The sequence below is a fragment of the Hippopotamus amphibius genome, chromosome 11 (assembly GCF_030028045.1).
Source record: "Hippopotamus amphibius kiboko isolate mHipAmp2 chromosome 11, mHipAmp2.hap2, whole genome shotgun sequence".
Taxonomy (NCBI): domain Eukaryota; kingdom Metazoa; phylum Chordata; class Mammalia; order Artiodactyla; family Hippopotamidae; genus Hippopotamus; species Hippopotamus amphibius.
This window is the reverse complement of record NC_080196.1, coordinates 27314975-27883419: the sequence shown is the minus strand read 5'-3', so window position 1 is coordinate 27883419 and position 568445 is coordinate 27314975. Positions and strand designations below refer to the sequence as shown.

At 39.6% G+C, this 568445-nt stretch overlaps 1 protein-coding gene across 1 annotated transcript; it reads right to left on the bottom strand.

The window, feature by feature from the left end:
- Positions 1-118758: 118758 nt before the first annotated feature.
- PKHD1 (PKHD1 ciliary IPT domain containing fibrocystin/polyductin) lies at positions 118759-561872 on the bottom strand. Its single transcript, XM_057700365.1, has 66 exons — positions 561821-561872; positions 560286-560363; positions 559515-559659; positions 557086-557194; positions 553180-553237; positions 549815-549893; positions 547452-547526; positions 546359-546423; positions 545818-545857; positions 544911-544981; positions 543472-543573; positions 542577-542672; positions 539222-539363; positions 536873-536987; positions 535622-535900; positions 534446-534535; positions 534262-534352; positions 533341-533483; positions 531501-531631; positions 530568-530743; positions 527666-527804; positions 525334-525461; positions 522917-523101; positions 521900-522022; positions 520473-520578; positions 519185-519457; positions 512397-512527; positions 510232-510367; positions 505458-505653; positions 504691-504758; positions 501524-503116; positions 499523-499666; positions 494641-494860; positions 486967-487117; positions 445222-445378; positions 425303-425515; positions 401617-401827; positions 400534-400691; positions 398124-398315; positions 394558-394683; positions 387060-387116; positions 385787-385917; positions 374522-374634; positions 373310-373415; positions 370118-370252; positions 364025-364160; positions 360486-360732; positions 347461-347638; positions 345916-346111; positions 328132-328197; positions 321438-321566; positions 286916-287053; positions 270952-271065; positions 268104-268191; positions 238116-238270; positions 236593-236745; positions 231669-232547; positions 230723-230891; positions 225964-226121; positions 162979-163993; positions 153158-153293; positions 152078-152165; positions 147066-147173; positions 140037-140195; positions 135625-135747; positions 118759-119213 (listed from the first exon to the last, which is right to left on the bottom strand). The coding sequence occupies exons 1-66, from the start codon at positions 561870-561872 to the stop codon at positions 118759-118761; spliced, it is 12219 nt and encodes a 4072-aa protein (XP_057556348.1).
- Positions 561873-568445: the final 6573 nt, after the last annotated feature.

The following is a 568445-nucleotide window of genomic DNA, read 5'->3' as shown; positions in this document are numbered from 1 at the left end:
TTAGATTTTAAGAGTAAACAAATTAGAGGAGGAAATGAGACATAATTAAACAAACTTGATTTAGCATCAATTCTGCTCCGGGCACTGTGGTAGGCCCATTGGCAAATTGTGTACACCAGGTAATACAATGGCTTAGGGTAGAAAAAAAAATGTCAATATCTTATAAATCTCCGAAAGGGGATAACAATCATTAATAAATAAACACGTGCAAAGGACAGGAAAGGAATCATAAATTTTACAAAAAAAAATTGTACCTTTTTTTTGAGCCACGTATATACTCAATATACAAGATCATCAAAATAATTACCTTAAAGACACAAGAATATTATTCCTCAGAGCCATATAAGTGGACATATAAATAGCTGAAATACATATTTAGGGCTGTCAATTTGGCAAATGAGTGCATGGGCACATATGATTTATAAGTTCCTTAGCACTCATTTATTCAAAGAGACAAACAGATGATCAAAAGCATCTCTGAGCATATTTTACACTAGTGATTTTAATGATATTGTTATTAAACAGTTTATAAGCTAATATATACTTCATGAGCAGGTTCCAAAATAATGGTCTCCTTGTCCTTCTTTTCCACACTTCAAAAGTTATTTATAATTGGCTAGAAGCCATGGGAAAGCACATGGCTATTTCCGCAAATTGTTCTTGTGTATGTTTGTTATATGAAGAAAAGAAAGGACTTTCCTGGTGGTGCAGTGGTTAAGAATCCACCTGCCAATGCAAGGGACATGGGTTCGAGCCCTGGTCCAGGAAGATCCCACATGCCATGGAGCAACTCAGCCCGTGTGCCACAACTACTGAAGCCCTCACACCTAGAGCCTATGCTCCGCAACAAGAGAAGCCACCGCAGTGAGAAGCCCACACACCACAATGAAGAGTAGCCCCACTTGTTGCAACTAGAGAAAGGCTTCGCACAGCAATGAAGACCCAACACAGACAATAAATAAATAAATTTTTCAAAGAAGAAAAGGTAATGAATGTGCTAAAAAATTATTCTGTAAAATTAAAATTTCTTCCAAGAAACCAATAATTGGCAGGAGGAGATATCCTTGGGAACTTTGAGATGTATGATCCAATAGCCTGCATTAATGCAGACAGGCAGAACAAAATAGTTCCATAAGGAAATTGGATAAGCCACCCAGACCCCCAACCAAAGGCTGAAAAAAATTTTTTATGACAGCTTTGCACCAGGTTTTGAAAGGACTTATGGGACTTTAGTATGTATATTTGCTCCAGATTATCAGCTCTGTTTCTGGATTTGCATTTTCTCATCTCTTAAAAATTGTTGTATGAATTCCTGGGAAAATCCCTGCTCTCACAAAATGTAGGTTTTCCCTAAAGCAGATATGCCAATACCCAGACCAAAATTTAATTTCTTATTTCTTCACAGGATACTTCCTGGAGAGAGGCTATTTTTTACTTTCTTTTTCTAACTATACTTGAAACCATCAAGTATGAGACACTGTGAATATTTACAATCAATATTTATTATTTTGACAACTTCCTATATTTTTACTTCTCTCAATTTCATGTCATTTGTCTCAACTGCAAAGGGGCACAAGTATTCTTTATTTGAATAAAAAGCTTGATAATATCAAGAAAAAAACCCAACATATTCTGTGGCAAATGAGTAAATTAAATGTATATCAACACAAAATCTAACACCAAGATTTCCCAAAATGTATAGGGCTAAAATTAATCAAACTGAGTAATAAAATCTAAGGAGGAAAAAGAAAAAAATTCTACTTTTTATTTTCCACATCCTACAGTAATGATTCAGATGGATGCTATTGAAATTTGCCCACTGATTCATTTTGGTATGAAATTGGGGTGGAAACATGCAAAAAACAAGAGATGCCAGGTAAAGAAGATAAAGTCTTATGGGACTGGATAGGTTTCAGAGTGGACAGTTGCACTTTAGGGTTTACTTGGGCTTAGACTACCTGAAAACTTTAAAAAACAAATATGCATATTCACCTACTAGCCCAAGAGAAACTGTCTCTAGGCAACTTATTTTCAAATCATTTTCTAATTCCATTGTTTTTAATGTGTGGCTAAAAAAGAAGAACAAGAAAGTCTTGTTAGATCAGACTCCTCTGCTCTTACCCTGGTGGCCTCCTTTTCAGCAGAAACTAAGAGGAATCTTCCATTCCTGCTGCATAAGGATGGGGCTACACAAATAGACACAAAACCCATGCCTGTAGAGATCAGTTTCGCTCAGTTTCTTCCTGTAAATTTTATGATATAACCAGCAGAGTGAAGGTACAAGAATGAGGAAGGTTATAAATAATAACAACAAAAGGATATGTAGACATTAGAAAAGTCAGCAAGATTTCTGCTTTTATATCTGGATCTGGGTGAATCCTGTTCTCCTACAAATCCTCACGGGATTCTTCCCTACCAATGGCCTCTGAATACCACCACAATTCAGAAACAAAAACAGCAGGCATACTTTCAAGATGGTTTTTCCCTCCTGCTTAAAAACAACAACCAAAACAAAAACAAAAACAAACCAATCTGAAAACCAAATTAGTCAATCTCAGGATTTTTCAAGAACCTATGGAACTTTCTTCTCGTGGAGTCCCAGTTGAGTCCTAAAATAAAGATAGTTAGAGTCCAAGACACAATTCTGGTCTTCCCACGCTGGGTTTTGGACTACTGTGTAGCAGCTGATTCTGTGAACTTGGCATCAATAAGGGAGGTGCCCTCCCTGTTTGTATTGTGTGGGTGTGTTAATCTACCACCCATGTCAAATTGCCTCAGCAGTAAGTATATTTGAAAGGTTCAGCTTGTGAGGTGGCTGAGGATTTGGGGGAAGGGTAGAAAAAGCTTGGCTTTTCTTATCTCATTCAAATTGGTTTGTCCATCTCTGCGACCATGTGTCTCACAAACATGAAGATGGGTGATCTCCTGGGGGACTTTTAGTACTTTCCCCTCTGTCAGTTGAGGATTATATCCTACAATCTGTCCCCTAGCGCTTTAAACACACCCATTTAAAATAACTCCAGTAACAGGATCTTTAATTGACTCAGGGGATGGTGGGGGGCTTCCCAGTATGATTGTCGTTTTGGTTCAAAGGAGAAGAATGAAGTTGATTCTGTGCCTTGTGTCCGAGTAACAATATGTGAAAAGATTCATTTAGTCCTTAATCCTTATGGAGGATCTGAAAAGAGCTGATCGTTTAACAGCTACACAGTGTTCTGCTTTCGAGCTGTTTTTCTTATTTATGTCTTGGTTGTTAAAGCTCTAACCATTCCCTTTATTGTTCAGTGGAGAAAAAAAGAAAGAAAGACAAATTGGTATTAGCAATTCACAAAGCCATGACTCCTCACTTAAAAATGAAATCTACTAAAGTCTTGCAGGAGGAAAAAGTTTGGTTTGGCATATTTTGTGGGTCATTAGAGAACAGAGTCTCCCGGCCTGACAACCGGTTTCTTGTGGAGAAATATGAAACAGTAAAAAAAAAAATGGCTAAGGAAAACCTCAGCTTTGAGCAATCTGATGTAAATAAAGTGAACCTTGGCTTTACCCCAGCTGGGTCTGGTCCAGTCATACCGCCTTAGTTGGGCACAAATGAGTTTTGAAACAGGTATGGGCTGCATTGTTCTAGGTATTTATAGCAGAAATACTTAGCAATTTGGAATTTCCATCATGAAATGTTTTGGGGGGTACACAGATAAAAGTTTCCTTTTAATTCCCATTTTTCCACCCCATGTCCGGTACTAAGTCAAACTAAGAACATTTTTTACAAAATTGCGAAAGTGTAAGGTAAGGGATTATGCAGGCTAGTTACTATAAGCAAAATGATTAGTGTTTTCTTTTATTCTTAATAAACAGTGCTTGCGTGTCTTCATCTACTCTCGCCAGGTTGTACTGCTATTCATGTCACCTGAGAAACTATCAGAGAACAATCTAAACAAAAACTCCCCAGATTTCCTAGGATGGAGGCAGGCAGAGGCTTAATGAAAGAATGCTAATGGAGAGAATATATTCCTAAATTTCCCTGGAAAGGTGAGTGGCTCACCCACTCATATCAATGTGACTCCAAAGTTTAGTGTATGTGGGACACAGGTTGAAAAACTCAATGTGGCTGGGATATGGATTTTTCCTACTGTATTGGGTCATGATTTCAGATATGTGTATAAGGATGAATCCAGGAAGAACAGTCCAGGAAGGTAAATAAATGAACCAAATCAAAACAAACAGAAGGGGCATATGTAATTAAAGTAGCATGAAATCCAATGAGACAAGGGCCATATTCAACGCACACATATGAACTACATCCAAATTACTAAAAGAACAAGAGATGGTCTCTAATATCTACTAAAATCCTGATTTGAACTTTTTCTTTACTTTTTTCCTGTCTTTCCTTCTTTTTCAAATTTGAGAGAATCAAAGAATTTGGGATTCAGTATATCAAGATCAAATTTCAAAGGAAATAGGACATCTAAGAAGAAAATATTTATATACAAATGTAACCCTTAAAACCAAATGACCTAAAAATGAATTCTCAATTGAAGAAATTCTAAGTTATTATTGAAGAAAATTCTGGAAAGATAGTTTAGAAAGAAATCAGTGCTATAACCCACCTTGGCGACCTAGATCTTGGCTGCATAACTAAACATTCAGCCAAAAAGAACAGAGACCACAGACACCTCATGGTCTTTAGTGAACAACTAAATGGCCACTTGGTTCTTCCCCTTGGGAAGATTTTATTATTTGATATTATAAGATCAATAAAGTGTCTTTTACGAGTCTTCACAGAATATAATGCAGAGGGGAAATAATTCAGGTTTGGCAGCTTGTCTGTCTTGTCCCATGAATCACCTAAGTTGGAGTTCCAGGGTCCACAGCTGACCAGAGGAGTGTGTAGTAAGCAGATGGCCTTTATGGTGGGACGTCTAAAGGAGTCTCTAGGCATTGAAATATCTTCTTTAAGAGTGTTGAGTATCCCATGCTCATGGCCTCTCTCCGGGATAATTCTTTAAGATGAAAATATTCCTTAAAACGGTGGCTCTCCTTTCCCTAGGGCCATATCAAAGAGCTGTTCTTTTTTTCCCCCCTTCCTTGTTAGACGATAATAGGGAGAACCCATTGATTTTGTAGGGATCCGTTCTAAGGTCGCTAGAGGTCAATAGATGAAGGAGAGGTGTGTGGGGGAGCAAGTCTCATGATGGAGACTGCAAAATTTTCTCTACTGCACTATTTCTGCCTTAGGGGTTCTGCCAGGCCCTTCAGTTGTTAGTGAGGATTTGGGCAGCTCCCCAAAGGACTGTTTTAATACTTGCTTTACCTAAAACATTTTCATGTGTGTAACCCATTTTTTTGAGCAGCCTTTATGGCAACTCCCCAACTATATAGATCACTTTGACAAAGTCACCCTTATGTTTCCTTTAAGAGAAGCCATAAACAAATCCTTACAAATCAATTCAAATGAGTTCTCTAAAGCAATAGCCTTTAGGATTCAGTTCTCTCTTTATGCATGTTGATAGTGTTCTACCTAAATCCACTCTAGACATATCAAGTATGTGATAAGATTTCCAGGAATCCTAAGCTTCATAGATATTTAAAATAAAAATTTAAAAAATAAAACATTTATTTTTCTTTAAAATAGATACATACTACTATATATAAAATAGATAATTAATAAGAACCTGCTGTATAACACAGGGAACTCTACTCAATACTCTGTTATGGCCTATATAGGAAAAGAATCTAAAAAAAAGTGTGAATATATGTATATGTATAACTGATCCACTTTGCTATATACCTGAAATTTACACAGCATTGTAAATCAACTATACTCCAATATAATTAAAAAAATAAAATAAAAAAGAGAGAAAGACACTGGACACTTGATTCTAAAATGGTCATGTTCAACCACAATTTAAGAATATTTTGTGTCTTATGATTTACTGTGAAGTTAACTGAATCCTCACCAAAAAAAAAAAAAAAAAAAATAGAATAACAGTGACTTTGGTTCAGCTTGCTCTTACTCTGAAATCTGAAGTCCCTAATCATGTACCTCTCCAAAGTCCATCCTCAGTTCCCCAAAAAATGTCTCTCATGTTAATAGAATGATAGAAGGGTTTTGTAACTTCCCTAAAGGTAGAGCTGTGTCTTAGCTTTCTTTATAATCTTACATGGCCCCTTTTATCATGCCTTGTACATAGTAGACTTCTAATATATTTATTGATTTGAGGATTTAATATCAATAGGTATCATCATCATAATAGTACAGTATTGAGGTAGAAAAAATTATTTATGATTCTGAGTAAAGCAATCTCATTTTTCTTGGAGTGAGTTAATGTTACTCAGTGAAACAGATGAAGGAAGCTAGGTTACATATTAGCAGAAAAATGATCAGTTTTCATTACATTTTCAAGGTGCGAAAAGATATGTCAACATAATGCTCTAAACTCACAGACAGCAACCTGTCAGCAAGGCAGCTTCAACATAGCCAAAGGAGTGAAGCCCAGAAGATTCAACACAGGCAGCCATCACCAGAATGTCCCCCCACCCCCCGCCCACCGCCGAGATATGCAACTCATTGCCACTCAGCATGCCCAGTTTTGATTTTGTTTGTTTATTTTTTATTTTTTAAATTTAGTTAATGGTTGTGAACTAGCAGTTACAACAGGATATTATACCACTGCCAACCCAAGATAGCTATACTGGTCGATGCAGAAATAACCATCAGTGTGGTCATTCAAGAAAAGGCATCAGGAAAGTTGCCTGCTTTTTAATTTTTTTTTTAATTACAGAGACAAAGCTAATTGGCAGACTGACCAAGTAAGAGCAGTTCATATTTCAGTAATGCCACCAAGGCTCAGAGTGAGAGCTGGAAGATTTCTCGATGTTTAATCATTGTGTTAAATTCTGTACGTAATGATCACAAGACAGATGAAGAGTGTGGCAGAAGTCCTTGGATCTCCTGGATGGGAATGTTGAGTGGCTGAAAGCTGCTGAGATATTCACCATCCCTCTCCCGGGTCTAGAATTAGTGCCAGTCATGGAAGTTAGCTCACATCTCGGGTTGAAAATTTTATTTTTAGTAAAAACACAATTGTCTCTTGCCAAGAGCATGATTTATTTTAGTCTTAGTCAAGCTTCATATATAAACATTTAGGTCTTGCTTGAACCAATAAACCTTTATATTCTTTGAAAAACTGTGATGGATTATATGCCTGGAGAGTGTGCTCTTCCTCAGGATGATAATTAAAAGCTTGTTCTTTTCCCATGTGAATCAAAAAACAAACCTAGATGTGGCTTCCTAAGAGGATGAAGATACAAATTACCAAGACTTGAAGCATATTTGACAAGGGTTAGTCTTGAATAACAAAAACAAATTAACAAAATACATAAAAATGAAACACAAATATCAATAATCGCCATCTATAGAATTGTTATGGGTAAAAAAATATGAAGAAACTAGATTCAATTTGTCAAATATTTTAATCCTTAAAACAGTCCTGCAATATATGTATTCTTATCCCCATTTTCAAATATAAAATGTTAAGTAATTTGCCCAAGAATTCAAACTAATTTTTTGGGATCCCCAAGTCTAGATTTTATTTCATAAATGTTTTGTATCACATATACATTGTAGTAGAGATAGATTGCGCAGATGTGGCAATCAGATGTTTGTGTTCTCCTAGATTCACATTGAGTCACTGTGGTGGGGAAGATACTTACCCACAGGGATGCCCATTTCCTCATCCCCTGAACCTATGATTGTTAGGTTACATGGGTATGGTAAATTAAGGTTGCAGATGGAAATAAGGTTGTTCATCAGCTAACCTTAAAATAGAGAGATTTTTCTGAATTATCTGATTGGGCTCAATGAAATCACAAGGGTCCTTAAAAGTGGAAGAGGAAGAAGTGACCACAGAAGAAGGATCAGAGACATGCAACGTGGCTGACAGTGAAGATAAAGGAAGGGGTCAATGAGTCAAGTTGGAAAACATAAGGAAATGGATTCTCCCCTAGAGCCTCCGGAAGAGGACTACACCCTGGCAGCATCTTGCTTTTAGTCCAGGAAGTCGAGTTCAGACTTCTGACCTCCAGAGCTATAAGACAATGAACTTGTATTAGGCCACTAGGTCCGTGGCAGCCGTAGAAAACTGATAAAGCTGGTATATACAACAACCCCTCCTTCATCCATCTTCATTGGCTTTGTACCCAACCCACAGCTTCATCTTCCAATCTGGTCGCCTATTAGCTTCTAACCCTGGACCCTGAAATTTGTTAAACACTGAAGGCCACCTCTCTTGAATTGCCCCAACGGGCAGCAGTGAGAACCTTGTGACAATCCCAGGACGTATTCTTTTAGGTTCAAGTTCCAGGCGTCTAATGTTGGATAATTGGACACTAATAGCAGAACCCATAAGCATATAATGCTACATCAACTAAAGAATGTATTGTGTCAAGGTGAAAGAAAAATTACATGCTTTGAAATGTTCATAGCTTATTTAAGGCTGGAGAGGATTTTTTGTTTTTTTAATTGAAGTATAATTGATATAAGTCATATTAATTTCAGGTGTACATCATAGTGATGCGATATTTACATACCTTAAGAAATGTTCACCATGGTAAGTCTGGCTACTGTCTGTCACCATACAAAGTTAATGGTGTTACTGACACAATATTACTGACTGTATTCCCTATGCTGTATATTACATTCCCATAACTTATTTATTTTATAATTGGAAGATTGTACCTCTTAATTCACTTCCCCTACTTTGTCCACCCATCAATCCCCTTCCCCTCTGAAAATCACCAGATTGTTTTCTGTGTCTATGACTCTGTTTCTCTTTTGTGTGTTCATTTTGTTTTGTTTTTATGATTCCACATATAAGTGAAATCGTATGGTATTTGTCTTTCTCTACCTGACTTATTTTACTTAGCATTATACCCTCTAGGTCTATCCATGTTGTCCAAATGGCAAGATTTCATTCTTTTTATGGCTAACTAGTATTTCATTATGTATATATATCACATCTTCTTTATCCATTCATCTATCAATGGACACAGGTTATTTCCCTATCTTAGATGTTGTAAATAATGCTGCAAGGAACATAAGTGTGCATATATTTTTTCTAGTTAGTGTTTTTGTTTTCTCCAGATAAACAACCAGAAGTGGAATTGCTGGATTGTATGGTAGTTCTATTTTTAACTTTTTGAGAACACTCCATACTGTTTTTCATAGTGGCATACTAATTTACATTCCCACCAACTGTGCAGAAGTGTTCCCTCTACTGCACATATAGGCCAACACTTATTTGCTCTCTTCTGGATAATTGTCATTCTGACAGGTGTGAGGTGTTATAGTGGTTTTAATTTGCATTTTCTTGATGATTAGTGATGTTGGGCATCTTTTCATGTGCCCCTTGGCCATCTACATGTCTTCTTTGGAAAAATGTCTACACAGGTCCTCTGCCCATTTTTTTATGGTGTCATTTTTTAATGACATTAAGTTGTATCAGTTCTTTATATACTTTGAATATTAATCTCTTGTTGGATACACAACTTGCAAACATCTTCTCCCATTCAGCAGGTTGCCTTTTCCTTTTAATGATGTATTCCTCTTCTTTGCAAAAGTAATTTTAGTTTGATGTAGTCCATTTTAAAATGTTTGCTTTTGTTGACCTTATCTGAGATATGTCCAAAAAAAATATTGCTAAGACCAATGTCAAAGAGCTTACTACCTATGCTTCTAGGAGGTTTATGGTTTCCAGTCTTAAATTTAAGTCTGTAATCAACTTTGAGTTTATTTTTGTATATGGTATATGATAGTGGTCTATTTTAATTCTTTTCTATGTATCTATCCAGTTTTCCTAACATCATTTATTGAAAAAACTATATATTCTTGCCTCCTTTGTCATAGATTAATTAACCATATTTGCATGCATTTATTTCTGAGCTCTTTATTTTGTTCCGTTGATCTGTGTGTCTGTTTTTGTGCCAGTACCATACTGTTTGACTACTATAGCTTTATAGTATATTTGAAATCAGAGAGTGTGATACCTACAGCTTTATTCTTCTTTCTCAAGATTACTTTAGCTATTTGGGGTCTTTTGTGGTTCAGTGTAAATTCTGGGATTATTTGTTCTAGTTATGTGAAAATGCCATTGGTATTTTGATAGGGACTGCACTAAATCTGCAGATTGCTTTGGGTAGCATGGATGTCTTAATATTAATCCTTCCAGTTCATGAGCACAGTATAACTTTTCATTTATTTGTGTCATCTTCAATTTCTTTCATCAAGTCCTATAGTTTTCAGAATACAGGTCTTTCCCCTTCCTGGTTATATTTATTTCTAAGTATTTTATTCTTTTTATGCAGTTGTAAATAGGATTTTTTTCTTATTTTATCTTTCTAATATCTTATTATATAGCTTATTACTGTACAGAGAGGCAACCACTTTATGTATATTAATTTTATATCTTCAACTTTACTGATTTTATTTATTAATTCAAATAGGGTTTTGTTTTTTTTGTTTTTTTGTTTTTTTTTTTTTTTTGGTGGGTTCTCTAGGATTTTCTATATATGGTATCAAGTCTTCTGCAAATAGTGACAGTTTTACTTCTTCCTGTCCAATATGGATGCATTTCATTTCTTTTTCTTGCCTAACTGCCATGGCTAGAACTTCCAATACTATGTTGAATAAAGTGGTGATAGTAGACATCCTTGTCTTACTTCTGATCTTAGAGGAAAAGCTTTCAGCTTTTCATTGTTGATAACTATTTTAGCTGTGGGCTTGTCATATATGACTTTTATTATTTTCAGGTACAGTATCCCTATACCCAGTTTGTTGAGAGTTTTTATAATAAATGGATGTTGAATTTTGTCAAATGCTTTTTCTGCATCTATTGAGATGATCATATGATTTTTATCCTTTGTTTTGTTGATGTGATGCATCAAGTTGATTGATTTGTGGATGTTGAACCATCCTTGCATCCCTGGAGTAAATTCCACTTGATCATGGTGTATGATCTTTTTATTTTTTCTTGAATTCAGTTTGCTTACATTTTGATGAGGATATTTGTATCTATATTCATCAGATATATTGATCTGTAATTTTCTTTTTTTATGGTGTTTTTATCTGGTTTTGGTATCAAGGTGGAATATTGGCCTCATAAAATGACTTAGGAAGTGTTCCTTCCTCTTCAATTTTTTGGAATAATTCAAGAAGGTATTAATTCTTTTTTAAATGTTTGGTAGAATTCACCTATAAGCCATCTAGTCCTAGACTCGTTTGTTGGGAGTTTTTTAATTACAGATTCAATTTCATTACTAGTAATTGGTATATTCAAATTTTCTACTTCTTCATGCTCCAGTCCTGGAAGATTGTGTTTCTAGGAATGTATCTGTCTTTTCTAGGTTGTCCAATTTATTACCATAAATTGTTTGCAGTAGTCTCTTATGATCCTTTATATTTCTGTGATATCAGTTGTAACTTCTTTTTCATTTCTGATTTTATTTATTCAGACCCTCTCTTTTTCTTGATGAATCTGATTAAAGGGTTTATCAATTTTATCTTTTCAAAGAACCAGCTCTTAGTTTCATTCATCTTTTCATTGTTTTTTAAGTCTCTTTTTTGTTTGTTTTATCTCTGATCTTCATTATTTTCTTCCTTCTACTAATTTTGCATTTGTTTGTTCTTTTTCTAGTTCCGTTAGGTAAAGCTAAATTGTTTATTTGAAATTTTTCTTGTTTCTTGAGATGGGCCTGAATCACTATGAACTTCCCTCTTACAACTGCTTTTGCTGCATCCCATAGATTTTGGAGTGCTGTGTTTTCATTTTCATTTGTCTTCAGATATTTTTTGATTTCCTCTTTGATTTTTTTCATTGATCCATTGATTGTTTAGTAACATGTTTTTTGTTCACCATGTGTTTGTGCCTTTCCCAGTTTTCTTCCTGTAATTGACTTCTAGTTTTGTACCATTGTGGTTGGAAAAGATGCTTGATATGATTTCAATATTCTTAAATTTATTGAGATTTGATTTGTGGCATAACATGTAATCTATCCTGGAGAATGTTTCATGCTCACTTAAAAAGAAGGTGTATGCACTTTTTGAATGGAATGTATATATCTATCAAGTTCATCTTTAAGGCTGATGTTCCCTTATTGATTTTCTGTCTGGATGATCTATTCATTGATGTAAGTGGAGTATTAAAGTCCCCTACTGTTATTGTGTTATCATCAATTTCTCCCTTTATGTCTGTTAATATTAGCTTTATATATTTAGGTGCTCCTATGTTGGGTTCATAAATGTTTATGAATGATGTATCCTCTTCTTGTATTGACCCTTTTATCATTATGTCTTTTGTGACAGTCTTTGTTTTAAAGTCTATTTTGTCTGAGTAATGCTACCCCTCTTATATCTTCATTTCCATTTGTATGGGATATCTTTTTTCATCCTTTCACTTTTAGCCTGTGTGTCTCTTTAGATCTGAAGTGCTTTTCTTGTAGGCAGAATATGGATGGGTCTTATTTTTTATCTATTCGGCCACCTTATGTTTCTGGATTGGATAATTTAGCCCATTTGCATTTAAAGTAATTATTCATAGGTATGTACTTGTTTCCATTTTGTTAATTGTTTTACGGTTGTATTTTGTATTTCTTCTCTGTCCTTTTCTTCTCTTGCTCTTTTCCCTGTGGTTTTATTTATTTTATTTATTTTTTTCAGTTTCATGTTTGGATTTCTTTCTCTCTATTTTTTGTGTATCTATTAAGTTTTTGGTTTATGGTTACCATGAGATTCATGTATAACAATCTATATATAAAATTCACTATTTTAACTTGATAGTCACTTAAGTTTGAAGACAATCTAAAAGCACTACATTTTTATCCACCCCCCATGTTTTATGTTTTTACACCATATTTTATAACTTTTTACTTCATGTATCCCTTAAGTACTTATTGTAGATATAGTTGATATACTATTTCTGTCTTTTAACCTTCATACTAGCTTTATAAGTTGTTGACCCACTACCTTTTCTGTATATTTGCTTTTACTGGAGAGTATTTTTCTTTTATATGTTTTCTTATAACAAAGTTATGGCCTTTTCTTTTTCATTTAAAGGAGTCTCTATAACATTTCTTGTAAGGCCAGTTCAGTGGTGCTGAGCTCCTCTAATTCTTGCTTCTCTGTGAAACTCTTGGTCTCTCCTTCAATTTTGAATGATAACCTTGTTGGGTAGAGGATTCTTGGTTGCAAGATTTTTTTTTCCTTTTCAGCACTGTAATTGTATCATGCCACTTCCTTCTGGCCTGCAAAGTTTCTGCTGAAAAATCCATTGATAGTCTTTTGTGAAAGTTCCCTAATGTGTAACTAGTTGTGTTTCTCTTGCTGCTTTTAAAATTGTCTCTTTAACTTTTTGATATTTTAATTAGAATGTGTGTTGATGTGGATATCTTTGGGTTTATCATGTTTGAGACTCTCTGTACTTCCTGGAACTGGATATCTGTTTCCTTCCCCAGGTTAGGGAAGTTTTCATTATTTCTTCAAATAAGTTTTCTGCCCTTTTCTTTCTTCTCCTCTGGGACCCATGTAATGTGAATGTTAGTATGTTTGATGTTGTGCCCCAATGTCCCTTAAACTATTGTCATTTTAAAAAATTCTTTTTTTCTTTTTGCTGTTCTGACTTTGTCATTCCCTCTACTCTGCCTTCCAGAGAGCTGATTTGTTCTTCTGTATCACCTAATCTGCTGTTGACTCCCTCTAGTGCATTTTTCCGGTCAGGTATTTTATTTTTCAGCTCTGATTGTTCTTTCTCACATTTTAAAACTTTGTTTTTGAAGTTTTTACTGTGTTCATTCCTTCTTCTTCTGAACTCAGTGGGCACTTTTGTGACCACTGCTTTGAATTCTTTATCAGGTAAATTACTTACCTCTATATACTTAAGATCTTTTCTCTGAGGTTTTGTCTTGGTTTTTCACTTAGAACACAGTTCTCTATTTCTTCATTTTGCTTGGCTCACTGGGTTTGTTTCTATGTGTTAGGAACCTACCTTTCTCAGTCTTGAAGGAGTAGGCGCGTAGGTGATGGCACTTCTTGTTCAATCCTGCTCTTGTTTCTGAATTTGAGTTATCTATATCTATAGTGTCTGATTTATTCTTTTTTTTTTATGTGTGTGTCTTTCTTTCTTTCTTTCTTTCTTTCTTTCTTTTTGGTTGTGTTAGGTCTTCATTGCTGTGTGTGGGCTTTCTCTAGTTGTGGCGTGTGCGGGCCATTCTTCGTTGTGGTGCGTGGGCTTCTCATTGCTGTGGCTTCTCTTGTGGAGCATGGGCTCTAGGCACATGGGCTTCAGTAGTTGTGGCACACATTCTCAGCAGTTGTGGCTTACAGGGTCTAGTGCACAGACTCACTAGTTGTGGCACACGGGCTTAGTAGCTCCAAGGCGTGTGGGATCTTCCCAGCCTAGGGATCGAACCTGTGTCCCCTGCATTGGCAGGTGGATTCTTAACATCTGCACCACCAGGGAAGCCCTATACTGTCTGATTTATTCTTGATTCACCCCTGTTGTTGTTGTGCTGAGACCTATCAGTGTTCCAAGGGGAGAAATCTCATTCAGCACCTAGCTTCAGGCTGATTGGATACCAGACCCTTAGGCAGTAGCTTTTAAAGTATGCAGATCTATACTGTGCTTTGGGGTTACAAGAGTAACCCTACTGGCATTCGGACCAGAATATCTGGAGGTGTCTCCTGAGTGACAGTTGCAAAAAACTGGGACTCCTTACAAGTGTATAAGTTCCTTTCTGGGGAGGCTTATCAAGCTGTAGTAAGGCCAATTGTGTCTTGCATGAGCTGGGTTCCATGGAGCTCAGGAATGTCAGCCCCCTTGGCAACCAGGGCCAGGAGATCAACAGGTGTTCTCGTATGCATTGCCTGCACCCACTGGCTTTATGTAGGCAGCTGGAGTGTGTCATCAGCCTTGTTGGTTTTCTAAGCCAGATATTTTGGGGGCTCATCTCTCTGGTGTAGAGCCCAGGGACTGGGATGTCTGGTGTGTTGTGACAACCCCTCACTCCTCCTAGAGAAGCACCCATCTGGCGAGATCCATCTCTATTGTGTGCCACCACACGGGGAGTGGATGTTTTGACAAAAACATTTTTCTGCCTTTCCTATCTATTTTGATATGGTCCTTTCTATCTGTTGTTGTGGAGCAGATGTTCAGGTAGTTCTCAGGTGCCTTTCAGAGGGAATTGATCCATGTGCATATTAGTTGGTTCCATGGGAGGAGGTAATTTCAGGATCTCCCTATGCCACCATCTTGAACCATCCTCCTGATTAGGATTTCTTCAATTATTTGGTTTAAAAGTCTCATTTCATATCCTGAACTGTAAGGTAAGTAAATGGGCTTAGAGAGGTTAAATGACTTGACAGAGATCTCACATCCAGTTAACAGCAGAACCAGATCTAGAACAAACTCTCCTGGTTCTGAGTGTAAAGCACTTTCCTGGCCTTCACTCAACCTGAGTTTGATCTTATAGGTGAAGTCTTAGAAAACCTAGTGGAATAAAGTGTTTGTTTTCCCCATATCTCTGAAGACAGAGTTTCCTTAATCCTGATATTCCAGCCCAGTATTTATTCTCCTAACCTACTATGATTAACTTGACTCTCCTCCTGTTTCCTCCCTCACTCCCCATCATACGTAAACTCTGATTTACATCTGGACAGGAAATATACTCAAAATACACTCCTCAGGTGTTTACCCAATGATGCCCCAGGCAATACCAATGATGAAGAACAAAAAGTCATATATTTATCGTTGGTCATGAAAGTTTACTTTATGACACAATCCTAATCCACTCCCAAGTACTTACTACATTCACTGGAAGAATTTTAAGTTTTTAAATAATCAACCTCCATCTCAGGCCCACAAAATAAAGCCTGCTCCTGGTCTTTAACCATGACTTCTGATGAAAACTGGAGTGGTCCATGCTTAAATAATTTTAAAAAGTGTTCTCTTTGTAAGCGATTGTTATCTTCAACAAAGTTGGCATTTCAATGACCTTCAAACAATCAGGCACATAAAAACTCCTTCCTCCTATTGCATATTTATTTGAATTAAGCTTGTAATTCTTAGCCCTGAACTATCCTATCTTACCTCACTTCCCCTACTCCCCACCTCAGATTTCACTTACTGAATTTCTACTAGTTCCTTGACTTCACTGCAGTAATTCATGCCTTATTGCCATTGCTCTTACTGATTAGTTTCTCCTAAAATACAATATTTCCTTGTAACTATTCATTGATCGCAGAGTGCATTTTCTAAAGATCACATATCAGTTGTGAGGCGTTGTGCTGGAGAGGTCATGAGCAAAGCACAAAATCTGTGAATTCATGGAATGTAGGATACAGTCATGAAAAGGCAATTACAAAAGCACATAAAATAGGTATAACAATAGGATAAGTATAGATCTGTCCTTGGGGGAAACACCCAAGCCTGCTTTTGTGGAGGGGGTCTGTTTGAGGGTGAAACCATCGCTACCATCATCACTGTATAGCCTGGGAGTGACCAGCATATAATACACATGCACGCAATATATGTTGATAGTATTAATGAGAAAAATCTGTGATGAAATGCCTCCTGAGACACAAAATTACTATGATTCTTTTATTTACAGATGACTTTGTATCATAAACATTTATTGTCTGTCTAGGTACGGTTAATCAGAGAGAGGCAGAATTACTTGGAGACTTCCAGTTTGTAAATTAAAAAGCTTTTATTTCCCCCATTGAGTTGTCTAAACTTCCTGTTCAACTGAATAAATCTAATCACTCCAAGGATGAATAAAAATTTGGGTGTTAGATACAACAGGTATTGAATCCTGGCTTTGCTATTTATGCATATGTGACATTTGGCAGGTTACTTAAATTCTATACATTCAATAAAATAGGTATGATAATGATATCTTATAAGAACTAAAAGTAATAACATGCAAAGGACTTGGAACAGTGACTACTACATAGTAAACACTCAATAAATTTTTTTTTTTTTTGGGGGGTACACCAGGTTCAATCATCTCACTCAATAAATGTTAATCCTCTTTGTATCCCATAACTTCGATGATATATATTTAGCATAGATTTTTGAAATAGCTGAAAGTAGATGGAATTATGCACAAATAATTGAATTTCTACTCAGCATTTGGCACAGTCAATATCTAATACTAGAATGAAAAGAATCAAGAATTGGAGCTTGGTTAATTACCTGCCCTTCCTGTCCCCTGTATGCTACAGCTCTCAAACAAACAATAGGCAGACAGGAGCAGGATCCTCCCTCCACTTATCTTATTCTGTAAGATTTCCATATGTAAAGGGTTATCTATATAATGTTCCTGGATTTTAAAAGTTGCCTACAGTTTTAAACAGCATAATGGTATCATTTGGAAATTCAATTAATTGGAAAGTGGTTGGTGTAGGGCTATGCCACAGAGACCTCTGGCTAATCATCAAGCCCATCTTCTCTTCTTCCTGGACCCACAGTGAGGCTACACTTTCCAGTCTCCCTTGCATCTAGGATTGGTCACATGATTGAATTCTAATTAAAAGAATGTGATTATACATGATGTATGCCACTCCCCAACCTGGCCCGTAAAATCCTCCCATGAGTGATTCTCCATATCTCTACATCTTCTAGGTGACTGGAAAGGATGAGTCCTTTGGATAAATTTGTGGAGATGGCAGAAACACAGGTTGGAAAGTTCCTAAATTTCTGCTTGGATAACTGTCCAAACAGGAACATCCTATTGGATTATTGAATGGTAAATAACATATTACGCCAAGTCACTGAGATTTGAAGGTTTCTCTTTTTCAATGCCTAGCGTTATTTTTTTTAAACACGTGACCTAAAAGATAAAGGTTCAAAGTTCCCATCCTCTCTTTATTAGCAATTGGCCTCATTTTAAATAATGGCTTACCTTTTCAAGATTTTAGATAGACTGTTTAAGGGGAGATATCACTTCTTAGTTTTCTTCTTTTTCTCAGCTCATAAACATAGTACCTAGAAGATAGTAGCTGCTCAATATAAATTTGATAAATGCAATAACTCAATTCAATAAGCAATTTTTGAACTCAGCCTGGGTTCAAATCCTGGCTCAAATATTTAATAACTGACTTTGGCCAAATTACTTAACTTCTCTGTGTCTCAGTTCTCTCATTGGTAAAATGAACATAAAAATAGAAACCTACCTTGAAGTTATCCTCTACTGTTGTAAGAGTTAAGGAGTTAATATATGTCACTCTTAAAACAGGTTTCAGCTACAGGGAGAAGTCAGGAATATCATCCCATATTGAGTATTATTTGTGCCAGGTAGTGTTCTAATATCATTCCTTCACAAAAGACCAAGAGTGTGCTCCTTATAACCTACACCTGTATTTTGGGATGATAAATTGGAATTCTATTGGAGTGTGTGCTTTATTGATAGTGATTTAGGCTGGGTATCTGAAACCAAGGATTAAGCGTAGGAATATTTTTTTTGGAAAAATTACGATGACAACAGAGCTTCAATCTTTGGAAGAGGAGATTTATAAAGGCAAAAGCTACCAAGAAGCTGCAATAACATCTTTGCCAGAAATCATGGCTCTGACCTGGCTGGATGTTCACATCTGATCAATTCTTGAAAGCTCAGCTCAAATGTTACCTCTTCCTTAAAGCCTCAGTTGAGGGCTCCATGAGGAAATTATAAGTTCCTCCTCTGTGCTTTTCATATTGTTCATATGTTTTTGTACCTTGAACTGCAGTTGCATATGTGCTTTTGTTATCTCCCATACTAAAATAGAAGGTCCTTGAAACCTGAGTCCATGGCTTACTCATTTTTGCATCCCTAAGTCCTCTCCTGGTAGCAACCTTAAGTTGAAAGCATGAAGAACAATGAAAAAAATGGAACAAACTAGACATTTCTTCTGCCTTCTAACTTTTAGGCTTTCCTGAAGGAACACCAGAGAAGAACAGCACACAGTCTTTGGTGGAAGAGGCAACTCTGTAAGAAAAATTGCTCTCCTTATTCTAAGGAAATGATTGAGGGTGATTTTTAAAGTAGAACATGGGGATAGTTTAAAAATAACTTCTGTGTGATTAAAAAAAAAAAAAAAAAAGGCAAAGCAAAAGGAAAGGCTGAAGAGCCACTGCTGTAGGGACTCTGGGAGTAGCACTGACGGCCTCCAAGCCCTGGGAAGCAATCTTTTTGGACTCTGCCCGTGCACTTCCGCTGTGGCGGAGGCTTCCGGTCCTGTACACACAAGCCAGTTCTCAATTTCCAAACCAATGACAGGGATCAATGATTCAGATAAATGCATCCAGCAAATGGCCATTTGGGTTAGAATCACCAGCCTGTTTCAGAGATAAAGGCACCTGCCTGTGAAGGGAGAGTCCCTTTCTCTTTAGCAGAGTCTCAGCTGCCTGGCTCAGGTGGGTTATGTCAACACTGAGAGTAGCCCAGTCTGAAGGCCAGGAGATCTGAGCTCTGTCCTTGAGCTAGCGGAGGGTCTGGCACAGACGAAACAGACAAAGGCCCCTGACTGGCTCTGGACAAGGCATTTAACTTTTCCGGACCCCAGTTCTCTCTTTAGGTGAAATGTGGAGGTTGAACCACATTCCTTTTCATCTGGATCGCTTTTGATGATATCAGAGTGAAAGCTGATACCCTTTCATAATGAAAGGACAAAAAAAGTGTTATAACTTCCTCACTCTCTACCATCAAAACATATCTGTGTATGCAAGTGTACACACACACACACACACACACGCACACAAACACACACATGTGCTTGCCAAGGCATCATTTGTACAAGAAATCTCAATTAAAAATTTTTTAAACAGTTTACTGAATTAGGCAGTCTGACCTAATACTGCATCTCCCCAGGTAGCGTTCTAACTATGTACTGGATCCCCCCCAGGTGCCTGGCACTGTAGGCAGTGGCCAGATGACTTTGAGTTAGGAGCTTTTAAGGGTTGATTCCACAGATCAGATTATCAGAACTGGCTGCAAATATCACCTCAATAAAAATCTTCATCATAGCCCAGAGATTTTGAAGCCATATGAATGCCTAGGAAGCAATTTTTTTGAGGTCAAGCATCCAGTTAATTAGAATATTAAGCTATGCCTTTAATAATATTTGTTAATTTCTAATCAACCCTTTTTCCTTGGGATGAAAAATAGCTGGTGGGGTGCAACCCATCTCTAGGATTCAAATCCAAGTGTGTTTTTTTTTTTTTTCCCCTAGAGCCCTTATGTCTTTACCAGCTACAGAAACTGGTGAGATCATGGGCTATTCTTATTGCTAATTTATTGAGGAGAGAGGGCTAATTAAAAAGCAGAGAAAGAGGACTTCATCTCACATACACACATGCAAACATAAATGCCACCTCCACCCTGTCCTGCTTTGCAGCCCTTCCCATGCGGGCCCCTGTACACATTCTCACTGAACAGGACAAATGGCCTATTTTCAATCAGCTGGAGTCAGCTGCCTCCCACGTGCCACCGCCTGGCCGCCTCCTCATTGTCCTTCGGGTCTCCAGCAGCAGGAGGCAGGGAACATGTGGAGCCACTCTCACCCTCTGGCCCCACGTCCAGGCCCTTTCATCACACCACAGACAGACTCTTTCCAAGAACTTGAATGGGGATCCACAACCTCCCCTCGGATTGCTCATTAATCTGCCCATTCAGACATTCCTCTGCCTTTTGGCTGGTCTGGCCCACCCCCCTACCCCCCAGGAGGATAACGTTCAGAGTGGAATCACTTCTCGTGAGCGGTAAGTACAATTCAAGAAGGCAGGCCGTCTAGTGGTATCTGAGTGTTAAAGATATCTGAGATCCCAAACTTGAGCTGCTCTCTGGACCTGAAATACCCTGAAATAGTCACTTTGGGAGGAATGGATGTGTATCTACTGGCGGGGGTAGGGGGGGCTGCCATGAGCCAGACTCTGCTCCGTGCCTGGTGATGCCAAAGGGAAGGAGACATTTTGCAGTTCAGACTTGTCTTGAAGAAGCTGCCCTTAAAGAGCCTTGGCAGAGTTAGTTTTTGCCTTTAAGAAGCTGCCTTTCTAGTTGGGAAGATAAAACATGACCACATGAAGAGGAAATAAATTATGAATTTCAATGGAATACAACAGCATCAGGGGAGGAAATGTGAATTTCCAAGCTGAAGGCTCAAGAAAATCTTAAATGAAGAAGTAGAATTGGATTTGAGCCTTTAAAGGATTGGCAAGGTTTACACAAATAGGGTGGAGAAAGGGCAATGCTTTGAATAACAACCATGAGAAAGTACAGAGTATGCAGCTATGGGGTGACTGGACAGAGGGTTGGCTCAGGGGGTGAGCTGGCGCCAAACCTGGGAAACAGGGGTGGAGGGCAAGGGGTTCCAGGGACCTTCATTTTCTTCTGTGATTGCTGTTGGACAAAGATTCATTTGCCAGCTCTGCTGTTTCTAAGATGAGCTAGGAACACTTCCCTTTAGTCTCTATGATATTGTGTGGGTGACAAAGATGCTGTCTGTAAAGCACTTAGAAATAGGCAGCCCATTTCAAATAAGAAAGATATTCCCTGATTGTTTCAAACTGAGCCTTCTCTTGTTTAATGAAGCAGCTTCTCACCTAAGCTGCTCCCTGGGTGTTCACCAGGCAGTTTAGGAAGCAGCTGGAAATTTCTGCCATGCCCCAGGCTACCATTTAGCACACTGAAGCAGCAACTTCTGGAATGGTCCCCCAGTGGCCTGATGGGGCCCTGTTCTCTGTAAAGTGTCCATTTGACTCCCAGGGAAAGGGCTGCATCAACAGTTATAGTCGAGCATGCTCAACTCGGGAGATGCTGAACAGGGCACAGTGCCTACTTAACACAGCCCTTTTGCATCTCACGGAACAGAGCACAAGTGCGTGGATGGGAGATGTTGCTGGGAGTCCAGAGAGCACAGAGCTGGGGTCCCTCTGGCAAAGGGAAACCTCACAATGTGGAGTCCGTGTGCCAGATGCTTACTACGTCAGCCACCTAACATAGATCTCAATTTTGACTTCTCTATGGGCCACATTGCCTGTGTGAAACCTTCAAGAAAAGGAAGCATGCGTGTTATTTTTTGAGGGGGCCACACAAACACACACTCTGCCCTGCTGTATATTGTGTGTGAGACCATAGACTGATCTGAGCACCGAAACCAGAGCAAAGCCATCATATGCATTTGTCTTTATCTTTTAAAAAGAAATACATCTTCAAATGTGTTTTAAAAGATCATTTCCTTAATATTACCATCCTATCTTGTTCCAAAAACCATCACTTTTTTTTTTTAACAATTTTAATGGGATGAAAACAATTTTTAGTAGATCAGGGCAACCATTTTCATTCTCACCTCATGGACTTGTATATATTGCTTTAACAAGTTTCCTGAATGTCTGCTACAAGGGCATGTACACAAAGTAACAGTCTCTCTTTTTTACCTTTAGGTCTGGGAAATGCAACTTTACAGGAATTCTTCATAGGAAGAATTGAAAGAATAAATAAATTATCTGTAGAGTGCTGCAGAGAACATTTCAAATAAAGGCATTGGGCAACTATAAGGTAATTGAACCCAGTTCTCCCACCAGTGGTCCAGGAAGGGCAGGTGCTGGACGCTGCAGGCCTCCTAGATGGAAGACCCCCTCCCTCTTCCTTGACTCATGGATTCCAGGAGGCAACAGGACTCCTTCCAAAGTGCCCCAGCAGAATCACTCGGCTGATCATATGGAGCCTGCCCCCGACACACTCAGCTCTTAGAATGTGTGAATCTTGGTTTAGGTTATTGGGAAGAAGATGAGGGTCAAAGGACGGAAAGGATTATGTGATACCAGCTTCAAAGTGATGAAACTCCCTGAACTGCCTCCCTTCCCACGTCTGGGTAACAGAGAACTCTAGGGTCCTAAATTCAAGGACAGAGCAATCATGTAGAGATCTTCTTTATTGGCCTCTCTCCTCTCCCATCCCTTTTTTCCACCAAACCACAACACTAGAGAGAGAAATATTCAACCAACAAGCCTCTTTGTTCATTTCCCAGGCAGAGAGAAGGCCTCATTGCTGACACCACTGATGCTCTCAGAGGTGAGGACTAGCTCAGATGTCAAACAAGGCTGAAAGGTCAGGTCGCATTTGTCACTTATCTCAGTTTCCACCCTCTGGTCCCTGTGCTTTCCTCCAACAATGTTTGGCCAAAGGAGGAGATTCTTCAAAAGCCACAGTACCACCTGGCTGGATGCTAGAGCTTCTTGAAATTGGGCAGAGTCACACTGAAGGCACCCTTCTACGAGTTACCTTATCTGGGTTCTTGAAGAAAAACTTTTGGAGGTCACTACTATTTTCCCAGAATTCCCAAATGGGCTTAACATGCTCTGAGGTGTTTTGAAATTTCATGACCTCTTCTTAGGCAGTGCTTTGGAAACAAATAGCAGTGGAAACCCACCCATGGATCTGGTTAGCAATAAAACAGACAGACAGAGAGTGAAAGAGAAACAGAGACAGAGACAGAGAGAGAAGGAAGAAGAGGAAGGTGGGGGGAGGGGTAAGGGGGGTGGGGAAGAGGAAGAGGAGGAGCAAGGGAAGAGGAGGAGGAGGAAGAGGAGGGAGAAATAAATACCTTACAGAAAAAAAATCAGAGCACATTCACGTAAAGAGGATGGGTATTGTTTAATGAAATGTGTTGTAGTTCTATATACGTACGAACACACACGTGTGTAACGTGTGTGTGCTGGGTCATTCTTTAAAAATCTGTTTATCACTAAAAGTCAAACTCAACTTTTTGAAAGCTGCAGCTCTGGGGTAAATAAAATGTTCCCAGGGAATCACAGCATAAAAACAGGCCCCCTGGCTCAGTGACACACTCCTACTGGGCTGGAGGGTACAATTTTATACTCTCTTGGAGTTTATTCAACAAATCGTACCCCAGTGCCCCCTAAACTTAGTGGCTGAATAATTTAATCACATGTGCTTTATCCACACTTACACCAAAATCAGGTATTATCACTCCTTCTAAGATTCCATACATGGGAATACAACCAATTCACATTGAATGCCGTTGCTTTTTGAAACGCTTACTATTCCTCGTGATTAAAGTATTTGCACCAGCCTAGGCCTAAGCACCGGCTCTGGGCTAAGCATTCGTACATGGGCCAGGTGACCTCATTTAATTTCAGCCTATGCCAGGCTGTAGCAGAGCCCAATGAGAAGTTCTGAGGTGCTTGGAGAAGGGGTGAGGCCAATCCACCAGACGTTTATTTACATGGAAGTCTGAGAAAGCATCTGGGAAAGAACACCACCCAGTAAAAAGGAGTTGGTCGAGACAGACCTGATCAAGGAACAAAGCTTTAGTCATCGGAGTACACTATTGTTCTTCATGCTTGCCTTTTGGCTAAAATGACAACTGAGTCATATTTGAATCCGAAGAGGCCAAATGGCATGGGAGGAAGCAGGAAGAATAACAGCAACCAAAAAGAGTTGAACTCAACCTCTATGCAAAGCAGCAGTGCCCTGGCATCCTTTTAGCAGAGAATCCGTGGGTGGGATAGGAAACATATTCTGCCACCCACCCCCCCACATGCTTACATGGCTTTGATACCATTAGAGTTCCTGTGCTTGGGCATCAGTATCAGAAAGGAATCTGTGGTGTCTGGGGGAAGACAGCAGTGTGTGATGGACAAGGTGGTACCTAGAAGAAGTGGCAGTAGTACCTGGCAGGAGCAGTGGGTGATAACTGATTGAATGTTCAAGAGCACAGTTGAAACAACCTCTGAAAACTCTCAGGTGGTTTTTTTTTTTAATTGAAGCATAGTTGATGTACACGATTACATAAGTTTCAACATAGTCATTCATGATTTTTAAAGGTTGTATTCCATTTATAGTTATTATAAAATATTGGCTACATTCCCAGTGCTGTAGAATATATCCTTGTACCTTATTTACCTTTTAAAGAACTATTTATTTAGTTAGTTATTGGCTGCGTTGGGTCTTCCTTGCTGTGTGTGGGCTTTCTCTAGTTGTAGCGAGCGGGAGCTACTTTTCATTGCAGTGTGCAGGCTTCTCATTGCGGTGGCTCTTGTTGCTGCACCCAGGCTCAGTAGTTGTGGCGCACGGGCTTAGTTGCTCCGCGGCATGTGGGATCTTCCTGGACCAGGGATGGAACCTGTGTCCCCTGCATTGGCCGGCAAATTCTTAACCACTGCGCCACCAGGGAAGTGCCTACTTTATTTATTTTATGCCAAGTAGTTTGCATCTCTTAATGCCCTACTCCTATCTTGCCCCTCCCCTGCTTCCCTCTTCCCACTGGTAACCACTAGTGTGTCCTCTATATATGTGAGTCTGTTTCTTTTTTGTTATATTCACTGGTTTGTGAAAACTCCCAAGTTTACTTTAAAATTAGGACTTTGAAATGTTGAGAGAAATAGACAGAGAAATTGTGGTTACTCATTTTTAAAGTAAGTATTAAATGGCAAGAAATATATCATAAATCAAATGTTTCCTTCAAGTGTCCTTTGGAGAATACAACCTATCATATTTCAGCTACTTGTTTTTCTCAGTTACTAATAAGGACTACACAGCATGTCCAAGGAGATGCTCTACATAATTGGAAGCTAGATATAGACACGCAGATCAGAGAATCTGGGTCACAAAGGAGAAAATGCCTCAGACATCCTGGACGTGCGCTAAGGAAGATGCATGGCTTCAGGCAAGCTCTGATAAGAAGTTACTAAGGAAAGAAATATGAATTGATCATTTCCAGATTCATTAGTTTACAGCTGACTCCAAAGGCCCAGAGAGGTGTCAGAGCATTTGAAAATTAAAATGATCAAATATTAGTTTTTAAAGCTCTGGCTGCAAGGAATTTCAACAATGTGAGTTATCAAAATGAGATATCGCGTTCGCTTACTGGAGTGTTCTGTTTATGTACAAATAGGTAATCTCTTGATATTAGATAATGTAATATTTCTAGTCATTTTCCCCCTAGTTTTACTTTTGTGTCATTTCCCACATTTAAATAAGAACAGCTTTCATCTCATTGGGCGTGAGCAAAATGCTATGATTGTTTCTATTTTTTCACGTATTTTTGTATTTTATGATCTTGTGACCTAAAATTATCAAACACTATAGCAGTTGGGACAAATGGTACCTGGATATTAAGCTCATTTCCTAGTGTTACACTCTGGTTTTTGATACTGAGGAATGGTGTATAGTAAGCTGAAGAAGAGAATTGTTCTTCTTATTTATTCACACAGTGAATGCAGCCAAAATTTAAAAGCATGTAGGCAAGCATCTTAAATATTAAATCCATCCCTGTTGAACATCATTTATTAAGTGAGTACCTGTGCAGGATGCTGTGCTGAGTATAATACAGGCGAACCTGGTTCAATACAGTTGTGTCCTTGGGGCACTTGTGATCAGCAGAGACCAAGTAAAACACACCAACCATTATTATAAGGCAAATTATGAGAAGTTATGCAAAAACTTTACAAGGGCTTGATATATAGCTAGGAGAAGAACAGGAGTAGTGCAGAATTGCAATAAGTAAGAGTCTAGGAGCTTAGGACCAAAAGAAGTAAATGCTTCGGGGAGTTTAAAGGAAAGGAAAACAAGAAAAACCTTTTTTTGAGATTTACTCCATCCCCCTTTTACAGATGAGGAAGCTGAGACATAAAGAGTTTAAATAACTTATGTAGGTTCATAGGACCAGAAAATGGCAGATTCAGGATTTAAATATGTCTATTTGACTATTAAAGTGGACCTTTAGGTAGCATTGAGGATCATGCTGAGGTTAACATTGAAAACTGCAGAGGATCAAATCAGTACTTTTCTTTAACTTTGTCCAATAATTCTTAGTATCCTGCAAGCTAGAGTAGAAGAAGTTACTAAGGGATATACCCAGAATTGGAAATGGCATAAGTTCAGAAATTGAGAAACCTAGTGGTGGAATTGGTTCCAATGACTGAGTGATTCTGGGTTGTAAAATGGAAGAACAAGAAAGTGTGAGATGACAAATTAAGTGAACATGAGCTGTGATTGGATCTTTCCATAAGCGCAGAAACAAGTTTAATAGGGGTGAAAGAGTAGAACAGACATATTCAGAGAGAGCTATGTTAGAGTTTAAGGTCCCATACGTGGAGCTGCAAATTGGTGAGCTCTGACCTATGGACATTCAGGCAGTATCTGCTGAAACAGGTAGAAGTGAGGTTTCTGAGTTTGAAGAACTGAAGTCAGGACAAGAGAGGTGATGCAATGAAAATCTACGTGATCCATTTGAAGTTGCAAGTTAGATATTACTCTTGCACTGAACAAGCCAGGAAGTCTCTTATTTTTGCCAGGAGCAGGCACTGGGGTAATTTGGGGAAGCAAACTGGACATATGGAATTCTCCTTTTTCTAGTTTCGGCCCATGTAACCTATGATTGGATTGGAAGAATTTGGAAGAATAACAGCCCCCATGCTTATATTGTTCTTCCTCATTAAATTCTGAGTGACTTATCCTACCATTTTAGCTCACGTGGTTATTTTATATTTTTCGTGGATATATGGGAGAAACTCAGGCACAAACAGAGAAATTCAATCACAGAGAAGCTGCATTCCTTTAAAAGAACCCTCAGCCCAATGTAAACCTGACCCATACCTCTTTGTGTTTGGATCTGCCAGTAGAGAAAACTTCTTAGAAATATACACAACTCAGAAAAAAAAAAAAAAAATGAATACTTCCTTTTTACAAACTGTGGTGCTAACTGCTTTATATGATATGATAGTTTCCAAAACAGCTTCCAATGACCTCCACCCCTGGTGTTAAAGCCCATATTTCATTCCCTCCATCGTGAGAATGGGCTGGATCTAGCGATCTAGTTCTAGTGAATACAGGACAGCAAGAGTGATAGGAAAGCATTGCCAAGATGAGTTAGGAAAGGTGGTGACTCCTGTCTCACTCGCCCCCCTCTTTCCCCTCCCCAGCTCTCTCTGAGGAACGAGTTGCCATGTTGCGAGTGGCCCGATGGAGAGACCCACATGGTGAGGAACTGGAGGTGGCTTCTGACAACATTCAGTGAGTAACTAAGACCATCAGTTCCCCAGTCTGCTGACAGGCATGTGAGTGGGTTTAGACGTAAATCCTTCCCCAGTTGAGCCTTGAGAGGATCACTGCCCCAGCCAACACCTCAATTGCAGCCTTGTTGAAGATTCTGAGTGAGAGAACACAGCTAAGCCATGCCTAGAGTTCCGACCCACAAAAACTGGGATATAACAAGTGTTGTTTTTAAGCCACTAAGTTTTGGAGGAAGCGGTCATCTGTGACACAGACATAATAACTAATACACATGGCATATTTTGCTTAGTCTCCACAATAACACTATGTGGTAAGCATCATTATGTCTACTTTATAGGTTGGAAAACTGAGGTTTATGTCTTAAATGATTGCCCAAAAATTGCATAGTGAGTAGGTGGTAGAGCTGAAATACTAACCAAAAAATGTGACTGCTCCCTAACACAGTAGGTAGGACAGTTATAACATGTACACTTGTAGAAAATTCTTTTCCTGATTTTATGTGATTGTGTGGTCAGTCATGACACCAGTGCCCCAACGGGATTGAGGTAATTCATCTTAAGACAAACTATCATCACGCAAAGTTTTATCGTTCTCAAAAGTCTTCATCTCCATTAAACTTATTTTGGAGACTAAACTGCAATTTCTTTAAAAAGCCCAGAGGGTGTAGTATCCTTTCATTTCAAAAAGTGGTGGGAAGTGTGTCACCCAATCATCCAATGACCTCTGGTGGATGAATCTAACTGGCTATAAATGCAGCCCACTGCGAAATTCTTTCTAGAGTTTTGTCTTCTATTGAATCTTTTTAACCTCAAAAACTCAGTTCAAAACCTTAACTCTTTTTCCGGTAACTCTTGAGATGCTTCTCTATGGTCTAATTTTACATACATGCAAGAAAAATAGATTTGAAATTCTCTGTGGATTTCAGATGTGCTGAAATCTGCTTCCTTCTTCTAACCTCTGCCCTGAAGTGTTTTCCTAAAAGTCAGCATTTCCAAAAAGCTACTGGCATGGAAAATTGTGGTTGTTATATTTCCTGAAAGTATTTTGGGGTTTTTTTAAGCAAATGTTAAGGAAATAAAACAAACCTCAATTTACTATGAGAAGCAGTTCCTTGCTTGTTGATGTCTGATGACCATAACATTAAGGTTTCTTCAATAGATGATACAAGTTGATGCCAAACATGGAATGTCTGTGTGAAAATGTGAGAGTGAGTGTGTGTGTCTGTGTGTGTGTGTGTATGAGTGTGTTATGTGTTTGTGAAAGTGTATGTGTAAGTGTGTGTGTGGGGGGGGGGTGTATGTGTGTATCCAGGTGTGTATACTACCTCTGTCATCTCTGCTTTTGACCAGCCCAGTTTCACTATCACCTTCTCTTATTCTTTCCACTTCTTCCCATATCCCCCACAAAATTATAACAAAAAAAGTAAAAACTCTAAGATAGATAGACCATTCTCCTACAAACTCCATTTTAGACAAAATAAATAAGGCTCAGAAAGAAGCTAGTGCTGGATTAGGAAACAGAAGTAGTAATTGTCATTTATGGAGCCAAGCACTGCCCTGAAAGCTTCATCTGTAGGAACTCACGTGCTCATCAAGACAATATTACCAGGTGGCATTATTAGTATCTCTATTTTGTAGATGAGGAAACCGAGGAACAAAATTGTGAAATAAGCTTTAAAAGTCACACATGGTCTAAGGGATGGAGCCAAGATTGAGGGTCAGGGTCTAAATGTATGAATATTAATCCCACGCTCATAACCTCTCCATTCAGAAACCATGCTAATGTTTTTTTTCCCCACTATATCAACCCCCTTTATGTAAATCTAGACAGATCAGTACTCTTTAGCCTCAGATATTGACTGTGTTTAATCTTGAGAAGGATCCTGAAACACTGCCACCTACTTCTATTCTATTTTTTATGGGTTCACGAAAGCATATTATGGACAAAAGCGCTTTTCTATAATACTAGCTAAAATGTCAATCTTAATACTTAACCCTAATCCACATAGTATAAACATAGCTTATGAAGGATGTACACATGTTTTACCTGTGATACCACAGAAACCTACAATCTACAAAGTCTAAAATTGTCCGATAAATGCGTTTGTAGGGTAATAAACACAATCATAGGTGGTGTAACTTTCCAATTTGAAACCTCTGTGTATAACTCTGTATATGACAAGAGTCTGAGGACAATAAACATTATTCAGAGGAAAAAAAGATGATTTCGGTATGACGAAAGGTCACTTCATTCTATTAACATACAATATATTTGCAAATATCATTAAATCCTTTATTTGTGTTTCCAAAACCAACCTTTTTTCACATCTCCCAGAGTCATCCATATCTAGGCTAAGACATTCTAAATATTTGTTATTTGATCTAACCATAGTTTGTATACTGGCATCTCAAAACACAACTTTCTATTCCACAGAATTAAGTATGAGACAGTTTTTTTTGGAAAACTATTTAATGAGGGTGGGAAAAGAGACTGTATATTACTCAAGAGCAAAGGAATATATGACAACACTATGTTTAGTTTAAGATATATGCAGGGACACTGAGTAACTCCTGTTAATCACATCACTATTAATACAATTGATCCCAATTCTCCGATCAGAGATGGAAGACCAGAACTCACAATCCTAGTAAGTTAATGTGAGAGGAGAAAAGAGGTAATCCTCTAAGTCAGTAGTTGGCAAATGTTTTCTGTAAAGGGCCAGATAGTAAATATTTTAGTATTTGCAGGCCATCTGGTCTCTGATGTAACTACTCACCTCTACCATTATAGTTCAAAACCAGCCATAGACAATACATAAATGAATGTGTGTGGCTGTATTGCAACAAAACTTTTCTTCTTTTTTTTCTTCAAAAATAGGCTCTGGGCCATCTTGGGCTAGTTTACTTATCTTGCCTTAAGTTATAGGTTCACTATTCAATTTGATTCAACGTGTATTTAGTAAGTTCCTACATTGTGTAAGGTATTATGTGGAATGTAAGAAAAAAATGTACAACTTCACCACATTCAACAATTTTATAATTTTTTTTGGATGGAGTATGATGCCTTGGGGGAAGAATTAGGTAAGAAGCAACTGTAAGATCACATGCAAAACAAAAGAGTTTATCTTAAGTATGCTCTCTTAAATTGACTGCCATAAGATCATAGATGTAAAAACTGGATGAGTTAATCCCACATTCATTCAGTCACTTATCAAAGTGCGGGGCACTCTGGAAGGCTTAGGGTGATGAACACCTCATAGGGTAGCAGAATAGAGGTGAGCCCAAGATCAAAGCACAACATGACACATTGTAAAGGCATCACGCAGTCCAACCCCTGCTTTCCTATATGCTCATTATTTTTATTATTATTCCCATTTTGCAGTTAAGGAGAATCAGGTTCAGACTTTTGCAAAGTCACCTATTTAAGGAAGTTACTCCAGATTCTTCAAGAGAAAGACAATTTTTTGTCCCCCACGTGGCCATCTCGGCCTTATCTTCCAGAGGGTCTCTGGCTCCGTGAACTGTTCTCATCTGCACTGTCATCATGCAGACCTGCAAAATGGGAGTAAGGATGCTTAAACTTTTCTTATCTGCATTCTGAAATCGGGCACAGTTTGTTCTAGAAATACTGGTCTCTTTACTATTCATGTTTTGTTTTGTTTTGCTGGCTAGGTGTTTCTTTTTTTTAATTGTGAGATTAGTTACTAATTGACGGGGATCAGTATCTCCAAACGTTGTCCTGGATTGGTGGGAGAAAAAGCCACCTGAACTCTGTAGTCAATTACCTTTTCTATACATTTACTTCACACATTTACTTTGAATTTTAAGCCTGTGGTCTAAGAAAAGCCATATATGCACACTTCTGACTTGCATCTTACTCACTTTTAGTACCATTGAATGGTATTTTAGTGTTATAGGAGAAAAAGACATAAGTTCAAACCAGGCATAAAAGATGCACCTTGTAAATAACAATCAGCCCATTTTCTGGGTTCTGAACCCACTCCCCACTTCTTCTTCCTGGACTCTGGGCAGGGACTGGTGTATAAGCTGCTTGGTGGCCCTCATAGCCAGGACACACACTATCAGACAATCTGGCTAATTTTACCTACCCACTGAACAAGAGGTCTTTATTTTTCATTGGAGAGGTAGGAAGAGGATAGGAAGTTTTAAAAACTCTTGTCCAACCTCAGATCCACAACCTTCCATCAGGGGGAGGGAGCAGAGAGAAAGGATTGCCATCAACCTGCCATCCATGACAGAAAATCCAGAAGGGCTGATTTCCAGCTGTGAACCTCATTTCCATGAGGGCCTTGGAGCAAGACCTTACCTCTGCCTGAGGTCCCAGCCCACTTCTATCACAATAACCCCAAGGAAATATAAAAAAATGAGGAAGGACAATGCTCATGCATTTAGTATACTTCCCTCTCTTGAAAGTTTGATATCCTCTTTCTTGGGTCATGGAGGCCAGATGTTCTTTTGGTCTTTGGTCTCATTCCGAGTGTGTAAGTGTTCATGAATATCAGAAACTACTTTGAAGAGTGTGGCTGTGGAAAATAGCAAGATAATTCAAAATGCACCTCACATGATGTCAAAGCCTTAAACTGATAACCTTCCCTCATACCACGGCTCAAGAGATAAAATGTAAAATTGAAGGAAATTTATAAAAAACCTGTCCTCATGCTTGTATAATCAAAATACCAAATTAATACTGAATGACTAGAAAACAGAAGCATTTAGAGTGGTTTTCACTTTGGGTTATTCTCAGTATACATCATTCGTTGTAATAAAGGGTAGACGAAGTTGAATAGAACCCGATGGTGATTTAATTCCGATCTTTAAAAAGAAAGAAGGGTTGGAGTGAGGAGGGATTTTGTTTTTTGTTTTTGTTTCAGTTTCTGAAACTCCTGTAATTATGTGCAATTACCTATTATGTCTGAAATTGGTTCTCAAAGACGTAGAACCTACTTTGTGTTCTTAAAAAAAAAACTGTACAAAATATGCAATTTAGGAAGGGAACAGTTTGAGTGGGGAGAAAAATGAGGCTACAGCTGTAGGATTTTGTTATGCTTTTCGTACCAAATCACAAAACCCATTAAATTATTTATCCTACAGGCAGGCGTTGTACTGCAAACGTTGAATACAATTGCAGAATCCAGGAAAAGAAATGTGTGCATTTTCATTGCCTCTGATTTAAACAATCCCTAATTTCATTAGCCTTAATTTTTTTTCTTCAAGAAATAAGAGTTCAGTTTTGGTACAGGGATGCAAATGACACTATTTTCTCTTTCCTTAAAGAAGCAGGCTATTGAGTATTAAGCCGTGTAGGAGCACATGTCCACACATACATGCAAGGTATATACATATGTATAGCAATCTTCAATATGCCCCCAAAGAATTCACGGTGCACCTAGCATCTTCTTGGCTCCTCATACATGCATATAGATTGGCTTACTGGATTTCACTTCCATTGTCTCTCCTGCTACTATGTTACAAATGAAGATATCCTCTAGGAGTCCCCTTTAAAAAAGCAGATTCTTGTTACCAGATGAAGAAAACAAATTTATCAAAGGTTGGGTCACATGGGGGAAAGCTCTCTCTCAAGTCATAGTTTTGGGTTCATTTGAAAAATCTGGGCTTTGCCATCCTCTGTAATTAAAACTCTTCTGTCTTAAGATTTATTGGCGCAGTAGTGAACGCATTTTCAAAATGTTTCTTTACAGCAGCTATTGGAAATCTCTAACTCTGCCTCAGGCAGGATGCCGCGGCTGCTGTACTTTTTGGGGTCTATTCTCCCCATGATAAATGAGCTTAACTTCAAAGATAAGTTACAACAACTCTCAGAGGGGAAACCCTTATTACTGTTAATATACGTTAGTCTCTATCACTGCGTTTCAAATACTGTTGCATGGAAAAGGAACCATACAAGACTGCTTACATGTTCCTTTGTCAATAGAGTCAGGGTATACATATGCAGAATTTAACTGAAATATTAGATAATTATTTCTTCCTTAAGTTCTAGCTATTTTCTTTGTGTGTGGGAAATGGGGATATTTAATACTGTACAATCCAGTGACATCACCCGTGTGTGCCTGTGTGTATGAGCAAAACTCAACCTTATGATGCTAAAAGTATTATTTTATTATCTGATGCAATCAGTATTATGCAGATTTGGCCCAACCCAGCGATTCCTTAAAGTGAGTTTTTTTTTTTAAATTACATTCAAATGCTACGTGATCTTTAAAACAGTGATTTTAATGTGATTTTGACTATTTCTGATTTCATAGTTTATTTTTTCCTTTCAGAGCCCTTTTTGTTCCTAGACATTTTTATACTCTAGCTCTTTCTCTAAAACTATGCTTCCCAAAGTTGTTTCCGTATGAGCATCCAAAAGAAAAAGTGAAACTTGTAGTTTTGGGAATTTGGGTTTCCCAGTTCCTGAGTTCGCCCCTCCCCCACCGTGCCTCAACCCTTCTGGGCACAGGGTATTTGTCCTCCCTGGTGATTAATGTTTCCCCTCTTCCTGGGATGTTAGCAGCATCTAGATGGATGGGTGTGTGCAGAGTGGAGCCTGGCCCCTTTCTCCTTTGAAAGGGTTAAATTGAAAAGGGGGCTTGTTGAATCTGGGGAGTCGGGAGGGTGGGGGTAGGACGGAAGGCAAAAGGAAAAAGAAAAGGTTAGTGTTTTCTGTCCATTAAAGAGAGTATTCTGTTCTGAAACCGAATTGGTCACGCATTCCAGAAGCGTTTCCTGGTAGAGCAGGGTCTGACCGCAGCACCTGCTTTGCTATTGTACTAGGTCTGCGCTGCTCTCCTCCGGCCCCTTCCTTTATACGAGGGGGAATCTGTCACTTATTACAGACAGATTGCTCGTGGGCCCAGAACGTCTGTGCGCCACCGAGGGATGGGGAAACACTGCAGCCGCCTGCACCTCCATCCAAGCCATCCTGGACACAGAGCTTTGTTTTTCCTCCCTTAAAAAATATTGACGTGAATTCCTAATGACATCACGTTGAAGTCCACCAGCAAATGAAACCATCTGAACCCAGGGTACAGATGAGTTCATATCCTAAGCTGAAAAGTAAGAAATACAAAGAAAAGATGGGAGTTAGGGGTTCAGGGTTTCCGGAGCTGGAAGAAAAGGGGGCGTCGTAGCCGGTGTGCATGCCGCAGGTGGAATCTATTAGCTCCGTAACACTGGAGGTAAATCATCGGACTTGTTCTGTTGGTCTTGGGAGGAATTCCCGGCTGTCCCAGCTGTGTTTTTCTGCGACACACAGAATAACTCTGTGGATTTATGCCCTGGACAACCCCAGCACTGAGGAAGGACACCTTATCCAGAAATGATGTCATAGCCCGACTGCTGCATACTTCAGCTAGTTATTTTTTAAAGGCATATTGCTTAAGAGACACACACATTGCGAGCAATTTCTTTTTAATGCATGCTTTAAGGGATCAGTCGTTTCCTTTCATCTAGTTATTTCTGTTTTCTTCTTCATTCAAGAAGTGCATAATGGAAAGAAAAAGAAAACTAGGTTTTTGTTTTTTTTTTTTAATTCCATTGTTTTTAATGTGTGTACATCGAAGGGAACTCGCTCTGATAAAATCCAGTTGTGGAGAATACACATTGCCCTGTGGCTATCTGTTCAGATTAATGAAAGGTGGCCTTTGTAACCAAATCTTCCAACCCCAGGGTCACCCTCTCTGGCCCTCCAGAACAGTCCTGCAGAACATGAGATAGAAAGACAGACCTTAAAGATGTTGGACTTTGACATCTTGAATAATGTCTCTGGATACATGTTAATTACAAGAAAAAAATGATAGTAGTAGAAATGTATATAGTATAGAAGACATCTATTAAAACTCAATGGTGTTTTTAATCTTAATTTTTTGTCAAAAGGTTTAGTTAGGGAGAGCACAGGCAAAGACTTACACAGAGCACCCCTACCCCCTTGTGGCAATGGCACTTGTAAAATGGAAATTTCATCCTTTTTTTAGAACTGTTGAGACTTGTGTACTCAGAAACACTTGAAATAGACCTTAAGACACTGCCAACTCTGCTGAAGATTGGAACACGTAAAAAGATAGATGACTTTCCAGCTCTCAGGGAGAAGGGAATGGGTCTGAGGAATTGTGCTTTTGGACTATTTGGATTTTTATTTTGGTTTAAGTTGCAACACATTAAAATGTATGTAGTCTATTTAATCATTGTGAATCCTGGCTAAAGATAAAACCTCACTATTTATTTAGTTAATCTTAAATATTTGTTATCCTAATTGAAATAAATGAAAATGTCATAGTATATAAAAAGTTATTGTAACTAATGTGAACGCCCCCCTCAGTCCAGAGGGTAGTTTGTAGTTGTTCTTATTTTGCAGGTGAAGAAACGAGCTCAGAAATATAAAGAGCCTTGCCCAACTTAACATCATGCTCATCAGAACCATCACAGGGTAACACACCTAGTCAAGGAGAAAGCACAGCTTGAACCCACATTTTAATAATTTAAAAAGTTTCCATCTGTTTATAGCCTAAACTACACAATTTTGCACATTGAGCTCTTTCATGGTGCTCCCCACCTTCTTCATCTCCAAGGTCTACATCTACTTCTCTGCCCAAACTCCTGTTCACCCTTGAAAACCCTGATGAAATGTCACCTCTTACATGAAGTCTTTTCTGATTCCCACAAGTGGTCATTCATTTTCTCCTATGTATTCTCTCTGCATTTCATTCATTCCTTGAATTTAGCAGTTACCATGTTGTATTGACATTACCATTCTACATCTACTATTTATATCTACTTTTAGCTTGTGAGTCTCCCCTGGGAGAGATCTTGTCTCATTCATGTCTGTGTCCCAAGCTTTACTATGGAACCTGGCACATAGTACCTGTCAGGAGATGCTTGGGACGCCATGTGATAAACTGAGTCATCCTTACTGGTAAGTAAACCCCTTGTTAATAATGTTGGTGTCTGGAAACTCGAAACAGGGCCTGTCTGTCTAAAGGGGCCTGCATAAGCTCCAGGATTCTTTTTCAAATCTCACCTGGTTCCCCCTTCCTTTCCTATCCTTAATATAGGAAATACCAGTTGCCTTGCATAGCTCTGGCTTTAATTCATTCATGCATTCATTCATGTATTAATTCAACAAATATTGTGTACTTGCTCCAGGGTAGATGTTATGTTAGGTACTGAGAATACAGAGGTTTAAAAGATTAAATAAATAGCTTCTGACCTCAAGAAACTCAAAGGATAACGGGAAAGACAGCACACAAATAAACATGATATTGGAAATATGTTTGATGATGGGCACAATTTTCTATGAAAGGCAATTCTAAGGGTAGGGAGATAGGTGGGAGGATAAATTTATAAAGTTTCCTGGAAGAGGTCATACCTGAGTAGTATTTTAAGTAGGCATCAACGGGACAGAGACCATGAGTGGAGCAAGGAGAGATGCAGGAACAAGGGTTTGAGTGGGAAATACATAGCGATTCCAAGAAAACACAGCACATTCAAGATATTCCAAGAAGTTTGATATGGCCATTATGGTATTAAGGAGAGAGCGGGTGAATGATGAAGCTGGTGAAGGTGGCAGGAAACTCACTATGAAATACTTTGAGAGTCATACAAAAATATTATTCTGAAAATAAAAAGCAGTGAGGAGCTACTGAACGATATTAAGGAAGTTGAGTATTGTGATCACATTCGCTTTTTTTTTTTTTTTAAGAAAATTCACTTTGATAGAAGTGTAAAGAACACCAGAATGAGTCAGACTTGGAGGAAGAGATGCAGGTGGGAAAGGATGTTTGGGATGTTATACTAACCTGGGCAACAATCCAGGTAATAATTGTTGAGGGAGAAAACTAAAGTGCACAGGAGCTCTTAAACATATTTGTAAGATCTAATTTTATATGGAGGATATAGAGGAGGTTCCTGGGGAAAAAAATGCTGGCAGAAGAAATAAATTTAGAGGGAGAAGTGAGAAAACAAACAACAAAGACCCACTCCCTCAAAATAAGCCTGAAAACCAAAGTTCCAAACTTTCATCATTTTGATGAAAAATCAAGTACTAATAAACAGTAAATTAAACCCAGACAGATGTATTTGATATAGCATCCTGACAAAGACTTTAAAATGTATATGTTTGGGGTTTTCTTTTTTTTAAATGTACAATTCAGTAAGTTTTAATATACTCACAGAGTTGTACAACCATCACCACTATCTAAACTCAGAACACTTTAGTCACCAAAAAAGAAACCCTATATCATCAGCAGTCACTCCCATCGCCCCCTGCTCCAGCCTTGCAACCACTAATCTGCTTTCCCTCTCTATGGCTTTGTTTATTCTTGGACTTTTCAAAGAGACAAATGAAAGTATAACTTCCGTTAAAAAACACAAGAAACAAATCAAAAATAGGTAGAAATTAAATGAAAACAGATATGACAGGGACCAATTGGAAATTTTACAAATTAAAAGTATAGTCATTGAAATAAAAAAAATAAAATTCAACAAATTAAATAAACTCTGGATTCAAATAGTTAAAGAAAGCTTAACTGACTGAAGTATTAGCACCCAGCACCAAGAGACTTCTTCCAGCATATAAAGTACATGTGTTTTTTGTTTAAGGAGGGTGAGAGTTTCTTACTTAAAAACTGACTCATCCTGACTAATGCTTTTCTATTTTAATACTAGCTTCAACTATCAATACCCCCTTCGTACGTCCACTCTAACCTCACTTCTAACCATCACTATGCATTCCATCCTCACGGTTCATTCCAAATACCAGACTTGTGTCCAGATATCCTGAGCCCTGTTATGAGTCTGCAGTCACCCAGTGCAGGAGAAGGCACCTGCTCCTCATGTTAAATATCAACTTCAAAATATAAAGGCACATATGCTCAGTTAGGCTTTGGGATTGGGAGGATTATTTTGAGGGAGAGAGGAGTAGTGGAATCATTCTCCCTGGTGTCCCTAAAATCACAGGGGCTAGGAAGCTGACTTTAAAAATGAAGAGTCTGTCATTTTAGGGGAAACATCTTCCTTCCTATCAATTACTTTATTTGAGTTTCAGAATAGCCCTATGAGATAGACAAGTTCGAAAATGTGATCCAAGAGGGAGCTATCACATAGACTTAGCCATTCTATCAAAGTAAGTGTACAGATATCCAATAAATCAGTGACAGGGGTACCTTGCATTTTATTTCATTAAGTCATAGGACTTAATATTAGACTAGATTCAGCCATGAAGATGCAGGGATTATATGGATATTGTGATCTTACAAGCAATCACTAGGTTCCTTTTGAATGAAGAGGTACTTGCAAATTTAAGTTTTCCACCTAATGGAATTTTCTGGGTTCTTCGAGTACAATAATTTTCACAACCAATCTAATAATTTTGTAGAATATTTGAGAAGTTCTTCAATTGATTGTTTCAGCTCTCTAGCGATAGCCTTTAAAATTAAGGAATATCTTCTTTTAGACCTATACTGTGTGGTAAACTACAGAGAAAATGAAAACTGTCACTGCTATTGATAAAGTTGATGTTCACCACCTGTGAGATGGTGGGCTGTATACTTTTCTGACTTAAGTTATGAAATGATATTTATTAATAAAGAGAGACTGGTGGGGGTTCACAGGAATACTTGGAGGTCAGGATGTCTACTTGAGCTAAAGAGTCAGGGACAGTTGAGGACATGAGAATTTGATGGCCCCTTCTCTTTCTTCCCTTTCTGACCCAGCTGTTCACTAAAAGCAGTTTCCATCTGGCACAAGGCAATTTGGGGGTCCCTTTTTATGAGGAGGATGCTATTACCTAGAGCCACTTCCCCACTCCAGTAATGGGGTGCCTCTTCATGAAACTCTATGGTTATCAGTATGGTAACAATATTTGCTGAGCACCTACTTGGGAATCTGTTCTGACAAATGACTGTATCTGAAATGGGCAGGCACTATTACTATTTATTTCATCTGTGGTTTACTGATATTTATTTAATGTACTGTTTATCAAATTTGTTTTGAGTCCTGACTTGTTTTCTGTAACACGAATTACTAGTCTATGGATCTAGTGGTGAGTGGAAAAGAACACATTTTGGTATATGTGGTAATAGATGATCTTTACAGGCTACCTCCCCCTGATGCTTTACCCTGCTTAGTTGTCACAGCAACCATATGAAGTTAATATTTTCATCACACTAATTTTACAGCTCAAGAAACTGAGGCGTAAGGAGCTTTAGTAACATGCAAAGTCACACAGCTAGCATACGACACTCTTGGCTGCAGACTCAAAAATGTCTGACTCCACAGATCACATTCTTTTCTTTTAAAATGTTTTTTTAAATTAATTTTTATTGGAGTATAGTTGCTTTACAATTTTGTGTTAGTTTCTACTGTACAGCAAAATGAATCGGCTATACATATACATATATATTCTCTTTTTTGGATTTCCTTCCCATTTAGGTCACCACAGCCCATTAAGCAGAATTCCCTATGCTATACAGCATGTTCTCATTAGTTGTCTATTTTATACACAGAATCAATATGTGTCAACCCCAATCTCCCAATTCCTCCCACCCAGCCCCCCTTACCCCTTGGTATCTATACATGTGTTCTCTATGTCTTTGTCTCTATTTCTGCTTTGCAAATAAGATCATCTATACCATTTTTCTAGATTCCACATATATGCATTAATATACAATACTTGTTTTTCTCTTTCTGACTTATTTCACTCTATATGACACTCTCTAGATCCATCCATGTCTCCCCACATGACCCAATTTTGTTCCTTTTTATAGCTGAGTAATATTCCATTGTACATTCCACGTACCACATCTTCTTTATCCAATCCTCTGTTGATGGACATTTAGGTTGCTTCCATGTCCTGGCTATTGTAAGTAGTGCTAAAATGAATACTGGGGTGCATGTGTCTTTTTGAATTATGGTTTTCTCTGGGTATATGCCCAGTAGTGGGACTGTGAACAAATGGGACCTAATGAAACTTAAAAGCTTTTACAAAGCAAAGGAAACCATAAATAAGATGAAAAGACAACCCTCAAAATGGAAGAAAATATTTGCAAATGAAGCAACTGACAAAGGATTAATCTCCAAAATATACAAGCAGCTCATGCAGCTCAATTAAAAAAAAATAAAATAAAAAAATAGGCAGAAGACCTAAACAGACATTTCTCCAATTAAGACTTACAGATGACCAACAAACACATGAAAAGATACTCAACATCACTAATTATTAGAGAAATGCAAATCAAAACTACAGTAAGTTATCACTTCACACCAGTCACAATGGCCATCATCAAAAATAATCTATGAGAGTGAGTCAAAAATTATTTGCACTCTGGCTGTAGAATTTACTTTATTTAACTTTTAGAAAACATAAATACATCATTATTCAACATAGTCTCCTTGCTTTTCAAAATACTTTGTCCATCTGTCAACAAGCTTTCGTATTCCCCTCATTAAAAATATTTTAGGCTGAGCTGCGAGCCACGAATGCACCGCTGTCTTCACTTCTTCATCAGAAGTGAATCTTTGTCATCATAGGGCTGCTTTCAGGGGACAGAACAGGTGAAAGCCTGATGGAACAAGATGCTTTAACACCTCAAAAAGAAGTTTTTGCAGGGTGTTGACAGTGTGGGCAGAAGTGTGCAGACATGCATTGTCATGCAAGATCACAATGCCCTTGGATATCAGTGCTCTGTGTTTTATCTGAAGTTTAGGCTTCAGCTCTTCAATAACCATCTCTCTCCATTCATACACACTCCTTCGCGACGAAACACTTTCTCCATACTGCTCACAAAGTCTTTGATAAATAACGGCACCAGGTACACCCTCAGACCACAAAAAACGAATCACTGCATGCTGCTCTTCTTTTGTGCAAATCACAAGTGGGACATCTATTTTTGCTCACACCTCAGTTACAAATGAACTGATGTAACATGTTCACACCTGCCTAGCAATGACTGGGGAGACAGTAGCCTTGAACAGAAAGTGCTGATGAGACAGTGCAGACAACAGAAGTTTTAATATAACTGGAGTGCGTATAATTTTTTGGCTCACCCACGTACAAACAATAAATGCTAGAGAGGGTGTGGAGAAAAGGGCTGCCTCATGCATTGTTGGTGGGAATGTAAATTGATACAGCTATTATGGAGAACAGTATCCTTAAAAACTAAAAATAGAACGAATATATGACCTGGATCACATTCTTAATTACCATGCTGTACAGCCTTTATTTAATATTACCTCATTGCTGGTTGTGCATTGAATACTCACCATGGTGGCCCATATGTAAATGCTTGAATAGAAATCACTCTACAGTCTGGCAGATTTTTATGGAGCTCATACCCTCCTGCAGATCTCGTTGGCCAGGCCATCACTAACTTAGGGTGTGACTCCAGATACCATTCGACCACCCTCTCACCCATTCAGCAGAGAATATCCTTCTCTGGAAAGTGGCCCCAGAAAGCAGCAGCCCCTCCCAGGGAGGATAATGACATAGGGAATCAGGTTAGCCGGCCTCATAAGCTCTTCCCTGGGAGTGAGCCAGGTCCTTGTAGAAGCTGAACGGTTTTCTCAGGTGATATGGGTGACAAGGAGCATCATCACACCTGTGCCCTAAATGATCACTTAGCATCCCAGAAGCCCCAACACCTGCCCATCCCAGGTGACACTCACAGCCTCCTGCCCTCCCAGCATCTCATTATTTATTGTGGTGAGATACCAGGTCCTCAGCAAGAGAGCTCACTCTTAACCAGGTTATGGGGTTTGGGGGCGAGGGGAGGATTGGAACTTCTTAAAAGTTAAAAAAAACAGTCTAAGAGTAAAGCAAGTGCATGCTGTGATCTGCTGGTTTTACTTTGTCGCTAACTTGTAGTTTTTAATATAGAAACATGTTTTATATTTTATTCATCTACTCATTCACAAAATAATTTCTGAGAGTATTCCACATGCATGGAGCTGTGACAGCAGACTTGGGATTCAGAGAGCTCTGATCCGCAGGAACTGTAATGAAGGGAGAACCTAATAATCTGTTCTTTTGCAGAAGTTACTAAATCTCCAGTATACATTTTAACTTGCATTTTATGGGAGGGAAGCAACATTACAGTTATAGAAAGACTACCAGGGTTTAGGCATTGTCGTAGGTCCTTTACGTAGAGCTGATCCTCACTTCAATATTATGAGATTATTATTTCTCCATTATTACCTACTATTTATAGATAAGGAAATGAAAGCTCAAGAAATTAAGAACGTAGTACAGGTAATGCAGCTCAGAGAGGGTGAGCAGGCTGGCTCCAGAAGTTCCCCCTCGTGTCGAAAACTAGTCTCCTGTTCATTCTAGTAATTCCGAGGATAGATTGTTGGTAATACTGGTTAGGAAGGGCCACCGAGGAAATATTATAGTAACCTTGAACCCTAAGCCACAAAACCTGGAATCATCAGAGAGAAACTTTAAGAGAAAGAGCTGTGGAACAGTCATGTTTTAAGTCCCATCATATAGAGTGCATTTACTAGGAGTTAGCATCGCATAATGTCTGAACTCTCTTCCCAGTCAGAACTCAAAAGGGAGGGGTCCTGGAAGACAGATAGATAGATGGATGATAGATAGATAGATGATAGATATATGATAGATACATGATGGACAGATAGATATAGACAGATGATAGATAGATAGTTAATAGATAATAGATGGATAGATGATAGATAGTTAATAGATGATAGATGATAGATATAGATAGATATAGATGATAAATTGATTGATTGATAGATGACAGATAGATATTTAATAGATGATAGATCGATGATAGAGGATAGATAGATAGATAGATAGATGATAGATAGATAGATGATAGATCGATAGATGATAGATAGATACATAGATAATGATAGATGATAGATAGATACATGATAGGTACATAATAGATACATAATAGACAGATAGATATAGATAGATGATAGATAGATAGATGATAGATAGCTGATAGATAGATGATAGATAGATAGATAGATAGATGATAGGTAGATGATAGATGATGGATAGATACTGGTGTGAAAGGAGTGGAAAGCGATGAAGGAGAGAGTTATTATCACATTTAGAAAAATAATTGGATATTTAAACCTGCAAGGGACTCTAGGGATTCGCTCACTGAATCTCACTGAATGTTACACACCTTCTCTAGGACATGCCAACCCAAGGATTAAAAAAATGAGCCTTGATAGTTTTATCTTTTTTGTTACCACTTGGATCTGATAGAGAGAAACCACCAGCCCAGTGTTTCTGGAAGTTATATAGATATCTCACCCATAGTACCAGAAGTCTCCTTCAAGGACTTTTAACCTCCACTGGTTCCAAGAGGTCCACCCTCTGTGACTCCCCTGAGGTTGCCTCCCCACAGCTACCCTTGCTCACCTCAAACCCTGGCTTCCTCCTGAGACTCCATCCCAAGCAGAGCTGCAAAAATGACTGATTACCCAGGGAGAGAGGGGGTGAGTCTTGCACTTTTTACTGAAGCCACCATCCCCAGGAGTTGAGAGACTTCTAAGAAATGTATCTAATTGTGCCCAAGATGGCACAGTGAGTTTCTTTAGTTTGTCTTTGACAAACAACTACATGTGTTTAGGGAGAAACTAAGGGTCATGGAGAATTCCAGTATCAGAACAGAGATCAAAGTCAGTATTTACGGGGCAGGTGATGTTTGTCTAGACTACAGTACGCATTAACTTCCTAGGGGCAGGGCCTGCGTCCTCTCCATCTTTGTATACCCAGGAATCCAACACATACTGAACAGAATTAAACTCTCCCGACACTTTCTCTGAAGCCTGCATTGCTGGTCAGTCACCAACATTGTACGCCTTACTTCCAATAATAATCATTTTGTTGATTTTCATAGCGATGAATGGGATCTCCTTTTCAGCATTTGGCAAATGATTTTCCAAAGTCTCATACTAGTGTTGCCTACAGCATCTGGAACTTCAGATATCCTCTTGGAACTTTCCACCCACGGCAGTATGAGCGGCTGATGGCAATTCAGAGGGAGGAAAAGAAGGGGGTGGCATGAGCCCACAATCCCCCAAATTCTTCATCCCAACACTCACCAAGTCAGGGGAGGATACAGATGAGGAGGAAACGGGGTGTATTCCACATAATGATTTTGTCAAAGTTCTAAGAGAGAAGATCACCTAAGGAAGAAACCAAAAGCCAGCCACTCGGGAGAAAGGTTTTGAATTATCAGACTCATGGACACAACACCTTCTAAAGGATGACATTTTATCTCCTCCTTCTTTAGAGTCAATAACTGGTTAGAAATAAGTGGAAAAATACACATCAACGTCTGAACACAAGGGCTTGCCTCTCTCACTTTCCCACTACCTCCAGAAAAGCTGACTCACTGGGGCAGAGGAGCTGCAATTGTATATGTGTGTGTATATAAACCAGGGTGGCTGCAAACAGCCCCAAGTTGTACCCTGGACCACTACAGGAGACAACATCTTATTCCAAAGTTTGCTATTGATCTCCTGGGATTCTAGGTTCTTTTTATAGCACTGGGCCGTTGGGAATCCACAATATTACATTAGTTAAAATTGTATCTGAGGTCTCTGTTTTTAAACTAGTCTGGTTAATACTTGACAGGTGGCAGCGTTTGAAGGCTGCCTTCTGAGAGTGAGTTTACAAGAGCACCTCAGGCACCCGCTGCAGAAGTATTTGTGCTAAATTCACAATCACTTTGTTATTATTTTTTTTCTTTAGAGTCCAGTGTCGTTTACATCTGTTTGCCCCATGAGTCCACTCGTAAAACAAGAGTCGAATTAACAGTTTGTGAGAATTCTTAGGGACTTTATATGTTTGTGAAAATGAAACTAATTCAGCCTAACTCCAATATAACTGCTGCTGCACGCCGCGCACAGCGCCCTGCCACACAGCGGGTTCCACTAACGGTTGTTGACTGACTGATAAACAAGTTCCAGGATTCTAATTGGCCCAGGGCCTCCCTAGATGCTCTGGTGATGTATTGCTTTGGGTGGAAGATCCAGCCTATATCACTCAGAAACAAGCCAAACAAAAGTAAACAAAAAAGGTTGTTTTGTACAGAGAAAACAGATCTAATGCTTGAGCCTCCACCAGCTCCTGACTCCCTCTACTTCCTGGGCAGCTCTGTGTCAGAGGCCCATAGATAATGCACCTGGACCCAGTGAGGGTGTGTTAATAGCATGAGCCCAGAGGAAGGACCTGAAGCCACCTGGGGAGTCAAGAGAGGGCAAGTTCAGTTCAAGGGAGAGCACTTGAACTCAACAAACATTCATTGAGCAACTTCGGGCCAGGCTGGACACTGGAGATGAGGAGATAAAAGGCACACTTCTTACTTCTCAGAAGCTCCAAATCCAATGGGGTAACAGACAAATACATATTTAGGAGACTGTACATTAAGTGCTTATTTGAGAGGTTATATGTAGGGAAACACCTTGGAGGGTCACCCAGTACACTGGGTGGTCGTAGGGGATACAGGAAAGCTTTCCTGAGCTGAGCTTTGAAGAAGAAATAGAAAGGATCCTGGTGAAGATGCCAGGGGGCTCTATCAAGAGAAGAAGAGGGTGGGCATAGAGGAAGGCCAGGAGAATGGGAATGGCTCAGTATTAACTAGCTTGTATAGGCACTCATTGTTCAGTTTGTAAAGGCCCTTCACAATACAATGCCTTCACAATACAGCCTTTCCCTGGTACTGGAACAGCCTATCACACTTGTAATAGAAAAAAACCAAACCTGACTCTACATTGGATCTACTCCTTTAGCTCTAACCCTTGTACTCTATTGCCCATGTCATGCTGGCTCTGCACCTTTGTGAAAGAATGTTGCCTATAGCCTGAAATATACAGGATAACCCATTTTCAAGGCTGACCTTTAAAGTTATAACACTTTGCCATTAAAAAGTTGCAGAACAGAGAATGGCAGTTGTCTTATTGGAGGTTTATAGGAACATTGTGACCAGACCTATGTGGACAGCTGCAAGAACAAAGGATTCCAGCACCAAGAAGTTTGCAACCACCAGCCACACACCCTCCCCTTTTAGTATAAAAGAAGCCTGAATTCTAACTTAGGTAAGATGGTTCTTCAGGATACTAGTCTACCATCTCCTCAGTCTGCTGGCTTTCCAGATAAAGTTTCTCTTCCTTGCCCCAGTACCTCTTTAGTGGTCCCCAGAGATTGGCATCCACCAAATGAGGCAAAGTATCTGGAAAGTTTCCCTTTATAAGTCTTTAACATGTAGACCTAGAATTCTAGGAAATTTCTACAAGCAAACCAGCATATGCTAACAGTGGAAGGCCCAGGTAGGGCTCATTACTAGGTAGCCCTACCACTAGGTAGAAGAGATCACATGGGCCTGGAGATTATCTATTTCTCCTGAGACCTGAACCAGAAGAAATGGGCTAACCAGATCACAGCAAAAATGCAGGCCATACTTTTATATCAGCTTTTTTATTGAGGGGGTTATAACTCACAAGGTTGCAAAAGAACTTTTTATATATAAGTTAGAATATCCACGAAATTATTTCAAAGCTAGAGCATCTGAACCTGAAAGAAAGCATCCCAGTCTTAAAGAAACCAGGCAGTAGAACAATATAATTGTTAATTTAAAAAAAGTTGTGACATGGGCCTTAGTGCTGTAGAATTGTACTTTAAGTTAACGGTCCTATTAGGTACTCTATTAGAGACTGTTGTTGGTAAGCATATTAATTGCCTTGAAGGCTTTTTAAACTAGTTTACAAAGCCAGTAGGTACTGGTCTAGCTGGAAAATTTCTGGTGCTACCTTGCCCAAGGGGGCAGAATGAAGGAATTAGATTATATATCCCTCTGGGATTCTTTCTAAACCTTTATGAAGCCATAAAATTCAAAATGAAAGCAAAATAAAAACAGCAAATTGCACACATTCCATTCACATACACTGATCCAACACCTCCAAGACATCAGCCAAAAAAGGAGACAAATGTGTAGTGCCTCCCCCCTAATATTCTTGCCCCAACCCCTCAACGTGTTAAAAACAAACAAGCGTCTCTCAAATCAGCACAGAGTGGAGACCATGATTGCTGTGCAGTAGTCGTTTAGTGAAGAACCAAATTAGCACTAATTATATTCCGGCTTGCTGTGGTGCAGCCCGTGTGACTTCACAGGGGAAAATGGCACCCGTGGCACTAGGTGGCATCATCCGACACATTTACAGACCATTAGCCAGCCCTAATGTCATTTCCAAGGGCTTGTGTCCAAGCAGGGAGAGCACCCTGGGAGAGCCGCTCAGCCTGCGTGATCTGTGACTGAAGCTCTGGGCTCCCAGTGGAGAGGAAGGGCTTGGACTGGGGAGTGGGGGTCCATTCCTAACTTACCTCGCTCCCTAAATGTAGGTCACTCCGGGCAGGTTGTGACCTGAGGCATGTAAAAGAAAATCTTCTAGAAACTTCTTTGTACGTTGAAGGGGCAGGGGGTTGTGTTTTCAGGAAGTGCCCTTGCCTCATTAACTCATAGAAGGATCTCAGTTCTTCCTCGGGGTGTCTGAGAGTAGTGGCCACATGATTCAGACACTGCCTGCATAAAAGTGGTAATTTGCTTCTGTAATTGGGGTTTCAGAATGAAGCCCCTTAACCTAGCAAATACCTGTCAGAGGAAGATGGGCAGGTGGACTCTGTGAACTAAAGGAGATGCTAGGCTGGTGGGGATTCAAAACTCTTAGTGGCATGTTGAGAACAGGGGCAGGAGAAGCTGCCACTCAAAGCACAGCAGCCCCGGGGAGTTTGTTAGAAATGCACTAAGCCTGTGCACCACAACTACTGAGCCTGTGCTCTAGAGTCCTCAAGCCACAGCTACTGAGCCCACACACCCAGAGCCCGTGCTCTGCAACAAGAGAAGCCACGACAATGAGAAGCCCGAGCACCGCGGCAAAGAGTAGGCCGCACTCGCCACAATTAGAGAAAGCCTGTGAACAGCAACAAAGACCCAATGCAGCCAATGAATGAATGAATACATTAATTAATTAATTAATTAAAAAATAAAAGCACTGATCTGGTCTACATCCTTGACTACAAGCATTTTTATAAGAGAAGGGGTCACAAAAAAAATAAAAAGAACCTCTATACTCACAGTTCTTTCATGAACTCAGAGCCAGCCCTCCACCAAACCTCTTCTCATATAGGCCTTATCTCCCCTTTCACCCCTCTCTCCCTCTACATCCTTCTCTATGCCCGCCTAGCTCATACATGCTGTCCTCCTGGCCATCTGCATCCTGCCAGGAGAATGCCCATTCTGTAGTTAAAGCAGTGGAAGTGGGGAAAGCACTCAACTCAGATCAGAAGAACCAAATCCAAGCCTTGGTTCTACAGAATCCTGAAAAGAAGTCTTTTCATTTCTCTAATAACGCCCATTTTCCTGGACGCAGAGACAAAATGAAATAGTGCATGTAAAAGAACTTTACGAGCTATAAAGCATTAAAGCTATGCCTAAGGTCTTGTTCTCCAAGGGGCTATTTTTGAATTCATGCTACTCATAAAGGGGCCAGTATTGCAGTGTAAAGGTTAAGAGTGTGGACTCAGAGCAGATTGCTGAGGTTCAAATCCTAGAGCTGCCACTTGCTGAGTTGACCACATTTAACTCAGCTTCCTCGTTTGCAGCAGAACCTCATTTGTAAATGCCCCCTACTACTAAGATCAGGCTGTCATGAGGCGTGAAAGAATGAATGTATATGGCTAGTCTAAACATGCCTTACAAATGTCAGCTGGATTACTACTTGTCCATAAATGTTTGTAATTTCCGTAAATATCGGCTATGATTACTGCTACGTGTGGATAACTTTACATCTGGGAATTTTATATACATCCTCTGTAAGGGAAACACAGAGACTTGGGATGAATGATCAGGGAAAATACTCAGAGGCACTTCAGAGTGGACAGAAGAAAAGGAAAGAGAAAAGACAGGTAAATAGAGACCCAGGGATGCAAAGATTTAGAATAAGAGGTAGGCTTAGTTAAATGGGTAGACTTTATTTTATTCCAGGAGAATAAGCATTTGAAGGGTATCACTGCAAGCAAATGATTATTTGGCATAGCTCAGAGCAAACGTACAGTAGAATCTTACATCAGGTGACTGGCCACCTGCAATGACAGAACTGACACTGTGCATGGAGGCTAATTCTATATATTATATAAATAAGTCATTGTTCCATGTCCTTAAATAAACCAACTCAGTTGATAAGAGTGGTTTTATGCAACACAACAAAATTATGGAAATGCATTGAAATGTACCTACCTGAGATCTCCAGAAAGAGCTCTATATGCCTATGTTTAATTCCATCACTCTTCTCTCTGTATGGAAGTTTTTGATGTCAGTCACTAAGCCAGACCCTTGACCTTAAGAGTTCCCTTCCTGGCCACCTAGGAGACCACAAGGATTCTGTAAAACCCTGCCGTTGCTCTTTCCCTATGGCCAGGGAATCCCCATTCCAGCCATGGCTCCAGGGCCATCTCTCATTCCAGTCACGGCTCCCAGCTCCCTACATCTGCTTTAAGTCATGGTCCTCCTTCCTAGAATCTTCTTCTGTCTGGTCTCCTTGGAGGGAGTGTTTGATGTCTGTCTGGGTTGTGATTTTTCCAGACCACTGACTACTTCTGATTTATCACTCTCTTGGCTACACACAGTTGTATCCCAGCCTCATCCCGCTCCAGGGCTTCTGCTTTGGGGGATTTAGGCAGCCACCTCCAAATTCCTTGTGTACTTCCCCTGTGCTCCTGGCCATCGGGTTATAGACAGTGGTCTTGAATGGTGGTAGACTCCTCCTACTTTACAAATGCCCCGGGATTGGATGGGGCTGATAGGAGAGCAGCGATAATGATGGTCAACACTAGTCCTGGGAGAACTTTCCACCCAGGGAACTTTAAGTGCTGTCCTTCCCTATTTTACAATCGAACGCCCCTCTTCACTTTGGAGGCTCTCTTCCCATCCCCTAATGTCCTCCTTCTGTCCTACGTTGCGCACGGTGCTCCGTCATTGTGCTCTATTCTACTTGCATTGGTCTGCCTTGGTGTCTGAATTCTACCCTTATGCATCCATTTCTTAATGTAAATACCTCTCAGAGGAGTGTCAGTAATTAAGCCATTAATAAACATTTGGGAGAGGTTGGTGAAAGGGGATCCAACACCGTAAATGTCTAAGATTCAACTCGATGGAACAATATTCTACAAGTTCTTGTTGGGACAAATGTCACTTTGCCACGAGAAAAGGTAAGTGGGCTATCTAGTTAGGCCTCAATCCTTAGGCAGCTCATTTTGCAATAAATGAGGCATAATGAGGGGATTCTTAGAAAACTCCATTCTGCTTGCAGCAGCAAGATCATTGCCAGAGTTCTCTAAAATAACCTTACAGAGGAAATTTCGTGGATTTGTGTTTGAAGTATTTAATTCTTTCTTGAGACCAAAGGACTACACACATCCACTGAGAATTCAGGTACTAGCCTTGCCCACCGGAATCAGGGTGCTGGATCAAGTGTTAGTAAAAACATGTGCCTTGAATGCAAATCAAACCACAATGAGATATCCCCTCACATGTGTTAGAATGGCCATCATCGAAAAGAGAAGCGATATACTGTGCTGGTGAGGATATAGAGAAAAGAGAACACGTGTGCACTGTTGGTGGGATTGTAAACTGTACAGCCACCCTGAAAAACAGTATGGAGGTTCCTCAAGAAATTAAAAAAAAGAACTACTATGTGATACAGCAATTCTGCTTCTGGGAATGCATCCAAAGAAAATGGAAACACTACATCAAAGAGATATCTGCACTCCCATGTTCATTTACAAAAGCCAAGATATGGAAACAACCTAGGTGTCCATCCATAGATGAACGGATAGAAAAGATGTGAGCTACAAGGAGATGGAGTATATACAATGGGATACTGTTTAGCATTAAGAAAGGAGGAAATCCTGAAATTTGCCACACCATGGATGAACTTGTGGGCATTATGTTGAGTGAGATGTCAGACAGAAAAATAGAAAAAATTGTGTGATCTTACTTACATGGGGGCTCAAACAAAAAAACTTACAGGAAAAAGATCTGATTTGTGGTTACTAGAAGCAGGAGGTGGGGGGAGGAAAAACTGGATGAAGATGGTCCAAAGGTATACATGTTCAATCATAAGATAAATAAGTACCAAGGATGTAAAGTACAATATGATGACTGCTGTCTGCTATAGAGGAAAGTTAAGAGAGTAAATCTAAGAGTTCTCATGGTAAGGAAAAAAATTTTTTTCTATTTCTTTAATTTTTATCTATATGAGAAGCTTCATGTTCACTTGTGATTATCATTTCATGATGACTGTAAGTCAAATCATTAACGCTGTACACCTTAAACGTATACAGTGCTGTATGTCAATTCTATCTCATTAAAACTGGAAAAAAATAAGTGCTTTGCTAAGGAGTAATTTAGTAACGTTGGCAGACACTATTCCCACACAAGTTCTGGGAGACAGCCTTGGATCTGCTGGTCCAAAGCGTGCAGGAGGGAGCCTAGAGGGATGCTACAGTCAGCTAATAAAAACGATTGGGGTTAATAATCATTTCTCTTCCTTCCATTTGTGAAAGTGCTGGCTCTGAGAGGACTGTATTCAGAGTATGGATTCATGAACTAGAAGAACATAACAGAGGATGAAACTCTGCTGAGTCTCCTCTCCTTTGATTCTTCAACAATCTCCTGTCTCCACTGGCTGTGAGCACCTTCACACATACATTTCAAGGCATCCGTGTGTTTTTCATTTCATTCAGGTGTGAGCCTTCTCTGTCTCTCTGCTACTCACCTCTCTCTCTCTCTCTGACTCTCTTGAATTATTTAAAATTTTTCCCCAGTTAATCTAAATTAGAGTCGTTGTTGTTGTTTTTGAAGGAGGTGGGGGATGGGAGGAAACTAAAAATAGTCACGGAAAGCCAGGATTTATTACACCAACTGCTTTTGCCTCTGGTAGTGGAGTTTCCTTTGTTGTCTTGTTTGATTGTTTCATTTATATGGCAGGTTAGACAGCAACAGACTTCTGTTATTGCCTTTTCTCAGTGGTGGATTTTTTAGGCTCAGATCCCCTGAGGCAGCCACTCCCCATCCACAGCTGGTACAAAAGGTGCTGTTGCTCTCAGTACTTACACCTACTGGAGGAAGATCAACAGAGATGCTATTAAGTGGCATAGGGTGTCTCCATTTTTAACTGTTTAGGCTTTTGGTGAGAGATAGAGAATGAGAGAGAGAGAGGGAGAGAGGGAGAGAAAACACTGAATAAGTTGCATCTTCTCGCTTCTTTATGGACCACTTTTGCAGATGTTTCATTATATGTTTCTTTATTCATGTCTTCTCACCGCCAGCTTCCACATCCCCTCCTTGGAGGATGCTCTGATGTCTGCTGCTATTTTTCCATCATCAGAAAAGATTTTTCAATCAAATCACAATAGAAGTATGTTCAAGTGACAAAGACATTTGTCAGGGGTGGGGTTTTCGCGACAGTGAGGGTATGAGCTTCAGAAATCCAATTCTTGGGGCTATTTTAAAAGTTCTCCCAGGAAACTTTGGGTCATTAGTTACTCTCTAACTTTCCATTACTCTTTTAGTTAATGCAGGCACAGAGTGTCATCCTTGGCATAAAAGTGGGAATGAGGAGATTTATGGATGGAAAGGAAATAAAACTTTGTGAAATTAAACAGATTAGATGGCTCTGGTGATACTTCAGGCAATAAATTAGCACTGCAAATTGAGGAGAGACCCCAAAGAATCTTTGGGAGAGGGTTACTGCCTTCCAATCTTATCTTCTTCAGGATCTCGACTGCCTTTTTAATCCCTTCTAGTCCACAGAGCTGAGGGCCAGGATAAAGAAACTCCAAATGTTCACTAAGTTTTTTGTTTGTCTTTTGCCAAAGACACTAAAAGCAAGGTAAGGAAAGGTAATCTTTTCAGAGCAAATTGAGACTAAGACAACTTTGAGCACCTACTGCAGGCACAGCACTGAGACATACGCAACCATACTCCAAAGGAGACATTTCACAATTTTTTTTTTTTTAATTTTAAGGCCCTGGACCAGGAACCTGAAGTTTAAACCATAATATAGAGGATAGCAAAGATCTTTAAGGCGATTACAAGAGAAAGGCAGGAAACTCTTATAATAACTGTTCAAGTCACCAGGTGACAAAGAGGCCAAATTCAAGGAGGCTGAGGTAGTTGGAGATGGCCTGGGTATGGTGATATCATCACTGTGAATTGAAAAAGGAGTAGGATTTGGAAAAGTATTATAGACAGAAGAAGGCACTTCAAAATGTCTTTAAAGAAGATGTAGCACATATATACAATGGAATATTACTCAGCCATAAAAAAGAATGAAATTTATTTATTTGTAATGAGGTGGATAGACCTAGAGACTGTCATACAGAGCGAAGTAAGCCAAAAAGAGAAAAACAAATACCATATGCTAACTCATATATATAGAATCTAAAAAACAAATGGTACTGATGAACCCAGTGACAGAGCAAGAATAAAGTTGCAGATGTAGAGAATGGACTTAAGGACACAGGGTGGCAGGGGGGCAAAGGGGAAGCTGGGACGAAGTGAGAGAGTAGCATTGACATATGTACACTACCAAATGTAAAATAGCTCATGAGAAGTTCCTGCATAACATAAGGAGATAAACTCGATGATGGGTGATGACTTAGAGGGCCAGGATAGGGAGGGTGGGAGGGAGTCACAGGAGGGAGGTGATATGGGGATATATGTATAAATACAGCTGATTCACTTTGGTGTACCTCAAAAACTGGCACAATAGTGTAAAGCAATTATATTCCAATAAAGAGCTTTTTAAAAAAAAAAAAAAAAAAGGCTCCCTCCTGAAACCACAAACTGTGAGCTACCCTTGGCTCCATCTTTTAGAAAATGCCTTAAGTCCTGGCTGTTTCCTCTTTTGAATAAACCTAATAGGTGCCAATAAATATTCTGAACTCACCTTATGAGCAGAGTGAAACCTTGGTGGTATCAGAACATAGAACAGCAGCGTGAGAAAAGGCCTTCCACATTCTGTGACTTCCACCACTTCTACTCTGCATTAGTCTGTAATGGGATTTTGCAACATTTAAAAACTGTGAATCCCTTTCACAGAAACATAATCTCGAGAGCCTCCTAAGTCATTTATTAATCATTTCACCTTTGTTGCCTGGTACAGGGTAAGAAAATTTTACAAATAAAATATATTTAAGGACTGTATATAATTTGAAATTGTCTTATAAAGTACATTCCAATGTAGTATTTAGTAATATTTATGACATGTAAACGTAAGTTTTTACTTATTCCCATTTAATAAGTATGCACTGTTAAATTTACTCTTTTCTTCTTTTCTATTACTGTTTATTACAGGATATCAAATCTAGTTCCCTGTGCTATACAGTAGGACCTTGTCTCAATCTATTTATTTTTAGTAGTTGTACCTCAAACTCCTAATTTATCCCTCCTCTACTGCCTTTCCCCTTTGGTAACCATAAGTTTGTTTCATATGTCTGTGGGTCTGTTTCTGTAAATAAGTTCATTTGTGCCATATTTCAGATTCTGCATGTAAGCGATATCATGTGGTATTTGTCTGTCTGACTTACTTCACTTAGTATGATAACCTCCAAGTCCATCCATGTTGCTGCAAATGGCATTATTTCATTCTTTTTGGGGATAGGTAGTATTACACTGTGTATATATACCACATCTTCTTTATCCATTCAGCTGTAGATGAACATTTAGATTGCTTCCGTGCCTCAACTATAGTAAATAGTGCTTCTGTGAACACTGGGGTGCATGCGTCTTCTTAAATTAGAGTTTTCTCAGGATATATGCCCAGGAGTAGATTGCAGGATCACATGCCAGCTCTATTTTTAGTTTTTTAAGGAACCTCTGTATTGTTCTTCACAGTGGCTGCATCAGTTTACATCGCCACCAACAGTGTAGGAGAGTTCCCTTTTCTCCACACCCTCTCCAGAATTTGTTATTTATAGACTTTTTAATATGGTCATTCTGACCAGTATGTGCAAGGCATTGTCTGTGCACAAAAAAGTTTTTTTAAAATATATCAAATTTGGTTGGGGGGGGCATTTGTATTAAAATGTGGACTAAAAATTAACTGTGTTTTACGGCATCAAAACCTCTAAAAATGCTATTATAACCTCTTGTTTGGAATTTTGCACTTCATTCTAAAGTAATTATCTTTAAAACATTTTTTTTTTCTGTTGTGTTTATAAAGGACAAGACAAGAGAGAAGATCTGGGGTTTCTACTTGCATTGTGTCTCTGAAAATAATACATCTTAGATATGGGTGGTCTTTGTTCCCAACAAAGGAACAGCGAAACCGGCCATAATAAGTGCTGCATTCCTAATATTGGTTTTGAAGGACTGGAGATAAAGTAATATAAGAACTCTGATCAACTGAGTGCATGTGGGTTCTGGGGAGGCTTTATAGAGAGCTAGCACAGTGTTATGTTAAGAGAGGGACCCTAAGTCCAGGCACCTGAATTTAAATTCCCTTCTCCACGTTCTAGCTGTGTGACCTTGAGTAAGTGACTTAACCTCTCTGTGCCTCAGTATCTTCATCTGTGAATTTGTGATAACAATAGTGTCCACCCTCTGTGATTACTAGGAGAATTTAATGAATTAGAAGTTTTAAAGCTATTAGAGTAATACCTGGCATATAGTGCATATTGGTATCACAGATAGTAAATAATCATTTATAGTCTTCTCGCTAATTTGTATTAAAATTAAAATCCCAATGGTATTTTTTGATGTCTATGACTTGTATAAATTATATCTTAAACGTGTAAGAATAAAAATGATTTTAAAATGTGTAATAAAATAACAGTGGATTTTTTCTGCTGGATGGCCAGCGTCAGTGGCCGGGTCTCATGCATGCTTATAGAATCTCTCAGCCAACATGCAAATTCTGTGTTTATTTGCAAATGTTCAAGCTCCTCCTTCTTTAAGGGAAAACATTTAGATAATTATTCTTTAATTGAAATTGAAACTAACTTCACTGTAACATTTTAAAATAGGAATTTCCTGAAATATGCTTACAAACCTCATGATTTAGAAAAGCAGGTGGACAATATCTCTAGATCTGAAGGCAGCTCATAGCCTCTTTGGAAAGCTTGATTTGATTTTCACTCAAAAGTTTCCATTCCTTTCAAGCTTACATACTCTCAGGGCTGCTTTGTGCAGTTGCACAGGCTGTGTACTACACATCTCCAGCACTCTTGAGCTATTTCCCGTGTGAACACTGCCACCAGAAATGTGTAACTGGGAAGCCCTGAATACAGCAGCCACCTGTGTAACACTGCACCATTAGGACCCATCTCATCCCTCTGTCACATGGCAATCCTCCTTCAAATACTTGGAGATAGTAATCATATTATTCCAACTATTCTCTTTTCCAAGTTAAGCATCATGACTTTCATCAATCCTACTTCACTTGACATGTTTCCAAATCCTAAATTTGCTCATTCAATGTTTATTGAGTCTTGACTCTGTGTCAGGTGGTACACTAGGTTTTGGTGATTCCACACTTAATAAAGTACAGCCTCTGCCCTTGATCACCATACAGTCCATGCCCCAGTATGTCAAATCCCCCCATATACTGCCCAGGACTCAACAACATACTGGGTTGATGGAATTTGAATGGCATCTATTTTTCTTGATTGCCTTGGCCTCCTGCCAGGCTTGGTGAGTGCCCCAAATCAAGAATTCTGTGCTTAGCCTCACTGCTCTCTGCCCAGGCTTTCACAGCTTGGTTTGTAAAGCTAACATTTGTTCCTGCTGAATTTTATCTTCTAAGATTTAGTCTATCAAGCCCCAGTTATCGTTTTAAAACTATTCAATATATTCATTGTCACTCTCAGTGATACGACATTTTAAGTCATCAGTTAAAAATGTTGGACAGGACAGAGTCAGGACAGAGCCCTACCACCCAGCACTAATGCCGTTCAGTAGCCACTTTCCTATAGCTCCTGCTGTTTGCATGCTATTTACCCATAAAGAATCAGTGGTCCTCAAACTCATCCATTGAAAGCACAATGAAAGCGCTCATGAGAGGCTTTTCAAATGTTTTCCTAAAGTCCCACTTCTATGTTGATCACATTTCCCTCATTCCTGGTCTAAGGATCCTATCAGAGGAAGAACTTAAGACTGAAGAAGTTGCTTATTTTTGGTGACCCTGTATTGGTTCTTAAGGATCACCACTTACATTCTTCAGGGATTCTTAAGCCAGCCCCTTAATAAAAAGGTCTGATTATTTTGTGGGTGAGGGGGAGTACTAGAATAAAGTGCCTTAGTAGGTTGTTTGCAAATTTTTTCTTTATTCCCCTTAAAAATCATCCTGGCAACTCCAGGTCATCAGTTCTTCTGGCACTTCTAAGATTCCTCTAACATCAAGAATTACAGTTCCACCATCTCACCTGCAAATCCTCTTTGCCGAGATAAAGGCCAGGGTAGAACTCTCCAAAGCTGACAGGAAGCATCCGCAGCCTCTGACAGGATCATCCTAATTAATAATAATCACAATAATATTGTGCTTTGCATTTTATCCAGGGACACCTGAACAGCCGAATGCTTTATGAACATTATTTAATTAAGCCTTATGACAATCCCGGGAGGGGAACTGGGAAACTGAAAGATTGCCTTAATCTCCACTTAGGTAAGGAGATGTGTCAGGAGGAGTGGGGCAACAGTGCAGGAGGAGACAGGCTGGCAGGTTAAGCAGAGAAGGGGGACTGACGGCAGATGTGCAGCGAAACCTTACTAACCAGCCACCAGCCTCACACTTGGAGGAAATCCTCATGTCTGAACCTTTCCAAAATGCTCCTGTGGCATTTTACATTTGTTGCTCCAAAAAAAGAGCAATGTTCTATGTGATCCAATGTTCTAGGTGCGATTTTAAATTTACTGAAGAAAATGCTGATTGAACAATGCTTATATTTATTTCTTCTCCCTCATGGTGTTCCCCACCTCCTTGGCCACCTCTCCAGGGCTCAAATGTGTCAGAAACAAGACTGACTGAGGCACAATCAAGTAAAGCAAATACCCATGTTCATTGTCAATGCCAAGCCTAGACCCAATTCCTATCCCAGTGGTCAGAGCCTCAAGGTCTAGCCCAGAGAAAACCATTCTAGAGTCTTCAAGGGCAGTTCCATTCTTGCTCAAGATGATCACATGCATGTACAAGTGTACGGCCCCCGGGACACAGGCTGGTGCCTGCTCTGCCCGGGAAGCCAGACGCTTTAAAGACTCCCCTAAGAAACAAGCAAACAACAAACAAACAAAAACAATCAACTGTTCAACCTCCTCTTTGTGAAACTCCCTTGAGAAATAAAGTCTATGTGATGTTGAATAATGGGAAAAAAATAATCTGAAATTTACTATACTTGACTTAAAGATAACATGTAGGAATTTTTTTTTTTTTAATCATGAGGACTTTTGAAACAAAACTTTAACCTCTCTGAAAGGCATTTGCTAAGCTAAATTGTCTTAACTTAGCACCCCACCGCAAAATCGAGGGGCACTGAGTTGAATTAAATTAAAATAAATTGAATGGCATGCTCTTTGAGTTCGTTGTTTCCCTTCCCGCTTCACTACCACCTAGCACTCACAGACCTGAGAAGTCTCCTCCTGTGTTCCCTGGCCATGACTTTCCTCTGCTGTACTGCAGCTCACAATTCTAGCTCCCTGGACCAAATGATGCACAAGAAGAAAGCAGAGGCATGAGGAACTGGTTGCTGAGAGAAACACCAACAATTGGTCGTTTAGGTTACTTGGTGCTCTCTGTTAAATATCAGGTGCCCTCGCCTGCATTTTATGGAAACTTCTCATAATTTTAACTTTAACCTTTCCTCCAGGGAATAAAACCCATACAGCAGCTAGCCATGGGTTCAGCATATGCAGAATTGCCCACACCTATTCCTCTATTACAAACTTCTCATGCATATATTTGAACACGGAGAGAGAAAACGTGCATACATGTAAATATACACGTAAAGGATCTACATCCTCTTCCTATCCCCTTGGTACCCACAGCAATTGCTTCAGTAATGAGGAAATGAAGTGCTCTTTTTGGAGAAAAAACTGATCTCATATACCGATTGTCCAGAGAATGACCCAACCAGCCACGCATTCAGACCTCCAGGCCGTCAAGCGCTGCTTTGTTCCCATGCGCACTTCCATACGAAATTCACAGTCTCAGATTAAATGAACCTTCTTCAGCCAAAAGAAAAGTCTCCACGGGCATGGCTGCCGTACTCCCCGTGTCTGCCCGACACTGGAGAAAGAATGAACTCGGGCTATTCAAAACTGGCTGCCAATTATATTTTTAAAAAGATGTTTTGCTGACATCTAGAGGCATTTGAGTAATAACACTTATTAATAATAATTCTTCACACTTATAGGGTGTCTTGCGTCGCGTGATCCCCCAGCTCTTTACACACATTAATTAATTACTCATCACAGCACCCCTGTGAGGTAGAGTAGGTAAGCATTATTATGTGCAAAGGATTTATTGATTTTTTTCAAAGCAATATATAGCTGTGGCACAGAGGGGGAAACCATAGGAGCATGAATTAAGGATGGAAAAAAAAAAAGAGATACGGTGAATGTAAAAGAAAACAAATAAAACTAAGAATTACCCCCGACTGTGCTCTTTAGAAAGGAATGATTACTTTACAAGCTCCAAGGGCCTGAACAGTAACTAATTTGGTTGTTAGCAACATAGGCAAAGCAACATAGGCAAATTGGAGGGAAAGAGTCCTTAATAAAAAAAAAATCCCAGTTTTCCTTTTTGGTCCCATTCACAAAGTCCCTTGCTAAGGGTTTTCCTCTGCCTGGGCATTCCTGTGACAGAAGGACAGCCCTTGGATTCATGACGGAGGCACTGTGTTTATGGCGGAGGTAGGAACATGGGATGGGGTGCAGAGAAAAGGAGAGAACAAGAAACTCCAACCAAGTTTCTAGGCAAAAACATGCTTGGAGGCTGTGGAATTTAAACTATGTCCCTGAGTGCAGCTATATAAATTGCCTCTCTTTCGGAAACCTTCTAGTCTTGTTTTATGGCAGTTGCTCAGCTGCTATTTTTTTTACGTGGTAACTATTCTGGGTTCTTATTTTAGGCATGATTCTTATTTATTTTCATGGAGCTAAAACTTCTGAGGCTTACCATTCATTTCTAAGCTGAAAGGTAATATTCTGCTTAAAAAGAAAAGTGTTGTAAAATCACTAGCTTGCAGACACCAAGACATGATAGAAGACTCGAGAAAGGCTTTATATTCTTCACAGAAGTCATTGTAATGTGTTGTTTTTATGAGACTGACAATAAGCTACCTTTCAAACAACTTATTTTGCTCAAAACTCTTATTCTTATTGGGTTTGAAAAAAGGTAACAGCAAAGTGAACTGAGCCTAAGTGAGCATAAATGGCTGTCAGGGACTTGGGGGTACTTATCTTCTGGAGTTGACACCAAAATTAAAAGTTATCACCTTGACCTCGACCTCCCTGGGCACTATGACTCTTCCTCCCACATTATCAGGCACAACAGAACCCACAACTGTCACCACAAACACTGCCACCTCATTTGCAAATTTGTGGAAAATTAAACCCTAGACCTAGGCTGAAAGAGAAAAAGGAGATACTTAGACAAGCAGAGCCAATGAAGAGAGCTGATACCTGGGCACACTTTCTGGTGGGTCCCCTTCTTCCATTCTCTACTAATATGTTTTTTTCTTTCACTTCATATTGCCGTACTGATAGAAATTGTACCAATTCTAAATGTATTCACTCCAAAGCGATTCCATCTTTAAGGCTTTATCAGTCATTCACCCATTGGAAGGAAATCATTGGTTAATTTCCCTCCCAGTGTGTAGCTGGGACCAGGTGTCCTGGGGACGGTGGAATTTGGTTTGAGGTGGTTCACTCTGGGGAGAGGCAGGCTGAAATGTTACATGATACTGCACGTAAGACCTGCAGGGACTTGGGGGGGGGGCTGCTGGTTGGAGGGAAAGAAGTGTTTACTGGGAGAGGAGACAGGTACCCAATAAACCATCACTCTCAAGATGTTGCCTGGCTCTGTCTTGATGACTCAATGAGGAAAGAAACCCCTTTCTCTTCCTCTTTCTTCTCCCTCTGTGCTTGGTTTGGCCTGCTGTTCCCAGACATCAGCTCTTTGCTATCATTTAACTATGATCTGGGTTAAGAAGATTTCAGAAGCTCACTGGGAGCCTAACCACCACCAATAATCTTGCTTATCAAGGAACATAATAAAGTTCCAAATTATGGGACAAAAAGACAAGTTTGAAAGCCAGGTCCTTCAAAAATTGCGGACAGCTTCATCATAAAATACTGCTGAGAGTCAAGGCATCCCATATCCATCAATATAGCACCAGGTTTCTTTCAGTTTCAGCACCTAGTTCAGCTCATGGGTATTACCATTTATACATTCTATCATTTAAGAGAAAAATTCACTATCAAGCTTTTTGTATATTATCTTTTCCTACAAACAGATACATAGCCACTTGTCTAGGACAGAAACAATTTATACCAGGTGAATATTAACAAATACGCATTCCCCTCTTTTTTTAAGGTTATATGTCTCCTGGGTGAAGAGGAAGTTGGATAGTTAAAACACTGTCATGCACTGGAAATACGTTCCCTTGTGCAAAGCAGCCAGTGACGTAAAGGAACATGTATCGGACCTAAAACTCAAGGGGTCTACTAAGAAGAACTTATTTTTAGGACTCGCAGCCTTGGAGGGTCATTTCCAGTTCTCTTTTCTTTGAAACAAAATTTTATTTCAAGAAAACATTTGGAATGAGTGGAATCAGGGAAGGGAGGTTTAAAAGATCTTTTTGCTGCTTGGCTTCATATGCAATTCTGGACTGACTTAGGAGATACAAAGTGGAGATGTGCTGTGGGTTATACATGGACATGGGTGTTGACGGCAGAAGTCAGCAAGTTTCTCCCTCAGCATTGCTGCTTCTCTCCCTACTCAGGACCCTCACTTCCTTCTCTTGATCATAGCAGCACCCAGTTGGTTCTGTCATCCAACAATGAGTATGGACTGTTCTCTGGTTCAAAAGATTAAGACACTCTTAATGTAAGCATTTCTCCCTTGTCCAAAACTCTCCAGTGGCTTCTTATCTCGTGTAGAATAAAAGCTGATCCACAGACACAGAAAATAAACTTATGCTTACCAAAGGGGAAAGGGAGAGGGAGAAATGAGGAGTTTGGGATTAATATATACACACTATTATATATAAAATAAACAACGAGGACCTACTGTATAGCACAGGGAACTGTATTCAATATTTTATGATAGCCTATAAGGGAAAAGAATCTGTAAAAGAATATATGTATGGACACACACACACAGATACATATAGATATGTGAATCACTGTGCTGTACACCTGAAGCTAACACAACATTGTAAGTCAACTATACTTAATTTAAAAAAAAGTCAAAAAATAGAGTAAAAACATACAAGCAATGAATAATAGTTCCATGATGAGCCATGACAGTAAATAAGAAAAGCAAGGTATTCTGATTTTATCTTAAACACTGGCCTGTTACCTTAATATCAAAATAACTGTGATATTTGAGATTAGAGCCAATGTTCTAGACTCTGAAAAAAAGTGCAGTGAAGTCCTTACCACAGCTAACATGTTCCTGGCTAGTCTGTTCCCCCACTTCTCTGATCTCAGCTTCTACACTTACCCACTCATTCACTCCACTCAGGCTTCCCTGCTGTTCCTTAAGCACTTGAGAAACACCCCTGCCTCAGGGCCTTTGCACTTGCCATTTCTTCAATTTTCTGTTTACCCAGATATCTACATGGCTCCTTCTCTCACTTCCTCCAGGTCTTGATTTAAGTATGACCTTTTCAGGGAGATCTTCCCTGGCCTTCATCTAATTTTTGAGTGTTCCTTTCCCTTCCCAAACCCTGAATGCTTCCCATCCTCCAACTCTGCTTTAGTTTTCTTCTTGGCACTCTTATAAACCTTGTATTGTTTATATTTGACTTCTTTATCTTGTTTAGTACTGATATCCCCCAAGTAGGACAAAAGCTTATTTGGTCAGGAACTGTTGCTTTGTTCACTGCTCTATCTTCAGGACCCAGAACAATACCTGGCACTTAGTAGGTGCTCAAGAGATATGTGTTAAAGGAATCTTCGGAAAGTCCTGGGAATTAAAGGCAGAAATCATTCATAGAAATCTGATGTGTAAATGTGGATGCATCAGGCAGTAAGTTTAAGCACGCAGAGAAATTAACTTTCTTTAAAGTGGCCAGTTGAACAAATGGAAATCACAGACCGAATGATGCCATAAAGCCTTTAATGAAACTACCACAAGTTCATTCAAGACCGCCCAGATGATTTCAAAAGCAATGTGGCAAAGTGCATCTATTTCAGAGTGATGAATGCCTGCTCAACTGCTAATGTTTCTTTCAGAAATCTTGTGTAGCTTCAGTGAAGCTCATTTATAAACCTTAACTACTGTAGCTAATTTAACTCGCTAATTTTAGACAGTGTTGAATTAAAATCTGCATTTTATTGTGTATCATTTTGTCTACTGCTAACATTAATATGCATTTTGTAATGTGGAACCACAAATGTTTTAAATACATATTTAGGCTTTGGGAAGCGTCTGTGTTAACTAGATTTCTTTTCTTCTGTACGTTTTAGAGGCTGTCCTTCAGATCATACATCCACCAGGAAGAGCATGGGAAAACATGCTTAGTCCTGTGTGGAGCCGGTTGGGAAGGACACTGGGTCCAAAGGCCTGATGGAAAATCAGTAAACTCTCCCCTTCTCTCCTCTCTTCTTACTGGAGTAGCAGGAAAATGTAGTTTTGGGAAGCATGCTGAAAATCTTGCAGTTGGTGTCTACCTATGACCCCTCAGACTAAGGGAATGACAGCATAAAAGGGCTGTGTTGCCAAAAAAAAGAGGGGAGTGTCATTGGCAAATGTACTTAAGGCAATGTCATAGCTGGTCTGCAAGCATTTTTTTTTTGGCTGCACCCCACAGCATGTGGATCTTAGTTCCCAAACTGGTGATCCAAGTTGTGCCCCCTGCAGTGGAAGCGTGGAGTCCTAACCACTGGAGCACCAGGAAAGTCCCTGCAAGCATTTCTGAAGAGCATTATGTATTACGATCCTTTTCTTTGCTCCCACTTATTTATTTTTTTATTTTAATTTTTTAATTGCAGTGTGGTTGTTTTACAATGCTGTGTTAGTTTCAGGTGTACAGCACAGTGATTCAGTTTTACATATATATTCCTTTTCAGATTCTTTTCCCTTATAGATTATTACAAGATATTGAGTAGAGTTCCCTGTGCTATACAGTAGGTCCTTATTGGTTAACTATTTTGTATATAGTAGTTGTATATGTCAATCCCAAACTCCTAATTTATCCCTCCTTCCCCCTTTCCCTGTTGATAGCCATGTTTGTTTTCTCTGTCAGTGAGTCTATTTTTGTTTTGTAAGTAAGTTCTTTTGTGTCATTGTTTAATGACCTGCTCCCTTTTAAATCTCATTACTGTCCTATAACCCTGTCTATGTTGATAAAATGCTTTAAAACTTCCACCTGCATTTAATGCATGTTCATTCTTCTCCCTTGCAGACTTCTCAAATTCAAGTCTGTGACTCTCACCTCCTACCACTCCCCTTTAGACACGCTTTTCCTTCCCACCTTGAAACTTCTGCTGCAGAAAACGGTGCTATGTATGTGGAAATCATCTCAATAAATCATTGTTTATGAGAACAAAAAGTTATAGATGTATGTATGTGTGTGTGTGCCCACCTGCTCCTGACCTCTGTATAGAAACATACGAGGGTGAGTCAAAAATTATCTGCACTCTGGCTGTAGAATTTATCTTAATTAACTTTTAGAAAAGACAAATACATAATTTTTCGACATAATCTCCTTGCTTTTCAATACACTTTGTCCATTATCAACAATTTTAATTTCGTATTCCCTCATTAAAAATGTTTTAGGCCGAGCTGCGAGCCAGGAATGCACCGCTACCTTCATTTCTTCATCAGAAGTGAATCTGGCTCCTTCTTGATGGCTAACACTTGTGCGACCTTCCTTGAACTTCTCTATCCATTTCTACACATTTCTTCATGACAAAACACTTTCTCCATACTGCACACAAAGTCTTCGATAAAGACACCAGGTACACCCTCAGACCACAAAAAATGAATCACTGCACGCTGCTCTTCTTTCATGCAAACCACAAGTGGGGCATCCATTTTCGCTTGCACTGCAGTTACAAAATGAACTGATGTAACATGTTCACACCTGCACAGCAGTGACTGGGGAGACAGTAGCCTTGTACAGAAAACGCTGATAAGACAGTGCGGCCAACAGAAGTTTTAATATAACCAGCGTTCGGATAATTTTTGACTCACCCTCATAGATATACTCATATCACAGGGAGATTATCATATTCTCAGATTGGAGGTTAACTTATTTTTCAGGCTGCTTCTACAACTATTAATCTACCTACTTCTTTAGGGAGAGGCCGTATCTTTTCACAATTTATTTCCCCAGTTGTGAGAATTCACGAATGCTTTTGATGCTTATTAGTCGGAAGGGCTTGTATTATACCATCTGTAGACAGAAAATATTCTTAGAATAAATGTTGGAAAAGAATGGCTCTGTTATTTGCAGGGAAGTGTATTTTCTCATTTTTAAAACACAAGAAGAACAAAGAGTTCCGTTCCCTTTCCCTCTCTTCTTAAGCAGAATTTGCATTTCCTTTGAGAAAACATCTGTAAAATACCTTTCAGGAACTAGGCCAAGTTTTAGTGAAAGTGAGGAAAACATGAAGGAGAAATTAATAGTAAGTAAAAGGGTTCACGATAGACTTCGCTGGAAGAGAGCAAGGGGTAGTGGAAAAAGCGTGGTGTTGGGTGAGACAAGCCTAGTTTAAAGCTTAGGTCTGCCACTTACAGACTGTGTGTCATCTTTAGCAAGCTGACACTCGCTTCGAAATGGGTACTACGTACTTATTTTATAGAGGAGGAAAGAAAGACTTAGCGGGGTTACAAAAGAAAAATATGCAAGTAAAGTACTTACCACTCGGTAAAAGCTTGACGAATGCTCACTCCCCTAAAAACACAATATAAACCTTACCTGCTTTTATGACGCCTTTCCTTTCCCTGGGAAAGACCACGGAAGCGAGCTCTTGCCGAGGACTCCATCACGGCGCCAACACTGAGATTCAGGTTTCCTGATTTTTTAATCCCAGGGCAAAACCCAAACCCTTAAATTCCCTTCACACTATAGAAGGGCAGTGACACACTGAGTCGTTTTTTAGATCTTTCTAAATAAACCCCATATATTCCTGAGGCATCAACATTAAATAAGGTGCATTTTGCTTTGGAGAATCTGACTCGTAAGTAGTTGCCGATATTTGCAAGTTCATTTTCTGCAGCCAAGGACATCTCCCGTGAATTTCGTCTATTCTTAAGTAGTAAAGGAATAAGATACTCAGCCTTATAGAAGTGAACCATTTAGGTATCTTCTTATGCTAGGCTAAGACTGCCCTCTTATGAACGACTTTGTGCCCCATTCAGATAAAATCCTGTTCTGATTCTCCGTAGCAGTTCTGATATCCTTCTATCCTCAAATCAAAGTGTGAAAAAGAAGGCTGGATCAGTGCTGTTGGAGGACTTGCTGGTCTCATCCTGGTCAGAACGGGGTATTGAGAAGGACGCCAGGAGACCATGGGGACTTAGGAATTAGAAGTCCTACAACTCCTGGAGGATGGAAGCAGTCCCCAATGCCTCAGAGGTCAACACAGGGTCAAGGTTACAGCATGTATGTTTACTAGCAGCAGATTGATGGGGATCAATGGTGGCGTGAATGACTGAAGCCAGTGGTCAGCATGGCAGGTAGGAAAAGGGTGAATTATTTCTCAGTTCCATGTAAAATGGCTATTTTTCTGAGACGCATCCCATTAGAATCAACACTGGAACAAAAGGGAGGTCACAATTGTGGTTTTAGGATTTTTATAGCCGCTAACAGTTGTTGAGTGCTTTATACAAGGGTGAGTCAAAAATTATTATTCTACAGCCAGAGTGTGGATAATTTTTGACTCATCCTCATAGATGACATAGTATTTTTCTAACCGATTCTCACTTCTGAGCCTCACAAAAGCCCTGCAAGATTCTAAGGATCATTGTTCCACTTCACAGAGGAGGAAACTGAAGTCTCAAAATTAAGTGAATTTGTGGGAAGATTGGCATGGCCAGTAGGCATGATGCAAATGTCACCTCCAGACAACTTTGTGAGTTCGGATTTATCTTCCCCATTTTGCTGATGAAGAGAGAAGTTAAGCAAATCGACTGAAAACAGAGCAGACAAGCGGCAGATACGGAATCTAAGCTCTGCACTCCCAGCATCAAGGCCTACAACACAACACGCTGCCTCCCCCAAGGCCTTGCCTTTTCCTCTTTAAGTTCTCTTTAGCATCTGTGCACCTTCAGCCAGTTCCAACAGAGCTTTGTAAGGATCATAAATAGGAAGAGGTAATTTAAGGTCCTTAGATGGATATCAAGTTGGGTTCCAAGAGAGGTGAAAAATGTGCAGAGGCCAAGAATCCCAGGTAGCTCCTGGTGAGCAGTTTCTCGTGGAAAACAATAAAGTGGAAACCATTTGAAACACACGATAAACGTCTACACAAATCAAAGGCATGGAGCAAAAGGATATACATCCCTTATAAAAAGTGCCCAAAAGACCAAAAGGTACATATGTCTGAAGAGTTTTGGACTCACAGCCTCAGATGACCACTCAAAGCTCTTCTCTGCTTTGTGATTTCCTCTTAGCCATAAGTAAAATTCAGACTTTTTGACAAATCTGAACAACAGGTGTTTATTGAGAGTCTACTGTGTGAGAGGTATATGGAAATTAAGGCCTGACCATCAGGAAAACTTGCCTGTTTTCCAATTTTCCCTTAGATCTCATCAATGATCTCAAGTCACTGGAAAGCAAACTTTATTCCATTTTATTAAGCTTTCTAGCTTTTTTTTTTTTAAATGAAGAAATTTAATGAAAATCGGCACAGGTTTATGAAGACCCTTCTCCAACGAAGTGGAATGTGGATATCTATGTACCAATGTGTCTGTCCATGTACACACACATACACACAGGTACGTATGTATAATTAAAATTTATTCAAGATGATAATGGCCTTCACAAAAGTCGTTGTTTTGCAGAGAGCTAAGGAAACATCCTGACAAGTGAAAAAGGTTTAATTAAAGTTGCTGTACAGCAGAAATTAACACAACATGGTAAATCAACTATACTTCAAGAAATAAATAAATTTAAAAAATCATATCAGAAAAAGGATTGGCTGCATATATACAAATAATTCTGCAGTGCCCTTTCTTACCCCGCTGTGCGTTCTGCCTCACACAACTCTCCCTTTCTTTCTGCTGTTCTCCCATGTCCCCTGTCTCCTCCTCTCTTTCTTTTTGCCTTTATCAGGGAGTCTTTGTCCTTTAGCCAGAAGCCGGCCTCCAGGCAATACCCCCTGTTCTAATAAAGCAGCCCTTTTGTCAATGGCGGTAATGATTACCTCTTTTGCAGCTGCCCCTGGTGTTGCATTTTTGTAACACAATTTGGCCTCTTTGGGCTCTGGTTAGTCCTATTTAACTTACTGCAGGGGTTCCCTGTTTGATCTCTAATTGATATAATTGACTGGGAATAATCGAGAAGGTTTTAGGATGTTTATTGATAGCTAATTTTCCTTCTTCTATTGTTTAATTCGATAAGAGCATAACCTAATTTATTGTCACTCCAATAGGGATCCATTACCCTTTTGATAAATGCTTCTGGGGCTAACTTGTCAGTAACTGATTTCAAAGAGCTGTTTAGCCTACAGAGTCCATCATTAGTTAATGGCAGTTTAGAAAGCTAATGATGTTATAAATTACAATCAATAAGAACACAGAAATTACAGTAGTTGAGCGACATAACACTGTATTATGAAACCAACACTGGACCACACCTTTGCTTACTATACGTATGAAGGGTTTGCGAGTCCATTTAATGATTCTCACAATTAACCCAGAAAGTCACGAATCAGGAGGAAAACTGTGGGATGCAGGATACTCATACTTAAAGCCTGTTTCAAAAGGACAGAGGAATTGTGCCGTGTTCCTTGACAATGGAGAGTCTAGGGGACCTGCACACAAGCACAAACACGTACGTGGCTCTCCACCTTCTCATGGCTTTAATCTGATCCTAACACATTCTCACAAATCATAACTTAGCAAAAGCAACACTTTTGAATTCACGAACGCAGATGATGAATTGATTAACTCTTGGAATTTCTAGATTAAATTCACGTAACTTGTTAAGTGTCTTGTTGGCCAGGAGCAATTTTCTACTTTATACTTAGGAAAACTTCATTATAGTACTTTATGTAGCTGTGTCCAAATTTATATATACATATATTTAATTTATATATATTTAATATATATTATATATATTATATACGTTATAAATATAACATATAAATTATAAATTATATAAATATATACAGAATATTTATATAAATATAAAAATTATATATATATATAATTTATGTATATTTAATTTAATTTCTTCCCTAAATAGCACCACCAACCAATCTGGTAGAACTTTTGGTGTTCAAAATTGCATAGCATAGCTGTCTTTCTTAGTGGACCAGAATTGATTCTGGACATCACACTGTGTCTCCATCCTTACTTGCATTGGTGGCCAGGTGTTCCTTACTGATTTCTGGTTGGTTGAGACCAGCCAGCCTTCCTTCTGACCTAGAACCTCAGTCTTTTTGCTTCATTCTCTGGATCTCATTTGTTTCTGGCAGTCACTCATCTCCCTTAACTGCTCATAGAGGAATAAATGTTGCTTCTTCCAATGACACATTCCACTTTTCCCCATTCATAGATATTCAATCATTTCTCCCCTGAGGGAAAAAAAAAATTGTTTCTTATCCCTTCCCTTGTTCTTAACTAATAAAGCAATGGTCATGGTGAGCCCAAGACAAGAGTCGAGTTAAGCATCAGAATCTATCTTTTGGGACACTTGCTTTACTTTTCCAATCTTTTTTTTTTTTTTTTTCAAAGCCTTAGTTGCACAAGGTAAACTTAGAAAAACTAGTAAGGCACTATAGGTGGATAAAATACAGTTCAAAATGGAATTGTCAGAATGTAGAAAAGTAAAACATATTCTGCAAAATGATTCACAATAGTCACATAAGATAAAGAATAAAAATGTCTCTCTTAATTAGAGATTCATTTCCAGAAGTATTAAAACAGGATAGGGACTTCCCTGATGCTCCAGTGAGTAAGACCCCATGCTCCCAATGCAGGGAGCCCAAGTTCGATCTCTGGTCAGGGAACTAGGTCCCACATGCCACAGCTAAGAGCTCCCATGCCACAACTAAGAGCTCCCATGCCATAACTAAAGCTCCTGCATGCTGCAACTAAAAGATCCCATGTGCTGGGACCCAGTGCAGCAAGATAGATAGATGATAGATAGGTAGATAGATGATGATAGATGATAGATAGATAGATAATGATAGATAGATGATAGATAGATGATAGATTAGATAGATAGATAGATAATGATAGATAGATGATAGATAGATAGATGGTAGATATAGATAGATAGATAGATAGATAGATAGATAGATAATAGATAGATAGATGATAGATAGATAAATCAAGATAAAATACCACAACTTGGGGGTATGTCATACATTGTAAGTCTTTACTTCGCCTAAATCTATGAAACCTAAATGCATAGTTTATTGCAGCTACTAACTTCTGCCCTTTGAATTCTTCTTTATAACTCATGGGAATAGATGGAGAAGGAACGCAGTGAATATAGGAAGCTTCTACCTTTTTATGTGAGTTGTATTCATCTCTACATGGTCATTCTTATTTTTCAACATGCAGTCATCCCTTTCTGAGGAAGTATACCATTTTCACTAAGTCAAAACTATTTATCATCGACATGCTATGTAGATCTCAGGAAATTGTAAACACTCATCACAAATAGTGCCAATGTTAAAGTGATTAAAAGTCGTACTTTCTAGAGGGGGAGAGGGGGAATAAACAGTTACTATTTAATTGATATAGAGTTTCAGATGGAGATGATGAACAAGTTCTGAAGATAATGGTGATGGTTGTTTAGCAGTATGAATGTACTTAATGCCATTGAACTGCACACTTAAAAATGGTTAAAATGGTAAATTTTATCTTTGTATGCATTTTACCACAACACAAAAGTAGCAAGTTCTAAAGCAGTGTTTGCCTTCTATATTTATGTAATAGTTTTCATATATTAACATTCAATGATAAGAAATTTAATATGGATGGAAAATGTACAGAAAGAAATTTTGTTTGGAGAAGGCTTAAGCTACAGGTGACTATATCTGTATCCATTCACCTATTCCATCCATCTTTCGTACTTGAGAGGACTTAGCAAATAACATGATTCTTCCTTTCATTTTTGGTTCTGAAGCAGAAAAGAGATTCTTGGTGTGATAGAATGATACCAATTAAACTGACAGTTTCCATTGGAAAGTTTCTAAAGCAGGACCTGAACCTCAGGACTTCACTGTTCATTCACTAATAACTTTCACATTTAATAACACACTATTGGGTGGTTATCATGGACACAGGACTGGAGTAGGCACTGTGGAAAACACAAACATAGTTTACCTGAGGAGATCAGATTCTGATGAAAGAGAGAAAGCACAAAGTACAATATAAGTATGAAAAAATGAATTAGTGATATATATGGCCATGTAGGATTGTCCCAGGCAGAATATGATGAGCTACAGACCTAGAGCAAAAATAGGTTATTTCGTGCTCAGGTCAGAGAGACCTTTGTAAAGAAGATGACGCACCAAGTGAGCACTGACTTGAGTCAGTTCTGGGAAGAGGCAGGAATCGAGGAGGGAGGGACCCTCAGCCAAGAGAAGGCGACCAGAATGGATGCAGCATGTCCACAGGCAGCGAGGTCTCTCCTCTAGTCCAGAGGGACGCCAGGAGGAAACAGAATCAGACCGCAGTAATTGTCCATGTCTCAGATGATAACTCCATGAAAGCAAATGGTGTCAGCTAGAATAGAAACGCAGGGACTCTCAGCCCTATCTGGTGAGGAAGAATCAGGATTAGACAGAGAACAGGATAGGGTAAAGGAAGGAAGTATTGCTACAATACCATAGTACAACCACAATGCTGTAGTGACAGTGCAGTATCTTATATTCATTATGAGAATATAATATAGTATAGTATAATATAATTTATAATATAGGGACATAATAATTTATATAATTATTAATATATTATTAATATATCATTATATTATATGGTATTATATTCTCATAAATTCATATATAAGCACGTTTCATGCATAAGCATATATATAATTTTGTGTGTGTGAACCGAAGTCCATATTGACATCACTGTTTACTCTTGGTGTTTTATAGTCTGTGGATTTTTGACCACTGTTTGATGACATGTATACACTATTATAGTGTCATAAAAAGTACTTTCACTGTCATAATTTCTTATACTTAATTGCAAGAAATTATTATAATTAAGTTGCTATAATATTAATTATACGTGATTTCTTAGTGGTGCACTAAGAAAGCTGAAATGGAAAAAAATTATTGGCTCCAAAATATACGATCAACATCTAATAGAGGGGTTTATGTTAAAAAAACATAGCAAACAATATTGGTCATTATTTGCAACATCTTCCTTATTCTATTCACTCACCAAACATGTAAACTCTGCAAGGGTGCACATTTTTGTCCATCTAGTTCACTGCGGTATCCTCAGCACATCGAAGAGTAGCGAACACATAATAGATGCTTAAGAAGTAATTCTTAACCATATTTGTGCAGTGATTTGTCTTGCAACAATGCTGATTTAAAGCAATATTCTACACTATCTCTGTTTCTACAGGACTGTATAATTCAATTTCTCATTTGTTTATTCAATATTTGTTTAATACCTGGTATGTATTCAGTGGGGATACTGCAGTGAGAAAACCTGAAAGAGTCCGTGCTGGAATGGAGAATATAGTCTAATTAAGAACCTAGATATTAAGAAAATTACAAACAAATGAAAGAAAATGACAAACTCTGTGGTAAGAACGATGAACGCTAAGTACAAGGTTCTATGAGTGTACCATGAGATGTGGATCTCTATATTGACCCCAGAAACTGAAAGAGTTTGAATTACCTTAAATCCTGAAGAGCTAGACTTATTTTTGTCTTTTCGGAAAGTATTTATCTTAAGGTTCTGTCTACAGTAATTGATCAATAGGCATTTATTGAATGGAGTTATTTTCAAATTGATAGTCCAAATATTTCATTCACTAATCAGAATAGTCAGTTAGCCAGAATACTCTCTTACCTAATAAATCCAGATAAACAGGTACTTATTCTCATTTCTTTTTTCTTAAAAAAAAAAGAGAAAAAAATTAGATGTACAATTCCCCTCGTATATAACTTTGCACGGTGCAAAGTTAAATTCAAATCAAGGAGGATAGAAGTTAGTTACTTCCTGCTCATGTTGGTTTATTCCTTAAAACATCGTCAATTTAATTAATGCTATTTCTATGGAAGGGATAAGGGAACTCTATTTAATGATCAAGTGTGAAGTGGGTGTCATGTGTCATGTCTACCATCTCTATGCCTTGGATTTTCACTGAACCACTGCATCAAAGAAACTCTTTTTAACACATTTTTACTGTACAAAGCATGAATATACTATTGTGCATATTTTATGTTTCCCTAAGGCTTAAAATTGAGCCATCTCATACAGAATCTCCACTTAAGGGCAGATGGAGAAGTATTGGGAAGGGGAGGGGGGTCCCCACCCAAGACTTGTCTCTCCCTCCCCCTCCCGTTCTCTTAGCATCTCCACTCTGTCATTGGCGGCATCAAAGTCATTTTCATAGAAACCATTTGTAATCTTTGCGAAAACGGATTGTGATATTGGGTCGGACTAAACAGCAGAGCAGATGAAATCTTTAAGAATAAATGAAATATTCTATCCAGACATGGGCCATTAGCAATAAGCAAGGAAGCGCCATGCACGTCCCAAGGAGGGAGCGGATCCGAGGAGACCCTATATGCATCCATCTTCCGTGAGCCATTGGCAGCCCTTCCGCTGTGCGCTCTGTGGCTCCTCTGAAGACACAGCAGAGGGATGAGCAAGTGCAGGGAGCCGCTTGTAGATTGATTTCCTTGCTTCAGTAGTTCCTCGACATGGCAAAGTTTGGCTCCATTCTCTTTTCCAATTGCAAATGGATACAGAAATGAGAAAAACCACCACACCCAACAATGAATAAATAATAGCTGCCAACTAGCTGCTAGGGCCATTATATTCATAACGCTTCCGATGCTGTGCTCTTCGCCTGCGAAAGAGAATTTGTCCTAAAGCTGCTTATTTTCAAACTACATGTGAAGACAACAAATTGTATGGCATGTTGATCCAATAAGGCATAGCAAGAAAACTAAAGAATCAGCTGGGAGGGAGTGAAAAGAAATAGAACTTGAACAGCTAGCCAGCCTGAAATAAAGCAGGCGCGATTACAAGACACATGTACAATTCTCCACGGCCCCTAAAGTCTCTAGCGAAAAGGTAGAAATGAACTAATTTATTAGTAAAATCACATCAGGGGCAGTAATTTCATGTTAGTGAATTTACATGTAATAACATTAGGCTCCCCACCTCCATTTCACCAGTGTGGCCGCGTCCGGTGATGAATGAGGTGCCTAAAGAAAGATGATAGTTTGATTGTTTTCACAGCAAACAGATCAGCATTTTAATTTCTTGCCTCTGTGTTTATTGCTTATTTGGCCCCTTGCTCGGCTTGTAAAAACTTGGCTAAATGGAAATGAATAAATGTAATTACTGCGGGTGACAGTGGTAATCTGTGTAGGTTTTTCATATTGGCTTTGCCAGCGTTAATCTAATCACCGGAGAAGATGTGTCACGGCGCAAAGGCACTGACGGAAAGCAGAGTCCTCAGTCAGTGCCAAGTGCGCACGGGCTGGGAAGCTCAGATGCAGACGGCTGTGTCTGCACCCCCTGCTTGTTTCTCCTCCGCTACGGAAGCAGAAGTTACCGAAGGATCCTGAGAAATAAATGTGTGTGTAAGAAATAGGTCCTAGTTTGGGGGAACCCAAAAGGAGGCTCACAGACAACCCTGGAGCCAAAACCAGCGTTAGCCAAGATGGTAGCCAATGTCTTCCCCAGGGCATAGGGTAAGCAGAAGCTGAAATTTGCCACTTCTGCCCCATACTAAACGGCTGGTTCCTAAGTGGCTTCATGTTTCGGGGTTTTGTTTTCCATCTATAAGACAGAGATAAGGACGAGTCAGATTGCTTGATGTTCGCATTGCAGGAGGAGCAGCAGGGGGGTAACCAGGCAATCAGCGCGGAGGAGGAAGGATGAAATGAGATAATGTATGTTAAAGTGTCTTGTGAACTACAAAGCAAAGCTAAATGGAGCAGAAGAGAGTCCTCTGAAACCGACTTTATTATATGTAAGATTTATTTTATCAAAGCGGCAGGGAAGGGAAGGATTATTTGGTAAATGGTAGTTGAATGGCTGCTTAGCATTTTGGAAAGAAAAATAAATCAAGACTTGTAACTCTGAATGTTGGTCAAAAGTAATTCCAGATGGATAAAATAATTAAATATAAAAATAAAATTTTAGGAAAACCAGATGAGGAATTTAATATTCACTGGATTTGGAGGATTTGAGAGAGGAAACAGCACTGAAAAACAGTAAAAGAAATCATGAAGGAAGAATAAACAAATTTGATGACATCAAAGTTATAAACTTCTGCAGTCAAAATAAGGTAGGCCAAAAAAAGAAAGCAAATAATATTTTCAGCAAAGACGGCAAGGGCCAATAACTATGTTATATTAAAAGCTCACAGATGTTTAAGTAAAATAAGACCCCATAGACAATTAACAGAAAGGAAATAGATGAGAAGTGTCCAAACAGAAATGCAACTAATAAATGCGTTAGGACAAAAATGTTCAAACCTGCCAAGAATCAGAGAAAAGCAAATTCAAACAAGTTAGTAAAAATGGCTAATGCCTTATGCTTTCAAGGTAGGGACAGACTGAAAATTTCTGAACTGCTAATGGCCGTTGAAGTTAGTATAAACTTTTTGGAAACCAAAAGACATAAAAGTTTCTAATTTGGACCTAGTAATTCCACTTCAGAGCATACAATTTAAATAATATTTTTTTTAAAAAGGAGGTGACTCTATCTCTAAAAATATATATAATTTTTTAAAAATTAGAAATGGTTAAATGGTGCAGTGTATTGCCCATCATTTAAACAATTCAATGGATTAGCTACTCGTCCTGTACAAATAAAATTTTTGTAAATAAAAATAATGAAGATTTTCACAACGTGAAATTATGTGATAAATTGCCAAGCGAAAAAAAATCTGCAAATTGTCTTTTCCCAGAAGCTCCCATTGGACCTCTGAAACATCATAGGCCAGTATGAGGTTACATGCCTATTTCTAGCCAATCATTGACAAGAAAAATAGTGCAAGCATGACTGACTTAGATCAAGCATTTTGGGGAATGGATATTGGGCAACACTAAGAGAGTAAAGGAATGAGGACCAAAAGACAGTCTTAGAGGAAAAAATAGGTATTAGACATGTATAGGTAGGAGAAGAGGGTCGTGGTATATAAGAAGGTAAAGGGAAATTACATGTATTTAGAAAATTGAAGAATTAGGGGAATAACTCTGGTTTCTTAAGTGAGATACCAAAAACAGTCTTTGTCCTAAATTTCAGGAAGAAAGTAAGAAAGAAGGAAAGAGAGACAGAAAGAAAAGAGGAAAGAAAATGAGATGAAGAAAGGAAGGAATAATAATAAAGAAAAAGAAAATTGCTTTCACAGAGCCTCAATCGTAGGAAAAGAAACCCCCGGCATCTAACCCCTTCTATGTAAAACAGAGACTTTCATCATCAGACTTTCAGCCTGAAGGTGGTATCAGGAATGTAAGGCCTCAGGCAATCTGCTAGGAAGATGGCTGAGAGGCTTAGAACTTTCTTGTGAAGCCTAAAAAGCATGACAAAACCAAAGTGAGACCCTCTCTAAGGAAGGCATACAAGGTCTAATCTGACCCAAAGTGTAGTAGGTGGACCTCTACTCTTTTAAGATGTAGTGTGTGAACTAAGCCATGATGAGAGACAGGGAACTGGGAAGGTGTAGCAGTCAGCCAGACCTCTCAACAAAGAGCATCTTCACTCTAGAGAGTCAAACTTTAAAAAAATATCTCAACAAATATCCAGTCAGAGCAGCTAACCTCCAGAGATAAGGCATCAGAGACCCAGGCAGCAGACTTTGTTCGTAAAATGCCTCTTGTTGGCAGTTTGCGATTTGCAGAGAGGATGAGGACCCGTTTTTAAATCCTTCCCCTAGTCAACATCTCTGGAGTGCATTGTGATGAGTTTAAATAGGAAAGCACAGCACATGTGGTAATCACTGGGAGAAAGATTATACATCCAGGAATACAAACCTTCTCTGTTGCCTTCAGGGATGCCTTGGAGCTGTCTTCCCTGGAAGCGAGTTTACAGTTATCTTCATAGAGTATCTATACAATTCTTTCCAGATAAGGGAAACATATTCATTGAACCTTCCAAAAATTGCACTGTCTGGTTCTTTAAGTCAGTGATTTGGATTCTCATCTCGTTTGAGAATCACAGAGATGGTTTGCCTCCATTGATACCCAGGAAGATGGAACCAGTGGTCCCAGGGGCAGTTATGTCACCAGCCTCCCAAGTTCACAGCCAGTGAAAGGAAATCGAGTGAATCCACTGCCTCTGGTTTTGACTGTGAGCCCTAAAGTACAAACACAGTCCTCTCACTCGACGAAAAATAAAGATGGGGAAAAGTTTCTTTTATGTTTTAGGAAATTATTACATTTTGGTGAAGGGCTTAGAGGTATAATATGAGCTGGATAATTTTCACAGCATTTGATGTAGCGAATGTTGTGAGGCTCTTCCATGACACATAATCAGTATTAAGCCAACATTTATAAAATAAAAAATGAAACCAAGTTTCTCACCAGGAAAATTGGTTTCCGTTCAACACGATGTCCTACGGCATCCTTATAATTTTTAGGTTTCAGTTTTCAGTACTAACTTTTACCACAAGGGATGAGACATTTAGAAAATAAAGAATCCTAGATGTCCCCTAAAAGGAAGTGTACCAAAATATTAGGAGAGTATCTGACCCCAAGTAAATCAATATTTAATTATAACCATTGGTTTGAACCTCCTTCTTGCCCTCTTTATACAAACCCCAATATTGCTGTTATCTTTGTTTTTCCCTTTTGAGTAACTTTACAGATCAACTCTTTTCATAATATTGTACTTAATATTCAAAAAAGAACTTTTGACATGTCTAAGGAGAGCTACATAAATTAGCGCTATTAATATTATTTAAATTTAAGAGATTGCGTAAAATAAATAGCAGTATGAAATATAATCCCTGTCCTTTAATAGCATGTAATTGAACAGGGAAATAAAACATATATGCTTATAAAAGTAACAAATGTAAAAAACATTGTGTTGATACGTCTCAAAATATGGTCTACACGTGATCTGTATCAGATGCATTTAGTATGCTTGTTAAAACAGATGTGCCTAGGTCCCATCTCAGATTTACTGAGTCAGAAATTCATGGGAATAGGGCCTAGGAAGCTGCATGTTATAGGCACTCCAAAGTTTGCACACTTTTTTTTTGTAGTATATGAACTACCAGAAAATATTAAAGACTAGAGGTTCTCTAAGTCAGCAATAGAAGGGGGAGATTGTATCTAGATGATCAGGAAAGGTGGCTGAGTACATGAGATTTGGACTTGCTTTTGAATAACGAGCAGTATTTTGGCAGTGGTGGGAAGAAAATACAGAAGATAAGGATGTAACATTAAAAAACTGCTGATGGGGGAAAAAAGCCAGCTGGTTTGGCTAAAGGTGAGGAGTATTTGGAGAAAAATCTGGAAGGATAATTTAAAGAACTTTTGAATGCCTAACCATGATCCCTAAACTTTTCCAGTTTTTAAAACAATAATGAAGTAAATGTTTAGTTATAAATAATGCAGTTACACTGATAACATACTGCAATTACACTAATAACATAAGATTATAGACATTTCTGAGTTGTGTGGATAGAGGTGGCCTTCACAGAGCATGCACTATCTTAAGAACAACAACAACAAAAAAAAACCCTCAAAAACCTTTTGTAAGTACCAGCCCCAGAGAAATCAGGAATTTTGTGAGAACTACAAAAATAATTTCTCCTGCTCCTATAACTGCCACAGTGGCCAATTGATTCTCTTTTTGCTATTTATAGTTCAGGGAAGCTGATGTATGGTTCGAGTCCTTCTTCCTCAAATGTGTTTTCTCTCTTTCACAAATGAAAAAAGGGGAGCACTGTGGAAAAATCTATTCTGATCCTGAAAACTAAAACTCCTTCCACCAGTTGATAAGAATGAAAAACAAGCTGAAAAGTTAACTCTTGGAAAATTGGCAGAGTGAATTCATTTCCTGCTCTGCATAGGTGTCAATAGGTGGATTCCTACTACTGCATTTACCTGCCAGGGTGAACCTTGACCTGAGCAGTGGCTGCTTTCTTGCTGGTGGCAGCAGGGGAGTTAGAAAACACAATTCACAATTAGGTGCCCAGCAGAGGGATGGTGCTGGCAGACCCGGGTAAAAGCGCATCAGGCTCTTGGAGAGATGTGGCCCCCGGCTGGGGATGCCTCGCTAATTCTGTTGAAGGCTTTCTCCTCAGGAAGGACGAAAGCAAGATCTAGGTAAATGAAGGAGGAAAAGAGAATGAATGGGATGGCAAGACACTGAAAGAACAGAAGAGAATGTGATGTTGAAACCTGGAGAGTGCTCTCAGTCCTGAATTAACAGGACCAAATTTAAAAATAGATCTTGTGCACTTAAGTCCCAGTAGGATTTATGATACCACAGGAAGAAATATACATGGGGGTGAGGCTTAACGTACGCCTTTAAGAATATTTCTGTGCGACTTTTTTCTCGTGTCAACATGAAGCATGAGAACACAGAAGAACTCCAAGGGATGTAGTACTAAAGGGCAGTTCTTTACTACAGGCAAGAACTGAGGATATCAAAATAGATGGAGATAGTAAGAACAAGGGTGGGTGGGAAGGAGGGGAGGAGTCCAGAGATTTCTTAGTAACTAGGGAAACACACCTGAGGGAAATACAAGGAACACAGATAAAGAAACAGCTTCCAAAAACAAACAAACAAACAAACAAACAGCTTCCTGGGCTCTTCTCTCTCATCTGCAATGCTAATGCCATTTTCCCTGCACCAGAACTTGGCACTTTCAGAGCAATGTCTTCTTCTGCAACTCTCACTGTACATCCAGTTTCATCTGCAGCTGCCCTTTCTTCTCCCCTATCCTCGTAAGACTTGAGACTTGAGACTTCTGAATGTAATTCTCATCCACAGTACCAGGGATGGTAGGAGCAATCACTCTCCCAAGAAAATTTTGTGGTTTTTCAGCCATACGTGTGCTGGGGAGTGTTCTTCATCCTGCTTTTTAAAAGTTTTATTGACATATATTTAATGTATTTTGTAAATTTAAGGTGTGCAGCATGTTAATTTGATACATTTGTTTAGTGTAATATGAATGCCACTGTAGCAATAATTAGCACCTCTATCAGGCTACATAATTATCATCTCTTTTTAGTGGTTGGACATCATCATACTTTTTATTTAAACTTTACCCACATATAAGAGGCATGTTGAGAGTAATCCTGTCCCTGGATTTTGTCCTGCATTTCTTTCTGCTGTTTTGTTCACCTACTTATTTTAAGTGAACTTGAGTCTTTCTTTTCACTTCAGGACTATATCTTCCTGGTTAAAAAAAAATTTTTTTTGAGCTTGCTCTCATTTTCTATGTGATACAGTGTAGATAAGAGACTTGAGGTAATAGTCATTTTATCCTGGATATTAAAATACTAGAATCATTATTTTATTTTATATATAGTATGCAAGTCAAGTAAAGTGATTATAAAAATAGTAAGTAATTGTTTTTCGATCTTACTATGAGCAAGGCACTGTTTAGGTGCTTTTCACACATTAACACATTTAATCATCAAAATAAAACTGGGAGGTAGATATGATAATTATTCTCATTTTACAGATGTGAAAACTGAATCATAAAGAACTGGTTTGCCCAAGATTACACAATGAAGAAGAGATGAAGCAATAATTCTGACTGTTGAGTTCACAGTCCTTAAGTCCTAATAACTACAAATGTGTTGGGTTTTTTTTTTTTTTTTTTGACTTAAAAAATCATAAGTGGAATATATGTACCTACACACCCCAAAATCACAGGCAACAAATACATACAACTTTGATTTAAGGAGAATGAGCACTCTGTGTTCAAATGAAAGGGTTATAGAAAACAAACCCAACATATATGATCATGAGGGACTTCATAATAAAGAGTTTGGAGGAACTGGGTGCTAAAGGCATGACAATGAGACTAAAACGAATTACCAAAAAGGTCAAAGACCTCGGTATTTTCAGCAGCTCAGGTTTGGTTGGATCCTCTGGGTGTTCACCCTGTAGGCAAATATTGGAAGGAAGGATGCACTCCAAAAATTCCTCGAATTGGAAAATTGAGAGTCCACTTTATAAAGGACATGAAAGCTGGCGGGCTCTCCTGCCTGAAATGCCTAGGAAAAGTCCATGGTGAAAGGCTGGCTGTGGAGGTTCTGTGGAACTAAAACTGAGGCTGGGGTGTTTTTGAAGTCTTCTGTTCATTAGGGCTAATCACTTCCTGTCCATGCCCACTGCCCAGCTATTGGTTACTTTGCTTTGCATGTGTGAGAAGGTGCAAGAAATGACCCAGGGAATATACTCTTGCGTTGGTATTCTCTGTCCATTGACAATTGTCTCAAGCCTCCCTCCCTAAGGTTTCAATTACAGAAGATAGTGTTAACTTTTCATGGGCTTCAATTTAACATCTGTTCCTGCCAGGTTTATTTCATCTGGCCTGGGAGAAATAGCATAAGCAACACTTCCCCTGTCTCCTGCGTGGCCTGATGAAATGGGGTATAAAACACAGAATGGTGGCAAACAGGGAAACATATCAGAGCTTCTCTACCTTTGCTCTGGATTAAGTCTTTAGAGATCATGAAGACTATTAACAACGACTTAAGAGGCAGACAAAAGGATTATCAGATGGACTTTTTTCCTCTGATGGGTTAGAGAGTATGTGTTATGTGTCATTATGTGACTATCATTAGCCCCCTGGTTTACAGCTATACTATAAAGACTACATAAAATGAAATAAGAAATAAAAACAGTAAGTGAGAATAATAATAGATGCAAATAAGTAGGCATGAAAAAGCAGAAAGTATATACTATTTCATTAATCCTTACTCCTATTTAATACTCATAAATGTAATAGGAAGTCTTACATATCCTTTAGAGATGCGTGATAGCAATCCCTTGGCCATCAGACAGAGGTGCATAGAAGGGACTCTTGCTGATTTTGCTGTCTAGACTGGGGCTTACATTGATTAGTTTATATAAAAATAATGAAAGAAGAACTAGCCAATTAAAACAGAATTAGCTAAAGAAAGACTTCTCAACCCAAATGCAAGCCAAATGCCTGCAGCTCTGGGATGAGAATAGGTTACCGGTTATTTGAATTTTGTTTGTTTGTTTGTTTGTTTGTTTCCTGACCATAAGTATTAACAGATTAGTTTGGGCATATCTTTTGCTTTTTCAAATCAATATTTTCCCCAAATATTATTTCTTAAGCTCTATTTATTGAGACAACACAAAGGTTCTAGGTTATCTATTTCCTTTTACTAGTGTATGTCTGGAAGGACAAGAAGTAAAGTGGAAGCAGTAAATTAAGACAGGGCACCTGACATTCTCTAGAAAATGTACTAGTTGGATCTTTTAAAAAATCCTCTCAAAAAATGTGAGGAAAAGTAAAATTTTGGGTTAAGGAAGAGCCTAACATTTTACAGAAATGATCATGTGTCTCTAGGTCTGGACTAATTTCCTACAATAAAAATGTCAAACTAGAAAAATCATGCTCTCTTGTGAAATTCAAGTATACCCCCTCTTAAGCAGAGGCTATGATAAATGTAATTAAATGAGACAAATTATTATGGAGGTTATAATAAAAGTACAAACCTGATCCAATGAATTCACCATAGCTATTTAAATACATCATTAACAGGTCCTACATGTCACTGTATATAAGACATCCATATAAAACTTTGGTTTTATAGGGATGTTGTCCCCACAAGATGAAAAGAGAATACTTTGTGGAAGGTGGCATTGATGGAACTCTGGATAAATCCAAAATTCTGATACTTAGTATGAATAGGATGATCAGCCTAATGAATGTCACCCATGGAATGGAAGAGAATCTAATAAACTCAACATCATTTTTAAGGTAGATAATAAATATATAAAATTATAACAAGGTGAAAGCTGATTAACTTCTGTATGATCAAAAGATTATAAACCACCCACTGATTTTTGTCACACACAAAATACAAAATGTCAAATGGTAATTACATTTCTCTATATCAGTAACAGTTGGAAAAATTAATGAAAGTGATATATTATGTAATGGTATTCCAAAAATGACATGTCTAGGAATAAATCTATAAAAATACATGTAAGACTTCTACGGGGAATGTTATAAACTTTACTGAAAAACATTTCAAATATCTACATAAGGTACATACTATGTTCATGAATACAAAGTCTCACTGTCATGAGGTCAAATTTTCTCAAATTATGTGCAATTTCAATAACATTTCAGTCAAAATACTAGGGTTTTTGTTTGTTTGTTTGTTTACAAAAAAGAGAGAATTGACTAGATGCTTCTTGAATTTGAATGGAAGAACAAAGCCTTAAGAAAAAAAGTCCCAAACATGCCTGAAGAAGAACAAAGAGGACTAATGTATGGCACGAGGGGTGCACGACACACATTAACAATGAGAGACTATTGTAGTATTGGCCCAGAGATAGCTAAAACAGGGACCAAGAAAACAGAAGCTGAGCCACAAAACAGGCCCCGGCATGTTTGGGATCTCTTTTTTTTTTAAGAACTTTTATTGAGATATAATTGACATACAATGAACTGCATATATTTAAAGTGTACAATTTGATATTTTTTCTTATTAGTAATATATGTATGGCAATTCTAATCTCCCAATTCATCCTACCCACCCCCACCCCCACTTCCCCCCTTAGTGTCCATAAGTTTATTCTCTACATCTGTGTCTCTATTTCGGCCTTGCAAACCAGTTGATTTGTACTATTTTTCTAGCTCGCGTATATGTGTTAATATAGGATATTTGTTTTTTTCTTTCTGACTCACTTCTCTCTGTATGACAAGCTCTAAGTCCATCCATGTCTCTAAAAATGTCCCAGTTTCATTCCTTTTTATGGCTGAGTGATATTCCATTGTATATATGTACCACATCTTCTTTATCCATTCCTTTGTTGATGGACATTTAGGTTGCTTCCATGACCTGGCTATTGTAAATAGTGTTGCAATGAACACTGGGGTGCATGCATCTTTTTGAATTATGGTTTTCTCTGGGTATATGCCCAGCAGTGGGATTGCTGCGTCATATGGTAACTTTAGTTTTTCAAGGAACCTCCATACTGTTCTCCATAGTGACAGTATCAATTTACATTCTCACCAACAGTGCAAGAGGGTTCCCTTTTCTCCACACCCTCTCCAGCATTTATTGTTTGTAGATTTTCTGATGATGCCCATTCTAACCGATGTGAGGTGATACCTCATTGTAGTTTTGACTTGCATTTCTCTAATAATTATGATGTTGAGCAGCTTTTCACGTGCCTCTTGGCCATCTGTATGTCTTCTTTACAGAAGTGCCTATTTAGGTCTTCTGCCCACTTTTTTCATTGGATTTTTTGTTTTTTTGATACTGAGTTGCATGAACTGTTTATGTATGTTGGAGATTAATCCTTTGTTGATTCATTTGCAAATATTTTCTCCCATTCTGAGGGTTGTCTTTTTGTCTTATTTATAGTTTCCTTTGCTTTGCAAAAGCTTTTAAGTTTCATTAGGTCTCATTTATTTTTGTTTTTATTTTCATTTCTCTAGGAGGTGGGTCAAAAAAGATCTTGCTGGGTCAAAAAAGATCTTGCTGTGATTTATGCCAACATGTATGGGATCTTGACATATAATAAAGCTCACATTTTTGGGTAAAGGGTGGGCTATTTGAAACAAGGTGTGTGGGGAGATTATTTGTTGGGAAAAAAATTAAATTTCTACCTCATACTTACGGAAATCAATTCCAGGTAGATTAAAGACATTTAGTCTCATTAATTTTAAGATTTACTATTTAACAAAGGATACCATGAAGGCAACAAAATACTTGAAATACATAATACATATAACAAGAGGATTAGTATACAGAATATAGAAAGGATGCCTATAAATCAGAAAGAAAAAATGGCTAATAGGAGCAGGCATTTCACTTATAAGAAAATTCAATCAAACAATAAATATGTAAAAAGAGATTGATCTCATTAGTTCTATCAAGTACAGATTAAAGCCAAAATGCACTAGTATTTTATATCCTTTAAATTGGAAAAAAGAAAAGAAAAGAAAACTAGCTATGCATTAGCAAAGACTGATGCATTCAAAGTTTTCATCTTCTGCCAGTGGCATTAAAGCCAACTACAACTTTGATATGGAGAAATCACAAAAATATGATGTTGTAAAAAAAAAAAGACATGTCACAGAAAAATGTAGACCACATTAAGTTGTTTGTATAAAAATCAAAACAAGCAGGACTAAACAATATATTACCAAAAAATACAAAAAATATAGTTAAAAAAAAATTAAAAACATGTAAATGATTAACACCAGATCGGGATTGTCATTCCCCAGAAAGAGAGAAGGTTCATGAGTGGTTAGTGAGGAGGAGGTGGCTGTGTTTGGACATACAACAGGCTAGTAACGTCTCATTTCTAAACCCAAGTGGTAGGGATATAGTGTTTATGTTATTATTTCTTAAGCCGAACATAAAAGTTAAGGATGATTTATATATGTGAGGGACAATAGATGTTTTATGATTCATTTCCAGAAAATGGAGTAAAGTTTGCTGACGTGACCAAAGGTTCACGCCAAAAAGTAACAGACAAAGGGAGGAGTGGTAACAGTCATGTCATCTTAGAGGAAGTCTAAACCCTCCAATCAAATAACAACAAAGTACTTATTTTAACCTCATCAGATCAAAAACTGCTTAGGCGACATCTGGGAAAGAGTGTAAACCCTGTAGTACTCAGCCAATGAGGAACCAGGGGAGGGACCTGCGAACTAGGAGACAAAATGCTTCCTGTAACTGTCCTGCGTGTGCCTATCCAGCAGACACCGGCTCTTGCAAGGCCGACATTAAAGTCTCTCTTTGCTGTACTCCGGGCTTCCATGTCCTTTCTTTGGTAATCAGACAAGCGGGCTTGTTTCTCACAATATGTAATATATTTTACCCTTAAAAAATTGTTCATATGTAGTGGAATTTCAAATTGAGTCTAAGACACATTTTTTGCTGGGGCTTAAATAAATTTAGAGATTTCAGGTAAACCAATTAATAAGGAGAACTGAGGAGCTCCTTGGGAAATAATGCACTCCTAAGTAAAAGAGGCCATGTATGTTACCTCTATTACTGGAAAAAATTAGAAAATATAGAGGGTAAGTCCTTAATTTTACAGAGGGCTGGGGCTCTTGGTAGAGAGAGGAGTACCAAAACATGTTAGGATATCCACAGGTATCTCATTCAATGCTTGTAAGAACTCTTTAAGGTAGGTAGAATTTTCTCCATTGGGGCAAGATGGGCTTGTCTTGCGTTCCACAAGGAGATGGACTCAACGATGTAATTTGTCTTACGGGCACATCTTAGTCAGCAGATCTGAGTTCTAATCCAGGTGCCCAGTACCTTTTTCCCTTACCCTAGAATTTTTCAACTTCTGCACTATTGACATTTTTGTGCTGGATATTTCTTTGTTGTGAGGTCTTTTCTGTGCATTATAGGATGTTCAGCTGCCTCTCTGGCCTCGACCCACTAGACGCCAGTGTCACCCTGTCCTCCCACCTCCCACCTAATGTCTCCAGGCATTACCAAGTATCCCTTGGGCAACAGAGACACCCTTACCCCTCACCCCTCACCCCCCAGCTGGCAATCATTGGCCTACACCATACTTCAAATGAGACCATCATTTTAAACGTGTGCGTGCATCCTTATACATTCTTATACTAGTAAGATTTTAAAAGCAGTTTGCCTTATTAAGCTCTGAGCCTCCAGAATTCATACCAAAATTACTTGTAGTTCATGCTTATTAATATTGAAAGTCTAAGTAAATGCAAGTAGAGACACATCGGATGAGATATATGTACATTATAGCTATGAAATGAAATACCAACGCACATCATTTTTAGATGCTGATGTAGAAAGAAAGTCCTTTTTCTTTTTTGATTTCCATCACAAAAATTTTAGATCGAAGAAATCCAGAGCAGTTGTTGAAATACCTCCAGACATTATGAGGGCAAAACTAAGGAAGTAAAAGTGGTGGCTCATGCACATTTTTTTTCATTTTATTTATTTATTTTCTTTTTTGAGGTACACCAAGTTCAATCATCTGTACCTATACACATATCCCAGTATTCCCTCCCTCCCTCGACTCCCCCCACCCTCCCCATCCCAGTCCTCTAAGGCATCATCCATCCTCGAGCTGAACTCCCTTTGTTATACAGTAACTTTGTTATATCAGTAACTTTATTGTTTCCTGATTATTTGGTGTATTAGAGGAGTAATCCTTTTCATACCAATCTGGAGGATTCTCCTATCTATATCTGTGTCACCCCATTAATTAATTTAAGGTGCCTTGTAATTTGTTAACTTGCACATTGGAAAATTTATTTCTGTGATGCTCCATGAAAAGGAGGAATCGGAGAACATAGCTGGAAGTTGAGAATATACTCTTTTATTTATTTAAAAATATATTAGCCCCTATTTAATACCAGGGTCTATATTGGGTTTAGGTAGAAATGTGATGAAGATATTTCAAGATTAATTCAAAGCTGTTTAGCAAACAGTGGTCAACCTATGGGTAGGAAAAATAGCAGAGTGACTTGGCTGGTTTTGTTCTGGAGGAAAAAGCTGCCTTCTTGGGGAATTACAATAGCATCATGTGTTTTAAAGCCTAGAGGAAAAGAGACTTTGAAATCTGTTCATGATCTCCATCTCCACTGTGCTTAATCAAGACTTCAGAGTCGTCATTAAAAACAGAGGAAATATTACTCTTTTATCTAGTCTCCACAGCAGACCAATTTTCATCCCACCAAAAAGGAGAAGAAAACTGAGAAAGATATCATGCACCTGACAATACTTTCATGCAGTGATTTCTCTTCCCATGAAAACATATCTTCAGTATGCTTTATCTATATTTCTAATCTATCAGTGTACGCACCCACGTGGGTGTGTACACACAGAGTTTTCTGCAGGAGTCAGAAAGATAAACTAAGCCTCTTATCTGAGGTTTTAAAAATAATAATAATTACCTTTATTCCCAGCATGAACTTGAACCAACGTACCCATCTTATTCATAAATGTGTAACTGTGTGGATGAATATTTGTGAAGAGAGAGGTGTTATCTGCTTGACAAACTGGTAATTTGTTACATAAACTTTTTGTTACCAACATGAATACGTCTTCCCCCTTAAAAACCTCAACACTCAGAAAATGAGATAGGTTGCCCACTCTCTCAATCTTCTAAAGTCTAAATGTCAAAAATTATCAAGGATTCTTCATTGACACTAACTTTATTTGAAGTGCATCTATTGATTGGGAAAGTGCAACTTTGAAAACTATAGTTCTATGAGTGAAGTCATGTTTTAAATACATTTACATTTTATTTTTCCTAACATCTACACATACTTGAAAAGCAGTAACTATATGTGAAACATTTAGTTCAGAGAAAATACCTGGTGTGCAAAGGAATTCTTATTCTGAAGTTGTTCGTTTGTCAGTAAACATTAGATGGGAAATACTGAAAGAAATAGAGACCACACAAGGAATTTTTCTCTTGGATCTTGGGAAACACAAGGCCAGAGACAGAATTCACAGGGTCCTCAGAGTATCAATTTCCTTGGCCATAAGCTCAGGACAATATTTGTCTTCAATACAAGAAAAGTTTGGTAAGTCAGATATTAAGTAATTGTTAACTAAAAATTGTCCCTTGCCATCTACCTCTACAGGGAAATTGCAGGAAAATTGATCTCCGTTGCCCTGTCAGCACTTCCCTCTACACCTTTCCCCATCCTACTTTACTGCCAGGCATCTGCTCCTCCCTTCCTAGGTGCCCTTGGAGTATCAGGTGCCAACTAAAAGTTGTCACTTGCCATCATCCCCTACAAGGATAAAGCCACTAGCCACTGCAGTCGCTGACCTTCAACACACCCTGGAAAGAGTTCCGGGTGGAGATCAGGAATGAGGCACTCTGTGCTCTGGGAAAAAGGAGCAGAACAGGTCTTCAGATAACTAGATATTGTCAGGAGAAGATTTTATGAGCCCAATTTCTTGCATCTTCTCATACCTAGGAAAGCACTAAAATTATTAATAAAGACATCTGTTCCTCCTAACTAGCTGCAACCTTCTTGTGACTAGCAGCAGGCATGACCAAAGGGTTCAAGTGAGCTGCACAAGCAGGTAGCCAAGACTCCGCTATCATACCTGTCACTGTGATATTGCACCTCTCCTTCAGCTCACACCTGTGGCCACATGGGGCGTATTCCTTACGACCATCTGACAGAGGAGAGAAAAAGCCAAGCTTGGTTCATGGATGAGTTGGCTTGGTATGTGGATGCAAACTGAAAACAGACTGCCCTATAGTAAAGTATCAAGGATGGCCTTAATTGATAGAGGTGAGGAGGAATCTTTCTAATGGATGGTCCACCTTGCCATCTGCTTTTTGTAGATTCTTAAGGGAACGGGGCCTTGTTTACCTTCTTTAACTCTGTATTCTAAGTACCTAGAAGGTTACTGACAGAGGAAAAGGTACTCAATAAATACTTGTCGAATGAATGAGTTGACTCACAATAGTCATTGAGCGTATATTCTAACCCAGGAACATCATAAATATTTGGCGGCTTATTAAGACTTTCATTGTTTTTGTGCCTGGCACGCCAACACAGAAACTAGGAAATGTGCAGAATCAGCTTTAAAAAAAGCATTGGGTAGATCTTGAGTCTTTACTTCATAAAATAATTCAAGCCAAGATTGGAGGGGAGGCCCAATGAAGGTATCCAGATACAGGAACATGGATAAAAGGTGTGGATATGATTTGACACTATTTTCTACTCATATTTCCATAATTCTAAAACTTTTAAAAACGTTTTTAATTTATTTTGAGGTAGATGCACATACTGCCCTTATACTTCTTTTGGAAGGAAAATTACTTTTCCCAGTCATTATTTCATTGGGTTATCCCAGTATAAGCCAAGCATTTATAGATTTCTGCTGAAATGAATTAAATTTAGTTCAGTGACTCTGCAGAAAAGAAAATGCAACATGTAGCTTAAATCAGATATTAGTCTGGGGACTGATAAAATCCAATCAATTAAGTTGTTTTATTTGTGCCAAATGTGTACAACAGTTCATACCCTGCCCAGAAGTTATAATGTGGATAATGTACACACACGTAAGTACAGCCCTGGTTTTTGCAAAACCTCTGTTCAAAATTCCATCTGTACAAAGAAGACGCTAATCCAGCAATCACGCTGCTTGGTATTTACCCCAATGATTTTAAAACTTACGTCCACACAAGTACCTGCCCACAGATGTTCCTAGCAGCTTTATCTGTCACTGCCAAAACTTGGAAGTAACCAGGATGTCCTTCAGTAGGTGAACGGATAAATAAACAACCAGACTATGAAATATTATTCAATGCCTAAAAGAAATGAGCTATCAAGATAAGAAAAGACATGAAGGAAACAAATGAATATTACCAAGTGAAAGAAGCCAATTTGTAAAGGCTACATGCTATATGACTCCAACTATATGACATTCTCAGGAAAGGCAACACTATGGAGACAGTGAAAAGATTGCCAAGGCTTAGAGTAGCAGAAGGGATAAATAGGGGAGCACAGAGGATTTTTAGGGCAGTGAAACTATTTTGTATGATACTATAATAATGGATACAAGTTATTATAAATTTGTTAAAATCCATACAGTGTACAACATCAAGAATGAGTTCTAATACAAACTATGGACTTTGAGTAATGATGATGTGTCAATGTAGGTTCATCAATTGTAACAAACGTACCACTCTGATGCAGGATGGTGGCAGTAGGGAAGGCTGTGCAAGTGTGGGGGCAGGGACTATATGGGAATTCGTTCAGCTCAATTTTTCTAAAGCTAAAACCACTCTAAAATATAACATCTATTAAATTTTTTTTTAAAAAAGGAAGAGTAAAGCCAAAAAAGAAGTAATTTGCTATAGGGACACTTATGGTTCATGGACAGGATGTCAGCTAGGGGTGATAAGGGACTGAGGCAGAAAACAAGAAAACTATCTGGAATGTGGGCAGGCAGTCTCTTTTTTTCCCTCCTCTTAGACCAATCCCTAGTCTATGCTTTGAAAAACAAAGCAAAACAAATAAAAAAACTAGTATCTGTAACCCACACTAGTGGCTGCTTGCTCAGTGTCCATTCTCTGTATAGCTTTCCCTTCCTCATCACTAACAGAACTCTAGTGTGGTCAGAGAAGCAATATGTCTAGCTTTCCCAGGTACCTTTGCATCTTGGACATTGTCCAAGCTAATGAGATGGAAGCAGAAGCAGAAATCATAGAATGATGACCTCAGAAAGTTGTTAAGGAAACAAACTCTGATGGTGTGGACTTTTTTCTTTTCTGCCTAGAATTAAGCACCATGCAAGGAGATGGAGTAACTATCTGGTGGCCAAGAGAGTGACAGGCACATGCTAAGAGTGATGGAGAAGAAAACTGGAAGAATTATGGGTATTTTAGCAGCCCAGGACTGCCTAGCTCTGTACCTTTTATTATGTGGAAAATTTTAGAAAGTAAGCAAAAATAGTTGGGTTTCTGTTTCATGCAGTCAACAAATCTCTAACTGATTCAACATTTACTAGATCTTTCTTTCTAGGCAGATGCATTCTCTGCTGCTCTAATCCCTGGAGAAAGATGGTTGCCCACGTATTTGCAGTTTATGTTATCTCAGTTGGTGTGAATGGTCCAGCTTGAACTAGAATCTCTCAAACTCCAGGTAAGCTTCGTTAGAGAAAGAATCTGATGAGCCTGGCAGGTCCAAGCAACTATGCGTAGAGGCAGGATAACATGCAAATGTGGCTGCCAGGGCACTAACACTAAGGACTTCAGAGAAAAGGGTTCAACATGAAGGAAGAAGACAGTCTGATCCTATGAAGTGCTATCACTTTATTCAGATTCGGTGAATTCTACCTCAGCATCTGACTCTCTGAACACTCCTATTATGCGTGCATGAATACAACTATGCCTGATGATTTAAGTTCTCCTTAGCAGGGAGCATTTCTGAGTGGAAAGAACTTTTTTGGAAATTGAGTTGAAATCAGATATGTGTATAAGAGGGTCCTTGATCTGGCATCCATTTTTCAGAATTTCTCTGTGTGTGTATTTTCATTTATACGTAAGTGGAAGCTGATTTCAGTCAGGACACTATCTATACCACCTACTCTTTACTTTTTTTAATTAATTAATTAATTAATTAATGTTTGTATTTATTTATTCGCTGTGTTGGGTCTTTGTTGCTGCACGGGCTTTCTCTAGTTGCGGCTCTCAGGAACCACTCCTCACTGCAGTGCGCGGGCTTCTCTTGTTGAGAAGCACGGGCTCTAGGCGAGCAGGCTTCAATAGTTGTGGCACTCAGCCTCAGTAGTTGTGGTGCATGGGCTTACTTGCTCCACAGCATGTGGGATCTTCCCGGACCAGGGCTCGAACCCGTGTCCCCTGAATTGGCATGTGGATTCTTAACCACTGCGCCACCAGAGAAGTCCCACCACTTACCCTTAAAATGTGTACCACCTATATTCAAGGATTGGAAGATACTAGCAAAAGAAGACATGGAGTCTGTCCTTCCATACTTATAATTTACCTAAGGAGGCAGGGTATACACATAAAAGTAATTAATAAGGTAAAGTTGCAGTTTCTGTGCCCCAAATATGTGATTTAGACCATAGTTGTTATGAGAGATCAGAGAGAAAAAAAAAGATGGTTCCTTGTCATTAAAATTCGTTTGAAAATGACAAATCAAGTTCTATCCCAAGGTAAAGCATGTATTATATTTACACAAAGGAAAACCACATGGCAATGTTCTCCATTGAACCGCAATGTCGGTGTCTGATAAGATACATCTAGACACCGATGTACAAAGGAGTGACTTGTAACATAGAGTGGAATGGAACCTGATTGTCTGCAACTATTTGACACTGCTATAGTACCTGCCCATAGACCTGACAATCTACACTTACTAACTGTCTAAGGACCTGTTAAAGGAAATGATGTCACATGTCAGATGCACTTCACAACCTCAGGGTCTCCTGGACTTATTCTGTGAGATGTATTTTCTATCACTGCTGTTTACAGAAACATTATAGTACTGGCTACTCGACAGCTCATTTTTATATATTTTAAAGACAGCTTCTTTTTTTAGAATCCAAAGACAATAATCCCAAGATTGTAGTCAAAATTTTGTTAGCAATTCTGTGAGAATCATCATCTAAAATTTGCAGCATCCTTCAGAATATTACATCCCCCATCTGTCAGTTATATTTTATTCACACATTCAGTCCATATTTGTTGAGTGCTTAATCAACACCAGGAACAGTACTTAGGCACTAGGAGTACGGAAGGGAATAAGACAAATAAGGGTCCCTCGCTTTATGAAATTTACAGAGTAATGGGGAAGACTGATGTTAATAGTTCCAAATGTAGAAAATGCCATGAGAGAGAACATATACAGACTATGATGGAGTGACCTAAAGTAAGTCTCATGGGAGGGCAATGGTACCAAACATTTACACCCTTTCCCCATAATCCAAAGTTTAAGTGTTAGATTATCAACCTTTGAAACTATCTCTGGCAGGATAAGATATGAAAATGCTGAATTCCAAGAGCACCTCCACTTTTTGGAATGGCAACTTGGGCCCTTGCCAGCATCAACCAAAAATAAATAAATAAGCAACGGGCCGCATCTATATGCAGCTGTATCAAAAACTGTATTCCATATGTGACAACATGTTATTAAAGCACCAAAATCATGGCTCCCATCTGCCTGTTGAGATGCATGGCGTCACTCTTTTCCCTGTAATGTCAGACTTTATTGCATTTGTTGGCAGCATATTCTATTTTAATATTTGATAAATAGATCCAGGATGGATTGTTTCAAGCTACAATCCTGTACTGTTTCAGCTGTTCACCTCCTTTCTGAAGCAAACTCTCTATCTTCAAACTCATATCCCCCCAAAAGAAAAAATCAATTTTAAATGAATGTGAAAATGTGTTTATTTTTCTACCCTCCGGATTAAAAAAGCTGAGAAATGATTAATAATAATTTGTCTAGAAAGATAATGCAGGCATTTTAGGGAAATAGTTGTTTAGCATCTTTAATTTTCATCAGTTCTAACATTTTATCATTAAAACTGCATGAATGTATATAGAGAGAGATAAAAGAAAACGAGAAAGGTGGTAATACCTCCTATCTCTTAGGCGGTATTTCCTACGTTTCAGATTTCTACGTGGTCTGACCCCATTTCAGTCAATTTCCCATAGCCTGCCTGTCTCATATCCGCTGAGAGAACACACCAGTGCTGTGTTTATGCTAATTTTATGCTCTCTGAGTTGTGTCTGTTATTCAAAGCAGTTGAAGCAGTTATTGCCAGTAATCTTATTTCTGTGGGAGCCCCAGGGCAGACGAGGCCTCAAAATCAGGCCTGCAGACCGAGGCAAAGCCATCACAGCCTGCTGGTAAATGGCAGTTCTTTCCCTCCGAATCTGATATCAGTTACTTCGCAAACACAGTAATAAAATGAAACAAATCAGATTTTCAAGTAAATAAACCAGACTTCAGTGAGAAGCGACAATGGTCAGGGCAACAGGAGTTTAATAAGTGATACGCAGGGGGAAATACGAACGCACTGCGCCTCTTCCTCTACCCTCTTTATTTTAAAGCAACCTCCCGCACACTGGAAAAAGAAGGTTGCTTGAACCCAACGGCAAGAAGAGGGGAGGAGAGTCAAGTAAAACCAGCGGTAAAGTCGATGTCGACTTCCTCTTATCTAAAATCAAGCAACGGTACTGAAAATTGTGTTATCTGCTATTGAAAACCGGGGAGGGATGTAAAAACAAAAGATTCACAAAGACAAATGGACTTGTCCAGTCTCTTCACCCGTGAAAACTAACAGCCTTTAAAAACCTCAACAAAATGGAAACAAAGGTAACCAGTGTATTTCCTGATGAAGGGATTTTCATTCTCCGGTAACATGAGGGTTTTGACGCAGCAGAAGTGGTGATCAAGGTCTCTTTGCCTCATCAAAGAATCACAGACTCAGGGAATCATTCATTTTGGGCAACTTCTTGTTTCCAATACATTCTTAACTGTTCATTCTAAGCTACTTCTCCACTCCACCTGCCTCCACTGTTATCACTCATTGGTTGTAAACAACTAACACAGTGGCCCAATAAAAAAAAAAAAAAAAATAGGGTGTGGCTAAATCTATGGTAGTAATATGACAATTCTTCTAGAAACCATGTGGCATGCTGACTCTGGCTTCCTTCATTCAGCATAATGGACTTGAGACCGTTCCATAGTGCCTATGTCAATAGTAGGTTCCTTTTTTATCCTGAGCAGTGTTCTGTTGTATGGATGTACCACCGTTTGTTTATTCAAGACTTTTTTTTTTTTTTCCCAACTTGGGGCATTTATGGACAGAGTTGCTATAAACATTCTTGTACAGATTTTTGTGTGAACATTAAGTTTTCATTTCTTTAGAGTAAATATGCAAAGGGGAGTTGTTGGATCGTATAGTGACTGCATGTTTATTTTCGTAAGAAACTGCCAAGCCATTTCTGTAGTGGATGAACTATTTTTTATTCCCTCTCTGACATTTTTATTTCCTCCACATCGTCACCAGCACTTGGAATTGAGATAGTATTTTTTTAAATTTTAGCTACCAAAATGGGTGTGTGGTGGTTTTAATTAGCATTTCACGTATGGCAAATGATGTTGAACATCTTTTCATGGTAAAATCTTTGTCTTTTTTTTAAAGTGTCTAATTAAGCCCTTTGTCCATTTTTAATTTAGGCTGTTTGTTTTACTATTGCAGAGTTTGAGAGCTCTTTATTGTATTCTGAATACAAGTCTTTTGTTGGATATGTGACATGCAGATACTTTTGTCAATCTGTAGTTGTCTTTAAATTATGTTACTAGAGTCTTTCATAGAGCAATTTTTAAAAATTTTGATGAAGTCCAGTTTATCAATATTTTCTTTGATGAACTGTGCTTTTAATGTCATGTCTGAGAAATGTTCCTCTAATCTAGGTCATGAAGAGTTTCTCTTAAGTTTTCTTCCACAAATATTATAGGTTTACTTTTCATGTCTAGGTCCATAATCCATTTTGAGTTATGTTTTGTATAGGTCAAAGTTTACTTTTTTTCACCTTTGGATGACTAATTATGCTAATATAATTTGTTGAAAAACAGTTGGGTGTGGAAGAGTCTTATTAAGGAGATTTAAAACAATGAATTCAATTTTATCAATTATTATAGGACTTAGGTTATCTTTTTCATCTTGGATTTTTTTTCAATATTTTTCTATTGCTCAGATTAGATCATTTCTATTGATGTATGTATCTTCAAGTTCACTGACTCCTCTGTCATCTCATTCATCTGTGGAGCCCTTTGAGTGAGTTTTATCTTGGTTATTGTAATTTTGCAATGCAACATATAGGGAGAAACTGGGCTGCTAGCTATGAAAGTGACTTTTATGGGATCACTTGGCAAACTTGAAACATATGCCTTTCTGGGTAACGTGGAGGATTGGTGCATGATTCACATCGTGCAGAGCTGTAGCTGTAGCTGTAGCTGTAGCTGTGGCATGTGTCAACATCAGAATTGGCTTGCATTTACAAAGTTTGACAAAGTATGCATACTTCCTATGGTCCGGATGCTGGCCACATGGAAGAGAGAGGCAGCTTGGAGCTTTTCAGTTCTATTCTTCCAAGAGTGAATACATTTTAACAGAGAGTCTGTGTAGTATGAATTTATGGAAAAGTAGGCACTGAAGAGGGAATTGGGAGTCCCAGGGAACACATTACCCAGGAGAAGGGAAATGTAATTAAGAGGAGTTTTCACAAAGCAGAGGACTCTGAGGGTCCAAGGGACATCCCTTTGTTAAGATCTGTGAAAGGTCTGAGATTTTGCCTTTTTACAAGCCGGGGTGTTCACTTCTCACAGTTTCATGGATGCTGGCAGAAGAGACAAGTCTCCTTGGTCAGAAACCAAGGGCTTTATTATTCACATCACTAACAATATCCAGAAAAATCAGCATTTTCTCACACTAGTTCCCTAAGCCCCAGTTTCTACAGGGAATTGCAGAAAGGGTCAGATGACACTTACATGAGCAGTGGGTTGCATTGCAGAAGAGAAGCCCAGAGCTCAAGGAATCTAAATCTTTTACCCTGGACAGTACATATGACTATTGTTTTCTCTGGAGGGAGAAACTATTCCTATCTTCCGAGGCTGTTCACTATACAACCCCCCTTGAAAAGATAGTCTAAAAAAAGCAGTCAATGCCTCTACTCATGAGATATTCAGAAACAGAAGAGACCCACACACAATTGTCTTCTGACAAACACAAAAAAATCGGCTTTAAAAATCTGCTCAGAGAGGACTAGAAAGGGTAAAAGTCAATTTCCAATAGTACCTGTTAACTGGCCAAAAGGTACTTTTTTGTCTCTTTTCAAAATGCTACTTTAAATGCAGCAGCTAGAGGAGGAAGGGCTGAGCAGAGGGAGAAAGCAGAATCCAGGCACACAAGGCAAACTGTCCACAAGCACAAGCCAGCTGGAGGTGGGGAGACTCTTACTTTTCCATGAAGTTGAAGCGTTGACTGGTATCTTGAATGGAACACTTCTATTTTTTGAATAGAAGCTACATTTTTGTATCATAAAGTGCACAGAACTATTTAGTATAAGTGGAAGGACAGGAAAATCAGGTGGTCCACGGAGTTTGCATCTAGTGGCAAGAGAAAAGTTTTCTCTGGCCTATAAAGTATAAAAAGGAGGTGAAAGATAAACGTGAGTTACATTTTAATTACTACCACATTTCTTGTTCCATTTGCTGGTTACACTAATAATGATGACTACCCTTTATTGAAAGTTTTCACCCTCCAGGCACATGCTTTTTCCTTTACATAGATTAACTAATCTTAACAATCCACATGGTAGTGTCCACAATTATGCCCATTTAACAGAAAAGAAAAGTAAGCATAGAGAAGTTAAGCAACTTGCCTAAGGTTGCAGAGCTGGTAAGTGGTGAAGATTCAGACCCCAGTGGCTGACTCCAGATCCTGCCTTTCTAACCTAATAGCACCTGCCTGTGTGAAGCTAAGCATATGTGTGGGGAAAAAAAAGCAATTGACGAAGATGGGGAGGGAGAGATGTTGCTTTATGATTGAAATCCATACAAAATTTTACAAATATGCTAATGATTTTTGAAAGCCACCACTAAAATGTGTGAGTGGATAAGCAGAAGTCATACTTCTCATGGATTTTTAAATTGTCCCTTTGCTTATTTGTGGAGTTAATGATTTAACAGATTTAGATTTTATTCTCTGTCTCTAATACAAGGGTATTAAATGGGGAAGAAATCTTAAGTTCCTTACAATTTTCTAAGTCCAATCTATGAAGGCAACTCAAGACCCCTATGATCTCAAAACTTTGTAGGCAAAGGAAGAGAAACGTACTTAGGTAAATACGACAGAAATAGAGAAAGTGTGTAGCTACATAAAGAGACGGTATATGTGGACTATGTTGTAGAATGAGGAAGCTGGCACAGGTTCAGGAAAGAATAAAATATACTTTAGTTGAGATATGATCTTGTCCCAAATGGATATCATTTTGGAAATACGTTTGGCTAATAAAATTCGTGACATTTCCCACCAGAAATAAATTTTGGATCATGTGAAAGTTGAATACACAAATCAAAAAGGTGAGCGTGAGCATTTAGGAAGCCCAAGTTTTTGCAGCCTTGAGGAAGCGGCGGACACCCGGGTCCTGTCTATGGCGGAACAAAATGGGGTATCATCATGCCATTCTCCTGGGAGGAGCTGGTCTTCAGAACCAGTTTAGTTCTCTTTAACCAAAGCATTGGTGTCTTAGGAGGTTCACAGTCAAAGTCGAGACCCCAATTTATTCAAAACTCTGAACTAGCTGTAGTATGACAACGTTAGGCAAATCACTTTCCACTTCTTAGCCTCAGTATTCTCCAGGGCAAAATATAATAACAATGTTGTCAATAATTATACCAATAAAATACTTCACATTGTATAACATGAGATTAATAATAGACTATCTATTAAATAAGTTTGGTTTTTACAGTGGATTGGTTTAGATGCTATGATTTACAAAGCATTTAAAATTAATTATTAAGATTATTTCTTTTTATAGAATATAAAATAATACTGTACTTTTTAAGAATATATTATCCTAAGGCTATTTATATGGCACTCTATACTCAACAAAAATGCCTGTATTCAAAAGAAAGTATAAACTATCGGACTTCTCTGGTGGCGCAGTGGTTAAGAATCCTCCTGTCAATGCGAGGAACATGGTTTCGATCCCTGGTCCGGGAAGATCCCACATGTGGCGGAGCAACTAAGCCCGTGCACCACAACTACTGAGCCCGTGAGCCACAACTACTGAAGCCCAGGAGTCTACAGCCTGTGCTGTGCAGCAAGAGAAGCCCCTGCAATGAGAAGTCCGTGCACCACAACGAAGTGCAGCCCCCACTCACCACAACTAGAGGAAAGCCCAAGCACAGCAATGAAGACCCAACACCGCCAAAAATTTAATTAATTAATTAATTAAATAAAAATAAACTATCTGGTGTCCTATCAGAAAGGCAACAAAGTGAATATCAGGTGAATAATCGTCCTAGTATTGTTTCTAAGACAGTCGGCCTTTAGTTAACCCTACTGCCTTGCTCATATGAAAAATAGAAATTAAGCTATTTCATTACTGTATTTTCCTCACTGGAAAATATGTTTATCACTACAAACAGTAATTATTATTTTTACAATTCTCAATACAAGACATTTTTATCAAGAAAACCGTATGCTTGTCAATTCTCCTTTAACTTGCATGTTCTATTTAAAAAAATTTAATGTTTTTCAGTATTTATATAAACATCTAGAAAGAGTAACAAGAAAAAAGAATCACAGGGGCAATCTAATTATCACTAGCAGCTGTAACCTGTTGCATTCAATGCGGGGACTACAATCTAGGCTGCTTTAACCAAATGTTCAAGCATTTAAAACGCTTTTTTTTAATCTGTTCTTGTGATTCAAAAGAAAATTACAGAGTAAAAACCCTACACAGGACACAAATGTGTTTTCTACCACATAGAAAAAAATCTTCTTAATCCATCTCCAGGTAGCTTTGACACTTTTGAATATGAGTCCCTTTAGTTCTAAAACGAAATTCTACCTTCTAGAAGTAGAGATGTCAGGTATTTCATACTGTGTGGTCTCTTTATCTCTGCTCTATTATGTATCACTTTTAAGAAGATACCATTGCAGGTTGTCTTACTGCACAATGATTGGAATAAACCATTACAGTGCTTCATGGGAGAATAGTCTCCTTTTAACCAAACATGATCAATGAAAAGTTCAAATTTGGGCTGATGTTTTATTTGGAAATCATAATTTATTTGATTTAAAAACCACAATTTCAAATAGCAAGTCATCACACTTCATTTAGACGGTTTGATTTATATACACATATACAATTTACAATGTGCTTCTTATAACAATATCTCGTGAAGCAAGAGATTCCTCTAATGAAAGAGAAATCAAGCTCTATTTCCTTCTTTAGCTGCGATAGGTTGTATCTTTTCCCCTAAATACATCCCTTAAATGAGCTTACTTATAGCCTTTGCGTGGTAAATGAACAAAGCTTCGTACAAAAGGTTCTGTGTATCATGAATGATGCTTCATTCTCTTTAATATGAGAATTTTCTTCATTTGTACAATGGGAAAGGGGTGAAAGCAGAAAGAGGTTAGGTGTACGGAGAGAAAATTATAAGAAAGAGAAATAATTAAGACTTCCACAGATTGTTGTCTTATAAAAATGCAAACAACATGGGAAAAAATGTGAGAAAACTTGTCTTCCGCTGTTTTAACTGAAATTAATTGTAATTTCTGTTTCTCGTGGCCATCGGGTGGGGGAAGTTTAATACTTTGTCCCATAGAATTGGAGAACTGATATCGTTCCTTTCTGTTCCCTGTAACATTGCCAAGGGTCAGATAGTGAAAGTGTTTTGTATGGTGACTTTTTCCTTTCCCTTCCTCCTTCTTTAAAATAAAGTTTATTGCCTTTCTTGACCATAATAAAGGAGAAAAACATATATGATTGAATTTACTTTTTTAAAAAAGAAACCCCAAATGTTGTGTGTTCAAACATTTCTCCTCTCACATAGAGGCTTGGGAAGAATTTAGTGCTAAATAAATGCTGCCTCGAACCAGGCAAGATAAAACATAAATCATTGCATTAAAACCTCTAACAAGTCTATCTGCTTTTTGAAATGACTGGGAGATGAAAGCGAGGAGTCTCATTTAAGAAGGCCCAGCGGATCAGTTCTGCATTTATATAGCTGTTATCAAAAGCAATTCATTTGGAGATCAAATAGACTGACAGATAGGACAAGCAGGGGATCACCACTGCCTTCAGGCAGCCCAAAGCCAGGACGGCTCCCCAGCACCATCACTAATATTGAGTCTAGTCAATGCTCGTGTTATTACCACTTCCAACCTCTGCCAACTGCACAGTAAAGCACACTTCTTCCACCCCTTCCCAGCCAGGACACTGCGGGGGGAAGAGCAATAAGAATAACATTTCCCCAGCTGGGTCTGACAGAGCATCCCTCTGCTGTACCACCTTGAGCAGACTATGTTCATCCTAATTTTGGACCAGGGTAACCAAGGTGACAAGGGATAAAAGCAGGAAGTAAGAGAGGCTTGCCAAGAGACCTCAGGTTCCATGACCTGTCCATGGTTGGCATGTTCCCCAGGACCTCACCATGCTGCAGCTGGGTCCTCTTCAGCTGACATTGTCATGGGGGAGCAAGAGGGAGGCAAATCAGTACAAAGTGAATTTGTGCAGGTGGGCACCTCCCAGGCTAGCATGGGGGAGAGGTATTTATCAGTGCAGAGGCTGCGGTCTCTAGTCCTTTTAAAATAGGACTTACTGGATTTTTATTTTTTATCTGATTACAAGGTAACTTGTTAATGGTTGAAATTCTGAATAAAACTAAAACAAAAAAGAGAATGTAAAATATAATGTATAAATATGGGCATAAGATAGACACAATGTACATGAGATCACGCTCTATTTTCATCCTGTGTGTTTGACTTACCAGGGAAAAATAAGGATTTCTTATGCAATTATTATATAAAAACAATTTTTTTGATTACATGGCTGTATCAATGTAGTTTAATTATCTCATTTACTTAGTTCTTTATTTCTCTTTTGTCAATAGTTTAGGGAATTGGTTGTTATTGTGTTGACATATAAGTGCAGTGTGTTTTCCAATGAATTATTTAGGTAAAACTTTTATTCTTGAATCACCTAGACAAATACATTTTAATGTACTTTGATGATCAAATTGCCCCCTGTAAAGTTTATACCAACTGACAGCCACCCCACTAATGCGTGGGAACACTTATTCGGCTGCATATTTGCCAGCACCAAGCGTATTCCTATGTAACGGGTATTATAAGTTACTTAAGTATTTGCCAATTGGGTAAACGATATGTGGTATCACCTTGTTGTTTGAATTTACATTATTTGATCACATTGAAATGAATCTTTTTATATGCTTTTTTTTGTTTGCATTTTTTCTTTTGTAAACAATATGTTTACCAGTTTAGTTAAGGGTGGGGTTTGGCCATGGTCATCTTTTCCTAAACAATTTTAAGAGGCTTTTAGATATTAAGTATATTAATCTTCCTTTTCTTTGTTACAAATAGTTTTATCCAGTGACTAGAGCTTTGAGGTAGCATTAAATTAAAAATCTAAAAGTGGAGTGATAGAGAAATAGACACATTATTGACTTTAAGCCATGTATCTCTACCAAAGGCTTGTGAAACATCATGTAATTATATAAACCTTAGGTTTTAAAACAGTATTATATGCGGTATATGCATAAAGTACTTGTTTTTCACTCACATTGTCAGGGGGCAGAATAGAAGAGAAAAAAATATTATTGTAAGCTCCTTCCTCAACTTGTTTCGCACTTAAAACTTTAACCATTTTGGCATAGAATTTTGGGGGAAAATGGGTACAAAGCTAGCCGATGCCATAAAAATGAACACAGAGTAATTGTCCTTCTGTAGTACTTAAGCATCTATTTGTTGATCAATCAATCAAGACATATTTACTGAGCAACTACTCTCCTTCTCATTGCCTAGGAGCATCATAAATGTTTAGAAAAATTTATTTACAAATATGCTGAAAGCACAGATCTTGCCTCAAGTCTGGTTTAGGAAAACAGTTTTCCCATACTCATTCATTCAGCAACCACAGCCACTCTGTTACTAAGTCACTATATTAGGTGTGTGATGGAGACCTCAGGGATATGGGAGACATGGTCCCTGCTGTCACTAGGTTGATAACCTGCTTGAGGAAGCAGACAAAGTCTCTAAGTTGCCAACAGCCACTCCTCACCTGGGCATGGCCTCGTATGGTTAGGAGGGCAGTGTAGACAGTCCTAGGTAAGCGACAGGTCACTGGGGCCATGAGAGACCAGAGGTAGACTTTGTCTGGGCCCTGAAGAATGTCTAAGACATGAATTGTGGAAGGAAAGGAAGGGAAAATTGTATGTATATTAAAAAAAAAAAGATAAATATTCTCTCTTGGATTTCTTGAGCATTAAAACATACCACGTTTGTCTCAAGATCCAATAGGCCCAATGACTTTGATCTTTATGTCTGAGGCCCCTTTCCTGAAGCTCTTGTAACCCCATCCCAGCAGCACTGGGGTGCGGGGGCGGCCTTGGAAGGGAGTGGACAGAAGTGGACAGAAGGGCTTCATTCTATGACCTCTCCATTCTCACGACAACAGGGACCACAAAGGTATGTGTGCTATGCTGGTGGTTACCACCATGCAGGACTCCAGCCCCAATTCCCAAATTATATGCTCATCTGCAGGGAGGGATAGACTTTGTCATCACTATAGCTTTTCCTTTCTACAGAGCCAACCTGATCATAGACATAAATAACCAGAGAGAATATTATTTGTAGGAGGCTATGAATAACGGCCTCTCAAAAGCTATCCTCATCCTAATCCTAATTTTTTTAATTAATTAATTTATTGGCTGCGTTGGGTCTTCATTGCTGTGTGAGGGCTTTTCTCTAGTTGAGGTGAGCAGGGGGCTATTCTTCCTTGTGGTGTGCAGGCTTCTCTTTGCGGTGGCTTCTCTTGCTGCAGAGCACGGGCTCTAGGTGGGTGGGCTTCAATAGTTGTGGCACATGGGCTCAACAGTTGTGGCTTGCAGGCTCTAGAGCACAGGCTCAGTAGTTGTGGTGCATGGGCTTAGTTGCTCTGCGGCATGTGGGATCTCCCCTTGAACCCAGGTGCCCTGCGTTAGCAGGTGGATTCTTAACCACTGCATTCACAGGGACTGTGAACGCTACCTTACATAGCAAAAGGGGCTTCCAGATATGATTAAATTAAAGACCTGGAAATGAGGAGATTATCTAGGATTATCCAGAGGGGCGCTAAATGTAATGGGGGTCCTTTGAGAGGCAGGAGATCAGAAAAACAGTCGGAGATGTCAATCAAGAAGTTGAAGTGAAAGAGGCCTTGGAGTAATGTGTTTTGAGGATGGAAGAAGGTCCACAAGCCAAGGAACACAGCAGCCACGAGAAGATGAAAAAGGCAAGGAAATGGATTCTCTCCTAAAATCCTAAGAAGGACTCAACCTTGATAGCATTTTTATTTCAGCTCAATGAAACTGATTTCAAACTTCTGACACCCAAAATTTAAGAGAATAAATTTGTGTTGTTTGATGGCAGGAAGTCTGTGGTAATAGTAGCAATAGGACACTAGTATATTATTTGAGGGATCTCTCCTAAAATAGCCTTCTCCAGTAACTGGAATTCAACCTTTAGATCTTTTCCTTTAAGCCATGCCTTGAGAAATCTGTTAAAATGAAAATACCATAGAAGGGTGACATAAGTAACATTAAAACACGGGTGTGAATTATTCTATGAAACTATCTAGAAATTCTACAAAATGGGTCATTGGATAGGTAAGCTTGATGGAAGGATATATAAATGATAGGTCCAGAGCTTGAAATACATCTGGGATTAGCTGGTTTGAGTACCAAAGATTTGGAGACTAATATTGGAAAAAATAAAATAAGACAAAGGTCAGAGCAAACCCAAAATACACACATTAATGATTCCAAAAATTTGCCTTGAGTTAGTGCTGCTTTTATGCTCTTTATACATACAATTTGTACCCATTTTTAAAACAAAGTAAACTATTTTAATTAATGAGTACACAAAAATACCAAAAAGGGGAGAAGAATAGTGAAGAAATCAAATATATTTAATTAAGCAATCAAGGATCATGGATACCAATGTAATAATTCAAGTTAAAAATTTCTACATTACCATATTAACTCTCTTCTTGTGCAGAAAGCAGTGTGGCATTATTTTTAAGTTCTAAATATATAGCTCCCTCAATCTCAGGGGCCAGAGCTCTGCTAGGTGGGAAATGTTATAGCTCTTTTGGTAAATAAATGCACTGTTTAGCTCAATGCTAAACTTACATTTTTAGATCTTAAATGGAAAACTGTATCTAAACTGGGTTCTATCTTTTAACTAGAGGCATTTGTTTATGCAATATCAGTTATGTTCAAGCACATTCTTAAGTTTCTGAAAAGCAAACTCAGATTGCTTTGTGTTGATTACTTATAGATGTATCAGGAAAAATGTTCTTAAAGCTTAGCCACAAGGAAAGAAAAAAATAAGAATGCCGTTTTCTCAGCTATCAAGTGTAATGCTTGAGTTGTACCCTCGCCTATTTTGGAAGCCTGAACTCTACCTGCCAAGGTTGCCCAAGGCAAGGAGATCACTTCCAGATACAGCTATAAGTTTGTTTAGCTCAAAACCATTTCCCAAAAATAAAGTCTACAATACTAATTTGAGTACAAGGGATTACTATTTTATATTATTTATAATAGTAATGTATTAGGGTGACCAGCTCATCCAAACCTTCTGGGGTTTTCTGGTTTTCACACTGAAAGTCTTATAGCTTGGAACCTCCCCAGTCTCAGGCAAATCAGAACAGGTAGTCCAAATACAGATATGTTACTGACAAAATGTCATTTCAAAAATAGTTTATCCACTTCACATGAGCAAATTAAAAGAAAATAGACAATAAATTTTCTTTAAAAAAAAAAAACATAGAACAGTATTGACAGTTTTCATTTGCATTTGTCAAGCGAAATTTGCATAAATAGAGTGTGTATATTAAGTAGTCATGGTATTTTCAATGTTCACGTTTGGTTCAAATTTTGTGTTATTTTTACTTCAGTAAATATGCAATGGAAATTTGCTTTTTTTCCACTAAGCTAATCACACTTTTAAGATCCCAGATCAAGATTTTTCTGTACACACAGTGAGACATCACCCATCAAAATTCCAGACAAGCCTGTAATTGTGCACATACACCCAGAATGAAACATCTATATTTCTAATGCAATTTCAAGCCAGTGTATCAGACTTAAGATCTTTATTATCTCTGAGACAGGACAGCATGTAGATAAATGTCTGATGAGGCAAGCTTTCAAAGAATGTCGGCATTTATTCTGTGGCTATGCGTCCCTGCACAGCCACCAGCCAGGACTGTGCATGACACAGCTAAATACCCTCCTGCTTCCCAATCCCCTGCCTCTTCCCCCTTGCCCCTGAATCGCCCGTTGTCTCTTCTCTGCTCCCTCCTTCAAATGTTCATTTTGAAGATATACTTTTCACTGGGATTAATACAGGGTTTGCATTTACAATTTTCATTTACCAAACAGAAAAATATTTTACTAGAAGGGAATGGTATTAAGGAGAATGATTTTCCGTGTGCCCTGAGGCAGGGCATAGGCAGGATTTGATTTGCTATGTTCGGCTGGAATCTGGATTGATACGCAGAGATGAGAGGGGGTGTTTAATAAAATTTACATTTCATTTTCTCACTTGCCATCAGTCTCCTCTCTCTCATGGAACTGATGGGGATGCTGCAAATAACTTTTGTCAGAATCTAGTTGAGGGGACAGACTGGGAAATGAGAAGACAGAAGGGAAGAGAGGGAGACAAGGACAGTCTGGCTTGTTTCCATCTTGTGGTTGCAGGATGGGAACAAATACATGGTGGCTGGAGGACCTGAGAGCTGGCATCCTCCACCCTGGAAGGAGTGAGCACCAGTGGGACACCCAGGGAGGCACCAGGACTGATGCTGTCCAGCTGCCCACAGGGGAATCTACAGATTGAATGAGTGGTTTGCTTATTTATTTATTCATTCATTCATTCATTGGCTGTGTTGGGTCTTCCTTGCTGTGCATGGGCTAGTTGTGGTGAGCAGGGGCTACTCTTCACTGCAGTGCACAGGCTTCTCATTGCGGTGGCTTCTCTTGTTGCGGAGCATGGGCTCTAGGCACGGCACAGGGGCTCAGTAGTTGTGGCTCATGGGCTCTAGAGCACAGGCTCAGTAGTTGTGGTGCACCAGCTTAGTTGCTCCACTACATGTAGGATCTTCCCGGACCAGGGATCGAACCCATGTCCCCTGCATTGGCAGGCAGATTCTTAACCACTGTGCCACTAGGGAAGCCCTGAATGAGTGGTTTAAGCTTCTGGGGGACTGGAAGTGATTCATGCAAAAGAGATCAGGAGATGTCCAAGAAACCAAAGCAAAGATAAGACAAGAGGGCTGGGCTTCCCTGTTGTTCAGGGAAACCATAGCATCTCTATAGCTGCGTAAAAAATACCACAACTTAGTGACTTAAAACAATACCCACAGTGGAATATCACTCAGTCTTAAAAAAGATGGAAATTTTGCCATCTATGACACAGATGAACCTGAAGAACATTATCTAAGTGAAATAAGCCAACATAGATAGACAAATAATGTATGGTCTTGCTTATTTGTGCATCTAAAATAGTCATACTGAGAAGCAGAGAGAAGAATGGTGATTGCCAGGGGCTAGGGTCAATAGGGAGGTGATGGTCAATGGGTACAAAGTTTCAGTTATGCAAGATAAGTTCTGAAGGTCTACCATCTAGTGTAGCACCTACTGCTAATGATACCATATTGCTCTCACTGGTCCTTCTGTATCCATGGGGGATTAGTTCCACGAGGCCCCACAGATACCAAAATTCGCAGATGCTTAAGTCCCTTACATAACATGGCACAGTACAATTGCATATGTAATGACAGTCTTCTGAGAAGGGTAGATCTTATGTTGTGTTCTTAATACTATTAATAATAATAATAATAATGATGGAGTGGGAGGAACATTTAGGAGATGATGGATATGTCTGTTGCCCCCATGGTTGGTAATGGTTTCATGGATGTATATTTATGCCAATAAATATATACCACTTGATGAGTTATCCCAAAGTCATCAAGTGGTATACATTAAATATGTACAACTTATTACATATCAGTTATACCTCATTAAGTGGTTTGAAAACAAAACAAAACATCATCTATTTTTTAACTCTCAGGTCTCTAGGTCAAAAGACTGGGAAGGTGCAAATGAATTTTCCTCTTAGGGTCTCACAAGGCTGAAATCAAAGTATAGCCAGGCTGGGCTTTTACCTGGAGGTTCAGGGAAAGAATCCCCTTTTCAGCTCTTTCAGGTTGTTGACAGAATTCATCTTCCTTGTGCTTGTATATCTGAGGTCCTGTTTCTACATTGACTGTTATGAGGGGGCCACTCGTAGCTCCTAGAGGCTATTTGGATCCTTGCCATGTGGCCTACTCCCTTTTCAAAGCAAGGATGGCATGTAGAATTTTCCCACATTTGAAATACCCTGACTTCTTCTGCCACCAGCCAGAGAAAACTGTCTCCTTTCAAAGGGTCTGTGTGATTGGGTTTACCCAAATCATTTCCCTGTGTAAGGCCAACTGATTAGTAAGTTTAATCACAATTGTATCATTTTGGGCACTTAATTTAATCACAAATGTGACACCAAGTGGCTGAGATAAGGGAGGCATCTTAAACTCTGCCTATCGTATTGTCCTATGTACAACCCCTGGTGCCAGCCCAGGCGAGACAGAAGGCACATTACTGAGGTCAGCCAGTGGCTTCTGAGAAGCTCAGAGATCAAGAAGGTAAGAAGCAAGGCATGTGATGGGGTCCTCCTTAGGGAGGCATCTGAGAATCAGGAGGGCATATAGCGTTGCTGTGAATCCCAAATAGAACCCCTTTTGGGTCTGTTTTTGTTGAGCCTCAGAAATAACCAGGGTTATTTGGCAGAGACACTAAGGTCTTATTAAGCAGGTGAGGACCTATTGAGCGAGAAGATACTTGAGTTACATATTCATGAATGTCTTAACGTGTGTTCTTCATAAAAATAAATGAAAAATAGTCAGTGGGAAGTTGTTGTATAACAAAGGGAGCCCAACTTGAGGATGGAAGATGCCTTAGAGGATTGGGGCGGGGAGGGTGGGGGGGACTCGAGGCGGGGGGAGTCAAGGAAGGGAGGGAATACGGGGATATGTGTATAAAAACAGATGATTGAACCTGGTGTACCCCCCCAAAAAAATATCAACCGTAAAAAAAAAAAAAAAAAAAAAAAAAGAATAAATGAGACATAGAGGTTATGATTACTTTCTATCCATCAGAAAAGTAGCATCAACATCAGTTTGGCATGTTTCTCAGCACCATCTAACTCGAAGTGGTTCTTCCTTTACTTGACTTGATATGACAAGCAAAGGAGGAATCTAGAGAAACAACCTCTGCAAGCCCTGGTGGATGGTTCAGGGCTGTTTGGGCAGAAAACTTCATCTCAGGCACTTGGGGTAGGCATGGTGTGTGGGTGGGCACATCATCTTGGCTTCAGGTCTGCCTGCCTGTGTGGAAGAGTGCAGCTGGGGGTGGAGCCCTCTAGAGCAAAGGCTGGAGTGGAAACTCTTAGTTGAGTCTAAAGACCGTATTGACTGCCATTTATCTTTGATCCAAACTTTTGTTATGTGTAACAGCCAGGTCATGGTAGCAACCTAAATGTCCATCAACAGATGAATAGATAAAGAATATGTGGTACATATATACAATGGAATATTACTCAGCTGTAAAGAGCAGTGAAATTGGGACATTTGGAGAGACATAGATGGACCTAGAGAGTGTTATACAGAGTGAAGTAAGTCCAAAAGATAAAAACAAATATTGTATATAAACACATATATGCGGAATATAGAAAAATGGTACAGATCAATCAGTTTGCAAGGCCGAAATAGAGACACAGATGTAGAGAACAAACATATGGACACCAAGGGGGGAAGCAGGGGGGCAGGGTTGGAGTGGAATGAATTGGAGATTGGGATTGCCATATATACATTACTAAAGAGAAAAAATATCAAATTGTACACTTTAAATATATGCAGTTTATTGTATGTCAATTATATCTCAATAAAAGTTCTTAAAAAAAAACTTTCCTTGGCATATGAAGAAATAAGACTTTACTCCATGATCCTTCATTACGTAAATTAGACTAGAGAAGCAGCATTTAACCATGCATTAAAAATCTCAACAGAGTGGGATACTGAAATAATTGTGATATTCACTGACAATTTTTTCCAGGAAGTCAGAAATTTTTTCCCAATGCCTAATCTATTTAGTTATAGTGGGTATTCTTTAATCTGGCCCAGTTTAAGTGGAAATCACTTCTACCATCTTTTTAATATCGTTCCACACGTTAAATATAGTTAATTATTCATTCAGTATTTTATTCCCTATATTCAACAGCATTAATTCATTTCCTTAAAGCATCCATTATCTGGGATGAGTAACTCTTCTGGTCAAATCTATATAGTTTCTTCCACCTGAAATATCATTTTTAAAAATCTACTTAAGTCCGTCTCTTCTCCTACGTATCACTGAAGTTTCCCTTCCCTGTGCAGTCTTTCTTCCCTCATTACAAATATTATTATCCTCTCTTTGCAATGATTTTGTCTAGTATACAAAAAGACTCATTTATGGAGAGAATTGTCAAAATGTTTAAAGTAGCCTAGAAAAAAGATTCTATGGTTTTCAGTCATTCCTAGACAGGAACAAAACTCAGACTGGTTTCTGACATCTCTGAAACACTATAGTCAGAAAGTATCGGGATAATGTTTCTAGAATTTTGCAAAGTAAAGGTTGGGATTCAAATATTTTATATTCAGTCAGGTTGTTTTTCCATATGAAAGCCATATTCTATGACAAGGGGCTCAGAAAAGATACATCCTCTTTATCCAGATATTAGCTCTCCAATACGTAGGTCAAAAGCGTGGGCAGGCTCAATGGGATCTTTTTCTTGGGGTCTCGAGGTTTTGGATCAAGAATCAAAGTTCGAGCCTTCACTCTATGGCTTATTATGTTCAGTGACATAAGAGTGAATCAAGGCGAGACAGTATCACAAAAGCCAAGAGAGGAAAGTGTTTCAAGACAGAGGAAGAGAGGGCTTCCCCGGTGGCTCCACCTGTCAATGCAAGGGACACAGGTTCGAGCCCTGGTCAGGGAAGATCCCACATGCAGCGGAGCAGCTAAGCCTGTGCACCACAACTACTGAAGCCCACATGCCTAGAGCCTGTGCTCTGCAACAAGAGAAACCACCACAATGAGAAGCCCGTGCACCGCAATGAAGAGTAGCCCCCACTCTCTGCAACTAGAGAAAGCCCACAGGCAGCAACAAAGACCCAACACAGCAAATACATAAACAAATAAAAATAATAAAAATCAATTAAAAAAAAAAAAGAAAGTGGAAGAGGAAGGGAATGGCTGGGGTAGATGCTCCTGAGTTAGCATGTAAGATGAAGACAGAGAACTGTTTCTTTAGTATTGGCAATATAAATAGTTGCTTGTAATTGCCACAATAGCAGTCTCTTCTGTGGAGAAGTCACAGGCATATTGAAGTGCCTGGAAGAATAAAGGAAAACGGAGGAAGTAATGAAATGTGTGAACAAAGGTCTCAAACAATTTTAATGGAATGGGATTAAGAAAATGGGAAAGAGATATGAAGGGGCCTATAGAATCAAAGAATGTTTGGCTTTGCTATTTTTTTTCTTTTAAGTGGGAGCTACTCAATGGTGCTGGATAGTCATGGGGACAACCCAGTGGATGGGGAGAGACTGATGATGTTGAGAAGAGGTGAGAACTGAGGCAGTGGCATCCCTGGGAATAGAATAAAGATAGGTGGAAAAAATCTTAATGAGAAAAATTGGTATTACTACATGTACAGCTCAAATTTACAGCATTTCTAGAGTTGTCAAAGCTGTAGGTAAGTGCACAGGATTTTTAATTTATCCTCAAATTTAAGAAAACTTTGGAGCACCTTATTTCTCAGGCCACACCCATTATTTGCAAACAGAAGCCTATGGCCTTTTGACTTAAGGCTCTGTCTCAAGAATCTAAGTCTCTGGAACCTACCTAATAAGTGGGTTGTGACAGCTGCTACCAAGAGTCAGCCTTTTGTGTTCAGGGTATAATACCACCTACGGTGGGTTTAGAATAAGTTCTTTAGAATAGGGGCTGGAAGAAGTGCACAGTGTGGCACTAATCTAGGGGAGAGCCCTGTTATCCAGCAGGGATTCTCAGTGCTATGGGCATTGTGTTGAGTCCACTCATGACTTAGGGTGAGCAACTGCTTCCCCACTGTTTCCTCTGTATGGATGATGGAAAGGTAGCTCTTTTATATTTGAATCTTACTGAGAGATGTTGAGCCTGTAGCTATATGCAAGTGTTCCTCAGAGGCCCTTCACACAGACAGTCCCCAGGTGCCATGTCCTATATGACATTCCAGGGACACTGTGATGAGAAAGCAGATTTGGTAGCACTTTAACCACTGCCCACCATGGAACATCCTTTTCCTGGCTTAGAGATTTTCCTTACTTTTCTTTTTATTCCTCATTGGACTCTCTTCCTGGTTTACTCATCTTCTAGTCTGTACACTCTTTCTTTCTCCTATAGATATTTATCTCCTTTCTCTATATAAAAGCATTTCCTATGAGTACTTTCTGGGTCTGGAGATTGCTAACCTCTGGACAACCATAACTTGGAGAAAATACTTCTGAATTTTATTTTTAATAGTAGTACATTTTTATAAAAAATATTGAAATACAAAAAGATATAATATATAAAGTGCAAATCTACCTGTATTCCCGACTTCATTCACTAGAGACAGCTCATTTTCAAAAATTTATTGGCTATCTCTCCATAACTTTTCTATACATAAACCAACTAGAGGTAAGAACATGCTATACACATTGTTTTGCAACTTGCTTTATTTTTTTCAGCCTAACAGTATATCTTGAATAATTTTCTACATCAGTCATTCTACTGGATAGATGTACCATTAAATAAGGAAATTTTTTAAAATAAGCAAATACAGTACAAAAACTTTTCCAATATTGTCTTGTACCATTGTAAGCATTCAGCAACTGACTTTCTTCATTATAAAGTGGAGAGAAGAGAGGTATTTCTCACATTTTTCGAAAGGAAATTGATTTTCTTTCCTCTTGTTATGGCTACTCATTTTTAAATAAAAGATATAGATGTAGTGATAATAATAAATGAATCACCATTTTGAGACTGAAATAAGGGATGATATAGAGCAATCAATTCAAATCCCAGTTAATTCTAGAAAGTCCTACAAATGTGTTAAACAAATCTTCTGTCTCAAAACAGACCAAATTGATGGGCAGAATCTATTCTTTTCTTGAACTGTTCCAAGCAAAGAAATCCCCAGCCTTTTTTTGAGGTCTAAAGATAACAAATGCTAGAGGAATATTTGTAAACACTCAGATCTATGTATTCAACCATTTAACTTTATAAAAAATGTTTTATCCCTTTTTAAAAAATTACATTCTGGAAATGTGGTTTGTCTCTCAAAAATGTCTGTAACTGGTCACAGTGACATAGTATAAGCTGAAATCAACTGTTCTACACTCAGTAGAGTAATTCCTTCTGCTTATAGCTCTTTCAGAATTGACACTGAAGACATTACAAGTTCTGGAGACAAAGTATGGAATAAATGCATGAATTTAAATAACAGAATTAATTAAAATCCTTTACTGTTATTGACACGTACATGACATTTTATAGAAGTTTGGTTGAATAGTATTTGCATGTGATTTACATTCAATTTCCCCATACTCATTTTTGCATGTAATTTGCATATATTTCAATGTATAGTAATTTTACACATTTGGAGTTAGACTGCTAGATGGAAGGGAGTCATTCAAATGAATAATCCTTGAAAGGGGTGGTCCCCAAGGGATTAAAGCCTCTCGGTACTCAGCAGCCTCTTTGGGCAGTGAGATAGGCAAGTCTGCTTCAGGCCACAACCTTGGTTAGATTGGCCCAGGCTCTCACTCTGAGAGACACATGAAGCTCTGTCAGAGTCTGGTCCTTCCCTGAACACAATCCCCAAAACTCAAGAGATGGTGGAAACTACCCCAGCTCCCATCATCCCTCTCAGTTTTAATATCCATAAATATTTACAAATATTTTTGAACTCTCTAGAATTTTAGTTCAATATCTTGGGGGAAAGGAGTCCATCACATATAGAAAATCAGAAATAGGAGGCAAGAAGAGATTCTTTGAAATTACACAGCAATGAGACATTTTAAAATTACTTATTTGAATAAAGGGTAAGCTTTGTTACTTCTGGGAAGCATTTACTGGGTTCCCTGTGTTAATGGTCTGAGTAAGTTTAGGGTTGGCCTACAATGGGGCTTTATTTCATCATATCATCTCCAGACAAAAATGAACTAAGAACTGTTCTCTTTGCTTCCAGGATTTACCCAACTCTCCCATTTTTTGAGGAGGAGAAAGAGAACTGCCTTAACTCTGGGTTGGGGATTCTGGCTTAGACTTTGAAGCAAGAGCCCTGCAAGTTACTCTGGATACTTCTGGCTGCTGTTCAGGCACTAAGAGTCCATGCTGGTCTCAGGGATCCTAGGGTTTGGTAGCATAGAATTAATGGGTCAATTATGGTTGTTCCCAACCAGAGGCATAGGTTCAAACTTGCCTTCCAGAAAGATAAATGTTTAGCACACGGAGGATGGATAAGAAGACAGTAGAGATTGGGAGAAGGGTAAAGAAGGCATAGAAAGAACAGCTGGTAGATGACTTTTGGGGAAGGGTGAGATAGAAGGAGAAGTTGTGAGTGATTTCTAGATTTCTGGTCTGAATGCGGTCATGCCATCTGAACGTGGTCATGCCACACATTGTATGAGGGCAAGCCCGAGGAGAAGCAGGTTTTAGTCCCTGTTAACATCACAGTGGCTGTGGGATAACCTAGTGGAAGTTCTCAGTAGGCAGCTCGATAAATGATAAAGAGCTCAGGAAAGACATCTGGCCTGGAATTGGAGGCGGTGAAAGGGAGAATGTGTAGACAAACCCTTAGCGGGCAGTTTATCCTCCTCAATAGCCTTAACTTCTGAAATGTTTTTGTTCTAAAAGATCACAGCTCTCTGAGGACCTGGAGAATCTAACACAATGTCACAGAGAAGGCTGCCTCCCTCCTTGCAGGAGCAGCTTAAAGGTCTGAGATGTCTGCAAGACACCAAAAGAATGGACACAGTGGCTGAGAACTTTCCTGCCAGCTCGCAATAGAGTGAGACATACTTTCCCAGTGACGTCCTCGGATGATGACTTTCTGCCAGTAATACCTCCTCCGGGGCTAATTCCAGGACATCATTGTTTAAAATTCTGTAACAGAAGAGTGTGCTTCCTTCCTCTGCTCTAATTCAAACACAGGACAGCCCCTTCATGCTTTCAGAGATTGGAAAATCCTGGTTTAGATTTAGGGAAAAGCTCAGAGCAAGTTCTTTCTAGATATTTTCTTCCCCTTTGCAGTCTTGGCTTTACTCCCTTGGTGCATAAGACCTTCTGGATCCAGAGCCAAGGATACAGTCATGCTGCTTAAAGTATCATTTAGTTTTGACACCGATGGGCCCTCTGCAAATGTGTGAATTGGCTGAAACTGCCTTTCTCATGCTTACTGAACTTATCAACACAGTTAACCCTCTGCTCTGGTCTCCATTTGAATCCCTAGCACACAGTCTAGGGAGGCTGCACATGATATAATCTCTCCCATGCACTATCTTCTATAAAAAGCAGTTCTCTAATAATTAAGTTAGCTGATAATCCACTTGGCTACTTGGTCATTGCTGGTCTCCCAAAACAGTTTTCTTCCAGTTGCAAATTTGACTTAGTAATTAACAGAAAGAACTATTGAAAAATATAACTGTGATCCATGGACAATTTCCTTACCCAGACTTGCTGTTTTTATATTTTGTCCTTAAGTAAAATCTCAGCAAAGCCCAAGGGAATTTCAATTTCCATGTGTCAGTACTCATGAGGTGCAAACTTGATGTGTTTGCTCAACTGTGGGGTCCTAAAAAGGATTGAATTTAAGTCATGAAATAAAATCAGCTTGTGAAAAACCAGGCGGTTGCCTTGTGGTTGGAAGGTGAGACTGACAGACCAGGGAGCAGGGTCTTCTCCTGTCCTTCAAATATTCCCATAGGATAAAGAAATGTTTTGTTTTAACACTGCAGAAATAGCTGTAACAGACCAGACATTTTCATGATCCCTTCAATAAGAGAAGCCCAAAGCATTGTGGGTGATCATCTAGAGGATGCTTAATACCACCCCCTACTGGTATAAATCAGCATTACATGGTTACTAAAATTGTGAAATCAGAAAGATAACCAGCTTACATCAAAAACAAGTGAAAAAAATCAGTATTTTGGAATCTATTCTTTGCCTGGCATTGGACTAGGATTAGTGAGAAATACAAAAGATATATCAGATGCTGTTTCAATCTCTAATCATTCATATGACTATCTTTAAATCTGAAAACAGAGAATTCAGAATCCATATTCTCCCTCCTTAGGGTTCAGATTGGTCAGGCCTCACCTCCCCTGCTCATCATGATCCAGATATATTTTGTACATTAGGACTTTCAGCTCAAGTGCCCTCATGGCTCCTTGATCACAGCTGTTCCTGAACAGCCTCTGGACGAACCGGGTGCAGGCAGAATGCCTCAGCCGCCCCGCAGGAGGCTGGTTTCTCCTGGGACAGCCCCAGGCTGACCTGCTCCTTGCCCAGCCGACCCTGGCCCTGCAGTCGCTGCCTCTCTCGCCTGAGGTCTGGGCCAAGCAGCAGCGGCTGATGTTGGCCTGCCAGCTGGTATCTGAGCACCTGCTCCTGGGCCTCCTTCCAGCTCCCAGTCTCCTGCAGGTACACCTGCTGAGCAGGAGAGCCCGGAGCACAGGTGTTCCCATGTGATGCAACACTGGTAATGCTGGGAGCAGGCACAGTGATCTCTTCTCTGCTGCCGCTTTCATCCTGGACCACACGGCGGCTCACCTTCCTTCTGGACACGCCATTCAGTGACTGATGGGGGAGCTGGTTCAGCTTGCCCAGAATAACCTTCATCCTCAAATCTGTGAGAGAAAAAGGAGGAGAAGAAACAGACTTAGTTCTCAATCAGCTGATTGCACATTTTGCATATTTACGAGGGTAGCCAGAGTGCGAATAATTTTTGACTCACCCTTGTAGCATACCTGAAAAGATGTCACCAAATAATTAAAGATGGAGTTATATCAATTTATCAATTTCCAAATAGCTTTGGGAATATATACTTTAAAAAAAAAATGATATCCCAAGCTCAATTGATAATTCATATTAATTATCAAATACAAATTTGATAATATAGCTTCCCAGAAAAAACTTTTATGATTTTGATAAGTCAATCAGGAGTCTTCATTATAAGCATGGAAGCTTAAATATGAAAATTAGGCCAGAGTCAGACCCTACCAAGTGGGTTAACCCACACTTGTATTAAGAAGTGTGAGCTCTGATACGGGGGTCCGCACCGCAGCTCAGAGTTCCCGGACCGAGATGTCGATTCACAGCTGAACAGAGGGTCCGGGAGTTGGAGTGTGGGAACTGGAGAGCTGGTTCAGGGTGAGAAACATTGTTGCCAGTAAGGTGACGGACCGAGAGGACAGGAGGGAAGAGGTCCGCAGCGAGGAGTGCCTGCCCCTGAGAGCTGCCCGGACATGATGGCGGCTGGATGCTGCAGGCTCACGGGTGGAGGTGAGGAGCCCTGGGCATAGCCTCTTTCTCTCTTTCAGCGCCTCTGCAACAGGCAGTGGAGAGATGCCCTGTGGGCCACCTAAGGCACTCAGGGATAACAGGTACCCTCAGGCACTTGGTCGGGGCTAGATTAAAACCCCTTGGAACTCCAGCAGCCAGGAGGCTGCTGAGAAAAAACAAAACAAAACAAAACAAAAAACCTGAGAGAGGCCCAACTCTGAGACTTTCTGTTTACACCTGAGCCACCATAGTCCCTCTGCAACAGGCACCTCCAAGCCCCACTGAAACAACAGTGTGCCACTGCTCACTCACTCTCAGGGGAAGGAGCCACTATTGTACCCTCTCCCTCCCCACACACCCATGCTTACAGACGAACAATAAAGGAAGCTCTGCTGGTCACAGAATAATGCAAAAAAAAACCCAAGGCGAGTAGAAGGACACTTACAGCTGAGACTCTAAGGAAACAGAAATATTAGTATCAATCCTATTGAACCGGTCCATTCTGGGATCAGTTCTGGATTTTTTTTTCCTTTATTAATTACGATCTTAGTGCTAAGGGATCTACAAGTTTTATAACATAATTTTTTTAATGCTATTTTTTATTCTATTTTTATTTTTTTGCCTTTTTATATACTTCTATTTCTAGCTAAGTTTTTGGTAGTACGGACAATTTATCTCTCATACTTTCCTTTCATCCCTATCTTTTATACATTTCTATTCCTTTCTTTTTATTTGTATATTTCCAATCACACTACACTCTTCTGTTCCCCTTTCTTCCAGCCATTTTTAGTTTATTTTATCTTAACATATTTATAAGCAACACTATCGATCTGCTCAGACTCCTTGCTCTATTCTCCAGATGACGTACCACCTTGGTATTTAATATTAGGTTTTTGTCTTTATCTTAGTTCTTAGTACAATTGTCTAATTTCATTCTGAGACTCTCCATTCTGTCTGGTGGCACTCTAGCTCTTTTCTATATTTGATTCTAGCTTACAAAATCTCCCTGGATTAGTGTTTGTATGTGTAAGGTGTTATTTGTTTGTTAGTTTGCTTTTGCTTTTGTCTCTGATTTGTTCTGTTTCAGTTGTCAATCTCTGTTGGGTTTCTCTTTGAATATCTGATAGCATACTGGGGTTCTGTCAGGTCTTTCCAGAGCCTTATGTCCTAATGGATTCAGTAATTGTGTGTCTTATACATGTATGTGTTTCCTAGACTTAGTATTTGTTTAACCCAACACTTGGACATTAGTCTGAGGCTTGGACAGTCTTCTATAAACACCTCTATCGCCAGGACAAGCAACCCCAAAAGTTTGGACAACCATGAGGAAACAAAGAAAAACCATGCAGGCAAAGGAGCAGGAAAAAAACCCACAAGACCAAATAAATGAGGAGGAAATAGGAAAAATGCCTGAAAAAGAATTCAGAGTAATGATAGTAAAAATGATACAAAATCTTGATAACAAAATAGAGAAAGTACAAGAAACAGTTCATAAGAACTCAGAAAAACAAACAGCAATGGATAACAAAATAACTGAAATTAAAAATACTCTAGATGCTATAACCAGCAGAATGACTGAGGCAGAAGAACGAATAAGTGAGTTGGAAGATAGAATGGGGGAAATAACTGCCACAGAGCAGGAAAAAGAAAAAAGAATAAAAAGAATACAAGACAGTCTCAGAGACCTCAGTGATAACATTAAATGTACCAACATTCGAATTATAGGCATCCCAGAAGAAGAAGAAAACAAGAAAGGGTCTGAGAAAATATTTGAAGAGGTTACAGTGGAAAGCTTCCCCAACATGGGAAAGGAAATAATTAACCAAGTCCAAGAAGCACAAAGAGTCCCATACAGAATAAACCCAAGGAGAAATACACCAAGGCACATACTATTCAAACTAACGACAATTAAACACAAAGAAAGAATATTAGAAGCAGCACGAGAAAAGCAACAAATAACATATAAGGGAAAACCCATCAGGATAACAGCTGACCTTTCTACAGAAACTCTGTAGGCCAGAAGAGAATGGCAGGATATACTGAGAGTCCTGAAAGAGAGAAACCTACAGCCAAGAATACTCTACCCAGCAAGAATCTCATTCAGATTTGAGGGAGAAATCAAAAGCTTTCCAGACAAGCAAAAGTTAAGAGAATTCAGCACCACCAAACCAGCCTTACAACAAGTGCTAAAGGAACTTCTCTAAGTAGGACACACAAGAAAAGGAAAACACCTACAAATACAAACCCAAAACAATTCAGAAAATGGTCACTGGAACACACATGTCAATAATCACCTTAAATGTAAATGGATTAAATGCTCCAACCAAAAGACACAGACTGGCTGAATGGATCCAAAAAGAAGACCCTTCTATATGCTGCCTACAAGAAACCCACTTCAGACCAAGGGATACATATAGACTGAAAGGAAAGGGATGGAAAAAGATATTCCATGCAAATGGAAGTCAAAAGAAAGCTGGAGTAGCAATACTCATATCAGACAAAATAGACCTGAAAGTAAAGACTATTAAAAGAGACAAGGAAGCACACTACATAATGATCAAGGGATCCGTTCAAGAAGAACATATCACAATGGTAAATATCTATGCCCCCCACATAGGAGCATAAGGCAAATGCTAACAACTATAAAAAGGGACATCAACAGTAACACAATAATAGTGGGAGACTTGAACACCCCACTTACAACAATGGACAGATCATCCAAACAGAAAATAAATAAAGACACACAAGCTTTAAATGACACATTAGACCATCTCGACTTCATTGATATTTATAGGACATTCCATCCAAAAAACGATAGAATACACTTTCTTCTCAAGTGCACATGGAACATTTTCCAGGATAGATCACATCTTGGGTCATAAATCAAACCTCAGAAAATTCAAGAAAATTGAAATCATATCAAGCATCTTCTCAGACCACAACACCACGAGACTAGATATCAATTACAGGAAAAAAACTGCAAAAAATACAAACACATGGAGGCTAAACAATTCACTCTTAAACAACCAAGAAATCACTAAAGAAATCAAAGAGGAAATCAAAAAACATCTAGAAACAAATGACAATGAAAACACAACAACCCAAAACCTATGGGATGCAGCAAAAGCAGTTCTAAGAGGGAAGTTTATAGCAATACAGTCCTACCTTAAGAAACAAGAAAATTATCGAATAAACAACCTAACCTTACACCTAAAACAATTAGAAAAAGAAGAACAAAGAAACCCCAAAGTGAGCAGAAGGAAAGAAATCATAACGATCAGAGCAGAAATAAATGAAAAAGAAAGGAAGGAAGAAATAGCAAAAATTAGTAAAACTAAAAGCTGGTTCTTTGAGAAGATTAACAAAATGGATAAACCATTAGCCAGACTCATCAAGAAAAAAAGGGAGAAAATGCAAATAAACAGAATTAGAAATGAAAAAGGAGAAGTAACAACGGACACCTCAGAAATACAAAACATCATGAGAGACTACTACAAGCAACTATATGCCAATCAATTGGATCACCTGGAAGAAATGGATGCATTCTTAGAAAAATACAATCTTCCAAGACTGAACCAGGAAGAAATAGAAACTATGAACAGACCAATCACAAGTACAGAAATTGAGACTGTGATTAAAAATCTCCCAACACACAAAAGCCCAGGACCAGATGGATTCACAGGCGAATTCTATCAAACATTTAGAGAAGAGCTAACACCTATCCTTCTCAAACTCTTCCAAAATATTCCAGAAGGCGGAACACTCCCAAACTCATTCTACGAGGCCACCATCACCCTGATACCAAAATCAGGCAAAGATGTCACAAAAAAAGAAAATCACAGGCCAATATCACTGATGAATATAGATGCAAAAATCCTCAACAAAATACTAGCTAACAGAATCCAACAGCACATTAAAAGGATCATACCCCATGATCAAGTGGGGTTTATCCCTGCAATGCAAGGATTCTTCAGTATATGCAAATCTATCAACGTGATACATCATATCAACAAATTGAAGGATAAAAACCATATGATCATCTCAATAGATGCAGAAAAAGCTTTCGACAAAGTTCAACATCCATTTATGATAAAAGCTCTCCAGAAAATGGTCATAGAAGGAAATTACCTCAACATAATCAAAGCCATATATGAGAAACCAAAAGGAAACATCGTTCTAAATGGGGAAAAACTGAAAATATTCCCTCTAAGAACAGGAACAAGACAAGGGTGTCCACTCTCACCATTATTATTCAACATAGTTTTGGAAGTTTTAGCCACAGCAATCAGAGAAGAAAAAGAAATAAAAGGAATACAAATTGGAAAAGAAGAAGAAAAATTGTCACTCTTTGCAGATGACATGATATTATATATAGGAAACCCTAAAGACTCTACTAGAAAACTGCTAGCACTAATTGATGAGTTTAGTCAAGTAGCAGGATAAAAAATTAATGCACAGAAATCTCTTGCATTCCTCTACACTAACAACAGAAGAGCAGAAAGAGAAATTAAGGAAACTCTCCCATTCACCATTGCAACCAAAAGAATAAAATACCTAGGAATAAACCTGCCTAAGGAGGCAAAAGATCTGTATGCAGAAAACTTTAAGACACTGATGAAAGAAATCAAAGACGACACAAACAGATGGAGGGACATACCATGTTCTTGGATTGGAAGAATCAACATCATGAAAATGAGTGTAGTACCCAAAGCAACTTACAGATTCAATGCAATCCCAATCAAATTACCAATGGCATTTTTCACAGAACTAGAGCAAGAAATCTTACAATTTGTATGGAAATGCAAAAGACCCCGAATAGCAAAAGCAATCTTGAGAAGGAAAAATGGAGTTGGTGGAATCAGGCTTCCTGACTTCAAACTATACTACAAGGCCATAGTGATCAAGACAGTATGGTACTGGCACAAAAATAGAAAGGAAGATCAATGGAATAGAATAGAGAACTCAGAAGTAAGCCCAAACACATATGGGCACCTGATCTTTGACAAAGGAGGCAAAAATATACAATGGAAAAAAGACAGCCTCTTCAATAAGTGGTGCTGGGAAAATTGGACAGCAACATGTAAAAGAATGACATTAGAACACTTCCTAACAGCATACATAAAAATAAACTCCAAATGGATTAAAGACCTACATGTAAGGCCAGACACTATAAAACTCCTAGAGGAAAACATAGGCAGAATACTCTATGACATACATCAAAGCAAGATCCTTTTGGACCCACCTCCTAGAATCACAGAAATAAAATCAAGAATAAACAAATGGGACCTCATGAAACTTAAAAGCTTTTGCACAGCAAAAGAAACCATAAACAAGACTAGAAGGCAACCCTCAGAAATGGAAAAAATAGTTGCCTATGAAACAACAGACAAAGGATTAACCTCCAAAATATGCAAGCAACACATGCAGCTTAATACCAAAAAAGCAAATCACCCAATCCACAAATGGGTGGAGACCTAAATAGACATTTCTCCAAAGAAGATATACAGATGGCCAACAAACACATGAAAAGATGCTCAACATAACTAATCAGCAGAGAAATGCAAGTCAAAGCCACAATGAGATATCACCTCACACCAATCAGAATGGCCATCATCACAAAATCTGGAAACAACAAATGTTGGAGAGGGTGTGGAGAAAAGGAAACTCTCCTGCACTGTTGGTGGGACTGTAAGTTGGTACAGCCACTATGGAAAACAATTTGGAGGTTCCTTAAAAAACTACAAATAGAACTACCATATGATCCAGTAATCCCGCTCCTGGGCATATACCCAAAGAAAACCATAATTCCAAAAGAAACATGTACCATAATGTTTATTGCAGCACTATTTACTATAGCCAGAACATGGAAGCAACCTAAATGCCCATCAACAAATGAATGGACAAAGAAGATGTGGCATATATATACAATGGAATATTACTCAGCTATAAAAAGGGATGAGATGGAGCTATATGTAATGAGGTGGATAGACCTAGAGTCTGTCATACAGAGTGAAGTAAGTCAGAAAGGGAAAGACAAATATTGCATGCTAACTCACATATACAGAATCTAAAAATGGTACTGATGAACTCAGTGACAAGAACAAGGATGTAGATACAGAGAATGGACTGGAGAACTCGAGGTTTGGGAGGGGGCGGGGGGTGAAGGGCAAGCTGAGACGAAGCGAGAGAGTAGCACAGACATATATATAGTACCAACTGTAAAATAGATAGCCAGTGGAAAGTTGTTGCATAACAAAGGGAGTCCAACTCGAGGATGGAAGACGCCTTAGAGCACTGGGACGGGGAGGGTGGGGGAGACTCGAGGGAGGGTGGGGGGCGAGTCGAGGGAGGAGGGAATATGGGGATATGTGTATAAAAACAGATGATTTAACTTGGTGTACCCCCCAAAAATAATAAATAAATTAATTAAATTAAATAAAAAAAAAAAAGAAGTGTGAGCTCTAAAAACCAGTCTTATTAATACTTTTGGCTTTTATGCCAAATTCACAATTTGAGTATTTTCAATTTTATAAAACATACATATAAACATATACAGAGATAAATATATAAGCACGTATCCATATGAGTGTGTATATATAATTACCCAACTATAAGCATTATCTTAAAACACACCTTAGGCCTGAAATATTTTTTCTATCCTGTCTTTCAAAACTCTCTGCCTTCTTTTACACACCCCCCCAAATTTCTCATTTTCTTCAGAAAGTATCTCCTAACTCATTAATGTCTCATCCTCATAATTCATTGGGTGTTGAGGAATGTATCAATCTATTTTTACAAACACTAAAGTGCTATAGTTCAATTTTTAAAATATTTTTATTAAATTATAGTTTTTAATAAAATTAGAGGAAATTCAAGATTATTCTACATTAATGACACCCATTCTTTTACATTCCAGTATGTGTTCTTTAAAGAGAGAAAGGGTAATAATCATTTAAAGTAACACACAGCAATTATAGCAATTATCACACGCTGGGCACCAGGTATTACACACACACACATATATATATACATACATACACATATGTACATACACATATACATACATACAGATGTTATATATATATAAAATTTAATCCTTACAACAACCCTCTGAAGTAAGTGCTATTATTATCTCCTTTTTAGAAGTGGGGCCATTGAGATACAGAGAGATTAAGTAACTTCTCAAGACAATGTATAAAGCAATGGCAGATCTTACTTACTTTACAGAGGTCACAATTTGTGGCTCTAGAGTCTGTACTGTGAGACCCACACAATTGTGTAAAATTAAAGACAGCAGTGCGGAGTTAAGAAGAAAGTCAGGTTGGATACAAGCATGAGACTGGGGCATGACATTTCCCATCCCTGCTTTTCTCCTATTTACCACCAAATGCATAATGTGAATTTTTTATACACGTGTACTTTTAAATACAAGGTAGATGTTAATTTAGGAATCTGTGTATTATATTCCTCTCCCAGTTTACTGAGACCTGTCTTGGCCTGTGTTAGGAGACAATCATGTCTATATCATAGTGCAAGAGACAGTACTGGGGCAAAGGGTAACAATTTCCTACCTCAATTTAATCCAACAATGAATGGGAAATGAGGTGAGGAAGAAAGAAGGTAATAACAACATAATATAAACATGTAATCTATCTATATCTATCGATCGATCGATCTATCTATCTATCTATCTATCTAATACATATAATACCCTTTTGATTTGGAACAGTAAAATGAGATAAAGTAATCAGGTTGTTCATATTGTTTGGATGATGTGTCAGTTAATATTCTGCAAAACCCACGTTATCCATATCTTCTCTCTCTTCCACAGTCCTTTTGCCTAGCACGTCCCCTAACTATGGTCCCCTAACTATGGGGTAATTCTCTTGCTTAGAGCAAGATTATCCTAGTCTCCCTATAGGATCTCCAAATCCTTACAGAACTGTTCCTTAACAGCTCAAACTACATTGATCTGTGCCTCAGTCCTTGCTGACCAGAGTTTCTCATTTGACTTGTGCAACCGTTTCTATTATTGGTCACCTTTCCTTGTATGACAGTCTCATCTTCCTCTTAGGATTCTGAGTTCTTTCAGGGAGGAAATTTTTTGCCATCAACCTTGTCCCTCTATTAAGCCCACTCCTATGCCAAGTACTGAGCTTGGTGTCATCTCTATAATTACCACTCCCACCAGGAGGAAAAGACGTAGTTTATCAAGATCAGCAAATAACCAAAGAATGAGAATAATAAATTGTCAGGTAGAAGCAAACTTAAAAAGAGAGAAAGGGCTTTGAATTTTTATCCCTTGGTAAAACCAATACCACTTCATGTAAGGGGAATCAAACACTGCAAGTCACCTATTTTCAATCCACTGAAGATATTGTTATCCTGTTTTTGAGAGACCGTCTTTGGAAATCTATCCCCCCTTGTTTTTCAAGTCTGCATCTATTCATAAAAGACTAACAAAAGCATAGCTTTCCTTTGTAGGCCTAAAAACATTTAAAAATCTCCTATGAATTATTTACACGCCCGCTCCAATCAGCAACATACCTGACAGACTCCCCAGCCGAAATGAAAGTGCACTGTGTAAAGGTGCCGAGGGTGGCTGGCCGCCTCCCACTGTGAGGTTATAGACAGAACTAAGTCAGCACACATTATATGTCAGTGCCGACATCAGAAGGAATCCGATCCTTTGATCTTGGACCTCCACAGGAAGCTTAGATCTCAGACAAATTAGATAAAAAATGAATTTATAGCAGATATGTGTCCTAAGGCATTCAGCTGAATGTTTGGGTTTTAGGGAAGGAAGAATAGTGAGTATCAAAACATATGAAATGGCATGCCTCCTTTCCACCTCCACCTTGTTGGTGAGTCCCCATTAAAATGGAAGGATAGGATTTCACTTTGCCCCTGCATGTCTCTCAGAGTCCCATTGGTGGGTCTGATCAAGTTTCAGGAAGAATGGGGTAAAATATGGGAACATAGATCCTTTCTCTATGAAAAGGAAGACTCCACGGTTTGGGGTAAATGCAGATTCATCCACCCGAAAAGATCCTCCGTAACTTGTCCAGGTAACCTGAATCTCTTTTGGCTTCCAGAACTTTCTTGGGCAACAAATACGTTGACCCTATGATTTTAAAAGTTTCTGTGGGTAGTAGTCATTGGCTTCTTTTTTTGTTTCATTCACGAGTTTGTTGTATTTTTTAGATTCCACATGTAAGTGATATCATACAGTATTTGTCTTTCTCTGTCTGATTTCACTCATTGATTTCTTTTGCACTCGGACACTTAACAAGGAATCTTCCTTCCCCTCCCCACTTGCACTCTTTATATTTTCATAGCATAGTCTCCACGTTCTGCATTTAGTGTTGGATGACCTAGATTCAGTACAAAAGACCCAATATAATCACCTCTATTTTGAAGCCTAAACAGGATCTAAAGCAGAAAGATGGACAGCTCATCAACCAACATAAAGAATGGACTCCACTTTGGTTTCTCATTTGTCAATAAGAGTAACAGTCCTGCCCACATATTGAAGATATACATAATAATTAATAAATGATATTAAATTATTAACTATTAATTGATAAATATTAATACTAATGGGTAAATAGTATAAATGCTATCACCAATGTCCTTTCTAGGCTATTTGTCCCTTTAAATGAAAATTTATTATTTATTTTTAATAAGCAACACATGGCAAATCAGGAAGTATGAAAATTTTTAGAAGATAAAGAAAAAATGCCTTTAATCCCACATTATATCATAAGTGATCTCCACTTTATTATTTTTGTAATACTCTACCAGTGGCTATGTTTTAGTAAACCTAATTTAACTCATTAATCTATCTGAAGTTTACTTTGTTATATTTTTTGAAGTGTGAGTCTGGATTAATAAATGTTTTAAATAGTCAAATTTACAGCCCCATTTATAGACTGATGCTTATGTTTTCCTTTATTTTTATCTTCTTTATCCTGTATTACATTTTTATATCTAATATCTATATCTATACCTAATTGAGATTATTTCTCCTAATGTGCTCATATACTCTTGTGTCAGTATCACATTGTCTGAAGAATAGTGACATAAATATTATCTTTCTGGTTGAGGTACTTTTTCCCACTGCCAAAAAACCAATTTCCCATAAAAAATTAGTTTCCTATTATTGATCTATAGTTTCTGAAGAATTTTAGAATCATCCATGCTGTTCTACTCTGTATAAAATACTTGGAAGTGTGTTAAACCAAAGTTAATTTAGAAATAACTGAGGTCTTTGCAATATTAGTCAATCTAATTAGAAAGTGTTGTAATTCCCTATGTATTCAAGTCTTCTCTTATAACTATTCAACAAAATATAGTTTATTTTTTATGTACGTCCCATATATTTCTTGCTTAGTTTTTTTTTTTCTCTAAGGCAGCATATTCTCTGTCACTATTGTGTATTTCTTTCTCTTTCCTATATGTGTACCATTGGCTTATACACTATGATTTTTGCATAGATTGACATTATATTTGAGTAGGTTACTCAAGTTATTTATAAATTATAGCAGTTAGTAGTTGACTCTTTATCATTAAACAACCACCTGCAAACCATCATGTATTTTCTCCAAAATTGTCCTCAATTTTGTTTTATATCTGACTTTGTTTCTTTGCATATCAAAATATGTTATAAAATTATTGTAAAAATGAGTTCTGTGTCTTGTCCTCATTTAAGTAGGAATTCTTCTAATATTCCATTGTCAAATGTGATATTGTATCTCAGTTGCAAATGGCATTGGAATCCTCCATCTTATTTACCAAGAAGGTTCTTATTCCTGGTTATTTTTTTAAAAGTCTTCTCAAAGAATAAGTGGTAGATTTTATTTATGTCTTTTAAATTAGGAGAGGTTCATATCTTTTTATTACATAGCATGGACGTACTACTTATTAATAACTTCTAAATATAGTTTTACTTTCTTGGAAACTTGGGACAATTTCTGGTCCTGAACTGTTTTGCTCTTCACTGTTTCCAGACATCTTGAGGCCAGCCCTCTTCCCTCCTCTCCTCTCCCTGTCATTCCTATAGATTTGTACTTACAAAAGGTAAATTGCCAGTCTTTTCTATTTTATATTCACAAAACACAGCTTATACAGTCAATAGGATTTGAACGTGGTAGAGAGAAGAAATCCATGAAGTTAATGTTTATGGTCACACTTGCATGGTATGGAACCCCTTTTCACATGTTAGTTTTTCATTCCCAACATTGGAGGAATGATTTGACATACACACACACAAAAGTGATCAGTGGCCAGACACAGATCAGGGTACTACCTGGAGAAGGCAGCACTGAGACCAGCAGCAGCTGTCCCACAAAGACAAAGGCAGTTGCCAGGAAACTGGGAGAGGAAACTCAGGTGGCCAAGAAACAGCATTGCCTGGAAGGAAGGTGTCACATCTTGCCCGTTATTAGGACTCAAAAGATGTACAGCCATTGTCCTGTTGTTAATCTTATGAAGCAGAATAAAATTTCTCCATCTCTTTTAGATAAGATGAGGGACTGTTCTTTTTTTGTCAGCAGTTGTAAGAACTGCTGGAATCCAGGGGTCTCTGGAAAAAAGGAGAGGGAAAGGAGGAATGCTCATTTCATCTCTACCTGCACGATTCACTCAACAATGGGGATCAATGCTCTCATGTCCTAACTCCCTCTGGTAAAGGTGCTGCTGGGATTAGAAAAGATACAGAACTAATACAGAACCATCTGAACAAGATGAACACAAGTGGTTATATTACATATAAAAGGTATTAAATGAATAAAAGGGAAGTGTCACAAAAGTTGAGAGAAGGGGACTATTCCTTCCAGATATCAGAATTTGAAAAAAGAGAAAAAAGTATTTGATCTGGGATTGGAGGTAATGGAAACTTTAGATCCATGGGTACATTAGAGACAGGTATCTTGAAACCAAGAGTCTTATTCCCAGTACAGAGAATACTGTCCTGGAGGGAAAAGAGAAGGAGTGAAGGATGAACATCTATAGGGACTGTGTTAACTGACACTGAACTGAAAATGTATCTGGGAAATGGAGGGAGTGGAGGCCGGGGGGGAGATGAAAACCAAGACACTGCAGAGGTAGAACTGACAAAACCTAGCAAGCAACGGGGCAGGGTGGTAATGGGAGACTAGGACTTAAAGATAACTCCGAGGTGTCTAGCCTGGGAGATCTGGGGGGCATTAACCAAATAAGGGGAACAAGGGAAGAGCTGAGAAGGAACGGTTCAAAACTGAGCTTCAGCAGAGCAAAGCAGGGCTCCTTCCCTGCTCGTCTGTGAACCTGAGTTTGTGCAAACTGTACAATTAAGCCCTTAGCAAATGGGATTTGAAACAGTGTGATATGATTTAGGAGCTGGAGGGACTAAACATGTAACTTAGGATAATGACATTCTTTCTCTCCTTTAGCATTCTCTCCCATCCTTAAATTCTTCAAATACATATTGTTTGTTGTGACTGTTTTACATTTAATTGTCTATTGCTTGGAATTGTTTTTTCATTTTTCCCCAAAATATTATTCTTGTGTCCCAATCATATTAGAAACTCATACAGGATAGGTGCCCAAATATCATCTCTTTGTAACTATACAGAGAGGACCTTATAAGGTACAAAAAAATCAGGAGATAAATAAATACTTATTTAATATGTACTGGAAGATAAAATTTAAGTTCATTTATTGTAATTCCAGCAGTCTCTCATCTAAATGTTACAAAGACGAGTAATCCCTCCTGCCAGGATTTCTCAACCTTGGAATTACTGACACCCTGAGCCAGATCATTTTTATGGTGCGGGTGATCTCTTCTCACTAGATGCTAGTAGCATGCCCCTCCCCCAAGCTGTATCAACAAAATGTCTCCAGACCTCCACTGGAGGTAGGATGATCAATTGTCTCAATTTGTCTGAAACTGAGGGTGTTCCTGGGACACAAGGCTTTCATCTTTAAAACTAGGACAGTCCTAGGAAAGCCAGGATGAACTAGGAGACAAAATTGCCCCTGGTTAGGAACCATTGGCCTGTGGGAACAGAGAGCCATGTATATACGTATACACAGCAAATTGCAAAAACCATTAAGTACTACTATGGAGGTATGCATTCAGTATTTGGGAAACCTCAAAGTGAAATACTCATTTTCATTGAAGTAGGGAGGATTTGGGAAGATTTTTCCAAAAAAAAATAAAAGGCATTCCAGCCAGTGCTGAAAAGCTTGAGGAGGTTTTAACAAGTGAAGACCAGCAATCCCATTGGAAGAAACTGTTCAGGAAAGCCTGTGTGTTAAGGTGTTAGACCAATCCCGCCAGGAAGAGTGAACTGGGGAGGGGTGAGTGTGAGGAGGGGGCAAGAAGGTGAAACCCAGAGTAAGACTAGAAAGATAGGGTGAAGTCAGGTCTTGGAGGGCTTTGAGTCCTAAGTGACAACAAGAAAGACTGACAGTAAGTAACACATACACAGCACATACAATGTACCAGGAATATTTCATTGCTTTATAGCAGTATTAACTCACTTAATTAGCATCACAGCATCTGAATGTGGGCAGTATTGTTAGGACACTTTTCCTGATGAGGAAACCAAAGCGCACAAGAGAGGACAGTTGACCTGCTTGAGGCCACGAAGTAGGTCAACAAGAGAATCGGGATTAAACCCAGTCTTGCGGACACCCAAGTTTCATGCTCTTAACTGTCACCTTCTCCTACCTCTCCATTAAATCTTCTGAGCAGCAGAGTGAGAAAAGCAGATGTGAATTTTAAAAGCTGGCTTAGATGCTCCCTGTGTCAAAAACCCTGGTAAAAGTAAAACACAAGGGATACATAGCTTACTCCCTTCACTGTTGCATACATTCAATTTTTGGTAAAAGCCATAACATGGTGAATTTACAGTCTGAATCTATTAGACAGTGGAAATGCTCAATCCAACCAACTAAATAAGTGATGGTGATGCTCTGTGTTTACAAAGTGCTTATGAGAGAGATGGCCAATCGCTTGATCAGCAAATGCCACACGTTTAAAAACACGGAAGGAAAAGGAAACTAAAGTAGCATGGTAATAATAAAATAAAACCAAATTTAAAGCTAGTAATAATTAGGTGTTGTGTAGCTGGTAATAATTTCCTAAGAAAAGCAGGAGATGCCTCATTACTTCCCTTTGGAAACAATGCTCTTAAGATTTGGACAAAGCTTAGCAGATAAGAAAACAAATCCGTTCTGATCCCCAGGGGAGAATTCGGATCACACATCTTTCTATTTTTAACTTGGATGTCCTAATAAAATGGCCTCTTTCCCATCTCTTCAATCTAAACTCTTCCACAGGAGCCCCAACCCTTGTTTCATTCTTGATAATTTATTAATAAGCCACCACATAAAAAATGTCCCTTAATAAAACATCCAGGCATTGTGGACTGCTTAATGTAGTTAATTTAAGCCAGGAAACTGAGATTCATGTAGATGGCCATATTAGATTAGGGGAAAGATTAGCATCACTCTTGCTGTTTGCTAGAGAATGCAGCTGAATATGCCCTTCTTCACAAAGCTGGGTTCAGAAGACCGTTTTCACACACCTGTCCTGAATTTGCATGCCATAATATGGACAAGAAGCTTCTGGAAACCAAAATCAAAGTTGTCTTAGATGAAATCTAGAAAGAGTTCCCACCCCTTCTCTCTATCTCCATCCTCCACACCCCACCCACTCACATTCACTACTACTTTTTGATGCAAGTCCAAGAGCTAAATGGAGTATGGATGGCTAATTTGATGGGAAATTAAAAAAAAAACAAACAAAAAAGCCAAAAAAACCCTCATTTCCTCTGTGGGAAAAAATCCCAACAGGCAAACAAACTGATACACAGATACACACACAGTCACCAGAGTTCATTAAACTCAAAGGCAGAACAAAGTCGGACAGCTATGGTTTGGTTAAACAACCACTCAGAACCAGTAAGATTTGGATTCCTTTTCAAGCAGAAAATATCATGATAATTGGCTATTACTTAGGGGAAAAAAGGAATATTCTTCTCCGTAGAGCATATATTTCAAAATGTTTCAAATCCATGGAAGTTATATGAGTATTTTTCATACACCGTATTCAGACTTGGAAAATCCATCCTGTGCTCTGCCCGTTGTCTTTGTAACCTCAGAGTCCTTAGAAGGACAAAACACTGGTCTGAGACAAATGCTTATCTTTTCTCTGCTTGGCAGCAATTCTAATGGCAGTTTAACAAAATAAGAAGCAAAATCATCTGGCACCATGTGTATCATAGGCAAATAATACCTTTTGCTAAAAGTATGACTAAACAGCAAAGCAGAGCTTAACAAAGCTGACATTTCTTGAGGGGTCTATATTTAATCTAATTTGCATAGCTGGTATTTGGCAATTCCATTCTCTTCCTTCCCAGATTCAATTACGTTGCCAAACTGGCAGCTTTGCACTAGCTCAGGGAAAGATTATATGCCTGTATGCTGGTTTTCCTTTTCTCTACGTAATGAATTCAGATTAAACCAATAATTTTCTCGTAAAAAAATATATATATAAATGTCAGCTCGAATAATTGGTTAATAGTTGAGTGAGTCAGCTGGACTTGTGTGTTCTTATGCTGGGGTATAATTTCCTTAAGAAGAAGTAACAAAGGCTAAAGAAGGGGCCATCAACTAAACTGACTCAGAGACTGGCAGCCAGCGGAAGGCTACAGTTCACACACAATGGGTTTGTTTCTTCTGTGGGAATCATCCCTTGTCCAAGCTCACCTTCTGCCATCACGGTGTCTTCTTTTTCATTCTCTACTTGTGATCCTTGGTGTTTGGGTGAGACGTGACTATGATTCTTTTGATCATTAGTCTGGGATTCAGAAATCTCTTCACTTTTTATTTCTGTATTAATGAAAAAAGAAAAATTTTTTTTAGAATAAAATGACATTTTTATTATAAATGGGCCCTAAATGTTAGGATATTTCCATTGTCCGCTCCCCCAAAATCATTGTGATGTACATGCAACAGAATGCATACAATATTCCCAGAGCTAAGGAATAATGAAATAAAATCCCATATACTGACCACCACTGAGGTATAAAACTACCATCCAATACAGCTGTCACCACATACGGCTACTGAACACGTGAAATGTGTCTAGTTCAAAATCCGATGTCCTGTAAGTGTACAATACACACCTGATTTTTCAGAAATGTAAGATATCTAATATTTTTATATTCATTACATGTTCAAATATTATTTTGATATTTAAGGTTAAATGGCTACTAGAAAATGACACTGTGCCTCACTTTGGTTGTTCATGTAATCTTTCTGTTGACCAGAGCTGGGATGTTACTAACATTTTTAAAATTTTTTATTTTGAAATAAGTATAGGCTCACAGAAAGTGTCAAAGAAATGTACGGGGTGACCCATGCACCTTCACCCAGCCTTCTCTCCACCATCAACAACTTGCATAATTTTAGTATGACATCAAAACTAGGAAACTGGCATTGGTACAATCCACAGAATTCATACAGATGTGTGCTTTTGATTGAAGACTTTACATCTTCAGTCTGCTCTTGACTGGAGTGATGCTTTTTCCTCTATTCATTTGTTCATTAAATACATTAATAAAAATACATGTACATTCTTCATGCCAAGCACTGTTGTAGGCACTGGAAAGCCAATGGTAAGTGTGAAAGACTAGGTGCCTGCTGTTACAGAGCTTTTATTCTAGTTTGGATGGTAGAGGATAAACAAATAAATGTGAAATATAATGTCAGATAATGCTATGCCATGACATGATGATTTTCTCAAGGAAAAGCACTTTGTGATTGAGTTTTGAGCTGTACTAGTTGATTTTTTTCATGGAACACTGTTTTTACATTGAAAGAACTTGAAAGAATGATTGAAAGACAAATTATGGTTTTTCATACTTGGGTATTTGGGAGTTTTTTTTTAAGTAAATGAAATGAGCCTGTAACTTCAAAGAAACAATTGACAGTATTTGTTGCCAGTGATATAAATCAAGCTCACATGGGAAATTTTAGGACTTTAGAAAATTTGTATCAACTATTATGAGCTTCACAGATTTCTAATTCTGTTGATATTAACATGTGATATTTTTAAAATTGTAGAATGAAATATATCAGCATTTGGTAGATCTACATAGCTCAGAGAAACATTTCCCAAATGCTCAAAGTATAACATTTCAAAATCATGCATGGGCAAAAGCTCCAGTCAAAGTATAAGGTAGACTAGTGCGTTTTCATGTAACAGAATAAAAAAAGTATGAGGGTGAGTCAAAAATTGTTCACACTCTGGCTGCAGAATTTACAGAAGTTTTAATATAACCAGAGTACGGATAATTTTTGACTCACCCTTGTTCATTGACATGTACCTTTATGTATCTTCCTTTTGTCCAGTTTGGGTACAATATCAAAGCATAATATCCACAATCTCTGTAAAGGCTATTAAAATACTCTCCTTTTTTCTACTATGTAACGGTGTAAGTCTCGAATTTTTGCATATACTTCAGCCAAAACTATATACTGCAACAGACCGAATGCAGAAGCTGCTAAAAGAATCCAGCTGACTTTTCTTAAGGCAGACATTAAAGAGGTGCATAAAAAAATGCCATTCTTTTCACTCTATGTTTTTATTTATTTTTTAATTTTTTTATAAATTTATTTATTTATTTATTTACTGTCTAAATTGGGTCTTCTTCGCTGCTCACAGGCTTTCTCTAGTTGTGGAGAGCAGGGGCTACTCTTCGTTATGGTGCGTGAGCTTCTCATTGCAGTGGCTTCTCTTGCTGCAGAGCACAAGATCTAGGCATGTGGGCTTCAGTAGTTGTGGCACATGGGCTCAATAGCTGTGGCTCACGGGCTCTAGAGCACAGGCTCAGTAGTTGTGGCGCACAGGCTTCGTTTCTATGAGGCATATGGGATCTTCCCTGCCCAGGGATCGAACCCATGTCCTCTGCATTGGCAGGCGGATTCTTAACCACTGTGCCACCAGGGAAGCCCCCACTCTATGTTTTTAAAACATAGTTTTTAAACTAAAAATATGTTAATATATAATGCATGTTATTGTTATTTTAAAATAAATTAACAAATAAGTTTTACATGTTCCCTCTTAACTTCTAATTTGAAAATACTGATAGATAGAACACACATTGATGTAAACTCTTTGGGGTTTTTGATAATTACTGAAAGTGTGACAAGGTCCCGAGACCAAAATTTTTTAAATGCTGACCTAAACTGTACTGCTGAATGAGAGAATCACATTCTAGGAGGAAGATGGGGAAAAATATACTTTCTGATTCTAAAGTAATAAATGCTAATTTTAGAAAATACAGAAAGATATAAAGAAGGAAATAGAAATTACTTATTCAGGAACTTCCCTGGTGGTGCAGTGGTTAAGAATCCACCTGCCAATGCAGGAGACAATGGTTTGATCCCTGGTCTGGGAAGATCCTACATGCTGTGGAGCAACTAAGCCCGTGTACCACAACTACTGAGCCTGTGCTCTAGAGCCCAAGTGCCACAACTACTGAAGCCCACATGCCTAGAGTCTGTGCTCTGCATCAAGAGAAGCCACCACACTGCAAAGCCTGCATACCGCAATGAAGAGTAGCACCAGCTTGCCACAGTTAGAGAAAGCCCATGCATAGCAATGAAGACCCAATGCAGCTCCCCCCCAAAAAAAAAAAAACAATTACTGGTACAGAGCCTATTACTGTATTTTTTTTCATGAAGTTCCTCCTGATCTCTTTACATTTTTTTTAAAAAAGTTGAGTCTGTGTTTGGTCAGGAAAACATGGAAATTAAATATGGGGAAATGTGCCCAAAGATATTGAAAATTTGAAAAAGCAAAAAAAAAAGGACACTGAGATAACTGATATGTTAGTAACTGCAGGAAGAAGCTTCCTCTAGAGTTAAGTGGACAAAAGAGAAGCGATTAACTGAGCAGAGCTTAGTGGACAGTCTCTCCATGGCTAGAAGGTTTAGCTATGAAATGGAGGATGAGAATTAAATCACCTACTTCACAAGTCATGAGATTAAAAAATATGAAAGGTGTTTGTTTTCAAACTAGAAAGCACTACACACACATGCACACACACACACACACACATACACACACACACACATTTTTATATTTAAAAACAAAGACCAAAACTGATGGTTCAACAAATCACAGGCAATGACCCAGGATGAGATCCCATTCTTCTTGAGAAAGACAAGGATACCTCGAATTCTCTTGTACTCTGTGCAGCCCCATGATGACAAGGAGAGAGGCAGGGACCGGCTGCAGCTTGGTTCAAAATAAAGAGCATGTAGTGGAGCTTCCATCCCCCAGCATCTCTCAGAAATCCAAGCACAGTGGTTCGTCTACTGGTGACGCCATGCTACCACCTCTTTCTTTTCTTTAGTTTGACTTTCTCTCTCTGCCTCTCCTCACTTCACCTTTTTACACTCACTCTTCCTTATCACTTTGGTTCCCCAGTACCTCCTAATATTACAAGTGTTTCATCCGTGTCTCCAGCCAAAAGAAAAAAGAGAAAGAAAAAGATTGGCTTCTGGAAAAATGTCCAATTTCTATGCTTCTATGAAAAACAAACAAACAACAACAACAACAAAACAAAAAAAAACCCCACCAAGCGCTCTCATCCTTCTGAAAAAGCAGAAGACATTTCCCCTTGATTACTGAACTATCCATTTGGAGGGTCACCTGGGCTGTAGGGCACAGTGTTTCAGAGAGTGGGGTCTAGAGAGAACCAAACTGGCCAACTTGATCCTGCTAGTGAGACCTTGAACTAGTCACTTAGTCTTTCTGTGCTTCACCCCTGAAACAGACATAGTACTTAGTACCTGCTTCATAGAGTTGTTGTGAAGATTGAATGAATTCACATCTTAGTACTTAGTACTAGTACTTAGTTCTTAGTACTTGGAACACGGTCCATAGTAGGTATTTGCAAAATAAAAGCTGACGTTATTATTGCTATTATTATTATTTAGCATTAGGCAATCCTTGTCTCCACTGTATGAAATGAGCAATTTGGCTCCATGTAGTTTAATATGTTGCAGAGGCTCATACAAATTTCTCTTTGGGGGAAGAAAAAGTATAGTTAATATATTATACATGATGGCATTTTTTCAGATATTTTGTTTTTAAAAAATCTACACACTTCTGCTTTTGCTTTTCTTAAACCAACAGCATACAAGGCAGCACAGAGCCAGCCACGAGGCCCCCGAGCACAGCGAAGCAGCCAGGATGACAGTGGACCTCTCGGACAGAGTTGCAGGCAAGACCGCAAACGGCCTGGAGCGAGCTGTAAAATTGACCCCTGTTAAAAAAAACAAATAAATACAAAATAATAATAAAAACACATTAATAAGATGCCGATATAATAAAATATTGTGCAAGAGATATGGTTACAACGGTACCTGGCATAGAGTTGGTGCAATAAATATTTATTGAATTAGATGATTCAATATATGAGTCAATAATAAATCCAAGACATACATTTCTGAAAAACTCAAGATTCCAACAATAATATACAATTGTTTTTTCTAAGTCTGTGCGTTATGATGGGGCATTCTTCCAATGCTCTCCTATTTTCAGACCGACTTTCTCCACCAGGGCAAAATCGTAGCTTCACCCTTATGTTCCACTAATTAGAACAGAAGCACCCTGGGCTCCAGATTGTGTGAAACTACTTGCTATGACATATGTATCTCATTTCAAACATGACATATAACACCTCCAAACAGGGGCACAGGGACTCCTACTATGAAACCAAGAGAATTTTGTTATCTGGAAAACGAGGGTTAGAGCAGGGGTAGAGGGATAGAGCCACCATGGCTGTGGATGATGGGGCAGAATGGCCATTCCCTTCACAGGTCACGTCTCTCTAAGCACTCATCTCAAACCACCACCACCCCTTTTTGTGGACTGAGAAATTTGGTTCTCACTCCATTAGTACTTTTGAATCAAGGCAAGAAATAATTTTAAAAAGAAAAAAAAACCCAACCAAAACAACAACAACAACAAAAACCTTGTCTATACACACAAAATCCTGTGCACACATGTTTACAGCACCTCAATAACCACCAAAACCTGGAAACAATCCAAATGTTCTTCAACAGATGAATGAATAAACCAACTGTAGTTTATCCAGACAACAGAGTATGACTCAGCCAAAGAGAGAAAGAGAAAAAGGGAAAGGAGGCAGGTAGGAGAACGAAGAGGAGAGGGAAGGGGGCGGGAGGGAGGGAGGAAGGGAAGGAAAGAACTATTAATAACCTGTAACAACTGAGATGAACATCCAAAGCATTATACTCAGTGAGGGAAGCCCATCTCTAAAGGGTACATACAATATAATTCCATTTATATGACATTTTAGAGAAGACAGAATTATAGAGATGGAGAACAGATCAGTAGTTGCAGGGATTAGCGGGAAGCTGTGAGGACAGAGGAAGAGCATAAGGGAAACTTCTGGGAAATGTTCTGTATCCTGATTGTGGTGCTGATTACATGAATCTATATATATCTTTAAATTCATAAAATGACACACCAAAAGTAGATCATTTTTACTGTATGTTATTTCAAAAAATAAAAATTTAAAAACTTTGCCTATAATTTTGGGAGTGACAGATATGTTCATTATCTTAATTGTGGGGATGGCTTCATGGAAGTATAGATCATCAAAGCTTATCTAATTGTATGTTTTAAATATGTACAGCTTATCGTATGTCAATTATATCTCAAGACAAAAATTTGAAGTTAAAAACACTTGCTTGTGAACATAAGTTAGTTATAACAAGCATTTTTGAGTAGCTTGTTCAAAACAAACCCCAAATCTCTGCTTTCATCTGAATAATTCAGGCAAAAACATTGTTTTTATTTTCTCTACTCAAGGAAACACCATGTTTTCTTTGCTGTGCTTTCCTTGGGCTGAACCTAACAGTATGATTGGAAGTCACAGTTAGAGCTCCAGTCTCTTGACTCCTAGCTAACTTGGTCCCAAAGCTACTATAACAAAATTATCTAGAAATGTTTCTCCTGTGTGTACATCTTACACTTGAGCCATATTTGGCTTGTTGGTTATCAATTAGTTGCTTTTGATGGACAACTGAAAAAGCTAACCCCCGCCCAGAGACAGGGAGATGGATTTTACTAGGGATTCACAGGAGTAAAAACAAAATTCTTTATTCTTTTATCCATTTTCCAATAACCGCTCAGTGATTGTTTACTTCACCAAGTAGATAAATTACTGTTCTCGTTCTTAAGATATTTATAAGCAAATAAATGGAATAAGATACACGTACAAATGTTTTCCATACAAATCAGAATGTGACCCAGGCCACCAGAATAAGGCAAATCAATTGCTTTGGAAGGTTATTTCCCAGTGCTATGATTGGGGAAAGCATCCCAGAGGAGACAGTATCTAGATGGGGATTTGAAGGTTGAGCAAATAAAGACAGAAAAGAGAAAAAAGCAATCGATGTTGAAAAAATTACTGCCGGGAAATACTAGGAATTAATGTAAGAAATCATGTGAGGCAAATTTTGGTGGGCATTAAATGTCAAAAGCCAAAAGGCTCTCGACAACATTTGGAAGGCAATGAGGTGTCATAGATGGAAAAATTCTGAGCTGAAAAGTGGCATGAGCCTCCTGGGATGTAGAAGATCAGGCCGTGGAAGTGTTTAGAACACAAATAATGACAGAGATGCTGAAGTCAGGCCTAAGCTTTATAACCCTACAGCAGTAACCTGGCTCCAAGGGTGGAGCCCATCAGTTTTTAAATATTTTTAGCAGCAGAACATTATTTAAATGCAGTCTTAGAATCTCAGCATACTCACTTATTTGTAAACAAATATTTATTTGTGCATATAACATGCCAGGTTTTTTTGCTTGTTTGAATTTTTTTTTCTTTTTAACACCCTGAGGATGCAATGCTGAACTAAGCAGAATTTCTGTACCTTTTGGGACTTAGGTTCTGATGAGAACAGGCAGGCAACAGGCAAACAAGCAAATACACAGATACTCTGGTGCCAGGGCACGATGAGAGCCACGCAGAAGATAGAGCATGGCTGGAGCGGGGAGCAGCACTGAGACATGGTGTAGACAGAGTGAGGCAGAAAAGGGCTCTCTGAGGAGATGACATTTGAGAAGAAACCTGGGTGAACTGGTGAGTGAGCCATGTGAATTTAGGGAGGAGGAACATTCCAGACTTGGAAATAGCAACTGCAGTTGAGTTTTTCTGGGTTAGGTGGCAGGGTACATCCCATCTCAGCCCAGAACCCCCTAAGAGTCCCACAGTTCCAGGAAATGGTTAGAGAAATCACAGCCTAGACCACGGTAATGACAGTGCACTTGGAAAGGCTGGGTGGGAAGTCAGTAGAACAAACTTACAGACATCCTGCCATCTTGGCAGTGCCTCAGGAAGTTCAGAAACGAATAAATGAGCTGGATTAGTCCACATGGTAGAAAGACTTATGAGGATTCCATACACACATAGTCAGACCTATGTAACTTCTCATTTCCTCAACTTCTATATTTCCAAAATAGCATCATGATTATAGTCAATGATACTATATAATAAAATTCAAAGTTGCTAAGAGACTAGGTCTTAATTGTTCTCACCACAAAAAAAAGAATGATAATTATGTGATGTGATATAGGTGTTAGCTAACGCTACAGGTATAAGCATAAGGCAATATATAAATATATTTAACCAATATGCTGTATACCTTAAACGTATACAATGTTATGTCAATTGTATGTCAAGAGAAAATAAATTATATATGTGTATGTGTGTGTGTATATATATATATATTAAGTGAACTAAGTCCTTAATTATAAGTCTTTGGTGTATCTACAGAGCTAAAGAAATGTATGCCTTTGTATACCCAAAGAAAACCATAATCCCAAAAGAAACTTGTACCATAATGTTTATTGCAGCACTATTTACAATAGCCAGGACATGGAAGCAACCTAAATGCCCATCAACAAATGAATGGATAAAGAAGATGTGGCATATATATACAATGGAATATTACTCAGCTATAAAAAGGGATGAGATGGAGCTATATGTAATGAGATGGATAGAACTACAATCTGTCATACAGAGTGAAGTAAGTCAGAAAGAGAAGGACAAATATTGTATGCTAACTCACATATACGGAATCTAAAAATGGTACTGGTGAACTCAGTGACAAGAACAAGGACGCAGATGCAGAGAATGGACTGGAGAACTCGAGGTATGGGAGGGGGCGGTGGGTGAAGGGGAAACTGAGACGAAGTGAGAGAGTAGCAGAGACATATATATACTACCAACTCTAAAATAGATAGTCAGTGGGAAGTTGTTGTATAACAAAGGGAGTCCAACTTGAGGATGGAAGATGCCTTAGAGGACTGTGGTGGGGAGGGTGGGGGGGACTCGAGGTGGGGGGGAGTCAAGGAAGGGAGGGAATACGGGGATATGTGTATAAAAACAGATGATTGAACTTGGTGTACCCCCCCCCAAAAAAAAAAAAGAAATGTATGCCTTTGTATGCAGCAATTAATGAAACATTGATTAAAGCAACACCTATTTCCATTAAAACAATAAAGACATAGACAATCTTGGAAACCTTAAAAAGACAGATTGCCAGTTTCCAGGATCTAAGATCAGGAATCACATCTGTCATTACCTGCCATCTCTGAGCATTACGTAGATGTTGAATTCTGTCCTTTTTCTTCATTTGTAAGAAAAATAAATAAAAAATGAGACAAAAAATAATAAAATAGGAATAATGATGTGTTGCTCTCTCTAAGGGAGAAGAGGGAAAATAATGAAAATGATTGCACGTCCTCTGCTTGATTCAGGGAGGAAGCAGCAATAAGAGCCCCAGGAATGCTTGTCACACCTATTCTTTTGGAGCTTGTTAAAAAGGAGAAATGTCACTGGGTGGCCTATCAATGCGAGGGTGAGAGCTGCTTTCCCAAATGATTCCAGCCCTAGACACTGATACAGTGACTCCTGCAAACAAGGAGTCACTCTCAGGATCTGTACTGTTAATGAAGAGGCGGCAGTGGGGTCACGGAGGTGCGGGCCTTCTGATGTTTTCTTATTCTTCTCCATCTTTTCTCTCCTCATTTAAACAGAGCCTCACCTCCTAGAGTCCGTCTTGAAAATTATGAAGAAGAATTTAAGGAAAATGCTAAAGGAAAACTTCCCAAGATGATTCCTCAGTGAGGGGACTTTACAAGCTGTAGGTAGGAAGCAGTAGTCCAGGAACACCGGGGTCAGCTCATGACCACTGTGTCACCGAGAAGCTTCTGTCTACACTACAGCTTACATTCAGTTTTATAACTTATGCCTTAAAATAACCTCTATGAAGTATTTAGTCTTAGTTAACCCCTGAGGAAATTGGAGGGCAAAGGTCTTTTAAATATCCAACAAGTCAGGACCAAAATATCCAGCTCTGCATGTGTTACGCTTCAAAATATATCCTTAGGAATCCCATGGTCAAGGCACTGAAGAGTCTTCTCCATGAATCTGTACTTACATTAGGACAGTGTCACAGGTAATAAAAGAATAGCTGCCCTACAAAATTAATAATACTACCTGACCCTAGACGACATTCCCCCTGTGAAGAAAAATGGCCCAAAACTCGGAACTAAGAGAAAAAAAATGATTTACAGTTCTTATCAATGTCATACTGAAGCGTTTTTGAACAAGCCCCTCCAAGGTTTATCAAATTCTCTGAAACACACTTTTGTTTGACTTAATATTTAATATTTAGGGTCCAGTCTTGTGAATTTGCAGAAGATTGGTAAGGTGCAATGATTTTCGTTCCGTAAGAATGTGAGTGATATTTGTAGACACACAACTCAAAGTTTGATTGCCCTGTAGCCAATTTAGCAAACTGATTTCAGCAGTCTTTTCCAGGCTAAGTGATCTACAGACCTTGCCATTCTCCTGGCTCCCTCATTAAAGGGTTAAATAACTTGACAAGTACTCATATATTTTCATGAAAGCTGTATTTTTAACTCTTTGAAAACTATTCTGGCAGTTTGAATTTAAGTTTCATGAGAGAGGATTAACATCTGGCCTTAACTACATATTTGTTGTTGGGCTTCAGATACCTTCCATCAAAAGATTTAATTTCTTTTGCCATTTCCAATATCTAGGAGGTTTAAATCCACTCATGATTGTTCTAGTGTATTTTTTTAAACTTTGCATTCTCACAGGTGTGCATTAGCTACTTTCCACAGCTGCATGTATGTCTTAAGTATCAGACTAATTTCCCTGACTCTAATTAATAATTGATTATAAATATCTACTTTTCAGTTCAAACATGATGTTAGTATTTTTAGAATTCTTTTAGATGCTCTCTTAGGTGAAGAGGGGTTTTTTTGTCTGGTAAATTACAATATTGGATGCAATATTTAAATCATTTTTTTCAAGTGGTAATTCTGTGTCTCTATCAGAGTTCAATCCTTTATAAAAAGGATGTCCAAAATTGGACTCTCACCACTCCTCTGTAGGGTGGAGACTGGACGCTATCCTTCATGGAAATGGGAGAGTAGTATTTTTCATAAGCTCATCTGGCTTTGACATTTAAGTAACATATTATTTACTACCAAGTTGTTGAATAGTATTACCCTCTAGTAAAGCAAAATTTGTCAAGAATATTTCAGAAGGGACAAGGTTTCTATTTAATGTTTTGTCAAGGAGAACTGGATCATATAAGCAATTTACACACACCTTATACCCACACTTCTAAAATGCCAGGATTTTGAATGGGTATAGTTACCATTTTAAAGGTGGGGGTGGGGCAGTGGATGAGGAGGGCGGGACTAAAAGATAAGATTTCATAACACTCGATACCCCATGACTCTTTTTCTTAGAAATTAAAATTTTTAAATTAACACCCAACCAAATTCCATCAAATGTCATAGAAAAAAAGTAGAACATTCAAAGTAAATTTTAACAACTAGAGGAAAATGTACATTTGGAGTCTTGCTTAGCAGGATACTCCTGAGGCTTAATTTCTGCATGTGTTTTTTTGCTTCTCACCACTTTAATGATATAACCAAGGGAATTTTTTCTCTAAACTACAGTGAATTCTTATTCATGATGGGGCTAGTCCCATTATAAAGGAGAAGGGGCTATATTTTTTTAAAAAAGAAAGAGATAATAAAAAACACACTATACTAGAATTACCTGGAGGGGAAGTGACAGTAAAAATAAAGTGCCAATTTGACCCAGAGATCAAAACTGCCAAGTTGGAGAAGCTCACATAACCATCTTGAGTTTCTGCCTGAGTGCATCCTACAAACAAACAGAAAACCAAAAAGTGAAAGTTAGTTACCTACACAAGAGCAATTTCTTCAGGTCTTCTCTGTAGAGAGGAAATTGGACAATAAAGAAAAAGTTTGTAATTAAAGTTACTAAATCCATCAGGCTTCTCTTAGACAAATCTTGGAACCAAATAATCCAAGATGGAATAATAATAATCATAATAACAGCTAAAATATATTGAAAGCTTACCATGTTAGACATTGTGCTTTATAGTCATCATTGTAAATAAACTACACAACCCTATAAAATATGCTATTATCTGTATTCTAGAGATTAGAAAATAGGCTCAGGAAAGATTAAATTACTTGGTGTGGAGGTTATAGCTCAAATCTGCCTGATTTCAAAGTTTGTCTTCTTAGTCACTATTGACTCTTTTATTATTAAATGTCTCTGAAGAGAGAAAAGTCTATTATCTTTCTACATGGTCAGTTTCTAGGCTCTGCCTCTGTTCCATTCACGGGATCTGTGGTTTATGGAGTGGCAGAGTTAGGCCAATAGATCAGGACCACAGCAATGCAACAAATCAGGACTGATAAAGGCAACCCTGTTTAGCAACTGGGATTGTCTGGGCTATGTTTCCTGGAATAAAATGCAAAGAGGAAAGCTTACATCTCCTTACAATAGGCCATCCATTTGTAAAGTGAAACAAGGAAACTGAGCTCTAGATTCCATTCACAATGCCTTTGATGGCTCCACTGTCCTCAAATTACTTAGCAAATTAACAGCTGCTCCAGTTCACTCTGGAAATGTCAGTATGATTGGTATGATGGACAACGAGACAGCAGAGAAGTCCTAATGTTTACAACTTGGTTTTAAATCTTTAAGGCTGAAAGGTATCATAAAGATAGACTATGCACAGTGTTACATTTTTCAATTCAATTGCTCAATTCTTTTTGGGAAAACATTGTCTTTCCTCTTCAATTTTGCAGGGCTAACTAAAACTTCCTTTTTCAGAAACGTCTTTTCCTTCATCTCTTCAGAGCCCCCAAATAAATAAAATGCCCAGAAAAATGGAAATAAATAAGCCAAGACTCAAATAAATGATAGGCGCCCAAGATAAATGCCGTTTATACTCTTTAAAACCTATATGCATCAAAATTATGGTCAATAAACTCTTGCAAACAATGAACTGCAGAGTACAGATGTTCAACATGAAATCGTTTGCTGCAGTTTTTCCTTTGACAAACGTCCTTATTGTTCACATCTTTGGAGGAATACAAAGCAGCATTTAATCAAAACGTGTCCGGCGAGCACAGTGAGTCTGCCTCATAGAACAGCCGTCAAACTGCCTAATGGAAAGTACTTTAGCTCCAAATGGGTTTGCTTTTGTGTTAAATACCAGCTTGCCTCAGAGATCTCTACAAAGATACTCATATATACCTATGATATTCTCCAATTTGAAGCATATGTGCCCAAAAGCTGAGGCAGTTGCTGCCAAGTACAGTACATTACTCCAGGGTTCATCATATCTCTGGGATGGTAATTGTAAAATAGACAAATGTCATTGATAGGCTCCCTGATCAAGCTGGTACTGGCGGAGGGAACCTGGGAGGAGATGGAGTGTTGGGCTTGAAGCAAGATTGAAATTGATTACATGATTTATCAGGGAATGCTACCTGAATGTGATTCTGTAGGGCATAGGGTTTCTACAATACTTTTCAGCCCAGATTCTCCTCCACAACTATCCCTCTTACCCCTAACTATCCACATTAGCAAACTGTTACATCATTAATGTTGAGACTTTATTTTTTTAATATTAAGAACTTTTTTTCTACAACTATGTATAGTTAAATATCAAAAGTTAAATATCAAGTTAAATACCACAACTATCTGTAGTTAAATATCTAAAGATCTGAAGGGCCCTTAAATAATTGTTTTTGAGTATACAAACCCACTTTTTGGTTAAAGATTATAACCTTTTTTTTTTTTTAAACTGAAGAGGATTTACTGAGGCAAAAGAACATGAAGTGAAATTGCAGAACAAAAGATTTAGGCTAGACATATAGATAGGGTTTTGTTGTTGTTAATTTATTTTTCTGCAGGAAATACTTAGAATAAATTAGATAATCCATGCCAAATTGTTTTGGTTCCATTCTTTCTGAAGGAGAAATATTTCAAAATAGCTTTAAGAGAGACTTTTAATCATTTAAATAGGGTATTTGGTAATGTGGGCTTTCTAAAAAGAAAATAACAAGATTTTTTTCCTAATTCATGACACATACACCCACCACACACACACACAAACGTGCATACAAGACGACCTCCGCCCATTCCTCATATGTTCTCCTTGAATCTCCCAATGAGGACAATGGTGACAATACTGACCCAGGGGAGTCAGCTGGCTTGAGCGTGACTTGCTGTTAATAAAGGAAAAGAACAAGAGGTTTCATGCCTCATTCATTTTGCGTGATCCAATATGATCCTGAGCTAGTCAGTGATATCCTTGGGATAACCAAGAGGAAACTAATGAAGAATTTGGGGGAGTATGTGTTAAAAGTGGGGCACAATAGAGTATGGAGGCTGGGAAAGGTACAGTAGAGGAGTAGGTATGGGATGTGGTAAGGTCTGGAGTGTGAGTAAGGTAGTAGGTACAGGTAAAGTGTGAAGTATGGTGAGGTATGTATTTTACAGGAGGCACGTGAATGAAATTAGACTCAAGGCCAGGGTGGAGCAAGAAGCAACTCTAAAATCAGAGCCTATTCCCGGAAACCAGCAATTTTGCAGATAGGCTAATGTTTAAACTGGTAGGTGAGTCATTTACAAGTTTATAAAACACACTACAGAAAATCCAAACCAATATAAATGTCCTAACCAGTTCATGAAGTGCGTAAGAAATCTGATACGCTGACTTTTTAAAAAGAGTTATCAATACATCTTCTAATTTTGCTTTTGTTGCCTGTGCTCTTGATGTCATATCTATGAAATCTTTGCCAAGACCACTGTCAAGAAGATTTCCTCTATGTTTTTTTCTAAGAGTTTTACAGTTTCATGTCTTATGTTTAAGATTTTAATCCATTTTGAGTTGATTTTTCTGTATGGTAGAAATAAGTGTCTAATTTCATTCTTTTGCATGTGGCTATCCAGTTTCCCCAACACCATTTGTGGGAGACAATCTGTTCCCCATTGTACATTCCTTGTTGAATAAGGGGCCATAAGTGCATGGATTTATTTCTGGGCTCTCTGTTTCATTCCATTGGTCTTTAAGTCTGTTTTTATGCCAGTATCATATTGTTTACTATAGTTTTGTAACATATTTTGAAATTAGGAAGTGATGCCTTCAGTTTTGTTCTTATTTTAAGATTGTTTGGCTATTTGGGATCTTCTGCAATTCCTTTCGGGATCTTTTGGAGTTCCATATAAATTCTAGAAATTGTTTTTTTTCTGTTTCCGTAAGAAAAGCAATGGAGATTTTGATAGAGATTACATTGAATCCATAGATCACTTTGGGTAGTATGGACATCTTAAGCAAAATTAGACAAGTGGGATTACATAAAATTAAAACACTTCTGCATAGTAAAGTAAACAATTAACAGAATGAAAAGGCAATCTACAGAATGGGAGAAAATGTTTACAAGCCATGTATCTGATAAGGGATTAGTTTGCAAAACATATAAAGAATTCTTATACCTCCATAGCAAAAAACCTAATAACTGGATTAAAAAATAGGCTAAAGACATGAACAGACATTTCTCCAAAGACCTAAAAAAAATCGCCACCAAAAGATGCTCAACATAACTAGTCATCAGGAAAACATATCAAAACCTCAATGAGATATCATCTCACACTTATTAAGATGGCTATTATCAAGAAGACCAAAAGACAACAAGCATTGTTGAGGATGTGGAGAACTTGGAATTCTCAAACACTTTTGATGGGAAGGCAAAATGATGTAGCTGTTATGGAAAACAGTATGGAGGGGCCTCACAAAATTAAAGATAGAAATGCCACATGATCCAGCAAGCACACTTCTGGGTATTTATTCAAAATAAGTGAAATTGGGATCTCAAAGGGTTATCTGCTTTCCCCATATTTGTTGTAGTGCTATTTATAGTGGCCAAGCTATGGAAACAATCTAAATGCCCACCAACAGATATATATATATATATACATATATATATGTGTGTGTGTGTGTGTATATATATATATATATATGAAATGGAATGTTATTCAGCCTTAAAAGAAGTTCTGAAATACACTGCAGCATAGATGAATCTTGAGATGTTATGCTAGGTGAAATCAACCAGTCACAGGACAAATACTGTATGATTTCATGTATATGAAGTATCTACATAACAGTCAGACTTATAGAAGCAAAGAATAGAATGCTGGTTTTTGATTTTCATATGCACAAGCTCCAGGGAAGTAAATGAAGCTAGTGGTGGTACTGGGACTGAACGGGAAGGTAACAGAGGACAAGCAAAGGTGGAGAGGAGAAAATAAGCTCTCAGGGCTCGTTCTGGGCCAGTCGCTTGCACTTGCCATCACATTTATTCTTTAAAACATTGAGAGCCAGTGTTTCTGTCTTCCCATAGAAACCACATTGTGCCTATGACCTGATACTGTACCAGAGAATCATCTGTACATGATTAGGGGACCATGTCCTTTTCCTTACACCATATTGAAGATACAGGTGTGACAAAAATGCTCCTCACCATGCAGGCAGGGGGATGGGGCAGACAGTTTCTTAAGCATTTCCTGCCAATCTAATGTTCCTTTTTTACAGACATTGGCATTGTAGACTGGTGGTGAAGGGGATTTCTTCCAAATTACGGAAGATACTAAGCATTAGCGACTTTGTTGTAAATTCCCAAAGGCTGCAGACATTTTTGTGCATATGCAATTATAGTGGGTCTCTGAATGTCACTGGTACCTACCTCTCAGCACAGAATGTAATGTCCCTTCCAGGGAAACAGAAATGACCCAAGGCTCTGACGGAGGCCCCAAGGACTCTACTCTGCGATTCTGGAAATAAACAAAAAAAAACGGAGAAGTTGGACTCAGAAGAGAATCTTGTGAAGTTATCTGAAAAAGAAGAGGATTCAAACAGAATCTTTTATAAAGCACACATTCATGAGAAATAAGCAAAGGAAAAAATTAATAAATAAATATTTTCTTTCTCATGTTAAGAATATATCAGATTAGCTCATTGAGAGAAGAGAAGGGAGATTACTGCAGGAAAAGTTGAGGCAGGGCAGTGAAGAGGAGAAAGGAAAGCTAAGTTTATAGAAAAGGAGAGTGGCATTGCTTGCTGAAGGTTAATAAGGAAGGAAAGATTAAGAGGACCAAAGCTGGAGAGAGTTGGCCCAGTGCCAGACTAGAGCAAAAGTGTGGACCTCAGCCCCATGGACTTCACCCCTCTGCAAGCAGTCAGGGGAGGCATTTTTGAAATAAAGATTGGAAAAGCTGATTTAGCTGTCATATTTCACTACCTCCCCATGACATTAGTACATATAAAAAGATAAAATAGAATCAGAGGGCATCAGAGGACACTGAAATTAGAATTAAGCACAGAAGCCTCCTGTTGATGCTGTACTTAACCACATACCGGAGAAATCATTTGAAATAACATAGAACCATAATGCAGATATGATGGCATAAATTCTTTCATTAGCATATGAAATGACTTGTTCAGATAGAGACCCAGCACTCTGAGAAGCCTAAATTTCTGAGAAGCTACATGAGACCTACTGTAAGAATTTGCTTGGGGAGAAAAAGTATCAGAATTCTATTCTTACCCTTGATCAAATTCTGGATATTTATAGAAAGTGGAAGGAAAGCAGGCTGTGAAATGGAAGAAAAATAATGAAAGTAGTTAGATGTTCTTAAGTGCACCAAATGTCACAGGGTGGGCGCTCTGTATATGTATATCATAAAGATGATGGAGTCTGAAACATGCACCGAATACAACATGGTACCCGGCTCTAAATAAAGATTGTTACCTGTGCGCAAGGTACCTGCTTATCCAGAAAAATGAGCTGTGGTTGTACTGTAAGTTCTTTTCCCACTTCTCCATCTGAAGGCTGGACTAGGACTGAGAGACCATAGGGCCGTATATATATCAAGTCCTCAGTTTCGAAACCGCTTGTATTTCTGGCACATGTTAAAAAAGAAAAGAATACATGCCTAAGAATACAGATATCAAATCACTGCAGTAGCTATTTTCCATAATACTTTATTACCAGTGAAAAGATTTGCATTTGCCTTTGTTTCTAGAAACTAAACAATACACTGTATAGCAAACATGACCTTAATAACCAAAGAAAAATTATATATTTATGTGTTTGCTTCGCCATAGGAAAGGATGGAGGAGGCAGAAGCATATATTACGAACTTAGATTTTTATCATGATTTATTAATATCAGCTCCAAAAAAGCCTCAATGAGGCATCTTACCAGACTAAAATACTTAGAAGGTGGGAATGTGTTCTAAGTATGATAGTAAATCAGCTCTCCCCAGAAAGGACCAGATTTTAGTATTTTCCAGTTTCCACAGTATAAATGTGTTCACCATGGCTGATTCTGTGGTACCAATATGATGTTACCGCAAAGAATTAGGAAGAGATGCCTGGGAGCAACCTCACCACACCACTGTTTCACATGGAAGAACTCATTTAATCTCACAACAACCCTTTCACATTCATAGCCTCCCCAGGATGCTTGCACTAAATAGAATCGATAACTGTGGAATTCATTGATTAATTGATTTCAATTGAGTGAAGCCCTCAGGGAGAATAATACTTATTTATAATTAATATATGCTGAGCACTTACCCTGTACCAGGTACTATGCTATGCTTTCCACCTATAAACTCATATCTTTAAACTGACACTATGACACAGGTACTCTTATTTACTCATGAAGAAACTGAGGTCCAAAAAGGCTTAAGTGATTTGCCAAAGGTCTTACCAACAGCAAGTGTATGACCAAGGTCTAGAGTTATATTGTTTTTCACCTCTTTTGAGCATATTAATTGCTCTTAGCAATAATATGGAATAATTATAAAATAAAATAGTTATGTAATTCACGACACCTCAAAACATCTTTTTTCCCAGAGCTTTGGTATTTTTGAAGGCCAAGGCAGCTTTATTAAAAGAACATTATAGGTGATCTACCTATTGTCCCATTAAGCCTATTGTGTATGACACATCAGAGGCATGCAATAGAGTTTTAGCAATTAAATGGAGATATATAGACACCATATGGCACACATATTACCCTAATATAGGATAATAAATTACCCTCAAAGCACCCTAGGTCAGGTCTAACAAGGCTTTGATTTAAAAAAAAAAAAAAAAAAGTAGCCTACCCAGCCCTCAATTAAATGCTTGTGAGTCAACTACTTGATTCCATGTTTTATTTTTTTTTTTCTTCTGTGAGGAGAAAAGGATCAAATATTTATTTAACACAGAGAATGTATGTGTGGCAAAGGTGGCAATTAGTCCAAAGAAGAGGCAACAGTGGAAGAAGAAATACAGAGGATCACAAACTATGAAGCTTCTATAGGGAGAAATTTCCCTCTCCCCTGCAAATCCTCGAAAATGGGGCTCTGGGCATGTGTGGTCCTATGAACCCGCTTTGGTCATCTACCAGCTAAGGCCCTGACCTCTGCTAGAATCACTCACTGGAAATTCAAAACACACCAGTCTGATCATCACTTATTAGTTTGCTTAGCCTGAATGGGTAAGGCTCCTTTTTTTTTTTTTTTAAGAAAAATTTAAATCAGATTTTAAAAGTCCGAGCTTTTCATTCCTTCCTTCTATGGCTCCCAGGTTGTTGGAAAATTCTAACATTGTTACCGGATCCTATTTCTCCCCTAGCCTATTTCTTAAATGGTTTCTGATGCAAGACAGGATGCAGGCTGGCCGTGTAGCTTAAAGAAACCAAAAGACTCCATCCAAGATCCTGACATAAGTACGTTGATGTCTGAGAGACGAAGGGATGGGAACAAACTGCCTGAACACTTGCTAAAAGGCCCATCCCTGACACACTTTAAAGTTTATTGTGAGCAAACATCTCTGATTAAATGTAAACAGCATCCCACTGGAGGTCAGAGACTTGCTGCTACAGCATATCCCAAGGTAATACCACTTTAAGCTCCACATAAACTCTTAAGCAGTTTCTAACCTAAAACCTGACCGTAGGTGGTGCAGTTTTTTACGATATGTTATAATAGTGCAATAAATCTGTTAGCTTAAAATCGAATCTCCGTGGCCTTTTAGAGAAATCATCATTAAATGCAGGGTCTTGTTAATGATGCCATCGAAGTGAAATTGTTTAATCTGCTAAGGGGGTGAAAGGTCACCAAATGAATTTTTTATAATACATCAACTTGACACGCAATAGGGAAAACTGTAATAGATAAAAGCAAAGGAAAAGGGCACTGTCTTCTTCTGATAGGTCAATAGCAGCCAAGAGAGTCACTCATCCACTTTCCTTTCACGATGGGGCTCCTTTTGCATTTAATATGGACACCCAATTAATACCTCAGCACCACAGACAACCTCATTTTAGGTGACTTATAGCAATTTCTCCCCCTTCCCTGAAATGAAAGTGATCACAATACATCATAGCATTGTGCGAATTAACGTTAATTGATTCAAGTTACCAAGCAATGATGGGCCACTTATATAATCTAGGCGTTATTGGGTGCTAGAAGGGATGGAGGGAAGATTAGATTCCAGTGTCCGTTGCTGTGACGACGGGAGTCACCTGACGCCTTGTTAGACAGTTGTAAGGTTCTATTGCTGGCCCCAGTGGGGTCGTCAGTAAACTGGAGTGATGTCCAAACATCATTATATGCTGCTCCGATATTAAAGCAAAGGGATTAGCAACTTATTGCAAGCAACCTGGATTTGTCATTGTGCTGTCGTTATCCAATTTCCAACTGCTAATGTAACTGTAGCCTGCAGGCAGAAGGACCTAGAGCCAAACTTTAAAAAATGGGGGAGGAAAGTTCCCTCCAATCCTCCCAGTTTAACCACTATTTAACAGCTTTCAATACCCAGCCAGGTATGTGGAAGAATTTTTTTTCCCTTCAATGCTTAAGAACAAGCTAAAAGAGAAAGACCAAGAAAATACAGAAATGTCTCAGTTCAGAAATCACCACTCTTCACTCCAACTTTTGGTTTTTAATCTGCCAGATCTGAAATGTTTACGCTACAGAGGAGGGGATTGTTTCTCTTTGCATGGCAACCCAAGCAAACAAATAAACAAATAAATCCTATTGGTGAAGGTTGGCTCTGGGTGGTGAGGTGGGATGTGGTGGGGGGGTTGGATTTGAGATACTTCCTCACTTCCTCTCCAACATTTGCCTCCTCAAAGTTACTAAGTCAGGTTCCTATAAAAGAGCCCCATTTTTCATTACATGTTTTAGGGGATCCTGAGCATTCTTGTTTTAAATGGGCTAGCTAGAGCAGAATCATATGTGCCATGAGGGAACTTAAATTCCAAAGGAAATTGCGAGATTCTATACCCTAGAAGAAGAAATCTCTCCACACAATTCAGTTTAACGAATGTATGTTAACACTTCCATTATGTACAAATATTGTTCTAGGCACTATGAGATACTCAAAGATAAATGCCACACCATACCCTCTGTCCCTCAGGAATGTTCTTCCATAGAGTCCGTAAGGCAAAAATGACTTTCCGGGCTATCTTCAGAGCTGACACATACCATTTTATTTCTATTTCATAGCCCGCATGCTCCCTGTTAAACCTAGCCAATGCCCTTCACTGCCATCAACTCCTAAGAGGGAAAAACATGTCTTATGATCTCATGGTTTCTTGCTGGCACTATAGCATAGTGATTCCAAACTTGGCACACTGTAAGCATCCAATACATGTTACTATTGTAACACGATGACCAATCAGTGCCCACCATGCACTTCCTCTGCTCTTAGGTCATTAAATGCCTATGGAAAGCCGCCACCTGTCTTGGGCTGGCCAACTTCAAGTTCTGATGCTCTCTTGAACTGGTATGCTTACTGCTATGCTCTAACACATTATTAAACTCTTCTTGTTCTTTGGAATTTTTTGTTTTTGAGTAACGCTAGGCATAGGTTGCATTGTGCCAGGAGTATATAAAGACACAAAATAAGCATGGCACGGTCTTCCAACAAGGTCAGTTCAGGGGTTAAAACCTAAGTACCTTAGTCGGAACATCATTTAAAATAATATTTTATAATAAATCCAGCATGAATACCTTATCTGGGATAATAGAAATCCTGAATACATTTTTTTAAGTTCATACACAAATATTCAAAATTTCCTGTTTGTAATGGCATGTTGCAGCAGTCATAGTCTAACCAGGAAAACACAAATCACTGAAGATCTTTCTGATGGAAGAGATTTGTTACAGGGTATTGGTTGTACAGGGGTATTAGAATAGCAGAGAAGTCAAACAGGTTACCTTTCACTATTTGTAACATGTATTTAATGATCACTTACAGTGCATGACACTGCTTAGGTACTCTTGAGACTATAATAGTAAGTTGAAGTCTTGACCAGCTAATGAAAATTATAAAGATAAAAATATACGAATTTTATGAAAAACTGGATTAATAGTTAAGCAGGCCCACATTGAGTTAATGATTTCCTTGCAATAGATATAGAATAATGAGATTTAATATCACATATTCTTATTAGATAGTTGTGTAAATGTTTGTTTTCCCTATCTATTTAAAATCTCTAGATTTTCATATGAGCCATATAGTTTTTTTAGACATAATAGCTGGTCAATTAATGCTTGGGGAATAAAAAACATTCAAATGTAAGCTTTCAGGAGCCTTTATTATATTTAGCTACAACTTTACCACTCGTACACATAAATCTTAGATTACTTGATTGTAAGGTAGTGAGGTTCAATTTTGGAATTAGAACTACATGAGCATGTGGGTAGAAAACTACTGGATGCAGGTAAGTCAACAGCAATAACGGATTAGAATTAACTCCTGTTTAAAAGGGAGATAGTAGGGACAAAATGTAAACTGCAGAAGTGGAAACAAAGATTTGGTGGTCTGGGCCATTTAGTTTGAGAACAAGGGTCCCTAAGGGCATCACTGCAGAAACAGGGCTGTGAAATAAATGATAGCTTTAATGATAACCATGAATCATCAATAAAAATGTGAAAGGTCTACATTATTTTCCATTTAATAAGTCTGGATAATATTTTTTTTTAGTTTAAGAGATGAAGTCTTTTTAAAAATGCAGTGATGAAGGAAACAATTTTTAATTAAATGGAAAGTTTACTTATGCATTTTCCCACAAAGCCACATATATAAAATACCATTATGATAATTTTGCCATCCACCTAACTCAAAAAAGCAGTGAATTTGTATTGTAGTGAAAAGAAGAAATGGTGCAGAAACACTGTTTAATGGCAAAGCTGTGGTTTTGCCAGGAGGGAGGAAAGAGACAGGCTGGCAGTATGGGAATCCCTTCCAGGATGAACGTTCTGCCAGTCTTGGGAAGAGTGTCCTCCCGTGTTGACAGAAAGATTCTGTCCTTGAATACTCCAAACAACTGTTTCCTAGAAAGCAGGTGCTGAGGGGGAAAGGAGAGGTTTGCACAAGAGAAGATGCTAAGTGAGCCTGAGTGTCAGCAATAGACTCATGTCACCAGTTGTCTCTCCTAGTTTTCTTCTCTATTCCAAGTCAGGTTGATAAGGTGCTCCTTATACAGAGTGAGAAAACTTAAAAAGCTACTAATGTGATGGGTATAAAAACACACAGATATACACCATCACAGATCCATGGTCACCTTCCCTATAACTGTTTTTAGGGTTCAAGGTTCATGGCAATGTCATAAACAGAGAGTTTTATGTGAGATAGCATATTAGTTTTCTGTGGTTGTGTAACAAAACTCCACACACATAGTGGCTTAAAATATCACAAATCTATGAACTTCAGGTTGTGGGTCAAGAGTTTAGACAGGCTTGGCTGGGTTCACTGTTTAAGTGGAGGCTGTCAGGAAGAATCCACTTCCAAACTAAATCCGATTGTTGGTAGGATTCATTTCCTTGTGGCTGTGCGATGGAGGGCCCTGTTTCCCTGCTGGCTGTCAGCCAAGGTCCACTCTCTGCTTACAAAGTCCACCTGATTTTTTTCTCATGTGGTGCCTTACATCCTAAAAGCAGTGACACTTCCATTCCTTCTCACACTTTGAAGCTCTCTGCCTTCCTCTTCTGGAAGGGCTCCTGTGTGTAATTGTGCCATCTTGATAATCCTGGGTATTCTCTCCATCTTAAGGCCAATTGTGCCACATACAGTATCTTCATAGAAATGCTATCTGATCATATTCATAGGTTCCCAGGATTAGGACAGCACACCTTTGGGGTGGTCATTTGAGAAATTCTGCCAACCACAAACAGCCTTAGCATTTCAATAGCTAAACTTTCATAAAAGATACAGATATATTTACGGTTACTCTATGACAAAGAGTATTATCTAGAAGTGGGTTTTTTAATGAAGCAGAAGAAAGGAAAGGAGAAGAAAAGACAAGAGGGAAAGAAATTCAAGAGAGCCAAAATCAATTTCTGCAGTCAGGATTCTGGATAAAAGGCAGAATATAAAAATAAGACCCCCGTGAAGAACCCCAAGTTTAAAAAGGGCAGGTTGAACATATGTTTATCTCTCTTCCCTCTACTCCACTGAAATTACTTAAGTGAACAAAAATGAATAAAAATGATATACATCAACAAGGATAAAGAAGGCAAGAGAGGAAAGAACAACAAAAAACAGAGGTTAACAAAGTTTTGGAAGATGTAAAACTGGTTTATGGAACTGACTTAGCCATGCAGAAGACACTTAAATCTAGATGCCTCTGGAGGAGGATAAAGACCAGGAGAGGCCGATGCATTGTATATAATTTAGTTTAAAAAAAATAGACAGCACTCCATTTCTCTCCACAAAGCAGAAGTCAGTAGCTTTTTGAAAGCAGGTAGTACTCCTCTTGGTAAGTAAATGCCAGATATGGCCTCAACTTGTTGGAATGCATGCAACTTTATTAAATTAACAAGAGTGAACCTTTCAAGAACATCCTAGATGTTTCCACGGAAAAGCTTATGTCCTCAGACTAATTTCTGCAATCTCAAGGTCAATTCATTAGCTTGTCAATGACTCTCCAGTGAGTCTGATGGAAGTTCCAGTTGACACTGATCAAAGCTGAAAGAAACAGGGCTGGCCCTGGGACCTGCACATGGCTTCAGGGTTGTTTACCAAACTGTGCAATTCTTAGGACCATGGGAAAACTTGCTAGTTCTCATTAAATCCCTTAGGACATAGCACTTCTCATTCTGCAGAGATTTATTCAGATATACTTAAGAAGCAGTCTTTCCTTAGCTTCAGAAGATTTGTTTGTTGCCTTATGTCTAGGAAACCTCTTTTAAAATACTAAAGAAACTGAGAGAGATGGGGACTATAACACATTCCAACAGAAAATCGATGCTCTAATATACATGTTCAGCAGTTTCCTATTAAATCAGAAATACCTGAGTCAAAAGTGAAACCATGATGGCTATGACAGACAGTGGGCAGTAAAGGTGATCTTTTCTCTGAAGCTCACAATCAATATGACAACCGTCACACAGATGTGCACGTACCTACTCTTGGGTTGGATCCACTCTCTTTCCTGGGCTGCTTCTATTTTACCTCCATTGTTTCTACTCTTTGACTTTGCTCTCCTTCTAGTTAAAAGCTAAATATGCATTGAGTCTCTTTTTATATAAAATAAAAATCAGTCATTTTGGAAGGATGACCTATTAAGAAAGCTCAGTACTATAAAATCTAAATAAAATTTAGGAGGGTTGGGGGGAATGAATTGGGAGATTGGGATTGCCATTATACATTACTAATAAGAAAAAAAATACCAAATTGTACACTCTAAATAAATAAATAAATAAATAAATAAAATTTAGCAGTGAACTGGCCCTATTTCTCTCTAGTCAACCATACATGGACTATGCTTGTAAAAACTCAGTGAGATCTAAATGAAATTGGGCTAAAGGAAAGAAAATATATTTAAACATAAGCTAAGGTACATTAGCATCATTTTTTTCAAATTCCTGATTTTTATATCATCATCTGTAATATGATAATTACATCAACAACATGGTGAAGGGGCAGCGATTGGTAAAAACATTCAAAATTTAATAGATTCTAAGCAGTTATGCAACCTGGAATATGTTTTAATTCTAAGCTAACAATTTCCAAAGCCCTTCAAATCAATCAGAATCCAGAAAAAACATTACTCGAGTTTTCTTTTCATATCTTCCATATATATTAGTGTACTATAAGGAAGAAGAACACCAAAGACAGATAAAATATGATACAAAAACACTAGCTAAGCTTTCATTTAGACATGTTGCTCTAAGTATAAAAAGGCAATCAATGTATTTCTTGAATATTCCTTAAAATGTGAAGGTGTGTCTTTTTGTTTTGCTTTTTATCTTATAAAGAATCCCACATCTACTGGAGGTAGCAGTAATTAATAGAAGTAATTAATACCCATTAAATATTAATTATTTATTTGCACTACTACAAATACAGAGAAAAAGCAGCAGTAACATAAGCTAAAAGAATATGAATGTTCTAAAATTTCATTGAGTAATATGGCTCAGAATCTAAACAGTTTTACCTATTTCAGGGACCCAATACCAACTATATCAACTCAAAATGTACGTGGGTTTGAGCTTATTTTTTCCAGTGGTGATGACAAGCTTGCAGGGAATATCCATGTTTGACTACTTTGAGTCCTCTATAACCAAGCAGCGTGCATGTGTGAAATGATTAGTTTATATATGTTTTCTAAGCATTATGACAATTTCATACTGTCTCTCAGTTTGGGGCATCATTTCTGGTTCTTTTGCATCTGCTCAAAATTGGAGCTTGGGACTCTCAACAGTCTTGACCTCATGACAGATGTCAGATGAACTTGGGCGGGACAATTCCTCTCTTGGGTAACACAATGTATAAAATTGAGAGTAATTTATATTTGCCTTCCCTAATTGTGTACTTCATGTACTTCTTCATTTACTAAGCTCAGGGAAATATTCAGGTAAATTTACTTCTGAAGTGTGTAGTAAACCGCGATCTGGTACAGAACTTCAAAATACAAGCCTGTAGAGTCAGAATAGCACAGCAAAAAGGATATTATGGGTCCTACTTAGGTCTGTGCCATAAATGTAGTTGGTGACAATTTGACATGCTTTCAGGGCTTTAGAATCCTAGGTTAAATAAAACCCAATCAGGGTCACTGCTTTCACTTACTAAATTCTTGCTCATTCCTCCAAAATTTTCCTAAATAGAGGTCCCTTCCCCAGCCCCTACAGGCAGAATTCTTATCAACTCCCTGAGTACTCAAGTTTTAGCTCATAGCTCTATGGGATTGTGATAGTGTTTTTGTCCCATAAGGGAAAGATCATATCTGTTTCACCTTAGCAACCCCAGAATCTAGCCCACTGCTTAAATGCATTATATGATAAATGAATGAAAAAACAAATTGAAAACAAGTTGCCTTAGAAAAATCTCTTCCTCCATGCTTTTCATTTTAAAGTCCCAAAATAGAACACCTACACTACCCAGGAAATAGAATAACCATGAAGACTATAGATCCAATAAAGAATTTTAAAATTGAGAATTTGTCTACAAACGGCTCTTGATGTTTTTATTCTTATCTTAAGAAGCAGACAGGTTATGTGATTCAGTGTAAGTAGACTGATATTTGCAATATGCATCTAAGAAATCGGCTCTCATTTAGATGTTATTATAATCAGTACTTACCCATAGCTGATGACTCCCTTTGACTGAGTCACCAGTAAGGCCCCAATAGTCACATTCAGAACATTCTCGAGTACTCCAGTCTGTTGAGCGGTGATAACCTGGTGAGCCAAAGTCTGTAATTTGTTACTCGATAAGGATGGAATCTGTCCAGCATTCCTTACTGTTGGCAGATCACCAATTACAACGACCATCACTTTTGAGATAGTTTCCTTAGTGGTGGGCGGTAGGACTCTATATGAGCTCATTTCCATCATGAGAGGTCTGCGTTGACCAACTCTCTCATGACTGGCACAAGTAACAGTTGGGCAATTGCGCTTTCTCTTTGCCCTACTGTCAGCCATGGCCTTTAAGGTTGCTTCATTGCCAGGCATCTCATGAATAAATCTGACTTGGTCTTGGCTAACCTGCAAGAAGTCAGTTAGTCTTTCAAGGATCATTATTTCCCAGCCATTTTCTAGAACTGAAAACATCACAGTGAAGGCCAAATGAATGGAAACACCTGAGCGTGTTTCAATGCGCTCCTCTCCTTGTAGGACAACATACAAGAGGTTATCCATGATGCTGAAATAGTTGGAGCCAACAGACTCATTCAGCAGTGCGGAAGTTGATTGAATCTGAGTAGGGGGAATGAATCTTTCCCCTAAGAAAACATATGGGCTCTGGAGTTCATGGTAGAATACAGCCAAAATGAGCTTAGAGGTACTTTTGTTCCCCAATAAAAAAAACCGCAAAACTTGAGGAGTCTGATCCACAAAGCAGACCTTGGTGATTTCCCTGGTGGGTAAAACAGAATAGAAAGCAGATACAGACCCTGAAGTGGAGCAGGGAGTATTGGCATTTACGCTACTAAAGGTGTCAACAAAACCACTAGTCACAGATACAACTGGATATAACTTCCGCATTGTCCAAGTGGCATCTGCACTGTCAAGAATTAAGATCACTTGGTCAGTCTGTTTGCAGATGTAGCCTTGTATCAGCAGTCGGTATGTGCATTTCTGCTCTTCTCTAAATGTGCCTATAAAATAAAGGAAAACAAATTAGTGACATAAGAAACAAAATCCCTCAAAGATGATTTAGAATCTATCACTCTCACTATCATCTGTGACCTCAGGAAACATTTATTGAATATTCAAGTGTGCTAGATACTGAGCATGCAAAAAAAAAAAATTGGGGCAAAATATAGAAAGATACATGTATTAAATAACCGCTCTTTAATATAATTTAAATGTATATGCTACATAATATGTTATTTAAAGTTAATAATGGATACAATATCTAAGTAGTGAAAGAGCTGAATAGGAAAGCAATTTAAAAAAAAAGGAATAATCACTAAGGCCTCCAAAATGGAAGAAGGATAGGTGAAAAGAGGGTAATGGTATTTGAGTCAATGGGAAAGAGGTAGATTTAAGGGGCTGGAACAGAGATCTTATGGAGGCATATTAAAATTGGAAAGGTATATTGTGACCAGATTGCAGAAGAGTTTGGATGTCAAATTATACAATTTTCTCATACTTTTTCTCTGAACATGAAGAATAAAGAAATATAAGAGGAGGAAAAAAAAGAAAGTAGTAATTTGGGGAATGTTGACATTAAACAGAGCCCAAGTTGAGGATGATTGCAGCTAATGAAAACATTTAAAGAAACAGTGTTATTCACTATTTCCACCATTCCTAATCTTTCTTTCCATGAACCTAGAATAGTTCTTGTTCTGAATTCAAAGGTATATTTTATCTTCCAACAAAGAGTTCCTTTGACTTTAAGTTAATGGTTGGAAAATCGTCTTGTATTGTTTTCTACATATTTTAATTTGCCGTATTGCATTTTCATCCAATTAAAAAGTCCACAAACAATAAATGCTAAAGAGGGTGTGGAGAAAAGGGAACCCTCCTACACTGTTGGTTGTAATGTAAATTTGTGCAGCTACTATGAAAAACAGTTTGGAGGCTCTTTAAAAAACTAAAAATAGAACTACCATATGATTCTGCAATCCCACTCCTGGTCATATATCTTTTGGAAAACTGTAATTCGAAAAGATATATGCATCCAATGTTCATAGCAGCACTATTTACAGTAGCCAAGACATGGAAGCAATGGAAATGTCCATCAACAGATAAATGGCTAAAGAAGATATGGTACATACATACAATAGAATATTACTCAGTGTTAAAGAAAATGAAATAGTGCCATTTACAGACATGGGTGGACCTAGAGATTATCATATGAAGTGAAGTAAGTCAGACAGAGAAAGACAAATATCCTATGATATTACTTATATGTGGAATGTAAAAAAATAGTACAAATGAACTTATTTACAAAAACAGACTCACAGACATAGAAAACAAGTTTACAGTTACCAAAGGAGGAAGAGGGTAGGGAAGGAATAAATTAGGAGTTTGGGATTATCAGATACAAAGTACTATATATAAAATAGATGAAAAAACAAAGTCCTACTGTATAGCACAAGGAACTATATTCAATATCTTGTAATAACCTATAATGAAAAAGAATATATGTGTATAACTGAATCACTTTGCTGTACACCAGAAACTAACACATTGTAAATCAACCATACTTCAATTAAAAAAAAAAAAAAAAAAGAGTGTCATAGGGCACTGAGGAAAGCTGAAAGAAAAAAAAAAACTTTGCCAAAGCTGCAATGGTATCAATAAACTTAATTACCAAAATGCTGCTTTAGGAGTAGGACACATTGTTTACTTATGTCTCAAAAATAATAGCAACAAAATGGTCAAAATTATAAGGAAAATTGTAAAATATTTCAAATGGACATGTCAATCCCAAACTCTCTAACTATCCCTTCCCCCAACTCTTCCCCTCAGTAACCATAAATTCATTCTCTAAGTCTGTGAGTCTATTTCTGTTTTGTAAATAAGTTCATTTGTGTCATTTTTTTAGATTCCACATATAAATGATATCATATGATATTTCATTTTCTCTGTCTGACTTACTTCACTTAGTTTGAGATGTACACACTGTTATATTTAAAATGGATAACCAACAAGGACCTACTGCACAGCACAGGGAACTCTGTTCAATATTATGTAATAACCTAAATGGGAAAAGAATTTGAAAAAAAATAGATACATGTATACCTATAACTGAATCACTTTGCTGTACACCTGAAACTAACACAACATTGTTAATCAACTATAAAACTATAAAAACTATAAAACTCGAGGTTTGGGAGGGGGCGGGGGGTAAAGGGGAAGCTGAGATGAAGCGAGAGAGTAGCACAGACATATATATACTACCAACTCTAAAATAGATAGTCAGTGGGAAGTTGTTGTATAACAAAGGCAGTCCAACTCGAGGATGGAAGATGCCTTAGAGCACTGGGGCGGGAGGGTGGGGGGGACTCGAGGTGGGGGGGAGTCAAGGAAGGGAGGGAATACGGGGATATGTGTATAAAAACAGATGATTGAACCTGATGTACCCCCCCAAAAAAATAAAATAAAATAAAATAAAAACAGATGATTGAACTTGGTGTACCCCCCAAAAAATAATAAAAAATTTAAAAAAAAAAACCTTAAAAAATATATACTCCAATATAATTAAAAAGTTAAAAAAAATTTTTCAAATGGAATGATAGCATATCAAAACGAGTGGGATGCAGCAAAAACAGTGCTTTGCAGGAAATTTATAATGTTAAATGCTTACATTACAAAAGAACTATGCAAAAGCAATGCCTTAGGTACTCCCTTATAAACTGAGAGAAAGAACACAGCAAACCAATAATAAGTAGGAAAGAAAGGAAATCATAAGCATAACAGCAGAAGTCAATGAAATAGACAATAGACAACAAACAAACAAAAAACAGAGAACGTGAACAAAGCTAACATTTGATTCTTGGAAAATGTCAACAAATTGATTAACCCCTCACTAGGCTGGTCAAGATATAAAGAAAGAGGACACACCACCAATTTCAGGAATGAAAGAAGGATTATTACTTCAGATCCTACAGACAAAGATTATGAGACTCTTACAAACAAACTGTATGCCAACAAACTCAACAACTTAGATGAAACAGGCAGATTCCTTGAAAACTGACACAAAACAGAAAATTCTAATTGCTCTATGTCTCTTAAATAAATTGAATTCGTTAAATCAAAGACTAAATTATTAATTTAAGTAGAGATTTAATTATAAAATATTTTTAAATAATCACCTTTACATAGTACGTTTTTTTCTCTGTGTTAATATAGAAACACTAATGGGAAATCAAGAATTATCTTCAAAAGCATGGAACCAGTATGAAGGCAATTAACTGCATGATCTTAATAGCCATGGAAATTTTGCTTTGAGACCCTGATACACCAATCTCTACTACAGGTATATCCTTTTCAAATGAGATAGATAGCTTTCTCCCATGGAAGATCTTTGAATCACACTAGTTCCTCTTTTCTAAACTTACTGCTCACTCCCCTTCTTTTCATGCATTTTTTTTCAGCCATGCTGATGCCATTGATGAATCATTCACATTTCATCCAATTTTATAGATCTCTGACTATATTCTTCCTGCTTCTTATCTAGGAGTTATAAGGTCTTTTAAAGTGACATCTGTAGATTGCTAAATTCTTGGAACTGTCCCTAAATAAAACACTTACTCTCTTAGTGGATATGATTCTCAGTCACTCTGCTGCTAACCATATGTACTTTGATAAATTACATAAACACTAGGAACCAGTCTCCTTAAGGGGTTATTTCTCAAGGCCTAAAATGATATCTCATATTTAAATTACCACAGGGTTTAACATCCTACCTCAAACACAGTAGAAACTACTTACTATGTATTAGTTGATTGCTATGTAATGTACTTTTCAAAACTCCTGTTCTTCAAATAATTTTTATCTATTTTTTCCAGATGTCTAATTATAAGATTATTATTCTATAGCTTGCATATCATTTAAACCAACTCATCACAATAACAGAGTATATTACAAAAGTGTATTGCGAGAACTGCCCCTTGAATTAATGTTAATAGTTAATAGCTCAACACGGTGAGAAATCCAACTATTTCACATGAAACCATAAGATTGAAATTATGGCTGATTATATTTATATGAATCTCTGCTCTTGAACCACATAACTGATTTGTCCACACAAAAAAATTCTGTTATGACAAAGCACTTTCTTCTCGGCTGATTCACTCATTCATTAAACAAGCGGAGGAAAAGAGTATAAGGTTGGATGAGCCTATGAATGAATCCGGAAAACAATGTGTCTTCTGGAGATAGTAAACAGTATGTGATAGTGGACTTGGCAGCAGGCAAGCAGGGATATTAAGGAAAACACTGTATCTTTATACTCTGGAACAGTGGAGTGGAAACTATCAGAAGGGCCCTGAGAATTTTGGCACGGTTTTGTCAATGGGAAACTCTGATGGTCATCCCATGATTATTGCAAATAATATGTAATGATTGCTCAGAAGAGCTTCAGATAGAGAAGTATCTGACAGGAAGTCCATAGACTCGTGGGAGTGGTACCTGGAAGGCAGACAGGATTAGAATGCAAAGAGGAAGACTTGACCTCACTACAAAGATATCATCAAGCTATAAAGTTGGTGATCCTTCCTTCCTTCTCTTTTTCTTCCCTTTCTCCCTCCCTTCTTTCCTTCCTTCCTTCCCTTCTTCCTCCCCTAAATTCCTTTACCTAAAACTTGCTAATAGCAAGTTTAATTATCCGTAGTTTATAGATAGAAAAACAGACTCACAGCAATTATGATTCACACAATTACTTAGTAACAGCCATGAGGAAGAGGAGGAAGAGAAAAACACATTTTTTAACTTCTACCTATGCTTTTGGCAAAATAAAATGGAATCCTATCAACTTAATTTGGGGATTGTATTTAGATGTGGGGTCAGCTGTGATGATTAACCCCATGGGAGTTAATGCTGTATAGTCAGGAGTTCTCTTTACACAGACTATTGACAGGAACTCATGGAAAGATTTTTGGTTATTTGTCAATTCACATATTTGGCGAGAGTCCATTTGCTTTTTTTCTATTACCATTTGGCCTTTTTAATATTTTAGCATACTATCCCTGAAGTATAAATGTATAGCCACACATTTAACAAAGGCAATAGCCTAAAAGTTATCGGCAAGTAACATTATTTAGTTTTGTAGCCAAACATGGAATCCTGGTGTTCAATAATAAGAAATGTTGCTTTTATTTCTCCTAAACTTACAATGACTAAGAGACGGCGGTTTATCATCATCTTACCATCCGTTTCATTTTCCTATTTCATCTTCAGAGTTAATCAATTCCAGTATTTTAATTTTGATGTGAGGCAAAATCAAGCACAGGAAAGCAATGCACTGGAGTTTCAAAGCTGCTAAGTGGGTGTACTCTTCACTGTGGGAGAAAACTGACATTAACTCCTTAGGAGGGGGCTATGCACACAGCCAGGCACACACCACGTCCCCTCTCCCAGACACAGCGGGCAGCACCCACAGGCGCCGTCCCGCTCCCCTTCTAAACAGCCATCCATCTTTTCTTTCCCTGGGTTTCTCTTCCTCCTGCCTCTCTCCATTGGGGAAGAATTTAGTTTTGAGTCATGAGTCTCTTTCTCACTTGTTTTTGTCTTTTCTTTTCCCACTTCTGCAAATGGCCTTATCTGCCACTCACAATTTTTGTGGTCTGCAATTCTGATCATGTTTAAATGAAACCCATGCTGGCTTTGGTAATCATAATGTCATTTACAATTTACTACGAAACACGTTTATTCGGTTAGTAGCACACTGGAGAAAGAGAACTCCATATGAACTCACCATGAAAGGCCTAATCTGATTATTTCCTCATGAAAATCCAGGCAGGGGTGCTTGTAAGAGGGGCTGAGAGAAGAAGGGTGAAAAAAAAAAAAAGAAAAAAGAAAAACAAGGTCTGGCCACAGCTGACTTTCATAACCAATGTGAATAGATAAAGTGACCCAGCCTGTCAGGGGCAGCCATCCAGTCACCTCAGGGCATTCCTCTCCAGAAGGCAAGAGTGGACAGGACTTAATAAATGCTGAGTGACCAGTGAGTATTGGCTTGGCATATGCTATTGCATTCAAGATGGACAAGACCAGTGATAAAGTCCAGAAGCTCCTCTCTAAGTGGGTGCAAATTAAATGAAGCAGGTCATATGTGTGTGTGCATGTGTGGACACATGCACTTGTTTTGCGTGTACTTTGACATCCTAAAATATCCTAGACATACAATACGCTCTGTCCACCTTTCCCTGGATTGGAAACCATAGACCTAAAAACCCAGAAAGGAGGAGCTTTAGGGACGTCTGGTGGAGGAGGAAGCAGAGCAGAAGGTGGGTGGGTATCTACATGAATGTATGTGAGTGTGTGTGTGTGTGTGTGTGTGTGTGTGTGTGCGCGTGCGCGCGCGCGCACACGCGCTCAGGTTGCTTCCAGGGTTCTAACAAATATTAACTTTATGTCAATATTTGTCCTTCCTGTCGTGAAATGAGGATTTTCCACCTCATTTCACGTTTGAAAAGAAAATATGCCAAAGGGGTCGTCTTTGCTAGGAAAAAAATTAAAAGAAAAGGAAAAAAAAAGAAACAACTTCTATCCTTTATTCAGAAAAATGGATCAGAAGGAAAGAAAAAAGTATTTGTAAAATAAATGTTTTGACTCAAAGGCACATAGAATCCTTCCATCTTCCCTTTTTCAACAAAAGAGAAAAATTTATATGTTTGAAATTGAATGAAATACATCAACATTAATGATTTTTTTCCTCGAGGTTAACACCACCATTTCCCTTGATAATATTTTTAGCCATTTTGTGATAGATTTCACAATTCACAGTACACTGAAGTATAGCAGATTTTGACAAAAACTAAATATATAATCGTTCTCTTTTTTTCAAGAAATGAAAAGAAATCACTTACAATTCTTTTCTGTCAAACAACATTTACACCTCATTATTTCTAATTGAACAAATATAAATGGCCACAGATCAAATAAAGTGAAGACAGGTTGAATTTATCCCCATTTATAAAGGTTGTCATAGACCCTCAGGCTATGAGGAGTGAAACTCCAAAATCTCAGAGCTCTGTTCCTAAATATACGAAGGGAGTAACTGAAATCTTGCAAAGAAACATTAAAGAAAATATATTTTTGGTCATATTAGAAATAATAGAGAAAAACTGTCTACTCTTTTGAATTGGGAAATTCAAGCTAAAAAGTATTTTTTAAAATCTCAAAACTAATGGGCACGTGTTATATTTGTAAGGTGAACGTAAATTGAGGGGTGATGTCCTTGTGCATAATAGGTTCTATACGGATGATGAAAAACACAGCCTTGCTAATTCGGAGTCTAGAATTACTGGTCTTAAAATGTATTGTGACCACAATATGATAGTTCTTATCCTTGTAAAAGAGATGAGGTATACATGCTTGCACGTATACCCATACGTACAGATAGTATTATAAGAACATGTAATTTGAGAAACAAATTTCCATGAATTGGAAAATTTAATGTGTTCCAAGTTCGGGTCCTGGAGCTTCAAAATAAAGGCATTTCCAGGTTGGTTTTCATACATTGCTAGGCAGTGGCACTCAGGGGCTGAGTTTCCTCGCATCATTCTTAGTGAGGAAGACACTAACAGCTGTGGCTGGCGGGGCGAAGTGACTCCCATGCTCAGGAATTAAGAGAGGAGAGAAATAAACCGTAATTGAAAAGAATACAAAAAAAGAATGTACATATATGTATAACTGAGTCACTTTGCTGTACAGTAGAAATTAGCACAACATTGTAAATCAACTATACTTCAATTTAAAAAATTAAAATTAAAAAAAAGAGAGATGTCCAAGCATGAAGATGGATATAAACAACTGAAGATATTGCATGGGCACAAAAGGCTCTCCGTGAGGAATACACATCCACAGGGGTGATGGGCTAACAGACTTCAGGAGGAACAGATTCTAGCATCTGTCCCCATTTTGTGAGCAATCTCACCAAAGTTCTTGAACTTGAGTCTATTTTCTGTGGGAATGCATTTCCAAACTAATGTGAGAAAAATGGAAAACCATATAAGACCAACTGTCATATGAAGCAAGGATGCCTGTAAGGCCTTCTGTAAAAGGTCCTTCTGTCTTTACTAAGTTCTCTTGGTGAGTATTTTGAAATATTTGTCCCCTTTTTACAAAAGTGTCACTTTGATCAGGAGATGAAATTACTTTGAATGAAGTGTTAATGAAGATGAGGGAGAGAGTCAGATATATATCAAATAGACCTTTTCTCTGAATCAACCATTTTTCCTTTTTCCTTTTTTAAATTAAAAAAAAAATCTTATTTTTGGTGATTAAAGTCCATTCAAACTAATTTTAGAGGACTACTTTATATGATTTCACTATGTCAAAATGTCATTGTCTATATATTTTGCTTAAAATAAGTGGCATAGAAAATATTTCTGCATTTTTGTTATTTTGTTGTATTATGATTTGACCTGCAAACATCAATGGGTGTGGTCTCAGTTATGATTTTTTTATTCAGTGAATACTGCACTGAAAACAGCCAACATAAATGCAAGTTCAAGAAGCATAGTTTTGGGGATGAGAGATCAGGTTTTCAAGTTAGAGAAACCTGCACTGCGTCCTGGCTCTGCCACCTTCTAGCTGTGAAACCACAGACAGTTTACATAAGTATCCTCTCTCTGACTCAGTTAACTCATCTGTAAAAGTGATTGAGAATGATTTCCAATCCATAGGCTGATGGACAGGATTAAACTCAGAGTCAGGAACAAACGGGTGCTAATAAATATAAGCTGTTACATTCGCTGTAATTTAAAAAGGAGTATTTTTTAAAAAATACTTTGTATTCTCCTCTTGTCTTTTTTTGCACTAATAACATTTGCCAGGTAGGAGTCTAAAACAGCACTTGTAAGTGTTGCAAGCATTTGTAATAAAAGATGTTGAAAGAGACGAGTTACAGGTGAAAAAAATGCTAAAATGTGGACATAAGATTCTACGATTTAAGAAAATACGGGTCAAAAAGAAATACATATATACATGTATACATATGTGTGCAGGCACACACACATGTGTCTCTAAGCAGGACACCAATTTCTTGCCATTAATCAAAAAATAAATTAAAACCTGCAAAATTCAAGCTGGTTTCCCTCTCATCTAATCTTGACTTTTCCCTTCATTCCTTTTGTAATACTCTCTACCCCGTTCCACTTTTTCTCACCACCCACCTATTTGTTTTTTGCTAGGAAATCTTGCCTGCCAGCTTTGAACAAAGTGATGTCCGTGGGTTAGATTAAAGGAAGGGACAGCCAACAGCCTTCTTTACAAATACGATTCAGGTACACTCTCTCTCCGCAATGATAAACTTATCACCTCGCCAGTCCTCGGTGTGAAGCTTGAGCAGTAATTCTGTCGGATGCCAAAACTGAAGTGGATGTAGCCATGCCATGCCCAGCACTGAGCTGTGGCTGTAATGAGATTTGAACGGGAAACCCCGGACACAATAAATCTGCACCATATGTGACCGTTTCCTGTGTCAGTTCCTTTCTCATAACCAGTGGAGACTTTTTTTTTCCCCTCTCATGACCCCACACCACGACTCTGAAATCTTTCATGGCTGCTTATGGGCCGCAGGCTTTTTCCAGCAGTTGTATAAATAAATGAATTTGACAGCAAACATCATAACAGTTAGCAGTAATGTGTGTTCACCACAAGTGCCTATACCACTCAGTGGAGAAATGGCAGAGGAAACAGCTTGTTTTGTTACCTAAACAAAAGTAGTTTCATTTGACAAGTGGTGAAAGAATTAGTCAAATAAACTTGAAATCCACTGGGACTATTTTTGCCAACTCCTCCTGCCAGTGTAATGTTCCCAGCTCCTCAATGCCCATGACTCATGAGAGATAAATTCCCCCCTTTTTTCTTAGATAAAGATCTGGGCTGGGAATACCAAACCTTTGGCTGATATTTTATTTTAATCTTCTTTGTCATGTATGGGAATTCATACATGACAAAGTACAGCAAAAGGTTTTCAAGGAAGCTTGTGGCAGACAAACCAAGGACAGTGCAGATGGGAGGGAGAACAGGTGACAAAAACGACCCAGCTCACTGATTGCCTGTTGACAGCCTCTGAGTGCTTCCTTTTCTTTCACATTTCCTTCATTCCAGAAAGAAAAATTTCTACACCAGACAGTTGCTGAAAGAAAGGGGGATAGCATTTCCGCTGTATCTCCACAGTTCCAGGAAAATGAAGTTGCCTCTGATCTGCGGTCAGCACCAAAACAGCACAGCTTTTCCTCCATGACATGGGCTGGTTGTTTAGAAGTCCTTAAATTTTGCTGCTTCTCCACTGGCATCTCAAATGCTAATCCCCTCTTCCCAGCTGTGAAAGATGTTAGAGCACAGTTGTTATTCTTACAGACCCTGGTTATTTATATGGATTCTGATGCAAAGTGCAGTGGTTCAAATTCAGGCTCTGCTACTAACTCTCTGTGTAATATTAAGCAGGTAACAACTTCACTGTGCCTCAATTTCCTCCTTTGCAAAGTGGGAAGAAAAATGGAATGGTATTAAGCTCATAAGGCAGCTGTGACAATTAAATGCATTTTAAAAGGCTCAGAACAATGCCTGCAACATGTGGCATTTATTATTATTATTATTATTATTATTATTATTATTACTACTACTATTATTATTCTGAACAGAGAAACTTAGCTAATAGTCTCATTAGAAACACTAAAGCTTTTCTCTATAAGAGCTTGATATTGACAGTTAATCTGGGAAATGAAATTTAAAACTGTAGCACCTTCAATCAATTACAAATAAAATTCAAGGTATAGTACAACACTACTTTGAGTAAAAATATCACCTGGACCTTGAAAATCCTTTTTTTACATGTAGGTTATTCTCACTCTTTTTACAGCGGTCCTCTTTGTCATGGTCAAGCAATCTTTGTCTTTAGAATCTTCTCATATTCAGAGGAAATATCACTGATTAGGAGGATGAAAGTGAAGGTCTATCACTAACTAATGGATCCTAGTTCAGGTGTATGTTTTGCTCTCTGTTTTTTATCTTTTTGAAATGTAATTATTAAAATGGCTTACTAAAGTGCTTTGCTGTCTGATAATATAAAAAGTGCCTTAAAATTCTAGAAGGTGTGGATTATAATCAACATGAGCAGATATTTCATGTATAGACAGCCTGCTATCTATATAATAGATTCCTAGTGTCTGTTTTAACAGATCCACACAAATATACATTTCTCTATATCTAGTCAAACTCTTCCTATGGAGAAAAGTCAGATATATTAATGAATTGAATTGTGTAAAAATAAATGCACTCATTAAGTTTTGCTCTTAGAGCAGTAAGTATTGATAAAACTTGAAAGAGGTGAGTCAACTGAAGGCACAGAACCATCTGACTTTATAAAACAATGGTGAACCAGGATGGGGTAAGGTGGGGTTGGTTGTGATTTGAGGAGGGAGGTGGGTTTTGCTGGAAAACCAAATATATAAAGTGACATCGTCCTGTGGTACAATGGGTTTAAGTGAAACTTTATAGTAAAATGAATTGAAAACGCTATTACTGCTCCCTGTAATCAGGTTGCATCATGACATTAGGAAACTTCCCAAAAACTTGTCTGAGAAAAAATGACTTATCCCCTAGGCAACTTCACTGTTGAGGAATGTCATCTGATAAAATCCCTCCCTTGTTCCTTCCAAATCCCTTCCCAAGATGTTTCAGAGTGCCTATCCTGACTCACTCTGGGATCCCCAAAGGTGAAAATACGAGGCCCCCAAGGCTGCGTAAGCAGAGCTGAGCAGCATCCTCTCTGACCGACCAGCCACTTCCACTGCCTCTTAACGAGCAAATGAACACAGCACCTTGTAAAGTCTGATTTTCTGAGTTAAAGAGAAAATTGAGGGGATAGAGAAACTTTAAAAGACGAGTAGGTTTAATCAAGCATTGTGGAGCTGTGAAAATAACTGCTCACCTGATTCTTCATTTTCCAGGTATGTGTGTGAACACATATAAGGCTAGGCTAACCTTGGGAAGTGACAGGCTTGTACTTCCCCATCCTCTTGCAGTTGAGGAAGATCATTAGCTAGTTGTTAGTCATTGAGCAGAGATGCCAAGTGTCCCTTTGGGGCTATACAACTTAATTGAAAGAGCTGGCAACCTACAGGCTATAGGCCAAATCCAGCCCACCGGCTATTGTTGTAAATAAAGTTTTATTGGAACATAGCCCATACTCATTTGTTTATGCACTGTAAACTATTGTAAACTCTGATTTCGCACTGCATTAACAAGCTTAGGTCATTGTAAGAGAAACTCTATGGCCTGAAAAGTTGAAAATATTTACTACCTATCTGGCTCTTTACAGAATATGTTTGCCAACCCCTGCTCTAAGAGTTCCAAGTTTGTCTCTAAGACAATGACCAGCCAAGTATAAGATGAAGGTTGATTTCTCAGACTGGGTCCCTGCCAACCAGAGATAAATAAGAAGTTAAGCAAGAAATAAACATTTGTGTTTTGGGGGGTTATTTCGTTTGTTTTTTAGGTACGGAGATTTGCAGGGTGTGTGCTATGGCATCCTGATCCAGCCTACTCTGATGGATACAGCATCTTTGCTATTGTCACATGTATCCTTTTCTCTGAACATATATTATATATGCAGCTTTAGGGAAGGGAACAAAGAGCATAAAAGGTCTCCTTTTTTGGTCCGCAGGAGACAGGATAAGGACACGAAATGTTTGAATTCTCAGTTAACATTTGGACTAGAACTTTCCCCTTTCTAAACATAACTATTCTTTACATAATTGATCCTAATATCTGCTTCTAATACCTGAGAATCAATCTTCTCTGCTAAGGCTCTGAAAAACTAGTCCCATGAATCTCTACAAATTTACATTCTTTGCTGTAAAATTGCCTCAATATAGTGCACACAGAGGTTATTAAAGTATTTAGGGGGAAAGCTCTGTAAGCCTAGAATTGAAATGCTTATGTCTTTCAGAATGAGTTCTTGCATTTGGGCTCTGGCAATTTTAATAAGGGTGAAAAATGCATACTGCTGGCCCTATTTGCTCATTTTGCTATGTCTAGATCTTCTTCTTTGGAAGAAAAAGAAAAGGTCCATTTGGGGGACAGAAAATAATATGGTCCTTTTCAACTTCACAGAAGGGCAAGTTGAGTGGACAGCCTGCTGCTGCTGCTCTTTGGAAGCAGGAAATGATGGAGACACCATGATAGAATAATGTTCCTAGTGTCAGACATTGAAAGGAGAGCCAAGAGGAATCTTGCCGAGAGAAGTGCTGTGATCAGATAGATAGAGACACTGGTGTGAAATGTCAGTTCCAAGTTATTCTCTTCCTATTCCTGGTGACCTTTGACAATACAGACCACCATATACCACAGTGTCCTTAACACGCATTCCAAACAATACACATGGATACTGATCTACATGGAGATGGCATAAACATTAACTGCACTAACGCCTAGGAAATGTGGCAGCGGGAAGTGGGTTGAGAGGGGAGGCAGTCACCCAAGCAATCTGCTCACTGAGGGCAATAAATAGGAGCCAGGAGGGAGAGCGGATGGGAAGCATGATCGGGTTAACCAGACACTGTTCAGTCATTTGAACAAATTATTTGTTAGGATTCTTACAAAGAAGGTAACAGACCAGGGGCTTGCAAGTAAACAACTTCCCAGTCATCCTTTAAATTCAATGTTTCCTTTTGAAACCTGGCGCAATACAGTTCAGAAGGTAAAGTGGTTTTAAGGACATTTTGGAATTCAACTTTGAGTAACTTACACATAGCTAGATTACTGTGATGCACAATCAGCACCAAACATTCAGACAGAAAAACAGTGCAAATGAACTTATTTACAAGACAGACTCACAGACATAGAAAATAAACACATAGTTACCAAAGGGGATAGCCGTAGGGCAAGGGGATAGATTAGGAGTGTGGGATTAACAGATACATACTACTATATATAAAATAGATAAATGACAGGGATTTACTATATAGCACAGGGAATTATATTCAACATCTTATAATAACCTATAATGGAAAAGAATCAGCAAAAAAGAATATAGATATACACACATATAGATATATAATCAGATCACTTTGCTATACACCTGAAATTAACACAATATTGTAAGTCAACTTTACTTCAATTAAAAAAAAAACTGAAATTTTAATCTTCCTTTAAATTCTACCCTTCCACTTGTGTACCCTATCTTGGAAAAAAATAAAAAAGATTCAGACAGAATGGCTTATTTATAGCAAAGGCTTTATACAAAATGGGAGACAAAGTAGTAGCTAGAGCTTTAAAAACAAGTACTCCAAAAAAGATCTACAAATGCCAACAGACACTATAAAGAAGCTTAACATGAAAAGGATGACAGATTAAGCAAAAGTTTAGTTATACACAACCATATACAAGATTTTAAAATTATAAGCAGTTGTGTACTATGGTTTGCATATAGGGATCCTTCCAGATAATCTCTTCAATTTGGATGAAATCTGATGTACAATCAGGAAATTGATAGCCATCCTAGGCATTATCATCTCAGATTTTTGTAAATTCTGGGGGCATGTGGGTGATGCGGAGGGAAAACAGGAAAAGAATCTCATTTTCTAGTTCCTTCTCTGTCCAGTTCTGACATTTTAAGTGCTGATTTAACCCTATTTATTGAGCTTTTATCATTATCCTGATATGATTTAGATTTGGGGGACATATAGTGAACAAGAAAAGGAGAGACACAGTGTTTGCTTTCATGAGACTTAGTCAGGTTTCTAGTAACAAGTGTGCCTCCTCTTTTAGAGACAGTGAGCTTGTGAGCAGTTTGAATACAGGTATCAGCCCCACTTCTTCTTGGTGTGTCTCCCTCCTGCACTCACACCAGTGCCTGATACACACAGAGGGAAGAAACGTCAAAACTTCCTGACCATGTACTATGTGCCAGGTCCTGTGAGAGTCAGTCAGCGTGTCATACTCTATTTAGTCATCACGACAAATGCAGAGGTATGTGTTTACTGCTTCCATTTTCCAAATAAGGAAACCAAACCTGAAATTGGACTTGAAGGAGAAGCAGCCTCAATCCCTGCATCACTCCCAGGAGCACAGCTGCTGGGGGAGCCAGCACTCTTCATCAGGCTGAGATGTGAGTGGAGAAGAACTTTCTGTTTTGTTAAAAAATTGAGATGTGCAGGTTATCTGTTAACTGGAGTTAATTACTCTGCCCTACACAGCGTTCATGTTTTACCTAAGTAAATGAAGTCAATTTTAAAAGTGAATCAGTACACAGAGGCAAAAAACAAACAAGGTTAAGGTCCCAGTTGGTTTAGAAGCATTAGTAAGAGGAAAAGCCAAAAGCCCTGACTCTGACCTAGACCATATCTACCATTTTAAAGAAGCTGCATTTAATAAGAGTAGTGTGGCTTTCCTGTTCTTGGAAGTTCACTAAGAACTGCCTGCAGATGAGTTCTGTCCTCCTAGGTGATCACCACTTTGTGGCCAGCTCAAAACTGACGCAGGAGCTTTTAAAGACAGCTAAAGATTCAGAGCTTCACTATGGTGTGGAATACAAGAGTTCCAGCAGCATCCTACACATAAAGAAAGTCAGAAGATACAAGCAGCTAGTTTGAATGTTGAAAAGAGTTTGGTAAAAGGGCAAGAGCATATTTTTAATTCCTAAGGGGTAGCTTATTGTGCTTTCCATTGGACCCGCTCTGTGTCAAAGGCCAATTTCCATCCATTACGATACTCTAAGTTAGTTATATGAGTATTATGTTTAGACACATTCACTCACTGGGTCAAAAGCAAAATTAGACCGTATCTGTCATTGGGAAGTTTATCATTCCACCAAGTACAAAATTCTTTTTGTTTGGATTCAAGGCTGATTTCCCCTGAAGTACAGGATTTTCCAGATAAAACTAGCCACTGGTCTTTCAAGAATGATTTTCCAGGTTAATAGAAACTGCCTCCTGGGAAAGTATTACACCCCATAATGCACCTGGTCAATCCTTTGGTGCCATTCAAATTGTTAGGGGTAAGAGCGGGAAAATTCCTTCCTGTCCTCTGAGATGATCATTTTATGCCCCAAAGCTTCAACCTCATTATTCTTATCTTAAGGCATAATTACAATGTTATTATTGGTCATAAAATTAACCAGATTTCCCTCTCTTTTCTTTTCCTCTTCAGCATTTGACTCCCTGACCTCCTCAACTGAAAAGTCTATGGACTTATTATGCACGAAGTGTAGAAGTATTTCCTTTTATTTGTTTTAAATTTTCCCACTGTTCATTTCATTGAGAGCATACTTGTTCTCATATTATGAAATGGAGTAAAGAAAAAATAAAAGAATTTCTACCACTCCTTTGAAATGTGAAAATGTTTACTCTTGTCTCCCTATGATGCCAAAACTTTTCACTTTTGTTATCACACCATCCAGAGGTCCTACTCTGAGTTTACTTCAACCTGCAGGTACACGGTTAACACTATAATCCACGGTTCTTTGCCAGTTGTTCCACTGTGCAAACTTCACCTCACTATTTTCCAAAGCGACGTCTTTGCTAAAATGGCCAAAAGGTTTCACTCCAAAGGCTGGTGCTCATCTGTGGCAGTGGTTGCCAAAGTATTGTCTTAGGAGAGATAAAAAGACCATGTAAAAAGTCATTAGAGAAAGTGTTTTGATAGATCAGTAGTCTACTTGCCAAAGTACTGTCTCAGGAAAAAGTCATTAGAAAAAGTGTTGGGATAGATCAGTAGATCAGGTGAAGGGTATATCTATAGTGGGTCTTCAGAAAAATTTACTCTCAGTACAAATACCACTACATCTGCTCGGCAAACACCTTGCTCAATAGAACATATGTGTGCTTCCCATGGTCATGGAGCCAGAATTTCATCCATATTTTACCCACTATCCAGAATTCTATGCAAATTCTATTCCACCAATCCACACCTTCTTAAGCTTCTAAAAATATTTTCCTCATACGCTTTCTGTGCTGATCACTGGCTGGCAAAATGTATTCCATCATTTACTCTTAAAGTTGAAAATTACAATTACTAGCTGACAGGAATCATTACAAATTGACTAAAATTGAAAGTGTCATCTAAGATGGATGGCAGCTTTGGCTGACACCCCCAAAACCCTACTTTCCTGAATGTAGAAAAAAGGCAGCAGAGACTCAGGGTGAAGAGCCTTACGAACGACTGATTTGGGCTCCTTTGTAAAGACGGAAGATTGCCCTTCTGCTTTATATGTGAAGAGAATTAGATCTGGTAATCTTTAAAACCACACCAAAAGCTGGACTTCTTTGCAAAAAAGAAAAAAAAAGGGGGGGGGATGCCTTACGTCTGACCTCATCTTTTGATAATTCTCCTCTCCGTCACTCTGCTCAGACCATTCACCCTCTTTGGGGCCTCAGGCAAGGCAGTCTCTCCACTCTTCTCCCAGATTAGTCATGTGGCCCATCTCTACACATCTTTTTGCACTTTTCTCACAAGTCCCCCTCCATGAAGCTCACCTTGATCATCCTATCCTCACATACGCTCTTGTTGCCTCTTATGACTCTCTGCATTTTAACATTTTGTCCACGGCATTTTTCACTGTATAACCTAGTAGATAATTCGCTTATCTTTTATGGAGATCACTTAGTGTCTCTCGCCTCTGGAGAGTAAGCTCCGTGAGGGCAACGATCTTTGTCTCATTTTACACTTACGTACACCAACTAACTGACATCTTAGTCCAAAGACCTTGCTATAACATAATGTTCTTCATGTTGTCTGTAAAACAAGTAGCGGGCAGACTTACGAATGAATAAATCTCCAAAGTTACCCTGAAATTACTGTATTTTCATATTTTCAAACCATGTGGATTAATACTGAAAACATTTTTATTTAGAACATAGAGGATAACTAAACTCTCAGACTGAATTCTACAAATACAGCCTTGAGGTCCATCCACTTGAATTAATCAGAAATTACCACTAATTAGCTAGACTTAAGCAAGGGCTGGTGCAAGGCAATGTGACTTTTTTATGCCACATGTCACCACGATTACATTTTCTTTCTGATATACAAGCCATTGGTCAGGATTTGACACCATGGATCTATCTGATGAAGTGTGCAGAAGAGATTGATCTGTTAATTTCTAAGCACAATCTAGAGCCATTTTATGAGTGTTTCCACCTTCACTGAGCAAATCAATACTTCAGAGTTTCAAGCATATAACAGTGCACTTTATTAAATATAGCCCCATACTGGGAACAAAGGGGCCTGGGTTCCTGTCTTTTTTTAAAGTGAATCTCAATAATGCCTTTCTTTTTTAAAACTTTTTATTTTATATTGGAGTATAGCCAATTAACAACATTGTGATAGTTTCAGGTGCTCAGCAAAGGGACTCAGCCGTACATACACACGTTTCCATTCTCCCTCAAACTTCCTTCCCATCCCAGGCTGCCACATAACATTGAGCAGAGTTCTCTGTGCTATGCAGTAGGTCCTTGTTGGTTATCTGTTTTTAATACAGCAGTGTGTACGTGTGGACCCCAAACTCCCTAACTATCCTTAGCTCTCAGAACTTCAAATTTACCACCTTAAAAATAAGATTAGGCTAAATAAGTTATTGTTGAGATCCCTTTCAATGTTCATATCAAAAAGAATTTTATCACTTAGACATCATGCTAGTATCCCCTCAAATAGCTGTACTCTGGCCCTTTTGTTTCTCTGATGTCTGAGAAAGGAAACTCCTCTTTCTAGTCAAACCTCCTGACTCACAAAAACACAGGAACAAGCAAACTCTTTGTGTTTATACTCTTGCTACACCTCACTGAAACTTTAGTCTTGGTTCTTCACGCTCTCCTCACTTCCTTCCATTTCTTACCTAATGGTACCTCCTGTTTCATCACTTCTTTGACCCTGTCATCAGCACTTTCTGTCCTCCCAGTATCTCTTCCCTCATTCTTCTCCCATATTTACACATAAAATCCCCAACTTTGACAAAGCTATACATCTACTTCTACCACTTTGGCTCTTGGAAAGTTTAAGAATTCTGTAGAAAATCACATAATTAAAAAGAAGAAAGAAACTTCCAGTTGCAAAATAAATGAGTCATGGAATGTACAATGTAGCGAATATGGTCAATAACTGAGTAATATCTTTGTGGTGACATGTAACTAGACTTATCATGGTGATGATTTTTGAAATGTGTAGAGAAAAAAGTCACTGTGTTGTGCAGGAACTAACATAGTGTTGCAGGTCCGTTATACTTCAAAACTAAACACTCATAGAAAAAGAGATTAAGTTTGTGGTTACCAGAGACAAGGGGTTGGAAGCAGGGGAATTGGATGAAGGTAGTCAAAAAGTACAAACTTCCACTTACGAGATTACTAAGTACCAAGGATGTAACATACAACCTGATAAATACAATTAACACTGCTGTATGTTATATATGAAAGTTTCTAGGAGAGTAAATACTAAGAGTTCTTGTCACGAGTTTTTATTTCTTGAATTTTGTATTTATATGAGATGATGGATGTTCGCTAAACTTATTGTGATAATCATTTCATGATGCATGTAAGTCAAATCATTATGTTGTACATCTTAAGGTTATACAGTGCTATAGGTCAAGTCTATCTCAATAAAACTGGAAGAAAAAATAAATATAAAAATTACAAGCATAAAAAAAGAATAAAAGCTCACATAACTGAGAACTGATTCATTTGGTACTATCACAAATATTTTATCTCGAACCTTTATGGAGCTTTCAGTATTAGCCAAGCCCTCTTCCATTCACTTCTAGCTCAAGTTTTCTTCTATTCATGGCTTTAGCTGCCCCTACCCTCCCACCTTCTCGACCAAGTCACCGACTTCACAAATACATATGCGGACATGGGGAACGAATTCTCCCGCATTTACCCCTAACATTTTCAAATATTCACTCTTCTTTTTTCTTCTTCTCATCTGACTCAAAGAAACGAGTATCTTCCCTCTTTCCCAAGCTAACTTCTACACTGGCGACTGGTCTCAGCCCTTTCTCCTCCTCCTTGAAAGTCACAAATTAGCCTCATCAGCTACTGCTGGTTTCTTGGGTCTTCAAACCTCTTTCCACCACTCAGAAGCATGTGTAAGTTTCCCACCTTCCTTTCTTTCTATTTACTCTCAAATTCCTTGAAAAGATAGGTTTTCTTTTTATTTTGTCTTACGTTATTTATTAATTTTTCCCATCTTTTTGACAGATCTCAATCCACTGAAATCTACATTTTGCCCCACTCATTCTATTGATACTATTCTCAGGGATGTTACTAGAAGCTTTAGTTCCAGTTCTAAGATCCAGTTGCATTTTTCTGATTTAATCATAGCTGGCTTCATTATAGCATTTGTTATTGTTCTTCATGAAATACTATTTTGTCCTAATTCCTAGGATATCATTATCTCCTATTCCTGCTACCCCTGTTTCTCCTCAACTGTTGTTGTTTGGGGCCTCCTTCATCCAAGATGTTTATGGGAAGTTATTGTTTAGGGTTCAGTTCTTTGTCTTCATCTCACAACACATGACCCTTGGACAAACTCACATACAAACAGAACCAGAGAGAGACAGAGAGAGACAGAGATTGATTGATTGATTGATTGATTCATGTGCTAATGGACCCCAAACTCATCATCTCTCCTGAATGACTGCCCTTTGTGTCAACTACCCTCTCTTTCAAGGCATTACACATACACGTCAAACACATCCACTGTTCCGCAGCCCCTCTATGCCTCTATATGAACTACAGGCTCATTACCTTCTACTTAAGAATGATTAGAGCTGAGAAACCCAGAAAGTCCATAGCTTGCTTATCCCGTTTCATATATGTAAGTTTATAGGGAGAGGTTCCTATAAAATAACTTCTAACATTGAAGCCCTGACTGTATGCCCAAGACTGTAGGGAGTGGTTTTACAAGGATTGTAGCAAGTCCAATCATAACAATAAGCCTAAAAAGTCTATGCTACTTTCATCTCCATCTAAAGATGTGGAGGCAGAATAAAGAGAAGTTCAGAAATTTGCTGAAAAAATACGTGATAAAGACAGGACTCCCATCTAGCCCACCTGACTGCAGAGTTGATCAGTGTGCGATGCTACCGCCAGGAGACGTGTGCAGCTTCATTTAATGCACTCAATGACAATGGTACAGCCATTCCCTCCTTTGCTCATTGAAAACAATCAAAACAAGAACAACAATAATAATAGCAGACTACATGCACTGAGCGCTTATAATGCGATTCACGCTGCTTTAACGGCTTTACAAGCATTAACTCATTTAATCTTCACAATGACTTTACGGCATAAGTATTACTATTACTCCCATTTTACAGATGAGGGAAATGAGACATATATAGTTTAAGCATCTTTTCCATTTTTAAATATTGGGTTGGCCAAAAAGTTCATTCAGGTTTATCTATAAGATGTTATGGAAAAACTGCAACAAACTTTTGGACCAACCCAATAGCTTGAGGAAAGTGAGCACTGGACGGTCTGTTCCAAAGCCCATATCCTTGACCTCTGTGTTACACTCTCCAGCTATTTAAGCATTGTATTGTGTTTCTTAGAATAATATTGAGTGCTGGTTCCTATACATCCTTTCCCCCACTAGCACCATCACCAAAACACCTGGCTTTACCCTAATATTTATAGCCCTGCTGTTATGATGCTTATTTTTGTCTTTTCTCCCTCTCCCTTTTTGCCTTGTTAATTTATAGCAGTGTCCACAAATGTTTTCTTTCTCAGTTCCCACAAAACCCTTCCATGTTCTGTTTCATCCTGAATCATCTAATTTTATTAATTTTTTTCACAAGCCATACACTCCAACACAAAAAAAAATCCCCCAAAACAAAAAATAAACACAATCCAATTACCATTCTCTCCATATAGCCTTCCATGTTGAGGGTGACCATATAATTTATTGTTTAAACCAAGACACTTTTAAGAGTGGATGTACAACAATTACACTGGGACAGCAGGTATGAACGTAGGTTGTCCTGGGCAAACCAGGAGGTATGGTCACATCACTTCTGACACACAGAGGATGATGCAGCTGTACAACCACATTGTGAATGAAGAGGTTTCCTAGCTAACAGCTTCCCTGCTGGCAATGATATCACGTCTTCTTCCAATAGCACTGGCTACAGAAGAATCAGAATTCTGCTGGAGCCTCTGAATAACAACAAGCACAAAGAAAACAATCTTGCCAAAATTTTAAAACAAAAAAATGAAGAATAAAAGAATAAGCTTTAAGGTTCTAAGTCTATTATAACCAATAGCAAGTAGACAGAACTGAATAAAAATGGACTTAAAAGTATTTAGTAATATTTCTTTAAACCAGCAGGGTTTAAAGAACAGAGACCTTACTTCTTAAAGTCTTTCCAATAAAATCCTCAGTTTAATCTTATTGAAAACACTCATTTCTTGTTAAATAAACATTATCTAATGAACAAAGGATTTTCACAAAATCCTTTCATATCTTGTTATTCTCAAGTATAAATCAAAGCTTTTAACTTGTCTTTATAATGCAACCTCAATGTCAACCCTCTAACCTTTCTCCATAGCATTTAATACCATTATTTCTGAAACATAAAGGATGGCCAGCTTGCCAATTAAAAAAAAAGAGAAGAAGAAAAAGAAAAGACGAATAATATATAAAACGAAATCCTGATTTCATTATCTATTAAATTGGTACTGATCAAGAAACAAGTTGGACCTATTCAACTGATTTTCAGGGTTCATTTCTATAGTTCTTCAGATTGAAACAATGTTGCATTTACCTGTTTCAGCAATTGATACTTGAGAACATTTTTTTCATACATTATGAAAATGATAACTGATGGCTATTTAATGTCATTGGTTTAAAATAACAGTATGGGTATATGTAAATATCTCTGAGAAGTATATTAATTATAAATTTCTAGGTTTTGCTGAGGCTTTAATGAGCATGAAATTCTACTAGCTAACTGTGAATTCTAGAATAGAAATCTTAATCCCGTCTCTTCCCTGCCCTACTATCTTGTAACTGTTGTACATCTGGATAAGAAAAGTAGAAGAAAAATGGCACAAGCCCAAAGTGAAATTTTGAAGTAAGAAAAGTTTGCCTTTGATGGCCATTTTGGTTCTTAAAGAAAAAAAAATTCTCCTGCTTTTGGGCTCCCAAAACTATTCTCTATTCCTACACAAGAAGAAAGAATCTGTTCTTTATTTGAATTTTGATGAAAATTTGTTCTAACAAGTTGGCATCCCCTGTTTGCATTTACAAGTTTAACTTTTAAACTCTCTAGCAGATTTGAACGTCTACCTTCATGTAAAGAAATTATAAACAGCAAACTTCAAGCAGTGCTGTAATTTTTAGAAAGGGGCCTTCCCCAGTCTGCAAAGCTGTTACACTCTGAAGGTGGATCTGAAGCCAATTCTACTTTAAGGATTTGGCAGTGATGAACAGACACTAACTTAGTCAAGGATTCTTGTTGGTCTGCAGCCCATAGGCTCATTATTGATTTCCAGGAAAGGGAGAAATGGGGCTGAAGATTTTTAGAAGGCAAGTTCTCAGAAGCAGCACAGCAAGATTCATCAAAGCCATCAGGAGCACCACCCAACGAAGCAAAAATCTGCCCAATTTTTTTTGGACAAAAATCATCCAAACCAAGGGCTGAGATACCCAATTCTGTCCTCATGCACTTTCCCCTGGACAACACACTATATATAATCATCTCCTGGTCCAGATACCCTACTATGTACTGTCGCATTATAAAAAGTTTATTTTCAAAATCCAGAATTCAGAGAGAGACAAATCAACAGGATTTTTCTACTCTAAAATCCCTCAAGTTTAAGATCAAACAGTTAAAGAGAGGATTAGCAAACCAGAAGTTAGAGGTGAAACAGAGAACTCTAGCCCTGGAGAACTGTCAGGGGGAGCAAGAGAACCCCAGCTGGTGGGACAAGTGCTCCAAAAACTGTGTGCCACTGATTATGGGAGACAGGGAAAAACTGATGACCGATCCTTGAAAACTAACTGAAACAGAGAAGAGAGGAAAACAGTGCTTAGTCTCACAGGTTAAAATAATAGTAACAGCCCACTTAATAAGCTGCTTTGCATGTATTCTTAATCAAACATACTATGAAATAATTGTAATGAATATCATGAAATTTGTGGTCAATTAGCATTGCTTTGCAACTTGCCTGATTACAATAATAAATACCCTTCCTTTGTTTCCTGAGTCTGATTTGAAAGGTCCCTTGCGAAAAATCTTCTTAATACATTCTCTGCATCTGCCATGTTCAAGGCACTGTGCTTAATGCTAAAAACACATCTTCTGCACTTTATAGAGTAGGGGGTTCTCAATCTTGGCACGATTAACGTACTGGACTGGACAGTTCTTTGTTGTTGGGACTGTCCTGGACATTGTAGGATATTTAGCAGCATCCCTGGCCTCTACCCACTAAATGCCAGTAAGTACACCTCCAAGCCCCGAGTTGTGAAAACCAAAAATGTCTCCAGATATTGCCAAATGGTCCCTGGATGTTAAGCATTCTGATTGAGAAAACACTGCTATAGAAGGATTCTCTACATACCCTGTCCTTAGGTTATTTACTACTCATGTGGTGTAGTTGCCTCCTTCCCAATCAGACACCTCAACTAGAACTCTGCTTATAAATACAGCAACAACAAATATTTTCATTGAGCAGGAAGCCTAAATTCCAACTTCTGTCTGTTTGTAAAAGAAAGTGTCTCTCACCTGGCCTTCATTTTTAAAAAGTCTTCGTTAAGAAAATATAAACATTAAACAAGTTGCTGATGACCCTAAAATAATGCCTATGCTTTTAACATCTACCTAGGATATCGGAAGACAGAAAAGAATCACATTATGCCAGCCAATTAAATTGTTCCATTCTTAAGGAATAAAAGCACTACATTAGAAGGAAAATGGTAAAAAGTAACTGTCTAAAGGGATATTAGTTATCAATTATTTGGGAATAATTAGCTCTGAGACCATGGCACATAAAGTTCTGAACAGTCATCCTACAAACATGGAGAGGCTCATTTGTCTTTTGTCTTATAAAATATAGGACTGGGATTCTTAACTAGTCATTCTAGTAGCCTCAGAGTGGAGTAGAAAAATCAAATCTTTGAGAATGAGATCAAGTGTATCACATCATTTCTTATCATTTGGAATCTAACCAGTATGGTCAAAACAGCCAAAATAAAATTAGATTTTGAAGATACAAATGAACTTAATTGCACTAAAAGAAACTTCAGCCCAATTTCTCATCTACAGCTCAACAACGAGAATCAACACTATGTGAAACAACGGTCAAATGCTTTATAAGAAAGATTTAAACGTCCCTCAAAAGCATCAGATAATTACCTAAGAAGCAAGATGTTAGGCTAGGCAGACTAATGATCTGATCTAGGATGGTAATTCCCATGGTTCCTGAGGAGAACAAACATCAGTCATTTAATAAATATGTGGTTTCCATTGGACTCCAGACTGGGTGAAAAAAAAACCTCAGCAGTGAGAAAATTGTCCAAGTTTTCCTGGCATATCAATATGCATGTCCCTTAAAGCAAGGCTATTTCTAACATAACACATTTCTAATCTTTTTTTCAGATTCTGTTATATTAATTAATGCCAGAATAAGCACCAGAGGGGAAAATCTACATAACTGGACAATAAAGTGATGGCCTCAAACAAGATCTCACAATTCTGCTTTTTGAATAAGTATAGGAGAGCTTCCTTTTTGATAATGCTACCTTATTTCTTTCGTAAAAGGTATACTAGAGTTGACTTTTCTACTTTTCTATCTCTCAGATAACTAGATCATGGCTTTCAAAACCCATGGTCTCCAGATGTGATGTGCCTGGGAAGATACCACTTGACTGTAAGTGAGCCTCAGCTGGTTACACGATTACTTAAATCTTATTGACACAGATTTTTTTAAGTTACTTTTTAAATTATCATATGGTAATTTTTTTTTTTTATTTTGGTGCACAGATCTATGGAGTTCAACAATGTATGGATTTGTGTAACTACCTCCACAATTAAGATACAAAACAACTTGCTAATGCCCTAAAACTCCCTGTGCTACCCTTTTATAATACTGTTCTCACCACACCCAGACCTTTGGCAATCACCAACTTTTTCACTGTTTTTACAGTTTTCCCTTTTGCAGAATATCACATAGTTGAAATCATACAGTATGTAGCCTTTTCATATCGACTTCTCTCACTGACACATCTTTGAGAATCATTCATCTTGCCTGTATCAGTATCAAAATGTACCAATAGTTTGTGCCTTTTTATCTCTGAGTAGTATTCTACTGCATGGATATATGACAGCTTGTTTATCCAGACCACTGGTGAAGGACATTGGGTTGTTTACAGCTTCTGACTATCACCAGTAAAGCTGCTCTGAACATTTTGTAATAGGAAAGAACAAATCTGACTCTGTTAGATCTGGTCTATTGCCTATGCTTAGTCATGCTGGCTCTGCACATTTTGTAAAAGAATGTTGCCCATAGCCTGAAATATACAGGATAGCCTATTCTCAGGGCTCTGACCTTTAAGAGTCCATTCATATACAGATAAAAAGTTGCAGAACAGAGAATAACATTTGTTTTATTGGAAGTTTATAGGAACATTGCGACCTGACCTACATGGACAACTGGTAGAACAAAGGATAGGACACCAAGAAGTTTGCAACAACTAACCATGCCCCTCCGGCACCTTGCCTTTAAAAGTGCTTTGCTAAAACCCATTGAGGAGTTCAGGTCTTCTTGGGTATAAGCCACCCATTCTCTTTGCATGGCCCTGCAGTAAACCTTTTTCTGCTCCAAACTGCAATGTTTCAGTTTGTTTGGCCTCACTATGTGTTGGGCACATGGATTTGTACTCAGTGTTAACAATGTGTGTGCATGCTTTAGTGTGAACATAAGTTTTCATTTCTCTAGGATAAATTACCAGAAAGAGGATTGCTAGGGCATATGTTAAGTATATGTATAACGTTGTAAGAAACTGCCAAACTGTCTTGAAGAGTATCTGTAAAATTTTGCGCTCTCACCAGCAATGTATGAGAGTTTCAGTTGCTCCACACCCTCATTAGCACTTGTTATTACAAGTTGACAGTTTTTATTTAAGACTTCTAGAATGACTTTATTTTAAAATATCTTTATCAACTGTTGTAAGATAATACATTTTAGCACTCCAATTGGGAAATAGCATTATTTTCCAAAAAAGTGTTTTGTAGAAAGTATTTTGATACCAAACATTTGAAACCATAATAAAATGTTTTATTCAATATGATAAGATCCTCTAAAATGTACTATAAAATTGGTCAGGGAAGATGTAATGGCTCTAAACTACTTATTTAATTCTTTTTGTATCTATGACAACTATAAAAATGTGAACCTTGCTTTTTGGGCTGCTACAAGGATCAGAACCACAGTCATTACATCAACAAACAAATATTCAGTAAGAATTATGATCCTAGGAATAGTCATGAATAGAACAGATTTGGCTTCTGTGCTCATGAGGCATATATGGATACACACATACAATAATAATAATCAATTACCTGAGTAATTATTCAATCTAAAAATATGCATAGGGTATATGAGCTGTGGATGTTTTAGAACTTTACCTTAGTTGGATCAATGCCAGGTACTCACTCATAGGAAGTATAAATAGAAAATGTCAAATGTGCTTTAATTCTGATTTCATAGCAAATAATGTAATTCCCAGGTGTTCCTGAGAAACTAGTACAAATTAGAACCTAAAATATAATACAAATTGTGATAACTGAACAAAACCTCCAATTCCAAGTTTCTGGAAAAAAGCAGAGCTAGAATGCAAACAGAAAACCATGAATGGTACTTTAAAATATCAATCCTTTTTTGATAAATGGAGGGAACAGCTGAGCGTCATCAATAGCTAAAATTCGATTCTCCTCTCTGAGGAATGTCACCAGGCCCCACAGCTTTCCCCTTTTCTTTCTCTGAATGCTCTCTTGTCCAGATTCCCAGTTTTCATCTCATTACTAAGGATCATACCAGGGTTCTCATTTTCTAAGTCCTCAGGAGTGCTGACTCTGGATCATACCTGGAGCTTCACAGTGGCAGACAATAGCCCACGAAGGACTGGATTTGTCCCCATCTCAGACTCCTAACTTGGGGCATCGCAGCCCCTCAGCTGGGTCATCCAGAAAGGGAATCAGACATGAAAAGCTCACTTGTGATTCACTAAGGGAAGAATAATGTTCCAGAACCATGCTTTCCATGTGCACTTAACATCACTCCCTTCGCTAAAATGCAGCCCATTACCTGAAAGCCCTGTGAAATTTGCAGGGAATTGAAAACCTCATGCTTGTACAAAAGGCTGAGTCATTTTCTAAGAGTTAGGCAAGTCACTCAGAGAGTTCAACTGCTAACAAGATTCCTCAGACATGAAGCCAGGGAACATAATCAGCTCACCCTAATTGATTGCATACAGTTTTATTACAAAACTGATGGTTTTAAACCCCCAGCCAATTAGTTTGTCAAACAGAGGTTAAATTCTTGACTGGTTTATTCCAACTACATTTAGGCAGGATTTACAGTAACAACCCGCCTTATTCAGGCAGCCGAAAATGGACTCTTTTAGCAAGTGAAATTAGGAAGGAGTTCCCAGGAACCAAAAGGGAAAAAGCGAAGTTTCACTAAAATGCTCATCTTAACTAACCAAGACATTAACTCTGGGTTTTATTTCACTCGATGTAATTCCTTTGCTGTGTAGTTAGCCAATTTTGAGATCTTTTAAAATATTTTTGGTTGGTGTCACTGGTAATGCTGCATTGGAAAATATTAAATTAGAATTAAGTAACGATCAATCTATCTGGCCTGACATATTAATTCAGAGCTGTCTCTTAAGCTGTGTGAGTTATCACCTCCATTTCTTCACAGATTTCGCCAACTTGTAACGTGTGGCAGGGAGTTAAGTCTGCCTGGAGATTCTAGCATTTATTTCTGAGCATACGCTTCACAGTCCAGCCCAGTCATTTAAAATAATCTTTATTATAAATATCTGGGTTTCGGGAATTCCCTGTTAGTCCAGTTGTTACAACTGACTCTGTGTTTCACTGCCAAGGGCCCAGGTTCAAGCCCTGATCAGGAAACTAAGATCCCACAAGCCGAGTGGCACCTGCCAAACAAATAAATAAATATCTGGGTTTCCATTGCATTTTTAGGATGCCATTCATTAAAATTCTAATGGGATAAGGCAAAATCTTTTCCTAAAACTGAGCAGCTTGAGAAATAAATCAATTAACCACTTTTTAGTAAGCACCCATTCTGCATTCAGCCCTATGCCCAGTTGAGTAAGGTACAAAAAATGGTCAGACGTAGCTATAGGTGAGAAGCAGAACTCACAACTTCAATGTCCAGACTAGTGTTAAAATGTTGCATTAGAGAAATTTTTACAAATCAGTCATTTCTTAAACTTATATAAAGTATTTTATAGAACAGTGGTCAGCAAACCTTACGTGTAAGAGATCTGATAGTATTTTAGACTTCACAGGCAAAGAGACAAAGTTGAGGATATTATATACATACCTATTTAATAAGAGAGAAAACAAATTCCCACAAACTTTTATGTTGAAATTCAAAAGTTGTATCAAATTTACTATCTCAGCCAATGTAATTAGCAGAAGGAACTACATATATTTTATCTTCTAAGACATCAGTAAATAATACAATATGTACCAAACTTTCTCTGGGACTTGGAATTATCAGAAATCCATTTTTTACTTGGAGTTACTGTCAATTAAATATTATTTACTATAATTCTCCTGGAATTTGTGTTAGGTGATGGGGATACAAAGAGAAATGGCCTCCTGCCCTCAAAGCACTAAAATTCAAGAGCAGAAACAAAAATGGACAAAGTACAATAATGACATGTAATGCGTCTGCAATAGAAGTATGTATATATAGCACTACATAAACATTTGTTTAAAGTGCTATATAAACACAGAAGGAGGACTTAGGAACATACTGTTGAAAGTTTCTCTAAAAATGTATATTTCATCTCTTGCAATCTTAGCAATAAGGACACTGGATCTTCAGAATATTTAATGAAGAATCCCTGTGTCACTTCTGAATAACCATTCTGGTCTCTTTTCACTGTGTAGCTTTACAGGCAGGCATTCCAGGTAATTCGACTGAATTGGAAGGGATAATGAGGACACAGTCAAGAAGTATTTTATTTATATGTTTTTACTACATCTGTCACAAAAAAATTTCTTTTATTCCGAAACTTAAGATTCTGTTTATTTGAAAATTCCAGTTAATGGAGAATTGTCCCCTAGCCATCTCAAGAATTAAAATGAGGATTTACAAAACAAACAAGGAAGCCCCACGTTATTCAATGCAAATCCAAGCTGGAAGAAAGAAGGGAGAAAACTTTAGTATTTTTTTTTTAATCTTTCAAACATATTTTATAAATTTAAAAGGAAACCAAATTCTTACATCTCCTCTCTCCTGAGGAGGCTGGTGGTGAACTATGACCTAAAATGTGGCAACCTGGCTGATCAATGAAGCATTAAAAGGTTCATAACATATTCCTCTTCATATATCAGTCAGATGATGACTTCAGCATCTCCCTGTATTACATCGAAAGGTCCACCTTTGGTTTTAATTCCTGGAAAGCTTATCTGGTAATAAACACAAATACAAGGGTTTAGAAGATGCTCTGTTTTTTCTGAGGGATGCAGGCTACTCACATCTCTGCTCTAATGATCCTAGTTTGGAGGGTTCTTAGTGCATTTCCAAAAAGTTATTTCTACCTGAGTTCTACCAATCCTGCTAATTACTGATGAGAGGCAGTAGTAACCAGATGAGAAATGATACATCCTCTGCTCTTCTTTGTTCTTCCCCTGATATTTACGTCAATCAATCAATACCTGTATAAAGAGAGTTTACTCCACAATCCCGTCTGTAACAGAGAAGAACCAAGATAAATGGCCTTTTTACTTTACTTCCTCACCTCCTCCCCTTCTCTGTTCTATAAAAGGAACTGGCATTTAGACCCTGAGACAATGGTTTTGGGGGGACCCTAGTCTGTCTGCCATTTTCTCAGTCTGCTGGCTTTCCAAATAAAGTCATATTCCTTGCCTCAACACCTTGTTTCCTAATTTATTGGCCTGTCGTGTGGCAAGCAGAGTGAGCTTGGCCTCAGTAACACTTCTAGCATGGAGTCTATATTCTAGATAGGATATAGACACTCATGAAACTGAGAGAATGATCCAGGAGAACATACTGTCCAAAGGTATGGAGGCTTCAAGCAACAAGAACAGTTTAGCTGTACTGCTAAGGGATGTGGTACTGAAGGGGAGGGCGGGTTTTTGTGAGGGAGGTTCCATCACAAAGCCTATCAGATGTTATGTTAATGAACTGAGATTTTATTCTGCAAAATAAAGGGAAGCCAGTTTTATGCTGATGCTTACATGATTTGCATTTTAGAAAGAGCACTTCTTCCTTGTGTAAACTGTAGAATTATACAGGTTTAGAGTCCGGAAAGGGAGAACAATATTCACCACTATAGCTCAGATAAAGGCTCACACCAAGGCAGTAGGGAGAAAATGGGAAAGAGGATGACTTTAACAGCTTTAATGGATTTGGCAAGCCTTTGTGACTGCATGGAGGAAAGGGTTGAGAGGGCAAAGCAGCCAAGGGTGACTACTGATTTGGGAGATTTAAGAGCTGGAAGGCTGAAGATAAGGCATTCTAACATAGGTAGAATGAAGATGTCTAACAGATAGTTGAATATTCAGACCTGGAAGGTAGGGTGAGTCTGGTAGAGGTAAAGATTTAGGACCTAAGAGTCGAAGGCTGCGGCATTGATAAGATCAGAAGGGGAAAAAAGGAAACGAAGAAGATTGTTAATGACAAAACTTTAAAGATCACTAACATTGGAGGTATGGGGGGAAGAGGACTCAGATAGGGAGTAGGAAGAGAAGGCAATCAATGGCTGGGACAGTGAAGACTCCAAAATTTCTATTTTGAAAGGACGCAGACCAGCAATCAGGTCAGAAGAGAGCTTGAATATTTGTTACAAGAATATTTGTTACAAGAATTGTTATGCGTGCACCCAAGAGTGGGGATACTGCTGGACATTACATTTCCACCCCAGCCCCCTCTTTCAGTTACACTACTACTGAGAGGTTGGAGAACCAGGGGAGCAGGTTGCCTTGGAAACCAAAGCAGGATGCAATGTGAAGAATCAGGGAGCAGACTCAGAGTTAAATTCTGCAGAGACCATATAGATAAGAAGAATCCAGTAATTTGCACTTGCTGATATTGGCCAGCCACAGTGCAGCAGGAGAAACTGAATGAGACGTAAGGAAGAGTCAGTCAGGGCACTTTTCCTTAAAGAAGTTTGACTATGAAGAGATGAAGAGGATACGGCAGGAGCCACAGAGGAATACAGGGTCAAAGGGCCTCAAGAATAGTTTGAAGACACAAGTAGAGATCCGGTCTCAGAGCTGTTCCTCACAACCCAATATGACAGACTTTCAGTGCCCATCGCACAAATTGATAGCTGCCCTTCTTCAGAAAACGTCTCTCCCATAGGGCCCCATTTCCATCTAAAAGTCCACTATGAAAGATTCATTAAGCTGGACCTTAAAGGCTTTTTACTGGCAGCAATTTTCTATTAAAGTGCAAATACTCAAGTAACAACTGCAAATGAAGCCAGGATAGATGCTTAAAGTAGAAAAGGGAAGTGAGAAGGCAAACACCAAAGACAATTGGTGCCTGCCTCACCATTTTGCTTGAGTTGGCCCTGAATTCAATCAGCAGTAATAACAGAAAATTACATGTGTTCTGTAACGGGCAGAGAACACTGATTAATCACTGGTGCTGTTTGGCTGAAATTATCCTTTGTGTCTTACATACAGAGAAACATCATGCACAGATTGTCAACTTCCCAGAATAAAAATTCAACTTAATAAACTTAACACTAATTTGGATAAAAATTAAATCTATTCAGTTATACACATGATACTTAAAAATGTTAAATGCCCAGGGTCAAACATATAGGAATTTATTGTAATTTCCCCTAATTATAATCACAGAAGTGAAATAAGGATGTGGGGAAATCTAAGTCTGACAGTGGTTACTAGGTGAGTTTTGAAGGGTAGCAGAATATGCTTCCCCTCCAAAAATGCCAGTTTGGTATATTGATTATTTTGAGCCAAAGACAATTTAGAAGTAGCAGATACAAGAAAAGCTCTCTGCCTAAAAGCAGAACATAAATTTATAAAGGCGCCTCCCTTCCCCTCTCTACCATGAAGGACTGAAGTTAGTCATCTGAGACGCTAGACCCTTATCAGCCCAGATGTGGTACAGAGGAATCCAAATTACAAATATTACCACATAACCCTTATCTACCATTTGTGTCTCTATACATTTATCTTCTCACAATTTACCACCTCTGAAAGCTCAAAGTCCCTTTCATTTGTCTTATCACTTTTCTTTGGAATTACTGTTCTTTGCTAAGATGTTTAAGTTTTAAGCCCAAGTTCTAACCACCCTTTTGAGTTACTCATCACTGAGTACTTCCATGTGTATGCACAATGTACACATTAATAAACTTCTATTTGCTTTTCTCTTGAGTTATAATCTGTCTTTTGTTGGTCTAAGTTGTAGGAATGCAGTCAATGAACCTAAGATGGGTAGAATGTTTCCTCCCCTACACATTCTTCTCTTGATATTTCTTCAACAATTGAAACAAAGCACTGATGTTTGTGTCTGTTGTGTCTGCTGCCCTCCCCATGCCCAGCTCTTATTTTTTGCATCATAGATCCATAGGAACAATATTTTTCTCTCATATACTGAAGGCAGGTCATTCATAATTTAGGTATGCCCAACCTATCCAGGTCCCCTATGTGCACGGAAGCAACTGGAAAAAAAAAAAACACTTTTAACCTATAGCAGAGGTACTGCAGCCCCAAGAAGGACCTTCCTTTCTACTTCCAATTGAATGTTCTTTCCTATCCCTGTCAAGGACAATTTCATATGCCATCTCTAATTCTTACCTCATCCCAAGTTAGGTGTATATTGGTAGAATATGTGTAGCATGACTAGTTAAGAGACAAAGAAGAAAGAAGAAGAGGAGAAGCTGGTAGAGTAGGTAGAAGGTGACTTATTAAACACTAGAAATCATTTTCTGTCTACTTGCCCAGCTGTTCCTTCAACATTGGGAGGCTCTTCTCATCCTATACACATAATTTTATTCAGTCTCTTGGCCTTAGTTCCCATCTATATGATGAACCTTTCATCTTTGACCTCTCATGTGAACTACAGAGCTGTACATCTAACTCCCTATTGGGCAACCCCACTCGGAATTCTAGCATATACTTCAAATTCAGTATATCTAAAACTGAATCCTTCTTCTTCTCCAAACTTGCTCCACTCCAGGGTTTTCCCTCAGTAAATGGTAACACCAGTCAGCCATTTGTTTAAGGAAGAACTCAGAAGTCATTCTTGCCTCCTTTCTCTTCATCTCCTACACCCAATCGACAAGTCCAGCCTTTTTACCTCACAAATCTCACTTGAGTCTCTATATTTCTCATGTCATCATCCTGATTGTGCTGCCTCATTGTCTGTCCTTTGGATTTTTGCCACTGTACTGGATGTCCTGCTTCCTCTCTTGCCCCATCCAATCTGCTCCCTACAGGGCAGTCAGAATAATCTTTTAAAAATGCAGATCTCATCATGGTACTCCTTCTTTTTAAGTCCTTTATGAATGCCTCTCGACCCTTATGATCAAGTTCAAAATCCTTAGCAGGGTTATAAAATATTCTGGGAACAGATCTCACACATCTCGACATCATCTTGGGCCATTCTCAGCCAGGATGGATTTCTTTTCATTCTTTAAAAACACAGTACAGTCTCTGATCCCTGTGCTTTTGCACATATTATCTTTCCATCTCATATCCTTTTTCCTACAATTCTTTACCTGGAAAACTCACTCACCTTTCAAATCTCTGCTTACGTATCACTTGCTCCAGAAAGCTTTCTCCTAGAACAAGGATTGACAAACTACAGCCAAATTTGCCTATGGCTGTTTTGGTACAGCCCTCAGGCTAAGAATGGGTTTTTAAATTTTTGAAGGATTTTAAATGAAGAAATAGAGAAGGAGGAAGAGACCGTCAAGGAGGAGGAGAAGGAGGAAAAACAGAAACCATCTATGGTCATTTTAAAGGCTAAAATAGTAACAACCTAGAATATATCCTATCTGGCCCTTTACAGAAGGGACTTAGAGCATCAATTTAAGGTCCCCTATTGTGTGCTCCCCTGGTGCCTGGACTTCCTCAGTCATCACTTATGCTTTATTACAATTAGTTACTTAATGTCTCCTTTTCACACTAGACTCTAAGCTCTGCAAAGTCAGGTACCATATTCATCTTTATCACACTATACCCCCAGCATGTAGTACACGGTAGAAACTTAGTAAACATTGTTGAATGAACTGCAGTGAAAGTGAAAATAAATAACAGCTTTCATGTTGCTGCATCCACAGACAGGCTATGGAAGTACTTCTGGAGTGTACCACTAGGACAGCCCTATCCCCAGTGCTCTCAGGACAATGATGATTTATGCTCATTGTCCCAGAAAAATTACTAATAGCTCCTCCATCTACTTTCAAAAGTGTCCCACTTTGGAGGAGTTAGGAAACATAGAAAAAGTTCGTAGGTCGAACTGCCTGGGAAGAGAGAAACTTCCTAAGATGACTTGAGCAGAAACCACAGTGGCCATTGTAATCAAAAGGTGGAACTCTTTCTATAGAAGAGTTCAAAGAATCATTGTAACACACAGTATTCAGAAACCAGACAAATAGTACAAAAATACTGTGTTTGGGACTTCCCTGGTGGTGCAGTGGTTAAGAATCCGCCTGCCAATGCAGGGAACACGGGTTCAAGCCCTGGTCCGGGAGGATCCCACATGCTGCAGTGCAACTATGCCCGCGAGCCACAACTACTGAAGCCCGTGCACCTAGAAGCCTGTGCTCCACAACAAGAGAAGCCACCGCAATGAGAAGCCCCCGCATCGCACCAAAGAGTAGCCCCCACTCTCTGCAACTAGAGAAAGCCCATGCAGCAACGAAGATCCAACGCAGCCAATAAATTAATTAATTAATTAATTTAAAAAAATACTGTGTTTATGGAAGATCATGATTAAAAAAAGACTTTTGTTTACTGACCTGAAAGTTTACTTATTATTTTTAACATAGTCATTGTATGAAGACATTCCACATTGTAATTAACCAACTTTCAAAACTCAATCCACCTTGAGTTTGGAATGGCCAGTATAATTACTAGAAATAAATACTTTTATGACAAGCTCTTTTTTTAACATACACAAATGAGTCATTCTTTTTTCTTTTAGTATGAGTGGGAAATCAGATATCCTAGCTAATTAATATACAGGAATGATACAATAAGTTATTTGGGGATGCAAAATTTAGGAATTGAAACAAACTTCAGAAATCATCTGGTTTAACACCTTTACTTTACAGATATGAATATGTAGGACAAGGGAAGCAAATGTTCCTGCTGTATATAAGCCCCCTTTGGAGCCAGGGACAGGCCTGTTTAAATTTTTCCCATAAATTTAAATTAAACATTGTTAATAATCAAATTTATCCTGTATCTCTTTCTTTATGATTATGAAATTACTTTGGAATCTTCATGCCTGAGATTCACCTTCAAGAACAGAAGTCCATATTGTACTTTATGTGTACATGAATCTCACCTATCTAAAGAAAGGCATGAGTCCTACATCCTTCTTAAATTTCCTTTTCACTTTTTCTCTAAATAGTGTTTGCCACGTTGGTCTGCACTGTAGGCCAAACTCATCAAACATATGTTGATTATTCATACTAATAACAATGATAGTGAGTATTTATTGAATTTGTACAAGGCACTAGGCACTAAGCTTATGTGATTCACTTTATCATCATGACAACCAGATGAAATAAGTCTCATTAAACGAAAAGGGAGAAAGCTCTAGGAGCAAACAACTTGCCCAAGATATAGAGCTGATAAGTCATCCATATGGGGCCTCAACGCATATCTTTTGGAGCTGACTATGAACCACCAGCCTATAACAACCAATTCCTTAGGATGCTGTGCTGGCTACCTGTGGGTACAACGTCAAATCCTCTCCATCCCATCTCTTATTCCAGCCACAGATGTGGCTCCCATTTCCATGCAAAAGAAAGCTGACGGTGCCTTGCCTTCTGCCCCTGGGCCTCTCTGATGCTGCTGCATGAGATGAACCACTTATAAGGTATTTATACATGTGCAATCAGGAAGTGTTGGGGTTGGGGCTTTGACCGACTGGAAACATGAACCAAGTGTCTTCTCTTTTTGCCCATGGGTAGGATTGAGATACACTTCCAAAGGGTCTTCACAAGGCCTCACAGGATCAGGCATCTCCTGTAGACATCTTGAGTTGCTCTCCCTCCTTTGTTTCACTATTTCTGCCCCCTGCTGCTGCTCCCTAGGATCATCTCCCAAATAAGCAACCTGTGTACAAACTTTGTCTCAAGCTCTATTTCCAACAGCATCCAGAATCAGAGGAGGCCACTTCCCCCAGCAGCAGACCATCCTGTCTCTCTCCTCTTGAGCTTTATATCACTAATATGCAGCAGCTAACATACTTTATCTGAAGAAGAAATCCTCTGTCTCTGATGGACCTGACTTCTTCATTTCCTGTGAATAGCAGAGCTATCTGCGTCTGTAGAGTCTCAGGACAGCATTGACAATATTTGTCTACCTCTGCTGGAAGCCCTTCTGATTAGTCAGGCTCCTTGAGTTGGAAACATAAGGATTTATAATGAAAAAGAATCACACAGTAAAAACAGAAAGAATGAAAAGAAAACAAACCAATAAAGAACCTATCCTATCATAATATTTGAGGTTCTGGTATTTGCTGGCTTTGGAAGGAGTTCAAAATAAATGAAAGAAATGTGTATTTTATTAAATGCTAATATTTAGAAGATGTAAGGGGGGAAGGAAAGATAAATGCTTCCAATCATATTTGCAAATATGAGTTGTCTCCTAGCCCCTGCAAAATGGTTAGATGTTTTCCTTGCATCTGAGCCACCTATGCCATTTTAGAAGTAACACCTGGGACCAACGAGAAAATTGTGTGAGGGGTAGAGAAGTTGCACGTGTATCCGACCCACAGAGCTGGGCACCACACCGTGCTCTCAGCCTGGACTGTAACACAATAACGAGCCCTTTCTAGCCAAGTCGCAGCTGCCCATCCGACTTCCTCCCCAGGAAGAGCCTATTGCTCCTGACCCCACATAGGTCTGTCTGTAATAAACTCTATCCTTCTCTTGCAACATCTGCTGTTGTTAACATGATCTCTGTTTGTCTTGAAGTATAAATAGGCCCCAAATTTCAAGAGTTCAGAATACACTGAACCGTAACAGCATAGCTTTTTCTTTTTCTTCTTGGTAAGAGTCTTATCCCTCTCTCAGGTTTTGGAATTCATTTTAAGAACAACAGTGAAATAAAGTGGAGAGGAAGAAGATTTGAGAGGATCAAGAGGACTCTAGGGGGGTCAGAAATGAAGAGTTGGCCCTGGCTTTTGTTTTTCCTATATTTGCCAGAATACATGTTGATGGTCCATGTGGCCACTTTCTGTATTCTCATTTCTCCATACTTAAGAATCTGGGGCAAGAGAAGGAATTCATTTCATTACTAATTAGTACCCAAAGTGTTTCACAATGTTCAAATTGACAAACTTTTAATTTTGCTTGAATGAGACAATTTCCTTGTTCCTTATATAGTAATTAATGTACTTGTCTTCAAGAAGAGAAAATAGGTAAGCATTATTCCCGGATTCAGATATGGGGTATTGGTGAAAAGCAAGACACTAGCCTGACAGCACTAGATTCCCAGCCTAGGCCTGCCAGTAGATAAACTGACCTCACTTCTCTGAGTCTCAATTTACTCATGTATAAAATGGATGAAAGAAGTAATTATTTCATAGAACTGTTAAAGTAGTAAATGAAATAATGCATGTGAAGTGCTTATTAAGTGTGCTTAATAACTACCAGATAATGATTTTTCAGCACATGTGATTTTATCTTCCAGTGAGACTCAGAAGCTCTTACAGTCCAGTTATCAGAGCTCCCTCAGACAGAGAGGAATCAATTCCATATGCATCTCCAGCTGAGGGGTTAAAACAGATAAAATGCTTAGAAGAGTGCCTAGCAGGTTGTAAATACTTGATAAATGTTAGCTATTCATCACCATCATTATCAATGCATCATTAATAATGTACAATTATCCTTATTATTACAATCTGTTTACTGAGTGAGCTGGACTCAGCAGGTGCAAGAGAGGAAATTTAGTCTTCCTAAGCCATTCCCATTTAAACTCATGCTGTCAAATTATTTTTCTGAGATCCTGGATGAAACCCCAGGTAGATGACATAGCTTTTCTGATTACTTTCACATATGAAACATTCCAGCCCAATTCAATGCAATCTCAAATCCTTTTGAAACCTTCTTCCTTCCTTCAGCCTGGGTCAGCTTCAAGCTGAGAAATCTGTGATGGGGAAACATATGGTTCACTTTGCATTATTTCTCCACCTTGCTTCCTCTTCCTTCCCTCATTATGAAGCCTCTGGTTTTCCAGGGTTGAGCTTGGGGCCTGAAGTTGAGAGAGACAAAAGCCACATAGAACAGAAGAAGTCTTCCTGGACTGAGAACATTTGTTTTCTAGCTAATCCAGCACTGGTACCCGCTGAGCATTGCAGATGTCTAAAACTGACTCTTTTCTGAGTCAGGCCCTCCTGTGGATTGCACAGAGATTTGCATGAAGGATCTGTGGTTGCCCATCTGCCATGGAGATGCCTGTTCCTGGTGGCGACTTACGACTTATCTGAAAGCCCCCGATGCCCAGTGTCCACTCCTCACTTGAGGTCACCTCAGACTTCTTGAATGGGTCTCTGTTAAAATGCCTCCTATGCTCTCCTAACAGGCCCACACCTGGAATACTGTGAGCCTGCCATCTCTGCTCAGCAAGCTGGGAAATGGAACCGTCTTCAGCACAAGTCACTTCAGCCAGTCTCTTCCCTGCAGACTCTTCTCCAGAGTGTCAGAAAACAGTGTCTGTAAACTTCTAGTGGTGCTTTAAAACCCAGCTCCTTCAGAGAGGGATACAAGCTCTGCCCTCCTGTGAGCAGAGACAAAGAGTTCATTGCACATTGAAAATTACCTACAATGTGATCCTAGAGCCGTCCCCTTCCACCTCCCAGTGAATTATCCTCCTCCCTTATACCTGGAGGTACATGAAGGGTTAGAGTCAGAGGCTGCACTAGGTTCTAGCCACTTCCTCTACAAGACATGGTAGCCACTCACCACATGTGGCTATGTAACTTTAAATTTCAATTAATCACAATAAAATAAAGTAAAATTCAGTTCCTCAATCTCGCTACTCACTTTCAAGTGCTCAATACCCACATGTGCTTAGCAGCTAGTGGCTACCATATTGAATAGCACAGATACAGAAAATTTTTGTCATTGCAGCAAGTTCCATGGACAGAGCTGGAACTCTGGAACCTCATTTTAGAAGGTGAAGGTTTTGTCAACTACTGTTTTGTTCTCAGGCCTTGGAGCTTCTCTTCAAGTCATAGTACAAGAGAAGATTCATATTTACCAGTTTTTTTACATAATCAATAAGTAGACAGATTTTGACATCTGGGTTATGGACTAGGAATGTGTTAAAGCAAATGAATAGAAGACCATTTTTCACGACAGTAAAATCTTAGATAAAACAGAAGAAAATTAATGGGGGGTCTTATGTTCGAGCCTCAAGGCTAAAAAATATCTACTAAAAAATAAAATAAAATACAAAGTAACAAAAGTAACCCATGTCACTATTTTTTCTCACCTGAATCACTGCAATAGAATGACTAACTCATCTTTCTCTTTTCCATTCCTACAAACAAGTTATTCTTCGAAAGTTTTAAAAATGCAAAGTAAATTTCATCAGTTTCCATTGCAAGTAGAATAAAACCTCATGCTCTTAAAATGTCCCATAATCTCCTCAGGATCTGGCCCTCGTCCATCTGTCCAGCCTCTTCACAGGCTACTCATCTGCAGGGAAGCCCACCATGATTCAGTCCCTGTGGCCTTTCCTCCTCCAGGGCTCTGTTCTTCCAGCCCTGGGCTTTACACATAAACTGCTCTCTCTGCCTTGAAGGCTTTCCCCTCCACACATCACCTGGCCAACTCTTATTCAATTTTGATTTCAGTTTTAATGCTACTTCCAAGAGCAGCCTTCACTGACTCTCCACCACCACCGCCACCACTGTGATGCACTTATGGCACTCCTGTTTTCTTCTGTATAGCATTTATCATATATTTATTTGTGTATTTGTATATGTATATTTCTTATTGTTTAGCTTTCCTAATAAGATATGAGGATAGGAATCATGTCATTTTGCACACTAGTTTCCATCATGATACCTGGCATACAGAAGCTGCCCACTAAATACTGGCTGGGTAAATGAATGGATGAATAAAGGGATGTGCACATCTTAACATTGACTTTCTGAAGGGAAAAGCTCTAGCAGCAAAGGTAGCATTTTCAGGCTAGAAAGGAGGACACAGCACGGAAAGGGGAAGTGTTTGGGGGTCAGCAAGGCCCTGGGTGAACCAGTTCCTTAAATCACCTTGTATCTGCACCAATTTCCTCCGTGCATGCACAAGACTGGCCCAGCTTCTCCACTCATAGAGGACGTCACACTCCATCTTCATCACAGATCATTGTTTTTCTTCAAGTACCTCAGAACCCAGCAAAGAAGCACAGAATGAGAGCTTTCACTCCTCTGGTGGGTAGTCTTAGCTCTGTGCTCCCTTGTCTCTGCAGCAAACGGTAAAATATTACGCCTCACTTATCTGCTTGCACACTTTCCAACAAGGCTCTCCTCAATGCCATGCATTCCCCAAAGTTCTAGATTGTTTCTTTTCTTTCTTCCTTCTTTAGCAATCATTTCCTCTATAGTTTCACCTACCACCTAATTCCAGGTAATTTTCAATTTTCTCTCTAGCTGCACTTTATCACCCAATCTCTAATCCCAGAGATTCCAATTGCCAGCTGGATATTGGAATAGCTCTTCTCCCCTATAGTGGGCACCTGTAACTCACTAAAGACAAAGCTTAGGCCATCAATCTCTTCTTTCTTATTTCCCCATATCTACTGTTGGAACCTTCATTCCCTAATATATGCTGACTATGGACAATTGAGTCACTCTTGACTTCCTCTCATCAGTTCCCAACAGTTAGGAGTGAGCAAGCCCTTTCTATTTTCTCTCTTTTGTATTTCTTTGATCCCTTCTGATGGCCATCAATCTCCTCCAGATCCTCAGTGCATTTACTCTAAAGCTAAACAATCGAAACAGTGCCCTAATAAGTCTTTCCATTTGGTCCATGCTCCAACTCAATCTTCACCCTGCTTCCTGCAGCTTGAGTGCACTACAGCTTCTCAAAGGCTCCTTACTCTCTTCTGGACCCTTCAAAGTCCCCCCATCAGCTCACGAAGTAAATAAAGAAAAGTACTTTCGTCTGGCATTCAAGGCTCTTCAAAACTACAAGTCTGTTCTCCCTTTCTTTCCAACATGTTTCCCATTCTACAGCCAACTGAAAATTCCCCACACCTTGTGATGTCAGTATCCTGTATTTACGCCTCGATAGGGGAAGTTTTTTCTTCCTTCTGTCAACATCCTGTCCAACCAGTTCACACAGAGTACTATTTATGTATTTGCAGGTTCTTATCTCACATTGCTTCAAATTAGCATTGAATACTTGAATTATCATACTAAATTATCTCCTTGAGGGTTAAAGATGAATCTCATCTATACATAAATCTCCAGGCAGCCTATATCCAAGAAGGGTCACAGACATTAAAAAAAAAAAAAAATAGGTACTGAACTCAGACAGCTTTCACTTTATCACATGACATACATCTTAAACAAAACTCCTAAACTCTGTAAGCCTCATTTTCATCATATTTAGAATGATGAAAATGAGGCTTACTTTCCAAGTTACTGTAGAGATATGATATATAACACAATGCCTGGCATGTAAGAGGCACCCAGTAAATGGAAACCACTGTAACAGAAGTAAGTATCATTAAATTGTAATAAAGAATCAATATATATTGGTTAAACTAAACTAAAATGAGCATAATAAATCTGTCCTGCCCTCTGGAAGGTTATAATCAAGTCAGGGAAAGAAGTCACCACCACACGCTAATATAATTAATCATGCTAAGCAAAATGTAACATGAATGATGACATTCCAGTAAGTTCCAAGGCAGTCTGAGGAGGAAAATTCACTTCCTCCTGGCGTGGAGAAGGCATCCCCTGGAAGGACGTCTAGGACCTCAGTAAACTCTTGAAAGATAGAGGAGCCAAAGAACAGGCCCACTCTAAACAGTAAAGGGTTACCCTCTATTGTTTTTACTTTTAAAAAAAATGAAGTTTGTTTTACATAAGCCATCAGTCAGTCATTTACTTCACTAATTACTGATTTCTTTTTAAAATAACTTTTTATTAAAAGGGATTTTAATACGGGGAAAAAAATACTGGCTTGAAAAGGAACTAAAAGTTTGGTCTGATAGGCTATATGATTGTGAATGAGTCACTTTGCTCCTGGGGCCTCTGTGATATCAGCTGCGAACAGTAAAATGCCAGATACGTTTTCCAGGATAGAACGAAGTGATGAACCCCATTTTACAACAGATTCAAGAGTGAGTTCACAACATGGATGGACCTAGAGATTATCCTACTAAGTGAAATAAGTCAGACAGAGAAAGACAAATATCACATGATATCACTTATATGTGGAATCTAAAAAAACAAAAAAATGATACAAATGAACTTAATTACAAAACAGAAACAGACTCACGGACAGAAAACAAACTTATGGTTACCAAAAGGGAAGAGGGGGGAAGGGATAAATGGGAGTTTGAGCTTAACAGATATGCACTACTATATAGAAAACAGATAAAAGGACCTACTGTATAGCACAGGGAGCTGTAACATCTTGTAATAATACATATATGTTTATAAATATATATATACATATGTGTATAACTTTGCTGTATACCTGAAACTGACACATTATAAATCCACGATGCTTCAATTAAAAAAAAAAAAGAGTGAGTTCATAGGGAAGGTCTAAACGGCCTTTCTCCTTGTCCTCTAGGGAGACAATCTCTGCTAGCACCCAGCCTCCTGCAATATTCATTCCCCAGTACACACAGCACACATGACTCTGTGTGGAGGGCGGATGTGGAGAATCTCCCAGTCTTCCTAATCACCACGTACTGTCACACAAACCAGTGCCAGAGTTGATACCTACAAAATAATTGACTATTCAAGAATAGTTCATGTGTTACTGGAACGATTTTGACAGAGGTGGGAAAATCAACAGTTGAGAATTTCAAACGGTGATGATAAACCTACCTCCAAAACCAGAAGTGAAAATTACAAAGTATACAAAAAATTAATAGTGAGGTGTTATTTCAAATTTGTTGAGTGTGTGTGTGAGCAAGAGTGATTTAGAATATTTTCTTTCCCCTTTCTTTTTCATTCCTCTCAAGTGGAGAAAGGGCAAAGAAAATACCCTAATTGTCAAGTCTGGACTTTCTAGATTGAAATATATATATCCTGTATTATCCAGGTGGGCTCTGTTGGAGAGGGGGAAATTTCCCCTTCTACTTCTCTTGAGCTCTTTTGGCTGGACTAATAATAAAATTGACATAAAACAGATTAATAGTAGAAAAAGGAACAAACTTTAATTCATGTGCACGGAGGTCTCATTAAAATGGGAACTAAGAAGTGGTCAAAGCAGACAGCTTTTATACTTTTTAGACATAGAAACAATAAATTTGAGAAGAATTGGCAGGAAAAAGGATCTTAGGTTTGGGTGCCCAATCAGTAAGAAATTTAAGCAAACTTTGGGCTTGGTTAATAAATTAGGAAAGAAGTAACAAAGTTTATTTACACAAGCTTCTTGGCCCCAAATTCCCTGTCCCTAGTGATAAGGGTGTCCTTCTCCCTCCAGAAGCAGAGAGGCACCCTTCACATGAGAGATTTATTTCTTCCTTTCAGGGAGAGAGAGGAGGGTCAGAGTGGCCCTCTTGTATGGATCATTTCTTGAGTAACTTTAATTCAAAATAATCATACGCTGTTAAGGCATATTTTGGGATAGTCTACCCTGGGCCCCAAAGTTCTAAATATAATCACAAGTGTCCTCAGAAGAGGGATGCTGAGGACATTTGATGGAAAAAGAGAAGACAATGTGACCACAGAGGCAGAAACAGTCATGCAGGGACCCTGCAAACAGCAATGTTACTGAACTGAACTTGGGCCCCCTTGCCCGATGCACAGCTGAGTCAATCTACTGACGCTGGGCTATGGAGAAGGAAAGTACAGCATTTATTGCAGCATGTCAAGCAAGGTGAATAAGCAGCTCATGATCAAAAGACCTGTACTCCCTAATGGCTTCCAGGAAAGGGTTTTTTAAAGGCAATATTTGGGGTGAAGGCTGTAGTGCACATGACTTTCTTCTGATTGGTTGGTAGTGAGGTAACAGGGTGGTGTTTCAGGAATCTTAATCATCAATCTCTGATTCCAACCAGCCTGAGGTCTATGCGCTTGTGCTCAACGTGTATTCACCCTCCTTCACCAGGGTGGGATGGGGCGTCTTAGTTTCTGCTGAACAACTCAAAGATGTGTATCAGATTATTATGTATATCTCTTGAGGAGGAACTAGGACTCCGTTTTATCACTGAACTATTGTTTCTTGACTGCTTTTCCTTTCTTTCTGCATTCCCTCACTTCCGTAATTAGCAACTGCTTGAGTCTGCTATTTGGAACTCTGGGAAGGTCTAGGAGACTAAAGCCATTTTCCTACAAACAAGAAATGGGGGACACAGAGGGGCTCTGCTTGGTTTCAGAAAGATGCAAAATGAATAGCAAAGCATTCCAATCACACAGTGAAAATAATTAAGACAGATGCCAGCTATGAGGCTGTAGGCAGAAAAGGGTCAGAGAAAAGGAATGCTCCAGAAGCAGCTCTCATGCGGTGTGGTTCAGTGCTTCCTGGTCGGGACCTTTGTTATGGGGGAGTTAGAGTAGGTCCTAGGCTAAGGGAAAGCAAGTGATTCAAAACTAGTTAGGTTCCTGGAACACAGAGGGGCTTCCTGTGACCCGTGTGTGTTCCTGCTGTGAGAAGAATCCCTCCCCAGGCCAGAGAAGGTGCATCACCATTCACACGGTTGGCTTACCTGGTATACTGGTTACTCCACAACCAGTGTGGGAAGACAAGCGCCTACCCATCTGGAATAGGCATCTGGATCTCTTTTAAACAAGACTAAACAATTGCTCCTTGTTTTTCAAAACTCTTCTGTTTCTGTAGCTATTTTCATGTCCAAGGCAAACAGAGAACCAGGTGGAGGCTTAGCAACTGAAACCTTGCCCCTGCTTTGGAGGAGATATAACTCTGAGTGTCCTTCGGAAGAATGTCCCACCATGGATTCCATGATCCCCTATTCCATTTGGAGAAATGAAGGGAAAGAGGAAGAAAAGGAGAAATACAAAGTAAAAGAAGGAAAATAAAACAGGAGCATGGGGGCAGGAGAGGCCAAGAAAGAAAGAGAGAGACCATTCTGCACTTGTGCGTGACTCTCTTTCATATGGAATTAATGGTGGTTTAATGGGGTATGAAGGGCTGTTTTACTGGAAACAATGAGGAACAATTGTCTAGCTCACGTTTCATTTCACAGGTCATTATTGCATTAAGAAGTAAATCGACCAAGTCCGGTAAATAACAGTCTGCGTATTGCCAAGAGCTTCAAACCAACAATTTTAGCCATCGCCAACTAATATCTCTGTCATTTTAACCCTTGCAGGGGAGTGCTAGGGGGCTAAACAATTACAGACATCACCCAGCTCTAGCAGGTGAACATAATTCATTGCCCCCTCCTGTCCCTCCTTTTGCAAAACCCAGGAGGCCATATTTTAGCATTGTTTTGTTGATGAACCAGCCTGTGCCCACTGCAGCTCTGGTGGCCTTGAAAAACAGCCCCCATTTTAGTGAGTGCTGCAGGCATCTTTAAACAGACTGCTTCCTCTGCAAAATTAATTGCTGCAAAATGCGGTGCTCCCTCATCTAAGCTTTTGCAAGTTCATACTCAGCTCTTTGGGTGGGCCATCGATGTGTCTGAGAGAGCCAGGGAAAATAAGCTGCTTTCCCTTATTATAGAAGTTCATGTTTGTGTCACCAAGCATCATCAGGCACTGGACATCCAGGAGTTCCTAATGCCTAGATTCTGGTTCCCTTAACTCAGGGGCAATTTGGTGACTGAGGCTGTATTTCGAAGTGGTAGCATGGTAAATAAACATATCAAAGGCAGTTTATAATAAAGTTGTAATTAAAACACATGTAATAAAATACATATTTGAACACATATCAAGATACAAGCATACCTCTTTTTATTACACTCCTCAAATACTGAGATTTTTACAAATTGAAGTTTTATGGCAACCCTGCATTGAGCAGGTCTGTCAGCGCTATTTTCCCAACAGCATTTGCTCACCTCGTGTCTCTGTGCTCATTTGGGTAATTCTCGCAATATTTCAATCCTTCCACCAGCAAAAAGATGACAACTCACTGAAGGTTTGGATTACATTCAGCATTTTTTAGCAATAAGTATTTTTTAATGAAGGGATGTGCATTGAGTTTTAGATAAATGCTATTGCACACTTAATAGACTAGAGCATAATGTAAACATAACTTTTATACGTACTGGGAAACCAAAAAATTTATGTGACTTGCTTCTTTGCGATATCATTTTATTGGGCGGTCTGGAACCCAAACCATACTATCTCTGAGGTCTGCCTGTAAAATATTTTTTGCTTCAAATTCTAACAAAGATGAGACATAAAGGTTAAGAATCATAATGTTACATAATCATAACAAATAAATCCAGTTATATTAATAATTTTTCCATCAAAACCTGATGTTCACCCTGGAGAGTGGGTACGGAGTCCTCCATATTTCTACAATACCTCTACAATAAAGCAGGTCTTCCTTCCTTCCTGAGAGAAAAGAAATCTTTCAGAGACAGCATCAGTATTCCATCGTACTATTTCTTGTTCTTCCACCTTCCAAAACTAACACTAAGGCTATACAAAGAACTATGGTAGGCTGAGTAATAACCTCCAAAGACATTCATACCCTAATCTTGACCATGTGAATATGGCAAAGGGACTTTGCTGGTGTGATTAAGCTTATAGATGTTAAAGTGGGGAGTTTATCTGGGTGTGTTCAATCTAACCCTATCAACTTTCTTTTTCCAAAAAAAATTTTATTTATTTATTTGTCTACGTTGGGTCTTCATTGCTGAGCACGCAGGCTTTCTCTCTAGTTGCAGCAAGCAGGGGCTACTCTTTGTTGTGATGCACGGGCTTCTCAGTGCAGTGGCTTCTCTTGTTGCAGGGCACAGGATCTAGATGCACGGGCTTCAGTAGTTGTGGCACACGGGCTCAGTAGTTGTGGCGCACAGGCTTAGTTGCCCCGTGACATGTGGGATCTTCCCGGACCAGGGACTGAACCTGTGTCCCCTGCATTGGCAGGTGGATTCTTAACTACTGCGCCACCAGGGAAGTCCATAACCCTATCAATTCTTAAAAGCGAAGGACTTTCTTTGGCTAGAATCAGAGAGATGCAGCACAAGAGAAGGCAGGAGAAATTCAAAGCATGAGAAGGATACAAGCCACCCTTGCTGGCTTTGCATGCACAGTCAGGGAGTGTAGGCAGCCCTAGAAGTTGACCCCACATCCTACAACCAGCAAGGGAGCGGGAACCTCAGTCCTACAGTCACATAGAACTGAATTTGGCCAAGAACCTGAGTAAGATTGGAAGTGGATTCATCTATAAAGACTCCAGAAAGAAATGCAGTCCTGCCAATATCTAACTTTCAGCCTTGAGAGGCTCTAAGCAGAGAAACCAGCCAAGTATCTCAGACTTCTGACTTGCAGAATTGTGAGACAATAAATACATGGGTGTTTTTTTAAGTCACTAAACTTACAGTAATTTGCTATGGCAGTAGCAGAAAACTGGTAAAAGAATCAGTTAAGATGGGTGCTCGAATGTTCAAGTCATCACCCCAGCCAGAGGCAGGATAAATGGGGGCAACAAAACAGTGGTCACTAGTACTTACTTAGTACTTATCCCAAGTCAGGGTGAAGGGCTAGTATATAGGCATTGTGAGTTTTATAGCTCTAGGATCTGCTCCTTTGCCTCCAAAGTGCTCAAACAAGAAGACAGAATATGGCCTAGATGTAGGGATAGGCTGTTTCCACACGGGCTATGCTTAAGGAAAGTTGCATCTCACCAATATCACCCAAAAGGGAAGAGATTATTATCCACAGCCACAGAAAAAAAATCAGCTTCAACTCCCTTTCTCCATGGCAATTACTTTCAGGAACTTATATTCAATTTTTATTAATATTTCTCCTGTGAGGGAATTAAGCAAATTGGAATTGGGTCCTACAGGGAGTCCGTAATTCCATAGTAGAGAGATTGGCTTCTAGGTCTAGGAAAATTTCTTTTCTTCTGTGTCCCTTCTCCTGACATGCTTTACATAATAACCAACTCATATGTCAGGATTCCCATTTGTTCTATAAATGAGTTTTACTATCATTATTCTTATTAAAATAATAAGTAATGCATATACATGATTTTAAAAAGTGGCAACTTCCCTCTAAGCTGCAGCACTGAAGATCAGGATAGCAGAGTGTAAAGGCAAGAAGTCTTTTCTTTTTCATTGTTTTACTGTCTTATTTATTCATTCAACAAAAAATTTTAGGATAATTTCCTAAAAGTGGAGCTGTGGAGTCAAAGGTATAGGCTATCAGATAGTTGCCAACACGACTGCAAAAATAATCATATTAATATTAAATATAGTGGCAATGGTCATCACTGTCTTAGTAGTAGTGGGGGATACTTTTGTTGAGTTGCTGTCTTTTAATCCTTAAAATAATCATATGAGTATATGCTATTAATATCTCTACTTTCTAAATGAGGAAACTGAGGTGCAGAAAGAATAAGAAGCTTTCTCGTAGTTGCCCATCTAGTAAGTGAACACAGTTCAGACAGCTCAACTCAATGTAAAAACTCTTACCCTACGCTCTGATTATGAGATACCGTCTTTCTCTTTTTGTATGCTTCGTATGACTTTTTGTATGTTTTTTGGCATTTGTGTTTATTTCCTGTGAAAGGCACTTTAAAATCCTTTGAGTATTTTTTGAATTGGCTTGTTCTTTATTGATCTTAATTATTAGTAAGAATCTTTTTGGTATATTAAGGAAATTAGCCCTTTTCTATTTGAGTTTTAATTTTTTCCCAGTTTTTTTTTAGTTTAGTTTTTAATATTCTTTGCAGAATTTTTTAATTCTTATAGCAACAAATTTATCAAATATTTACATATGTGTCCTAGATTTTGATTCATGCTAAGAAAAATCTCCATAACTCTAAGAATATGTAACCTCACCAATATTTCCTGGTAATTCTATATATTTTTTCATCTTGAATCCATATGAAATTTATTTTTATAAAGAGAAATATATGAATTCCTAATTTTTTTCCCTTAGTGATTAGTCAAATCCCTCAACATCATTAATTGAATAGTTTCTATTTTCCCATGATTTAAAATGTCCTCTTTGTTATACATTAAGTTCTTAAATGTATTTGGTATCTATTTCTGACCTAAAAAAATTTTTATTCCATCCACATATCTATTTCCAGAATATTTTAATGGTTACATTCAGATGGTCACAAAACAGCATTAATTTTATACCTAGTGAGTGTGCAAATATATGGAGAAAAAACTTAGAACTAAATCAAAGAATCTTTCTGATCCATAATATTGAAATGAGAAGGTCTGAGCCATGAACTTGTTCAGTACCTATTGGTAAGGCACAAGCACTTTATTTATTGGTGGGTCTACCCAAGTATTTCCTTCCATTAAAACGCACATATGTACAAACACACACACACATAAAATAATCAAACACGCAGAAAACATCCATCCGTTTTAGGCATAAAATAAGCTAAAGTTTGAGCTTCTGCCTTCTAAATCTTTCAATACTTCTTGTACCAAAAGAAAGAAAGCAGCATTGAAGGATTCCTCCATTATGAAAATCTTAAAATAAGACCACAGTTCACTATTCAATGAAGTCCTGGAAATAATCCAGGGGTAGAGGCTGAGAGAGGAAGCGCAACAGAAAGAAAAGGCAAGAAAATGGAAAATAGAAAGGAGAGAACCAGTATATCATCATGGCAAAAAAGTCAAGAAATTTCACTTAGTTACGGACTATTCAAAAATAGCCCCTCTTGTGGAACCTTGATGTTACTGTTTCTCATGTAACAAAGCATAGAAATGTGAATAGATTTCTCAATAAAGGATTATACCCTGAGCAGTAAAATTCCCAGGCTCAGAAAACCTTGATGCTTTGTTTGGAGGACTGGATATTTAAACAATAGTTTCTGCTACAGGCAGATAATCCAGGCAGCTATGCAAGCTTCTCTCTTCTACTGACCAAGTTATATGCCTGGAATCAATTAGGTGGTCTCCAGAATGGTTTCTAATTCTGTGGTTAGTTTCTAATTCTAGAAACGCAAGATGCATCTGATGACCTATAAAAATGACTTATAAAAGTGAAATTTAACAGAGACAACTAGTCTAGCACATAGGTTTTAGAAAATCAATTCTCTTTAATATTTGTCCCTCCAGATCAAAGGAAGACATACCCATCTGCGTGTAGCTATTAAGTCCTTGAAACATGATTAGTGCAACTGAAGAACTAAATTTTAAATTGTATATAATTTAATCAAATATAATTTAAAGTGTAAAACTGATCATTTAGTTGCAAAACATGTTTAGGTATATTTGGAACAACTTGTATGTGCACCTACTTTCAATTGTAAAGTTTATGAAATCGACACAGATCAAATATTTCTGATGAAAATGTAGTTTCTGAATTGAGATATTCTGTAGCTGTAAAATACATGTGAAATTTCAACAACAGTATGATAAAAAGGAATGCAAATATCTCAATCTTATACTGATTACATCTTAAAATATTTTGAATATATTGGATTAAATAAAATATATTACTAAATTAAATTTCATCTGTTTCTTTTTTCCTTTTTTTAACTTGGACACTAGGAAATTTAAGTTACACCTGTGGTTTGCATTATTATTTCTATTGGACAATGCTGTTCTGGATAGGCAACGCTCAGTTCTGGTTTCTATATTTTGGAAAAATCATTGACAAACAGAAGAACATCAAAATAAGCCAGTTTAGAAAATGAAAGCCTGAAAAAAAATTGTCATATGTTGACTAATGAAAAAATTTAGAATTTCTATGTTTGAAAGAAGTATATTGGGTTATTATAAGATCACTGCTTAACTGCCTTTGAATATGTAAAATAATGCAATATGGAAAGAATTACTTATACTTTGTACACCAGAAAGCAAACTAGGTTGCTGGGTAGAAATCATAGAAGGAAGATCCTAACAATTAAAATTATTCAAAATATATTAGGCAGTCTTGTAAGAACATGAATTCCCACTTCCTGGGAAAGTTAACAATAGATGCCATCTTCTCACTGAATGAGAAGTGGATCTGATTGACCTTCAATAAACCATCAAAATCAAATAAAATGCTGCAATTGTATCATTTCTTTACAACTGGCATGTATTTCTGCAGACTAATGGATTAATATAAGACAATATCCCCCGAAATGCATTCTGAAATATACTAATTCCAAGGAGTACTAGTGTGTTGTATGAAAACATATTCTGTAGTCAAAAAGTTTAAGAAATACTGGATAGCACAAAGTTAAAAAGTATTTTTTTAATCATAGGACTTATCAGAATCTTTAATATTTTAATGCACATGATAAATCTCCAAAACAGGAATAGTCAGAGGTTTCAACATTTATCTGGCCATGCATCACATTTTTCACAATTTCCTGAGATAAGTGAACGGGAAACATTCTTTTAAAATGCTAAAACAAATTACACAGTAAATTTGAGTAAATCTACGAAACATTTTGTGAAACAGTTGACTGGCAAACTTCAATTCTTGACTTTTTCACTCATTTATTCACCCATTTATTCATTTATTCCCTCACTTAGCCAACACTTCCTGGGCACAAATTATGTTCCAAAGATTGTACAAAAATTTCAAAGATGTTTGCCTTTAAGGTACTCAGTCTGATGAGAAGGCAGGCTTGTAAAGTGATGACCGTAGAGCATGGGATGAGCTATAATGGAATTGAGTGATAGATGAAGCAAGGACATAAAGAGGCAAAGTCCCAACTGCATGTGGGAGCCAGGGAGCATTCCACAGGGGAGCTATCATACTGCAACACACAGGCAGCCCTGCGTCTGTTGCTTCTAAACACAATTCTTTACTTGCCTCTTTCATATGTGCCTTCCGTTCTTATCTACCTTGATGTCCTTTCTAGGTTACTCCAACAGTACACAGTGCTTCACCCTCACTGGGTACTCGATAACATTTGTCTAAGTTGGAAAAAAAAGAAAAACCTACATAAATTCATTGGGGGAAAAGGAGAAACTACTGAAAAATTACAATATACTTTTGATCTCACGACCAAAGCTTCTCCTCCATACAACTCTATTGCCATCACACAACCTCCAGTGGTTAACACTGGAGAAATGCTGTTCTTGGATGTGACAGAGTCCATTTAGTTTGTCCATATGGAAAATGGCTCCATATATACATATATGTGTGTGTGTGTGTATATATATATATATGATAGAGAGGAACTGAAAGAGGTTTTTGTGTGGTTGTTATTACACTGTCTTTGAAAGATGTTATAGTAATTGACAGATATTTTTAAAAATCTAAACATCTATTTCCTACCACGTAAAATGGAAATATGTGAATTATTCGATTAAATATATCTCTGTAGAGTGCCCCACCAGATGATTCAGACCACACGATGATAATTATCTAGAAGTGGTTACGAGCCCAGACTTTGGAGTCAGACAAATACAGATTTAAATCTTGGTTCTGCACATTCTAGCAGCAGGACCATGAAAAATTAGTTAACTTTTCTAAACCCCTATTCCTTCAAATGCTGAAAGAGATAATAATCCCTACATGTTAAGGTTGTTGGAGGGATAAATGGGAATGTTTATAAGCCACTTAGCATAATGCGTGGCACATGGAATATGCCAGATAAATGGTAACTATTATTATTGCTAGTTGGGGTGGATAATTGCTGGAATAATTGCAGTTTCAGTTTGCTTTGTTCTGTGTAGACAGAGCTTTGTGTGTAAGAAAAGCTGATAGATCTCAGACAGCTAACATTGGGCAATGTAAAGAAAGAAGCAAGAAAACGTTGAAGGAGGATACTGTATAGTGTTAAAAACACAGGTTCAGTCCTGAATATTCCATTAATTAGTCGTATGACTTGAGCAAGTTGCCTATGTCTCTACATCAGCTTCCATATTAATAAAATGGAGGGGACAAGAATATCTGTCTCTTAGCGTAGATCTTGTCCATGGCATTAAATGAGATCATTCATCTGAAGGTCTTAGCAGAGAGTCAGAAACATACTCAACGAGTATTTGTCGTTAATGGAAGGGCAGAGGAGCAAGAGAATCACAGGAATAAGATGTCTAGATTGAAAAAAGGAAAGGGATATTGTTCCCATAGATCATAAGCCTCTTACGTCACCCTTTACAATCACACAGGAAAATCATTCCAATTCACAGTATGGATTATTTCAAAATGCGATCAAATATTGTTACGCCACTCACTGCCTGCAGACCAGACAAGTCATGGGGGAGGGAGAGACTCAGGTAGAAGAAAGGTACTCTTTGGGTCTTACAAAGCATCCCCAGAAGCTTTATCCTTCTCTGCTCAGGATAAAAATCCCTGCAGTCACATATCCCAAAGATTCTAATATTTTCTGAGACTCCACTGTGCCTTTATATTTTAATACCCTGACATCTGGAATCCTAAAAGTCTAATGTTTAACCATAAATATCTGCTGAGATTAAAGAGCTATATACCAAGTTTCAATCTTTGGGGCCTATAATTGCTTGGGAAAAGAGAATGGTATTTCCCCCTCTAGCTAGAAGAAAAAGACCTCTACAAGCACAGATATTGGCAGACAAATTTTCTAACAACCGTTTCCCCTCTCCGTTCTGTCCTCTCATTTTCTCCCTCCCTCTCCTTCCATTTTATAATACCATCTTGCTGTCATTCCCAGGACAAATGGGAAAAAAAAAGAGAAGCCTGGAAAGCTTAAAGAAAAGACACATTTCTAGATCTAGCAACAAAGAGTTGAGAAAATGCTGGCTGCTCTCTGTCTGTTAGGCAGCTGAGCACACGTCTCCACATTGAAACCTGAGTTTCCCCATTATTCAGTTAGAAACCACTTCATCACTCTATGGGCTGACAGTCAAATGCCAGCTTTATTTTCTTTTTTACCAACCTCATCTTTTATTTTTGATTTGAGGCTAGTCACTTTTAAGGTCTCCACAGTGGTTTATAACTTTCTTTCTCAAGAAGTGTCCAAGAAGTAACACGATTTGAAAAATGTTTCTTACCCTTTCCTAGTAAAGAATGGGAAACTCTCACCTGCCCTGAAGGTGGATTTGGTCAGAAGTCCTGCTCAGACCACAATATTTTGCTGGGAATGATATCGAGGAAAGTGTGGGAAAAGCTTATCACAAGTTTAGACTTTGAATATAATGATTCAATATAGAGTTTAAAAAATAAACTTAGAATTGAACCCATTTTTATCCAGTGATATGTTGTGAAAGTGACATGCTGAGGTCATTTAACTCACTTCACTACCAGGAAAAATAATCTAAAAATTTTTTAAAGGTTTAATATATTCTTATTATGCAAAGACTCAATTTAGATTGTAAGTACTCCCACGTCTTTTTAGTTAATGTTCTTTTCCCTTTCAGAAATACATCCAGTGTGTATATAAACAAGTATGTTTATGTCTGCTGGTATTTGGCACAGAGAGCTAATTCTTGATACTTCATGAGAAACTGAAACTGCCCGCTTTTTTAATTAAAAATATTAATTGTCTTCTTACCATCTTCTCTATTCACTTCAAAGGGGGCATATAACTATAACAGTGATTCTCAAACCTTAGCATAGCAGAATCACTTGGGGAGGGCTTCTGTGTGTGTGTGTGTATGTATATGCATATATGTGTATATATATGTGTATGTGTGTGTTTGTGTGTGTTAAACACAAAGGCCTGGGCTTCACACACCTATCGACTCAAAATCCTCCCACATGCAAATGAATGCTTAATGTCCTAGATAATTCTGATAATAAGACAGCTTTGGGAGCCACTGTCCTAAGAACATCAAATTTACCTCCTAAATTGAAGAAGGAGAACAAGGGCAGGAGAACGAGGGGGGTTTATGTTCTGTTTGTTTGTTTCAAAATTTCCAGTCTACTGAAAACCAATATATTTAAAATACAGTGCAAATTATCAGACAGATTCGGCATGCAAAATGAAAGCCTGCATCTTGTTCATTAGCTCCAAAAGAGGTACCATTACCATCAAGTAGCTCTGGTTTTCCACGTGACATTTCTATAGTCACCTCACTGTGAACCAGCACATTCTGTGGGCAGCACAGGGCAGTGGACCACTCGAGGAGTCCTGCCTCTGTGGTCCCCTCACCCCCAGCTTTCTAACTACCCCGCCTGCTCCCAGCCTCCCTCCCACCATGATCCATTCACTCCACGGCAGCTTGTATGATCTTTCCAGAGAGTGAATAAAATTCTTGCACCACCTTCATAAAAAACCTCCGACACCATCTTACTAAATTACTCTGGTCTATAAAGGGGCCAGGCCCTGGCTACCTGCAACTACGCCCCCTCTCACTGACCACACACTACCCCCATGGGTCTTTTTTTCATCCACCCCTCAGACACTATGAGGCCATTCTGGTATCAGAGCCCCTGCTCCGGCTGGTCCCTGTCCCTGGAAAGTGCCTCCCTCTGCTCAGAGCATTGATTTCTTGCTCCTCATTCAGGCCTCATTGGAATTGTAACTCTATTTCTAATAGCCGCTCCCTTACACACACATACACACACACACACACCCCCCACACACACACAACCTGAAACTACCTCTCTAGCCCAAAACTGTTTTATTTTCTTCATACCTCTCATCACTATTGAAATATTTTATTTATTTGTTAATATAGATATAATAGAGAGAGAGAGAGATGTAATCTCCACTGGAACATAAGTTTGATGAAAGCAGGAATGTTATCTTATTCACAACGATAGCCCACATCCTTAGAAAACCACTGGTAGACTATAGATGGTCAAATGCATTTGCTGAATGAGTGAAAATGCCAACTTCGGCACATTACATGCAAAAGTGGCTCAACGAATGCTAGCTTCCATTACACCCCCTTTCTACTTCCTGTATCATGGCTAAGAAATTGTAAAATGCCATTGAAACCAAAGCTCTGACTTCTTTCAGTCTTCTCCCAATAACACCAGTAGCCCATCTCTATGAACTGGGCTGAGAGGTGATGCCATGCATCTGTAGACTGGGGCAGACAGGAAATGAGTCAGAAGCCAAGGTGGAAAGCTCTAGTATCTGTCTAGTCCTACCTAAATGGGACATTAATTTCAAGACTTTGTTTTTATAAATACTTCTGGATTTTCAGGTGATTAGACGCCTCCATCATCAAAAGAAATTCTTTCCAGAATAAAATGCAAATGGTTCTTAGAGGTTCTCCTGCTGAGATTAGCTGCCTTGCACTCTATTGCCATGTGTGTTTCAAAGTTGGCTGCAAATGCAAACTTACAGATAAGTACAAAACAAAATTAACAGCTCACTTTTCCCCTGGCTACACACCCTGCACTACACAGATAGCAAAACCCACTGGCACAGTATCCCTCACAGCTGATCCACGTGGATAATTTTTGCTCCCAACGCCAGAGCATATGACAATACCTTGGGACCTGTGGATGTCTGTCTGAATTTTGCACATGAACTTATATGTGCAAATAAAACCTGTATTTTTCAAATTAAAAATAAACCTCAAAGGCAATGGACTCCAAACTGTTTGTTAATGAAATGGAGAAAGGCCAAAAGGGTGCGTTAAACTCAACACCATTCGGAATAAATATAAGAACTGGTTCCAGCGGCCTCCATTTTCATCTTTGCTGAGCTGCTTCCACTGTTTTATAGATGATCATAGATCATCTATGTCCTCTTGTCTTGAAGAGGAAAAATACAAAATAGACATTTATTCTCTTAAGATTAAATGTGTGCTTTTCTCCTCCACCAGATTGTGGACAGGAATTGGAAAGTAGCATAAAAGAATGGTTTAAAAAATGAAAAGGGACTTGAATTAGGGAAGGAGGGATATATTCCTATTCTGGAAATCAAAGGAAGACACTCCAATCCTAGTACCCGGAAGGCACCATTTACTATGTGCTGTCCTCTTCGTGGCAAGAAGACACAGTCTGTATTTGTAGTACAGTAAACAGCGGATTCTATTGAGGGAATCCTTACAGTTGGGACCTACAGCAACCTAATTTAAAATAGTATAAAGCTTTAAAACATCAGGAGTTTAAGGCAGTCCGTCCTACACACCTCCCAATAAACCTCCAGCCACTCACACACATGCTCACGCTTGTCCACACACTGATACTAAGTAGCATGTAATATTATAATACCTGTCAGAGTTTTACCATTGACTCATGTATCACAGCCAAGACAAAGAGTGGTGAAAAAAATAAAATATACAGCTTTTCAACCAGCAGCAAGAATATGCTAAATATCTATATATCTATGTATCTATATCTATATCTATGTTTGTGCCTAAATAGCATATTAACACCACAAGGTAAGCACCACCAAAGAGTTCATGGAAAGAACATTATTATTCATACCTGGAGTATTTGATGGATATTTTAGAGTTCCTGTTTGTAAGAGACATTTTCAATGTCACCCCATATCTTCCTGGCACTTACCTTCACACACCAAAGACAGTTACTACAAAATCCTAAGACTCCTTTCTGAGAAAGGTTTTTCCTGGCCATGGGAAAAAGCACGATTGGTCTGTTCAGGGAAAGCCAAAGGGCTGAAGAGATAGTGTCCCCAGGAGCATCCCTCAGTCAACATCTCACCTTCTTCACGGCTTAGCTGGGACAACTGTGGATCACACTCCCGTGGTCTCCTGGAGTCCCCACCAGATGTGAGCCCCAGCTGTCCATGGTCGTAACTGGCTGGATAACATACCCTGTCCTGGCTTCATCCCTTTCCTCATCTCACTGCCCCACCCCCACCCCCATTCTCTATTTCTCTGAGTTCACCCCCCTCATAAACTACTCAGATTCTTTTGAATCAGCATCTGCTTCTGGGGCAACACAAACTAAGACACCATCTTCAGTCCTTATGCTTCTTTGAATTGTAATTTTTATTAAACAATCAGACATGTATCCCTTGCTACTGATGGCACAGAAATGGAACCCTCATCACAACCCACAAGTTTAGAAAAGCCTCGCAAGAATTCATGTACTCATTTTAAAGTAAATGATGTTTTCTTGATAGCATAAACACCTGTAACAGTGAGATGATGCTTTAAACCAACAGAGTAACTTAGTACAGAAAGCTATCTGAGTAGATCTATTGGTAAATGAGAGTAGCTGCCTATATTTTTATTGTTACTTTTGCCACTCTGCACTTATTCTCTCAATAGGTACGATTCCCTGAATTTCATTTTTTGTGCAGAGATATTTGCTGGTTATAATCAACAGATGTAACCAACACATCAAAATTAATATTTGCTCAGCATATTTTATGCACTCAGCACTGACTTTTTAAAACCTACACTGTAATCCAGAGCTTGTCACTCTGTTGCAAAGATAAGCCTTCAACCTATGAAAAAATTTAAGAAAAATATGAAAAAATATTGAAGCATGAAATTGTATGGTAATTAAAAGACTTACATAGAAACGCTTCTAAATGCCCAATGCTATCTAGTAGTAAGAGTTCAAATGGAAGAAGGGTGAAAACAAATAAAATGATACGTAGAAATGTCTTGGTTCTAGAATTCCACAGTGGAGATAAACCCTTAACCCAATGGCCTAAAGTCCTCAATTTCTTCTACATGTTCTTAGATGGTTTGGGGCAAAGAGTATGAATAACCCCTTGGGTTATCAACAATTCATTCATTTGATCAGTCCATCACTAATATTTGTTGAGCATCCCCCAAATACATATCAGTGAACAGGACAAAATGCATTCTAAAAGGGCAAATAGTAAATCAACAAGTAAACAAGTACACTTAGAGTATACCTTCAAAGTATTAGAACTCTGACAAAAAACAAAGCAGGCATAGTAGGGCTAGAGAATAAGGCAGGAATATTTATTTTAGATGGGGTGATCAGGGATGGCCTCCCCGAGGAGTTATATCATTTGACCAGAAGGAGCCAGCTCTGCAAAGAAGGATATTTCAGGCAGAGGAAATAGCCAATGCAAAGGCCCTGAGATAGGGATAAGCTTATTATGTAAGTAAGGGAGGTGTCATAGAAGATGAAGTGAAAAATGTAGGCAGGAACCAGATACTACAAGGTTTATAATTTGGATTTCATTCTGGGAGATGGAAAACCATTGGAAAGCTGAAAAGATCGCTTTGCTTATTGTGTGAAAAACAGACTACAGGGTATAGAAGTGAAAGAAAGAAGACCAGTTAGGAAGCTTGTCAAGTGAGAGATGGTGATGGTTAGAAGTGGGAGAGTTTGACTGTGGAAAAAGAAGAATATAGGATCGCTCCTAGATTTTGTTTTACTTAAGTAACATCATGAATGATGAAGAATGATTACTGAGGCAAGAAGCAGATGATGGATAGGGGCAGAGATCAAGAACCCCAATTGGGCCATATTGAGTCTGAGATGCTAATTATAATTCCCAGTGAAGTAAGGTGGATATAACAGACCACAGTTCAGGGTGGAGTCTGGGCTGGAGATATAAACTGGAGGTCATCAGCAGTAAATGGCATTTCAACTTTGGACTTGGGAACAGGGTAGGAAGAGAAAAGGTCTGAGGATATAATCCTAGAATATTCAAAATTTCAAAAGAGAAAGGGAGACTAGAAAAAGAAGTCTAAAAAGAATCAACCAATGAAGCAGAAATAAAGTTGGGAAAGTTCTTTGGATATACTTGCAGCAGTTTCCACCTGAACAAAAATGTAAATTCAGAGTCTCGTTTGTAGAAGTAGAAAGACGATGATCTCTCCAGGGATCCAGCTATAAAAACTGATAGTCAGATGGGCTTCAGTTGTAAAAAGCAAGAAGAATAAGAAGGGATTTTGATCACAGGTGCCCAGGAACAATTAGAAGATGGAGAAAAGGAAGGCAAAAAAGAAGACATGTCATCTACTCTACCACCCTTTCCAGAGTGAGAGCATTTAGCTCTGATGGAAGAAAAAGATAGATCCAGAAGCCAGGAGAATTGTCTTCAAGGCAGACGTGAAACGCTGAGCACAGAGAGTGCTGCTTCAGGCCCAGGAGTCCAAGCTAGTGAGAGGATTCTTCTCATCACAAGTGCACAGGTGGATGTTGGGAGTCTGTACCTTTGACATGGAACACAGGCAGACTCATGGAAGGCAAAACAGTGGTGTGCTGACATCTCTTAAGCACCCAACATTCCCGAGATAGAGGTGAGTCAAACAGCTTATTGTCACAGACTCCAATTCTAGAGCCAACTTCCTCTCCAGGATATTTTGTTCCCACTGGACCACACAGCCAAACCAGCTCTGTCTCTATTGGAGACACCGAGTTCAGATAGAACTGACCTGCATCGTAGAAGGATCCAGTCCATTCTGCTTCAGTTTTAGGAAATACAGAAACTGGTGGAGGCAGACCCAGGGCTCTCCCATCCAGATCCTTAAAGAGATATTTTCTAGGGTTTTCACAATCTGATTCAGAGCAGACCAGTATTCCTAAATCTCTCCTGTGAAGACAGATAGAAAGAAACTCATTTCCATGATAAGCCGCAAAAAGAAAACATATATTGGTAGTGCTGACATTATGAAAAATAAATTCAATAAAATATTATCATTAATAATGTGTTACATAGATATGAAATAAAACTCTATAGAAAATGTTACTTCCCAGTTATATAGTCAAGAAAAAACACACTGGGAGATTGGGATTGCCATATATACATTACTAATAAGAAAAAAATTTCAAATTGTACACTTTAAATATATGCAGTTTAAATTGTATGTCAAAAAAAAAAGACATTATCTATGGATATTACAATGCTGCATTGGATATTTGAGGAACTCTGACCCAGTCTCCAATGCCACTAACTTGTATAGTGAGAGAATAAAACTCATCCAGTTAGAAAAAAAAATATGCTGAGGTATCCAAACCAAGAAAACTTTTTGTTTTGTTTTTTTTAAATGTTTTTTGTTTACTGTGGTAAAAGTCACATAATAGAAAACATACTATTTTAACCATATTTAACTGTACAGTTCAGTGGCACTAAGTACATTCACCTTGTTCTGCAACTTTCAACATTCTCCATCTTGCAAATTTTTCACCTTCCTAAACTGAAACTCTGATACAATTAAACACTAATTCCCCATTCCTTCTCCCCATCCCCCACTCGCTGGCCCCTGACACCAGCCAATGTACTTTCTGACTCTATGAATTTGACTATTCTATGTACGTCATATAAGTAGAAGCAAGAAACTTTTAACCTAGAAACTAAAAATGTAGAATGAAATAGTGTTCCTAGATGGCAGAAGATGACCAACTATTTCCAAAGGTTATTGTTGAGGAGAGTTATCTAAAGTGACAGTCAAAAGTACCCCAATCCCTATATTTTCAGCAAGTACCAGAAGTTATTCTGAGGCAGTACTTGCACAGGCGAAGCACTAAAAACAGTGCATGATAAACAAACAGAATTAGACCTTAGAAACTGCTATTTCACATAGCTTTGGAAGTTTTAGCAACAGCAATCAGAGAAGAAAAAGAAATAAAAGGAATCCAAAGTGGAAAAGAGGAAGTAAAATTGTCACTCTTTGCAGATGACCTGATATTATACATAGAAAATCCTAAAGATGCCACCAGAAAACTACTAGAGCTAACCAATGAATTTAGTAAAGTAGCAGGATACAAAATTAATGCTCAGAAATCTCTTGCATTCCTATACACTAACAACAAAAAATCAGAAAGAGAAATTACGGAAACACTCCCATTTACCACTGCAACATAAAGAATAAAATACCTGGGAATAAACCTACCTAGGAATGAACCTACCTAAGACCTGCATGCAGAAGACTATAAGACACTGATGAAAGAAATCAAAGATGATACAAACAGATGGAGAGATATACCATGTTCTTGGATTGGAAGAATCAACATTGTGAAAATGACTATACTACCCAAAGCAATCTACAGATTCAGTGAAATCCCTATCAAATTACAAATGGCATTTTCCATAGAACTAGAACAAGAAATTTTGCAATTTGTATGGAAATGCAAAAGACCCCGAATAGCCAAGGAATCTTGAGAAGGAAAGATGGAGCTGGAAGAATCAGGCTCCCTGACTTCAAACTATACTACAAGGCTACAGTGATCAAGACAATATGGTACTGGCACAAAAAAAGAAATATAGATCAATGAAACAGAATAGAGAGCCCAGAGATAAACCCACACACATAAGGTCACCTTATCTTTGACAAAGGAGGCAAGAATATACAGTGGAGAAAAGACAACCTCTTCAATAAGTGATGCTGGGAACACTGGACAGCTACATGCAAAAGAATGAAATTAGAACCCTTCCTAACACCACACACAGAAATAAACTCAAAATGGATTAAAGATCTAAATGTAAGGCCAGACACAATTAAACTCTTAGAGGAAAACATAGGCAGAACACTCTATGACATAAATCATAGGAAAATCCTTTTTTGACCCACCTCCTAGAATAATAGAAATAAAAACAAAAATAAACAAATGGGACCTAATGAAGCTTAAAACTTTTGCACAACAAAAGAAACCATAAACAAGACAAGAAGACAACCCTCAGAATGGGAGAAAATATTCGCCAACGAAGCAACTGACAAAGGATTAATCTCCAAAATATACAAGCAGTTCATGCACCTCAATAGCAAAAAAACAAACAATCCAATCCAAAAATGGGCAGAAGACCTAAATAGACATTTCTCCACAGAAGACATACAGATGGCTGACAAACACATGAAAACATGCTCAACATCACTAATCATTAGAGAAATGCAAGTCAAAGCCACAATGAGGTATCACCTCACACTGGGCAGAATGGCCATGATCAAAAAATCTAGATGCAATAAATGCTGGAGAGGGTGCAGAGAAAAGGGAGCCCTTCTACACTGTTAGTGGGAATGCAAATTGGTATAGCTACTATGGAAAACAGTTTGGAGGTTCCTTAAAAAACTAAAAATAGAACTACCATATGACCCAGCAATCCTATTACTGGGCATATACCCTGAGAAAACCATAACTCAAATAGATATGTATACCACAATGTTCATTGCAGCACTATTTACAATAGCCAGGACATGGAAACAACCTAAATGCCTTTCAACAGGTGAATGGATAAGAAAGATGTGGCACATATATGCAATGGAATAATACTCAGCCATAAAAAGGAGTGAAATTGAGTTATTTGTAGTGAGGTGGATGGACCTAGAGTCTGTCATACAGAGCGAAGTGAGCCAGAAAGAGAAAAAGAAATACCATATGCAAACACATATATATGGAATTTTAAAAAATGGTGCTGATGAACAGAGTGGCAGGGCAAGAATAAAGATGTAGACATAGAGAGTGGACTTAAGGACATGGAGTGGAGGAAGGGGAAGCTGGAATGAAGTGAGAGAGTTCATTGACATATATACACCACCAAATGTAAAATAGATAGCTAGTGGGCAGCTACTGCATAACACAGGGAGATCAACTTGATGATTAGTGATAACCTAGAGGACTGGGATAGGGAGGATGGGAGGGAGGCTCAAGAGGGAAGTGATATGGGGATTTATGTATAAATACAGCTGATTCACTTTGTTGTACAGCAGAAACTGGCACAACAGTGTAAAGCAATTATACTTCAATAAAAAGCTGAAAAAAAGATATTATTTATAAAAAAAGAAAAAAGACAATTCTTATTAACCAAATATTCTGGATATTGAGTTATATAATCTTTACATAAATTGCTAATTTTTTAAGATGCAAGATACAATTAAATGCCCCTAACTAATATTTACTAAACATGATATAATCAATGCTTTATGGAACCTTGGGGCCTTGCAGTATTTTAAGATTATCATTATAAATATCAATTATATTTGTGATATATACGGACAATGTGGGAAAAAAAGATGTTCTCATTCAACAAATCTATTGCAAACCTACTACTTGTAGGTTGGGGAATAAATGCTGATAAAGATAAGCAACAGAATTTAGAGTCAAGCAGGGCATATAAACAAGTTACTGGCAATTATAACACTGAGTTATATGTTTGATTTCCTCTGGTCCATTGTTTTTAGGTGCCATTAGTAACAATATTAAATATTTATTGCCTGACAACCATCTGTCAGGTATTAATAATACAAAGAATCAAATGATAATATCATTTGCTTTATAACTATTTCATCACATAGGTGACTTGAACATAAGGAAGAAAAAATGACAGTAGAAAAAAATGACAGAATAACACTAATTGTATACCTAATAATGTTTAGGTTCCAAAAATGGTTCAGGGATGGGCATCATAAAGAAACTGGCATTGGGCCAAACACAAACTTTCTAATTAGGGTGATTTTTCCTGATTCCTTTATTCCAACTAAAGAAGTCTTCCCCAGTGTTATAGGAAAGAAAAATATGACACATTCTCCCTGCTCTGACTTTCCCACTCCCTCTTAGAGCAAAAAGAATTAAAAAAAAAAAAATTCCTTGTCTAGTTTTCAGATTCTTGAATAAAACTCTCAGATCATATATATATTCAAGAATAGTAATTATGCCTGGTCAGAGCACAAGTATCTGTCTAAGCCATATGGTTCATTTTAGGGATTCCTGACAGCAGACATGGTCTCCTTCCCCACCAGTCCCTGCACAAGGGCACCCAAGCCTCCTTCTGAAAACTAGTGACAACATACTCCATGGAATATTCAAGAATCAAGGTCAATGTTTTCCATTGATTTAGAAAACATCCCAAAGAAATATCTCTGATAAAGATAAAACAATTAAACAATATCAATAAAACTTGCATTCCATCACTTCTGCCCCTTTTGTCTGCCAGAGGACAACATGTGGTGGATCCCAGATTCAATGGCAAGAAAAACAGTCTCTTTCTCTTTAGGCACAGAGATTACAAAAATCATATCTCAAAGGGCACGAATATAGGAGGGTAAAGAATTGGGACCAATCAACCGACTGTAGCTTTTAAAGGGACTTATTTCTATTCCCACTGATGATTTTATCCTTTTTTAAAACCCATGTTCAGGTATTTGGAAAATTACCACATCCTTCATAAATATGGCTTACTATAAATACCAAAACTGGTACCTGGTTTGTAAAGGAGGAAAGTAGAACTTGTTTTTATCCTTGATCTTCAGCATCCTGGTCCTCTCTGCTGTTATTGGAGGCACGATTCCAGTGTTCTCTGCATTGGGTAGAATGCAGACGTCTAGATCATCGCTATAGCAGCTCTTCACAAAACTAGAAAAGGTCACATCTGAAAAAAAATGTTTAAGGTATTATAACATTATATCATGTAAACTACCAACCACAAATACAGACTACACAACTAAATATTCTTACACCAACATATGTCCAGGAGTAAGTTAAAGCTCCTGCCCAGGGTAGTTCCAGGAGTCTACATAAATCTTGACTTAAAATATCTTTAATTCTTGAAGACATAGACATTGTATGCAAAATAGAAGAGCATTCCAACACATTGACATCTTAAGAGCAATACTTTCCATCAAAGACTTGATCAAAATCCAATGGAGAGTGGGTACAACAGTACAAAAAAGACCTGATAGAAGATTCTCTGCATAAGTTGTAGTATAACTGAATTTAATCCTGGCTGCCCCACCAGATACTTAACAACCTCACTGAGGCACAACTTCCATGTGTCAATTTCCTCTTCTGTATGACAGGAAAAATAACACCTACCTAAGAGAATAGGCGTATAATCAAATTAACTATTGGTTTGGCCAAAAGTTCATTCAGGTTTTTCCGTAAGATGTTACCACTAAACAAACTTTTTGGCCAACCCAATATTTCCCTATGAAAGCTCTTCGACATGTATAGAGCTGTGACATTTTAAAGGAATCACTCACTGTCATTATAAACCACCATTGTGGTTATCAATGCCCAGTAGATGGTCAATTGGACAGCAAGCGCTAGACTGCACGGTACCCTTTTGTTGGTATAATTTCAAAATGCTATTAAAGCTTCTATGCACAGATGTATGACCCTACATTGCTTGGAAACCCAAACATCCTACCTTGAAGTTTCATGATGCCTGAAATTAAATGGCCATTCCTCACTTTGTGCCATGGCTCCTGGGGCCACCAATTTGGTTCTGAAGTGAATACAGGCCACAAAATACCAACTCGACCACCTCTGGGATTGGAAGGAGCTCGATCAGGTGACGTCAGGTTGGCAGAACGAGGCTTAATTCTGTCCTGAATGCAGTCAAAAGATGAGCTAGTGGCCACAATGACTGAATTCCTAAGCACAATCTGTAGATTTTCGATATAACACTGTGGAGCAGAAGTCACATAAACTACTGCCAAAAGGCCAATAGTATTGTCTACCAGAGTGAGGTTCTCTATTTCAATGCTGTTCTCCATGTGGACCATGGCACCATAGTCAAAGTTCTTGAAAGCCAAGAAGCCAGAGATACTGGTACAGTTGTTAAGTCCACTCTCCTTATAGAGATGGAGGCCATGAAGATTCGAGTGGGCCACATTGTCAGACCAAATAGCTCCAGGAGAGGAGCACCTGTGGCCTCGGATGTGAAAGCCAAGTCTCTCGGATCCTGCCACAACATTGCCATGGAGATGGATGTTCTCAGCCTGATTCACTTTGATTCCTGCCACCCAAACAGGAGACCATGTTGACTGTGTCATCAGAACCACAAGGTTATTAGAGAGAGAATAGTCCTGACCCTCCAAATCAATGCCATGGCCAGCTGTGCGAAACACTACATTGTCATTTAAAATAATCCCCTGACTGGCAGCTGCATGAATGCCCCCACCGCAGCTTTGGTGCAGAGTAGAAGATATTATCCAGGATCCTGCCAACACATTAGTGAGTTCGATGGATGAATACCATGGTGACCCAAAGTTCTGAATTTCCACATTGAAAAGCTGAAGGATACCTGCAAGCAAAATGCATGTAATTAGGTACTTGGTTCTTCCCTACAAAAGGTAGAAGGATGGTCCATTCAATGGCATCAGGATATACAGATTTTTCATTAAAATGTAATCGTTTATTTTTAGCACCAGCACTACATTTTGTTATTGAGTCTCAGGAAGAAAATCTGAATCATTAAAAATATCACAATACTGCCTGAAAAATTTCCTGTGCACACTGAAGAGTCTGGTGATAGGATAGAGAGAGATGAAAGAAAGACAGGGGAAGGAGAAGGCCTTGGAGGCACCTGTCTGCTGGACTGGCTCAAGGAGCTTGCTAAGAATGAAGGGAAGGTAGCTTCCTGGCCACTCACCTCAAAGTCATGTCTCCTTTCAGTGACCCCATGTGAAAAGGTCACAGTCACCCCCACAAAGATATTGCATGAATGAAAATAATGGCCAGCTATATACAATATTTTAAGAGTTTTTAAAGAAGAGTATAAGTGCAAAACTTCTCCTCAATGGATGTCCAGAAACATAACATTCTTCTTGATGAAGACATGATACAGGTGATAACATATTTTTAAGTGACTTTAAAGAATCTTAATTTTTTTTCTGTATTGTTATCCTAGCCATACATTCCATTTTCTATCCACGAGAAGAGAACTTCCACATTTTTTATGTCAGGGGACGATAGTGAATTATTTAGTCTTATTGGGAATCTTATTGGTACTAATTTAAGTAGATATTGTTAAAACAGTATAAAATACAGCCACTAGACTGATTTAAAAATACAATGAGCACTATTTTTCAGTGTATAAATTTTTGGTAAAATAGATAATAACATGAATAAGGTAAAAAATGAGGTGAATTAATAAATATAACACCTAACTCTAATATAGCACTCATTATATACCAGGCATATATGTATATGTGTGCGAGATATACACTCTTAATTTTTGTAAAAATCCTATGTGATAGGTTCAGTTATCCCATTTCACAGATAAAAAACTGAGGCAGGGAAAGGCTAATTAGCATGCTAGGACTTGGAGCCACGCATATGGGTGCAGAGGTTGAACTGTTAACACCCACGCAGGCTCAGTGGGGAGCGTGCAGGACAGGATGGAATAAACAGAACAGCTTTGCACTGAGATTCTGGTGACTGGGCTGTAGAGGTCAGGTGTCCTTAGCTAAGGAGGCCACAGCTTTGTCCCTCACTTCTTTTCTTTATTCCCCTTCATTTTTAAAGGTGAATTATAAAGCTATTCCCCTCATGAAAAATGGAGGGAGTTGTGGTATCTTCATATTTAAAGCACAAAGCTGGTCCCGCCTTAATCCACCACCTTCCCCACTTCCTTTTCACAGATGAGAAGCCTGAACCCTTGCAAATCAGCTGCCAAGAAGAACCAAGCTATTGTGAGAAGGACAGATGAAGTGTGTGTGTCTTTCTTGATGGTCAAACAGGATTCCAATATATCTAGATTTCTCAAATGACACTGATTAGGGAGACACTGGGAGGTGGTGTGGAAACATTCATAGAATGATAAAACATCCAAAAACTATTTGTCAGGTGATAACGCTCTTTGGCATAATTTAAAGCATCCCGCACCAGCAGCACATAGCTGATAAGGCCATGGAACCTGTCTCTGAGAGCTTTGGCACAAAGGATACCATGCCAGTGTATATCCACAAGTAAAAGCTTATTTTGTAGAATGAAAAGTGGTTCTAGAATCTCAGTCAAGGTGATGTACCATTATTATTTTACTTCGTGTTTTTTTTTTCTGTCATACTTGCATGGTTTTAATTCATAGTTTTAAACTGTACAAGATCTTTTTATCTGTGTGCATATTAACCAACAATCAAAACTAATCAATAGTAAATACAATGTTTTGAGCATTCTGATGGAGAATTAAGCAATGATTTTGGTCACAACTGTTTTCTCATTTTTCCTTTTGTTTATCACATTTCTGAGCACAACTAGCTGGATGTTACTGGTCAGAAGGAGGAGAATGACAGAGGTCTCTGATTTAAAAGCAGGAACTGTTAAGTCCTGGCCTCCTTTTCTGCCCTATAACCATTCAACACCGTAGCTGGCACTCTTGACCTATACCTGCAGATCCTACCTCATCCAGGCTCTGGAGTATGTTACAGAAGAATGCAAGGGTTCTTAATACAGTGTGGGGACCTGAACTGGATTCTGGAACAGAAAAGGGACATCAGTGGAAACACATGTGGAATCTGTATAATGTCTTGAGTTCGGTTAACACTAATGCACCAGCGTTAATTTACTGATTTTGACAAATGTATCAGAGTCATATCAGATTTTCACAGTAGGGGAAACTGGATGAAAGGTATACAGGAACACTCCATAATATCTTTGCAACTTTTTTATAAATCTAAAGTGATTATAAAATTAAACGTTTATCAAGGGCTTCAGAATCAGGCTCGAATGTGAATGTTACCTCTGCCGCTTGCTAGCTGGATGATGTTCTTAATCTTTATTTATTTGATTCACTCATGTGTATTGAGCACCTAATACACAGCAGTTACCATACTAGGAAAACAGGGCTGAAAGCCCCAATCTTACCCTCAAGATGTTCAAAAGCTCATAATGGAGTTTTATAAATTAGCAGTCAATTTTATTATAGACGCTGTTTCCTCAACTATAAAAATGAGTATAAAAATGTCTTTCTCACAGAGATATTGAGATTAAATGAGATAAAACAGGTGTGAAAACCAGCATAGTTCCTAGTCTATAAAAAGCATCAAATACAGATTCTCTTTCCCTTCTCTGGGGATGATTTAAGAGGCCTGATCAGCAAGTCAGAGACTCAGGACCAAGTCAGCATCGCCGGGGGTTAGGCTCTGGCTTTGGTGCTCAGCTGTAAGAATCTGCCTTCCTTCCTGCTCTTGTGATCAGGTTCCAGCCTGGCCAACAGTTACCATGTAAAGGGGCCCTAACTTGTGCTCCCTCCTTAATTCTCGGTCGTCAAAACTGCAGGGCAGTTTTGTTTTGACACGACCACAGCCAGGACTCAGCCTTTGTCTAGCCTTCCAGAGTAGGGTTCTTCCACCTCAACATGACTGACATTTTGGACCAGATGATCCATTCTTGTGGGAGGCTGTTCTGTGCGTTATAGAATGTTGAGCATCTACCCACAAGATGCCAGAAGCTCCACCAAAGTTGTGAGAAACAAAAATGGCTCCAGATATTGCCAAATGTCTTTCGGCGAAGAGAGGAGAGCAAAATCACTTCTGCTGAGACCTGATGGAGCTAAAGCTTTTGGAGAGAGAGCTTGCTCTATGGACCAGAAATCCTGAACTTTTGTTTTAAGATCCAAACACTGCCCTTTGCCATACTGGTAAAACAGATATACCCACAAAAAGTGTTCCATACTCAATATATTCGGGAAGGGGTTAGAATCTCTGCTCCAGGCTTTCTTAGAGCCTTTGCTAATTCGAGTATGTAGTGACTTTCTAAGATGGAGCTTTATTTGACTAAGAAAAAACTTTGGAATCCTTTTTAAGGAAACTAAGTTTAAGAAATAAGGTACTAATCAAATAATTTTGCAGCATTCCAGAAGAGCTAAAGCTTGCAAGAAATGAGAGAAATTGAACTGATCCCTAAAGCAGTCTAGAATATGGAAATCATTCTTATTTAAATTTACACTATTAATTTATAGCATGAGATGAGGCCTGCCATCAGATAGAGCATGCTACTGGGAAAGAGTAATAGAAATTCAGGAAAGAGATAAAATTCAAGTGTTCATTAAATCATCTATAATTTCAAAGCAGAGGAGATTTCACGTCTGCTGAAGCTTTTTTTTTTTTTTTTTTTTTTTTTTGAGGTAAAAATGTGCCTATGCTCTGATAGCTGGTACATTATTTTAACATCACACTGATAATTAAGCACAGATTAGGACTGAAAATTCAAAGCTTCTCAGACCATAAAGAAGCATCTATTTCAAACATTTTGTTTTATAAATGAAAATTCCTACTTTTGGAATTTCAGAGTGTCCCAGATGCATAGCATCCAATTGGTAGTGCTTACTAACTTAACATTTCAGTTACCTGAAAATTCTTCCACGCTGGACTTCCTGAAGGACCCCACAATTAGTCTCCCCCTGCATGGTGTATCACCCTGGATTTGTATATTTCGGGTCAAAAGTCCAACCTCTGCAGCCAAACGAATGTGTCGGCCATGCTCCATGACGTGGGCGCTTCCTGGGGCAAAGGGAGTTGGGGGAGGAAAAACTTTTAAAAACCTATTTCGGAGATCGCCAGCTGGGGACCCAGCGAACCTGACAAATGAAAACACTCCTTCCCCCGCGGAAGTCCTCCCAACATTAAGGTCTGCTTTTCCTCGGGCGTTCTCCACAAATGTCAGCTGAGAAATGAAAAGCCCGTTCACTGGTCTCTCCTTGGGATCAGAGCGAGAGTGTTTGAGCAAGAATTCATTTCTCCTCAAGCACTGTGGGTACTGGGACAGGGATGTAAGGGCAGACCGGTCCAATTAGTGGGGTCCCCAACCTCCTTCCTTCAATTCATCAGTGTGAGATGTCCGCGTTTGGTTGTGCGTGGTCCCTGGACCTCTTTCATGAGACTGAGGAATCCCAGATCCACTGAGGCAGTGACAGGACCAAAGCAGCAGCGGCAGAGCTCTCTCCTGGCAGGTCTGAAGCGCATCACTCCCAGAAGGAGCCTTCCCAGTCTTGCGGGTTTGTTCCACTGCACACCCCACCCCCATCCCCACGCCCACCCATCACCTCTGCATTGCACGTTGCATATTACAGGCAAGGGTCGCTGACGAGTTCTCGTTACCCCTTCACTCTTTAGAAACAAAATCATCCTTAAAACTATGATTTAGAAATAGCTTTCAATACAGTTCTACCGAAAGCATGCATTCCCTCTCACATATCAGAGATAAGAAAGATATCCCCTAATCCCTCTATTTCCATGTTTTATTATTTATTAGCTATATTGTCTGGGTTAAGTGTATTTATTAGGCTGAACCAGGAAATATGGTTATTTATTATTTATATGTAATATATTTTAAGTGCGTATAGTGTATTAAAATACTCAGTACTTTTTTTTAAGAAAGGTATTTGACTTTATATTTTGGGGCAGTAGTAGTAGTCAGTTCATAAAATGAACTTCATGTCAGGAAGGACACATTCCTAAGTATTGAAAAAGGAGTCATTATTTACAATAACTACCACATTCTAAGTGGTTGTGTGATTCAATGTGCCAGGAAATGAACTGGAAACTCATCTCCCATGAGGTTTATTCTGGCTTAGCCATGAAAATGCCCGGTGACCTTGAACAAGATTCTTAACCCTTCTGCTTGCTTCTAGGCTTGCCATTATAAATAAAAAGTTAAAAAATTCCCTCATATCAAAGTATTTTTTTAAAAAAATTAGGCAATAAAATTAATGAAGGGATGGAGATAAAGCCTTCTAGGATGAGCCTAGGGCAGCAGTAAAATATTATCCATCCCCTCTGAACGCTGATCGGATCCAAGGTCCCCAGGCAGGTTGCTGAACATGTTTTTCTTGGCTCATTCACTTCTCTTAACTAACAAACCAAAGCCTTACCGATGTGCCGGTGTCTGAGCCGTTCGTGGATGCTAATATGGTGCCCCCCGACTTCTTTCACGGTGAGGACCTCTGCTTCGTGAGGCTCATATGAAGAGGAGCTAAGGACAATCTTGTCACGGGGTCGCCAATCCACTGTGTCCTCTACTATAATTCTATAACAGCAGAAAGACAGAATGAAGTACACTGGCAGTGCAACACAGGTGATCTACTAACTCCAGGGAGAAGAGGAAATTCACTGCAAGCAGCAGTCCCCACCAAGGAGAGTAAAGAAGAAATACCAACTCAAGACAGAGAAAAAAGACTCTTGCAAAAAATAATAATAATAATGTTAATAGAGTTCATCTTCTGGCTTATGTGTATACAATACAGGGATAACAAAGATATTCTGTGGCCATGAAATATCAGCCAAAAAAAAAAAAAATCAGAAAAAGTAAAATCAGAAAGAGTAAAAGCTCCACAGTTTCCTAAAATGGAAATCTTCTTCCTCCATTGGGAAACAGTTGGAATAACAAAGGTATTTCAGAAGGGATCTTTTCTTAGTTTTGCTGAAGATCTCTAATACCATTTTCAGACAATTCAACATCATGCATTAAGGCTCATATCTTCATGGTCAAGCAGAGATAGTGTAAAACCTAGAGGTTCCATTTAGTAGCTATGTGACCTTGAGGAGTCACATAACTCTTCTGAATTTTGTATCTTCATTTGAAAAGTGACATTATTTTGAGTTTCCCTTCCCCATCCCTCTGTTATTGCAGGAACAAAGGTATGCCTTCCTTGAGGGTGCTAAGTTCCAACCACTGTGCTTTCATCACAATGAGTAATGAGTTCACTTTTCTTTTTTTTTAAGCTCTTTATTGGAATATGATTGCTTTGCACTCTTGTACCAGCTTATGAGGTACACCAAAGCGAGTCAGCTGTATTTATACATATATCCCCATATCCCCTCTCTCCCGCAACTCCCTCCCACACTCCCTGTCCTGGCCCTCTAAGGCATCACCCATCATTGAGTTCATCTCCCTTTGTTATGCAGAAACTTCCCACTAGCTATCTATTTTACAGTTGGTAGTATATATATGTCTATGCTACTCTCTCACTTCATCAGAGCTTCCCCTTCGCTCCTCGCCCCAAACCCGTGACCTCCAGTCCATTCTCTGCATCTGCATCCTTATTCTTGCCCTGTCACTGGGTTCATCAGTACTGGTTTTTTTCTTAGGTTCTGTATATATGAGTTAGCATACAGTATTTGTTTTTCTCTTTCTGGTTTACTTCACTCTGTATGACAGACTCTAGGTCTATCCACTTCATTACATATACATTCCATACATTACAATTACATTCTTTCTTATGGCTGAGTAATATTCCATTGTATATGTGTGCCACATCTTCTTTATCCATTCATCTGTTGATGGGTGTTTAGGTTGCTTCCATGTCCTAGCAATTGTAAATAGTGCTGCAATGAACATTATGGTACATGTTTCTTTTTGGATTATGGTTTTCTCTGGGTATATGCCCAGAAGTGAGATTACTGGATCATATGGTAGTTCTATTTTTAGTTTTTTAAGGAACCACCAAACTGTTTTCCATAGTGGCTGTACCAACTTACATTCCCACCAACAGTGCAAGAGAGTTCCCTTTTCTTCACACCCTCTCTAGAAACATTTACTGTTTCTAGATTTTTTGATGATGGCCATTCTGACCGGTGTTTAAGGTAATACCTCATTGTGGCTTTGACTTGCATTTCTCTGCTGATTAGTGATGTTGAGCATCTTTTCATGTGTTTGTTGGCTATCTGTATGTCTTCTTTGGAGAAATGTCTGTTTAGATCTTCTGCCCATTTGTGGATTGGGTTATTTGCTTTTTTGGTATTAAGCTGCTTGTATATTTTGGAAATTAATCCTCTATCCGTTGCTTCGTTGGCAAGTATTTTCTCCCATTCTGAGGGTTGTCTTCTTGTCTTGTTTATGGTTTCTTTCGCTGTGCAAAAGCTTTTAAGTTTCCTTAGGTCCAATTTATTTATTCTTGATTTTATTTCCATTCTTCGAGGAGGTGGGTCAAAAAGGATCGTGCTTTGATGTATGTCATAGAGTGTTCTGCCTTTGTTTTCCTCTAGCAGTTTTATACCGCCTGGCCTTATGTTTAGGTCTTTAATCCATTTGGAGTTTATTTTTATGTATGGTGTTAGGAAGTGTTCTAATTTCATTCTTTCACATGTTGCTGTCCAATTTTCCCAGCACCACTTATTGAAGAGGCTGTCTTTTTTCCATGGTATATTCTTGCCTCCTTTGTCAAAGATAAGGTGCCCATATGTGTTTGGGTTTACCTCTGAGTTCTCTATTCTGTTCCATTGATCTTCCTTTCTGTTTTTGTGCCAGTACCATACTGTCTTGATCACTGTGGCCTTGTGGTATAGTTTGAAGGCAGGAAGCCTAATTCCACCAACTCCGTCTTTCCTTCACAGGATTACTTTGGCTATTCGGGGTCTTTTGCATTTCCATACAAATCGTAAGATTTCTTGTTCTAGTTCTGTGAAAAATGCCACTGGTAATTTGATAGGGATTGTGTTAAATCTGTAAATTGCTTTGGGTTGGATAGTCATTTTCACAATGTTGATTCTTCCAATCCAAGAACATGGTATGTCTCTCCAACTGTTTGTATCGTCTTTGATTTCTTTCATCAGTGTCTTATACTTTTCTGCATACAGGTCTTTTGCCTCCTTAGGCAGGTTTATCCTAGGTATTTTATTATTTTTGTTGCAAGGGTAAATGGGAGAGTTTCCTTAATTTCTCTTTCTGCTTTTTCATTGTTAATACATAGGCATGCAAGAGATTTCTGTGCATTAATTTTTTATCCTGCTACTTTACTAAATTCATCGATTAGTGCTAGCAGTTTTCTGGTAGAAACTGTAGGGTTTTCTGTGTATAATATCAGGTCATCTGCAAAGAGTGACAATTTTACTTCTTTTCTGATTTGGATTCCTTTTATTTCTTTTTCTTCTCTGATTGCTGTGGCTAAAACTTCCAAAACTATGTTGAATAAGAATGGTGAGAGTGGGCACCCTTGTCTTGTTCCTGTTCTTAGAGGGAATTTTTTCAATTTTTCACCATTTAGAATGATGTTGCCTTTTGGTTTCTCATATATGGCTTTGATTATGTTGAGGTAATTTCCTTCTATGCCCATTTTCTGGAGAGCTTTTATCACAAATGGATGTTGAATTTTGTCAAAAGCTCTTTCTGCATCTATTGAGATGATCATATGGTTTTTATCCTTCAATTTGTTGATATGATGTATCACATTGATTGATTTGCATATACTGAAGAATCCTTGCATTGCAGGGATAAACCCCACTTGATCATGGGGTATGATCTTTTTAATGTGCTGTTGGAGTCTGTTAGCTAGTATTTTGTTGAGGATTTTTGCATCTATATTCATCAGTGATATTGGTCTGTAATTTTCTTTTTTTGTGACATCTTTGCCTGGTTTTGGTATCAGGGTGATGGTGGCCTCTTAGAATGAGTTTGGGAGTGTTCCTCCTTCTGCTATATTTTGGAAGAGTTTGAGAAGGATAGGCGTTAGCTCTTCTCTAAATGATAGAATTCGCTTGTGAATCCATCTGGCCCTTGGCTTTTGTTTGTTGGGAGATTTTGAATCACAGTCTCAATTTCCGTACTTGTGATTGGTCTGCTCATATTTTCTTTCTTCCTGGTTCAGTCTTGGAAGATTGTACTTTTCTAAGAATTTATCCATTTCTTCCAGGTTATCCAATTGATTGCCATATAGTTGCTTGTAGTAGTCTCTCATGATCTTTTGTATTTCTGTGGTGTCTGTTGTTACTTCTCCTTTTTCATTTCTAATTCTCTTGATTTGCATCTTCTCCCTTTTTTTCTTGATGAGTCTGGCTAATGGTTTATCAATTTTGTTAATCTTCTCAAAGAACCAGCTTTTAATTTCATTGATCTTTGCTATTGTTTCCTTCCTTTCTTTTTCATTTATTTCTGCTCTGATCTTTATGATTTCTTTCCTTCTGCTCACTTTGGGGTTTCTTTGTTCTTCTTTCTCTAATTGTTTTAGGTGTAAGGCTAGGTTGTTTATTCAACATTTTTCTTGTTTCTTAAGGTAGGACTGTATTGCTATAAACTTCCCTCTTAGAACTGCTTTTGCTGCACCCCATAGGTTTTGGGTTGTTGTGTTTTCATTGTCATTTGTTTCTAGATATTTTTTTATTTCCCCTTTGATTTCTTTAGTGATTTCTTGGTTGTTTAATAGCATATTGTTTAGCTTCTGTGTGCTTGTATTTTTTACAGTTTTTTCAGGTAATTGGTGTCTAGTGTCATGGCGTTGTGGTCAGAGAAGATGCTTGATATGATTTTCAATTTTCTTGAATTTGCTGAGGTTTGATTTGTGACCCAAGATGTGATCTATTCTGGAAAATGTTCCATGTGCACTTGAGAAGAAAGTGTATTCTGTTGTTTTGGATGGAATGTCCTATAAATATCAATTAAGTTGAGATGGTCTAATGTGTCATTTAAAGCTTGTGTGTCCTTATTTATTTTCTGTTTAGATGATCTGTCCATTGATGTAAGTGGGGTGTTAAAGTCTCCTACTATTATTGTGTTACTGTCGATTTCCCCTTTAATGGCTGTTAGCACGTGCCTTATGTATTGAGGTGCTCCTATGTTGGGTGCATAGATATTTACAATTGTTATATGTTCTTCTTGGATTGATCCTTTGATCATTATGTAGTGTCCTTCCTTGTCTCTTGTAATAGTCTTTACTTTAAAGTCTAATTTGTCTTAGTATTGCTACTCCAGCTTTCTTTTGGCTTCCATTTGCATGGAATATCTTTTTCTGTCCGTTTACTTTTGGTCTATATGTGTCTCTTGGTCTGAAGTGGGTTTCTTATAGGTAGCATATAGAAGGGTCTTGTTTTTGTATCCATTCAGCCAGTCTGTGTCTTTTGGTTGGAGTGTTTAATCCATTTACATTTAAGGTGATTACTGACATGTGTTCCTATTACCATTCTCTTAATTATTTTGGGTTTGTTTTTGTAGGTCTTTTCCTTCTCTTGTGTTTCCTACTTTAAAAAGTTCCTTTAACAATTGTTGTAAGGCTGGTTTGGTGGTGTTGAATTCTCTTTACTTTTGCTTGTCTGTAAAGCTTTTGATTTCTCTGTCGAATCTGAATGAGATCTTTGCTGGGTAGAATATTCTTGGCTGTACGTTTTTCTTTTTCAGGACTTTCAGTATATCCTGCCATTCCCTTCTGACCTGCAGAGTTTCTGCAGAAAGATCAGCTGTTATCCTTATGGGTTTTCCCTTTTATGTTATTTGTTGCTTTTCTCTTGCTGCTTTTAATATTTTGTCTTTGTGTTCAATTTTCATTAGTTTGATTAATATGTGCCTCAGTGTATTTCTCCTTGGGTTTATTCTGTATGGGACTCTCTGTGCTTCTTGGACTTGATTAATTATTTCCTTTCCATGTTGGGGATGTTTTCCACTATAATCTCTTCAATTTTCTCAGACCCTTTCTTTTTTTCTTTTTCTTCTGGGATGCTTATGATTCGAATGCTGGTGCGCTTAATGTTGTCACCAAGATCTCTGAGACTGTCTTCTATTCTTTTTATTCTTTTTTCCCTTTCCTGCTCTGTTGCAGTTATTTCCCCCATTCTATCTTCCAACTCACTTATTCATTCTTCTGCCTCAGTTTGCTGCTGCTTATACCATCTAGAGTATTTTTAGTTTCAGTTATTTTGTTGTCGATTCCTGTTTGTTTGCTCTTTAGTTCTTCTGAGTCCTTATTAACTGTTTCTTGTATTTTCTCTATTTTATGGTCAAGATTTTGGATCATCTGTACTATCATTACTCTGAATTCTTTTTCAGGCAATTTTCCTATTTCCTCTTCATTTATTTGGTCTCGTGGGTTTTTTTCCTCCTCCTTTGCCTGCATGGTGTTTCTTTGTTTTCTCATTTTGTCTAATTTATAGGATTTGCTCTCTCCTTTCCCTATGCTGCCTGGAAGTAATTGTTTCTGCCCTCTTCCCCCTGTGGTGGAGTTTGTCCAGTGTCTTGAGTAGGCTTCCTGGTGGGGGGGTCTGGTGTCTGCTTTCTGGTGTGTGGCTCTGTATCTTTTCTCTCTGATGAGCAGGGCTGTGTCAGCTGGTGTGTTTTAGGGTATCTGTGAGGTTAATATGTCTTTAGGTAGTCTGTGTGCTGATGGGTGTGTTTGTGTTCCTGTCTTGTTTGTAGTTTGGTGTGAGGTGTCCAGCACCGGCAGTTGCAGACAGTCAGACAAGGTCGGGTCTTAGAGACTCTGATACAGGGCTCCATGAGAGTTCTCTGCAGTTAATCTTTCCTGTATCTGAGGACTCCCTAGTAGTCTAGCATCCTGGATTCAGTGCTCCCTCCCCAGATCGTCCTACTTGACTTCTAATGGAGTAGTCCAGACTTCAGAGGTTGCTTGTCCCAGCAATAAAGGGGTTTAAAGAAGACTGTCCAAGCCCCAGACTAATGGCAGAGTGTTGAGTCAAAAAAATACCAATCAAGGAAACACATACATGTATAAGACACACAAATAATGAATCCAATAGAATATATGGCACTAAAAAGACCTGATGGAAGAACCCCAGTATGCAATCAGAAAATCACAGAGCAAACCAACAGAAATTCAAAACCAAAAAAAATTAAAAACTAAAAAAAAAACACCACACACACACAAACACAAATCCAGGGAGATTTTGAAAGCTAGGATCAAATATAATAAAGATCAAGAGTACAATCGGACAGACTGAAGATTCCCAAAACAAAATCAGACAATTATAATCAGAACTAAGATAAAGACCAAACCTAATAATAAAAACTATAGCAGTGTGTCATCTGGAGAATAAAGCAAGGAAACAGAGCCGAGCAATAATATTGATTGTAAGTATATTAAGATAAAAGAAACTAAAAAAGGATACAAGACAAGGCAACAGAAGAGCACAGTGTGACTGGAAATATGAAAAGAAAAAGAAAAAATAGAAATGTATAAAAGATAGAGATAAAAAGAAGATAGGAGAGATACTGTCAGCACTACATAAAACTTAGCTAGAAAGAGAAATATATAAAAAAGCTAAAAATAAAAATAGAATAAAAAATATGTTATAAAACATGTACATCCCTTAGGACTAAGATTGTAATTAATAAAAAAAAAAAAAAAAGGTAGAACTGACCCCAGAATGGACCAGATCAATAGAATTAATAATAATATTTCTGTTTCCTTGGGGTCTCAGCTGTAAGTGTCCTTCTACCCACCTTGGGCTTTTTGTATTACTCTGCAACCAGCAGAGCTTCCTTTATTGTTCATCTATAAGCGCCACTGTGTGGGTCTAGAGAGGGTACAATAGTGGCTCCTTCCCCTGGGAGTGCATGAGCAGTGGTGCCCTGCCTGGGTCGCAGCAGCTCGGGTGGTTCGGCTGGTGCCTGTTGCAGAGGGATGCTGGCGGCTCAGGCCAGAGAGTGACTACAACCATGGCTCCCCCTGCTCCTCTACGACTCCACTGTGGCACCCTGCCTGGGTGTGGCAGCGCCTGTTGCAGAGGGATGCTGGCAGCTCAGGTGTAAACAGAATGTCTCCAGAGCTGGGCCAATCTGCAGACTTTTGGCTCTCGGCTGCAGGCATTCTAGGCCAGCCCTGCCCAGGGGCCTTTGCTATCCCTGACTGTGTTAGCCAGGCCCAGAGTGGCCCTTCCTTTGTTTGTCACAGGCACTGAGAGAGAGGCTACACCCGTGGCTCCTCCCCTCTGCTTGTGAGTCAGCAGTATCGAGCCACCACCGTGGCCACCCAGCTTTCTGTGGTAGGCCTTCTCCGCTGCGGATTTCTTCCCTCCTGTCCTCTCAGTCTGTTTCCCCACTGCCAACAATGTTTCACACCCAGAACCAGCTCTCCAGTTGCCATGTACCAGCTCCCAGACCCCCTGTTCAGCTGTGAACTGACATCTCAGTCCAAACACACTGAGCCATGGTGCAGACCCTCTGTGTGTTTCTCAATCTTTCCCATCTGCTGCAGCTCAGCCACTTCACCCTCTTTGAACAGTCCCAAATGCCTCCCTTCTGACCCAGGGAAATTCCCCATTGGAGAAGGGGTTTCCCCATCAGATAAGGGACATTTCTCTGAATTCGGCAATCTCTCCTCTGTTTCAGATCCCCTGCCCCAGGGTGTGGGACCTATCTCTTTCCTTTCTTCTCTTCCTCTTTCTCCTTTTTCTCCCCACTCTGTCCCACCCAGTTATGTCAGGATCTTTGCAGTCCTTTCTGGTGTCCAAGGTCTTCTGCTGGTGTTCAGCTGGTTCTCTGTGGGATTTATTGAATCTTTTGATGTATTCCTGATGCATCTGTGGAGAGGGATGCATTCCATGTCCTTCTACTTCACCGCCATCTTTCTTCCTATCTATGATGTCCATTTTTCGTTTTTTAACTCACGTTTAATAAAATTTTTGTTCAGTCGTCCGCTGCTGCCTAGCTTTTCCCAGGGAATCTGTTTTATTCTCCATTCATAGTCATTACCAACTTTGATGGCATAAATTTATATTAATCTCCTGCCTCTTTTGCAAATGTCCACACTTTAGCAAGTGTTGACAATAGATCTCCTCTACCATCAAAGTTTCATTCAGGCAACAGGTCCATGTGTAGGTCATTCAATTGAGTAGCATATATCATCTGAGCAACAGTATGTGCCAGACACTATAGTAGGTGCTAGAGACAGAATGGTAAATAAAGCATATGCCATTTGCACTAAAAAATAACAACTTAGATTTTGACTAGTAAACATATTCAAAGAGTCTACTATGTAGATGGAGAATTCACAGATGTTTCATATATAAGATTAACACCAAAAAAAAGAAAACAAGAAATAAAAGGGGGTCATTCTTGGGCCAATGATATGAGTCTGTTAAGAACCAAAGATTATAATTAATTTAAATCTGTGTGCCTGAGGTTAGACAGAGAAAAAGAGAGAGTGAAAAAGAGAGAAAAGGGGCTTCCCTGGTGGCACAGTGGTTAAGTATCTGCCTGCCAATGCAGGGGATAGGGGTTTGAGCCCTGGTCCAGGAATATCCCACATGTCACAGAGCAACTAAGTCCATGCACCACAACTACTGAGCCCACATGCTGCAACTATTGAAACCCAGGAGCCTAGCGCCTGTGCTCCGCAACAAGAGAAGCCACCACAATGAGAAACCTGTGCACTTCAAGGAAGAATAGCTCTTGCATGCCACAACTAGAGAAAGCCCGTGTGCAGCAACGAAAACCCAATGCAGCCAAAAATAAAATAAATAAATAATCTAAAAAAAGAGAGAGAAAAGACTATTGTGAAGTGTTGCAATTTTAAGTAAAGAATTTAGTCTTAACCTTTGTAAGACATGATTTTCTGATTTGCTATGACATCCTAGAAAACTCATAGCTACAAAATAAAAAAGCAACTCCCTAGCTTTTAAAGGTAAAGAAACAAGTATTCAGAGAGAATAAATAACAAAACTCAAGATTAGATAACTAAATAGAGTCAGAGGTTGAATTAGGGCAAAGGAAGGCTCCTGATCAAGTTCTTTCCATTAAATGTCATCACCCCACCTGTTTGATTCTTAGTTCTTCACCTGCAATAAAAATCAAAACTCCCACATTTCATTGACTATATTATGACAATCCACGAATTTATGAGGTTTATGACACATACAGTGGATTATTATGTAGCCATTAAAAAGCACATTGTAGAGCTATATGTAATGAGGTGGATAGACCTAGAGTTTGTCATACAGAGTGAAGTAAGTCAGAAAGAGAAAGACAAATATTGTATGCTAACTCACATATACGGAATCTAAAAATGGTACTGATGAACTCAGTGACAAGAACAAGGACGCAGATGCAGAGAATGGACTGGAGAACTCGAGGTATGGGAGGGGGCGGTGGGTGAAGGGGAAACTGAGACGAAGTGAGAGAGTAGCACAGACATATATATACTACCAACTCTAAAATAGATAGCCAGTGGGAAGTTGTTGTATAACAAAGGGAGTTCAACTCGAGGATGGAAGATGCCTTAGAGGACTGGGATGGGGAGGGTGGGGGGAACTCGAGGATGGGGGGGAGTCGAGGGAGGGAGGGAATATGGGGATATGTGTATAAAAACAGATGATTGAACTTGGTGTACCCCCAAAAAAATAATAAATAAATAAATAAAATTTTTTAAAAAAGCACATTGTAGCAGAGCACTGAATTACAATGAATTGTGTTCATTATGTATTGACTGAAAATATCAGGATACAAAATAATATGCCCCATTTATTTTTTAATAAAAATAATGCATGCACAGAAAACAGAAAATAGGAAAGATGTGCATTAAAAATGCCAGTTCACCAATGGAAGTTCAGTTTATTAGTTATTTTCACTTAAATCTAAATTTTCTAACTTACCAGGTAGTATACTGAAGTAGGAAAAAAATGCTTTTTAAAAGGAAAATCAGGTGGGGGCTTCCCAGGTTGCACAGTGATTAAGAATCCACCTGCCAATACAGGGGACATGGGTTCGATCCCTGGGCCGGGAAGATCCCACATGCCTCAGAGCAAACTAAGCTCGTGTGCACAACTACTGGGCCTGTACTCTAAACCCCGTAAGCCACAACTATTGAGCCCATGTGCCATAACTACTGAAGCCTGCATGCCTAGAGCCTGTGCTCCGCAACAAGAGAAGCCACTGCAATGAGAAGCCAGCACACCACAACGAGGAGTAGCCCCCATTCGCTGCAACTAGAGAAGGCCTGCACAGCAATGAAGACTCAATGCAGCAAATAGATAAATAAATAAATAAATAAATAAATAAATAATTTTTAAAAAAGGAAAGAAAATCAGGTGATGAGTATAAAGTCACACCAAAGCCAATTAGCAGTATAACTGAAATCAATCCTTTCCTTCATGGCCATTGTCACTGGGATAATCTTTTTATTTTGTTTATATTGTTGAATAGAGCTTTTCAGACAATAAGTCACCACAATGTTCAGGAAAGATCTTTGTGAAAATGAGATTAAAACTCATTCCCTATGGGGATGGTTGGGGGGGGGAATGAATTGGGAGATCTGGATACCAAATTGTACACTCTAAATATACGCAGTTTATTGTAAAAAATAAAAAGTTAAAAAAAACAAAAAAACAAAAAAAAACCTCATTCCCTATGGAGGCACAGGAGATTTTTAGGGCTGTAAAAGTCTTCTGTGTGATACTATAAGGATGGATACATGTCATTATATATTTGTCAAAACCCACAGAAAAATACAAAACATGAACCCTAATATAAACTAAGAAGAAAATAAAGTCTCATCCCCCAACTCCCTTATGTAAGTGTTCTGCTCCAGCCTGATGAATCTACTCACTCTGCCAGGAAACAGATAATGTGTTTCTCACTTCTCACTTAAAATATCATTGCCCTTATTCTGCTCTTCAGTCTTAAAAACCTGCTGGAGTTCCTTTGCCTTCAAGAAGTCATCCATGGGAATCTCTTCTCCACTGAACACGCAGCCCCCTTTCTGTTTATCATTTTGACACAATAGATACTACTGCCCTGTAAATGATTTTGTACTCCTATCTTCTGTGGCTATTCAACTTTGATATTGTTAGTTAATATTTAATGAAAATTTGACTATCCAGCTATGTAAACCCCAGATCACCTCACAATTTCCTAGACAAAGATAAAAAGGAATTATTTAACTTATTATTCCAAACTTTATATTAAAAACATAAATGGAGAACCCCTGCTGCCAGTGCCTCTGTCTCCTAGGTGAGCCACAGCTGCCCCACACCTCCATAGGCAACCCCCCCAACACCAGCAGGACAAGCAACCCCAAAAGTTTGGACAACCATGAGGAAACAAAGAAACACCATGCAGGCAAAGGAGCAGGAAAAAAACCCACAAGACCAAATAAATGAGGAGGAAATAGGAAAAATGCCTGAAAAAGAATTTAGAGTAATGATAGTAAAAATGATACAAAATCTCGATAACAAAATAAAGTACAAGAAACAGTTCATAAGAACTCAGAAAAACAAACAGCAATGGATAACAAAATAACTGAAATTAAAAATACTCAGCAGAATGACTGAGGCAGAAGAACGAATAAGTGAGATGGAAGATAGAATGGGGGAAATAAACGCCACAGAGCAGGAAAAAGAAAAAAGAATAAAAAGAATAGAAGACAGTCTCAGAGACCTCAGTGATAACCTTAAACGTACCAACATTCGAATTATAGGCATCCCAGAAGAAGAAGAAAACAAGAAAGGGTCTGAGAAAATATTCGAAGAGGTTATAGTGGAAAACTTCCCCAACATGGGAAAGGAAATAATGAACCAAGTCCAAGAAGCACAGAGAGTCCCATACAGAATAAACCCAAGGAGAAATACACCAAGACACATATTAATCAAACTAACGACAATTCAACACAAAGAAAAAATATTAAAAGCAGCAAGAGAAAAGCAACAAACAACATATAAGGGAAAACCCATCAGGATAACAGCCGACCTATCTACAGAAACTCTGCAGGCCAGAAGGGAATGGCAGGATATACTGAAAGTCCTCAAAGAGAGAAACCTACAGCCAAGAATACTCTACCCAGCAAGAATCTCATTCAGGTTTGAGGGAGAAATCAAAAGCTTTCCAGACAAGCAAAAGTTAAGAGAATTCAGCACCACCAAACCAGCCTTACAACAAGTGCTAAAGGAACTTCTCTAAGTAGGACACACAAGAAAAGGAAAACACCTACAAATACAAACCCAAAACAATTCAGAAAATGGTAATTGGAACACACATGTCAATAATCACTTTAAATGTAAACGGATTAAATGCTCCAACCAAAAGACACACACTGGCTGAATGGATCCAAAAACAAGACCCTTCTATATGCTGCCTACAAGAAACCCACTTCAGACCAAGGGATACATATAGACTGAAAGGAAAGGGATGGAAAAAGATATTCCATGCAAATGGAAGTCAAAAGAAAGTTGGAGTAGCAATACTCATATCAGACAAATTAGACTTGAAAGTAAAGACTATGAAAAGAGACAAGGAAGGACACTACTTAATGATCAAGGGATCCATTCAAGAAGAACATATCACAATGGTAAATATCTATGCCCCCAATATAGGAGCACCTCAATACATAAGGCAAATGCTAACAGCTATAAAAGGGGACATCGACAGTGACACAATAACAGTGGGAGACTTGAACACCCCACTTACATCAATGGACAGATCATCCAAACAGAAAATAAATAAAGACACACAAGCTCTAAATGACACATTAGACCATCTCAACTTAATTGATATTTATAAGACATTCCATCCAAAAACGACAGAATACACTTTCTTCTCAAGTGCACATGGAACATTCTCCAGGATAGATCACATCTTGGGTCACAAATCAAACCTCAGCAAATTCAAGAAAATTGAAATCATATCAAGCATCTTCTCAGACCACAATGCCATGAGACTAGATATCAATTACAGGAAAAAAACTGCAAAAAATACAAACACATGGAAGCTAAACAATTCACTCCTAAACAACCAAGGAATCACTAAAGAAATCAAAGAGGAAATCAAAAAATATCTAGAAACAAATGAAAACGAAAACACAACAACCCAAAACCTATGGGACGCAGCAAAAGCAGTTCTAAGAGGGAAGTTTATAGCAATACAGTCCTACCTTAAGAAACAAGAAAATTATTGAATAAACCACCTAACCTTACACCTAAAACAACTAGAGAAAGAAGAACAAAGAAACCCCAAAGTGAGCAGAAGGAAAGAAATCATAAAGATCAGAGCAGAAATAAATGAAAAAGAAAGGAAAGAAACCATAAGAAAAATAAATAAAACTAAAAGCTGGTTCTTTGAGAAGATTAACAAAATGGATAAACCATTAGCCAGACTCATCAAGAAAAAAAGGGAGAAGACGCAAATCAACAGAATTAGAAATGAAAAACGAGAAGTAACAACGGACACCTCAGAAATACAAAACATCATGAGAGACTACTACAAGCAACTATATGCCAATCAATTGGATAACCTGGAAGAAATGGATACATTCTTAGAAAAATACAATCTTCCAAGACTGAACCAGGAAGAAATAGAAACCATGAACAGACCAATCACAAGTACGGAAATTGAGGCAGTGATTAAAAATCTCCCAACACACAAAAGCCCAGGACCAGATGGGTTCATGGGCAAATTCTATCAAACATTTCGAGAAGAGTTAACACCTATCCTTCTCAAACTCTTCCAAAATATTGCAGAAGGCGGAACACTCCCAAACTCATTCTACGAGGCTACCATCACCCTGATACCAAAACCAGGCAAAGATGTCACACAAAAAGAAAACTACAGACCAATATCACTGATGAATATAGATGCAAAAATCCTCAACAAAATACTAGCTAACAGACTCCAACAGCACATTAAAAAAATCATACACCATGATCAAGTGGGGTTTATCCCTGGGATGCAAGGATTCTTCAATATATGCAAATCAACCAACGTGATACATCATATCAACAAATTGAAGGATAAAAACCATATGATCATCTCAATAGATGCAGAAAAAGCTTTTGACAAAGTTCAACATCCACTTATGATAAAAGCTTTCCAGAAAATGGGCATAGAAGGAAATTACCTCAACATAATCAAAGCCATATATGAAAAACCAAAAGCCAACATCGTTCTCAATGGGGAAAAACGGGAAGAATTCCCTCTAAGAACAGGAACAAGACAAGGGTGTCCACTCTCACCACTATTATTCAACATAGTTTTGGAAGTTTTAGCCACAGCAATCAGAGAAGAAAAAGAAATCAAAGGAATCCAAATTGGAAAAGAAGAAGTAAAATTGTCACTCTTTGCAGATGACATGATATTATATATAGAAAACCCTAAAGACTCTACCAGAAAACTGCTAGCACTAACTGATGAGTTTAGTCAGGTAGCAGGATACAAAATTAATGCACAGAAATCTCTTGCATTCCTATACACTAACAACAGAAGAGCAGAAAGAGAAATTAAGGAAACTCTCCCATTCACCATTGCAACCAAAAGAATAAAATACCTAGGAATAAACCTGCCTAAGAAGGCAAAAGATCTGTATGCAGAAAACTTTAAGACATTGATGAAAGAAATCAAAGACGACACAAACAGATGGAGAGACATACCATGTTCCTGGACTGGAAGAATCAACATCGTGAAAATGACTGTACTACCCAAAGCAATTTACAGATTCAATGCAATCCCGATCAAATTACCAATGGCATTTTTCACAGAACTAGAGCAAGAAATCTTACGATTTGTATGGAAATGCAAAAGACCCCGAATAGCCAAAGCAATCTTGAGAAGGAAAAATGGAGTTGGTGGAATCAGGCTTCCTGACTTCAAACTATACTACAAGGCCATAGTGATCAAGACAGTATGGTACTGGCACAAACATAGAAAGGAAGATCAATGGAATAGAATAGAGAACTCAGAAGTAAGCCCAAACACATATGGGCACCTTATCTTTGACAAAGGAGGCATGAGTATACAATGGAAAAAAGACAGCCTCTTCAATAAGTGGTGCTGGGAAAACTGGACAGCAACATGTAAAAGAATGAAATTAGAACACTTCCTAACACCATACACAAAAATAAACTCCAAATGGATTAAAGACCTACATGTAAGGCCAGACACTATAAAACTCCTAGAGGAAAATATAGGCAGAACACTCTATGACATACATCAAAGCAACATCCTTTTTGACCCACCTCCTAGAAGAATGGAAATAAAATCAAGAATAAACAAATGGGACCTCATGAAACTTAAAAGCTTTTGCACAGCAAAAGAAACCATAAACAAGACTAAAAGGCAGCCCTCAGAATGGGAAAAAATAATTGCCTATGAAACAACGGACAAAGGATTAACCTCCAAAATATACAAACAGCTCATGAAACTTAATACCAAAAAAGCAAATAACCCAATCCACAAGTGGGCAGAAGACCTAAATAGACATTTCTCCAAAGAAGACATACAGATGGCCAACACACACATGAAAAGATGCTCAACATCACTCATCATCAGAGAAATGCAAGTCAAAGCCACAATGAGGGATCACCTCACACCAGTCAGAATGGCCATCATCACAAAATCTGGAAACAACAAATGTTGGAGAGGGTGTGGAGAAAAGGGAACTCTCCTGCACTGTTGGTGGGACTGTAAGTTGGTAGAGCCACTATGGAAAACAATTTGGAGGTTCCTTAATAAACTACAAATAGAACTACCATATGATCCAGTCATCCCACTCCTGGGCATATACCCAAAGAAAAGCATGATCCCAAAAGAAACTTGTACCATAATGTTTATTGCAGCACTCTTTACAATAGCCAGGACATGGAAGCAACCTAAATGCCCATCAACAAATGAATGGATACAGAAGATGTGGCATATATATACAATGGAATATTACTCAGCTATGAAAAGGGATGAGATGGAGCTATATGTAATGAGGTGGATAGAACTACAATCTGTCATACATAGTGAAGTAAGTCAGAAAGAGAAAGACAAATATTGTATGCTAACTCACATATACAGAATCTAAAAATGGTACTGATGAACTCAGTGACAAGAACAAGGATGCAGATACAGAGAATGGACTGGAGGTCCCCTCGAGGTATGGGAGGGGGCGGGGGGTGAAGGGGAAACTGAGACGAAGTGAGAGAGTAGCACAGACATATATATACTACCAACTGTTAAATAGTCAGTGGGAAGTTGTTGTATAACAAAGGGAGCCCAACTCAAGGATGGAAGATGCCTTAGAGGACTGGGGCGGGGAGGGTGGGGGGGACTCGAGGGGGAGGGAGTCAAGGAAGGGAGGGAATATGGGGATATGTGTATAAAAACAGATGATTGAACCTGATGTACCCCCCCAAAAAATAAAAAATAAAAAAATAAAATAACATAAATGAACTTAAGTCAATCTATTTCATGAAGGCTTCCAAAACCTTACATATCCATGAAAATTTCTTTCTCCTCTCTACTTCTGAAGCCTTGGGATTCTATATCTCATAAGAACATACACAGATGGCAAGGGAGCATGGCCCTTTCTGTGTACACATAGCCAGGATGGTAACTTCAGAGAAAATTTTGGTCCTCATGTCGATAGCCTAGAAAGTTCTGCTAGTCAAAGATCAGTATTCAGGATTCCTTAAATTGCAGTATCTACTCTTTCCACTTGCAGTCCTTGACTGCCCTTCAACCATTTCAAGAAATCCTAGCTTAAGGATTTGAATCCCAGTCCTATTTCATGTGTCTGATTAATACTAATAAGAATCATATAGCTACAGGGAAGAGCAGAGACCTGCTCGTTCTAAGCAAAATACACCGAAATTAATAAATAAACAAAAAAATTAAAAGAGTTGTTTGCAACATAATTGGACCTAAATGGAAACCATATGAGAAGAGAGAGGAAACAGTAATCACTGCAGAAGTCTCCTGAAAGATAACTTTTGAAAAGTATAAACAAAATATCAGCAGTTTCCTTTATTCTGGCATTATATTTTACCTAGTTTAGGGAAAATATAATACTTTTGGTCAAAAGAACATAATTACAAAGAATGAAAAAAATATACTTCCAATTTGATTTAAAAGTGTTTACCACCATGTATAAAACATTCATATAGAAGCACCTACAACTTAAATGAATTTAACTAAACTTTGGGGAGGTCTTAATGATAATAGCGGTGTTTGACCACAGGCTCAGAGTGTCCAGATGCCAAAATGTTTTCCCCTTAGGAATAAGAGTGGCCATAGACTTCTGAACTCTAGTAATACTGAAGCTTTTTTTTTAAACTCCAGTTTAAACTTTCTTTTGTCAATTGTCATCAAAATCTGCTGAGGACTCTCAGACTGCACTGGACTATGTGAGATGTTTAAAGAAATTGAATCCTGTAATGATGTTGATGGTGGTGATGACAACAAGAATAGCTGTTGCGGGCTTCCCAGGTGGTGCAGTGGTTAAGAATCTGCCTGCCAATGCAGGAGACACGGGTTCGAGCCCTGCTCCAGGAAGATCCCACATGCAGCGGAGCAACTAAGACCGTGCACCACAACTGAGCCTGAGCTCTAGAGCCTGCGAGCCACAACTACTGAGCCCATGAGCCGCAACTACTGAAGCCTTCACGCCTAGAGCCCATGCCCCACAACAAGAGAAGCCACCACAATGCGAAACCTGAGCACCAGAACAAAGAGGCACCCCCGCTCACCACAACTAGAGAAAGCCTGCCCACAGCAATGAAGATCCAATGCAGCCAAAAATAAAATAAGTAAATAATAAAATAAATCTTTAAAAAAAAAAGAGAGAATAGCTGTCATAGGTGTCAACTGTCTACCTGACCTCCTTTCTCCTTCATTCCAGGAAGTCCATCACATCTCTAAAGTGAACTGCTCTCCTCACGCACCATGCTAAGTGGTCCTAGTGAGAGCTGCAGAGTATAATCTCACAAACCTTTTGCCAAAGGGTGGGCAAAGGATCCCACCTGACTTCGTTGGTGAAAACCCTTCCCCTTTTCCAGCTTTATGAGATATAATCAAAAACAAAATTGTAAGATATTTAAAGCGTATAATGTGATGATTTGATATATGTACACATTATGAAAGGATCTCCCCCCCTCCATTGAGCTAATTAACACATCTGTCACCTCACATATTCACCCTCTTCTCTTGTTGGGTGAGAACACTTAAGTTCTACTCTCTTAGCAAATCATACAATACAGTGTTATCAACTGTAGTCACCTAGACTTTTGAATTGAAACTAAGGGAAAAGAGAAATGTCCTCTCTGGTGGTAAAGCTCGGAAAGCCAACAGCTCTGGGTTCATTTGCACCCTATGGAATGTGCAAACCTCTCAGCAGAAACAAAAGAGGTTGAAATAGAGAAACAGGAGAGATGGAGGGAGGGCCCAATGCAATCTCCCAAGTAGACGAAGAAGGGTTGCCTTTACTCTAACTTTCGACTGAAAGAATCCTGATTACCACAATAACTACCATGTCTTGAGGCTGACTTGGTGCCAGAAACTGGGCTAAGTGCTTTAAACACATTAATTCACTTAATCCTTATAACTACTCTATTAACCAGGCATTATTATTCTCATATTGTAGAAAAAGAAACTGAGACACAGAGAGAATACCCAAAATTGTACACTTAGTTAATTGCATAATTAGAAGTATTTTAATCTGCCTTCCCTCAAAGTTCAAGCTCATTTTCATTGTAGAAATCTATTTCCCTCATCCCTTCCTAACTCATAAGTCTTTTCCTAGCGTGGACACAGTAGCCAACCTGAGATGGGGACCCACTAGTTCATTGGACCAGAAGGAACCATCTTCTTTTGGAGACTACAAAAGTGATCCTGAACTCCTGCTAATAAATGAATAAGGCCACCAGCTCTACATTCTAATATTCTAACTAAATTGTTATAATATAATAATGTGACAGTATAATATATAGCAAAACAATTATAGATTCAAGATTCTAATTTATTAGACAAGATGCCATTGAGTCAACAGTCTCAATAAGTTTTGATTTCCAGAAAAGATACAACAATCTAATGTAGCAAGCATTTATCGGAACTCCTCTGTGTTCAGTTGTGCACTAGATGCGAAGTAATACAACAAATCAATTAAAAAAAAACAATATTTTCCTCTCCTATAGAAGCCAGAGGAATAGGACATACATACCTGATGCAGCTTAGTATCAACCACTAAGAAGCATATTTTTATTAAAATTATAAATCAGAAAAATCACATGGTGTAGTGATTCAGACAGTGGGAAAATCAGTGTGTGCTGGCGGAGAGACTGAATGTCTTCTGGGAGATGTGATGGAAACTATAAGTATCAGTATGAAGCATATAGGTAAAGAGGAGATGCAAGGATACTTATTTTTTAATATATTTATTTATTTATTTATTCATTTATTCATTTATTGGTTGCATTGGATCTTCATTGCCACACACGGGCTTTCTCTAGTTGCTACGAGCGGGGGCTACTCTTCATTGTGGTGCATGGTCTCCTCATTGCAGTGGCTTGGGCTTCAACAGTTGCAGCACATGGGCTCAATAGTTGTGGCTCATGGGCTCTAGAGTACAGGCTCAGTAGTTGTGGCACACGGGCTTAGTTGCTCTGCAGCATGTAGGATCTTCCTAGAGCAGGGCTCGAACCCGTGTCCCCTGCATTGGCAGGCAGATTCTTTTTTTTTTTATAACTTTTATTGAGATACAGTTAACAGACAATAAACAGCATATATTTAGAGTGTACAATTTGGTATCCCAATCTCCCAGTTCATCCCCCCCCAACCCTCCCCACTTTCCCCACTTGGTGTCCATGTGTTTGTTCTCTACATCTGTGTCTCTATTTCTGCCTTGCATTTCCTCCTTCATAGTTGTTAGCATTTGCCTTATGTACTGAGGTGCTCCTATATTGGGTGCATATATATTTATAATTGTTATCTCCTCTTTTTGGATGGATCCCTTGATCTTTATGTAATGTCCTTTCTTGTCCATTGTAACATTTTTCATTTTAAAGTCTATTTTATCTGATGTGACTATTGCTACTCCAGCTTTCTTTTGATTTTCATTTGCATGGAATATCTTTTTCCATCCCCTCACTTTCCATCTACATGTGTCCCTAGGTCTGAAGTGAGTCTCTTGTAGACAGCATATATATGGGTCTTGTTTTTGTATCCATTCAGCCAGTCTGTGTCTTTTGGTTGGTGCATTTAGTCCATTTACATTTAAGGTAATTATTGATATGTGTGTTCCTATTAACATTTTCTTAATTGTTTTGTTTTTGTTTTTATAGGTCCTTTTCTTCTCTTATGTTTCCTGCTTAGAGAAGTTCCTTTAGCATTTGTTGTAGGGCTGGTTTGGTGGTGCTGAATTCTCTTAGCTGTTGCTTGTCTGTAAAGCTTTTGATTTCTCTGTCGAATCTGAATGAGATCCTTGCTGGGTAGAGTATTCTTGGTTGCAGGTTCTTCCCTTTCATCACTTGAAATATATCGTGCCACTCCCTTCTGGCTTGCAGGGTTTCTGCTGAGAAATCAGCTGTTACCCTTATGGGAGTTCCTTTGTATGTTATTTGCCATTTTTCCCTTGTTGCTTTTAATAACTTTTCTCTGCCTTTAATTTTTGTCAATTTGACTATGTCTTGGCCTGTATCTCCTTGGATTTATCCTGCCTGGGACTCTCTGTACTTCCTGGACTTGGGTAGCTATTTCCTTTCCCATGTTAGGGAAGTTTTCAGCTATAATCTCTTCCAGTATTTTCTCAGGTCCTTTCTCTCTCTCTTCTCCTTCTGGGACCCCTATAATGTGAATGTTGGCACATTTACCATTGTCCCAGAGGTATCTTAGGCTGCCTTCAGTTCTTTTCATTCTTTTTTCCTTATCTTTTCCGCATCAGTGATTTTCACCATTCTGTCTTCCAGGTCACTTATTCACCCTTCTGCCTCAACTAATGTGCTATTGGTTCCTTCTAGTGTATTTTGCATTTCAGTTATTGTGTTGCATATCTCTGTTTGCTCTTTAATTCTTCTAGGTCTTTGGTAAACTTTTCGATCTTTGCATCCAGTCTTTTTTCAAAGTCCTGGATCATCTTCACCATCATTATTCTGAATTCTTTTTCTGTAAGGGTGCCTATCTCCTCTTCATTTAGTTGTTTTTCTGGGTTTTTATCCTGTCCCTTCATCTGGTACAAAGTCCTCTGCTTTTTCATTTTCTCTATCTTTCTGTGGCTGTGGTTTTCAGTTCCACAAGATGAAATACTGCTGATACTACTTGATACTGCTGTCTGCCCTGGCAGGCAGATTCTTAACCACTGTGCCACCTAGGAAGTCCTGCAAGGATGCTTTTGACCCCCTAACTGCATTTATCAAATATTTAGGAAGCCAGTACAGAAGCTGTTATAGAGAGCCACACGGAAGTGCCAAAGTGAGAATGTAGCAGAAAGCAGACAAACAAGAAATATTGCAAACAGAGTGTATCCATAGAGCAGCCACTGTGGAAAATAGTATGGAGGTTCCTTAAAAGACTAAAAATAGAATTACCATATGATCCAGCAATCCCACTCCTGGGCATATATCCAGAAAAGACGAAAGCTATAATTCAAAAAGATACATGCACCCCAATGTTCATAGCAGCACTACTTACAACAGCCAAGACATGGAAACAACCCAAGTGCCCATTGACCGATGAATGGATAAAGAAGATGTGGTAAATATACATAATGGCATATTACTTGGCCTTAAAAATAGTGAAATCTTCAGCCACATGGATGGACCTAGAGATTGTCATACTAAGTTAGGTAAGTCAGACAGAGAAAGACAAATAATATATGACATCACTTATATGTGGAGTCTAAAAAATAATACAAATGAACGTATTTACGAAAGAGAAACAGACAGACATAGAAAACAAATTTATGGTTACCAAAGGGGATTGGGGTGGGATAAACTGGCAATATGGGATTAACAGATACACACTATCATATATAAAATAAACAACAAGGATTTACTGTATAGCACAGGAAACTACATTCAATAGTTTGTTCAATAATAAACTATGATGAAAAAGAATAGAAAAAACCCAAAGTATATCCATAGAGTACCATCACTGATTTGATATGGGAGATTACAGAATAGATACCATTAATGATGACCTTAGAATTAAAAGCCTAGGTCCTGGGGAAAGGTTGAGATGAGAAATAATTTGTTCTTTAGGTCAGAGTTATTTCCTTATAAGTAACAAAATAAATTAATAAACTACTTAAAAAACATAAAAATAACAGGACAGAGGTCAGTCAATGTTTTACACATTTTGTTTAAAAAGTAAATGAGATAAGAAATAAGAAAAAAATGAGAGCCTTTGAGAAGTTTTCCCCATAAGCCTACTCTTTTCCCTATTGTCTTCTTCTAGGTAAATTATACCATTCTTCACCCAGCTGCTCAAGTCAAAAGTTCTACCGTGACCTTTGAACTCTTCCCTTTTGCCCAGCCCACTAGCAAATCATGTTGGCTCTCCCTCAACCCATATTTAGCCACTTCTTTCCTCCTCCGTCATTCCACCTGAATCTAAGCCATCAGCATGTGTCACCTGGAAGATTGCAATGTTACTGCCATGTTTTAACAGTTAATCTCTCTGCTTCCACCTTCGTTCTCCTAACAATCAATTGTCCACACAGTGTAAATCATATTCAAACATAAATTGGACCCTGCCCTGTTTAAAATCTTCCAATTACCAGGATAAAATCTAAAACCTTTTTCACAGGATTGATAAAGTAACCATTTAACTTCAAAGAGCATGTGTTCTCCCTAAAAAGACTCACAGTAAACCATATTTAACAATACTTGTAATGGATAGAAAGCAAATTTCTCTTAATCTAGGTATAACCTCCTTTGACTTATCTATAATCCAAATATCCAACATTTTTATTCATCAATCTCCCAAAAGTCAACTGAAGCAAACAACAGTAAAGAGTAATTTAATTTAGAGAGAAATTGATATAATAATATATAACAAAAGAAACTAATTTTTTTCAAATATCTGGCTAAGCTTACTTTGGTTGGTAGTATAAGAAATGAGTCTAAGTTTATAAAGTCTAAGTTTATAGAATAAACATTTTCCTCTGAAGATTTCATTCTAACATTCTTCATAAAATAAATGAAGTATATAAAAATAAATTCAGATCTACAGTTCTGTCAATGAAAGTTCATAAAGGGGTCCAAGTATAATCTGGCCCCCTAACAGTATATTAGGAAGACTTATTAAACTGGCTTTTAACAGAAGAAAGATGGTAGATCAATGTTTAAAGAAACAGTTTGAATATGTTCTGTAGTTCAGTTAATACTGTACTAAGATCAACTTGTGGGATTTGATGAAGTCTATGGCTATGTAAGATACCACCAGGGAATGCCAAGTCAAGGATACATGGGAACTCTACTATTTTTGCAACCTCTTGTTAAATTAAGTCAAATTATTTCACAAATTTTTAAAAGGTTAAAAAAAGAAATTATCCATAAAATGAATACACTATGATAATTATACATCACTCATATAAAGTCATTAAAGTATTCCTCCTCAGGACTGATACTAAATAATTTTGTTTTTAATATGATTTTGTTTTTAATATTTGTAGTATGTAGAACACAAACCATGGTAAAAATTCAGCCTCAGGAATTCTAGCTTTATGACCTTGGAAATTTTACTTACCTTCTCCAGCCTCAGTTTTTATATCTGTAAAATACAGATAATAACACCTAACTTATAGCCCTGAGAGATTTAAGTGAGATAATATATGTAAAATGCTTGGTAGATGCCTGACAGAGTGAGCCCACATGATAAGAACTCAGTAACTGGCAGCTAGTTAATTACTATTGATAGCTTTAGTTAATAAAATTGAGTTTCTTTCAAAATAGCCTGTAGCTCAGATTCTGAATGAGGTTTTTAACACATTCTTATAAGAAAAATCCATTCATATGGCTCCTGCCAAATTCCAACTTGCTAACCAGATAATAATTAAAGATTCTTATTGATCGGTTGGAAATGCCTCCCTCACACACCCTTTTGGGGATCAGAAAAGCACTTCAAACTCAACATGACCAAATCTGAACTCATAATCTTTTCGCACAAATTTAGTCCTCCTCTAGTGAATGGTGCCACCATCCACTTATGCAAACCAGAGCTAAGAAAGCACTTCACACCCAATTCATCCTAAAGATTTTATCTCCTGTCTATACATCTGTCCACTTCTCTCCATAGCCACTGCAGCTCCTGACCACAAGTTACACTCTCTCTCACTTGCACCTCCTAAGTGATATCCCTAGATCCATTTTTGACTCTTCCTTTTGTCTGCATTGTAGCTAGAATGATTTATTTAGACATAAAAATGTGATTATCGGTGCTATCTCCCACACATACTATCCCCTTGGAAACCTGAATCAGCTGTACAATGATCTTAGCAGGCTAAACACTGAAATTCTTGATATCACCAATGAATGTGGCCCTGACCCATTACTACCCCTCAGAGCCCTATCATCGTGGTTTGATCTGTTTTCTCCTCATCAGCCTTCTCGCACTCTTTCAGGTCCCTCGTGTTCTCCATTCTTCCTCCCAGCACAGAATCACCTCTTGGGTCTCTGTTTCTAAATCACCTGTGCTGAACGAAATTGAGTTATTTGTAGTGAGGTGGATGGACTTAGACTCTGTCATACAGAGTGAAGTAAGTCAGAAAGAATAAACAAATACTGTATGTTAACACATATATATATGGAATCTAAAAAAATGGTACTGGTGAACCCAGTGACAGGGTAAGAATAAAGACGTAGATGTAGAGAACAGACTTGAGGTCATGGGGGGTGAGGGAAGGGGAAGCGGGGTTGAAGTGAGAGAGTAGCATTGACATATGTACACTACCAAATGTAAAATGGATGGTTAGTGGGAAGCTGCTGCATAGCACAGGGAGATCAACTCCATGCTTGGTGATGACCTAGAGGAGTAGGATAGGGAGGGCAGGAGGGACGCTCAAGATGGAAGGGATATGGGGATATATGTATACATATAGCTGATTCACTTTGTTGTACAGCAGAAACTAACACAACATTGTAAAGCAGTTATAATCTAATAAAAGATCTGAAAAAAAAACTAAAATACAAAAAATAAAAATTAAAAAAAAAATCACCTGTGCTGTCTCCTCCTCTATCAGTTTCTAAAAAATCAGACTGGCCCCACTCTCATTTCCAGGCTCCAGTTTTCTCCTCTACCTATTGATAGACTTCTTGATAAGTGACATTATCTGCTTCCAGGATGACTCCCTGTCATTGTCTCCCTGAGCCCTAAGTTGTGTATTAAATTACCTTCTTCACATCTCTACTTGGTGTCTCCAAGTTAACACATCCCTGCCACCTTCCACTCTGACAAGCCTGTTCATCTCCCAGTCTCCCCATCTCAGTGCATGCTTCCACCACCTACCAAGTTGATCAACCAAAACCCCTGAAGGACTCCCCTCACCTCAACATTCAATTCATCAGCAAATACCAGACAGCATCATTTCTTCTCTCCATCTCCACTGCCTCCTCCCTAATCCAAGCCACCATGATTTTTTCCCTCGACTGACCTCCTGATACCACCCCCTCCCCAACAAAAAAATGATAGTTTGGATTCCTTTTATTAGTTACAACTAATGCATTTTTTCTTGACTCAATATATTGGCTAAAACTTTAATAACAATATTTAATGATTGTTGTAATACACAGTGATTTTTAATGTCAGTTTTTCCGTAAAATAGAAGTTGCTTGTTTGAGAGAGATTTTTAATTATTTATTTTGTATCATTATTTAAAGCAGCGATTCCAACTAATGGCTAAACCACCCTATCAAGAAACATTGATTTAAAGGAAGTATGCGTATAGTCTTAATTTACCATTTATTCCAAGAATGCAAGCTGAATTTTACTAAATTCATTTCTGTTTTGTACCAAACTGAACACGTTCTTACTCTTTATATTTTTTGTTTAGGTAAATTATATTAATTAATTATTTCATTTTGAACCATCCTTCTTTACTTAAATAACTCACACTTTTATTTTTAAGAAATTACTGGATTTCATTTGTTGCTGTTTTACTTAGTATATGACTTGGAATGTTGCCTCAGTTTTCTTTTTTTGAGTTACCTTTAGCAGCTGTCTTATAAATTACTTTATGCTTGCTTGCTAAAATGAACTAGAAAGCCTCACATATTTTCCTATGCTATGGAATAAATTGTACAACACAATAAATGTCTGATGACTGAATGAATGACCAGAAAAACATTCCATAAATTTATTTGAGCCAAATGTATTCCTGGGAATAAATTTCTGATAACTTTATGTCTTTCACTGTTATTGGTTCTTTCAGTTTTACTCTTCTCTAGCCAACTATGGTCATTTATATTTCTATGTATAATTTTTTAAATTTCAGAATGGCACTGTATGGATATACACATTTTTAGTTTACAATTTTAATCTCTTCGATATCTATTATTTGAATCCCCATTTCTGAGTTACATTTTGTTTTCTCTGTATGGTTAGTTGTTAGAGATTAAACCAGTACCTCTAAAAAAAATTGTCAATTAATTTCCCACTTTGTAATTCATCAATTTCTGCCTTCCCTCACATAGGGATTGATTTCATTAAACTTGTTGGTTATTTTGTTTCTGGTTTCTTACATTGGCAACTTTGTTTATTTTTGTACTTTCTTATTCAACAATGAAAGCATTTAATGTGATGACATGTATGGCCATCTCTCAAGCAATAATCTCATTTCTGTTATTTTCCATATATTCTATTGATAAAGGTTTGATCTCCTCTTAGATACAAAAGTTATTTATGAGAGGGCTTATCTTTTCTTTTTTTCTTCCATCTTGCAAGAGATTAAGGTTGTTGGCTAAATTTTTTTTAATCTCTATGTTTATTTTATTGTGATTATATTGTATCAACATATAACTTCCGTTTATTAAAATTTATTAAGGTTTTTAATTATATATATGGGGTAAAGATATAGTATACATATATACAAATTATAATACCTCTATTATATATCATATTTCTTAATATTTTCTTTATAATTTTAATCTAATTTAAAGGTTAAAAACCAAAAGAGGTAAGCAAATTTCATTTCTCTCATTACTATTTTTGTTTCTGTTAATTTCCTCTCATATTTTTTACAGATTTACTTTATATATGTCTATATTATGTTACCTGGGGTAAAACTTTTCTTACTACAGGGGTCTCACTGAATATTGAAATCTTTATTAATATAAAATGTATTTATTTTGACTTTTCTTGTGAATAATTTTGAAATTCTTGCTTCTGTTTTATTTTTATTTTAAGGATTCACTTTGTCCAATACTTAACTAAACATTTTTCTGAACTGGTTTTGGTTTCCTCTGATATAAAAAAATTGTGATTACATTTTCATTCATTACTAAATTTTTTTTCTATGTAGATTCATTTCTAACAAGCATATTTTCTTTTTATAACTGGCAGACTTATTCTTTCTTTTATTGTCTTTTTACACCTTTTTGTTGTTTTAGTTCGCTTACTATTTCATTGTCTTCTCTGTTTGTATTTCACCCTTTATTTTATGGTTTCTTTCATCCTTTTTTTCTCTCTGGTGATTTGGAAGGTATACCTCTTATATTAACTTCTGTTAGAATTAACTCATATCTACATATTTACTTCCTATGGCTCTCATATCTCATCTCCAGTTTCCTATGGCTCTAGTCCCCAATTTTAAACCCAGATTCTTATTTGAGAATTATAACCTGTGATGGTTAGTTTATGTGTCAACTTGTCTAGGCTGCAGTATCCAGGTATTAAATCAAACAGTAAGCCTGGTGTTGCTATGAAGGTATTTTGCAAATGTGGTTAACATCTGCAATCAGGTGACTTTAAGTAAAGGTGATGGCCCTCAATAATGTGCGTGGGCCTCATCAATCAGTTGGAAGGCCTTAAAAGCAAAATTGAAGTTTCCCTGAAAAAGAAGAAATTCTACCTCAAGATTACAGCATCAGATCCTGCTCAGGTCTTTGCAGCCTGTCAGTCTGCCCTACAAAATTTTGAACTTAACAGCCCTTTTAAGCATGTGAGCTAATTCCTTGAAATATATCTCTTTATATATAATATATAGTATATAATATATATGTACACATACATACACAGATAAACTACTATTATATATATTTTATAGAAACAGAACCCTCACTAATACATTAACTTTCAGATTTTATGTAGTTTCTTTTATAAGAACAATTAGAACTTGTCCTATTTTAATAACCATAGTTACAATATTATATTTGACTTATTCCAATGCTTCGCCCTTGTTATCTATATTTTATCTATCTTTATACGATTCCTGAATTTTATTTGTATTCTTAAATTTTAGACTCAACTTAATGTCTTCATTAGAACAGATTTTTGAATTTTTTTCAGTTCTTGCAAAACAAAAGAAGTCTTTTGTTTACATTCACATGTGAACAGCATGTTAGCAGGGTCTATGTCTACAAGCCAAGGCTTTGCTTATAATCTTTTTTCCCCTAAACATTTATAGATTTTGCACCACTATCTTCCTACATTTAATGTTGTAGAGAATTCTAATGTTATCAAGCTTTATGTCCCTTTTTGTTTTTCTTTTACTTTTTTCACTTATTTTTCTTATACTGTGCGGATATGTAGCTTTCATTATTCTCAATGTTGTTCCAATTAAATAGAAATAATCCCAGGTTTGTTATGTGTATTTTAGTTAAGTTTTAATTATTCTTTGTGTTGTCATTATTCTGGACTCATTAGAAAGAGCAGTTATCACAATGATCTTCATATGTTCTGTTCTCTATTCCTAATAACTTCTCTTTTATTATTTTCATCTCTTGCTCTTGTCTTCTTCATTTATATAGACACCATCAGTTTCTTCATGTTGCCTGCTCACTTTGAAGCAGTGGTGATTTCATTCTTTACTGTCTCCAATGCATTATTAAATTCTATTACCGCAATTTAAATTCCATAAGAGTCTTTAAATGCTTCATCTCACTCATTCATTTCTAAATTATCTCTTCACCAGCTACCATTTTAATTCAGACATTGTGGTCTTTCCTTATATTTCATCTATTATCTCATAGGATTCATATTTTTAAAGATTTATTGACAGCAGAAAATGTGTATTATCTAAAATTTGCTCCTTAAATTAACCATATCCCCCCTACCTTTAGCTTGTTTTGTTCTTCTTCCATTATGTTACAGAGAATATTTTAAATTCCTTCTAGGTTTTTATTTTTCCATTTATTTATCCTTGAATTATGATTCTTAATCTAAAATTTAATTTCATATTGTAACAAAAACCTCCAGCAGAAGCAAACCAAACCAAGAAATACATCCCTAACTTACTCTCATTCCTTACCTCTCATTGCCTGAGGCAATGTCAGCCCCAAGATGTGTCCAGGATTTCTCAGGATAAGCACTATGAAGTTGAACTTTTCCAAACACCCCTGAAAATAAAAGGAGCAACAGTTGGATAGGAAAATCCTTCTGAGAAATTAAGGCCACATAAGCAAAACTCATTAGAGAGCTTAATGTGCAAGATACATGATATAGGAACTATATATGAAGATATCCACCTTATCAGAAAAAGAACATTTAACATCTCACATGGCTATGAAACTACTTTTTATTCTCTCAAAAGCTACAGAGAAATGAATGCTATACCACATCTAGCAATCCAAGAGCTGGGAAATAGACCACTCTAATGGCTAACTAGTTAGATTTCCACCAGTAAGTGACTCCAAACCATTTGCAATTCTATTGGAAGTTAACTGGTTTTGATATTTTGTGTTATGCAGTAGACTTTCCAAAAGCAAGATAATTTTGTTTCCTGAGGAAAGAGATTTGGTGCTATTAGTTTTGTTTTCCATAGCTGGACTTCAGATTTTTTTGCATTACAGATATCAAAGGATAGATCTCTAGCTCCTTTGTTTCAAAATATAATTTATTTCAGACTCATAAATTAAAGTCTTACCAGGGACATGCTTGATGCAGTGCAGTTTTATTCTTTCAGGTCTTTCCTCTTACACATTTTATTGCCATTTAAAATCCCATGAAGCAAAATTCTTCATATACTAGTTGTCTAAACATGTTTTGAACATGAACCCAAGCAGTAACGAAATTATCATCATGCACTTCCTAGCACGTCTGTCTGTTTTTAGGTAAATAACCACACCAACAAATGAATATATTCATACATGTTTGAATAGAAGTTCTAATATTTTCTTCCTGCACCCAAATGGGTTGATTGTCTTCACACCCCTGGGTTGGTGTGCCCTATTTTATTGCAAATCACTAATCTTGAAATCTAAAGATGTCACAATTTTTAGCAAAAAAAAAAAAAGTATAAATAAAGGAAGTAAACACCAGTAAGGTACAAATAATACGCCTTGGTTTTCATCCAATGTGAACTAAAAAAGCTCAGTTAATTAGAACCTAACCAACTGTTTATGTCAACATCCATAATTTTACCATACTCTAATTCAGCAAAAAGTCAGAAGATAATAAAACTAAAGTAAGGATTAATGGAAATGGAAAAAAGACTCCCACTTTTAGGACATGTCCTAGAATCAATCTTTCATAATAATAATAAAATATCATCATCATCAAAAAATTAATCTTTTCCACTATTAGCTAAGTAAGCTAGACAGGAGAGTGGAAAAATTTAGAGAAATTTAACAAAAACCAGTTTATTTCCTTTAATTTACCAGAAAGCAGATTTCTTTATCATTCCCAGTCACCAAAGATTTACTCTAAAATGACACCATTTCTTAGTTGTTTCAAGGAGATTATAATACTTGAAGAAATTAAAATATGTTATTTACTTATGATATCACCAAAATTTAAGCTTGCAATGACAAACATTTCATTCCTTATTCAACTTCGTATCAGAGAAATTTTCAAAAACAGTTGTTTGGCAATACAGCTGGCATCAAAGATCAAGATAGGCACCCTCGTATGCTCCTAACACAAAGCCTAGTTCAACGTGGCACTCCATGAAATAGAGTGGACACCACAGGCAAAAAGAGTCCATGCTCTCGTTGTGATCCACCTAGTTTGTCAACTTGCAAAAGTAAAATATTACTTAACCTCATATTCTTAAAAAAGATAAAATAAATAGCATATATGAAAAATCATTTGGAAACAATAAAGCACTATCAAAGTATTAGATGGCTATGGTTATACTTTATGAAACAAGGTTACCAAACTTCATACTATCCTAACATGATTGTTTCCATTTTACTGAGTCATTGAGATCTTATAAAATTAGGATTGCCATACAGAGAAAATAAGAAAATGCTAGAACCTATAAAAAGCCTCTTATACCTTTCCTTTAAAAGTAAGTTATTGTGTGGTCCTTGCATCATAGTTATACAAGCCCAGTCCTAGTTTCTGTGCTCTTCTGTGCTTTAACACAGGATTTGGTTTTGTGGCAGTATCAAATGAAGAAATTGTCAACGGTTAATATTTCTTAGTAATCTGCAGATCTGTCAGTTTAAAAAATATATCAATAACCACACAGTATTTATTTTTTTATTAATTAATTAATTAATTAATTAATTTTTTTATTTTATTGGCTGTGTTGGGTCTTTTTTGCTGTGCGTGGGCTTTCTTTTTAGTTGCTGTGAGTGGGGGCTACTCTTCGTTGTGGTGCATGGGCTCCTCATTGCCGTGGCTTCTCTTGTTGCGGAGCACGGGCTCTACGCAAGTGGGCTTCAGTAGTTGTAGCACATGAGCGCAACAGTTGTGGCTCACGGGCTCTAAAGTGCAGGCTCAATAGTTGTGGCGTACGGGCTTAGCTGCTCCGCGGCATGTGGGATCTCCCTGGAGCAGGGATCGAACCTGTGTCCCCTGCATTGGCAGGCAGATTTTCAACCACTTGTGCCACCTAGGAAGCCCCCACACAGTATTTAAAGCTAATAACACAGACTTTTCGTCCAGCCTTTGGTGTCTGACCAGTCTGGATATAAATCTAAGTTCTGACAGCATAAAACTGTGTGGCTTTCTGCATATTGGTCATCATCTCTGAGTCTTAGTTTTGACATCTGGAAAATGTATACACCTTACAGGAGAGTTGGTAAGTGAAATAATAAATATAAATTCTCTAGAAGAGTGCCTGGAATTTAGTAGGTGTGCTATGAATGGCACTTCTGTATCAGAGATACGTACACATTTCATTTTTAATAAAAACTGCATTATACTCTTACCAATTGTTCCTGGATCAATACGAATTCCACTGAAACGGTCACAAAAGACTCCCTCTGAAGCTCTAAGGAGAATCAGAAGCTTTTTTTCTTTTTCTAAGGGATTTTCTAAAGTACCTGTTTACAAAGAAAAGTATATCATGTAAATTAATTTGAAATTTAAGGAGAGAGAGGGAAATTGTGGTGTAATTTTGAGAATGCAAAGTAAATGCTGTAAAGTAGACTAGATGGAGAAAAACCAATGCTGCATAGATAAAATAAGAAAAGATGGGAAAATGAGATGCAGTAAACTTCTCTGAGGGATACTGGATTACTGTTCAGCAAATATTCACTCTTCTTAAGGCAGAGCATACTTTCCTGACCTACTAATATTGACACTGGTCACATGACTTTGTTTTGGCCAATGAAATTTAAGTAGAAGTGACAGTAAAGCCAGTTCTGAGTTGGTGCTTTAAGATGCTTGGCAAGTTTTACCAGATCACTTGCAATAACGTTCCCTTCCATGAAAGGAGAATTCCTTAAATAGCCTTTAGGGGCTGGGCTGACCCGAAAAGAACCCATGAGCTAGAATCAAGTCACACTGAGACTGGCAACAATATTTGTTGTTGTGAGCCACTGAGACTTGAGGATTATTTGTTATACAACATTATTACAGCAAAACCTGACTGATACACTCTCTATGGCTAGATCCCCACGTTGCTCTACATGTATTTTAGCGTTTAATCTTCACAACACACCTGAGAAGTATGATTATCTCAGTGTTAAATATTCATACAGAATGAAGCTTAGGGGTTAAGGGACTTGTCCATATTTATCCAGCTAGGAAGTAACAGTCTGAATTTGAACAATGGTCTATTTATGCTGTGTTTTATTAAACAAGCAATAGGTTATTATCTAAGCCTAAATTCTTTTAGCAGCATAAGGACACAGTCTTCAGGCTGTGATACTCAAACAGCAGTTAGGAATTACTTCTGACCTTAATCTGTTAATATAAACAGCAGAGTTTGGTCACTTCTATTGTATGAAAATTGTTTGGGGGAATTACTGAAATTGTGTTACTGAGTATGAACCTAGCAAAGATTATTTTCTTCAGAAAATATATCTTAGAGTACATAAAATATTACAAAGCATTAGATTTTTTAAGAAGCAACTAGTGAGAAGATTGTCTCCAAACTACATACTAGATCAGAGAAGTTGACAAAACACATCTGCTGTCAAACATGCCTTTCCACTTAGAAATTCCTGAACACATAACCCAACATGAGGTTGCCAAATATGGTACGAAGTAAATGGAAACTTAAAATTGCCTGGTTGTGCTTTTGGTTAAGTGGTCTTTCAGGGGCATAAAATCATTTTCCCCAGTTGGCATCCCATATATACCTGGTTAGCCAAAGTCTCTGTGTGGGTTTCTAGCTTGCTACATACCTAGCTCTGTAGTCCAGACTTCACAGCCGTTGGTCTACAGGGATTGTTGGAAGTAAGATTCAGAGAGGTAAGTAAACTTCCCTGGATGCATACAGGAGGCCAAAGGGCATGCAAGGATTAGACCCCACAGCCTGTGTTTTCCCAATAAAACGCTAAGGTACGCAAGGCTCCGTGTAGGTAATGCCAATCCTCAGTTAAGTGACTAATGTATCCTCTTAGCCAAAACAAAGATGTGCTAGAGCAGAAAGGAGGGATGCAGGGGAGGAGGAGAATGTTAAGAAATGTGCGTGGTGTAGCTCTTATCTGGCGGTTAGAAGTCTGTCCAGTAAGCAGTTTTCCAACTGTGATTTCATTTATTTCACGGAGGGTAGTTTAGATTCTTGGGGGGAAAAAATGGCCTAGCACTAAACAGACACCAGAGAGAAAAAAAGTAGGACAGTTTTTGCCCTAGAGAAATGTATGCAGAGTCCCATGAAAAGAGTTCAGCGTTCCTCTAAAATCAGAGATTAAATCAATTATGCAACCCAAAACAGCAGCACATGTGGAGCTTTCACAGAAAGTCTGGGCAAAATTAGTCAGCCTGCCATGATCTTTTGGTATCTGAAATGACCAGAGTTTGGATTCTTTTTTTGTGATGTGGGGGAAGGGAAAGATGGAGACTAGGGACTGAGTAGAAAGAAGGCAAGGGTGACCTAAAAGAAGGAAATACATGCTATTTTAACATAAAAATGCAGTGCATCAAATGTGTGAAAGTTGGTAAATGGAAAGCCTTAAAGTCTGAACTCTTCATTTTATTCTCAAATCTATCACTCAAAGAAAGGTGAAACGCTCTCACCAGCTTGAGCTTTGTCCCTAAACGTGAGAAGCCACGGCTAAGAGAAGGCTCTCAGGATCAGGCCGCTCTTCTCTGATTTCCCTTTTTAAAGCTGCTTCAAGCTGCTCTAAACTATAACAAAAGGCAGTTTCAACCTGGGTGAATGCAGATACTCATAACAAGAGAAAATCGTTGTCATGCTGCAGAGACATACCAGGTGTTTTTGCATACATGATTTCATTTAATTTTCACAACCCTGTGATGGATATTGTTGTGGTTCTCATGAAGAAATGGAGACTGAGAGAGGTTCAGGAACTTATCAGAAATTACATAGCTAAAAAGTGGGGAAGCTGGGCTTAGACTTAAAAGTCCCATCTGAGGACACGTGGACATGGGGAATAGGAAAGAAGTAAAAGGAAGTTGTCACAACTTGGGATGATGGTAGGCAATGGAGGGGAAACAGAATATGTTCCAGATGCTAAAATCACCTGAGGAGATGGAAGGAACATAAGTTCTGGTATATAAAAGATACCTGTTATAATGATTTGAGGAATATGGTACAAATGGATTCCATGAACTTCAAAGGTAAGAAAAAGGGAAAAGGACTTTATGTGATTTTATTAAGTGAACCTCTTTGATGCAATCAAACATAAACCTAGTTCACACTTAAGTCCACTCTTTGAACACGACTCCCCACACCTTGTGACTAAGCCAACCCACACTGAATTACTTACCTTTCCCTCCACCCTCCTCTGTGCCTGTGAGATTCCCGAGGCTTTTATATGCCTACCTTCATCCTAACTCCTAATCATCTCTCAAAACTTGGCTTCACTGTAATTTATTTCTAAAAGCATCCTATGACCTTGAACTAGAGGCCCCCTTTTGTGCATAAAAATGTCCGTGCCCCTTGTTGCAGTAAGTCTCCTTCAAGGACCTTGCCCTAAAGAAATAGTGTGGAACATAGGGAAAGGTTAGAGCCCAAAGTTCTCCACTGCAGTGCTATCTATTTATAACAGCAAACATTGGAAAATGCTTTGAAATAGCAAATGATTGGAAACAGCCTTGTGCATTTAGAACTCCTTCATCCTCCCCTCCCGCTCCCCCCAGTTTCCTTGCCACACTCAGGAGCTGAGCCACCTTGAGTCCCCAAACGAGACCAAACCTAGCTCAGAGGACACCTCCTCTGGGATCCTTCCCTGTCAACTATGTCTCTGTTAAGTGGCCCTCTGCGGGCTACCACACATACCATGTTTTACCTCAATGCTTCACAACTGTACTGTGTCTTTTATCAGACTGTCTCCTCTTTACAGTATGCTCCCTGAGAGAAGGAGCTGTGTTCACTTCTATTTTGTCCCCCAAATTGTTAGCTAGATAATTTTAACCAATCATCTTGCAGAAAACACTTAGAAATAAAGAGGGATACTCCACAGTAAAAAAGACTCATTTCACCAATGTTATAAGAATATTAAGTATGTATGTGCCTAGCATCATAGCTTCAGAATAAAGCAAAAATGAAGCAAAAACAGAATTATAAGGAAAAGCAGATATCTCTAAAATAACTAAGAAAATAGTAAGGATGCAACAGTTTTGACTAATACAACTAGCAAATAACATAATATGTGTAGATGGGAAACTAGACTCACAAAGAATACATATTCTTTTCAAACTTGCATAAAACATTCACAAATATTGGTCATATGAGGACCCTAAAGCAAATTTAAAAGAATTAAAACCAGACAGCATATGTTCTCCTACCATAGTTTAATCAAAATGTACAATTCATCTTGGGAAAAGTCTATAAACTGAACTGTGTTAAAATAAATGTTTTCCAATTATCTAGAGATACCAACCATTAAGAGAGTGAAAAAGCAAGCCACAGAGTGGGCAAAGGTATTTGCAACTCATATAACCAACAAAAGGTACATTCCAAAATATATAAATGACTTCAACAAATAAGTACTAAAAAGATAATGAAAAAAATAAAAAATAAAAAGATAATGTATCATTTAAAAAGGGCAAGAGAACAGCTACTTTACAAAACAAAATACCAAACAGAAAATAAAAATTTTAAAAGGGCTCAAATCACATTAAAAACTAGAGATATGCAGATTAAAATAATCATGAGGTCCCGCCACATATCCACTAGAATGGAGTCCTATTTAGTTGAACAGTGTACTTGTTACTTTACAAACTTTTCTGTACATGTGTCATATTTCACAATGAACTATTATGTTTCAAGGACACTTGTCAAAAAGTTCATCAACAGAATGGAAACTAATCAAAATTATATATTTTTTCTGCTTCTCTAAAGCATTAAATTCTTTTACAGCTTTAATGAGATATAACTGATGTACAAAAACAACTGCATATATTCAATGTATATTGACCAAAATTTTAGACTTGTCCCCCTAATAAACTTTTTGTTGGGTCCTGCTCACTGAATCCAAAACAACAAATTGTGTTTCTAAATAATCTGTATTTCACTCCAAGTTAACCTTGAAATTCCATAAATATCACAATTGCCCATAAAAGATAGGTTAAGAAATTATCCCCAATATCAATTTTACACATTTTCTCCTGTCCTCAGAAGTAGGTTATACGCTCATGACTGAGCTTCCAGCTGGAGCATGACTATTTTTCTCATGTCTTGCTATGGCTATTTTCTTCATAGCAGAGCCTCTAGAACATTCTGGACAAACAGTGCTAAATCAATTAAATTGTGAAGCTTGTTTTATTCTGAATTAGCTTTTAATTCCCAGTGTACACTTGACCTACTAAAACACTCCTCCCCAATGGAATCAATCCCACGTGAAAAAAAAAAAAATGAAGGGTGGAAGAGTTTTCAGTCCAATGAAATGACATGGTTATAAGAATAACCAGCTGGCATTATCAAACGATAAATCTCCAGCCCCTCAGACAGTGATTTATTCAAGCTGACAAACTTTTATTAGTGATGAGAGGCCTCTCAATTTGTTAACAATTGATAAAAATTAAAATTAAAGTTAATATATAATGTATACACTCACATATTTACAAAATATATAAAAACCCTTAAAATTCCATAAATAAGACTGAACTAATTTACTTCTGTAAGCCTCAGTTTCTGCAATTTCACATAAAGTAGGCACAATAATAGATCCATTTTTCATTAGGGTTAAATGATTTAGTGCATGTTAAAGATACACGGCAGGACTTGCATTTAATACAAGCTCTGTAAAATGTTGGCTCTTAGTAGTAATAACAGTATAAACAGTGCTAGTAACAAATAGAGAAATGAAACATTTTAAAATCAATGTTTAAATTTGGAAATTAAGAGAAAGAAGGCAAGCTTTTCCTAGCAAGTAATGTATTATTCTTCAAGTGCTAAAAACTAGACATATCGCAGGTAAAAATATTAGGTGATCACTTATTTGAATGTCCAGACCAAGGAACTGCAGGAAATACAATTAAATTTCTCAAATTCAAATACTCTCATAAGAGTTTTCTAACCAAGAAAATAAATTATTCATTCATTCAGTCACTTGTTTGCTTAAAATTATTTAGCTTTTCCATGAAAAAATAATTAAATAATATTTAACAAGTATTTTATTTATTATATAATTAACTATTTAATAATTTTAAAATAATAAATTTCTAAGGAATTTTATGTTATTGTGATAGAAGTTCAAGAGTCCAAAATATAGTTTGGGAAAAGGTGACTGAGAAAATATTAAAATATTAAAGTAAAAATGGTTACTGTAATTGTGTTTAGTAGAAGGATCATTTCTTGTATCAGCATTTTGCTTAAAAATACATATACATATAAGAATAATGTGATGTTTGTCAGAGAACTAACATCCATCTGAAAATAAATAGATATTTCTATGTTGATCTAACTTTCAAATATGTATTATTTAACTTTTGGCTACCAATCTTCTTAGGAACTCACGGAAATGGAGTTCAGTGCTTCCTGAACCTGTAAAGAAAAAATCTTTTTTGCTTTTGCCCTTGTAGTTAAATAAGTATGGTATTTAAAAGTCACATCCCTTTAATTTCACCTTTTTATTAACTAGTAGTTTGATTAGAGAATGGTCCATATAAACAGGAACTGATTTGTTAACTGATGGTCTATATTAGCTAACTTATAAACCATCTATTTTACAGATATCTATGTACACTTATATTTACACATTAAATGTGTGCTTAATGTGTATTATTTTTTAATCATAAACTTGAAAGAAAATATTTTTCTTTCTTTTGTTTTTTTACTTAATATATTATTTTTAAACAAACATCACCACAAGATTCTCTCTGGCTACTCAATGAGTCTGACTACTGGGTATTGTGGCTTTAAGCTGCAGGATATGTTTTAATCTACACTTTTCTCTGGTTTGTCTCCTTCTTATTGCTTAATCATCCAATGAGCCTTACAGAACTGTCAGTTTGGGAGGCAATAAACTGTGTATGGATTTTTCTTTCTTCTTTAGGATTAAGAAAGTCCCAATCATGGAAGCAATGAAAGAAACTTCCATACACCTAGTACTTCATTTCCTGACAATCAAAGTCATGTGCTAATGATGACCTTAGGCTCCTGGCTACAGATACGAGACAGGGCTGACAAATATCCATCACTGGCTCTGCACAACAATATGTGACAAGTTTTAGGATAAAAACCCAGTTCCTAGCATAATTACTGAGTGACTAGGCAGTACGTCACATGACCTGGCTCTGACAAGCTGAAGGAACAATGCACTGCTAAGTCCTCAGGGACACTGAAATGTGGGGCATGTGTTGTTTACTCAGGGATCAAGGAGACTTCTGTTAAGTTTTAAAGACACACATATATTATTAGTGATTATTCCTCTCTGAAATCCTCCTCCAAACTATCATGAGAGAATTCTCCATTTGCAATTTTAAAAGCATGCATAAGACTAAAACACTTTCCATTGAGTTGCACATTTGGATCAATAACATGTTAACGTCACTGATATCTAAGATAACAAAGCACACATATGAAAGCATGGAAATGATGTCTCAACTAAAAAAGGACACTGATGAAAAGAATGAGTTCAGACAGCTATTCCTGGGCAAAGAAACACAAACATTTAAAACACTAAACAAACCAATGTTTATTGAACCAGCTTTGAGTCAGGCATTTTCATTAGCTTTCCTCTCCTAAACAAAATAAAATTTAGATTGGTACAAGATCACCAATGTTTTCAATGTGTTTTTTAACCCCTGTTTGTTTCTTTTATATGGGGGGGGGGCAAACATTGCAGTCATTTATATATTAACACTATAAGTCAACATAAACAAACAGGGGTTAAAAAACACATTGAAAACATTGGTGATCTTGTACCAATCTAAATTTTATTTTGTCTAGGAGGATGTACTACAAGAAAAAGGCACAGAGCTGAAAGACAGATTTATATGTGTCCATTAATTTATGGACACATTATTAGAAGCCTACTATGCACAATGTCAGGGTTACAACTTGCTGTAAAGAAGCCTATTATCTAATACAGAGAAGACATTCATGAAAACATACCATTTCATAACAAGAAAATGAATGCAGTAATGACAACATGAATGGTAGAATGGGCCAGAAGAAAAGATACACTGAGACCTACTGAATGGAGACAGAAAATGCCCATAATAAAGGTTGTCCTTGGGCCAAGGCTTGAAGGACAGGTATTTGAAGTGACTAAAATAACCTCTAATCCTGGTGCCTGCTCTTTACCAGCCATGAGACCTTGGAACCAATCAAAAATCTCTTTGGATCTCAGGTCTGTTATCCACATGATGATACAGATGAATCACACAATCTCTGAGGTCTGAGATATCACAGTTATAAATCTGCTATTGGGGAATTTTCCAGAAATTGTATAATGACCTGCTAAGCTAGGTTTACAACCCAGATTTCTAGAATTTCCATATTCGTGATGGTCCTAAACTAATTTCTGTCTTGTTAAAATCATATGTATGAGATTATCAAAAAGCAGCAATGTTCAGCACATTTTGGACTCACTTGCCTTCTTCATTGCTTTAGAAAACAGCACTGCATTGCTTAAAACCCATCCTATCCTGTGAAACTCATGCCTGCTCTTCCATAGTCTCTAGCTACCACGGCTGCCTTTCTGCCTCACAGCTATGGAAAGCACATGTCTGGCTCTGCCTCAGGACTTCTGCACCAGCTCTTCCTTCAGTCTGAAACCCTCTTGTTCAAATCTTTGCAAGTCTATGTCTTTCTTGTCTCTATGATCTCAAGTCACACTGGCTCTTCAGAAAGGTATTTACTGACTACCTAATCTATGGTGCCAATACCTCTCTTCAGCTCACTCCTCTGTTTAGTTTCCTTCAGAGCATGTATTGCCATCTAAAATTATCTTCTCCATTTATTTCACTATTTCATTGTCTATTTTCCCCAACAAACGAGTACAAGTAGGAATCTTATTCGTCCTGCTCACTGCTGAACACTCAAGTCCTAAGAATGCTTGGCACTGAGTTGGTATTCAATCTTCCATTGAATATCTACACATTTGCTCCATTTTATCATCCAAAAGAAAGTTTGTTACTCAGAGAAGCATATAAAGCTTTGACAACATCACTCAATATGGACTTTTCAATTTCAAACATGGGATTGAATCTGTTCGATTGTATTTAACACTATATATTAAGCCAAAAAATCAAATTGTTAAAGAATAGACAAATGGCATCAAACTTATTAGAAGTTACTGGCTTTCAGGTAATGTGTCAAATTTTTTTCTTTGTTCAACATGCAAAGTAACATTTTGTGTCAAAACTATATTTTGACAGCCATATAAAAACAATAAAACAGCCAATTTCCTTTCCTGCTTTCTTTATTCTCTCCACTGTATCTCATACTACTCATTCCCTCTTGCTTGCAAATTCCTTCCTTTGTTTCAAGACATTTCTCATTTTCCATCTACCTTCATAGCTGTTTCTTTTCCTTTCTTCTTCCTGAACTCAGCTTCCTCCATTACCTGTAAAATGTTTGTTTTCGCCAAAATTTCAGCACTGGTCATTTTTTCTTCTCTATTTCACAGCTTTGATTTCACATTTTAGCTGATGACCCTCAAATATATATATATATTAGCACAATCCTCTCTCCTATGCTTTCTCATAAATCAATTTGTCCTCTACATATTATCACTTACACATCCTATTGAAACCTAAACTTGCAAATACAAATCTATTTAATCAACAAACCACTGTACAGCCTTACTAGCTGCTTGACACTCTTCAAGCACTTTAATAAACATTAATTCACTTAATTTTTATAAAGCTCTATAAAATAAGCATGATTATTATTATTACCATTTTAGAGGTAAGGAAACTGAGGCAGAGATAGCTCATGTAACTTATCAGAGTCACTCAACTAATAAGTGATGAGAAGGAGGTTCTGTCCAGGCACCACCAAGGACTCAGATCTCCCAACCTGAAACCCAGGATGTATCTTAAACAACTCCTCACCTCCCATCAAAATTGCCACTTGGTGCCAGTGATTTTTTACTTCTCAATACTTCTCTAATTAATTCTTCCTCTTTAACTCCAGTGCCTTAGTTCAATCTTACACAATTTCTTTCCAGAAACACTTCGTAGCCTTCTCACTTTTCTCCGTGCCCCTTCCAATACATCCCCTACACTACCAAAAGTGATCGCTCTAAGACCACATCTAATCATGTCACTTCCCTGCTTAAAACTATCCAGTGACTGCACACTGCCTTCATGATAAAACCCAAACTCTTTAACATAATTCATAAGGCCAAGAAACTTCATTGGCTACCGCCATTCTATAAATCCTACAATCCAGACCTACCCTGACATTGTTCCTACTTTCCTGAAGGTATAATGCTCATGCACAAATATGTGCCTTTTCAGATCTCTTCTTTTATCTTTAACCCCCCCCCCCTTCATGCTGGAAGAGGTGACACTTCCAATTATGTTTTTATTTGTTTGTCTCCACTGCTTTATTGAGACATCTCTTGAAAAGTAGGTTCATGACTTCTACTTCTGTACACCCAACCTCTCCTGTGGTACTTGGCACATGGCAGGCAATGAATAAAAAACATGATGAATGAAAGGATGGACAAACAAGTGAAATACTTTAAGCTTATCTTAAGTGTTTTATCAGACTAATGAGACAACCACTGAACAAAGAATGAAATTGAGTTTGGCATTTGCGATGCAGCTGTAGCCCTCTAAGCAAAGCTTTGATCTTAAATTTCTCTTCTAATGCTAGCATTATGATTCCACTCTACTAAAAGTCAATTGATACTTTTTGCCAGCACCAGTTGCCTTAAAAGCACAGCCACCAAGAAATATAATTCCACAATGTTGGGACCTGTATCAAATGGCATCAGATAGCAGACAGACTCTGGCAGTGCTCTGTGCCAGTGTCCACATCTATTAGGTTTATTTGCTAACTAGTCTTATTATCTTTTTCATGTTGGGATTTCTTTAGGGTGTGGTAGAATGGGACAGATGGGTTGAAAGCCTTCCTTCAGGCATCATACACATAGGATTGGGCAGATGGGTTCCTTTCGGATAATCAACCTTCAAGCCTGGAACACATGGACAAGCACAGAGAAAAAGAACTTACCGTTGTCTAGTAATAGATAAAAATATATTTGGGAATGGACAAAATTTAAAATAAGATATTTGAAATGTATAAATAAAAAGTGGAAAGTGACATTGTGTCACTTCTCTTCAAAGGTACAGATTTTCAGGTAACAAGTTTGAATAATAGTAAAAAGTGACGTCAGAAACCTAAAAGAACTTACAAAAAAAAGACCACACTTAGCAGTAGAAGATGCCAACCTGAAATAAGTTTTCTAGTAACATGAACAAGGCTCAATTTTATTGAACATTTCTATCAGTTAAATGGATGAGGATTTTATAGAATATGAAGCAAATGAGCAAATGATATTAATCTGGGAGGAAAAAAATCAGAAGGCAAAAGGATTTCCTCTCTGTGGAAAGATGGATTGAAATAATAAAATAAAGAGATGAATAAAAAATATTGCATTGTCTCCCTAAAACCCAAGTGAAAACAAAATAATCCTTACCCAAGTGTAGAATGTAGAGATATGTATTTGAGGCAGCACATGTAAAAAGAGTAGGAATTAGAGTTGACAAAATAATTGGCATAACGCAACTGGATGAAGATGAATCTTTGACTGTTTTAACAGAAGTTGGACTTTTTCAAACTCTGCCCTCCTTTCCTCCGCTCACTGCCCTGGGACATGGCTGCCCTGGACACAGGACAGCACTGAGTCTTCCTTTACTCACAGTTCTGGTTGGGTCTGGCTAAATGGCAGCATGAGCAGGAGATGAGGGAGGACAGAGAGTGAGATCTGGTATTTACTCCCAGAGGTCCTTCCTGGTACTGAGTATGTCCCAGTCACACAAAAGTTCATGCTGTTGTCTGACAACCATCACCATGCATTCACCTCCATCTCGGATTCTAGTAACAACCTTTTTCTCTTGCTCCTTTGGAGAAGGGATGATAAGGATGTTCTCCTGATTCTAGCCCTGGGGTTTGCCTCAGGCCATTTGGATTTTTGTAAAGGTTTCCTTCATTAAAATCTCTTCCAATTGTCCAATTTAGTATATGACATGTACTTCCCACAGGCACCCTGACAGATAAACTAGCATTTATTAAACACTTATTATATGCCAAGCACTTCATAGGAGCTGTTATACTTATGGTTTCAGCATCACTCTGAGGTAGGTTCTATCATATGTTACAGATAAAGGGATGGAGGCATCCAGAGGCTGATTTACTTAAGGCCAAACATCAAGCAGGCAACCAGGTTGGATGTGACCCGAGACTGTCTGACTTAGAGCCCATGAATATAGCCCAGTTCTGCTATATTCATTTCACTCTGTTCAGAATAAGTCAAGCTTATGCTTATACTCTTAATAGGGAGAACAGTCCTTTCCCCCTGGCTTCATACTTTCAGAGGAATTAAACAAAACAAGTTTGTTTAGGAACAATTTCAGGAAGCATGAGGGGATTTCATAACTCAGAAATGTGGAGGGAGTGCAGATTTGTAAGATCTTTCTGAGAAGCAATTTGACAATATGCATGCAGGACCTTAAAGCGTGCACTTACCCTTAGGCCCATTAATTCTATTTATAAAAGTCTATCCTAAGAAAATAATCAGAGATGTAAATAATGACTTAAGTGCTAAGATGTTCATTTCAGAGTAAGCTACCAGGGGAAAAAAAACCTAAAATAAGCTTGACTGTTCAACAATAGAAAATGGTTAATCTTTCTTGACCCACCTCCTCACAGTAATGATAATTAAAACAAAAATAAACAAATGAGAGCTAATCAAACTTAAAAGCTTCTGCACAGCAAAGGAAACCATAAACAAGACGAAAAGACAACCCTCAGAATGAGAGAAAATATTTGCAAATGAAGCAACAAAGGATTAATCTCCAAAATATACAAGCAGCTCATGAAGCTTAATACCAAAAAAGCAAATAACCCAATCCACAAATGGGCGGAAGACTTAAATAGACATTTCTCCAAAAAAGACACACAGATGACTAACAAACACAGGAAAAGATGCTCAACATCACTAATCAGCAGAGAAATGCAAGTCAAAGCCACAATGAGGTATCACCTCACACTGGTCAGAATGGATGGCCATCATCAAAAAATCTAGAAACAATAAATGTTTCTAGAGAGGGTGTGGAGAAAAGGGAACCATCCTGCACTGTTGGTGGGAATGTAAGTTGGTACAGCCACTATGGAAAACAGTTTGGACATTCCTCAAAAAACTAAAAATAGAACTACCATACGATCCAGTAATCCCACTACTGGGCATATACCCAGAGAAAACCATAATCCAAAAAGAAACATGTACCATAATGTTCATTGCAGCACTATTTACAATAGCCAGGACATGGAAACAACCTAAACACCCATCAACAGATGAATGGATAAAGAAGATGTGGCACATATATACAATGGAATATTACTCAGCCATAAAAAGGAATGAAATGAGTTATATGTAATGAGGTGGATAGACCTAGAGTCTGTCATACAGAGTGAAGTAAGCCAGAAAGAGAAAGGCAAATATTGTATAATAATGCATATATGTGGAATCTAGAAAAATGGTATAGATGATCTTATCTACAAAGCAGAAACAGAGACACAGATGTAGAGAACAAATGTATGGCTATCAAGGGGGGAAGGAGTGGGGTGGGAGAAATTCTGAGACTGGGATTGAGACATACACGTTATTGGTACTATGTATAAAGTAGACAACTGATGGGAACATACTATACAGTACAGGGAACTCTACCTAATCCACTGTGGTTACCTAAATGGGAGGGAATTTTAAAAGGGAGAAGATACCTGTATGTATATGGCTGGTTCATTTTGTTGTACAATGGAGGCTAACACAACATTGTGAAGAAACCATACTCCAATAAAAATCAATTTAAAGAAAAGAAAAGAAAATGGTTAACTAAATTATTATGCATGTATGTATACGTATAGACTCACATAGATGTGGAATATTAAAGCTATCAAAATTGTGTCTCGGAAATAGAATGAATTGAGGAGATTCTCACATTGTTAGCATAGGATTCAAAAGATTATCAAGCTGTATACTCTATGTTTTAAAGTGTGTGTGTGCATGTACACAGCACGTGTAGGGAAAAAATGATTTTAGGACTACAAAACGTTGATTACGTTTATCTTTACATTTGGATGTATAAATGAGTACTTCATTTCTTCTGTATAACTTTCTGCTTGCTTTTCTGTATTTTCCAGGTTGCCCAATAGAACCAAAAAATAAAAAAAAATTTTAAACATCAGCAACTGTGATTAAAATTATATGACTGTAATTATATAACCATGATGATAACTATGTCTAAAGTAACTGTGATTTATCTAAGGCTGAAATAATAGGAATCGCAGAATCTGAAAGAGAGAAGCTTCAATAAAGTGTGAATGAAGGGCTATCGAAAGAAAGAGTTTAACACTCATCCTAAACAGATCAAACAGAAGACCTGAACCAACAGAAATTAGAGGAAGATAGACTGTGGCTATTAGAAGGAAACAAATTCTAATAGACTTTTTAAAAGTGGGAACACATTGTATCGAAAGGTTTTGATTTTTCTATCACTGGAAACATTTAAGAAGAGGTTTGACCACAATTTTTCAGGAAGCTTCTTGCTGTGATATAAACTTTGGACAGGTAGTTAGGCCGGAAGTCTCTCCCTCCAGAGCTTCTACAATTTGCAGGCTACTGAACAACAACATCTGAACATTTCCTCACCATCAGAGATTGTTTCTTTGGGATAAGGTGTTTTTGTTTCTGAAAACTCTCTTTTAATCTCCCTTTTGGGGACAAAGTAGAATGCCTTACTGAGTTCAAAAGTAGTTCCTTTGAGGGCAAGAGACATGTCTTCCCATCATTGTATACAACAGTTTCAAGTACGTAGCCTACCTAGAACAACTCATTTTTTTTAAGCTCCTTATTGAAATATAATTGATTTACAGTTGTGCCAGTTTGTGCCAGTTTTTGCTGTACAACAAAGTGAATCAGCTGTATTTATACATATATCCCCCACATCCCCTTCCTCCTGCGACTCCCTCTCACCCTCCCTATCCCAGCCCTCTAAGTCATCACCCATCATCGAGTTGATCTCCCTGTGTTATGCAGCAGCTTCCCACTAGCTGTATATTTTACATTTGGTAGTGTATATATGTCAATGCTACTTTCTCACTGCGTCCCAGAGTCCCCTTCACCCCCCCCCCCACCCCGCTGCCATGTCCTCAAGTCCGTTTTCTACATCTGCATCTTTATTCTTGCCCTGTCACTGGGTTCATCAGTACCATTTTTTTAGATCCATGTATATGGATTAGCACATGGTATTTGTTTTTCATGTTTTTATTTAAGTAAGTCAGTGTACCAAACCTGGTTAACTCATCACCCCAGATACACTCCATCCTGCAACATCCCTCACTTCCCAGAGGGAGGACACTCATCTCCCAGTATGTTGCATCTCTGGCACCTCCACCAGCTGCCCAGGGAACCACAAAATATAACAAAGACAAACAGAAGAGTTCATGGGTTTGCTGTGGGGGGAGGCGGGGCAGCTGAATTGCTTGCCTTGTCCCCAGCTTTCTCCCTTTACTGTCCCAGGATGTGGCAGTTCTATAAGGCTCCTCTCAAGGCATCTCCCATGCTGAGCAAACAGCCCTGTTTCCTTGAGAAACCCACTCTCACTTCACAGTAATTTTCTGCCCCAGTAAAGCATGAGCACATAAGCTTGGCTTTCAGGTTTGTTCTCTGAAGGATCTGCACTAAGATAGCAACTGAAATTTTCTTGTGAGTTGGTGAATTGAAGGATAATCAATCCACCCTATGAGATCTTCTGAAAGAGTGAGCCACGGGTAAATTCTCACACAAAGAACTAAAGGGAGAAAGAATTGATGTGTGGCCTGGAGGAGACAAAAAGAGCCCTGCAATGAGCATGAGGAGCCCGGGGCCAGATGACAGCAGAGAGAGGACGGACAGGAGGGAGTGACCAACAAACGTCAACTGTGTCTGTGTCCGAAGCTTGCCAGGGAGAAGCTTTACTGGGAAACTTCCTCTTTGCCTCAGCCCTCCCCAAACTCCCTTAAGCAATCTGCTGGATGACACCATCCTCTCCCAAGGCCTCTCTCTCCTCCCAATCCTGGTGCCCTTGCCCTTGACTCACCAACTCTCAGCTCCCCGCCTGCAATGAGCATGCATGCCACACTCAGAACGTTGCTTCTGTCCACAGGGAATTCTAGAGTCCCCATCACATAGAGGCCTCTGAGGGGCAGAAGATCTGTATCCACAAGGACAGTCCTGTCTGCAGAAGGAAAAGAAATTGCTCAGACATGTAACCAAGACAAAAATTGCCTTCTCTCCTCCAGTGACTTATCCTGGGGTTCTCCAGGCAGCTCAGGAGCTGCTTCCCTTGCTGCCGGGGCCAGGACAGGTGCAGGAAGTGAAAGAACAAATGGTTTTCCGAAGGCTAGGCTTTCATAAAGAGGCAGAGGAAATGAGAAGGCATGATAAATACATTCTGCCATTGCTTCGCAAACCAAGGGTCATGGCCAAAGGCATTGCTGATGCCCCCAACCCTGCCCAAGCCTACTTTAGTGCAAATCTCCAGATGAGCTCCACACCTTTGTCCCTGTCCCTCCAGCTTGGCTCTCATGTCTGAGAGGTAGACAACCATACATACGACCTTGACCTCTGAATTCAGACTATCCAGATGTGAATCCCAGCTCAGCTATTGACTAGCTGTGCGGACCAACTTTTCCCCTCTGTGCCTCAGTTTTCTCATCTGTGAAGTGAGGGTGATAATAAAAATACCTGTTTCATTCATAGGGTTTTTGTGAGGATTAAATGTCAATAGACCTAAAGGGCTGAACCATTCTCAATTCCCCAATCCCACCACAAAAAGCCAAGTGTTTGGTATGTGCTCAATAAACGCTGGAAATTTTCATTATTAGTACTGTTGTCCATTAGCTTGGCAAGCTTGCAGAGCTCATGGGACAACATAAAACCATTTTTCTTCATCTCCCATTCCATAAAAGCAGTTTCCATACAACTTCAGGAGAAAGAAACATTGATTTTTGTTTGAAAGTAACAATAGAGTGATACATGAAAAATTCTCCTGTAAAACAATAAATATTTCACATGTGCCAAAGATTAAGTGTTACTTGCTGAGGCTTAATAGATATCAAATTAACGTTTCTGCTTACACCTTAATTACCATAACCACTGACACATGCAAAGATTTTTAAGAAATTTTTTTAAATTTATTTTGTTGAGGTATAGTTGTGTTAATTTCTGGTATACGGCAAAGCGATTCAGTTATACCTATATATATACATATATATATATATTCTTTTTCATATTCTTCTCCATTATAGGTTATTAGAAGATATAGAATATAGTTCCCTGTGCTATACAGTAGGTCCTTGTTGGTTATCCATTCTATATATAACAGTTTGCATCTGCTAATCCCAAACTCCCAATCCATCCTTCTCTCACCCCCTCTCTCCCTTGGCAACCACAAGTCTACTCTGTATGGCTGTGAGTCTGTTTCTGTTTTATATTTAAGGAGTTATTTTAACATAATCTCACATCTCATTCCAGAAAACAATGCACTCTGTTGTTCTTAAGGACCTGCCCCCCAAATTAACTTCTCAGGAGTTGTCTTTTCTGGTCCCTGCCTACTGCCCAAAGGATAAGACCTCCACACCTTCCTAAGGCAAAGACTATAGGGTTGGAAACCAACCATTTCCCTTTTCCTCCTCGGTTCGTAGTTAGACTACCTTTTTCAGCCTCCTCTGTAATTAAATGAAGCCATGGGACTGAGGTGTAGTCAATAAAATGTAGGCAGAATTGAAGTGGGACATCTCCTGACCTGGTCCCTAAATTCTCCTGCACGCATTCCCTCCCTCCCCTTGTGTCTCAGTTAAATAGTAGAACACTGGTTCTCAAGGTTCTCACCCACTCATCCACCAGAAGCAACCCAAGTTTTAGGTCTGCTCATAAGTCATTCACAGTCCCACACTGGATCTATCACTCCCCTGTGGAAATCTCTCTCTAGTGATACCCTGTACCTTCTTACAACACATCACTAAAACACATTATTGTAATTACATATATGATTATTGCTTGTAAAGAGGGAACTGTCACTGGGCTGATCCTCAGTGTAATTATGTGTTTCTCCCCAACTGTTACTTCCTTAGGAGAAGAGAACATCCCTTTTTAAAAATCCCTAGTGCTTACTGTGATATCAAAGATAAAGCTGTTAAATAAACGTTGCCCAGATCTGTTGAATTTAATTCCCCACGTCCTCAAAATTCAAGCATTTATTAGTGACTGATACAAAAGGAAATAATCAGGCTAAACAGATGAAAATAAATATGCATGTCAATTTTATGTCTGCTCCTTTTCACACATTCAAACAAAAGACTGAAATACCTAGAGAATATTCTAGGATTAACATAGATTTTATAGGTTCATGACTTTAATGTGACCTCAAAAGAAAGATAGGAATTATTTCAAGCAAGCCCCTTTAAATACAAGAATCTATACAAATGGCCTTTATCTCTTCCAACCTGTGGCCCATTCTACCAGTTTTCAGCTGTTGAACCTGTTTGTACAAAATAACTAAATTTCTTCAATAATGTTTTCTGTCATCCACAAAATACTCTCATACACACACACACACACACACACACACACACACACACACACAAGCATGATATCAGGCCTCTTTTGAATACACTTCTTAGTTAAAATGTGATAATACATGGAATTCAAAAGTTTCCCTTTGGTCTTTATCACATTCCTCCTTAGAAGGCATTTTTCTTTAATTGCCTTACCCACTCCAAATATACCAACAAATTTCCCACGAAACACAGTTAGCCTAACTATTATAAGCTCTGTGAGAACAGAGACCATAGCTGTCACTCTCACGTTTATTTGCTCAGCACATAGAACAATACCCAGAATTTGGTAGGTGCTCAAAAATAACACCAAAGAGTGTATAAACACACCCCACATGTAAAACCCAACAGCCATCAGAAGCAAAGTACAGGATGAAGACAAGAGTAGAAACACTATTCTTATTTCTTTCCATGCCACCTTTCACTTTGAAATTCCCTGCATCCATCCAGTCACCATTTTTCTTGCCTCCTTTCCTTCCCTGCTATGTGCCAAATCTTGTTGGGTGGTAGGAATTCAAAGATGAATCCGATATGTTTCCCATCATCAGATGAAGACAGAGAAATAAATACAATGCAATATACTTGAAATAACACACTTTTTTATTATAAGCAGATCAACCTCATCTTCATTCTCATCGACTTCAAAATGGAAAGTCTGTCCAAGTGCCTATTGTAACAAAATTCTGCAAAGATGAAATAAAGCTAAGACCTCTAAAGACTTTTATAAATGAATTCTCCTTGTATTACAATAACACAGATGACAGCTAGCATTGCAAGTGACACAGGCAAAAAACTTCCTCATAACTTAGTCTCCAGAGCAGATCAGGTCCAAATGGACCAACCCTCAGCTATAATGATAGCTTCTAGAGGATTCCTCTCTGTTCCAGGTGTGGAAAGTTAGGACCAATATGCCACATTGTCTACAAGTAGCATGCTTTCCATGAAATTACTCAAGATGTTTCAGAAAAATCATTCAGAAGCAGTTATGTACACAACCTACTTAGAAACATGAATAATAGACTATCTCTAATTTAACTGTGGCCCAATACTTTTCACCTTGCCTTGACTTGGCCAAGGCTCCTGCATTCTACTCTGTCAGTGACCAATCTATCCTACTTAAGAGAATGAGCACTGGCATATGGAGGGAACCATCTGGAATTTCTGTTGCTCAATGGGAGGCTGATGGGGGAATACATGTGGAAAGAGACTCCAAAAAGAATTAATGAGTACCAGATGTAATTAAAGACTGCTTTCCCCCCAAAGGAGCTCAGGACCAGCCATGGGGTGGTGCCTCTTGGTTCCGAATTACACCCTCTTTCCACTTGTTCATCCATCAAACACTAAACATCCCACCATCTTTATTCTAGTATTTTTTCCCAAGCAGTGTTTGGAGTTTTTTCTCCCCTGAAAGTGTTGTATTTTGACAATGAGAAGGATAAAGCTTTATAAATAATATCTGTAAAGTTAACTCTAAGGAAGAATCACCTGACTGTCCCCACGTATCAAATGCAACTACAAAAATAAAAATAAGGAGGCATTAGTCTTCTATAAATGCATAGCTTCCCTTAATACCAGAAAGCCTGAGCCAAATCAAAAGGTAGATGTCTCTGACAGAGGGCAAGAGCTTCTTTGTATCAGGAGTGATCTGACTACCACAGCTAAAAAGCATTCCATATAATTTCAACGCTAGATTTAAACTCATTTTTTCCCAGCAAAATCAGGGAATCAAGGTCACTACTGTTCAGCATTCCAAGGGTCTGACACTCATCTAAATTCTATAGAAAAGAGATCAAGGGACTTCCCTGGTGGCGCAGTGGTTAAGAATCTGCCTGCCACTGCAGGGAACACAGGCTTGATGCCTGGTCTGGGAAGATCCCATATGCCTTGGAGCAACTAAATGAGCCTGTTCTCTAGAGCCCACAAGCCACAACTACTGAAGCCCAGGTGGCCTAGAGCCTGCGTGCCACAACTACTGAGCCTACGTGCTACAACTACTGAATCCCACATGCCTTGAGCCTGTGCTCCACAACAAGAGAAGCCATCGCACTGAGAAGGCTGCACGCCACATCGAAGAGTAGCCTTTGCTCGCCACAACTAGAGAAAGCCCGCACACAGCAACAAAGATCCCAATGGAGCCTAAATAAATAAATAAAAGAGATCAAGGATAAAGGGCACAGATCCTGGGAATAATGATGGGGTCACATGAACAAGCACAATTTAGGGAGGCAGACCCACTGCTTGTGCGATATTCACTGCACCAGGCCCATAACTCAGGTGGTGAAGACAGTTTCCACTACATCCTTGCTATTGTCAGGAACACAGCCTACACCAACTTTGGACATGGCTCTGACTTCCAGGGGAGAGTGACAGCATGCAAGGGCAGAGCAGGACAGACAAGGACTATTGTAGGCTTACTATTTTCCTGCACCTTCCATAATTAACAAGCTTGTTTCTACATTCAGTCTTAGCACCAACACTTTCCCATAAATATGTGAGCCAATGGAAAAATAAGTTTTAATGCCATTTCAGTAACTATTAAGTGACCCAATCCTCCTTTTAGATACTTAAATATATATATATACACAATGATTGGCGGTATTTTCTCTCCTTTGTAGTCATTTAGCTTTTGGTGACTCTAACAATTTATCCAAATATTCCATTTATCATGATGTATGAGGATGACTCATCCAAAAAAATTACTTTTATAATAGAATGGAAATTGTCATACATAAATGGTTCACAAGAATGAAAGCATAACATGATTGAAAATTAACATGAAGTAGATTAATTTACAGAGATATTAGTATTCATTTATAATGAGTTCATTAGCTTATAGAAAAAGCAGAACAAAGAAGTGCTAGAAGATAAGGATACAGTCTTTCTACAACTATATTCTTTTCAAAGAGCTGCTAACTTTATAGCCTGCCTTTTTCATCAAATCCACACAGGTGGTTTCTTTATTCTACTCTATCATTTTTTTTCAAACTGGTCTTAAAAATAGGCAGAAGTGGTAGTTTACAAAGTACCCAGAGGCACATGATTCAGGACTAAAAGCCAGCTTCCTTATACCTTGAAGAAAAGCCATCTGCCTGCCTGGTGTGTGTGTGTGTGTTTGGGGTGGGGGTAGGAAGAGGCTGCTCTCTTCATTCTCACCTCATGGAAGAGTCCAATTTAAACTTTGGACAACAAATTCCCATCCCCCTCCTCACTTACACTCTCTGTGTCTTTCTCCATCACAGACAGACATGCATAATTCCCACAGCAGAATCAACATTTTAAATTATGATATTTTAATTGATCAATAAAATGTTTAGCATACAGTGTTTATCTCTTCCTCTAGTCTATACCATCTGTTCTTCAAAAATATTTTGAATCTATTTAATAGGAAGGTCTTTAAGTAAAATTACCAACTGTATCAGATCAATCCTTTAAAGCCCAAATTCTGAAAGCAACATACCAGAAAGTGCTGCCATTCTTATACAATTAGAAAAGAATCTGTGCCTTCTCTCATTCCAGGCTTTCTTTCTTTTGTTTTATTTTGTTTTTAATCTTGAGATGCTGTTATGCTGCAGTTCTCTCCATTAGGATTCAAAAAATTCAGAACGGCCAACTTGGTATTGTCTTTTTCTAAAACAATCTTAACATTTAAAAATCTGATGTATAATTGACATGCAAAAAGCTGTACATATTTCATGGATACAACTTAATGATTTGAGAGATAAATATATACCCATGTAACATCACTACAGTCTAGGCCATAAACCTCCCCATTTGCTCCAAAACTTTCCTCGCACCCTTTTAATTAATTTATTTAGCTATTTATTTATTATTAATTATTACTTTGTGATAAGAACACAATATAAGATCTACCCGCTTAGAAAATTTTAAGTATATAATACCGTACTGTTTACTATGGGCACTTTGCTGTACAGTAGTTCCCTAGAATTTATTCACCGTGCATAACTGAACCTTGTACACTCTGACTAGTACTTCTTCATTTCCCCACATTCCCTGTCCTGGCAACCACTCAATTAAAATATGGGCAAAGGAACTGAATATACATTTTCCCAAAGAAAACATACAAATGGATAACAAGTATATAAAAATGAGCTGAGTATCACTAATCATCAGGGAAATGCAAATCAGAACTATAAGATATCACTTCACAACCCTTAGTATGCTTTTATTAAAAAAAAATGTATATATATGTAACAAATGTTGGCCAGAAATTGGAGAAAAGGGGACCCTAGAACACTGTTGGTGGGAGTATAAACTGGTGCAGCCACTATGGAAAACAGTATGGAGGTTCTGCAAAAAATTAAAAATAGAACCACCAAATAATCCAGCAATTCCACTTTTGGGTATTTACCCAGAGGAAATGAAAACAGGATCTCAGATATAACTGCATGCCCATGGTCACTGGTGTAGCCATCTGAAACAAGATCCATGGTGCTCTGATTGCTCAGATGAGTAGAGACTCAAAAAGAAAGAAAGAAAGAAAGAAAGAAAGAGAGAGAGAGAGAGAGAGGAAAGAAAGAAAGAAAGAAAGAAAGAAAGAAAGAAAGAAAGAAAGAAAGAAAGAAAAAGAAAGAAAGGAAGGAAGAAAGAAAGAAAGGAAGAAAGGAAAGAGAAAAGAAAGAAAACAAAAAACAAAATGTAGTACCAAGAAAACAATAGACAAAACCTAGACCTTGCAACCCCAGGAGACATAAAAGTGAAGAGTAGGCATTCCGATAAATTTGAGGTCAGATGTTAAATTGTAGTTTGGCTTTATCCACATCATTCTGTTATCTCAGTGTATCATTAATGAATCTGTACTAACCTGAAGTTTTATGATTAAATTCCTCTCCATCTCTTGTAGTATATGATACATTCATATGTGGAAAGGCATAAACTGGTAAGTCTCAGGTAATGCAATTATTAAATTTTTACATGTGGCAGTTAGTGTTATAGCCAAATGAGGCACCAAGTTTATTTTCCTATGTGGGTTTTTGTTTTGATTTGCTTCCTTGAGAAAAATAATGAGATCAACTTCTAGTAAATAAATACATTTTCACAATTTAATCCGAAGAAAAAACATGAAGTGATTCACTCCTGAATGAGGCCATTTAGGTATAGCTCCATGTAGCAAACATTATATTCAATGAGTTTATTTCTCACATGAGCTCTTTTTTTTCTCTGTTTGACACTAGAGAGGGCAATGTATCCAGAAAACTATGAGATTCTTTATTTTTCTTTAATGTTATCGATTATTGTTTTCTCAATCTTTCAATTATTCCTTCCAACTGGGGGGGAAACCCCTCCAAAAATATTATTAAATTCCTTAAAAATAAAATGCTTGTATTCTATTTGTTTTAAAAATTATATGCATTATTTCATAAATGCATAATTGATACTTAAAGAGAACTTAGAATATAGTACCTAATAAATATTGAGTAAACCTCTATTCTATATTTTAATATGTTATATCCAAATTTATAATTTCTAAACAAACTAGTCTATATATTCCATTCCTAAAATCATAAAGTGCTTATACTCTATATAAATACAAGAATTACTTCGGTAGAGGTGTTCATTGTTCTCAACATTTCCATATTTTCCATTGTTACATATTTCAAAAATTTCCTAAGCCTTTAAGAATTTCTTTGTAAATTCCAATAAATTACATTTATTTAATGCTTGGGGTTTCCAAAATAAATTCCTTTTCCCTTGAATTCAAATACATCCCAGAGACCATGAAGTTTCCTAGAACTTTTATTCACAATTCTAGGTATTTCAACAATAATATCCAGATTTTACAACCCCTGCCAACAAAAGTCCCAATACTCTAAAATATCTTCATACTGCTTGGCAAAGAAATTGAAATCCCCATCCTTAGGGTTAATCCTTCTTTTTAATCTGGGGTGTCTAGAAATTCCCAAGAGAAGAATGATATATAAAGTAAAGCATTGTCACTGACCAATAAACTTATTCATTCACCCATTCATTCACTTAGCAAATATTCCCGAGTACTTTGTCGGATACTGGTATATGTCAAAGAAATGAATATAATTGAAACAAGGCTTCCCACTCCACATAGAGAAATAAATATTTTTATGAGATTGATCAGATGAGTTTTTGGTGGGAGGAAGAAATAGATCTGAATCCTTTTTAGTATTCGCTTCTGATACCCACCAAAATAGTCATGGCAAGGCCCAGGTAATATTTCAAAGTAAGGAACACTGTGTCTGTTTCTCTCTGCTTTCTAGTACTCACCCATCCCTGAGAACTCAATGCCTTCAATTGCTCATAAACCCCAGTGGCTGCAATCCCCATGATGCCCCACCTACCTACCCTCCACACACATCCAGGGTCTAAGTAGTTCTATAGTCCCATTCTCATCTCAACTACACCCCCATTCTTTCCAGGCTCTATTCACTGACACCTGGCTAATAACCAGTTAGTATAGGAAAAGCACACTGGCTAATCCACCTATTACTATTTGCCCAAGTGCAATGGAATGCTCACCTGGTTAGAATTCAGAGAGACCTAAATTTGAATCCCAAATAAGCCATTCCTTGGGAAAATTGCTTAGCTTCTCTGATTTTCTGTTCCCCAAGTGCAAATAAGAGAAATAATACTTCATGGAGGTGGGACTTCCCTGGTTGCAGTTAAGAATCCTCCTGCCAATGCAGGGGACACAAGTTCAATCCCTGGGCCAAGAAGATCCCACATGCCGCGGAGCATCTAAGCCTGTGTGCCACAACTACTGCACTTGTGCTGTACAGCCAATGAGGCACAACTACCGAAGCCTGAGATCAGTGGGCTAGAGCCCGTGATCTGCAACAAGAGAAGCCACAGCAATGAGAAGCCTGCACATCAAAATGAAGAGTAGCCCCCACTCGCCACAACTGGAGAAAGACTTCGCACAGCAACGAAGACCCAACGCAGCCAAAAAATATAAATAAATAAATAAATAAATAAATAAATAAATAAATAAATAAGGTGGATTGATGGATGGATGGGGATCAGATAGATGGATAGTTATGTAATAAGCAAGTATAGTGAAATATTAATGTTTAGTAAGTATAGTGAAATAAGTAAATAAATAAAGGAAGAGCTATAACATTAAAAAAATACTTCATGGAAGTGATATTAAGGATTAGGTGAAATACCGCATACAAAAGTATTACAGTGCCTGCACTTATCAGGCATAAAAGTATTAGCCATCACCTGTTTTTTACACCCAACAGATATTTTTGAGAGTTTGCTCTCTGCCTTCGTTATTTGGTGAGCCAAAGAGGCACAGGTCTTGCTCTCACGAAACTTAAATTTTTGTGGAGGAAACAGACATCTAAATACAACACAAATAACTACATAGGTACAAACTGTGCTGAGGTAAGAAGGAAAAATGCAAAATGGCATGGAGATAGAGTGCTGTAGACAGATAAGGTAGTATATATAAATAGTATGAAGTGGGGGAAAGCTCCACACATTCAAAAGCCTGAAAAACAGCAAGGGCACCTGGACTGCAGAAGTTGGAGGACAGTGGTGAGAAGTGGAGGTGGAAAGACAGGCAGGGGAGTGGGTCAGGCAGAACTTTGAAGGCTACATGACAAATTTGAAACATTCTCCTAAGAGTGACATAAATCCAGCAAAGAGTTCTAAGCAGGGAAATTTCATAACCAACTTGAATTTTTAAAAGATCACTCTGGTTGTGGTGGAGAAGAATGGAGTTGATGAGGGCAAGACAGACAGGAGGAGAATATCTAAGGGGCATCCTAGTGGTTCACCTGAGAGGCAGTGAAAGGAGAGATAATGAAAAGCAGGCAGATGGGAGAAATACTTAGGAACAGAATATACAAGATTGGCTGGAGTGTCAAGAACAACTGCACCGTCGGTAATGGGAGACGACATCATGTGTTCAACCTGAAAAGCTGGGAAGGAGCAACATGGCTGTGGGGAATGGCAGACTCTTAGGGGAGGAGAGCAATAGAGGATGCTCTCTGGGGATTTTAGTTTGAGATACCTGTAAGTCATTTCAGTAGAGATTTCAATTTGACAGTTGGACGAATGGGTCTGATACTTGGAAAAAAAAAAGAAATTTTCCTGGCTTCAAATACTGTCCATAGGTTGATGGCTATGCAATTTTCATTCTCAGAAATACTGGGGAAACAGAGACAGAATGAGGAGAGAAGAATTAGCATCAGGAAGTCAAGGGGCTTCCCTGGTGGTGCAGTGGTTAAGAATCCGCCTGCCAATGCAGGGGACACGGGTTCAAGCCCTGTTCCGGGAAGATCCCACATGCTGCAGAGCAACTAAGCCTGTGCAACACAACTACTGAGCCTGACCTCTAGAGCCCATGAGCCACAACTACTGAGCCCACATGCCACAACTACTGAAGCCCGCTTGCCTAGAGCCTGTCACACCATGACAAAGAGTAGCCCCCGCTCACCACAACTAGAGAAAGCCTGCACACAGCAATGAAGACCCAACACAGCCACAAATAAAATAAATAAGATAAATAAATAAATTTATAAAAAAAAGTCGATGAGGGCTCAAAGGAATTTTTTAATCATATGGACATGCAAAAAGATATATAAATGCTGTTGGGAAGCATTCTGCAGGAGGGAAAGACTGTAGACAGGGAAAGGAAACAACATGGAAGGCAAGTCCAGCACAGGATGCAAGGAATGCCAGCTGAGACTGACCTTTGAGAGAAGGTAAAATGCTTTCTCTGTTAGAACAGAAGAGAAGAAGGTAGAGGCATATGCAATCTGTGTGCATTCATCTCCTTTCAAGAGGAATCTGAGGATTCGTACAAAGTATAAAAAGTAAAATACCCTGCAAAGATTGTGAACTTGGGACACACTTTCAGCTCACCTCTAAATCACATAATGTAAATATTAGAATCCACCTACCAATAACCAATCAGGGATGATCTTTATTACAAAATGTTTAGTGTGAAATAAATCTACATATCTGGGCATTTGACTTAGTTTCGCCCTAAGAAATTATATTCCCTCTATAGCATCCGAATAGGGTTCTTTTACTTTTTAAAAAAGAGTTTTATCAAGATAAAATTGACATACAATAAACTGCATATATTTAAAGTGTACAATTTGATATTTTTTCTTATTAGTCATCTATTTTACAAATGTTAGTGTATGTGTGTCAATCCCAATCTCCCAATTCATCCCCCCCCCAATTTCCCCCCTTGGTGTCCATATGTTTGTTCTCTACATCTGTGTCTCTATTTCTGCCTTGCAAACCGGTTCATCTGTACCATTTTTTCTAGATTCCACATACATGAGTTAATATACGATATTTGCTTTTCTCTTTCTGACTTCTTTCTGTATGACAGTATGGGGTTCTTTTAAAAGTAATTAAATTTATAGATTCATATGGGGGAGAATCTTTGCAACATTGTGTCTTCTTGTATTGGTGTGCCATTCTACTTATTCACTGGAGTTTTAAGGGTTTTGGTTTTTTTTTTTTTATATGGCTCAAGTTTACATGCAAGGTTTTTTCCTATAAAAATTAGAACTCTTTGTCTATTACCTTTTCTAATTGATAATTATTATTATATAGGAATGCTATTGCTCATTATATATCAGCGTTGTTTCAGCTGTTTTACTGGCCTTTTTTGTTTAACAATATTTCATTTGAATTTCTTGTATTTTTCTGGTATAAAAATAGTATATTTACCAGTAATTATTTTCCTCCTTCTTTCTAATGGTCATGCCCTTAATTATATTTTTCCTTGTCCTATTGCATTGTCTATCATCTCCAGTAATAGGTGATGTTTTGTTCCTGACTCTAACAGAATGTAATTAATCTTTCATGGTTATTTTTGAAGTTTCTTGTGGATTTCTTGTATATATTTTATATCAGGTTAAGAAAAATTTCTTCTATTTCTAACCTAATTATTTTGGGATTTGTTGAGTAGGTGATGTAATTGATCAAATGCTTTCTTTTCCATAAGCTAGTAAGCCTTTGTGGGAAATCCTCTTGTAACTCCTACAGAATCCTCTTGTTATTACCATGTAAACATTTTTCCTTTGGATGGGCAGGAGATAAGTTTGACACACTGAGATCATTAGGTTTAGCTTTTACCCCTAAGTAATGCATAAAGATAGCTCTGTGGCCCATTCAGGAGGAAGACTGCACATTTTTCACACCAAGAAAAAAAAAAAGCAGAACATGGAATACTGTCAAAAAATCTTGCTTGAAATATTTGCTTAGATATTATATTTATTTTATTTAGATGCCTCTATGAAATAACCTGGAGAAATTTTCCCTTCAGTGTACCAAATATGCTGAGAAACTGTGATCGGACACCATTATAAACCTATAATTTCTTTCAATGATTTACTCCTTCCTCAGCACTTTTTAACCCATCCTCTCTGCCCCACTGCCCTAGTATGTTTTTTTTCTGCATACTCAAAGTTAGTTCCCTAAAATGAACACCTCCATCATTCACCCCCATGACTTTTTGGGCTCTGCAGCCTTGGATATTTTAGGTCTTCAAGAGCCCATTCTTAGGTAGACAGACAGAGTAGTGCAGGTGAAAATTGGCACTGTATTTGATAAGGGGAGAAAGTTAAACTTTTTGGGGCATTCTCTGGCTCTTCATATATTGAAAAGTGTGCCTTATTATTATAAAGAGCTTCAGGTACAATCTTGGGGAGAGAAAAGTATTCTAATATTGCCTTAATTAATTATGTTAATAAATTTTAGAGGTAGAATCATCCTTGCATTCCTAGGATTAAAACCTCTATTTAATCATTATATATGATTCTTCTAAAGTAGAGGAACATTTGATTTTCTAAAACTTCTCATCAATGTCAATTAGATTAGTTCCTAATATTCTGGCTTTGTGCTCTCTTTGTCTATTTTAGAATCAATTTTATAGCTTTGAGGATGAATTCGGAAGCTTTGTGTCTTTTTCTAGGCTCAAAAACACTTGATAATATGGTGATTACATGTTCCTTGAAGGTATGTTTTGAACTTTTTAAGAAGTATCCTGGGTGATTTCAGACATAGGTGGGCTATGGATTCCACTTTGGAAATCAATGGCCCAGAGAAATTCTCCCACTTACACAATAAGGTATAAATATTTTTTCTGTAATATTGCTTGTAAAAATTGGGGAAAAAATTTAAGTTCACCAGTAAAATAGTAGTTCAATAAATCATGTTACATTTTTTCTCTGGAATGGTATGCAGTCATTTAAAAGGACGCAGTAGATTTCTTTTTACTGATATGTTATTTCCAAGATATATTGTTAATTTGTAAAAAGTCCATATGAATACTTAGGACATATTTTCATGCTGAATTGGTTAAAAATGCAAATCATTATTTTACAACCATCTCAGTTGATCTCATGCATGTTAAAGTTTAAGAACTTCTGCTCTCAATCTTGGTTTCGTTGTGCACAGAATGTGGTACCAACATCACAGCTCTTTATAAAGCTTCAGTGAGATAAAATAATATTAACACAATGTCCTTCACATAAAAAAACTGAACTAATTTTATCTTATTATACAAATGAGTATATTATTACTCTAGTAGTAGCACTACTGTTAACACTATACTGTAATTACTGTTACTATTACTAAATGAAGGACCTAAATCTCTTTGATGTGTCATATGTTTCTATAGCCTTATATTTACATAATGTATTCCTTTTTTGGCTCAGAAAATTAAATTTGAATACGTCTGCTATTTCCTGCATCATTTCTTGCGGATAATATTTTATGGCCTTCTGATTTTAACCCAGCCTTTCTGACTACTATTATTCAAGTAATCTGGGACCTTGTAGCAAGGCCAGCACTTGGCACTGAAGTGCTGAAATGGTCTTTATTATGCAACGTGATTTGGGTTTGCCTGTGATGGAATGTGGTGAAATTAGGATGCGAAAAGAAAAGATAGTAAAATAGTAGAATTTCTAAAAATTGTGGTTAAAGTTTTCCTCCCTGAGTGGGGCTTGAATTAAGCATGCTATGGCAAACACTATTTATCAACAAAATCCTCTATTTTCTAAGTACCAACCAGTCTCTCCCTTTTCTTTGCTACCTGGAAAACCTTGGCACATAGCTACATCCCCTTTGGTCCTAGTTCTCCTTCTCTCTTGGGGAAAACAAGTCCACATTTCTCACACAGCTTAAGAGAAGAGACTCATAACCATACTTAATGTATAAAAGCTGTGATTTCCATGCAAACTGCTGCTTTCCCAGAAAAATCGAAAAGCCCTCTTTAGCAGTTTAAAACCCTTTAACTGTTTCCTACCCTTTCCACTTGCACTACTGGGCTGCTCTGCTGAAAGCCTTCTCTGAAGTGCCACTTCCAGGTGAATAAGATAATTTAAGAAGCCTTTTTAATTCATTCAGATTCATAAGAGATCATTAAATACACACCAGGTACATACACCAGGAGCCAAAAAGACATACTGCACCACTCCGAAGATTCCCTCAGTTACAACGATCTCCTCAGCAGAACTACGATTTAGGCCTGAGCTAGTGGTCAAACAGCAAAACGTGGGCCCCTTTGCAGTAGCCAGTGTCATAGCTCTAAGCAGTCACTGATGTTTTCTCGTTTACCCTCCTCCTCTTATAGTTTCACCAAAAAAAAAAAGAAAACGAACAAAACCAGATGCATCCACACTATGCAAATGAGAAAAGGTAACCTCTGAACCGATTCCCCAGCAAACAGAAGATCCTCAAGCTGCTTGCTAAGGAACACCACAGGAGGTGTGCCAACCGCCTAGATGCTAAGCCACGGGGGGCCTGCGGGCTGGGGAGGCAGTAAATCCCCAGAGAGCTCTGAGCTTCTGCTCAGCAAGCCACACCAGGCCCAGCAGTTTCTCAGGTGCTGATCCACGGGAGGCCCATCAACAGCTCAGGTGGAAGGTGCATGGAGGAGGGAGGAGGCAAGCTGCACAGAGGAGGAGCTTGAATGAAGGCCACCAGCTCACCAGGGGAGAAGGGAAATGAGAGGCACCCACTGGGAACACTAGAGTTCAGAGAACTCCATTAGCAAAAGGAATGAGCCTGCGCTCTCTTGCACAGAGCATCTTCTTAGCTGTGGGAAGCACAGCTCAGAGAGTAAGTCTCCAGCCCAGGGAACCTGAATAAATGCTGGCATTGAAAGATTCCCAGGCCAGGCTCTGCGGCAGACCACCAAGGCTCCCCAACAAGGGCAGCACCTGCTAGTCAGTTGCTAAGGTTCTTAGGGACTTACCACCCTCCACCCACCCCCTGTGTGCCAAGAGTCTCAGAGTGACAGTGACAGCTCCCCCTTCAGCTTCCGAAACCCCTAGAACCACTTTACCAAGAACGGCTAGGCAGTACCTGCATCTCACTCTCCTTTACTCACTCTAGCATTTACAGAGTCTTGGGTCCACGCCAAGTCTTGTGCTTTCCAGTGGGATAAGTCAAATAAGATATGGCCTCTGTCCTCAAGGCAACATAAATACAAATAATAATTACAGGATAAGGCAATAGGATAGAAATAGGACCAAGGTGTTTCAGGAACACAGAAGAAAGAGAATTACACCAAATGGGATTCGGGGACACTTTCTGGAAGAAGTGACACTAAGTTGAGTGCTCAAAGACAGAAGGGAGCAACTGTCAGAGCATTAGGATGGGAAAGGGAGTGGGGAGAATCAGGAAAGAGAGGTGGGGCAAGTTCCAGGCAGAGAGAATAGCAAGTATAAATGAGCAGAGAGGGAAAATCGTTGACCCCATCCGAGAACAGTAAGTAGCCGCATGCAACTGGGTGGCAGGGGACACAGGGAAGAGCTGGGCAATAAGGCCAGATCACAAAGGACTCTGTGGTCCAAATCAATGACATGGAGATTCACCCTCAAGGCTTTGGGGAGCCCCTGGAATATTTCACAACATTCTATACCCAAGACCAAGGCCTTTGGAAAATTGAAAGCTTGCTGCTTCTGACAATTAGGTTTCTCAGGTTTCCAAAAAGGTAAACCTATTTTCAAAATAAAATAGGTTCTGAAGTCAAATTTCTAATTTTATATTTTGTCACCTAATTTTTAAAACATATAAAACCACATACATATAGAATGATATGTACCATACACAGCACAGTCCAAATAAAGAGGACTCTTACTATAGTTAGTAAACGTTAATATGGTGTTAGAGCAACCACCCCAAGGCTTCCGGCCTCACTATGCTGACAAAATTCATTCCTGCAGACCCGCTGCAAGTCCAGCAAGGATGCCATCAACATGAATGGGAAAGGGGGGCTGGGATTCATCAGCATTCAATCCAGTGCACCATTCATTCATTCATTTAACAAATAACGCAGATTGCATCTCCTCTGTTCCAGAGCTATCATGGACCCTAGGAACACAAAGATGTGAAGTTCCTATTGGTATTCCTCATGTGCTGGCAGACAGCAGGGTGATGCCTGCCATTTGCACCTGTGAGCAGAGCCCAGCCGATCCTGGTACAGTGCAGCAAGCTCACCACCTCTGTGCAAACCAACCACACACTATTGCTGCCTGAGAAATGCAGTCAGAGAGGTTATCCCACTGTTCTTAAACCAGACAAAAGCTCAGCTTCATCCAGGTAAGAGCAATGCTTTTTAATTCAGACACTAACTTGCCATCGGCTGATGTTATCATGTAAATAAAGAGAGATGAACAGACCAATAACAAGTACAGAAATTGAGACTATGATTCAAAATCCCCCAACAAACAAAAGCCAAGGGCCAGATGGATTCACAAGCGAATTCTATCATTTAGAGAAGAGCTAACACCTATCCTTCTCAAACTCTTCCAAAATATAGCAGAAGGAGGAACACTCCCAAACTCATTCTACGAGGCCACCATCACCCTGATACCAAAACCAGGCAAAGATGTCACAAAAAAAGAAAATTACAGGCCAATATCATTGATGAATATAGATGCAAAAATCCTCAACAAAATACTAGCTAACAGAATCCAACAGCACATTAAAAAGATTATACCCCATGATCAAGTGGGGTTTATCCCTGGGATGCAAGGATTCTTCAGTATATGCCAATCAATCAATGTGATACATCATATCAACAAATTGAAGGATAAAAACCATATGATCATCTCAATAGATACAGAAAAAGCTTTTGACAAAATTCAACATCCATTTATGACAAAAACTCTCCAGAAAATGGGCACAGCAGGAAATTACCTCAACATAATCAAAGCCATATATGAGAAACCAAAAGGCAACATCATTCTAAATGGGGAAAAACTGAAAGCATTCCCTCTAAGAACAGGAACAAGACAAAGGTGCCCACTCTCACCATTCTTATTCAACATAGTTTTGGAAGTTTTAGCCACAGCAATCAGAGAAGAAAAAGAAATCAAAGGAATCCAAATTGGAAAAGAAGTAAAATTGTCACTCTTTGCAGATGACCTGATATTATACACAGAAAACCCTACAGATTTTACCAGAAAACTGCTAGCACTAATCGATGAATTTAGTAAAGTAGCAGGATAAAAAATTAATGCACAGAAATCTCTTGCATTCCTATACACTAACAATGAAAAAGCAGAAAGAGAAATTAAGGAAACTCTCCCATTTACCACTGCAACAAAAAGAATAAAATACCTAGGAATAAACCTACCTAAGGAAGCAAAAGACCTGTATGCAGAAAACTTTAAGACATTGCTGAAAGAAATCAAAGACGATACAAACAGTTGGAGAGACATACCATGTTCTTGGATTGGAAGAATCAACATTGTGAAAATGACTATCCCACCCAAAGCAATTTACAGATTCAACGCAATCCCTATCAAATTACCAATGGCATTTTTCACAGAACTAGAACAAGAAATCTTACGATTTGTATGGAAATGCAAAAGACCCCGAATAGCCAAAGGAATCTTGAGAAGCAAAGACAGAGTTGGTGGAATTAGGCTTCCTGCCTTCAAACTATACCACAAGACCACAGTGATCAAGACAGTATGGTACTGTCACAAAAATAGAAAGGAAGATCAATGGAACAGAATAGAGAACTCAGAGGTAAACCCAAGCATATATGGGCACCTTATCTTTGACAAAGGAGGTAAGAATATACAATGGAAAAAAGACAGCCTATTCAATAAGTGTGCTGGGAAAATTGGACAGCAACATGTAAAAGAATGAAATTAGAGCACTTTCTAACACCATACATAAAAATAAACTCAAAATGGATTAAAGACCTAAACGTAAGGCCAGACACTATAAAACTCCTAGAGGAAAACATAGGCAGAACACACTATGACATCCATCAAAGCAAGATCCTTTTCGACCCACCTCCTAGAAGAATGGAAATAAAATCAAGAATAAACAAATGGGACCTCATGAAACAAAAGCTTTTGCACAGTGAAAGAAACCATAAACAAGACAAGAAGACAACCCTCAGAATGGGAGAAAATACTTGCCAATGAAGCAACAGACAAAGGATTAATCTCCAAAATATACAAGCAGCTCATGAAGCTTAATACCAAAAAAGCAAATAACCCAATCCACAAATGGGTGGAAGACCTAAATAGACATTTCTCCAGAAAAGACACACAGATGGCCAACAAACACATGAAAAGATGCTCAACATCACTAATCAGCAGAGAAATGCAAGTCAAAGCCACAATGAGGTATCACCTCACACCAGTCAGAATGGCCATCATCAAAAAATCTAGAAACAATAAATGCTGGAGAGGGTGTGGAGAAAAGCGAACTCTCCTGCACTGTTAGTGGGAATGTAAGTTGGTACAGCCACTATGGAAAACCGTTTCGAGGTTCCTTAAAAAACTACAAATAGAACTACCATATGATCCAGTAATCCCACTCCTGGGCATATACCCAAAGAAAACCATAATCCAAAAAGAAACATGTACCATAATGTTTATTGCAGCACTATTTACAAGAGCCAGGACATGGAAGCAACCTAAATGTCCAACAACAGATGAATGGATAAAGAAGGTGTGGCATATATATACAATGGAATATTACTCAGCCATAAAATGGAATGAAATGGAGCTATGTGTAATGAGGTGGATAGACCTGGAGACTGTTATACAGAGCAAAGTAAGTCAGAAAGAGAAACACAAATACCATATGCTAACTCATATATACAGAATCTAAAAAAATGGTACTGATGAACCCAGTGACAGGGCAAGAATAAGGATGCAGATGCAGAGAACGGACTGGAGGACACGGGGTTGGGGGGTGGGGTGGCAAAGCGGAAGCTGGGATGAAGTGAGAGAGTAGCATAGACATATATACACTACCAACTGTAAAATAGATAGCTAGTGGGAAGTTGCTGTATAACAAAGGGAGATCAACTCAATGATGGGTGATGCCTTAGAGGTCCAGGACAGGGAGGGTGGGAAAGAGTCACGGGAGGGAGGGGATATGGGGATATATGTATAAATACAGCTGATTCACTTTGGTACAAGAGTATAAAGCAATTATATTCCAATAAAGAGCTTAAAAAATTTAAAAAAATTTAAAAAATAATAAAGAGAGGCAAACAGATGGCTTCAGATGGGATCCAGGGCTCACAGAGCATCACTGATGTGACAAATGCAGAAAAGTGAGGACAAGTCATTAGACACAGAGCAGACCCTCGGAGTGCACAGCAGCCTAACAAAGAGAATCCTGGCCTTAATAACACATCTGTAGAAAAGGCAGTGACATCCCACTTGCAGGTTTTTGTTTGTCAAATGCTATTAATTTCTAAGTATGGGGATATACCTCTAGGAAACAGTCCTACTTTTCTCTTAAAATATACTTTACAGTGGTGTACCTGTTTATATCACCTATGACCCTTTAGATCATAGCCTTTGAAAGGCTTTATTTTGACTCCTCCCACATGATTAAGTAGGGATAGTGTAATGAACTATAGAGACTCAAGGAATTTGGAGGCATAGATTTGAAGCTGTGCTGTCTCTGTGGTCTCTGAACTCTTTCTTGGGCATCCCTTTTGAGGCCCATTTTCCTCAGTTATAGGATGAGAGATAATTGTGGCAGAGACCACTAGTTTTCTCCCAATATCTTTTCCCTTTTTCCTTATTCACAAGAACTCCAATTTTTAGCTGAATACATTGTAACCTAGCCAAAAGACCACATTTCCCAGTCTCCTTTCCCATTAGTTATGGCCATTCAGCCAAGTTTTGGTCAATAAGAGGTAAGAAGAGGTGTCACATGTGACTAAGAGGCAGAATCCTTCCTACTTTTCACTGCCTAGAATGTGGTTGCAATAGCTGGAGCTTCAGCTGACATCTTGGGCCACAGAGTAACTTTGGGAATAGAAACAGCACATAATGGAGCAAGAAGATAAATAGAGTCTAAGTCCCTAACACCACAAAACAGACATAAGAGAGATAGAAACTTCTCTTTTTCAGGTCTTTGTCACTCACAGAAAACCTAATCTTACCTAATACAACTGATGCCCAACCTCATGGAATGGTGGCAAATATTATGTTAAGTGTGAGAGTACTTGGTACTCGGAGTGTTTCTCTAAATCCCTGGCATCATGAACTGCTCTGTGAACAAAAGGGTTACCTGGTTAAACACCTTTGAGAAACAGCACATACTATATCCCCCCTGGAAATTACACAATCTGTATTATCATATAAAGGGTTTTGAAAAGACCAGATGCAAAGAAATTATTTTTCTGTGTTTAGTCCCAAATTTCCCAAACTCATTTGCTGTCACTATCTTTCTTATGTGTGATGCTTATAAAGAGCTAATTTCATAGGAAACATTTTGAGAAATTCTGGGTAAACTTACCATTAGTAATAGGTAACGTCTAGATGACTGTTTTAGCCTTACAATATGGTCTACCTAATTAGATTCATGTCATTCTAGTCTAGGTCCTCAGGTATATGCTTTCATAACTCTCTCTGTGTTTTCTACAGCAGTTGTTAATTTTGTTGGTTTATAATGCTCACTTTGAGGAGGAGTTTTAATCACTTTCACTCCCTTGGCTATTGTGAAGGCCAAGAACTCCTCAGGGCCCATGTGGATCCTCACAGACTGAACGTAAGAATCCCCCTTCTAAGGGAGCATTCCTGAATACACATTAAAAAATTCTGAGAAATATTGACATAAGGGTAAAATAAGAGATTTCTATTGTGTTTTTCAAATAAGGGGGGAAATAACCTCAGAGTTACCAGCAAGACCCCATTATTGGGTTCAGCTGGCCTGGATGTCCAAAAAGAGATCACTTATGTAGCTGGAAACTGATGCTGGCTACTAGCTAGAGCTCAGCTGGGGCTTCCAGCTGGTGTGAAAAAACACAGCCTAGGGCTTGGGATTCCCATAGCCTGAGGGCTGTGTCCCAAAAGGGAGCATCCCGATAGCAAGAAAGACATCCAGGCAAAATGGTCTTCTTATGCAAGGGTTCGTGTGACCTAGGCCTGAAAAGTCCCAGAACATCACTTCTACTATATTCTATTGGTCAAGCAAGTCACAAAGGCAGACTCACAATCAAAGGAAAGGGAGTGAGGGCTTTCCTGGTGGTACAGTGGTTAAGAATCCACCTGCCAATGCTGGGGACACAGGTTCGATCCCTGGTCCAGAAAGATTCCACATGCCATGGAGCAACTAAGCCCGTGTGCCACAACTACTGAGCCTGTGCTCTAGAGCCTGCGAGCCACAACTGTTGAGCCCATGTGCCACAACTACTGAAGCCCACAAGCCTAGAGCCTCTGCTGTACAATAAGAGAAGCCACTGCAAAGAGAAGCCTGAGCATCGCAAGGAAGAGTAGCCCCCACGCAGCCAATAAATAAATGAATAAATAAAGAGAAGCCTGAGTACAGCAACGAAAGACCCAACGCAGCCAATAAATAAATAAATGAATAAATAAATTTATTTAAAAAAAAAAGGAAAGGGGGTGAGCCCTCACTTCTCCAGGGGAGGAACAGCATGCATTTACAGGGAGAGAAGGAATTTATGGCAGCACTTTTCAAAGAGTATCTACAATGACAACATTGACATTATGATAGGAATTAGAACCAGAACTGGATATTGTTATTTAATGTGCTAATAAAGAAGCATATATTTTATTATACATACATTTGATTTTCAGTATTTTGATAGCTGGATCAATACAACTGGCTTCTTTTATGATCCTATTTTATTTTCTGTAGCAAAAATATTATTCTGAGAATGGATCTAGGCTTCACTAGACTGCCAAAGGGCCCTAGGGCACACGAGAAGTTCAGAACCCCTGGTTCTGTGTAATAGTGTGGTGGTGACCCCCAAGGGTCGACAGTGAGTCGCCGGGTTAGTCCTGCCCCTGCTGGCCAGGCTGTACCTCTTAATGTGCAAACTTCTTATCTTTAAAGCTCTGCATAGGAAGAGACTCCAATAGCTCCCTCAAGAAAGTATAATCAATTCAAGAAATGCCAACTATACCTAAACCAATAATTGGGAAATCATGAATTATTTAATTCAACATTCCAAGAATATCTGCATGGAAAACAGACCATAAAGTAAAGAGAAAAAGAAGTAATTCAATTAGAGCAAGTAAAAAAAGCCCTGCTCTAGATTAAGGGCCCCGTGAGTAGCTGTTCCTTACTTGGCTCAAACTTCCCTGGCCCCAACCAGGAGGGTAAAATACATATGCAATCACTCAGGTCCCTTTCTCTTGTAAGAAATGCCTGTGTCTCCTCAAAGAATATTAATTCCATGAGACAAATTTCTTAGGGGAATAAAATGAGGTAAAATATAGATTTCTGCATTAAAGTCAAGGAAAAATTTCATTAATTCTCAGCAAATTTGTTGCAGTGCAGATCACAGACTATGAGGTCGGTAAGAACTTGAAAGGTGATTTCTTAGTAGGGTGACCAACTCGTGCTGGTTTGCCTCAGACTTTCCAAGTTTTATCACTAAAAGTCATGTGTCCTCACTTCTGCATAAACCAGAGTAGTTGATCACTCTATTTACTAATGCCTTTAAAGAGATTATTTCCTAATATCAACATCCCAAAATAAATATCAAAATCTCTGGATGCCGCTTTCAGTATTCTGAATTTGGAAGGACTTCACCAGCGTACTCTGAGGACTGCTACTGCCTGTTTAAAACACGACCTTCAATTCTTACCTGCAGAATTGAATTCATTGTAGCAATTATATACAATCTTTTACATTTTTATAAAAAAATGTATTTATTGTGTTGATTTATATTTTTGTAATACTGTACTCCTTTAGGAAATGACAATGATATCTTAGAGGAGATAGCCTAAGCCTATTCTATTTTCCCAAACTGACTGTGCTATACAAATTGACCAGTTCTGTAGGACTAAGCCTATTAATTTAGACCTATTAATTGAGAGCACTTGGCAGTATTCTAGAAAGAGAGTGGCTAGGGACAACTGGGCTGCTGCCCCAGAAGTGCTGCTGTCTCACCAGGAAGTAATGCCTTTAAGTTTTAACAAATTTTCTTTCTTTTAATTTTTTCCCTTGTGGAGAAAAGAGAACTCTCATACACTGTTGGTGGGAATATAAATTGGTGCAGCCATTGTGAAAAATAGTATGGAGGTTTCTCAAAAAGCTAAGCATAGAACTACCATAAGACCCAACATTCCACTCCTGGGTATACATCAGAAAAAACAAACAAAACCACTAATTTGAAAAGATACATGCACCCCAATGTTCACAGCAGCACTATTTACAATTACCAAGATATGGAGCAACCTAAGTGTCCATCAACAGATGAATGGATAAAGAAGATGTGGTATGTGTATATATACATACGTATATATATATATACGTATGTATATATACACTTGCAATGGAATACTACTCAGTCATAAAAAAAGAATGAAATTTTGCCATTTGCAGCAACATGGATGGACTTACACTATGTAAAATAAGTCAGAGAAAGATAAATACTATATGATACCATTTATATGTGGAATATAAAAAATACAACAAACTAGTGACTGTAATTTTAGAAAAAGAAGCAGAATCATAGATATACAGAACAAACTAATGGTTACCAGAGAGGAGGGGCAACTTAGGGCTAGAGGAGTAAAAGGTACAAACTATTATGTATAAAATAAGCTACAAGGATATATTTTATAACACGGAATATAGCCAATATTTTATAATAACTATAAATGGAATATAACCTTGAAAAAATATGGGATCCTTGAAGACACTGATCTCTACCAGGGTTTTCATAAAGATCCAATGCAGATGTGTTAAACAATAATGCAAGATGAGCATTAGGCTTTGCATTTGATTTGTAGGAGCCTCCAGAGAGTGTACAGTTTTTTCTCATGTAGTTTCTAAACTACCACCCTCCTGGTCCTCCATGGAACATTTGCTATGGACCACCTCCACAATCTTAGTTTCACTTTTTTCTTGCCTTCTGTTGTCTGACTTCTCCTCCTGGTTTCATGATGGCTTTTTCTCTGGGTTCTCTTCCTGCCACTTAAATTAGAATTTCCTCCAAGATGCTGTCTCCTGCCCCATCCTTACATCTCTCTGTTGACTCCCATGCCAGCTGTAACCCTAGATCAATTTCCAAGTCTTTAGTCAACTCTTCCAAGGGTTACCAAATCTAAAGCCAGATTCCCAACTGGTTTCCTTCCCAAACTCCTGATCCATATTCCCTGTGACCATCTAGGCATCAGCACATGAAATGTTGTGTATGTCTGTAATGGGATTTATTATCCTCCTTGCTAAACCTATTCTTTCCCCTGAAGCCTCTATTTCTATTGATGACCCCCTTTACTATGCACAAAAGTTCTAAGTCAACTTTTTAGCCTCATTCTCCTTTACCCTTCACAATTATTAAAATGCCAGGTCCTGCCAACTCTCCTTTCTTATCAACTTTATGATGCATACTTGTATTTTTCCATAGTGACCACCAACGCATTTATTGCTACTAGGAACCTTATAGTTTGTACTGTGATGGTCAAAGTACTCTTAAGAGTCCTTAGAAAAAGAATGCATAATTCCTTTAAAAATTAGTTTTAAACCACACATGGAGAAAGAAGTTGTTATAGTAGCAAAGAAATCACACCTCAGTCAATGGAAGAAATAGACCATAAGTCCTTTACAGGTATATCTGTTAGCCTCCTCTCAGGCTAGAACCTGAAGTTCCCAGGAGGGTCACACTTCTGGAAGACTGAAGTTAGGAGTTTGTAAAGTTAGAAAAGTAGTGATTCTCTAGGTGGGGTAAGAACCAAAATAAACCCTAGGTGTCCTATACACTTCACACTTGCCAATGTCCCCCCACCCAAATTACAATTTGCAAACCACGGGGAAATATGTACCCCCCTAGAAAATTGCTATGATCCTAATATGAATGGACTGTGACAATGAGTGTGTTTCTCAGGTGAGTAAGGACAGAAAAGAGTTTGAAAACCCACTCAATTAGACTAAAACTCCAATTAGTTCCAGCAAGTTAGGAAGCCATAAAGAGTGTCAGGGTCTACATGACCTGGGTCCCAAGAGAAGATTCTAAGCAAATTCTAATTAGCCCAGAAACAAGCACCATGACTGAGTCAAGCAGAGATTGACAAATTGAGATTAAAGAAAGGATATCGCCCTCAGAATGGGAAAAAATAATTGCCTATGAAACAACGGATAAAGGATTAATCTCCAAAATATACAAGCAGCTCATGAAGCTTAATACCAAAAAAGCAAATAACCCAATCCGCAAATGGGTGGAAGACCTAAATAGACATTTCTCCAAAGAAGACATACAGATGGCCAACACACACATGAAAAGATGCTCAACATCACTCATCATCAGAGAAATGCAAGTCAAAGCCACAATGAGGTATCACCTCACACTGATCAGAATGGCCATTATCACAAAATCTGGAAACCACAAATGTTGGAGAGGGTGTGGAGAAAAGGGAACTCTCTTGCACTGTTGGTGGGAATGTAAGTTGGTACAGACACTATGGAAAACAATTTGGAGGTTCCTTAATAAACTACAAATAGAGCTACCATATGATCCAGTAATCCCACTCCTGGGCATATACCCAAAGAAAACCATAATCCCAAAAGAAACTTGCACCATAATGTTTATTGCAGCACTATTTACAATAGCCAGGACATGGAAGCAACCTAAATGCCCATCAACAAACAAATGGATAAAGAAGGTGTGGCATATATATACAATGGAATATTACTCAGCTATAAAAAGGGATGAGATGGAGCTATATGTAATGAGGTGGATAGAACTACAGTCTGTCATACAGAGTGAAGAAAGTCAGAAAGAGAAAGACAAATATTGTATGCTAACTCACATATACGGAATCTAAAAATGGTACTGATGAACTCAGTGACAAGAACAAGGATGCAGATACAGAGAATGGACTGGAGAACTCGAGGTTTGGGAGGGGGCGGGGGGTGAAGGGGAAGCTGAGATGAAGCGAGAGAGTAGCACAGATGTATATATACTACCAACTCTAAAATAGATAGTCAGTGGAAGTTGTTGTATAACAAAGAGAGTCCAACTCGAGGATGGAAGATGCCTTAGAGGACTGGGGTGGGGAGGGTGGGGGGGACTCGGGGCGGGGGGAGTCAAGGAAGGGAGGGAATATGGGGATATGTGTATAAAAACAGTTGATTGAACTTGGTGTACCCCAAATAAATAAATAAATAAAATTAAAAAAAAAAAAGAAATAGAGATGATTAAAAAAAAGCAAAAAAAAAAAAAAAAAGAAAGGTTATCGACTTATTTTAATGTATTTTATTGTGTTCCTTTTGTCACTTGCAGGAAATAAAAATCTCTGCTGTTATTTTAATTGAAATTTAATTTTATGAGGAAAACACATACAGTTGTAAAAATACTTATAAAAAATTTCAACTCCTGGTTGTTCATCCCTGGCAAGGACACTCTACCACAGGTCTTGGTTGGTAGTCAGGGTATTACTGCTCTTCATTTGAAAAAAGCATTTGAATCACAGTCATTGCAACTAAAAGGAACTCCCTAGCCTCCAAGTGTGTCTCTCAAATGTAAACTTATTTTAGGGACACAAATCATCTAAAATATAACAAACAAAGCAACAGTATTTCTTCTTATACATTTTAGAAGGCAATTTGCAACACTTGGGTTGAAAACAAGGAGACTGAAATCCTACTCTTATCCTTGGCACAAAATGTCATGAACATTTGGGCAATGACAATAACGTCTTTCATAGGATTTTACAATTTATAAAACACTTGCATTATCTTAGCTCATTTGAGTTGAGTGTCACTAAGCTCCCTACCAGCTCAACAGTCCTATGTGTTCATATTTTTATGTATAATGTTTACTTAATACAATTAAATCCATGGGAAAACACCACAAATAAAACAAACAGCTCAGTAATCATTCAATTCATCAAAGGATTCCATATTGCAAAGGATGTTGCACTTTGATTGCCTTAAAAATAGTAAGCTTCTATGGTATATTCTTAAATAATTGGATATATGAAAAATCAATTTATATTAAATATTTCAGAACTATTTGAGGAAGTCTGTGGAAATACTTGCTCCACGGAGCTTGGGATCCAGGTGGTTCCTTCTCCTGGGAAGAACATGGCCTCAATACCCTTCACCAGTAAGCAAGGTTCACGGATGTCTGTGTTCCCCTCTAAGAAACTATCTAAAAGAAGATTTATATAGTATCTAAAGATCCTTTGATCTCTGGTTTCAGATTTTCTTTTTGTTTATTTGCATTTGCTAACAATGCTGATTAAAATTTCTGTGCCAAGAGTACCTCTTAAAATCATATTTGTCTGTTCTTCCCCATATAATCTTAAAGAATAGATTTCCCATTCATGTTCTAAATAAGGTGAAAGAAATGTTGATTGCTGTGCTTGCGGACTTTTCATTTCTGCCCTGAAAGAAACAAAATGCTCAACCTGTTCATGCTGCACTTCTCCCCTCACCCCCAGGCACTCCTCTCTCCCAAGAAGAGGCTTCTGGTCATGCACGCAGAGATCTGGACACATGTTGCAGCCCAAACACTGTCATCTGTCCCCCATCTCAAGGTGAGAAATCCCAAATCAGGGGCCCAATTATGTTCGAGGGTTGAATAATCCCACTTTCAGGCAGTGAAGGGGCAAAACAATGACACCCAGCATGGTAGGTAGTAGAGAATAAAGAAACTAAAATCTTTTGACCAGTCTGTCTCCTGGTGTTCTCCAATTTCTGACTTATGCAAGCCAACAGAATCTAAATAACGTCTGCCCAGAGAGGGAAGACAGCACAAATTGACCAGACCCTAAAACCCTCAAACCTTTTGAATTAAGTCAGGTACATCTGCTCTTAATTACATATGTGCACACACACTCACACACATAAACAGATACACAGTGGTAGATTAAAGACAGCTGTAAGTTCTTTGCTTTTCTTCCCAATGAAAGTAGAGCCTAATTCTCTTTTGTATCTGGGTTGGCTTTAGTGCCCCACTTGACCAAGAGAATGTGATGATGATGATATTCTAAGGCTGCTAATGCTGGCTTGGAAGGCATACAGCTTTCACCCAGGTCTCTCAGGCTGCTCACTCTTGGGGAACTCCTCCTTAGGACGTTCCTCCTTGGAATCCAGCTGCCACACTATTAGAAAACCAAAGATACCCCACAGAGAAAACCATGTGGAGAGGAACCAAGGCCTCTTAGCTGACTGCGCTGACTAAGCTTCCAGCCAATAACAAACGTCAACCGCCAGCTGCGTGAGTGAGCCCTCATGGACCACCCAACCATGCTGGGCCTTTAGATGAGCCCAGCCACCATCGACTGCAATGCATGAAAGACCCCAGCCAGAATTCCTCAGCCTAGCCCTTCCCCACAAAATTGTGGATAAAATAAAATGTATGTTTAGGCTATGAAATTTCTAGGTGGTTTGTAAAATAGTGATAGATTTTTGTAATACACACACTCCCACAATCACCATACTGATGCCATGCATCCTACAAAGGACCCCAGGAACTCAAGTTTAAATTAGCTTCCCCTTCCCACTTGCTTGTAATCCAGAATATATGTGGGTGATGGTTTGTGTGACTTTCTGTCCCATCCAAATGGGACAAGACCAGAATTCTGAAACTATTCAAGAGACAACACTGATATTTATAGTCTTTGGTTTCTAAATTTTGTTGCAGACCCAAATCTCTGTGTTACATGTATCTTATCCTAAATCAGATATAATCTTGGGTAAGAAAAAGGTAAATTAAACTAATAACGCTCTACTCACAACATTTCGTAGAAATTCCTCCTCCCCCTCCCAAAAATTATTTCCTGATTTATGATCATCTTAACTCATATCTCCAACCTTCACATCTTGGGATTTAACAAGGAAATGTGTTAACCATTGTTAACTTTGAACATCACAGGGCTTTGATGAGCCTCACTGCCATTTAAAGTAACCAAGTATTGAAAATCAGAACAAACAGAAGAACTATTATGAAAGAAAACCAGTACTTCTCCATTCATCTCTTCAAATAAGGACAGTTCAAAGTAATACGCGAAAACAGAACACAGTGAATTCTACCACACATACACACAAAAATAAAACCATGCTGGAGGCTATATGATATCATATCTGTACCCTTTAAAACAGAATCCTACCACTTGGAATTATAACACATTTTCCTTTCATTAAGCCTGCTCTGTGTGAAAGGGTGTCATCCTGTCATGGCTGAAACTCCTTCAGAGGAAGAGATGGAAGCATCAACTCCTCGCAGGTCAGTTCAGGACAAAACTTGGAGTACAAGTTCGCGGGATCATTTGTGAAGGTTTGCAATTTGCATGGTTTATTAGATAGAACTTGTTCTCACTCTGTAAGATGTCTTGAATGCATTTAGACCAATTCTCCCAGTATTTAGGGGGCAAAGACAATCAGATATACTTGTTTGTGTAAAGCAAAGTTATCATAAACTAAACTACAAGAGCAAATTCTCCATGATGACTTCAGCTCAATCCATATAATACCACCAAGAATTTACAGCTCTTTCAAAATCCAATGTCTATAAAGACAGAACGCCTTGAAGGAAAATGGTACCATACTTAAAATAGTGATATCTTTTATTAGTAAAGTCCTATTTTTATGGAATAGGATGGGTCTGAGGTCATTTCATAAAATTGATTTCCCAGAAAATGGAAATAGGCAATTTACCCAAAGAATTTTATTGAAAAATTATGCTATTCTATTTGAATAATGATGGGAATGTTCTACACATTTCCTTTATTAATGAATTAAAATACACAAAACATCATAAAATTATATTAGAGGTTCAAAAGTATCACTTAAATCTTCTTTACCAGTCACTTTCATTTTGTAAAATCAGCAGTTCCATTAAAATCATATTATGTAAAAATGGGTTTTTACTGTAATAATAGTTATTACCTATTTAGCTCCCAAGGATGTTGTGAAAATTAAATAATAAGCCATTGGGAAGCAAATACAAAGTGTCGCTAATACCAGAGGCCAAGAGGGGCAGCCAGATGGAAAAATGAAGGAAAAGAGCGCCTGACACATTAAAAATCACAGCTTTCATCTATAATTTCATTATTGCCAATACTCCATGCAGTAGTCATGTGTGATGACGTTATCCATTTAATCCTCTCAAAGTGATGATATATTAATTATAGCCCTCATGTTATAGATAAAGGTCGGAAACGTTTAAAATGTACCCAAAGTCACGCAGTTGGTAAATGTCAGAATCCAAAGGTGAACCCAGGTTTATCCTAGTCAACAGTTCATCTTGTGTCTCCCAAAGCATCACTCCCTCTCCAGTATGCCCTTGTGTCTAATAACTGACCTTCAGTTTCTTACCCCATCTATCAAGGTCCTCTTCAAATGCCTCTTCCTCCATGAAGGCATCTCTCTTCTACTTGCCCAAGACACTTTGATTCTAAACACTTCTGTTGTTTATTACAGCTATTTGTTTATTATTATGCATTAGTATGTGTTTTATTAACCTGGTTAAGTTACTAGCTGTTTGAGATCATGCTTGTATCTGACTTGCCTCTGGAACCCAGATCAGAGCACCTGGTCCAGTGCTTTGAACACAGTGAGTGTTCAGTTTTGTTCATTAAACTGAATTGGAAAGGAACGTTAACTTAAATTAGACCTACAGTTGCTACCAGATGCAAAGCAGATACTTCTACCAACGGCTCATTGCATCAGATACCTCTTTGGGAAGTTTCTCCAGTTTTTCCACCGGTATGTACCTAATGAGAATGTAGTAAAACTGAATTCCTCAGGTAGAGTATCTGACATAAGCTAGGTATTCAATAAATAGATTTTTTAAATTCCAAGTGAAGGGAACAATGGGAACGGTAAGTAGAGAAGTATAAATTCAGTATAATATAGAGTCTGATTTGAGTGAATCAGAGCAAGTAGGAATGGTGAGTTTTTTTAAAAATATATATGGTAAAGATTTAGGGCTCTGAAATCAAACTGTCAGCCTTTTTACTTACTAGCTGGTGAAAGTTGGGCAAGTTACCTCTCTATGTCCCAAATTCCTCAGCTATCAAAAGGAAGATAAGAATAGGATCCAACTCCAAGTAGTTGTGAGGAGTAGTTGAGATAGTCCACGCAGAACACTTAGCACAGTGCACCCAGCACTCACATTATAGCTGCCGGGACCATCATCATCACCATCAGGAAAATCTTCACTCTTAGGACTCTGTTCAAAGGAGGAGGCATTATTTTCTACAGACCTGTAAAATCTTATAGTTGCGCTGGGTCGATCCTGTGAAACTCAAAGATTCAGTTCTGGTATTAAATTATAGATGGCAGCACAGAGAATGTGTACTTCATTCAACCAATACTCAGTGTCTCTTTTGTGCCAGACGTGGATGAACAAACTGACTTGATTCAAAGGAGGCAGGGAATGAAAGAAACCAGAAAAATGTCCACCAGAAAAAGGTCAGGAAGGCAAAACCACAAGTAGAAAGAGGAGATAAATTCAATCCCAAGGGCCATCAGAGGTCAAAATATCAGGGTTTGCCAAAAACCAAAAGGGAGAAGTAAGCCAGTACAGCTCCTACATAAGTCCCCAAACTAAACAGAACAGATTAAAATGTTGGCCACTATGAGATAGTTTTCTGGAATTAGAATAGGGCTTCTTAGAGAAGAAGAGAGAGGCAACAAGAAGTAAAGACTTCATTTATTATACATTACGAATCTGTTTTCATTCACTTATTTTTCCAATTGAAAAATAATGAACAATAATTGCAGGTTTAAAAAATCTTAACTTCTCTGATTTTTACAATAATACTGAAGGACCAATTGGGAGACACTTCAGATATCCAGTATCTGTACCCTGGCCCCCGCCTTTTTCTAGAGCACTGATTTGTGCTCTTTAAGAGCAGCTTCATGGAGATCCGGTCCCTCTTGCAAGCTGACCATGAACAAAGGAATGAAGGGTGATGGAGAATGCCAGGGGCCCTGGCAACCAGGACACACAGTGGGTACAGTCAGTGCAGTGCCAAGCAAGATAGCTGAGATCGCTCCTCACTCAGCGTGAAGGTCCCAAAGGATACTAAAAAGCTTGGCAACCTTCAAAAGCTTCTCTTGCTTCCTGTATGGGGTGGGGAAACAGCTTGCTCAGTGGGAAAAACCATAGCCCAGGGCCAATCCACTGGCTAGATTCATCAAAGAGATGGCTGAGACAGAACAGATTTTCCTTTCCGTATAGGAATGACTCATGAGTTTGTTTATTCAAAAAGTTCCATCCTCCATGGAGAGAGATGGATGATAGGGGGGAGGGATGATAATAACAGTTTAAGTTTGTATCAGTCAGCCCCCTACCTCTGTCCTCATCTCTGTGCAGTTCCACATGCACCCCACCAATGCCCAGAGGGTGGTCAGTATATTTTGATCTTTCTGCCTTCATTTCCCATTGTAAATAAAGTAAACAACACCAACACTCTTTTTGTTTACTCTTAGTCCTTTTAGAAAGGGAGTGTACTTGATTGGTTAAGAATAAGGACTTGGAGTCAGACTGCCTGGGTCAAAACCCTGACTCTGCTGAATTGTGTACAGTGTAAACTGAGAAAGCTACTTAACTGCCCCTGAGCCTCTTTATCAGTAAAAATGGGAATGATGTTATTATTTGTATTGCAGAGTTATTGTGAGGATTAAATTAGTTAACGTATGGAGAATGATTCCTAAATATTGTTAGTGGTCAACAAACGTTTGATATTAGCATTATTACTATTTCACAGATGACCAAATATTCTTCTTCCAGTATGGATATTTTTATTCAGTGTTGTCTTAAGAAGTTCAAATTAAACCATAAATGGAAACAGGTCTTTTAGAGGAAATATATCTGTTCTATGAAAAATATTTTCTTCTCAGGACAGGGAAATTTTCTGGGATTTTCAAGAATGCTCTCTTAAGAAAGAAGAATTTAAAAGTATGGTATGTATTCCTGTATATATGAGGAATCATCTTTCCCTTCTTATGTAAACAAAAAGAGAGTTGTAGGTAGATGGATGGATGGGTAGATAGATGATAGATTAGATGCATAGATGATAGATTAGATAGATGATAGATTAGATGGATACATGATAGACTGATAGACTTCCATTTTTTTATTTTATTATCTGTTCCTTTTCCATCATTTTTGAAAAATCATGACAACAGAAGACATTGTCATTTTTCTCAGTCACATATTTAAAAGATTTACAAAGGCAACGATAAGGAGGCATTTGCAAATTGCTTCTTTCCATACGCTGTGTCTTTCAAACGTAAGGATACTAAAATTTTCTGTAAATCTGTTCTCTGACACATTAGAAAAATTATCCAGTTAGGGATTAGTCTAACTCCTTTTGGCATGGAGATTATTTATCCCACCTTTAATGAAGGTAGGCTGAACTATTTTTTTCTGGTTTTCACTGGGTTATGAAATTCCTCTCCTATAATAAGCCAAAAGAGAAGGTTGTATTCATGGTTGCCTATTTATTTCCACATTCTTTACTGGGCTGTTCAATATATTAAAATGAGAGACTATCCCCAGTTAGATTAGCCTGGTTTAGTCTGTCTGTGATCATTTACCCCATAGATTGTTTCACTCACTGGGTAAAATCAGGACGTCATCCCCAGGGCCTGGAATGGTACCGCTGTGTCCTCCCCAGCCCTCCTCCACGCCTTCCCATGCTTCAGGGAGGGACCATTTTAAAGCTGGTTCAGGCACAGAGGTAGAAGCTAGAAAACAAAAGGAAAATAGCAAGGGTAACTAAGAAAATCTGATAAATTGTGATAACTTGCAAATTCTATCCTTATATTAGGATCCTGGTGACATTTTTACTCCCCAAAGAAGCTGCCTTCAGATATTTTATAATGTTCCATAAAAACATTTATCAGCAAGTAATTATTCAATCCTTAGATTACCTCCACTTCTAGGGAAAATATATTCTACTTTTGTTAAAAAATTTTTGTGTTTTGCCTTTATTATAAATGTTACAACATATGTTTATCATGAAACATTTGGAAAATGCAAATATAGAAAGAAAAAGAAAAAAATAATAATTGTCTACTACCTCACCATCCAGAGACAACTGTCATTAATCTTTTATTTGTATTTCCTTCAAGAATTTCTCAGCATTTTTATATAATTTAGATCCTATAACATGCAATCTTACATTCAGTTCTTATTTTACTTGGCAGTTTTTCACATGCATTTTGTAATGTCACTAAAACTCCTTATAAACATAATTTTAATGGCTACATAATATTCTATCATATGAAAAGCCCATAATTTATTTAATCTCTAATGTTTGGCTTTTAGGCTTTGCCCACTTTCTTTTTAAATTGTAAAGAAGGCAGTGTTAAATATCTCTATGCAAACCTGCCAATATTCTTGATTTCTCCTTAAAATAGAATCTTAGCAATGGAATCACTGTCAGTACGTTTAAGAATAAGGGTATGATTTTCTCACAGCCCTTAATGCATATTAAAGGCAGGGCAGTCATCTGAACACCTCTCACTGCAGTAATTTACATACAACTCATGTTACAACTGGTTGTTACTGATTCTGCCACTGATGATCAAATGGGATTTTCTTTTCAACAATCCCACTAGCCTCTTCAGGAAACTGAAGCAGAAATCTAATAATTTCCAATGCGGGCTGCACCACACCATGCTGAAATGTACCCACACATTCTTTTCTGGAACATGATCCCTGGTACAGTCAGAAGGGCAGTGAGATTGTCTCAGAAGAGGAGGATGAAAAGATTCACAGACGACCAAATGCTCTTCTTCCAGTGCAGATCTTCTTTTATTCAGCATTCACTTAAGAAGGTCAAGTTAGGGCTTCCTAGGTGGAGCAGTGGTTAAGAATCCACCTGCCAATGCAGGGGACACAGGTTCGATCCCTGCTCCAGGAAGATCCCACATGCCGCGGAGCAGCTAAGCCCGTGTGCCACAACTATTGATCCTGTGCTTTAGAGCCCATGAGCCACAACTATTGAGCCCATGTGCTGTAACCACTGAAGCCTACGCGCAACAAGAGAAGCCATGGCAATGAGGAGCCCGTGCACCACAACGAAGAGTAGCCCGTGCTCACCGCAACTAAAGAAAGCCCACACTCAGCAACAAAGACCCAACACAGCCAATAAATAAATAAATAAATTTATTAAAAAAAAAAAAAAGAAGTTCAAGTTAAACCATAAATGACATCAGGTTCTTTTAAGGGAAATAAGTTCATTCTATGAAAAATATTTTCTTCTCCTCATAGAGAGATTTCCTGGAAGATTCAAGAACTCACGTGATGAGGGAGGGAATCTCCTCTATTACTTGCTCATTTCACAAGCATAAATAATGACTGCCTGTTCTATCAGAACTGTCCTAAAAGATAGTGATGCAAAAAGAAATAAAATGTCATTCTTTCCCCCAAGGAGGTACTGGTATTGTGTAAGTATGTAAGCAAATACTGGGGGGATGGAATGCTGAAGGGAGTTCTCTTTAATGGTACCTGACCAAGGGAGGCAGTGAGACTTTGCCAAGGGAGGCTTCCTGGAGAGGGAGCATCTGAGCTGCACCAACACAGCTTAGGACCTATCCAGGTGAAGAGAATAAGGGTATGTGGTGAGAGCCTGCACTCCAGAGGGATAAGCATAGGCGATGGCAAGAAATGAGAGATCACGTGGAAGAACTATAAGCAGTTTGGTGTTGTTGAGTCACAGAGCTGGAAAGAGGCAAGTGATAGGGCTGGAGAAATAACCAGAGGTCAGAGTGGGAAGGCTAACAAAGATGGAGGAGGCAAGGGTAAGCCCTGGGTTTCCAGCACAGGTGTTGTCAGGTGAAGATGCCCATTAAGAGAGACATCGATGAATTCTATTTGGGCCACTTAGAGTTAGGTGTATCTTTGAAGCCTCCAGGTGGAGATACACAGCAAGCAGGGGATGGTTGTGAGTCTGAAGGATGGGAAAGAGCTCTGAGTCCGAGATGGATTTTGGCATCATCAACCGTATTAGAAAATCTGAGGATGGTTGTGAGAGCTCCAGGGGACTACAGTGTGGAAAGACAAAATGCCTAAGGTCAGAACCATGGGGAACACTCAACTATTTTGTCTACCTGAATGCAACTCCCCAGTTGGTCATGATCTAATTAAGGCCCTGGGATAACTTAAAAGTACATGGATTGTGGTCAAGTAGAAATCCTAGACAATTTAATTAGCACAAAATATACCCCACACCATGGAAGCCAGGCAATGTTTTGAAACAAACCTTACTCAGAAAGAGGCTTTAGAAATATTTTATATTTATTCAATATCCTATAATAAACCATGGTGGAAAATCATATGAAAAACAATATATATATAGATATAAAAAGAATATATATATGTGTAACTGAATCACTTTGCTGTACACCAGAAACACAACACAGTAAATCAACTATACTTTAATTTTAAAAATAAAATTAAAAATAGAAATATGTTATAAACAACAATAATATAATGCCTTTCTAGGTTTCCTGCCAGTTTTGTCTCCTTTTCAATACTATACCCTAAATATGTAGGTGGGGATAGGGTGTGGGTATTTATTGAGGGGACACTAACTAACATCACAAAGGCCAGAGAGAGATGTTCTTATTTCCAGGGATATTTCAAACAGGCAACAACCAGGTTCTTTAAAACCCTACTTCAAACCTCAAAAACCCTTAATTGCTTCAATTTTGTATCACAGATGTTGGAAACAAACATTCTTCCCTTTTGTCATCTTCACTCTTATGGGAAGGTTGAAACTGTCTTTAATTGAACAAACTAAATCTTCAGGTAGCTATTCTAAGCGATGTTATGATGAACAAATTAGATCATTCTATACCATCCTGCCTTAAAAGAAGAACACCCAATGGAGAAGGAGATGTTTAGTCTCCTGCAGAGTTGTGAGACGTCTATACGGGTAACATCAGGCTTCTAGACAACTATTTTCAATATAGAAAGGAGAGGGGAGGAAAAGAAGCCTAAAGAGTTAAAGCTATCAGATATACACATGAAGAACCAGAAGAGAGGAATGTCTTGGAAGACTAAGAAATAGAGAATGTCCAGAGAGTAGAAGTGATCTTATTAATAGCAAAGTTCAGATAAGACAGGGAATAAGAAGCGGCTATTGAATGTGGCAAGCAGGGCACAGTGATCAAGATGAAGAGTGTCCCAGTGGAGTGATGGAGGTGGCAACCACTTGGGTTACAGCAGATTGAGGAATGCACTGGAAGTGAGGAAGAGAAGACATTGGTCTGATCATGCAAAAAGCTTATTGAGGAATGAACAGCTTTAAGATTTTGAGACCCTGAGCCTTTGATCTGTCTTCCCAATCATTAAACAAACTAGACATCTTGAAACTGGAGTCCATGAATATTGGTCAGGACCAACCTTTGTATGAGTCCTCAAGCTGCTTTCCTCTCAAATTTATCAGTCAATGACAGCCACCATTTGAGATGGTCTCCAGCTTGGTACGTGAGCCAAATATTGCCGTCTCCACCTTAATCCTTCCTCTACCCTAGCTTTTTATGGCTCTGCATCAAGAAGATGCTAGTCTTTTGAGAAGTTTGCAAGAGTAATACCAATTAGAGGAGGATTCAGTGTCTATGAATTTTGTTTTGATTTGATTTTTTAAAATTGAGAGGTACTGAACAGAAGGAGCCAGGAAAGACAGAAAGGTTAACTTCACAAGATAGTCATTTGCTGATAAAACAAAGTTCAGAAGATGCTAGAAGGGATGGGATGACTTTAAATAAGAGAAAGGCTGACAGATCCAGAGACCAGAAGCAAGGAAATAAACTTGATCTGTGGGGAACGGGATGGCAAATTTAGGAAGAGTATCTGATCATCTGAATATTTTCATATGACTGTCAATAATACCTGCAATTAGCCCCCAATGAAAAGGCAACACAGGTAAAGTCTCTTCAGATATATTTTTATCTTTCCCTAATGTGGGTCACTTCACCCTCCTCCTCTCTCCCATCTTTTATAAAGCATCACGGGACACCAAGAGGAAGTCAGTGGAACCACAGTGTTGGAGGAGCATGAAAGACCTGCATTGGGATCTTCAGAAATCTGGGTACCATCTTGACCAAAATTAGCATACATCCTCACCCCAAACCCACTAAGCACGCATACAACAACTTCCATCAGCACCACCTCCCCTGTTTCGTCCCAACATCGGCCCACATATACCCTAATTTCTGCTGCCTCTGGAGTTTCCTGTCCACAATGTCCCCACAATGGCCAGCACAGTCTTGTACACAGAATAAGCCCTCAACTGAGTGAGTGAGCCAAAAGGTTCTGCAGCAGAACACCTAAACCCAAAAATGTTTTTTCTGCATTACACATTCATTGAACCTCTGAATGGGTTAACACATAGAGGGAATGCCATTATTTATTCCATTCTTGTTTTGCCAGAGAATTTTTGATATCACCAAAGTTATATTGTTTTTCATAGAGCTCTCCATTAAACAAAATACACACCCATATTTAAATTTTGACATTAGCACTTGTATCCCACAGATAGAAATCAAGCAATGTCTTGGAACCATATTAATGATAAATATTTGAATATAACAAATGGTAATGTACTAGTTATGTAACTCCCTGGATCTTAGGATCATTTTCTGTCCCAACCTATATAAGATGGGAAAATTGGCTATATATAACTAATTTTAATCTAACTCACAAGTTAATATATGCCAAAAAGATAATTTGAACACCTTCGGTTTTATATGGTATAAGAGAAAGAACACTGGACTGAGTGGGAAACCTGAGTTCTTATCCTGGCTCAACCGCTGATTACTGATGTGACTAAGTAAACTATTTAATCTTTAGGCTTCCATGCCCTCATTCGTAAAATGAGGCAATTAGATAGGATAACTTGTGAGCTTCTTTCCATTATTAAAATTCTACAACTCTATGAAGCATCAGCTTTCTTTTTATTCAGCATGTTGTAATTGACAGGCCAAGTGAAGCATCTCCCAGTTAAACTGACCCCTGCTGAAAAGCCCTGGATGCCATCCACCCACAGTGTCCTTCCAAAGAGTTCTAAATACAGAAATCTTCATACTAAGTGCTGAGTGGCATGTTATGCTGGCGAAAGCTGCCTGAACCAGGAATGGCCACCTACAGATGATCCAGCATCCTCCAAAGGGGACAGGCACAAGAACTCCCCCAACAGGTAGGTTCTCTACGAAAAGGGGGCAGACCCAACCAACCGCATCTCTTCTCAGGCAATCTGAACATAGAACATCCAGAGATGAGAGACTTGTAAGATATTTTTCCTTGGTAACAAGTATATTAAAGGAAATGTATTTCTTGATTATTTAGTCATTTGATGGACATTCCCCAGGGACCATAAGACCCCATGAAGTCAAAGACCACTCCAACTTGATCACTGCTGTAGCCTCCCACCCCTCACAGGTGAGGCATTCAACAAACAGAACATTTTTAGTCACCTAAAGGAAAGAAGTGATGAAGAATAAGGGACATAACGAGCAAAGGCTATGGCAGCTCAGAAACAAATATAAAAACAAAGAATCCCATTCTCCTTAGTCCAATAAGCATGGAGTAGTCATTGCCAGCACTTCTAGTTTATAGTTTTAGTCCAGTACCTTAATCTCATGTATTTATTAATTTAAATGGAGGAATTAGATCCTTTTCTGATTAGCCTGGGCTCTTCTCTGACATAACACAAAAATGCCACTGGAAATCAAAGGAAAACTCAGACTTTGAAAAGATTTATCCCGGCTGCAAATGTATAGTTAAACTGACTCAGGATAAACAAAAACAAACAATGAAATACATTAGAAGGTGCTTATGAGTCATTTAGTCTTTGAGAGTTTAGCTTTTATGAGTTAGGAAGATTTCACAGAACCATCTGACTTTTGGGGAGGATTTGTTTACTCTGATTTCCTGAAATTACTGGGAACAATTAAAGTTTTGAGATACCCTGAATTTTTCTTTCCATTTGGTGGAGGCCTAATGGCCCATCTGCAGATCTGGACTCCTGTGTGCACATATGGTCCATAGTTTATGAAATGTGCTTATTTACATGTTGTAATTCTTACTTTCCAATGTTTTGAAATGCACCATTCTTAATATCTTTCTTTGACATGCAGACATATATTTTAGCTGTAGGAGTGACACAGTAAGGAGTTGTCAGACATAAAAGCATTAGGGCTGATACTTTGCCCTACAAACAAGATGATGGGAGGAATTTATAAAACGATTGGAGGACATTCTGCTGTACCGGGCAATTCTATTTGATGAGTTAATACTCACCTGAAGTAGTTGGGGCCACACCTTCCCTCATCTGGAGAATTACTTGAACTTGGCCTTCACCTGAAACTGAATACAAAAAAATCACAACTTGGATGTGATACAAAGATTATCTTAATATGAAAGATATTTGTGTGTGAGAAAGATGGCTTTATGCTAGATTCTCCCCAACCTAATTAAATTTTCAAAATAAAAAACTGAAGTCCTTGTTGGTTAGTCTAACAATTGATTTCCAATATTTGATTTTGATTGTTTCTATTTGGTTAAACTTAATCGCAGTGAGGTTTCCAAGAGAATTGGCACATAAATAATTAGGGAAAAAATCCTTTAACCATATGTTCTTTGGAGGCCAATGTTGGTCATCAGGACACTCCTCATATCCTGTTTCCCCTCCATCGGTTTGAAGGCTCCGCTTTTAGAATTCATGTATGTTCACCAATAGAGTTCAGGTCACCCATGAAATGTATTTGCTTTACCTTTATCCAAACAAATTGTCCTTTTAATGAAGGCTTTTCTCCACTCCCCCTTTCTCCTCCCATCTTCCAAACCAACTGAGCACATTTAAAAGGCTTGGGGTTCATTAATTTTAACTGTTCAATAAATTAGTGGAAATAATCAAAAGGCCTGATTCTTTCTGATAATGACAATTTGATGTCAGTATAAACCAGTAGATTAAGCTGGGAACATATGCTCCTTTGCCAAGAGAGGCTGCTATAATTAAATAGTGAATGCATCTACAAGGTGCTCTCACGCCTGATTAATTAGTAATCAGGTGCGCGAACTCCACTTTTCAGTAACACCTTGTCTCTCATTGGTTAATTACCTTTCTGCCTTATTCAATGCCATGGAGGCCAGCACCTCCCACCACTGAAGGACCCAGTGATGCTAAAGGCTGCCTCTTTGGGGCCTTGGTCCCACCCATGCTCTCCATGTACCTCTCCCTGGAGCCCTAAACCCTTTCCTCTACCACAGAATGGAGCAGACCAAGGATCATTCTTTCTAATCACAAAGCATAAGCTTCAGAACATTACAAAGAAAATGCTCCCCCAAAACACCCATGTGTCTTCCTTAAGACACAGCCCCTGAGGTAAAGAAACTTTAAAAAGTCATGTATAAAGAGTCTTTTTCAAAGCTAGTCTAGCAATTTTACAATGATTTATTCAACCCCAAATTTGTAAAATGTATACTTAGGAGAAGAATGGCTGGTGGGAGGGATGAATAGAAACATCATTTTCCCCACAAGACACAGGCAGCAATTTGAAGCAGAGGGAAATAGTCCATGCATCCAGAATCCCCCGGGTGGAAAGGATACCCCCCACCAGTACCGTGTCAGGCACTGTAGTTACGATGATTACGTAGTCATCACAGGCAGCAGTGAGGATTACCCAGAAGACTGAAAAGGCAAACCCTGGACGTACCTGACTCCCATTACCAGCTGTCCCACTTTCCTTCACCCACTAAAGCCCTTACCCAGTCCCTGTTCCTGGTGAACCAGGACTCCCTGGCACAGCAGGCTCTCACATCTGCCCCTCTTTACCCGTGGTTTCCGATACGGGTGGGTTCTGAATTTTCAGCCTCTGTGAGTGCACAGATGGCTCCCAACTCCAGAGCAACCTCTTCCTCAAAGCAGACATTGGAAACTAAAACATGCATTGAAAAGCTATTGCTCACTTTATGAAAGAGAGTATGTGAATATCATTCAACCTGAGAAGAGAAGCAGTTTCGGTATCAGAGGAAATCAAGCCAAGTTACTAAAAGTGGGAAAAATTAGAAAAGTCTGATTTCCTACACCACACGCACCCTACTACAGGCTGTTCTGAGCATCTGAGCTGGCTCAGAGGGCTATTTCTACCCAAACACCACGTCTAGGCTGAGAGAGACCACAGAGAGTGAGCAGGAAGTGTGTGGGTGAAATCCAACAGCCTAGATTTGAATCCCAAGTCTTCCAGGTCCTAGATGTGGGCACCTGACAAGTTCTGAACCTCACTCGCTTCCTCTGAAAATGGGAATCATCCTATTACCTATCAGGGTGACTGGGAAGAAAAGATGGGGTAATCCAGGTAACACACTTAGCACAGCACTTGATTCAAATGAACAATATATGTGTCATCCTCGATACTGTTATTACACCGTGTTCATTATTCTAGGAGCCCAGTTAACAAAACCCAAGAAATATGCCCTTGTTCTTGTGACAGCTGCACCTCATCATGACAAGCCCTAGTATTCAGAGTTGTAAGCAACTTAACCAGATCTGCTAAAGTTTGCTAAGTGCTTTGACTCTATAAAAGACAGTGTAAATGCAGTGTCATTTCCAATTTGGATAAATACAAAGAGGGATAAAAATCATTTGAGAATAAAGGTATTGACTCAGGAAGGGTTTAAGAGCCTAACACAAGCTGTGATGTTGTACATATGTTTTCTCAGTGCTTATGATTCCTGATTTTGTGTTTGTAATACGAGAATGGTTAATCTCCCTTGTTTATCAATGGAGCCCCACTGCTGTTGATCCTTCCCAGATTGTAAGAATATCTGGTTCGTCCTCAAAAAAGAAAAAAAGTCTTTGGGTCAATTATAGCCAAATTATTCTGACGAGTGCTATATGATCTAAGCTTGCTATAAACACAGACATCTAGGAGAAAGAGAGACATGTGTAAGAAAATGGCTCCTGGTGAGAGAAAAGAGAGTTACTCATATAGAGCTGATTCTAGTGCCTGCCAGAGTGATGTGTTGTGCTAGCAAATTTTGTTCTCATGAAAGCCCTAGGGAAGAGAAAAATGAATTGATTCTTACCCAAAGCAGGTCCCATTTTCTCTTGGAATTTTGGAGGGAGAGAGTACCTGTCTACCTAAAAAGAAAAAAACACTTGGCATCTTAGTAATAGATCCCTTGCCTGTTTTCGTCTTCACTCCATCCGCACGCTCACTTTGCCACTGAGGACTGTACACGTATTAGGACCTCTCACTCAGCTCACATTTATCTACCGTGAGTCAGCCGCTAACTACAGGTGGAGAGAACAGGAAACAGCAACTGCTTCTGTGTCTGTGAGTTTCATCCCATCTCACCCTGACTCACGCCTGCTCTCCATCTCTGTTGGCCCTGGACCCAGTTCCAGCGCCATCTTCATGGGCCAGCTCTTGGGCTGGTCCTCTCTTTGCATTTTCATCTCTGCTTGCCCTGTGCTCAACCTCCACCTCTTCTCACACTCCTGCACACTCCTGCTCTGTTCCTCCCTCCCTGCTCAGTACTTGCTCCACAGAAATTAGCTTCATTCACTCAGCTACAGAGAAGGCTCTTTTGTCAACTGGTCCCCAGGCAGCTAAAGCTTGATTCACAGGACCAGGTTGTCTGATTGCAGCCTCTTGGAGACAGCCACTGAGTCACCTCGACCTTGTCACTCAGGATCTTTTCAAGACCTTCACAAAAATATGATGTGAAAATCCTTCCAACACTTGTGAGTCTTCTATTATTTTCAGTAACATTCATTCGCAAAAGAGTGTAATTTTTTTAAGAGTAAAAGAACTTGATCAAGATGCTGAGAGATACAGCTGCATTAACCAGTCCTGAGATTTAGCTCAATTAAACCTTCTTAATTAACTCAGAGAACAATAACAATTTTAATTCTGACTCAGAGCAATGTTTGCCGTGCTTGCACAGGGTGTGTGTGATTCCTGGGCCCTGCACAGAGCTACAGAACCAGAACTTCCAGGGGCGGGGGGACCTGGGAGCAAGCATTCCAGCTGTTTGTCCATGAGGCACACTCAGAAAGCATTTACTGAAGAAATTTTACAACATTTTCCATACTCTACTCTCAAAAATGTGGTTTTTACTCAGAGGCAGGTGTTCTTAGCAAGTGAGGAAAGGGACCCAGATTTAAAAAAAGAGAGAGGAGAAAAAAGATGGCAGCGAAGTAGAGAGACGTGGAGTGCATCCCTCTCCACAGATGCATTGGGAATGCACGGAAGGACGCAGTAATTCCCACAGAGAACCAGCTGAACACCAGCAGACGGCATCGGACACCAGAAAGGACTGCGCGGAGCCCGACATAGCCGGTAGGGAGGCATCTACGACGGCTCAAAGAGGGTGAAGCGGCGGAGCTGTGGCAGACGGGAGGGAGTGAGAAACATACGGAGGGTCCGCAGCGCAGCTCAGCGTTCCCGGACCGAGACATCGATCCGCGGCTGGAGGGTCCAGGAGCGGGAGCGTGGGAACCAGACAGCTGGTTCAGGGTGAGAAACATTGTTGCCGGTAGGGTGACAGACCGAGAGGACAGGAGGGAGGAGGTCCGCGGAGAGGAGTGCCCGTCCCTGAGAGCTGCCCGGCCATGATGACGGCTGGAGGCTGCAGGCTCACGGGCGGGGGGGAGGAGCCGTGCGCGTAGCCTCTCTCTCTCTTTCGGCGCCTCTGCAACAGGCAGTGAAGAGACGCCCTGCGGGCCACCTAAGGCGCTCAGGGATAACAAGCACCCTCAGGCACTCGGGCGGGGCTAGATTAAAACCCCTTGCAATGCCAGCAGAAGGGAGGCTGCGAAGAGAAAAAAAAAAAAAAAAAAAACAACAACAGCATCAAAAAGAAAAACACCCCGAGAGAGGCCCAACTCTAAGACTTTCTGTTTATGCCTGAGCCACCAGTGCCCTCTGCAACAGGCACCTCCAAGCCCCACTGAAACAACAGTGCGCCACTGCTCACTCACTCCCAGGAGAAGGAGCCACTATTGTACCCTCTCCCTCGCCACACACTGACGCTTACAGACTAACAATAAAAGAACCTCTGCTGGTCACAGAATAACGCAAGAAAACCCAAGGCAAGGAGAAGGACACTTACAGCTGAGACGCTAAGGAAACAGAAATAGTAGTATCAATACCTATTGAACTGATCCATTCTGGGATCAGTTCTGGATTTTTTTTTTTTTCTTTTTCTCTCTCTCCTTTTTTTTTTGTTTTTGTTTGTTTTTTTTTCTTTATTAAATACAATCTTAGCCCTAAGGGATCTACAAGTTTTATAACATAACTATTTAATGATATTTTTTATTCTTTTTTTTTTTTTTTGCCTTTTTATATACTTCTATATCTAACTAAGTTTTTGGTAGTACAGACAAAATATCTCTCATACTTTCCTTTCATCCCTATCTTTTATACATTTCTATTGCTTTCTTTTTATTTGCATATTTCCAACCACATTACGCTCCTCTGTTCCCCTTTCTTCCAGCCATTTTAAGTTTATTTTATCTTAACATACTTATAAGCAATACTATCGATCTGCTCAGACTCCTTGCTCTATTCTCCAGATGATGCACTGCCTTGGTATTTAATATTAGGCTTTTGTCTTTATCTTAGTTCTTAGTACAATTGACTAATTACATTCTGAGAATCTCCATTCTCTCTGGTGGTACTCTAGCTCTTTCTATATTTGATCCTAGCTTACAAAATCTCCCTGGATTGATGTTTCTATGTGTAGGGTGTTATTTGTTTGTTTGTTTGCTTTTGCTTTTGTCTCTGATTTGTTCTGTTTCAGTTGTCAATTTCTGTTGGGTTTCTCTTTGAATATCTGATAGCACACTGGGGTTCTGTCAGGTCTTTCTAGAGCCTTATGTCCTAACAGATTCAATAATTGTGTGTCTTATACATGTATGTCTTTCCTAGACTTAATATTCGTTTAATCCAATACTTGGACATTAGTCTGAGGCTTGGACAGTCTTCTATAAACACCTCTATCGCCAGGACAAGCAACCCCAAAAGTTTGGACAACCATGAGGAAACAAAGAAACACCATGCAGGCAAAGGAGCAGGAAAAAAACCCACAAGACCAAATAAATGAGGAGGAAATAGGAAAAATGCCTGAAAAAGAATTTAGAGTAATGATAGTAAAAATGATACAAAATCTCGATAACAAAATAGAGAAAGTACAAGAAACAGTTCATAAGAACTCAGAAAAACAAACAGCAATGGATAACAAAATAACTGAAATTAAAAATACTCTAGATGCTATAACCAGCAGAATGACTGAGGCAGAAGAACAAATAAGTGAGTTGGAAGAGAGAATGGGGGAAATAAACGCCACAGAGCAGGAAAAAGAAAAAAGAATAAAAAGAATAGAAGACAGTCTCAGAGACCTCAGTGATAACCTTAAACGTACCAACATTCGAATTATAGGCATCCCAGAAGAAGAAGAAAACAAGAAAGGGTCTGAGAAAATATTTGAAGAGGTTATAGTGGAAAACTTCCCCAACATGGGAAAGGAAATAATGAACCAAGTCCAAGAAGCACAGAGAGTCCCATACAGAATAAACCCAAGGAGAAATACACCAAGACACATATTAATCAAACTAATGACAATTAAACACAAAGAAAAAATATTAAAAGCAGCAAGAGAAAAGCAACAAACAACATATAAGGGAAAACCCATCAGGATAACAGCCGACCTCTCTACAGAAACTCTGCAGGCCAGAAGGGAATGGCAGGATATACTGAAAGTCCTCAAAGAGAGAAACCTACAGCCAAGAATATTCTACCCAGCAAGAATCTCATTCAGATTTGAGGGAGAAATCAAAAGCTTTCCAGACAAGCAAAAGTTAAGAGAATTCAGCACCACCAAACCAGCCTTACAGCAAGTGCTAAAGGAACTTCTCTAAGTAGGAAACACAAGAAAAGGAAAACACCTACAAATACAAACCCAAAACAATTAAGAAAATGGGAATTGGAACACACATGTCAATAATCACTTTAAATGTAAACGGATTAAATGCTCCAACCAAAAGACACAGACTGGCTGAATGGATCCAAAAACAAGACCCTTCTATATGCTGCCTACAAGAAACCCACTTCAGACCAAGGGATACATATAGACTGAAAGGAAAGGGATGGAAAAAGATATTCCATGCAAATGGAAGTCAAAAGAAAGCTGGAGTAGCAATACTCATATCAGACAAATTAGACTTGAAAGTAAAGACTATTAAAAGAGACAAGGAAGGACACTACATAATGATCAAGGGATCCATTCAAGAAGAACATGTCACAATGGTAAATATCTATGCCCCCAATATAGGAGCACCTCAATACATAAGGCAAATGCTAACAGCTATAAAAGGGGACATCGACAGGAACACAATAATAGTGGGAGACTTGAACACCCCACTTACATCAATGGACAGATCATCCAAACAGAAAATCAATAGACACACAAGCTTTAAATGACACATTAGACCATCTCAACTTAATTGATATTTATAGGACATTCCATCCAAAAACGACAGACCACTTTCTTCTCAAGTGCACATGGAACATTTTCCAGGATAGATCACATCTTGGGTCACAAATCAAACCTCAGCAAATTCAAGAAAAGTGAAATCATGTCAAGCATCTTCTCAGACCACAACGCCATGAGACTAGATATCAATTACAGGAAAAAAACTGCAAAAAATACAAACACATGGAGGCTAAACAATTCACTCCTAAACAACCAAGGAATCACTACAGAAATCAAAGAGGAAATCAAAAAATATCTAGAAACAAATGACAACGAAAACACAACAACCCAAAACCTATGGGACGCAGCAAAAGCAGTTCTAAGAGGGAAGTTTATAGCAATACAGTCCTACCTTAAGAAACAAGAAAATTATTGAATAAACCACCTAACCTTACACCTAAAACAACTAGAGAAAGAAGAACAAAGAAACCCCAAAGTGAGCAGAAGGAAAGAAATCATAAAGATCAGAGCAGAAATAAATGAAAAAGAAAGGAAAGAAACCATAAGAAAAATAAATAAAACTAAAAGCTGGTTCTTTGAGAAGATTAACAAAATGGATAAACCATTAGCCAGACTCATCAAGAAAAAACGGGAGAAGATGCAAATCAACAGAATTAGAAATGAAAAAGGAGAGGTAACAACGGACACCTCAGAAATACAAAACATCATGAGAGACTACTACAAGCAACTATATGCCAATCAATTGGATAACCTGGAAGAAATGGATACATTCTTAGAAAAATACAATCTTCCAAGACTGAACCAGGAAGAAATAGAAACCATGAACAGACCAATCACAAATACGGAAATTGAGGCAGTGATTAAAAATCTCCCAACACACAAAAGCCCAGGACCAGATGGGTTCACGGGCAAATTCTATCAAACATTTCGAGAAGAGTTAACACCTATCCTTCTCAAACTCTTCCAAAATATTGCAGAAGGCGGAACACTCCCAAACTCATTCTACGAGGCCACCATCACCCTGATACCAAAACCAGGCAAAGATGTCACAAAAAAAGAAAACTACAGACCAATATCACTGATGAATATAGATGCAAAAATCCTCAACAAAATACTAGCTAACAGACTCCAACAGCACATTAAAAAAATCATACACCATGATCAAGTGGGGTTTATCCCTGGGATGCAAGGATTCTTCAATATACGCAAATCAATCAACGTGATACATCATATCAACAACTTGAAGGATAAAAACCATATGATCATTTCAATAGATGCAGAAAAAGCTTTTGACAAAGTTCAACATCCACTTATGATAAAAGCTCTCCAGAAAATGGGCATAGAAGGAATTTACCTCAACATAATCAAAGCCATATATGAAAAACCAAAAGCCAACATTGTTCTCAATGGGGAAAAACTGGAAGAATTCCCTCTAAGAGCAGGAACAAGACAAGGGTGTCCACTCTCACCACTATTATTCAACATAGTTTTGGAAGTTTTAGCCACAGCAATCAGAGAAGAAAAAGAAATCAAAGGAATCCAAATTGGAAAAGAAGAAGTAAAATTGTCACTCTTTGCAGATGACATGATATTATATATAGAAAACCCTAAAGACTCTACCAGAAAACTGCTAGCACTAATTGATGAGTTTAGTAAAGTAGCAGGATACAAAATTAATGCACAGAAATCTCTTGCATTCCTATACACTAACAATGGAAGAGCAGAAAGAGAAATTAAGGAAACTCTCCCATTCACCATTGCAACCAAAAGAATAAAATACCTAGGAATAAACCTGCCTAAGGAGGCAAAAGATCTGTATACAGAAAACTTTAAGACATTGATGAAAGAAATCAAAGACGACACAAACAGATGGAGAGACATACCATGTTCCTGGATTGGAAGAATCAACATCGTGAAAATGACTGTACTACCCAAAGCAATTTACAGATTCAATGCAATCCCGATCAAATTACCAATGGCATTTTTCACAGAACTAGAGCAAGAAATCTTACAATTTGTATGGAAATGCAAAAGACCCCGAATAGCAAAAGCAATCTTGAGAAGGAAAAATGGAGTTGGTGGAATCAGGCTTCCTGACTTTAAACTATACTACAAGGCCATAGTGATCAAGACAGTATGGTACTGGCACAAAAATAGAAAGGAAGATCAATGGAATAGAATAGAGAACTCAGAAGTAAGCCCAAACACATATGGGCACCTTATCTTTGACAAAGGAGGCATGAGTATACAATGGAAAAAAGACAGCCTCTTCAATAAGTGGTGCTGGGAAAACTGGACAGCAACATGTGAAAGAATGAAATTAGAACACTTCCTAACACCATACACAAAAATAAACTCCAAATGGATTAAAGACCTACATGTAAGGCCAGACACTATAAAACTCCTAGAGGAAAATACAGGCAGAACACTCTATGACATACATCAGAGCAACATCCTTTTTGACCCACCTCCTAGAATCATGGAAATAAAATCAAGAATAAACAAATGGGACCTCATGAAACTTAAAAGCTTTTGCACAGCAAAAGAAACCATAAACAAGACTAAAAGGCAGCCCTCAGAATGGGAAAAAATAATTGCCTATGAAACAATGGACAAAGGATTAACCTCCAAAATATACAAACAGCTTATGAAGCTTAATACCAAAAAAGCAAATAACCCAATCCACAAATGGGCAGAAGACCTAAATAGACATTTCTCCAAAGAAGACATACAGATGGCCAACACACACATGAAAAGATGCCTAACATCACTAATCATCAGAGAAATGCAAGTCAAAGCCACAATGAGGTATCACCTCACACTGATCAGAATGGCCATCATCACAAAATCTGGAAACAACAAATGTTGGAGAGGGTGTGGAGAAAAGGGAACTCTCTTGCACTGTTGGTGGGAATGTAAGTTGGTACAGCCACTATGGAAAACAATTTGGAGGTTCCTTAAAAAACTACAAATAGAACTACCATATGATCCAGTAATCCCACTACTGGGCATATACCCAAAGAAAACCATAATCCCAAAAGAAACTTGTACCATAATGTTTATTGCAGCACTATTTACAATAGCCAGGACATAGAAGCAACCGAAATGCCCATCAACAGATGAATGGATAAAGAAGATGTGGCATATATATACAATGGAACATTACTCAGCTATAAAAAGGGATGAGATGGAGCTACATGTAATGAGGCGGATAGAACTACAGTCTGTCATACAGAGTGAAGAAAGTCAGAAAGAGAAAGACAAATATTGTATGCTAACTCACATATACGGAATCTAAAAATGGTACTGATGAACTCAGTGACAAGAACAAGGACGCAGATACAGAGAATGGACTGGAGAACTCGAGGTATGGGAGGGGGCGGGGGGTGAAGGGGAAACTGAGACAAAGCGAGAGAGTAGCACAGACATATATATACTACCAACTGTAAAATAGTCAGTGGGAAGTTGTCATATAACAAAGGGAGCCCAACTCGAGGATGGAAGATGCCTTAGAGGACTGGGGTGGGGAGGGTGGGGGGGACTCGAGGGCGGGGAGTCAAGGAAGGGAGGGAATACGGGGATATGTATACAAAAACAGATGATTGAACCTGGTGTACCCCCAAAAAAATAAAAAAATAAAAAATAAAAAAAAAATTAAAAAAAGAGAGAGCCTTATATTCACAATTCCTACTTATCAATTATACCGAAAACTTGAAGACCAAAGTATGCTCCTGAAATATAAAATGTACTGTGATAATTTTAATAGTATAAAAGTTTTATTTTAATGGTTATGAATGTAAATGTATTTTAGAGGAAGCAAGTAGGTCATTAAACTCATGATTTTATGGATATTATTGTTTTAAAAGAGATAGGTTTTAAAAACGAGGCAACATGGGAATTGATTTAAGAAAGATATCAAGTAAGTAATAGTACAGGAGGCGTAAGGATGTGAGAGTGTGAAGGTGGTACTCAAATATGCAAAGTTTAAGGAGCACAAAGGAGTTAAGTACAGGTTTTTCCTACAAATAGAAGGAAGAAGAATTGGTTCACAAGGGCAGGTACATAAGCTTGGATTAAAACAAAACAAAACATGACACTAGTACACAAGAAAAAGCACTGAGACAGAGTCAGAAAAGCCAAGTTGGGGTACTGGCTATACCACCCATGACCTGTGTGAACTGAGGCCAGCCACCAGCATCGCTGAGAATTAGCTCCTTTATCTTGAGTGATTCCTTGAAAAAGTGTCTGATTCTGACCCCTGAGTTTTCCTTCCTTCCATCTTTCTTTCCTTTTCTCCATTTCTTCGTTCCTTCTCCTTTTGGAGAAGTTGCTTGTAATCGAGAGGTAAAAATCCCTTTTCACATCCGCAGCTCCTGTTCCATCTTCTATATTTTTGCCGTAAAGGTTTGTCATGCATTTCCCTGAAGTCGACTCTCTGCATTTACTGATACAAATCCTTGGGGACCTTAGGGGGATGAGTTTTCTATAAGAATGTAAATTAATTTATTAACTAGAATGCTATAGATTGCCTTAGAGGGCCTCAATATGGGAATGGCTGCAGAATTTCGAAGGATTATGATTCTGCTCTGCTCATAAAATCCTCCCAAAGAGCTCTGGGGAGACAGCCGAGTCCTCTCTCCTAGATCCTAACAAGAGTCCTTCTCAAGGAAACTTGAGGTCTAGTTGCTGCTGGACCAGCTGAAGAAAAGAAGGGTCTAGCTGCAGCCTGCTCCATCCCACGGCCTTAGCGCTTTGAGAGAAGAGAAGCCTGGACAGTAGCCACGCGCCTCACCACAAACTTAGGAAAATATTCCTTATTTTCAGGATCTCCCAAGGTAACAGCATCATTTCTGAGCCTTCCGTGTGATGTGACTTGAGTTCTTCGGGGCAACGGGAACAGACAATAAAGTCCATATGTCTTTCTATCCACAGCCCTCTTGCCCTCGTGGACAACAGCTCCGGCTTCTTGCCAAACAGCCTGTCGTTATCCTGGTGAGGGGGACATTTGGAAGCAAGCATTGGCCAGCCTGGCTAGACTTGTCTTTTTTTCAGTCTGATCAGAAGAAGTTGGTACACAGGAGCCTCTGAGCCTAGCGGGCGGACTTTCTCAGCTGCCGCCTCACACAATATCCCAGCCCGGCCGCATCTCTGCTGCGCGGGAGGGGGCTATGTGAACTCGGGAGGGCAAGTGTGAATGGCTCAGCATCTGACATGAATTTATCACCGGCTGCTGGTTGGGTGGGGGATAAAGCAAGGGGAATGGGCTATGAGTGTTTAATGCACCCTGCCACAACCCAACAGTGTGCCCTAAAGAGCCTCTTCCCAATATAAAAGGACAGGGTCAAAAGTAAGTTGACCCTGGACAGAATGTACAATTATTAGAAGAGAACTGTGCAGGAACAGCTGCTGGGACCCCACTGGTTCCGCATCAGGCTTCCAAGTGTCAGAATATGAATAATCAACTCAAGATTGTTTTCTCCACCCCTCTCCACCCCCACCACCTCCCCCAAACTTGTCCTCCTGTGTTGGGCAAGTCCTATTATATTTCTACAGGAAGAAGCATAGCCCTCCCTAGCAGCTGCAATAATTGTGTCCCTATTGTGATGAAGACCTCCTCCTGGCCACCCCCCTACAAGTGGCCATTGTCAGCGTGGAGTCAGTGATTACACGCTCCGCCTGATGCTTTGGGGGACCCAGCTGCCTAAGTGCTGACACACGAGCGTGCGGAAGGCCAGGGAGGGGGCCGGTGGAGGTGGAGGCAAGAGTGGGGGGATCCCACGTCTGTGAGATGGGACTCTCACATACCAGACCTTTTGCATAAGTCAAGCCCAGAACAAATGAGGCTTTATCAGGCCTCAGTGACGAGGGGTCTCATCTCCCTTTGAAGTGGAGCAGAGCATGGGGCCTAGCAGCTTTTCCTTCTTTGGACCAAGCAAACATCCTGCTTTTGATACGCTACATGCTCATTATCTCTGCCCCATTTAATGATTTTTGATTGAAGGGTGGTGGCTGGGATGCCGAGAAGATCGTTAGAGAGGCTCCATCCAGCCAAGCCCGCAAGAAAGGCTTTCCTTGTGCCTGGGCCTAAATTCGGAATTTCTTAACAGTGTGCGCTTGTTCTTAGAGGCAGATAAGGGCTGAGCGTGAAATTCTTAATTAAGCAATAAATAGAGAGTGGGGTGTCAGCAGATGTAGCCAGTAGCCATGGCAACGGGAATCACATGGGCAAGAGAGCTGAGACTAGATGTAGGCCTCAGGCCTGGGCCTGACTGACAGCTGAAGAATTCTACAAAGCTTGTAAACCAGATTAATTAGCTGACTAATTATTTCATAGCGTTAATGTAACTAAAAAATAAAAATAGTTCACCATGAACTGAAACATCCCTGGAAAAAAAAAAAACCAGCAGGGACAAAGGCAGTGGGAAACTGGCTGCGTAAAGCAGAGACAGGAGTACGAGGGAATCCAATCACAGAAACTGAAAAATGGGCTCTCTGGATTCAACTCCGACTCTGAAAATATAAGGAACTCTTGTTTTACAGTCAGACCCGTGCGCCAGCATGGCGTAGAAGTTGCAGTTCGAGACTGTCATTCATAATAGTTTATCACAGCAAATATTGCCCCTCTGGGATCCTAACACAAACTATAGCACACAAGGACTTCACTTGTGGTCTATTTTGTAAGTGACTCCTTGGGCAGAAGTCTCAGGCTCTTTAGAAGGCAACCTGAACCAATCTCCTTAAGAGAGATTTTTAAATGAGCAAGCTTATCTTACTCTGTGGGTAACAGTTGCTTAAGTGGTATTAAGTTTCATTCAGGGGACCCATATATCATATATGTCATGTTATCATGAATCTATTATCTTACAAAATCTAGTCAAAGAAAATAGAATGAGACTCTTTCAGACAAGTTATGACAGGTATAGTGAGTTCAAGGCACCTGAGATTGTTCATCTTCTGGGAAAAAAAGAAACATTCTAGAGAAATAATCTACTGAGAAAATATATAGTAAAACAACGTGGCATGCTAATCACCCTTGAAGATGTTTGGGTGTTTTGTACCACAATTCCAAGAGATAAGTAAGTATTCTTAACTGCGTTATACAGATGCAGCCACGGAGGCATGGAGCACTTATACTTCCATGCCGCAGGTAAAATAGCCAGCCAGGCACTGATTAAAACCCGAAGCTCTAAACCCTGGCCATGGGCTTTCCAAAGAAGCTGCATCCCGTAAAGACATTTGCCGAACAAAGGCAAAACTTGCATTGGTAATGAAGAGAAAGGCAAGGGTCAAAAAATATTATATGTGCGGAATTTTTTTCTTTGTCACTGGGGATCAGTGAAAAATTTTCTCCTGCAACACTGCCTGCCCCCTACCCCCTCCACACACACACACCCTTGCTGGTCAGTGGTCCATGATTACTGAGTGGGCAGCACACTCTAGTGGAGAGATTCACAGCCAGGAGCCAGAATGCCTGGGTTCTGGTCTCTGCCATTCTCCGCTGGGTCAAAGATGAGTCAGGCATCTTAACTCACACACCAAGGAGCCAAATGGAGGAAATGAAGATAATTGTGATTTCTTTAAAACTTCCTCTCCAGGGGGATGTGGTAGGGTTGCAAACAAACAAGGCAAAAGACAGTCCACTTAGAAGTGGTCAAGGAATGAGTGAAAGCCAGCCAACTGTCAGTGGGGCAGGACTCTGAATCGAAAGCCAGCAGGGAAAGGAGCAGTGTCCCCCCGGACGCCCACCCCCTAAAGCCTGACAGGAAACTCGGTGGACCTGGAGGAGGTCAAGCAGTTTCCCTACAATAAAATGAAACTTCTGTATACACAACTCTCCCCATTTTTTTTTTTGTTTTCTTTTGTTTTGGATTCCAGGACTATGTCCACATAGACTCTGAGGTCTTCTTGGATTAAACGAATTTTATATAAATTATCCCAATCACAGAGACCTGTAAAGCCACACCATCCAAAAAACAATTAAGTGCAAGTAACAAACTAATCTATATGGAACTGGAACTCTATTGCTTGGAGTCTTTTTGAGCCGTCAGCAGCAGCTACCTCACTGCCGTTGGGGCATTGGTCTATGGAAAACATGGTAGCCTCATCACCGACTTCCTAGTGGTGGTATAAATTTACACAGAGGATACCCAAGTCCTACCCAATCTACACAACGCAATATAGCTGCACGGGACACCAGCACGGAGGACCGGTGTGAGTCTCAGTTCCTCCTGAACCCTCAATCCTCACTGTGCCAGCCCAGGAATGGGAACAGGACTGGCTCTCGCCACCTGTCTACTCCATTCACGCAGACCATGAAAGCCGCTACCTGGAGGACTAGGAATCCTCTCCAAGGAGACAGGGTATCCAACTTTATTAAACATTCCATCAACCCTCTGTGACTTCCTGTTCCTTGCCCAACTCACATTATTCAAAAGCAGAGATACCAAGCTTTTCTGATACAAAGACTTTTTAATTAATAAAAGCCATCTGCCTAATAAAAATGGTTTATACTGAAATATTCACCTACATCCTATGCATGTACATATATAATATAGATGTACATCTACATAAAATATATATTTATACATATATAGATGTGCATTTATACCATATGTGTAAATATACTATAATGTTTCTATTAATTCAATAAATAACGTGGGGAAGAAAATCTTTAGTTGCATGGCTTGATTTTTTTCCTCTATGCCACAAATGTTCCTTTATCATGTTTGGTTTATGTGACTATTCAAATTAGTTCATGGTTCATGAACAAAATCTGATCAATGGACAAGACAGTCTCCTCAGAAGCATGCCAAGTAATAAAACAAGACCAATTTGGAATTAAAATTTTGTTTCAGAATATACATCAAATGAATAGCCATAGTTAAAGTTAATGGCAACTATTTGTTTTTACTTAATAGCTGTACTTGACTCTAGTGGTAAAACAGTCTCAGGGATCTCTGTCCATCCTGAGTTTTTACAGTTTTAGCTTACATTTATGGATGGATCAAATCAGAAACAAAATTTGAATGGTACAATTCAGTGCAAATAAAATATACAGCAATCCATTTGGCAAAGACTTTTTAAAAACCTAGGAAGCACCATCCTCTCCCCTCTCGTGCTATTAAAATGTAACAGTCCCAGAGCTCAAGTATAATCAGACCCAGCTGACATATGGCTAGGCACAGGTGACAGGGACAAGGAACTCAGGATGCCTGCCAGCTCTCTGAACCTTTAGGGCCAAGTTTGGCTTGTGGCAGAGGCTAGGACTTGCCATGCTTGACATGGTCCTAGATTCAACCAGGATCTATTAAGACCAATTTATAACAAAATTGTCCTTCTAGAGACTCATTTTGTCAGATTCTCCTTCTAACAGACCACACTGAGCTAAGGTTGGTATAAGTGGACACCATGAGCTCAAAGTGACCAATGCTGAAATAACATGGAAAACAAATGAGATGAACTCCAGGAAGTCAAAAGAAATCTATGGCCCTGACCCACACATTGGGCCCCTGTGAAATATGCACAATAAGAAGGTAAGGAAGGGACTTCTCTGGTGGCACAGTGGTTAAGAATCCGCCTGCCAATGCAGGGAACATGGGTTCGAACCCTGGTCCAGGAAGATCCCACATGCCGTGGAGCAACTAAGCACGTGTGCCACAACCACTGAGCCTGTGCTCTGGAGCCCATGAGCCACAACTATTGAGCCCATGTGCCACAACTACTGAAGCCCTTGCGCCTAGAGCCCGTGCTCTGCAAGGGGCCACTGCACTGAGAAGCCCACACACCACAACAAAGAGGAGCCCCCGCTCACTGCAGCTAGAGAAAGCAGGTGTGCAGCAACGAAGACCCAATGCAGCCAATTAAATAAACAGAAGGTAAGGAAATCCTTTTGGCCCGTTACTCTGCAATCACAGTAGGGTTTCTGGTTCTATATATAAAATGAGGCTCCTGGACCCTTCATCCAGATGCTGCATCTAACACAAGATGAGACAGCCCATCCCCCAGTCCTCAGATAGCTCTCCATGCATCTCGTCTTCTTGACCTCAGATTTCTTTCCAAGGCTTCTCACCTTCCACATTGACTACACCCTTCATCCTGCCTCTCTGTACCTGTCGCCTTGTACTCTTTGCTGCACCTTGTATCTGTGATCACAACCATCCAACCTGTCTTTACATATGCAGTTGACCTTTCTACGAATACAACACAGCCTTAACATGAATGAAAAACATGAATAGTAATCAAAGTTTATTAAGCATTTGCTCTGGGTTAGACACTCTGCTAAAGAATTTTACATGTTATCCTTGATTTAATTTCCTATGCTTTAGATAGGTCCTTTTATTATCCCATTTTACAGATGAGGAGGCTGAGGCTTAGAAAGAGTACCTGCTTGGTGTCCCATAGCTAGTAGATGCTGAAGCTAGGATTCAAACACAGGGAGTCTGATTCAGAGCCCAACCATTTAACCATAACACACAGGTGTTCCTTTCAGTTCCTCATCATTTTATAGTACCAACGTTTGGAATTCCAAAGTGAACAGTGGTATCTGACTACGTGCCCTCAACACGCTCATCCAATTCTACTTACCCAGATAGGTGAGTTGTCTCAACTGGCTATGGAAGAACCAGTCACAGCCTTGGTCCTGAGCAGGCGATGGAAGGGACGGAAGGGACCGCCCCACTTGATTCCCACACTTTATGAGGATGTCAGGGTAAGGCCACACATCTGTGTGCACCAGCAGCAGGTAATTCCCAGGAGCAAAGTTGTCAAATGTCGCTGAGTACTTGAAGGGAGAGAAAAGTACAGAAGTGCTCATTTAGTAAGGAAGACTCTTCCCAAAAACAGAATTACAAAGAACTCAAATGGAGTAGTTTAGAAACAGGACAGGGTCCACACTGGCTACTCCATAATAAATTCATAACTAAAGCTACAAAATCCTACAATGTGAGGACTGAAAGCCGTAAGGTTCTTCTTGTTTAACAATCTCAATTAACAGAGGAGAAAACCAAAGCTCAGACAAGCGGAGGAACTTGTCTCAGGTCACACAGTGAGAAGAGACAGAGCCATGTCTAGAATTCCTGTCCGGTTTTCCCCATAACTCAAACAGGCAGGCAATGATAGGTGTGCCATCCATCTCTAACAGTAACAGCTAACAGGGTTGAGCATTGGCTCAGGTATTATTCATATCAAGGCATCCAATCCTTGAAAGACCTTGGGAATTGTTACTAGTTCTGCTCCCATTTTACAGTTGAGGACACTGAGGCAGGTGAAGGTTCAGTAACTTTCCCCACATCACAAAGCAGGAGAGTACTGATCTGCTACAGAAACCCAGGTGTCCACCTCCAGAGTCACCATTCCCCTGCCTTCACTTTCCCAGAATGTTCTCAAGGGAACCTCAGGGGAAGGAGAGAGAGGTGTACCTCCCTCCTGAGAGCCATGGTGAGGGGCTCAAATGGTTTCTGCTTTGAATTCCTAAGACCTATGGCATGCCTGCTTCCAGCTCCCTAAAACCTGCTCTTATGACCTTTAGGGAGAATGTGTGTGATGAGACAGGAAGAAAGAAATGTGTTAAAAGGAAGAAAAGAAGCTTGAGGGAATCTAGTGGAATGATTTTTTCAGAAAATGCACCCGTTTTCCACATGATTATTCCTACCTTCCCTCTCCCTAACGGTCTAACGCCTTCAACCCAACCCAAAGGAAAGGCAAGACCTTCACATGCAAGTTAATGTTTGACCACAAGGTGGCAGTGTGCAATGTAAAAATGCCTTGTGAAGATACTTTCTCTTGACTACAAACACTTCCCTGGGATGAGTTGGTTCTTAACTCATAATAAAAGATCACAATTCTATAAGATGCTTAGAAGCTGCTTTTCATTGTATTGATAAAGTTAAAATTTCAGGCAGAACCACTCTGTGTTTAAGGTGAGGTTTAAACAGAGTCTAAAATTTTCAAGTTTAAAATACAGAACAGTAATATCTCAAATTCAGGTTACATTCATCTGGTCAAAATGCTGCTGCAGTTTTCTTGATCAGCACCAGAAGATGCTAATACCTGCAAACTATTATGTCACAGAAGGAAGGACGAGAACGCCTGGGGAATGGAATCTGCCAGTGAGCGGATGCTTCGGGTTACCTGCAGAGAGCTGTTGGTCCAAGGGCTCTCAAATCGCAGTGAGTAGGTCTCTTGATCCAAGAGCAGGGCCATCCAGCCATAAGGGTTAGACAGTGTGTCATGCACATAACTGACAATGGTTGTCTTATTTCTGCTGTCCGTTATGGTTAAATCATAAGAAACTTTCGGAGCATTGGCTCTAGGGTGATTTAAAAAGAAAAAAAAAAAGTGGATGGTAAGTTTTTTGTCCATCCTGGATCTAAGGCACCCCTCTGTCATCAGCTGTAATTCATCTCCTATCTTCTCTGTGTATTGGTATGTCTCCACAGTGCCTATGGAGGTTTTAGCAGTGGCGTGGGTCAAAAAGCCCAGCGGGAAGGTGTCATTGGACCATTTGTGCATCACACTGGCCTGTACCACTCAGATCTTAGGCCACTAATCAACGCCATCTTAATGAGTTCATATAGACCAGGACTATATACTATTACTTTAACAAGGAAATGTCCATGGTCAGAATATTGCCATAGCCCAGGTTTATCAGCAGCAGAATGCATATTATATAGTTACTAGTTATCCCACTGGAGAGCAGTGGTTGAGGCCCAGAAGCTGATGTGCCTGGACCCTCAGTGCCCACTTCCAACTTCCCAGCAGGAACGGCCTCAGTAGCTTCCCCAGAATGAAGAGGACCCTGGGTCCTCTCCTGGGGGCTAACACAATGCCCAGGACTCTCTCCTGCCACAGCATCTCAGTGCTGGTGGGTTTGCATTTTCGCTTGTTAACAAGGACTGTGACATCCTGAAGTTAAAGACATTTTCTCTCTCTTTTTTTTTTTTTTTGATACTCTGCCCCCTGGAACCAGGCTCTGCACACACTGGGCACTCAAATCATGTTTGTTATATGAACAAAGACTGCATGAAGGAGCTCTCCTAAAAGCAATTCCAGCTTCCCAATTTACAGAAAGCATTTCTAGAAGAACCACATTTTACCAAGTGAGGAAATTGAGACAGAGTATGGCAAAAGTAGCATGTGAGCATCATGGGTAGAACTAGAAAGTTTTTAATTTCTACAACTTATTTTATACAGCCCATTCTGGAAAGTGATTTTTAAGTCTTCACTAGAAGATAGATTCTGCCACCTGCTTAGACCCTAAAAGAAAGTCAAAGTGGACAGAAAAAAATAAAGCAAAAATTTTTTAAACAATCAATACACAGTATGGCTGTCCTTCCCCCTTTGGTTTAGTTTTCATGAGAGTCTTTAACTGTGGCATATTGCTGCAGGCAGATAATTAAATTCTCAAAGTAAAGGGAAATGAGATGAAGGAGGATGTTGGGTTTTCAAAGTGAGGGGTAGCATGAGCAAATCAAAAGCCAATTTACAACCTAGTGGCATATTATAGAGAGGAGACTGGTTTAGCGTTAAATGCTTGGGCACCAACATCAAATGGGTGTAAATCAGAAATCTGTATCTGGATGCACTAGGTGTATGAAGTTGGGGGAATCACTGACCCTCTTTAAGCTTTAATTTTCTTTTTTTTTAAATGGAGACAGCAACAGTATGTATCTCCTCTAGCAACTGTGAAACCTAAAGTGATAATTTATGTGAAGCACACAGTAACCATCACCAAGCCCAACAAGTCTACCTATAGCTTGTTGAAGAAAGAACCTCAGCCCTCTAGGATTAGACATGCAGATGTAGAGAATGGACTTGAGGACACCAGGGGGAGGGGAAGCCGGGACATAGTGAGAGTATAGCATTGACATATACACACTACCAAATGTAAAATAGATGGCCAGTGGGAAGCTACTACAGAGCACAGGGAGATCAGCTTGATGCTTTGTGAAGACCTAAAGGGGTGGGATAGGGAGGTTGGGAGGGAGCTCAAGAGGGAGGGGATATGGGGATATATGTATACATGTGGCTGATTCACTTTGTTGTACAGCAGAAACTGACACAATACTATAAAGCAATTATACTCCAATAAAGATGAAAGAAAGAAAGAAAGAAAGAAAGAAAGAAAGAAAGAAAGAAAGAAAGAAAGAAAGAAAGAAAGAAAGAAAGAAAGAGAACCTTAGAGTGCCTGGCATGCCATTCTGTCTAGTTATTTTACTGTCTAGAGGTTTATCCAGGATATTTGGTCATTAAAAGACACACTCAAAACCTTTCACGGTACAGAGCTTTAGCCCTAGCAATGTAGTACTTGATACATATTTCTTGTAAGATTAAATGTGTTTGTTTCATCCATTAATAAATAAAATGAAAGGAATAAAGAATACTCAGGGCATTTGGAATAAAAGGACTATGTACTCTTTCCCAGATGTCGCTGCACATCATTCACTGAACATTTAGAAATTTCGGGGCGGGGGCCTTCTTCCTCTCTTTGGGCTGGAATACAGAGGGCTTTTTTCACATGTATATCAAGATTTAAACTGGAACTAAAGGAAATCCTGGACTCATATTCTTAGAATCAGAGTGGATATGGAGGTCATCTGTTCTAACATCCAATCCACTGCGGGAAATCCCTCCACATTTTATCCTGTTCCTTCTTCCAATTATGGGGAGTTCACATCCTCAAGTTCCTCCTCCATTTATGAAATTTATTTGTAAATCTTAATTTTAGACAAGCTTGGGAAAGCTTAATTTTCTTCTTTGTACTTTCTAGCCATCTCTCCTCAATCGTTATGGCTTTCTCTTATCCTGAGTCCCAGGGTCCCAGGAGATCAACACGATTTGGCCCAACTAATATATTTACTACATGAAGATAGGCTTCTGAGAAATAAATGTGAAACAAATGTGATAAGAAGGCATAAGTTGAAATACCATAGTGGCAAATGAATGAGCCGCGGTGGGTACCAAGGTCAGTATATCAGGTGAGATTCCCCACAGTCCAGAAAATGATTCCAAGTGTTTCAGGTTCTGAAAGTGCAACCCTTCCACTTTCACAGAGACATTAAGGTTCTGGAAAATGAATCACAAGACCAAATTCCAAGAAAGACTCACTGATAAATCAGAATTTCCATTTAATAATTCACAGTGTGCCTTTCACATAGTGGGTATTCAACAAATGTTTGTTGAATGAATAAATGAGTGTTAAATGGACTAGAACACTTTAACTGGCTACTTAGTGATGTTTCACCCCAGGGAAGTATACCCAGAAAACCACATGAGTGTCAGGAGATTTCTTGTAAACTTATTAATTGAAGGAGATAAGCAATTGATCGAAAGTTATCAGGTCTGATACAGTCATTCCCATTATCAATAAGATATTTGCCAAAAGGACTTCACTTAAGTTTAGTGGTCAGAAAAATTCTCCTGGGCATATAGAAGCAATCTGCAGTAACAGTGAGCCCTGGTTTAGGAAAATGCTAAGATTTCCTTAAAAACTTAGATTTCTTCTATCCTAGTTTGGTGCTCTCAATTAAACCACTTTTACATTAGGGTTTTGGGTTTGGGGGTTTTCTTTTTTAACTGTAAACCAAAGGAATTCTGTTTGTTCAAATGCATCCATCTGTTCACATTTAATTACTCCAGTCTGGTTTTTGTCATTTACTTTGCCTTACCTACCTATAGTTTATCACTCTTTCCTTAAGAGATAATACGTATTTCCAGAAATTCTTCTTCATTCCAGCAATATGGCCCCAAGAATTCCCCCTGGTCACTTTGACTAGACTTAATTGTTTCTCACATTTCTATCAGCATCACATTTATAAGTCAGTTTTAGGGTCTAATTTCTCCTGATTCTGTTTCTATAGATTGTAATTTCAATTCTTGAAGGAACCCTTTTTCAGGCTATACTCTCCAGTTTCTGAAGGCCCCTATAAATATGACCTTGTCTTCAAGTATTGTAAAACCACTAATACTAACATTAATTCAGTTCTATTTGTCTTGGGACTTTTGTGCCTTCTTTTTGACACCCTTCCTCCAACCAGCATCCAGTAATCTGATGCTAACCCCTTGATCAACTGGACATTCAACCACAGCACACTGGGATCCTGAATCATCCATTCCCCTTCCTTCCTCATGCACTGCCCGGATCCTATCAAGCCACCCCATCGATCTCAACCAAGGTTCGTGTGGGATGCAACTTCACAAGCACTCGAGGGCAGCATGAGCTTTCTCTAGGGCAATACAGGTAGAGCAGCAGGTTATTAAATATTCCTTCATCACAGTCGGTAGTAGAAAGGGTCGTGTGGTGCCTTCTGAAAAGCAAATCAAAATGTGAAAGACCCATCTCCCAGTAGGCAAGCCTTGTGCTGACCATCACCCCAAGGGCCAAAAATTCCCGGTCAAATCAGCTCTCATCCTTCTAGGCCAAATGCCAGCAGTGACAGTGGTGGGCTCTTCTGAAAAGCACCCAAAGAACATCAAAAGTAGAAGAATACCATGAAGAGAACTTACCAACCATAATTACCACAATTTTTGCTTGCCCTAAATAGCCACTAATTTCCCCGTGCCCTAAATAGCCACCAATCTCCCTCTCTTTACTGTTAATGAAGCAAAGGAGCACACAAGTATTTCTAATTTGGAGGAGCCAAGGGAGTCTGCATGGGCCATTAGCAGCAGAGAGCTTCATTACTGGGGGGAAGAAGTCTTTCCCTGAACTTCTCTTGGCTTTATGTGCAAGAAGTCAGGAGGCAACCAGTCCATTTGAAATATTAACCCTTACCTCGGCATCAGCGACGGCTCCTGTGTACAATCAAAAAGACAAGAGGACTACAAGCCTTTCCTTTTCTATGAGGTAGCTTGATTTTTCTAAATCACCAAGCCTGTTTTTAATTAAGGGACATTTTCCTTTAGAAATACAGCAGCATCGCTTGATAAAAGTTCCCATCCGAAGTACCAATTTACAAGTTGCATCAACAGTTATGTAATTTAGTGCCCAGACACTGTGCGGAACTGTTGAGTGTCCACTGCCCACAGAGGATTTGTCAGGCAATCAACAATACCAGTGAGAACAAATATTAACTCCTTGGTTTGTGTTTACCATTAGCTTACTTTTCCTGAGGGTCCATATCTCTGTGTATTAAGACAAACACTGCACTGAGCTCTAAATGCGCTAAATTCGGAGCAATTGTGAAATAAACCCTCTATAATTACACTTCTCCTAAGCCAGACACATGATAATAACTAGCCCCAAATGGTGCTGCCATTATTGCCTGGATATTCATGCTTGCTGCTGTTACTCTCATCTTCTACTGCACAAAGAGGACAAAATCAAAATGTTGAGCACAGCCGACAGATTTCTGTGGCACAACTTTTCTTAAGCATCCTTTAAAAATACACTGGGCTCAGACTTCCTTGGTGGCGCAGTGGGTTAAGAATCCACCTGCCAGTGCAGAGGACATGGGTTCGATCCCTGGTCTGGGAAGATCCCACATGCCACACAGCAAATAAGCCCATGTGCCACAACTACTGAGCCCATGTGCTGCAACTACTGAAGCCCAGAGCTTCAGAGCTTAGAGCCCGTGCTCTGCAACAAGAGAAGCCACTGCACTGAGAAGCCTACGCACCGCAACAAAGAGTAGCCCCCACTTGCTGCAACTAGAGACAGCCTGGGCACGGCAACAAAGACCCAATGCAGCCAATACATACATACATAAGTAAATAAATAAATAAAAACAAAAATTTTTTAAATATACACTGGGCTCACAAGAAGCCCTTGTTAGAAGCTCACCACTGTCCTTTGGTTTGGAGAGTCTTGTTTTTACATACGTAGCCATCCTATACAGGTTTCTAACTGTGTATTCCCCTTGCCCCTATGGCTACTGGTGTAAATAAACTGCATCTCCCCATTGGTAAACAATAATAATAAATAAAATTTTTAAAAATGATAAAAAAGTCCTGTCAGAGAACCACTTTTCCATCTGCTGGTCTGCCATCAGCCAGTTTTCTGTATATACTACCCTTACTGATTGAGAAACAAATATTTCTCCTTCTGAGTAAGAAACCTAAGAGAAAAGAAACCATAACCCTCAGTCTTTCCCCCAAACTTTTAACAATCCTTAGTTTCACGAAAAAATAGAACTGATAGGCAGAGGGGCAAGTATGATTTAATAATCCTTGAGTTTCTGTCAGGTATACCCCACATTTCTCCTTCATGACTTTGTAGGTGTATATTTCTGTTTATCTTTTTTCAGAGTTAACTAAAGCAATAATAATTGATTGTAGAGTAGTCCCAAAATCAATCTAGCAAAGACTCCCCAAAGGTGGTGTCTAAAGTTTTTGCAACACACTTGGAATAATAATTCTTGCTTATTATCCTTTAATCCTTGAAGAGAAGCAATAGATGTCTATCATCTATCTACCTATCCTTCACACACTGTTGCATCTCTTACTTGCCCTGTGGAATGCAGCTGCAATGGCTACTCTCAGAACATGAGAATACCACCCTTGGAGCTACACAACCCCAAGGTAGACAACTACCTGTCAGGAATATTGAGAAACAATTTTATGCATCTAATAGGGAGTTAGACTATAAAGCCTACCTTCTCTTTTATATATATGCACACCTGGTGCTGGTGGGGCTGACAGACACCCACTCACCAGCTCACCATCAGCCCCTCTTCCCAACTCCATGTTCAGTGATATTATGACAGGCCATGTGAGAGTATTTTTACCACGGAATTAAGCAAATGCTACAAATCAGGGGGTTTTATTCTAGAGAGCTAGTTGTAAAACAGCTGCCAGCACACCCCTGGACCCCTTTATTATTCATGAAATTTAACAACCATGGAGCCTTGATGATATTCCTCAGTTTGGGCTCCATTTTGATGTTTAGATCTTTTTCTATTTTACTGCTGTAACCTCTGCTGCCAAGAGAGGATAAAACTTCTTGGAATTTTCCTGTCTCACATGAGTTTTTCCGAGAACTGAAAAGATACCATTAGTGATGCTATGCCTATTTATCCCTAGGAAGGAGAGTTAGGCGATTATTAAAGGAAAAGCTAGGCCACAATTTCCATTTGAACTCTTCTTTACTTTGGCATTCACAGAGGCAGGGGGTGCCTCGTACTCTGAACACTGACACATTAAGAGCAGTTCCATAGGTAAACACTGAATGCAAGCACTACAGGGAAGGATATTAAGCAAGATCTAAGAATCAAGGTGATCAACAACAACATTAACCTTTTCTTTTCTAGGAGAAATAGGAAGGAAGAAACAGAAGGCATGGGGGCACAATGAATCAAAACCTGTGTCCTGAAAGACTCCAGATTCCACAACTTTCTGGGAGGTTTCGTTGGATCAGTGAAATGTCATGTGACTGTTGGAAAATGTTCCCTGTTTTTCAAGAATTGGATTATATTTCATCTGAGCAAACAATTCCCTTGCCAGGCATTTGCTTCTCAGAAACATAATCATCTATAATATTTTATTCTATTAGTGGTTAGTTTATATGTTGTTTTGTCAATTGTAAATGTAGTGACTTGAAAGACAACATTTACTGAGCACTTACTACATGCCAGACAATGACCCTGTGAGTTAAGTATCATTTGGTTCATTTTACTGATATGAGAACTGAAGCGGAAAGAGGTGAAGTAACTTGTCCGGGAACATGCCTAGGAAGTGGCAGAGGGAGGGTGGGCTATGATTTATACCCACAAATGATTCTTAATTACTTCTCTATTCTTCAGCCTTTGAAAAATAATTTCAAACATATGCATATATCCTGACTTTCTTTTATGTACTTCCTATTAAAACTCAGACGGACTGGTTGGCCAACCTACAACATCTTGTAAACTCTTTTAATTTTCCCCACATTCAATTCAATACATAATTGGAAGACAGATCAAGGCTTGATTTACTGATATTTGAATAAATCTATGTCAACTGAAGGAGCTGTAGAGTGCACTAAACCAAAAAAACAAATAATTCCCAGATGGTACTTGTGAAAGTTGGTTCTCATTCTCCCCATCACAATGCTATGCATCTCTACCACCAGGAAAAGAAAACGATTGCAAACGTGCGCAAAACTGCTGATTCAGTACAGGTGGGGTGGGGCCAAGTGGAGAAGAAATCAGCTGTTAAAATAAATCATCTGATCAACTGACAGCCCCAGGCAAGCAAAAGCCCAGAAGACATTATGAAAGGATAGTCTTAAGTATTTGATGTTTCTAGGAATTTTAGAAAGAAAGACTGAGGATAGTATTTTAATCCCGGATCTTCTGAAGAAAAGTTAAGGGCTGTGGATTCCTCATACACATATCCTAAGAGAGAAATGGGCACTAAGGACACTAGAGGAAGATTTGGGGGAGTCCACAATTTCTTAAATAATATTCATTTATTCAATACTAATTTTACTGAGTCACTATATGTTCAACATGGTATTGGACACCATAACACAAACAAACAAAAAAACCCTATCCTTGCCCTACTTGCCACGTATGAGGAGGGAGGGGCAATTTATAAAGCTACATAGGAGCTACCGGTATTGGCTAGAGCCAGTATAGACATCCAGGACACAGCAGGATACAAAAACCGTACAGAAAGCTCGGGGAAGCTTACCAGAGAAAACGACCTTCATGCTGCATTCATGGAAGCTGAACTTATGAGTTGAAAAGCACAAAAGCTGAGTGTGGCTGAGGCATAAAATGCAGGGAAGGGAGGGCAGAGCATTCGGGAATGATGCTAGAAGTACAAACAGGAGCAGGTCAGAAGTGCCTGTTACAAATGGCAGGTTTTCATCGGGAGGCACAGAGAAGCCTTGGCAAAGTCTCGGGCAAGGGAATGTATGGATGGCAAGACCAGATCTGACCTACAAAGACTCACAAAGCTTAAGGATGGGATCACAACAAGGTGGCAAGCTAAGTAGCTGTTGTGGTTACACAGGTGAGAGGGTGTGTCAACCTGGGCTAGAGAAGCTGGGATGGAGGGAAGTAGAAAAACTCAAGAGGGATTTTTTAGGAGATGAAATGGACTGGACTTGGTAGGTGATTTCTGTGAGAAATAGGTAAGACGAGGAGTCAAAGATAACTCCCATTTCTAGTTTAGATAATTGGATCATCTGTCTGAACACCCAGGGAGGAATAGGTCCATGGTATAAAGACCATAAGTTCAGCTTTGACAAGTGGAGTTTGAGATGGCTGTTAAATAATCTAGTGGAAATATTGAAAGCATTGCTGCTCAATGGAAATGTAATGCAAGCCATAAATTCAAGCCACAGATAGAATCTTAAATTTTATCCTAGCCACGTTGAAAATTTTAAAAGAAACAGGTAAAATTAATTTTAATAAGATTAGGGAATTCTCTGGCAATCCAGTGGTTAAGACTCCACGCTTCCACTGCAAGGGGCACGGGTTCGATCCCTGGTCAGGAAACAAAGATCCCACATGCCACATGGTACAGCCAAAAATAAATAAATAAATAATAATGATATATTTAACCTAATATATTCAAAATCTTAACATTTCAACATAATCAATACAAACAAATCATTGAGCTATTTTACATTCTTTTTTTTTCATACGAAGTCTTAGAAATAAGGAGTATAATTTACACTTACAGCTCATCTCCATTGGGACAAACCACATTTCACATGTTTAGTAGCCACCTGTGGTGAGTGACTTTAATACTGGACAGGGAAGATCCTAAGGGCGGTTGGATAAATGGGTCTGGAATTCAATAAAGCAGTGCACGCTAGAGGAAAAAAAATCTAGAATCATTGGTGAATGTTAACTGAGGCTGCGGAATAATCCACATCACCTGGGAAGAGCGTGACTTGAAAAGAAAGCTTCTCACAGAACCCTAAGGAACACTAGCATTTAACGGGCAGGAATAAGAGCTTACAAATGAGGTCTAGAAACCTACTGGTGAGATGATCCTTGTTCCAGGTAATTATCTCTGTACAGAAGAAATTTGGGATCAATAAATCTAGGAACTATTTGAGGCATGTCGCCATTAAGAGGCCCCTGGAGGAAACGCGTATATTTTTCTGAAATGAGATCCTGACTGACTAGTAGGGCTAACCTTTCTGGTCTATCAGGAAGAATGGGGTTGGGAGAATGAGATCAGCAGAAACAGAAGCCAGGAAAGGAACACTATCCTGAATACCTGTGCCCCTAAAAGAAAACACGTTTTTAGAACTGGTGAGTGAGAGAGAACTCACCCAGACCAAGTGTGTCATCATTTTTTTTTAAAGCGCTTTATTGGAGTATAATTACTTTACACTGTTGCGCCAGTTTCTGCTGTACAACAAAGTGAATCTGCTGCATTTATCCATATATCCTCATATCCCCTCCTTCCCATGACTCCTTCCCACGCTCCCCATCCCACCCCTCTAAGTCAACACCAAAGAAGATGTGGCACATATATACAATGGAATATTACTCAGCCATAAAAAGGAATGAAACTGAGTTATTTGTAGTGAGGTGGATGGACCTAGAGTCTGTCATACAGAGCAAAGTAAGCCAGAAAGAGAAAAACAAATACTGTACACTAACTTATATATATGGAATCTAAAAACATGGTGTGTCATAATTTTAACAAAACAGAAACTAGACTCTGCTTTGTCGGAGGCAGGAATTTTTTTCTTCACTTAATATTAAACATTATTACCAACTTCAAACCTTTTTTTTGCCTCAGTAAACCAAACTGCAAGGGTCAAGTCAGAGGAAGCTACAAAACAAGAAATGCCACAAACATCGGCACCCATCACACTTGGAAAAGGTAGTAAGGGAAGGTCGCCAATTTCAAACAAGGAACTTATAGTGAACATGGACCGGGGGTCCTCCAAGAAAGAGATCACACTCCAAGCACTCAGTTGCAAGTCAGGGGGCAGGGGTGCCCCGTTTAGGCAGCTGTGCAGACCTCTCATCCTGCCCTCTGGGGACCTGGGCTGAGGGAGGTGGGAGGGGGCTAAGAGTTGAAAGGGAAGAGGGCAGGGTCCTTGTGCCACATCAGATCTCCATCAACATGCAACTGCAAAAGATGGGGACTGTGAGAGCTTTGTAAATCAACTCCTAGGGTGCATGCTCCAGGGCAATAGCACAACAAATTAATCCTTTCTCCATGAAATGCAGCAAAGTTTGTATCTACGTGGAATTCAAATTGCTCATTAGCTCTGACATGTTCCTAATGAGGTTATAATGCTCTGGGACAGAGATCAAGTCACTGAACACAAATAGCTGGGGACAGAATCCTGGAAAGATCAAGTTAGAGAGACCTTAGGGTAGTGCTTCTAAAACTTGAATATAAATCCCCTGGGGGTCCTGACTCAGAAAGTCTGTGGTGAGTCTGAGATTCCCTGGAGTCTAACCCCAGGTCACACTGATGCACTCTAACAAAGCCTTAGAGACCATCTAACCCAACCACCTTACCCTAGAGATGAGGACACAAGGGCTAAGAGATACACAACTGGGAGTGTGCTAAGACTCCCCTGAGGCTAATTTGGGGTCATTAAGCATTTGTCCACAGACCTGTGAATCAACCTGAAAAATGTTTAAATAGAAGCCTAAGGAGCAGGGTGACCAACCATTCTGGTTTTCTCAAGACTGAAGAGGTTTCTGGGACACAAGATTTTCTATTTTAAAACCAAGAAAATTACAAACAAACCAAAGCAAGTTTTTCACCCTAGTAGGAGTCCTTTGACTCCACTTAGAATACAGTATCAGGATTATTATCTTTTTGACCTCGTCAGTACCTGAGGGCTGGGATCAGGACCTGCTGCCTAGGTAAGCACCTAAGTGTCCTGTCCTAAAGATCTCCAAGAGCAGATGCTCAGAAGGATTACACCTGCAGAGCCTTCTAAAGCCACTAAATGCCTCTCTAAGAGACAGTCTCCCAGCAGGTCCCCAAGCATAAAAAAGGAGTATCAACAACACAGAGAAATCAATATCATGCAAGCACAGAATGTTCTTTTTAACGACACAAATCTATTTTCATTTTCCTCGTTTGAAAAAAAGCGCATGTAAGAAACAAATCGCTAACTTTAATAAATCTCAACATGCTCATTAAAAACATCTTTGTTAAAATCACTAAACTAAAAATCAGGATACCTCCCTAAGAATGAAAAGGCATGCTCTACGTAATTGAAATGATTAGAAATGAAAATATAGCCCTCCACACTGTTATTTTACTCACTGGAATTGGGTCCATTAACATTAGATAGAATAACAAACAGCTTGGAAAGCCAAAGTGGAACATTTTCAGACTCTTGAATGCTAGCAGGGTATCACTCACGCATCGAAAACAGGATGTCAAGAGACGGATGCCATAAGTATTCAGCATGCAGACTGAGTGTGACCCTGACCATACTGGCTCGTTCTCTGCAGTTTACCTGTTTAAATAAGATGCCAGCATGATCTGGCTGAAGTGCTTGACTTAATATTCATGCAGTTAGGACACTTAAAACAAAAGGAAAGAAAGGTGGCTAAATATACACGATGCATTTGGAATAGGTAAAAGATAGAACACTAGACACTCAGCAATCATTATCTGGAAATTAAAGAGGGCAGTGGCAATCCTATTACGCATTATAAACAGCCCGGCTGCTGACTTAATGGTAGTTTGAGTAGCATAACCAAGGAGTCCTTGCTCCAATATTAATAGGAAATGTATTGCACAAATCCAACAGTTCATGAAATTAACAAGGAAAATGAACTGGGGTGAAGCAACTTTGCAAGTAATAGGGAGGCATCCTCAACTGCTTCCCTGGAGCATATTAAACACTTAAAAAGAGCTCAGGGAGAGTAGGTGTATATAAATGAGAATGGACATTATTGGAATTTTTTAGTAATCCTCTTAATCTAAATACATTCCAAATTCTGTTTGTTGCAAGTCTTTTCAAGAGGAAGCTATTAGCTCAAAATGCCAATAAGAGGTCAAGGGCTATGAGATCTGATCCAGTGTTATCGAAAGTCAGCTGCCATTTGAATCAGCCTATAACTACCATAAACTTATGATCTAACAGCTGTCAAAATTGTCCCCACGTCACTTTTGTAGAATTAAATACTTCAAACAGAATCTGGAAAACAATTTCCCTTCTACAAATATCAACAGCCTGAATGATATATGCATCACATTGACAAGCCAAAACGTGGAGTTAATTCACTTACAAACCAATAGACATATGATGGAAGAGAACGTTTTCATCACAGACACTGCCATGGACAAGTTGACTGAAGCTAGCCTTGACCACACAAGAAGCTGGAAGGGTTTCCATAGAAGCAAGAACGTGACTCCTGTTTTTCCCAGACAGAGATCCGTCCAAGTCTTCCAAAATTGCTGCATGAGCAAATGGAAATGCTACCAAGTTGGGAGAGTTCGTAAACTTCAACTGTTTGGTCTTCACAGTAAATCCACCTATAAATTGGAAGAAAGACTGTGATGCAATGGCACAAAAGAATGTGATCACAAGAGGCAACTGAAGAGACTGGAATGTTTTCGGTATTTTTAATTGCATATTTATATAGTTTTACAATCCACTCATTTATTCAAGAAAAAAATATCCTGAGTGCTGACTGTATGTCAGGTTCTGTGCTACATGCTGGAGACAGTGGGAAACAAGAACATAGTGGCACTGCCCTCACGTAGCCTGTATTCTAGGGCAGTGATTCTCAACCAGGGGTGGTTTGCCCTCCAGGGGACATTTGGCACCATTTGCAATCATTTTTGGCTGTCACAACTGAGTGGATGGCAGTGCTACGGGCATCTGGTGGGTGAAGGCAAGGATGCTGCTAGACCTTCTATAATGCACAGGGCAGTCCCCACAACAAAAAGTTATCCAGGGACTTCCCTGGAGCACCAGGGGTTAAGACTCCGTGCTTCCACTGCAGCGGGTGCAGGTTCAATCCCTGGTCCCAGAACTAAGATCTCTCATGCTGCTCAGTGAGGAAAAAAAAAATTGTGATCTAGTGGGAAATAGTGACAAAGAATATTAAGTGACTAATTACTGAATGCTAAAGGTGCTGTGGGTTGGTCTCTCCATCTTTCTGGTCTAGCTCTTCTATGCAAATCTAACCCCATCTCTTATGAGATTTATACTTTAAACATTTACCCCCAAAAGCAATATTCAATCAATCACATGGGCAAATAGTAATAGTAACACATTTTTTTATGCATTAGCTCTAGGGCTACACTTCTTAGCAGGGTTTCGCTCACACTACCACCATGTGGTTCATTTGTTCTCTGCCAGTCCAGTTGCCCAGGAAGAAATGATGGCAGTGGTCTTCTAACACTCATCCCCCATTATTAAAGTTTAAAAATTCGGTACACATCTCAGTATATATGCTACCACATTGCTATATTATATACCTTATAAAAAAGGGGTCTGCAACCCCCGGCAGCACACCAGGTACCAGTCTGTAGCCTGCTAGGAACCAGGCTGCACAGCAGGAGGTGAGCGGTGGGCAGGGGAGCAAAGCTTCATCTGCCACTCCCCATCGCTCCCCGTCGCTCCCCTTACCACCTAAACCGTCCCTCCCCTCCTCATCCATGGAAAATTTGTCTTCCACGAAACCAGCCCCTGGTGCCAAAAAGGATGGGGACCACTGTTATAAAATACACAAAAAAGGCAAATTTTAAAATAAGATACACACAGAGAGGCCCTAATGCTTTCATTCTCATCCCAGTAGAGTCCATGCATTGAATTGTCATGCGTTCAAGACACCACGATTCTACTTCTGTCAACTTCTGTAGTTCATCTAATACCACAAGCAGCTCTACAAGTCAGTTTTATTGAATTTCTTTGCAATTCCCCAATCATAACTTGCTCTTTGGAATTGTTTTTTCATAGGCTGTTCCTAATACATAGAAACTTTTCTCTGCCTATTCCCCCTCGCAAACTTCTCTTCACATTCCTAAAGGCTGCTCAAGGCACTCTGTGATGAAATCCTACCTGACTCCTTTCCTTGAGGGGAGCACTCACTCCCCTCACTAACCTTGCTCAATCTTCTAGTACTGGACTCATCACACTATTACAATCACTGGCTTATACATTTATTTTTGTGCCTAGGTGGAGAAATGCTGGAAGACAAGGACTATGTGTTTTTCATCTCTGTACTGCCCAGCTCCTTAAACAGAACCTGGACTAGACAGTTTTTAAACAAACAAAAGAGATGGCTCAGCCAAGATCATCCAGAGAAGAGAGCAGCGCTCATGAGGAATAGTGTGCTTTTTTTTCAGTGTCTTATGAATAATATGAAACAGTGAAGCTACTAAATAAGGAATTATAATTTGCAGTGATTGCCATAAGGCATTTTTTTTATTCCTATTATTATTTCTATAATCTTAAACTTAGATGCCACCCAAATAAAAACAATCTTTGGCTCTGCTTATAGAGGGGGGAAAAAGCAAAGTGGAGACTTGCTGATTATTCATTTAATTAAAAAAACAAACAATTATCTAAATTGGCGATTCAAACCACAAGAGCATATTTACTTGAATCACTTGGTTTGTCTGTTTACAATGATCAAATCAACTAGATTGCTCTCTCCTTCTTTTCACCTTGGCCCATGAGTTCTCCAAGGTATTTCTCACCACCTCTGAGATGTGGTTAACAAGTGAACAAGAATTCCTATGGTCTCCCTGTGCATGCAACAAGCCTTGGGCTATTGAAGACATAAAGCACCTGAACTCTGGCTCTTTCAGGAAATCTTGCATGTGTGGTCGTTTATAACTATATGTCGATCCAACCAATTCCATTCATTGATTTAATCAATGAACCTACTGGGCACCAGGCTACTAGTTACTAATGATAAAACTCCAAGCAAAAGAGATGTGATCAGATATAGAGAACAAACTAGTGGCCACCAGTGGGGAGAGGGAAAGAGGGAAGGGCAAGACAGGGTGAGGGGCTCAGCAGGTGAGAACTACTATGTATAAAATAAATAAGCTACAAGGATATATTGTACAGCACAGGGATTATAGCCAACATTTTATAATAACTTTAAATAGAGTGTATCTGTTAAAACATTAAATCATTCTCTTATACACCTGAAACTAGTTGTAAATCAACTACACTCCAATAAAAAAGAGAGAGAGAGAGATGTGATCCCAGCCTTTATGAAGCTCAGAGACATGGCACCATAGTGACAGAGTATGATAGACACCATATAGGGAAAGAATGGGGAGCTGCAGGAGCCACACTGGGAGCACTCGGCCTCCTTTAGAATTTCTTTTAGTAGGTTTTTTTTTTAAGATTATTTATTTATTTATTTATTTATTTATTTATTTATTTATTTTTGGCTGTGTTGGGTCTCTGTTGCTGTGCACGGGCTTTCCCTAGTTGTGGCAAGAGGGGGCTACTCCTCATTGCAGTGAGAGGGCTTCTCATTGCAGTGACTCCTCTTGTCACAGAGCATGGGCTCTAGATGTGAAAGTTTCAGTAGTTGTGGCACGTGGGCTCAGCAGTTGTGGCACACAGGCTTAGTTGCACGTGGGATCTTCCCGGACCAGGGATCAAACCGATCTCCCCTGCATTGGCAGGCAGTTTCTTAACCACTGTACCACCAGGGAAGTCCCTAGCAGCAGTTTCAACCAATGCAATCTTATAACTAAAAGAAATAATGAATCACAATGATGTTGGCACTATTTATCACATTTATATGAATACGGGCCTTATTTATTATCTGTCTTATCTACTCAAACAACTTACCCTGTCCTCGGGAACAGCCTGAACAGGTCCTGATGGCCACACAGTCAGTGAGATCAAAATTCACAAAGGTTGTGTTAGATACTATCAACTCCCACCTTTTGGGAGTTTTGATCCCAGCTGACATACACAGGCTTCCCTGTGATTTAGAAGGGGGAAAAAAATGGAAAGAAAAATAAGAGGACTGACCACATGAAATACAGTTTTAATATATGAATAAAAACAAGTGAGTAAAACGACAAGCCACAGACTGGGAGGAAATATTTGCAAATCACATATAAATGACAAAGGATAACAATGAGATATGCTACACACCTATTAGATGGCTAGATAAAAAACAGTGATGATACTAAGTGCTGATGAGGAAAAGAAATAATTGAAACTCTCACACGTTTCTGGTGGGAATGCAAAATGGTACAACCACTGTGGAAAATAGTTTGGCACTTTCTTACAAAGTTAAACATACTGTTATCATTGACCTAACAATTTAACTCCTAAGTATCTACCTTAGAGAAGTGAAAACTTATGTTCATACAAAAATCTTGCACAAATGGTTAAAACAGTTTTATTTGTAGTCAATCACCAAATCTGGAAACAACTCAAATGTCCTTCAACAAATGAATAGATAAACTGTGGTACATCCCTACAGTGGAATACTGACCCACAGTAATAAGGAATAAAATACTGTTTCTTGCAACAAGTTAGATAAACACCAAAGATATTTGAGAGTGAAAGAAGCCAGTCTCAAAAGGTTACATACTATCTTATTCCATGTATATGATTGTTGAAAAGAAAAAACTATAGTGACAGAGAATAGATTAGTGACCTCTGAGGGGTTAGGCAGAGAAGAGGATATAGCTGCACAGATGGAGCCAGAGGCAGGTTTTTGTAGGTTGATGCAACTGTTCTGTATCTTGATTGTGGTGTTAATAGTTATAAAAATCTACATATATGTTAAAAATTATAGAACTGTACATCAAAAAAGTCCATTTTACTGTATGTTCATATAAAAAATAAATATTAAAAAGTCTAAAAAGGAACAAAAACTGCTTTCAGGATTTTCCACAAAACCTCTTCAACAGGGACTTCCCTGGTGGCTCAGTGGTTAAGAATCCGCCTGCCAATGCAGGTGACAGGTTCAATCCCCAGTCTGGGAAGATTCCACATGCCACAGAGCAACAAAGCCCATGCGCCACAATTATTGAGCCCATGTGCTGCAACTACTGAAGCTCATGTGCCTAGAGCCCATGCCCCACAGCACTGAGAAGCCCATGCACCACAACGAAGAGTAGCCCCCACTCGCCACAACTAGAAAAAGCACACAAGCAGCAACAAAGACCCGTCACAGCCCCCATCCAAGAAAAAAAAAACTCTTCAACAAACTGCATCTAATCAAGCTGTTACTGTTTCACTGTTCCACTGCTAAAAGCAATTGCATGTCTGAAGATCATCAGAAATTGTCAAGGGTGTCCAACATGGAAGACAGTGATAAAAAGAAACAAACAGAAGGAAAGAAACCCAGTGGAGACAAAGCCAGTATAGAAATCTGAAGAAAACTTAAACACTGTCATTAATAATATCAGAGAAATAAGAATATCGTGTGCACGAAACAAGAAGTAGCCTGAGAAGGAATTTTTAAGAAAAGAAAAAAGAACAAAAACAGGAGAGCAGAAATAAGAAATTCAACAGAAAAAAATCAAAATATCCTAGAAAGAAAGATTAAAAGGTACTTGGGAAATCAGACAGAAAATTAAGAAGATTAGAAAAGTAATTCAGGAGATCCAATATCCAAATAATAATAGTTTCAAGAAAAGAGAAAATACAGAGGAGATAATTATCAAAAAAATAAGTGAAGAAAACTTCTCAGAAGGAAAAGATATGATTTTCCAGTCTGAAAAGTCCTGCCCAGTGCCTAACATAGTGGTTAGAAGAAAAAACCACAGCAAGATATATCATATTGAAATTGCAAAATACCAGGGGCAAGGACAAGATCCTAAAAATCTCCAAAGAGGAAAAACTAATAGGTTACATATAAAAGACCTAGAATCAGAGTATCTAAAAACTCTTTAACCTCAAGACTAGAAGCGAGAAGACAATGAAGCATTGCCCTCAAAATATCAAGGCAAATGAACTCCAACCTACTAGTCTATGGCCAAAAACCTACCAAGAAGGGGGTCTCCATTTGTAGGTCAAAATCTTTACCTTCCATAGATCCCCAGTTAGTTAAGAAAGTTACTATAAGCTAATACAATGATAATTAAATCAGAAAGGAGGAAGACAGGGGAATCAGGAACAAGAGTTTCAATACTAGGGAGACATGAAGGAAATCTCCAAAATACTGGTCAAGAGAAATTTCAAGACCTAGCTGTGAAACCCTTTTTTGCACACCTCTGGTACAAGTTTAAACACTGGAGTTGTTGTTATTTGTTTGGTATCACCCACTAAAGCTGAAGAGATATCCTCTGAGTCAGCAGTTTTACAATCTGGCACACATTCCACAGAAATACATGCTTGTGAACACCAAGAGACATATAGAAGATTGTTTATAACATCTTTCTCTGTAATAACCCCAAACTGGAAACAAGCAAATGTCCATCAATAGCAACATAGCTTTAAAAAGTTGTGATACAGTCCATAAAATGGAATATTACTTAACAATTGGAAGAATAAATCATTGCAACATATAAAAACATGGGTGAATGTCACAAACATAATGTTATGCCAAAGAAGCCAGGCACAGAAGAGTTAATGAGATTTATGATTCCATTTATACAAAGTTCAAAAACAGACTTGAAAATAACCTATGTCTGAGAAGTCTGAATAATGGTTCAGTTCCCCTTTGGCTGGGGGGCTGGGGGTTGGGGTTAACTGGGAGCAGGCATGAAGGGGTTTCAGAGGAACTTGTGATGTTCTATTTCTAGATCTGGGTGGTATGCTGGTGGTTTTTGCTTTATGAAAATTCATTGAGCTCTTCACTTGTGATCTGTGTACTTTTCCCCATGAACTTTACATTTCCATGAAACACTTGTTTTAAAAGGTGGAACAAATACTAGAGAAAAGTAACATACAAGATGGGAGGATGAAGAAAGAAGTTAAAGAAGTTTAAGGTCCTGACATGGCTCAAGTGAAGTTTAACAGTACCAGTGTAATTAAGACTTGGTGAAGACAAGCAGGCATGTCACAAGTTTAAGTCCAAGAACATAAACAATCATAACAGAATGAATAACTTTCAAATGTGTAAATATAAAAAGGATAGTATTCAATGCAGAGCAAATCAAGTTGGGAAAGTAGAAAAAAAGAAACATAGAAAATGAATTGCAAACTAAAGGCACAAAATAAGATGGTAGAAATAAATGCAAATATATGGGAGACATCAGCTTGTGGATGGTAATTGAAACCACTGGAGAAAATGAGATTTCTCCCAGGGAGAGCAAGTATATGGAGAGAAGAAGGGGCCCCACAATAGAATTTAGAGAAACAAAAAGAGGAAAGGTCAAAGTTGGGGAAGACAAATCCATAAATGAAAATGAGAAGTAATCCTGAGAGAAATAGGAGAAAGAATGAAGCAACCCCAGCACTGCCTGAATAAGATATTTTTTTAAAGTAGTTATCTGCTTGAATTAACTATAACAATGACGAAAAGGCAACCATCCTACAGATACTTCCAAAAGTAGGATGACCATAATTTACATCCAAACCAGGACACATTGGAAAGTGTGAAAGGGGGGTGCTAATTAGATGGAAGGCTAGGACAGCAGAACAAACAAACTGAACAACCAAACTAGGATGTATAGTGATGGTTAGCGCATCTCTTTTCTTGCATAATAAAGCCATCCTCACTGAAAATTATTCTACTCATCTCAATATCAACATACACAGTATGAGAGTACCAACATACACAAATATGCCTAAAGGAAAAAAAAATTCTTTCTAATAAAATTTCTTCCAGAAACTAGTGTTTGTTTTAAGATATGACTCACTGATATTTGTGGGTCACCAATTATATGTGGGTGGAAGATCTAAGAACGGTTAGGCCAAATTCTAAGAAAAGTTTAATTCCTAGAGAAATAGTAGATTTGAAAGAAAGAGGCTAAAATCAGATTTCCATAACCCTAGCGAGGTTTGGCATCCTCCATTTTTTAAAAACAATTAACACAGCTTCAAACAGCAATAAAGTGGTTCCCAAATAAATCTGAGCAATACTGTGTTAAAGATTCATAGATATTTTTCTCTTTCGTTTTTAACCCTAGAACTTGGCGAAGACTTTAATGTGTTAATACACAATGTGAATTTCAGGGGATGGGAGAGATGATAAACAGCATATCCTAAATGTAATTAATCTAAGAATCTTCCTTTTCTCAGACCATTTCTTGGGACAGTCTGAGAGAAGGAAAACTTCCACGGAAAACACTTCAGAAACTAGTGGAGTAGGCACTAAAAAATGCTTATTGCCAAAGCCATTTTCCATGTGTAATTTAAAAAGTATTAGACCAGGCGTGGGAAGATATCCAGGTAGTCCTAGCACCACAATACTGGGCATGATCTTGAGCCATCATTTGACTTCCCAAAGTCTCCATTTCTTTACCTGTAAATTCAGGAGTTCTGACTAGATCAACTCTTAGGTAATATTTACCTCTAAAGTTGCATGGTTTTATAATTCTTGTACCTAACCAGGACCTATATCTCTCCTAGAACAAATTGTTTAACATTTTTCCATTCAGGGATTTTGGTCCTGCACTTGCTAGGAGACTGACAAGCCCTCAGTTGCATTACATTGCTGGTAAATCACACCCCATGAGGGAGATTATTTTTTGTTATCTCATGATAAGTACCCTTTTGTCATAATCTGCATCTTAATTTATGTCACTCTTCCATTAATTATGATGTCTATTTAGCATCAATTAGGATGTGACATTAATTCACCAGGACAGTTAGTTCCTCAGCTTGATGGGCATTTTGTTTTTAGCATCTTCTCTAAGGTTACTTCTGAGAAATTTAAGGGCCTTGGGTTAACCAGTATCACAGAATCTAAATCTGGATCCCATGCTGTCTTGAAAACTATGCAACTTGAGAAGAAGAATTATCTCTCAAGGTGGTAATCCTTTCAGAAAAGGAAAAACTGGCAGGTATTTCCCTCGTGAAAAGCATGATTCAGAAGAGAAGCAACGAAGGAAGGTGGAGAATTAAATGTTAGTAAGAAAATTTTTTTACTCTTAATGTTTGTATCTATAGCTATGAAATAGTCAAGGGAAGTACGAAAGTCAATAATTATCATTTAAATGTCAGTTGGTCAAAGCATCCAGGAACAAACTAAAGAGAATGCTCTTTCCTAGGTCCCTTCCATCTAAGATTATTCTGACAATGGACACTATATACATGTAAATTCTTCAAGAAAAAGAACTTAGGGAACCCATTATAGGTCTGAAGCCAATGGCAACCATGGACTTCCCTTGAGAACTAGTATTTCTTATCCAGGAAGTCCTCTATGGCTCACCTACATTCTGGTCCCTTGGCCATGCAGTGGCAGGGAAGTCATCTATAGGCTGTTGTTTATCATGTAGAAACCCACACTGAGACAAGTATTAGGGAATCACATAAGAAACCCTAGTATACTACAGCAAACAATATAAATTACATAACCTTTTTTTCTGGGTCAGGGACCCTACGTAGAGTAAGAACCCCATAAACAAAATGTTGGTGTTGAAACCTGGCAAACCACAGATGCACAAAGACAATATGGAATCACATTATCTCATAATCCTTGTGAGGTTAGAGTAAATGAACCTAAAATTATTAGGTTTATTATTGAATTGGTGTGGATAATAACGCTAAAATGCAGCCAAACAAGAGTTCTGCAAACCCCTCAGGACTTTCGTGATTTATATGGACGCATAACATTACAATCTTGTGTATATTTGAATTTTATGATAAATATCACCACTGTTACAAATCAAAAGCTCCTCCAACTTTGACCAAATAAATACATGATTTAGCAAAGAATGCTATTTAAATTACATATCCTCAATTACCAGGGGACCTAGCACATATGATTCTGTTTTGATGGACAACCTAAAAGAATCACACAAAGGCACTTACCTTGTGGGCAAAATGACCAAGTAATACGCTGTCAGTAACTGATGTATTTGCATCACTTTCCAAGATGTCAATTCCAAAATCTCTGCATGCATAAACCTGGAAGTTTTTCAGGTGAAGATTGCTACTTCTAAAAATCTATAAAACAACAGCGTATGTTATGTCAAAGGTCTGAGGCTCAGTTTTCCTTGCAGACTTCCTGTAGCTTCTTTAATTATTGATTAAGTATAAATAAGCATGCTATACCATATTTAAACAGCTTTTGTCCATCAATAGCTGTACAGGCATCCCAAAGTTGCCATGAGGTCAACACTAACTAGTCCCCTTTGGTAATATCCCCTCTGTACTTTTCATTCCTCTTCCTAACAACTGATGCATTAAGAAGGTCAATGTGAATTCTTCATGTATCTAAAATAAACTTGCAACTGTCAAATCACACAAAATTAACAGAGAAAAACAGAGCATCCAAGAACTCCAGTACTTAACAGTTTCCTAGGTGTTGTATATGTTAACTAACATTGTCAGAAAATTGTAAATATGAAATAAGAAATTCAGCATGACTACAGACTCAAAATACATTGTATGCATATATAATGATAACAGCTTGGGTTAGTGGCCCCAAACAAGGATCAAGTATTAACAAAATGAGCTTGTTAGAGCCGAAAAATCACACTAGCTTGGGGGACAGAGCCCTTGGTTTTCACCTAGCACCAATATTAACTAATTATGTGATCTTGGGCAAGACATCTAGCTTCTAGGCCTCAGTTCAACCACCCTGAAAATCAGGGTGGAGGTCAGGACTAGCAATTAACCTTACACAGTCACCCCTTTGTTTACTACATAGGGTCATGTTTACATTTATATCTTAAAGTGGGAGTTTCCTGTGAATTAAGGCCAAGGTAGCCTTGATTTATCATAGTATGGTGCTTCTACTTGTCAATCAGTCTTTGTGCTTGAATTTTCAAGAACTGAATAGTTTGCATTTCCCACTATGCGTGACCTGACAGCTTTTTTTTTTCTTTAAGAATCTTTATTGAGATACAATTGACATACAATAAACTGCATATATTTAAAGTGTACAATTTGATATCTTTTTTCTTCTTAGTAAGGTACATATGGCAATCTCAATCTCCCAATTCATTCCCCCCCAATCCCCACCCCTCCTTTCCCCACTTGGTGTCCATATGTTTGTTCTCTACATCTGTGTCTCTATTTCTGCCTTGCAAACCAGTTGATTTTTCTATATCTGCGTATATATGTTAATATGCGATATTTGTTTTTCTCTTTCTGACTCACTTCACTCTGTATGACAGTCTCTAGGTCCATCCATGTCTCTACAAATGTCCCAATTTCATTCCTTTTTACAGCTGAGTAATATTCCATTGTATATATGTACCAGATATTTTTTTATCCATTCATCTGTTGATGGACATTTAGGTTGCTTCCATGTCCTGGCTATTGTAAATAGTGCTGCAGTGAACATTGGAGTGCATGTGTCTTTTTGAATGATGGCGTTCTCTCGGTATCTGCCTAAGAGTGCGGTTGCTGGGTCATATGGTAACTCTATTTTTAGTTTTTCAAGGAATCTCCATACTGTTCTCCATAGTGGTTGTATCAATTTACATTCCCACCAACAGTGCAAGAGTGTTCCCTTTTCTCCACACCCTCTCCAGCATTTACTGTTTGTAGATTTTCTGATGATGCCCATTGTAACCAGTATGAGGTGATACCTCATTGTAGTTTTGAGTTGCATTTCTCTAATAATTAGTGATGTTGAGCAGCTTTTCATGTGCCTCTTGGCCATCCGTATGTCTTCTATGGAGAAATGCCTATTTAGGTCTTCTGCCCATTTTTGATTGGTTGTTTGTTTTTTTGGTATTGAGCTAGATGAACTGTTTATATATTTTGGAGATTAATCCTTTGTCTGTTGATTCATTTGCAAATATTTTCTCCCATTCTGAGGGTTGTCTTTTCATCTTGCTTATAGTTTCCTTTACTGTGCAGAAGCTTTGAAGTTTCATTAGGTCCCACTTATTTATTTTTGTTTTTATTTCCATTACTTTAGGAGGCTGATCAAAAAAAAAGCTGACAACTTTTATAAAATGATGGATCTTTGAAGACAGAGGTTTATGTAAATAAGATAGGTATGATCTAAACTGATAACTTGATGACGGTTGTTACCTAATTATAGGCATCAGCCCCTCTGCAAGGCACAAATTGCTTCTCTGCATGAGGGATTTGTCACCCCAATATTTATAATGCTTATGGGAAACAAAGAGCTTTATCAAATTTAAGGAGAACAAAATACTTAATACAATTGGGATTATTCCTGTTAGCTACTCACCCCAATTTTATATTTTGGAACTCTGTTTTCCTTATGTTAGATATGTGAAATAAATGCCTAACTTTCTTACTGTGACTTAATTATATGTTTTTATTCTATTCCTGAATGCCCCATAGATACATTTATTCATCTGTGCATCTTAGGCTCCCTATTTCTATGTGGCAGAGACCAAATGTATGTAATTTTCTCTGTGTAGCACCAAATAGTGACCCTGGACGATTTTTATATGGTGCTGGTAAAAGTGAGCATTCAAAGCTTTCTTATAGGAAATCACTGAAATAATGAAAAGTAATTGAATAACGTGAACATTTTTCCTTTCAAGGAAAATAGAAGACAATTTGGCTCATTGATAAAGGTAAGAATGCCACCTTGAGCTGGAATTCCTATGTGATGAACAGCACTTTTCCTTACAACTGAAACATGTACTTTTCAGGATGTTAGGGTATCAAATGCACAACTTTCGGAGTCTGGATTCTGCACCTGGTTTTGCTACTAACAAACTGTGTGACCTTTGGCAAATCCCTTTACTTTCTGAGCCTTAATTTTTTTCTCTCTAAATAGGCTGTGAGGGGAAGAATAGATGACCTCTATGATCCTTCTTGGTTGCAAATCTCTACGATTCTGCTGTTTCCTATTAGAGCTGCTCAAAAGTAGCCTCAGAGGCAATGAACTAACCTTCGCTTATTGACTAGGAATCTGTTCATTCAACAGCTATTCCACACACACCTATGATGCTGTTGGCTTCTTAAAGCTGTGAGAATATCACAATACTCCCCCAGCAGCAAATCATCCTCCTTTAAGAAGAGATGCAGAATAAATCACCACAAGAATAAAAAACTAAGGAAACGTACCTGGGCACCACCTGCACTTCCCCAAACCGTGAAATTTTGGAACAGGGTGGGGCCAGTGCCATTATCCCAAGGTGGCTGAAACTTAGGGTATACAAAGAGACCACACCTAGGAAGAGAGATAAAGAGTGAAATTCAGCCAGTTTCTGCATCCCAATTGTCTCACTTTTTCTCATTGGAAAATATAAAACTAAAGGTACTGAATAAGGGAGAGCGAAGAGGAGACCTGCAAGCCTTCTCTCTAACTGTCACTGCCCATCCCTCAGCCTTTCCTTTCTGTCACCCTCTGTGACCTGCTCCTGGATCTCAACAAGATGCAGATTGCTGTGGTTCCATTCCATTCTATCAGCCCTTCTAGATTCATCCCCTTTCTAGGAGCCGTACCCACCCCACACCCACACCCTGCCCCCCACCTAACCCTTTAGAACACAAGCCTCACTCTTCCATTAGTCCCTTCTAGATCCACCCCTTTGCTGAGAAAGCAGATACCAGCCCTTCTAATCCCTGCAACTTTTGTGCTTCTCCCCTGAAATGCCCTAGCATTGTGGTATCTTGGGTACCTTCTCCCCTCACATCCCAGGGCTGCTGAGAGTTGCTAGACATAAAACTTCATAATCTTCATAATAATTTCATGACATGTATTAATCCCAGCCTCAGTCGGCACTTCAACATGGCAGAGTAATGGTGCTTAATCCATATTCCACTCTCTTCATCATTTCCCATCATTGCAGTATTATTTCACTACTATCAATGTAACTATTATCAGAATTATTTGTATGGAGGAATTTCCCAGCAGTCCAGTGGTTAGGACTCCACACTTTCACTGTCGAGGGTGTGGGTTCGATCCCTGGTCAGGGAACGAAGATCCCACATGCCACGCTGCATGCCAAAAAAAATAAAAATAAACTGCTTAATATATCAATTATTGATTTCCTACCATATTCCAGATGTTCTCTTAGGTGTGTTATATGTCATCTCTAATTTTTGCATCAAACTTTCACTAGAGATCCTATTTTATTTGTCCCTATTTTACAACTAAGGGATCTGACTCTCTTTATCTTCCCTTCACTGCTAAACCTATGATCCAAGATGCTCACTCAGACACATCATCAAATCTCACACAGCGTTATACAACCCTCTCTGTGAGTGTTGTACAAAAAAATGTTAAACCATAAGGCCTACACCCAAAATGTAGATGAACTTCCCCAAAGTTACCTCGTGCAAGCATGTGCACTATTCTGTGTAAAGGAAAGAAGTGGAGCTTGGGATGTTTGGTTGGTCACAAGGTGAAAAAAGTAGCCATAACCAGCAGCATACACCTTGTTTCCCTATGGAAATTAAGGATAGTTAAATCATAGTTAATCCATTACAATAAGGCTGCTAAAAAGAAAGACTCTGTTCTCATTCTGCTTTTTCACTTGCTTCCTGCCAAGGTATATTGATATATCTTGGTCAAAAATACACTCATTCCAATAAAGAAGATGTGAGATACACACGCACACACACACAGGAATATTACTCAGCCATTAGAAAGAATAAAATAATGCCACTTACAGCAACATGGATAGTGGACCTAGAGATCATCATACTAAGTGAAGTAAGTCAGACAAAGGCAAATACTGTATGATATGACTTACATGAGGAATGTAAAACATAGCATAAATGAACACATCTACGAAACACAAACAGACTCACAGACATAGAGAACAGATTTGTGCTTGCCAAGGAGTGGGGGAGCGAAGGATTGGGTGTTTGGAATTAGCAGATGCAAACTATTATATATAGGATGGATAAACAACAAGGTCCTACTGTATAACACAGAGAACTATATTCGATATACTGTGATAACCCAGAATGGAAAAGAATATGAAAAAGAATATGCACATGTATAACAGAGTCACTTTTTGCTGTATAGCAGAAGTTAAAAATAACATTGTAAAAGAAAAAAAAATTTATATATATATACACACACACATACTCCTTCCTCTTTCTCCAGGCAATTTAAAGTGACTGTAATTTGCCCACCTCAATAGTTGGCATCTTATGTTAAAACGTCCTTGTAAGCTTCCACAGTGAGAAGCTAACTTGTGTCACCTAATCCAAGTTCTCCTTTTTGGTGTATGAAGATTACAAAGGGGCCAAGGTGTACCTAAAGCTAGGTCTCACAAAGTGTTCTCTCTGCTGCTTTGAATAATGATCAATGATTTGGCTGTGGGCTGAAGGCCAATGATTGCACTAGCCATGCCTTAGTTCTGAGACACAGTGGCCATGTTCAAACACAACTTGAATCTCTTCCAGGTTCTCCTGTCCCCATTCGATGATTTTAATCCCCTAATATTTCTTTATAGGATTTACTATCTAAATAATTTAACGTCCTTTATATGTTCACATAAAACCTAAATTCTCCATTCGATGACATGAGTTTGGGGCTTTAACTCTGATCAAACTGAACACAACGAGATTATCTTTATAAATTCAATGACGTACTTACAAATATCCATCATTACATAATACACTTAAAGACAGAGTAGAAAACCAACTCCCTAAAGAGTGTAAGACACAGAGGCGTTTTGCTTGGTATACCCAATATTGACAAAATTTTTATTTTGTTGCCAACATTTTAAAATCAAGAGACTTGGTATAATAAAAACTGACTTACGTTTCTGTTTTTTTGGTTTTTTTTTAAATACTGAGCTCAATTCCTGTGGGGTAGCCATAGAATAGCAGCCTGCTCTCTTGGATTATGGATTATTTTGCCATAGTCCCCTCCCTTCCTGCTTCTCTTACTTATGAAATCAGGCTGGTCCCTGCAGGCATTTGAATTTGCTGCCTCTTAACTCCAGGCAGTAAAGTCAACGCTATGTGGGCTGTTCTGTCTTAGTAGGAGGAATGAAGGGCCAACAGATCAGGATGCTGGATATATCCTGTGTACTTGTGTGCATCTGTCCTCCTCCATGTCTACCCAGAGAAGAGAAGCCAGGGAACAAGCTGCTCAGCCAGCCTCAGGCCTAAGCCTGTGCGGCAAGGACAAAGGGAGCCCCAGCTGATCCCACATGGTTCATCCCTGATCTCCTGGGGGTCTGACATGGCCTGGCTGCTGTAACAAAATGTGTCCTCTCTGTGAGCAACTGTCTCCAAGGAGTACAACCCACAGGACTAGGACAGCTCATCCTGAACACTGGCATCAGGGCACAGAAGAGAGAAGGGGAAGCAGGACGGATTGTGACACAGTGCAACCAGCAAGGCGTTAAATATCTTTCTACAAAACAACGCTTGAGTGCCAGAGTTGCCTCTATACAGGACTCAGTGGGACTGTGCTGAGAGTGTTTTGCTAGAAGACACTTTAGTGTCCACCCAGGTTAGAGCTGCAATATTCAGCAAATAAAAACACAGGAGCCCAGTCAGATTTAAATTTAAAAAAAAAAAACTATTTTGGTTTTTTGTTTGTATAAGTATGTTCCAAAGATTGTAAGGGATATACTTATACTACAAACTTTTTAGTTGTGTTTCTCTTCCAGCTAAAAACTAGTTAAAATAGCCTCCATTGCATTATGATCTGTTTTTGCTCATTCTGACTTGTTTTTCTTTCTCCTTGCTTAGCCATATCACTGCACTTGGTATTTTTCTCCCTCGAGCATTCCCCTCTACTCCCCTCTTTTTGTAAGTATTCCTCAATCCAGAGAGAAGGTCACAATGCAATAACCTTGAGAACCATAGAAACCATCATGAGACTGCCTGACACCAGCCTTGATGGTCTTGAGATGATCCATGGATGGGAAAAATGCCAGCCCTGCATATTCTAGGACCCTGATCAGCAACCCTGATTCTTGAACTATTATTATAAGACACCTCACAACCCCTCTCCCCACCCCGGGTTGACACACAGTTTTAAGGGATTAGCCAGCTCCGGTCCCCTTTACCTGGCAGAGCAATAAAGCTATTTCTTTCTACTTCACCCAAAACTCTGTCTCCAAGATTTAATCCGGCACCGGCATACAGAAGCTGAATTTCAGCAACACTTCTGAAATTTAAATTTAGCCAATCTGCCGTATCTTGTCTGGCAACCCTAACCTGGGGAATATAAAATACAGATACAGATTTCTAGGCCCCACCACTAGACACTAGATATTCCAACTGAGTAGATGTTGGGGGCGATGGTGAAGGGATGGGGGAGAGGATTCTGCACTCTTGAGCATGATAGGAGGTTCCAGCGCAGGTGATCTTTGGACACTGTTCTGAGAACTGCTTCTCCAGAGGTGACTGAGACATTAATAATTTACTATCTAGTCCTCAGGGGTCCTAGAAGACGTTCAAAGAAGAGAAAGACACTGGGAAAAATTCATTTCCTGGCGATTTTGCCATGAACTGCTTTGGTGACCACCGTAGGACAGAGACCTACTGAATCGACAAAGGAATCTGTTACCAGATCGCCAACTCAGTGCAAGTTATATTTATGTTGATTTGTTTCCTTTTCCTTAGGAGTTTTTATTTTTTATAAGTTATGGCAAGTGAAATAATAATACTCATCATACATGTATAGAGAAGCTGCTATAGTTCAGGCACCCAATTTTAGTCTCATTTATTTTCACAACAGTTCTGAGTTATGTATTATTATTACAATTGCACAAAGAAATTGAAGCTTGGAGATGTTGAGTAACTCTCTCAGAGTCACAGAGCTAAAAATTGTCACAGCCAAGCTCCATTCACATCCAAGCCTGGAAGTGCCAGAGATGGTAAGCCAAGATAGAGAAATGAAGGCAAGACCCAGAACCAAGGATGCCAAAAAATAGGGTGCACGTGCCGAAATGTAAACAGCAGGGGCAAAGTCATGCCACCAGGTCAAGGGCAAACAGGAGAGTTTGCTGTGACCTCCCTAACAGTGGACAAAATGTGACAGGCAACATCTTTTGCAGAAGTCAATGTGTCATAGACATTCAAACAAGAGAATTTGCAGAGAGAAATTAACTGTCCAAGTAAGCCACCTCCTTGAGGTGTGCATCTAGAGTCAATAGAGAAAAAATGAGTTAACCCTTAAGATACCAGGTGACTAGTGGACAAGACTGGGGTAGTGTTTGCTATTGCTGCATTAATATAGGCTTCCTTAAAATTGGGGAGCATTTTTCAGATCAGATTTAAGGAGTTGCTCTCTTCACATCAAAATTCCAGACAACATAAAACCCTTCCTATCCCCACCACGTGAAAAAAAAAGCAGGGTCAGCTCAAAGTGAGGATGTGGGCCAATTCCCAGGAGTAGGCAGGAAAAGACTTGACGTTTTGAGGAGTACATTTAAGGAGGACAAAGGTTCTGAAATTCCAGAATTATAGGCATTGGGTGTTATCGGGGCTTAGACATAAAATTCATAAGGACTGACTTCTGACAGCATTTTGAGCAACAACAGAAGAAATAACAATGGCAGACAGTGAGGGATACGGACATTGGGATGACATGTAGAAAAGAGAACTGAAAGAGGAAGTTGTAACCTGCTCAAGGACAGAGCTCTTCCTCACAGCCTTTCAGAGAGCTCGCAGAGTTTTACTACATTGTAGGGATTGAGAGGGAAGACCCCAACCACACCCTTTGAATCCTAGCAGTTCTCTATTTATCCTTGGGTTAGCAAGCTCATTACATCCCATAGCTTCGGCCATTCTAGACTAATATTTTATTGGCTTTAATTCTTAAATCAAAGGACCTTAGGTGTTATTAAAGGCAGCCCTCTGAACCTGGGTGACCCATGGGTAGTCATAGAAGTACTCGCTGCTGAAGGGAACTTAAAAACCTGTTCCTCTCTGGGAGTGACATGTGTTCCACTAGGAACACACACGCTTGCCCTCGCGCACACACGCACACAGAGAACCAAGCAAAGTCAATATGGAAGAAAAACGCTAATAGGATGTTTTAAAACCAACAGTACACAACTCACACCCTTGTGAGAGGAGGAACCAGTACCCCGGCCCTGGAGGACTCTGGCCTCTGGGGAAGTGTGAATGAGGGCCAGAGTTGACCCTGAGATGGGAGGCCTGGTCAGCAGGCAGCAGCTGGGACCTGGTCAGGAGAGCCAACACTTGCTGACACAATCACAGATGCCATTTCCTGAATGTGAGCCTGATGTTCACTGTGGGCACTGAAGGCTCTCTCACCCAGGGATCTGTAATATGCCAGACACGCATCTTTCACTCAGTTCAGACTATCGGCCCTCGTTGTGCACTAGTGGCCCATTCTCTACTACACTTCATTCTTTTGGATTCTGAGCATTTCTCCAATTTCCTGAGGCCATTTAAAATTCCAATCACATGTCTTACCACATGCCAAAAGTGACTTTTGGATATCATTGAATATCAAGCTGAATCACTATTCAAGATGCTAACATGACTTCAGAGGACCTGGGCCATGTGTAAGGCCCCAGTTATCTTGGGTGGTAGAGTCTGGAGCTGTGGTTGTCAGCCAGGAGTGATATTGTTCCCCAGAGAGTATTTGGAAATCTCTGGAGAGAGTTTCCATGTTACACTCAGAGGGAGAGGGGTTTTACTAGAATTAAGTGGATACAGACCAGGGATGCTGTTATATAGAGGACAGCCTCTCACAATAAAGAATCTTATGGCCCCAAATGTCAATACTAGCATGGTTTTAAAAAAAAGTCTACAGCCTACACTTGTTCTTGAAACAACCATACCCACTTTCCAGTATCCCATCTTCAAATTTTGATGGAAAGACCAACCTAAATATAAAAACATGGCTAATTACAATAAGAATACTTTGACGATTTTTACTGGGAGGGTATTTATGTCTTTTTAAACAGTAAAATCTGCCATTAGACACTCTCCAAAAGAACACTTATTGGCATTGAATCAGTTATCCCAATTCTTCTTTCGTGCTAGAAAACAAGACATGCGCTTACGATCCTCAGTTTTGGAAGACTCACTGTCACTGGGCTGGCAAATACAAGCGTCCAGTAGAAGCACCAAATACAACCGCCCTCATGGAAACACAAGCAAGTAACATGGCTGTTGATTCTGTTATGATTACACAGCTGGAACCCTCCTCAGAGAAGCACATATGAAGCTCCACCTTCAACGTAGCCGGCATTGAGTGGCTGTGTATCTACCACCCCCATGAGCCATGGGAAAGGCCATGAGTACATAAGAATTGAGGGTTAGAGAATGGGGGCTTCTGAAACAACCACCTTTTCTGCTAGTATACAAACAATAAGAAAGGTGCATTTGGACTTCCCACTGGTGCAGTGGTTAGGGCTCTGCACATCCACTGCAGGGGGCATGGGTTTGATCCCTTGTCAGGGAACTAAGATCCCACATGCCATGTGGCATGGCCCCCCCAAAAAAAGAAAGGTGCACTAGAGGCTAGAAATGATCGTCTCACTTGGACATACACCTCTATTTCATTACCAGTGAGATGCTAATTCATTACCATGACTCTACCAGGAAGGGAAAGATTCACACATGTCCAGAATATATTCCAAGGACTTCATCCTTATTCATCACCTTGGCCAGACAGGTGCCCAGAGGGCATATATTTTGAATGAATGAACAGATTTTTTGAATCATCCTTCCTGGTGTCAACAGTATTTGGGGAGCATTTGGGAAGTCATATATAAATGTTTTCCAAGTGCATTTCTAGTTGGGCAGGATATTGCAACTTCGGTCTTCTGTTAGCCAGTAAGGCTCACTTTTCTTATAAAAGAAGCTTGAACAGTCAGATGACATTACTTTCCAGCCCTTTTTACTCTCTATTCCAATTGGGTACGCTACAAATGACTGGTGAGGAGATATCACACATGCATGCAGGTAGCCAGCGGCTTGTGGGGAAGGGTTTAAGGCAGGCAAGGAATTTTGTGTGGAAATCAATTCTTTGCGGAAGTCAATGTATTATGGACATCCACACAAGAGAAATTCCAGAGAGAAATTAACTGCCCAAGTAAGCCAGCTCCTTGAGGTGTGCATCTGTAGTCACTAAAAAAAAAAGTGAGTTAACCCTTCAGGCAGCTCTTAAATATACATTAGCTATTGAATGGAGAGAGCTAGAGAGCCAAGATTAGCCTTTAAACACAGAATTCCTTACAAAATTGATTCACAAACCAGAACAAATTCCTCTCAAATTAAATGGATGTTTCCAAAGGGCTGGTCTTCAGGGTTTTTCCAGTGGCTAAACTGGGGTCTCGGTCGTGGGAAATGTCCCATGCCCACAGACACATGGCATATTCAGGAACTCTGAGAGTTGACACTCTCTTGCTGATGGAGAGCAAAGACTTTCCAGCCTGAGATTATGTCTACTGGAAACACAAAGCCTCTGGACAGACAACAAGAAACCCCCATAAAGGAGTCGGAGACTCGGATGCTGGAGTGTGGAGGGGAGACAGCCTGGAAATGAAGTGCTTCAGACACTAGAAGGCGATGCATGCAAAGCCTATCTAAGGAGCATATAAAGGAATATTCCAAGTTCCTCAGACACTCAAACAGGAATGTTATTTGAGTCCTCACTAGCAAGAAGGCACAAAGCTCCGGTATTGCTTCTTGGAGAAACTGCCCTAGACGTGGCTCAGCAGCAGCCTGGGTAAGAAGGCAGGCAGACCACTTGTGGCTATGAAAACTAAAAAGGAATATCGCACTTGAAATCCCCTTACCAGGCAGGTTTGAAGGGAAGTGGGCTGTAAAGATGGCTGCCTGGGAGCCCAGGTGAATTCCACGCACTGGGCAGAGCATCTGGCCCTAGGCACTGGGTCGGGGCAATTCAGGAAAAAAATACAAACACAAATCACTGCAGAGACTTAATTAAGGATCAATGCCATTTCTTCCTGCCTACCTGGCAGGCCAGAGATTTCAAGGTCAACTTCTGTATGTAGGAGAAAGGGTTAGGCTTTCCAGGTTGGTTGCCCAGCCACTAGGATTAGGTCAACTTCAAGTCTAAATAAGGGCTTTCGTTTATGTAATAGTATTGTCCCCATGTCCATTTCCTGGTTTGGCCATTGCTTTATGGCCATGGTTATGGTTATCTCACCATTGGGGGAAGCTGGGAGGGGCACACGGAAACTCTCTGTTCTATTTTTGCAACTTCTGAGTCTAAAATTATTTCAAAATTAAAAGTTTAAAATAGAAAAATCCTAATAAATCACAGTAGCACAGTGGCTTTAAAAAAAATATGTTGCCAAATTGCAAGGAAACTGAAAAGCAAGGCAGGTAAAGGGATCACAAAACTAAGCTCATGCAAGGCTTGGGTCCATCCTCCTCAGGGGCAGTCAACTCTGAACCACTCACAGAGCAGGACATAAAAGCCATGCCCCGTGAGACAGTGCCTCACAATAAGGGCTGTCTCTCTGTTGAGCATCAGAACAACACCAGAAGAGGACAGGTTTCTCTCTCTCTCTCTCTCTGTCACACACACACACACACACACACACACAACCCTCACCACCACCCTTATCACCCTTATCGTAGCCTCCTTATTATCACTTTGGAATAAAAATATATTTCTAAAATACATTTTTCAAAGGACTCTGTGTGTCATACATATAGGACACAATAAACACTAGCTTACTGTTTGCCCAGTGACTGAAATGACCTTCACTGGCACTAAGAGAAGTTCCTAACTTTTAGGCTCTGACACATACGCCCAGTCACACCTATGTCGCTGGTGTGGCACACTCCAGAAGACAGAACACGAAAGAGACAGCACCGCAGAACCCCAGCGGCACAGCTGCAAAACTGGAGTGGACTGTGCAAAACTTAACACTGAGAGATGAGTTCCACAGGATCTAAATGCTGACACAAACGACACATCTTATTTTTCAGTCCTCAAAATGATTGTGAGATCTGGAATCTATTCTTTATTTTCCTCTTTCTTCCCCCTATTCTTTGATTATGGAATTATACCTACAACCAATCCTTCATTACATTTAATTCATTTTTATTGAGCAATTATTACATTTCAGACACAGTGCTAGGGTCTAAAAATTAATAACCTTATGAAAAGAGAACGACAGAATTTTAAGATCATTGAAGATGAATATGTCAGGAACATACCTAATGAATATACTTAATGAATTTACATTACCAGCTTCAACTAAAATCTCATTCTCCAAACACAGGCATTGTATTATTTTTCGATTTTGTAAAGTGGATATGAGAGGAAGAAAGTAAACAAGATGGAAAGGGAAGGCATCTAGCAGAGAACAAACAGCTTATTTGGGGCTCAATTTTTTCATTGCTGGCTGGGCACTCTTCTGCAGGTCAGCCTACAAAGGCTCAGGTGACCTACAAGCTTGTAGGTGGCTCTCTGGGTCTCTGTACCTATACAGCCAGCTTATTTCTCATTTCTTTTGTTTTGATTTGCTTGTTTGTTTTGTGTTAGTTTCAGATATACAGCAAAGTGATTCAGTTATACATATATACATATATATATATATATTCTTTTTCAGATTCTTTTCCATTTAAGTTATTACAAGATATTGAATATAGTTCCCTTTGCTGTACAGTAGGTCCTTGTTTTTTATCCACTTTATACATAGTAGCTTGTATCTGTTAATCCCAAACTCCTAATTTACCCCACTCCCCCTTGGTAACCATAAGCTTGTTTTCTATGTCTGTGAGTCTATTCCTGTTTCGTAAGTTCTTCTGTATCATTTTTTTAGATTCCACACCTAAGTGATACCATACAGTATTTGTCTTTTTCTTTCTGACTTACTTCACTTAGTATTATAATCTCTAGGTCCATCCATGTTGCTGCAAATGGTATTATTTCATTCTTCTTATGGCTGAATAATATTCCATTATGTATATATATACTGCATTTTGTTTATCCATTCATCTGTTGATGAACACTTGGGTTGCTTCCATGTCTTGGAAGCATTGCAAATAGTGCTGCCATGAACACTGGGGTGTATGTATCTTTTCGAATTAGATACATGCCCAGGAGTGGGATTGCTGGATCATATGGTAACCTTAGTTTTAGTTTTTTAAGGAACATCCATACTGTTCTCCGTGGTAGCTGCTAGTCAGCTCATTTCTTACTAGTCAAGTAGTGGCCAAGACATCCGCCCAGGAGACAATGAGCTACCCAGTGAAGCAAAGTCAGGCAGCACCCCAACACTCAATGTGGGATTTAGATACATTCCAGCCTCCTGAAGGAAGACACCTGGTCAACTCTGAGGATCTTCTATTTCAAAGTAGTCAAGATTATGTTACCCAACAAACTATGCAAAAACATAGCTCTTTCATCCCCAAAGATAGCTGGCATAGCTGTGCAGCAAGCCCTGTGGTCACGAACAAGTTAAATGCCGCTCTCACTGTTCTGGGTCTAGAGGTTGGCTCCCTTCAATCCATGCAGTTCTGCCTCTTTTCCTCACTGGCATATTAGCTGCCCTGATTAGGCACCTAAAATAGTGTGTAAGTGCTGTGCTTGGAATAAACATAATTAAGAGTCTGGTGGAGGGTTGAGGAGATAACCGTGACTTTTATTAGGGGTTATTCAGCTGAAGGTAATTAAAAACAGATGATCAGAGAGAGAGACATTCATTCTCTCTGTTCCTCAGAAACTTGGCATAATTGTCGTGACAGAGTCGATACTTAGAGCCGTGTCCTGAAGAGTGAGGCCCTTAACCATTTCATAGGTGGTCCATGGGGCAAAATCATTGGAAAAGGGGAAACTAAATGGCCTTCCCACTACTCTGATGCAATCCTCATTCACAGATCTATGGTCAAACTTCCAGAAAAATTAATTCTTAAAGTGTTTAGAGAGAAGTTTATCAAGAAAAAGTAATGTTAAGTTGTATTAAATAATGGGATAAAAAACCAAGGCCATCAGAATGTAAGTTGACCCTTGAACAATGCAGGCGTCAAGGGTGCCAACCTCCTACGCAGTCAAAAATCCACTTATAATTTTTAGTCCATCCTCCATATACACAATTCCTTGGTGTCCATGGTTCCATGTCCAAGGATTCAACTAATTGTGGATAGTGTGATAGTGCAGTATTTACTACTGAAAGAAACCTGAGTATAAGTGAACCCGTGCAGTTCAAACCCGTGTTGTTCAAGGGTCAACTTTACTTCATTCATCCTGGAATCTGACGTGATCTCACAAACCTCGTGACTCTGCTGACCCTCAGTTCTGAGTACTCTTAAAGGGCAGTAATATGACCACATTAATATAGTAACACAGTGAAGATTTAGTAATTATTATTGAAATAGAGACCAAATTCAGCAACCACAGCAGATGGCTCAGGAAGATATTTTAGTTTGCATTTATCTATATGACCAGAAAATAATCAATATCTACTTTGTTTTGTTTCGTATAGATATTGCTTCAGAGCGTTCATGGGAATTCTGAGGGAAATGATTGCATTTATCCTAAAAACACTGTTTAACCCAAAATCATAAAGTCGTTTTCTGTTACCAATGTGCAACAAGTAGATGCTTTACACCACACCCCTGATGCCTCTCAGCTCTGACCGTCCTGGGAGCAGAAGATCTTACCTCCACAACATTGGTGGGATCACAGATGTAGATACCAGAGGGTGTCACCATTTCAGGACTGGAAAATCCTTCGGCACCAGAAACGCTGATGATCACATTGTTTCTTATTATGTTTTCCTGTTCTGACCAGTCTTCTTTAAGAAAAGGGGATTCACCAACATAATTAAAATGTATTCAACTCAACATTCTCATTTCTATTAATACACGTTATTCATATATATGGAATCTAAAACAAATGGTACTGATGAACCCAGTGACAGGGCAAGAATAAAGATGCAGATGTAGAGAACAGACTTGAGGACAGGGGGCGGGGAAGCCAGGACGAACTGAGAGAGTAGCATTGACATATATACACTACCAGATGTAAAATAGATAGCTAGTGGGAAGCTGCTGCATAATACAGGGAGATCAACTCGATGATGGGTGATGACTTAGAGGGCTGGGATAGGGAGGGTGGGAGGGAGTTGCTAGAGGGAGAGGATATGGGGATATATGTATAAATACAGCTGATTCACTTTGTTGTACAGCAAAAACTGGCACAACAGTTTAAAGCAATTATATTCCAATAAAGAGCTTAAAAAAATACATGTTATATAGAAGATGTGGCATATATATACAATGGAATATTACTCAGCTATAAAAAGGAATGAGATGGAGCTATATGTAATGAGGTGGATAGACCTAGAGTCTGTCATACAGAGTGAAGTAAGTCAGAAAGAGAAAGACAAATATTGTATGCTAACTCATATATACGGAATCTAAAAATGGTACTGATGAACTCAGTGACAAGACAAGAACAAGGACACAGATGCAGAGAATGGACTGGAGAACTCAAGGTGTGGCGGGGTGGAGGGGTGAAGGCGAAGCTGAGCCGAAGTGAGAGAGTAACATAGACATATATATACTACCAACTGTAAAATAGATATCCAGTGGGAAGTTGTTGTATAACAAAGGGAGTTCAACTCGAGGATGGATGATGCCTTAGAGGACTGGGACGGGGAGGGTGGGGGGGAGTCGAGGGAGGGAGGGAATACAGGGATATGTGTATAAATACAGATGATTGAACTTGGTGTACCTCAAAAAAATAAATAAATAAATAAATAAAAATACATGTTATAGTTCTCATCATGCATATACATATATGTATATATATATAAACATCTAGTGTGTTCAATGAATTTAAGATATCTAACATCCTGCCAGCAGGCCTGTCTATAAAATATATGACAATTTAATGGATGGTAATATATTCAAAACCAATTTACATATTTACCATTTTCTCTTCCAGGAATAACCTCCCAAGGGATATACCTTATCTCAGGGGATGTACCTGAGAACAAAAGATCATGTTAGCTCAGCACGTTTTATGCCACCCAGGAAAATGAGAGACACTGAAATATTATTTCTTTTGTTGGCATGGCTTGTTTTGATTTTCTTTTGTGTTTTTATCTATGAACCAGACAAACAGATACAGATTATATAAACTTTTTAGTTCTAGAGTATCATGAATCAGAAACTCATGTTAAATAAAAAATAATAAAGAAATAGATCTACTGTTTTCCTTCTTAGGAAGACTCTAAGTGATTGTTTTCATAGTTAAAAGTCACACACCCCTGTGTTGGGTCCAGCCCCATCCTTAGCTGTTTGAATTGGCCACCAGTCATCTGCATGTCCCTCTCTTCCCCTGGAAGAGCTGGAATGTCCTGGAGGAACAGGCTAGACAAGACCTGAGACCTTCACAGTCAAACCAGAGGTTCAAAATAGAAGGGAATAAAAGAGCACAGGCCATGCTACTGAGAGATCAGCCACTTACATGGCATCCGTACAGAGCAGCCCCACAGACCCCCTTTCTTCTAGATCTTTAAGTATCTGGGCTTCCCATGTCATTTCATGAGTCTGAGTTTGCGAACTCATCTTGCACGGATTGAGTACATTATTTAAAATGCACTGACAGATACTCTAATTCCATGACCTGTAATGCAGTAGATGTCAAGAGCCTCCAATTCACAATATCCAACACTCAAGGCCAAATTCCTCCTTCAGATTTTCTTCCTTGCCTAGTTAATGTCTATTCCATGTAATTGTTTCCTCCTAAAATAATATTGTTGGTGTATCTCCCTGAATTTCTGCTCCAGATTTCAGCAAATTTTTCCCTTACAGCAACAAAAGTAAGAATAAGCAAAGTCAATCCTCCACGTGTTAGTCTGACTTCCCTGTAGCTGTCCTTTTTCCAATCAAAAGATTTTCCTTCACCTGATGACTTCTATTGCCCTTAGCTCTTTGCCTTTTCGAGTTTGAGTTAGTTCACATGATTCATATTTTCCCACTATACAGTATCCCTCTCATAGTTAGAACCTTTCTAGCTTTTATCAAACAGATCGTACCTAAATGAAACGTACACATTTTCCCACTGATGATATCACAGAACTAATTTAAATAGAAAACACTACCTAACAACTACAGTTAGAGTCTTACTTTCAGTGAAAACCTCTGATTTGCTTTTTTATTCCAACATAACCAAAGACCCTTTGTTCATTAATGCATTCCTTTCAGCAAATATATCTCCAAATGCACTAGTTAAGATGCTAAGTACGAAGGAGATGTTGTTCATATGAACTCTGGTGGTAAAACAGATGTTGATCAGATGATCAGAAACATGATACATAGTTTTAAGTCAATAAGTAATGATCGTTGATAAAAGAGCTCAGACAGATGAACTTGACTTGGGAGTGAGGGGGAGAGCCTCTTTTACAGGAGGAGAGTGAGTAGTATGAACAGAAGGAAAGAGCCATGCAAAGGCCCTGAGGCAGGAGAAAGTGTGGTCTTTTGAAAGAATTAAAACAAAATAGGTCAGTACAGTTAGAGTATAGAGAAAGAGAACAATAGTGAGACAAGCGTACTAAGATTAATAGAGGCAAAATCAGTAAGCGAATGTTTTAAGCCAGAGTAAGGATTTTGGATTGTATTCTAAGGGAAATAAGAAATCCCTTAAGGGCTCTAAGGAGAGGAGTGACATGATGCAATCTGAGACTGTTAAGGATAATTCCAGGCATCGCAAGAGGAGTGAACTTTAGGAAATGAAAGTGGATATAAGTGACCATTTAGAAGATTCTTGAAACATGGGCTTCTTCAGCAAGCCACAGGAGCAGCGAAGAACAGAATTCAACATTTTTAACTCCTTGTTCAACATCCAGTTCTGACACTCCATGAGACTGCACAAAGACCTATTTATGTGACTTTGAATTATTGTTAAAATTACTGAAAATAAATTTTAAAACCTCCCATTGTCTATTTATTAACCTGAACTGAAATGTCATCTTTAAAAATAAGTTTCCTCAGAAACAGACTCAGAGACATAGAGAACAGACTTGTGGTTGCCAAGGAAGTTGGGGAGGGGGGTGGGGTGGAGGGAAGGATTGGGAGTTTGGGATTAGCAGATGCAAAGTATTATATATAGGATGAATAAACAACAAGGTCCCACTGTACAGCACAGGGAACTATATTCAATATCCTGTGACAGGTCTGTGAAAATATTTGAAGAGGTTCTAGTGGAAAACTTCCCCAACATGGGAAAGGAAATAATTCACCAAGTCCAAGAAGCACAGAGAGTCCCATACAGAATAAACCCAAGGAGAAATACACCAAGACACATATTAATCAAACTAACGACAATTCAACACAAAGAAAAAATATTAAAAGCAGCAAGAGAAAAGCAACAAACAACATATAAGGGAAAACCCATCAGGATAACAGCTGACCTTTCTACAGAAACTCTGCAGGCCAGAAGGGAATCGCAGGATATACTGAAAGTCCTGAAAGAGAGAAACCTACAGCCAAGAATACTTTACCCAGCAAGAATCTCATTCAGATTCGAGGGAGAAATCAAAAGCTTTCCAGACAAGCAAAAGTTAAGAGAATTCAGCACCACCAAACCAGCCTTACAACAAGTGCTAAAGGAACTTCTCTAAGTAGGAAACACAAGAAAAGGAAAACACCTACAAATACAAACCCAAAACAATTAAGAAAATGGTAATTGGAACACACATGTCAATAATCACTTTAAATGTCAATGGATTAAATGCTCCAACCAAAAGACACAGACTGGCTGAATGGATACAAAAACAAGACCCTTCTATATGCTGCCTACAAGAAACCCACTTCAGACCAAGGGATACATATAGACTGAAAGTCAAGGGATGGAAAAAGATATTCCATGCAAATGGAAGTCAAAAGAAAGCTGGAGTAGCAATACTCATATCAGACAAATTAGACTTGAAAGTAAAGACTATTAAAAGAGACAAGGAAGGGCACTACATAATGATCAAGGGATCCATTCAAGAAGAACATATCACAATGGTAAATATCTATGCCCCCAATATAGGAGCACCTCAATACATAAGGCAAATGCTAACAGCTATAAAAGGGGACATCGACAGTAACACAATTATAGTGGGAGACTTGAACACCCCACTTACATCAATGGACAGATCATCCAAACAGAAAATAAATAAAGACACACAAGCTTTAAATGACACAGTAGACCATCTCAACTTAATTGATATTTATAGGACATTCCATCCAAAAACGACAGACTACACTTTCTTCTCAAGTGCACACGGAACATTTTCCAGGATAGATCACATCTTGGGTCACAAATCAAACCTCAGCAAATTCAAGAAAATTGAAATCATATCAAGCATCTTCTCAGACCACAACGCCATGAGACTAGATATCAATTACAGGAAAAAAACTGAAAAAATACAAACACATGGAGGCTAAACAATTCACTATTAAACAACCAAGGAATCACTACAGAAATCAAAGAGGAAATCAAAAAGTATCTAGAAACAAATGACAATGAAAACACAACAACCCAAAACCTATGGGACGCAGCAAAAGCAGTTCTAAGAGGGAAGTTTATAGCAATACAGTCCTACCTTAAGAAACAAGAAAATGATCGAATAAACAACCTAAACTTACACCTCAAACAACTAGAGAAAGAAGAACAAAGAAACCCCAAAGTGAGCAGAAGGAAAGAAATCGTAAAGATCAGAGCAGAAATAAATGAAAAAGAAAGGAAAGAAACCATAAGAAAAATAAATAAAACTAAAAGCTGGTTCTTTGAGAAGATTAACAAAATTGATAAACCATTAGCCAGACTCATCAAGAAAAAAAGGGAGAAGATGCAAATCAACAGAATTAGAAATGAAAAAGGAGAAGTCACAACGGACACCTCAGAAATACAAAACATCATGAGAGACTACTACAAGCAACTATATGCCAATCAATTGGATAACCTGGAAGAAATGGATACATTCTTAGAAAAATACAATCTTCCAAGACTGAACCAGGAAGAAATAGAAACCATGAACAGACCAATCACAAGTACAGAAATTGAGGCAGTGATTAAAAATCTCCCAACACACAAAAGCCCAGGACCAGATGGATTCACAGGCGAATTCTATCAAACATTTCGAGAAGAGTTAACACCTATCCTTCTCAAACTCTTCCAAAATATTGCAGAAGGCGGAGCACTCCCAAACTCATTCTATGAGGCTACCATCACCCTGATACCAAAACCAGGCAAAGATGTCACAAAAAAAGAAAACTACAGACCAATATCACTGATGAATATAGATGCAAAAATCCTCAACAAAATACTAGCTAACAGACTGCAACAGCACATTAAAAAAATCATACACCACGATCAAGTGGGGTTTATCCCTGGGATGCAAGGATTCTTCAATATACGCAAATCAATCAACGTGATACATCATATCAACAAATTGAAGGATAAAAACCATATGATCATTTCAATAGATGCAGAAAAAGCTTTTGACAAAGTTCAACATCCATTTATGATAAAAGCTCTCCAGAAAATGGGCATAGAAGGAAATTACCTCAACATCATAAAAGCCATATATGCAAAACCAAAAGCCAACATTGTTCTCAATGGAGAAAAACTGGAAGAATTCCCTCTAAGAACAGGAACAAGACAAGGGTGTCCACTCTCACCACTGTTATTCAACATAGTTTTGGAAGTGTTAGCCACAGCAATCAGAGAAGAAAAAGAAATCAAAGGAATCCAAATTGGAAAAGAAGAAGTAAAATTATCACTCTTTGCAGATGACATGATACTATATATAGAAAACCCTAAAGACTCTACCAGAAAACTGCTAGCACTCATTGATGAGTTTAGTAAAGTAGCAGGATACAAAATTAATGCACAGAAATCTCTTGCATTCCTATACACTAACAACGGAAGAGCAGAAAGAGAAATTAAGGAAACTCTCCCATTCACCATTGCAACCAAAAGAATAAAATACCTAGGAATAAACCTGCCTAAGGAGGCAAAAGATCTGTATGCAGAAAACTTTAAGACATTGATGAAAGAAATCAAAGATGACATAAACAGATGGAGGGATATACCATGTTCCTGGATTGGAAGAATCAACATCGTGAAAATGACTGTACTACCCAAAGCAATTTACAGATTTAATGCAATCCCGATCAGATTGCCAATGGCATTTTTCACAGAACTAGAGCAAGAAATCTTACGATTTGTATGGAAACGCAAAAGACCCCGAATAGCCAAAGCAATCTTGAGAAGGAAAAATGGAGTTGGTGGAATCAGGCTTCCTGACTTCAAGCTATACTACAAGGCCATAGTGATCAAGACAGTATGGTACTGGCACAAAAATAGAAAGGAAGATCAATGGAACAGAATAGAGAACTCAGAAGTAAGCCCAAACACATATGGGCACCTTATCTTTGACAAAGGAGGCACGAGTATACAATGGAAAAAAGACAGCCTCTTCAATAAGTGGTGCTGGGAAAATTGGACAGCAACATGTAAAAGAATGAAATTAGAACACTTCCTAACACCATACACAAAAATAAACTCCAAATGGATTAAAGACCTACATATAAGGCCAGACACTATCAAACTCCTAGAGGAAAACATAGGCAGAACACTCTTTGACATACATCAAAGCAACATCCTTTTTGACCCACCTCCTAGAATCATGGAAATAAAATCAAGAATAAACGAATGGGACCTCATGAAACAAATGGATTAAAGACCTACATATAAGGCCAGACACTATCAAACTCCTAGAGGAAAACATACGCAGAACACTCTTTGACATACATCAAAGCAACATCCTTTTTGACCCACCTCCTAGAATCATGGAAATAAAATCAAGAATAAACGAATGGGACCTCATGAAACTTAAAAGCTTTTGCACAGCAAAGGAAACCATAAACAAGACTAAAAGGCAACCTTCAGAATGGGAAAAAATAATTGCCTATGAAACAACGGACAAAGGATTAACCTCCAAAATATACAAGCAGCTCATGCAGCTTCATACCAAAAAAGCAAATAACCCAATCCACAAATGGGCAGAAGACCTAAATAGACATTTCTCCAAAGAAGACATACAGATGGCCAACAAACACATGAAAAGATGCTCAACATCACTCATCATCAGAGAAATGCAAGTCAAAGCCACAATGAGGTATCACCTCACACCAATCAGAATGGCCATCATCACAAAGTCTGGAAACAACAAATGTTGGAGAGGGTGTGGAGAAAAGGGAACTCTCCTGCACTGTTGGTGGGACTGTAAGTTGGTACAGCCACTATGGAAAACAATTTGGAGGTTCCTTAAAAAACTACAAATAGAACTACCATATGATCCAGTAATCCCACTCCTGGGCATATACCCAAAGAAAACCATAATCCCAAAAGAAACTTGCACCATAATGTTTATTGCAGCACTCTTTGCAATGGCCAGGACATGGAAGCAACCTAAATGCCCATCAACAAATGAATGGATACAGAAGATGTGGCATATATATACAGTGGAATATTGCTCAGCTATGAAAAGGGATGAGATGGAGCTATATGTAATGAGGTGGATGGAACTACAGTCTGTCATGCAGAGTGAAGTAAGTCAGAAAGAGAAAGACAAATATTGCATGCTAACTCACATATACGGAATCTAAAAATGGTACTGATGAACTCAGTGACAAGAACAGGGAAGCAGATACAGGGAATGGACTGGAGAACTCGAGGTATGGGAGGGGGCGGGGGGTGAAGGGGAAACTGAGAAGAAGCGGGAGAGTGGTACAGACATATATATACTACCAACTGTAAAATAGTCAGTGGGAAGTTGTTGTATAACAAAGGGAGTCCAACTCGAGGATGGAAGATGCCTTAGAGGACTGGGGCAGGGAGGGTGGGGGGGAATCGAGGTGGGGGCGTCAAGGAAGGGAGGGAATATGGGGATATGTGTATAAAAACAGTTGATTGAACCTGGTGTACCCCCCAAAAAAATAAAATAAAATAATAAAAAAAAAAAAATGCAGATTCTGGAACCTGCAAAAAAAAAAAAAAAAAAAAAAAAATCCTGTGACAAACCATAACGGGAAAGAATATGAAAAAGAATATATGTATGTATAACTGAGTCACTTTGCTGTACAGAAGAAATCAACACAACATTGTAAATAAACTACACTTCAATAAAATTTAAAAAGTAAAAATAAGTTTTAAAAAACAAAAAATAAAAATCAATTTCCTAATGGTAAAGCTTAGTTAGCCAATCAATGATGACTAAATTTAAAATTAGAATTTTTAACTATAGTCTATTTCTAATGTTCAGAGGCTAAAGTTTATACAAATTAGAAATTTAAATTTGGGGATGATTCCTTTTATAAAACATTATGTCCTCCACCTGAATGCCAAAATTAAACAAGCTTGTTTCACTCACCCACCAGCAGTGCATGGCCTAAAATATCGTAGAACACGTTGCTGTCCACGTGCAGGCCCGAGGTCCTGGACATGCTGAGGCCTCTGCTGAAAGATCGCCACAGAGTACAGCCCTGCATGTAAGAACCTGAACAGCAAAGAGGAAGGTAAAAATTAGAAGGGAATCTCGAAGGTTCCTCACATTCTGTTGATCATCTCCAAAGCAACCTAAAATATAACTTAGAACATTCTCCCATGCAATAATAAAATTCAAGAAATAAGGAATTGGTTAGAGACTGTCATATAGAGTGAAGTGAGTCAGAAAGACAAAAAAAACATCGTATATTAACACATATACGCGAAATATAGAAAAGTGGTATAAATCAACCTGTTTGCAAGGCAGAAATAGAGACATAGATATAGAGAACAAACATATGGACACTGAGGGGGAGGAGGGTGAATGAATTGGGAGATTGGGATTGCCATATATACATTACTAATAAGAAAAAAAATACCAAATTGTACACTCTAAATATATGCAGTTTATTGTATGTCAATTGTATCTCAATAAAGGTTCTTAAAAAATTAAAATAAAAATAAATTTAAAAAAAAGAAATAAGGTGTTGGCAGCAGAAATCAAACCAAGAAAATGACAATTCAGACCAATGTACCTCAAAGATACCAAAGATAAGCAGGGTAGAATCCAAGGACCATGTGTTAGAAAAGAAAACCACTTGAGAAAGAGACAGTATGGCCAAACCACAGAGGAATGAACGGCTGTCAAGATCTCCAACTGGCTGTCATCTTTGGTATCTACTCTAACCACAATACGGTGGCCAGCAGCTCAAGAGACATTAAGGATGATGTGAAGAGCACGCTTATGGACCAGCCCTGATCTCTGAAAACTGTCTCTGGCATGAGGAGAGGTAGTCACTATTTCTTGAGCTATGGAGTAATTTTTTTTAATTGAAGTATACTTGATGTACAGTGTTTCAGGTGTATAGAAAAGTGATTCAGTTATACATAGATATGTATATAAATTTTTTTTCAGATTCTTTTCCAAAATAGGTTATTATAAGGTATTGAACATACTTCCCCGTGCTATACAATAGGTCCTTGTTGTTTATCTATTTTATATATAATACTGTGACTCTGTTAATCCCAAATTCCTAACTTATCCAAATTATAAGTAAAACCAGAGATCAATCTGAGGACCAGGACTCACATTTGAACACGGTGGTTTGTGAAACTGAAGGGGAAATACCCTCTTCTACACTAAGAGACATTGACATTTCAGGAATATCATTACAGTGGCTCTGCGGGCATATTTTATGATCCCCAAATCAATGTATGTGGACTGAATCAATCAATGAATAAATATCTGCTGAGTATCAACTATATATTTCCGGAAATTGTGCCTTGTGCGGGAGACATAAAGATGAATAAAACTAAGTAAATTCTGCAATTGTGTATCTTGAGTCTGATGGAGGAAACTCACATTAAAATAATAAAAATGTATTATTTGGGTAATAAAATTATAAATCCTGAAAAAGGAGTTTTGTATTATTTCCAAGTAATGAGAGATTATATCGACACCTAATGTTTGAAGTAGTGGAAAAATGACTTTGGTTTATGTAATAATTTGACTTTTAAATTGGGACTCTCCAGAAAATTCTCAACTATGTTGTCTCCATAGTCACAGGGCCAGTAGATTCCCCTTAATCTCAGCTCCCCTAGTACCAGATGCCCTCATATCACCCACCAATAAGTTAACTCATCTGTATCCACTAATGTAGGAAACACTGCCTACTTCAGAATTTTCCTGACTCCAGATCTCTACTATAACATCACTCCATCAGAGTACACCTGCCCATCTGAACAACTCGTAAGTACAAATGTGTTAACAGAGCTAACACATTCAGTCAGAAATTGGTAAACTTTTTAAAGCAGCGTGCATGCAGATTCCAACATCCTCTAACTCCAGGGACTGGGGACAGTTGGCCACACAGGTCATGGGTGCCTGTAGGGCATGAAACAATAAAGGATTCTTTGGCAGGCATGCCAGAAGTTTCTAACCTCTGGGTTAATGACTTTCCCCCTCCCAGGAAACACATTTGCATTTTAACAGAGACCTAAAGGGGATAATGTATTAATTCAGTGGATTTCAAACTTTTGTTAAGCCTTGAACCCTTTTTCAAATTAAACCTCATATATATAAATAAATAAAAGTGCAGGTACTCTGAAGCAGAGGTTGAGGAGGGAGATTAAGTGAACTTTTGATGGGGGGGTGATTATGTTCACTGATAACTCATATGTGACTGCTCCCCTCCCTTCTACTGGAACTGACCCACATCAAATATTCCTCAGAATTATAAGCACCAGGAGACCAAGGGACCAGAGAGGAGGGCACAAAGATATTGATCATCCTAATGTACTAGGGAAAGAGCCATGTGAGGAAGCATCCCCCGTACGAGTGTAAAAAGAAATAAATAAGGTGGAAGACATCTGGAAAATTAGGATAAATAGACATTCTTTGCATGCAAATGATATGAAATGAGAAAAAAAAAAATCCTGCAGCTGGCCAGCCAGGATCCTGCCTTCAGTGACCTCAGGGATTACTTTGTCATTACCTATTGAAATCCTAGCACCTCTCAAGGCCCTTCAAGGATGCCCTGATGGGCTTTGCCAGGCATCAACTTCTGGAGCACTACCCCTATCAAGGAAGGCAAAGCGTGAACGTGTGGGTGTTGAGATGCTGAGGGCTGGGAGCACTTCTGTGTCACAGAGCCGCTGTCCTCATCACTCAGCATCCGTACCCAAGTCTCCCATCTCTGCATATCAGATTCTGGCACTGGGATTTTGCCCTGATTGCTCCCATGTTCCTCCAGCTTTAGTCTCAGATCCTTTATCAGTACATCTGGTCATATTCTTCTTTTCTGGTTCTGATATTTTTTACCTTCTTGTTCCCATCTGCCTTGAGTCAAATTATTACATAAACCAAAGTCATGTCTCCTGCTTCCTTCCTATCTCTTCAGGTCTAGCCAAGATCTGCACATTCTGCCTGCTCTGTATCCCCAGGAAGAGTGCCTGGTTCTCGGCCATTCTCTCCTGTTTTCCCACGCAGGAGATTCCTCTGCGTTAGGACATCTTCACGAAGTGCTTTCCACTAGCCTTGACTGATGATTTACACTATTTGATGTCAATTTGCCTGTAGTCACAAAGCCAGTAAGTGGTAGTGGCAGGATTCAAAACATGGATGTGTGGGGTTCCCCCACATCTCTTGTACTTATTGCGACATTTCTCAAAGGGTACTCCTTGGACTACTTGTTCCAGAATCAGGAGGTTTGTTAAAAATTCAGATCACTTTAGATCAGAATTTGTCTGGGCAGGGTCTCTAAGTGAGAATTTTAATAAGCTCCCCACGTGACTTTTTAGGCATGTTAAAGTTTAAGAACCACAGATCTAGGGTATAGTCCGATCCTCCTATGTCCCCACATACCACATACCACCTACCAGGGACCCCTGCATGAAGAGCCTTGAAGATAGAAGAGGAAAGAAAAATGAGATGTCTTGCCTGGGCTGCCTTACCTCTCATAGCTCCCACTAGAGTCAGCGAGCTCACATGCTTACGGAAGGCTTGCCCCAATTCCCGGAACTGCACTCCCTTCAACTGGACCCGGCTGGGCTCCTCCGGAAAGGACTGAATGATGACTGTGGCCCCCAGATCCCTGGATCCCAGCATCTTCTCACTCTTGGAATACAAACAGTTCTGCAAATTACCTGAAACACAGAATGAAGTCAAGGGGAGCAGAAGTATGTACAACATGCTCCTGGACAAATCTCCCAGTACAAAAGGCGCTGTTGGCACAAAGGACAAACCATGATTGTTTATTTCATTTAATAATCTTACTTCCCTTTTACTTTGATTCTCCTCTTTGGATTATTAACTAAAACATCCAATAACTAGGACATGATGTTGCCTTCACTCTATTATTTCCAGAAGCCCCCAAATCAATCACCTTAATTACTGTCACAAAGAGGCTGACTAGAACCCACAAACCCAACCTAAATAGATGCTTGTTTCAATCCAAAAGATCCCCCGGAGGGAGTGTGCAAAAAAATGACCCTCTCGTAGTGGATAATTGTAGGGAAGAGATGTGAGTGCTGAATGTAATCACAGCTCTTTTTACTCTTAAGCTGCCCAGTGGGGCTTTCCCGATATTTTGCTGCTTTATGGTTTGGGGACATAGCAAGAAGGCCACTGAAGAAATGGCAAAGGGCTCCAGAGAAGTAACTGAGTTTGAGGACAGCAAACTGCGTGAACCTGATAACACACACAACTACCCACGTGTCGTGACCTCAGGATCCAGACACTTTGTGTTGACACGTGGCATGTGGTGTTGCGAGCTAACCTCAGGATGGAGAATAAATGTCTCCTGAATTAGCTCTTTATTATCCAGGTTAAGAAACCAAAGAAGAAGCACCACTAATACAAAATGATGGATCATTCAACAGTTATTTGCTAACACCCAGAGAATGAATATATGAGGTGAATAGAGAGGTGTTTTATATTTGCACATTTTACCACAGTTTTGTTTATGTATGCCAGTGAGCCATAATATTTTCCAGTGTCCAGGCCTCTTGTTATTGTATTTGGGTACTGTGTTCCCACACTTGAGCCCCACACAAAGAAGAGGTGAGTAACATATAACTTTTTTTAATGAGGGTCTATGAATTTTGCTGTATTTTTAGAATTTTTTTAGTAATGTTTGAGTTGTGGTGAAACTAGGGATTTTTTTTTTTCCTTTAGGAGGCAACAGATTTATACTGGCCCAAACCTAGAAGCATGGTTTCTCTTGCAGCATGACCAAATGCCATGTTTTGCACAATATGATCTAAGAATACCTGTATGAGATTTACCAAGAGAGTCTGAATAGACTATAGATCCCAGCTCAGCAGAATTATTAAAACTGGCAGTCACTGGATTCTAACCCACTGGAGGCAAACATTTTTTTTCAGAATCACACATTTGTGAGCTAGATGACTAAGGGGGTGGGGAGTGGGATCAAGGTCCTTCTTACCCAACCACATCCCAACATTACGTCCACAGGCATCTATACACAGACATGACACAAATCTTTAACTCCAGCCTTGACACATCTTCCAGGCTCCAGACACTACCAGACATCTCTCCTCACATGCTGGCCTGGCATCTCAGCCTCGACATGTACAAAATTAAACTCACGATCTCCACCCTCCCACCCCCAAAACCTGTTCCTCTTCCCATCTCAATATATAGCCCCCTCATCCATCCAGAGCTCATGCCTGGGAGTCATCCTTGACACCCACACCATCCGGGACCAAAGTTGACAAATGATGTCTTCACAACATGTGAAAGCCTCATAATCTACAGCCTGGGAAACCAAAACATAACCTACTAAACTAACCATCCCTGAAATAGATGTTTAATAGGTACATCAGTGTGATTCAGTGCCTGTTCTTCTTCTAGAAGATAAATTGACTTTTTCAACCACTTACTTAAAGGATGTGGTAGTTTCACTCAGAAAACAGACTCCAAAAATGGGGGTGGTGGGGGGAGGGCAGAGCCTCACACGTCTAACCCGTAAGAATATGCTGCCTGTATCCCTGACTCTGGCATTAATCCGTTTTCCTGAGAATTTTAGAAGAGGGCTGGGATAAGCATTTAGACTTCATTATAACTTCTATCCTGGAAATTTAATTTGACTCTCCAGGTTTTATTATTTAACAGGAATATTTTTCCCCAGAGAAATAACTAATTTCTCAGACAGATACTATTGTCTGTCTCTTTCACAAGGGGGTGAAGGCAGGAGAGGAAATGATGATTTATCAAGAGCATTCTGAAAACTACAGAATGTTAGGAACATGCAATTGAAAGAAGTCAACCATACCACATATCATTGGACAGTAAGAACATTCTTTTTTACCCACTGGACTTCCCAACAAAATACATCTCTACCTTCTGAAGCACTGGCCCCCCAGCATGAAGCAAGGTGCTGCACCCTCTCATCAGTGAGATTTCCCTGTATGGTAACACTCCTGCTGAGTAGAACCACCATGGCCTTTAAAACATGGTGCTCTCCAGACACCCAATTCTCTGTGGAGTTGTGAGAATATCTGAAAAAAAAAAGAAAAAGATACGTCTGAAGATATCACTCCAAATCTTATTAGGAACAGTAAGCCATTAAATCAGCCTGAGTCTCCATCTGGGGCTCTATTTCTTCAGAAACTCAGATATAGAAGAGTGAACTATCATCACAAGTCTGTGAAAATTAGTAACTATGCTGACTATTGCACTGACCATCTACAACAAGATGAAAGTTCTAGAGTCTTACAAAACTTATGTAAGAAGTCTAAATCTTCCAAATATTTCATGCTTTGTAATCTTCTTGTCAAAATGTCTACTGTTATTTTTTTGCATATTTGCATATTATTCCATTGTTTATCCAATTTTTCATCTATTGATAGATACTTACAGCTTTGGAAGCTTTTTTGTTTTTCTTTTTTCCAGATCTTTATTGGAGTATAATTGCTTTACACTGTTGTGCTAGTTCCCAAAATGTCTACTCTTATTTAATGCAAACATATATTACTGAAAGACAAACAAATGTCTTTTTTTTGGTTTTGTTTTGTTTTTTTGTTTTGGGGTTTTGGTGGGGTTTTTTGGTTTATTTATTTTTTAAAGAACTTTTATTGAGATATAATTGACATACAATAAACTGCGTATATTTAAAGTGTACAATTTGATTTTTTTTTTCTTACTAGTAATGTATATATGGCAACCCCAATCTCCCAATTCATCCCACCCCAACTCCCCGCTCCCCGATTTTCCCCTTGGTGTCCATATGCTTATTCTCTACTTCTGTGTCTCTATTTCTGCCTTGCAAACTGGTTGATCTGTACCATTTTTCTAGTTTCCGCATATATGTGTTACTATATGATATTAAACAAATGTCTTTTGACCAACTGTGTTGATCAGACACCAACACAGCGAAGACCTCATCTTCTTCTGTCTAAACGGAGCCAAGCTGACATGCAGTACCTCAAGGGTGACCTCAGACAGAGGTCTGTATTGTGCACAGTCTCCACAGTGACAATCTCTTCTGTGGGCTTGATGTCTTCAGCACCCATCCTGCTGATGACAAGGACTTCATCTCCAGCATGCCAGTCCACAGCATCTTCCAGAGCCAACACTGTGTCACCGGCATGGGCAGCTGCTCGAAGATGTGTGACCACTACTTCTGGGAGTGAACCTAGAGCACGTCCAAGGGAAACTTGCCTTTAGACATTTTAAAAACTTAATATGAATGTGGTGTTATTCAGCCAAAGAATCCTGTGAAAGAAGAATCTAGGAAAGCAAGCTTCAGGCTCAATAGGCACAAACGCCTTCACTGTTTTGGATGTTAGTTTCCTTTTCTGTCACATAATGACAATAAAAGTAATCCAGGATAGAGAATGGTATGGGGTGAAAAACACAGGAATTGCAGTCAGACTAACTTTATAGTTGAATCACCATCTTGCCATAGCCTAACTATGTTCCTTGGGTAATATACTTAAAGGTGGGTTTCAGTTTCCTCAGTTGCAAGGCAGAAGCAGAAAAGCCTTCCGTTCCGGGGCTTTAGGACGATTCAATAAGATAATATCTATGAAACAACTACTGTGGGCCTTGCCACGTAACAGAACCTCAATATATTTTAGTTTTCTCTCTTCCTTCCCTGCATCACACTGTTTTGAGGATGAAATTTATCACCTCTTTCTTCTTCCAAATTAAAACCAATGACTATTAGACTCTCCAAGATAGAAGTTCACCATGAATTCCTAAACTCAACTCACTGTACAAATAGTGATAGTAGAGTTAAAAATCAAAATTACCCTCAGAATGGTTGTCCTAAGTCTTAGCGTATTAAGTGATCCCTTCATACCTTAAGATGGGGTGTATCCAGGACAGGATGGCTAAGCAAAGCTGAACAAGGGGGAACATGTGACTCTAGATATCCTGGCTTGTTTTAGGCTTCAGTGCAGCCAATCTGATCCTCCCCAAACCAGTATGCTGCTCCTTAACCAGCAAAGATTCAAGAAGGTAGTCAGTCTCGTAGTTTACGCTAGCCTCTTCCAGCAAGGGTCTAGGCAAAAATTTTTTCCAGCCATTATCTGAAGCAATACCTCAGAAAATACAAGGCTTACTCCCAACTCCTCCTTTCCCCAGCACATTTCCTTCCTCCTTTGCAATAGATCATAATTTACCTCTGGCCCACAGCAACTTTCTGTCCTCCCTTGTTGCACTAAAGTATTAATACTTGAATCTCTAACTACAGAGGTGGCCAACAATAAATCATTTTCAAATTATTTTAAACATTCCTCTTTATTTATTTGTCTATGTTGGGGGTGGGGGCACTTCTACCAGTAATGTTGTTCTAGGCTTAGAAAGATCACTGGGTTAATGATGCAATTTCTGAAGTTTACTCGGGCAATAATTTTATCTTAAAAAAAAATTCCCAGAGTTCAAAATTTCTAATTATAGAGCAGGTGAAAATTAAGACATAAATCATCCCAAAAGAAAATAATTTTAATTTTATTCCTCTTCGTATGTTTTCACCTTTGGGAATAATAAATGAAATAAAGTCAATTTCGATGTATATATTGATGCATATATATGTGAATTTCTATGATCTGTCCTTGAATGTCTCTACCATACATAGAAAATGTTGTCAAAGACAAAATACTATTAAACGCTGTGATCAATGGCTTGTAATACTCAGTCAATACACAACAAACACCTACTATGCACCTATCAACAAGCAGCTATACGTGGCAGAACCAAGAATAGGTTCAACAAAGATATTTTTCAACTAATCATATGTATAAATAATAGTCAAGTCAGAATGAATGGGAAAAAATCACAGAGTATCTTTTTAGTGGATTTTTAACTATTAACATAAACTTAAGACCATTCAAATGTTGACAGAGCCTCTAGAAAGCAATAAAATTATCTCATAAGTTATCACTCTCATTGCAAAAACAACACACCTCTACGTGTATGACTAAACCATCAGCCTGAGTGTTTCCTGAGTGCCACCATCATATTTGCAGCTACATAGCAGACATGGATATTTGGATCAGTTACTATCATCTTAAATTTGAGAATAAATTTAATCATCACCTGAGCTAGACCCTCTGCAAACAGTTTTTATTCTTCTGACCATTATGCATTGTTCTTTTTTAATTACATCTCTTCTGTAAGAGAGATCCAAAACTTGCAAAACTTTCATGCCAACATTCAAAAAGAATATTTATTTCATTAAATCTAAAGTAGTAGGCTCTTCCTCCAAGCAGTCCCTGCATTTTATTAACGTTTTAAAATTTTTCTCACCAAAGGTGAATTCTTATCATTTAGTTGTCTACTTATTTTTTTTCTTTTCCCTCTCTGTATATTTGAATTTCACTTAGATGCCTCTAATAAGGAATAAATGAAGAACAAATTTAAACTATTATAGCAGAAAATAGTGACAAATCAAAAAAATTGTGAAGTAGGCAAATGATTATAAACCTCCTCATTTTGTATCAAAAAATTATTTTTTTTCTCAATTTCCAATATTATTTAATAATAATGCCAGTATAAGCTGGCACATTATCCCATACTTCTGCAAGTCTATCAGTGGATATAGATGATTGTGTTATGCTGTATTTATTAAGGCAAATCTTAAAAAATCCCAAGATTCAATCATAGGCATGATAAGTAGCACAGAGAGAAAATACCTTACATTTTTATTTTGTAAAATTAATTTGGGGCACTTCAACCAATGTTTATTGACTAAGCAATGGGCCAGGGATTAGTCTAAATGTTGGTGGACCAAAAATGAACAAGCTCTGAAAGAATTCACCATCTAGAAAACAGAGAAAATCTTCAACAAATAATACATACAAATGCATATGCTTGAAAGGTACTTTAACAAAAATAAAATATCTGGTATAGCTTGGGGAAAAAAAAATTACATCTCTTCTTTGTTCACTAACCTGCAGTATCTGCCTTCAGTACTTAGTAACAAAGGTCCAAATTCCCTTCTTGATTTTCAAGTCTCCATGATGAGACTCCACTGTATGGTCTCTGACTCCTTAATAAACTCTCCATTCCAGGAAGCCCAGTCTCTTTACTGCACTTCTTCTCATTTAACAGGATCGTTCCTACCTCCACCCCTTTGCCTGTTCTGTCCCTTCCACCTGGGCGCTTGGTCTTCTTCCCCTCTCCTATTCTCCTAAAATCAGCTCAAGACTTACCTCTTCCATCGGGTTTCAGGGAGCACTTCAACCTATGCTGATGTCCACCGCCTCCTATAGACCCCACAGTGATAAGGAGGTTCTTATTGAGTAAAATATCTGTGTACACTTGGGACTAGGCATGCCACATGTCTGGCTGGTTTTTGGGCCATTTGACTGAGTGGCTTTGCATGGGAGAAAAAACTTCCACCAAGGAACAGATGGGAGAGAATGACAGAGATGGTACAGGGTCTGTCTGATACATGGGCTCTCTCTTATGGACCCATGACTGAATCTGAGGAAAGAACCTAAAGGAACTCTACAGATGGATTTTGTACCTGATGCTCCTCTGCCTGGGATTCTTTCATCAACTCACTCTGCCTTATTCTTCAGAATGATGTTCAACTTGGTCCTTCAGAGAAGCCTCTGAGATCTCCAAACTACGTCAAAAACTCTGACTTATAATCTGTCATATCACTGTGTCCCTCTCCCTTCTAGCACTTAACATGTGTGGTTTAACCTCCATCACTGTCATTCTCCATCTCCCTTATTAAACATGGCAGCAGAAGTTATACCTATATTTGCCTACCATCATGGTACCAATGCTTATCACAGTGTCTTATATAGAATGTGTTCAATAAATATGTACTGAAGAGGAAGATCATGACCAAAACACAGAGAAGCAAGCACCCCAAAGTTTTGGCATCCAGATGGTCAGGTGGGACCCCAAGTGGCAAAGGTGGTCGCCTTTGGTTCCATCACGGAATACACCTGGAGATTGGACCACCTGGGCAGCAGTGAAAATCTGCACCCTTGGCACTCTGCGTTCAGTTTTTCATAGAAGGTACCCAATGCAGGGGCAGCAGGGCAGCCCCCAGCTGCCTTCCTGAAGGGAGGACAATGACCAAGAAAACCAATAGACTAGTTGATGAAATTTGTCATGAGAACACCTATAACACGCAGGCAGGGGTGTTGGTAAGGGCTGCAGGTTCTGAGAATTGGGGGAGGTGAGCAGGAATATTTTTGTTGTCACGATTGAAATAGCCACGGGCTGAGAGTGTTCAGGGAGGCCTGGGGGGACTTGAGTGATGCAACCTATAGTCAGCACCATATATTTCATACTAAGTAATTCTGTAATTATTAAAGTACATATGTCTTTTTCCCCACCTTGAAAGCAGGGCCACTACCTCATGTCTCCTTTACAAATGTCACAATTTCTAACACAGTCCCGGGTTCATGATTAGCACTCAGCTCAGAGGGATTTAAATTATTTTGACTATTGTCATCTGGATAATCATTCACAAACCTCCATCAGATATATATCTAAATGAGCTTGATATCCAGTAACTAAAAAGCTGAAAAACAACACAAACATTATTGAGAATTTAGAATAAATGAGCCTATGCTAACTAGAGTAACTCTGAAGTAAGAACAGTTGGTTTTCTGGGTTTGGTTTGGTTTTGTTTTCCTTTTAGCAGACTGTATAGATTAGAAAGCTAAAATAATGCTTCCGGGACAAAAATCACATAGTAGGAGATATCAGCGCCAAGTTCTAAAACTGGCTCTTCTGAATCCAGAACCGAAGAAATGGATACAGAATGGAATTCTAGCCTTTGGAAATAACTGTATATTAACTGTAGCCAATTAGCTTTGATACTCAAAGCATTATATTCTTTACTTTATAAATACTATTTAAAAGCCACACAAGGTGGACCGACCAACTTCTCTGATGAAGACAGCATCATATACATTTCAAATGTGAGTCATTTCGCTTCACAGAACTCTTCAGAAACCCAGGTCGGGTGGCTCCCTTCCTTTCTGTACCACGAATCAAAAAAAAACATATAAAAATACAGTTTATAAAGCTCAATAATTTATGCATATGCTTACATGAAAAAAGATTGCTCTTGACTCGTAATTTAATACAATGTTTAACCTCTTTGGGCTTTCAACATTGACCTGTTAACCAACAAACTACTCATTTACTCCCACTAATGACTTCTACTCATAATTGTATTTCCTACAAATTATTGTTCAAGCATTTCAGTGCCATTCACCCATAATTACACAGGCCCAGAGAACCATCTTGCCAAATGGGCATGGAGAAAAAGAAAACCATCTTTGTGGGTTAACACACTTTAAATCACTAATTATCCTCTGTTTGTTTTGTAGGACTTCAATCTTTCAATTTATTCCAAGTGAATAACTGCCAAGACCTTTCCAAATCAGTAAAGGGCAAGGGGAGGGGAAGGAGAGAGGGAGGAAAGAATCATTTCATTAAAATCAAGTTCACATCAGAATAGAAATATAAAGAAATTCACAAAAGAACTAGAAATATTTTTTCTCAAATACATGCAAATTATTTCCCCTTATTTCTGCATGCAGCTTCACCATTATCCATAGCAAAACAATGAATGCCATCTTTTCTTCTGTGTAGAGGAACATCTGTCAAGTACTGGGAAGACAGACGGAAAGGGAGCAGAGTCACTGTCCTCCAGGGTCCATGAATAGTATAGGAAATAGAAAATCGCAAATGCATGCTGTTAAGTGTTAAGACAGAGGGACACCCAGGGTCTGCCAGTAAAGAGACATGGAGCACCTCACTCACATAGAGGCAGGGGTTGTTTCCAGGAATGCTTCCTAGAAGAGGTGATGACTGAGCTGGGTCTTGAAGGATAAGCCACAGTGGAGAAGAGGACAAAATGGGCAGAGCCCTCCAGGCAAAGGCAACAGTGTGTACAATGGTGTGGGCCAACATGACACTCAAATAACTGCCATATAGGTAGCATGGCCAGAATGCAGGTATACGGCAGGGACAGGGACCTGAGGAGGGTCAGTGGGGATGCACCTGGAAAGGTGAGCAGATCTTGCAGACCCTCCCAAAGAGCTTAGAGTTTACTCCAAGAGTGGTTGGGAAACCACCAAAGAAATATTTGAGATGATAACTAAGGAATCATACTGTTGTGAGACCAGCAATAGTTTAAGTTCATAAGCTCACATATCACATGAGGGGAGAGAATCCTTAGTGAGAAAATGTATATACTGCACACTGGGGAGAATGAGAAAAGTCTGAGTCATGCCCTGAGCTAGATAGGAACCAGCCAGTGGGGAAGCAGGGAGCTTTTATGTGTTCCAGGAACTCAATGGAGATGGTGGTTTCCGGAGCAAGATAAATAAGAAGGCTTGGTGTGTCTGGGCCAAATAATGCTGGACCCTGTGGGTCTGCTTTAAGCGAACTGAACCTTATTCAAAATAGTTACTTGATCAAATTTATGCTGCTAAGCATCACACTGGATGCTGCATGAAGAATAGATTTCAAGAAAGTGAAGAAAAGTAAGAAGTGTTTGTAGAAGGCTCCTGCAGTTTGTAGAAGGCTGATATAGTAGATCAGACAAGAAGATCTGGAGGTCTGAATAGGAGTAAGGCAGCAGATCTATAGAGAAGTATAAAAATTTGAGATACCTTTTGGGGAATCAAGAGGACTGAGTGATTGGGTCTAAAGGTAAGGGGAAAGAGGTTAGTAATGCCTCACAGATGCAGAGCCAATGCGAGATGGTAGACAAACAGGGACATCTTGGGAAGAAGATAAAAAATCCATTCAATAAATATTTATTGAGCACCTACTATGTGCTATGTGCCATGTGCTATTCTAGGTACTGGGAATGTAGTAGTGAGAAAAACAGTCAAAAATCCCTGCCATCATGTAGATTATATTCTAGTGGTGTTCGGTTTTAGACATATTCAGTTTTAGATGACCATTTTAGACAGGTTACATATTATATATTAAAGAGAATATCCAAGTAAAAAGTTGAGTCTGGAGCTCAGAAGAGGGATCTGAGTCTCGCTATATAAAGAAGTATGCACATAAAGGTTAACTCTGGGAATGAGTAGGGTTACTTGAGAGAAAGTACATATTATAAATGAAAAATATTCAAGACCAAGCCCACGGAAGCATCATCATTCAAACACTGAGTAGACAAGGAGGAATGTAAGAGGATCATAAGATGGAACAAAACCAAAAACACTGAAGATATGCATTTACCCAAAATTAAAGAAAATATTGCAGCGGAAGGAAAGTCTTAGTTCTCCACGCATCTGCTTGAGGACTCATTCCTCCCCCATCTCCTTGCTCTTTTTTGTAATTTTTAAGCTCTGGGCACCTGCCCAGCATGTCTTGTACTTGAGCCCTGTTTCCCACTGTTCATTTCATCCATCTGCCAATAGAAGGTAGGCGGCAGGGTAGCAGGATACGAGCTTCGAGAGGAAAGGGGTGGAGAGAAAACCCTGCCTTTCTACTGTTTCCCATTTCCCCTTCTCCCTGCCAGCAGCTGGCCCAGATTCTCTGATCACATACTACCCCTAACAACAGCAGAAGGTGGTAAGTAACCAAGGAACTAGGAAAAAGCTGGCTACTGCTGATTACTCCACCTTGCAGCTAAGCTGGCTCTCTCTGCTCCCAGAACCCACATTGTGCCAGGCCATTGTGTCACCTCTGGGCCTCAAAAGCCACTCTCAGAACAGAGGGACTTAACACCCTCTGTCACTTATACTCAACAGGAAAAGAACTGAGACAGTAGAGCCCAAATGGGATGAGAGTACAGAGAGATGTGTCCCTGACATCCCATGTTGAAAATAGACCTACTTCCCCACACAATTATTCTTACACACAGAGGTCAGGTGCTATACTCCCTTTAGCATTAGACAGCAAGGTAAAACAGACTCTCAAGGGCTTACCTAGGCCCTTAAACATAGTTTTATTTTCTTAATTGAAGTATAGTTGATTTACAATATCATGTTAATTTCAGGTGTACAGCACAGTGATTCAGTTATACATATATATAGCTATTCTTTTTCAGATTCTTTACCCTTATTGGTTATTACAAAACATTGAATATAGTTCCCTGTGCTATACAGTAGGTCTTTGTTGATCATCTATTTTATATATAGTACTGTGTATATGTTAATCCCAACTATCTTTAAACAAATGTATTACAAGTTGCAAACAACCAACTTAGAAGGAAACTCTTTGAACGCAAACAATTTGTGAATTGGAGATGATCCAATTTACTATACTTCAGAAGACTGTGACATTAGCATTAATACAAGAATATCTGGCAGACCAAAGAGATAAAATGGAGGTATTTTGCACGTACCATTTCCCTTGAGAACCACTTGCTGTGATTTCTCCCTTGGATGAAGACAAACCCTGGTGGGGGAATCCTGTGTGAGCTTGGCTCTGTGTGTGCACTGTGACCTTTCTGCATCCTTACTGGTTAATCTCCAGCAGTACTGATGGAGCCATCCTCCAAATGTACAGATCAGCTGGCTGCATCCACAACTGATCCGCAAGCACTTCTGCACTGCAGTGAAAGACCTGGGTGCCACGTCCGTCCCCAGTGCTAAGTCTGACATTCTTTTGGCACAAAGGTTTAGACCAAGGCTAACTGAGGTTATTTGGATGGTACAATGAGCCCTACTCTGATTGAAGGCCTTTTCTAGAGGTTAAAAAAAAAAAAAAGGCTAACTTTTGTTTTTAACCAATCTGAGCTTTACGCTTGCTACTGTGATTTAAAAGTGATGAAGAAGAATCAAAGGATAAAGTTCAAAACACCAAGGAAATTGTGTATTGTAAGATACGTGGAAATATCAGCACTGCTGTTCCTAACTCCTGTGAGGATTTCAGGCCATTTCAAGAAATGCCACTCTTATGCCCTACAAAACTGTGTGGAAAGTTCTTTAGTTAGAGGGGCAAGATCCTCTTGGTCAGAGATAAAGGCTTCTGTAGAGTATCTTTAACATCCACTTCTATTCATTGTCAAAAAAAAATATAAAAATTCAGACATATTTCCGACCAGATAGACATTTGTATTGATAATCATTGCTGTGCACTATGCGGTGGAGTGGAGGTGACAGTGAGGAAAGAGCTATTTTTAATAACAATTTCTTTTATAAAGGCAACAAATTTATAACATTTAAAATAAAAATATAGGGAAGCAAAAGAAGACAATACAGGCATCCATGATCTTATTACAACAGATTAATATATGCCTTTTCTGTCCTTTTCCTATAGTCATATGTTGACAACATTTCATATAAACAAAACTGCTATAATTCTGCACATACTATTTTGTTAAATTTTCTTTACTTAATAGAAAAGGAACATCTTTCAGTTGTATTATATACTACTTAATGTCATGATAGCATCATAGTATCCCACTTTTAAAATGTGTAGTTTATATGCTAATCCATTATTTCTTCATATTCAGTTTTTTCTCCATATTTTGTTTTTATAAATGGTACAGATGTAAACATTCTTGAGCATAATTTTTATGTACACTCCTGATCATCCCACTACTATAAATTCCTAAAAGTGACATTGCCATATCAAGGCATATGCCTGGTTTTAGGCTTTTTGATATTATTACCAAATTGTCTTACAGAAAGACTGCACTTGCTCTACACATACTAGCAGTATCTATGAGTGCCCGTTCCTCAGACTTTCTACTACCTTTTTTTTGTACTGGCCAAATTGATTGTTAAGGAAAGAAATCACTTTGTTTTTTCTGTTTTGTTTTGTTTTGTTTTGGGGGAAGGTTTTTGCTATATAGATTTTTTTTTCATATTTTAAAGCTCTTTATTGGAATATAATTGCTTTACACTGTTGTGCCAGTTTTTTGCTGTACAACAAAGTGAGTCATCTGTATTTATACATATATCCCCATATCCCCTCCCTCCCACCATTCCCTCCCTATCCTATCCCTCCAAGTCATCACCCATTATCAAGTTGATCTCCCTGTGTTATGCAGCAGTTTCCCACTAGCTATCTGTTTTATATTTGGTAGTGTATATATGTAAATACTATTCTCTTGATTTGTCCCAGCTTCCCCTTCACCCCCCATCCCGTGTCCTCAGGTCCGTTCTCTTCAACTGCATCTTTATCCCTGCCCTGTCACTGGGTTCATCAGTACCACGTTTTTAGATTCCATATATATGAGTTAGCATATGGTATTTGTTTTTCTCTTTCTGGCTTACTTCGCTCTGTATGACAAACTCTAGGCCCATTCACCTCACTACAAATATCTTAATTTCATTCCTTTTAATGGCTGAGTAATATTCCATTGTATATAGGTGCCACATCTTCTTTATCCATTCATCTGTTGATGGGCATTTAGGTTGCTTCCATGTCCTGCCTATTGTAAATAGTGTTGAATGAACATTGTGGTACATGTTTCTTTCTGGAAAATCACTTTTGTTTTAATTTGCACTTCTGTGATTACTGATGAGGCAAAGGTAGAAGAAAACTCATAAAAATAAAAAAAAGACTCTCCCTCTCCTTGCGAATACAGGATATACTCAAGCCCTGGGTTTGGTCATTTGCATTAATTATACTGACATGTCTATTCACGCCCATTGCCAGAATTTAAATTTGTTCTAAAAAGCTCTTTATTTGTAAAAGACGTTAATCTATATCTGTATCAAATAAGAATTTAGTGTCTGATAAAGGTAACATTTAAAATTCCTAGGGAATTTTATTAGTTTCCTATTGCTGGTGTAACAAATTATCACAAAATTAGTGTCTTAAAAGAACAATGCAACTGGGCTTCCCTGGTAGCACAGTGGCTAAGAATCCGCCTGCCAATGCAGGGGACATGGGTTCAATCCCTGGTCTGGGAAAATCCCACATGCCGCGGAGCAACTAAACCTATGTGCCATAACTACTGAGCCTGCACTCTAGAGCCCGCGAGCCACAACTAATGAGCCCAAATGCTAAAACTATTGAAGCCCGTGCGCCTAGAGCACATTCTCTGCAACAAGAGAAGCCACCGCAATGAGAAGCCTGCACACTGCAGCAAAGAGTAGCCCCCACTCTCTGCGACTACAGAAAGCCTGTGCGCAGCAATGAAGACCCAACGCAGCCAATAAAATAAATAAATAAATAAATAAATAAATAAATAAATAAATAAATAAATTTATTTAAAAAACAATGCAAATGTATTGTCTCATGGTTCTAGATGTTAGAATTCTGCATTGGATTCACTGAGCTAAAATCAAGGTGTCAGCAGGGCTGCTTCCTTCTGGAGGCTCTGAGAGGAAAATCTGTTCCCTCGTCTTTTTCAGCTTCTAGTATATTCCTTTTACCTGTATCCCTTGGCTTGTGGCTTGTGGCCCCTCTTTCATCTTAAAACACATCTCTCCTCTCTCTGCTTCCACCATTGCATCTCCTTCTCCTCTGACTCCTCCTGTGTCCCTCTAATAAGGACCAATGTGATTACATCAGGCCCATCTGAATTATCCAAGATAATCTCCCCATTTTAAAATTTTTAACTTAATCACACCCACAAAGCCTCTTTTGCCAAACCTTCATGGGTTCCAGGAATTGGGATATAAGTATATTTGGAGGACATTTTTCAGCATACCATCATTGCATTGTTGAACGAGCAGTGTTCAGAAAACTGACCAACCATTTGGAAAAAAATTAAATAACTAACTTACACACTGCATCAAAATAAATTCTAGATGGACTAAAGAAGGGATTGGCAAACATTTTCTATAAAAGGCCAAGCAATGAATAGATTTTGGTCTGCAGATCAGGTTGTCTCTGTTGCAACTCAACTCTGCCATGGCAGCATGAAGCAGCCATAGATAACACCTAAACACACAGGCATGGCTGTGCTTCAATAAAATTTTGTTTGCAGAAATAGGCAACAGGCCAGATTTGGCCCATGGGCCATTATTTGCTGACCCTAGATAAAAGACCTAATGTGAAATAATAATAATAATAATAATAACAATAATTTTTAAAGTACCAGGAAACAATTAGATATATTTTATATAGTCTTTGTACAAGTGAGAACTTTCTAAACATGAAATCAACCATAAAAGAAGATATTTGTAGATTTGCCATTACAGAAATCAGAAAATGCCATAAAAAAATACTGAACATAAGAAACAAACTGGGGAAGAAGCAGGTTCTTTGTGCCCCTATCAAGAATATTACAAAGGGAGCCAAAAGGAAGAAAGCCCCACTTAGAATCCCAAAATAACCTGAAAAAATTAAACTTAGGAAGAATGTTCCAGAAAGCTGGAAGGTGTGTCTCCTGTTTGTCTTTCTGCCACAGCTAAATACCAGCTATGTGTGTGTAAAATAGCAGAAAGCCCATGTGTATCATAAGCCTATGAAGAGGATGGAGTGAATATTAGTTCCCTCCCTTTCTGGGCCCCAGTTTCATCCTCTCTGAGATGAAAGTAACAATCCCAGTCGTTCCTACTTCACAAAGTTGTTGTGAGAGTTAAATGAGAGGAAAGTATGGGAAGCAGCTTTGAAAATTATAAAGTGCCAGGATCTCGGTAAAAATCCAATTTTAACAAATACTGAATATAATGCCAATTCAGTGGTACTCCTTCTTCAGGACCAGGCTGAAAGCAATACTATTAATAATATTGCTTTGATGATACATGTGGAAGAATTCTCTTTGAAGGAAAAATCACATGCTCCTGCCTATGGAGCACTCCATTTACTGAACAAAGTTGAATTTCTTTTGGTACTCAAAAATGTAAAAAATGTGAAGCCTAGACTACATTAACCATTTAATAAACTAAAAGGGGGTTACTAAGACTGAAAAGCACCGCAGTGGGGGAGGAGTATGGGAGAGGGTTGGAAAACAGCAGGAGACGCAGGCAGGAACCTACATCAGATAGGGCGCTATAACCATGTTAGAAATTTTAGACTTTATCCTAGGGACAGTGGGAAGCTGCTGAAGAGTTCTGAGCAGTGGCGTGATGTGAAGAGATCCATGTTTTTAAAAGATCACCCAGCCTCCAGGGTAAAAAATGAATTGGAGAGGGATGAAAATAGCAACTAAAAGATAAACTAGAAAGCTTAAACAACAGTTCCGGGCACAAGTTGATGGCATCATGAACTAAGGCAATAGTCATGGAAGTGAAGAGAAGTAAATGGACTTGTGAGTTATCTATGAATTCAAATCAAGACCTGGTGATGGACATGCTATGAGGAACCATAGAGAAAGGGGTATCAAGAATGGCTGATGAATTACTGGAAAGCTATAAATACCATCCCAGTCTTCTTAGAATAATGAGGCAGCTTCATCAAATCAAAACCATCCGCATATAATAACAATAACATTGATGATAATAATACTAACTAATACTTACTGAGTAACTACTCACTGCCTGTCCCTGTGCTAAGTGCTTTACATGTTTTGTTTCATTTAGACCACCTAACAGGGGCTTTCCTGGTGGCACAGTGGTTAAGAATCCACCTCCCAATGCAGGAAACATGGGTTTGAGCCCCATTCCAGGAAGATCCCACATGCTGCAGAGGAACTAAGCCCAGGTAGCACAACTACCGAGCCCATGTGCCGCAACTACTGAAGCTTGAACACCTAGAGCCCACGCTCTGAAACAAGAGAAGCCACCGCAATGAGAAGCCCGCGCACCACAATGAAGAGCAGCCCCCGCTCTCCTCAACTAGAGAAAGCCCATGTGCAGCAATGAAGACCCAGTGCAGCCAATAAATTAAACTAAACAAATAAAATAAAATAAAAAACAACCTAACAACACCATGAGAAATGTTTTAGAATTGTGTCCAACTTGTATATGGAAACTGAACACGAAAGAGTTGACCTTTTCAAGGTCCACCAGTCAATTAGTGATAGAGATTGTATTTGGATCCAAGCAGCCTACTTTCAGAGTCCACCACTCCTAACACTCATCCAGGGGAAGATGAATGAGTGCTCTGGGACTGAACAAAGTCAAGTTCATTGGAGAAGATGCAGAATGTCGGCCAAGAGCCTCGTGTCCTAGCAGGAGAAAGTAAACTATAGAAATCTTGAAAGGAAGACATGGATCTCTCTTGGGAAGCTTTGCATCAAAACAAGAGTCTTGCTATCTTCCTGGATTTTGTGTCCTAGATATGATACAGGTCAGTTATATTATAGAATGGAATCAACTTTAGGGACTGTGATGTGTCAACCTGACTGGGCTCTGAGGTACCCATAAAATTGTCAAAACATTATTCTAGCATGTCTGTGAAGGTGTTCCTGGATGAGATTAACATTTGAATCCATAGAGTGAGTGAAGTAGATTGCCCCCCCTAATGTGGCTGGGCCTCATCCAATAATCCATTCATATTTGTACCGGAGTGAGCGGGAACTCCTGTCTGAACGCTGAGCTGAGACACTGGTCTCTTCCACCCTTCAGATTCAGACTGAAACTCTGGCTCCTCTTTGGCTTCAAGCCTGCTGGCTTTTTTTTTTTAAGCTCTTTATTGGAATATAATTGCTTTACACTCTTGTACCAGCTTTTGGACTGCAACTTACACCATGGGCTCCACTGGTTCTCAGGCCTTTGGTCTCAGACTAGAGCTACACACCAGCTCTCCTGGGTGTCATAAGCCAGTTCCTTATAATAAGTTTCTTCACATACATATATTAATATATATATTAAATAAGTGAATTAGTGAATAAATAAGTCACTGTGTTAGTCAGGGGTCTACGGATGAATAGAACTGATGTAATATCCATACATCTATATCTATATACCTATGTCTCTCTCTCTCTTTCTCTCTCTCTTACACACACACACACACACACACACACACACACATGAAATTTTGATGAGGGGAATGTTGGAATTTGCTCAGGGGTCAAATAGTCATTGGAAAAGTGCCCTTATTTCATCTGTAGCCACAGGGACCTATTTCTGCCTCCAGGAATAGGACTGGAAAATGAAGCAACTCGGGGGAAAGCAGAACCTAGAATTGCAGAGAAACAAAGTCCTAATGACTTCATTGAAGCACCTGGACTCAGCTGTGCCTCAAGTTTTTTTTCATTTATATGAGGCATTAAGTGCCCTTATTTTTTGTTCAAATTGGGTTTTCTGTCACTTGCAACCAAAAAGGACCTGACGAACGCCAACACTTTCAGGTATATATAGAAACTTAAAGTATCTTATAATGTGTTTCTAAGTGGGGTTCCTGCTGTACTTGGATTATCGAATAGCTAGAACTCATTTCTAATTAGCAATATACATTTACATGTAAACACCTAAAATCCTAAGGACCTTAAAAACAGCATGTTCACTGCAACGTGTTTAAACAAGTTTCTTAAAGTATGCTTTATACTCTTAACGGAAGGAACCCTTTCTTATCCATTGTTCCAAGGTCATTCTTGTCCAGATCAAGCAATTATATATTCTTTTTTTTTTTGTCATTTTCATTTCTTTATTTTTTTAAACATGAATTTAAGAGGTACACTAAAGTGCAGTCTAGAGAAAACTTTGTTCATAAAACATACAACTGGCTTAAATATAAAATGGAATGAACTTCCAAAATGATTTAACCATTGAACTAAAGGGGTCACACTGAGTTTAGGAAATGAGATAGTCCGTTCTGTTCCTGATGCAGAACAACCACTTTGAAACAGACCTCTGGATTCTCATCTCTAGCCGTGACACCATTAATATTTCTGATTCCTTCCACTGCTTTTCTATGAATTCATGCCCAAGTAGCTGTAAATCACAGTGGTGCCACAGTGGGAAGGTAAGCACTGTGTTTGTAAGAGTTCTTTGGCCTCCTGGCTTGAATGTTGCTTCTCAGTTATGGAGCTATTAATTTTTTACAGATCTTCTGTTTACTGCCACACCCTGTCTCATATGCCAAGTGTGGCTGCTTGCTGAACCAGTATATATAATTCTGTTGGGTTTAGAAATCATGGAAAACTCTGGGCATTTGTATTTTTTTTTAATTTTATTTATTTATTTATTATTTTTTGGGGGGTACACCAAGTTCAATCATCTGTTTTTATACACATATCCCCGTATTCCCTCCCTCCCTTGACTCCCCCCCCACCCTCCCTCAAGTCCCCCCCACCCTCCCCATCCCAGTCCTCTAAGGCATCTTCCATCCTCCAGTTGAACTCCCTTTGTTATACAACAGCTTCCCACTGGCTATCTCTTTTACAGTTGGTAGTATATATATGTCTATGCTACTCTCTCCCTTCGTCTCAGCTTCCCCTTCACCCCCCGCCCCCTCCCAAACCTCGAGTTCTCCAGTCCATTCTCTGCATCTGCATCCTTGTTCTTGTCACTGAGTTCGTCAGTACCATTTTTAGATTCCGTATATGTGAGTTAGCATACAATATTTGTCTTTCTCTTTCTGGCTTACTTCACTCTGTATGACAGACTGTAGTTCTATCCACCTCATTACATATAGCTCCATCTCATCCCTTTTTATAGCTGAGTAATATTCCATTGTATATATATGCCACACCTTCTTTATCCATTCGTTTGTTGATGGGCATTTCGGTTGCTTCCATGGCCTGGCTATTGTAAATAGTGCTGCAATGAACATTATGGTACATGTTTCTTTTGGGATTATGGTTTTCTTTGGGTATATGCCCAGGAGTGGGATTACTGGATCATATGGTAGTTCTATTTGTAGTTTTTTTAAGGAACCTCCAAATTGTTTTCCATAGTGGCTGTACCAACTTACAGTCCCACCAACAGTGCAGGAGAGTTCCCTTTTCTCCACACTCTCTCCAACATTTGTTGTTTCCAGATTTTGTGATGATGGCCATTCTGATCGGTGTGGGGTGATACCTCATTGTGGCTTTGACTTGCATTTCTCTGATGATTAGTGATGTTGAGCATCTTTTCATGTGTTTGTTGGCCATCTGTATGTCTTCTTTGGAGAAGTGTCTATTTAGGTCTTCTGCCCATTTGTGGACTGGGTTATTTGCTTTTTTGGTATGAAGCTGCATGAGCTGCTTGTATATTTTGGAGATTAATCCGTTGTCCGTTGTTTCATAGGCAACTATTTGCAATTATATATTCTAAGTTATCTCAGTTAAGAATCAATGAGATTTTACCAGATATGTTTCTGCTATTGTGCATATAGAATACTTATGTTTTGGATTTTTTTTGAGGCCTTGTTAGGCAACAGAGAAAATTTCCACCTTACTTTCATTGGTGGTGTTGGTTATATTTTGAAAGACACACACTTAAGGACCAATCCTCATGTGCTCTGAATAGAGAACCAGTCATTAGTCACTGGCCATCCCACATGTTGAGGGTTCCAAGTCCACCAGAACCACACTCACCAGCATTAACTGACTGAGTAATTACTATCTGCCACAACATACCAGCTGACCAGAACCCCAGGGGTGGACTGAAGTGCGTTGAATTTAAGATTACAGAAAGCAATGAATAGGTTTTTAATGTTTCTCATCCTTCTTCCTCTCTTCCTACTCTCACTTTGATCTTACTTTCTTCCCACCCCTAAATCAAATAACACACACACACACACACACACAGCTGCTCTCTCTTTCAACCCAATGTCCCTTTGGAGCACCCTTTCACATATGTACCAAATTGTTTAGCAGAGACTTCTGCTCCTCCAAACCCACCAAGAGGACCCAAGCCAGGGACCAAAGATGAGAAGCGCCCACATTGTATGTGAGCCATGAACAGGCAGGGAGCAGACATTTCCTTGGGGCTTATTTAAAGGAGGCTAATCTAATTCTGCCTTCTGAGCCATCCCTGGGCAGACCCCACTCCAAGCGACATGATCAACCAAGAGAGGAAATTCAAAGAAATTCTCAGAGACGGGGCTGAGTCATTAGCCTCAGTGAACAGCCATGGCCTTTTCCTCTCCTTCCTACAGAGGGAGGTCCGAGCCTACTTCTCTCCACGTAAGCAAAGAAAAAGGGCTTCAAAAGTACTAATCATAGAGTTGCCTGCAAGAAAAGGAGAATGGCTTCTTTTCCCCAGGTTGGATGTCTGCATATGCAGCATATGTGTGGGCTGCCCGTCTTATCTGAGCAGGGGAGAGGAGACTCAGAGAGAGAGAGCAGAGCAAAGGGTGCTAAGTGGAACATCTTTGGCATGGAAAGATTTGTAAGTTTCTTCTGGATCAAGTGGATTCTAGGGAAGGTGGCTTGACTTGAGCCAAGTTTCTGGTGGAAGCTAAGGGAACTGCAAACCCAGGCAGGGTTTCCACACTGGGAAACAGTGGGGAGGTTTCCTACAGGACTCCAGTGATCGAAGAGAGAGAATCAGCAGTCAGCCAGGATTATCCAGAGAGGCAGCAATGCCCAGCAGAGGATACAACAGCATGGTTCAGCAAAAGGCTGGTCAGCCTTCTTGCCTCATCTTTCTACCTGCCCAGCACCTGCCTCACCTCTTCTACCTGCCCCAACACCAAGAAACTACAAAATAAGAAGAATGGATCATATGGTAATTCTATTTTTAGTTTTCTGAGGAACCTCCATACTGTTTTCCATAGTAGCTGCACCAATTTACATTCCCACCAACAGTGCAGGAGAGATGTAAGCCATTATATATAGAATGGATAAACAACAAGGTCTTACTGTACAGCAAAGGGAACTATACTCAATAGCCTATGATAAACCATAATGAAAAAGAATATAAAAATAGAACATATATATAAATGTACATGTATATATATCTGAATCACTGTACAGCAGAAATTAACACAACATTGTAAATCAACTATATTTCAATTAAAAAAGAAAAAGAAAACAAGATGAGCTACTTGAGTCATTTTTAAACACTATTTTTGCAATAGAACTCTTTCTTCCAGTGAAATATTACTTTAACACAAATTTAGGCTAGAGATAAAAGCAATGAAGCAATTGCTTGAGCAATTTAAACCTTTAGGGCTTGATCCCCAAAACTTCATTGTTGGCGGGACTCCTGAAGTTCCCTGAGGAAACATTCAGATTTTGTGGACCCCAGTAGGAAACCACTGCCCAGGACACGTGTGTCAACTCCATGCGCACTGTATCGTGCTTCCACACAGCCTGACACCCTTTAGCAACACAATAAGAATGTCCATAGACAGTACTCACAAAAAGCATGGGGTTTACACACAGGTATTTGGTACTTTGAGAAGGGAAGCAAACTGTATTTAAACATGTTTGTTTAGACTCCTTTTTTCCTATTTATTCCTACAAAAGTCCCCTATTCATAACATTACACTAGTGTTTTCCTTAACCATGTTCCCACATTCTCACTTTTCCCAGAAACTTCCATTTATATTTAATGCCTTATCTTGTGATTTCTTGAAAAGGACAAAGACAGAAGTCCATTCAAGTCCAGAAGACAGCTTTTTCTCCTAAGAAACTGTCAGCCAAATTTCTCAGGGAGGAACTGGAAATGAAGTGAGAGACATTGATAAATTTCCCTTCTGAACAATCAATAAAAGCCCCACCATCCTGTTCAGACTCCCACTGTGGAAGCCAGGGCCGTAATTACGTTGTCAAAAATTCAACTTGCCTAGGCTGACAGCGACCCCCTCGAAAAGTGACATGTGATTGGCACTCGGTCTGGGGTGGTGAACCTGGACTGGCAGATGGAGGAGGGGAGCAAAAGGCGAGAGTGAAATTTCCTCACTGACAACAGGCCCCACACCCCAGACTGATGTTCTGGAAGAATCTGCAAGCCTTTAGTCATATTAACATAGCAAAGTGTGCAGCTGATGCAATTTGCTAAGCCATCTGATCTCCACCAGAGATTCAGAACCTGGCCTGCCTTGTCCACTCCCAAACCCAGAGAAAGAGAAAGACACACTGGACTGTGCGTGTGTGTGTGCGCGTGTGCATGTATGTGGGGTGGGGGCGGAGAGGGTGAGGGGTGAGTATAGGAGTGTATGAGAATTTTTGTACATTAAAAGCAAAACATGAAACGTGCTTTCAACTCCATCTTTCTTCATGACAGCTGAACAGCAGAGCCTGTTTGCTTAGCAATTTTTGTCTATGATAAAAATCGGCTGCAGCAGAAGGGTTCCAGGCAGCAGCCATGAAGAATGAGCTGGAAGAGAGAAGGTGGGAAAGCTATCCCACTGACACACAGACCCATTGGTGTGATTCTCTAGGATGAAGCTGGAGTGAAATTTCGTATCCAGCAGTCAGGCCTCTTCCTATTGGATGTTAGGAATAAAACACCTGCAAAAGCCCTCATTGGCTGCGCAGTGCTCTGCTTCTGCTTAGACTGCAGCCCATGCAAATGGTTTCCAAGAAGCCTTCATTGTAACCACACCCAGGAATGGTGTTTACCCGCTGCTGGGAAGTGGCTGTACCACAAGAGATTAAAATCAAAACGTGTTCACTCAGTGATGGAAACAGAGCAGAAGATGCGTAGGAATGTTGTTCCTTCACCACCTCCAGAGCTAAAATCTCTCTCTTGCTGTGATGAAGAGGTAGACAAGAAAATGAATAAGGAGAAAAATCTCCAGGTAGAGCTGGACTCATGCTAAATAGATGTCCCTCCCTCTCTCACTCCCAAAAGAAACTATGGCACAGGGGACTCACTGCTCTGGGGGGAAATATCATCAGAGCAGGCATAACTAACAGTGCTGGAGTGTTACCATGTGCCAGATACTTTGGGGAAGTTCACAAGCAGTAAGTCTGTGAGGCGGGAACTGTGCTTTCCTGGTTTTATAGAGATTGGTTTGCCCAAGGTCATAGTTGATAAGTGGCAGAACTGGACTGATTTCTGATTCCAAAACTCATATGAACCACTAAAAACAGCATTTCTCCATGTGCAGTCAGTGGGCCCCTTGAATCAAATCACCTGAGGGTTCCAGGAAATGCACATTCCTGGGCCCACCCGAGTCCAACTGAGTCAGATTCTGAAAGTGAGGTCCAGAAACATCAGTTTTTAAAATCTTGCAGAGAAGAGTCTTCCATGCACTAAAGTTGGTGAATCTCCTCCCTACAGCATCCGGGGAAGCTGAGTGAATGTTGGGTCTTTAGGTACCTTCTGGGGGCAAAGCAGTGAATCAAGTTGCTCACTGTTTTGCATACTTGACAGCAAAAGAAAATTAGTTTTTCCCTAAAGCCCCAGTGTCACCAGACCCACCTCTGGCCCTGGGAAAAGGCCAGTGAAATTACATAACGATTTTAACCGTGATATACCGCCACAAGGCCAGAGGGAAAGCCTGTTTGAGACCTCAGGTGGTGAGGGAGACAGAAGGGAGCAGATTGATGGACCAGAGGCTGTGACTGGGATTCTCTGCCAGAGAATCCTTCTCACCCAGTGGCTAAGCTCTTTCCTACATACTGTTTCTTTCAAATGAATAAGATGCGGCAGCATCACCTCAATGAGGAAAACAGCTTGATTTCACCTGTGTTCAATGTGCAAGCTCTGCAGTTCGTGAGAGATCCTACTCATGCCTATATTGGCTGCACTGTGGGGAAATGGGTAAAACAGCTGTTGATGACACCCTAACTCTGAGAATGCAGGAAAGGAGAGGTGGAGGAAGAGAAGGGAGAGGGGAAAAAAGGAGAGGAAGCAGGTTGCGGGGAGGAATAAAAGGAGGGGAGAAGATGGAAATGAGGGGAGTAGAGGGAGAGGAGGTGTCTGCACTCTCAGTATCCAGTAACATCACAGGGATAAAGTAGCAACATTTATAACTTTCAGAATTCTCAAAATACATTAGAGGTATCTAATACTTTGCTTTAATTGTCCCATATTAATTATAAGTAATGGTCCTAGGGATTTTCTTAACCTGACATCTGCTAAAATACAAAGGCTTAGGAGCACAGGGTACATTTGCAATACAAGAGCATAAAGGTATATTTGTAAACTCTTTCACTGATCCTTCATAAGTGAATGTGGGAAAGAAGGGGTGGGAATGAAAGAAGCCAAGTAAAAAGAATTAAGAGAGTTGCACTCTTCTTCAAGTGAATTTCCATTTCGAGCAAGAGTTGTGCTATCTGCATCTTATAGGACAGTAGCTCTCAAACCAGGGGATCCCTGTTAAGCTTCAGGGTCTTTCAAACGGTCTGTGGGCTGGCTGAAACACTAATCTGTGAGCTCCTGTTTTCCAGCTGTTTCCTCAGTTGTAAACAGCAACACATTGGGTTGGTGGCCTAAGTAATTGTTAAACTATAGAAAAACTTGAAGACCATTGCCGATGTGTGAATAGGCAGAAGCCTGTCCTGGATCCTGGGCTATCAGATTGATGTAAATGCTTGCTGATGAAGACGGGAAGAAAAAGGTCCTCCTTAGAAGTAGAATACAAGAATCAATACTGTAGGTATCTTGAATTTCTGTCTAGATAGTTATGGGTTTTTTAATCCTTACAAAATTTATCTCTCCAGCGTGTATCACTCTGGCTGGTCCATGGTCAACACTTAATAAATGCTTGATGATAAGATTTCATTTCCTCTCAGAGTAAGCCAAAAAAGGCAAAAGAGGGCTTTTATTAGACAATGATTGAGGGCCACAATTTGTGATGGACAGAGCCTTGATGGAGCAAAAAGGTCGACTCCTCAGCATAGCCACACACCATATCTAGAATAATTACTCTGGTGATAGGTAGCAGGGTCTTGTTTTGTTATGTCAGCACAGAAATTCCAATGTAGAAGATATCATGTTTTCTGGAGATTGGGCTACTACCTGGTGCCCACATTTTTTACCTGCCTTTGGCTCGTGTTATATAATCAAATGTATACAAGCATCCACAGAAAGACACTCCAAGCTCATCATGTTATACTCACATTTTCTAGTTGATACTAAGGATTACCCTGGCGCTTAGTAATTTCCTGAATCGCAAGGAATATAAAACTGTCCTTTTTGCAAAGTGGGATGAGGTTATCAAAAGGCAAACGAAACTGTAGCAGAAACACACTGTAGCCTAATTCCTGTTTTTTCCCAGGAATCCATAAACACCAACCCACCTGTAACAAGATTCTAGGTGGAACTCTAACTGAGCCCTGTTCCAGGAGGGAGGGGTGGAGGGAGGGGGAAGAGCAGCAACCACAACAAAGTGAAGTTGTCTCTGGTTTGGAATGCCACCAGCGTACACAGCCATGGGTGTGGGCTAAGTAACAGTAAGTAACCATACTGGTCAGTTTTCACTTGGTTAAGCTGCAGTTGCAAACACAATTTTAGTGGTTCATGACAACAAAGGTTTATTCCTCACTCACATATATGGGATCAGTAGGTCAGATGCAGCTTTGCCCAAGCTTAAGGAGCTGCCCCATCCTGAAAGAGAATGGGCTATTCTCAAGCAGAAGGAAAAGAGAAAATTGGCCAAAGTATCATAATGGCTCTCAAAATGTCTACTTGGCCACGCAGTGCATCATTTCTGCTCACGTTCCATTGACCAAGGCAAGTCCAAGGCTGAGCAGGACCACTCTCAGCAGGACAGGGAAGTATGGTCCACCCACGGGGAGGCACTGAAAGTCACCTGACAATGGGTGGAAATGACAGAAAGGGGGGCAAATAACTGAAAACCATATACTCTGCCATGATCATCAGCACAATTAATATTCCTTATTTAAGGAAATAGTGTTCATGCTCTAATTGACTTTATTTCCTCCGTGACTAACAGCCAAAGAGATGTAAGTAGTTTTATCATTTTCCCCATTGTCCGCACCTTGGCTAGACGCAGCTCTACCTAAATTCCTCTGGTCAATTGCCTCACTCACCATGCAGGGAAAGAGTTCCATTCCTCACAGCCAGGAACTTGACTCCATATGGAAAGAAGGGGGTAGAGTGGGCACTCCCGTAGAGTTTGATCTGAGCTTTGCCTTGGAAGGGCTTGTCCTCGGATCCAATCCGGAGCTCTCCACCATCAGAAACAAGGATGGAGTGCGCTCTGAGCTCGATGGGTCCTGGGTCCAGGAAAATCATCTTCCCCCCTAATAGCCAAAGAGAAGACACTTGTCAGTCTCTGGGAGGATGAGGCCCACCTCCTTTTGACAGTTCCAATGTCTGATGAGATCATCTTCATTTATATGCTTCTGCTGAAGTTTAGACTTATTTTATCTTGCCTTCTCTTCTAGAAGCACAGTTGAGTAGATCAGACACCCAGGAGCAGAAGCACTGTAGTACTAAGCTAGCTTAGGTTAGCTGTCACAATTCCCCGCAGCTTTATTTGTAGTATTTTTAATGACAATAACCTGAATGCCTAGAAATTTAAGACTGGTTAAATAAGAAACAAGAAGGTCACCATTTTTACCACATAACAGCAGCTTAGAAAATTAAGTTTAAAAAAACTAGGAAACAGTAAACAGGAAATAGGAATAGAAGAAAATATGCCAAAATTATAAGAATTATGGTAAAAGGAAGTATAATTAGGCGGCATTATGAAATTTTTAGCACTTTAGCTGACCAACATCCATTATCCTTTTCTCTGGATAACAGACCCTAATTTCCACAAGGAATCATTCTGCTCCATTGACTAGAGTTGAGTGGGACTGTCAGTCATGGTGTCTTACCCTACCATCAACGGAGTCCTGTACCCAGGCTTCAAAAGGAAATCTGGAGCAAAAGGAAAGAGAAGACTGGAAATGTTTTGGTCTCAGTAATTCCAGTGGTGGTCACTTAACAAGCCTGAGAAGAGTTTCTTTCTGAGAAGAGACCCCCACCTGCCAAGCTCCTCCAAAATGCCCTGAGTGCTGTCTGCTTCTACACCTGATCTTCCAGACTTCCCATCGATTCTATGAGCTCCCCAACCTTCCTAACAAATTTCCTGCTTTCAAGGAAAGTTGGTTTCTGTTATTTGGAATGAAGTGACTTTAACTGGCACAGACACTGTTTTGTTCTAATGTCCAAATTTTCTGTAAATAGGAATATTATTTTGTAATAAAATTATTTTATATTATGAGAACACATACTTGAGACATTAAAAGACACGTTCATTATTATAATACTTTTCTTTAAAAAGATTTAGTATATGTGCATTTCACACAGAATTTTTCCAATAATGCCAAAATAATTAAAGCATTTCATAGAAATATACACTTTAACCTGAATGAGCTATTATATCTACCTCCCACTCGTTAAGTAGGAAAAAAAGCACTGGGCTAGATTCTTCTATCCTGTGACAAAGTGGTCAGGGTTGTGACTTTATACTGGAAATACCAGGGGACCTCTTTCCAAACTTTATAAGAGCTTCCCATCTCACTCAGAATAAAAGTCAAAGTTCTCTACTCCATAGCACAGGGAACTCTATTCAATACTCTGTAATGGCCTATATGGGAAAAGAATCTTAAAAAGAGTGGATATGTATATATGTATAACAGACTTACTTTGCTGTACACCTGAAACCAACATAACATTGTAAATCAACTATACTCCAATAAAAAAAATTTTTTTAAGTCAAAGTCCTTATACTGGGCCACAAAAGGCCCCTCCTCATTTGCCACTCCATCTCTAATACTCCTCCAACATCATCTTCTAAAACTCACTGCTTCACTCATCTGCTCCAAACGCGCTGGCTGGCCAGCTCTTTGGTTCTCAAACAGGCCTCAGGGCCTGTGCCTAGTTCCTCCCTGTACCTGCAATGTTCTTCCATCAGATATCCAGGGGGCTCACTCCCCCCTGTTTCTATCCTAATGCTAACTTCTCACTGAGGTCTTCCTTCTCCAAGCTGGAGAAAATAGCATGCCCTGACCCCTTACCCACTTGTATTTTCCTTCTTAACGATTAGCACCAGACATACCATATATTTACATGTTTACTGTCTGCCCTCCCCCCACAGGAATGGTCCAGAAGTCCACTGGTCCACTTCTATATTCCTAGTGTCTAGAACACTGACTGGGAGAGGGCTGGCATTCAATATATAATTGTTGAGTAAATGAATAAATGGTTATATCTTTTTAGAGAATCAGTTTTAAGTACCTGAATTTCCTTATAGACCCACACACGCGGACGCATGAGAGCACATACACAAACTCATTCCCATCTTCTCAGAAAGAATGTTGTTATGACATTGAATCTGTAAGTCCACACATTGTCTCAATGAGCTAAAGGTAAGCCCAGGATGTGGGGGGAGACAAGTGTCAGAAGTGGCTCTAAAGGCAGATTCTCCAGCAAGAAGGAGGGTCATGGCAAGGGGCGGTGAAGAGCAGAGGCTCCATCTGCTAAATGTAGTCCTGAATCCAAGGTGCCAAATCATTGAGTTGGATTGTTGTTTGCACTTAAACATGTGCTAGAGGAATGAGAGGGAGAGAAGAAAACGTCCAAGACACCTTTAGTCGTTTCTGTTACCTCCATTTTAGTGCAGAGATAGTGACTGATACAGATGGAGAGGACTTCCCTGGTTGTGCAATGGTTAAGAATCCACCTGCCAAAGCAGGAGACACTGCTTCAATCCCTGGCCTGGGAAGATCCCACATGCTGCATAGTAACTAAGCCCATGTGCCACAACTACTGAGCCCACGTGCTGCAACTACTGAAGCCCATGCAACTAGAGCCTGTGCTCCGCAACAAGAGACGCCACCACAATGAGAAGCCCGCACACTGCAATGAAGAGTAGCCTTCACTCACTGCAACTAGAGAAAGCCCGTGCACAGCAACAAAGACCCAAAGCAGCCAAAAGAAAAAAAAAAAAATACAGATGAAGACCACTCCTCCCCTGACCTTCTGTTCTAACATTCTCTTCAGCTTTCATCAGCCCCTTCACCTTTGATCCTAAAGCCTGCGCCACACACCATCAATAACTGTTGCAGTGTTTACTTGGACTCAACCCTGTAAAGTGCTCTTTCCTTTCAGCCACAGTTTAGAGCAACACACCCCTGTGGTATGCAGTTTCACCACCTGTAAAGTGCTTATGGCTAGAACTCTTCCCTCAGAGATTTCTTGAAATGATGCTTATAGATCTCTGGTCCTGGGTCTGACACCTAGCAGACACTTAATGCAATGGTGTAATAACCCTACTAGACCACCTCCTTCCAACATTTCACCCTCAGCTATCCTGAAGTCCCTTTTCAAATATAGTGTAGAGACCACACTCTAAGGGAACTAACCCAAGAAGCAACTGTCCTTTGGTGACCCAGAGGCTTGATGCGTGAGTGACACCACACTGCTTACCACACTTCCAAAGGGCCTGTGGGGAATTCTGACCTTAATTCTCTCTTGCATGGTCACTACAGTGACAAGAATAATCACTATAAATGCAGTAATATCATGCATCCTGCTGTGAACAGAGGAAAGAAATGTGACCTGTGGTTCCCTGTGGTATAGGGAACCCTCTTGCACTGTTTGTGGGAATGTAAATTGATGCAGCCACTGTGGAGAACAGTATGGAGGTTCCTTAAAAAACTAAAAATGGAACTACCATATGACTCAGCAATCCCACTACTGGGCATATACCCTGAAAAAACCATAATTCAAAAGGACAACTGTACCACAATGTTCATTGCAGCACTATTTACAATAGCCAGGACATGGAAGCAACCTAAAATGCCCAATGACAGATGAATGGAGTAAGAAGATGTGGTACATATATACAATGAAATATTATTCAGCCATAAAAAGAACAAAATTGGGTCATTTGTAGAGGTGTGGTTGGACCTAGAGTCTGTCATACAGAGTGAAGGAAGCCAGAAAGAGAAAGACAAACACCGAACACTAACACGTATATGTGGAATCTAGAAAAATGGTACATATGAACCTATTTGCAGGGCAGAAATAGAGAAGTAGATGTAGAGAACTGACTTGTGGACATGGTGAGGTGGGGGAAGGGCAGGCTGGGATGAATTAGGAGATCAGGATTGACATGTGTAAAACAGATAGCTAGTGGGAACCTGCTATAAAGCATAGGAAGCTCAGCTAGGTGCTCTGTGACAACCTAGATGGGTGGGATGGTGTGGCAGGGAGGGAAGTCCATGAGGGAGGGGATATAGGTATACATATAGCTGATTCACTTCACTGTATAGCAGAAACTAACACAACATTGTAAAGCAATTATACTCCAATTAAAAACAGAAAAGAAAAAGAATGAGAAGCTGCAAAAAAAAAATGCAATTATATCATGAATCCTGCTGTGAACAAGAGGAAAGAAATATGACCTGTGGTACAGGCCACCTTCTTGCATTCACTAGAACTTTTTCACTCACAGCCACGTGTCATTAATGTCCCAACTAATTATCTTCAACTGGTGAACCATGGGTTAGACAATGGGTCCCACCACTATGAGTAGTCAGGAAATCTGAACTGGCTGATATGAACCAGTGATGGAGACAGGGTATTAAATCAGGTTCCTGTCCCCGCTCTGCTATTGGCCTCTGAATGACTCTCAGTAAGTCTCACAAAATTGCTGCGCCTCAGACTCAGTTTCCAAATCTGTCCCACTCATTGTGGAGGGATTGTCTGTTTGCTCTTTGGTGAGTGCAGAACAGAATCACGCACTCACTGAGGCTCCTTCCAGCTCTAGAACACTCGACATCTGCATCCGCAAAGATGCGGTCGAGCGTGCATTTGACACTGATGGAGACACAGACCTCGTGTTCTCCAGCCACCATCTACACTGCAGGGATTTTTGAATGTCACTTGAGAAAGGGATTACCCGCACAGTCAGGAATTCAAATGGGATTATGAGGAAAACAAGGGAGCTGACATGTATTAAGTACCTACCATATGCCAATACCTTTAGATACATTACCTGAAACGACCTTCCAAACAAACCTAGGAGGTGAATACCACACGCTGTATTTCAGAGAAGACAGGGGAGGCAGAGCAAGCATTAGAACCCAGTACCACCAGACAGAGACACTCACATTCAATCCGCTTTGCAAACTCTCCCAAGTACCTTTCTCATTAATTAGGAAATTAATTTTCCTTAGTTATTTCATTAATTTCATTATCTATCATAGTTACATTTAAGGAAAAACACGTGTTAACCTAAGTAAGTTTGCCTATGGCTTGTTTATATGAGGTTTATTTTAATTTTGTTAAGGTAGATACACCTTGCCTCGCTCTGAAAAGGATTTGAGGCAGATTACCAAGGATTAGTCGGTAAATTTATAAACCTGGGCTTTGTCCATTGTACCATCAAGCAAAATATTAAATACACTGAGGCAAATTGGTAGAAATTTGAAAATGTCATTTGCTGATGGAAATTAATAATGACGCTAAGGAAGGGAGAAAAACTCAGCCCCCAAAAATGAGTGATTGGTGTTGACAAGACAACTATAAAAAGGACTAATTAATTAATGTCATCATCGCTATTCCTGCTAAACAACCTTCCCTCCTTACTTTTCAGTGGCAAGTACATACAAGGAAATCTAGGTAAATAAGGAAGAGAGTTTGATGTGGGATTCAGCTAATTTTGGTTGAAATAATTGTACATGATAAACAAAGGTGAACGCTTCTTGGAGTGAAAGACCAGGAAGTTTATATTTAATATACCTCTGGGCCAAGGCTCCAAAGGTTTCATCCTCACACCGTATTAGCTTAAGACAAATATAGAGCGGGCAGCTTTAAAGGATAGTTATTTCAGTATGGGAGGGCAGTGGGAGGACTTTATTTCTCCACTTTATAGAACCTGACCCCATTTCTGAAAGCTGAAATAAAGAGCAGGGCGGAAGTCAGCCTGTGGCTGTGACCCTTCCCTTGCTTGTAATGGTTGTTCATGAAAGCCGAGTATGTCCCACGAGTGACCTTGGGTAATTTTATAAAAATCCGTCAACCATCATTATTGTTCCTTCCCCTCCAAAATAAATAAATGAACACAACTTTTTACATGTAATCACTTCTTTCCATTAAACATCTCTTTTATTTCTTTTAAAGGGAAGTAAAAGAGACTTTTAGCAACTAGCTAATGTTTGCAAAGTACATCAAAACCTGCTTTGGGCTAACCCTACAATTAGCCATCCTCTGTAACAACCACAAAACGATTTGTTGTGCATGTGTGTGTGTTTCAAAGAAAAACAAATACACAGGTCTAGCTATTTACCCCCTTACAGAAAACATTTACAGTATAAATATTTTACCTTACAAGGATACTCGTCAAAAGAACTGGGTATACCTTCTATCCCAATTCTTTCCCTCTAGTCTCTTCGGAACCCTCCAAAGAGGGTGCCTTTGCCTGGCCACTCCACCAAAACTGGTCCCGCTGAGGTCACAAATGACAACCACACTGCTGGATCCAAGGTAGGAAGCTCAGTGCGCACCTTTCCTGAGTGGCCAGCAGCCGCTCCTTTCTTGACACTCCCTCCCCTTGCCCACTGCCCACCGAGCACTGTGCCCTCCTGGATTCCCTCCCACCTCCCAAGCCTCTCTTCCCGACCTCCTCTACCTGATTCCTCCTGATTGTCCCAACCACTGACACTTGGAATGTCCCAAGACTCAGCCCTTTGATCACTTTTCCTATCATTCTATGAATATGGCCTCGGTTTTCCCACCTTGTCTTAAGGCTTTAAACTCCATCATATGCTCATCACTGGTGACTCCCAGATTAACATCCCCAAGGCCCTCTGCCCTCAGCTCGAAACTCACAGAACCAACTGCCACTCGGCACCTCCACCTAGATGTCTCAAAGTCTTCTCAACTTAGCACGTCCAAAAAGCAAGCTCCTCGTCTTGCCCCACCGGTCTTTCCACGACGCTTCCCATTTCTATAAATGGCAACTCCATTCCCCCCCACGCCGGCTCAGTTTGCAAGTCCTAGAGTCAGCGTTCACTCTCTCTCATGCCATAACCAAAGCTCCAGCGAATTCTGTGCATTCTTCCTTCAAAACATCCCCATGACCCAACCCCTCCTCACCACTTCCACTTCTGTCACTGGGGTCTAAGTCACCCTCTTCTCAGCCCCAGGTAACCGCAAAAGCCTCTTAACTCAGCTCTTTGCTCTGCCCCCACCCCAGGGTCTACTCTCAAAACAGCAGTCAATGTGATGTTTTTCAGTGTAACTTTATCACGTCACCTCTGTGCTAGAAATTCTCTAACGGCTCCCACCACACACAGGGTCAAAGCCCAACAAACCCTTCAGGGCTGGCCCTCTCCGGCCCCCCTCTCCCTCTACTCTCCCCTGGCTCACGGTCCGCTGTCATCCTGACCCTCCTGCTCCCCTGTCTTGCAGCCTTTGCCCTCCCTGCAAATCCCCTCAACCACCACCAAACCACCATCCAGCTCCCTATCCACCTTCCCTGCTGCATTTTTCTCCAAGCCACTCAGAAAATCTAACAAAAAATACAACTTGTTGACTTAACTGTTTTCCTTACAGAAGCAAACTCCATGAGAGCAAGAGTTTGGTCTATTTCATTCACAGCTGCAGCCTCTGTGCCTAGAACAGTGCCTGGCATACGGGGAGTGGGGAAAGCAGTCACTAAATACCTGTGGAACAAATAGGAGTTGAAGCTACAGAAGTGAATGAGGTCTCCCTAGGTGGACACGTACAGTGAGACCAGAAGGGCAGCAAGACTGTCAAACAGTATTTAAAGACTAGACTAAGGACAGGAAGTAGAAAGATTCTTGGGTGTGAGTCAAAGAAACAGGTGAATTAGGAGAAGAACCGGAAGGTTGGGGTGGGTTCCTGGAAGAGCTTTAAGAGCTGGGAAGGTGGTAGGTAGATGGTGATGGCAAATCCTTAGTGTCATTTTGAGGAGCATCTGGGGGGAAAGGGTGCAGAGCAAGAGTGCACTTGCTTAGGACATACATACCGAATGATGAAGTGAACTCAGGGAGAGTGACTCCCATTTTAAGCAGAGGGAAAGCCAGAGATGAATGGAGGCAAGATACAGGGAGAGATCTGATGACCCCCCCAAATCATTAGATCAATCTGTATCACCAAACTAGATCATTCATTTACCCAAAGCTTGAGCTACCTAAATTTCCAGATGTAAATTATCCAATTTACTTATCTACAAGGATGAGCCTCCATTCAGCTTTTTGTGTCAGCTCTGAATAATTCCTTTAAAAGTTTAGCACCCTGTATATTTTGTTACCTTTCCAGTAATGCCACAGGGGGAGCCTGGGGAATTCCCTTTCCCCGGAGAACTAGAGATGATCGTCCATTCAGGATGGACAGGTCCTGCTCTGCCGGACGAGGAGGGCAGGCTGAGTGACCGGGCAGAGTTGGGGTACACCGCTGCACCCTACTGTACCCTACAGCCCCGTGTTGCTGTGGAGGTGGGCATCAGGAAAAGGCGAGGAAGAGGAGAAGGCCAGCGTTCAGGGAAGGCAGCCGCTGCCGGAGCCTGCGTTCTGATGGGGATGCACACAGCTTCCTTTGTTGGCGAGATCCGGATTAGGCTTGTGCCTGATCCACTGGAGCAGAGCCTGGAAGCCTTCGAGGTGGGCTTGTCCCCGGCCAGAGAGGCGGAAAATCAATTTGGCTGGCAAACGAGAGCCCCCAAGAGCTCAGTGCACGCTCCATAATCCTATCCACTAGCGGCTCAGGAAATAGATGCCTGGGCCCCCACATATTCTTGGGGGAGGTGAGGCATAAATCAGGCTTTAAGGATTGGGGGCAAAGGCAATGGACTCTCTGGCTGGCTACTAATTAATCAAGCACAGAACACCTCAACCTAGCAACCTGGGAGCGAGCCACACACACACAGGCTGGCTGCTGCTGCTTTTCTCGGTTCTTTTTTTCATTTCAATTAAAGCAGATATCGGGTGAAATTCTCCCCGTTAGCTGATGCTGCTTATGCATCCCCCTGTTCTTCCTTTAATTAAAAAACATGCTATTGCAATACTTGCCAGAATCACTTTAACGGTATTTTAATTGTAATGTCTCTGCCTGATTAAAAAAAGAAAATATGAAGCCGAAAGTGTTTGCAAAAATGTTCCCAGGATGCAGGAAAAAAATGACATACCTCCCCAAATGGATGCCACATACTAATACCTTAATTAGCTCGGCACTGCTAGTCAAATGGGCAACGCGGAGGAGAAAACATATCGGAAATAAAATCACTGACTCGGAGCCACGAACAATAGGGAGGAATCGTTTTCATCAGCTCAGATTTTCCTGGTAGGAGAGACAAGTGCATCTAACTAAAAAAACCACATTCGGGACAGGCCCAGTCAATGTGGCCAGCCAGATTTTCCACTGTTCTTTGCAAAGGGTTGCATAGCCTTTGGAAAAAGAGTAGCTGGGCCAGGTTAATTGGCCTCCAGTCCTGACAATCCTGTATGGTTCCCTCTATTGTTTTAGGCTAGTAGTTCTCAAACTTGAGTGCATCAGAGTCACCCAGAGGTTTTAAAACACAGATTGGTGGACCTCATCCCTCTCCCAGAGTACATTTGCAATGGGACCTAAAAATGTGCATTTCTAGCAAGTTCCCAGGATGCTCTTGTGACTGATCAGGGAGCACACTTTGAGAACCACTGCTCTAGGTAAATTAAGCTTGTTCTAGACATCCATAGTCTAAAAATGATTGAGAAATACAAGGCTGGAATTGCAGATTAATTCACTTTGTCATTCAACCAACATTTGCTGTTATTTCCAAGCCCTTCTGCTAGATACCATGACAAAAATGTTAAAAATACACTTTCAGATGGTCACGGTGAAGTTTAATTGCTCCAGGTGAATAGAAATACCCTGGTTTTAGTGAATTGGCAGACTTTACAGATAACCGAGAAAGATGATGGTGATGACTCAGCCTTTTACTTTTTCTATAAAACATAAAACTCATGAAGTTAACCTTATCAATGAATTAACTCTATACTAATTACAACGCATAAACATATTTGTGGAAGAGAAACATTTTAAGGAACTCAAAACACTGAGATGTAAATAAATGCCTTTTGTTATAGCTACTGTTATCAATTACTACTTAACTAAACCTTGATTTCCTTTCTACCTCCAGAAAATCAAAACTTCCTTTTACCAACAAAGTTTCTAATATTTAAGTTTTGAAGGCCTTCAGCTGTTCCATGGATTTCTAGAAAGTTAGTTAAGATCTCAGAAAGAAAGGAGGAAACGAGGGGAAAAAAACTGTCTTTTCTGGGCAGGTAAAAATCTCCGTATCTACCAAGTTGCTCATTGATTCAAATAATCTCCTTCCTTCTCTGTATCAAAGGTCAATCAGCCCTGAACCAATCACATTTTTTTTTACCAGCTCTGCAACCTGATGTTTCTGTAAGCAATCTGTTTATTTAAAAGGTTCCAAATATGATTATTCTCTGAATACTATAAACATGATTCAGCTACAACATAATAATTTTAGAAATGAACAATAGTTTTTCCCTCATAGTACTTATTTAAAAAATGAGAGTACATCCTACCTTTACTTGACCTCAAGGAATATTACAGTACATGGGAAATGATAATAATGAAAGGCTGTCTTCAGTATATTTCAATCTGCACGAGAATCCCAGATACATAAGCATCCCAGATTTCTACCTTCACTCCCAGTCTGGATAAACAGGATGTGAGAATCATTAATCAACAAATGAGGTAGAGAGGTAAGGAAAAACCAAGTCCTGAAGGACCTTGTAAGCTATATCAAGGTGTTTAGACTTGATGTAGCTTACAGAAAGGCTAGCAGAAAGTCCCAGGAGGGTTTTAAGGACGGACATTTGAAATATTTATCTTTTGTTACTGAAAATATTGTAGCTTCTGTGCTAGGAAGGGACTGGTCCCTTTCAATAGCATTTTTCATGTTACAATATCTAAGCTGTCAAGACATAAACTGTAAATTGTTTAATATCTATCTATCTGTCTGTCTGCCCATCTACTGAAAGCATGTCCTTTCTCACAGCAACGGCTTATCTTTCATTTAAGGCTAATCAAGTATGTCTGGGACTGTTCTCTGGAGGTAAATAATGTAAGCCATTGTCTGATTGGGAAAAATAAGGGGTTTCAGAGCCAAGTGTCCCCCACATTAAAAAGCCTTTGTCTCTGATCTCCTGATACACAAATAGTAAATGAAATTGGTCACTGTCTGGACTAATCCACTAACATTTGAGGATACCAGGAAGGACTCTGATTACAGAGAAATTCACAATCAACATTAATCTGCCTCTTCAGGTCAGAAATTCAGTCATTCAACAATTATTTGAGTACCTACTATGTGCCTGGAAATATAACAACCCTGGCAATACAAAGGTGAGCAAAAAAAGACCAGACTCCTGCTTTCTTAAGCTTTCTTACCTAGATTGCACCTTTCCAAAAGGTACAGGGCAGAAAAAAACACACCCTAATATTAAATTTGTAAAGAATTAACATAAAAGTAATTCATATAAAACTTATATGATATGTAGATGAATGATATTAAAGTGCTTAGCCTATGAAAAATTCTATCAGTGATCCACTTAGCTTTGGATATAAGCAAGGTCCCCTCTCATCAAATAAGTAACACCAATTTGTCACCAAGAAAAGACTGACACATAGAGGTGCACAAAATTAAGGGAGTTCAGGGTGGACTTCACAAAACTCAGGTTCATGTTTTCTGGTGCTGACTTCTCCATCTGGCTTCCCCTTAAGATCATTGCACAGCCCAGGCTCTTCTCAGCACCACGCTTGAAACTGCGGGAAGAAAGTTTACTAACTCCTTTACCACACTTCCTTCTCAGGACTCCAGACAAACAACATTAGCAGCCAGAGAGATTTATACGAGCCACTCTCCTCCTGTAAAGGGAGTCACCATCATTTCCATTTTATGCACTAATCTGAGGCCCAGATCCTTACCGAAAGCCACAGGAGAGTTCGTGGCTGTCTCACATTTGAACACAGGCCCCCAGTCTGCTGACTCAACCCCAATCAGACAACCTCGTCACCTTGTCTGTACATAATCATCTCATTTCCTGACTCAAAGGGTAGCATTTCAGCTTCAAGAGGAGGTCATTCACTCAATCTCCTTTTGCAGCCAACTGGCAGACAAGTTATTTTAAACTTACCCATTTGAAACAAATTTTATCAGTCCACAAAACCCTCCCAGGTGGACCAAGACATTCTACAGTTAGGAGAGCAAGAAAAAAATGTTAAGGCAGGGTATTTCATTTGTATTAAATGCCTTCAGATGGATTTCCTTTAAATCCAAGCTGCTGTCAGTGAAGTATTAAAACTGCAGACACAGGGTAACCTGCCCAGTGACTCCCATGGTCTGATGCACAGAGAGAGCACACTTGATGTCCCAAGAAGCCCTGTTTCAGAGCATTCCCAGATCGCTGCATTGCAAAGCATTATCTGAAGCATGCACCTACTGAAACTGAGGTTGGTTTGGTTCTAATTAGAAGGAACCAAGTGTACAAACCCTGGGATTAAAAAGGCTATGCTGGGGCTTCCTAGGTGGTGCAGTGGTTAAGAATCCGCCTGCCAATGCAGAGGTCACGGGTTCGATCCTAGCTCCAGGAAGATCCCACATGCCACGGAGCAACTAAGCCCGTGTGCCAAAAAAAAAAAAAAAAGGCTATGCTGGGTACAGCACTTCATACCTCACTCTGAAATCCTCAAACCCTTCGCAAGGATGAAGAAACTATAGGAGATATACAGGTGGCCAACAGGCACATGGAAAAATGCTCAACATCACTAATAATCAGGGACACGCAAATCAAAACCACAATGAAATATCACATGACACCTGTTAGAGAGGCTATTATCAAAAAGACAACAAAAAGCAAGTGTTGGCAAGGAGGTGGAAAAAAGGGAAATTCCTACGCTGTTGGTGGGAATCTAAGTTGGTGCAGCCACTGTGGACGAGTATGGAGGTTCCTCAAAAAACTAAAAATAGAACTACCGTATGATCCAGCAATTGCACTGCTGGGTATTTATCTGAGGAAAACAAAAACACTACTTCAAAAAGATATATGCATCCCTATGTTCTTTGCAGCATTATTTACAATAGCCAAGGCATGGAAACAACCTAAATGCCTATTAATAGATGAATGGATAACTAAAATGTGGTGTGTGTGTGTGTGTGTGTGTGTGTGTGTGTGTGTGTGTGAATTGTTTAATGATAAAATAGAATGAAATCTTTCTATTTGCAACAACATGGATGAAACAGGGGCATAAGTCTAAGTGAAATAAGTCAGAAAAAGATAAATACCATATGATTTCACTTATATGTGAAATCTAAAAACAACAACAACAAAAAGAAACAAACAAAAAACAGGCAAATCTGAGCTCATAGATATCAAGACCAGATTGGTGACTGCCTGAGGTGGGTGGGTAAGGACTGGGCGAAATGAGTGAAGGGGCTCAAAAGGTACACACTTCTAGTTATAAAACAAATAAGTCATAGGGATGTGGTGTACAGCATAGTGACTATAGTTAACAATACTATATATGTGAAAGCAGCTAGGAGGAGGGATCTTGAAAGTTCCCATCACACAAGAAAAAAATAATTTTGTACCTATCTATGGTGACTATTGTGATCATTTTGCAATATATATAAATACCAAATCATTATGTTGTATACCTGAAATTTATATATTATGTCATTTATTCCTCAATAAAAAATTTTTCAAATTTTTAAAAAAGAAACTCTACAAGGAACCCAATAGTGGGTCAAGAGAAGATGGCTCATCGCAATAAACCAAGAATATGCATTACTACACTATAGAAATTACCAATGTAACAGACTAAAAAGACACAAGGGTCCTCAAAAATGTGAACTAAAAAACAAGTTTGGGGAAAACGAGACTACATTCCCAACTGCACCAGAAAAACACACTTCCACAAAGTCAAAATACCAAGGAGAGTAGAGGCAACCTAGTGGATAACTCTGCTATTCCCACCTCTGTATCCTTCCCTCTCTTACTGTAGAAAGAAAAACACTTCAATATACATTCTGAAGATAACAGAGGCAGAAGCCATCTGAGGTCTTTATTGCCCAGCTAAATTCTTTCAGTAATCCAGTTTGCTTTGTATATAGAAGCAGCCACTAGCTGTAAATAAGATTGCAATTTAGGCCTGACATTCAGCCATCTCTCCTCTATCCCCTTCAATCCAAAAGAAACAACAACTAACATGAATTGAATGCTTGTGCTGGACCAGACCCTGTGCTCAAGGCTTTAGAAACATTCCCTCATTTAGTACCCAAAACATCCATGGGAGTTGGGCGATATATTGTAGTATGACTACACAATAGCAAACAATAAATGTTAGCAATCGCTGTCACTGCTGCTGTTATTAAAAGAGCCTTACTGTAAAGAGGAGAAACTTGAGGCTTACAGAGGCTGTGCAAGTTGCCCAAGGTCACAAAGCCGGTAAGAAGCAGAGCCCAGATTCAGACTCAGTTCTTTCTGGCTCAAAAGCCTGCCAAGCATTTAACTGCTTTGGTATACACCAGTAGACCAAGAAATAGAAAATCACATGAAAGGAAGCCAGTGCACTATTAAACAGCACAAGTTTCTGCTCAAGCCTTGTAAAAGTGAAGGCATTGTGAGTAATAAGAAACTACAAAATGTCTTCCTCTTGAAAGCCCAGCACCAAGGGAAGAGAGGTTTCCAGAGTTCATCCTCACCTAATTGACCCTGTATTAATCATCCGCTCTAGGCTACTTCACATCAAGCTGCTTGACCACCAGGACAGAGGGTCATTGCTTCATTCAGAAAACATGGATGCTTCCCCAGCGACAGACCACAAGCCCAACATCCTTGCCCAGAATGCATAATAGCTCAGACAAGAGGGTAACGTTCCGTCTTTGTTATTACGGCTCGTCATAATTACTTGGAATAAAATAATAAATTTTAATTCAGCGATGCCTATGGCCGTTGGGCATCTTAACATAAAAGAACGAAAAATATAATTAACTAAATCAAGGCAATATGCCTATTTCCATCCCAGCTCATTAGTATTAATTGATTGGGTTAATTCTCTTTTTGTGTTTAACAGTATCCCCTAAAAAAAATCTTTTTTTTTAAAAAAAAGGAGGGAAGGGGGAACAGAGGGAAGAAATAGAGATGGTTAAGTAGACAAAAGTTCTAAGTCTTTTGCTAATTAAGAGGAAATAAGAGGTAGAGCTGTAGCTCTTATCATGGTCACAAAATAATGTGCCATTTTTCCAAAAAGTTCAGGAATCAGTATATACATCAGTATAAACAATGGTGAAAACTTAGTCTTTGGGTGCCATTTCCCAATTGCCTCAAAGAAATTTATAATCCTCCTTTCTACTATAAGTTTTACTTGTAAGAAAAAAAATGTGTGTTCTGTTTTATACACGGAAATATAAGGCATGCACAGAGAGTTCAGAATTCTCAAGGGCCATATGTATGTGTTGGTTTTCCTGATGCAGGAGCCTGGCCCCTGTGTATATTAGGATTCTGGTTTCCATGAGTGGAAAAATAATATGGAGGATGCAATATCTTCATAAAGTAGTTCCAAGTGTAGTTCCTAGATGATCTAGTTTCACTCTATTTAGCACTAATCCTTTCAAAGTGTGTACCTACTTCATATAGAATATTTTCTTCAAAATGCTGCAGACATGGCTGAGAAAGTACTTCCACTATAATACTTTATATCTTGTTCGTTAAAGGCTTTTGAAGAAACTATTTTTTGGCTTGAAATTTCTGATGCTTTGTCTCATCCTATAGGTGGTATCAGAAAATAAAGAAAATTTCACACAGCTATTTTTCTGATGCTACGAATGGGTATGAAAAAGATAGTAACAAATACTCAGAGAGCGAATTGCTGTGATTGTTGAGGATAACAATTCAATCTTATATTTGAATCTTATATTTGGATAGATTTTTATTATCATTCAAGTACTTTCCCATCTATTGTGGACCAAGAGAAGACATTAGGGGTATAGAGCTCTGGCATATCAACCAGAGTTGAGAGCTGGGGTTCTTCCCCAGTGAAAGAATTCTTCTTATGCCTTTTATAAACAGAAAAATAATCTACCAATGGATTTTATATTTCTAACTCATAAAGATATACTTTTTATGTAGAAGTGTATATGTATATACATGTGTATATATGTGAATATATGTAATTTATGTATATATGTGTGTACATATGCACATAGATAGATATCAGTGAGCACAACTAAGGATGGTAAAAGTAAACTAGTTGGGAAAAGTGATATTTAAGAGGGTAAGAATTTAAAAATTATACTTCTTAAATTTTATCCAGGACCTGAATTCTGCACCATTTTACTTGTCCCCCCATTCGACAATCAATACATGTTTTTTGAGCTCTCATCATGGGTCAGGTATGGTCCTAGACACTGAAGAGACAGCAGTAAATAATTGATGGAAGTTTTTTGCCTTTTTGAGCTTATCCTAGCAGAGGAAATGGACTGTAAATAAACAAGTAAATTTATAGTATGTCATGTGGTGATAAGTTCTACGAAGAAAAGTAAAGCAAAATAAAAGGACAGAGTAATAGGATTGTTATAATTTTGGAAAAGATGGAAAGTCCTCTCTAATAAGTTGACATTTTCTCAAGAGAGAATGAAATAAATGAGCAAGCCACATGAATATCTGGAGGAAGAATATTCCAGGCAAAGGGCATTATGTGCAAAGGCCCTGAGGCAGGTGTGTCCCTGGTATATTATAGAAGAGCTGGAGCAGAGTGAATGAGGAAGGCAAGGTTAATGAAGGGATCCAAAGTTTAATAATGGTGTGAACATTATTCCTAATGAGATGAGAAGCCATTGGGGCAGGGCTGGGTTGAGAAAAGAAGTAATAAGATTTGACATATTTTAAAGAGTGTGGACAATAAATTATTGGGAGTTATTTTAGCATATAGCATAAAAATCAAATACCAATGATTTAAACACATGAAGGCATCTTTTTCTATCACAAAAAGTAACTTCAGAAGTGGGCAGACCCAGGTGCCACACTAGTATGACAACTGAAAAGTCATCAGAGTCCCAGGTTTCTTCCATTCTTCTGTTTCCCCATTTTTTTTTTTTTTTTTTTTTTTTTTTGGCCAAACCACACAGCACGTGGGCTCTTAGTTCCCTGACCAGGGATCAAACCTGTACCCCCTGCAGTGGAAGCACAGATTCTTAACCACTGGACCACCAGGGAATTCCCTGTTTCCCCATTCTTACTGGGTCAACTCGTAGCCCAAGATGGCAGCTGAAAATGTAGCTATCACATTTACATTCCAGGTAGCAGGGAAGAGAAAGAAAGAGGGACAAATAGGGCATGCCTCCCACTAAGGCAGCTCTACTTTAGGAAGCATCCTAGATGTCCTGCACCACTCTTCCCCTTACATCTCACTGGCCAGCCCTTAGCCACAGGCTATGTCTACCTACAAAGGAGATGAGGAAATACAGCATTTTAGCTGGGTACACTGCTGCCCCAAAAGAAACTGGAGTTCTGCTACTAAAGAAGACAAAAAAATTAGAAACGTGGAAACCAATTAAGAAGTTGTTTGAAATGGTCCCAGCCAAAAATTATTTTGATTAGGACGAGGTTGGTATCAATGGGACACATGATGAAAATTCAGCCAATAAGATTCATTGATGGATTGGTCATGGGATATGAGAAAAAGAAAGATGTCTAGGATGTCACCAAGATTTTTGGCCTGAGCCACTGGCTATTAAGTGAGATGGGGAAGTTCCTCCCACTTTGAGTCTGTGTGTATATTGATATCTACAGACTCAAAACTTGTCTCAGGTACAAAGCACATGCTCTTCACCTCCTCTCCACTATCCAACTCTAATCTTATATCCTAGACACTCAGATTACTTCTGTCTACATTCTGCCTTACCTCCTACATCATGTGTTTTAGAATTAGATATTTTACTCTTTTATATTTGCTCCCTAATTACTTTTTCTTTAGTAGTGATGCACTTTACTCACGTTAAGTATTATTCTTCATTTCTTGTGTCTCACACAGAGTTCCTAGGCCACGTTTAATAAGCATTCAGAAGTCATCTGTTGAACCAAATTTCATCTGTGTCCTTTCCTGGTTCTACTTTCCCGGTTCATACTTTCTAGAAGCTATGACCCATATCTCTGTGGTGAAAATCTCAGTTTCAATCTAGGCAACCCTGCTTCCTGTCCACAACTCCTGTTTGTACAAAAACAGGTGTCCACCACTTACACTCACAATCCTACCAGTGGTCCTATTCCCAAGAGAAAGTGGGGATCTTTCACATAACAGACTTTCCCTCTTCACAGGATGAAGGTTTGCCCTTCCAAACCTAGCTGCTTATTCTAAATAAAGTCAAATATTGCTTGAACAGGGAATTCTAAGAAAAACCACTACTGAAAGGTGACCTATTGGGGCAAGTATTTGGAATACTGGGATCTTGAAATCTCCAAGAGTGGAAGCCAGGTGTGTATCCACATGCCTCTGCCTTTCCCTTGCCCTCTGCTCTCCCTCTGATGTCTCTTCTCCATCTTCAGTCTCTGGCCTTACTGACAAACACCATTCCTTGCTGGAACATTATCTGGAACTACCAGGATATCCAGAAACTCAGATGGGCTGAGTTTGAGGACTTTTCACTGGGAAACTTCTCCCAAATGGTATCCATATCGGGCAAAGACCCTTGCGCGCCTAAAGGACATCCCATCCTCTAACAGAATTTGACTCCTGTGGCGAGGATCCGGGTTAAAGGCCTGTAAAGAGCATCTTTTCTCTGAGCTGAGACTTGACGTCTATAATTTCCCTTTGTCATTGCCAGTCCTTAGGTAGCTGCTAGCTGTCAATAAGTCAGCACTCCCCATAGCCACTGGCTATACACACACACACACACACACACACACACACACACACACACACACATACCACAAAGACAGGTCAGGAGCCCAAGCTCACAGACCTTTTTTCCTAAAGGGCACTAATTAATTGATTTGTCTGAAAATTTCTCCTTGCTATTAGAGGAAAAAAAAGTAGCTTGCAGAATAAAGAATGTAAACTTCCTAATGAGTCCACCTGTAAGAGATAGGTAGTAACACTCCAACAGTTTATCCTCTGCAAAATATTTTATTCTCCCCCATATAACCACACTCTTACTTTAACAAGAACAAAGGCTCCTGTAAATGTTAAATATATTTATAGTAAAGAATGGTGTTTTAGTGCAGTTTTATAGATCTCCATAACTAATCACATTTGCCAAATAATTTTCATTTGCCAATGAACAAGAGTCCCTTTGATAACCATTCCTTATTATCTGCAACTGAAGTAGGCAATGACTTTTATTCTCATTTAACAGATAAGGAAACAAACTCACGAGGAGGTAGAAAAAACTGACATAGTCACTTGGTGATGGGGGGAGGAGTTAAAATATGAATTCTCAGTCTCTCCCAAATTCCCGGACCCTAGAGCTATGTGGCCGGTTTGGCAATAAGGAAGCCTATTTATATGACTTTCCACGGGACCAGGAAGTCAAAACCACAACAGGGTAAAAGCAGGAAGGCATTGCTTTCTTGGCAAGGAATTTCAAAGGCAGCAGCATTAACTGGTTTCAGAGCCTTTTGCTATATTGTGGGACAAGCATGAATACAAAGGGCTTGAATAAAGAAGCATATTCTTGGAGAACACTGTTCACTCTCTTGCATTTGAAAAATTAAAATAATCAAGCTCTGTGCTTTTAAGAGTCAAAAGAAAGGGCTTTCCTCTGACCACTTCTTTTCATAGTGAAATCCCAATTTGGTCCAAGAATAAATTGTCAACCAAGAGCTGGAACTTATCCAAAAAGTTCCCCTTCTTCCTGCCCCTAAAATGATAGAATTGTATATAATAACGCCACCCCCATCTCCCAAACTCTGCAAACCTTTCACGTGCAGGAAGTTGAGGACGCTGGTGTTGGTGTCCAACAGGAGCAGCTGGCCCTTCTCCACCGTGACGTTGTCGCCCTCTTGTGGCAGTCGCCCAGGAAACCAGCTGTGAGCCCTGGACCATTTCTGGCAGAACTGAAAGGGAAAGTTGCCCTGGAAAACAGGTTTTATTATTTTGTTTTGTTATGTTTTGTTTCATTTCGTTTCGTTCTAAAGCAAGATAGTATGGTTGATCCATCAAAACAGAAACTCCTAAAAATCAAATTAATTTAAATGTAATTTTAAACATTTCAATAAAATTAGTCACCCTCGTACAACTAACTCAAAAAGGGGAAAATGCAGAAGGGGCAAAGTCATACTCAAAGTGTCTCTGTGTTCAGTCTCTGGAATTCTCCAATGACATGCTGGTACTGTTTTCTTACCTTTTTTCCCAGCAAAGGCTCCCTTCTACCTAACAGATGGGGTCGATTCCATTTTTCATTTTTACAGACATGTATTGAGTCTTGGACAAAAAGTCATAAATAGCCAGGGAATAGAGAGAATTAAAATGTTCTGCTTGATGGGTGGCATTTTGCTTTATGTAATTGATACCATTTTTCACTGGTTCTACTGCCAAATGTCCCTGTTTTTTGGAACATTCCTCTCTCCACGTGTTCAGATCCATCCTCCCACTCTGCCTCTTTTGATATTATTGTCGCCTTCCCCTCTGTGCTTGATGCATCCACGCTGCAAAGCTCAAGCACAGGAAAAATGCCAGCTGACTTCAGATGACAACCCAGAATCGTGGAGGGAGGGGCTGGGAGCAGGACTGCAAGCAGCCAAGAAAGGGAAGCACACTTTACCCCCTGCAGTCTCCCTCTCACAGCTTTTGGCTTCCTGTTAATTTACAGTCACATTGGAGTCATGAGGTTTTCAACCAAGGATGTGAAAATCACAGAAATCAGTATCTGGCTCATGCAGGAGGTGGAGAACATGTCTAAATGTCCCATGCAGCTATGGAACTGTAATTCTGATACATGTAATGAAATCCTCTTGGAGAAGGTGATTAGCTCAAGGTCATACAGAAGACATGTGTATGCCTCTCTCCCCACAGTTCTTCTTCCTACCCAGATTCCAACCTAATGTGAAGCCCGAGTTCCTGTAAAATAACTGCCTAGAAGGTCCTCTTGTGAGATGTTAGAGGCAGATGGGAGAAGATCTTGAAGAAGGGAAGGCATGTTTATAATACCAATAACTGCACCTCCACAGAGAACAGTGCCCTGGAGTACTTCTGAGAGAGAAAATGGAGAAATGCGTTGCCAGAAGAGTCAGTAGATTTTCCAGGTATACTGACTCCCCACTAGTCCCAAGTTATATACTGAACCCCATCACCAACAAGCCTTGGGGCTAAGGAAAAGCAGGATCTATTCCTTTTCTGCATCTACAAAGGAGAAATAAGCCAGTGACTCGTCCCAATTTAAGAGATGGGAAGGCATCAGGCACAGTGATAAGAGGTCCCAGCACCACAGGAAAAAAGAACATGTGGTACCTGAGCATCTTTGTGAGCTTTATGAACCATGTCCACAGGATGACCATCTGCAGACTCAAAAAGTAGCAAAGCAGTTCAGCTCTCTACCAATCTCACATTGAAGCTAGGCATAAGGAGGTAAAATTACAGAAAGGGCTCCTTATAAGACTAGACATTCTATATTCCTATAATCCTTTAATTCACTCCCGTGGAATCCAGAAGAAAAAGGAGGGCCAATAGGAGGAAACTGGAGTGGAATAATTGGAATAAAGTGGTGAGAAGATGAAAAGACTGAAAAATCGTAAAGGCAACTCCAGAGAAGGTGAACGAGATTATCAGTAAATCAGCCCCAAGTCACTATGACAAGATATGTGAAGCTTGGATTTCTAGAAGGTCAGAGATGGGAAGGACTCTAGAGAATTTCTATCCCTTTATTTTAAAGATGATGTTTCAGACAGGGTTTCTCAGCCTAGATCTGTTTATGGTACAGATTCCCTCAGTGCCACCAGGGTGGAACCAAAAGATCAGGAGGGATAAACTAGGATCTTGGAATTAGCAAATACACACTACTAAATATAAAACAGATAAACAAGGACCTATTGTATAGCACAGGGAACGATATTCAATATCTTGTAAAAATCTTTAATGGTAAAGAATCTGAAAGAGAATATATATATATGCATAACTGAATTACTTTGCTGTACACTTGAAACCAACACAATGTAATAAATCAACTATACTTCAATTTTTTAAAAACAGTTCAGGAGATGGGACCAGAAATCTGTTATTTTAATCATCTCCTTGATGGCACTTCTACATCAAAGTTTGAGGACCAATTCAAGGCAAGAGCTAGAGGGGAGGGAGATAGATCCAAAAGAGGAACCGGAAAGTTCCCTTCACAGGAGCCCCTGAAGCTCAGGGAAGGCTAGCAAGGGTGTGTGGATGAGCCTTGAGGAGTGAAGAATTCAGCAGCTCGACTGTTTCCGAGACATGAGCCTGGCATTCATATCCAAGCCCAGCTACAGAACTACACAGAAAACCTGAGCTCATGACCTTCACAATGGGAAGAGCTGGAACAACTAGACATTAATTAGGTAAAAGGAGGTCAGAGGAGGATCATTCCATGATATCTTCCAGTAATTAACTTGACACCCTTTCAAAGCTCACAGTTCGCATTGATACCTGTCATCTTAGTTCTAAGGGAAACTTTAAAGACTTTCTTTCTTGCTTGGAAGAAGCTGTGTGTATCATTAGCTGCCTTCCCTGTGTTCTATCACCTTGGCCTGGCCGATCTGCCTTCGAAAATTGCTAAAATCAGCCCCAACCTAGCAGGTGAGAAGGCCAAATATTGTTATCTCCTCTTTACAGTTGAGGAAACAAAGACTCAAACAGTTTAAATGTTGTGTCAAAGGCTATGAAGGTGGAGACAGCCTGGACCCAGCCAAGCATATTCCCACCTCGGGTCTTCTGGCTCACATGGCCTCTCTTGGGATGCTCTTGGTCAAGATGCCTGCCCGGCTCACTCCCTTACTTCATTCAGTTCTCTGCTCACACAACCCTTCCTTCCCTGTCTCCTTATTAAAATGCTATGTCTGATCACTCCCTTGCCCTAATACTGCTTCATCCTGGTATTAGACTATGTCATTCCTTATGTATTTATTATTCATTGAGCTTATTACTCAAATGAAAAACAGGTACTTTGTTTTGGTCATTGCTATATCCCCAAACCCCTAAAAAGTCTCTGACACATAGCAAGTGCACAATAAAAATTGATGAAATGATTTCCTAAGTGAATCATCCACCTGTTAATCCCACATGCATTTATAGATACCACACATACACACACGCATGCACACACACACACACGAGCATACGTGCGTTCTTGATACAACAGGTGAGAAAATAAGTGATAAGATCTAAAATATTTTAAAATGCTACGTTTCCTAGGTCTTCTGATCCATTGAGTTTGGCCCAAATCCTTTCCTACTCCTTTCTGTGTTTTCAAACTCTATTTAAACCTAAAACCAAGCAATGGCAAATGTAGCAAAGTTAAAACCCTAGACTCAGATCCAATGTCGCTATGAAATCTTCCACCGATTTTTTTTCTTTCACCTTAAGTCTCTTTATTCAATGTGGCTCATTTCAAATGGTTATCAATATTAAGAATTAAATTTCAAAAGATCTAAGCTTCCCTCTGCCCAAAGCTTTTCCTTACCATAATAAAGCTATCTTGAAATTATATAAAATGTTATCAATGACCCATGCCTATTACAAAATAATGAGTAAATACTAAAAGTAAAAAAAATTCCTATACATTTAGGAGATTTTTTTCCTAAAAAATTAATGCATCCTCAACTGTCTGACGGCACCTGGTGAAGGAGAAGAGCCAAATATCTCCATGATTTCAAGTTGTCAGGGAATCCATGGTTAGACGTATACCACCATAAGAGTTTTAGCTCTACATTTTCATAGATGACACAATGATAGTATAGTTCCATTCCACAGGCTTCCTAGGGCAATAACTCCATGAGACAGAGGAGATGGCCCACTTTCCAACATCTTTATCTTTCAAGTCCTATCACTGTGATTCAATCAAGCAAAAAAGAATGTTGACATCACTAAAAAGACTTCCTGTCCATGTATTTGAAAGCCTCTCAGCTGATACCAGCATAATGTTTTTGGTACAAGCCAACTCCTGGGTCAATGCAAGTTTCACCTCCACCAAGTAACAGGTCTTTCCACTATAGTCCCCAAGGTGTTCAGCCTTTAGCTCTAGTTTCCTTCTTCAAAATAAACAAATCTCTCATTCCCATTCTGCAGATGAAGAAAATCATCTCCCTACGGACATATGGAGGTGGAGTGAAAATGGTGACTTGGGAACTATCCAGAACACGCCCTCATTTTTACCTCAGAACCTACAGCCCCAAATAAACCCAAGCAAAAACCAAAAGGAGAAAGAAAACACAAGCAAAAACTTTCCTGGCTCAGCGAGAAGCTTATGCAATTTGTTTTCTTCTTACAGCTTGTCAGCACTTCTCTGAACTTCAGGGAATGTGCAGTGTCTGCAAATCTTACATGTCACCTTAAATGTACTTGCAGCACCACCAAGAGTTATCTTGAAAGAAATCATTGATCAGCAAGTTGGAACACCAGAAAGCAAAGACCTATTTGCGAGCATCTGTGTTAAGCCAGGGTTGTGGAGAAGGTAGGATGTGGGGATCTTTTTAGTCACAGTGCCTCCTGGATGACAAAGACAAGGAGGAACTATTTTGACACCTCCCCATAATGCGTGCTTCAGCAAACAAGCCTGGAAATAGGAAAAGACAGGTCCCTGTCACCAACACTCTCTCCACCCTTTACACTGCTCTGTTTTCTCCAAAGAACTTATCATTTGTGTATTGTGTATAGTCATCAAATCCCAGGAGAATGTAAGCTTCCTGAGAGCATCTTCGTTTTCCGCTGTATCCCCGGTACCTACAACAATACCTGGCACATGGTCGTTACCCCAAAAATATGTTTGAATGAATAGTCAGTTCTTACATGGGCTCATAATCACTATGCAATAATTCAAAATATTGTTTTAATAACTAAAATAATTTGATATGAAGCTGCAATTTTTTTTTACTTTTCTCAGTGCTCTTTTACATAGAAATGTTTTTAATTTTTATGAAACCAAATGTAGTGATCTTTTCTTTTGTAACCTCCTCCATTCTTTTACGCATAAGACTCCCTCCTTTCATTCTAACACAAATAGCTCTTATATGTTCTTGATTTGTAGGATTTTATATTTGCATGTAAAGCCTAACTAATTTAGAACTTATACTGGTGGGAAGTTTTCCATTTTTCCTCATTTTTTATCTTTTCTTTGTTTTTCCCTCAAAAATAGTGAGATGTCTTCACACCATTTATTAAATAACAAGGTCTTAGCTGTTTTAATAATTGTATTATAATGTTGGGTGATATTTAGCATATTGGCCAATTAAAATCCCAAACCTTTCCTGTATGAGCTAGTGTAAAGGGATTTCTGTTAGATACACGTGACCTCATCCTTGTTCTCAAGGTGCTCATGTTATCACTGAAAAAAAGACAAATAGCCATGTAATTAATATAAAGTGTGATTAATTCAATAATTAAAGGCATAACCAAGGTACTATGGGAGTTCAGAAAATTAGATGGCTAACTCTGGTAGAGACTGCCTTACAGGTGAAATCCAGTGCATTAATTACCTTTCTTTTATCAATCTGGACACTACACATAAATTAACACAGGCTGAGATTTATTTCAGCTGATTATGAAAGCCAAAAATGCTCATTGTAGGAAAAGTCAACTATCTACAAATCCAGGATTACAAATAGAGCCCCTGACCTCTAATCTAATAACTCCTTAGGGAACAAAAAGGAAATTAAATTAGTTTGGCATAATTTGTTCTTACCGGGCTCATGCTGGCTCTAAGTGATCACTTTCTTTTTTCGGTGCTTATAAACCCTTCATGATGGTGAGATAACATGAGAAAGTTCCCCCATGCTGCCCAGAACATTGACTACTCAAAGAAATGTCAATAACACCTTCTGCCAGCAACTCGGGCCCAATTCACATTTACGCTTTATCCCTGCTAGAAAACAGGGCAATTCACTAGTTTGTCTCTCCCTTCTGTGCACATCCTACACGCCATGATTTCTCTAAGAATCCTGATGTAGCCCAGGGCTTCATCCATGTATTTTAGCACTCTTGAGTTTCAGAAACTAGGAGAGTCTGCAAACAGAACAAATTTGCAGAACCTTTCTTCATCTTCTCTTCCATTTGAATCTTCAAATCTCCTCAAATAATGTCTCTTCTGAATTATAAATCTGAAGATCATTCCATGACCCAATGCCACCAATGTCCCAGGCACAGTGCTAGACATTTGACCTATAGTATCACTAATTCTCACAACTGAAAAACCTTCACATTACTCTCTCTTCTTTAAATTTTTAAAATGTGAAATTTTGAAAATTATTCATAATGGCTAGCATTTTGGAGTGCATTTAACAGTATAATACATATATACATTACACATGTATACATATGTATATACATTATCTATATATGTATAACTGAATCACTTTGCTCTACAGCAGAAATTAACACATTGTGAATCAGCTATACTTCAATAACATTAAAAAAAAATCAGGTATTCTCTCACTCAATCATCACAGACTCTTTTCAGCCTCCTTGCCTGGAACTATGGAACAGATGGATCTCTGGATTCAACAAATATTTATTGAGCACAAAATAAAACAAACCCCTGATCTCGGGAGCTTGTATCTTAGGGAGATTAAATAAATAAATAATGTGCTCTGAAAAGAAAAAGCAGGGGGAAGTAGAGCAGAAGTGCCAGAGTGGGAGGAGCTATCTCATATCAAGCAATCAGGGACCAGCCCCTCTGATGAAGGATCAGAGCAGAGGTGGGGGGAGTGTGAGGCAGATGTGCTCTGAGAAAGGAGAAAGAGGAAATGCTGCAGGCTCAGCAAGAAGCCGAGAGAGGGCGGCCAGGCCTAGAGGCAGGAATGCTGCACAGCTCTGTAGTCTTCCTGCCCAAGCAGCAGGACATTCATTGATGTTTACTGCATAAAGACTTCAAGTTCTCCACATGTCATAGAGAAAAGAATCAAGTAAAATATTCAGTAGGCTATAACAGGGTCAGCAAACTATAGCAGAAATCTGGCCTACCCATTGTATTGATAAAGTTTTATTGGAACAGCAGTTCGACCATTCACTTACATATTGTTTACAGCTGCTTTTCGTTTGTGTTAGAGACTCTATGGCCCACCAAAGCTAAAACATCTACTACCTGGCTCTTTAGACAAAAAATGTGCTTACTCCTGGTATATTACAATTTATACGATCATTATAATGGTAAGAACTGATATTGTCCAAGTACCTATAATATGCTTAGCACACTACATCTATATTCCATCAATACTGAAATATATTCAAAATTGAACTTTCTACAATTAAAAATAAATAATTATAATACAACTACCTAAGAGTCTGCACACTGGCAAGCAAAAGGCTATACACTGAAATACTGAAAATCGGTTCAGTTCTCTTCATTTTCCAGTAGGCAGTAAGCCAGGTCTCTGAAGGCTACATTAAGGCAAGTGGAAGTGAGGGTGTGTGTGTGTGTGCATGTGTGTGTGTGTGTGTGTTACCTGGGCATGCTCACATACACACAGTCGAATCAGAAGATTGACAGCTACACGCTTGCCTTTTCCGCAGAGCTGACATACTGCCATTTAACCAGCGAGCACAGAGCACGTGTTTCTGTTCCCAGTCACTAGTAAGAGACAAGGTTAACATTTTAAGTGATGGACTACAGCGTGTTATTTCCCCATGCAATGGACCCGTGACTGCACCGCCTTCGAAAACACTTAATTTCAGTGATTGAATACACGGGAGCTCACTTTCCCTGCTATGAACCTTTGACAGCTCCTCAGTTTCATGTACCAGGGGAACCTGTTTTTTTTTTCTTTCTACTTTTCTCTTTCCATCCCCTTTGTACCTGAAGGGAAGCAAAATGAATATGTGGTGGCAGAAAGAAAAGGAGGGAGCCGAGAGAATGAAAACCGCTTTGTAAGCATCAGTGTATTTTACAATAGCCGTATTCACTGCCATCTGCTCTAATTACTTTTAATGTTTGGGCTACCATCTTCATACAATAGAAATAATGAAAAAAAAAGAAATAATGATCTCCTCAAGGGCAAAAAAAATTTTTTTTTTACAGAAACAAACAAAAGTTGATTGCATTTAGCTCCCAGGCTAAAGAAGCAGGAAGCTACTTTGTAGTGAACAATCAATTAGGAAAGTGGGTAGGTCTCCAATGAACACAAACAAATTGGGTCTTCTTCATGGTTCCCTTTCCCTTCCTCCTTTTCCTACCTCTTTGGAGCTCGCAGAGGGCAAGGAGATATCCAGGCATATTTCTAGGTCTGAGGTTACACCACACATACCTTACATTTGGATCAGAACCAAAGCCAAGTCTTCTCCCTGTCTTTGTGTTGGCATTAGTTTTGAGAAACACTGAATACAGAGTTAGGTTTTCTACCAAGAGTACAAGTCCTCTCTCCTGGGGTGAGTTCCCCAGGGACCACCCCAAATCTGAACCCCTCATTGAAGCTAGAACTAACAGCCTCATTAAAGCCTTCAGGAACAGAAATGATCCAGAATGGGTCCCTTCCTTGGCACTCCAGGAGAACCCAGGACTCAGCAAAATGTGTGGAGTTCAGAAAGACATGGAACAGACCACTGCAATGCCTGCAGAACCTGGACCTTCACAAAGCCTATCTAGAGTTCTTCTCAAATCCCCAAATTCAAGCACACCACCTGAATTAAGAATTCTGAGATGCCCCCCAGGATTCCTGCCCCCCTGGTATACATGCCCTGATACTCTCCTCTCTGTAGTAGGAACAGAACTGGTGAATATGATGGGATCTCCCTCCCATGGTTAGGTTACATCACACAGCAACAGTGAAGGAACTTTGCAGGTATAATTAAGTTCAGAAATCAGTTGACTTTGGATTAACAGAAAGGGGGATAGACATCTCTTATTTAAGTGAGCCCTTAAAAGAGAGATTCCTCCACTGACCTTGAAGGAACAAACTGCCATGTTACAGAGAGGACCATGTGATTAGGACCCAAGAGCAGCCTCTAGGACCCAAAATGGTCCCTGGCCAATAAGAAAATGAGGTCTTCATCCTACAGATGAAAGAAACTGGCTTCTGCCAACAACTTGAATGAGACTGGAGGAAGACCCTGAGCTCCAGATGAGGATGTAGCCAGACTGACACTTTAACTTCAGCCCTGTGAAGTGTTGAGCAGAGACCCCAGTTACTCTGTGCCCAGACATCTGACCTGCAGAAACTTGGAGATAATAAATGGGCACTTGTCCGAAGTTACTAGGATGGCAGTGCTGGGCAGGAGGCCAGATGGTTCTCCCACTGCATAAGTGACCCTCAGCACACAGGAGAGGCAACACAGGATTTCTTTTGTTTATGATGGCAAGAAGTTTAAATTAAGACCTGGTAGAGAACTCATTTGCTCAGGAAGAGTTAAGACAGCTAAAGAAAAACAGCAAATGCCATGTGACTGTGATGTCTTCACAACATTTCTCTATTTAGACTGAAGAAAAGCAAAACCTCCTGATTCTGAACACAACCATGATGTGTGTCCTTTGGGAGACACTAAGAATTTTTGAAAGCCCAGATTCCAACTTGACTTCTGAGAATAGTATTTGAATATAATTGGCATTAATAGCACTACTCTTTTGCTTGCATTGCTTACCAAGAAGAGAGGAGAATCTGACTTTTTTATTCCCTCACTTAAAAAAAAAAGTGCTCTGCAGAGGAAAACCAAGCTCTGCATAGGAAAACCAAGCTCAGAAACCAGAGAAATCCATCCTGTACCTGTACCTGGTATTTTCATCGGCCCTGATTAAATAAGTTTTCCCTTATTCTTTAAGGGTAGAGATTAAGGTACTTTTTAGGAAGAACAAAGGAAATGTTAATTTAGGTTTTCAGATCCCTTGGTATCAAAGTAGCATCATGTTTTATTATTAAACATTCACACATGTATTGTCTAGTATTTGATGATGCAAAAGATGGTTTGTTTTAAGGCTAATACCACAAAATTATCAGTCCTACTCGGGAATGAGGAAGCCCAGAAAGATTAAATGATGGGTTTCAGAGCTGGGATGCAATCTCAAGGATCCAGAATTGACGGAACTTGACTGTCAACTGCAGTGCAGATGCCTTTCTTGTATACACAGGTTGTGTTGATTATCATAACCATCGCCTTTCTGACTCTTCACTGGACATTCTCTATGGGCCAGGCATTATGGGACCCTGCCCTGGACCCACGAATGTATAACTGGATTTGTAAGCTCTGTAAGCCCAGTTTCAAGTTCATTGTTCCCCTTCCTCTAAATGCATCAGCCACACACTGTCCCTTTTCTGCCAAGCCCTGTTTATTGGTTCCAGATGCAATGAATCATCTACTGACTTGAGCAACATTAGAGGTAAACACCAAGGTTAAAATGTAGAGATAATTGAATAATACCAACTACCAGTAACAGCAGTCCAGGCAAAGGAGGAAATAGACCCGTAGATCTCAGATAGGGCAGTCTGATGGAAACCCTCCACTCTCAGGATCAAAACCACATGCTATTTTGACATGATGGAAAAATCTCTATGTTTTATTTTTCCAAATTTTCATATGCCAGGTATCAGCATGGGTAGGTGTGGCAGGCAGGCAGTGACATAATTTGTCCCCATAATCAAAAATAAAACATCCAAAAATCAACTAAATTCCCATCTATTTAGTATCCCAAAGAAGTTTGCTTTAAACTGTTTTTTTAAATATCTACGTATGTTATTGCTTTCACTGCCGATAAATAAAATTAATGAAATATATGCATTTTTTCCAACAAAATCTTCTTCAGAGAAAACCCCATAAAGCAAAAATTTTCCAAAGCCCTTCTAAAAATTCATAAAGTTCAATATACTTTCCAGATAGCAAACTGCACTTTAATCATTTGCATTACAAGCACCTGGCATTCATTGTATACAATGCACATCATGTATAAACATGGGTATATGTATAACATACACATATAAGTTTATACAAACACTTGAAAAACTTTCCTTATTGTGTCTTTAAAGACAGAAAACTCAGAACCCTCAGCAAATACTAAACAATCCACAGGCATAGTTATCACCCAAGAAGTTTGGAAGTTTAGAAGCTACAAAGACCCCCAAGAAATGAGCCTAAAAGCAGCAGTACTCAACCTTCTAGGGATCCAAGCCTAGACTAATTCAATAAGCAATACAGAGAGCGCTCAGAGGCCACAACATCTGACATAACACATCGAAAATGCCTTTCCGTGGAATTCTCCCAACTTTGAAGAATTACCCTGTTGCTGAAAATTGGGACCTCAACTTGCTGAGGATTAATTATTCATGTAGCTCTGTTTTGCCTTAAGGAAACAGAAGCTTCTTCTTTCCCCATTTTCCCAAAGGGAAGAAATATAGCTCCCAATAAGCCCCTCTATTACTTAGGGTTAACAAAAGCTTAGATATTTATTCTAATACCTTATTTCAAAAAGGTGAAATTAAGTGACTGCTACAAGACTACTCAATGAATTGAGCAGGGGTAAAGTCAGGACAAAAGCCAAACAAAGTGGTTTGTTTTTTCCACCAAGAGACATAGCCTATATTTTTAAACCAACATAATGTAAGGAGCTCTTCTAAAATTTTCTTGATCAACCAATCAACATGCATCTGGTAGGTATGAGCCACATCACTGGATCTCATGAAAAGCTGGCAAGCACATGACACAGCTTCCCATTATTCCCCATTTCCTACTTCTGGTCAGCTCCTCCAGATGAGATCTCCTTTGCCTGGGATCTAACAATTGAGAAAAAAAAATCATTTCACCTCCTTATTAATCACATGAAGCAGAAAGAAATGACCTTTCCTTGTTACTCCCTCCTCTTTCCCATTATACTAACTAGGGTGGGAAGGTAGCTTTTAATCTGTGAGTCTTTACAGTTTTCACATGGGCAGTCCAAAGCAAAACTGAACCTTCGTTAGTTTAAGACATTTTTTAAACCTTCTGAACATACTGGGAACATTTACAGACAATGTAATGGACATAGATCACTGACAACTTGCCTAATTCCCCCAAGAAACCAAGATGATAAGAAGGTACCCAAAGGATGTTTAGAGAATAGGAGGCAAAAGCAGAAAATAAGTGGAGTGTAATTACTTTCTGCAGATTAAGCTAGAGATTTGGATTTTAAAGATAGAACTTAACCCAACATAATTTATATAAAAAATGCTTCTTTGTTTTTATGTAGGGGAAATCTTCATGACGTTTGGATTTGGCAATGATTTCTTCACTGTGATATCAAAAACACAACAAAAAATAGACAAATTGGACTTCATCAAATTTAAAACTTTTCTGTGTCAAAAGATGCTATATGGGACTTCCCTGGTGGAACAGTTATTAAGAATCCTTCTGCCAATGCAGGGGACACGAGTTCCAGCCCTGGTCCAGGAAAATCCCACATGCCACGGAGCAACTAAGCCCATGTGCCACAACTACTGAGCCTGCACTCTAGAGCCCTCAAGTCACAACTACTGAAGCCCACAAGTTTAGAGTCCATGCTCCGCAACAAGAGAAGCCACCACACTGAGAAGCCCGCGCACCGCAGCAACTAGAGTAGTCCCTGCTCATGGCAACTAGAGAAAGCCTGCTCAGCAACAAAGACCCAATGCTGGCAAAAATTAATTAATTAATTAATTTTTTAAAAAGACACAATCGAGTGCAAAAGCAACCCTCTAATAGAAGAAAGTATTTGTAAATCATGTATCTGATAAAGGATTAATATCCAGAATATATAAAGAAATTCTGAGTTGCAACCAAAAAACCAAACAACCCTATTTGAAGATGGTCAATGGACGTGAATAAACATTTCTCCAGAGATGTATAAATAGCTAAGAAACATATGAAAAGATGTTCAGCATCACTAATCATTAGGAAAATGCAAATCAAAGCCACAATGAGATGTTACAAGCCATCAGGATGGCTGTTAGTTAAAACAAAAACACAAACCAAATAACAAGTATGGATGAGACTGTGGAGAGTTAGAACGCTTGTGCATTGCTGGTGGGAATGTCAAATGGTGCAGCCACTTCGGAAACAGTATGGCAGGTCCTCACAACACTAAACATTGGTGGACCACATAATGCTGACCACTCCGTTTCTGGGTTTACACCCAAAAGTATTGAAAGCAGGGACTTGAACAGATATTTGTATATCTGCGTTCATAGCAGCATTATTTACCAGCCAAAAGGTGGAAGTAGCCCAAGCGTTCATCACAGATGAATGGACAAAGTGTGGTATATCCATAAATGGAATATTATTCAACCTTAAGAAGGAAGGAAATTCTGACATGTTACATCATGGATGAACCCTGAAGACATTACACTAAGAGAAATAAGCCAGCTACAAAAAGGATAAAGGATAAGCCAGCTACAAAAAAAAAAAAAAAAAAAATCCACTTAGATGAGGTACCTGTGTTGTCAAATTCACAGAGACGGAAAGTGGAATGGTGGTTGCCAGGGTCTGGGGGCAGGGAGAATGGGGAGTTAGTGTTTAATGGGTAGGGAGCTGCAGTTTGGGAAGATGAAATTGTTCCAGAGGTAGACAGTGGTGATGGCTGCACAACAATGTGAATGTATTTAATGCCACTGGACTGCACAATTACATATAGTTAAAATGATGAATTTTACATTACGCATACTGTACCACAATTTAAAAACCGGGGGAAAAATGTTTCTTTGTTTTTTGTTTTTTGCTTTTTTTAATTTTATTTATTTATTTATTATTTTTTTTGGGGGGTACACCAATGTTTCTTTGTTTTTAATGAGGAATTTTAGAGCCTCTTGTCTCCTCTTTTTTCAGGTGAGGACGCTGGAGCTCAGAGAGGTTAAAGACTTTTTTCAAAGTTCTGAAACCAGAGGAAGGAATGATAAACCGAAAATGAAAACAAAGCTCAGCATATAAATTTGATGGCTGCTCTGTGGAGCGTGGGTTTGTCCCCTTGTTTTGGTGAGTGTGTGTGCACGAGTGTGTCCACGACTCCCCTGTGCTCCAATCCCTGGTCACTTCTCCCCTCCACTCGACAGCGTACAGAAATCACCTCTAGTTCCCCAGACACACTCTGCTACTTCCCATCTCCAGACTCCAGTCCCAGAGGTGACCTCTATTAGTTCCGTCTAGAAGACCTTTCTACCCTATTCTACCAGGTAAACACTTGCTCAGTCTTCAAAAGCCAGGTTACCTCCCTTTCTCTGTGAAGCTCTAGCTAGTGTCCCCTCACCCTGAAACAGAGCTGTCTCCTTTTTCTACTTCCACTGGGCTTTGAACTTACTGCTCTAGTATTAATTTTCACAATGTTTGGTATCTTGTGGCATTTTCTATCTCCACTCCCATCTCATCTAAGCCAAAAGAAATTGGATTCAAGACAACCAATGGGAGAGCTTAACAGAAAAGGCACCTGCATTTGCTTCAGACCTGGAAAGTCTAAACAAGAGACCGTGGCTGGCGCTGCCCTTGCCCAGCAGCAGAAGGAAAAGAGGGATCTGGTCTGGGAGTTGCCTGTCACTGCTAGAGGAACAAAGGTGACTGTGGATCCCATCAAAGGGAACAGATCTGGGGTGATAAAAAGGATTTTTCCCAAGAGGTAGATGACCTTATTGCAGAGAGCAAAGTTCACCACCCCCAAAAAAACAAAGGGCCAGAAATTGGTCAGAATGGGTCAGAAAGAGTTGTAGGCCAAGGACCTTAGCTGGAGGATTTCTAGTGAACCCAAAAAAAAGGCCCATGAGAAACCCAACAATGGTGTCTCTCTCACTCACAGTGCATTTGTTACCTTGTTGCTGTTCCTGCCACATCTGATGTATTCTTTTACCCTAATCCTCCCTTCCCCTGGGGGCCAACTCCTAGAAGAAGTGGGGAAGGGGATGGAGGGAAGAGAGAAATAACCACTCCCCCACCACAAGCTTCTAAGCCATCTGGGGATGGGGAAGTCAATTTTTAAATTGAATAAAAGTTTGTGGCTTTGAAATTACATTGAACTGAACTGGAATTAGATGATTATTAGAGCCTATCAAGACTAACGCATTCAAAAGCAGGTCATAGGATAAGGACGAGGTTACAGGGTACCCTGGCCAGGGTGTTTCAGTGCTGAAGGGTGTTTCAAAGCCAAGAAGCTTGAGGGGAAGGATGGACCAGAGGTGGGAAATTAGAAACAGCCAATGGCGTTGTCCTTTCAAAAAGCCCGACTATCCAGGGAAAGGGAGAACTCAACCCCTTCATAAAAGGAGCCATAGGGTCAAAGGAAAATTAGGGGAAGGTTGAAGTTCTTTGGTTAAGATTAAACAGTTTATATAAGGAAAATGAGCAAATGGAACAAGAGAAAAGAAAGGGGATCACTGATGACTTCAAATGCTGCTGGGACAGGAGGGAGTAATTTACATACAACACGCAGGAAGGGATCAGCCCCTTCTTCGCTCATCCCAGAAGCACTGGTGGTCCCCAAGCAGCCATCCCCTTCTTTCTCATCTGCCCGTCCTTCCTGGATACTATCACCACCTCCCTCAGCCTCCATTATAATCTACCTTATGACAGCTCTCAAATCTGTATCTCAGACTCTGAACTCTCTCCCAAACTCTAAATAGCTGGGAAGCTCCACATGTATGTTACATGGAACAGCCAGCCATAGAAAAGTGTAAAACTGCATTTCTTATCCTCCCCTTCCTACAAACTCACTCACTCAGCCATCAACACTAGTGACACACTATCCACCAAGTTTACACTGTTCCCCAACTCCAGAAATATAGTCACCTGCAATTCTGCCTAACCTTTACCTCCCAACAAGCCACCAAACCGTGTCCATCCACCCCAGAAATGCGTCTTAGTTCAGGCTTTTCTTTGCCGTGTGTAGGGCAACAGCAGGTGCTCGTCACTCACCTGAATCTTCCTGACTAAAGTCTCCGTGAGGGCAGAGAGCAGGTCTGTTTGTGAACCTAGAGTTTAGCACAGTACTTGGTCCTCAGCAGGTTTGTAACGAATACTTGTTCATTGAATGATTGAAGGCTGCATGAATGACCATCATGGTGATAGCTGAGCTGCCCTCTCTGCTCATAGCCTTCCATCCTCCTCTCCCCCACGGACACTGCCAATATTCAATATGCTCTTGCTAGAAAAACTAACCTCGTTAATTCATATTCTCTCTCTCTCCCATACACACACACACACACACACACACACACACACACACACACAGAGTCATAGTCACACATTTGCCTACACCCCACTTAGAATACACAGGTGTGAAGCTGATTCCCAATGCCAAGAAAATAAAGTACAAATTCAAATAAGTATATAACCCTCCACCTAAGAATTGGTCTCCGCAGCCTCATCTCGCACTCCTTCCCACGCTTCCACAGGGACATGAACCATCCTCAAGCTATACCAAAAGCCACACCGTCTCCTAAACACATCATGACCGTGCTGATGCATAAGCCCCTTCTCTCCTGGGCAATACCATCATCTCTCAGGGTCTGGGTCCACTTTAAATTTCCCTGTGATGACTTTCTCAGGCTCTTGAGAAACTGTTCTTTCCTCAGTGCTTGCCCTGCACCCCACTCTTACTATTTTTGTGGTCCATATTTACCTCGACATTTACCTTGCTAGAATGTGAGTTGCACAGTCCAGGGGCTGCATCGTAATTATCTGTTATCACAAGTCACCAGCATGGTACCTGTCACACAGGGGGCACCTACCAAGTCAGTTAGACCACATTCATGAATTAGACCGGCTCTGCGAAACAGGCAGGCGGCAAACAGCAGATTACAGTGCCGCCAAAAACCTTTCTCTTGCCTGAAATTTTACAATTTCCTTGTCCCCTGTTAAAATAATTTACTGTTTTCTAAAAGACTGCAGAATCTATTCATGAAGGCATAACCCAGACTGCTGGTGCTGTCTACCAGCATAGTGCCTCCAGACCTGCTTCAATAAATTGATAGCACTTATTCGTAATTTGTAGCCCCCATTTGCATGCAAATAATTAATGTGCTGGAGACCATAAAATTGATTTTTCTCTTAAGTTAAATATCCCACCTACAATCTTGTTAGTGTGTCAATGAATGAAGTTTTACTATATTCAACCAATAAACATTTATTGAGCCAGGTACTGTGGTAGGCCCTGAGGATAAACTGATGAATACCCTAATTCCCTGCTCTCAGGAAGCTCACTGTCTAGAAGAAACCAATGTAAAAGCCAATCCTTATAGTATCACACATGCTTGTTTCTTTTCTCAACAGGGCAAAATCTAGATGTTTACAAGAGAAGACAGAAAAGATAAAAGCTAAAAGAGTGTACTTAGAAATACTTCCCAGATTATGCTCCTGCTTACAGAAAATATAATGACTTGGCTTTTAAAAAGAAATCATGCAAAACAGCCTAGTCAGTATGATCTCATGTTATTAAAACATTTACCTGGGAGTCAAATATCATCAAAATCTATAAACAATAACCGGACACACCACTTAAAGGCCGCAACTAGGTTCTTTTTCATTTCAAGAGGGTGGAATATTCACTATCAGTGACCTTTGTTCAGCATTAGAAACATTTGTCCAAATCAGTCAGCTGCTTGAAAAATCTAAATAAACTTATGGGGGAAAAAATCCCTTATTTTGTTGGAAAATGGAAAAAAGTCATACAGCTCATAAGCCTGTAATAGGGACCCATGCTTGCCCCCAAGAGGCAACTGCCATAAATCTTCAGAAGAAACCACTGATTCAACACCACCCCCAGACACACACTCACCCTATATACTCGCCCACCTACACTCCACCTCTACTCAGACTGGAGTCACACAAAAACCTCAGCACAACCCAAGGTCGAATTCCTCAAGGCAACTGTGGTCACAGAGTCCAACAAGAGAACCTTCAAGATATCCATACTCAGAGCACCTTTGAGACATTTGCCCTGGGTCCTCAGTCCTGCTGCACCAAAGCTGAAATTCAGGCATTGTTTACACGGTGCCCAGGAAGCCTCTGCAAGATTCAGGAAGGGAACGCAGTAAAGCCTGCTGCTCGCAAAACCCAGAATCAAAAGGGAGGCCAAGCTGATGTCAAATCTGTAATCAGTAACTCAGTGATGAATTTGTTTTTCACAGACTTTAACACAGCATGCCAGTCCACAATCACAACTGCACGAGTAAATTCAGACCAGGTTAAGAGAATTTTTTTTTTTTTTTGTAGTTATCACTTAGTTTTCCAGGTCACCGCAGTGGTGAGAACTGGCCAGGCCACAAATAATGGGGGTGCAGCTTGCATTCATATTTTAATTTGAAACATCGTTATTGTGTAAAGGGAATCTCCTTTGACATTTGTATTCAGACAAGGTTGGAAACAGCATCTGAACACATAATCATATCCCAGTGTGTTTCTCTCGCTCAAAAGCTGAACCGTCTGCCTTAACACTTTCACAGACTCCTCCAGGCCCGCTTCAAACAGACAAAACACTCCTCCTAAAACTCAAAGAAACATCGCGACACCTTTGTAATAGGCCTATTTCCCAAGAGGGGGATAAAAGGACAAGGCAAATTAAGGGAAATGCGGAATATAAACTTGAAACCTACTGTCAATAAAACCCAAAACAAACTCAAAGCGGAGGTGAAGAAAGCAGGGGGAGGAAAAGCAATGTTAAATGGTCATCTTTCTTCTTTTATTTGAGGAAGTTAAGTTTGCACAGCTCCTTACAAGCCGTCTTTGGCTAAAATCACTATTAATGAGCTTTGACATTTGAAATTTAACTGGGCATGAGCTAACAGCTTCCAGCACTGCACCACCCATGAAGCCAACTGGAAATATTTTGCTAGGGCCTAACGGTGTGTTTATTGAAAAGACACAGCTTTCAAGAGAAAGTGTTTATAGCAGCCACTTTACCTGCTATCCCTGCCCTGTGATGTCTGTTTGGTTTCAGGGTTTGGGGGGTCCTCTTGAACTCGTCCTAGTCTCAGCCCTAATTGTTTTCACATCTAGCAGGAAAACATTAATGAAGTTCTTTGCTCTACAGCAACCTGGATTGTAAGGACGAACCTGAGAACATGGAGTTATAACAAAAAAGCCAGGCACCAAAAAAAAAAATAATAATAAAGGAAGTCAGCCCTTTGGAAAGGCAAGATGACAATACTGTGTTACTGGCAATGCCATTAAAACGATCCTCTTCCAACGAGAGCACAGTGAATAGACCGATAAGGCTAGGAAGATGGCCTGGGTTCTTCTTAGCTAAAAATCTCGGTTTATTGAAGGGAAGTGAACCCATCATTAACCAAGTCGTTTCCCCAAGAGAAGGGCCTAGAAGGGAGCTAGTCCCTTTACTCCTTGCCAGAGAAGGCTTTGGGTACACTGACTTTTTGAAGAAGGGAGGATGACGACAAAGAGGGAATAATCTTGACCTAAAAGGAAGCTCACACACACCCTGCTCCTACACGGAGCCTGTGCATTGAGCCTCCACCTACAGGATGTATTCAAACAAAACAGGGGCATCCTTCCAGATCTCATGCCAAAGTCCTAAGAGCACTGTTCTGTATTCAGTGATCCTCTATAGACTCTTTTTTATTTTTTTAAGACCTTTATTGGAGTATAATTGCTTTACAATGTTCTGCTAGTTTCCACCGTACAACAAAGTGAATCAGCTGTATTTATACATACATCCCCTTATCCCCTCCTTCTTGAGCCTCCCTCCCCTCCCTATCCCACCCCTCTAGGTCATCACCAAGCATCGAGTTCTTGACCTTATGCACACCCCGGAATCGGTATGAAATTCAGAACCTCCACCCTTCCCCCAAAGGCATTGTTATGCTGGAGAATTTAGGGGTATCCTTTGCCTGAGGCATTCCCCGACATAGCGAAAGTAAAAGCAAAATTTCTAACCTAATCTGTAGTGCCTCTGAGGATGGAATCTCAGTTACAAAGAAAAGGAAGTTCAGAATCTGTGACCTAGAAATCACATATACTATAAGGTTTCATTTACGAAACCAAGTTGGGCCACCCCTATAACACCAAACAGGGAAAAGCTCGAGGATGACACCAAATCATGAAGGTAATTCAGAAGTTACAACCAGAGGAAGAGGAGGAAGTGGGAAAGCTGGGCTGTGTGTCCAAAGATATTGTCATTAGTAGATCTTATTTTCATAGAAAAACCAAATATTATCAGACTCTAATTTCTTTAAACTACTAAAGATTATAGAATCTTTATATGTTCCCTTATTCTCACACATTACATGACTTCTAAATTATTGCTAAAATTTATACAATAGGCAGAATTTTTTAATAATATATATCAATCATTGATGCATCAGAATGTACTTTTGATAGTTATTACTTAACAAATGGCACAGTTTGCATTACCAATTTATTTTTCATCTTAGCGTATTTCCAGTTATAAACATGAGAAGGTGAAGTAAAAACTTAATGATAAACAGGAATAATTCTGCTCAGGGGAATCTGTGTAACTATCATTATCTTGTGTCTTAGTATTAAAAAAAAAAAGAAAAGAAAAGCAACAGCAGCACAAGTATAAGTGACCTACAGCACCTGGCTCTGGTCCTCTAGGATCACAAGATTTGGTCTTGATGGCAGAAGGTACATCCCTGACCTCTCACAATCTCAGTCATGAAGACGACTAATGAGAAATGGGGAGGGGCGGTGGCAGCAGTAATTTCACAAGATTCACACACTGAACCTCATGCACTTCTTCAAGCAGTATCTTCCAAAATTGCACTCAGAATTTACTTTGATTTTGCATATCATCTACCAAAATTGTGTTACCTTGTCAGTCAGTGAAGAAGAGAACAGAAGGTCAAATAAGAAGGAAGTGGAGGCTGCTGATAGCAGCCCACCTGACAGACACCTGCAGTCTGAACAGCAAAGGAAGGGCAGAATGGGTCAGTATGGTCATGGCCATTTGACAAGCAGCACACACCTTCCTGCTATCTGAGCACTACCTCCAGTGGAAGTGTTATTTCTAAAAAGCGAAATCACTGAGGTTTATGCTACTGATCCAGAAGCATCCAGGAAACATTTGATTCTGCTGCCTATAGAGTCAGTTAAAATGGCAGGAAAGGGACTTCCCTGATGGCACAGTGGTTAAGAATCCGCCTGCCAATGCAAGGGACACGGGTTCGATTCGCTGGTCCGGGAAGATCCCACATACCATGGAGCCACTAGCCCCACGCGCTGCAACTATTGAAGCCCACACACCTAGAGCCCGTGCTCCACAAGAGAAGCCACCGTAATAAGAAGCCCGCACACTACAACAAAGAGTAGCCCCTGCTCACCACAACTAGAGAAATCCCAAATGCAGCAATGAAGACCCAATGCAGCCCCCTCCCCCAAAAAAGGGGGGCAGGAAAGCCTTTGCTCTGTTCTAAAAGATAATATCCAATATAAACATGGCTCGGTATTTTAAGGGCAATGGTTTGGTTGCCGGGAAAATTAACTCCTATATTATCCTTCATCCCCCCAGAAAAATAGAAGATGAGGAGTCTGGTCCAGGGGTGAAGCTTGGGAATGTCATTTATTCAACAAATAGTGTGGCAGCACCTCCTAATGCCAGGCGCAGCACTGGGTGCTAAAACTGCCCCCCCCCCAGGGCATATCATCTAGCAGAACACAAGTATCAGAGCAAGTACCAGATACAGCAGTAGGTACAGGGGGTGTTGGGGCACCACAACAGAGCATCAGCCCCAAGACTGGAAAGCCCTCCAGGGATGGGGTAAGGCATGTGCACGGCACAGTCCCAGACTCACTGGCTTCCTCACTCACGAAGATCCCCCCATTTGGGGAGCACTTTCAATTGAACTGAATTTGGAAAATAGCAAAATAAAAACCAAACCAACTAAAATTTCAGGACTGAAAGCATGAGGCTTGGAGGAATGACAATTAGAATGACGATAATGGTAAACACTGAATGAGCATTCATCAGATACCAGGCACTGCACTAAGACCTGCGCTGTCATAACCCTGTTTGAACCTCACAAACCACTGTCTGAGGCATCTCTCTTATTAGTCCCATTTACAGATGGGAAAACTGAGACTTGCAGAGACTAAGAAGGATGCCCAATGACAAAACACTGGGAAGTGGTGGGGCCAGGTTCCCTGCTTTACTTCCAGATGCAAGGCACCTGTACCCTAAAGAACAATCTAGGGGGACTTTCTAGGTGGCACAGTGGTTAAGAATCCAGCTGCCAATGCAGGGGACATGGGTTTGATCCCTGCCCCAGGAAGATACCTCATGCCACAGAGCAACTAAGCCCATGTGTCACAACTATTGAGCCTGCGCTCTAGAGAACTGTGAGCCATAACTATTGAACCCATATCCTGCAAGTACTGAAGCCCACACACCTAGAGCCTGTGCTCCGCAACAAGAGAAGCCAACACAATGAGGGGCCCGTGCACCACAATGAAGAGTAGCCCCCACTCGCCACAACTAGAGAAAGCCGTGTGCAGCAATGAAGACCCAATACGGCCAATAAATAAACAAATAAATAAACTTATTAAAAAAAAAAGGACAATCTAGGACAATACAAAAACTGTCTCAATAACAGTAAAGTTTTCAGAAATCTGAAATTATGGGGAAAATATAACCCTGGAAACAAAAGACCTCCACCAATCAAAAGTTGTAACCAATCACTTTTCTCCCCTCATGGAAGAGAAGTTCTTTTTTTTGAAAATGTGGACTTGCAGTATCTCTGATCCTGTGGAAGACCCTCAGGATTGTTTTATCTTATCAGCTGAAGGAGAAAAAAAGGCTTTGGAAGCAGCAACAGGCATTCAAATCCCAACTTCACCACTTACTGTGTGACCTTGGAAGTCACCTAATTTCCTTGAAGTTCAGTCCCCCAACCATAAAAATGGAGATTCTTCAAGGGTCATTATAATTATATAATATATAGTTAACTAATATATGTGAAGACCAATTCAGTGCCTGACACATAACAGGTGCTTACTTCTTGCTTTTCTCATACTTTTCCTTAAACAAAAACAAAGAGAAGATTTGTTGTATCACCATTTATGGCCAAAACAATAATAATAATAAAATCAACTTTCTTGGATGATGAAAATGTTCTATACTTTGATTCTGAGTGTGGGCTTCATAGTACATACAAATGTCAATGAACCATACACTTAAGACCTGTGCATTTTGTTCTATGTAATTTGTATGTCAATAAAAGTCAAATCCTTGGCAAATAAATTTTGATTTTAAATTTAGTATCTCAAATATATTAATTCTATGAGCAAGCCAAATTATATAGCATGCATTTTATGGTGCCAAGCTAGAACCTGTTAAAAGCCAAAAAAAACACAGTACATATTTTTCAGCTAGACCTAAAATTGCATCCCTCCACCTTGCCCCCACTTTAATCAACCCTGTGCACAGTTCCAGGAACTACCATTTCATTGCTCTATTCTGTAAGCGCCACGTTACAGCCAACCACCACCTCCATACATCAATGGAATCCACACTTATATAGGAATTGTAAGAGTTGAGTAGCACTTTAGTACTTTCAGAGGGTTTTCACATGTGTAGACTCATTTAAATTTCAAAACCTTTGCAGGAAGAGACTGTGAAGCACTAGTACTATCATGTACATGAGGATAATGATGTATCTGAGAAATTGAGCCATGGACCCTGGGCCTCTTAATAAGATGGTCTTGGCAGAAACTAGAACCCACATCTTCCAGCACCAAGACTCATCTCTTTCCTTTACTCCAACGCCTTTGACAGAGGAAAAGATGGCAAAACAAGTTATCCAACCTGTGCCAACTAAAGATGACCCTGCCCAGCACGGGCTAATGAGAACCAATATCATTAGGCCAGGAAGTCACATCATTAAACTCCTCCAACCTTAGAAAAGGATGGATTCTGCCTAAAGTATATTTCTCTACTCTTTCTACAGTTGCTTTTGGGGACTAATATTTTTATATCCAACATAATTCTTCTCAAAGCAGAGCATTAATGTCATGGGTCCAGCCCAGCCTTCAGGCCTCTTGCCCTGGAACCATGGTACCTTCCATAAACACTCTATGAGGGAAGAAAAAAACTAAATGTTTCTAAGTCAAATAAAAAGAAAAAAATTCATAGTTAAAGCCATGGTCTTTTAGACCAAAAAACTCAGTTCTCCCTTCTCTTCTTTTCCCCGTGCAACATGTATTTCAGGACTAAAAGACTCAATTAAAAATTCTATTATCATGAAGTAGAATTCTGTGGATGCAGCAATACTGAGCAAAAGCCATTATATTCCTGACTTTCCAAAAATGTGTATATAGGTGCTTGTGAAAAACCTATGCATTTGGGCATGCCTATAAGGAGGTGTGTGTGTGTGTGTGTGTGTATGTAGGAAGGCAAGAGAGTCACTACAGAACTGAATTCACATATCCACCACAAATCAATTAATAATACCATATTATAATGATGTATTTTCCATTATCTAGAGGAATTTCATTGTATTTGTTTTGTACCTTTTACACTTGAATTGTTATTCTTTTACAGACAAAGTGGGGGGCTAATTAAGGCCTTTAATTTCACCTCTCCAAGACATTTTTTTAGAAGGCTTAGCAATCCCAGTCAGACCATTAGAAAAGTTCAAGGGAAAAACAAAGGCTCTATGGCTACATCTGCTAAACTCTCCAGAATAGCTCAAGCCCTATATTAATTTAAAAGAAAATGGGAGGAGGAAAGGAGAAAGAGAGAGAGTAAGGAAGAAAGAAAATAAAGAGAAAGAGAGCAAGAAAAACAGGGAGGGGAGGAGAGATAGAGGGAGGAAGAAAGCAAAGAAAGAGGAAGGAAGGAAGCAAGAAAGGGAGGGAGGGAGGGAGGGAAAAGGAAAGGAAAGAAGGGAAGGGAAGGGAAGGGAAGGGAAGGGAAGGGAAGGGAAGGGAAAGGAAAGGAAAGGAAAGGAAAGGAAAGGAAAGGAAAGGAAAGGAAAGGAAAGGAAAGGAAAGGAAAAGAAAGGAAAGGAAAGGAAAAGGAAAGGAGGAAGGGAGGGAGGAAGAAAGGGAGGAAGGAGAGAAAAGGGAGGAAAGCAAAGGGAACAAGCAACCTCACTTATCCATCCACACACTTGCAGCTGTTTTTATTGTTATTTATTTATTTCCTCCCCTTTGGAGCCAGATCCTTTTTTCTCATTTAGTCTGACAGAGACTATCCTCCTGGAGTGACCTTTTATTCTTTCCTTTTCCTTCACCCCTCCGGGCTATTGCCCTCGTGCCAGTAACTAGATAACACACTCTATCAAAGATTTTTTTAAAAACTCATTGGGAAGGCACTAGGGCTGTTAGTGGCATCAATCGTGGGCTGACACGGGCCAGGGTCAACCATTTATCTCCACGCGTAGCCTGTGGTTACCGGCGGCCATCTTGACTTGCAGATGTCACCTCCCCAGCCCGATAACATCTGCTCCCGAGCCCTTTCCTTTCCTCGTCTGGCCTGTTTCTTTGTTTTATTCTGGTGGACATCTTTTCATACAAAATCAAGATAGGAATGAGTGAAGCCCCTCCCTTCTTCCAGAGCCTTTTCAAATTCCAGGGCCAGGGAAACAGTTATGGGCTAGGAAAAGAATCTGGCTTTCAGAGCCAAAATTTTCAAAATAAAACTGAAACACTTTTGCTCCTTAGGAAATTCAGCCATGCCCTTGAAGTTAAACTACACCCACAGAGCGTTGCTCTAATTGCACTAGACATGAGATTTTCATAAAAGATTTCTTTTAACTCAAATTTACTTTCCATGCTACTCCATCTTTTCCCCATCTTGTCCACTCCTCACATCCCCCTGCCCCCGTACCATTTGCTATCATTTTAGTAACTTACTCACAGGCAGCATCATCGTGAAAAGAAAGTTTCACATGAGGCAGACTGCACTTCTAAATCCCAGCTCCAACATTTTAGCCATGGGGCCCTGGACAAGTCTCTCAGCCTTCAGGAGCACCCATTTCCTGATCTGTAAAATGGAGCTAAGGATATCTACTCATAGAGCTGTGAAAATAATGTACACAAAATAGTCATATACCATGTGCTCATCACATATAAAAGCTCAACATACTTGAGCTACTATTTATTGCTTTAAAGTTAATAAAAAGTCATTTAGCTGCTTAGGCAGTGGAATTTGGTGGGGTACCAAACACGGCCCAGCCCGTATACAAAAATCATCACTGCCGATTTTTCTACCATTATAGCTGTTTATTTGAGTCTACAAGAATTCTCTTATAAAATGCAGATACACCTGGAGAGTTTTGGATTTTATGAACTTGAACCTTAAATAGGAGCTGAAGTTGAGTAAGAAAGGAAGGGAGAGATTTTTAAAAAAGAAAGAAGAGATGCCCAAAGGAAAACTTTATATGTAGATATAATTTTAAATCTAAACCCCAAACGCCTCATGTTCCTATAAATTCAAATAAAGGTGAAATACAGTCATCCTTTCCACAGCATTTTATACTCTGTATGAGATACTAAACTCTGAGAGATTCCCAGGTTAAAACTTACCTTCATCCTTAAAATTCCCACTAGCAGATTCCCCTTGCAAAACCCATATAAAATAGTCTTCGATTCAAACTTAAAAAACAAAGGTAAGTAAATTGATAGCTGTTGAAGGTGGGAGATGGGTACATGGAGTTTATTATGTTATTCTCTCTCCTTTAGTATATTTGAAATTGCCTACTTAAAAAGTTAAAGAAAAAAATAGGCCCCAATAAATATATTGTCTTATACAGGCCAACTGCACTTCTCTTTCAATTGTCCCATTGAAGTATGTGATACACAGTAAATAAGATGATCAATTTTCCGTGGTGCTGATGCTGAAAGGGATGGTTCCTTAGGATGGAAGAAAGAAGTCTCAAAAATTGTCTTTAAAAACTCATAGAATTTATGGATAGATATATAGTCATAGATATGAATATATCACCCTCATGCATTGCCAACATTGAACTTATGACCCTTCCAAATTTACTCATTCAACATACAGAACATGTCTTTTTATTACTTCACCCCCATACTTCTACACTCAATGCCTGCAGACACCGAAATCAGGAGTGGCTGTCTCTAAACTTTCCAGCTTGAAGGTTAGAAGTTGGAGGAGCCGGGGAAGCCTTAGCGGCCCATGACGTCACTAGCCAGTTCTCCTTTGGCCAGGATCAAAGCAACTGGATGCTGAAATTGTAAAGGATCTTTTTTGCCTCTTTTTATTATCTCTTTTTACATTTTCTACTGTAAGCATATGTCCTTTTTGCAATAAGATGAAAAGGTGTTTTGTTTTGTTTTGTTTTGTATACTAAAGCACCTAAATGCAGAGGCCAAAGCGGTAGGAAGAGAGAAGCTGGAATTATGTGGCAAAATGATATTGGCACATGCCTAAAAATTATGACCCTTGTGTGTCTCCCACAAGAGCACCTCTCATCCCTAACCTTACAAGGCACATTGCCTCATTTTCCACAAAATTTAAAAAAGGAAAATTAAGCTGAATATTCTAGAACTATGGATCTAGTCTCCAATTACTTCACTAATATAATACAGCAAAGGAAATTACAAGGTTCTGTCTATACTGCAAAAATTAGTAATTTCTACTAAACATTGCTCACATTATCAAGACTTAATAAAACAGTTCAGAAAGATATCATGAAATTCACCTGTCAAGCAGATCTCTATTTCTGCAACCCTAAGGAAAACCCAGTTGGCAAATGGCCAAACTATTCTTGTTGTGGAGACCAAATGCCTTCCTCTGTAAATGGAAGGCTTTTCTGAGTAAATCACCCTTTGTATAACTTATTTCTTTGGTAAGAGTGTGATGCTTCTGTCTTTCCCAGTGTCTCCAGTCTCAATAACAGTTTCTAAAAGTTTCACAATGAAAGTTTTGAGACTCAATTTCCATCTGGTGACTATCAGCTTTAATGATGTACACTCATGTATTCATTCAATAAACCTTTATTCCTATAGTAGTTATAAAATATAAATATCAAGCCACACACTGCACATCACTACCCCAGCAGCATAAAGGAGCACACATCCACACATAGGTACATCCACTGAAATCACTGTCAGAGCAGAAGTGCAGAGGAAGCAGAAATTCTCACTGGAAGGATCCAGAACACAAGTGGTAGGAAAATGCCCACAAGAAGGCAAGGGCTGAAGAAGCTGTTGTGGGTGAGGGGGCAGAACTAGACCACGCTCCTAGCTGAAGCTGAAGCTCGGGAGGTTAATTTTCACATACTTATACTTTCTCTGCTACCCAGAGATCTACTTCCGCAAATTTATATTGTGGCTTCACATATTTATTTGGGAACTGTTTATAAAAGAGAACAGGTTTCCTTTCTTCTTTTTTGCAAGATTTTTTACAAAAAAAAATTATTAAATTAGTAATATTTCTAAGTGACTATTCTATTATTATTAAAATTATTATTTTAGTAATAGTAGAGGCTCTGGAATTCTGTCTTTGAGTCCCTGCTCTACCCATTACCTGCTGTGGGTTCTGAAGCAAACTACTGAACTTCTCTGAGCTTTTACAGATCTGTAAATTAGAGATGATAGGGACTTCCCTGGTGGTCCAGTGGTTAAGACTCTGTGCTGTCAATTCAGAGGGCATGGGTTCGATCCCTGGTCGGGAAACTAAGATCCCACATGCTGCACAGTGCAGCCAAAAAAAAAAAAAAAAAAAATGGAGATGATAATGGTAATCATGTGAGAGCTCTATTCTGAGGCTTGAACAGGTAGCTCCAGTAAAAGGCTTTACTCAGTCCCAGACCAGAAGTCAGTATTCAGTCAATGTTACCTCCTTCCCTTAGTAATACTAGTGTTTCTTTCCAGGAAAATACAGAATATGCTTCCCTAGACGGTATCATACCTACTACTGAAATACTCTATTATGTTTTTCCTTCCATTTTCCTCAGTCTTCCCAAAACAGCAATTATATACTTGGTTGTTTCATTTTAATGTTTGAAAACCATCAATTTATCCAGATGAAGTGATGAATTCTGTGAGCAGAAGGGATTCAGCAAAGGAATGAAGAATCATCTTCTGAGGCCGTGGCCCCTGGATTGGATGGGGTCCAGGGTAAAGAGGAGTTTAAATGCTGGAATGGCTCTCCAAGAGAACTACATAATCTCCTTTCTGAGAAACTACCAGTACAGGAAAGTTTTAGAACAATTTTACCGAGACGAGGAACTGGAAATTGTTCCCATGCATTTTCAAGGCCCGCTCAGGCCTGGGTGCTGAAGGCTTCAATCATTGTGAGGCTAGAGGACCTGAACTGTAGCCTAGATTTCATGCCACATAGCAGAGTGAGGCTTTTTTCCAGGAGCTTTTTCCATTGTTAACATGTAAGAAACATTAATGAATTCCTATCTCCAATGTGCAGAAGCCTCGCACAAAGAGAGAAGCAAGCCTGTCCTCTCCCTGCACAGTTCTAGCTCTGGGTTAAGAAGGCACCACTTTCAGGGCTGCTGGGACAAGGATCCCAGTTCAAACCTTCAGTCTCTGCCCCCATTAAAATTTAAAACCAGATTCGACCCATCATAGAGTGGCACCAGAGGATTGCAATTTCATCCAGCATGATTTTTATTAGCCCTGCAATTTCTTAATGGGCTCCCCTGAGGGCTGGCTGGTAGAATTCTGCACTACCCGTCCGGATTTGCTACAGGCAGCTTAATAAACACGGCATCTGCCCCGTGACAATTGTCATAACATCCGACCAGGGTGCAGAAGGCAGAGTTAAAGGTTAACAAAACCAGCCGCTTGTGTGGCAGGGCGGTGGGTGGGGAGGATGCTGGAAATTGTCATCTGAAGAAAAATACTGTCCCTGGGTCCGTGGTTCCTCCAGCCTGGCCAGAGTTCCCAGGAGCCAGGCCGGCAGCTCGCTGCCTCCTGCAATCAGCATGTTTTACACATCTCATGAGTGTCACCACTCCTGACATCTCATTATGCACCAGAGGTGGAAGTGGACAGGTATGGAACACCCGAACTTTTCCTTTTCTTATTATTTCTGCGGCTCACCATGAAGCTGGGAGTTAATTAAGTCCTGTGGGACAATCAGTGTCTTTTTTGCTAGGTTAAATTACATTATATACAGATGTAAAAAAAGAGAAGAAAAAAATAATCCCTCAGCTCTTTCCTGGTTAATAGAGTACGTTAGAAATATGATGATTCCAAACTAGAAGGTGAAGTGGAAGGCTGCTTAGCATACAAGGTTTCTAATGAAGTCATATGACGACTCCACCAGGGATCTCCTTCCTTAAGGATCTCAAAGCACTTTTAAAAACACTTTTAAAGAACTCCTTGCCTCAACTCTGAGAGAAAGTTGATTGGAGGTGATAGTCAATCCCATAATATAGGTAGGAAAATTCCCTCAACCAGACTGGAGGAGAAAACTTCGTTTGGATTTATAAAATCCTAGACTGAGAAGAAACCTTCAGAGGTAACACAGGATCAGAGAATGTGAAGATGGGACCTTTCCTTAAAATGACCTAGTCCAAAATTTCCCAAAATGTTCCACAGGTGGCCAATGGGTGTTGCATACAACCAAAAGATGATTCTTGTGAGCAGAGAAGTTTGGGAAAAGCTGAGTTCAACAGAGTGAAACTACCTTCCCTTTAATGTGGGCTCCATGACGCCCCATATGGAAATGAGTCTGCAGTGCTTCCCAAACTTATTTGACCACAGACCCTGTTTTCTAACAGGCCATTCTTCATTACTAATTGTCCACAGAACCCACATTGGAAAATGCTGACCTGGTCCCATTGCTCAGCACAGATGAGGAAACTGAGGTTCTCCTGAGGACTTGCCCAGAATCACACAGGTAGGTGATACCCAAGCTGGGAGGTAGGACCCAGGTCATCTGCTATCAGACTGACCACTGTCCCACGCTGCCTCTCTGTAACTCAAAGGAATCCAGAACACAGAGGACCATGCTTTCCTGTCCCTCAGCGAGACGTGGGGGTGTCTCTCCATATTACCTCCAGGACATCCATCCTCAACCCTCTCTCAGCTGCAGCTTTCTGATGCCTTGTTTCCTGGGCTCCTGCCTCAGCACTGCCTTACATCCACTTGCATCTGAGCTCCAGGAGAACAGGAGCTACGCATGTCAGGACCAACCTGGCACCGGGCCACACTTCAGCCAGCAGTTCTGACTCTGATGTGAGCTCTAAGGGATATTTCATGAAACAAAGTGGCAGCTATGAAATTTACAAAGTCTCCAGCGGTCCTACATTTCCTCCTGGATTAAATCCTCACTCCTTAGTTTGACACTCAAGAGGGCTCATGTTTCCCAAACTTTGTTTCCAGTGACTCCCTTCCCCATTACTTCCTTTCAAACTTTATACTCCAGCCAAATACAATGACATATAAAAACCATGTTTTCCCACCCCTGGGATTCTGTTACACTCATCTCTTCACCTTTTCTCCTTATCTCTCCCTATCCTTCAAATCCTCATAAATTTAGGCCCAGATAAAATGACACACCCTCCAGGGAATTTGTAGATGATGACTTTTCCATCCAGAAGATTTCTTGGCCTTCACTGATTTTCCACAGTAAAATACGAATACCTTTATTATCACATTTATTACTTTTTGTTTACAGTACAGTTATTGGGGTTTTTATAGCTCCCCAATTAAAGAGGACATTCCACAAGGTAGGGGTTGCATCTTATTCATCCGTGGAAATAACCCAACCCTTTCAAAGTTGACCGAATTATTTTTTTTAATTAATTTATTTATTTTATTTATTTATTGGCTGCATTGGGTCTTCGTTGATGCACACGGGTTTTCTCTAGTTGCTGCGAGCGGGGGCTACTCTTCATTGCAGTGCGCAGGCTCCTCATTGCAGTGGCTTCTCTTGTTGTGGAGCACAGGCCCTAGGTGTGTGAGCTTCAATAGTTGCAGCACATGGGCTCAGTAGTTGTGGCTCACGGACTCTAGAGCACAGGCTCGATAGTTGTGGTGCACAGGCTTAGTTACTCCGTGGCATGTGGAATCTTCCCAGGGCAGGGCTCGAACCCGTGTCCCCTGCATTGGCAGGCGGACTCTTCATCACTGTGCCACCTAGGAAGTCCTGACCGAATTATTTTATCCAAGCCCTTCATAGTTTCAAAGTTTTTTGTCATCTTTCAAGACAATCATCCAACAATCCTGTACGGGGACTGATACAGTGGCTGGCACCCTGGGACTTCCCTGGTCGTCCAGTGGTTAAGACTCCACACTTCCACGGCAAGGGGCACACGTTTGATCCCTGGTCGGAGAATTAAGATCCCAGCCAAAAAAAAAAAAAAAAAGTGGCTGGCACCCTGAGAGTGATCTGTAAATGATATTTGAGAAGGATTTAGGACGATAATCTCATTTTCCCAATGCAGGAGTACCTTGCCCTCTCTGCTGGCCATACTGCTATATTAGTTCAATGTCTTAGTAAAGTCATCATGTGGTGTCCTTCAAATGCATACTCATTGGTGCCAAGCAGAAACAGAACAAAATACATTTGCTTCTGCTTGGCCATGCATACTTTTCCCCTCTGGGAAGGAAAAGAAGTTAAATGGCAATGCTTTCAGGTGACTGGTACTGGAGCCGTGAGCCCAAAAGTCCAGGTCCTTGCTTTTGATATTAATTCACAGAGGGGCCTTGGTCAGTTGACTCTGTCTACTCCACCCCATGTATATATAGGTATTCATTACACAGGGACACTGAGGGGGTTAATTAATATCGGGAAGACCCACTGTGAGAAACAAACACTATAACAGACTATTTCTTTCCCTAGATTGCTCTTTTCTTTATTATTAGAAGGTTAGAACTGAATGATGAGCCATCCCCGTTGGGAGCTGGGACTTCATAAAAACAACTACTATCATTTTGAATCAGGAAGATGCACATCACAAAAGAAACACATAACTGGCTTTGAGGTCCTGCAGGCTACTGAAGGTATGTGTGTTTTATGTAGTCATGACGCTTTCTCATTTGCTTGTTTATTTGTTTGTTTGTTAAAAAAAAAAAACACTCTACAGAATTCTAAGGGAGGTTGACCAAACACTCTGTTTCCTTTTCACTTAGCCGAATTTCTTATTGGCGCCTTGTTCTCACCCCCGTCAAAATTTCATGCAACAGCAATGCCCTAGATTATCATGAAGGAGAATCAGTGAAGAGAATCAGAGGAAAAGGCGTTAGTTTAGAGCCATAAAGGGGCTGGGACTTCCCTGGTGGTCCAGTGGTTAAGACTCCGTGCTTCCAAGGCAGGGGGCGTGGGTTCAATCCCTGGTCAGGGAACTAAGATCCCACATGCTGTGAGGTGCAGCCAAAAAAAACAGAGAAAAGTGAGGCCATTGTGGTCAAGCATTGGCTGACCCTCCAATGTTCATTCTCCAGTATCCCTTCATCTATACCGCCAAGATTTTCCTTCCAGGTATCACTGCTGTCATATTCTCACCCAGGTGTTGGGGGTGGGATTCACTCTGTTTCAAGGTCTGCAATAATTGGCCAAAAACAGCCAGCAAAGCCTATAGCCCTGACCACAGGGCAGTATGGCCAACTAACTCAGTTTGGACCAATAAGTCAGGAAGAAATATTTGTTGAGGGCTTCTAGGTAGGAAGCTTCCTCCTTCTGAACCTCTGCCCACAAAAGAAACTTTTATTCACAGGCAATGTAGATAAGGGAGCAAGTAGCCCTGGGCACTACTGGCAACCATCTCTGGCCACAGAGAAGGCAGCCGTAACTTGAATCTGACCCCATGGAAGGCGGGGCAGAGACATGGAAAGATCCATCTCGTGAGTGAGCACAGAACTGTTTGGTCAGGCCATGCCTATGACTCCTGACTGAGCTTTCCCATTCCATGAGCCACTCTGTGAGGCACTTTATTATTTAAGTTCATTTGACTTGTGCTCTTTTTCCCTTGTGATTGAAATCTTCATAATAAGATTTTTTAAGTAAAATTTAAAGAAAGAAATGAAAGCACATGAGTGTATGGAAAAACACCTCTACACAGATTCTATAGAACTATGTATATGGATATAGACTGCAGATATAAACATATGCTCCATTTGAACAAATTTTCTTCAGACATAATGTTTCAGAATGATTCTTAGTAGGAAATAAGCAGAGATTCAGCACAGATAGAGACAGCAGAAAGAGCCACATCTCCTCAAAAACTCCCACAGTTTGCAGCAACACTGCAAAAGAAGGTGATTGATGTCTCAGCACTAGAAAATTCCACAGAGGATCTTTAGGGCATAAGGATGAGAATGGGAGCACACCATCAATGAAAGGGGAGGAAAGTGGGAATCCAGAGTCTGGAAGGAAGCTGGCTTTACCCCGCTAACTCCCATCAGGCCACAAGTTCTACCTAATGGTCCCATCTCATCGCCTAGCTTGTCATCCTTGCCACCAAAGAACATAAACCAGGATATTATTCCACGTGGACTTACAGTGAAAAATTAAAGGCACCATGTGGAATACACTGGGTCAGCCACCAGGCTAAAGGTTAAAGATGGGGTCATTAGTCTATAGCTAGGACTGGCTAGAGTATGTGCATTAACAAACAACCCCGAGCCTCAGGGGCACAACACAAAGTCCACTACTAATGTTGGCAACTCTGCAGGCTGGAACAGCTGTCCTCTGTACATGGACACTGTGCACTGGGCCATTTAGTCATCATGGCAAAGGAAAAGAGAGGGCTGGAGGGTGGAGCCCTGGACGTGAAATGCTGCCACCCCCGTGCTAAGCAAGTGACAGGGCCCATCACACTTCAGAAGGGTCGGGAAGTGTGAAGCTTCCTTGGGCTCAAAACAGATGAGAACTGGATACTGGAGGAGGGGACCACAGAGCGACCTAACTGCAAAACTGCTCTAAGTTCTTAGTTAAAAAAAAAGAAAAGAAAAGAAACAATTCTGGAAAATCAGTTAAATATCCATTAATCTTGGGAGGTCACTAGCACTTAAATGTTAAGTACTTAGGGTTAATGACCAGGTCAACCTCCCTCCAAAGGCACACACCCCTGAAGATAAGCTCTGGGTAAAAGAAGTAGTTTAAAGGGAAGAAAAGGAAGAAGGAAGGGAAAAGAAGAAAAAGGAAAAGAGGGGAGGGGAAGAAGGGTGCGGTGGAGGTAAGGGGAGAGGAAGGAAAGGGGAAAGGAAACAGAAGAGAGAAAAGAAAGAAAAAGAAAAGGAAAGAAGAAAAAACCAAAGGAGAGGAAAGGAAATGAGAGAAAAAAATTGAAAAAGGGGATTTCAATAACAGAAGAAACAAAATCAATTAGGGAATACAAAGTAGTTTCAAATTGGCCTCTAACTAGCTATACACGATATAAAGAAAATGTAAAATTTGTTGTATCACTGTATTGCACCAATTTTCTAGGAGAATCTCCTTAAACAGAAAGTAGGGATTAAATTAAGCAGTGGAGTTTTGCTTTTTTTTTTTTTTACAGTAATCCAGGCAGTGAAGTGAATTTTAAAATATAAATATTAATAAATGGTGATGCTTCAACCAGCCAAACATCAGGAGTGTATAAAAGTTATTTTGTAGTCACTAAAAAATTGAATAGAGTGAAAGACCTGCAGAGACTTGGTCTTGTCAAATCAAGTAACGCCCTTGAAGACCCCAGCTTGAATCAAAGCACCTTTAACCTAAGAAACCATGCCTAGCACCAATGATAGTGAGGCAGTGAGTATGGGTGCGAGGAAGGGGCCGGCTGCCCACCCACGATACTTATCTGCATCCCTCCTTTCTCTTTCTACTTGTGATCTGTACTGCTAGGTACCTGCATTTACTCACCTGTCACTTACTCCTTAACGCCTCAAAATCAGGTTTTCCTCCCCCATCAATATTGTCTTGCAGCCTCAAGCATCACTAAGAAGATTTTGATGTGCCTCATCACCCCTTCCTTCAGGCTCTCCCCTCCCCTGGTTTCCATGACACCGCGGCAAGAGTTTTCAAACACACTTTTAGCAACAGAACCCTTCTTTCAAATAAGATCTTGCCTAGAACTCCTAGTGACTACCATAGCTTTATAGTATACTTGAAATTAGGCAGAGTAAGTCATCAAAGTTTGTTCTTCTTTTTGAAGGTATATTTGGCTATTCATTATATTTCCACAGAAATTTTTAATCAGCCTGCAAATTTCTACCAAAAAAAAAAAAAAAGTTGGGTTGTTTTATTGGAATTGCATTGACTCTAAATATTAACTTAGAACTATCTCAACATTATTGAAAACTCCAATAATGGATCTCTTAATGTTTCCTTTGATTTGGATTTATTAAGCTTTTTGGATCTACGGGATTATATTTTTGATCGAATTTGGAAAAATTTTGGCCATTGTCTCATTAAATATTTTCCTATTCTTCCTACCTCCACTTCCATATCCATACCTCCTACCTACATAAGCAGCCCTGAGCTCCAGCTTCCAATGGCTCCCCCCAGAGACACTACTTCTCTCTGCTTGAGGTTTCTTTCCCTGTGCTGTGTCTGGAATAGTGTCCCCAGATAGAAAGCTGCTCTCCTTGTGTGTTTCCCTTCTCTCAAGGATCACAGTCTTGTGTGCTATTATCCAAAGCCTGAAATATATTCTAACTAGTTTCACAGTCGGGTACAGCAGGAGGGTAAGTCCAAAATCATCACTGTCTCATGACCAAAACCAGAAGTCTGTCCATTCACATTTAAAAATCTAAGTAGACGATCTGCGTAAGTGGGACGTCATGAGGCTTCCAAATGTCCAAGTCCATCGGTCTTTACTCTGATTTAATCGCTCCAGAAAAGTATCTTTTAGTCGCCTTTCTGGAAATAGAATTTCAATTGCCAAGATGCTGGAGCTGGGAGCAAAGGAAAGAATTTGGTGGGGGCGGGGGGACGAGTCGTGGGAGGTTGACCTCTCTTCAAAGAGTAACCAGATCTTCCAATCATCTTTCAGATTCTCCATCCCCTCCTCCCCTGTGCTCGATAGCAAGCGCCTAATTAATATGATCTGTCCATAAATTATGCCTCAGAAAGAGATGCCTGATTGGAACCACTGGTAGTAATGTCCTGGGCTCTAACAACTCTTTACAGAAGATTTCAAACAACCCCTTCCTGCCTCATGACCATTTCCTGGTTAGCTAAATTTCTCTAAATTCAAAGCTCTTCTAGGGCCCAGTGGAGCAAACTGTCTTGCTTTTTATCTAAATGTCCCTTTGCGGGAACTAAATTTTGACTTTCCTCCTCCCCATGAAGTCATCTGCATTCTCCCATACACAAGTACATTCCATCTTGACATATTGTGGTGCTTGTGTTACAAAAATCTCATTTTATCAAAAAAAGGGGTTTATGCCTCTTTTTCTTGTCCTCCTTTTATTATATCTACTTGAAATAGGAGGTTCCTGCCTCTCTTTGGTTAAGAGTCCATTCTTCACTATGTTAAGCTTCAGTCATATTTTCAACCATTTTTACTCCGATTTTGCTATTTTCAGGTTCTTTGTTCATTACTGCTTCTTGCTTCTCATATCATCTTCATTCTTGGATTCACTTTATGGTTTGCCAGAGCACATCATTTTTCAGAGAGTGCACAAGGGTGATAAACTTTCTGAATTTTGTGTTGCATATACATCTTTATTTTGTTTCTGTTCCAAATAGTACTTGATGGGGTATAGGATTCTAGGTTTAAAATCACCTCCCAGATAACTTTAACAGCACTGTTTGCGACTACTTTTTCCACTGATATGGCAGATCAGATGTTCAGAGAAACTTCTTCAAGTTATCACGACCGAAATTGCTGGGTGAAACATCTGGAGGAGTGGAGAGAAAGTAAAGGATTCCTTGGAGGCAGACATGAGGAAAACACTGCTTTCCCGGCCCTTTTCTTCCTTCTTTCCCCCAGTCTGTCCTGGAGTTTCAGAGTTGCCTTGGATTTGGCCAAGTTTAACAAAGACTTTAATACCCACAAAGGACCATACCCATCTCCTGTCTCCAAGCCTTTTTGCTCTGTGAGCCACTCTTAAAACTTCATCTTGAAAGCCACAGAGCCACCCCTCCGTGTATATGGGGACAGAGAAAAAGAGGGAAAAGGAGGGGAAATGGCCCTAGCAATTCCCCTAAGCAGTCCTTTCATTAGTTACCCTGATACCTGCCCTACATGACTCTCAAGTTTGGAATTTCTCCTGGAGCTCCACTGAAAAGTATAGCTGACTTTTTCTATCTGTTTTCTCTAAACTGGCTTTGCATTGTGTTTATTGTGCTGTGATTTCTCTATCCATCCAACCCAGTCCGCTCGTTATCCTTCAGAAATCCCTCAAAACCTCTGGCTGTCAATGGCACCTTATTGCATTTTCCAGCCCTCTTTTAGATTCTTTGCTTTTTAATATCTTTTCTCTTGTTTTGATGTACCACAGTGATATACCGTAGGTATAATCAATGTATTCTAAAGAAGAGAAAAATGTACCTGTGCTGAAATGGAAAGACGCCCCTGATGCAGTCATTCATTTATAAACCCCTTCATCCACTCAAGACTTTTTAACAGGATCTGTTGTATATTAGGCATAGTTCTAAGCTTTGGGAAACAGCGGTGACAAACAAAGTTCCTCTTTGCAAGGAACTGATATCCTAGAGCGTCAATAGGTTTTTTAAAAAATACAAGTTGAAGAACATTATTAATGACACAATAACATCTTCGTGTGCAAATGGGTGTATGTACACCAGTGGGTGTTTGTCTTCTTTCAGACAGAATCTTCCGATGGCATTGGAGAAGCAACATGTGAGAAGGCTTCTTTTAACTGCCTTTATCTGCATTTCTATCGTGGTCGTTTGTACAACTGATTCAGGTTCTGTTCTAGGCACTTGGGACAGACCAGTAAACAAAGCAGGCAAACATTTCTGCCTCCTTGGGGATCACATTCTACCAAGAAAAGTTAGACACTAAACAAGAAACATGATAAATTATTACCTTACATAATATCCACAGGTGATGAGGACTATGGAAAAAACAGAGCAGACTAAGGAAAATTGCAAGTATGGTACATGGAGTAAGCCGCGCTGGGTTGTAACTTTAAATAGGGTGGGAAGGGTAGACTTCATTCGGGGGGGTAACACTTCAGCAAAAAGTTCAAGTGGAGGGCGGAAAGGGAGGGGACAAGATGCTCAACATCACCAGTTATTAGAGAAATACAAATCAAAACTACCGTGAGGAATCCCCTCACCCTGGTCAGAATGGCCATTATGAAAAAGTCTACAAATAATAAAAGCTGGAGAGGATGTGGAGAAAAGGGAAACCTCCTACACTGTTGGTGGGAATCAAAATTGGTACAGCCACTATGAGAACAGTGTGGAGGTTCCTTGCAAAACTAAAAATAGAGTTGCCATATGATCCAGCAATCCCACTCCAGATATATCCAGAAAAAACAAAAACTCTAATTCAAAAAGATGCATGCATGCAATGTTCATAGCAGCACTATTTACAATAGCCAAGACATGGAAGCAACCTAAACGTCCACCAACAGATGAATGGATAAAGAAGATGTGGTACATGTATACAGTGGAATATTATTCAGACCTACAAAGGAATGAAATAATGCCACTTGCAACAACATGGATGGACCTAGAGATTATCATACTAAGTGAAGTCAGACAGAACAGTCAAATATTATATGATATCACTATATGTGGAATCTAAAATGATACAAATGACCTTATTTACAAAATAGAAACAGAGTCACAGACATAGAAAACAAACTTATGGTTACCAAAGGGGAAGGGGGAAAGTTAAGTATTTAAAGATGACAGACATGTAAGCCTCCAAAAAACTCAAAATTAGTCTTTGAGATGATGGCAAATCCAATGAAATATAAGTGAAATGATCTGGTCATAGCAGCAAGCACAACAGAGAAATGATCCTGTATCATTTTCTCACACTGAGACTAGCAAATGAGCATGGCAAACCGGACGTTTACTGTGTGTGAGGTGCAGTTCATGGTGGCTCACATGCTAGAATCCTCACACCAACCCTATTAGGTGGGTACCATCATTATCCCCACTTTACAGATGAGAAAACAGATGCACAGAAGGGCTAAGTTGCCTGAAGGCCCCGCAGGGAGCAAGTGATGTATTCCAGCCCCAGCAGTCCAGCTCAAAGCCCATGCCTAACCCCCATGCTACCTGCCTCTCCCTCCCCGTCACCGGCATTTGCTCGGCTGTGCACCCCAACAACCCAGCTTATTCCCCAGGAGGAAACTGAGGCCCAGAAAGGCTTAAAGACTGCTCAGTGTCCCATGGCTAGTCTTCAGCCCACTGCTCTCTTTCTACAATTTGACACTAATTCAGCAGCCTCGCTCACTACAGTAAACCTTTGAGTCATCACTGCCAGCCAATGGCTGAGAAGTAGCACGGGTGGGAAGAGGAGGCTGCGATTCGGGGACCACAGTGCTGCAGATAAAGAATTAAAGCTGTCAACACACTGAAAGGAAGAGGTGAATTGGAGAGGCAGGACACAATGAAGGAAGAAGCAACAACCCTGTGCAATCTCCTGAAGTTTCCGGAAAGGGGCGTGAGAAGGCTGGGCGGTCATAGGATGGACAGGGAGACCCTGAGGGATGGGAAAGCAGACAGGGAAGAGCTGAGAAAGGACAGAAAAATCACGATATTTGTAATAGTATGCATTTTCAGCACCAGCCCAAAAGTTATAGAGAAACATGCCTCGCGAACCAGGAAGTACAGTTTGGGACCACAAAGTCTTCACGGGAGCGGCATTCACGAGAGGATCTCAGATAGTGTGTGGCACTTAATAGGCGCTCAATAAACATTTGTTCCAATAAAAGAAACAAAAGAGAAAGATCTGAGGATCGCTTTCATAAAGAGAAAGACACCTGAGGGAGTAGGTGCTCGATAAATATTATTTTTTATCTGTGTGCCACGAGAAGCCTGGAGAGTTGTAAAAGATTATCTGATATATTTCCAAAAAGCCCCTCACCTCTGCTATCAATGTTCGAAAATTCCCTGGGAGGCTGTGGAATCTCTCACAGGGGACTTTTGTTTGTTTGTTTTTCTCACAGAGAACTTCTAAGGACCCATTCTTACAAGACCCACTTGGAGGGGTGGCTAAGATGATTTAAAATGGATGGGTGAGGGAGGGAGGCTGGACCAGATGACCCAACAGACCTTTTCCCTCTTAGTCCCTGATTTCCACGGCATCCCCTCAGAAGTGGAAGTTTCCTCTCTGCTCTGCACAGCACAGAGATGGGGCCAACAGACACAGCCATCCCACCAACTGAAGATGGCTGAGTGATTTGGAAACCTTCCAGAAGGGCTCAGTTAAATTGTAGGCCATTTATTTCATGGAGAAATAAACCACAGAGAGCTTCTTTCAAACATGCTCGCAGAAAGCAGGACAAAATGCTGAGATTATCTGCTCAGAATTTGCCTTAAAAGAGCCAGGCAGCACTCATTTATTTTTGAGAAAATATATGATTAACCATAGTTAACTATGAATTCAGATGCTGTGCATTAGACCAGCTTCTCAAAGTTTGAGAGCATTTAATATTATATATCGCTGCCATTTGGCCTAAATTGTTTTTTTAATGTACACAATATTACAAATTTAATTTGAGCTGTTTGAATCAGTCTGTAAAAAAGATTTGATTATACCTGAGTGTTCTGGCCCCGGCTTTTCCGTATCTCAGTAATCTTGGCGGTAATTGGCTGATTAGGCGTCTCACACTCCATCTTTGCCTCAGTTTCCATGGTAATGGTACAGGAGCTATTATAGATGAGAACTTCATCTCTTTCCACTTTAGGGCTGAAACGAGAGGGGAGGTTAAATGGGGTGTCATCAATCTTAATGAAATGCAATTATTTTTACTCTTATTAATCATTGCAAGCCATTAGCTTGTGGCAACTACAGGCCACCATTTGTCAAATTTTGCAAATTTCTGTAATTTTGTTTCCATTCTTTTATTGTTTATTTGTTTTCCCTTTATCTGCACACCCTGCAATGAAAATGCACATGGTAAATATCTTTCACTGAGGCCTTTCTCTTTTTCAGATCTATCAGGAACATTAGCAAAAGCTTCTCCAAGCCTGACCAAACAGGCAATGCACAGATAATACTTCCCGTTCCAAAAATGGAAGCAAATGTTGGGAATTTTTTTTTCTTTTCCCTTTCCCTCTTCCTGTTCTTACACTCGGTGTTGGGGGAGTGAATTGCCTGAATCCCCCTAGGGCAGATGGAGAAATTGGATAACCCACACAACTGGCTAACTGGTCCCTAATTCCAACTGTGAAAAAATGAGCTCATTTAGGCTTTCAATTCCCTCTCCCCAGCTGATGGCAATGAGGCTCTGTTGCTAGCAGTGGAACATTAACTTAGTAAATTAATTAAACTTACTTAACAGCCCAGACTAAGGAGATTCGATATATGTGCCAGTTATACTACCAGCCACTCACTTTAAAAGTCCTCTTGCTTTAAGGAGAGAAACCAGACTGGATTTAAAATGAAAAACAGCAGTGTAGCATTACAGAAAGTCTAAAAATATGTGGTCCAGAGGGGAGGAGAGCGTGGAGGGTATTGCAGGGTACTGCCCCCAACAGGTGTGATATTTACTCAAGAATAATCCTGGCTTTAGGCATTGTTGCAACTAGCTCCAAGAATATTAGTAACAGTAATGCATGATGTTTTACACTTTTTAACAATTTCATATGTATGATCTCATTTCAGCCGGTAGAGTAGATAGAGGCATAAGAAACGTAACCCAAAGGGATCCAGGGATTTACATAGTCAAACACAAAAGTAAGGCAGTTCCAAGTTGAGAATTCCAGGGGTCCCATCGCCTAGAGCGGTACTGCCAAGTCTTGAGATACTGATGGAACATCACCACGAAGACGGCAGATCCCATGGGAAGACCAGGATTGGTGATGAAAAGGGCAAGAGGTCACTGCTTGAGAAACTATAAATCATGTCCAACTAGAACATCTTTTTTCAAATCAATGTCGGAATGGTTTCTTCCACACTTTGCTAGAAATAATGAGCAGGATAACTACCACATCTACTTAATCTCCCCGTCCTCATGCTAAAATATTCCCAGCCCAGTTTGGCTGGTCACTGGGGCTGTGGCCTCCCATTATCCAAGCCTTCCCCGCCACAGCACCTAATACTGTGTTCATTTTGTAGCCCCTAAGCTTAAACTAAGATGGTGGTGAACTCAAAGTCTCAGAGCCACAAGGACCTGAGGATTTCACCGTGCTGCATTTGTTCAGTCAATTTTCTGAGAAGTATTAGCATGCAGAGCTGAGGCTTGAAAGCCGACCAGCTAGATTTGAACGCCTGAGCATATATTTACCATCTATCTGATGTTGTTGAAGACAAGACGCTCTAAGCTTTGGTTTCCACGTTTATAAAATAAAGTTATTAATCATAAGGAACCTGTTTTAAAGAGGTGTTGGGGGGAACGGAGCAAAATGAAGTCTACAAACGGATCTGTCCAGAATCTGGTGCAAGGAAGTGTCCAACAAAGTCAGTTCCTGCTATAGCTTTGGGTGGTAGTGACATAGGTAGTATTATTGTTGAAATGTCAGTGTGGGAATTTACAGTCATTGTTGTTGTAGGTCGTCTCACTGATGTAGACCCATTGCTCAAATACATTTTTTAAAATGTTTATTTATTTGGCTGCATTGGGTCTTAGGTGTGGCACGCGGGATCTTCGTGGCATGCGGGATCTTTCATTGCGGCGCGCGGGCTCTTCATTGCAGTGCACAGGCTTCTCTCTAGTTGTGGCACACGGGCTTAGTTACCCCGCAGCATTGGAATCTTAATTCTCCCCATCCAGGGACCAAACCTGCATCCCCTGCATTGGAAGGCAGATTCTTAAACCACTGGACCACCAGGGAAGTCCCTCAGATACATCTTGAATCTGAGCCTGTAATGTAGCTACACATTCATTTAGCTGAGCCATCGTCCAAGGGGTAGACAAAGCCACAGGATCAACACGGCATTTGCTCCTGGAGTGTCAGTTGCACTCAAAGATTCAGAAAAGAAGGGAAAAGTAATTTTTAACTTTTAAATTAAAATGTAGTGTAATATTTAGATAACATATGATAACATTTGTAGAACACAAAACTCACATGGACTTAAATAAAACACCTGATTTCAAAGCAACTTGATGTTTGTGCCAGGGCACTTTGGGCTTTGCAGCTAGACCCTTTGTTTTGCTACTGGGGGTGGGGGTAGGGAAGCTGCTAGAATAGTGTAAGAAGCTCTCCATCACCATTGCCATCATAAATCTCTTATAAAAGCATCAGAAAGGAAATGTAGTTGGTTTCCACACTATCTCATTCCTTGTGAATCGGTTCCCAGGTTGCTACTTCCATTTCTAAAGGCTCACAAACCATCTGGTTAATAATTCATTCTGGAATTTTGTCAGGGATAACACAAACTTAGTTGTCTACATTTCCAGAATTCCCCTTAGTCTGCTTCTTAGGCAAGGAAAAGGATATCTGCCTGTTACCTCTCTCTGTTCCGTGCTCCCCTCTCACGTTCATTTCCAGCAGTGGATCTTCACTCAACGAGCAGAGTTTTTGTACTCACTAGGTGATGATCTGGGATACTGACTTGAACTCAAGGGAAGGGGTGGCCGACCTTTCCTTTACAACCTTTCTTAGTCTTGGGCTTCCACCTCCTAATGAGCCTTCTTCCTCCCGTTCTTCCTCCCGTTCTTCATCAGCAAAGATTAGAGTAAAACCCTGCCCTCCTTTCATCTGCTTACAGAAATGCCTTCCAGTTCACAGTGGATTGTTCCATTTTGCTAGTGACTCCAGAAACACAATATACATCACCTGCCATCGGAAGGTCACTCCGGCTGACCTAGTCCTAGACCAACTAAACAAAGGCTGTTTCTTCCGCAAGTCCCCCAATATCTGATCCCCCAGTAGAAGGCCCTGCTGATATCTGTCAATACTGTAACAAGGGTCACTGTGGCTTTCCAGGCCATTCCAGGAGGAGACAGTCTGTTTCCCTGCAGTTGCAGGCACACAACAGAAGAAGCAAATGTCACAGTGGGGCCACTTATCTTCCTGGGAAAGACTAGTGACCATGGTGTGGAAGGTCCACCTCCTTGCCACCTCTGTGATGTCACATAGGCCTGGCCACACAGCATCCCTGCCTCTGCCTCCCACTGTCCTGGGTCTCCAGGCTGCTTCCCACCCTGTGTGCCTTGCATCTGCTTCCCAGTAAAAGAATAAAGTGAAAAAAAATCATGTTCTTCTTGGTCTTAAAAAGTTAAATCCCCTTTCTGCTAGCTTAGACTTTTTCACAACCTTTAGCTCATATTTCTTTTTTGTCCCTGATGATCTAACTAGAAATTTTTTTCATTAAAAAACCATCATCAAGATAAGCAGAGACACCACGATATCAAAAATGGACTAACATTTGCAAAATTTCAAAGTTTCTTAATAATTACTATGCCATGCTTTCTTCCACAATCATCCTATGAATTACGGAGCACAGCTGGACAAATTTAACTATAGACATATGTGTACATAGAGAGATACACACGTGTACACACAAATATTTATGTTGAAGGACTGTGGTAAGAATATTTGGTCCAAACGGTGGCAGAAAGAGTTCTAGAACCTAAGTTTCTTGAGTCCCAATCTACTGCTCTTTCAGTAAGTCTGATCAGGTCCAAAAGTAAGCAGATAATCTCCTTGTACGCACTCTCTAGGGTAGGCAATAAAAACACATGCTGTCATTCTGTCTCCCTCACTTAGTCTGAAACTGCTTCCTATGTCTCAAATCTCCTGGACCCTCACAGCCCAGCCAAGGCTCCTGTCACTGATGCCAAAGACACAGCATCGTGCTGAGTACACAGAGTCAGAAACCTTGGGTTCCAGTCCTGACACCACCAAGCTTGGCTGTGTGATTTTAGAAAGATACTTAGTCTGTTCTTAGAATAGAATCAAACTCCTTACTATGGACTTCAAGGACTTAATACTTCCCTGAAATATTACTCAGCCATAAAAAGGAATGAAATTGAGTTATTTGCAGTGAGGTGGATGGACCTAGACCCTCTCATACAGAGCGAAGTAAGCCAGAAAGAGAAAAATAAATACCGTATGCTAACTCATATATACGGAATCTAAAAAAATGGTACTGATGAACCCAGTGACAGTGCAAGAATAAAGATGCAGATGTAGAGAACGGACCTGAAGACATGGGGTGGGGGGTGAAGGGGAAGCTGGGAGATGAAGTGAGAGAGTAACATTGACATAAACACACTACCAAATGTAAAATAGATGGCGAGTGGGAAGCTGCTGCATAAAACAGGGAGATCAACTCGAGGATAGGCGAGGACTTAGAGGGGTGGGATAGGGATGGTGGGAGGGAGTTGCGGGAGGAAGGGAACCTAGGGATATAAGTATAAATACAGCTGATTCACTTTGTTGTACAGCAAAAACTGGCACAACAGTGTAAAGCAATTATATTCCAATAAAGAGCTTTTAAAAAAAATACTTCCTGAGCTCATCTCGAGGCACTTTTCTTCCTGCTTACTGTACTCCTGTCCTTCTGGCCTCTGACAGTTCAAGAAACTTGATGGGTCCTTTGCACTTGCTGCCCCCATTGCCTGACTCTCCATAATGACACTTGCCCTTAGCTCAGCTTAAAAGACATTTCTTCAGAGAAACCTCCTCTGAGTTGATCCAGTGATCCCACACCTGGGCATATATCTGGAGAAAACTTTAATTCAAAAAGATACATGCACCCCAATGTTCATTGCAGCACTATTTACAATAACCAAGATATGGAAGCAACCTAAATGCCCATCGACAGATGAATGGATAAAGACAGTGTGAGATATATAGATATAGATACAGTGGAATATTACTCAGCCATAAAAAAGAATGAAATAATGTTGTTTGCAGCAACAAGGGTGGACCTAGAGATTATCATACTAAGTGAAGTAAGCCAGACAGAGACAAATATGATTTGATATCACTACCTACTGTATAGCACAGGAAACTATGCTCAATATCTTGTAATAATCTGAAAGGGAAAAGAATCTGGAAAAGAATATATATATATATGTTATATATATATATATTATATATATATATATATATCTATATGAATCACTTTGCTATACACCTGAAACTAATACAACATTGTAAATCAACTATACTGCAACTTTAAAAATAACAAAAAATAAAATAAAAAAGAAAAGAAACAAACAAACAAAAGCAGTCTCCATCATTTTCTATCACTTTTTAGCCCTTATCACAACATGTGATCATCTCGTTTATTGTCTGGCCTCCTCCTCTACCCTAAGGACAGGGACCCTGCATCTCATGCACCTTTGAGTCACCAGCTCTTGGCACAATACCTGGAACATAACAAACACTTGATAAATACTGGATGGACGGATGGTTGGTTGGATGGATGGACGGACAAACTTGGTATTTATTTGCCACAGATATGAATGTCTGCCTTTGCTAAATGACATAAAATCCATAGTGGTAGTGGCTGACAGGGGGGTAAACCATTTAATGGAAATGGGTTCCTTGCAAAGATCCTGAAAGCAGTTCTCTGGGTTCACAAGCATAATCTTAAGAGGAACCAAGGTAAGCCATTTAGCACATGATTTTCCTAGCACCCCTTGTATAATTTATAATGTGTTTTCTGGTTATTAAATTAGTACATATTCACTGAAAAATTACATAAAAACTCAGTGAAGAGGACAAATATGATCAGTCAGCCCCCTAGGGATAGGCACTATCGGCGTTTCGGAATACATTCTTCTGATCTTTTTCCCGATCACCTGTTGTGACACATGCACATGTGCTATAAACAGCATCAGGATAACACTGATGCACTATTTTGTGACCTGCATCTTTCACTCCTCAATATATTGTGAGCATTTCCCTCTTTGGTTAAATATTCTACATCATGGTTTTTCAAGGTTTCTTAGTATATTATTGCTTGGATTCATTCTTTATTACTAAATGTTTGCTTCATTTCAACTTGTTTTGTTATTATAGCTAAAGCTTCAAAGATGATAGTTTTTCACAAATGTCACATGTTTCTAACTGCTTTCTTAAAATCCTGGAAGTGAAATTGCTGAATTAGAGTACAAAGAATTATAAGATTATTAGAACATATTGTCAAATAATATTCATAGGTAAGGGCATAGCTTTTAATGGGGTCGGGGCTCAGTTGCCTTCAGCCGCCTCCTGGAGTGAAGGGAATGGAAGAACTCGAAAGAATAGTTTGGGGGCCAAGATAAAGTTGTCAAATTCCAGGGAGCCAGGATCAGCTGACATGTACTTGTTGGTACCCAGCATCAGTGAGCTGAGATCCGATCTCCCCTGAGCACCACTTCTAGCCCCCGTTTCCTATGAGACCAAAGCAGGGTTCTCCCCGCTCTTCCAGAGAACAACCCCAAGAAGGTCTTCTCTCCCTCTAATTAAACCCAAACCCCTGGTGGCAAATTCAGTCTAAACATGGGCTGTCTTAGGACATCAGAAAGTCCAACTGCTGTGGAAAGGGCTGGTTCTTGCTTTCCCTCTGGGTAGATGATCTTGTTTGGTTTTATTTTTTAATGGAGAAAAAGGCCTTCGTTAAATAATCAGATGTAACCACTCTACCTAGATAAGAAATAAAGAGGGACACAGGGCCACATTCCGCCCTGAAATATCACACTTCACAGGAAAGGAGCTGCTTGCGGACACGAAGGTCATCCAGAGTGACCAACATGGCCACACTTTTTTAAAAATGTGTTTAGAAAAGGGGGTTTTACCTGGAAAGTTGTGGTATTTACTTGTTGGTTTTTTAAGTTCAAAAACTCCTTATAAGCTTATGGCTTCTAAATCCTAGATCTACAGTCCTTCGGCCCATGCATCCCCCTCTGCTTTTGAATAAACATTGTACAATCTGCTGGATTTCTCTATGACTTTTTCTCATACTTGTGAATCTGTTTGGAAAGAAAAGAAAAAGGAAAGGGGAAAAGAGCCTTCTGTTTTTCATAATGTCTAATCTTTTTCCCCATTGGCATTCACCAGATGTTGCTTTGGATAGGAAGATAAATATTAAAATCTAAGCAAGAACAAAGCGGGCTGTTTACTGGGCAGATTTTTCAGATGTTCTCTTGAACACTTGAAAAGACAGGAGACGCTTTGATATGCAGGCTGGCTGGAATCCACAATGGAACGGTCCCTCCAACAAGAGCATTGGCCCCGGGGCCATGTCCACACAGCCTGCAGCTCCTGAGGACTGCATTAGTCCACAGGCTGCACATTTGTGGGGACAGTCAGGGAGGGAGAGGACCGGGTTACCTGATAAAGAGGCCTGAGAACGATGGAAAGACGGACCCTGTCCAACGATCTTGTGCAAAGAGGCATCGGGAACTCTCTTCACAGGTGTAGAAATAAGGCCATGATTCGGACAGGCTCTCTGTCCCCACGGTGACAGTCAAGTCACACTGCAGGTAGCTGCAGCGGGAGGCCTCACAGTCCTCCTCCTCAGGTCTCAGGCCACACAGGAAAGCCAAGGATGCTGCAGGTAACAGTCACCATCGAGTTAGGTAAAAACCACAGAAAGGACTGAAGGCCTCATTTTGCTACATCCACAAGCCCACGTGTTGTCCCTTGACCAACAGGAAAATAAACTTAACCACTTACTCTTCTCAAAAGCATATTATGTATACATAATACATATAGAAGAATATAAATCGTGTTTTTGTAAAATATGAATTATCCTAGTAAGAAAAGCTCATGTGAACGTACCATAAGTTCAACCAACATAAGGTCTAACACTGTCGAGATGCTCTCCAGTCTATGTGCTCCTGGTCCAGTGTACCCACTTCCTCCTCATTCTCAGAAACAACCACTTGCATTTTTTAAAAATATTTGGGTTGGCCAAAGAGTTTGTTTGGGTTTTTTTTCCCCAAACGAAATTTTTGGCCAAGCCAATAGTTTTCTCGCATGAGTTTGTATCCTAAACAGAAGATTGTTGACTTTTACTTCTTTTTGAACTTGAAAGGATAGACTACATGACATAATATTCTTTGACCTCCTTTCTTCACCCGATATTATGTTTCCAAGATTTAGCCATGTTATCACACGTAACTGTCCTTCAAACATTTTCACTGCTGTTCTACACTGCATTGTGTGAAAGTACTACAATATATTTACCTATTCTGTCATCAGTGGACTTTTGGGTATTTCCCAGGTTTTGCTACTGCAAACATGTATGGAATTTTCTCTAGGGTTTATGCCTCTAAGAAAATTGTTTGTTCACTGGGTAGATGCAAGTTCAACCTTACAAGACAGTGCCATATTGTTTCCAATGTGGTTGTGCCATTTTACTTTGCTACCAGCTATATTTATGAGCTGCAAGTAATCCACATAATTGCCAGCACTTGGGATTATCAGACTTAATTTTGGCCAGTCCAGTGAGTATACAACAGCATCTCATTGTGGCCTTAATTTGCATTTTCATCATTACTTTTTAGGTTGAACAATTTTTTATACGCTTAGTAGTAACTCATATTTTCCCTCCTATGAAATTTCCATTTCTGTCATTTGCCCTTTCCTCTATTGGAATGCCTGTCTTTCCCTTATTATTTGTGTTCTTTTTATGTTCTGGGTACTAATCCGACAGAGGTTATATGCTTACTAAAACCTTCTCTAGGTTTGTGGCTAGACTTTTCACTTTCTTTATGGGATTTCTTGATTAACAGAAGCTCTTGATTCTCATAGAATTATGACTATTAACATTTCATAAGGAAGAAAAGCAATGATTTGAAGCCTTCTGACCCTGAGACCATTTCTTTCCAGGTCATGAGACACAATGTAAAAAGCATCACCAAGGCAGACTGGCAATAACCTTTAACAGGAGGATGAACAAGTCTCTATGTGAGATAGTTTAGGAGCAGCTCTGCCTGAAAACCTTAGTAAAATAGACAAGAAAAAATTTCTCTAGCCTTCTACCTCTGCAGCTAGCTTGTTCATGCAGGTACATAACACATGTTATCAAGGGCTATGGGCTTGAAGCTAAGATGCCTGCCTACATCACAGGGCTGAATGTGGCAAAGGATGAGACAAGTACATGAAAGGGTTAGCCTTTATTCAATCGCACACAAATAGTATTATTATTGCCAGTACATTCCAAAGCACCAGACACATAGTAGGTTCTGTGACTGTGTTCCCAAAGAAGTACAGCAATTAAAATGTCTGGAAAGTAAGACTCTCATATGGATAAAGGAAACATGAGAACTTTCCAGCTAGTAAGCCCTGGGGCAAATAAAAAAAGGCTTAACACCTATAAAATAATGAACTCATTATGGGTGATTAGGTGGATGCAAATTGACAAGGTGGATTATGAAATGTGCCCAGCACTGGGGATCAGAATCCCTGGATTTTACTCAAGGTTCTACCATGAAATAGCTGTGCAACCTTAATCACTTTAGCTTTTCACACCTCATGGAAAAGTCAAAGTTTCTATGAAGGAGTCATGTGGTATAATTCAAGATATAAAAGGAAACCAAAAGACCAAGGATCTTGCTGATTTTAAACAGAGTATTAGACTGACAAGATGCTTCAGCAACCTATCATATGAAAAAGGACAATTCTTCTTTTGATAGAAGTACAATTTGGGGGAAAAGTAAAGACAAATGATCCCAAAGGCAGAAACAGGACATTTTTAGAGCTCCACCTTTTGTAAATTTTATTGAAGTATAGTTGATTTACGATACAGTATTATGTTAGTTTCAGGTGTACAGTAGAGTGATTCTGTATTTTTACAGATTATACTTGAAAAGCTCAGAAGAGAAATAACAAAATGTTTGCCTGCTGTAAAGTTTCTGATGCGGTAGGTCCCAAGGATTTGCATTTCCATCAAACTCCCAGGTGCTGCTACTGTTGCTGTTCCAATAATATTTTTTTCAGTAGTTCTCAATAATAACATCATTGAGAAGCACTGTGTTAGAAGGTCTAAAATTATTCAGCTTTCCCAAGAGCTGCCAGATGATTAAGGTTGAAAAAAAAGTAGAGTTGGGAGCGTCAGTTAGGTAGAAGGATGGATATCTCTGAGACAGGCAATTGTGAACTTGTAGTGGTCACTAGTGGGAAAGTGTCCACTAAAAACTCTTTTAAAATATAATAGATTCTTAACAAAATTGGTTCTGTGCAATCCTCTCTGAAAGTAGAGGAATTATTAGTAGTTTTTAATAATTTCTGAGACACATCCCTTTGACACTTTGATGTCCGTTATAGATCTGCTTCCTGGGGGAAAAAATACACAATCATATTCTCAAAATGTTTTATCCAATTTCAGGGATTCACAGAATCCCCAACTCCCATCCCGGGTCTTAAGTAAGAAACCAATGGAGTTGGATTTCATTGCTTCCCCTCCATCTTTAGATACTGTACTTAAAAGTCATTAAAAATACTTGTTTGTTAGTGAAAAAGGAAAATAAGTCAAATTATCCTTTTCCCTAAATGAGCGGCCCTTGAACAATCAATGAGAGTTTGCTGACACCTAGTGGCAAGAGTTACAGCTTCTTACTTATGTTTTCCTCTTTTAAAAATTAAGGTATTTTGAGAAGTCTTTTTCTAAATTTAATCAAATATTTTAAAATATAATAATTTATTTTATTCCTTTCCTATGAGTTATAAAACTCCCAATAACACAACTTACCTGACCCTGAAACTTCATTGGGTTTTAGTTTGTACTTCTGGCTGAAACTAGATGTCTTGAAATAATAACAAGGAGTTGATTAATTTAAATAGTGTATATGTGAAAACCAACCCCCTCCAACCCCCCCAAAAAAAAACTGTAGCAGTATTTGTTAAATATTAGGACCTAGACATGAGGAGAATTGGTTCTATGTTTCCAACATTTCCCAATTCCCTTATTTATTTCTTTAATCAAACATTAATTTTGCATGTCCCCTAAGCCAGGACAGTTCTATGCATAGGAGTTAGAACAGAGAAAGTAACAGACATATTAAGTTTTCTACAATATCCTAAATTTCCTATTGTGGAATCTCAAGCAGAATAGATCTCACGTCTATGATATTCTGCTTAGATACATGATAATAATAGGACACTCAATTTCTAGCATTTTAAACAAGGATTGTTTCTCCTCGCCCCTCCTTTTCCTCCTCCTCTCCTTCCTCCCACTCCCGCTACCACCACCACTCCTCCTCCTCCTCCTTCTGGTCTAAGACAGTCCAATGTAAACTGCCATCACAATAGTATTATCCATCACAGAATTTTTGTCCAAACTCAGATGAAGTGATGCATTTTATCATTGTAAATCTTTCTCCCACATTCAAGTTGAAGACACATAAATTAGGAATATAACAAAGCGTTATACAAAAAATATGAGTGCAAATGATTTTTAAGTGCACAGTTATAAGATCTCTGATTATGCAAACCAAATAATCACCTGGCTTAGCTGACCTTGTAGTGATAATAGCAATTTCATCCCTGAGACTTATTTTTCTGAAGCTTAGTGGGTACTTAGCATGCACTGTGAGCCCCATCTTGGAAATATCAAAGCTTTGCACCTTCCATCCTAAACCCTCCACCCAACAAAGACACAGCTTCCCGTGCCACAATTTACATAGTAGCTACAAAGCTTAAAGCAGTGAGACATCATGGTGTTTTACTGAGTGAGGGCTCAGGTAATTAATTACCTGGACTTTACAGAATAAAAGGATAATGTTAAGGTTGGCCCTTTTCCCTATATTAAGATTCAAGACCTGAGTACACTAAGCCAAGATGCAAGAGATCTCCAGCTGGACGGTCTAATCCCTTCACTAGGAACTCCAGAAAGAAGGCAGACGTTTTCAGCAGCTCCACCTCAGAACAAGACCGAGAGATTGTTTTCTCCACGATGCCTAGGCTGTCACTGAAACTAGTATTCACAACTCAGAACCGCTTTCTCCATCATCTTACTACTGCCATCAGGAACACAAGTGATAAACTTTTGTTGTCATCAAGAGGACAAAAGGTATTATCAATCATCTTAATAGGCAGTCCCCAATTCTAACCACCATTTTAGATGGGGATCAGAGAAATTTTTTTCCCAGGAACACATCGAAAAATTGAGTCAATACAGCATTAATTGCCAAAAAAAAAAACAGAGTTAACCAAAGTATGTCATTTTCATACACACTCTTTAGAAAACAAATATGGCATTTTTACTGACCATGCAGGGGCAGAACCAAGCAGCTGAAGGAAGACACTGTGGCGTTAGCCAAGACTTGGCAGGGAGCACCGCACACGGCAGCTGAGATGTTCCTGGGAGAAAATCCTGCTCCAGACACGTGCACGAGCCTTCCACCCAGGCAGCCTTTGAAGACAAAATGACGAACTCACCATCACAGAGGCAAATCCCTTTCTCTACTCAAAATTCAAACCCCTGCTTTCCAGCTCCCCTTCGTTCTTTCTATGCCTCCTGAGTCCACACAACTGGCCTTAGATCCCCAGTTCTCTCCATTTCCTCTCACTAAGCTCTGGACTCCAAAGCCTGGAGCCCTTGTTCTGTCAAACCCGAATTATATTCACCAACCTATAAAACATGCAATAATTCTTATGTAGAAAAATAATGCTTACATATAGTTCTTAAGCTTTTTATACAGAAGAGTATAAAATGAAAGTAAAACTTCCCCTACTTATCTCACTCCCCAGAAGTAGCCATGTATAGATTTCTTGTGAATCCTTCTAGAATTTTCTAAGCATATAGTTTTTTTAATACAAAGGGATCATTCTATATATAGTATTCTACAACTTTTTTTTAAGTTAGAAGTATAGCATAAACATTTTTCCAAGTCCATATATGTAGATCTAGCTCATCGTTTTAATAGCCACTTAGAATTCCATTATATGATTATGCCATAACTTATTAAGCAATTTTCCTATTGATTGATAGTTCCATAATTTCTCATCTTTTGCTGCAATTAGGGATGCTGCAATGAACTATATACTTATATGAGTAAAAATGGTGCAAATTCTTAGAAGTGGAATTGCTATGTCAAAGGAAAAGTAAGTTTTTAATTTTGATGAACATATTGCCAAATTTCTTTCCAAAATAGTGTTGCCCCAGTTTACACTCCTATCTGCCATGTAGGAAGAATGCCCGTCTGATGGGTAAAATCATGACAATTCTTAACAGACAACATGTTTTGCTTCAGTCTGAGAGCCAATAAAGGAAAATGTCAGCTGAAGTCTCCGATGTGCAGAGACCTCTAGTCCACACTAAGATAGAGGTCCAGCTTCTCCTGCCTTCATGTCAAGTCTAGGTGATTCTTACACAACCACCTGACAAACTTTTTGCTTGGGTGCATTCTTACCTCTGCTCTCTCACCATAAAAATTATGAATTCTTAGAGAGTTGATAGGGGGACAAGGGAGCATTCGGCCCCAAATTCTTTATCAAATAAGAAAGCTGAGTCTTAAAAGTTACCCAGCTAAGACAGTGACAGACTTAGGACCAAACCCCAATCCACATAGCATGATGCCCACCTGAGACTGGACACATTTGTTCCAAGAAATGGCTTGGTTCATACTTCACCAGTCTAAGATCCTGCTTCCATAATTTCTTCTAAATTTTCTGCATCACAATCACATTTGAGCTATCTCAAGTTTAGTAAGACATTAAGCGGAGAGAAACCCAAACCATCATTGGAAGAAAAGGCAAGGCAAATTGCAATAGGCAAGGCAAATTGCAATATACCTAAAAGGAGAGAAAGTTCAACCAACGCAATCGTACTGCGCAATTGGCCTATTATTGGTGGAGTGTGAATTTGTCTGTGAAATAGGACAAAATGATAAAAATTAATCATATTTAATAAGTTTAAAACAATTCAAATTGGCAGATAGGTCTAAAAATAGATGAAAACATTTATGCTCTACTTGATCAAATTATGAGCTCTTACAAAATGGTATTATTTAATTTAAAGCACAAATTAAAGCGGCTTAATGCATCAAATTAAAATACAATCAAACACTTAAATAATATGCACAAGCTCCTCGATAAAAAACAAAGCCTCATAAATGGAGCATGACAAAGTTTTAGGAGGAAGCTGGGACTGTAAGAGACCAACCGGCTTCTCTCTCCTGTCGTTCAGACTGATGCTGATTTCCTACCTCGTAGAGTAGGCACAGGAGCTACTGATCTACTTATATAAAGAAAGCTCTACCTGACTTACCAAAGTTCTCGGTCACTGCTATAACAGTCACTCTGGATGTGAACACCAGGACAGATGAGGCCCACCCTCTCGAGCGGTCATAACCTCTGACTTGGTACTCTCCGGCAGGAAGGGATGGAACTACACACTGGAGAAGGGTATGGTTGCCAGAGACACCCACACAGGGAGACATCCCAATAAAAATGTCAACATTCGCAGCTCCTGAGATCCGGGCCACCGAAAATGTTAAAACGTCATCAGTCTGAGAAAAAGAGAGCAATTCGGGGGTGAAAGTGTCACTGTAACCAATGACACCCACCTGGTAGGAAAGTCCATCTACCTCTATGTCCAGGGCAATGGAGCCGTTCCCTGCAGGAACAGTGCACTGGATGAGCTCAGAGCTGAGGTTCACAGTCAGGCAGGCCTGCTGGCCAACGTAGACTAACGTGGAGTTCCATCCCCTCAGGGCTGTGCCCTCCAAGGTCAAGAGGCCTCCACCCTGGAGACTGAAATTCTTGGGGAAATAATGAAATACTTGAGGCAAAATGTGGAAGTGTCTGGAAGCGTTACCAGAGCAAGCATACCCGTATCTTGTATGAAAAACTGATAGGGAGTGGGGTCCTGGGAACAAGTCACTGATCCGGCATGCCACGTGGCTTGTATTAAAGAAAGTCACAGTGCAAGGAAGGCGATCATCTACAAACACCATTGGCTCATCAGCCGCAGTACCTAACCGCTGACCCCTAATCAGCACCGTGGTCAGAGACCCACTGATGTTCGTGGTCCAGGCGTCCATGACAGGAGTTGTGTCTTCACGCAAGAAAAGACTGCAATTCCCCTGACACTCACTGGGCAGCCCGTTAACCAGGACAGTGACGTTCACGGTGAAGGACATGCCAGGCAACGGGTCACCCACCGGGGTAATCCGGCAGAGGACCGTCTGGTCCCCCAAACTCAAAATCACACAAGTGAAAGGACCCAAGAGGTCAACCTGAATGGACCTCCTGCTGGAGTTGAGAGCTGAGCCCCTCACCGTGAGGACTGTCCCTCCACAAGTGGATCCGTGTGTTGGGGAAATGGCTGTTATCTGAGGCGTCACCACAAATTGCTGGGGCACCGCAGACACATCAGCAAACCCCATCTGCCTCTGACGTACTTGGAGAGGATAGATGCCCGCCTCCAAACTCTGAAGAGGGAAAGCGCACCCAGACAGGTTTGTATTGCTCCTGGGAGACTGGGTCTCTAGATCACAGCTCAAGTTCCCCAGAAGGACCACTGAGTTGGAGAGATTCTGTCCTTCCACATAGAGCCTCAGGCTGTGATTCGTGACTTCTCCTCTCATGGCAGTGACCACTGGTGTTGCTGCCGCTTCATAGGTGAAGGTGAAGCCCTTCCCCACCAGGCTCGGCGAAGCTCGGTGGGGGAAGTGCTGGCTGCCAGCCCAGACCTCCACAGGGGCTGGGGCACCAGGCGGCAGGGGGGCTGGCGGGGTCTCACACCAGATGTTTGTCTCTGTTGAGCTCACGATGTCACAGGACCGATTGCCCACAAGCACCCAAACCAAAGCTGGGTCCCTGCTGAACCCTCTTCCTGTGAGGCTGAGGATGGTTCCACCTAAAGCACAAATATTGAGAACAAAACTGAAAAGCTGATGTTTCAGAACTAGGAACTCACAGCAGCTGTGTGAGCCCCAGCACAACTAAGTGGGGGGGGGGGGGGGGGAGCGGTAAGTGTTAGTAAAATTATTTCACCTCACCCCAGCAGTGTTAAAGTGTGATCATTTTGGCAGGAGTCAGATGGGCTGACATTCACATGATAGTAAAACAATATAAATTGTTCTATAAGAACATAATGTTTAAGACAAAATTTTCAAGTATATTTATAGATCCTAGAAACCACCACCTCTATCAACATGGACAGTGATGAAAAGTCAAATTTCTTGAAGTGCTCTTGTCATCTGCTACATTATCTTACATGTTAGTCTATGTTATCCTATATATTAATATGTAGAAAAAGCATATGTATATTTCATATATACATATACAATTTATATATTAATGAAAAATCAAATTCTTTAGTCTTCTTGTCATCTGTTGTATCATCTGCCCTATTATTTCGTATTATTCTCTATATAGAGTATATGTATATTGTTCTATATATATTCAACATACACACTGATGAAAAATAAAATTCATTGAAGTCTTCTACTTACCTTCTATATTAGTCTATATAACATTCCAGTACTCCATATATCATGTAGTCATATGTGTATTTGTATCTGACATATCAAGAGCCAAGGAAACTGAAACATGCTTGTAATGTGGCTGCTATGTTCATAGACATTGTCTCACTTCTTAGTTGAGGGACAATCACATCCTATCCTCAGGACAGGGATGGGAATAAAGTACCCCTTATCATCACCAAATCAGTGGTATAGCCAAGCAGCTTTAAAAAGGATTGTACTATGTTCAAAAAGAATAATGTGTTGTTTCATACACTATCACAATGATTACCACATGCAAATATATAGCTTTCAATTTTTTCTTAAAATGAATAGTTCTCTATATCTCTCTATTTGTCCTGTCCTGACATCTCCCTTTTTGGCATTTGTGTTCCTGACTCCGTCTGGTCCTTCATCCACATCCCTAGAGCAAGTGAAGATGTTAGAGTCAGCCCTCCTCTCCTTGGATATACAGTATCAAAAAGGCTAACACAAGAAGCTCTTCCATTGTTTTCTACTGGTTTTTTTTTTCACTGAAGTATCATTGATCTACAATATTGTGTTCGTTTCAAGTATACAGCAAAGTTATATGCACTCAAGATGTGCCACTTTTTAGATCTTTTTTTCATTGAAGTATCATTGACCTACAATATCGTGTTCGTTTCAGGTATACAGCAAAGTTATATGCACTCAAGATGTGCCACCTTTTAGATGTTTCAGCCTCCTTCCATTAGAAAAAAAGAAAACCAGGCATATCTCCTTTTCCTAAAAATTCTTTAATTTCTTGAACTCACTGGGCTAAGGAATCCTGAGTTTAACACCCTCCAAAGCATACCACTCAGTTCCCAGGGCAGGGGAAAACACCTCTCCCTGCAGCCCCATCTCTCGTCTCACGAGAAACAAACTCTGAATATCCAGGTAGTAGACTTGCTGAATAAATGATACCAGTCAAGTCAGAGCCACTCACCCATAAGGGACCCACAGCAAGGCTGGATGTTGAAGACTTCTGTGATGTACTGGATGTGAAGATCCACCCTACAGAAAATGGGGAGGTGGTCATGAAATAACTGAGTCAGAAAAAAGAGAAAAGAAGGCACAAGACAGCAGAGATGCATGTATTGGGGGAGAAGAAGAGAGAATGAGGGCCGAGATGGAGAGCATGGGTGAAGGGCACTGCCCACCAGAGAAAGAGGGAAATGGTGGAGAAGAGAAGCAGTGTGGGACATTTTCCTGCTCCAATATCAGGTGGGCACATCAGCCTCATAGAGTTTAGCTGCTTTCTGGAATGAAGCAAGGGAACTTCTGGAGAAGTACTGGGCAGAAGGACTTCATGGCAAAGAGGACCAAGCATGGCTTGTGCAGTAATTGAAGCCATTTACTCAAAGCCCAAGACACCATATTATTTAAGATCTTAGTGAAATCACAGTCTTTTAGTAAGCACAGACTCCTCCTCCTCACATAGAGATGCCCATCCCACCCCAACCCAACCAAGAGATATGACATCTCAGTTCCAGAAAGTTCTCCTTTCCCCAACTAGTAAGCCAAAACCTGGTCTTGAGAGTGAACTGTCCTGTAGGGTCTCTAAGATTTGTTCAAATTTTAGGATCCTCATATGTTCATCCCTTAACTTCAAAAGAAGAAGGAAAACTAAAGACCTAAGTCAAAACTGGAATTTCTCAACTGAATCGCTAGACCATCAATAGACCTCAAATGAATGGCAAGAGTCCACCTCACCCTTGCGCGTGAATGCAGACCCCATTGATGGAGACTGAGATTCCGTGGAGCCCAGGGGGCAGTGGGGGCAGCACCACCTCCAGTCCCCGAGCCGTCTGAGCTTGGACCCGAGCTCTTGTATCCCCAATGTGGACTTGTGCCTCCAAATCTGTGAGGTTCACCAGCAGGGTCATTCCAATGGAAAGGGTCTCGCCTCCTGTGTTGGAAAGAATCCATTAGCCCCTATGAAGTGGATCTCTGGCTTCAACTGCTTATTCAATTCTAAGACTATCTTTCCAGATTAAACATGTGGTCAGCCCTGTGCATGATACTCTGATTAAGAGTTTTGATGCCAGGAATTCCCTGGCGGTCCAGTGGTTAGGACCTGGTGCTTTCACTGCCAGGACTGAGTTTGATCGCTGGTCAAGGAACTAAGATCCTGCAAGCTGCGTGGTGCGGCCAAAAAAATAAAATAAAAATAATTTGAAAAGACTTTTAATACCAACAATTTTTTTCATGAAACTTCTTACAGCAACTCTTTTAATGGAGCTACAGCCTATAACCTCAAGGGCATAAAAAGCAAAATTGTCAGGACAATTGTACTCAAGAGGTGCTAATTCACCTCCATGCAAAGGCAAATCAGGTAGTTAAGATGGTCTCCATAACCAGAAAATAACACCCCACATCCTCTTTTTTAGCCTCTACTTTCCTGAATATAAAAGTCTAAAGCTCTGTCTTGATTATGCACTGAGCCCAGTAGCAATGCTATATATGAGTGCAGTCATTCACAGTTACAGAGCCCTTTCAACCACATTATCCCGTTTGGCCCTCACACTGTGCTGATAAAATATGCAGGGCAGTTAGCAGGAATGGCGTTTTGCTTTTGAGGAAACTAAGGCTCAGCAGCCCAGGTCTCAGAGCTGACTAATGGAAATGTGAGGGCCTGAGCCCAGTCTTGTAACTCAATACATTTTTAGTTTATTAGCAACTCTACTAAAATGCCATGTGTATTATGCACATTTCGTTTTATCTCAAATATTTATTGAGTATCAAGAGGAACATGCCACAGGGACACAAAATAAGTGAAACATGGACCCTGCCCTCAAGGACCCTCCAAAGTTAGTAAAATAGGTGCCAAAAAAGCTTCAGTACAAGACAAGCCATGAAGAGGTGAAAATTAAGCATTGGGTTGTTCAAATCAGAGCAACCATCTGAATATCAAAAAAGGCCCTGTGGGCAAGATGGTGCTTGAAATTCAATCTGAAAGATAAATCCCAAGAGGGAGTGATAGAGAGTAGGGGATTTACAATTTGATTTTAAAAACTTCACAATTTTACCCAAAGCTTTGCCTTTTGTGGCAACTTTTCATTGAACCACACGGTGGCTTGGAGAGAAGGGAAGGGAATTGGGTGACTTTCTGGAAGACCAGGAACATGTGAATACAGGTAAGGATTCTATGGGAAGAAGGCAAGTTGAAGGTGGTTCTATGGCTGAAGGTGAAGAAAGCCAATCCCAGGGAATCTCTACTTAATTCCAAAGACACTGGAGACCTCGAAAGGTCCCTAAACAAGGAAAAGATATGACTGAAGCTATTCTTCCAGACTATCAGATCAACCAAAGAGAGGGGAGAGGGGAAATCCAGTCTGCAGACAACTTGATTCTTAACAGGGGCCAGAAATCAAACCTGCAACAGCAGGAGTGGAAATAAAGATACTTACCTTACCTGCGTCTCTGTGTGCCCACAGAGATACATCTTGGACTAAAGCATCTCTAAAGCTCCTTTAGCCAGGAATGTTTGAGAACTACGACAGAGCTGGCATCTCTAACATGGCACAGCCCATTAGAGAAGGAGGAGAAAGAGGTTGCTTGAAAAAGAAATGTCAAAGAGGGATTGTGGCATGTTAAGAAAACGGTGAATCTACATTCAATCCCTTCCTCTGTTATTTAACTATCTTGTGACTTTGAACAACTCATTGTGGGCTTTCAAAGCCTTGGAATTTTCATCAGTAAGATAGTAGCAAAGCCCACCCCATATGGTTTGTTATAAGGATTAAGTTAGATGTCCTAGGACAGCCTCTGGTATAGCACAGCCCTCAAAAAGCCTCAATTAATTTCATTTTCTTCCCTGTTCCACATCCTCTTTGCTTCTTCCTGTCTTCCCAACTTCATTTCTACTGTGAAGTCTGAAGCCTCAGTGTAGGGAGTGTGAAGATTTCAGCACTGACTGAGGAAAAGACGTGACCACGAGGTGGCCATACAGAATGAGCTTTATATGAGTGGTGCTGTGACAGGTTCCATAGGTGGGGAAATCTCCAAGCAGGAGACCTTCTGGAGGCATCAATCAGAAACCACCACCCAGAAGAGGAGGAAGGCAAGGGAACTCCTGGGGTAGAAAGAGATCAGAGAAGTAGCTTATGTGTCCCTCACATAATGAGCCACTCAGCATCCCAGGGAGTAGTTTCTGGGTCCGAGAGCTTTGCAGGGCGGCAGTGGCTTTGAGTCCTATATAGCCCCCAGGTTGATCATATCCATGGCTATCAGATGCTGAACACAGTTTTGCAGAGTATGTAAAGTAGACAGGCTCTAAAAGGTTAAAAATCTGCTTTTTGGGGCTATATTTAAAACAATTAGGTGTGTAAGAATTTGAATCTGGCATTGACGGACTTTCCAGATAATGGATCCTAGCCTGCTGTGAAGAAGGAAACCACACAGGGCTGGGCTTCCCCTGGTAGCACAGTGGTTAAGATTCTGCCTGCCAATGCAAGGGACATGGGTTCGATCCCTGGTCCAGGAAAATCCTACATGCCGTGGAGCAAGGAGCAACTAAGCCCATGTACCACAACTACTGAGCCTGCACCCTAGAGCCCATGAGCCACAACTATTGAGCCCATGTGCCACAACAAGTGAAGCCCGCAACACCTAGAGCCTGCGCTCTGCAGCAAGAGAAGCCACCACAATGAGAAGCCCACACACCACAAGGAAGAGTAGCCCCCGTTCACTGCAACTAGAGAAAGCCTGCACACAGTAATGAAGACCCAACACAGCTAATAAACAAAAATAAAATTAATTAATTAATTTAAAAAAAAAAGAAACCACATGGGGCCAGTGTAGAGAAGCCATCTTTGGCCCACTTATACAACACCCAGTATCTGGCAGAATGATGGTGCTCACTTGAAGAAAACATTTATTGAGTGCTTATGCCTGGGCTAGGTATTTTTACCTATTGATACTTTATCTCCATTTTTCCCAATAAGCTTGAAAGACTTATTCCTACCTAATAATTGGAGATACTAAAGATAAAGGAAGTTAAGTATCTTGCCCCGGGAGTGGTTGAGTTGGGATTCATTCAGATCTAGCGCTGACAGCAAAAACCACACTAATGGTCCCTCACATAAAATTCTTCCTCCTCCTCCTCCTGCCCCTCTTCTTCTTTTTCTGATTTCGTCTTGGCTCTGTTGTCATCATCAGCATAAGCATCTCCTGGATGGAGATATGTAGCCCTCTAACTTTCAAAAGAACCTTTCCCAATAGGGTACCACTCACTGTGGGTTTTATAACATGTTCTTCTTTATTCTGCCTGTAGAAAGATCTCAACGCAAGTGTAAATCCTGCAAATAATGCATCATGTTGTATATATCAATAACATGAACTCCTTGGGCTCTTGGTCAATTGTCAAGCTAATCCGAGATGCCTTTGAGGCACTGATGCAATGTATTTATTCTTTTCATTATAGGTGGGAAATTTTATTAAAAGCCAAAATCACTGAAATCTGAATAGAACACGGAGCTCCCTCCTCCCTTTTCTACTTCGTTGGGAAGAATCTATACCACTAAGGAATTTTACACACTTTGGTCGCCTCAGGCAGCAAATTCTTCTTCTGCACTATCTGAGCTGAATAATATTGAGAAGCTAAAGGACACCTCCCTTTATTTATGTACTCTCGAGCAATGGAAGATGAAAATAGTACCAGAAAAATTGAGCCCAGGCTGTTTCTTTGGGAAATTTGATGGTCTTGTATAATAAACCCTTAGACATGTCTGCCGTAAACTCTGTCATCTGGCATACAATTAACCAGAACACAGTGCTGCCTACTACTTTTCCAAATCTATATGGTATGATGTGATAATAAATTGTCATAATTCCATCCTGTCATATCATCTGAATCGTCAAAGAAAGATTAAATCATTTCATGTAGTTGGATGCTAAATAATCCACTCTATATATACATGTCGCTCAAGGAACAAGTTAATCAGAATATACCATTCTCTAATTATATCAAATAACTGCTATAATAGGACCTGCTGCCCTAAATACTATTTTACGGCAGACTATAAGTGGCTGCATGCTTGGAATCTGCAACCAGACTGCCTGAGTTCAAATCCCCACTCTGGTACGTACTTACTCTCTCTGTTCCTTAGTTTCCTAATCTATTAACTGAAGCTAATAATTCTATAAATTAATGACAAAGATTAATGTCTATTATATGTCTGTGCTATTATTGTTGGCACATAGTAGGTACACAATAAATATTTACTGAATTTTTACCTTTGAATTCCTATGTCATTTTCAAGATAGAAAGGGACTCAATTTTACCTTATATCTCTTTAGATATAAGGAGATTTATTCGATGATGGCTAAGAGGAGAAAATGGCTAAGAAAAGTCTCCAGATTTTCAGAAAAATAACTTCCACTCAAAATATAATACTATCTTCAATAAAATTAATAGGCCATCGTTTGCCTTTTTACACAATTAATGGTCTAAACTGGAAAGATCCTGCAGGATCAAATATTTTACCTGCTATGTTGCTTCTGTTTCTGCTGAGAGACACAATTACTGGATTTAAAGAGGAGACATATGTAAATGCCATGGGAAGAACCACAGAATGGTCCCCTCTGATCACAGTCACATTCACTATAGGTCCATCTTCCCCCTGAAAAATTAATTTTTAAAATCAAAACTCTGTAAATAATACTGACTCAAGCAAAGTCCATATAGAATTAGTTTAAAGGGTTAATTTCAAGAAAATTGTTTTTAAAGAATATATTTGCTACTTTCAAGTTTGTTTCTTTCTCTCTGTCTCTCTGTCTCTTTGTGTCTCACACACACACACAGAGACAAGTGCTTAGAATAGGCAAGTGCGGCATCTAACAGATTAAAGAGTAAGTAAGAACGATTTGCAATTAACACACCAATTGGTTCTGCAAAAAAAAAAAGGCAATTTCAAATAAACATCTATATCTAGCTAAAATACCCATCAAGTGTGAGAATACTTTCAGACATTTAAGTTCTCAGAAAATTTCCCTCTGGCATTTTCTTTCCTGGGATATTTCTTAAGGCTATTATCTTATAAAATAAGCAATAACCAAAAAAAGATAAAGAAACTCCAAGAAATAGTGAATCTACTCAGCAGAGCAGTCAAGGGAAATACTAGGATGAAACCTGTAGAAAACACCTAGAAAACACCAAGTTAGATTGAAGCAGGAGAAGAGGGAGCTTCAAGAAAAAAGAGCAACTGATACAAGCAAATTTTTTTAAAGATAGAGGATTTTTATTATAAGGAAGACATGTAAAAGAAACTCTAATAAAAAGACAAAATATAAAAAATATATATATTACCTGATTCTTCCAGTATCATTCAAATAGTTTAATAATGTAAATATCATTTATTGATTTACCAAAAATTGTTACTGTAACTATATTAAAGGAATTGAAAGTGGTTGTTTCAGAAAGGGCGACTGAAGAATGGGAAGTGAGGTGGGAGAGAGTATGACTGTTTTACTATTTTCTTTTGAACTTTGCATGTATTGCTTTGTTCAGTTAAAAGTTGGCTTACATAATGTTTATTCTCTCTAGTAAAAAAATTCAAACAGTACAAATTTTACCCATTAAAATGGTAAATATATACTAAAGTGCTGATACACAATATTGGCCAACCCACCAGAAATCAGACACCCACACAGTGATGGTGAGAGTATTAATTTAAAAGGAGTTTCAGACAACTGGATACCCACGTCAAAAGCTTTCTATGCCTGTGCTGTTATTGTTGGCACATAGTAAATACACAGTAAATACAGTAAATAGGAAATTTTGGAAATTATCTAAATGTCCATTAATGGGAAATACACAAACTATGACACAACTTTATATTAGAATTGCATGCAGTTTATTTATAAAAATTAAAGTTTCATAATATTTGAATAACTGGATGAGATAAAACTATGGGACCAGAGATCAAAGATTATTCTGAACACTCTCTTTTTCCAGAGATCTTTACTATTCAGCAGACAGCCTTCTTTGGGGGTCATGGGTGTGCTAGGAATGTTGATGGCACTGAACTCTGACTAGGAAGTTCAAGTTCAGCTGTGAATATGACTTTCACCCACAACATCAGGGAAGGGTCTGGACCCAAACCTCTTACACTATCTATGAGACAGCACCAAATGAAGAGGAAGGCGAAATCTAAGGGACTTGTTGCTAAGAAACAAGGGAAACAGTAGGGACTAACTAGGAATCTGTTTCATAGGAACCAGACATTCTAGAAGATTCCAAGTTCCACCAGTTCCAACCATGCCAGAAAACAAAATTGCTAATGAAAACTAAGCTATTTGCTCGAGAAAGAAGCAAGATTATAAGATATATGTCTTACAAACCAATACACAGAATATACACTAGATAAATATATTTACTCTGTGGCACTAATACTAATTAAGACTGTGGACTGGGACTGCCTGGTTGTCTTCTTTTAAAAGAAATTAACTGATGCTAATTACAAGCCCCATTGACAGGGTCAGCTTCCCACTTCATAGCAGAAGTGTTTCCATGTAAGCAATATAAGCATGCTCTCATGATGAAGTCATGTCAGTTAACTTAGTTCTAAGAAATGATTCATTGAGAACCTTACACTACATGTTAATAACAGTCACTCACTTGGAGAGGAGATGCCAAAAGATTCCACTTACCTTGGATGGAACTTTGCATTGAATTATTCGTGAATTGCTTGTGGTGACATTAATGTCACAAAGCTGGGATCCAAATAACACCAGGCTAACATCTTCCAAACTAGAGCCTCGGATAGTGGCCCAGAGCCCTCCTGTACAAAAGCAGCATTTTCAGATAGGACACACAGCCATACAGATAGACGACTATTAATTGCCCACAAGAGAAATAAATGAAATCAAAATATGAAACTCCTTAGTCAAAACACAAAGCCTGTTCAAACTGCAGAAAAAGACTGAAGTTAAATATATAAACTACTGAATTAAGGGGGGAGATACAGTGACTAGAGGGCAAAGAGAAGGAGATATTTAAGACTAAAACATAGAGATACAACATGGCCATGAGACAGAAGTAAAGTATCAATAGATGGTCTCTGGAAACTGTTTCTGCTCTAGATTTTTAAATATCATCCCTGCCAATTCTATAAAACGTACTCTTTTCCCAAGAAATCAGTATAAGAGAGCAAGTAGATCAACTGCATTATTGTCCCTGAGTGCACTGGTCATCTCCCTCATTTTTTTTTTTTTTTTTAATTTTTGGCCATGCCACTCGGCTTACGGGATCTTAGTTGCCCCACCAGGGACTGAACCTGCACCCTCTGCAGTGAAAGTGTAGAGTCCTAACCACTGGATTGCCAGGGAATTCCCATTCCCTCATCTTTGTTTTTTTTAAAGCTCTTTATTGGAATATAATTGCTTTACACTGTTGTGCCAGTTTTTGAGATACACCAAAGTGAATCAGCTGTATTTATACATATATCCCCATATCCCCTCCCTCCTGTGACTTCCTCACACCCTCCCTACCCTGGCCATCTAAGTCATTACCCATCATCAAGTTGATCTCCCTTTGTTATACAGCAACTTCCCACTAGCTATTTTACATTTGGTAGTGTATATATGTCAGTGCTACTCTCTCACTTCATCCCAGCTCCCCCTTCGCCTCGCCCCACCCCCGCCGCAACCCCGTGTCCTCAAGTTCATTCTCTACATCTGCATCTTTATTCTTGTCCTGTCACTGGGTTCATCAGTACCATTTTTTTTAGATTCCGTATGTATGAGTTAGCATACGGTATTTGTTTTTCTCTTTCTGGCTTACTTCACTCTGTATGACAGTTACTAGGTCTATCCACCTCATTACAAATAACTCAGTTTCATTCTTTTTTATGGCTAATATTCCATTGTATGTATGTGCCACATCTACTTTATCCATTCACCTGTTGATGGGCATTTAGGTTGCTTCCATCTCCTGGCTATTGTAAGTAGTGCTGCAATGAACATTATGGTACATGTTTCTTTTTGGATTATGGTTTTCTCTGGGTATATGCCCAGTAGTGGGATTGCTGGGTCATATGGTACTTCCATTTTTAGTTTTTTAAGGAAACTCCAAACTGCAAACTGTTTTCCATAGTGGCTGTACCAACTTACATTCCCACCAACAGTGCAAGAGGGTTCCCTTTTCTCCATACTCTCTCCAGGATTTATTTTTTCTAGATTTTTTGATGATGGCCATTCTGTGTGAGGTGATACCTCATTGTGGCTTTGACTTGCATTTCTCTAATGATTAGTGATGTTGAGCATCTTTTCTTGTTTGTTAGCCATCTGCATGTCTTCTTTGGAAAAATGTCTATTTAGGTCTTCCACCCATTTGTGGATTGGCATTCCCTCATCTTTAAATGACAGCCTTAATCCTTCCTGCTTTGTGATTCGATACTACACAGCCTAGGTTCTGGTTGCCACGATGATATAGAAGTGACTGTCATTATCACCCAGTGCCATCAGGATTTCTGTACTGACCACTGAGGAGCAGTCACAGAAACCCCCATCTCCTCACCGCAGACATCAATAAGAGGAATGGCACCAATCGCACTAATATCATAGCACAGGATACCACCTAAAGGAGCAGCCCTTGATCCAGCTGATGGACAGGAAGCCCGCTTACTGTTGATGAGCAATGATTCTGGTCTTCCATCTTCCCATAAAGGGATATAAGAGAGGCAGTGAAGCCACCAAACAAAGACACATATCCCATGACCTTGGGGAGAGGGCACAGAAGCAAGGTTATCATCCCCAAATGTGTCAGAGTGAGAAAGAGAACTTATACAACCCAATGAAAACCTTGCAGGAGCATGAGACAATGGAATATTACCCTGAAGTTAAATATATAAACATGCCCTGAAGATTCAGAGCACGACTACAATAGACTTCTAAGTTAAAGAATAACATTGAAGAAGAGCCAACATACAATAGCAACATAAAAGACACAATATCTGGAAACAATCTTGACAAGAATGATTCAAGAATATGAAGAAATTTGAAGAAAGCTTTGAAATGCTGACAAACCTAACAGATGGGTTAAAACTTAAATAAGAAAACAAAAGTTTACAATGTATAGAAAGAGTGAACATTATAAGGTGGCATGTCTTTCTAAGTTAAACTAAAGCATCAATGCAATCATGATAAACACATGAAAAACTTTTTAATTTGAATCAGACAAGCTGATTTTAAAATTCAATGAAAAATAAACAACAATGGCCAGGAAACAAAATCTCAAAAACAAAAGTAAAGGGTCTTTCTGCCAGACATTAAAATATCTTATAAAACAGTTATAATTGGGGAGATCAGGATAGTGGAGGAGGATGCAGAGCTCATCACCCCTGACAAACACATCAAAAATATATCTACATGTGGAGCAACTCTCACTGCAAACAACCTGGAGGCTAGCAGAGTGGCACTTCTACGACCAAGGCTCTAAGAAAGATCTTCATGGAGTCTGGTGGGAAGGGAGGAGAAGCAATCAGGTCAGGATCCCCGATCCTAGCAGGGGACAAAGATGAAAAGGTGGATATCATAGGCTCAGGGACCCTCCCTGGGGAGTGAGGGGTTCGAGCCACATATTGGGCACCCCAGCACTGGGGTTCAACACCAGGAAGATGAGTCCTGAATTCCGTCACCTTCAAAATTCATGTGTTGGAATCCTAGCCACTTGAACCTCAGAGTGTGACCTTATTTGGAAATAGGGTCATTGCAGATATAATTAGCTAAGATAAGACAAGGTCATACTGGAGTAGGGTGGGTTCTTAATTCAATATGACTAGTGTCCTTATAATAAGGGAAATTTGGGGCACATAAAAGACACAGGGAGAACACCATGTGAAGATAAAGGCAGAGATCAGGGTGACACTTTTACAACCCAAGGAAAGCCACTGATTGCCAGCAGACTACGAGAATCTTGGAGAGAGGCATAAAACAGATTCTCACAGGTTGGTTCAGAAGGAATAACCTCCACTGACACCTTGATACCAGACTTCTAGCCTCCAGAACTGTGAGACAAATTTCTGCTACTTAAGCAATCTAGTTTGTGGTACCTGGTTAAGCAGCCCTAGAAAACTAATACAGACCCCTACCTCATACCATGTACAAAAATTAACTCAAAATGAATTATACACTGAAATGCAAGAGCTAAAGCTATAAAACTCTTAGAAGAAAACATAGGCATAAATCTTGTGACACCGGATTAGGCAGATGTTTCTTAGCTAGGACACCAAGGCACAAGCAACAACAATAAAAAGGATAAATGTATATTTCTAAGAGATACTGCCCAAGTCCAACCTAACACTGTCTCTCCCCTGGATGGCTTTAGCAGCCTCCATCCTTTCCTCCCTACAATATATCCTCACACATCAGCCTAAGTCAGATCATGTCATTTTTCACTTAAAATCTTCTAATGGTGCCCATCTCAGTCAGAATTAAAACCAACATCCTTTCAGACTTCCCTGGCAGTCCAGTGGTTAGGGCTATGATCTTCCACTGAAGGGGGCGTGGGTTCAATTTCTGGTCAGGGAATAAGATCCCACATGCCACGTGGCATGGCAAAAAAAAAAAAAAAAAAAAGCCAACATCCTTTCATAGCTTCTAAAACCATACTATCTGCTCCCAGGCTTTTCCTACTGCCTCCCCTCACTCAATTTATTACAGCCACAACAACCTCCTTGGTATTCTTGGGACAAGCTGAGCTCATTCTGACTTGAGACTTTATCATTTGATGTTCCCTCTGCCTAGAATCTCCTCCAAGATTTCCCCAGGACTCGTTCCTTCTCTTCCTCCATGTTTCCATCCTGCAGTGAAACCCTTGTCATCTCTCCAATGGCAATGACCATCCTATCACAACCACCACCTGATCTGTCACTATTCCCTAGCTAGATTTTTCTCTTACACACTTACTTTCACCTCCAGGAGAGCAGGGACTTTGTTTCAATTTACTGTATCCTCAACATTCACAGTGACTGGCACATAGTAAGAGCTAAACACATTGTTGCCATTATTATTGTTGATAATAGTTAAAAGTTGGAGAGGCAGTGACAATGCCATTCCCATTTGAAAGCTGAAGTGCCTCACAAGGGTCCACACCTTAGGACCTAACACACAGAATTGGACCAATATTTTTAAAAAATAAATTTAAAAAAAAACCTTTATAGGTCACTTTGCATATGGACAAGTTGGTGCTCTGGAATATTAATGGAATATTATTAATCACATTATATGTTTTCATTACATATTCAACTGTTCTGTAAATTCCTTGTTGGTAGGACTCAGCCTGGTTCTCTTTAAATCCCCAATATCACTATTGCTCAAACTGTCCTATTCATAGAAATTGCCTGAGGATCCTGTGAATACACAGATTGGTTAGAAGATGAGGGAGGGGATTTCAGATCTGCATTTCTAACAAGCTCCCAGATGACAGAGATACTGCTGGTCCAGAACCACACTTTGAGAACCATGCTCTTCAGCACCTGGCACAGGGCTTTCCACAGGGTGGCTCAGTCAATGTTGAGTGATGGATGGATGGATGGATGGATGGATGGATGGATGGATGGATGGAATGACTGACTCTGGTTGGTACTAGGTAGGTGGCAGGGTGGAAGAAGGGTTCATAGGGAAAGTTTAAATCCAGGAATAAAGAAAGTAGCAGCTAGAGTCTCTCTCTCCTTCCCTTTCCCCTCAGTCTTACCACAGGTTAATTTGGACCCACCTGACATTATCCCATCTCTGAGTTTTCCATCTTTCACTAAAATAGAGAGGGGTGGTGTGCATCCTCCCAGACAAACCCTTTCACCATGTGCTGTTGATACAGCATACCCTGACAAGGTGACCAACTCATCTCAGTTTGCCTGGGACTTTCCGAGTTTTAGCACTCAAGAGTTCCATGTCCCAATTTTAAAACTGAAAGTCTTGCATCCTAGGAAACCCCTCAGTCCCAGGAAAACTGGGACAGTTGACCAGTCTGCCTATGTGAGTCACTCTGTGTAGAGGACAAAGCTGATTGAGTCAACTGTCTGCCCTGGAGGTACCTGCAGTCCAGTGGGGGAGTTGGGAAGGATGGTGTGGCCTGAACTGCAAAGGTAACTTTATAGGAAGATCAAAGCCACTTATACATCTAGTGGGAAGACAATAATTATTTGGTTTATATAGAATATGATCTTTCACTCTGAGCACCACATACTTTCTGGCTCCCTCCTTAAATCACTGAGAAATAAGGGCAAGCTTGCTCTGTTTTATGTGCAGAGAAGAGGCAGAGCAGGCCTCTATAAGGCCAAGTAAAATTAGAAATGAACAGTTTCTTTGAACAATGAATTCATAGCCAGGAAACAGTACTTTAATAAGTGTTGCAAGCCACGACTCTTTGGCCAACAGAATAAACAATGACAAAAATCCAAGGCATTAAGGAAAGAATTTTCATGCCCTAAAAATCATACATTAACTTATAAAGCATGCGTGTTCCTGAGATTCTTGAAGTCTGTCTGCATTGTTTTAAACAGGCTGTGTCCCTCAGAAAGCATGGGGAGATCCTCGGTTGCCATGGCACTAAGACCCAATCCAAGGGGCTGATGCTGGCAAGCCCTGCTGTCCTCTCTATACCCCACTACTCAAATGGTAGTTGGCTTTGCTTGCTAGCCAAGTATCCAAGTGTACGTCACTTTACAAACATTTATGAAACACCCACTAAGTTCCTAGTGGACCGGGCCTGTACTTCATATTTGCAAATGTTTTTAATTTTCAAGGGACTTTCCCACCTGTTGGGATTTTAACCTCACTCAAAAGTAGGAGTCCTACCAGTCAAGCATTGTTCAGCCCATTGCATGGGTAAGACAGCACTGTAAGGTAGAAGCAGCAGGAGCCCTGGCATCCCACAATCCTGGTTTGCATCCCAGCTCCATCTCTTTCCATCAGGAAGACTTGGGCAAGTCACTCTCTTCTTAGAACTACTATTATCTCATCTGAAAAAATGTGGATAATAAGTCTATCTTTCCAGCTGCTGTAAGCATTTAGGGTGTGCAGCTACCTAGAAGAGGTACTCGATAAATGATCCTGTGCCCATCCTCATCCTAAGCCCCACAGAAGTATCCGAAACTTCTAAGGTCACACTTCTGACTTTGGCAGGCTGAAAACCCAGGCACATGTCCTAACTCCCCACCTAGTGTTATTTCCATTTGATCAGATTGTCCCAATGACTCAGTGATTGACCCAATGATGCCTGACACCGTCAGCCAAACTATGGTCCTTTTGGTGGCAAGTGAGTTCATTTAAGGGCTCAAATATCTATTACTCATTGGAAGAAATGCTGATGGCAGAAAACAAAAAGCTGTGAATAACAGTGGCTACAGAACTGATTACACAGCAGGACTAGATTCCTGCAGATTGACAAGAATGTCAGCTTCAGAGGGTCAGATGCAATGCAGGTGTCCCCGGATTACCAATGTCTGCAGCTCTGGAAGGCTCCACAGCATCCAATCTGGGCTCTACATTTAGAAAGAGGCCTCCTCCACTGGCATGGATGGCAAGACCAGAAGGTCTCACCAACATTGAGATCCGATGCACTCCAACGGGCAGCAGGCTTGTCTGACACACCACATTTGTTTGGTTTGAGAAAATAACTTTGCAACTTGTTTTGTTCACTGTAACCTGTAAGGCCTCAGAGTCATCAGAGAAACTATTTCCAGTAATATAAACCAGTAGGTCGATGTCATCTTAAAAGAAGAAAGAAATTAAGAGAAAGAAATCATCAATATCATTCCATTTACCAGAACTCTATCAAATATTCTTTCCCTCTCACCTTCATCTCCCAAAATTCAAGGAATTGAATGCTCACTCATGTGTTGGAATCTGTATTGATTTTAATAATGTAGAGTCCTCATCTTAAATTTTCTCAAATTAGTAATGAAAAATCATTAGTCAATAAAAAATGGGGGAAAAATAAAAATAAAGAATATTTCACAACAAGGGACAAAGAGAATACAACATTTTAAGTCATCAAAAATCCACCATTTCAGGACTTCTCTGGTGGTCCATTGGTTAAGACTCAGCGCTTCCACTGTAGGGGCCGCAGGTTTGAACCCTGGTCAGGGAGCTAAGATACCACATGCAGCGCGGTACAGCCAAAATAAAAAAAAAATCCACCATTTTAAATCATAATCATTTCATTTAGATTGGCCGAAAAATGCACCTTCTGCTGCATCACTCAACATCCATCCCATGGACAGATGCACCATCTACCCACCCATCACCAGGTACACGGCCTCCAACAAATCACTCTGAATCTAAAGTTCCTGCACAGAAATAGACCCACAGACACAGAAGACAAACTTATGGTTACCAAAGGGGAAAGGGGTGTGGGAGGGATCATTTAGGAGGTTGGGATTAACATATACACACTACCATATATAAAACAGATAACCAACAAGGGAATTATACTCAATATTTGTAATAACCCATAAGGGAAAAGAATCTGAAAAAGTATATATATATATAGATATATATATAGCTGAATATATATATATGTATATCTCTGAATATATATATATCTGAATATGTATATCTCTCTGAATATGTATATATAAATATCTGAATATATATCAGAATATATATATATATCTCTGTGAATCACTGCATTGTACACCTGAAACTCACATGACATTGTAAATCAACTATACTACAATAAAAAATAAAGTGTATGCTCCTCTCAATGCCAAGTGCACATCATACCGAAGGCATACCACACAGAGTGGACCCAGGGAGTTGACCCTTCAAGGTACTGGAAGGAACAGGAACCTGAACAATGAGCTGGTATGTCGTTCACTCGCACAGCCACCTGGAAAAAGGCAAAAGCAAACATACATATTTCATACGCTCAAGGGTATTCATAAAGTACTTGTGAAATGTGCCCAAATTAAAATGTGTTAATGATTCACTTATTCTCTTGTTTTTTCTTCTATTTTCCAGTAATAGACCCTAAATTGTGAAGCATGACTCAAAACATGTTAGGCCTTTTTTGAATGATGGTAAATATGCAGAAACCTAACATTCTGCAATTAAATTTGCTCAATCTGGAGTAAATTCCCTCTCTGTCACATAGAAGTAAATTCAAAATGCGTGAGGACTTTTTATGACTTTATATTTTCAACTGAGTACCTACTTCCTGTGAAAAGCCCTGTCTTTGCTGGTAAATGCTAGTGGAGAAGGCACCTCTGTTCCAACACCACTACATGGATGTACGAAGGAGAGTCAAAAATTATCCGCACTCCAGTTATTCTAAAACTTCTGTAAATTCTACAGTCGGCGTGTGGATAATTTTTGACTCACACTCGTATAACAGAAGATCAGAGTGTATTTGGATGTTTGGCTTGGGGTCTTTTTTGTCCTAGAAGGGGAGGTCCCCAAGAATAAATTATGTCTTTCCCTCTCAGTGGGACTAAGGTTAATCTAACAGAAGTCTACAATTCTTGGAGATGAGAAAGGTGAAAAAGATAGGACTTTGATTCTCTGCATATAAAACAAGGATTAAAAGCACACACTATATTTATGATAGTGTTTGCGTATGGAGGAAAGGGGCATTGGGATGGCATGAAGTCACAGGTGATAAGAACACTTCAACTTCATCTGTAATGTTTCATTTTATTCATAAAGACCCAAAAAAGATAAAATAAATACATCAGATGTTGGCAACTGTTAATCTTCGTTTGGGTACCCAGGTGTTGGTTATATTATTCTTAATAGTTTTGCATTTTAAAATTTTCTCAAATTAAAAGCACATGACTTAGGAGTATAAGCAGATGACTTACAACAGAAGATGGGAAAGAGCAAAGGACATTTTAAAGAGAAAAGGAGTTGACTTAGCTCATTTACTTCCCAAGGCCACTGTATGGAGGTGTAAATCATACGTAGCTAGAGAGGTTCTCTATTTTTGATACCATTAGAGCATCAATAATCATAATAACAAGATGTTGTTATTTACAAAGCACTTATATTTGCAGCGTACTCTTTATACCCTGTGGAAGTAGAGTACAGCCATAACTGCCCCTGTTCTATGAATTAGAAAACTGACCCTTGGGGTTGGTCCATTTTAAAAATCAGGAGAGGCTGCAGTAGACTTGAAACTAGTACTTCACTTTGGGTGGCCCATCCATTCTCACCTGAGTGTACTGGTTGGCAGTGACCAACATGTCTCCAAATATGGGTCCAAGAAAGACTCCACCATCATATATCACACGAGTGGTTATAGCAGGGTTCAATCCCATGAGGTTTTCATCAGATACCTAAGATGGTTACATTTCTGGTGAATTCATGCCAAGTCTAATCTTGATTAAAACAAATAACAAAGGGTGTTTTCACATTCTGTTTAAGATAATCAGATAGCTAGAAAGTGAAAATGAAGTGACAGGGGCTTGAACTCTAGAAACCTAATAGTAAGTAACAGCTAATGAAAGCCCCAGTAGACCAGAAGAATATTTATTTGCAAGTAGAGTTACCCAAAAAATACACACTAGACGAATCTTCTAAGTCTTGAGATATTTTGTTTTCCATGTGCTTTTCTATTTTACAAGTTTGCAATCCAAAATATTAAAGTAAAATGTCAGGAAACAAGGGCCATGAGACGACTCCCATCCTTCCTCCATCTCCACCCAAGGATTTTGTCTGAAAACCAGATGACCCGCAATACCAAATAACAAGAATAAAATTTCATCTCGGGTTTCACTTCTTAAAACCAAATGCTAGATGATCATTAGGTTATTTTTTAAAACCCTAAATATGCAAGAGCATCTGGTTTTGTCATTATCCAAAGACAGCAAATCCTTTCCTAAACGTCCTTCTGCTGTGCCATCTGCCTCCACAGTAATCTAAGTCAATCACATCTGCTTAAATTATCCAATAACAGATGTAGAATTATTGTATGGTGGACACTGACCAGCAACTTCTCTACCCACACCAAGTTAGAAGAGGAGATGTTGGGTTTAAATTGCTTAGTTAGACATATGAGATATAAAATACATCTTGAAAACTTTCAGAAAGATCCTTGAACCCCTTTACTTGAATATTCCAACAAAATTCACAAATCATGGAAGTTTTCATTCATATAATTCTGATTTTTTTTTTCACGAAATTGCTCCAGAGTACCAAATCCATAAAACCAAAAGGGGTGCCGTACATACCCTTATGAAGTTGGGCAAGTCCCCAACCTGGCTGGACCAGGAGAGGGTCCACACGTGTTCATAGCAAGACTTCAGATCCTCCGTCACAGTGAAGTCATTAACATTGAGGTACCTGGATATGAAGTCGTCAGTGTTGGTTTGTAAGAGCTTTTGGAGGTGACTGGCTGAGATGTGCACAGGGACACCTGTGGGAGAAGGTCATGATACAGAAAATACAGTACACTAATTACTCCACCTCGCAGCATCTCATCATCAAGACAGCAGAAGATACATGTCAGAATGCCTACTACACATGCACAGACCCTTGAATTCAAGATGTAGCTTCAAGAGAGTCCTCAGCCAGTTAAACTATCTTTAAGGCAAATATAAGTAGGTGCTCACTTTTTTTTAATCACGATCTCTTTAATCAGCATCCATCTCTCAAGCAGAGAACACAATCACAGCAGACAAAACTATCTCGATTGTCAACTCAAAATGTAAATTCCAGACACCCTGGTAATGCCTGAAAATCTAATTAAATATTGGGTTTTCCCTGGAAAAATTTAGCTGGCCCTATGAACAGGGAAAAGTTGGCCACCTTTCACAAGGAGTAGGGAAGGCACAAAGCAGCTGACACCCATAAAAACTTAGCCAACCAAGCTAAGGAATGCTAGCACTGAACTCCAGTTTCTCTATTAGAATTTCCTTTAAGCCCAGCCACATCCCCAGAGAAATAACAGCACTCTGGGCTTAAGCCTTGCTTGTGTTTGAACCCTGTTTCATGCTTTACCAAAAGTTTCCATTTCTGTAGCTACTCCCAACATCCCTGTGAGGTGCGTCATCTAGATATCCTAGCCTCCTTGAGAGATTAAGAAAATGAAACCCATTGTGATTCAGAAGCTTGCCAACCAAGTGAGAAGGGTTTAGATTAAAACCCAGGTTGCCTTCTACCTATTCAAGAGATTTCCTCTTGAATCCCATACTGCCCTGGAGTGTTAACGAAATACTACTGTATTTCCAAAACGCAAACAAAATTCTCGTCCTTTTTAAAAAGGTTACTCTATGTTAATACCTCATTTGAGGGCCATTTCAAATGGCCAGGTGAAGGCTGGCATTCCCCCCAGCTGTTTTGCAGGCAGTGATGTCAGGAGTATGAGCAACTGCAGATGACAGCAGGAAAAGTCTCTCTACAGACAGGCTGCAGCTCTCTCATTATAAGGGAAACAGCACAGCAATGGGCTTCATAGAGGCACGTCTCTGATGCACTTCTTCACCCACTTATCAGACTCCAGTAGCCCAGGGGCTGTCATTTTTCCTAAGTTGCCCTATTAGAGTAAAAACTCCACTCCCTTCCTCCAGCCAAGAGGATTCTTTGCAAGTCCAGCATCTTTCTGCTCGGGAAGGCAGAAGACTTTTGGACCATGTGCCAATTTTTATACAGCCATTCTTGAGTTCTCCTGAGCCTCCTTTCTGATTCCCCTATGATTTTACCAAATAAATAACATATTATAATCACTTCTAATCCTGTCTTTTGTGAGATGTGTATGCACTTGTAGATTTAGAAACTGTTCTACACTCATTACAGCCGAAAGCTCTTTCTACCTGTGTTATGGTTCATAAAATCCTTGCTACCATGTGGTGTCACTGTGGAGTTCAATTTGGAAGGGCTGTGGCTGCAGTGAATCTTGGCCTAGGAAACTCTAGAGAGAAGAGGACTGAACTGAGAAGCAAAGACTCAAGTTCATACCCGGACCCTGCCATCAGCTACTTGTATGAGCTTTGGGCAAGCCTGAGTTTAGTCGGCTGAATGGTGGCCCTCAAAAAGATATGTCAGCGTCCTAATCCCCAGAAACCGTGAATATTACCTTATGGAGCAAGAGATGTGGTTAAGGATCTTGAGAAGAGGAGTTCATCCTGGATTATCCAGGTGGGCCCTAAATACACTCATACATATCCTTTCAAGAGAGAGGCAGAGGGAGTTTGCAGACAGAAGAGGAAGAGACAGCGTGACCAAGGAGGCAGGGGTTGGACTGATGCACCCACAGCCAAGGGATGCTGGCAGCCACCAGAAGCTGGAAGAGACAGGAAATGGATCCTCCCCTGGAGCCTGAGTGGGGAGTATGGCCCTGCCAACAACTTGATTTTGGACTCTGGCCTCCAGAACTGTAAGAGAATAAATTTCTGTCATTTTAAGCCACCAAGTTTGTGTAACTTATTATGACAGCCACAGGAAGCTAATTCACTCAATTTCCACATTTATAAAACTAAAAGATTGGGATCATATGAACAATGATAAGCTGTTGTTATTGTCCAGATCTTTAACTTTAAGAAGGTCATTCTCAGACACTGGAAAATAAACAAAATAACTTTAAGACTGTCACCCTGCCTGACAGGATGTTGTAAAATGAGAAACGCTGCACCCCTAATGGCCCCTTTACCAGAAATTGCTGTGTTAGGAAGTTGGATGCGAAAGTGTCCTCCTAAAGGTGGACTTGTCCTCTGTAGTCTCTGTGTTGTCACCTGGACCAACCTGGATCCTTCTTCTGCTCCTTCAGTGGGCACAGAGCTGTGACATGTCAGAAACAAAGCATTAACCACGGTGACCCTCCAGCAGCTGTTCCAGACAGAACACAGCTCCATCTCAAAGACCAGGCAGTCTCCTGGGTTTCCAGACCATGAGCTCAAGCTCTCAAATACTGGGCAGCCCTCTCCCATCACAGCAGAGAAAATGTACGGTAAATATGAGGGTTCTTCCCTTCTACTGATCCTGAGAGCACAAGGATGTAGAGTAAAGAGTGATGACTCTGGCCTCCACTGCTCTGGTCCTGATGCAGAGTGGAAGGAGAACCCAGTGTTCTCTAACTGCATTTGCACAGTCAGATGAAAACTCGGGTGCTAGTCCACAGATACCTCTGCACTCAGTATCCCCAGCAGAAACAGGCCACTCCATCTAGCGGATTCCTTATCCAGCACCTGTGTGTAAACACACTGCCTGCCCAATCCTGCTTTTAATACAATAAATGGGTCAAATAAATCATGACACACCATGAGATGGAATACTATTCAGTCATTAAAAACCATATTCTAGTAGTGTGCTTAATGAAGTGAAGAAATGTTCCATTTATATCATTAAGTGAAAAGGGCATGCTGCAAAGATAGTGTTTTATATGTGGTCCCAATCTGAGGTTTAAAAAGTAAATACATGGACTTTTCTGGTGGCGCAGTAGTTAAGAATCTGCTTGCCAATGCAGGGGACATGGGTTTGATCCCTGGTCCGGGAAGATTCCCACATGCCCCAAAGCAACTAAGCTGGTGCACCACAACTACTGAGCCTGTGCTCTAGAGCCCGTGAGCCACAACTACTGAGCCTGTGTGCCACAACTACTGAAGCCCGTGTGCCTACAGCCCATGCTCCACAAGAGAAGCCACCACAATGAGAACCCAAGCACCACAACGAAGAGTAGCCCCTTCTCGCTGCAACTAGAGAAAGCCCACACAGCAAGGAAAGACCCAGTGCAGCCAATAAAAACGAATAAAGAAATTTTTTTAAAAAAGTAAATATGTACATGTATATATGTATACAAAAACTGCTTGGGGCAAAGGCTGTTAGAACATGGATCCAATGTGCTAATAGAAGTTATCTCTGAGCAGAGAGATTATGAGTGCTTTTTATCTTTTTCTAAGTGTTTTTCTGTATTTTCCAAATTTTCAATAATGAACATGTATGATTTTGATCAATAATATTACTTAAATAATGGGGGGGGAAGAAAATTTAAAAGCAGGGCATCACAATTCGTCCCATCTTCCTGGAGTTTTAGTGGAAAAAATGAAAGAACGAATTACAGGATACATGTGTTCCATGAACTTGGAAGAAGCTGATTCTTAGTTACTGGGTTGTAAACTGTAGCCTGAGAGGTTTTATTGAAGAATCAATGTCTATAGGGCTCTAGTGCCATCTGGTGGTGAGCTCTTAGAATGTGCTGGCTTTGTTCCTTTGACTATTTTTGCCTCAAAGGATTCCAGTAAGATTAATATGCGAGGGATGGAAGGAGAGGAGCAAGAAGAAAACAGTGGTAATGTGAATCTCTGAAAAGCATAAAATACAACAACTTTTAAACAAATTCACTAGGAACTAGTTCTCAGAATGTAGTCCCCAGATTAGTAGAATCAGCATTGCTTGGGAACTCATTAGGACTTCCCAGGTGGCACAGTGGTGAAGAATCCACCTGCCAATGCACGGGACACAGGTTCAATCCCTGGTCCAGGAAGATCTCACATGCAGAAAAGCAACTAAGCCGGTGTGCCACAATTACTGAGCCTGTGCTCTAGAGCCCGTGAGCCACAACTACTGAGCCCATGTGCCACAACTACTGAAGCCCACGCACCTTAGAGCTCGTGCTCTGCAACAAAAGAAGCCACTGCAATGAGAAGCCCGCACACCGCAACCAAGAGTAGCCCCCGCTCGCCACAACTAGAGAAAGCCCGTGCAGCAACAAAAACCCAATGCAGCCAATAAATAAAGAAATAAATAAATTTTTTTTAAAAATGCGAATTATCAGGCCCTGCCCCAAACCTACTGAATTATGATTGTGGGGTTAGGGCCCAGCAAGTCGTTTTAACAAGGTAAAGGGTGATATGTCATTCTTAAGATTGAGAACTCTTGCTTTAAACAAGGCAGGTAGCTTTTCCTGATAAACGTCTCACCTCTGTGTCTTCTAGGACCAGTTAGCAATTTTAAGGAGGGACAGGTGAGCAAAGATGGTTCCCTACCTTGCAGTGATGAGCGGGAGCTCCAGGCCACACCCTGCCAACCAGGAGGTCACTTTGTAGACGGGAGGGGATCCCACCACAGAGAGCAATTCCAGCAGATTCCCGCCAGGGCGAGCTGTTCCAGAGTCAGCCTGAGAAACTAGAGACCAATGATCCAATCATTAGCAAGTGAATCAAGATGCAAGACCTGTTGTGTGGAAAGTCCCGGCTGGAGAGGCGGAGTTACTTACATCTCAGCACACACTTAAAACAGAGATTCTACCTACGTGCTGCCAAAAAGAGAAAAGGAAGAGGAGGCAGGAGTTTAGCTGAGAAAGGAAAATGCAGGGACATGATATAAGGAGACAATGACTAATTTTACAGCAAAGTTCAATAAGCCCCAAGTCAGCCATGTATCACTGCCTGTATCACTGGACCCCCCACCAACCCCACTATACACAGACACACAGACACACACACACACACACACACACACACAGCTCATCTATGTCAGTGTGGACTGCCTTTCCTTCTTTCCTTCCCAAAGCGCTGGCAGCTCCAGGAACACAAGCACATACCCCCTCAGGAACACCAAACACACAAGGCACATACTGGAGGTACTTGAGTTTTATCCACAGCATGGAGTCAACATGTGTGCAGAGAGACTGCAAGCTTTAAGACAGACCAGTGTTCACATCCTGATTCCCCACTTCTATTGGGTTACCATTTAGCTAATCACCATAACCTCTGTAAGAGTCTGTTTTCTCACTCATAAAGTGGGACTCATGACAGATATCAGTCTGCCCAGCAGGGAAAGTTTAGTGAGATGGCAGGTTTAAATGACCAGCACTATAGAATTTAATATCCTCTTTTCCTCCTATTGGGCACATGTAAAGGCAGCTTCTTTTCCAAGTCTGTGCAATCAAGACAGTAAAACAGTTTAAAGTCACGGTCTTACAGGCCCAATGCTGAGCACAGCACTGGGCAGAGTCAGTGTTCAGTAAAATTTATTTGCTCAGCTGAGTATGGAGTCATTAAAGGTTGGCTCCCGCACATCCCAGCTGATTTGATGTAAGACACTCAGCACCTGCTTAGCTTTGGTTTCCTCATCTATAGAGTGGGGATCCTAGGGCCATCTCATGGGGTTCTGAGAATTAAATGAGAAATATTTGGTAGCTGCCACTAGATGAAAAGAACTCTCATAGAGGACATTAGGGGGGAGAATATAATCAAGTGTTAAGCTGATCAGATAAATATCGGACCACGAACTATGAACACGGAGCCCGATTGTGTAGGGTTTATGTCACCATTAAATAATAGTCACAGGAAAATTGTTGCCAGCAGGATGACTGGACAGTGGGAAACAGACTGTTTTACCCAAGCCACCTCCCATCTTTCATGTCTCTGCCCTCTGCCTCCCCGCTTCCCTCCCCACCTCACCCCTACATGGCTCCAGATACTGGAGCATTTGATGGCAAAGGGATGACAGCAGTAAGAAAGGGCTGGGATCCTGGGCTTTGAGGGTTTGAGGAGGATAAAGGGAAATGACACATTATCTAGTCCTTAGTTTCCCAGTCCAGTCAGTGGGTTCACATGTATGAAATATTGATCCCCTCAGCCCTCTGGGAATCTGGACAGCACTTGGGGTCACCAAAGGCCCCAGCTAGTTGTCTTGGGCACCAACAAATTCAGATGGTTACCCCAGCACACCATCTGAATATTGTTTTCTAAGTGTGTCAGAACGCAAATGGAGTTTGAAATAAGCAATGACGTATTCTGAACCAGATGCCCCCAAAACACTCAAATCACTGAAACAGATGAGACAGAATTCTGAAGAGTATCAAAGATGATGTAATTTCAGGGCTGAAAGAGAGTTCTCTTACCCCCCACCACCAAGCTCCCCTACCCCCAGTTCTGCAACTTCCAGGCAAAAGATTAAAATGTTCTACACTTGAAAATCAGAATGCAAATGACTGTTCCATCCTTTTCTCCTTGGAGAGAGAAAGACAGAGAAGCTATGAAAAGCAGGAAAGCCAAGTCCCAGAGTCACAAGGGATTTGACAGAAAAGGGAGAGTGAACAAAGTTGGAAGCCTGGAGGCCCTGGGAGAAAACTGCACCATCTGTCTGGGCTTCTATCTCCAGGTGTGTGTCACACATGGCCTCAGTAGGGACCCTGATGAGCACCTTGCCCTTAAGACAAGCAAAGCCAGGTGACAGCACTGCACCCATGAGAGGTCAAAGGACTTTGTGCAGAGAGGTGCCAGGCCTGAGCTCTGAGTGATGTGTGGGAGGAAACGGGCAGAAGGAAGGATGACAATGTTCTCATGAGGATGTAGTGACCTTCCAACTCCCACCGAGTCAGTCCTAAGGGTCGTAAATCAGACTTGTGGCCCATATACAGGGCCAGATATTGCTGTGTTCTTTACAACACTTTGTATGACAGATATAAACAGATGGAGAGGTGTAGAAATCCTGCTGGCCTAACAATAGTAATGATAATAGTACTAATAACTGATTATATTTATTGAGCACTTACTACAGTCAGGAACCATGATGAATGCTTTACACTATACTTCAGTTATTCTTCACAGTAATCCAATGGGATAGGGCCCTCATTGAGCCGGTTTTATAGATGAGAAAACCAAGGCACCTCAGCAAGAAAGTGGTAAAATTGGGGTAAGATCACAGGTACCTAAAGCAAGAGCAAGCATTGGGATAAAGAGAGAAAAACAAAAGGAACTAACTAGAGAGATCTAGGGGCCAAAGACACACAATCCCAACTCCATCTTCTCTAGGATCAAGGCAGGAAAGATGGAGAATCATCTGTCCTCTCTCCATTAAAAGAAAAGCAGCCCCTCCAGAAAAGTTCATGGACGGTATTTGATGGACAGGTCCATGGAGGAGAGTGGAATTGATAATCACCTGTTAGGTTTGCGTCTGCAATAATAATTTCATCCACATAGAACACGCCCATCTCTGGAGACAAAGGGAGGAGGTCAATCTGATGAACCAGCACTGGGGAGTTTGCAGGAGGTGGCTGGAGATGCACAGATCGATGTACACATGTCTTCCAGAGGTTGGTGCAGGCAAACTGCCAGCTGAAAACAAGCACAGAGCAGAAAAGTGCCTCCCATGAGCAGTCCTCTCCCCTGAGAGCCCCAGTTCTCCAACCTGGGCCTGAGGACCATGCAACCAGAGGACCCAATCAGTCCTGGTTGCCATGGTACAAGCATCCCATCCGAGATTGGCTCAGCCTGGCTGGGATGCAACACCAGTGAATCACGTCTAAGTCCGTCATCCATTCATAACAATGTCAGCGGTATTTTCAAATTACAATATGACTGTGCGTCTTAAGCAGATCACATGTTAGGCTCTAACCACAGAGAAGATTAATACTCTTGGACATTTCCAGACTCATTTAAGTTTAAAACCACTTAGAAAACCCGTGAGAGGTGTGGAAAGAGCGCTGAATCAAAGGATCAAGATGCCTGAATTATATCACAGTATCTTTGTTCACTTGCTGAATGAATTTTGGTGAATCACAAATTCTCTGGGCCCCAATTTTTCTCATCTGTAACATCAAGGAATATTCCCTAAAATCTCTTCTAAATATGATGGTCTATGATGCTATCCCTATGAGAAATGTCAGACTCCTTCTGGGGAGTATTAGATTTGTAACAACTAATTGCTCTTAAATCAAACTTCTTTGCCAAATAAAATGTATTCAGAGTTGAAGGTAGTATCTGAGGCCCCAATATCAGAGACAGTTAGTACCTCCCATGGGCCACGGTCCGCAAGAGAGCTAATCATCCCAGCTGGCAGAATTCCCACTATACCTGCCCTCAGATGAGCTACCTGTTGGGACTGGTCCCCAGGAGACTCCAGTCACAGGTGACGTTCTTCTTAACGGTGTTTTGAAAGCTGATTGTGAAGGACAGAGTCACCTTCAGGGTCGTATTCACATGGCCTTTGTACGCAAGGCACAACTAGAGACACCAAACAAGTCTTTTAGCTCTGTCACTGAGGCAGTCATTCTAGCAACATTTATTGAGGACAGTCCACTCCCTAGAAACTGCCTCACGCACTGAGAGACAGCCAGCCTCCTCCTGCCCTCCTGGACCTTACCAGTCTAGCTGGAGAGACAAATAGGTTAGAGCAAATTGTTATTTATCCAACAGAGAGTCATTCAATGCCTAGCACTGGGCATCATTGTGAGGATTTTAGAGCATCTCAATTAGAAACCCCCTGTTGTGACCCAGATACCTGTGCAACCTTGAGCAAGTCACTGTACCTCTCTGAACCTCATTCCTTAACCCTAATTCCCCGGCATCCTTGGCTTCTAACTCTGAGTTAAGTAAAATTATATAGCAGGATTTTTCAACTGCAGCACTATTCACATTTGGGACTGGATACTGCTTTTCTGTGGGCGGGGGCGGGGGGGTAGCGCTGTGCATTGTAGGACGTTTAGCAACATTCCTAGAACCTACCTGCTGGATGCTAACACTTCCCCCGTTGTAACAACCAAAAATGTCTCCATACACTGCCAACTCTCCCCTACTGGGAAAAATCCCCACCACTTGGCATTGGGAGACTTTGCTGTAGAGGAAAGCCTGGAGGTTGGGCAGTGCCCCGACCTGAACCTTTTAGTCCCAGCTCCCACTGCCGTTCAACTAGGAAAGGACTTGAAACTACTACCATAAGCTCAGCCACCCCAATTCCCAAAGTGTAAGTGAATTGCACTTTTTTATGAAGCACAGCAGAGCTATTGACACAAGATATAAGAGGTATTGAAGAAATGTGTCAGTCCATCCATCAATAATAACAATAATGGGCTTCCCAGGTGGTACAGTGGTTAAGAATCCACCTGCCAATGCAGGGGACATGGGTTCCAGCCCTGGTCCGGGAAGATCCCATATGCCTCGGAACAACTAAGCCCGTGCGCCACAACTACTGAGCCTGTGCTCGAAAGCCCGAGAGTCACAACTATTGAGCCCATGTATTGCAACTACTGAAGCCCACGCGCCTAGAGCCTGTGCTCCGCAACAAGAGAAGCCACGGCAATGAGAAGCCCGTGCACCACAACAAAGAGTAGCCCCCGCTGGCAGCAATTAGAGAAAGCCCATGTGCAGCAACGAAGACCCAACTCAGCCAATAAATAAATAAATAAATAAATAAATAAATAAAAATTTATTTTAAAAAATAATAACAATAACTATGATAAATAACAACTAGCTTTAAACTAGTCCTAACTACTGCCCAAGCACTTTACTAGTTTATCTCAAAATTCTGAGAGGCAAACCCCATTATTACCCATTTCACAGATAAGTAAACTAAGATAAGATACGGAGGGTATGCAGGATGTGGAGTCAGAATTCAAAACCAAAGAGTTTGACTGTAGAGTCTGCTCTCATACCTGGAGAGCAAAGAAAATAATGGAGCACATAAAAGCTTCCATAGGGCTCAGCTAATACAAAGGCACTTCCATGTAGCATCTAACTAATGGGAGGTCCAGGGGTGTCTGTTCACACCTGGAACAGTGGTTAAGAAACCTAGCACCTCAGCCCAAAGCACCTTGGCCTTGGGTGAGGCATAGCAATCACTCCCTTGTGTTTCTGTTTCGCCAGTCTCAACCCCAGAGAATAATTCCAATCCTCCACTACCCACCTTGCCTGCAAGCACAAGGGCTGCTACTTACATGTGGGTACTGATCTAGCTGGTAGCCCTTCTGGGCAGCCGGGGGTGTCAGGACAAGGTGTCGAGGCTGATAGAGGCTGAACCTCCCACAGAAGGGCTCTGTCCCACTGGTGAGGTGCCCATCAGAGCTGGAAGCTTCTGAGCCTGGATGCAGTTTAGATAAAATAGGAAGACAGGTGAAAATGTTAAATAGAGCTTCCCATCATGTCTGCAGGGAATGGGTTATGGGTTCTCCGTGACATTGGCCCCTCAGCCCTTGATCAAGGTGGGCAGGGCTCGGGGTGGCCGACACCCCCCAGCTAGAAGGCTCCAGCCGTGAGAAACCCACTGTGTCTGCCCCAGTGCACCAGAAATCTATTACCATTTTCTATGTATACCATGACACAAAAAACTATTGAGAAGCAAAGAGGTAAGAGGTGTTGACTGTAACTTAGTTCACCACTAAGGTTACTAAGTCACCACTAAGGTTTTCAAAACATACCCTTACATTTTTAGAATTCGTTAGCCTACTGTCTTACGTGATACTCCTTTATTTGAGATGCAATTTGAATTAAACAAGATTTGCACTGTTCTGCAGTTTCCCACCTGAACCTGTCGCCCCTCTCCCACTGTGTGGCATACGGCACGTCTCACTCCCCAGCATCCTTGGTTTCTAACTCTGCTCCGCCTGACAGCGTGGGAGGCAGGCCTTTTCTTTCTCTGATTCCCACACCAAGAAGCTCCCTCCCAAACACGCAGACGCTCTCTTAGACACTCAGTGTCCAAATCCAGTTTCCATATCTTCATTTGACTCTTAACAGAGTCACCTCAGAGAAGAAATGAAGATTGTTCCCATTTTACAGAAAAAAAAAAAGAGAGAGAAAGAAAGAGAGAAGACAAGGATGAAGAAGAGGGTCAGAATTTGTTAAATCAGGGCCCTTACTTTGTTCAAATCCCAGCCGGAGTAGAATGTTCACAGAAAGGGGTTCCAGTTTGCATTTGACGGCAAGTAACTCCTCAAGGGCTGTTTGAATCTGTTAATAAGAAAAATGACCAGGAGTTCCTACCACGGATGTAAAGACCACCTCTAGTTCCCCCACCTCTCCTCACACAAAGAATGTTCCCACCTGATGGGCTGTGGCATTTGCAGGGATTGGCTGGCTAGAGACATTGTCCCAGGTAAGGAAGAAGTCCCCTGTGCCAGACACTGTCAGCATCTGAAAGGTCAAGAGGGATGGGATTAAAGAGCGTGTGCTCATTGAGCCAGAGAGACAACCTAGGAATATAGGACATACCACTCAGGCTTGCTATTTCCTTTTTACTACAATATCAATTTTTAAACTTAACTATCCTCTAGAACTATCTGGAGAACACAAGTGTCATCACGTAATGAAAACGTTTCTTGGAAGAATATACATATCTATCTCCCCACTGATACCTGCCCCACACTTTCTCTTTAGAGTGTGACACTTAGAGGTTACCACTGAAGAGCCCACTCTCAGCCCTTCTGACCGAGTTGCCTCCCAGGGGTGGCCTAGGAGGCGGAAGCAGCCCTGTGCATGTCACACCCTCTCTGAGGCTGATTCAGTCCCTGCTTTGCTTCCGCTACATTCCCTGCTGGGCACATCACACTTCTGCAATGGGGTAAGACCCATCGTCTTATCTCACTCGAAGGTTTCTACTTTTTTCTGTGGTCTTTTGTGTGTGTGTTTTACTGTTAGACTGCAAGCTTTAAGAGGCACAGTCCACATTGAGTCATCCTTGTACACCAAAAAGTGAACAACAAAAAGCACACCAAACACAGCATTGTAAATCAACTATACTTCAATTAAAAACAAAAAATACACCAAACTTCTTCAACCAAAGTATGGGGCACAACCAAGAGACACAAAGGCCTGATCCTTACAAAGCAGACTTAGAAAACACAGTATATGGGAAAATGGGACCCAAAGGGGTCAAAAAGCTATGAAACCTCATGTGTATATACTCACAGGCATGTGTACATGGGTGGGGTGTTAGGATGACATTATCTCCTCTCTGGGGAACATGTTTCCAAAGAAAGATTTACCAGGAACTTAAATCCCTAAAACTGAATCAGGGCATCTCAACAGTAAGACTTTGCATTTTTTTTAAAGTCCCCTCAACCCTACTGGATGGATACCCCATCTCTGTGGCAGCGGAGTTATCATTACAGCTCAAGTCCCCGGGCCCCCAGCCAGCAATCCTTCCACTAGGCGGGACTATATTCCTTGCAGAGTTCAGCCCTTGAACCTAACCCCATGGGACAGGGAAGACAGGCAGACCTGGATTTCCGGAAGTCTCTGGGCCTGGGCTCGGATCTGCTGCTTCTCCCGAAGGTACGTGCTGACCACCTCGGGATTCAGCCAGGTGTTGTGGATCTGGACACCAATCCTCACCCCGCTGCTGGGGGCTATCCCTCGATGCTCCGCTTCCAGGTAGTACCTGGCTCCTCCGAGCAGCTCCAGCTTGGGGGTCTTCTGTTGCCAGGTCTCTTCACTCCCGTTCTGCTCCCAGCAGTCAAACCAGTCAGCAGTGCCCATCCTGATGGAGGCCACTTTCACCTGCACCCCAATCCACACATCAGGACCAGCATTATGAAGTTTCTGGGCCTCTCTTTCTCCAACAGCAAGCATCTAGACAGCTACTAACAAGGGATTGGGGGGCTGGTCTGTCTTTTCCAACAAGTTAGGACTTGTGTGTGCCTCTCCAGCCATTCTTCTCTCTCTCTTTCTCAATTACATAGTATTCAGATGAGGCTGAATGAGCTGGAACAGCCAACCTGAAACCCTAGGCTTACATGATGCTGTGGGTAAAGTCATGTGATGCCCTTTGAGAAACTTAAATGACTTGACTGCAACAAAATCTATGATGTTTCTCTAGTCAACTAGCAAAGCTATCTCACGGAAGCATATTCATCACTTGAGAAGAAATACTGTGTTTCTTTGTCAATGGCACTAGTTAATTCCGGCTGTTTGTTAAAACACTTTTTCTTATCCTTCAAAGCTGATCAGAAAATTCCTGCATAAAACTACCTACATCCCTACCCAGAATGAGTGGTAAAGACACAAGTTTTGGAGTCAGACAAGTCTGGGTTTGAATTCTTAATATGCCTCTTATCATCCCAATGGCCCTGGATTGGCCATAAAATCCTTCTAAGCCCTATTGTCCTTATCTGGAAAAAGGAGATAAAGACATATAGCTCACAAGATGCAGTGAAGTTTAGAAACTAGGTGTTATAACAGCTGTAGCATAATGCCCAACTTACAGTAAGTGCTCGATAAACATGCCAGCACATTCAGCCAAACTCTTTCTCAGCAATGAAAACCATGTCAATTATATCTCAATTTAAAAAAAAATTAATAAAAAATAAACCCCTCACACACAAAAAAAAACAATACATTAAAATCTCTGGTAGCTTAATGGCATGTTACACCTATCAGTAGAACACAATGGCTTTCATTTTGATTTGGGTGTTTTTTTCAGGAGTGAAGGACTGGGGATAAGAAGAAGGAAAGCGAGAGGGAGGTGAATACCTTGGTTCTCGGGTCCTCCAACGGACTGAAATACAGGGAAGCCTGGTTGTCAGCCTGGATCCAGAAAGTGTAATTATTTGTCTCTGGGGCCACAAAGAACCCACTGAGCCGTGCTCTGGAAAGCAGAGGAACACAGAGAAAGAAGCAAGGGCAACCAAGCCCGAAATCACCAACCCAAAAATGGTGCCCCTGGACCTTGTTTGTCTCTGTGGTAACGAGGAGGAAACACTTGACTCTTGTGCCACTTGACTGGCCAGAGCCCTCTGCTCGCAGCTCTTCCTGTGGCGCCTGCCTGGCTCAGCATCTCAGCCCATCTCTTTGCATTGGCACGGCTCCCTGGGCAATCCTGTCATCTTTGGGAAATGTGGCCTCAGCATAGGGACGCCTGGAGGCTTAGCTGAGATCACTCACCTAATACAGCCTGATGCATGGTAGGAACTCAATCAGTAGTAAGTATTATTCTCATGATTAGAAATAAAGAGGACTTCCTAGGTGGCGCAGTGGTAAAGAATCCGCCTACCAATGCAGGGGATACGGGTTCGAGCCCTGCCCTGGGAAGATTCCACATGCCACAGAGCAACTAAGCCCGTGCGCCACAACTATTGAGCCTGTGCTCTAGAGCCTGTGAGCCACAACTACTGAGCCCATGTGCCGCAAGTATTGAAGCCCATGCGCCTAGGGCCCGTGCTCCACAACAAGAGAAGCCACTACAATATGGAGCCTGCGCACCACAATGAAGAGTAGCCCCCATTCGCAGCAACTAGAGAAAGCCTGTGTGCAGCAATGAAGACCCAAAGCAGCTAATAAATAAATTTAAAAAAAAAAGAAATAGAGATCACCAATCAGAGTTTCTGCCAATTTGATCTAGATACCAAGAATCTTTTCTGAAAATAGTTTTGAAAATAACTAAAAGTCCATTGTTATCATAATTTATCAATCAATAAATATTCCAATTTTTTATTTGAATTTTACAGAAACTAAGGGCAGAAAGAATGGAAAGAGTTACTGTCTGGTTTGTGGTTCCTCGAAATGGCAGTTAGAGAGGCTCCCTACAGGTCATACCAGACAGTCAAAATGTTCTTTTGTGTTTTGAGGTGGCTTGACTCTGCTTGACACCCCCACAGACACTGAATATAGCTGAAAGGTTTTCCTTTGAACATTATTGATGGTTCTCAAAAACTGTGATAAGGATGTAGTACTAGATGCCACCAAAAAACCCACAAAATATTGCCACTTTAAAACCACATATACTGGTGATTAGATATCTCACTAGAAAGGCTTGCAAGACAATAGAAACTACTCTGTTCAGATTTCCTTCCCTGCTTGGTTTCTTCAATGTCTGAAATTCCCTGAACAGAGAACAAAGCCTTCCATTTCACAACTGAATTGAAGTTTAAAATGGCCAAGGGACTTTCCTGGCAGTCCAGTGTTTAAGACTCCACACTTTCACTGCAGGGGGCACAGGTTCTATCCCTGGTTGGGGAACTAAGATCCCGCATGCCGTGCACCACAGCCAAAAAAAAAAAAAAGTTCAATAAAATGGCCAAGAAAGAAGTTACAAATTGTCTGGAATTCACACGCACGCAGGAGTCATGACGAACCTCTTTGAGAAGAGTTTCAAAAGGAGAAGAGAGCCGTCACACCTAAAGGATCCAGCCACCTATATATACACTGAGAGCACACTGTGTCTCCACAATTCTCTAACCTGCTATATTTTTAAGCCCACATTAAAATATGCAAAATTTTTGCCACATCCTTGAAGGAACTAAAAAGACAAACCTAAACTAAACAGAAAAACCATTATCATTCTGCAGTCACTGCTATAGGAAACAGTCTTCAGAGCCCTCTGGACTTTCCCCTGCTATACACCAGCCATCTGTTTGACTTTCAGCACTGGATAGTTGTTCCAACAGAACCATTGGCTGCCCAGCCTCTGCTCCCTCATTTACCCAAAGGGCACATGCTTGAGTCTTTCTTTAGCATCATCCAGATGTTAGTTTTACCTCTTAACCACGTTCTTGAAGCAAGTTTTGCCCTGCTCTCTACCAAGCTTCCTGGACCACCCTGCTCAACGTTCTCATGAATAGTCCTTCCCAAAGCAGATTTGAAACGATGCTATAGAACATATAAATTTTACCTGATGATCAAACTTTAGTGTGTACCCATAAAAAGCCTGGGGCACACGAGCGTAAACACCACCAGCTGAGAACAGTAGTCAAACTGTGTTGAATTGGTGGATGTTTTACATTTTCCCCTGCAAATCCCATTGCTTACTTATCAATCTCCTAGCCTCACCTAGGTCAGGAAAGATGCTTGTGATCTGGACTCCCCACTTTTCCTACAACATACCTGAAAGTGTGCCCTTCCTTTGACCAAAATCCAAGTGGAGAACTGGCGTTAGGGACAACCTGCCATGTGTACCCAGGGGTGGCTTCTGTCAGGTCCGAGCCCTCAGCAGCATCTCCAACTTCAAAGAGAAGCCCTCGATTGCCTGTAAGACATGTATGCCTCATAAATACCAGAGGGTGTTTCTCCCCCAAGCGGGGAAGCTGATTTACTACGGGTTACAGGGTGAAGGTGATCCAGGAACTGCCTAGAAGGTGAGTCAGTGAGACCCAGATGAAGTAGCTATGTGAGATGTTCTATAGATAATACGAACGTTCTCCAAAGTGGAAACTACTGTTTGGTGTAGGATTTAGCCTCTTAGAAAGAGAAACTTGACAAGGAGCATTAAGAGGGCATCTCAGAGGGCCAGAAGAGATGAAGGAGCTCTTTTTTTATGGGAGTGTCCAGAAACGAGAAAATGTGAAAGAGCAAACAAAGGCTCATGAAGCCAGGACTGGACTTCAGTCTCTTTTAATGTAAAATTTAGCCTGGGAATTCTATTCCCTAAAATCTCTTTGTCCCAGAAAATTGGCAATCCTTAAATTTTTCACGGGTCGTGGCCTCAGTGTGCGGACATGGACCAAATCATGTGGCAGGCTGCTATTATATAACACTCTAAATGATGCCATACTTATTCATTTGTGTTTTATACTAAACAAACTCTGAGACCAAAGGCATATGTGCAATCAGTGTTGGCTACAAATTGGGTTGAGGGTAAAAGCTCTGGAATCACACGTGGGTGAGTTCAGAGTCCAGCTCTGTCTCCTACTCTATGTGTAGATTTGAGCAAATTGCTTCATGCCTTTATTTTCTCCTGCATCAAAATGGGGCCAGTAGTAAACCGAGATACTGAAACTAAACACTAAAGGAGCTGAGTTATATGTGAATTATATCTCAGTAAAGTTGGGGGGAGAAATAAAGTCAGTTTGACAATTCTGGAAGGAAAAGACTAAGGGAGCTTAAAATATACAAACAAAGAGCCTGAAATAAATATAGTAAGTACTCAATAAAGGATGGCTAAGGTAGTTACTATTATTTTAAAATACTATTATTATTCCTTGTTAACTCCTAAGAAGGGGAAACAGATAGGAATAAGCAGAAAAACAAGAGTATATTTCAACCTTCTATTTGAGGTTTCTTAACCACAGCAATATTCACATTTGGGGCTGGATAACTCTGTCATGAGGGCTGTCCTGTGCATTGAAGGATGTTTAGCAGCACTTCCAGCCTCTACCCACTTGAGGGCAGTAGCACCACCATCCCAGTTGTAAGGACCAAACATTGTCAAGTGCCCCCTGCAGGCCATTGAGAACCACTGCCATACATGATCATTTGTCCTTCCCTTAAGGAACATAAGTCCGTGTGCCCCGCACAGTGAGGTCACACAATACCAAAATGTTGGCGTTTGGAGCAGAGGAAGGTTTATTGCAGGGCCATGCAAGGAGACAGATGGCTCATGCCTTTAAAAAAAAAAAAAAAAAAAAAAAACCAAACTCCCTGAAAGCTTTCAGCAAAGCCCTTTTATAGGAAAAGTGAGGGAGGGGCGTGGCTAGTTGTCGCAAACGACTTGGTGTCAGATCCTTTGTTCTTGGGTTCAGGTCATGGTCAAGTAAAAACGTTCCTGTAAATCTCCACCAAACACATGTTATTCTCTGTTCTGACAAGAAAGGGCAAGGTCCCAAGGCCGAATCTTCTCCCTCCCAGGTCCAGGCCTTGGCTAAGAGGAGGGCCTCCCTCAGTCGGCCGGTTACCCTGCCCAGAAGCACTCATCCAGCACCCAGTCTGGGTCCCCCCGCCAGTGCCCAGCCCGGCTGAGGAGGAAGATCTCAGCTGGCAGCTCCCTCAGGGCCAGGTCCCCAGACCCTGCCCAGCCATCACCACTGAGGGAGCCAGGCGCCCAGGACCCAGCCGGCCCTCAGGCCCCTCAGGCCACCCAAACGGGGGCCCATGGAGGCCGCCGCCGCCATTAGGTCCCAGAGGCGGGGACGGGAGAGAGGCTCACTGCTGCTTCGAGGCCTGGGCCCGGCCAGAGGGCGACCATGTCGAGGGCTCTGGAGCTCTGTGGGACACAGCCCTCAGCCTGACCCCGGGCCCCCAGCTCACCCTCGCACTAAGGGTCTCGCGCTAACGGGCGCGAACTAACGGTTTCGGGATAATGGTCTCGCGATAACGGTCGCCTGCTGACAGCGGCGCTCCCGCCCCGCCCCATCACACTTCCACAGAAGAAATTTCAAAAGCACTTCATAAAGGACATTATCAACCGACAGGAACAGCCGCCTTCAGGAAATTCCTCTACCGCTACCCCAGTAGCTAGAGCAGGAACCGCTGAGAGGAAGCAGGCTCCCTACTTCCTGACTCTGGAAACACATTCTCTCCATCACTTGCTTCATACGGTAGTTTTGTTTCCTTGGGTGGGAGCTTTCCCCGAGTAAAAACCGCAGATCAGGGACCTGGAGAATGCCAGCCAAAGCTTTGAGTGTGTTTTCACACCCAAATGGCCTTTCTTCAGAAAGGTTTCTCCCCCGATGAGATTCAGGAGGTGAGCTCCCTGCCTGTGGTTTAACCGTGAAGTCAGCCCTTGTGGGGCAGGCAGGGCTCCCCACCAGCAGCCTGTGGTTCCGGGCTGCCCAACACATCAACCATCCTTCCTCCCTAACTGTGCCCGAGCTCCTGTTCTAACGCTTCCCAGAAAAGTGCTCCTGAGGGGTACTTGCAATCCGCAGCCATGCAGTAGAAGGTTTCAACAAACACAGGAGGACGGTGGAAACTGCCCCCTTGCCCCCCTCTGTTTTGCACACTCCAGGCATAACCTAGTGGCCCCATCACAATACATCTCTACTTTTCAGAGCAGCAGACAGCTGCCCACAGGGGAGAAGAAACAACATTTAAATGCACCCCATGGCACTCCACTCTCCGCCTCACCTAAAGCTGTCATATGAGCATAGAAGACACGGTCTGATGCTCTGTCTTCTTAGATAGTGGGCGGGAGTGCAACTGACCCAGAGGACGGAGGAGGCAGCTCAGGGGTTTCCACCAGTCACTATAGCAATGTCTTGATGGCAGTTAGCCCTTCCTGGATCATGGTTTCCACTGAACCCCACTGACCACTCAGCCGCCTGGGGCTAGGAGTACAGGGTGTTGCCAAGCACCTGAGTAAAGCTAAGAGCCTCTCTGAAATGAAAGCCCCGACCCAGGACCCAGGGCTCACTGACCAGCCAATCAAACAGCTGAGACCAAATTTAACACTTTCATTTCTATTTCCCAGCCCATCGTGGTTAAAAATGTCACCAGACATCATAGACCATGGCAACTTCCTTACCTGCCTGAGGAGCAGAGAGTCTTGCATCTTTACCTGGAGCCCTGGTGGTGCACTCAATCCTCCTGGGAGACACGTGTCTAATATCACATGGAATGCCTGAGGGGAACATTTAAATTAGATACAGATGTCAATATCGATGGAGATATAGATGTGGCAGGAACAGAGGACCACACCCAAGTAGACAGGCTCCTGTTCCTCGTCAAAGGGCGGAAGTGGAGAGTAGAGAGAAAGGTGTCACCTCAATGGGAGGAGGCAAGAAAGGGAGTGTGCAGAGCAGTGGAACACAGGCCACTTAGAATAATCAGGAAGAAAATGCCGCGCCATTCACTGGAGATGAACTGAGCTGGGGAGAGGAAGTGTGACAGGAGAATGTGAGGACATTTTCCTACAAGCTTGGTGTCACCAACCAGATGAGCATCCCACCAGGCAGATCAAAAGGTTCTAGACAGGTTACACAAAAGGGTTTGCCAAGGGGGCATTCTATAAGAAACTGCATAGCAAATGCCTGCCCACTCCTGCTTGTTCATACAGACAGAGCTAAGGGGAGGGAGAGGGGTTGCCTTTTAGGAGGAGTAGACCTTTGTGAAGAGGCAGCTGTGCTTTTGCTTCTCTTCCTTCCCAAGGTGGGGACACCAGAGGGACTTGCCCATGAAGTGTGAGTGTGTCTGCAGCAGGACATCCTATTTCTGTTACATGTTGGTAAAGCTGCAGAACCACAATCCCCTCCCTTCCCCAGTATCAACCAAACACAGGTCAAAGACCTCGGAGCAGGGTCCCATGATGAGTCCGAAGAGGCAAAGATTACTTCCCCCATCTTCCCCAGGTCATAAGAGATACATAATCTTCTACAGCATTTAAATCTAGGAACTCTTTTCAACCATTTCAGCTTAGTTACCTGCAACGGTAACCTGGGCAGGATTGTCAAAGAAGTCTCCTGTAATTGTGATGTCTGTTCTTCCCCCAAGGCTCCCAGTTTCTGGAAACACAGATAGTATTTCTGCAAGAGGGGGAAACAAGTAAGCTTCCAAATATAAACCAGGATGTGACCCAGATAATAATATAATCATAGAAGCTATCCATAATGTATTTTTTACTTTAACTTTCTAAGACCAGCAACCGTTGTAATTTTTTCTAGTAATAGTAATTTCAAAATGCATATAATGAGAAAAAGACTCACATATAACAATTCGGATAAGAATGTATATTGTACAGGATCAATATTTGAAAGGAATAGGAAATACAGTCACTCACGCTATCAGCAAAAATCCCGGCATACCATCATGCTTTCTTAGGAACTCTGTTTCCTGACCTCAAGGACTTTATTTACACATCACAGAACAGTAGTAGGCTCTGCTTTTTGGAGGAATCAACTCTGGATACACCAGGCAAGGTCTCAGTTTACCCATGTGAGTCTACAGTTTGCTCCAAACAAAAGAATGAGTTAAACTGTCATATTAAACGTCACGTTAAATCCCCAAGAATTTAACTTTTTCTGATCCTTTCCCCTTCCTATGATCAAACTCTGAGAGTTCTAAGTTTCATCCCCTCAAGGGGAAAGAGTAGTCATGTCCTCTGGTAAACTGAAGGTACAAAGAAGCTAATTATGTATGGCTACCACTACAAAATAAAAGCAAGGGTCAAAATTTAGCTTTGACAGAAGTAGGCTACCTAGAGTGAATGGCAATGGCCCCATGACTTAGGAAATTTCTTGCACTTTTGGCAAAGGTAGGTTCTGCTGCCTTGAATCTGAACCAACCTCACTGACATTTTTTCAGTGGTTTTGGGACTGTATTCAACCAGAGAATCTAGCACTCATCTTTGGTAGCCAGCTTTCTACTACTGGACTGAGTTCACAATTTCATGCAAGTTTCCAGTTTTCAGCTTTCGTCTTTTTGTATGAAGATTTACTCATTAGATAGCAACACACAAACAGCATCTGTATCAGCAAGTCATAAACTGTTGAATGAATGCTCTGAGGTGAGACGTTGAAGTAGCTGCAAAGATGTGCTTTAGATTATTCAGTGCCATCTCTGTTCTGTTACTTTTTTATAACACAGAACTAGGATGACTCCCCTTTCTTTTACTCAGTCTATATTCCTAGACTTTGTAAAAAAAAAAAATCTATGATTAAGCCTCTTTTAATATAGCAACTAAAGTGAACACTCATACAAGCAACTTATTCTCATACAAAACGAAAGGGCCATCCATGACTGCATGGACAGCTTCAGGTGTTAATGGTCATAGAGAAATGGCCAGAAGGAACGGACAAAGGGTCCAAGGTCCAGGGTGGTGTGAGGGAAGGGATGAGAAATACATGGTGAGGGGAAATGGTACCTGAGTAGGTCTGGTACAGGAAAAGGTCCTGCTTAGCACTGACAAGCCATGCATCCTTGTGTACCACTGACCTTCAAAAAGACAACATTGTGTTTTGGATGAAAACTGCATCTGGGATTGCATTTTTTTTTAATCGATTGCCTGAAAGGAAGATCACTAACTTTCAGTGATCTTTAAAGCTCCATTTGCTGACTAGAGAATACCAAGGGGGGAAATTTTGTTTTCTGATCTAGAAAATTATATGGCAATAATAATACCTACTTTACAGAGTGTGACTAGCATTAAATGGAATAACGAATGTGAAAGAGCCTGGTATGGAGCTGGCCTGAGAATGATATTCAATAGATATTAGTTTCAGTCCTTCCTAAAAGAGAGAGAGAGAGACAAAGAGCACATCTCCCTACTTTGGGCTGTGTCACTATCTTCACAACGAAATTAATATCAGCTAGACAATACTCTTTTCAGGAAAACACTGACAAAGTACATGGTGTCAGAACATGAGGTAAGGCAAGCAGCAAGGCAGAATCCTAATTTATCTCTCCAAAGCTCTATGACATTGAAGACCCTTTCTGTCTTGAAGAAAGCATTTCCTGGAATGATACAAAGCATTTTATGGAACTATACTGTTTTAAATTTCCAGTATTATGAGATTATTGAAGAAGTAATCCCCCCAATTCTGTACCATCATCACATTGAAACATTTACATTGCTTCAAGATGAGTACATAGGAAACAATATATTCACCCAGGTTAAAAAAAAAAATCAAATGGGTACAGTGGGGTTTTATTACACTACTCTATTTGGGTACTTTTGAAATTTTCCATTATAAAAGGTTAAAGAAGCTATGCAAGACAAGAGAGTAGATAATGTAAGATAGAGATAGATTTGCTTCCTCCCAGATACTTACTTTCCTTTGTTAAATACTGAGAAACTAACATTCTGGGAGCCTGTAACAAGAAGAAACAGACATCAATACAGGAACCTGCAGTGAGCTGCCTGGGCAGGGTCACTGCTAGCATAGACGCAAGGGCTCCAGGGATCACCAAGTTACCACCCACAGCTTAATTTCTCTAACAGTGCCCAAAATAAACACATTCCAGACTGGCACCATCAGCAATGGTGACTTCTCCTAACAATAAAAGGATAAAAGGAGCAGCACAGAGAGGGTAAGAGCAGGCTTGGAGTTAGACCAAGTATGATAAATCCGGCTCCATTTGTTGCTAGGTTTAACTTTCTCACTTGGAAAGCAAAAACAGTCCCACCAGCCTCCAGGTATATATGTGAGGCTTACTTTATATTTAATCTGCTTCTTATAGTGTCTCTCAGGGAGTTCTCAACAAATGGTAGCTATTATTATCATCCTCAGAAGGACCAATTCTTAGGTTTTTTTCTGGACACAGAGAAAAAGATGGATAAGAATTTAAAATTCTGTTACTTCTCAAACAGACCAATGTAGTTGCCTTCCACACGGCACTGCAGAGTCCCAAGACCATGGTCTTCCTGAATAGGATAGCTAGGGAAAGAACCAAAAAAGGTAAGAAGTAAGAATTACCAGACAATTCAGTTCAGAAGCTCTGGCTCTTTAGCCAGGAAAGTAAAAAATAAAACAAAATAGAATAGAATAAAATAGGATAAAATAAAATAGGATAAGATAAAATAGAATAGAATAAAATAAAGCAAAACAAAAGTAAAATATATTAAAAAAAAAAAACTGTAACTAGAGTTATCATCAATACACACCCACAGACAAACACACAAAATTTTGCCTACTTCTGATCTCCATTGAGTCCTTTCTTTCCAAAATCTGTTTTACACAAGGACAGCAAGACCCTTATCCCCCTGAAAATATCTATTAGCAAGTGTGAACCCGAAACAGGACAATTCTAAGCCAACAAATGTAAGACACCAGGAAGAAACCACAGTATAGAATCTGGCTGTACTAAACACCAGAGCTAAGCCATAGGGTATAGAAGTTAATACACTCAGTCCAGAGGGAAGTGAAAATCCAGCAAAATGCTGGTTATTGGAACTATAAGCACATGGACACTCATTTTCTAAATTTTCCTTGTATTAAATAACTGAATATTGAAACTTTAGCTGTTTTCTCTCTGTTTTCTTAACCACAGTATAGTGGTTAAGAGGATGAAATTTGGAGGCTAGTTAGTGGGCGCAGGTTCAAATCCCAGCTCTGCCACTTGCTCTTTGTGAGACATTGGGCAAGTTCCTTAACCTCTCTATGTCTTGGTTTCCTCATCTACAAAGTGAGACTAATAACCGCCTGTACTCACAAGATTATTGGCTGCCTTAAATGTGAAAGCATTAGTGCACTAAGCACTTAGTAAGCATCAAGCATGCGTTTTCAAGAAAGTTTTCAGAATCCACTTCAAGTTGTGTTGTGACTCAATTACTGTGTCTTTTCTAGGAAGTCTGCAGATAAGGCAGTCAACAGTTATGGGTGATTTATATTAAAAATAGATGTGTGTGTGTTATGCCCATGTGAGAGAATCTAAAAGCATACCTGTTGGCAAGAAAGGCACTCACCGGCATCCTGTCTGTCTGTTTACAAGAGAGCAAGGAGTGACCCATTTGTCTCCCTGAGCTTCCAAAATCAGTGGGCTGGATACAAAATAGAAACAACAGACACAAGTCAAGAGTGAATGCTCTCAGCAAACATTCTTGGAAACACTCAGAGGAAACACTGTTATAAACATTCATCTCGGAACTTATGGGGCATTAATGCAGATGACTGCGGACTGTCCCCCAAGGAGATGCTAAGTCAGACCCTCAGCCCGAGAGCAGGGTGCATAACACTGGTCTGTGACCCATGCTTTCACACCACAGAGGGAGCAGTGCCCCTTTCCCGAAAAATCTTCACCACCTCCCCCTTGGCTATGTTGGGTCCACACAGAGCCATTGAGGAGTTTATACCCTTGTTCCCCTTGTACCCCTTGGTCTGTATCCCAGACCAAGGCTGTGATGGGACCAAGTACTAAATATGGCATATTGTCAAGGATGTACTTGGGGCTTCTAGCCTCCACAGGAAGAGTAATTTCCGTTCAAGCCAAATTGACCATTACAGTAAGTCCCCTACATACGAATGAGTTCTGTTCCTAGAGCACATTCATTAAGTCCAATTTGTTCATAAGCCCAGCAAGGTTAGCCTGGGTACTCAACTAACAATCGGCTATATAGCACTGTACTGTTATAGGTTTATAATACTTTTCACACAGGTAATACATTAAAAAAACAAACACAAAAAATAAAACATTTTTAATCTTATAGTACAGTACCTTGAAAAGTACAGTAGTACAGTACCATTGCTGGCACACAGGGGCTGGCATCGAGTGAACAGGCGAGAAGAGTTACTGACTGGAGGAGGGAGAGGAGGTGGGAGATGGTAGAACTGAAGGATCGTCAGCAGTGGGAGATGGAGGGCAAGCTGCAATTTCATTCACACCTGATGTTGATGCGTGTTTGCGTCTTTGAATGTTCACAACTTGAAGGCTCATATGTAGGGGACTTAGTGTATTTTTTTTGGCTGCACCACTAGACTTCAAGGATCTCAGTTTCCCAACCAGGGATCCAACCGGGGCCACAGCAGTGAAAGTGCCAAGTCCTGACCCCTGGACTGCCGGGGAATTCCCTGGCCATTATTTTAGATCCTGAAAGTAGTCAAATCATGTTCTTTTCAACTAGAACAGAATCGAAGGTTTGAAGCCTAACAGGAGGAACCCCCTCCCCATTCTGTCCAAGGGGTGGGGGAAGTATTAGACACAGTATGTAGCGTCTCTCAGCAGAGCATCTGGTGAGGTTGTGGTCCTGCTATCTTATAAATCCTCACTGTAATTGCTTCATATGTTGAGTAACCACAGTTCCTTAGAGCTTCCCGCAAACACCTCAACTTCAACACTTTCCATCCTGTTCTCCTCTTTCACTGGCAAGGATGATTTACTAGTACCACTTTCCACTTTAATAGTCTCCAATGAAAAATTCATGTTGGCTTCCTAATCATTCCCAGAAAGCATTAAAAACTCAATGGCTTTCACAAATACCATATGATATTACTCATATGTGGAATCTAAAAGATGACACAAATGAACTTATCTACGAAACAGAAACAGACTCACAGACATAAAGAACAGGCTTGTGGTTGCAGAGGGGAAGCAGAGGCAGGGCAAGGAAAGACTGGGAGTCTGGGATTAGCAGATGCAAACTATTATATATAGGATGGATAAACAACAAGGTCATACAGCATAGCACAGGGAAGAATATTCAGGATCCTGTGATAAACCATAATGGAAAAGAATACGAAAAAGAATATATATATACATATATATGTATTCAGATATATACACATATATATTCAGATATACATACATCTGAATCACTTTGCTGTACAGCAGAAATTAACGCAACATTGTAAATCAACTATACTTTAATAAAATAAATTTTAAAAATAACTCAATGGTGTCCAGTATCTCTTCCACATTTTTCCTCTGATCATACTAACAGAATTTCTAAATATACAAATGGATAACAAACAAGGATGTTATAGTGGTCTTTTGAGTTCACACATCATTATAAAGAATTTATTTCAGCCTGAGAAACAAGAGGGAGAAGGGGAAGAATCAGGAAAGAAAATCCACAGATGCAATTACAGTACAACTCACACTGCGCCCAGAGTGACTAGTCGTCAGTAAATAAATGGACCAACTTAATCGACCAGTCACAATTACATCAACCAAGTCTGCTGACGCCCAGCTCACCAGGGACCATAAACTCAAAGAGGAAAATAGCAATTCTGTGCCAACTGCTTACAATTTATTGCTATCGGGGAAGCTGGTCTCAGGAAGCAATCCAGCATGTCTGTAACTAGTTGAAGGCAGAAACAAGCACACACTTACCTATCAACGTACTCAGCATCAAAATCAAAGGTTTCCGACCTGCCGGTGGTAATCCAGCCATACACATCTATAAGCTTTCCTGTTTGAAAAAGATTTTTTTCAATTAACCTGCTTAGCTCACACTCTAAATATGTACGTACACTGTATTTCTTTTTTGGTTACCTCTACTCAAAATAACCAAGCTGGTCATGACTCAGAATATTAATACTTTTTTATAAACTGTAAAACGGGAAAAGATCACCAAGTATAACCCACTCGTTGATATTATATATCAAAGAAGTGAAAATAATCAATCATTGCCATCAGGGACTTGTCATGCGAGTACGGAGCACAGAAGGAACATCAGGGCTTCCTCACAGTCCCAGGAAGGGAGGGAGGCAGGGAGGGGCCCGTTTAAACACACTGCCTTGTTCTACTCTCTCGGTTGTGTGTAGACCCTCCACCCACATGGGATTTAAAAAATAATATTCTTTGGGGGTTCTCCATGCTTCACAAGACTTTCCTCTGAACACATGTGATAAGAGGAGGCTCATATCACATGATCTGGATGGAAATTCAAAGATACGAAACTTTTTCCATACCTCAGAGTACAAAAGTTAAATGTCATGGATGAATCAAACGGACAGGAGGTCAGAAAGAAGAGCATGAGCGAGCAACAGAGTTATGGCTTAAAGGGTGGGCCACTGCACATGCCATTCATCCAACAAATATGCTTGTGTTCCAAGATGAAGTGAAATGGGGATCCACAGACAGTTGGCGTCTGCCTTGCCCACTGATAAACGGATGACTTCCTTCCACTGGTGGGTCTCCTCTATGCGATGTGCATTTTTTTGAGTTCCTAAGAATGGGGGTGCAGACATCAACAACCCCCTTTCATCAAGGGGCACTCTCAGCACTGCCCCCTCCTTCTCTGCTCAGAGGACCTGGGAAAGAAATCTAGAGTAGCCCCTTCTCAGAAAGAGTTTGGGGCCCATGCCCAGTGCTACATGAGCTGACTTCCTCCAGAGTTGAAAAACACCTAAATTCAGTTATGTGGAAATGCACAAAGTGAGGTTTTAAGCAAATACACCACAGCAAAGTGACGCAAAGTTTACCACACAACCCCACAACCTGAAAGTGTGTGCCTTCCAAATAAAGACAGAATTTAACCATCAAAGCTGTAATCTTCCAGCATCACAACGTTGAGAGATAAGAGAGGTGTCAGTTAACAAGACAAAACCTCAAAAATTGAAAAGAAAAAGGCACCTATGGGATTCATGAGGTCACTGAATTCAGAAGAATTTGAGTCTCTTCACGGCTACTCCTAAGGCCACAAAAGAACATGACAAAGAAGTAACGCTTCCCTACATACTGTGCATGTGTTTTATTCATAGGAAGTGACTTTTATCTGCAGTCATTGGACGACTGGCCCTAAAACAATGGGAAACTTCCAGGAAGTGTGGCGACACTTGACCGGAGAATGGATACAAAGAGAGGAAATTTAGTGACTTAGACAAAGATCATGGAATTGGTGGAAGCCCAGAGTCTGAAGATCTCTGCTACTGTTGCCAGGTAGCAAAATAATTCTCCTTCATTTTGTTAGGGTTAAATGATCGATTTACTGGCTTTGGCAAGCGTGATTTCTAAACTGGTGGGCACAATTTTACAAATGAATAACAGGTTATAGAAATTAGGAATTCCCAGGAGTTTTTGTTTTGTTTCTAAACAAAGAAGCCCAACAGCAGCTGACAAATGGCTAAGCCACAGCATGTGCGGGCTGGGGCAGGGGGCGGTTCGGATCTGTGTCTCAGTGTAAGACTGTTAACCACCTATAGGAATTCAACTGCTCACAAAACATCTCTCCTGTCCCCACCACCTCCCCCATCTCCCTGTCTGCTACTCTGGGCAGGCTTCCCAAAGGAAATGAGAATAATCGTCTGGAAAGTGATTTCGAAGATGCAGCCATGTGGATCCTGCCTGGAGGGACCACTCCAATCAGCCCAGCCACCAATCGTTCACCCCAAAGGTGGAGGAGACAGTGTGCAGAACTCAAGCTGGGTGGGAGAAAAGGGCTTGACAGATCTGGGGGCCAGCTGACGCCCCATGTCACCCCTCTCACAGCGGGCTGCCTTCCCATCCCTCACCCTAACAAGGCTGCTGCCATCCAAACAGGGGCTTTCTAACACCAGAGAAGGGGGCACAAAATGACAGCATGCGACTTTCACAGACCACATCTCTTTTTTAATAAAACATCACATCTTGATTAATCAGATGAATGGAAAGGAACAGATCTGTGAATCACAAGCATGAATAAAATAATATCGAATTCATATTCTTTAAATATACACATACATCCTCTGTGTCTACACACACACACACTAAAAATACAGACACTTTCAGTGACTCAGATATTCATTTTGACATCCTTGAACCATTCGAAACAACTAGATCAGTTTATGCATTGAGATGCAACCACATGTAAAAATTGAGCAACCTGGATTCCCATACTTATACCATTTGGAAACCCTGAATAAATGAAAAACCTGAAAATAGATGTAGGAATTTGTCAAGAATCAGACAGCAAATTATACGTAATCCTAGCTCTGTTTACTACTTAGTTTTAAGGCAGGCTTGGCAGGTCCTGAATCTATGTCTTAGTTGCAACACCTTCTTTTACATCCACCCCTCAGGGTTCTCTCTCTTCTCTTCTATCCTCCTGGTCTCTGCGTATCAGTGTGCTAACTCATCAACAAACCCCAGGATAAGGACCAGGGTTAATGACCTTCTAAGTGGTACCCAACTCTGCTCAACATAGAATAAAATGTAAGGTACATGGGCCCAATCCGGATTCTGACTGTCTGTGTTCAAATCTCAGCTGTACCATTCATTATGACTTTAGGCAAATTACTTAACCTTTTGGTACCCCATTTCCTCATCTCCAAAATGGAAATAATAGTAGTTCCTATATCATCAGGTGTTGTGAGTATCTAATGAGATAACGTAAACCAAAAGCTTAGAACAGAACCTGGCTCCCAGGAAGGGTCGACAAAGGTTTGTTAATAAGTGGATGATTATAACATTAGGAGTGATGATGACGTCTATTTTCTCCATTCTCCAGGAACACCTGGTTTGAATTTGCTGCCCTCTCTTTCTTTTCATCTTAGGATTCCTTTGGTTATCAGTGAAGTAATAGAGCAAAAGTGCCCAGAGGTGAAACCAAACCAGATTAAAAATAAACCAGAAGTTGACACTTATTTTCAAAACAACATCAGAGAAGCGGTTAAAATTTCCTATTTATAGAAACCATCCACCTGGGTAGAAGAATTTGCAATAAGCTTTGGCAAATGGATTCATATTTATTCCTCTCTTAATCGGAGATTTCTTACCTGGAACTCCACTGGGTGGATTAACTTGGTAAACAATGGGTGTCTGTGCCCTGGAAAACTGTTTAGAAAATGTTATCACAGTGAGCGTTTCATTAGAACATCACAGCCACATACACAAGAAGCCTAAGTCATTCCTCATAGAGCATTCTCTAGCAACAAATAGTTACATTTCCTCAAATCACCTTATATCTACTTCCTTTCATCTTCGCAATATTTCTGTGAAGCAGAGATGACAGATATTATTACAGTTTTTCCATAGATCAAGGTCATAAGTCTCTCCTGCACCATATCACCCACACCTGGCAAGTCTGTTTCTACTTGCCCACCTGGTACACAGGAACATGTTTTACCAAAGGAAAGGTAGGCAGGCTATGCTTTAAAACACCAATCTTTTAATTCCATATTGCAACTTAATATCTTGGGGTTTTGAAGGGTTTTTTTTTTAATTTTTCTAGACAATAATTTGCTTATTTAAATTGAAAAGATTGCAACTTAAATTATTATCAGCCAGCACCTTGGTAGGGCTTAACAAGCTACGAAAAATTGGAAGTTGGAGAGACAGGTAAGGGAGGTTTGTTTGGGAAAATAGAAGGTGCTTGTTGGGAGGAAAATGATTCAAATGAGGCCAGGAATGCGAAGCAACATTACTCTCCAAGGAGGAAACCAGCATTGACAGGAGGGCAGGAGCCTGGGGAAGCCTGGTCCTGGCACTCAAGGCACCCTGTGATGCCCTCACCCCCTGAAGCACATCATCTGCTAACTGTAAGCTCCAGAGAGGCAGGGACAATGCTTGGCTGAGTCGTTGGTTGTATCCCTGGGCACAGCCTGGTATGTAGAAGACATTCACATTTTTATGAATGAATGGAGTGGCCCCATCTGCGATGAAAGATACACTGCCCAGGAGCAGAGGAGAGAAGGAGACAATTGCAGGAATTCCATCTCACCTACAGGCCTCTGGGTTAGCCCAGGTTAGAGTATTTCCCAGTCAGGGCCAGCATGAAGAAACAGAGAATCATAAGGATGGACTGACCTCGCCAAGGTTTCACCCATGTGCTAATGACTCACCCAGGAAGAGACCTTATCTCCCCTTCCTGCTACCTCACCCCCATCCACCTCTAGATGCCTAGACCACCTTCACTCCCCAAACCTACTGTACCTCCCATTTGCAAAACGAAGACAGCAAACTGTTTTGCTTGGCCTGCTTCTAGCACCCCCAGGAGTCCACCTTCCCAGGAGAAGATCACTAAAGAATAACTCCGATGTTAATCAACAGCCCTCATCAGACATGGAGAATCAACAGGCATGTTAACAAAGCTTATGGCAGCTCGGCAAGTACAGGTTTTATGTATTGATTCACATGGCTGTACAAGTCTGTCATCAAGACTAGTTCCCTCCCTTCCTTACGAGCAGGGTTAGAAAGGAGTTCATAGAAAATATGTGCAGTCAGGGGTCAAAATAAGAATGCTGCGACCTCACAGGTTGGGAGCTGGCTCTGATCTCACCAAAGGATAAAGATTAGTGCAATTCCACACACACCTGCCAAACGTACACTCCTCGCTCCCCCCACCCCCCAGCCTCCTCCTGCATCCAGACCTTCATCTCCCACTGGAACGTCCCTCATACCATTGCATTCTCACTGGAACTTCATCATAGGAGCTTCATGATGCAGAGCAGTGGTTACTGCCCCATCTTCCAGATGTTAGAAACTGAGGCAGGGACTTCCCTGGTGGCGCAGTGGTTAAGAATCTGCCTGCCAATGCTGGGGACACGGGTTCGAGCCCTGGTCCGGGAAGATCCCACATGCCGCAGAGCAACTAAGCCCGTGTGCCACAACTACTAAGCCTGTGCTCTAGAGCCCGTGCTCCACAAGAGAAGCCACCTCAATGAGAAGCCACGCACTGCCACAAACAGTAGCCCCCTGCTCGCCACAACTAGAGAAAGCCCGCACGCGGAAACGAAGACCCGATGCAGCCAATAAATAAATAAATTTATTTAAAAAAAGAAAGAAAGAAAGAAACCGAGGCAGACGGAACAACTGAGTCCAAACCACACAAGGGAACACACCTCTCGATTTCCAACTTAAAATACCTGGTCTACCCCTCAGGTGTCTGCCTTCCACCAGAAGTGCAGGGGAAATAAAGCCACTTCTCCATCACTTCCTCCCAGTTCCTTAGAAAGTGGTGGGGCAGGCTCAGAGGGAAACCTCAAAAAGGGCTTCACTTGTGAATCTCTCTGAGCTGACACAACATAAAATGGCACTTTTCTAAGAGAAACTGGCCTCTGGTCACCCACCAAGCTAGAGACATGACAAAGTGAAAAATTAATGAGCTTCCAAATCCAGCTTCCTGCGTGCTGATCCCTGAACCCGAGTGGGGTCGGCAGCAGCAAGGTGGGGGGGCCAGAAAGCAGAGGATGCGAGTGATAACGCCGCCGCCACCTGCTGCTGGATAAACCTTCTGTGAGTTGCTCACACTTGTCAGTGCCTGCAGCAGGCTCTTTGGAGTGGACTGGCGAGGTGGAATTAATTTTTAATACACATGGCTCCCCCAGCCCTAGTCCCCAAACAAAGAGAGACACCGGGTTTCCTTCAGCTCAGAATGCCTCTCATTAACTGCATCCCCTGGTGATTTTTCATCAGCTCACCAAGCTAGTAGAACCACTGACGGACTTGCTTTCTTTAATGCGCAGTTTTAGGAAGTGTTTCTCTTCTTTCCCCTCTCTCTCCTTCCCGATCTTTTAATAAGTAGGAAAACTATTATCTGGGGTGAAAGGATATCAAAACCAAAAACAGCGCGGTGATTAAGGACCATGCTCGGCCATCTCTCTTCTGTTTTACTCACTGAGACGGTGTAGAGGTGCCGGTGCATGTCCTAATAAAAAAGAATGATGTTTTTTTTCTTTCTGCTGCATATGTGCAGAAGCAAAATTCTGGAAAACAAGATTCTCTTGGAGTGAGAAACAAGGTGCAAATTCCAAATTCTAAAGATGAATTGCCTATATAAAATGTGGGTCGCGTGAGAGGTGAATTCAGAAGGTGAAGTCTTGTAAAGGAGCATTAATTAACAACTAAATTGTGTTCTTAGGAATTGTTCTTAAACAGAGGCCCCCTATAAATACAACCATGGCAAGGGGCCCTGCCAAACCGCTGGCTTTGATGGAAAATCTAGAACCTACACTTTCAGAGATCATTTCAGTGTAAAACCAGTCAAAACGGATAGTAGACTGAACAACATAAAAATTAAGCCCCAACATAAATTAATGCATCTGGAAGGTCTAAAATAAGCCAGGCACTGGCTCATAAACTCTCTCTCTCTCTCTTTACTTGCTTTCTGTTCTCTCTGAGCTTGAAGGAGAATTCCAACAGCAAATGCCCTTTAGGTCTAGGGTTGGAAGGAGAAGCAGAAATCAACCATGAAGCAGAGAGGAAGGTGGAACTCGTGTCCCTGAGTCCCTTCACCATGCTGACACTGCAGATGCTCTCAGCTGTAAAATGAAACACTGATGCACAATGGTAATCTTCTGTGGCTCCTCTATGGGCTTCTGTTTAAGCGAGGATTGAAATGCAGGTTCAAATCCTGGATCTGCGATTTACGAACTGGATGACATGGGGAAATTATTTTATCCCCCGGATCCCCAGGTTGCTCCTCTGTAAAAGTAGGGTAATAAAAAGCTGCCCCATAAAATTGTTGTGAGCATTAAATTAAAGCCTTTAGCGAGAGCCTGACATACACGTGCTCAATACTTACCGTTCTTAGGATAGTCTCAGAAACCCTGTAACTATCATCACCTGTCCTCTCATCCTGGCAAAGCAGACAGACTCCTTAGCTGACTTATAACTTGCTTGTTGATAGCACAAGCACACCCTCAGACCAGGCAAACACACATTCCTCCGTCCTTAGAACCCACCTTGAAAGTGCAGCTGTCTCGTAATCCTGAACTTGAGCTGTGTACCACCTGTCCCCCAGCCTGCACTTCCAGGTAGTATAGACCCTCATGTGCTTTGGACAGCAGAGATCTGAGAGTAGAAAGTAGAAATCAATGTGAATCAAAAACCATGAATTGCCAAAGCTGGCAGCCCTACTCGACCACTTCAAATCCCTTCCTAACCCAGAATTCTTGTATTTCACTTTTCACCTCCTCTACCCACTCATCTACTAGACTTTAAAGTTTGGATACTTCAGCAAAAAAAAGTTATGAATTTTTCATTGAAAGTGCCTAAAATTTTTAAAAATTCTGTCCTGTTTCTTAGAACCATAGGTTTACAGGACATTGAGAGTTGGAGGGACATTGATAGATAATCTATTCCAATTTCCATTAAAAAACTTACGAGTTCCATATAGATTAAAAGACCTGGTTATGTGAAGACCACAAGTTAAGGGCAAAGTAGGACCCAAATCCTAGGCTCTTTCGGATAAAAGGTATTGATTTTATATGTTGCCAAACATTCTTGACTTAATAATTATCCCAGCAGCCCATAAACACTTCACATATCCATCAAGAGTCCTAGACCTTTTCTCCTCTTTTCATGAAGGTCACAGTGATTTCTTTGCCTCTTCGAGGCTGCCATTCAATCTGATTTTTGTGAGAGGGAGAATATGGTGAACAAGGAGTTCGATTTTAGATGTACCTCGCCTCCAAAACTTCTCCTAAAATCTTTAGCATGACCTTAAATCTTTAAATCTTCACTGTCTGATATTTTTTAGCCACTAGCCATATGTGGTTATTGAGCACTTGAAACGTGGCCAGTCCCAATTAAGATATGCTATTAGTATAAAATACACACTGGATTTTGAAGACTTTGTATGCAAAGATGGGTATAAAGCATCTTAGTAATAATGTATATTAAATGTGAAATGGCAATATTTTGGATACATTGAGTTAAATAAAATGTATTATTAGAATTAACTTCATCTCTTTCTTTTGACTTTTTACTGTGACTACTAGAAAATTTTAAGTTATATTTGTGGTTCACATTGTATTTTGGTTGGGCAGTGCTGATTTCGATGCCACAATGCCTGTTTTTGCAAATGCAGACATGTCTTTTCATGATAATGAGTATGACAGTATTTCATTGATGATAAAATGAGCATTTTCCCACATTTGAGTGCTAATTTAATTTGATATTCATCTTCCAATCAACAAGTACATTTAAGAGGGTGGTATTTCTTTTTTTCTAAAATGATGATATAAAGTCAATGGTGCATCTTGGCATTAGTATTTGGGGATTGAAGACATAGAACACACAAATCGTTAGAGCTTTGTCTTATTTCATAGCAAGTTCTTGCAGGAACTCTATGCCCCAATATACCATAAAACCTATGAAGATCATCCCTACCAATAGCAGTGCTATAAGGAACTTTAGTTCAACAGACATCTATTGAGCATCTTCTACTAGCAAGATACTGTGCTCAGCATCATAAGGAACACAAGTGAATCACATCCTCTGTCCCCAAAGCGCTTAATTCTGTGAGAATGAACCTGAAAAGTGGGCAACTGACATAGTGTCATGAGAAACATAGGGCTGAGGATCAGGGCCACTAAGGCTGTGCATCTTATGCCTTTGTGTAAATTACAAAAAGGTCCTCCCTTCAGGAAGATGGATTGCACAAAAAAGTGTGTATTCACACACACAAACGTACATGTCCCATGGATGAATTACTAAAATGTGCTCCTTGCTCAAAGCCTGGATTTCAGTTCCTACTTGTCCCCCTTTCAAAGAAGGGAGAGATGACACTCAGTTGGCTGTTCAGGGAAGAGGTGGCATTTGCAGTACAGTTGAGTCAATAGGCAGAGATGGAAGAGGGAGAGCTTTCTTGAAAGAGGGAGCAGAAAACAAAAGGAAATGACAATGTCTTTTTCTCTTAACCAATGACCCACTTTCAGGCAGCACCTCTAAGATGTTAAAGAAAGAATGGACTCCTGTAAGTTTTGGAGGCCAAAAACACTTAAGTGGGACAATAGATAATCTGGAATCCTATAAAAAATCATACCAAACTCAGCAAACTGACAGCTGAGGTGAATTTCCTTTCTAACTGGTTTTTAGTTCGTGTACAATCATTACAATTATGCCTATTCCAAAAGTGAATAACAATAGAGACCTTCACCAAAAAAACAAACAAACAAAAAAGAAACATAATCCAGCCCCTCCTTATAAATGCCTCAAAATTCTCAAAAATCTTCCCCATATTCTCATCCTCCCTTAAGCCCTAAAGCCCTGATAGGGAGCTATTGTAATTGCAATCACAGCAAAAGTTGCTCCAATTTGCCCCCGAAAGCTATTGACATGAGCAAAACACTCATCCTGTCTGGTCTTCTTGTTCCCTGGGTGGGTGTACCTGGTCCTACACATCACTGCCGGCAGATCCAGGAGGACAGGAGAGATGTCACAGGGGATGCTGGGTAGCGTGGGCACAACCACATTCACCAGGTGGATCTCCAGCTGAGAGCCGTTGGTGGGATAAAGGAGGCCTGGCTCCAAACCTAAACATAAGGGAGAGGGGAGTCTCAGAGCTGTAATCCACACAGGGCAACACAAAAACATGCCACACAGGGGCAACGGGAGGCACTGAGTTTACCTAAAAATTAAAGTAATATTCCTCATTTCCAAAGGCATTTATGAGTGCTGTATACATGAGTATTCTTATTTATGACTTTTTTTCTTTTTAATTCTCTCTTCAGGTCCATCCATCTAAATCCAGAAAAGAATTTTCCAACCCTCAAAGTTACCCTTTCCCGTGGTGTAGATGGATACACTGAGCCCTGGCTCAGAAGCTCCCACGTGTAGGATTATCAGAAGGAAGATAAGATAACCAAGGTTCTGGGGGTCACATTGCCAAGTTCTATGCCATATGCGTATCATCTCATTAAGGTCCCTGGAGTCCCACCCCACAGCTCAGGATAAAGAAATGGACACAGACACAAAATGATGTGATGTGACATTTGCAAGTGGACATCTGGAAACACAGAAGTTGGTCAGTTGGCCCATCTCCCTTCCAGACCTCTTTTACATCTGTCCTTAGACAAGGAAGAAAACCAAAGACTCATACTCTTTAGGATTCTTTAGATCAATAAACAAGAAACTTGCTTTCGGTAAGATCCAAACCTACCATCAAAAATGACGGTGATCCACGTTCCCCCTGCAAGGCTGCCTTCTCCAGGTTCAATGTGGACACGCGGGCAAGTCACTGTAAGCGAATAGGAAAAAACTGGCTTCAGTGTGCAAATTCCTTTGAGCATTCCTCAGAATCACCACAAAGGCTTGGCACAGCACAGATCGTTGGCCCCACCTCCAGAGTTTCCGATTCAGTAGATCTGTGGTGAAGCCCCAAAATTTACATTTCTGATCAGGTGCCACTGGTGCTGTTAGTCTGGGGGCCATACCTTCGAAACTCTCATTTTAAGGAAAGTTTGACTGATCTTCTCATCTTAGACATCCAAAAGCCCTGTGTTCATCAGGACAACCCTGAATTTCCACTTCTTTTGGAAAAAGGCTCCAGGATACATTTGATTCCTAATTGAATCCATAACATGTCTTCTCTTCCCCACTCTTTAATCAGGTGGTCATATTTAATTGTCACCACTTATTTCTTGTATTTCCACTTCCCAGAGAAGAGGAGAAACTTCTGAAGTTATCCCTATTTCAGTCCTCCTGCTCAGAACACTATCCTCTAGTTTCTCCCTTTTGAATACATGCTCAGAATGACTCCCCAAATAGGTATAGAATTCTCTAGATTTTTGCCTTGCCTGCTCAGAGAAGGGCTGAAGCATGAATCACTGCTGGAATTCTAAAAAACACTATAGACTTCACATGCTGGGCTAGATTGTGTTCTCCCATAGAGATCATGGGCTGAACATGACCTTATCAATGCCTCATCTTTGAAGATGCTCTGGACATGCCTTGGCCAAGATGAAGCCAATTCAAAGACACTAGCGAAAATCAATCAGCCCCTCAGCGAGTTCTACAGAACACTTTTCAGCTTTTATATCAGAAAATTAGTGTGGCCTCATCCAGGCCACACTAATTCTGGCTAGCCCAGGGCTTTCATGTACATCTATTCAGGTGGCCCACTGCACAACCAAGAGTGGTGACGAATCTTCACGTCAACACATCAGTCATTCATGGCAGCCCTGGCCAGACCAGCGCATGCTCACCCCTCAAAAGTGTATTAGATACTTCTACCTAAAGAAGACCAAAAACAAATGTCATAAAATGTACAGAGGTCAACCAAATTCACTGAGAAAACTAGACTTTTTTGAGAAAAGAAAAATTTAATACAAGTGGTCATTAATCGCTAAGACAATGTAAGCTACTCCCTTAGGGAAGATAAACTAATAAAATCTAAAAATAATTGCATCATTTGGCTCAAAAAGAAATTATAAAAGGAAGGTTATAAGTTACTATTAAAAGCTCTAGACCGTAACAGCAACTTCCACTGGCTGTTAAAAATTAAAGTATATATTTATAACTATTTAATATACAACCTCAACTACTAAACAGAAAAAAATTAAGCAGAGAAAATTTAAACCGAAAGCAGACACTTTAACACTTCCTCTCCAAATAATATTTAAGTATCAATAAACTAGTTGTCAAGGTAACCTGTTGCGTTCTATCCAAAACCCCTTCAAAACACATCCAACTCACCTGCTAAAAGCAGTATTTCGATACTTGTCAGAGAGACCAGCCAGCCAGCCATCTCGTCCACTTGTATCAATCCTTTCAAAATTGTTCGGACATTAAACACATTTTCAATTTTGATTGGAGCAGCATAGCTTTATAAAAACAAAATGAAAAATTCTATCACTTTTGCTTACATACAAATGCTTTGCTGTGTTAGAACTTCAGAAATTAAGGAAATTATACCAGTATGACCCTAGAGCCCTCATAGGGACCCACCATCTTCCCAAGCTTGGAAGAAAAGGATAATCCAAGAATCTTACATAAAATCATCACTATTCGACCCCTTCCCCTCATCCCACTCACTTATCTTATGCAGGTTTAAGCAGAGTAAGTAATAATAACCTCCTTCATTAATTCATTATTAAACAAACAAACTAAAAATAAATGAATTGCAGATTCAAAATACTAGTTAATGGTGATTACGGGAGAGGGGGTGGGGTTGTTTTGGTCTGTTTTGTTTTCTGGAAGTCTCAGTCCTCCAAAAACCAATCAACACAAAAAGAGTAGAGCTTAACAAAGCAAATGTTAAACATGGTAATAGGTTGAAGAAAATGATGCTAATGGGAATTGTGGGGAAATTATCTTATCCTCACAGCAGAGGAAACAGGGAGGAAAGAAACAGAAAGGAAAAACTGGACCCTCCAAACTGGACCCTATAACCCCAGGTCCCTCTACCTCAGTCCATGATGCCTTCTTTGTGCCCCTCTGCTTAAAGCTTTCGATTCAAAGCAAAACCTCTATCACTTCAAAAATGATAAGAAGACTTGGTAGGATTTTTATCAAGATAAACTGAGGAGATACATACACAGGGCCTGGCACAAAGGAGACACCCACGAATGCTAGTTTCCCTTTCTCCACTCTCTGCTTCCAAAGGAAAGCCCTCTCTCTGACTTAGCAGTCCCACCACGATCTGCCCCCTCAACTTTCCAACTCCCCCTCACGTTGCTCTCCTAGGTAACCCCTGCACTGCGGCAAAGCTGTCCTCTTCATAGTCTTCTAGATAAGCTTCCCACAGGGCAGCCTTTGCCTTGGATCCTGCTGGTCGCTTTCTGGATTCCCCAGAATTTCTTGTACCCCAGTGAACTTCTGGCCTCCTTCAGGGCCAGCTTGGGAGCTGCCTCCTCCATGGCACCTGTCCCCATGTTGGTTCATACATTAACCAGCCCCCACACACAGAGGGCAAGGAGAGGCCTTAGAAAGAGGCAGACACTCCAGATAGGCAGGTATCAGGTTTCAGGAAAATGTACATAGGAGGCTTGTCTTGGGCATTAACAAGGTGAGTAGAGCTCCACCCCCACAATCTTAAAAGTTTATACAGAGATTTAACAGGATTCAGCCACATATTCAATCCCAATGGTCTCAATACCACACGGCTCTCTCAAAACTGTGTCCTTGAAAATGGCTCCGGCTGTGGGCAGAGTGTACATTTCAACGACAGGGAGGGGGTGAGAAGCCTCTGATGGCCCAGGTCCTGCTTATAGGTCAACTGGTGGTCATGCCCTGTCCATGACCTCCGCCAGCAGTCTGCCCCTCATGACCAGCTCTTACAATCTCACTCGCCCCCTCTTCTGAGATGTGTCCCGAGAAGTCAGCAAAGGGCTTCACCAGCATGGAGGGGGCTCCTTTGGTGGAAATCTGGCTCCACTGGAGATAGAGGCCACAGCAACAGTATAGGCAGGTGCAAGAGAAAACACAAATTAATAGTCCCAACATAAGTAATTTCCACCAAGAGCCCTGTGATCTGAGCCACTGATTTACCAAGTTCCCTGGGCTGGTGGCCAGATCACTGAGGAAGTTCACTTGTGTCCTAGTGTGATTTAATAAAGATGATAGATCAGCAGACTCATCAGATGCAAACACACAACATTCTGCTGGATTAATGGCTCAGTGCCTCCTTGCAAGGCAGGAACAGTGTCTGACGCTATCCTATGTTGGAGGACAGCTTTACTCATTAGGGACATTTCAGTGTTCAGTAAGGACAGGCTTTGTTGGCTACCGTTTAAGGATCGTTGGGTGAATTTAGTAAAGGCTTCTATGCTCCAGGCCAACAGAGGAAACAAAGGCAGCAGCCAAAGGATGGTACCAGTGGAAAACAGACATGCCCTCTGGCCTTGAGGAGAGGGAGGTTGGAAGCTTTGGAAACTTGACCCACTTGTGTACATCATACATGGCCAGGGAAGGCAGCCCTGTTAGGCATGAGGAAATAGACTAGGGCTGGGATATGCCACACCAGGACCCCACCTTCTTCCTTCTTTCCCATGGTGACAGTCCCATTCCAGATATAGTACATTTCCATAGGTCTGGCTGGCAATGGGACAAAGGGATTCTGTGGGATGTCCCATTGTAAATTCCAGTAGATGATTTCTTAGGACACCTGGGAAGGTATGATAGGAATTGCTGTTATTGGCAGCATAGCATGTTGACCCATGGTGAGAGTCATGGCAACGGCCTTCTCCCATGACTTTTGTACCTTTACAGCACTGGGTCTCTTGATAGGAGTGCCCAGTCTCATGCGGGGGGCAACAGGTCTTACTGGTTGATCAAATGTATTAAAGCCTAGGATAGTACTTTAGTCCACCCAGCCAAGGTGGATTTACCTATTATTAATTTAATCTGTTGCTTTAATATTCCATTTTTCCCCTTTACTAACCCTACTTCTTGCAGGTTATAGAGGAGATTCATGTTATGTTCTTTTGCCCAGTCCTACATACCATGACCTTTGAAATGTGACCCACCAATCACTGTCTTTTGGATGAAGGTACAAACATAGTACTCAGTTTCTCTAATTGCCTCATGATGGCAGCCTGGTTTGTGCAGAAACAGAGGAAAGCTTGGGTTAGGCCAGATGCAGTGTTCATATAAACCAAGGCATATTTAGAACGCTTATTAGAGAGAGGAGACCAATATAATCAATTTGTCAATCCTTCACTGGTTGGAAACTCCAGTAGATGGTACTAGACTTCTTTGGTAGCTGCTTTGGGTGCTGTTTCGAACACACATGACATGCTGAGGCAGGTTGATAACAAAAACAGGGAAGGACAAAGCAAACATAGGAAAATGCAAGCCCCAGGGAATAAATAACTATGGCCTCTTTCACAAGACCCTGCCGGGGCAGCACAAATATCTGGGTCAACGAGATAAGAAAAAACTAACGTATGCAGTCTGGCTTCTGTACATTGCTTCTGCATAGGTAAACATAGCTATAGGCTCCCAAAAGCGCAGGAACTGGTCTATAAAAGGAGAAGCCCTCCTTTGGTGCGGGGCTCAGTCTTTGGATGTGAATCCACTGGGCCTGTGCCGGTACAATAAACATTGCTTCCTGCATTATAAGCCTCAGTGTCCTGCCTGCCTCTACTGATTCCTCCAACAACGCTGTTACTTGCACTAACCAAGTCACTACATGTCTAAGGCAATCCAGCATCCTTGGCAATATACCATCTTACTCAGGTGCTACAGTGGCCGCTCTTCCTATGCACCCAATCTGCTGGGGCTACTGAAGGGTCAGTTGCTTCAGTCAGCATCCTGATTGCCAGAGGGGGGCATTTGAAGGATATTCTACAGGGCTTGGTAGCACCCACATTTCTAGAGACAAGGGATGGTGGACAGGGTGTTCCCCTGCTACACAGAAGCATGCCACTTAAAGGGTGCCTTTGCATCAGAGGTGGGTGGATGAAACATATTCTCAATCCGCCCCTTGAAAGGAAGGGAAGTTCTTACCATGATATGTTGTGTACACTGCTAGGAGCTGTTGCTCTATGTGGGCATGTCAGAGTTTTGCCCTGTTCTAGAGCTGGGACCAAAATCCTATGGACACACTTTCTTTCTGTTGTCTCTGCCACAGGGCCCAATCCACACTTTCTGCAGTCACAGACACATATAACTCGTGGTAGCCCTGCTTGGGAGATGGCCAGAGCTTTAATCTGCTTCATTAATACTCTTGCCTGCTCATAGGTGGCTTGCAGTTTTGACTCCAAGTTCCATATGTGCCCTTTCTTTTCCAGGTTGTGTAAGGGACAGAGGTATTGTGCCAGATGGGGAATAAAAGTCCTCCAAATCCCCCAAATCCATACAAAGGCTTGCATCTATTTCATATTCTTAGGGCTTGGATAGGCTTACATCTTATCAGTTATCACTTCTGGGACAATTCGAGTCTTAGCCAACCACACAACTCCCAACAACCCTTCAGTGATGTCTGGGCCTCGAATATTCTATGGATTCACTACCCATCCTCTTCCTTGCAGATGTTCCAGCAAAGTCTGCAGAATGTCCTGCAGCAGAAGCGAGGCTTCATGTGTTAACTTTCTGCCATCAATGTAATAGATCTCTTTCATTGATATGGGGGGGTTAAAAAAACACTGAGACCAGAAAAGAAAGTTACACCAGTTCAAAAAAGTAAAAGCCGCATTAAATGCCCAGAAGAAGAATATCTACAAAAAACTTAGAATAAATGTTATCTTAAGGATATGTCCTGGTTAAGATAGTGCAATGGATAAAATCATCTCTAGTTAATTCAACTCCACAAACACTTATCATGCACCTAATATATGCCGGGCACTGTGCTAGGAGCTAAGAAAACAGAGGCAAATAATCTATGTACCTGCCCGCAAGTTCCCAGTGGGTGGGGTAGGAGTGGAGGCTACTTGCATTTACAAGAGGAGTTCTAAAATTTTCAAGTAGATTCAGCAGGTAGGTGTTCCTTTAAATTGCAAAATTCCCTCCATTTTTACATCTATTTGGAATAGAAGTCATTTTTTAAACATTCAGTTTTCAGAAATACGTCTACTGACTAGAGGAAGTTACCCAGGAGTATTTGCTACTTCGTCCAAAAGCACAGGATCTGATTTGCTTGTAACACCCAACAGAATGTGCTCAGCACAGAAGAGTCTATTTTCAATTTGACTGTGTGGTTTTAACATTAATTTCACGCTCAGAACAATGGAAGTAAATAGTTACACATTGGTTTTCTTCAAGCCCAATATTCAGAGCTACATCTTTTCCTTTAAAACAGAACCACCAAATCAATAATACATGCATTTTTCTTAATATGATTTTCCACGAATTCTTCCCAAGAACAAACTCAGCCTCCATTTAATTCTTTTAACCAGAATATTTTCAACCAGAGGAGAGCTGTGTGCATTGGGTCAAGTCTTCTCTCTCCTCTTGTCTCTCTCTCCCCTCTGCCCTCATTCTCCCTCTTTCTCCTTTCCTCCCTCCCCTCCCAGCCTCCTCCCACTTTGGGATTTTGAGAGACAGAGCTGCAGGGTTGCTACTACGGATCCCCCAGTTCCTTTGTCCACCATGACATTGGCAAGAAAGGCAACACCTAGAAAACACAGAGCAGAGACATTTCTGAACCCAACAGTACCTTTTCCTGTTTCTCTCTCGTTGTGACTCAAGGGAGAAATTATCTTTCCTTTCCAAATGAGCTTGTTCCTCTCTGTCAAGCACCGAGGGTCGTGTTACCTGGTTAGAGCCCAGCCTGCAGCTACCACGCAGGTAACTCCCTCATGTTGAACTGTAACTCACCTAACTCGTTTGTGGCGCAGCCAAACCTGTGCCACAGTAAAAGTTCAGAGCTGACCGTGGGGCAAGTTTAATGATTAACACAAGCTATTTAGGCTTTTTCCCCAGGGTCTTTCATTAATGACCAAAGAAAGCATGTCCTGCATTTTTCTCCACTTACTGCATGTGCCCTAGACAAGTATTTTAAGTGAAAGTCCACCCAGCAAGACAAACAGGCATTCAATGATTGAAAGAATTTGCCAGTAAGTCAGTGACCAAACACAGGTTCAGGAGAAAGGGCCACCAGACGGCTGGTCCCCATACATGAGCAGCCTCTGACCTTTCATCGAGAGGAATGGCTCAAAAGTGCCTGCTGCGGGCTGGCATTCTCACTATCGCGGCTGAGTCTAAAGAAGCAGAGAGGGTAGGATCTTGCTAAGAAAGGGCCAACTAGCCCTCCATGTTTTTTTACTTTCTTCCCTCTCTCCTGACCTTGTTTTTTTGGCCAAGAGGAAGTCCTTGACTTGTACCCATCACCTTCTATTAGGACCCAGACCATAGGTCTCAGTCACTGGCTTGACCCTCTTGATGAGGAATCAGACAAGCAGCTGGCCTAGGAAGGCAGCACCACCTCTTTACTTGGTCCACATCTGACTTCCTTGTCTCTGTCCCACCACACACTCCAACTCACATCACCAGCTTCTTGATCAAGTCAGCCCATGCCCAGTGATTGCTGATGGAAAGAAATTCTCATCTTCTTTCCTTTGAGACAGAAGCCTTTCCAGTAGAATTTGATAGCCCTGAGTATCTGCCTCAAAGGACCTGGGAAGCATCCCCAGCAGGACCAGATTTAATCCATGGAAAAAGAGCACAATACTCATGAGAGTGGTGGAAGTATCCTCCAGAAAGCATAGGAGTTTATACCCAATCTGCTGTGCATCACAGCTTGGCAACTAGTGACAAGCCAAAATGATTTTCCTAGTGCTGAAGCCAGTAGTGTAAAGAGGATGGCTGGCCAGGTTAGGCAGCTGGGAAGTCAGTCATCAGGCCACTCTCCTGCCTGCTGAACTTCAGCTTCCACTCTAAA

What these genes read in the sequence shown, in the direction of transcription:
- PKHD1 (XM_057700365.1), bottom strand. Translation starts at nt 561,872, where the DNA reads ATGGCTGGCTGGCTGGTCTCTCTGACAAGTATCGAAATACTGCTTTTA. An exon ending in CTCTGTGTGGTATGCCTTCG is followed by an intron (nt 519,458 to 520,472) that starts GTATGATGTGCA and finishes TCTTCTTTTAAG; the next exon opens with ATGACATCGACCTACTGGTT. An exon ending in TATTCCTGGAAGAGAAAATG is followed by an intron (nt 385,918 to 387,059) that starts GTAAATATGTAA and finishes TTCTTAAAGAAG; the next exon opens with ACTGGTCAGAACAGGAAAAC.